Source organism: Ovis canadensis, chromosome 7, assembly GCF_042477335.2.
Source record: "Ovis canadensis isolate MfBH-ARS-UI-01 breed Bighorn chromosome 7, ARS-UI_OviCan_v2, whole genome shotgun sequence".
NCBI lineage: Eukaryota > Metazoa > Chordata > Mammalia > Artiodactyla > Bovidae > Ovis > Ovis canadensis.
This window is the reverse complement of record NC_091251.1, coordinates 102,184,728-102,693,470: the sequence shown is the minus strand read 5'-3', so window position 1 is coordinate 102,693,470 and position 508,743 is coordinate 102,184,728. Positions and strand designations below refer to the sequence as shown.

At 38.4% G+C, this 508,743-nt stretch overlaps 1 protein-coding gene, 1 long non-coding RNA gene and 1 other non-coding gene across 10 annotated transcripts; 1 reads left to right on the top strand and 2 right to left on the bottom strand.

Annotated features, from left to right (window-relative positions):
• Positions 1-21,535: 21,535 nt before the first annotated feature.
• CEP128 (centrosomal protein 128) lies at positions 21,536-478,226 on the top strand. Of its 8 annotated transcripts, none has more exons than XM_069595217.1 (26): positions 21,550-21,762; positions 23,556-23,711; positions 39,271-39,412; positions 43,482-43,643; positions 45,538-45,624; positions 66,966-67,092; positions 68,288-68,406; positions 72,024-72,115; positions 75,185-75,257; positions 97,521-97,637; positions 128,151-128,237; positions 131,318-131,392; positions 132,950-133,082; positions 143,404-143,549; positions 181,156-181,506; positions 191,301-191,951; positions 199,128-199,292; positions 217,446-217,622; positions 221,738-221,797; positions 236,099-236,291; positions 375,523-375,572; positions 407,879-407,902; positions 447,646-447,723; positions 451,343-451,456; positions 470,508-470,616; positions 477,081-478,226. In XM_069595217.1, exons 4-26 carry the CDS (start codon positions 43,497-43,499, stop codon positions 477,206-477,208), a joined length of 3,303 nt encoding a protein of 1,100 aa, XP_069451318.1. In that variant the 5' UTR covers positions 21,550-21,762; positions 23,556-23,711; positions 39,271-39,412; positions 43,482-43,496; the 3' UTR covers positions 477,209-478,226. The 8 variants fall into 8 exon arrangements, with proteins under 8 accessions (XP_069451316.1, XP_069451315.1, XP_069451319.1 ...); XM_069595219.1 differs by having other exon boundaries at positions 21,571-21,762; positions 75,190-75,257; XM_069595215.1 differs by lacking the exon at positions 39,271-39,412 and having other exon boundaries at positions 21,536-21,762.
• Positions 128,730-128,801, bottom strand: TRNAS-GGA (transfer RNA serine (anticodon GGA)). Its single transcript has one exon. It is a non-coding gene; the product is annotated as a tRNA-Ser (tRNA).
• A 17,156-nt stretch (positions 478,227-495,382) lies between the features above and the next one.
• Positions 495,383-506,466, bottom strand: LOC138444203 (uncharacterized). Its single transcript, XR_011258410.1, has 2 exons — positions 506,238-506,466; positions 495,383-495,617 (listed from the first exon to the last, which is right to left on the bottom strand). It is a non-coding gene; the product is annotated as an uncharacterized lncRNA (long non-coding RNA).
• Positions 506,467-508,743: the final 2,277 nt, after the last annotated feature.

Genomic DNA, 508,743 nt, shown 5'->3' with positions numbered 1-508,743 from the left:
GCACGCCAGGACTCCCTGTCCATGACCAACTCCCAGAGCTTGCTCAAACTCATGTCCATCTTTGGTGATGCCATCCAACCATCTCATCCTCTGTCGTCCTCTTCTCCCGCCTTAAATCTCCCAGTATCAGGGTTTTCTTCAATGAGTCAGTCCTTCACATCAGGTGGCCAAAGTATTGCAGGTTCGGCTTCAGCATCGGTCCTTCCAGCAAATATTCAGGACTGATCTCCTTTAGGATGGACTGACTGGATCTCCTTGCAGTCCAAGAGACTCTCAAGAGTCCTTTCCAACACCACAGTTCAAAAGCATCAATCCTTCGGTGCTAAGCTTTCTTTATGGTCCAACTCGCACATCCATACATGACTATTGGAAAAACCACAGCCTTGACCAGACCGACCTTTGTTCGCAAAGCAATGTCTTTGATTTTTAATATGCTCTCCAGGTTGGTCGTAGCTTTTCTTCCAAGGAGAAAGAGTCTCATCCCCTATCATCCCCTTCTCCTCCTGCCTTTCCCAGCATCGGGGTATTTTCCAATGAGTCACTTCTCATCAGGTGGCCTAAGTATGGCAGTTTCAGCATCAGTGCCTGTGGCTTAAACGGAACTCGGAATACAGTGCTTGCGATGCTGGAATTGAGTCCCACCTGATAAATTCTGGTCTGCCCAGAAATATTATCGACCCCATGGATCACCCCAGAAGATGGGAAGAAAAAGAAGACTCAAGGGGAAAACTATCATCTACTCATCATTCTTCATGCAGTAACTAACAAGATAATTCAAAGTAGAGATTGGATTGTGCCTGTTTCTCTCTTAAAAGCTTTACTGTTGCTTACTAATTCTTCTTGAGATAAAGAGAGTATCATTCACATAGTACACGCTTCTACTTATATGAACTTCTGGGATGTGGGAGAAGCTATGGTGAAGGAAATCAGAACTATGTTTAGGGGAGATTGGGAAAAGACAGGAGAGAACTTACGAGGGTTATAGAAATTTTCTATATCTTGACTGGACATAGGTGGATGCATGCATTTTCCAAAATTCACCAAACTGTGCAGTTTAAATATGTGCATTTCAATTTTTGTAATGACTTTATTCATATTCCACCCAAACTGGAAACCACCCAAATGTCCTTCCTCTAGAAACAAAGAGTGATATTAATACATCCATATGATGGAATATTATTTCACAATCAAAAGAAGAAATAAAAATTTCAAATAAAATTAGATTTAAATTCTACAGACTGACCAATAAAGCCCTGCTCTGTGATTAGTTACTCAGTGTCTCCGACTCTTTGTGACCCCATAGACTGTGGCCCACCAGTCTCCTCTGTCCATGAGGGTTCTTCAGGCAGGAACATTGAGTCAGTTGCCATGCCCTTCTCTAACAGTCCTGCTATAGGTACCGGTAAAATTTTGCTGTAAAGAACCAGCAGTTCTGCTGCTGCTGCTGCTGCTAAGTCGCTTCAGTTGTGCCCGACTCTGTGCGACCCCATAGACGGCAGCCTAGCAGGCTCCCCTGTCCCTGGGATTCTCCAGGCAAGAACACTGGAGTGGGTTGCCATTTCCTTCTCCAATGCAAGAAAGTGAAAAGTGAAAGTGAAGTCGCTCAGTCATGTCTGACTCCCAGCAACCCCATGGACTGCAGCCTACCAGGCTCCTCCGTCCATGGGATTTACCAGGCAAGAGTACTGGAGTGGGTTGCCATTGCCTTCTCCAAACCATCAGTTCAGTTCAGTTCAGTTGCTCAGTCATGTCCGACTCTTTGCGACCTCATGAACTGCAGCATGCCAGACTTCCCTGTCCATCACCGACTCCAGGAATTTACCCAAATTCATGTCCATCCAGTTGGTGATGCCATCCAACCATCACACCCTCTGTTGTCCTGTTTTCCTCCAGCCCTCAATCTTTCCCAGCATCAGGGTCTTTCCTAGTAAGCCAGGTGGCCAGAGTATTGGAGCTTCAGCTTCAGCATCAGTCCTTCCAATGAATATTCAGGACGTATTTCCTTTACAATTGACTGGTTGGATCTCCTTGCAGTCCAAGGGACTCTCAGGAGTCTTCTCCAACACCACAGTTCAAAAACATCAGTACTTTGGCACTATTCTTTCTTTATGGTCCAACTCTCACATCCATACATGACCACTGGAAAAATCATAGCTTTAACTAGACGGACTTTTGTTGGCAAAGTAATGTCTCTGGTATTTAATATGCTGACTAGGTTGGTCATAGCTTTTTTCCCAAGGAACAAGTAACTGAATTTCATGGCTGCAGTCATCATCTGCAGTGATTTTGGAGCCCAAGAAAATAAAGTCTTGTCACTGTTTTCATTGTTTCCCCATCTATTTGCCATGACGTGATGGGACTGGATGCCATAATCTTAGTTTTTTTAATGTTGAGTTTTGCACCATTGTTTTTCACTCTTGTCTTTCACTTTCATCAAGAGGCTCTTTAGTTCTTTGCTTTCTGCCATAAAGGTGGTATTGTCTGCATATCTGAGCTTATTGATATTTCTCCCGGCAATCTTGATTCCAGCTTGTGCTTCTTCCAGCCCAGCGTTTCTCATGATGTACTCTGCGTGCTAGTTAAATAAGCAGGGTGGCAATATACAGCCTTGACGTACTCCTTTTCCTATTTGGAACTATTCTGTTGTTCCACATCTGGTTCTAACTATTGCTTCATAACCTGCATACAGATTTCTCAAGAGGCAGGTCAGGTGGTCTGGTATTCCCATCTCTTTCAGAATTTTCCACAGTTTGTTGTGATCCACACAGTCAAAGGCTTTGGCATAGTCAATACAGCAGAAGTAGATGTTTTTCTGGAACTTTCTTGTTTTTTCTATGATCCAACAGATGATGGCAATTTGATCTCTGGTTCCTCTGCCTTTTCTAAATCCAGCTTGAACATCTGGAAGTTCTTGGTCCATGTACTATTGAAGACTGATTGGAGGATTTTAAGCATTAACTTGCTAGTTTGTGAAATGAGTGCAATTGTGCAGTAGTTTGAACATTCTTTGGCATTGCCTTTCTTTGGAATTAGCATGAAAACTGACCTTTCCCAGTCCTGTGGCCACTGCTGACTTTTCCACATTTGCTGGCATATTGAGTGCAGCACTTTCACAGCATCATCTTTTAGAATTTGAAATGGCTCAGCTGGAATTCTATCACTTTCACTAGCTTTGTTCAGAGTGATGCCCACTTGACTTCTCATTCCAGGATGTCTGGCTCTAGGTGAGTGATCACACCATCGTGGTTATCTGGGTCATGATCTTTTTGTATAGTTCTTCTGTGTGTTCTTGCCACCTCTTCTTAATATCTCCTGCTTCACTTAGGTCCATACCATTTCTGTCCTTTATCGAGCCCATCTTTGCATGTAATGTTCCCTTGGTATTTCTAATTTTCTTGAAGAGATCTCTAGTCTTTCCCAGTCTATTGTTTTCCTCTATTTCTTTGCACTGATCACTGAGGAAGGCTTTCTTATCTCTCTTTGCTATTCTTTGGAATGCTGCATTCAGATGGGTATATCTTTGTTTTTCTCCTTTGCCTTTTGCTTCTCTTTTGCAGCTATTTGTAAGGCCTCCTCAGACAACCATTTTGCCTTTTTGCATTGCTTTTTCTTGGGGAATATCTTGATCATTGCCTCCTGTACAATGACATGAACCTCTGTACATGGTTCATCAGGCACTCTGTCTATCAGATCTAGTCTCTTGAATCTATTTCTCACTTCCACTGTATAATCATAAGGGATTTGATTTAGGTCATACCTGAATGGTTTAGTGGTTTTCCCTACTTTCTTCAATTTCAGTCTGAATTTGGCAATGAGTTCATGATCTGAGCTGCAGTCAGCTCCTGGTCTTGTTTTTGATAACTTGTTTTGATAACTCCATCTTTGGCTGCAAGGAATATACATCAGTCTGATTTCGGTATTGACCATCTGGTGATGTCCATGTTTAGAGTCTTCTCCTGTGTTGTTGGAAGAAGGTGTTTGCTATGACTGGTGCATTCTCTTGGCAAAACTCTATTAGCCTTTGCCCTGCTTCATTCTATACTCCAAGGCCAAACTTGCCTGTTGTTACAGGTATCTCTTGACTTCCTATTTTGCATTTCAGTCCCCTATATGAAAAGGACATCTTTTTTGGTTATTATTTCTAGAAGGTCTTGTAGGTCTTCATAGAACCTTCAACTTCAGCTTCTTCAGCATTACTGTTGAGTCATAGACTTGGATTACTGTGATATTGAACGGTTTGCCTTGGAAATGAACAGAGATCATTCTGTCATTTTTGAGATTGCACCCAAGTACTGCATTTCAGACTCTTTTGTTGACTATGATGGCTACTCCATTTCTTCTAAGGAATTCTTGCCCATAGTGGTAGATATAATGGGCATCTGAATTAAATTCACCCATTCCAGCCCATTTTAGTTCACTGATTCCTTAAATGTTGATGTTCACTCTTGCCATCTCCTGTTTGACCACTTCCCATTTGCCTTGATTCATGGACCTGACATTCCATGTTCCTATGTAATATTGTTCTTTACAGCATCATCTATACAGCATTGGACTTTACTTCCATCACCAGTCACATCCACAACTGGGCGTTGTTTTTGCTTTGGCTCAGCCCCTTCATTCTTTCTGGAATTATTTCTCCACTGATCTCCAATAGCGTATCGGGCACCTACTGATCTGGGGAGTTCATTTTTCAGTGTCCTATCTTTTTGCCTCTTCATACTGTAAAGAACCATCTGCTGCTGCTGCTAAGTTACTTCAGTTGTGTCCAACTCTGTGCGACCCCATAGACGGCAGCCCACCAGTCTCCACTGTTCCTGGGATCCTCCAGGCAAGAACACTGGAGTAGGTTGCCATTTCCTTCTCCAATGCATGAAAGTGAAAGTGAAGTTGCTCAGTCGTGTCCGACTCCCAGCGACCCCATGGACTGCAGCCTACCAGGCTCCTCCGTCCATGGGATTTTCCAGGCAAGAGTACTGGAGTGGGTTGCCATTGGCTTCTCCCAAAGACCCATGTAGTACTTGTTTTAGGCTTTGTGGGCCATGTTGGATCTTTGTCACATCTTCTCCTCCTTTTTCCTTTTTATAGAACCCTCTAAAAATGTGAAAGCCATTCTTAGCTTGTAGGCTATATGGCAACAGGCCTTGGGCAGGGTTTGACTTAGAAGCCAAGTTTGCTGGCTTTCCTTGTTTCCCCTGTTTTTCAAGAGCTGGACCTTATTATCACTTTGCTGGACCTGGAATGAGACAAGTTTATTATCGCCTCTAGTCCTTTGTCATTGTTGAACTCTATGCCTGGAGCAATCTGTCCTCAGATCTTCTGTCTTGGTTTAAATATCACCACCTTAGAAGCTTTTCCCTGAAAATCCTATCTCAAGTAATGATCCTCCCATCATATTCCCTCACCAAAGCACTTATCTCTGGCTACTATTACTGACTAGTTAACTCATTTATTCCTGTCTTTTGCTGCTCTCCCATCACCATCCAAATATAAGCACCATGAAAGCAGGAACCTTGCTGATTTTTTTTTTTTTTTAGTTTTTGGCCACTGTATCCCTAACACTAGGAACAATGCCTAGCACAGAGTTAGGAAATGATAATCAATGTTGAATGAATGAACAGTCAGTTCAGTCACTCAGTCATGTCCAACTCTTTGTGACCCCATGGACTTCAGCACGCCAGGCCTCCTTGTCCATCACCAACTCCCGGAGCTTACTTAGACTCATGTCCATTGAGTCAGTGATGCCATCCAACCATCTCATCCTCTGTTGTCCACTTCTCCTCCTGCCTTCGGTCTTTCCCAGCATCAGGATCTTTTCCAATGAGTCAGTTCTTCACATCAGGTGGCCAAAGTATTGGAGTTTCATCTTTAGCATCAGTCCTTCCAGCGAATATTCAAGGCTGATTGATTTCCTTTAGGATGGACTGATTGGGTCTCCTTGCAGTCCAAGGGACTCTCAAGAGTCTTCTCCAACACCACAGCTCAAAAGCATCAGTTCTTTGGCACTCAGCTTTCTTTATAGTCCAACTCTCACATCCATACCTGACCATTGGAAAAACCATAGCCTTGGCTAGACAGAGCTTTGTTGACAAAGTAATGTCTCTGCTTTTTAATATGTTGCCTAGGTTGGTCATAGCTTTTCTTCTAAGGAGCATCTTTGAATTTCATGGCTGCAGTCACCATCTGCAGTGATTTTGGAGCAAAAAAACTAGTTTCTTACTGTTTTCTTTGTTTCCCCATCTATTTGCCATGAAATGATGGGACTGGATGCTATGATCTTAGTTTTCTGAATTTTGAGTTTTAAGCCAACTTTTTCACTCTCGTCTTTCACTTTCATCACGAGGCTCTTTAGTTCTTCTTTGCTTTCTGCCATAAGGGTGGCGTCATCTGCATATCTGAGGTTAATATTTCTTCCGGCAATCTTGATTCCAGCTTGTGCTTCATCTAGCCTGGCATTTTGCATGATGTACTCTGCATGTAAGACTTCCCTGTAGCTCAAGTGGTAAAGAATCTGCCTGTGACACAGGAGACAAGGGTTCGATCCCTGGGTTAGGAAGTTCCTCTGGAGAAGGGAATGGCAACCCACTCCAGTATTCTTGCCTGGAGAACTCCATGGACAGAGAAGTCTGGTGGGCTATAGTCCGTGGGATCGCAGACGCAAAGAGTCACTCAGAGTTGGACTAAGCAACTAACACACACACACACACACACACACACACACACACACATATAAGTAAATAAGTAGAGTGACAATATATAGCCTTGATGTACTCCTTTCCCTATTTGGAACCAGTCTGTTGTTCCATGTCCAGTTCTGACTGTTACTTCTTGACCTGCATACACATTTCTCAAGAGGCAGGTCAGGTGGTCTGGTATTCCCATCTCTTGAAGAATTTTCCATAGTTGTCTGTGATCCACACAGTCAAAGGCTTTGGCATAGTCAATAAAGCAGAAGTAGATGCTTTTATGGAAATCCCCCTCCCCTTTTTTTTTTTCAGTGATCCAATGGATGTTGGCAATTTGATCTCTGGTTCCTCTGTCTTTACTAAATTCAACTTGTCCATCACAAGCAATGCCTATATTAGTAATCTGTTGCAGCATAATCAATAGCCCGAAAATGTATTGGCTTAAAACAACATTTACTATCTCAGAGTTTCTGTGGGGCAATTTGGGAGTGCCCTAACTGGAGGCTCTGGTTTAAGGTCTAGTATGAGGTTGCAAACAAAATGACAGCAAGGGCTTCCGTTATCCGATAGCTTGGCTGCAATATTGCTAAATTCACTTATTAATTCTAGAAGCTGTTTCATAGATTACATCCAATTATCTACATAGATGAATTGTGTGATCTGAGAATAGACAGTCTACTCTTTTCAAAGCTGGATTCTTCTCATTTCTTTTTCTTATCTGACTACACAGGCTAAAAACTCCAGTACAATTTTTAGTGGAAAGAATAAGGGCAGATATCATCTTGTTCCTAATTGCATGGGAGCGATCATTCTTTCATCATGAAATGTGATGTCACCTATGCAGTTTCCATAGATGCTTTTTATCAAATCGAGAACTCTCCCTCTGCTTCTCCTTTTCTTAGAGTTTTTTTTAATCAAGAATTGATATTAGATTTTATCAAATGCTTTTTCTGCATCTGTTGAGATGAGTCAGCATTTTTCTTTTTTTAGTTTGTTGATGTGGTGAATCATAGAGATTGATTTTTGAATGTTTAACTCATCTTGCATTCCAGGGAAGAACCCCACTTGATCTTGATGTATCAAGTTTACTTGTATTCTGATTAAATTTTCTAAAATTTGGTTATCAGTTTTCCATAGACGTTAACCAGTGATAATGGTCTGTTATTTCTGTTTTTATAACGTTTTTGTTTAGTTTTGGTATAAGGATAATTTTGCCATGATAGGATAAGTTTGAAAATATTCCCTCCGCTTCAGATTTGCATGAGTTTGTGTAGAATTGATATTATTTCTTTCTTAATTATGTGGTAGAATTCACCAGTGAAGCTATCTGGAGATTGAGTTTCACCTGTTGGAAGATTTTTAACCACAAATTAAATTTCTGAAACTAGATGTAGGGCTATTCAGATGATCTAATTCTTCCTGAAGTAGCTTTAACAGTTTGTGTCTTACGATGGATTTGTCCATTTTATTTAAATTTTTGAATTTGTGTCATAAATGTGTTCACAATATTCTCTTAACCTCTTCGTATTTGTATAATCTGGTCTAATGTCAGCACTCTCATACCTGATACTGGTATATGTGTCTTTTTTCTTTCTTGACAATTATGTCTAGAGGTTTATCGATTTTATAAATACTCTCAAAGAGGCAAATTTTTGTTTCATGGGTTCTCTTTTTTTTCTTTATATTCTATTCATTGATATATGCTCAGATCTTTATTAACTCTTTTGTTTTGCATCTATTGGGTTTAATTTGCTCTTCTTAGTTTCTTAAGATGAAGGCTGGGGTCATTGATTTGAGACCTTTAAAAAATCATATTTACTGTTGTGTAGATTTTCTCTGTAAGTACTGCTTTAGAGACATCTCATAAGTTCTGATCTCTTGTAATTTTGTTTTCATTCAGCTTAAAATACTTTCTTTGTTGTCGTTGTGCTCAGTCGTGTCTGACTCTTTGCGGCCCCATAGACTATAGCCCACCAGGCCCCTCCATCCATGGGATTTCCCAGGCAAGAATACTGGAGTGGGTTGTCATTTCCTTCTTCGGGGATCTTCCTGACCCAATACTTCCTAATTTTTTGTTTGTTTCTTCTTTGATTTCTGAGTTATTTAGAAAGGTGTTATTTAGTTTCCAAATATTCAGGTATTTTCCACATATTGTTCTGTTATTGGTTTCTGAATTTATTCCATTGTAGAGAGAGAACATAGGTTATATGACTTGACAGCTTTTAAATTTAGTGAGACTCAGAGTAAGGTATATTTTGATAAATGTTCAGTGTGCATTTGAAGAAAACATATTCTGAATGGACTCTACAAACGTCAATACGTCAAGTTGTTGACAGTCTTGTTCAAGTCTATATTTTTGGTGATTTTCCTGTCTACTTGTTAAGTCAATTACTGAGACATGGTTAGTAAAATCTTTTAAACTGCAGTTAGGGATTTGTCTTTTTTTTCTGTTGTATTTCTATTAGTTTTTGATTAACATATTTTGAAGTCCTATTATTAAATATAGAAATGTTTAGAACTCTTTTATTTTCTAGGTGAATCGATGCCTTTATCATTATTAAATGCTCTTTTTAACCCCTTGTGAATGCCTTTTCTCTTTACTTTTTTTCTTGTTACTGATAGAGCTGATCTAACTTTCTTTTGTTTAGTGTTACCATGTTATTCTTTTTCTATACTTTTACTTCAACCTCTTTGCATCCTTATATTTAAATAAGCACATTTCTTATAAAGAGCAGAGTTGGGTTTTTCTTTCAATCTTTGCCTTTTGTTTGGATGGTATAGATTATTACCCTGGAGGAGGAAATGGCAACCCACTCCAGTATTCTTGCCCGGAGAATTCCATGGACAAAGGAGACTGATGGGCTGGAATCCCCGGGGTCCTAGAGAGTTGGGTGTGACTGAGCGGCTAAGCATGGCACAGCACAGCAGCAGGGAGCCCAAACCAGGTGCTCTGTGACTACCCAGAGGGGTGGGATGGGGTGGGAAGTGGATCACTGGAGATCATTTACATTCCCACGGGATTCTCCAGGCCAGAATACTGGAGCAGGTAGCCATTTGCTTCTCTAGGGGATCTTCCCAAACCAGGGATGGAACCCTGGGGAAGCCAGTGATCCACTTCCCATCCCATAGATTATGTACATTTGATATCATTTTTGATATTAGGTTGAAGTTTGTAACTGTGTTCCTTGCTTTCTATTTTCCCCATCTGTTCTTTGATCCCTTTTTCCTTTTCTTTAACCTCTTTGGATTAATTCAGGAATTTAAAAAATTAATTTATTTTTAATTGGAGGATAATTGATTTACAATATTGTGTTGGTTTCTGTTACATCAACATGAATCAGCCATAGGCATACATATGTCCCCACTTTCTTGAACCTCTTTCCCACTTCCCACCCCTTCCCACCCCTCTAGGCAGTCACAGAGCACTGGGTTTAGCTCCCTGCTGCTGTGCTGTGCTTAGTTGCTCAGTTGTGTCTGACTCTGTGACCCCATGGAGAAAGCAATGGCACCCTACTCCAATACTCTTGCCTGGAAAATCCCATGGACGGAAGAGCCTGGTAGGCTACAGTCCATGGTGTCGCAAAGAGTCAGACACGACTGAGCGACTTCACTTTCACTTTTCACTTTCATACATTGGAGAAGGAAATGGCAACCCACTCCAGTGTTCTTGCCTGGAGAATCCCAGGGACAGGGGAGCCTGGTGGGCTGCCATCTATGGGGTCGCACAGAGTCGGATACGACTGAAGCGACTTAGCAGCAGTAGGAGCAGCAGCTGCAACCTCACAGACTGTAGCCCACCAGGCTCCTCTTTCCATGGAATTCTCCAGGCCAGAATACTGGAGTGGGTTGCTGTGACCTCTTCCAGGGGATCTTCCCAACCCAGGAATTGAACCAGGGTCTCCTACATTGCAGGCAAATTTTTTACCAGCTGATCCACTGGGAAAGCCTGCATCACAGAGCAAATTTCCACTGCTGATCTATTTTACATATGGTAATGTACATGTTTTAATGTTACTCTCTCTATTTGTCCCACCCTCTTCTTCCCTATTGTGTAATTCAGGAGTTTTTATTATTCCATTTTATCTTCTTTGTTGGCTTTTAGCTATAACTCTTCGCTTGGTTATTATAGTTGCTTTAGGGCTTAGAGTGTACATCTTTAAGTTATCAGAGTCTACCTGTAAGTGATACTACACTACTTTAAATAGGGTTTAAAAACCCTACAACAGTATTAGAGCTTCCCTGGTGGCTCAGATGGTAAAGAATCTGCCTTCAATGCAGGATACCCAGGTTTGATTCCTGGGTCAGGAAGATCCCCAGGAGAAGGGAATGGCTACCCACTCCAGTATTCTTGTCAGGAGAACTCCATGGACAAATAGATGGGGAAACAGTGGACACAGTGACAGGCTTTATTTTCTTGGGCTCCAAAATCACTGCAGATGGTGACTGCAGACATGAAATTAAAAGATACTTGCTCCTTGGAAGAAATGCTATGACAAACCTAGACAGCATATTTAAAAGCAGAAACATTACTTTGCCAACAAAGGTCCATCTAGTCAAGGCTATGGTTTTTCAGTAGTCATGTATGGATGTGAGAGTTGGACCATAAAGAAGGCTGAGTGCCGAAACATTGATGCTTTCAAACTGTGGTGCTGGGGAAGACTCTTGCGAATCCCTTGGACTGCAAGGAGATCAAACCTGTCAATCATAACGAAATCAGTCCTGAATATTCATTGGAAGGACTGATGCTGAAGTTCCAAAACTTTGGCCACCTGATGTGAAGAGCCTGACCCCTTAGAAAAGCCCCTGAAGCTGGGAAAGATTGAAGGCAGGAGGAGCAGGGGACGACAGAGGGCCGAGAGGATTGGATAGCATCACTGACTCAACAGACATGAGTTTGAGCAGGCTCCGGGAGTTGGTGATGGCCAGGGAGCCCTGGCGTGCTACAGTCCATGGGGTCGCAAAGAGTCGGACACAAAAGAGTAACTGAACACCAGCACCACCCACTCCAGTATTCTCCTTTCCTGGCCTTTACGCTTCTGTTGCCATACATTTTACCCATGCATAAGCTGTAAACTGTACAATGCATTGTTATTATCTTTGTTAACCACTTATCTGTCAAAGAAATTCCAAGTCATGAGAAAAGACTCATTTAGTTATCCTTGCTGGTCTTCTTCATCCCTGAGTGTATATAGACCCATATTTTCCACTGATGTCACTTTGCTTTTGCTTGGAAGACTTTAACATTTATTGCAGTGCAGATCTGCTGGTTATAAATTATTCCAGCTTTTGTCTGAGAAGTGCTAATATTGCTTTCATTTTTAAGGGATATAATTTCTTGGTATAGGATTATAGAATGACAGTATTTTTTCATTTCAGGACTTAAGAAATATTGCTTCACTGTATTCTTGCTTGCAATATTTCCAAGGGAAAATCTTCTGTCATAATTTTCTTCTTTTGCAACATACTTTTTTTTCCCCATTAAGATGCTTTTAAGACTTTTGTTATCACTGGTTGAGAGTTATTTGATTATCATGTTCCTTGATGTATTTTTCTTCTTATTTCTTTGCAGTATTTTTTGGGTCTTGGATTTGTGCATTTTATGGTTTTTTTTAATCTGAAAAAATTTCAGGCATTATTTCTTCATATACTTTCTCTATCCCCTTACCTCTCTCTAGTTTTTTTGGAGATTCCTATTATTACACTCATATTAGGCTGAAGTGTGCCACAAAGAGCTCATTGATGCTTTTTAAATCAAAACTTTTTCTATTTTTTTTAATTTAGACAGTTTCTTTTACTATGTTTGCAAACTCAGTATTATTTTAAAAATATTTATTTTTATTTCTGTATTTGTCTGTACAGGATTTAGTTACAGCATGAGAACGCTTAGCTGTATCATGGCCCCCTGCTTTGGGAGCGTGGTGCCTTAGCCACTGGACCACCAGGGACATCTCAAATTGGTATTCTTTTTCTCTTTTTCTGAAAGAGTTAATCTGCCACTAGTCTTGCCAGTGTATTTTTCATATCAGGTAAAGTTTTCATATCTAAAAGTTCAGTTAGGGTTTAATATTTTTTTTCCCCTGTGTCTATGTAACTTTCTGAACATCCGGAACACAGTAACTGCTTTGATGTCTGAATTAGTTTCCTGGGGCTGCTGAAACAAAAGCACCATGAACTTGGAGGCTTGACACAACAAGAATTCATTCATTCCCAGTTCTGGAGGCTTGAAGTCGAAAGTCAAGGTATTGGCAGGGATATTCCCTCTTTGCAGGCTCTTGGGGAGGATCCTTCATTGTCTCTTCCAGCTCGTGATGGTCGCCAATAATCCTTGGTATCTCTTGACTTCCATCACTTCAATTTCCCTCTGTCATCACAAGATGTTCTGTGTGTTTGTGTCCAAATTTCTCTTTTCCTGTGAGGACAGCAGTCATTAGATTATGGTCTACTATAATCCACTCTAACTTCAATTTAACTGCAAAGATTCTATTTCCACATGAAGTCGCATTCGCAGGTACCAGGTGTTTGAATTTCAAGGTATGGAATTCAACCTATGTCAATGTCTGACAATTCTAACATGTTTATCAGTTCTGAATCAGTTTAGTTTTCCTCTTTAAATGGGTTGCACTTTCATTTTTTAAAAAATATGCCTGATGACTTTATTTGGATGGCTAGTGTATATTGTAACACTATTGATGATAAATTATTTGATTTCACATAAACTTGAGATTTGTCATCACATATTATTTCCAGGTGATGCTAGTGATAAAGAACCAGCCTGCCAGTACCTGAAACATGAGACACAGGTTTGATCCCTGGGTCAGGAAGATCCTCTGGAGGAGGAAATGGCATTCCCAATCCAGTATTCTTGCCTGGGGAATCCTCATGGACAGAGGAGCCTGGAGGGCTTTACTCCATAGGGTCTCAAAGAATCAGACACAATTGAAGTGACTTAGCACACATACACATGATTGAATTATTTGAAAACTTTGGTATTTTTGGATCTTGCTTTCAAAGTTTGTTAGGTGGGACCAGAGTAGCATTTAATCTGGTGCTAATTACTTCCCAGCCCTGAGACAAGACTCTTTTGAGTATTTTCTACCTAATGCTCCATGGATTATGTGGTGTTTCAACCTGACAGGTGGGATTAGTCATTGTTCCTGGTCCTGTGAGTGACAAGAACATTCCCCTCCAGACTGGTAAGGTACTTCTTTCCCTAGCCTCAGTTTCTTCCCATAAATGGGATGATTCATCCTCTGCTGAATACTCCATAGGATTCTCTGGAGTTTACCCGTTATGTAGCTCTCTCTGCTCTGATTTGTTCTGCAAACTCCAGCTACATTGATTCTCTCTGTCCCTCAGCTCTGGTTTCCTCACTTCAGAGCATCCACTGGGTTATTTCTGAGTTCCTTCCCCTTGTACCATGGCCTGGAAATGCTCCCAAGGCAGTGAGTGTGGCAATTGAAGGGATTACTGTGTTTCCTCTTCCTCTGTCCTTCTTTGTCTGATGTCTACGGTCTTGAAAAGCTTTGTTTCATATGTTTTGCCTGTGTTTTTGTTTGATTCAGGTATAAATCTGGTCTCTGCTACTCCTTTGCTGGGAATAGAAATGGTATGCTGAAATCTGTAACATTTTGATGAAGATTTAGACAGCGTAAAATTGGCTTACTGGTGATTATAATGCAGGTAAAATTTTTTATGTCAATTGGTTTCAATTTACTAAACTAGAACAAGCCTTCAATGAATGGCTATATTCTAATAGCTTGCTTGACAAATTGCTATGACAATCAATAAAGCAATTTTCTTTCCTTAGCATAGCTTTTAAACTGGGGCAAGTAAACACATAGGATGATATGATGAATCAGTTTAAATAAAGGGATGTGTTTATACTCACATTGATTAAACACACAAAAAATTCTTTAAAATATAACAGATAAATGAAAATGGCAATGGAACATTATGTTTTTCCTTTTGTAAGAAAACCATTAGCATGGTCCGAATATCAGACAGTGGTATTTAGCAGTGAGTTCCTCTGTGTATTTTGTCTTTTTTGAAAAGATGCCTATTAAAGTGGAATATAGGCTATATTATTTAGCACCCAAAAAAGTCTTAGAATTTTGGTTTTGTGCATTAATAGTTGTTCATTTTGATCTAAATACATGAATATTGTTGTTTTATATTTGTGATGTTCTTGACAAATACCTATAATTAGGAAGTATGTGACTAGAAAGACTATTATGGGATCAATGGTGCATCTTTACAATGAATGGTTGAAAATGATTCTTTGAGTAGTGGGCAATACCACTACTGCAACATCTTATATTTTATTTCAGTTCTTGTTAGACTTTCGGTTATCTTGAACACTTGATGCGTACAGAGTCAACAACCATTTATGTCATCTCATGCTGGTGTAAAGGGAGTGGTTTTCATCACTGTGTTGGTACAGAGAGAGTTTTGAGTAGTTCCCTTCAGTCCTAACAAATCAGGATGTTAGAGATTTCCTTTTAACCTTGTGCATAGCATTCCACTTTGGTGCTCCATCTTCTTTCTTATGGCTTATGATTGTTCTCTGGCATTATGATGTCCTCTGGGTTTCCCTGCTGGCTCAGAAGGTAAAGAATCCACCTGCAATGCAGGAGACCTGGATTTGATCCCTGGATCGGGAAGATCCCTTGGAGGAGGAAATGGCAACCCACTCCAGTATTCTTGCCTGGAGAATCCCCATGGACGGAGGAGCCTGGCGGGCTATATATAGTCCATGTGGTCACAAAGAGTCGGACACTTCTGAGTGGCTCAGCACATTATGATGGAGCCTGACCATCTGAGATGGCTGGACAGAACCAAGCGAAATATAGTGGTAAAGATGGTCATTACTTGGGCTGGAAAATCACTAGGCAAGATGCAAGCTGTTTTTGAAGGGACATCTTCCCCTAACATCAATGGGCAGGACAGCTGGGTTCAGGCTGTGAACTGTACTTGCTTGAGTACAGCTGAGTACCTAATGGATGTGGGCTTTCTTCCAACACCATCAGGTCAGCCCACCTTCAGCCTCCCATTCTAGGCCTTTCTTCTGTTTCTTACGACATTTCCAGATAGGAATCACTTTTTTTCTGGAGGGCTCTGCTCTTGTCCATGATATTTGTGTCCAGATTTTTTGCTTATACCACAACACCTTTCTGAAAGCAGGGCTAGTAGCTTCATGGGTTTGTAATTGTATAATTGCACAGGGTTCTGCACTCAGAAAGACCGCGATCTCAGTTTAATCCTCTGCTGTTGCCATTTTGACCTCCTTATTTAGTTCTGAAAGGGCCTCATACTGTCATTTTGCACTGGGCCCCACAGCTTATCAGCCAGTCTTATCTGAGAATCTCTGGGCTGAAGTCTCAAAAGTCAAGAAGAGACTATTCTTTTTTTTTTTCCTTTCTGCTTCATGTGGTCACATGCCTTCTCTGAGCCATGAGCACAGCACTGCTTAGCTGGCTGTGTGAGTGAGGGAGCCAAATGGACAAGAAAATATTCGGGGAAAATTTGGTTAGTAGTTTAAATATATTTTCTTGTCACATAGAAATGTTTTCTGCTGTAGTTCCAGAGTGGTGTGAATTTCAAGGTATGGGTGGCATGCAGCTTCTGCGCCTTCTACTTGAAATAGCACTGCCTGTGTCTGCCACACAACAGCGTATGGAATAGCTGTCTTCATTTCTGTGGGCTTATCCATTCCAGGTGAGTTAGGTTATGAGGATCGTACCAATGCTTTCAGATCTAACATCATCCCAGAATCTCTTTATTGATTATCCCATCTTGATGTTTAGTGTTTGGTGTGGTTCAAAAATGTTTTTAATGAAACTGTTCAAAAAACTCGATGTGACTTTAACACCTGAGATCTCACAGGCTGAAGAGGCTTCATCAGTGTAATCTTTATCAAGGTTCTTTTAATTTCAATCAATAGAACTTATCTTAAGCTTCAAAAGGGAAGTCATGAAAAGGCAGCATTACCTATTCTTTATTCAAAGCACCTAGTCAGTCACTCAGTCATGTCCTGCTCTTTGTGACCCTATGGACTGTAGCCCGCCAGGCTCCTACTCCCATGGGATTTTCCAGGCAAGAGTACTGGAGTGGGTTGCCATTTCCTTCTCCAGGGGGTCTTCCAGATCCAGGGCTCGAACCCGTGTCTCCCACATAGCAGGCAGACGCTTTACCACCTGAGCTATTAGGAAAGCCCTAGACAAAGCAATAAACAAGGTCCCAATGTTCATGGAACTGACATTTGAGGATATCTTACTATCTATCACCTAACCTGTATTGAGTGCTTACTATGGGATAGGCACGGGGCTAAATCCTTTACACACATTAGCTGATTTTTATCCTCACAACAACCCTACACATTAGGTACTATTCTTAGTATCAAGGTCAAACTGTAGATAGGTATTATAACTAAGATTTGAACTTGAGTGATCCAGCTCTAGAATCTGTGCATTTAACTGCCTTTAGCTGCCTCTCAGAGAAGGCAATGGCACCCCACTCCAGGACTCTTGCCTGGAAAATCCCATGGATGGAGGAGCCTGGTGGGCTGCAGTCCATGGGGTCGCTGAGAGTTGGACACGACTCAGTGACTTCACTTTCACTTTTCACTTTCATGCATTGGAGAAGGAAATGGCAACCTACTCCAGTGTTCTTGCCTGGAGAATCCCACGGACAGCGGAGCCTGGTGGGCTGCCGTCTATGGGGTCGCACAGAGTCAGACACGACTGAAATGACTTAGCAGCAGCAGCAGCAGCAGCAGCTGCCTCTAGTGTATCCTGAATCAGGAATATAGGATACACAAGTTGGGATAACACATAATAATACAAGTGAGATTGGAACTAGGAACTTAGTTACCAGGAAGCAAGGCTATCTTTTCTTTTCTTTCTTTTTTTTTTTAAGGCTATCTTTTCTTTTCTTTCTTTTTTTTTTTTTTAAGGCTATCTTTTCTTAGGCCTGTTTCCTCTGGGACTGCACAGTTTATTCATGCTTTATTTGTTTGTTTCTCTCTTTCTCTGCATATTAGTTTTTTTCAATCTCTCCTTGAACATTGTTGAAGATGGCCACCTCACTGTGACCACCTCAGCTTGTACCTGTACATCAAGACTATTCAGCAGTGAATGAAATTCTTGTGTCCTAGTTTTAAAGGATAAGGAGAATAAATTGGCCCAAATTATTTCAGGCATCTGCCCCTTCTTCAGCCATCTATAGTCAGAGAGGTAGGGACTTTGTATAATATAAACAAGGTCTTCGGGGTCCCAGGGCTGTGGGTAGGATCATTCCCAATAAGGGGGAAATGTGGGTGAAGTAAGGGTTTCCCAGGTGGCGCTAGTGGTAAAAAGCCTGTCTGTCAGTGCAGGAGACACAAGAGACTTGGGTTCGATTCCTGGGTCAGGAAGATCCCTGGAGGAGGGAATGGCAATTCACTCCAGCATTCATGCCTGGAGAATTCCATGGACAGAAGAGCCTGGTGGGTAAGAGTCCACAGGGTCACAGTGAATCAGACACAAGTGAAGTGACTTAGCATTGCACGTGGGTGAGGTATGTAAAAAATGAAAGGTTGCTGAGGCAAGCATGTGTTATGCCAGGATTCTGACTCCCGGAGGAGGGGATTTTGATCCAGGGTCACAGAAGAGGCTTGAGTACTTGGAGATTTTTGTGTAGCAAAGTTTTTTTAGAGTATACTGGAGATAGGGAAAGCTTCTGTCATAGACAGCAGAAGGGGACAGAAAAGTGCCACCTTGCTAGTTTTTAGTGAGGTGTTTTATATCTGTTAGAAAACTATTATCAGATAAGAGAGACCCCTCAAGGCTGAGGGAGTTTCACCAGGCCCCTCTCTCACAATATGCATTTTGAGATAGGATGGCACGAGGTGTGTCATCCCCTGGCCATGAAACAATTGACATGCATACTGGTTTGTTGAGCCATTATCAGCCCAGTTCAGTTCAGTTCAGTTGCTTATTTAACTTATATGCAGAGTACATCATGAGAAATGCTGGGCTGGAGGAAGCACAAGCTAGAATCAAGATCGCTGGGAGAAATATCAATAACCTCAGATATGCAGATGACACCACCCTTATGGCAGAAAGTGAAGAAGAACTAAAGAACCTCTTGATGAAAGTAAAAGAGGAGAGTGAAAAAGTTGGCTTAAAACTCAACATTCAGAAAACGAAGATCATGGCATCTGGTCCCAACACTTCATGGGAAATAGATGGGGAAACAGAGGAAACAGTGAGAGATGTTTTTTTTTTTTTTTTTTTTGGCTCCAAAATCACTGCAGATGGTGACTGCAGACATGAAATTAAAAGACGCTTACTCCTTGGAAGAAAAGTTATGACCAATCTAGACAGCATGTTGCCAACAAAGATCCATCTAGTCAAAGCTATGGTTTTACCAGTAGTCATGTATGGAGGTGAGAGTTGGACTATAAAGAAAGTTGAGCACTGAAGAATTGATGCTTTTGAACTGTGGTGTTGGAGGAGACTTTTGAGAGTCCCTTGGATTGCAAGGAGATGCAACCAGTCCATCCTAAAGGAAATCATTCCTGAATATTCACTGGAAGGACTGATGCTGAAGCTGACATTCCAATATTTTGGCCACATGATGCACAGAACTGTCTGATTTGAAAAGACCCTGATGCTGGGAAAGATTGAAGGCAGGAAGAGAAGGGGACGGCAGAGGATGAGATGGTTGGATGGCATCACTGACTCAATGGACATGAGTCTGCGTAAACTCTGGGAGTTGGTTATGGACAGGGAGGCCTGGCGTGCTGCAGTCCATGGGGTCGCAAAGAGTCGGACATGACTGAGCAACTGAACTGAACTGATAGAAACCTATGCATTACTCTCACCTGGGTTTGTAATAATTTGTTTCATAATCTATTTTCTTCACTTCACTCTGAGCAACATGTGGGCAGAGATGATGTTGTTTATCCTCTCTCTCTTTTTTTTTTTGGCTGCGTCTTCAGGGCCTAATACAATGTCTGGTTGATAGAAAGACTCAGCATATATTTGCTGAGTTAAATGAATACACTTGTTTTGAAAAATTAAAATGTTAGCCAACAAATGGAGTTATTATTATGCTTCCACGTGCATTTGGGGAAAGCTTAAGGCTGTTCTGAATTACCTTAATTTCAGTATCAGGTGGAGCACATTCTTGAATACAACTTTGAGCAAACAGCTTGAAGATAGATGCAAATATATAGGTAGATTTTTAGAAGAATTATTTTATATCCAAACCAAATATAAAATAAACTTTACCTCTCAATGTGGGCCAGAGAAAATGTTTGAATAATTGCAATATATAGTATGATTTTGTGTGCTTGTGTGTACGCACACAAGCATGAAGTTGCCGCGGTGGGGGGTGGGTGGTGCAGTGGGGGGAGAGAGAGCCAAAGGGAGAATGTGCAGTGAGGAAAGGCTGAGAAGAGATATAAAAATTTAAAAAGGTTAGGACCCTGTGTTTGAAGGGCTTAGAATCTAGTGAAAGTGATAGTCGTTCAGTAGTGTCCAACACTTTGCAAACCCAAGACTTTACAGTCCATGGAATTCTCTAGGCCAGACTACTGGAGTGGGTAGCCTTTCCCTTCTCCAGGGGATCTTCCCCACCCAGGGATCGAATCCAGCTCTCCCACATTGCAGGCAGATTCTTTACCAGCTGAGCCACCAGGGAAGCCCTAGAGTCTAGGGGAGGAGACCAACTGGGATCGGATTACAGCACAGAATTATTAGAATAAGGAAACTGTGTAGTTTAGAAATGTGGTTTAGCTTTATTGGAGGTAGCCAGGAAAACTTTCACAGGTAAAATAAGATTTGATTTTAGCCTTGAGGAGGGAAGAATTAATGGTCTTCTTCAATAGCATTTCCTGGAGCAGGAAATGGCACCCCACTCCAGTACTCTTGCTTGGAAAATCCCATGGATGGAGGAGCCTGGTAGGCTACAGTCCATAGGGTTGCGAATAGTCGGACAAGACTGAGCAACTTCACTTTCCGTTTTCCCTTTCATGTATTGGAGAAGGAAATGGCAACCTACTCCAGTGTTCTTGCCTGGAGAATCCAGGAACGGGGGACCCTGGTGGGCTGCCATCTATGGGGTCACACAGAGTCGGACACGACTGAAGCGGCTTAGCAGCAGCAGCAATAGCATTTCCAGGGTTCAATTATTTGTTGAAGGTTTTATCATCACCTTTTCATTACTGAAACTGACATCTGTAGTGGAATATGTCTCTCTCATCTTCTAGAACGACTGAGGAGATGACAGCTTTCACCGAAGGTAGCAGCTGCCATGACGTGACAGCCACATACACTTGGGGTTTGAGGTTCGTGAACTGTGCGGCTTCAGTCGCGTCATTTGCTCTTTCCAGGCCAAAGGATTTGATTAGTTAATCTTCACCGTTCCCTTTCAGTTCTGAGAATTTGTGAGCCTTCAGAAACAGACATTGGGTCTTGGTATAAAGGGGATTTTCCCATCTCACTGTTGGAAATTACACTTCCCTGTTCCCCACAGAGTGAAAGAAACATAGTTTGTGTATTACAACTATTTAGATTTCTTTTTGTTTGCTTGTTATTTTAAATGAATAATTTAGACTGTTTTGATGATGTTAGAGTGAGGGCAAAAGCAGCTCTCTTAATTCTTTATCTGGGGGTTGGCTCTTAACAGCTGCTACTGGCACTTTAACAAAAAGAACAGAGCAAGAGGGCGCCGCCTAAGGACTCAGGTGCCCGCTAATCCGGCCTCTTCCGGGAAAGTCAGCCGCAAGACCAGTCGTAAGGCATCATGGGAAATGCAGTTTCTCCTTGTGTCGCTCTCTCCTAGTAACTCCTTGCTCTTAGGCATGAGGTGGACTACAACTCCCAGAGGGCCAAGCGGGAGCAGCGGGGCCCTGTACCTTCGCCGCGGCTGGGCGGCTAGTTCAAGTTGCCATAGCTGCGAGTCTGGGGAGAGCGGAGTCGGTTGCGTCGCGGCGTCTGGTCAGTTACACCTTCTGGGGTCGCCGGTGGCCGCGGGAGCCGGGTGGGGCCTCGGCAATGATCCGGCGTTAAGGACCTGGGGTCCTCTTCTAGTTCAGGTAGCTTCCCTCAGCCGCCCCTCGCCCTTTCCGAACCACTTCCCTGTCGTGTCTTGACGTTTTGGGTCCCGCTTCCCCTGGTCCCGGGGGTCGGGAGGCCGGAGCTGCGCGGAAGCCCTGGGCTGGGGCTGGGGCCGGGGCCGGGGGCGGGTCGGGTCTGTGGCGAAGCTGGGGAGACGGCGTGCCCGGCACCCCCACGCCCCGCTTCCCTCGGCATGCGTGTCCACAGCCAGGTCCTGGTCAAGTTATACGGGGAGTTTGAACTTGGTTGTCCTCTTTTCGAGAGCACAGAGCGTCCTGTCGCTAGCAGCTGTGAAGCTTTGAGCTGTCAAAGAGGTCGGCGTCCTCCTGGCGTGTGCGTTGCCTGGCCTGGGATATAATTGGACGCTTCGTACCTGTGTTGGAGTCACAGAAACTTGCTACCCTCGGGAGCCCTGTCTATATCAGCGCCTGCCTTCCTTTGCCAACATGGACGTTGCCTCAGCGTCAGCTGTTAACAGTCCCTTCCAGGAGTTTATTTCCTGTCATCACCTGAACATTGAATTCCAGCTGCTCCCTCAGCGGTTTGATGGAGCTCAGTCGCTTCTGCGGACATTCTATAAAACCGCTTTGCAGCCTTATGCCAAGTATTATGTCAAGTATCTAGCCCCCAGGGAGGGCTCAGTGTTTGTTACTTTTTTTTTGATTATACAGAGCTGTGCCCATAGACACACAGTGTAAGCCACACATGCAAGTTTAAATTTTTTTAGTACTCATACTAAAGTAAAAAGGAGCTGGTGAAATTAAATAATTTTTTTGACACATCCAAAATGTTTCCACTCTCAACATGAAGTCAGAACGAAACTGGAGATATTTCACATCCTAAAATAACTTAAAGTGGACTAAATGTTATGTGTATTTTATGTGTATAGCACTTTAGCCACTTTTGGCTAGTGACTGCTCTAGTAGACAGCATAGCTAGAAGATTAACATTTTGGTAGTTTCATGTTGGCACAGAAATTTGTGTGTGTCCATGACTCATAGAATGAAGGTTGCTGTTTTGTTGAAAGAGTTGACTATGCATCATGCCTACGTCCTGTCCCACTGCATGACCTCTGGGTCACTTCGAACTCTCTCTTAACTGTTTATTTTGACTAAGAGAATACTTTTTTTTTTTCTTTTGGAGTGATTTATAGATGTATTCTGATCTGCTTTTTATGTGGACAATTACCAATTTTCTGGATAATTTTCTATGGATTCTTACAGACTGCTTTGAAAGGAGTCACAAAGAATTGAGACTATTTCTATCCACAGATCTTAGAACCAAAGGCATTTTATTTTTACTTATTTAATTGCTGTACTAAGTGTTGGAAGAGCTGGACAGTTTATAAAGTATTTCTTTTAGGAGTGCTAGCATGTAGTTCATTTACTGGCTTAGAAGTATGTTTGGTCCATTAAATTCAGAAGTAACATGTTAAATTCATTACCTGCCTTAGTTAATTTACCCACTAATAGACTTAGGGATAGTATCTTTGGCTAGACTTGGGCTACAGTTTGCACTAAGGGATGGCCGGGGATGGGTGGAAGTCCCCAGCGAGGAGTATGCTGGGTGGGGATTGGACATGAAGAACTCCTGTGACTTCAGTGGGGCATTTGCATGATCCAAGAAGCAATTTCTCTGTTCTCTGATTTGATGTGACTTATTCTCTGCCATGCACACAAACTATCCATAGGGTGAGCTTATTTTATCATTAATTGCTTAAAAAACTTTAAGGTTGTAGGTGTGTTTTACTCCTTGTTTCATTTATCTGTAGGTGGTTTGGGGAAAGTGTAGGGGCAACCAAAGATCCTCCACTTGACTAGGCCTCTTGCCCTGAACCTCATGAAGAAATGATAAGAGGCAGACATACGTGCCTAAGAAGAGCTCTGAGCTCAGAGGACAGCAGCCTGGAGTTTGGGGGGTATGCTTTGTAAGTATGCTTCCTCCCTCCTTGAGTTTTTGAGATGACACATTTTTGTATATTTATAGTGGAAAGGAATATATCAACAAGTAGACCTTTAAGGGGCCGGAAACCCCTTTCTAACATGCAATATCAAAATTAAATAGGATGGTTGTACATGCAGTATTACAAAAATTAAGGGGAACAGATTGGATACCTTAATGAAAGTGATAGCGATGCACCTGTTTCCATTAGACAAGTATTTGAGAATCTTTTTGTCTCAGGCACTATATTAGGCACATTTTACATGTTTTATAGGTTTATTTCCCTGGTGGTTTAGACAGTAAAGAATCTGCCTGTAATACAGGAGACCCGGGTTTGACCCCTGGGTTGGGAAGATCCCCTGGAGAAGGGAAAGACTACCCATTCCAGTATTCTGGCCTGGAGGATTCCTTGGAGAGAGGAGCCTGTGGGCTGCAGTCCATGAAGCAGCAAAGAGTCACACATGACTGAGCGACTGAGCATGCATGCACATGTGTGTATACACACACACATATATGTATATAGTACATTTATTATACCTCTGTTCATTTTATAAATGAGATTTAGATAGACTATTGGATTCGCTTGGATTCTGGAGCCAAAAAAATGGCCTTCATCCCCAGGGCCTCTGACTCCAAATCCCAGCTGCGCCCACTACAGGAGGCCGCATTGTGATCTCTGATTGTCCTCTAGTAGAGTTTGATTTATATTTAGTATTTTTAGATTGTGTATCATATAAGCAAAATTTGTTGTTATTCATCTCTTTAAATGAAGGGGGTTCAAGGGGTTCTAGTATCTTTCTTAGTTTTTTATCCCCAAGATTTAATGGCCTTTATGGTATTATTGAGGTAAGAGGTCATTGTATCTATGATTTCAATTGAATATAAATGTATGTATGCAACATGAATTGTCATTGATAGTCAGGAGAATAGTGTTAACTCAGGCTTTGCATCGTGGGTTTAGAATTCTGGACACTTTAGCATTTTCGTGTTGCATTTTGATAGAGGGCACTTAAACATGTAGGGAAGACTCACTGGGGCCCTGTAAGAACACTTTGTTTAAGCTATATGTGTGAAAGGTTCTTAGAATTAACGAATATTAGAGCTGGAGTGGCTTGGTAGGACAATTTAGTCCCAAAGTTTTCAGCCACAGTCTTGACACAGTTGGACATAATATAAAAATAACCCACAGTGGATTCACTATTAACCATGTAGTAATGTCACTGGGTTGATTCTAGTATGAAATGTTTCAATATAGTCATACTATTCTAGTAGTGTTTTTCTTTCTTGTAATAATGTATTACAAGTTTTTTCTTATCTCTTTTAGCTGCTACATAGTTTCCCAAATGGCTAGATACATTTATTGTATCCCTAATCAGTGGACTTGTGGGGTTTTTTTTTTTTTTTACTATTATAAATAATTCTTCAATGAAGCTCTTTTACCTGATGGCTCAGTGGTATAGAATCTGCCTTCTAATAAAGGAGACGTGGGTTCGATCTTTGGGTCGGAACGATCCCCTGGAGAAGAAAATGGCATCCCACTCCAGTATTCTTGTCTGGGAAATCCTGTAGACAGAGGAGCCTGTTGGGCTACAGTCCGTGGGGTTGCAAAGTCTCGGATGTGACTTAGTGACTGAACAACAACACGTAAGATTTATATATACGTTTTGTAATACATCTTGTGTTTTCCTAGGATAATAGTCATAGAAGTAGACTCGGGATCAAAAGGTGTGTATTACTTATTTTTACTTGACAGATTGTTCCCTAGAAAAACTGTCTTAGTTAATATCTTATAGCAGGGTATGTCCTTGTGAACACTGGTGGTGAGAGCTTTTGTTCATAGGTACAGAACAGATAAAAAGGAATATCATTATTTTAATTAGCTGTTTTTTAATTAGTGAAATATAGTATCTTTCACTTTTTTTAGAGCCATTTATGTTCTTTGAATTGTCTGTTTATCTTTTGTATCTTTTACTACTGGAATGTTCTTTTCTTCTTTTTTTTGAAAGATGATAAATTCTTTGGTTTCCATATAATGCAAATATTTTTCTAAGTTTTAACTTTCATTTTCTAATCTTGTTCTGGTGTCTTATTAATAATTATGAATGATCCTGAGTCTTATTAGGCCTTTGTCGGGATATTAACACCTCCTGAAATTTATAAAACTCTTATCTTAAAGTGAAAGGTGCTCAGTCATGTCTGATTCTTTCCATGGACTGTATAGTCCATGCAATTCTCCAGGCCAGAATGCTGGAGTGGGTAGCCTTTCCCTTCTCCAGGGGGTCTTCTCAGCCCAGGGATTGAACCCGGGTCTCCCTGGTTCAGTCACATGCCATTGCAGGCGTGTTCTTTACCAGCTGAGCCATGCATGGTGTTTGCCATGAGACAGGTGCTCATGAATGAATAAACTCACAGATGTATGAATTAAAGCTAAACCTGAATTAGGCTTTTAATGAAGAGTGACTTGTGGAAGAAATGGACTATAATTATTATTTAGAAAACATAAGATAATTTTATAGATTGTAGGAGGAAGAAAAGAGCTTGATCATGGAAGAGTGAAGGTTTTAAAATGACAAAAATAGGTTGGCTTACTAACAGCAATTGATACAGTAAAACAATACTGAGAACGCACACTGATATTAGTCCAGGTAACTTGGAGTGTGTACAACTTTATAGTACAGATAAATAATAATTGAGGAATGTAGGTAGCTGCAGATTGCAATGAGAAAATGATTTGTAATAATTCAAGCAAACCTTGTAGGTTTGTAAGTTTTAACCATTGAAATGAATTTTAAATTATTATCCTTGTTTATGAGACATTGTCAAGTATTCACATTTGTGCTATTTTGCAGTTCAGTCCATATTGTTTGAGAACTCAGTTAATATAGCCCATGTACCACAAGAATTATTTCATCCAACAGTTAATTAATTAGAATCACTAATTGCAAAGTCGTGTACTTTGAAGTTTGTCTCTGGGTTAATCAGTGTAATAAGGGAAGTTTAACTGTAAATTCATTAAAATTGTTCCAGCCACATGTCAGGCACTATGTTAGATGCTGAAATACATCTGTGAGCAAAGTTAATGGACTCTGTGATGAGATTTAGTCTAATAGGGAGACAGACAAGTGAACAGCCAGTTAGCTCCTCTGGGCTGTGAGGAGGTGGTCCAAGGTGGGGGCAGTGAAGAAAGGTTCTCCAGAGAAAGTCTCCTCTGAACTGAGACTTGAAGGAAAAGTAAGAGTTAGCCAAAGGAACTGGAGTGAGGAGAATGTTCCAGGTGGTGTATGTGGCAGAGGTATGATGGTGAGATGAGCATATTTGAGAAATTCAAAAAAACTTTCTGTGGCAAGAATAATTACATTTCATGGACATATTTAATAATTGTATTGTTATAAATATAGACTTATAATAATGCAGAGGGTGAAAAGACTATATCTGGCTGGAAATGGAAGGCTTCTCTGAGATTGTGTTTGACCTATACCTGGAAATTTTACTGGAATTTAAACAGGTGGCAGTGGTCGACAGCAGACGGCATTTTCACGGCATTTCAGTTGAAACCTAATGATGCCAGTGAGGGATGGAAGTGGTAGGAGAATGTGGTGTACATAGTAGCTAAATGTAGGCCTTATGTTTCTATGGTTCATTTGTTAAGAAAAGGGTGTCTTGATGAGGGTCTTGAATTTCTGATTCAAGAACCTAGACTCAGTCACATGGGCAGTGGAGTGTCAGTGCAGGTTGAAACGTATGGAAAAAGACGCAGAGTTGGAGAAACCATTATGGTGGCTAGTAATGAGATTAGAAAAGTCCTGAATTCTGGATGGTGCCTGTGGTGATGAGAAGAGAGACATGATGAATTTGGGCCTTGAAGAAAGGCTTGTGGCTTGGCTCTGCCATTGATTGGAAGCTGTGTCACCTTGGGTTCCTTAGCGTCTTTAAGCCTCTCAGGTGTAGGTCATGATGACAGCAGTACTTACCTTGTAGGATTATTGTCATACAACAGTCTGTGATATTAAAGCATTAGCTAGTCAGCATTATTATTTCAACTTTTGTTTTTTGAAGGTTTTTGAAATTGAGATTCTTAACTGGCGTTTATATCCATACATGTGTGGTGGTTTACTGATTAAGTGTAGTTGGTTTTATATGATATTGAGCTGTTTTTCATTATAGTTGGATTCCTTTCTAATCCTATATCTTTAAAAAATTTTATGTATACATATAAAAACCTTACACGAAAAAGTTTATGGTACACAGTTCATTCTAATCACCTTTTAAGTAATTTTAGAAGTTTTTTTAAAAAAATAGTATCTTGGAAAGAATACTTGTTACCTCCTTTAAAAAATAAGAATAAAAAATGAACTCTTGAATAAGCATATTTATAAATACAATGAAAGTGTATTTTAGTTAATTTTATTAACTAATTATTTGGTTAATAACTAATTATTTAGTTAATTACTATTAACTAAAGAGTTAAAGGGAGATCTAAAGATATAAAGTAAAAGTAGAGTTGGGGAAGAAAGAAATATGGGACTTGAGGAAGAGTGGAGGACAAGAAAATACTGTTTTTTTTTTTAAAGTTTATGTCTTTAGGATATGGTTTCTGAAAAAAAAGAATGCCTGAAAAAGGTTGTAAAGATTCCTAGCAAGAGATAGGATTATTTAAAAGTCATCTTAAAAGAGCTGTAGAAAGTTGGACTGATAGCAGAACATAATTAATACTTTATTATCTTATGCTGTATTCTTTATATAAACTATTAGTTCTGAGTAAGTGGGTACGCTTGGAATAGTCTGGCCTTAAATGCTCTGGTTGTATGTATATAGTGGGATAATTGAATCATAAGAAATATGGCGAGGAAAGACACACATACACAGCCCCAACATTTCAGTATGTTTGGAATTTAAATGATGGTTTCACATCTAAGAATGTAGTGGAAGAGGCAGTGGCTAAGAGACAGAAGATGTAGGTTCTAGATCTCTTAATGTAGCTTTTTATGAAAGCAATCGTGGATAAGTATTTTACTCAAACTTTTTGTTCCTTTAGGAACAGAAGTAAAGGGTTGTAATTATACCAGCTTTATAGGCTTCAAATAGAGAGCAAAAGAGAAAATGCTGATGAAAATTCTTTGTAAGCTATAAAGCAGTGTGCAAATTTAAGGTATAAATAGCAATAAGAAATATTTCCTTTCCTAAAAATTTGTAGTGTTGTTTTGTTCACTAGGAAAGTCAAGAGGAATTTCTATTTCTGCTTTAAAAACTAGCAGGAAGGAAACAAACAAGTTTTATAATACACTTAAGAAATAGCATGTTTATTATGAAAACTTAATGTTACATGAACAAATAAATAGCCCCAAATGATATTTATGATGACTCTCTCAAAAATTGGTGGCCTGTCCCTTGTTATATCAATTGTTAATGCTTATTTTGTGAACCCTAATATGAATTTATCCTTTTTTGCTTCTACTGTTAGATGCCAGTCTGAAACCAATTTGTTTTCTCAAGGAGAGCAGGCTTGAGAGGAAGCCTCAGGAAATTAACCATCTTCTGAACCAAATCAAATGACTTATTAGTAAACTGTGTGTGTGTGTGTGTGTGTGTATCAGTTAGCCTTTGCATAATAAATAAATCCTGGCAGGCATATAGCAGTGCGCTTTTTTTGTCTGCCTATCTTGGCTGGACACGTTAGTCTGGGCTCAACTGACTGGTCCGCTGATCTAAGCTGGAGGTCGTTGGGGCAGCCATGTATCCCACACCTTCCAGTGGGATCGTCTTTGTGTGTCCTGATGGTGACGCAAGAGTTATGAGGGGAGCAGGTTCCAGTGTGTAGGCCCATTTCAGGTATCTGTTTGTGCCCTGTCAGCTGAAATCCTGTTGGTCAACTTAGGTCAAATAGCTGAGCCCAGAGGCAGGGAGGGTAATTCCACCCATAGTGGGAGGACTTACATCTTGGGGAGGTGAAGAGTTGGAGCCAGATTATGCAAGCAGCACTTTGTTCTGCATTTAATTTCTTCTATATACCAGAGCGGGAGAACATCCTGAGTGGTCTGCCAAAAATCAAGTCCTCCTGCTCAAGGCTTACTTCTTGTTCTGGTTTTGTAGTCTATAGGCTAATATGGAAGCTGTGTTACCGGATATCCTTCTGGTCTGTAGAGGGGAGCATTGTCTCTCGAGCATTTAACCTTGATTGATTCTTTCACGGTAGAATTGTTCATTTTTAACTGGGGAATGAGGCCAATAAACTTCCTTTGTCTTGGTTCTTTATCCAAAGTAGGATTGCAAAGTCAGCTATTAATCAGGTCCTACGCCTGGTGGGTATTGCAAGGGCAAGCAGGAGGGAGCATGACCCACTCATGACAGCCACTGTTTACAGCTGCGTTGCCATGGGAACAGTCTTCCCCAGTGTTGCCAGATCTTTGGAGTTTTCAAGAGAAACTGGAAATTAGATTTTTTTGGTGAAGTCTCTTTGTTTTCAAATTGAGGTTTTAAGATAGCACAATGAGGGCTCTGTTAAATATGTATCGCTTGCCTGGATTTGGTCTGTAGTTCTCTACTTTTCATCCCCTGATTTAAAGAGAACGGTGTTAGGAACTCAGGGATTCTAGCTCTGTCTTTGTCCAGGCTCACCTCATGTCCATTTTCTGATAGTTTGGGCCATTATTAGGGGTTGTGTCCACACCCAGAGGGCTTCATTATTGTCTACTTTGGGAATAGTGTAGTTTGTCTTTACTCTTTTTATCTGTTAGCAAATAGAATGCCATTCTAGGGCTTAGCTCCAAGTAAGAAATCCATCTTCTGTTTGTTAGCATCCATTTCTGTCTGCTATCTTTTTTTTCCCACCCTTGGGTTTTTGTTGATTGTTTTTATCTTGACATGTTTTACTTTTAATCTAATTTTGTGAACTGCCTCATTTATTTTAGGAGTGTGTGTAGGTGTATGAGTCTGAAATATCTGTGTCATTCTTCTGGTGAGACAGGGAAAGAGTTATTAAGTAGCTTTATTTTCTTTTAAAGCCTTGCTAATTTTTAACAACTGGCATACATATAATTAAGCGGCTATTGGTTTTGTCTCCATGCCTGAGGAAACAGTAATTTTGTGTGCCACGCAGGCTTTTCCAGAAATGCCCCTGCCACCTGCTTGATGGGTGCTGATCCAGTGACTCTGCCCTCTTACTCCCGCAAGGGGAGCAAAATGGAGCCTGGGAGCTGAGTCTGTCTGGTGTCATCCATGGAGTAGAGGGGTGGGTGTGTGCATGTGTGTGAGAGAGAGAGGAAGGGAGGGGGAAGAAGGAGGGGGAAGGCAGAGAGGAAGGAGGGAAATGGATGGTAGCAACAGGAGTAAGTGGAGTATCCAAAAAAAATGAAACCTAGTATATTCGCAGTATACATATGTATATTGTATGCATGTGTTCATGCTCGATCATTCCCACTCCGTGTGACCCCATGGCCTGTAGCCCGCCAGGCTCCTCTGTTCATGGGATTTTTCAGGCGAGAATACTGGACCGGGTTGCCATTTCCTTCTCCAGGGGATCTTCCCGACCCAGGGATGGAACCTGAGTTTTCTGCCTTGATTGGCAGGTGGTTTCTTTACTGCTGAGCCCCCCCCGGGAAGCCCATATATATGAATATATGTACATATATGCATAATATATATTTAATGTTAATTCTCTAGGTCAGAAGTTCTCAACTGAGAGTGATTGTAGCCACGCACCTCATCTCTGTCTGAGGGGACATTTAGGAATATCTGGCTGCTGCTGCTGCTGCTAAGTCGCTTCAGTCGTTTCCGACTCTGTGCGACCCCATAGATGGCAGCCCACCAGGCTCCTCCGTCCATGGGATTTTCCAAGCAAGAGTACTGGAGTGGGGTGCCATTGCCTTTTCCAAGGAATATCTGGAGACAGTTTTAAATCTATGCTCTGATTGAAGGATGGGAGAGCTCTGAATGTTTGTCTCTTCCCTTGCTCCTCTGAAACGATGCTTTTTAATGGACTCTCGCCTCTTTGTCTCATCCATCTGCCGATCGCCTCATCTTGTAGATGGGTGGAAAGATCCTGAGCTGGCCCGCTGGCGTGTTGTCATAGCACCTAGCTCATCGAGTGCAGACTTCCTACAGGTCTTTTCCTCCCATCGAGGACTGTGGCTTAATCACTTTCCTCTTTCATTTCTAATATGGTGACAGTTCAGTGGATGGTGAGAGCATGCATCTGTTGTCTCTCTCCGATTCTCTTCCTGTTACATTCTCTCTTGACTTAACTGAGAACTGACTGCTGGACAGTAGACTTGGATCTCTCTCTTTATTTTATTTTTGTCTTTTTGTGAGGAGACTAACAGCACCTGTTATGTTTAATTTTGTTCCCCAGCAAAGGATAATAAATTCAAGTAGTAACATCACAATAAAATGTTTAATTCTTCAGGAGCAGTTCAAGGTGCACTGCAAGTAGCTCCCTCTTTTGTGTCTTCACTTAGGTGGTAACAGATGCAACTGAGTAGCCTAGACATCCTTAAGCTAAAGATTTGGTGTGAGATCTCAAGCCGTCTGTCACCTGGGAAAAGGTCCCCACCACAGGGAGCTTGGCTTGGGTGATGGGCAGGTGATGACTTGAGGTCTGGTATGAGATGACTCAATGAATGAATTTGAGCGAACCCTGGGAGATAGTGAAGGACAGGGAAGCCTGGCGTCCTGCAGTCCGTGGGGCTGCAAAGAGTCGGGCATGCCTTAGACTCTGGACAACAATTCTTGATTTATTCTCAGTCCGTTGGATCTCTGCTGAGTGCCAACTATGTTATTAATAGAGTTCTGGGCCTTGGGGTGCCAACATTGAATAAGTAGAGTAAGTGTCTCCCCTCATGAAACTTACGTGAGGGCTGGAATAAAATCCACGCTTCTCTCAGCCTGACCCTCTCCGTGAGCTGTCCCCAGCCTGCTTCTCAGACTTCGTCCCGTGATGCCCTCCTCCTTGGTCGCTGTGCTCCTGCCTTTTGCTGTTTCTTAGACACAGCAAACACCTTCCTGCTTCCTGTGTGATGCATCTGTTCTGTTCCTCCACCTGTCTAGAATTTGGTTCCCTCCTCATGTCTATGTGAAGTTCCTTCTCATCATTAAGCTCTCTGATTAAAACAGCCCTGTGCTGACCACTTTTCTCTAAAAAACTCTCCCAAACCAAGTTATTCTTATTTTTAAATTTTTTAGTTGTAATTTTATTGGCTTTCAGTGTTGTGGTTAATTGCAGGTGTACAACAAAGTGATTCAGTTATACATATATTCATTCTTTTTTAGATTCTTTTCTCATGTGGGTTATCATAGAATATTGAGTTCTCTGTGCTGTCCAGTAGGTTAGGTCTTTGTTGGTTATCCTTTTTTTTGGTTACAGCTCAAGAGTTTTATTTGGTAAACAGAGGATAGTACACCCCCTGCTAAGGCATGAGGGTGGGCCAATCCCAAAGGAGAAGCCGGTTGTCTATCTTATATGTTATGGTGAATAATATATTGTGAACTAACCATACGTTATGGTGAGTGTGTGTGTGTGTGTGTGTGTGTGTGTGTGTGTGTGTTCATCCAAAACTCCAGACTTATCCTCCCCAACACATTTACCTGTTGGTAAGTGACTTAGCAGCAGCAGCAGCAGCAGCAACCAACCATAAGTTTGTTTTTTATATCTGTAAGTCTGTTTCTGTTTTGTTCATTTGTGTCTTTTAAAGAAATGAGATTCCACATGTGAATGATACCATACGATATTTGTCTTTCTCTGTCTGACTTTACTCAGTATGATGATTTCTGGGTCCCTCCACATTGCTGCAAATGGCGCTATTTTATTCTTTTTTAAATGGCTGAGTAATATCTTATTGGGTATACGTACAACATCCTTATCCATTCCTCTGACAGTGGACATTTAGGTTGCTTCCATGTCTTGGCTATTGTAAATAGTGCAGCAATGAACACTGGGGTGCATGTTCCCTTTTGGATTATGGTTTTCTCTGGATTTGTGTCCAGGAGTAGGATTATTGGATCATATGGTAGTTCTGTTTTCAGTTTTGTAAGGAATCTCCATGCTCTTCTCCACAGTGGTTGCACCAATTTACATTTCTATCAACAGTGCAGGAGGGTTTCTTTTTCTCCAGTATTTATTGTTTGTAGACTTGTTGGTGATGGCCATTCTGGCTGGTATGAATCGATAACTTCATGATAGTTTTGATTTCCTTTTCTCTAATGAATAGCAATATTTGAGCATTTTCTCATGTGCCTGTTGGCCATCTGTTTGTCTTCTTTGGAGAAATATCTGTTTAGATCTTTTGCCCATTTGATTGAGTTGTTTGTTTTTCTGATATACAGCTGGATGAACTGTTTGTATATTTTGGAGATTAATCCCTTGTTGCTCCCTTCATTTGCAAATATTTTCTCCCGTTCTGTGGGTTGTCTTTTCATTTTGTTCATGGTTACCTTTGCTATGCAGAAGCTCTTAAGTTTGATTAGGTGGCATTTGTTTATTTTTGTTTTTATTTTCATTACTCTAGAAGGTGGACCCCAAAAGGTAATGCTGAAAATAATATCAAAGAGTGTTCTGCTTTCCTGTAAGAGTTTTATAGTGTCTGGCTGTACATTTAGGTCTTTGATCCATTTTGAGTTTATTTTTGTGTAAGGTATTAGAGAATGTTCTAATTTCATTCTTTTACACATAGCTGTCCAGTGTTTCCAGCACCACTTATTGAGGAGACTGTCTTTTCTCCATTGAATATTCTTGCCTTCCTTCTCATAGACTAATTGGCCCTGGGTGTGTGAGTTTACCTCTGGGCTTTCTGTCCTGTTCATTGGTCTATATTTCTGTCTTTGTACCCATACTACCCAATCTTGATGACTGTTCAGTTCAGTTCAGTTGCTCAGTTGTGTCAGACTCTTTGCGACCCTATGAACCACAGCACGCCAGGCCTCCCTGTCCATCACCAACTCCCGGAGTCCACCCAAACCCATGTTCGTTGAGTCGGTGATGCCATCCAGCCATCTCATCCTCTTTCGTCCCTTTCTCTTCCTGCCCCCAATCCCTCCCAGCATCAGGGTCTTTTCCAGTGAGTCAGCTCTTCACATCAGGTGGCCAAAGTATTGGAGTTTCAGCTTCAACATGAGTCCTTCCAGTGAACACCCAGGACTGATCTCCTTTAGGATGGACTGGTTGGATCTCCTTGCAGTCCAAGGGACTCTCAAGAGTCTTCTCCAACACCACAGTTCAAAAGCATCAATTCTTTGGTGCTCAGCTTTCTTCACAGTCCAACTCTCACATCCATACATGACCACTGGGAAAACCATAGCCTTGACTAGATGGACCTTTGTTGGCAAGGTAACGTCTCTGCTTTTTATTATGCTGTCTAGGTTGGTCATAACTTTCCTCCCAAGGAGTAAGCGTCTTTTAATTTCATGGCTGCAGTCACCATCTGCAGTGATTTTGGAGCCCAGAATACAATGATGACTGTAGCTTGTAGTATAGTCTGAAATCAGGGAGTCTGATTTCTCCATCTTCATTTTTCTTTCTCAGTATATTTTGGCTATTTGGAGTCTTTTGTGTCTCCATATAAATTGAAAGTGTTTTTGTTCTAGTTCTATGAGAAATGTCATTGGAAATTTGAAAGGGATTGCGTTGAATCTGTCAAAGCTATGGTTTTTCCAGTAGTCATGTATAGATATGAGAGTTGGACTATAAAGAAAGCTGAGCACTGAAGAATTGATGCTTTTGAACTGTGGTGTTGGAGAAGACTCTTGGGAGTCTGTTGGACAGCAAGAAGATCCAACCAGTCCATCCTAAAGGAAATCAGTCCTGAATATTCATTAGAAGACTGATGCTGAAGCTGAAACTCCAGTACTTTGGCCACTTGATGTGATGAACTGACTCATTTGAAAAGACCTTGATGCTGGAAAAGATTGAAGGTGGGAGGAGAAGGCGACAACAGAGGATGAGGTGGTTGGATGGCATCACCATCCAACTCAATGGACATGTGTTTGAGTAAACTCTGGGAGTTGGCAGTGGACAGGGAGGCCTGGCATCCTGCAGTCCGTGGGGTTGCAGAGTCGGACATGACTGAGTGACTGAGCTGAACTGCATTGAATCTGTAGAATGCCTTGGGTAGTATAGTGATTTTGACAATATTGATTCTTCCGATCCAGCTTTGATCTTACATGAATTTGCTAAAAGCGTTTGAGGAGATGGTGTTACAGAGGAGGACTGATGTAGAGAAGACGGGTGCAGGTGATAATTACTTGTGCATGGTAGCCTCTGCTGGTGTGTTAACTTTTTCTCTTGAAGGATGCTGCAGTCGCTATTGAAGCAGTGAGAAATATATTAAAATTTTTGAACTTGGTTTGTGGCTCAGCTTAAAATACATTCCCTAGCTGCCCCAATCCCCTTTAAATATCAACGTCATTACCTTGAGGACAGCTGCCTTGGACAGGGACGGCTGAGGCTCTTGGAGGCCACAGAAGCAATCAACCTACTTAACATGCACCAGTCAGCCTTTGTGAAATATCACCCCTGATGCTGGGTGCTTATCTTTTATGGAACAGCTTGCAAATCCTAATTGTTTTAAACTGGCTCTGAGGAAAAGAGACTTGAGAATCAATAAATTACAGCTCTCATACATACAAATGTGCATCATTATAATGAAGACAGTCTGATGGCTCTTTAGGTCAAATAACAAAGGAGGTGGACTTGAGTCTGTAGACTCACTGCCAGTCCTCTTATTGCAGGGTTGAAATTGCAGGGCTGAATGCAGTTTTTATTCTCTCACAATATTCAGGTTTGCATATGGGCATTCATTTTTGATGGATAGATCCTCAGTGGGAGCGAATTGATGAGGGGTTCATTACTTGCTCTGGTGGCCGTATGTCTTCTTTATAAGGTTCATTAAGACAGAAGCAACAATATTTATGCCTTTAAATACTGATGTGTTGGGAACAGCCAAATAAACTATTCCAAGAATGGTACCATCTGTTTTCAGACCCAGAGCTTTCTCTGTGACTCTGGAGACTTTCGCCCAAGGTCACCCGTCTTAGATCTCTCTAGAGTCTTGGGAGAAGCTTAGAATCTGAAAAGCAGACAGCGTGAGTAGTCCTGCTTTCTCATCAGTGATAAATTGTACCCGGAGGTTTAAGCTGCAGAGAGTATCTGTTCCTCTTTGGTGGCTCAGACGGTAAAGAGTCTGCCTGCAGTGGGAGACGGGGTTCCGTCCCCGGGTCGGGAAGATCCCGGGAGAAGGAGATGGCAACCCACTCCAGTATTCTGGCCTGGAAAATCCCATGGACAGAGGAGCCTGGCAGGCTACAGTCCATGGGGTCGCAAAGAGTTGGACACGACTGAGCAACTTCACTTTCTTTCTTTCTCCAGTTAAAGGAAATGCCTGTCACACATTTAACCAGGATTTAGGTGATTCAGCTCCTTTAAATTGTTCTTTAATCATTCTTCAAATTTAGCAGTTCTTTCTTCTTTTGTCTATAAACGTCATGCTGAGATTTCTTATGCTAATGAGAATGAATTTCTAATCCACCTGAATTTTTTTTCTTTTAACTCTTTAAAAATAATGAAGATTTTTTTTCTTGAGCATACTAGGTGTTTAAATTCTTCTTTGGAATTCAAATTGCAGTAGTGATTATTATTCATGGACCACTTTAAATTTGTTTTATTTAAACACATTTTCCAGGTTATCAGTCTGTTCTTAATCTGCTGTCTCTGAAGGAGATCTTTATATATATATATATATTTTTTTTTTCTTTTAAACATTGATTTTCTTTTTCTTTCTGATTATTCAATCATTGTAAGAAAATTCAGGAAGTATAAGAATGTTTAAAGAATAGAAATCTACTATAAACAACATGGTGAATATACTTCTGTTTTCTTCTCCCTTTGTCATCATCCTTTCCTGTTCCTCTGAATATGTATGTGTGCACGTGGGTGAAGTCACTTCAGTTGTGTCCTGCTCGTTCAGACCCTGTGGACCATCGCCTCCCAGGCTCGTCTGTCCAAGGGATTCTCCAGGCAAGAATACTGGAGTGGGTTGCCAGGCCCTCCTCAAAGGGATCTTCCCCACCCAGCGACTGACCCCACTTCTCTTATGTCTCCTACATAGGCAGGCGGGTTCTCTACCATTGGCACCACCTGGGAAACCCCTGAATATGTATACTGGCAATTTATATTCATATACAGACATAATGTAATGTTTATTACAAAATTGGGATTCATGCTTTTATCCCTTGCATTGCTGTTAAATATCTCCAGAAATAGGGTTTTAATGTCTGTGTACTGTTCCATTACATGAATGTACTGTATTCTAACTCTTCTCTTATAATTTGAAATTTCAGTGCTTTTTATTTTCCCTCTGTTATATAGTTGTGATATTTGTTCTCAGCAAATATTCTTATATATAAATTTCTGTATGTATTCCAATGATTTTGTTAGGAGAAATTGTGGAAGTATTGTTGGTAGGTCAAAGGTACAAACTGCTTTTGATACATATTGCCTGCTGACATCTAGACAGTTTGTATCAACTTACACATATCCATTGGGACAGCATAGGAATGTTCCTTCCCTTACAACCTGGCTAAGATAGAATTATTTAAGGGAGAACAGTGGGCTATAAAAGCATCTCACTGACAATTTATATTTCCTAGGTTATTAGATAGAACAATTTTGCATGCCCATGAATATTTGTTTTTTTTTTTTTTAATGTGACTGTTCTCAGTATGCTTTTATCAACATGGACTGAGTCTAATGCTTTGGGTATGATTTCACTGGGGAGAGGATTTTCAGAGTCCTAAAAAAAAGCTTATTTTCATTAATGCCACTGATAGTTATCCTACAATACTTTTGAAAAACTATCTAATTGTACAAAATAGTAATGGTCAGTGAAGAGGGCAGCATTGGCACTTACTGTTTTGTGCTTCTCCGTCAGTTATCTTCAGGGGCTCTTGGAACTATCTGCATGGCCTTTGGTTGAATCCCTGGGTGGGGAAGATCCCCTGGAGAAAGAAATGGCAACCCACTCCAGTACTCTTGCCTAGGAAATCCCACGGACAGAGGAGCCTGGCAGGCTACAGTCCACGGGGTCGCAAAGAGTTGGGTCCGGCCGCGTGACTGACGCTTTTTCCTGATAGTGGGCCAGCAGCCATCTGGCGACTCTCGAGGCCACTCCTTTCTCATTTGTTTCTCTCTTCCTCCATCAGCTCCGTGTCTGGGGTGTGGAAGTGTTGACTGTTAGTAGACTGACATCTTTCGCCAAGGTTGGAACTCTGCCACTGTACCTGCCTTCTGCGTTTTGACGCTTAGGTTCAGGTGCTCTGTTAGCCATGAGAGATGTGTTTGACCTTTTGAACTGTTGGTAGTAGGTGTAGACAGTGCTAAGTTTTTTTGTTTACATCAGCCATGAAATAGTAATCGAATTGTCTTTAGTGTTTTAAATTCAACACTTATGACATTTATGTAATTAAAGTTCTTTCATATGCTATAAAAGCAAATGTTTCGTATGCTGTAATATATAAAAATCTTCACCTATATCTTATGTTGAATCTTGATATTTCTACAGGAGTTCCATCAGATGCAGGAGTTTGTACGTCTTTTATTGCTCAACCTAATTGAAATTAAAAGCTGAGGACTTTGTGAACTAGTGAAATTCATGCTGAAAAGTGTGATTTTATCTTATTAAAAGTATGTAATCCTTAATAGGGGTAAGTGAGAGGTCTTGTGTATGTGTGTGTGTTACGTGACAGTTACACATAGTTAAGCTAATGCTGTTTGTATGGTTTTGACAATAGCACTGTATGTGTGAGCCGCTAATGCTGCTATGATTTTCTCCTTTAGATTCAGATACCCTGTATCTTCACTTGTTAATATGTTTTCAACTAATTACAGTGTGTGTTCCATTAAGAAAGACTGTGAAGTACATATATACCTGTGGTAAAAGTATAGGAGTGCGGTGTGGAGAGTTAAACACAAAATCATCCAGTAGTTAACCCGGGGCTGGGGTCGGTGGAGCGGCGGAGTTGTCGGTGAGGACAGGGTGGGCAGCCGCGTGCGTGCATGCGTGACTGTGTCCGCCTCTGCAGCCCCATGACAGGCTCCCCTGCCAGGCTCCTCTGTCCATGGAATGTTTCAGGAATACTGGAGTGGGTTGCCATTTCCTTCTCCAATGGATATTTCCAACCCAGGGATCAAACCTGTGTCTCCTACGTTGGCAGGAGGATTCTTTACCGCTGTGCCAATACTAGGACTCTATTTATAGTGTTCTAAGTATTGACCAAAAAGTTTGTTCAGGTTTTTCTGTACCCGCTAATGGAAAAACCCAAATAAATTTTTTGGCCAACCTAATATTTTATTCAAAATATTAGAAGTACACGTGTCAGAATGGGAAATAATAATATTAAGAATATATTCTTAAAAATAATAGGGAAATAGATGATAGAAGCAGAATAATATAATAGAAAATAGAAATAGAAAATTATAACATTCTGGTAGTAGATACATGCTTGCTTACTATCTTAGTCTCTGTACTATTTTATATTTTACACATTTTCCCCAAATTATTTAAAAAAACATAAAATTTTCAGTTTTCACTCTTTGTAGTCAAGTTGATACTCAAATAGCTCATTAGATGATTCTGATATGCCATTTATATTAATTGACATTGTGTGCATGCTAAGTTGCTTCATTTGTGTCCAGCTCTATGCAACCCCATGGACTATAGCCCACCAGGCTATTCAGTCCCTGGAATTTCCTAGGCAAGAACACTGGAGTAGGTTGCTGTGCCCACCTCCAGCGGATCTTCCCAGCCCAGGAATTGAACCCGTGTCTCTTACGTCTACCTGCATTGACAGGCGGGTTCTTTACCACTAGCATCATCTAGGAAGCTCCCTCTCCCTTCACTGACGTTATGTGTAACTAATTATTATTAAAATTTTGATATTCAAAAACAAATTCAGGTTGTCTCAAAGATAGCTATCTTTTTTTTTCAATTTAAATATTTATTTTTACACAAGGTTGGTTTATTATAAGCTATATTAAATGAAGAAAATAGTGCTCTTACATTTCTCTTTCCTCATCTCTTGGTTTTGGAAATTATGTTTTGTTTGCATTTTATTAAAATTATATTCAACTATGTCTCTATGATTGTTGTGTAGCACAAGTTCTGTATCTAAGTTGATTCATAGCTGCTATGACCCGTTTTGTTTCTTGTTCTCACCAACAGCCGTTATGGTTAATGTCTGGTTTTTCAGTGTTGCCTTTTTATTCTGCCTGGTAAAATCTTAATTCCAGTTTAGTTTCCAGAATTATGACTGGTTAAAATGAAACTTATTCTTTCAGATACAGAATTCTGACAGATCCAGGCATAATTATTACTTTCCATCATATAAGAGAAGGAATAAGGACATAAAAGCCTTTTTAGTCTGAGACCAGAGGTTTGATTTGTTTTATTATATGCAGCATAGATATGTCGCTGTTTTTTTCCCTAAGTGACTAATAGAGATTTCATATTGCTACTTGCTTCCCACTCTCCCTCCCTTTGGTATTTTTATGCTTAAATGAAATGACGGGGCATTGAGGAGGCTGTAGACACATGTGAGCCATGGCCTGCTGCTACCTTTATTTTTACTAACTGTTAAGACTGTGCACAAGTAGTGTTCAGGAGACAGCAGAGCAGGGCAGAATGAAGAGAACACTGAAGGTGAAAAAGCCTGGCTGAACCCTAGGTCTGCCTCCTGGGTCTGTTACTTATAATCACTGTCTGGAGTTTGACTTGTTACTTAACATCTCTGCCTTCAGCATCCTCCATAGGTTAAATGCCCATTTTAGTAAGTTATTACTCTTTGCAACCCCATGGACTGCAGCCTCCCAGGCTCCTCCGTCCATGGGATTTTCCAGGCAAGAGTACTGGAGTGGGTAGCCTATCCCTTCTCCAGGGGATCGTCCCGACTCAGGGACTGAACCCAGGTCTCCCGCATTGCGGGCAGACGCTTTACCCTCTAAGCCACCAGGGAAACTCTAAATTGGATTGTCTATGTGAGCATTTATAGAGTACCTGGTATTGTAGTAGGCTCTTAGAAAATGTTGAATTTTTTTTTTTCCTCCTGTTTTCACCAAAGGAGAGTGTTGGAAAGTCCTCTAACGTACAGTAAATGATTTTAGGTCAAGTGGCATAGATTTATGGGTGTGCTCACATGTGTGCATGGGTGTGCAGAGACACACAAGTGATTCCCTAAGTTTAAAGGCGAAGTTCTATTTAAGATTTCTTAAGTTTATTCTTTTGGACTTAAACAAGTGTGATCCTGCAAAAGTGTAGCCATACAGTTGTATCAGCCTTTGTTTCTTGTTTGTGTTTCCTGATGTTAGAGGGAGCTACGTTGTTGCCACTGTGCCTTTATGCTTGTAGACAGGAGAAGGGGGGCAAGAACTGAGGAAAGAGGCCAGGAAGGAAGTTGAAAGACCTGGGCAGAGGAGAGGCTGCAGTCTGACAGCTCTTCTCTAGCACTGTCTCAGATGGGTCCAAGAAGGTGGATGTTCTGTTGATTTCTTTTTTCTGATGCTACAAGGACAGACTGTATTTCACTTTGAAAAACCTGAACTCACAGCAAGCTCCCTTGCTTATCTTTTTAATTTAGTTTAATATTTTAAAAACATGAATACTTTCATTAAATGTGCTAGAATCTGTACATATTTAGCAAATTCCCTCTATCCCTTTGGCTTTAGATGTTTGGTCATGTACTTCCCAGATTCATTCAGAATAAAGATCCAGAAATTTCAGAAGATTCTAGATTATTAAAGTGAGGTTTCCTCATACTGTTTTTAAAATGCCAGAAAACTGGCCATATAGATTTTAGGAAGATTGTAACAATTAATGTTAAAATAAAGATCATTAACTCTCTATTAAGCAGAAAAGGAAATTGTTGGAATACTCAAACTTTCACTTTTGATAATTGAATTTTCTCTGATGTTTCTTTGTTAAAAATATATTTCATTTTGTCAATTTCTATAAAAATTTTCTGAAATTTTGAGATTGTCTTGCATGAAATAATTTTCTTTTGCATTAGATTGAAAATTGAGGTAAGGATGGGAAGAAAGCATATTTAGAGATGTTTCTACTTAGGAGATTATATTCAGGCTTCTTGGCTTTCTGTTTGGGTGGAGATGTTGAAGATGTCATCTTCTCACATATTTGTTATCATGGAATTTACTTCTGTGATGGCATTTAATTCGACTATATTTTAAATTAAGAGGTATGAGCGTGTTTGCTGTACAATAAATGAAATTCTCTTACTTTAGTTTATTCTGTGTGTGTTGTATTTTTATTTAAAGATACACATGTTCTCATAGCTTAGCAGAATGGACGTCAGACGAATATTGAGAACTGTAGGTCCTACCTTAGAGAATATCTGTGTTATTTTTTTTCTTTTATTGTAGAGATACCAATCTGTATGTCTCATATACCTTAGAGTGTTGTTGGTGGGGTTGTATGAGATACTGTATGCTTTGAAAATTTAGGAGCATTGCACAAAACTAAGTGATTATTATTATTTGGAGTTGTAAATGTCTGAGGAATTGCTCATAAAGCAGAAAAGACAAAGGAGAGAGAGTTGCATGTGGAAATGACTTGTGTTTTCAAGCTCTGTGTTAGAAATTATGATATGGCAAAAGACTAATGTAATAAATACTTAAGATCAAAAAGCAAGTAAAAGTTAAATTAACCTCTTATTTCTCTGCTCTTTATCATTTGATTGACCTTGAGCTGGATTTATTTTTAAGGATTTTTATACATCAATGGCAGAATCCTCCAGCGATTCAGATCACTTCCGCTCTCGCGACCGATTGAGTCGATGGGCTGCCAGCTCAGTACACAGGGAAGTTCGACATCGTCCTACTGTGGATGTCACTGAGAAGGTCAACACCATAACCAGTACTTTACAGGTTAGTTTAGCAGTAGTAGAGAGTTGACTCATTGGAAAAGACTCTGATGCTGGGAGGGACTGAGGGCAGGAGGAGAATGGGATGACAGAGGATGAGATGGCTGGATGGCATCACTGACTTGATGGACGTGAGTCTGAGTGAACTCTGGGAGTTGGTGATGGACAGGGAGGCCTGGCGTGCTGCAATTCATGGGGTCGCAGAGTCAGACACGACTGAGTGACTGAGCTGAACTGAGCATGTGGTAGATTTTAACTAGGTTAAGCTAAGAAATGGTTTAAGTCAGTGTCTTAGTTTTTTATGACATGGTAACAAATTACCATAAAACTAGTGTCTAAAAAACCCAGATATTTATTTTCTTATAGTTCTGAAGATCAAAATCTAACAGTGGTCTCACTGGGCTAAAAGCAGGATATCAGGAGGTCTGCATTCCTTTCTGGAGTCCCTAGGAAAATATCTGTTCTTTTTCCAGCCTTTTCTAGAGGCTGCCGAAATTCCTGTCCTATAGCCCCTCCCTTACTCTTCACAGCCATAAGGGTGGGTTGGACCCTTCTTACATCATGTTACTATGCCTGCTCTTGCTTCCCTTTAAGGCTCCTTGTGAGTACCTTGGGTCCACCCCATAATCCAGAATAATCTCCCCATCTCAAGGTCCTTAATTTAGTTATATCTGCAAAATCCCTTTTGCCATATAAGAGAACGTATACACAGGATTGAGAGATTAGGACCTAGACATTTTTGGGGTCATTATTCTGCCTAACACAGTCAGATACTTGAGAGATCTGATAGGTTGCGGAAATGTCTTGGGATAAGATAGTATTTCCAAATACTTAAAATACTCTGGGAGTGAAGCCAGTAGGAATTACCATAGTTTGGCTTTTTGTGGACATGTCTTTAGTGAAGTTGTTCCTATTTTGGGTATGTAAATTATTCATGGATGAATGATATTGAGATGCTATTTTTATTTAGAGGCTAGTTTTTGACAGTGTTTGGAAATTTGAGTGGGTATTTTATATGCCCTTCCTAAAAAGGGTTTTGATAATGAAGTGGGGGAAGGGTATCATGTTGGGGAAAAAGAAAACTCAAATAGAATTATTTTTTTCCTACCCTTTAATCTGTTACTTCTGTTTTGCCTGAATAACCATGGATTTTGGCTTTCAATTGGTTTGAGTTATTGTGCTTATTAAAAAGAGGCTAATTTCTGGTGGAGAAACCATAGTATGCTTTAAAACTCAGAAACCTATTTCTTTTGAAACTTATTTAAATTAACATAATATTGGATTTTTGCAGTGCAGATTCTTGAATTTTTCCACTAATGAAACATATTAATAAGTATATATTTTGAAAGAAATGCCTTCATTCACCTTTCAGATGAAACCTATCAAATTTCGTGGAAACCATTTTTATTGTAATTAGAAACAAATTTGTTTATAGCTAAAAGTTAAAGGCTATTTTCTTTTCTCTTAATTGAGTTCTAAGGTAAATACTTGAAATAACATTGATCCTAGTGATTTGCTTGTCTTGAACACAATCTACTACATTTTTCTAAGGATTTCTCTTCTATAAAGTGGGGGTGAAGTGTGCAAATTGTTGACGTGCACAAATTTATGATGAGGATTCTTATCCAATTTATGGTTTTGTTTCCAGCTTGTTATGGAGCCTTGGATAAGGACTGAAACCATTTGCTTCAGATTTCACACGAGTAAATTGTAGATGGGCTTGAGTTTATTAATCAGTGTTAATAACATTTATTTGATATTTATGAAGTATATTGATTGCAACTTAATTATTGTATCAGTTGTACCTTTTGCAAACAGTTGACCTAGTTCTTTGATATACTGCTAAGACTGGGGAATACATCATTTGGAGCAATTAATAAAGCCCACTTTTTTTTTAGGACACCAGTCGGAACCTGCGACAAGTCGACCAGATGCTTGGACATTATCGAGAGTATAGTAATGGACAGGCGGGAGCTATAGAACATGTAAGAAAGTTTACAAATGTTTGCATTTTCTCTTACTAACCTTTTTGGTAAGTTTAGTTGTTGAATATGGATATGAGATAAAGGAGATGACCATCATGAATAGCTTTAGCTTTTTGACTGGTTTATTATTTTGTAGTTTAAATTTAGGTTAGCTTGTCAGATATCGGATTGCCAACTAGTGTGTATAGATTAGATTCTATTGAATTTGAAAGCTTTATTTAATTTCTTTTGGCTGTGCCACATGGCATGTAGGATTTGTTCCCTGATGAGGATCAAACCACTGCAGTGGAAGCATGGAGTCTTAACCACTGGACTGCCAGGGAAGTCTGAATTTGAAAGCTTTAAATCAGAGGGGGAAGAATTCAGGATAGGAATTAAACTGAAACTTACTAAATTTGGACCATGGATATTCCTCATGAGGAATTAAGAATTTTAAGAATGGTTTAATTTAGTAAGACATGCTCATTATTTAAATAAATACTAAAACTCCATAGCCCTTTTTAGTGCTACTCCAAAGAGGTAACTGTTGTGACAGCTTCTTGTATATCTTTCGAAACATTTTCTATGCATGCATAAGCGTACATGAAATTGCTTTGAAAACCGGCATCCTGTAAAAAGTGTTATTTAACTTTTGTGTAATGAGTGTTATGTAACTTTAATTCATTTAATGTATATCATTTTTCATATGACACAGTAGCTCTTCCTCATTCTTTTGAACAGTTATAATATTCCATAGTATAGACGTATTTAGGTTATTGTTTGTTGTTATAAACTGTGCAGCCATGACCGTTACTGTACACATTTGTTGTGTATAATCATGTATGATTCTTGGAAGTATAGGGTTCCTGGGTTAAAGGACATGTGCAGTTAAAAATTCTCCAGACATTTCAAAATGCCCTTTCAAGTATATGCCAATTTAAACACATGGGGATTTCATATAATTCACATGGGGATGGGAGCTGGAAAGATACCCCAGAATTCTGGGATAAAATGAATATTTTTATTTGTTTGTTTGATTTTGGCCATGCCATGTGGCTGGTGGGATTTTAATTCCCGGATGAGAAATTGAACCTGTTTCCTAAGCAGTGAGAATGTGAAATCTTAAACACTAGGCCACCAGAGAATTCCCTAAAATGGATATTTTTTATTAATATTTTGCTAATTCCATCTCTTATTTCTTTCTTTTGGAATTTGCTAACTCATCTTCTGCAAACTCTTGGGAAACCAATTAAATTTATTCCTTCATGTTTCTAATTATGAGTATATACTCTAAGACGACAGGTATTACATGTGTGCTGTAAAATTGATTATTTTATATATATCTGCGCTGTACTGAGTTGTCACTTAAGTCTCAGGCTTAATTGATGATTTATTTTCTTTTTACAAAGCAGAAATGTATTCATCCATTTGCTTGTAATTGGAGGCTAATTGCTTGAGGGCAGAGAACATATTTTCTCTTGTAAGGTTTTTTTAACTACTTTCATTTAGAAAATAAACTTGGACATTTTTGCATCTACCAGGTTTTTATGATTTATGATGTATTTGCAGATGGTGCCATAGACTTTATATATTTGAGTAGCTCATGAGATGTTTTTCATTTAATTACCATATTAATAATGGTGGTTAATTTTTTGCTCCATAATTTATTAGTAAAAAATTAAAAACATTAACTAGTGGCGGAGAACTAACCTACTTTGAAAGGGAGAATATTAGATGAATTTCCCGTGGATTGAGTTATTGGGAAATAAAACTATGTATTAGAGAAACTTCTGTATGGGTAAGCTTTTAAAACACAGAATGTGTTCTACTAGAATTGGGAGGCCTAGAATTGAATAACGCTGAGTTCTGGGGGAACGATTTTATACATGAGAAATAAATTCAACAGGTATTTCATTTCCATCTAAATTACCCGTACATGAAATGTAGAGCCACTCATATTTAAAATAGGACATAGGAGAACAAGATTTTTTTACCTTGCACCTGTGCCAAGTTGCTTTGGTCATGTCCTGGACTGTAGCCCTCCAGGCTTCTCTGTCCATGGGATTCTCCAGGCTAGAATACTGGAGTGGGTTGCCATTTCCTCCTCTAGGAGATCTTTCAGACCCAGGGATCGAACCCATGTCTCTTGTGTCTCCTGTATTGGCAGGCAGGTTCTTTACCACTAGCACCACCTGGGAAGCCCTCCTTTTATTTTAGGCCATTCTTTGTCTGGTCTAAATTCTCCTCCTTAGTTTCTCCAAATTCTTGTTCTGTTAAAGTAGTTTGTTCTCAATGATGACCCACTCACCCTCATACCAGAGGGGGATGCCTCTCATTGCTTTATATTACAGTCCCTCGATGGAGCAATGATTTCCATTCTACCACCTGTAAGTTACCTGGGGGCACACCTGCCTTAATCTGTGGGAAGATGTGCAGCTCGGAATATTTCTCGCAAGTCAGTCTGATGGGCTTCTCAGTATAAATTGCTTTCTTAGCATTAAAATATTTACTGTTGTGAAATATAGCAGTAAAATGAGCATAACCTAAAAATGAGTGTATGTAACGTGCCAACTATCAGGTGGTTCATTTGAATCTTTCTGTTTATATTCTTTAAGTCTTGTAAGTACATAATAGTGTTGTCCTCTGTTTTTAAAATTTTAATTATTGTGTGTTCTGTTTAGGAAGGGACTCTGGAAATTGATTTTTGTTTTTTGTTTCTTTTTGAGCCTGTGCTCCAGCTCATGCAAGTTCTCTTGCTATGGAACTAGTTTCTTTTCAACATTGTGTAACAGATTAATTCATTTTGAAATTATTATTTTATTGAGGTATAGTTAATTTATAATATTGTATTAGTTTCTGGTATACAGCAAAGTGACTCAGTTATACACACATATTTATTAATATTCTTTTCCATTATGGTTTATTATAGGATATAAGATATCGAATATAATTCCCTGTGCTAAACTGTAGGACCCTGCTTATCTGTTCTATATAGAATAGTTTGTGTCTGCTAATCTCAAACACCTAATTTATCCCCCACCTACCCCCTTTCCCTTTTGGTAACCATAGTTTGTTTTCTGTATCTGTGAGTCTGTTTCTGTTTTGTAAATAACTTTGCTTGTGTCATATTTTATTTTCACATATAAGTGATATCATATTTGTCTTTCTCATTCTGACTTACTTCATTTAGTATGATAATCTCTATATCCATCCGTATTGCTGCAAATGGAATTACTTCATTGTTAATGGCTGAGTAGTATTCCATTGTATATATGTATATACCACATCTTTATCCATTCATCTGTTGACATTTAGGTTGCTTCTATATCTTGTCTATTGAAAATAATGCAGCTATGAACTTTCGGTTATATGCATTTTTTTTGAATTAAGAGTTTTTTCCAGATATATGCCCAGGGGTGGATTACTGGATCTTATGGCAATTTGTAGTTTTTCAAGGAACATCCATACTCCTTTCTGTAGTGCTGCACCAATTTACATTCCATCCAACAGTGTAGGAGGGTTCCCTTTTTCTCCATACCCTCAATAACATTTATTATCTGTAGGCTTTTGATGATGGCCATTCTAACTAGTGTGAGGTGATACCTCATTGTAATTTTGATTTGCATTTCTCTAGTAATTAGAGATGTTGAGTATCTTTTCATGTGCCCATTGGCCATCTGTATGTCTTCTTTGGAGAAATGTCAATATAGGTCTTTTGCCCCCTTTTTGGGGGGCATTGTTGGATGTTTGTTGTTGTTGCTGTTACTGAGTTGTATTAGCTGTTTATCTACTTCTGCTTTGACTGTGCCAAAGCCTTTGACTGTGGATCATAATGAACTGTAGAAAGGTCTTACAGAGATAGGAATACTTGACCACCTTACTTACCTCGCGAGAAATCTGTATGCAGGTTACAAAGCAACAGTTAGAACCAGACATGGAACAATGGACTGGTTCCAAATTGGGAAAGGAGTACGTCAAGGCTGTATATTGTCACCGTGCTTATTTAACTTTATATTCAGAGTACATCATGCAAAATGCTGGGCTGGATGAAGCACAAGATGGAATCCAATTTCTGGGAGAAACATCAATAACCTCAGATATGCAGATGACACCACCCTTATGGCAGAAAGTGAAGAGGAACTAAAAAGCCTCTTGATGAAAGTGAACGAGGAGAGTGAAAAAACTGGCTTAAAACTCAACATTCAAAAAACTAAGATCATGGCATCTGGTCCCATCATTTGTTGGCAAATAGATGGGGAAACAGTGGAAAAATTGAGAGACTTTATTTTCTTGGGCTCCAAAATCACTGCAGATGGTGACTGCAGTCACAAAATTAAAAAGATGCTTGCCCCTTGAAAGAAAAGCTATGACCAAGCTAGACAGCATATTAAAATGTAGAGACATTACTTTGCCAACAAAGGTCCATCTAGTCAAAGCCATGTTTTTTCCAGTAGTCCTGTATGGATGTGAGAGTTAGACCATAAAGAAGACTGAGTGCGGAAACATTGATGCTTTTGAACTGTGGTGTTGGAGATGACTCTTGAGAGTCCCTTGGACTGCAAGGAGATCCAACCAGTCCATCCTAGAGGAAATCAGCCTTGAGTATTCATTGGAAGGACTGATGCTGAAGCTGAAACTCCAGTACTTTGGCCACCTGATGTGAAGAGCTGACCCCTTGGAAAAGACCCTGATGCTGGGAAAGATTGAAGGTGGGAGGAGAAGGAGACGACAGATGATGAGATGGTTGGATGGCGTCACTGACTTGATGGACATGAGTTTGTGCAAGCTCTGGGAGTTGAGTCAGACACGACAGAGAGACTGAACTGAACTGTACTGAGCTGTTTATTTTGGAAATCCTTTGTCGGTCTCATTGTTTGGAAATATTTTCTCCCATTTTGTAGGTTGTCCTTGTGTTCTACTTATGGTTTCCTTTGCTGTGCAAAAGCTTATAAATTTGATGTCTCATTTGTTTATTTTTGCCTTTATTTGTATTGCCTTGGTAGACTAACCTAAGAAAACATTGCTATGATTTATGTTGGAACAGATTTTACGTATGTTCTCTTCTGGGAGTTTTGTGGTGTTGTGTCTTATATTTAAACCCCTAAGCCATTGAGTTTATTTTGTGTTCGGTGTGAGGGAGTGTTCTAACTTGATTGATTTACATGCAACTTTCCTGCCTTCCCAACACCACTTGCTGTTGTGTGGTGCTATGTCAAAGGAGGCTGGGTATGACTCTGGGTATGTGGGTTTATGTCTGGGCTCTCTGCTCTGTTCTTTTGATTCATATGTCTTTTTTTGTTTTTCTTTTTTTTTTTTAAACCAGTACCATGCTTCTTGATGTAGCTTTTTGTAGTATTGTCTGGAGTCTGGGAGGGTTATACCTCCAGCTTTGTTCTTTTTCCTCAGGATCACTTTGGCAATTCTGGGTGTTTTGTGGTTCCATATAAATTTTAGGATTATTTGCTCTAGTTCTGTGGATAAGGTCATGGGTAATTTGATGGGATTTGCATTAAACCTGTAGATTGCTTTCAGTTGTATGGCCATTTTAACAATATTAATTATTTCAATCCAAGAGCATGGTATATCTTTCTGTTTCTTTGTCATCTTCAGTTCTTTATCAGTGTTTTATAGTTCTCAGCATATAAATCTTTCACCTCCTTGGTCAGGTTTCTTCCTGAGTATTTCTTTGTTTTAGATGTGATTTTATTTTTTAAAATTTTATTTATTTATTTTTGGCTGTGGTCTTTGTTGCTGTGTGGGATTTCTCTGGATGGGGAGAGTGAGGTCTACTCTCTAGTTGCATAGTATGGGCTTCTCATTGTGGTGGTTTTTGTTACAGAGCATGGGCTTTAGGGTGCATGGGGTTTTTATCATGAATAGATGTTGAATTTTGGTTAATCCATTTTAACCAGTGTTCAACTGTTAAAAGAATTTTCTCCATATTAAATATCCATTGTCTAATTGAAATTAGCATTTCTCTTTTAACATATAAGAGATTTCCTAGGAAATGAGATCAGCTGTTCTGCTCTAGGTAAGATAAGAACTTTTAGTATTAACTTAGATTTATAAATGATACTAGTGCTAAATCTCAGGAAATGGATATAAGTGATATATTTATAGTTTACCTTTGAACAACACAGAGGTTGGAACTCTGACCTTCCATGCAGTTGAAAATTTATGTATAACTTGTAGTTGGCCCTTGGTGTCTGAGTTTCCTCCCTGTCTGAAGTTCTCCATATTTACAGTTCTGTGTTCATGGATTCAGCCAACCTTGGATCATGTGGTACTGTGCTATTTACTATTGAAAAAAAATCTGCATACAGGTAGACGAGTGTAGTTCACACCTATGTTATTCAAAGGTCAACTTATATAAACATATATTTATTATATATATATATAATCAACTTATATATATATAAGGTCAACTTATATATAAACTTATATATTTATTTTATTGAGATTTAGTTTTGTGAACATCATTTGTCAGTGAGTGAGGGACAATATAAATATTCAGTGCAGTGTTTTCCTCCTGAGATGATCTCTTCAAACAAGCAATTGTGGGAATTATTTCTGTTGGTTTTGTAAGGGTCAAGAGTCATGATCAGTCAATTTTTGGACTACTTTTTCTTGAAATGTGCATGATTTTGCTCTTGTTTTCTTGAATCTTTATTCCAACGCTAAATGTAATTCTTTGCTTATTATATGTGAAGGTCTTGCTCTGTGAAGAGTGGAGCAGCGTTAGAGGATCGCCAATGGGTGTGTGGTGTTTCATAGGAAAATAGCACCTACCTCTTTGGGAATTTCTGCCTAAGTTTAGTTTACAGGCTCTTTCTTCTTCTTCTTCTTCTTTTTTTGTTTGGTAGAAACTCATTTAATTGTTTCAGTAGTCCTACTAGGTAGATGCTGTTGGGGCATGGAATGGTCACTAACTTGCACAGTCTCACAGTAAGTCAGTGACAGAGCCAAGGATAGGATATTATCCCCAAACCCAGCACCAGGGTTTGTTCCTGTCCTTCAGTTGTGGTTACCCATGTTTTCATGATGCTGTGAATTTTTTTTTTTTCTGAAAATTAGGATTTTGGATTCCAAGTTTGAAGGGTTATATAATTTACATTGATAAACTAGATTTTGGAGGTTATCTTAACTGATTGAAGATCCAAAGCCCATCGTCATACAAGTCATTAAGGTTACATCTGGTACAACGTCCAGAATGAGAGTTAGATGGAACAAATGTGGAAACAGAATGGGAGGGAGTCTGGTGCTGAGCTTGGATTGGCATTGAAGGCTTGTCAAAGTCGGCCGTTCGAGCTGCCACTTAAGGCAATGTGGTGGATTCTGCACGTTTCCTTCCCCCTTCTTCCTAAGTTATTATTTTTTTTTTTCTGACTAGCCTTTCTTGTAGCCATTGCAGCCAACAAGCCATATTAAGTTGGATGATATGATTTAGGATCTTTGGGCTCAGTGAACTTTATGAACTTAAGGAGGTGTCATCCTGTGTTATTTCTCATGCTGTAAATTTTTTGGGAAGTCTGAGAACATTTGGTCCAAAAAGAACCTATGTTATGAAAGTGTTAGTTGCTTAGTCGTGTCTGACTCTATGCAACCCCATGGACTGTAGCCTGCTAGGCTCCTCTGTCTATGGAATTCTCTGGGTAAAAATGCTGGAGTGGGTTGCCATGCCCTCCTCCAGGGGATCTTCTCAACCCAGGGATCAAACCCGGGTCTCTTGCATAGCAGACGGATTCTTTACCATCTGAGCCGCCAGGGAAGCCCTAGAGGACGTATGGCAAAGTTTTATTTGCAAGTTTACTAGGAAGATTTGGAATATATTGTACTCCTGGGTTAAATAGTGCGGTTGAATTGCCTAGTGCTTAGGATATTTCTAGGACTGTATGTTACTATTCATGAGAGAATAGGTCTGTTTTTTATGTTAATGTTATAGAAATGGAATGCCCTTAAGGAATGTTCAACATAGAAAGTTAATACATTCTGCAGTAGAAATTTGGACTGTAGCTGATGAGGCTGAAGTAGTTAATACTCCATATTTAGGAAAGATACAGATCTCTTGATTCAAATCATTAGATTCGCTAAGTATAATTTTAAGGTAAAGATTGGTTAAAATATGGTAACATCAATTAGACCTTAGAGGCATGTATTAATAGGTCATTTTCCCTCAATTTAAGTACTCTGATTCAAATTTCCCTTTGGGAATAATAGACTGTTAGCATCTGGCATATGAACTTTGGAAAAATTTGAATGTTACCTAACAAAGTCCAGGTTTTTCTTCTTTTTAGCGGGTTTCAGTTGTCGGATATACATAGTGACAGCCCAGAAGGATAATGTTAGATTTTTGGAGCCAGACATGAGCCACTTGTAATATTCCAGAGCTGAAGGTACTCATACTTTTCTCTCTGGCTGAGTTTTGATAATTGCCCTAAAGGTGAGAACTGTACCGACTTTTAGCAACTTTAGTGTTAAGTAGTAAGAGTCTCTGGACAAGAATTGTGATGGAACAACTGAATTCTGTCAGAACCTTCTTTTTGTAAATATATTTCAGATCTTAGGAGTTAGGTTCTTAGACCCTTATGTTTAAAATTTTATTGCCAAGTTTCCCATGAAACTACTAGACAGAATTTTTTTTTACAAAATTTTGCTTTGAAACTAGTGGAAAACTGTAGACTTTGGAGTCGGACTTATTATTGAATCCTGAACTTTTTCCACTAGAAACCATATATTTTAATTGGGCAAGTTATTAAACCTTTCGGAACTTGAGTTTAATCATCCGAAAAATGAACATAATTATATATGCCTTATAGAGCTAACATTTATTGAAGTAGTCTTGCTGTTTTAGACTCTTGTTAAACCTTTATGTTCTTGTTACTTCTTTAATTCATTAAGTAATCCCTATCTTCAAGTGTTGAGTATGTTCTTAATATAGTACTTGGTATATTAGGCAGGGCTTCCCTGGTGGCCCAGAGGTAAAGAACCAACCTGCCAAGGCAGGAGATGTGAGTTCCATCCCTGGGTTGAGAAGATTCCCCTGGAGAAGGAAATGGCAACCCTCTCCAGTATTCTTGCCTGTGAAATCCCATGGACAGAGGAGCCTGGCGGTTTGCAGTCCATGGGGTTGCAAGAGTCGGACACAACTGAGTGACTAAATCCCCACAGCACATTATAGGCATTCAGTACTGGTGCTGTGCTTTCCTTGAATTCATTGGTTCTGACTTAAGTTTCTTTTGTTTATTATTGTTTATATAAACGACATAATGTGTTATAACATTCACAGTGATAAGTGTACCTGATTATTTTGACTTCAGAGTATATGCTAAATAGGCAGCACACGTAATATTGCCTTTACCCCCATGATTATATTGCCTGTCCACCCAAAATACAATAAGGTACTATTAAAAATACATTCCATTTTTCATACATGCTTATTTTACATTACAAATATTTTATGGAAGTACTTTTAAAAAATTAAAAAAAAACTGGTTAGAATATGTGTTCTGTATGGGCTTTGAATATATGAGATTTCATTTAAAAATAAAATAGTTACATAAATAAAGGGAATTTCTAAATTTGAAAAGTATTTGTATGGACTTATGTTTCCATAAATCAGCATATGCAGAGAGGTTAGGGATAACAGTCAGAGATAATGATCTTTTTGATAAATGAAAAAGATAGCAGCAGCCATTGAAAAAATACATTTCAGCAACAGATGGTGGGACTGGAAAAATACGGAATCCATAAATTTCCACTCTAATTTTATAAAATGCCTCACCTCCTCCACTCTTCTTTCTGTCCTCCTCCTTCTCTTTGTTCTAGTGTTAATAGTAGAAGATAGTCTGTAAGGGACCAAAGGAGAGCTGATAAAATTAACTCTACCACCAATCTATTTTGCAGTCTATTGCCAGATCAACCTTGACATTCTGTGGGGAAACAGGCAGTGAAGGAAAGTCAAGTAGAAAGCACTTAATTGGTGTGCCCACGGCTGTCATTATTATGTTGGACAAAATTTTTGACATCACCTCTTCTCTGCCTCTACTTGTGCCCTGATTTTGCCAAATTGACCTTACACTTGTAAATCAAGTACTTCAGTTTTTCTTTCTTATACAACATGAGCTGCCTCCATAGTTACCTGTGCTATATTTGTTGTGAATGTTTGCTGAATACTGACTTTACTGTCAGGTGAAACCAGGGTAAATGGTTCGATGAAATATTCACATGTTTCCAGTTTCTGCTCAACCATGCAGCCAAGTGGATGCAGTTACCTATACATGACCAGATTTGCATGCATTTCTGTATAATCTGTGTTCTGTATAATTTGTGTTAGGAGATGTGTGTTTTCCTAGTATGAAAATAAAGGATAATTTGGAGTAATAAATTATCTGAAGAAACTAAATAAGATCTTTAATAGTTTCCACAATTTAAGCCTACTTTGAATTACAACGGGCTTCCCTTGTGGCTCAGCTGGTAAAGAATCTGCCTGCAGTGTGGGAGACCTGGGTTCAATCCCCGGGTTGGGAAGATCCCCTGGAGAAGGGAAAGCCTACCCACTCCAGTATTCTGGCCTGGAGAATTCCATGGACTGTTTAGTCCATGGCGTCGCAGAGAGTCGGACATGACTGAGCGACCTTCACATCACTTGAAGTGCAACATTTAGAATGTTTACCAAGGCCGTTGTTGACTTTTTTTTGTTGTGTTTTTCATTTGTATGTAAGCTAGTTATTTAAATATTTGTTACCTATTGTGTTTATGTGTGAGTAATCACTGTTTCCTATTTTATTTTTGTTTTATTCCTACTTTATTATGGAAATTCCTCTTTGAGAAAGTAATGGTAGATAGTTTTTTCCCCTCTCATTCAATGAGCTTCATTTTGTTGAGAATGTAAGTATGTGAGATACACTGCTTATTAGTATCAATAACTATAAATTAACGATGGAAGTTAATCCATGTGGCTCTTTGCCTTTTCTCATCTTACTGAGGGCAAATTTTACTTAATACGATTTATTTCATAGGCGTTTTTGATACTGTGTGTGGAGTTGGTGTCTGGTTTCTTAGCTGTTTACTGTTGCTTGGAAACCTTACCTTCCCAAAGACTGGTCAAGAGATTTAGTTATTAATGACTTTTGGAAAGTCAGTATATATATATTTTTTCTGAAAGGAACAAACCAGAGTCCCAGTCCCAGGTGAGGTGAAGTTTAGCGTAACTCTTCCACTGAATACAGCTGTAACACCTTTACTGAATGCATGGAGTAGCTTTTTGAGGACTCTGAAAAGTAAAGACAGGGAGTCCTCTTGCATGGTTTTGATGTGCATGAATTTCATCATCCCTGTGTGGTCAAAATAACACCTGTCCTTAAACAACACAATTCAAATTTCAATTACCACAACATTGTATTAATGATGAGTAACTGCAAAAAAGGAGAAACTTTGCTGCTAGCTTTTCAGGCCACACATTACTGTGTAAATAACAAATTGCTGCTTTTGAAATTGTCTGCTGATTGGTTGCAAACAGTGAAAGTATAATTGTGATACTTCCCTTCTATTCCAGTAACAAACCTTGCTATTTATAAAAATACATAATAATAATAAAGGAATTGGTCAAAAAGTGAAAGTGTTGCAAAGAAATGAAAATTGATAATGCTAAAATGAAATTTGAATTATATTATGGAGGAGTTACACGTGGGGTTATAAAGATGTAGGAAGGGTTGTGGGGAGGAATAGTTAGGGAGTTTGGGATTGACATGTACATACTGCTATTAATATATTTAAAATAGTTAACCAACAAGGACCTACTGTATAGCACAGGAAATTCTGCTCAATGTTATTAACAACCTAAGTGGGAAAAGAATTTGAAAAATGATGGATACATGTATATGTATAACTGAGTCACTTCGCTGTACACCTGAAACTAACACCACATTGTTAATCAACTATACTCCAATGTAAAATCAAAAGTTGAAATAGCTGAGAGTGAGAATAGTGACAGTTTTGCTGTTTAAGAGTCTGTGGATGTACAGAGGAATTCAGTGAGTCATCTTTAGGGAATTATATTTTTCTGAAGAGTTTCTTCAGATTAAAACATCCCATTTCTTCACCCATGTTTGCTCTTATTTTCAGCATCTGTAATCATCACAATGAAAATTGCCATTTACTGGACAAACCAATCTTCCCTAGGCATTGCTCTAATTATTCTACATACATTATGTTATTTCATCCTCAATATAAAATGTTAGTCTGCTAAATAGGTCAACTGGAGCAGATGCAGAAGTAGTATAGTTGAGGCAAGTACTGGCTTTCTTCTGGTTCTTCTGAATCATGATGTTTTTAATGATTATACCCCTTATATGGAGTGTGACTGCTGCCTAGGTGATTTCTCTTCATATATTTGATTTGCAGTATACTCAGTCTTTCTGAGTTTTATATATATATACGCTATATGTATATATATATATATATATATATATATATATATTTCAATTCACTGACCTTGACTTATATTTTGTCTCAAATTAGACCTTCAAATAGAGACGTTAGAGTCCTTTCAGAGATGTTGATGAAAGTTTTTAAAATTTGCTCTTTTATTGTTAATCTGAAAGCTTATAATTTATTTACTCCTTTCCAAAATGATGAGTTATTTCCCTAGTATTCTCTACTGGTGACCAATGACTTTTTTTTTTTTTCTTTTTGAGTATCATTAACTTGTGAACTTAGGCATATTGGAACAGCTTTATTCCATTGTAGTTAGTATTTTTATTGATGCCCAAATTATTTCATCTATCACTAGAAAGAGATTTTTCAACTTAAAATTGTTTCTTTAAAAGAATGTCTTAACAATTTGAATGAACTACCTTGTAAACAAGTATTGCCATTCAATTCCAGTGGCTGAGTTTTATTTTTATTTCTACTGGGTCGGTTCAGTTCAGTCGCTCAGTTGTGCCTGACTGATTCCGACCCCATGCCAGGCTTCCCTGTCCATCAGCAGCTTTGGGAGCTTACTCAGAATCATGTCCATTGAGTCGGTGATGCCATCCAACCATCTCATCCTCTGTCGTCCCCTTCTCCTCCTGCCTTCTGTCTTTCCCAGCATCAGGGTCTTTTCCAATGAGTCAGTTCTTCACATCAGGAGGCCAAAGTATTGGAGTTTAAGCTTCAGCATCAGTCCTTCCAATGAACATCCAGGACTGATCTCCTTTAGGATGGACTGGTTCGATCTCCTTTTAGTCCAAGGGATTCTCAAGAGTCTTCTTCAACATCACAGTTCAAAAGCATTAATTCTTCAGTGCTCATCTTTCTTTATAGTCCAACTCTCACATCTATACATGACTGCTGGAAAAACATAGCTTTGACTAGATGGACCTTTGATATGCTGTCTAGGTTGGTCATAACTTTTCTTTCAAGGAGCAAGTGTCTTTTAATTTCATGACTGTAGTCACCATCTGGAGTGATTTTGGAGCCCCCCAAGATAAACAATTCCATTGTTTCCCCATCTATTTGCCATGAAATGATGGGACTGGATGCCATGATCTTAGTTTTCTAAATGTTGAGTGTTAAGCCAACATTTTTACTCTCCTCTTTCACTTTCATCAAGAGGCTCTTTAGTTCTTCTTCGCTTTCTGCCATCAGGGTGGCGTCATCTGCGTATCTGAGGTTATTGATATTTCTCCCATCAATCTTGATTCCAGCTTGTGCTTCCTCCAGCCCAGCGTTTCTCATGATGTACTCTGCATGTACGTTGAATAAGCAGGGTGACAATATACAGCCTTGATGTACTCCTTTTCCTATTTGGAACTAGTCTGTTGTTCCATATCCAGTTCTAACTGTTGCTTCTTGACCTACATACGTATTTCTCAAGAGGCAGGTCAGGTGGTCTGATATTCCCAGTCTCTTTCAGAATTTTCCATAGTTTATTGTGATCCATACAGTCAAAGGCTTGGGTGTATTCAATAAAGCAGAAATAGATGTTTCTCTGGAACTCTCTTGCTTTTTCTATGATCCATCAGATGTTGGCAGTTTGATCTCTGGTTCCTTTGCCTTTTTAAAATCCAGCTTGAACATCTGGAAGTTCATGGTTCATGTACTGTTGAAGCCTGGCTTGGAGGATTTTGAACATTGCTTTGCTAGTGTGTGAGATGAGTGCAATTGTGCGGCAGTTTGAACATTCTTTGGCATTGCTGTTCTTTGGGATTGGAATGAAAACTAACCTTTTCCAGTCCTGTGGCCACTGCTGAGTTTTCCAGATTTGCTGGCATATTGAGTGCAGCACTTTCACAGCATCATCTTTTAGGATTTGAAATAGCTCAATTGGAATTCCATCACCTCCACTAGCTTTGTTCATAGTGATGCTTTCAAAGACCCACTTGATTTGCATTCCAGGATGTCTGGCTCTAGGTGAGTGATCATACCACTGTGGTTATGTGGGTTATGAAGATCTTTTTTGTATAGTTCTTCTGTGTATTGTTGCCACCTCTTATTAATATCTCCTGCTTCTGTTAGTTCCATACCGTTTCTGTCCTTTATTGTGCCCATCTTTGCATGCAATGTTCCCTTGGTATCTCTAATTTTCTTGAAGAGATTGCTGCTGCTGCTGCTAAGTCACGTCAGTCAAGTCCGACTCTCTGCGACCCCATAGACGGCAGCCCACCAGGCTCTCCCGTCCCTGGGATTCTCCAGGCAGGAACACTGAGGGTGGGTTGCCATTTCCTTCTCCAATGCATGCAAGTGAAAAGTGAAAGGGAAGTCGCTTAGTCGTGTCTGACTCTTAGCGTCCCCATGGACTGCAGCCCACCGGGCTCCCTTGTCCTTGGGATTTTCCAGGCAAGAGTACTGGAGTGGGTTGCCAGTGCCTTCTAGTCTTTCCCATTTTATTGTTTTCCTCGATTTCTTTGCATTGATCATTGAGGAAGGCTTTCTTATCTCTCCTTGCTACTCTTTGGAACTCTGCATTCAAATGGGTATATCTTTCCTTTTCTTCTTTGCCTTTAGCTTCTCTTCTTTTCTCAGCTATTTGTAAGGCCTCCTGAGACAACCATTTTGCCTTTTTGCATTTCTTTTTCTTGGGGATGGTCTTGATCCCTGACTCCTGTATAGTGTTATGAACCTCCATCCATAGTTCTTCAGGCAGTCTGTCTATCAGACATAATCCCTTGAGTATATTTGTCACTTGCACTGTGTAATTGTAAGGGATTTGATTTAGGTCATATCTGAATGTTCTAATGGTTTTCCCTACTTTCTTCAATTTAAGTCTGAATTTGGCAATAAAGCATTCATGATCTGAGCCATAGTCGGCTCCCAGTTGTTCTTCCTGACTGTATAGAGGTTCTCCATCTTTGGCTGCAAGGAACATAATCAATCTGATATTGGTATTGACCATCTGGTGATGTCCATGTGTTAGTCATCTCTTGTGTTGTTGGAAGAGGGTGTTTGCTGTGACCAGTGCGTTCTCTTGGCAGAACTCTTTAGCCTTTGCCCTGCTTCATTCTGTACTCCAGGGCCAAACTTGCCTGTTACTGCAGATATCTCTTGACTTCCTACTTTTGCATTCCAGTCCCCTATATGAAAAGGACATCTTTTTTGGTTATTATTTCTAGAAGGTCTTGTAGGTCTTCATAGAACCGCTCAACTTTAGCTTCTTCAGCATTACTGGTTGGGGCATAGACTTGGATAACTGTGGTGTTGAGTGGTTTACCTTGAGAATGAACAGAGATCATTCTTTCATTTTTGAGATTACATCCAAATACTGCATTTTGGACTCTCTTGTTGACTGTGATAGCTACTCCGTATCTTCTAAGGGATTCCTGCCCACAATAGTAGATATAATGGTCATCTGAGTTAAATTCACCCATTCCAGTCCATTTCAGTTCACTGATTCCTAAAATGTCAATGTTCACTCTTGCCATCTCCTGTTTGATCACTTCCACTTTGCTTTAATTCATGGACCTAACATTCCATGTTCGTATGCAATATTGCTCTTTATAGCATCGAACCTTGCTTCTATCACCAGTCACATCCACAACTGGGTATTGTTTTTGCTTTGGCTCCATCTCTTCATTCTTTCTGGAGTTATTTCTCCACTGATTTCCAGTAGCATATTGGGCACCTACTGACCTGGGGAGTTCCTCTTTCAGTGTCCTATCTTTTTGCCTTTTCATACTGTTCATGGGGTTCTCAAGGCAAGAATACTGAAGTGTTTTGCCATTCCTTTCTCCAGTGGACCACATTTTGTCGGAACTCTCCACCATGACCCCTCCGTCTTGCTTCAATTGTTTTCACCTGATTTCAAATGAATGGAGATGAAAGAATAGACCTAATATGTAAATAGTGTATTTATGTCAAGTTAAAGTGAAAAAATGTCATGTTCTATGATGCCAGTTCTGCAATGGGGGAAATGAATCAACATTGGTATGTGGTGAGGTTTCCAAGATAAACTCTTAGAATTTGGACCATTGCGGTCAGTACAGTAGTCTGTGTGGAACACTGATTTAGTTTCTGCAAAATAGCATCATCCAGCATAGTAAATTAATGTTAAATAGAATTTTTTTAGTGTTTTGCTTTTATGTAATTTTGAGTTTGATCTGCTTTTGCACATAATTAGAAGTTATAATTCTAAGGAATTTAAAAGATATTTTATATCTTTTTGTCTTTTGTTTTTTATTCCAGGAGTTAGCAAATTGGTTTTGTACATCATGAGTAGATTTTGTGTGGTGTCTGTTGTTTTATTGCTACTTTAAGTGTAGTTTTAAATTTTGTTACATTTAGTTTGTGTCTTAGGTGGAGGACTTGTTTTTGCTGTGATGTTTGCAGGAGTGATTAAAAAAAATCTTTAACCTCTTTTCCTTTTACAGTTCATTTTTTGATCTTTATATATTAGCTAGTTCATCTGTTCAATGGTATATGGTATATCTATTGAGAGAGTTTTAAAATGAGATTGCCAAATAGTTTGTCTTAACTTTTTATCTTATTTCTGAAATGATCAACGTTACAACATCTGTTAGATTTTGGGAGTAATGTATCCTTTCTCTTGTTCTGCAATATTTTCCCATATGTTCCATGGTGAGTTTTTGTTGTTAGGAGGGATTGTGTGTGTGTTTGTGTGTGTGTGTAAATTCATCTTCTTAATCAGCTTTTAGTTACAGGTCAGGATTTGTTTGCAAATAAACCCACATAATGGGTTTCCCAGGTGGCTCAGTGGATAAAGAATCTGCCTGCGAAGCAGTAGATACAAGAGACATAGGTTGGATTCCTGGGTCGGGAAGATCCCCTGGAGAATGGCATGGCAGCCCACTCTAGTATTTTTTCCTGGAGAATCTCGTGGACAGAGGAGCCTGGTGGTCTGCGGTCCATAGGGTTGCAAAGAGTTGGACATGACTGAAGGGACTGAGCACAGCACAGCGTAAAAAGGATGCTGGCAAATTCTGCTTCTGGCATTTGTTGATAAGGTTATTTTAGATCAACTCTCCCATGCAGAACAACTGAAAAGATGAAAAAGTGTAAAAAATTTTACTAAACTATTAGTAAAGTACCAACATAGTGGGGAATATAATTGTCAAGATCTGGCAAAAATTGAAATCTGGAAGGAAGAGTCCTGCATTTGGGACTCCTCCTCTGTTAAGGCAGTAGCTGATCTGAAACGAGGTGGCTTAGAAGTGGATAGGATTAGAGCTATCAGTAGACCTAAAGAGGCTGGAGGGACCAGAATTGTAATTCAGGAACCCTCCAGCTTTTGAGTGAGACCCCAGAGGGCGATAACCTAGGAAAATGGTGAACTGAAAATAAGAGCAGTGATAAAATGAAAATAATTGACAGTGCTGATGGGGACGGAAGCCCAGCTTTGAACCATCTCAGTTCAGTTCAGTTGCTCAGTCGTGTCCGACTCGTTGCAACCCCATGAACCGCAGCACACCAGGCCTCCCTGTCCATCACCAACTCCCAGAGTCCACCCAAACCCATGTCCATTGAGTTGGTGATGCCATCCAACCTTCTCATCCTCTGTCGTCCCCTTCTCCTGCCCTCAATTTTTCCCAGCATCAGGGTCTTTTCAAATGAGTCAGCTCTTGGCATCAGGTGGTCAAAGTATTGGAGTTTCAGCTTCAACATCAGTCCTTCCAGTGTACACCCAGGACTGATCTCCTTTAGGCTGGACTGGTTGGATCTCCTTACAGTCCAAGGGACTCTCAAGAGTCTTCTCCAATACCACAGTTCAAAAGCATCAATTCTTTGACCATCTCAGTTCTAACAAATTAAGGCGCTTTGGGTTTCCTGGTGACCTAGGCTCACTCTCTGATAGAAGCAGAATCAAATCCCTTCTGAGAGAAGATGTCATCAATCCAGAGCTTTAAATTAACTCCAGTTTTTCTTATGTCTGTCACATGATTAAAAAATACTCAGGCATAAGAAAGTGCAAGAGGTGACTGAAAACCAAGGGAAAAAGAGGACCTGTAACAAACGATAAAATAACTATGATTAACCTGTACAAGAAATTAAGACTGAAAATGTTGACATAGAATTGAAAACTCTAAAAGACAAAAAAATCAAATGAAAATCACAAGGATTTCCCTGATAGTAAGTGGCTAAGACTCTATATTCTCGATGCACAGGGCCTGGGTTCAGTCCCTGGTCAGAGGACTAGGTCCCACGTGCTGCGACTAAAGGTCCCTCATGCCTCACCTGGAGATCCTGCATGCTGCAGTGAAGATCAGAGATCCCGTGTACCCAACTAAGACTTGGTGTAACCAGGAGAAAATTAATGGAGATTGAAAAATATAACTAAAATAAGCGAACAAGTACATTAGGAAAAAGAAAACATCAACAGATGGAGTAAGTAGTGGCTTGTATACAGTTGAAGAGAGAATTAATAAATTGAGAGATAGACCAGCAAAATATATTCAAAAAGAAAAATGGGGGAATGAAAGGAGGAGAGGAGAGCATGGATGACCCATGGGATTTGGTAAAACGGTATCACTTGAGTGCAGCTGGTTGGAGAGGAAGAGGAGAAGGGAAGGGGGCCGGAAAGAAAGGGGCAGAAGAAATGAGGAGACGTGACTGAAGACTTTCAACACATGAAAGAGATCAGATTACAGATTCCATTATCTCTGAGTCAGAAGTGGAATAACTACAAATAAGACTACACCTAATCATATCATTGTAAAACTATTGACACTTAAAGAGAAAAATCTTAAAGATAGCCAGAGCTATAAAAGGCAGCTTACCTTCCAAAAGATGCAGTGACTAGAAATGTCAGCTGACTCTACTTCCAAAAATATAATCAACTTTACTTCAATTAAAAAAAATAAGCTATGAAAAGAGGATACTGACATCAGGCTTAGCTTGTAAAGAGGCAAATAATAAACACAGGAAACCTTGGTAGAACTCATTCTGTCACTAATTTGTGTTATCTAAAGACATTTTACCTTTTCAGTTCCTTTTTTCATGTTGTAATTTGGATTTGAAGTTTTAAATTTTAACATTGTACAATTTTAGTCTTGTATGGATTACTGATTTGCTATTTTAAGTTCTCTCTGTAAGACCTCTCGTCTACCTGTATGTTAAACTTAGTTTCATTTTATGTGTGTGTTAATTACTCTCCAGGTAGACTTTAGTTCTCCCAGGCTTTATCAGTATATTTCCCTGGATTGATAATCTGGGCCCTTAACTGGTGAATGTTCAGGCAGAACGGAATTGTACATACCCCAATGTAGAGAAGCAGGGAACAGAGGGTATGGAAATACTAGCTTTATCTTTTTTTTTTTTCCCCAGAGATGAGAGTGGCAATACAAATACAGTCATGAAATCTAGCACTGTTCCTTTTAATCCAGACTATTTCAACCTTGATTCTCCAGAAGAGCTATACCCGAGCAACCAAAATGGAAAAGGATTTGCTCATTTGTGACTCATTTGTTTCAGCTGTGCTCCTTCTTCAGCTGAAGCTACTTTCTTTCTGCACAGTTTCTCAAGGAAACCAACTTATCCCTCCATAAGTGATATTCTACCTTTAATTTTGGCTGGATTTAGGAAGCCCTCTCTTTTCCATCACTTGTTTTAACATTCTCTTTAAAGAGTTATAGATGACTTGTTTTCTGGATCCATACGTTATTTTTATTAATATTATTTTTTTATTCACACTTGGCTAAAATGCCTAGACCAGAAGTTTCTCAGCAAGTCATGGGATGTGGATCTTCCTTAGGTTTACTCTTTTTCCTTCAGATTTTAGTTGAATCCTCTTTTTAGGTCGATAGCTCTGTACAGCTCTGGATGTTATTCTCAGTATTAAGTGTGTTTTTATTTGTCGTAGCTCTTTAGGTCTAAAAAGATGCCATCTTATTTTCCCTGCTGGCTAACTCTCTGCTGGTCTGAAGAGAGCATTTGGACAATTGTGATCCTAGTTTGTACTAATAGTCTAACATCTGACCGTGTTTTCTGGGATTTGAAGTCTTTGAATGAGTGAAAGAGATGTTCTAATGCAGAGTTGGGCAGTGCACATTTTTTCATAACGGCAGTCACTCTGACAACTGTTCATTTTCCTGTTTGTTACAGATCTGGGGCTTCCAAGGGGATGTTTAGAACGGAGGAAAACTTTTTCTTTCTTTTTCAGATGTGTTGGCCTTTTTATGTTTCTAAGCATGGGTGGAACATCCATCTCATTTTGTAAACCCTTGGATAGTAGACATGTCTTTTGTATTCTGGTAATACAAAGACGGAATAGGTAGGGACAGATGGTATTTAAAACCACATTAGAGTTGGCTCTTAAAATATTTATGTTTACTGTTTTTATATTTCTATTGACATAACTTAGTTCAGAATTTTCTGTGATAAAAATTCTCTTTAGGAACACCAATAGTTCAGAAATAGCTTAAAAAATCTGTTCAGTTGCTCAGTCGTGTCCAACTCTTTGAGACCCCATGAATCACAGCACACCAGGCCTCCCTGTCCATCACCATCTCCCGGAGTTCACTCAGACTCATGTCCATCGAGTTGGTGATGCCATCCAGCCATCTCATCCTCTGTTGTCCCCTTCTCTTCCTGCCCCCAATCCCTCCCAGCATCAGAGTCTTTTCAGATGAGTCAACTCTTCGCATGAGGTGGCCAAAGTACTGGAGTTTCAGCTTTAGCATCATTCCTTCCTAAGAACACCCAGGGCTGATCTCCTTTAGAATGGACTGGTTGGATCTCCTTGCAGTCCAAGGGACTCTCAAGAGTCTTCTCCAACACCACAGTTCAAAAGCATCAATTCTTTGGTGCTCAGCTTTCTTCACAGTCCAACTCTCACATTCATACATGACCACTGGAAAAACTGTAGGGTATTTGTATTTGGAAGTTGTTTAAGAAGAATAAATCTCCCTTTGTTATATTTTTTAATTTAGTTAAAAGAAAGCTTGGAACAATCAATAGGCCAACTGCGGAGTCAACGGTTGTCGAGAAACTCAGGAGGGAGAAGTATTTCTGTTACAAGTCTGAGTACAAGTGACCTCGATGGTGGCACTGTGACAGGTAAATTTTTCAGATTCTGAAAACCTTTTCTTTCTTTTCTTTGTCTTAAAAATGTTCCTGAAGTACATATTGAGGACATGTAGTATTTAGACAAATGTAACACATACTTAAAATCCTTCAAATAAGGTGCTAGAAGATACAGTTTTACAGTGAATATTTTGAAACATGTTCAATGGGACTTTGATATTCTGAGTCTGTTACTTTGGTTCTTCTCAGGCTCTGTAGACCATGTAAAGCTTTACCTGACAAAACTTTGATTTAATTGTCTGCCTCCAGTCAAAACAAACAAAAATAGGATTTGCTATGTGGTGTACTTTCTGGATTAGAAGTCTTATCTTAGGTTCATAGTTCTTCAAATGTCTCATTATGAAATACCCTGTGATAGTTGTTAAGAACAGGGGAGTTTTATCCTTTCTGTGCAGCTAGATTTCAGTGGCTGCACAAAAGGTGATAACGCTTAGTTTGCCTATAATTAACCTTACCTATACTTTGCTATAAGTGGCAACCCACTCTAGTATTCTTGCCTGGAAAATCCCATGGACAGAGGAGCCTGGTGGGTTACAGTCCCTGGGGTCACAAGGTGTCAGAGACAGCTGAGCGACTGAGCACACACATCCTTTCCCACAGCACCGAGGTTCATGTTTGAATAGCGAAGACCTGTAAAAGTTTGCAGTGAAGAGAGGCAATTAGAGTGAACCTTAGTAGCTTGCACTGTTAATATTGCTATTGGTCATGATAATGACTAAAAATGACAGTTGGCTATTTCTTTATGTAGTTTAGTTCATTTATACTGATTTTTAAATACCATTCAGATTTTAGATAATTTGTTGTTTGAAAATTTCTGTTTTATTAGTATTAGTTTGGGGAATCATAGAAGTTATTTTTATAGCATTTTACTATTTTTATGTAAGAGAAAATATTCTATCGCTTCCTTGAAAATTAAAGCCAGTTAGAATTTTTGATATGTTCTATTTTCAGATCACTTCAGTTGTTCATTTTATCTGCTTTAAGAGCAACATAAGTGCCAATTTTGTGGAATTTTATGGCCATAAAATTTGTTTGTGATTGTCTGTGGGAAATAGTGTGTGTTAAGGGCACATGTGTATATCCATGTGTGTTATGTACTTCCTGAGTGAAAGTTTAGATTGTTGCTTCTTATTTTTTAATCCTTTTCTCTTTTCTTTCTTCTGTAAAGACAGCTACCGTTTTCCAGCTACCTCACCTCTCAAGGACTATGGGGATCAACAGGGTATTAAACGAAATAGGTCCAAAACTGGTGTCCGATTTGTTCCGGAGACTGATGACGTGGGCCAGGTACTTTGTTCCCATTCTATAGTCTGTGTTCTTCCTATTTCTGTTTAAATGACTAACACTTGAATTTTGTGGCTGTGTTTTAACTGTTTGATCATCATTAACTTTGTACTGATTTTTTTAATGAAGTAAACTTTTATTTTCAGTCTGTTGATTACCATCATACATTTATTTTGAACTTTTTTATGGAGGATTATATTTTGTTTTGTTCCCTTGCTCTGGTGGCTCACTGTTCTGGAAGCTCTGCTATGTCAGCTAATTTGTAATTTGCTAAGTTTAGTTTACTATGAGCAAATTAGTCTTTATGTGTTTAACCTATTGATATTTTCCATAATTTTTTTCTTATTGTTGAATCATTGATGGAGCCACTTTCTGTGAAGCAGAAATTCTATACTTTTTCCATGTATTCATGAAAGATTTTGAAAGTATTAGTTCTCTGGATATACTTTTTTGCTTTAAACTTCTCTGCAAGATCTGAAAGTTTTTGTTGTTGTTGCTTTGGGTTGCTAAATTAATAATGGATAGGAGAAACAGACTGGTTCCAAACAGGAAAAGGAGTACGTCAAGGCTATATATTGTCACCCTGCTTATTTAACTTATATGCAGAGTACATCATGCGAAACACTGGGCTGGAAGAAGCACAAGCTGGAATTGAGATTGCTGGGAGAAATGTCAATAACCTCAGATATGCAGATGACACCACCCTTATGGCAGAAAGTGAAGAGGAACTCAAAAGCCTCTTGAAAGTGAAAGAGGAGAGTGAAAAAGTTGGCTTAAAGCTCAACATTCAGAAAACTAAGATCATGGCATCTGGTCCCATCACTTCATGGGAAATAGATGGGGAAACAGCATCAGACTTTATTTTTTGGGGCTCCAAAATCACTGTAGATGGTGATTGCAGCCATGAAATTAAAAGACGCTTACTCCTTGGAAGAAAAGTTATGACCAACCTAGATAGCATATTCAAAAGCAGAGACATTACTTTGCCAACTAAGGTCTGTCTAGTCAAGGCTATGGTTTTTCCAGTGGTCATGTATGGATGTCAGAGTTGGACTGTGAAGAAAGCTGAGTGCCGAAGAAGTGATGCTTTTGAATTGTGTTGTTGGAGAAGACTCTTGAGAGTCCCTTGGACTACAAGGAGATCCAACCAGTCCATCCTAAAGGAGATCAATCCTGGGTGTCCATTGGAAGAGCTGATGCTGAAGCTGAAACTCCAGTACTTTGGCCACCTCATGTGAAGAGTTGACTCATTGGAAAAGACCCTGATGCTGGGAGGGATTGTGGCAGGAGGAGAAGGGGACGACAGAGGATGAGATGGCTGGATGGCATCACTGACTTGATGGACATGAGTTTGAGTGAACTCCGGGAGTTGGTGATGGACAGGGAGGCCTGGTGTGCTGTGATTCATGGGATCGCAAGAGTTGGACACGACTGAGCGACTGAACTGAGCTGAGGAGATATTGCTGACTTGGACATCTTTGTTTTGGCAGTTTGAGAGCTCACAGTTTGTTAGGATACTTGTTTGTATTTTGTGCTTATTATAGCATAAGATAAAAAGATAAAAGGACTAAGTCCTTTAGAAGACACCTTGTAGAAACTTCCTTGACTATTATTTTTTGGTAGTTGCAACTGACTAGTAATGTTGATTATGTGATTAAACCTAGAGCAGAGAACAATATCCTAACATTACTCTGTCTTTCATTTTATTTACTTAGTGCTTCTGTCCTGGTACAGTGCTTGTACTTGGAAACAGTGATGAGCAAAAAACCTTGGCTTTTCATGAAGCTTACAATTTAGAGGGGGAGCTAGATACTAGTCAAAAAGTATGTAAATACCCCCCAAATTATGATCTGAGATGAATGCTATAACAAAAAAAAGCCTAGGGCTGTGGGTGTGTTCTGTAGAGGGACCTACTCCAGTCAGGAAAGCCTTCCCAAAGAAAGGCTGACTAAGCTGAGATTTGAAAGTTGATTAAGAGTCATTTGAGGTACAACAGATAGCTTGGCAGGAGGGAAGAGAGCAGCATACGTAATTTACAGAAGGCCATGTGGCTCAAGAAGTGTGACACTGATACTGTGCACAACCATGTAAGGGGGTGACAATAACTGAGCAAATCACCCTGGTTCCAGTCTAGAAAATGAAGTCAGTGTGGACCAACCGGTAGGAAGGATGCCGCTGTGTTCTGGGTGTGAGCTGATGGTCACTTGGATGAAAGTAGATGGAGCTGGAAAGAGGGCGGTAGATTTAAAAACTATTTGGTGGATAAAATGAAAGATCTTGAAGATCAGATGACCATTTGGGAAGGGTGGAAATGAGTGTAAAGGAGGGGTCAAAGATGGGTCCTCGGATTCTGCTTTGCAAAACTGGAAAATCCTGATGGCAAAACCTCAGTGAACGGCCTGTTGCTCATCTGCTGTGTTAGCTCTGCTCCTTTCACTAGTTCTGCCTTGTTTCAGTCCACGTCTTAGACGACCTGTAGCTCTACGTGACTTGTACTTTCCTAGTGCCCCAGTGCCGCGTTTGTGCTTCTGTTTACATGTCTGTCTCTTATATAAATTCAGAGCCATTTGTTCCCAGCACAGTTGCTGGCACTCATCTGCTCAGTTTACGTTTGTTGAAAGAATCAATTTGGTATTTCTGCAAGTCTGCATAGCTTACTTTTTTGTTATAAAGTATAGCCTACACGTATGTGTATAGCATACCTATTTACCATTAAAAGTACAATAATATGAAAAATCCATGTAACCACCACCCAGACCAAGAAATAGAGGATTTATAGTACACCCGAAACCTCTTAACACTCCTCACTTCCCCAAAGGCTATCAATTATTTTGCTTTCTGTATTAATCATTCTCTTGATTTTTTAAAAATACCATTTTTACTACTTGTATCTTACTTAGTATTGCCTGCATTAAGCTTTATATAGGTGGAATAATGCAGTACATATTTGCTAACGTGCCTTTTTCACTTGATGTTTGTTTCAAAGTGTAGCTAGCTTCGATCTTTCATTTTCAGTGCTGTGTGATACTCCCCTGGAGGACTATATTGCAGTTTGTCTCCATTCCATTCTTAATGGACTTTTGTCTTCAGTGTTTCCATCATGAACAGTGCTGCTCTGCACATTCTTGTCCGTGGTTCCTGGTGCATGTGGGCAAGGGTTTCTTGGCAACATGGGTTGGCACACTGAGGCACATGGTCTGGTTGAATAAAACTTCACTGTGGCACAGTCATGCTCATGTGTTTAATGGCTACTGTTGTGCTGTGATGGCAGAGATGAGTCATTGTGACAGACGCCATGTAGCCTGAGAGCCTGAAATATTTGCTGCTGTTCTGTTTACAGAAGAAGTTTGTGAACCACTTTTCTAGAGTGTCTGTCACGAGTGAAATATTGCATTATAGAGCATGTAATGGTTAATGTTACATATGGTTTTAAACACTTTTCTTTGGGAAAGAATATTTTATATCTTTTAGAATAGACATTTGTTCTATTATGTCTTGATAACATTATACAAATTTGTGTACTATTGGAAAGAGGAAGTTCTCCTCTCTTACTTTCAATGAATCTTCATGGAAGAATTCAGCAGAATCCTAAATGGATAACTTTGTTTTGCTGTTTTTAGTTTCATGCTTTTCATCAGTCCCTCCGAGACCTCAGCAGTGAACAAGTTCGCCTTGGAGATGATTTCAACCGGGAACTTGCCAGAAGAAGCCGGTAAAAGCTGAAAATGATTTTTGTTGAGGAATTAATTGTTAGAATAAAACAGGTTCTCTAGTTGACATGTTTACACGAGTTTACAAAAAAAATACTGTGTTTTTATGCTCATATTTTAAAGTATACTAATAGAACAGTTCGAAACCCTTTGAATTTGCAATATATCCTGACTTAGTGTTAGACAAGTTAATTTCATACTTTGAAAACATTTTGTTTTATTACAATGGAATGCTGGCATTATGGAGAGAGATGTTGTTAGACATTAGTAAAGAGGTAAATATGCAAACATTGGGTTAGCTAGAAGGTTCATTTGGGTTTCTCTGTAGTATCTTGTGGAAAAACTCAGATGAACTTTTTGGCTAACCCAGTGCATTGGAGAGAGAGCCCAAGACCAACTGACCGACACTGGAGCAAACATAGTGTAGAATTCGTCAGTGAATTCTACGTGAGCCGTTGTAGAATCAGACATTTTATCTTTCAGTTGAAGTCTTCAAAGGCCAGTTGTTTACATCTGCCCAGTTTTTGCAATTTTGTTGATTCTGGGTTGTCCCAAGAAGTATCACATAATTTAAGATTTCTTCTCTGTCTTTATTTTCATCATAAGTAGTGATAGTTGGCTTTCATTTAGAGGCCATATTTTTCTTGGTCTTTTAAAATTTATTTTTTATTAGAGGATAATTGCTTTATAATATTGTATTGATTTCTGCCATAGATTAACATGAATCAGCCATAAGTATACATACGTCCCCTTTATGAACCTCCCTTCCACCTCCCACCCCATCCCACCCATCTAGATTATCACAGAACACTGGATTTGAGCTCCCTGTGTCATACAGCAAATTCCCACTGGCTATCTAGAGGCCATAGTTTTCAAGGAACATTTTATGCCATTGCAAAAGTCACAATCTGTATACAGCAATGATTAGGGAAAAAAAGGTTAATTGAAATTCATTTACCAAATTCACTTGCTAATTCCTATTCTAGCTAATGAAATCATTCCACCTGCCAGTTTTATGTTGCTATAGCAAAAACAGTCAAAGCTATAAATGTTAAATCTATGAATATCAACTGTAGTCTGTGTAAGTTTTCTTCTTCTCTATAAGGAAGGCAGGAAATTTAGTAATAATTAAAGACCTTACTGTTAGCTTATTACTACTGCCACCAGTAAATAGTATTGCACACTTATTTCATGTCAGGTTGATTTAGGTTTATTTCTTAAAACAATTTTATTGAAGTGGTAATTATTGTTTTCCTCATTTTGAAATATGGAAGACTGGTGGGGTAGGTGAAAGTGTTAGCCGCTCAGTCGTGTCTGACTATTTTGAGACTCCAGGGACTGTAGCCCACCATGCTCCTCTGTCCATGGGATTCTCCAGGCAAGAATACTGGAGTGGGTTGCCATTCCCTTCTCCAGGGGATCTTTCCAACCCAGGGATTGAACCTGATATCCTGCATTGCAGACCGATTCTTTACTGTCTAAGCCACCAGGGACGCCCAGGGGTAGGTGAGGCATACTCAGGTCAAACTCAAAGTTTGACTTTGGAAATGTTAGGTTTCAGATACCTGTGAGATAGCCAAGTGGAAATGTAAGAAATGCAGCCAGACATTTACTCTGGAACTCCAAGGAGAACTTTCCATTAGAGATATTTACGAGTGGTCAGCATATAGAAGTGGTATTTGAAACTATGATAATGGATGGTATCCAGAGGGAAACTGTAGGGAGAGCATCAAGGACAGTTCTAGGAGGTCCAATATCCAGAAGCCATATAAAGAGAAGAGCTGGCCTGAGGGCAAGAGCTAGTCAGGGATGGGAAATCCAGCAGCATGCAGAACCACAAAAGCCCAGAAAGGAGTACAGTGAAGAAAGCCTATCACTTAAGATAGCTTCTTTCTGAGGAATTACTAAGGGCATGCAAGTGAAATAAAATGACAGTTAAGAAAAAGGAAGATATAGGTTATAAGAAATAGTGAAACTTACTGAGGACTTCAGTGAAAGGAATTCCCAGCATGATAGCCATATAGCAGGTCCAGGAATGAATCACTGAATTAGAGCAGGAAGTAAGTAGCCTTTGAGATGAATGTAGTTAAGAAGAATGGCATAGATTCTTAAAAGATGATTCAGTAATAAGTGGGAGAAAAATATCAATCGTGTTAATAAGGTCAAAAGATAATGGGAACGCAGAAGAAAACAAAAGTGCCGGAAAGTTAGTGATCCCGGTGGGAAGTTAGTGATTCCGGTAGGAAGCTGACTAAAATGTGAGCATGATATAATGTAAGGAGAAAGTATTAATTCTCTACAGTGAAGTAGTTCATAATGGGTATAAATATATTAAGTAGGTTATACAGGTGACTAAAAGAACTGAAAATAGTAATAAATTTATCTGAAATTGGAGAGCAGTGTTAGTGAGTTAAATATTTCAAAACAGAATTGAAAATATCTAGAGCTGAAAATGATGGCAGTAACCAGCAAAGTAATTAAGAATGTATTAGGCGAGCATGGCTGCCAGTGGGGATTGGAACCAGATAAATGTGAGAGAGAAAGGGCTCTGCTTTTCTTTGTAAGTTTCCTGTACTATTCGATTATTTGTCATGTGTGTTATTAGTTTGATGGGAAAAAGGTAATGGGAGATAAATCAGTGAGGACGGAGTTTGTACAGTAATCTCAGATGTAATTTGATGATGAATTGCTTTAGAGGATGTGAGATAAGTTTTGTCCTCCTTACCTCTTTCATTCTTCTTAATTTAAATTGAGGATTATAGCCTTTTTTTTTCTTTTTTTAGTGAAGGTGATGATGTAGTATAGCATTATTTCTCAAAATGTAGTCCCCAGACAGGCAGTGTCAGCATCACCTAGGAATCTGTAGCAATGCCTTCTTGGGCTCCAATGCAGATCTCCTGACAGATTCTGTGTAACACATCCTCCAGGTGTTTCATATGTTTGCTAATCTCTGAGACCCACTGCCGCAGAGTATTATGTAATAACATATTGTGATCTTGTAAGTATCATGAATTACATATATTTTCTCAAATAGCCGATTTAAATTTTTTCTTGTTTGTTTGTTTGCCTAGGTCAGATGCTGCAACAAGAAGGGCTTTGGAAGAACTGACTGAAAAACTTAATGAAGCCCAAAAACAAGATGTGGTGAGATCTCCTTGTTCATACAAAGTTTTATTTCATACCCAGGTGCTAGGGTAATTGAGTTGCTCCTAATCACAATCAGTGTAATAAAGTTTAACTTTTTGTGTACTATATACCATTTTGTCTAAAATATTCATGAATTTTAGGCATTGAGGCTTGAAATATTTATAGTGGTATTATGTTAGAGATAGAATTAATTTTTAGAGTTTGGTTATGAATATTTTAAAGATATTTTAAACTTTATTGACTCAGTGATATTGTGCTTTTATTAAATGATATTTGAGAAATACAGACTTTTTTAGTAGTGACTCTGTAGCACTCTGTTAAGTATTTTTAAGTCATCTCACAGAAGCATGGGATCACCACTATTCCAAAGGCCATCTTGCTCTGTTTTTTGTTTGACATGGTGCTGACTGAAAAAAAAAAAGAGCCCTAATCTTGAATTTTATTTCAAACTCAGATTGTTGACTCTCATTATTCAGTGATTTCTTTTTGTGAAATCACTATTCTTGCTGGAATTAAGATTAAAAATGAAGTATATACGGTGTCCATTTCTTTGCATCATCAAGTTGTTTTTTTTTTCTTTTTTCTGGAGAAAAAGTTATCAGTTGAAGTGGTCACTAAACTGTTCAGTTGCAAACTTAGCATTTCAGGAGCACTGTGTATTCATGCTTTCATTTATCACAAAGACTTTGAGAGTAGTGGCAAAATTTTCTTTTCTTGTTTTATTAAAATTAAGAGGTTCCTAATAAAAGCAAATAAATTTTCTGCAGTTGTAATTTTTCTCCAGATGTTACTATGTATACAGGTTCTTACATAATATGCTGAACTTATTTTGGAGTTTGAATTTATTGGCCACATATGCTAAGAGATGGATATGCTCTGTTTTCAAAGATATCAACTTAATTTCTCTCATTTTTAGTTTAAAAAGTTTGGAGGGATAATGTTCTTGTAGGAAAGTGCACTTATTAGTGCATAGCTTGATGAATGTTTACAAGGTAAGCACACTCATGAAACCACAACCCAGATCTAGAAACCAGAACGTTGTCAGTGCATATAAGCCTCTTCCCCTCCCAATCATAATTTTCCTTTTCTGACCATGATTTTGACTTTTGAATCCATAGATTAATTTTGCATGATTTAGCTGTTTATATAAATGGAACCATGTAGGCATTTTTTTGTGTATGTGTGTCTGATTTCTTTTGCTGATTACGATTGTGATATGTCTGGGTGATATGTCATGAACTTGTAGTTTGTTCATGTTTATTGGTCCTTAGTATTGCATTGTATGGATATACTGCAGTTATTTTAACATTTGGTGATAGATATTTGAGTTATCTCAAATTTGGGGCCATTACAAATAATCTACTGTTACCAGTCTATTTTAGTGCACATGTGCTTGTATTTCTGTTGGTATATAACATGGAGTGCAGTTGCTAGGTGCCTTCCAGTTGAGTGGATACTGATAGACAGATGTCCAAAGTGGCTTCACTAATTCATACTCCTAGTAGCAGTGTATGAGAAACTGTGTTGCTTCTCAAAGACTTGATATTAGTCCTTCATTAGTAGCCATTGTGTTAGGTGCTTACAGTATCTCATCATGGTTCTAATTGGCATTTTCATGATTAATGGTGATCAGCATCTTTTCATGTTTGGCTACTAGCTATTTTCTTTCCTGAAATGCCAGTTCTTCTTTTGCCCACTGTTTTTATAGGGCTGATTATCTTTTTGTTGTTGATTTGTGGGAGGTTTTAATTTTGTACATGAGCACTGTGTCAGTTATCTGTTTTGCATCTATTGTCTCCCATTCCGCAGCTGTTTCTTTGGGGGGTTTTTTTGTTGTTTTTTTAAAACTCTTAATTTGAGTCTTTTGTTAAAATTTAATTTAGTTCATTTTCCATCTTTTTTGGTTAGTGCTTTTTTGACCTATTTAAGGAATTGGTCCTTATTTTAAAATCATGAAAATATTTCCTTATATAATCTTTTGGGAGCATAGTGTTTTACCTTTCACATTAAAATCTATTATGTACTTGAAATTGATATTTGTTTCTGGTGTGAAGCAGAGGTCATACATTTTGTATGGATATCCAGTTGATTCAGTCTCATTTACTGAAAGGACTACCTTTTTCCACTACTTTACAATCCTGTCTTGGTCATAAATAAAATGTTCATATGTGCAGTCATCTGTTTACTGGACTCTCTGTTCAATCATCTGGTTAATTTGTCTATCCCAGTGCTCATATCACACTTTTCTTTTTGAATAGAGTTCCTTGTGCTATATCGTGGGTCTTTGTGGATTGTTTTATAAATCGTAGTTTTAAGTTTACATGAACCAGCTGATTCCTCCCTGCCCAACTCATTTTTTTTTTTCATAACCGTGAATTTCAATTCTTAATCTGTGAAGCTGTTTCTCTTTGGAAAAAAGTTCATTGGATTCCACCTAGAAGTGATATTGTATACTTGTCTTTCCCTGTATCCCTACATCAGTTAATATTATGTGATCATTTCTATTAGCTTGGTACAGACATATAATAATTGTGGTTTTTGCATTGTTGAAATTTGCCCTTTGATATTGGAATACATTCTTAAATGTGGTTATGTTATATATCATTTTAATGCACATTTATTGCTTTGTGTTTCTGTGCTAATGACTTCTTGCTATTTATTTTATATGTATTTTAGACTATGGAAATGATGTTAGACAAAAAGCAAGTTTGAGCGATTTTCTTATTTGAGTTCAAAATGATAATAAAGCAGTGGAGACAACTTGCAACATCAACAACGCATTTGGCCAGGAACTGCTAATGAGCATACAGTGCACTGGTGGTTCAAGAAGTTTTGTGAAGGAGATGAGAGCCTAGAAGATGAGGAGCACAGAGGCCGGCCATTGGACGTTGACAGTGACCAGCTGAGAGTGATCATCGAAGCTGATCCTTTTTCAACTGCATGAGAAGCTGCTGAAGAACTCAGTGTCGACCATTCTGTGGTTGTTTGACATTTGAAGCAAATTGGAAAGGTGAAAAAGCTTGATAAGTGGGTGCTTCATGAGCTGACCAAAAATCAACAAAATCGTCATTTTGAAGTGTTGTCTTTTCTTATTCTGTGCAACAATATTTTGCTCCTTGGAAGAAAAGCTATGTCCAACCTAGACAGCATATTAAATAGCAGAGACATTACTTTGCCAACAAAGGTCCATCTAGTCAAACGTATGGTTTTTCCAGTGGTCATGTATGGATGTGAGAGTTGGACCATAAAGAAAGCTGAGTGCCGAAGAATTGATGCTTTTGACCTGTGGTGTTGGAGAAGGCTCTTGAGAGTCCCTTGGACTGCAAGGAGATCCAACCAGTCAGTCCTAAAGGAAATAAATCGTGAATATTCATTGGAAGGACTGATGCTGAAGCTGAAACTCCAATACTTTGGCCATCTCATGCGAAGAGTTGACTCATTGGAAAAGACCCTGATGCTGGGAGGGATTTGGGGCAGGAGAAGAAGGGGATGACAGAGGATGAGATGGTTGGGTGACATCACCAACTTGATGGACATGAGTTTGAGCAAGCTCTGGGAGTTGGTAATGCACAGGGAAGCCTGGCGTGCTTCAGTCCTTGGGGTTACAAAGAGTCAGACACGACTGAGCAACTGAACTGAATGCAACAATAATGAACCATTTCTCGATTAGATTGTGACGTGCGACGAAAAGTGGATTTTATGTAACATCCAGCAATGACCAGCTCAGTGGTTGGACTGACAAGAAGTTCCAAAGCGTTTCCCAAAGTCAAATGTGCACCAAAAAGAGGTCATGGCCACTGTTTGGTAGTATGCTACTGGTCTGATCCACTACAGCTTTCTGAATCCTAGCAAAACTGCTACATCTGAGAAGTATGCTCAGCAAATCGATGACATGCTCGAAAAACTGCAATGCCTGCAGCTGGCATTGGTCAACAGAAAGGGCCCAGTTCTTCTCCAAGACAATGCCTGACTGTACATCACACAACCAGCAGGTCAAAAGTTGAACAAATTGGACACAAAGTTTTGCCTCATCCATCATCTTCACCTGAGTTCTTAGCAACCAACTACCACTTCTTGCAAGCATCTCAACAACTTTTTTCAGGAAAGATGCTTCCACAACCAGCAGGTGGCAGAAAATACTTTGCAAGAGTTCATTGAATCATGATGCATGGATTTTTTATGCTATAGGAATAAAGAAATTCATTTCTCATTGGCAAAAATGTGTTGATTGTAATGGTTCCTATCTTGATTAATAAAGATGTGTTTTATCCTAGTTATCATGATTTAATAGTCACAGTCCAAAACCACAATTACTTTTGCACCAACCTAATACTTTCTTCCCTGTGGCTGGAAATGGATTTATGTCATCTTTACCTCATGTGAAGAGTTGACTCATTGGAAAAGACTCTGATGCTGGGAGGGATTGGGGGCAGGAGGAGAAGGGGATGACAGAGGATGAGATGGCTGGATGGCATCACTGACTGGATGGACGTGGGAGGCCTGGCGTCCTGCAATTCGTGGGGTCGCAAAGAGTCGGACACGACTGAGCGACTGAACTGAACTGAACTGTGTCTGAGTAATAGTGCTTAATATTACACTGTCTTGATATTCCTTTGTGAAAAGTTGTGATATGATAGAGTAAGTCCTTTTACTTTGTTCTTCAAGATTTTCTGGTGTTTTTTACTCTTTGTGTTTACTTTAGAATCAATGTGAAATTGTTTAAAAACTTGCCGGGATCTTGATTGTATTACATTGTAGTCAAACTAATATAATGTTTATAAGATTTATGCCTTGATTTGATATCTTTATGCTATTTTATAGTGTGTCATTTAACATTTAAAAATTTAACAATCTTTGTTTTTCATTAGGAGAATTTTCCCTATTCATTTCAGTTCAGTCGCCTGGTCATGTCTGACTCTTTGCAACCCCATGAACTGCAGCACACCAGGTCTCCCTGTCCATCACCAACTCCCGGAGTTTACCCAAACTCATGTCAATTGAGTCAGTGATGCCATCCAAGCATCTTGTCCTCTGTCATCCCCTTCTCCTCATGCCTTCAATCTTGCCCAGCATCAGGGTCTTTTCAAAAGAGTAAGCTCTTCACATCAGGTGGCCAAAGTATTGGAGTTTCAGCTTCAACATCAGTCCTTCCAATGAACACCCAGAACTGATCTCCTTTAGGATGGACTGGTTGGATCTCCTTGCAGTCCAAGGGGCTCTCAAGAGTCTTCTCTAACACCACAGTTCAAAAGTATCAATTCTTTGACACTCAGCTTTTTTTATAGTCCAACTCTCACATCCACACATGACTACTGGAAAAACCATAGCCTTGACTAGACAGACCTTTGTTGGCAAAGTAATGTCTGCTTTTTAATATGCTGTCTAGGTTGGTCATAACTTTCCTTCCAAGGAGTAAGCATCTTTTGATTTCATGGCTGCAGTCACCATCTGCAGTGATTTTGGAGCCAAAAAAAAAAATAACGTTCCTCGCTGGGAGGGAACATCCCCCCCACTCCCGCCCCCGCCCCAAGGGCACAGTATGTACAACTGTCACTCACGTACCATTACACTTCCATTACTTTTGTGTTTTGGATGATGTCTGTAGAACAGTAAATATCTTTCTAAATATTGGATGTAGTTTTAATTAATTAAGTTTGCCTTGTTTCTGCTTTGTACTCTGTTGACTGATTTTTATTAGCTGTAATATTAGATTGTCACTGACCTCCTTTTCTCCATTTGAGAATGCTGCAGCTGACAGTACTTCACAGAATCACTTTTTCTGTTGTTGTTTTAATACTTGCTATTTAGAAAGTCCTTGACAGTTTTCCCTTGTTATCTCTAATTTTCTTGAAAAGATCTCTAGTCTTTCCCATTCTGTTGTTTTCCTCTATTTCTTTCACTGATCATTGAAGAAGGCTTTCTTATCTCTCCTCGCTATTCTTTGGAACTCTGCATTCGAATGGGTATATCTTTCCTTTTCTCCTTTGCTTTTCACTTCTCTTCTTATCAGAGCTATTTGTAAGGCCTCCTCAAATAGCCAGTTTGCTGTTTTGCATTTCTTTTTCTTGGGGATGGTCTTGCTCCCTGTCTCCTGTACAATGTCATGAACCTCTGTCCATAGTTCATCAGACACTCTGTCTATCAGATCTAGTCCCTTAAGTTTTATATTTCACTTCCACTGTATAACCATGACGGATTTGTTTTGGGTCATACCTAAATGGTCTGGTGGTTTCCACACTTCCTTCAATTTCAGTCTGAATTTGGCAATAAGGAGTTCATGATCTGAGCCACAGTCAGCTCCTGGTTTTGTTTTTGCTGACTATATAGAGCTTCTCCATCTTTGGCTTCAAAGAATGTAATCAGTCTGATTTCGGTGTTGACCATCTGGTGATGTCCATGTGTAGAGTCTTCTCTTGTGTTGTTGGAAGAGGGTGTTTGCTATGATTGGTACGTTCTCCTAGCGAAATTCTATTAGCCTTTGTGCTGCTTCATTCTGTACTCCAAGGCAAATTTGCCTGTTATTCCAGGTGTTTCTTGACTTCCTACTTTTGCATTCCAGTCCCCTATAATGAAAAGGACATCTCTTTTGGGTGTTAGTTCTAAAAGGTCTTGTAGGTTTTCATAGAACTGTTCAACTTCAGCTTCTTCAGCATTACTGATTGGGGCATAGGCTTGGATTACCGTGATATTGAATGATTTGCCTGGAAACCGAACAGAGATCATTCTGTCATTTTTGAGATTGCATCCAAGTACTGCATTTCTGACTCTCTTGTTGACTGTGAGGGCCACTCCATTCCTTCTAAGGGATTCTTGCCCACAGTAGTAGATATAATGGTCATCTGAGTTAAATTCACCCATTGCAGTCCATTTTAGTTTACTGATTCCTAAAATGTCGATGTTCACTCTTGCCATCTCCTGTTTAACCACCTCCGATTTGCCCTGATTCATGGACCTAACATTCCCGGTTCCTATGCAATATTGTTCTTTACAGCATTGGACTTTGCTTCCCTGCTATTATTTTAAATTTTTCCTATTACATTTAATGTAAATATTGATTCAGTTTGTATAAATCTACCATCTTACTCTTTGCTTTCTGTTGGTTCCACTTCTGATGTTAAAAAAATTTTTTTTTTTTGTCCTTTGGATTGACTAGTTTTCATTTTCCATATTGCTAATTATACCTTATTTTGTTACTCTTTTTATAGTTAATGAAGGGATTAAAACATGCATCCTAAATTTATCAAATCTATGTAAAGTAGCACTTTAAGATCTTCCCAGGAAATGCAGGACTTAGGAAATTCTAACCCCACTAATCTCACTCTCCACTTTTCTGTTACTATCGTATCTTTTAATTTTGTATTTCATTGAACTACATCAGTCAGTTTGTCGCTCAGTTGTGTCTGAGTCTTTGCGACCCCATGGACCGCAGCACAGTAAGCCTCCCTGTCCATCACCAACTCCTGGAGTTTACCCAAACTCGTGACAGTTGAATCGGTGATGCCATCCAACCATCTCATTTTCTGTCATCCCCTTCTTCTCCCACCCTCAATCTTTCCCAGCATCACAGTCTTTTCCAATGAGTCAGTTCTTCGCCAGAGAACTCTGGTGGCCAGAGTATTGGAGTTTCAGCTTCAGCATCAGTTCTTCAAATGAATATTCAGGACTAATTTCCTTTAGGATGGGCTGGTTGGCTATCCGTGCAGTCCAAGGGACTCTCAATAGTCTTTTCCAACACCACAGTTCAAAAGCATCAATTCTTCAGCACTCAACTTTCTTTATAGTCCAGCTCTCACATCCATACATGACTACCGTATGAAAAACCGTAGCTTTGACTAGACGGACATTTGTTGGCAAAGTAACGTCTCTGCTTTTTAATATGCTATCTAGGTTGGTCATAACGCTTCTTTCAAGGAGTAAATGTCTTTTAATTTTTATTTTATATAGATTGTTCTTTTAGATTTATCCTTATATTTATTTTTCTTTGATTTACACCTCTTTCTATATTTTTTATTCCTTTCTGCATCTCTGAGATTCTACATGTGCCTTAGGAACATACTTTGAAATTTACTTTAGAGTGAATCTGCATATACCAAACAGAATTCCATTTAGAATTTTATTTAGAGTGGGTCTTTTGGTGACAGATCCTGTCTGTATTTGTCTGAAAGTGACTTTAGTTCACTTTCTTTGTTGAAAGGAATTTTCACTAGATATAAAATTGTAGATAGGTGGTTGTTTCTCCATTCTGTACTTTGCAGATAACATTTTTATCATTTTTTGAGTTCTGTTGTTTCTGTTGAGAAGTCAGCCGTTTGTCTTAGTGGTGCTTTTTTGGAGGATAATATGTATTTTTTCTTTAATTGCTTTTGATTTTTTCCTGTTTTTGATTTTCTACAGTTTTACTAGTTGTGTTCTATTGATTTGTTGTTTGATGATTATAGTTGTGTTGACTTCCCCGGTGACTCAGATGATAAAGCCTCTGCCTACAATGCGGGAGACCTGGGTTCAATTCCTGGGTTGGGAAGTTCAGCTGGAGAAGGAAATGGCAACCCACTCCAGTATTCTTGCCTGGAAAATCCCATGGGCGGAGGAACTTGGTAGGCTACACTCCATGGGGTTGCAAAGAGTTGGACATGACTGAGCAACTTCACTTATCTTTTTAAAAGTTATTTTTGCCTTACTCTCTGTCTCTTCTTTGTAGACCTCACATTTCATGTAATGTTAGAGTTTTTCAGTCAATCCTTTTTGTCTCTTAGGTTCATTTTCTATAATTTTAGCAATTTGTTTCTTCACTCTTTATTTTGAATGTTTTCTGCTGATCTTTCATTTCGTTCCTTTCTTTGGGTAAATCAAATCTGTCAGACTCACCTATTGATTTTTATTTTTTGTCGTCACACATTTCATTTCTAGAATTTTTATTTCTCTTCTCTTTACTTTGTAGTTTTTTTTTGCCAAAATCCTCAAACTATATACTTTTGTCTCATAACTCCCTTGTTTGGACCTTTTATAGGTCTGTTTCTGTTACCTCTTATTTTTCTTGGATTTTGGTCACATTGTTTTTGCCTTCTTTTTCGTTTTGATTCGTTATTTGTGATGACAGAAATATTCATCTCTTCAAAGAAATCTTGCACAGGTAGTTTGGTAATTATTATATATGAAAGGACATGTTTCCTTTTTGTTAGATTAGACTAGGGGCAATAGCAATCATGAATTACCTTATCATTTATTGTTGAGATATTTCAGTGTTACACTTCAGTGCCAGGTTTCAGCTATTTTTGATTCATCCTTAATGCTTGTATATAGTCCTTCAGGATTCCAGTCCAAAGTTCTGGGGTGTGGGGATAGTGTAAGTTTAACCCTTCCTTGAAAGGGTTATCAACTTGTTTTTCTTCATTTTCAGAAATAGGCTGATATTTAAGAGAGAGAAGATAGACTGACCTCTTGGGTTTCTTTTTTATCCTGCATCTCGGTCTCATCTGACTTTATCTCTTAAGCTTTCTAGTGCCTTAAAACAGATACTAAAGTAGTAGTTTTTGCTATTTAAGTTATTTTCAGTGGGAGAATTGGTCTGACTTAGTCTATCAGGCTTCCCTGGTGGCTCAGATGGTAAAGACACTGCCTTTAATGTAGGGCACGCAAGTTCAATCCCTGAGTCAGGAACATTCCCTGCAGAAGGGGAGGGCAACCCACTCCAGTATTCTTGCCTGGGAAATCCCATGGAAGAGGAGTCTGGTGGGCTACAGTCCATGGGGTCGCAAAGAGTTGGACATGACTGAACAACTAACACACACGTCTGGTCTATCATTTTTAGCAGTGAAACTCCTGGAATCTTTTTATTTCTATCAAGTTCCATTACTGTGTTTGCTGTTTTTATTGTACGTGATTTTACCAAGTTTTTCAGCTGAGTCTTCCTTTACTTGCTACATAGGTGCATAACTTGTGAGCATGCTTTTTATAAGAACTTTGATCCAAATTCAAATATTCTTATTGTTCTGAGATCCTTGTAGATCTGAGTAAGCCATGGACATACCCAGTTGTCATGCTAGTTTGTTACATTGTTAGACAAGTGGGATAGTTTGGAGTTTGAAATGCTAATTTGCACAATGCACCTTACATTTGCTAAGTTTCACCTTTCACCGTTTTATAAAAAAAAGCCATAATGAACCAAGTTACTGTGTTTATATTTCTTTCATATAGCAAATAAAATTATCAAGTATTATCTATATAGTGTAGAATGTTAACATGGAGCTAAACTATAACCACCAAGTTTGAAGCTAACAGCTGAATTCAAAGAATGTCTGAGTTCTCTCATCATTACCATGTATCAAGAATTACTCCGTGTTAGATAAAAGCTATAACTGGGCAGCTAGATGTCACACCTCACTAGTGCTTAGCTCATTGGTGTGATTGGTTTATACAACTTGACTATTTACTGAGCTACCCAGTGGGCCCACCTCATCAGGGCACATCCTTTTATGTTGTCAAAACTTAGGAAATTGTACATACCTAATTGTGCACTCTTTTGAATTTTTTATCTGCCGTTTCCTCCCATCAAGTTGTGATGTTACAGCTTGTTTTGTGCTTTCTGTAATTTGCTTTCAAAGCAGATTTGTCTCATAACTGTGCAGATCCTCTCAAACTTCGCATGGTTGTATGTAGTTCTGATTAAGAAACAGTTGTCTAATGCAAAGCTTAAAAAATGTTGAATTTTAGAAGGTCTTCTGAAGGCCACATGATGTTTACTTTCAGTTTGTGCAAGGCTTGGTATAGATTTTGTGACTCATCCCAGTTGAAGTCAGAGTTTACGTTTTGTAACAGTTTGACACACTGTATTGTATTTGTGAATTAATGATAGCCTGTCGTCAGGGAAGATGCAGTTTTGTTGTCTGAGCATTAAACTTCTCAGAGGCTGCAACTGTGTCCCCATCTCCAGATTTAAGTTTAAGATTACCAAAGTGATGCACATTCATTGTGGAAACCTTTTAAATATTGTCAAGTACATAAAGAAAAATGACTGACTGCTCCTGTCGTCTACCAATTTCAATTTCTTTTGGTAACTGCTTTTAATCACATTTATTGTGCATTATTCTGAGGCTACAGTTGTTTATCATGCATTTTTCTCAGTAACTGAAATATATCTTGAAAGTTTATAGAGCACATTTTTCTTTGAGAGGCAGAAAGTATTAGTTCCTATAGCACATGCCAAGATCTAATTTGTTAATCCTTTGGGTGTCATAAATTTTTGTTTGTTTGTTTTCAAACTGCCCATTTCAAGGGGAATATTATTTTAGCATGATGTATGGGAAATATTTTCTGTCAACACTTAATCGTGATAATAAACAATATTTTGTGTGCATCATACCATAGGAGAAATTTTAGTCCATTAGTTATTTGGGCTTTATCTGGCTGAGTGTGATAGGAGTGCATATTAAGTTTGATTATTTAAAAACATTTTTATTTTGATTTCTGTAGGAAGGCCACTAAATTGGAAATGTAAACATGGATCCAGCAGCTTATGAGTTAATTATTAATCGAACTCTAAGAACTCCCCCAATACTGCATTTAGAATAAAATAGTTATTGCAGAGATTACAATGGCAGTGTGTATAACTAATACTTACTGAAGTGGATTTTAAGCCAGCAGATATTATTAAAGATCTGAGGAATCAACATATTGAAACGCCAGAATACAATCCTGTGAATAGAATGCTTTTGCTATTGTTTCCTCTCTCTTCATTAAAATGCTAACTTTAAAAGCTGTCCTAACTTTAATTGTTATCCTGCTTTTTTTACAACTAAATTTAGAGATTCAGGACATTTTGATATCTTGGCAGTGAATTTGACTGATTAATATGGATTCTGGTGAAAAAGAATTTTTCAATGTTAGGCTTTTCCCTTAGGTCTCAGAAATAGAAAATAAATGTGGAGTGGCAATAATGCATGTAGTCCTTATAATCTTATTATTGGGAATTACCTTATCTTTCAAAAGTTATAAATGTGTGCTGTGTTGTAAGGTACAAAGCCTGTACCATTCTGTTCAGAACTGTTCATGTTTGCTCTTCCTTTGGTCTTCTCTGTCTCAGGAAAGTGTGTAACAATCTACCTAGCAGTCAGCTAGGATTCACTCCAGATCTTGTTTTTCATACCACACTTCCAATCCATTATCAAATTTTGTCATTTTTATTTCTTGCAGTCTTGCTCAATTCTGTCTATATCATCTAATACTTCCATTCAGTCACTTTTATTGAGTTTACTGCAGTGGAATGCATTGAACTTGGTCTCTTGCCTCTTACAATTGTCCATATCTGTGCTGACAGTTCCCAGGTGATTTTTATTTTATTTTTTGGCCATGCCGAGAAGCTTGTGAGATTTTAGTTCCCCAACCAGGGATTGAACCCGGGCCCGCAGTAGTGAGAGCACAATGTCCTGACCGCTGGACTGCCAAGGAATTCTCCCAAGTGATTTTTAAAAGTAGTCATCACAGTGAATTTCTCTAATGCTTTTTAAAACCCTCCCTGAGATTATTCTGTTTCAAATGATTTACCATAGGCTATATTGCCTGCATTATCTGGCTTTCTCTAGGTTCCTTGGTTTTGCCAAACTCATTCCTACATTTTGGTCTTTGCATTGGCTTCTCTTTTCCCGTTGTTTTATGCGGCTGGCTCCCTTTTGTCACTCAAGTCTTCTGTTGATAGCCACCGCCTCTAGGGGGGCCGCTCTTACTCCCCCTTTGTTGTCATTGTCAGCAATTAACGTAGTGAAAACACTTCTGTATACTGCCTTTTTCACTTAATATATTTTTGATGTTGTTCCATATTAGTATTTCATGAGCTTCCTAATTCCTTTCTTTTAATATTTAAAGCATTCCATTGAATGTCCCATAATTTATTTAACCAGTCTTATACTGATGGACATTTAGGTGGTTTAAATCTTTTGCTTTTATCCACAGCACTGCAGTTATTGATCTTGAACATGCACTGTTTTTCACATGGGAAAGTAAATTGGTAGAATAAATTTCCAAGAGTGGATTTATAAGATTAAAGTTTATGTGCATTTGTAATTTGTTGCATATTGCTCAATTTTATAATTAGTATTTTGAATGTCCTCTTCTAATACTTTAATCTGAGAATTAACATTTATCTTACTCTTTTCCAAAAAGGATGAAATGTGGCTTACATTAAAACTGCAATATGCGTGAAGATATGTTTTTCTAATTGGCCCATTGTATTGAGTTCCTTCTTTCCTTTAGCATCAGATCCCCATCTTCCTCTTCTTATGAGCCTGTTCCCCACCCCCAGCAGTTTTATCCAGGCCCGTGATGACTCAGGTAGAGATGACATATCTTAGATTTCCTACGTGTCTAAGTTGTGACCATGTGACTGACTAGGTGTGAGTAAAAGTGGTACATGCACCTTTTGGGTTGTCTCCTTGAAAACAAAGCCACTTGACTGAGACTTCCTCTGTCTGTATGTGAATTGAAATGGGGGTTGTAGCACTGACCCAGCTTAAACCGTGCAGGTGAGGATAACAGTCTGGGGGCGATGGAGTAACAGATGGAAGGAACCTAGATCTCTGAATGACCTTAGGGCAGAGAGTGGCCTGACAGCTTAATCTTACTTTCTTCTGGGCAGTAAGATGAGAGAGAAAGAAACCCTTATCTTATTTGAGCTGATGTGTATTTGATCCTTTGTACCCTAACTGATATAGAATATAACATAGAAAGAGATGAGAAAGAATGGACAAAGAGAAAACTGGAGCTATCCAAATGTATGTTTTAGGTCCTTGATTGTTGCTGACTTAGTTGGAGTTGAGTAACTCAATACAAATATTAACAGTAGAAAAAGGAAAATATTTTGAGCATATTAATCTCTCTGGATGATTAGATCTAGATACTTTGGTAGCCCTATAGGATGATTATAATTTTGTTGTGTTCAGTCACTTAGTCATGTCCAGCTATTTGCAACCCTGTGGACTGCAAGATTGCTCAAACTCATATCCACTGAGTCGATGATGCCATCTAACTATCTTGTCCTCAGTCATCCCATTCCCCTCTTGCCTTCAATCTTTCCCAGCATCAGGGTCTTTTCTAATGACTCTGCTCATTCCATCAGGTGGCCAAAGTATTGGAGTTTAAGCTTTAGCATCAGTCCTTCTAATGAATATTCAGGATTAATTTCCTTTAGGATTGACTGGTTTGATCTCCTTGCAGTCCAAAGGCTCTCAAGAGTCTTCTCCAACACCACAGTTCAAAAACATCAATTCTTTGGCACTCAGGCTTCCTTATGGTCTGGCTCTCATATCTGTACTTGACAACAGGAAAAACCATAGCTTTGCCTATACAGATTTTGTTGGCAAAGTAATATCTCTGCTTTTTAATGTGCTAAGTTTGTCATAGCTTTTCTTCTAAGGAGCAAGTGTCTTTTAATTTCATGGCTGCAGTCACCATCTGCAGTGATTTTGGAGACCAAGAAAATAAAGTCTGTCACTGTTTCCATTGTTTCCCCATCTATTTGCCATGAAGTGATGGACCAGATGCCGTGATTTTAGGTTTTTCAATGCTGAGTTTTAAGCCAGCCTTTTCACTCTCTTCTTTCACCTTCATCAAGAAGCATTTAGTTCCTCTTCACTTTCTGCCATTAGGGTGGTGTCATCTGCATTTTTGAGGTTGTTGATATTTCTCCCAGCAGTCTTGATTCCAGCTTGTGTTTCATCCAGCACGGCATGTACTCTGCATATAAGTGAAATAAGCAGGGTGACAATATACAGACTTGACGTACTCCTTTCCTGATTTGGTATCAGTCCGTTGTTCCATGTCCAGTTCTAACTGTTGCTTCTTGACCTGCATGCAGGTTTCATAGGAGGCAGGTCAGGTGATCTGGTATTCCAGTCTCTTGAAGAATTTTCCACAGTTTGGTGTGATCCACACAGTCAATGAAATTCATAAAATAGTTTGTGTGTTTATTCAGTTTCAATCATGCTAGTTTGTGTATATGTTTTATTTTTTTCTCAGTACTGTTTAGCTATTTCTCAATACTGACCAGCTACCTGTCTATTTAAAAATCCCTCTACCATGGATCAAATGGGGGTCTTAATAATTAGAAATGGAGAAGAAAATTATGTGAAGTGGATAGAAATTTTGTGGATGAAGTAGAAAAAACATATGTGTATATTTTCTTCCTCTTCATCAGACTCTAGTTTATTTCTCAGGTGAGGATTTATTTGAAAATCAATTAAAAAGTTACATTAGTTAACTATCTATGGCTGCATAATAAATCTCCCAAAACTTAGTGGCTTTAAACCTTTATTATTTCACAGTTAATATGGATTAGGAATTCAGGTGTGGCTCTGGGTCTTTCACAGGCTACGGTCATCTCAAGGCTTCACTAGAATGGATCTCCTTCCGTGCTCATTTGGTTCCTTTTAGGTTACTGGATTGAAGCATCAGGCCTCATGCACTGTTGGTCAGAGACCTCTTTTGTTTCTTTGACATGTGGTCTCGGCACAAAGCATTTCAGCACATGGCAGCTTGCCTCTTTAGAGCAAGCAAGTGAGAAGTGAAAACATGCTATTAAGTTGAAAGTTAATTTATTGTTCCCTAATTGTTGAAGTGACACTTCGTCACTTTTGTCATATTCTATTCACTACAAGGAAGTACTAGGGCCAGCCCACACTCAAGGGGAGGAAGTTATTACCAGTGTATGAACACCAGGAAGCAGAGACAGTTGAAACCCTGTCAGAAACTGCCTAACACGACAATTATTTCAAAACGGAGAGTCCTTCAAATATGGTACCTCAGTCTCATTTCATGTACCAGTTATGGTGGTAAGGTAGATAATGGCTAAATAATCTTGGGTTTTGATTTTGGTATTTAATTACTTGAATTGCTTACATTTTGATAGGATGCTAATAATAGGCACAGCCTGCTTTCTTGAAGTACATCAGTTGTTCAACTCATTGAATTTAATTAGAAAATTTCTAATTACTCATTTAGTGTCAGTCTTCAATCGATAAAAGTTATTGAAAGGTAGGGTCTGTGCATACATCCGTGTATTGCTGTATCTCTAACCTCCGCCTAGCATTAAGCTGGAACAAATTAGTGTCTGTGTATTCTTACTGAATGAATGAATGTGTGAAAAGGGAGCTGAGAATTACAGATGCTGCTGAAAAAGGAGACTTGTATTGGAATCAGTTTTCTTATTAGTTTGTTTTGTGATTCATGGTTAATACCTTGCTTCATCGCCTCGGTCTTTTTAGAATTAAAAATTTGGGTAAAAGTTCAAAATTCTGTCAAGTCCATATTTAAAAAAATTTTTTTGACTCTTACCTTTTGCCTTAATAATTCTACGTAAAGATTGTGTTTTGAGTTTACAAAAATAATCTTATACAGGAGTATCTGTCACAACATGTGCCAGTAAAAATAAATTACAGTTATCCCATTATAAATAGGGAATTATTTTAATCAGTGGACAGAAAACTATAGCTTTGCTAAAAATCAGGATATAGATTTGTTGTCATGGAAATTTATCCATGATATGTGAACTGCAAAAAGAAAAAAATATGTATATATGTATGTATACACTGTATATATATATAAACTGAAAAAATTTACAAAGCTCTAATATCCCAATTTTTGTTTAAAAATTTAAATGAAATGGAATTATGTTTGACTAGTCATATACATATGCATAGAAAGATTTCTTGGGAGTATACAACAAAATACTTAATGTTATTTTTCTTCTGATAGATGATATTAACAGATTAAAAACTTTTTTTATCATTCTATCTTATTTGTTTATTTTTAATTGTGAAATATGTATAACATGAAATTTGTCGTCTTACCCATTTTTAAGTGTTCAGTTTGTTAGTGTTATGTGCTTTCGCGGTTGTCCAACCAAATACAGAAGTCTCTTCGTCTTACGAAACTGGAGCTGCACCCGTCAAACAGCAGCTACTTATTCCTCCTTCCCCCAGGCCCCTGCACCCACCGTTGTACAGTTGAGTTGCTTCTGCCTTTTGGCTGTTGTGAGTAATGCTGCCACGAACATGGGTATACAAATAATCTCTTTGAGACCCGGATTTCGGTTCTTTTGGGTGTATGCCTAGAAATGCAGTTGCTGAATCATGTGGGGTAACTCTACTCTTTCTTTTTTAAGCAGCCGCTGGACTGTTTTCCATAGTGGCCCCACACTTGCGCACCCCACCAGCAATGGGGGTTTGAGTTTCCCCGCAGCCTCCCTGACATTGTTTTCTGGTTTTTGTTGATAATCGCCATCCTAATATGTTTGAGATCATTCCCTATTATTTATTTTTAATATGTGTTGGTATTACTTTTCATATTGAGTGAGCAACGGAAGTATTACCACTTGTAAAAATAGAATGAATTAGCTTTATTTTTTTAAATTTATTTTTAATATTGTTTCTGTAACAGCAAGTACTGCCTTTATTTCAGATGCAGTAGTAAATTGTTGGGATATTAGTGTTGATTGCTAGAATAAATTAGAAGCCTGATGCTAAAGGTGTTTTGAGGTTTTAGTAAAGTACTCTGAATATCATATATATATTAATTATATATATATAATTGCTTGTATATATCTTAATTGCTCTTGAGCACTCAAAGTTGGAAACCCAAGACTTACCAGTCTTAGTAAATGTTAACTACTAATTTTTGATGGAATATTTTTGCTTAACCTTTATGACTAATTGAACTTATGTTTGCCAGGTCTTTTCAAAAAATAACCTGATTTGAGGTATAGTTTACCATAAAATTCATCTGCTTTAAGTGTGCAATTAAATAATTTTTAGTAGATGTACTGAGTTATGCACCTATCACCATAATCTAGTTTTGTGTCTGTTTGTTCAGTCGCTAAGTTGTGTCCAACTCTTTGTGACCCTGTAGATTGTAGCACATCAGGTTCCTCTGTCCTTCACTGCCTCCTAGAGTTTGCACAAACTCATATCCATTGAGTCCTTGAAGCTCTCTAACTATCCTATCCCCTGCCACTCCCTTTGGCTTCAATCTTTGCTGGCATCAGGGTCTTTTCCATTGAGGCAACTCTTTGCATCAGGTCGCCAAAGTATTGGAGCTTCAGCATCAGTCCTTTTAGCAACTTTTAAGGGTTGATTTCCTTTAGGATTCACTGGTTTGATCTCCTTGCAGTCCAAGGGACTCTCTAGAGTGTTCCCCAGCACCACAGTTCAAAAGCATCAGTTTTTTGGTGTTCAGCCTTCTTTATGGTCCAACTCGCCCATCCATAAATGACTACTGGAAAAGCCACAGCTTTGACTGTACAGACGTTTGTCAGCAAAGTGATGGCTCTGCTTTTTAATACACTGTTCAGGTTAGTCATAGCTTTTCTTCCAAGGAGCAAGAGTCTTTTAATTTCATGACTGCAGTCAACATCCACAGTGATTTTGGAGTATAAGAAAATAAAATCTGTCATTGTTTCCACTTTTTCCCCATCTATTTGCCATAAAGTGATGGGGCCAGATGCCATGATCTTAGTTTTTTGAATGCTGAATTTTTTTCTTAATTTAAATTTTTATTTTTACTTTATTTTACTTTACAGTACTATATTGGTTTTGGCATACATTGACATGAATCTGCCACAGGTGTACATGAGTTCCCAAACATGAACCCCCCCTCCCACCTCCCACCCCATATCATCCCTCTGGATCATCCCCGTGCACCAGCCCCAAGCATCCTGCATCCTGCATCGAACATAGACTGGTGATTTGTTTCTTACATGATAGTATACATGTTTCAATGCCATTCTCCCAAATCATCCCATCCTCTCCCTCTCCCTCAGAGTCCAAAAGTCCGCTCTACACATCTGTGTCTCTTTTGCTGTCTTGCATACAGTGTCATCATTACCATCTTTCTAAATTCCATATATATGTGGTAGTATACTGTATTGGTGTTTTTCTTTCTGGCTTGCTTCACTCTGTATAATAGGCTCCAGTTTCATCCATCTCATTAGAACTGATTCAAATGTATTCTTTTTAATGGCTGAGTAGTACTCCATTGTGTATATGTACCACAGCTTTCTTATCCATTCATCTGCTGATGGACATCTAGGTTGTTTCCATGTCCTGGCTATTATAAACAGTGCTGCGATGAACATTGGGGTACATGTGTCTCTTTCTATTCTGGTTTCCTCGGTGTGTATGCCCAGCAAAGAAGAATGGAACTGGAGGAATCAACTTGCCTAACTTCAGGCTCTACTACAAAGCCACAGTCATCAAGACAGTATGGTACTGGCACAAAGACAGAAATATAGATCAGTGGAACAAAACAGAAAGCCCAGAGATAAATCCACACAATATGGACACCTTATCTTTGACAAAGGAGACAAGAATATACAATGGAGTAAAGACAATCTCTTTAACAAGTGGTGCTGGGAAAACTGGTCAACCACTTGTAAAAGAATGAAACTAAATCACTTTCTAACACCACACACAAAAATAAACTCAAAATGGATTAAAGATCTAAACGTAAGACCAGAAACTATAAAACTCCTAAAGGAGAACATAGGCAAAACACTCTCTGACATAAATCACAGCAGGATCCTCTATGATCCACCTCCCAGAATACTGGAAATAAAAGCAAAAATAAACAAACGGGATCTAATTAAAATTAAAAGCTTCTGCATAACAAAGGAAACTATAAGCAAGGTGAAAAGACAGCCTTCTGAATGGGAGAAAATAATAGCAAATGAAACAACTGACAAACAACTAATCTCAAAAATATACAAGCAACTTATGCAACTCAATTCCAGAAAAATAAACGGCCCAATCAAAAAATGGGCCAAAGAACTAAATAGTCATTTCTCCAAAGAAGACATATGGATGGCTAACAAACACATGAAAAGATGCTCAACATCACTCATTATTAGAGAAGTGCAAATCAAGACCACAGTGAGGTACCACTTCACACCAGTCAGAATGGCTGCGATCCAAAAGTCTGCAAGCAATAAATGCTGGAGAGGGTGTGGAGAAAAGGGAACCCTCCTACACTGTTGGTGGGAATGCAAACTAGTACAGCCACTATAGAGAACAGTGTGGAGATTACTTAAAAAATTGCAAATAGAATGCTGAATTTTAAACCAGCTTTTTTTGCTCTTCTTCCAACTCCATCAAGGGGCTTTTTAGTTCCTCTTTGCTTTCTGCCATTAGAATGGTGTCATCTGCATATCTGAGGTTGTTTGTATTTCTCCCGGCAGTCTTAATTCCACCTTGTGATTTATCCAACCCAGCATTTTGCATGGTGTGCTCTGTAAGTTAAATAAGCAGGGTGACAGTGTACAGCTTTGACTTTCTCTTTTCCCAATTTTTAATCAGTCTGTTGTTCCTTGTCTGGTTCTAATTATTGCTTCTTAACCAGCAAACAGGTTTCCCAGGAGGCAGGTAAATTGATCTGGTATTCCCATCTCTAATTTTCCATACTTTGTTGTGATCCACACAGTCAAAGGCATTTGAATAGTCAATGAAGCAGAAGTAGATGTTTTGCTCCGGTTGTCTTGCTTTTTCAATGAACCAATGGTTGCTGGCAGTTTGTTCTCTGGTTCCGCTGCCTTTTCTAAATCCAGTTTGAACATCTGGAAGTTCTCGATTCACGTTCTGTTGAAGCCTGGCTTGGAGAATTTTGAGCGTTACTTTGATATTGTGTGAGATGAGTGCAGTTGTGAGATAGTTTGAACATTCTCTGGTGTTGTCTTTCTTTGGGATTGGAATGAAAACTGACCTTTTCTAGCCCTGTGGCCACTGCTGAGTTTTCCAAATTTACTATTGCAGTTATTCAGATCATTAAGAGCTTCTCTGTGTATTTGCCACCTGTTAATCTCTTCTGCTTTTTTTTTTAGGTCCTTACTGTTTCTGTCCTTTATCATGTCCATCCTTACGAAATATTCCCTTGATATCTCCAATTTTCTTGAAGAGGTTTCTACTCTTTCCCATTTTGTTGCTTTCCTCTACTTCTTTGCATTGTTCATTGAAGAAGGCCTTCCTATCTTTCCTTTCTAGTCTCTGGAACTCTTCATTCAGTTGGATATATCTTTCTTTCTCCTTTGCCTTTTCTCTTCTTTTCTCAGCTATTTGTAAAGCCTCCTCAGATAACCCCTTTGCCTTCTTGCGTTTCTTTTTCTTTGGGATGGTTTTGATCACTGCCTCCTTCTTTTACAATGCAATGAACCTTTGTCCATAGTTCTTCAGACACTCTGTCTACCAGATCTAATCCCTTGAATCTGTTCATTGCCTCCACTTAATCATAAGGGATTTGATTTAGGTCATACCTGAATGACCTAGTGGTTTTCCCTGCTTTCTTCTGTTTAAGCCTGAATTTGCAATAAGGAGCTCACTTTCTGAGCCACAGTCAGCACCAGGTCTTGTTTTAATAATCTAGTTTGGAATATTTCTGTTGCCCCAGTAAGATCCCTTGTGACCAAGACCCTTATCGACTCTATAGAATTTGTGGCAAAAGATTTCTTGTAACAGGGCTGTATATATTGCTTCTCTTAAATGAATACAAATGTCTTTTATCGTATCCTTCTATACCAAATATATGCAAGTAGTCAAGTAGTGTATATTTTATTTAGGGGACTGTATAACAATATACATGAAGTGTGTTTGAATGTGGATAACTTACAGCAAGGAAAAATCTTACATCAGAGAATAAATTCTTTCATGTTTATTTTAGAGAGTCCCAATTAAACTTTTTTCCATGTGACTTGATTTTTTGATCTTTTACAGCTGCTTTATTTTTAGCACATCAGAGTAGCAAAGGTTGACAAGCCCTTTCAATTATTTGTTGCATATGAACATCAAAACCTTCCAAGGCAGGTCATGGTTTTAGATAATTAAAATGAAAAAGAACTAAATAGAACAGTTTATCATTCATAAAGTAATAAATACAGTTGTAGGCAAAATTGGTAATTGTCTTCTAACTCACCAGAGGGCACTCTTTTCTAATTTATTACCTTTCACTCTGATCTTTAGACACAGGTTATACTTTGAAACATTTCAGTCTTTTTCTGGGGTCTAGGTTTGGATTAATTGGAAACTAATGGTTGTTTACTATTGCAACTTTTAGTGAGTATTTTTGTGACCTGCTTTATAAATGTCATTAAAAATGGTTCTACAAGTAAGCCACAGTCTTAAATGCTTTAGGCAGTAGTGTATCTGGCATAAAGTATCTCTTCAGTTTAGTCTTTTTTTTTTTTTTTTTGCCTAGCAGCTCTATAATGGCACTTTTTTCTTTGTTTATGTTAAGGTTTCAGATCGAGTGGAGCGGCGGCTTCAGGAAATAGAGAAAGAGATGCGAACAGAAAGAGAGCTGGTGGAAAGACGGCAGGATCAACTGGGACTTATTTCTCAGCAGCTGCAGGAGGTTTGTGAAAAGTGGCTTTTTGTAATGTAAATCCTGAGGTTAGGTGGTTGTTTAGCTATTGTTAAAATGGTTTTAGTTCCTGGGTGTTGCATGTGACAGTTCAGTCCATGTGAGAAGTGTAGCGTATTGCTTACAGCTCCTTGTATGTAGATGACCCTTCCTGGTTCAAACCCAGAGCCTACGCTTTACTGGTTATATGACCTTGGGCAAGTTCCTTAACTTCTCTAGACTCATTTCCTTTGCTGTTGTTCAGTTGCTCAGTGTCTGACTCTTTGTGACCCCGTGGAATGTAGCACGCCAGGACTCCCTGTCCATCACCAACTCTGGGAGCTTGCTCAAACTCAGTGTCCTTCGAGTCAGTGATGCCATCCAACCATCTCATCCTCTGTTGTCCCCTTCTCCTCCCACCTCAGTCTTTCCCAGCAACAGGGTCTTTTCTAATGAGTCAAGTCTTCACATCATTTCCTCTGTAGAAAATAGAAATAATCATAGCATTTACTTAATCATGTTGGTGCAGGAGTAAATAAGTTGATGTGGATAAAACAGTTAACATAGTGTCTAGCTTGTGCTCCATACATGTGAACTGAAGGTATAATTATTCAGATTCATTTTCTTTGGTGTGAACTAGGCCAGGGATCAGCACACTGGCCTATGGACCGGATCTAGCCCACTGCCGATTTTTGTAAGTGAAATTTTATTGAAACATAGCCACTCCCATTTATTTTCAGTACTTTTGTGACACAACAGCAGAGTTGAGATGTAGTGAAAAAGACTGTATGGCTCACAAAGCTTAAAATGCGTATTGACTGACTGGCTCTTTATAGAAAAAGTTTGCAGATCTCTGGACTAGACTATCGTCAAATTCAAACGGAGGTTACTTATCCATTAGGTAACATTGTTTTTTTATAAATGATTTTGTTTATTTATGGCTGTGCTGGCCCTTCATTGCTGCATGTGGGCTTTCTCTGGTTGTGGCGAGCGGGGGCAACTCTTCGCTGCAGTGCGCAGGCTTCTCCTTGAGGTGGCTTCTCTTGTCGGGGAGCACAGGCTCTGGGGTGCACTGCCTTCAGTAGTTGTGGCTCATGGGCTTGGCAGTTGCAGTTCTCGGGCTCTGGAGCACGGGCTCACTAGTGGTGGTGTGTGGGCTTAGTTGCTCCATGGCGTGTGGGATCTTTCTGACCCAGGGATCTTCTGGCTGGTGGATTCTTTACCACTGAGCCACCAGGGAAGCCCAAGGTAATATTTTTGTTTTGAAACTGCAGACTTATGAAGAAGTTGAGTGATTAGAACAAAGAAATAATGTATATCCTTTGCCTTGATCCCCCTAATACTCATATTTGCCAGACTTGCTTTATTATTTTATATATGTATCTTCATGTGTATGTATATGTCAAAGTTTTTTCTGAGGCTAGTTGCTGACATAATGTAGATGCTTTTAAATCTAAATAATAGGGTGTGTATATTCTCTTCTGTTATCACAGGAGATTAACATTGGATCAATACTATTAACCTATAGGTTTTATTAAAATTTTGCCACTTAAAGTCCTTTTCTGGTCCAGAGTACAGTACAGGATTACATAAAGCATTTGACCATCATATCTCTTTCAGTTCAGTTCAGTCGCTCAGTCGTGTCTGACTCTTTGCGACCTCATGAATCGCAGCACACCAGGCCTCCCTGTCCATCACCAACTCCAGGAGTTCACTCAGACTTACGTCCATCGAGTCAGTGATGCCATCCAGCCATCTCATCCTCTGTCGTCCCCTTCTCCTCCTGCCCCCAATCCCTCCCAGCATCAGTCTTTTCCAATGAGTCAACTCTTCCCATGAGGTGGCCAAAGTACTGGAGTTTCAGCTTTAGCATCATTCCTTCCAAAGAAATCCTAGGGTGATCTCCTTCAGAATGGACTGGTTGGATCTCCTTGCAGTCCAAGGGACTCTTAAGAGTCTTCTCCAACACCACAGTTCAAAAGCATCAATTCTTTGGCACTCAGCTTTCTTCACAGTCCAACTCTCACATCCACACATGACCACAGGAAAAACCATAGCCTTGACTAGATGGACCTTTGTTGGCAAAGTAATGTCTCTGCTTTTGAATATGCTATCTACATTGTTCATAACTTTTCTTCCAAGGAGTAAGCATCTTTTAATTTCATGGCTGCAGTCACCATCTGCAGTGATTTTGGAGCCCAAAAAATAAAGTCTGACACTGTTTCCACTGTTTCCCATCTATTTCCCATGAAGTGATGGGACCGGATGCCATGATCTTCGTTTTCTGAATGTTGAGCTTTAAGCCAACTTTTTCACTCTCCACTTTTACTTTCATCAAGGGGTTTTTTAGTTCCTCTTCACTTTCTGCTATTAGGGTGGTGTCATCTGCATATCTGAGGCTATTGATATTTCTTCCGGCAATCTTGATTCCAGCGTGTGCTTCTTCCAGCCCAGCATTTCTCATGATGTACTCTGCATAGAAGTTAAATAAGCAGGGTAACAATATACAGCCTTGACGTACTCCTTTTCCTATTTTGAACCAGTCTGTTGTTCCATGTCCCGTTCTAACTGTTTCTTCCTGACCTGTATATAGGTTTCTCTAGAGGCAGGTCTCCTTTAATCTGAAATAGTTTTTCAGTCTTTTTTTTTCTAGCCAGTTATTTTGTAGAATGTCTTTTGTTTTAGGTTTGTTGATTTTTTTTTCCTCATCACTAGATTCAGGTCTTGGACTCCTGGCAGGAAACCCAGAAAATTATTGTTGTTTTTTTCCTAGGTTATCAGATCAGGAGGCATGTAATGTTGATTTGTTCCATCACTGATGAAAACTGAACATTGATTAAGGTGTTGCTTGCCAGGTTTCTCTACTGTAAAGTTACTACATTATGCTTTTTAATTATTTGTGTTATGGGGAAACTCTTTGAAACTTGAAAATAGCCTATATTTCATCATATTTTCACCTGCAAATTTTAGCATCTATTGATTCTTACATGAAATAGTTACTGCTGTAAGTGATACTAAACAGTGATTTTTAAAAATATTCTGTCATATCTATTACATTTATCAGTAGGAATCCTACTGTCAGGAAGTGCTTTGTCGTTTTCTCCACTCATTCATTCATTCGTTAATATTAGTGTAGATTTATGAATTGTCATTTTATCATCTTGGTTATGTTTTATAATTGTCATTGTAGGAAACTTGTGAGATTATCTTTAAATGTTTCATAGATATATAAAGCAAAAAAAAAGTTAGAAACAAGGAAACCAAAAGATTTAAAAACAAAAGGAGTGCTTTATTTTTTTCTTTTACAAAATGTTTTTCTTTAAAAGTGATGTTCTTCAGATGTACTTGCATGTTCTTAAAGATCATTAACCTTTTTAGATTGACAGATTAAATTTTTTTTTAAGTTTTAGGAAACGTGCCCATTGAAAATTAGGAATGAAAATTGCAAACCTGAAATTATAATGTAAGCTGATAGAAAAGTCTGCTTTTGTTTTCTAAAATTCCATTTTTCCTCCATTTCATAAAAGGAAGCATACCCTTGTTAGTTGGTAATTACTTTGAAGAGGATACTTTGTTGAATAATTAGATACAGATGTGGGTAGCCTTTTTTTTTAAAAAAAAAAAAACAACCTTGATTTTTATACATTTGTTCTCAAAGCAAATTGCATCTGGTGAGCGTAAGAACAGCACTGAAGAGACAATTGTTCTTTTTTGTGAGACAAGATTAGAGAAATTTTCCGTGCTTATTTTCTACTCTCTTTACAGAATGCAGAAAATTACAAAGAAAGAGGGAGAGAAAGATTGCTTCCCACCCCTATTTTTGAGAAACCAGAGCCTGAGAATTTGCATTGTAATTGTCATTTTGACTAAAAGCTTGAACAGTCCTTTGGAATTCCATCTCTGACAGTACAATAGAGGATCACTATTGATAAGAAATGTTTAATTTCATATTTTGTCACTGAAATGTATGTGGTAACCTGTGTGCTTTTAGTAGGTGATTTTGGATTAAACAGTGCAGTGGAAACTGGAAAGGGTTAATTCAGCCTGATGCATTTTCCTACTCCCAAGTTAAGTGGCTTAGAGTGTTCTGGAAAGATCATGTTTAAGGAGAGAAAACACTTTGCCTTCTATTTGATATTAATACTTATGGATATACCTGTACTGTATGACAGTAGTAATTTATGAATTTTGTTTGTGGCCATGGTGAAAATTGAATCTCTAGGTGAGTAAGTATGCCTGGACTTTTAGCCACTATATTCTGCCTCCCTAAAATGTGTGATTCAATGTTAGTTCAAATTATGACAGTCAAAAGTTGTGAAGAGATTGGGAGTTGTCATTAAAAATTCCAGAATGTCAGAGATTTCTGGGTATTGATATAGTGTGTTATAGGGAGGCAGTTGTGGTTTTGGCTAAAACCTGCTTTGTTTTGATGGTCTAATGAGGTTCTTAGGTCCTCAGAGCTTTATCTGTTCCCACCTAATGAAAATCACAGTATTAGTCACTGGAAATGGATTGAGGGAAAGCCACTCTCCTTTTCTTATTTAGAGTTTTTAAAAATTGCCTGCCCTTCTGTTCTTTTTTTCCCATTCCTCCTGGTCTAAGCAGTAGGGTTATGCGCACATTCTGGAATTCACTTCCTTTGGTGAGCCTCAGCTGCTCATGTGCTACTGCACACGAGTGTCACATTTTCTTAACTTGGTAAGGGCCTTCCCTGGCCTTCAGACCTCACATGTCACATTTCAGACAGCATTGTTCTCGTAGCTCAGTTGATACCTCTCTGGAGAGATGAATGTTTCATTAGTTGTGCAATAATTTTCTTTTCGTATAGCTTTTAAAAATATTTATGTTTTAAATGATAGTTGATTTACCTTGCTGTGTTAGTTTCTAGTGTACAGCAAAGTGATTGTTATTATGTGTTTTATATATATATATATATATATATATAGTTTTTTTCCAGATTCTTTTCCATTATAGGTTATTATAAGATATTGACAATAGTTCCCTGTGCTGTATAGTAGGACCTTATTCATCCTTTTGTTTATAGTAGTATGTATTCATTCATCCCAAACTCCTAATTTATCCCTCCCCACCACTTTTTCCCTTTGGTAACCATGTTTCCGAGTCTATTTCTGTTTTGTAAGTAAGTTCATTTGTAATTGTTATTTTAGATTCCACATATAAGTGATATCATATGAAATTTGTCTTTGGCGTAGCTCTCCATTCCATCCCTGTTGCTGTAAATGGCATTATTTCATTCTGTTTTTTGGTTGAGTAATATTCCATTGTTCATATGCACCGCATCTTCTTTACCTATTTCTTTATTGATGGACATTTAGGTTGCTTCCATGTGTTGGCTGCTGTAAATAGTACTTCTCTGAACATTGGGGTGCATGTATCTTTTCAAAAAATTTTCCTTCTTTTCCAGTTATATGCTCAAGAGTGGCATTGACAGACCATATGGTAACTGTACTTCTAGTTTTTTAAGGAACTTCTATGCTGTTCTCCATGGTGGCTTTATATTCCGGTTAACAGTGTGGGAGGGTTCCCTTTTTTCCGCATTCTCTCCAGCTTTTATTATTCTTAGACTTTCTGACGATGGCCATTCTGACTGATATGAAGTGATACCTCATTGTAGTTTCGATTTGCATTTCTCTAATAAGTAGTCATGTTGAGCATCATTTCATGTGTCTGTAGGTCATCTGTATGTCTTCTTTGGAGAAATGTCTATTTAGATCTTCTGTCCATTTTTTGATAAGGTTTGATTTATTTTTTTATTTTGAGCAGTGTGAGTGGTTTGTATATTTTGGAAATTAAACCCTTGTGGGTTACATCATTTGGAAATATTTTCTCCCATACCATAGGTTGTCTTTTCATTTAATTTATGGTTTCCTTTGTTGTGCAAAAGATTTAAAGTTTAATTAGCTCTCATTTGTTTATTTTTGTTTTTATTTCCATTACTGTAGGAGTCGGATCCAAAAAGATATTGCCGCTTTTTGTGTCAAAAAGTGTACTGCCTGTGTTTCCGTCCAGGAGTTTTAAAGTATCTGTTCCTAGGATTAGATCTTTAATCCATTTTGAGTTTTTTTTTTTATATGGTGGTTTAGAATGTTCTAATTTCATTTTTTTTTGCAAGTAGCTCTCTAGTTTCCCCAGACTATTCATGTAGCTCTTTTGAATTTTGAATGGTTGTTGACTGAACTTTTATTAACAGAATTCAAATATTGCTAAGCTTGTAACCATCAGCCTTTCCTTGCTGAACCATTGTGGAAACACTGAAGTGTTTGTTTACCTTATAGTATATTTGTCATATTGCAGATTCCTTTTGGTCAGACACTTGATAGTAAAGTAACTTTGATTCGTTTAGTGGCATGAGGTAAGAATGGTGGTGCTTTGACAGTAGGAACATCAAAGAAGTATTTAGACTGTAAGCCCAAATCAGAACTCTTTTGCAGGTTCAAAATTTGCATAAAATCTTACATAACATTTTTAACTCCTGACTCTGGGAATCTTGGGAATTCCTGACTTGCTTTTTTTTTTTTTAACTAGCTGTTTTTTATAAATTGAATATTGTTCATCTTCAGTTGAATTACATAAAATGAAAAACATGAAATAGATATTTGTATATGTTTTTTCAGAGCATTTTGTAGCATATTAAAATGCTAGTTCCCTGATATACCCCCACCAGGAATATTCCATACTTGCATATAAGCTAAAGTGAACCAGGTTTCTTAAGATTTGAAAGTGTTTCATGGAGAAACCCGTGGGGCAGGCAGGGCATGGAATCTTAATAGAAGATAGTGAAGACTAAGTGAGGAATTCAGTGCAGTATGGGAGCTCGGCTCAGTGGTTTTCAGTCTGTGCTCTGATAGAAAACCAGATTTTGTGAGTCTCTTCAATAAAATGAGACCATATACAGAAAAATGAATTGACGGATTTTCCCCCCAGTATTTTCCTTCATCTTTTAGCATCTGTATCAATTGTGAAAAACCTAATGAAGAAATAGCTATTCATTCCTTCCCAGAAATGTCATTGTGGCTCCAGAGATGCTGAGTAATATGGTACTTCAACTAAGAAAAGCCTTGGGTACTGTTTATTAATGTATTTAGTTTGGACTCATTAAAGGAGAAGCTTCGACTGAAGCCAAGAATGTTTTCCTAATGTCCTCTTAATAGCTTTACCACCTCCCTTGAGACTTCTGAGCCAGTTCAGAGGAGATCCTAGTCCAGCAAATGTTCTAACGTGGCCTCGTTAAGCCTTTCTTCTGCTCTTCCTTTAGAGACTGTGCTGTTTGATTTGGAGATGTGGAAGTCCTTCTGAGGCTGCTAAATTTTGGATTCTCTTCACTTACCTTTCCAAGGCTGAATTCCAGAACTTTTGCGTGGCCATTTGCTTTACCCTCTGCTTTACCCTCTTGTTACCATAACCCGTGTTCTCTTTTTTTGTAGGTATCCCCTACATTTTCACATTTTTTCATAGTACAAGCTTCAATTCCCCCTGATATTATTAGATCCCTTCTAAATAAGTGCCCATTAAATCACCCTCATGTTGAACATCCCAGTAGCTTCCCTGGGTGTTAAGAAAGACCAGTGGAAATTATAAGTAAATGAGAGTTCAAAAATAAAAGACAAGTTCTGTGGAAAGCACGAGAAAAGCTCAGAGAACGCACCTAATTTTTGCAATCCTTGGGGTACGAGCTCTAGAATTCAGTACTTTGTCAGACCTAGGTGATGAGGTGGAGTTTAATAGAGAATGACACAGGTAGGGTGACGCCACCCAGGGCCCCAGACTGACAAAGGGCCGAAGCCCAGAGTGTCACACCAGCACAGCCACACACGTATTGCTCTGTAGGAGAATGTGTGTTGCAAGGTAAAATTTGAAAACTTACACTCTAGTGTTCATGCTTTGAGGCCGCAAAATTGTGTGTAGAAGAAGTTTAGGCCTTCCTTACTTTAAGCCACGATTTTTATTCTTTTATATTTTTATATTTTATATTTATATATATGTATTTTATATTCATTATTCTTAATGCCATTGACTCTTTTTCTCCTCCTTCTGCAATGATGGCTGTTTTCCTCTCTCTGTTCAGCTTCCGGTAATATATATTACATGAGGTAAAGTTTTTAGTCTCAGAATATTTCTGTTAATTACCATTTCTTGATGTATTGTCTCTTTTAATTGTACTTGTTTTAAAATTTATTTCTAGCATTTAACATAGTATGCTCTTAATAAATATTTGTTGACTGCATTAAGTAGTGACCATACTAATGTATTATTTTGATACATTGTTTAACAGGTTTTATTTCTCATATGGTTCTTTGTTTTTAAACTTTGCATTTAGTATAAAAAGTATTTTTATATTTAATTTAAATAAATGCATAACTTCATATCATAAATTCTTATGTGATCTCTTTTTTTAATGCAGCTTTATTGCTCAGGTCATTTTTTCCCTATTTCTTTCCCTCTGTTTTTTACTATCAATTACTACCCCTGCTCACTAAAATAAAAAGAATAGTGTAAAGAGCCTGGGATATATTCTTTTTTTTCTTTTTGTGCTCTTAATTATGCTGGGCAGATATATATGTATTTATAAAATATATATACATTTGTATATACAGAGGTTTTGGGGTGTTTTGGGGGTATGTTTTTATATTAGTAAACTAGGATTACATATAGCTGCATTTCTTCACCTTCCTTTTTTTCTCTCATCAATACTCTGGAAATTCCTCCAAATAGCGAATGTGGTTCCAACTTAATCTTTTATTGCCATTGACAGATCTTTTATTATAATAGAGATTACCAGATTATTTTTCCAAATGGTTCTAAGTCTTTACTTTTTTACCAGCAAAATAGCTGAGAGTGCCCTCTTTCCTCCACATTCCTACTGTTAGTAATGGTTATAAATGTTTTTAATTTTTGCCAAGTTGATGAGTATAAAGTGTTAACTCATTTTTGTGTTTATTTCTATTTCCTATTAGTGAATTTCAGTATCTTTTCACATATTTGCTGGCAGTTTTCATTTGTGCCTGTCCAAATAGCCTGTGTATAAATTTTGCTCATTTAAAAATATTGGACTGTACAGTAAGTCCTTTTTGATGATCCATTTTAAATATCATGTGTACATGTCAGTCTCAAATTACTTGCATTTTCTATCAGGAATTTCACTTTTTTAATGGCAGAAGGAAGGAATCTTAAGTTATTTCTTGTATGACTAATGCGTTGCCTCAACATTCTTTTTGAATAATTTCTTCTTTTCCTTCTGGTTTAAATGCCGCTTCTGCTATATAGTGTCCCATGATATCTCTCTGAGTTCTATATGGTTTGTTCTGTCTGTCTTTTCCTGAATGTGTTGTCCATCCCTGAGTTATTCCTGATAATGTGTTGTCTCCATTTTTTAGAGCTTTCATTATATTTCAGTGGATGATAATGAAAATCTCTTGTCAAGTTCTGCAAATAATCTTGCTGGCATTTTGATTTAATTGTACTCAATCGTAGATTAGTTTGAAGAGGTGTTTTCTAATGTTCTTCAATAATATATATAATTGCCTCTATAATGATCAGGTACATCTTAGACTTACTTCTTAGTACCTTATGGTTTTTCTTTCTATTGTAATATTTTCTTTCATTGCATCTCTGATATTTTGTAGCATATAGGAATGCAGTTGTTTTATATCTGGCTCTGTTATCCAATAATTTTGTTAAGTGATCTTATTAGTTCCTATAATTTGTTAATAGCTTTAATGACATCTTGTCTATTGTATAGCTAATCATGTTGCTGTTCAGTCACTAAGTCATGTCCAACTCTTTGTGACCCCATGAACACCCATGTGACCCCTAGCACTCCAGGCTTTCCTGTCTCTCACTATCTCGCAGAGTTTGCTCAAATTTATGTGCATTGAGTTAGTGATGCCATCCAACCATCTTAGTCTCTGTTGCCCTCTTCTCCTCCTGCCCTCAATCTTTCCCAGCATCAGGGTCTTTTCCAGTGAGTCGGCTCTTTGCATTAGGTGGCTAAAATATTGGAGCTTCAGCTTCAGTGTCAGCCCTTCCAGTGAACATTTAGGATTGATGTCCTTTAGGATAGACTGGTTTGATCTACTTGCTATCCACGGGACTCTCAAGAATTTTTTCCAGCACCACAATTCAAAAGCATTAATTATTCAGCTCTCAACCTTCTTTATGCTCCAACTCTCACATCTATAAATGACTACTGGAAAAACCATAGTTTTGACTGGATGAACATTGGTTGGCAAAGTGATGTCTCTGCTTTTTAATTAGCCATCTAGGTTTGTCATAGCTTTCCTTCCAAGGAGCAAGCGTCTTAATTTTATGGCTGCTGTCACCATCAACAGTGATTTTGGAGCCCAGAAAATAAAATCTGTCACTGCTTCCACTTTTCCCGTATCTATTTGCCATGAAGTAATGGGACTGGATTCCATGATCTTAGTTTTCTAGATGTTGAGTTTCAAGCCAGCTTTTTCAGTCTCCTCTTTCACCCTCATCAAGAAGCTCTTTAGTTCCTCTTTGCTTTCTGCCATTAGAATTGTATTGCATATTTGAGGTTGTTGATATTTCTACTGGCAACCTTGTGAGTCATCCAGCCCAGCATTTCACATGATGTATTGTGCACATAAGTTAAAAGCAGAGTGACAATATACAGCCTTGATGTACTCCTTTCCCAACTTTGAACCAGTCTGTTATTCCATGTCCGGTTCTAACTGTTGCTTTTTGTCTCAAGTACAGGTTTCTCAGGAGACAGGTAAGGTGGTCTAGTAGTTAATCATATCATTTGAAGTTAAATGCAATTTAGTTTCTTTCCTTGTGATATTTTTGAGTTGACTAGAAACTCAAACGCAGTGTTGAATATAAGCAAAGATAGTAAGAATCCTTGTTTTATTCCGATATTTATAGAAATGCTTCTAGAGTGTCAACCTTATGGAAGATGTTTGTGCCTGGTTTTGACTGCTGTCCTTTTTCAGATAAAGAACATTGCCTTCTGTTTGTAGGTTGCCAAGAGAGGTTGATTTTTTAAAAAACCATGAATGAGGATTGTGGAAATTATAAAATATTTTGTTTTTGGTTGCACTCTGTCATTGTTGCTCTGTGCAGCTACTTTCTAATTGTAGTGCATGCAGTGGTTTCTCTGGTTGCAGAGCACAGGCCTTAGGCGTGTGGGCTTCAGTAGTTGCAGCTCACTAGGAGTGAGTTAGTAGCAGGCTGAGTAATTGTGGTGCATGGCTTAGTAGCTGAGGCTTGTGGGATCTTCCCGGATCAGGGATGGAACCCATGTCCCCTGCATTGTCAGGCAGATTCTTATCCACTCTGTCCCCTGGAAAGTCCTCTCTTTTATTTAAATGGAATTGACGTTTATCAATTGATGCTGGGCTCTCTGCATTCCTGAGAACTTTGTTTGGCCATAATATATTATTTCTTTATACATTGCTGAGTTAATTTCCTAGTCTTTTCTTTAGTATGTTTATGATTGAGATAACTGATAATTCTCTTTGCATTACTCTTTTTGGTTTTGAAAGCAAGGTAGGCAGGTTCCTTCTTTTTCTATCCCCTGGCTCTGTCTGTTTAAGAGGATTGTCTATTTCTTGACTGTTAAAACTCACTCACATAATCACTGAAATCTGCTATCTTTTTGGTGGCTAAGGTTTTCAACTTCTGTGATTTTTGGTTTATATAAACTTTTAATTTTTAAAATTCAGTTTGGTGATTATTCCTGATTGTGTAAGTTATCCATTTTGTTATGTTGATATTAATTTGAAGAAGCAATCATAGCCTTGCTGTATTTTTTTCCCAGATTGTTCTGAAGCTATATCCTTTTAATATTATTTAGTTTTTGTTCTCTTTTTCTTTATTAGTCTTACTAGATATAATTATTTTATTAGTTTTCATTTTGACTAGCTTTGTTTATTAATTCACCCACTTCACTTTTATTTTCTGATTTTTCATTTTTCGGATAGATGTTCTGTTTTACAGACTTGCAAGTTAATTAATTGACTTGTCTGTTTTTAAAAATTAATGCTATAAATTTATGAAGAAAATTACCCTATGTTTTGACATACTATTATTTTATGATAGTTTCCTTCTAAATTTTATAATTTCTATTATGATTTCTTCAATAATTCAAGACTTAGGAGTGTCTTTTGGAATTTTGAAATATATATGTATGCTTTTTTTTTAACACTTTTTAGTATTTATTTTTAATTTCTTTGAAATTTGTTGAAACTTCCCATTTAGCTTAGTACCATTATCATCTTTTTGCTATTTTATGAGTAAAAAAATTAAACATTTTCTGTTAAAATTTTTTTTTCTATTTGTGTTTGTGTTTAAATGTACATGGGTGACCCTGCAAATTTTTCTAAGGAATATATATTCCAGCCATAGTGATTTCCTCTCCTTGTCTTATTGGAATGTTTTTCTTCTGATTCTCAGCCTTTTTCATCCTTCAGGTTTAATTACCACCTCTTCAGAGAGAACTTTCCTCCCCCTTTTCTAAAATAGCCTTTTCTCCCCCATTGTTCCTTATTATGTCACATGACTTTATTTTTTAATAGTGACTCGTGAAGTCACTTTAGTCGTGTCTGATTCTTTGCAATCATATGGACCATAGCCCGCAAGGCTCCTCTATCCGTGGGATTCTCTAGGCAAGAATACTGGAGTGGGTTGCTGTTTCCTTCTCCAGGGGATATTCCCAACCCGGGGATTGAACCTGCATCTCTTAAGTTTCCTGCATTGACAGGTGGGTTCTTTACCACTGGCGTCAACTGGGCAGCCCTTTTAATATTACCACATGCCACCTATAGTTGTGATTTGTTTACCTGTGTTATTGCATGTCTTCCCCTCTATATGGCATAACTACTTAGGTGGCTTTAGTTCTTCCTTCATTGGTAGGAACTTTCCCATCATGCCCTTTGCCCATCATTTCTGGGGCACATAGTGTTTATCACACAACAGATATTCTGTGAATAGGTGTTAAAAAATGCAGACTGCTTTCAAATATAAATAACCATTTAGCTGCATATAACATTCTTGATAGAAAGTTTCTTTCCAAGGTCTGTATACATTTTTGTATTATTCTGTGGCTCTTATTCTTGCAAGGAAGGAAGTACATATCTGCAAATTTTAACATTTTTTCTTGATCAGAAAAGAAAAAACACACACACACTCTTTGTCAAGATATATTAATAGATAAGCAGTGTCTTGTAAACTGTAATAAAACCAAGCATTAATGTATCTTTTAAAAACAGTCCTTTACTTTTCGAGTGATTTTCATTTTTTAGAAATTCCATATTGTTTTTCTGACTTAATGACCCCTGAAAATGAAACCTAAAAGTGAAAACATAACATAATAAAATAATGGCATTAATCACTAGTGATATGGTCCATTTGTGTTAATGGTCTGTATTTCTATACAAGTTCTTATGCCCTCTTGTCTTACAAGTTTTAACTTTTTTGAAGTATAATATATAACCATTTAAATGATTTAACCCGAATCCCATAAACATTCTTCAAGAATTCAGACAATCACAATTAAGTTTTAAATATTTCAACTTTTGAAAATGGCCATTTTGATATAGTAGGTTACTGCTTTTCAGAGTATTAATATGTTGAAAATTTAGAATAGTTGGATTTCTTCTGTCTTTGTGTCTAACAAAGTTAGATAATTGTTAGCACTACACAGATTCATGAAATATAAAAGTAGGACCTGTTGGAATATTTATGGGTTTTTTAAACCACGTTAATTCAGCTGTGTGGATGTGGGTAAACTGACACTTTACCAAGTTGTTCCCATTAGGGGTCAATGCTGCTGCTGCTGCTGCTGCTAAGTCGCTTCAGTCGTGTTGGACTCTGTGCGACCCCATAGACAGAAGCCCACTAGGCTCCTCCGTCCCCGGGATTCTCCAGGCAAAAACACTGGAATGGGTTGCCATTTTCTTCTCCAATGCATGAACGTGAAAAGTGAAAGGGAAGTCGCCTAGTTGTGTCCGATTCTTAGCGACCCCATGGACTGCAGCCTACCAGGCTCCTCCATCCATGGGATTTTCCAGGCCAGAGTAATGGAGTGGGGTGCCATTGTAGCAGATGCTTATTAGCTTGGGTTGGTGGATATTGCAAATAATGGACAGAAAAGGTTTTTAAAGAGACTTTTCAGATACAATTTTTTCTTATGCAATAGTCAAGAAGTTTTTAAGGGAAGTTCTTTTAAGGTTTCTCACATAAGTTTCATCAAATGTTTCAAATTTAGATGATAAAAATCATAGGATTCTTAGTAATGGCATTTCTACATGTTTTTGACCACTAGTCGTCAGTATTGAACCATCACTTGTGACACTGCAGGCATCGTTTATTAAAGTTGCTAAACTTTGCTGAAAAATGATTATAGTATATACACATTCCTCATCTCTTAGAGCTCCCTAAAAGTGCACTTGGCACAAATATTGCAACTGAAAAAAAATCTAATTATTTAACTACTGCTGTTTGAAACCTAAATTAGAAACAGTGTTGCTTTCTACTATTGAAAAATAAAATATGACATATGGAGTATTACATATTAAGACATCTGTTATATTTAACACTAAAACTGTCATTTCTATATGCCTTTTTGTTAGTTTCTTTCATAATTCCTATTCAGAGTTATAATTCCTTTCTTCCTCTCTCTTTCCCTCCCACTAAAGAAAAAGCTTTTTATGTATAGTAAAACAATTAGAGACTACAATTTGAAATGAGAATTTATTTCACTGGGATCATATAGACTTGTGCCATTTTCCAGGTTTCATATTTCTAAGCTATACAGAAGTATCCCAAAGATACAGTCTCTATAACACTATTTCCTAATGATTATTTTCTTCTCCTTAGTAATCACTGCCTTTGCACCCTGTTGTCTTCTCTCCCCAGTTGAATTCATTTTCCACTGATATTCTAATGTTGTTTGTTTTTCATTTGGTTAATCTTGTTTGTTTTTCTTTACTTGTTAGTAGAAAAGCATTTTTTTTATAGCTCTATCATGACTCATTGCGTTTCTAGTGAATTTACATTTCTATTCAGTACCCTGAATCCTTTTTTTCTTTCTTCCTTACATCTGTAGTTTTATTTATTGCCCAAGAAATGAGAAACTGCTTAGGTTTTTCCAACATATCCTTGTCCATATTATGGTCATGTTAGAATAGTATTTGCAGCTATTACCTTCTTATGTAGTTCTTTGATGGGTTTCATATGGCAGTGAGAAAAAGCTATGCCATTTCATGTTTATTATCTGAGGTTGAGAACGTGAAGCCTTGCTCCCCTGTATCTGTCTTGGATGGGGATCAAGTTGGAGTGATGCTGTGATTCAGAACTGGAAAGCCTGGGCAGACTTGGTCTCTGGAGCCCCATTTCCTGATCCTTCTTCTGACTCGTGAACTTGTAGAGAAGGTGCTAAACCTTACCTTTTTGTGTGGCTCATCTTAAGAGTACCTCATATGACTTATTTCTTCTGAAAAAATGTGGCTATTCATCTTGATAGTAAAATAATTTTAATTTTATATTATAGCTTTTTGGTATGTATCTTTTATGGCCTTGCCTTGTCCATTCCTCCCATTCTTGATATCCAGTTCATTATTAAATTTTGTCAATTCTGTCTTGAAAATATTGTCTTAATTGCTAACAACTCACCCATTTATCACTTCTACCCTGACTTATTATCTTGATCTTGTGGGGACTCTTGTTTCCTGCTTGGGGTAGTGGAGTAACCTCCTTGCTTCCCTTCTTAACCTCCTTGCAGTCTTTTCCCCATAGAATCAGGTAATGTTACTTCTTTCTTCAAAACCCTCAGTGCTTTCCTTATCTTGTTCAGGATGAAGTCTAAAGTCTTCAGCCTACAAGGACCCTTTGATGTGGTCCCTGCCTGCCATCTTACCCTGGTGTTCTATTGTTCTTCTACTTTGCCTAATTAATCTAGGGCAGTTACCCTGGCCTTACTTTTCCAAGGATAGGCCAGGCACCCTTCTGCTTCTGGACATTTGTATTTTCCATTCCCAGAGCCAGGGATTTTCAACTTGGAAAGCAGTTGTATTGTATATACCATCTTGTCATTCACAGCTCTACTTCAGAAAAGCCTTATTAATTAGCCTACATAATGTATCCCCCTTTTCCCTCCTGAGCTCCTTATCTGGCTGTATTTTTTTCTTTATAACACTTTTCCTTGTTTGCCATCTGCCTGTCGTCTCTCCCTCTGAGCAGAAGGCAGGCACTTGGTCTGTCGTACTCATTGCTGTATCTCCAGTGCCTAAAACAGTGCCTGCCATAGGCCCAGTAAGTGTCTCTTGAATGAATGAATGAGTGAATGTTATAAGCTATTCATTATGAAATATTCTTTTGGCCCGTACCCTCACAGACCTACCACGTGCCAGGTGCTGTGCTGGGGACTAGGGATTTAAAAGCTCTTAAAATGATCTATTGTGCTTTCAGGCTCCCAGTCCAGTTGAGAAAGTAGAAATGTTAACAATGAGTGTAATTTGGTGTGTTATTTCAGCTTTGCCGAGACTCCAGAGTAGCCCGTAGAGGAAATAGTTACTCTTTCTCTGCCCTTTGGGAAAATTTGAGTGAAAGAGATGGCATTTTTACTGAGATTGTGCATTTTCAAATCATTTTAGGCAGATCTTTTATGAATATGATTCTACTCTATTGCTTATTGCTGTGTAAGAAGCATTTTACCAATCTGTGGCTAAAATCCTTATTTAAATTCAGACCCACTATACTGGTGATTCACAACATTGCTCTTTGTCTTATCATTTTATGCCATGCTAATTATTTTCTTCTCTCTTTTATGTTTGTTACCTGTGGATTACTTTTTTTTTTTTTGCAAGGTTAAACACTTTTTTTTTTGTAAGGTTGTGAGAAATCCATTAATGTCAACATGCTGAAAGAAAGGAAATAGATGGAAAAGGATGATTGGTTATTATGGGGTTTGTCTTTCAGAGTTGGTTGAACACTATTTGGCACAGCTGGAAACATGCAGGCCCCAGATGTACAGTGTTCCTTAGTCTTCGTCAGTCTTTCTCTTGATTTCTCTCCTTTCCTTGCATGTCCACCCACTCTCTTATTTAACCTAAGGTCTATTTTATTAGGCATTGATCATTTCAGATGACACCAAAACACTTCAAATATTCTGTCTGTGGAAAATGTTTTTTTTCCCCTAAACTTCTTACAGAAGTTGGAAGAGATCTTGGATGTTGTCTCTTTCAAACTTATATTTACTCAGTACTTGAGTTTCCATTCACAGAGCAAATTTCCTGCATGAATGGTAGATATCAGAGACAGGTCTCTACCAGCCATGTTATCTTTTTTGTATTGGGAAATACTGAGATTAATAGCTAACCAGATTAAAGATAGTTTCATTTTAATACTATTTTTCAGGAACCTATTATTTAATATACTATTTAATATTGATAAGATGAAAGTTGAACATTTAGAAATGTATTTCACATCAGAGAATAGGTAATGTGTCAACTGTTATCATGCTGCTTAAGGCCTTTGGATCCTTTTGAAGGGAGCGGTTCTGTGAGATGATGTGTAGGTGTAAATTGTCCTAAAATTCTTAGTCTCATTTCTAGATAATTAATGCTTATGTCTTGTTAGCCTTTTTGCTTTATTAAAAAATAATACCAGAAGATGAGATGGCTGGATGGCATCACTGACTCAACGGACGTGAGTCTGAGTGAACTCTGGGAGTTGGTGATGGACAGGGAGGCCTGACGTGCTGCGATTCATGGCGTTGCAAAGAGCTGGACACGACTGAGCGACTGAACTAAACTGAACTGAAGGCTATTATTTATTATATACTTATACTTTCCATCCTCTTTCACTTCCCTGTTTCAACTATTTTTCTCCAAAATTCTCCCATATATACTAACTTACATCTTCTTCTTATTCAAGTGGTTTTGAATTATGTGTGTTTTTCGGGATGTCCCTTCTGGATTGTTCACTGTGCTTATAGTTTCCTTGGTCGTACCCTTGTTGCAGTAAGTCCTCATATAATTTTTGTTTCTTCTTTCCTAATTGTTTGCTCTCTAGGTTATTGAAGAGTCACTAATTCTGTTAGGGCCGCTATGGCCTCTGCTTCATTCTTTGTGTCACCTGTTCTTCACACATCTGCTGAGCTGTTCTTGTGTAGCATCTCATATTCTCTTATTTAATTATAAATAAACACCCATATTGCTTCTATGAGTTGCATTTAAGTCTGACACATATTTTATGTTCATACTACATATGACTAGATCTCAAAGTAATGTTTAATCACATTTTTTTATGTGTGCTTATTTTTTATTGTCAATATTATCCCTGCAAATTATGACAAATACTGCTAACTTAAATCTGTGTAGGGACCATATGCAAATAGACATTTAATGCTATTAATGCTATGATGATGATGAAAAATGTTTGTGTTCTTGTTGACTGAACAGCTGTCTGACAATAGACTGAGGTTTTCTGAGTGCAGGACTTGTTTAATTTCTACTTTATGCTTTTCTTGAAGAGTGGAATGTTTTTATTCACATTTTCAGCAAATTTATACTAGACCATCTGTTTATAAAGCCCTTTTCCATCGTTATCAATTAATATTTATTGGGCAACTACTGAGTGCATAGTAATATTGTGCAAACAAAGATGACTTTGCTACAGATAGGCTTGGTACTGTTTTATTTTGATTAGAAAAAGTAAAAAACAAAACACCCCCCCACCCCCACAATTCAAAGGCATGAAATAATATCTTCTAACTCTGAACAGTGAAGGATGTTGTGTATTTACAGAGCATTCTGCTCAAATACACCTAAAACTTGAGAAATTCCAAATTAAATTTCCATAATTATCTATGATCTTCTGTTTGTCAATATTTCTAACTCCATGGTCCTGCATTTAGAAAGTCAAACAAAGTATCATATTGCTCGGGATTTCTAATAAAACTATGTGTCTCTTTTTTGAGAGGGAACTACTCAGATAAAAACAGACCCTCCACTAAGAGCGGTTGCTTTTTGAATTTGAAGGAAATCCTGGAAAGTACACTTGTTGGGCTCACATTTAACTTTACTTGCAAGATTTTTATTAAGTAAAAGGTTGCATAAAAATAAAATCCATTCCAGTAAAAGCAATGGCGTTTAGAAGGGTAATACTCATTACCATTGTTGCTTTTGAATTAAACAAGTCAAAAGACTTGTATGTCTTTTCAGCATACCAACTTTGTAGGAAATGATTAAGGTTTTGTTTTGCAGATTGGCAAATTTAATAATGTCTGAAGAATGAAATCCTGACACTAGTCAATAGGGGTTTTACTTTTGAGTTATTTTTATAGTCATGGTAGTGGATTTTCACTGATTCATCCATGGTCTCTGGCCTACTTAGTCTTCCATGTGGCCTTGGGCTAAAGTTTAGGGTAAAGACACTGGCCATGCAAGAGAGCAAAGGGAATTGGCTCTCATGGTGATTGAACCCATGACCTTGGTTGACTTCTTTGGCACAGGGCGTCCTAACCAGTCACAGACTCCATAAATATGAATGTAATGGAAGCAATGAGTTTGTTTATTCGTCAGGGAAAATAGGTCCATAATATGTACCCATCTGTCCTACCACAGTAGTTCTTATGAAAGCTCTTTGGAGTCCTGTAATCATAATCACCATATGATAAAAAGAAGAAGAAAAAAGAAAAGACATCTAGGCCATTCTCAAACAGAAGCTTTGAGTTTTATGCTTTCAAAACCTCAGGTATCTTTAAAGAACATTATTGAAGATTTTACTTACATCAGAAGTTATAGCAGTGTGCTTAACTACTGATGAATCTTGTTTAACCATCTGATACTTGGTATTAGTCTACTCTTTGAAAAACAGGAATGACTGCAACTTGTGACTCCTCACTACGTGCTTACTGCTTCAGTATGGAAAATACACATAGTTCAGCTCGCAGCACGGTTTTAAAACCTTCCCCTTTGGTTTCCCCCAAATCTATATGGTGTCACAGTGGTAATGATCAGTATCAGATTCCCTTGGACTTCTCTCACACAGTTCTACTTTCACTTATTTAAGTGTTTTAAAATTGTAAATGTTGGTATAGAATTTTTGTTCCTTGGTTACGGCTGAAAATAAATTTCTTTGAACAATTTAAGTAATATTCACTTAGCTGTCTTTGACTTAGATATTGGCTCAGGGATTTAGAAGATGAATGTATTGTTTTCTGCCTTGAAAAGAAACTTAATTTTTTTTGTTTGTTTTGTTATGGTTTTTGTTGGCACAGATAATCCCCAACTGGATGAACTTAAAGGCTAAAATTTTCCGTGACTTTAGCTAGTTTTCATGTGGGAGGAATCTCTGACTTGATTTAGGAAAAAACGAAATTTAGAAATTCACAGAACTTGATAGAAATAAAATCTGAGTTAATTTAAATGAGTAGTACTATATGAGCAATAAAATCCTGCTGTATTATGTATATATATTCCTTTTCAAAATATGTATTTTTCTATTGATGTTTGATAGTTTTGGAGCTGTGATTTAGGTTTACAGAATAGAATTTTGGAAATAGCAGACTTATGTCTTTTAAAAAATTCCAGTCAAGTCAGGTTCCAATTATAGTATTTTATACATACTGAGTACTTAATAATGTTTTTCTTCGATCTGAAATATGACATGTCCCTAAAGCTTTTGATTTTTTAAAATACATAAATATAAACAACTTACAACTTCAATTTATAGCTTATGTGGTCTAATTGGCATCAAAATATGGTGACTCAGTGGTAAATAATCTGCCTGCTAATGCAGGGAACGTGAGTTCAATCACTGGGTCAGGAAGATCCCCTGGAGAAGGAAATGGCAACGTTCTCCAGTATTCTTGCCTGGGAAATCCCATGAACAAAGGAGCCTGACGGGCTACAGTCCATGGGGTTGCAAAAGAGTCGGGCATGACTTAGCAACTAAACAACAACCACAATTACTATATTATGAAGTTTAAAATATTTGCTGATTTTTATTTTGTACTTACGTGAACAATTATAAAAAGTAAATGACTTATGAAGTCATGAAAAGATATAGAAGAACCTTAAAGGCATATTACTACGTGAAAGAAGCTAGTTTGAAAAGATCACAGACTGTATGATTTTGACTAAGTGACTGTCTGGGGGGAAAGATATGGAGATAGTAGACAGCATCAAGTTGGGGTAGAGAGGGGAGAGATGAATAGGTGGATCACAGGGGACTTTTTTAGGATAGTGAAATTACTCTTTATGGTACTATAATGATGCATACTTGTCATTATACATTTGTCCAAACTCATACAATGTATGACAGCAAGTGAACCTTATGTAACCCATGAACTTTGGGTTATTATGATGCATCAATTTAGGTTCATTGCTTGTGACAAATGTACCATTTTGTTGGAGGATGTCGATAATTGGGGAGGTTTTACCTGTATGTGGACTAAGTGTATATGGGAACTGTCTGTACCTTCTTCTTAATTTGACTGTGAACTTAAAACCACTCTAAAAAATAAGGGTTTAAGAAAAAATATATATATAATAAACACAAATATATATGCATATATAAATACACACATATATATTAAGAGCAACTGTTATTATAATTTTTAGTAATATGACTTTTTCATTTTTTAGTTTTACTGGGGAAAAAGAAAATCTGACTTGAAAGTTTGTACCTTTAGTATACTATTACAGACCTGTTGTTCACTATGAGCACAGACTTATTTTCCTATAGTCCTGTTGGTTTATCATCTACATATTTTTGCTCTTGTGACCAATGGCCTGCAGTTGTAGCACTGCTGAGTGACTAGGGTGAGATGGGATAGCTTATGCTCATAATTTTTTTTTGAAATTTCAATGGCCTGTGTGGGTAATTAACATGTGACCTTTATTTCATTCCAGCTCCATCATTCTTACCCAGGCTTTGCTGGTCCATTTAAAGTAGACAAAAGGCCTTTAGTTCCTTATTTGTTCTACATTTTTGAGTGTGTTATTTTTTAGAACCTCTTGATAAACATATCTATTGTCAAAGTTGTGGGAGTTTTTTGGTCAGATGAAATGTCTGCAAACATTTTTTTTTTTCTCCTTTCCCCTATTCTTTTTAAAGGAGAATTTTTTTTGGATTATATTTAACTATGAGAATTCAGAAGCATCAGCCTCTGAAGAACTTAAGTAGTACAATACTCACTATGTTAGTCTTTTTAATGGAAATAGGCACACTTAAGGAAAAGAAGAAAAGTTGTTATTAAAGGTTTAAATGTGCTCTAGGGACCCTCTATTAAGGCCCGTGTTGTTGCTGTGATCTTAAATATGTAAAAGACAATCTGAATCCAGAAGCAGGGCACATGATAGCTTTATAGCTAAACTGCTTTTAAGAAAAAAACAAGTTTTAAAGGGCAAAATAACACAGTAATAGAAATTCATTGGCATGTGAATTTTTTTCCTCTTTATAACTACTTTTACGGGGTCAGTTTTCAATGTAATTCTAAGTTGCTTGATCTAAGTCAAATGGAAAAGAAATCCAGTGTGGCCTTACATTTTTAAAAGAGGTAGTAAATGAATTAAAGTTTGTTACTAAGGTTTAAAGAAATGACTTGTAATTTTGATTCATTGACTGTTACCTGTGTTTCCAAAATTTAAAGTGCATTAATGTATCTATTTACTAGATCTTAAGAGTTAGACCTCTTTTGGTCTTTCACTTTAAACTAATATAGAAAATGTAGAAAATAGGTTCAGTGTTTTGGGCTAGAATATTGCTTGTGTGTTACTTGTTACTGGCTGTGTTGTATAGGTAGCAGAAATAATGTTTTAAGTTAATGAGATTTCTAAATAATACGGTTGAAATAGAGTAATTTTCTTTGGGCTGCTTCTCGATACCTCACTTTTGCTCCTCCAGTGAAAACAATAAAGTTTAAGTTCTCATTGCCTCAGTTTTCTGAGACTTACATATCCTTAGAGCAGCAGTCCCCAACCTTTTGGTACCAGGGACTGGTTTCATGGAAGAAAATTTTTCCACATACTGGGGTTGGACTGGGGATGGTTTTGTGATGATTCAAGCAATTACATTTATTGTGTACTTTATTTATATTAATATTACATCAGTTCCACCTCAGTTCATCAACCATTAGACCTTAGAGTTTGGGGATCCCTGGCTTAGAATAAAAGGAGAAATAAAAAAGAAGGGCATTACATGATGTTTTAAACACCAAGTAGAGCTACAATAGAAACGTATGTCATTTTGGAAAAGTGATGTAATTAACTGGAAAGTAAGGAGGAAAGGAAGTATTGTTGCAGATTCTTAGCTATCAAAGAGAATTAGAGATTCTTTTATTCCACCAGCTCATGTATGGAAATTAAAATTTAAAAACAAAATAGACAGTTGACTTTCAGAAGAATTATGTTTTTCTAGGGCATAATCCTAACGGAAATCAGTCCTGAATATTCACTGGAAGGACTGATGCTGAAGCTGAAGCTCCAGTACTTTTGCCACCTGATGCGAAGAACTGATTCATTGGAAAAGATCCTGTTGCTGGGAAAGATTGAAGGTGGGAGGAGAAGGGAGTGACAGAGGATGTGAGATGGTTGGATGGCATCACCAACTCGATGGACATGAGTTTGAGCAAGCTCTGGGAATTGGTGATTAACAGGGAGGCCTGGTGTGCTGCAGTCCATGGGGTCTCAAAGAGTAGGACATGACTGAGCGACTGAACTGAGGGCATAATTCCATGTACTAGGAAACAATTTGATTAAAGTTCAACTTATTGATATTCCTTTCACATCAAGTAAAATTACTAACATTTTTACTAATTATAAGATACGAAAATTAAATATCTATTAGTATGAGAATGTAGCCTTCCTAAGTGGTCAGTGGAAAGAAAAAGAGGAAAACAATAGAATGGGAAGGACTAGAGATCTCTTCAAGAGAATTAGAGATACCAAGGGAGCATTTCATGCAACGATGGGCATAATAAAGGACACAAATGGTATGAACCTAACAGAAGCAAAAGAGATTAAGAAGAGGTGGCAAGAATACATAGAAGAAGAAGAAGAAGAAGAAAAAAAGTAACTTAGGTAACCACGATGGTGTGATCAGTCAGCTCGAGCCAGAAATCCTGGAGTCTGATGTCAGGTGGGCCTTACGAAGCATCACTACAAACAAAAGCTAGTGGAGGTGATGGAATTCCAGTTGAGCTATTTCAAATCCTAAAAGATGATGCTGTGAAAGTGCCTCGCTCAATATGCCAGCAAATTTGGAAAACTCAGCAGTGACCACAGGACTGGAAAAGCTCAGTTTTCATTCCAATCCCAAAGAAAGGCAATGCCAAAGAATGCTCAAACTACTTCACAATTGCACTCATCTCACACGCTAGCAAAGTAATGCTCAAAATTCTCCAAGCTAGGCTCCAACAGTATGTGAATCGAGAACGTCCAGCTAATTAAGTTGGTTTTAGGAAAGGCAGAGGAACCAGAGATGAAACTGCCAACATCCATTGGATCATCAAAAAAGCAAGAGGGTTCCAGAAAAACATCTACTTCTGCTTCATTGACGACACAACAAACTCTGGAAAATTCTTCAAGAGATGGGAATACCAGACCACTTTACCTGCCTCCTGAGAAATCTGTATGCAGGTCAAGAAGCCAACAGTTAGAACAAAGCATGTAACAATGGACTGATTGGGAAAGGAGTATGTCAAGGATGTATATTGTCACCTTGGTTATTTAACTTATATGCAGAGTACATCATGAGAAACGCTGGGCTGAATGAAACACAGGCTGGAATCAAGATTGCTGAGAGAAATATCAATAACCTCAGATATGCAGATGACACCACCCTTATAGCAGAAAGTGAAGAGGAACTAAAGAGTCTCTTGATGAAAGAGGAGAGTGAAAAAGCTGGCTTAAAACTCAATATTCAAAAAACTAAGATCATGGCATCCAATCCCGACACTTGTTTGCAGATAGATGGGAAACAATGGAAACAGTGACATACTTTATTTCCTTGGGCTCCAAAATTGCTGCAGATGGTGACTGCAGCCTTGAAATTAAGACATTTGCTCCTTGGAAGAAAAGCTATAACCAACCTAGACAGCATATTAAAAAGCAGAGACAGCATATTAAAGCCGTCTTGACAAAGCTATGGTTTTTCCAGTAGTCATGTATGGATATGAGAGTTGGACCGTGAAGAAAGCTGAGCGCATTGATGCTTTTGAACTTGGTATTGAAGAAGACCCTTGAGAGTCCCTTGGACAGCAATTAGATCAAACCAGTGAATCCTAAAGGAAATCAGTCCTGAATATCCACTGAAAGGACTGATGTAGAAGTTGAAACTCCAATACTTTGGCCACCTGATGCAAAGAACTGCCTCACTGGAAAAGACCCTGATGCTGGGAAAGATTGACGGCAGGAGGAGAAGGGGACGACAGAGGATGAGATGGTTGGATAGCATCATGACTCGATGGACATGAGTTTCAGCAAGCTCTGGGAGTTGGTGATAGACAGCGAGGCCTGGTGTGCTGCAGTCCATGGGATCGTAAAGAGTTGGAATCGACTGAATGACTGAACTGATGTGATGAGAATGAAAAGTAATTATTTGCCAACTGCCCTGTAAGAGGATCCTGGATCCTGGTAACTTTTCTTTATGGAGTGAGGAAAGTGGGGATGTTGGACATGGTACCCAGTATAAGTGTTCAAAGTTGAGAATTGGAATAGAGCACATTGCTCTGTATAACTTGGGGAGGGATATTTAGAAGCCATTTGGGAATATCCAGAAGCTGAAAAGAAACCCAAACAATGAAGCTGAAGAAAGATGGAGGGGAACTGGGGAGAAAGAGAGTTCCTGATGAGTGAAATAGGAGAATTAGGATTAGATGGAAACTTGATAAGTGTACTCCATCCACCGATATGGTCTTACATAAATTCTACATTACCCGTTAGTGTTTTTGGTGCAGGTAGGTTATCTGGAGGAGAGTGCAGAGGGGTTCAGCTTTCTACTTAGCAGTGAGCACTGGCCTGTGAGTTAACGTACCAGGAATCTGCGTTGCATTTTGTAGGCCAAAAACATACAGGTAATGTTACATTAGGTCTGATTTTAAGCTTAAATTGGTGGGTGAAATGTAAGCATACTTGCATGGCTCAAATTGTCTACCAGAATATTACTTTAGTGATTTTAACATATTTCCACATATTCTTTGATATTCTGCCGTTGGAAAGTGGAGCTTAACTTTTCTCCCTTAAATTGTGGGCTGGACTTAATGACTTGCTTCTAACAGAGTCTGGAAAGGAAAGAATACTAACGTTATGGCAGAGAGATTTGGCAGCTACCATGCTGCCCTAAACAAGTGATCAAGGTTACCTTTGCTAGTCCTGAGTCATGTTATCATGTTCCCTACAGCGTGATGCTCTGAGAAGGGCACTTACTTCTTGGATATTCTGTTCCCATATTTATGAGCTCTAATTATGAGAAGACATCAGAAAAACCCATATTGAAGGATGTTCTATGAAATATCTGTCTTAGAAGATACTTGAAGTGTTTCCTCTTCAAAAATACTGAAATCATAAAAGGAAGAGAAGATTGAAAAACTTCCCCAGATCAGAGGAGACTAAAAAGATGAGATGCTCTGAAGTGTCTTGGATAAAGACCATATGATAAGTTGAATAAAGCCTGTAGTTTAATGGTTTTGTAACAGTGTTGACATCTTTGTTTTGATAAACTTACCATTGTTATGTAAGATGTTAATTTCAGGGAAAGCTAGGTGAAAGATATATGGAAATTCTAAGCTGTCTTTACAATTGTACTGTAAATCTGAATTATCAAAAATAAAACCATTCAGAGGATTTTTCCCTAAGGAAAAGTCTAAAATGATGTCTTTGGAAAATAGGAAAGGGTTATTAACTCTTTGACACAAACCCCCAAATAAATATTTATTTTCTCGACATCAGCACATCATGATAATTGTTTTTTTTTTTTTTTCCAGAAAGAAAGACAGCTTGGTGTTTGAGAAAATGTAGTGGTTAAGAAAGGTGGGAGAAATCTGGGAAACTTTCATGTAGTTGATGAGCAGAGTTGGCCAGTTGTAAACTGCAGTTGTTATTCAGGAATTATAAAGGGATGTTTATTCATCCATTAAATAACATGTTTACCACCTAAAATGTGCCAAGAATTGTGTTAGAGTAAAAATGTGTTCTTGACAGATGGGGTCCCTGGCCTTCTGAAACTTATACCATAGTGACAACAAACCTTTTGCAGTTCTCTTTGGACATGTAAAGTTCTAGATAAACAAGGAATATTTGAATGCCGATCTATATAAGTTAAAATGAGCATATAAATGAATTAAGCTGTTTAAAATAATTGACTTAAGGTATGTAAACACTTGGAAAATGTTAATATGTCTTTCTTGTTTGTCTTTGATGTAAAAAGTGATAGGATTTTTAAATTCTAAGTTTTGGAGCTCATGAGAAAAGGACAGAAATGTATTAATTCTAGTTAGTAAAATGGAAAAATTTCTTCCCTGGAGAATTTTTGGAGTTTGAGTTCTTGAGTAAGTTAAATTCCTTAGAGTGGCAGCATGAAGTTAAGCCAGGTCTTAGAGGTGCCTCCTTCTGTTTTCAGTAAGCAGAGGTGGAAACAATTTGAAACATGAAGATGTACAAAATCTTACTGGAAGGACACTAGCAATTACTGGCTGAAGGTTGCAGAGTCTTCCAAGGTGGATTTTGAGTTTGGCTTTGGAAGCGAATGACTCTCATATTTGGGACAAGCTCATCTTTCTGGGAGTTTTTTATGGCCTTAAGTGATGCCACCTGGCTTGAGTGGGCCTTCAGTGCATACCCATTTGGAATGGCTTCTGCTTAGGAGTTTGAATCCAGAAGGGGAGCCGGGGGAGCCTGACTGTTTATAATTTGATCAAACTTTATAATCTGCCTGAAGAAGTCTCCTCATAGTCTCCTCCCTGTGGAAAAGCCCAGGCTGGTTTTTAGTTCCAAGAAAAAATATTGAAAAGATAACCAACTAAGTTTCACTCATTAAAGAAAAAAAAGGTGAGGGGTGGCTAGGTTGGAATGATGATGTTGGGGAATAAGATAGTTCAAATATTATTAAATGAATTCATGAAAAATACAGCAACAATTTATATCTTTTTTCTTCATATTTCTCCCTCTTTCCCTCTCCCTCTTTCTGTCTGTCTCTCTGTCTCTCACACACACACGTTAGGTGGAGTTAGACTGAAGAAGCAAGGAAAGAATAGAGATGCAGTAATTCTCAAATTTCTAGGATAATTTTTTTCAGGAAAAATTTCTAAACACATCCCACCAGTCAAAAACAAATAGATAAGTAAGTATTATTACAAATTCTACTTACCTTACAATGAAGACCAAGTATCAAACATCAAAATCACTTGGTAGCTACCTGAAAAATGTTAAGGTTTGTAATACTTTATCAATTGTTAGCTGTCTTGTAATCATGATTGTTGATGTTTAATCACAATGTCATGTCCTACTCTCTTGTGACCCCATGGACTGCAACCCACCAGGCTCCTCTGTCCATAGGATTTCCCAGGCAAGAACAACTGGAGTGGGCTGCTATTTCCTTCTCCAGGGGAATCTTCCTGACCCAAGGATCGAACCCATGTCTCCTGCATCTCCTGCATTGGCAGGTGGATTCTCTACCTCTGAGCCACCTGGGAAGTCCCCTTTTAATGCTTTACAATTATCAAATTATTTAGTCTTCATATTCACTCTGTGCTTAATACTGTTATTTCAACATGGAGAGGCAATACCATTCAGGGTTAACAGGCAGATAGCCCGAATCTACTTGAACTCTGTCATGAACTAGATGAATGACCTTGAGCAAAGTATTCAATTCTTTGTAACTCCAGCTTCCCTCTTAATAAAATGGCCTTAATGATAACTCATGGAATTTTCATAAAAATTTAATGTAAATATTTAGTATGTAGAATATATTAATATTTACTTTATGTAAGAAGAAGAATGCCTGGACACAGCACTCTCAAAGTATTATTATATTATTTATACTCAAGCCAAAATTACTCTGCGTTTTTGGGTTTCCCTGGTGGCTCAGTGGTAAAAATTCCACCTGCCAGTGCAGGAGACTTGGGTTCAGTCCCTGGGTTGGGAAGATCCCCTGGAGAAGGAAATGGCAATCCATTCCAGTATTCTTGCTTAGAAAATCTCATGGTCAGAGGAGCCTGGCAGGCTACAGTCAATGGGGTTGCAAAAGAGTCAGACACAACTTAGTAACTAACCAGCAGCTCTGCCTTTTGCTTTAATTGTTTCTATTAGTGAGAGTAGGAGCTGTGCAGAGGCAGCAGTGATCTCATGGGTAGGGGTCCATGGTTATTCTGTACACACATGTATATATGCTTTGGAGATATTGGTTGGATATATGAGTAAATGAAATTGAAATGTGATTGATTATATTTGTGTCAAAACAACAGTTTTAACATGTTTTGCTGTTTGCCTAAAAATAATTTTTCTTTTGAGCATCATAGAACTTGTTGGAAAAGAGATCTGGAAATTTGGCTTTTCTCAGTTTTTATGGTCTCCACACATGTACCTTTTTAAGTCTAAATGCTCAAAGTGTCAAAAACTTTTTTAAACAAATGAATTGTTTTTTAGATGAAAGATTGCTGTTAGTATAAACTTTTTTCTCAAGTTTAATTTTGTTTTAACATAGATACAAACCAAAACAAACACTTTTGTGGTTAAGTTTTGATGTTTGGATTTTCTTAAAGTTCCTTTTCTTCGTTTTATTAAAGAGAGAAAAATGGGAAAAAAAATCAAAAGGAAAAAAGTTAAAAGGAAAAAATATTTATTAAAGAGAGAAAAAAAAGAATACTTTTTTTTGCTGTATGTGAAGTAAGGTTTGCAGAGCCAGTTATATGTTGTGATAAAATGTCATATATGCAATAATGATGCAACCAGTATCTTTCTAGATTGATTTTTTTTTTCCCCCAGAATTTGAAAAGGTAGTCAACTGGTTTTTGGTATCATATCAGAATAGTTGAACAGATAATATAACTTGTGAAGTCGCTTAGTCGTGTCCGACTCTCTGTGACCCCCTGGACTGTAGTCTACCAGGCTCCTCTGTCTATGGGATTTTCCAGGCAATAGTACTGGAGTGGATTGCCATTTCCTTTCCCAGGGGATCTTCCCGACCCAGGGATCTCCCGCATTGTAGACAGACGCTTTACCGTCTGAGCCACCAGGGAAGTACTGTTATTTCTGCAGGCCGTAAAATTTGTTTCCAAGAAAACTGTTAGTTGTCTAAGTTCTCTGAATGTGTTATAAAATTCCCAAAGATGGGAAAAAATGAAATTAAGTGGAACTTGATTAGGTAGATTGGAAAGTTGTTTATATTTGATCCCCAGCGAAGTGATCTTAGGACTTGAGTGACTGAGCAGGTTGTAATTCATAATTTTGGGCAATTCATAATCATCTGCCTCAGCTTCTTCTTAATAAATCCTTTTAGAATATTAATAGTGTTTATTTTCCCATTCTGTCTTTCTAGGCACTGAAGAAACAAGAAGCTAAAACAGAGGAGAATGAAGGAGAAATGAAAAATAAGCTAAGACAAACAGAAAGTGAGAAGAGTAAAGTAAGGTTCTGAAAATTATCTTTCAAAGAGTACTAATGTTTGGGGCCACTGACATTCATTGAATGCCTTGAAAAGTGTCCTGAGGTCATTTGCTTATTAGTGCAGTGAGGCCTGTATGATTTGATGTGAAATCACTTGGCTTCAGGGCTCTGCCACTCTCTGCTACTTGCTCTTGGAAACATGCACAGGTAGTTTGCTACCTTGTCTTCTGGCCACTTTGCTTTTTCAGATGAGGGTTAAACTTGACCATTCCTTGTTGGAGAACATTTAAAGAGCTTGACTTTGCTGCAGGGTTAGGAAAGACCTGTTGTTTAAAGGCTGAGTATTTTGCATCTGTTCATTTTCATTGAAAAGTGAAAGTGAAAGTGAAGTTGCTCAGTTGTGTCCGACTCTTTGTGACCCCATGGACTGTGGCCTACCAGGCTCCTCCCTCCATGGGATTCTCCAGGCAAGAATACTGGAGTGGGGTGCCATTTCTTTCTCCAGGGGATCTTCCCAACCCAGGGATCGAACCTGGGTCTCCTGCATTCCAGGCAGATGCTTTAACCTCTCAGCCATGAGGGAAGCCATTACAGAAGATAAAAATAAGCAGCCTCGTTCTGAAAAATCCTCTGTTCTTATTAAATACTAAGAACCTTTGCTATATATTCATGTCTGTGAACCTGCAGAGCCTAGCTCTTTAGAACTGGAAGGTGATTCAGAGGCCAGACAACTCTGTTCAATTTGCAAATAAGTAGGTTTCAGGCTGAGCCCAGAGTAATAAATGATAAAGTGAAAATTTGCCCCCCATGTGATGTTCTTTATCCCACATTGTCTTTTCCGTTTGCCTTTGCCTCCTTTATTTCACCAAATTCCGTAGAGTTCCATGATGCGTCTCTGTTGCCTTCATGGTGGTGAGCAAGATGTGTTGGGCCATCACGCTTGCCCTTTGGGAGCAGAGACTGCTGCCATTACCCAGGAAATATGACCAGGGTAGGCCCTGGTAGATTTTCAAACTACTTTGACTTCAGGGTGATTTCTTCCCTTTTTATTTAGCCATGGAAACAAGAGAACTGGTCAGGTAATATTTTGTGTGGATTCTCTGCCTCCACAGGTACTTTATAGCTGGCTTAGAGTTGACCTTTGACCAGTGCGGGCTTAGGAACCGTGACCCTCTGTGAAGTCTAAAATCCGAGTATAACATGTAGTTGGCTCTCTGTATTTGCAGTTTCTCTCTAGCTGCACTTCCACACCTGTGAATTCAACCCACTGGGGATCCTGTAATACTGTGGTGTTTACAGTTAAAAAAAAAAAAATCCGTGTGTAAATGGACTTCTGCGATTTGAACCTATGTTGTTCAAGGGCCAGCTCTACTTAAAAAAATACATGATGTTTATTTTCTGAGCTGCATGTATGGTATTTAAAAAGCGTATATAATTGGATTAGAAAATTGTTTTGAAATAATAATAGGTCCGTAGAGGTTGCAAAATAAAATGTGCCCTGTGCCCTTTATCCAGTTATTCTCAATGGTAACATTTTGTTTTATTGCCATCCAGTATCAAAACCAGTGAACTGACACTTGCAATGCATCCAGCTTATGCAGATTTCACCAGTTTTATTGTGTGTCGAGTGAGTCTGTGTGTGTGCATGCTTATCTTACTGCCGCCACAGTCAAAGCACAGAAGTGTTCTGTCACCGCAGTGCTCCCCCGTGCTTCTCCTTAGTAGCCACACCGACCACACGCACAATTTCTGAAGGACTAATGTATAGATAGTAGTTTGTTCAAATGAAGTGCTAATTTAGTGTAACTATTAAAATCGAAGCGCTTAATAACATCTTAATACAAACTTGTGATTTCACAAAATGACCTCACCCTTACAAATTGCAAGCATGTCCAGCATATGTAAGCTCTGGATTTTTAGCAAACATTTTTTTCCATCTGAAAGGGGAGGAAAAGTGATTTTTCCTTTACAGACCTTTTAGGTTCTTTGGCTGGTCTAATAATTAAATTGATATCAAGTAGATTAATAGGAGAAAAAGCATTTGATTTTGTTTGTATGGGAGCCCCACAAACATAAGAGGTACAAAGGCAGTGAGGCAATTGAAGCTTATCTTCCATCCTGAGCTAAGGAAAGGAATAGGGGCCTGGGACTTCAGAGGGAAGGAAGGCAGTTCACAGGAAGTGAGAAGGATGGGTTATGGTTAACAGATGTTTGCCCTGCCACGCAGGTATCTTTCAGATACAGAGAGTATCTTTAGTAATAGCTCTCTTCCTGGTACAGACCCGCTTTCTAAATTTTTTTATGCAGTTAAGGGGAAGATGAAAAGCTTTTCCTGAGTCTGCTTGTCTTTGCTTACCGTCAGCTCACAATAATACTTGAGCCAAAGAGGTGTACTTTGGGGTGGCATATTTTTCTCCCCTTCTCATCCTTTTATATTTTTCAACTTGAAAATAAGCTAGGCACAGTGACTTTGTAGCATATTTAGTCACCTAACTGGCACATTTTCTGTGGGTATTATTTAATGTCAGTATTATTAGGGAAATTTAAAATGTCTTATTCTGAATTGAGATACTTCAAAATTTTTGGAATGTTATGAATATTGGAAATATTAGGAGTATAAGACTAATAAGAATATAAAGTAGTTACCAACTGGATGAAATATACCTTGAGTCATTGGGTCTCTGAAATTTTTATTCCAGTTTAGTTCATATGATAGTACATGTAGTAATTTAAAGAAAAAATCACTTTAGAATTTTGCATTAAAATGGTTTAAAACTGAAGGGAGCTCAGAGATTGTCTTATATAAAACCCCTATTTTAGAGATAACAGAAAGGAGGCCTTTAAGGAAAAAAGATTTAAAAGGGTCATAATTGAGATGAAACTGACTAGAGCGCTGACCTCCTGCACTCTGGTCTGGTTCAGTTTTAGTTATTTAATTACCATTATTTTAATGGGAGCATTGATTTGTGTTTATCTCAAGATGTTAGCTGTAAAAGTCTGAAAATCTTTTAACTTTTCTCCTCTTAAACTATGCCTGCAATAATTTAGTTTTCTTCTGCCCCATTGGACATTTTTCCTTATCCTTTGATGAAACTCTAGCTTCAACAGGAATTGGAGCTATCTCGAAGGTTACTGAATCAGTCAGAAGGCAGCAGAGAAACTCTTTTGCATCAAGTAAGTATGCAAGCTATGATAATCTGCTTTTACATTAAATCAGGATTGAGTCTCTTTCCCTATTAAATGTCTTCGTGAAAGGATAAAAAAACTCAGATCTAGGAAATTTTTTTCCTAACAAATGTGTGTTAGCACACATAAGCAAAAGATGAAATCCTTTCAGGAAGATTCAGAGAAACCCAGCACAAAGCGCCCGTCCAAGTTCCTCCTGTGACAGTGTATCTTGCTGATTGCCTCTCCAATTCTTAGCACAGAATGTAAAAGTGTAGAAGTGAGACTGGATGGGTAAGATGCAGTTTTCCCGGGAGCTTTATTTTGTTAGAGGAGGCATTGGAGAGTGAAAGAGGAAGTGAAACATGTAAGACAGGCCTTTGCAGCTCAAGTTCCCTTGACTGTGTCATTGTCTAATATTCTCATTTTCGAGATGCTACCTGCTTCCTTTCAACCAGAGATAAGGCTTAATTTTAAAACATAACATTTTGTAGCCCATTAGTCCATAATAGTTGTTTGGTGCTTCTGATATTTAAAGTTCAGCAGCTTGAAATAGCTATCTTACATACATTGGGAAAGGGCATTGGATTTCTAACTGTCTTTCTGCTTGTGTTTAATGTAAATTGCAGTTGTACTTGCCTCTCTTTTGAGGTTTGGGTTCCATAACTCACTACATAATATGCTAGGTAGGCAAAGATGTCAGACATTATAGATGTTCAGGAGTACTTTATTTGACGATTAATCCTGAAAATGCAACATAGCACCTGTTTTACAAAATCCTTAAAAACATGTAATGGCTTTGTTCTACAGCCAGTGGTATGATGGAATTAATGTTGGCAGAGTTTAGACTTGACTTTTTGGAAGGTTATATCTATATTTAATTCCTTCTGATTCTTCTGGTTCTAGAATTCTGTCTTATAACTTCTAATCTTTTGAAATAAGAGATTTCTGTGTTTAGGTTGCCATTGTGACTTTAGCTGAGATGTTCTGGCACCACTAACTTGTTTAATGGTCATTGGGGACTTGCCTGCTAGACTCCAGATACATGAAGATGAATAAAAGGGTACCTGACCTCAAGGAGTTTATACTTTTTTCAAACAGCCTTTAGTGCTTATTTATTTTGAGCAGTACTTTGATATCAAAATGTTTTAAATTGTGATCATTTCTCTTGACTTTACCAACCAATAGACTACATTCACATGAAAGAAAATAAGTGAAAAGTGTAAAAACATACAGTACTTAACGGGAGGTGATTTGGGTTAATAGTAGAGTGGATTGAGGTGAAAATAGGGATTTTGTAAAATGTGATGAAATTATTTGTCATAGACACAAAGAAGGGGAAAATGCCTTCATCGTGAAAGGAATAGGAGTAAAGAAGTGAAGCGAGAGACTGCTCTACTGTGCTTGTCATAGTGAGGTTAACTTGGCTTCAGCTTGTGCTTACAGTAATCTGCTGGAAGTGATTTCTTCCCCTAGGGAAATACTTTGTAATAATTTATAAGTTCAATTATTGTTTTTCTGCTTTTAAGACTAATGAAAGTTTCACCTTTGATTATATGTATTTAGGTAGAAGAACTCCGTACGCAGCTTATGAAAGCAGAAGGAGATCCAAAGGGTTTACATCATCAAGTATCTCAGATTTCCAGGCAACAGTCAAGTCTTCAGGATGAACAGGGAGATGACTGGAGGTTTAGGAGAGGTATAATTCTGATTTGTAAATGTCTGGGGCCTTTTTAAAAAACTTTTATTAGAGTATAGTTGCTTTACAATATTGTATTAATTTCTGTTGTTTTTGATTTTCTTAAATAATTTTCATTTTCAAAATAGCTTTTCTTATGTTCTTTTCACCATATTTCTTGATCTACTACAAGGTTTTCCAAATTAATCATAGTTTAGCATGCAGTTTTTAAAAACAGACAGAATTTTATAGCAGTATTGAGCATATGGTACAGAGATTTCCCATATATGCCTCCTTCTTCATATCACAGCTTCCCCAACTGTCAACATCCCTGACCCCAGTGGTGCACTTGTTATAACTAATGAGTTGGATATTGACACTTCATTGTTGTCTAAAGCCCAGAGTTTACCTTAGGGTCCACTGTTGGTATTGTGTCTTCTGTAGGATTAGACAAACATGCAATGACATGTATCCATCATGATCATATCATAGCATAGTTTCACTGCCCTTAAAATTCTGTGTTTCACTATTCATCCCTCTCTCCCCCTAACCTCTGACAAACACTAATCTTTTTATCATTTTCTTAGTTTTGCCTTTTCCAGAATCTAATATATCAGTAGTGGGAATCATGCAGTATGTAGCCTTTTCTGATTGGCCTTTTATTTAGTAATATCCCTTTAAGTTTCCTCCATGTCTTTTCATGGCTTGGAAGTTCTTCAAAAGAAAAAAAAAACTTTTTTTTTTTAAAGCACTACATAATATTTCATTGTTTGGATGTACTACAATTTATGTATCCACTCATGTACAGAAGCCTGTCTTGGTTTCTTCCACGTTTTGGCCATCATAAATAAAACTGCTGTAAACTAAACATCTGTGTGCAGATTTTTGTGTAGACTTAAGGTTTCATCTGGAGAAGGCAATGGCACCCCACTCCAGTACTCTTGCCTGGAAAATCCCATGGATGGAGGAGCGTGGTGGGCTGCAGTCTGTGGGGTGGCTAAGAGTTGGACACGACTGAGCGACTTCACTTTCACTTTTCGCTTTCATGCATTGGAGAAGGAAATGGCAACCCACTCCAGTGTCCTTGCCTGGACAATCCCAGGGACAGGGGAGCCTGATGGGCTGCTGTCTCTGGAGTCGCACAGAGTTGGACACGACTGAATTGAAGTGAATTAGCAAGGTTTCATCTCTTTCGGATAAATATCAGAGAGTGTGATTGCTCAGTCATATGACAAGAGTGGTTAGGTTTGTAAGAATCTTCAAACTCTCTTTCAAAGTAGCTGTATCGTTTTGCCTTCTACCAGCAGTGACAAGATTTCCTGTTCTGCTTCCTTCTGAACATTGAGAATTGTCAGAGTTCTGTATTTTAGCCATCCAGATAGGTTTGTAGTGGCATTTTGTTTTAATTTGCGTTTTCCTGATAACATGGTGTGGAGCATTTATTCATATGCTTATTTACTATATATACATATATATATATGTATATATATATATATCTTTTCTGCTGAGATATTCATTAAAGTCTTTGGCCCATTTCTTAGCTTGTTTTCCTTTTATTGTTGAATCATTTGTGTATTTTGGATAGCAGTCCTTTAACAGTCCAGTTCAGTTCAGTCACTCAGTCGTGTCCGACTCTTTGCGACCCCACGAATCCCAGCACGCCAGGCCTCCCTGTCCATCACCAACTCCCGGAGTTCACTCAGACTCATGTCCATCGAGTCCGTGATGCCATCCAGCCATCTCATCCTCTGTCATCCCCTTCTCCTCCTGCCCCCAATCCCTCCCAGCATCAGAGTCTTTTTCAATGAGTCAACTCTTCGAATGAGGTGGCCAGAGTACTGGAAATTCAGCTTTAGCATCATTCCTTCCGAAGAAATCCCAGGGTGATCTCCTTCAGAATGGACTGGTTGGATCTCCTTGCAGTCCAAGGGACTCTCAAGAGTCTTTTCCAACACCACAGTTCAAAAGCATCAGTTCTTCGGCGCTCAGCCTTCTTTACAGTCCAACTCTCACATCCATACGTGACCACTGGAAAAACCATAGCCTTGACTAGACGGACCTTAGTCGGCAAAGTAATGTCTCTGCTTTTGAATATGCTCTCTAGTTTGGTCATAACTTTTCTTCCAAGGAGTAAGCGTCTTTTAATTTCATGGCTGCAGTCACCATCTGCAGTAAAATGGCTCTCTGGGGAGGCCTTACAAATAGCTGTGAAAGGAAGAGAGGCGAAAAGCAAAGGAGAAAAGGAAAGATATAAGCACTGAATGCAGAGTTCCAAAGAATAGCAAGAAGAGATAAGAAAGCCTTCTTCAGTGATCACTGCAAAGAAATAGAGGAAAACAACAGAATGTGAAAGACTAGAGATCTCTTCAAGAAAATTAGAGATACCAAGGGAACATTTCATGAATAGATGGGCTCAATAAAGGACAGAAATGGCATAGACCTAGCAGAAGCAGAAGATATTAAGAAGAGGTGGCAAGAATACACAGAAGAACTATACAAAAAAGATCTTCATGACCCAGATAATCATGATGGTGTGATCACTCATCTAGAGCCAGACATCCTGGAATGTGAAGTCAAGTGGGTCTTAGAAAGCATCACTATGAACAAAGCTAGTGGAGGTGATGGAATTCCAATTGAGCTCTTTCAAATCCTGAAAGATGTTGCTGTGAAAGTGCTACACTCAATATGCCAGCAAATTTGGAAACTCAGCAGTGGCCAGAGGACTGGAAAAGGTCAGTACTCATTCCAATCCCAAAGAAAGGCAATGCCAAAGAATGCTCAAAGTACTGCACAATTGCACTCATCTCATATGCTGGTAAAGTAATGCTTAAAATTTTCCACGCTTCATCAATACGTGAACCGTGCACTTCCTGATGTTCAAGCTCGTTTTAGAAAAGGCAGAGGAACCAGAGATCAAATTGCCAACATCCGCTGGATCATGGAAAAAGCAAAAGAGTTCCAGAAAAACATCTATTTCTGCTTTATTGACTATGCCAAAGCCTTTGACTGTGTGGATCACAATAAACTGTGGAAAATTCTGAAAGAGATGGGAATACCAGACCACCTGACCTGCCTCTTGAGAAATCTGTATGCAGGTCAGGAAGCAACAGTTAGAACTGGACATGGAACAACAGTCTGGTTTCAAATAGGAAAAGGAGTACATCAAGGCTTTATCAGTATGTCTTTGCAAATAATATCTTACAGTGTATGGTTTGTCTTTTCATTCTCTTTAAGGTTATCTTTTGCGGAGCTGAAATTTAATTTTGATTAAGTCCAGCTTGTTCATTCTTTCTTTCATGGATTGTGAGTTGAGTGTTATATCTAAAAGTCATTGCCAAACTGCAAATCATTCTCTTACCTTCTAAGAGTTTTACAATTTTGCATTTTTTAAAAATTCATTTTTTTAACCTCATTTTACTTTAGTATTCTGTATTGGTTTTGCCATACATCAACATGAATTCGCCACGGGTGTACACGTGTTCCCAATCCTGAACCCCTGTCCCACCTCCCTACCTATATCATATCTCTAGGTCATCCCAGTGCACCAGCCCCAAGCATCCTGTATCCTGCATCGATCCTAGACTGGCGGTTCATTTCTTATATGATATTATACATGTTTCAATGCCATTCTCCCAAATCGTCTCACCTCTCCCTCTCCCACAGAGTCCAAAAGACTGTTCTATACATCTGTGTCTCTTTTACTGTCTCGCATATAGGGTTCTTATTACCATCTGTCTAAATTCCATATATATGTGTTAGTATACTGTATTGGTGTTTTTCTTTCTGGCTTACTTCACTGTGTATAATCGGCTTCAGTTCATCCACCTCATTAGAACTGATTCAAATGTATTCTTTTTAATGGCTGAGTAATACTCCATTGTGTATATGTACCACAGCTTTCTGATCCATTCATTTGCTGATGGACATCTAGGTTGCTTCCATGTCCTGGCTATTATAAACAGTGCTGTGATGAACATTGGGGTACACGTGTCTGTTTCTATTCCGGTTTCCTCAGTGTGTATCTCCTGCAGTGGGACTGCTGGGTCATAAGGTTCCCTTTTCTCCACACCCTCTCCAGCATTTATTGCTTGTAGACTTTTGGATCGCAGCCATTCTGACTGGCGTGAAATGGTACCTCATTGTGGTTTTGATTTGCATTTCTCTGATAATGAGTGATGTTGAGCATGTTTTCATGTGTTTGTTAGCCCTCTGTATGTCTTTTTGGAGAAATGTCTATTTAGTTCCTTAGTCCATTTTTTGATTGGGTCATTTATTTTTCTGGAATTGATCTACAGGAGTCGCTTGTATGCTGCTATAGTCGCTTCAGTTGTGTCTATTTTTGAGATTAGTTGTTTGTCATTTTAAATTAAATCTGTGATCCATTTTGAATTAATTTTTGTGGAAGATTTAAGTTCTGTGTCTAGATTCAGTTGTTTTTTTTTTGCATGTGAGTCTTCAGTTCTAGTGTCCTTTGTTTAAAAAGACTATCTTTTCCCCATTGTATTGCTTTTGTTCTTTGTTGAAGATCAGTAGACTATTTTATGTGGGTCTACTTCTGGGCTCTTGGTTCTGTCCCAGGTGTGTACGTGTGTGTTTTTTTTTTTTTTTTGGCCAGTACCAATCTGTTTTGTTGGATAGTGTCAGTCCTCCAGCTCTTTCCTTCTTTTTCAGTGTTTCTCTTGCTATTTGGGATTCTTTGCCACTCTTTGTAACTTTAGAATCAGGTTGTCAATATACACAAAATAACTTGTTGGGATTTTGATTGCCTTCACTGAATCTCTTGCTGAAGTTGAGAAATACTGACATTTAGACAATATTGAGTCTTCCTGTCCATGAACATGGATTATCTCTATATTTATTTTGTTCATCCTTGATTTCTTTCATCAGAATTTGGTAGTTTCCATCATATAGATTTTGTTAGATTTATACTTAAGTATTTGATTTTCAGGCTTCTCAGGTGGCTCAGTGGTAAGGAATCTGCCTGTTCATGCAGGAGACTCTGGAGACATGGGTTGATTCCTGGCTCAGGTAGATCCCCTGGAATAGGAAATGGTAACCCACTACAGTATTCTTACCTGGAAAATTCCATTGGCAGAGGAGCCTGGTGGGCTGCAGTTCATGAGGTAGCAAAGAGGTGGACCTCATTGAGTGACTGGCATGCATGCATTTAATTTGGGGGGATGCTAATGTACATAGCATTGTGTGTTTAATTTCAAATTTCACTTGCTTGTTGTTGATATTAGCATCCAGTTTTAATGTCTTCTCTGCTTGATTTTTAAACCCATTTCAGTTGTCAGACCTGCTTATCTCATGAGTCTTCCTTTTAGAAAGAGCCAACAAGCCAGTTGTGGAATTTTTTTTAAATACATGCACATACATATATGCACACATGCACACACACATACATGTGAATGTATTCATGTGCATATTTTTGTGCTTAAATTGGAAATTCCTCTGCTTTTCACTTTCTCTTAATCTGATTTTCAGTATAAATTAATCTTCTATCTTTGTTTTGTTACCTGGAGATTGGGGGAAAAAATTAATCAGATTGTAGAAGTGGTCATGAACCATATGACTGGCTTTTTAAATGTTGATTAGAAAGGCATTGTGTTTGAAAATCTTTAGAATGTTTTTTCAGTGGATGTGTTGATTTTGGTTGTAGAATTACTCTGGATGTATTTCTTTTTTAAAGTTTTGTGTTTAACAGAAATGGTGATATTGAAATTTTATAATATTTTCTAACAGACTACTAAAGATTGTTCTACTCTAAATCATTTAAATATTGGGGCATTTTACTCAAATGCCTAAATTACCATAGAAAGTGTTTGATGTTATAAATTCCCCAGATTCCCTACACTTAACTCAATGTGTTGCCTAAGTTAGGATTCCCACATTACCAGAAAATCTTCTGAATCTACCAGAAAATGGCAGATTTTGACATACCTGTCCTAACATATTTGCATGCCATTAAGTTCAGTTGAGTTTCATGTGGTATTGTAATTTAAACATATTTTGACATTAGAAGCTTGGAAGAAAAGCTATGACAAACTTAGTGTATTAAAAACCAGAGACATCACTTTGTTGACAAAGGTCTGTATAGGCAAAGGTATGGTTTTTCCAGTAGTCATGTACAGATGTGAGAGTTGGACCATAAAGTAGTCTGAGTGCTGAAGAATTGATGCTTTCAAACTGTGGTGCTTGAGAGTCCCTTGGACAGCAAGCACATCAAACCAGTCAATCCTAAAGGAACTCAACCCTGAGTATTCACTGGAAGGACTGATGCTGTGTTCCAATACTTTGGCCACCTGATGTGAAGAGCTCACTCATTGAAAAAGACCCTGATGCTATGAAAGATTGAAGGCAGGAGGAAAAGGGGATGACAGAGGATGAGATGGTTGGATGGCATCACCGACTCAATGAACATAAGTTTGAGCAAACTTCGGGAGACAGTGAAGGACTGGAAAGCCTTGTGTGCTACAGTCCATGGGGTCGCAAAGAGTCAGACACAACTTAGCCACTGAACAACTTTACAATTTATTTTTAAAAGTAAAATATAGTATTATTTCCACATTTTCATGAAGTTGTACATAGGAATTCTCATTTCGTTTGGAAAAAGATTCTGTGGTACATTTGTTATATGTTTTGTTGTCTTATGAAATCTAGTTATTTTTGGTGTCTTTGAGGATTCAAAGAATCTCCCTTTTTTAAGCTACTTACCAGGCTTAATGAAAATCTTAAAGTTCTCTTGTTGTTGTGGCAATGGACTTCTTCACCTTCTTTTAATAATTCTAGAGTTTTCATCTTTATAGAATACTTGCATTATTTAAAAAAATTCTACGTGAGAAATTGCACTTGTCATCTTCCGCCTGCTCTTTATTCCTCTACCCACTGCAAAAAGACTTCCAGTTCTGCTTCTAAAATTGACTGCTTAGTTTACTAGTGGTCTCCTCTGTCAGATTCAAATAAATTTTTAATTACTTGCCTTAGTTGTTTCCCATTTGTTTCCTCTCCCTTAAAGCTCTTCCACTGACCTGATTGTTCCTGCTGTTTCCTGCTTCGACTGTCTTAGTTGTTTTCAGTCTTTCCATCTGAATCTTTTCCATTTGTTTCCAGTTTGCATTTTAAATGTTGCTGTGTTCTAGAATCCTATTTATGGATTTTCTCACTTGGTGCTTCTCCCCTGGGGTTGTTATTTAATCTTAGGCTTTAGCTATCACCTAGAAAGGGTGATCCCCAAAGGGAGCTCTTCTCACTCCTGACCTCCAGCCCTCCAGATGGGGGTGCTCCTTGGGTGTCTTTGTGATGTTGCAGCATGCTCAGGAACAGGGTTACCACTGAATTCATACTTTCCTCCACACCTGTTTTTAATTTCCTGTCTTAACTGGTCGAACGTTTCTTTATCTAGATAAGCCTAAAATACAAAGAACTTCCGAACTTACTTCTCCCCTCCATCTAATTAGTCTCTGTATCCTGTCTGTTTGAAGATCCTGATAGCTCTTAAAGTGGCTTCTTTGGTATTCCCACTAACCCAGTTTAGGCATGCGTTATCTCATCTCTGTTACCCTCTTGACTTATCTTATGCTAGTTTGCCTGTAATCTGTCTTCTGTCCTGCTACAAAAGGGACCCTTCTAAGACACAAGCCTGTCATGTTATTCTCTTGATTAAAACCTCTCATAATTTATTGAGTTCTTACAGGGCATCATGCTACTTATCTTACACTATGTCTTTTAGTTCTTAGAAATATTCTATGAGAAGGATACTCTTCTTATTTCCATTTTAATGATTTTTTTTTAAAGGCTGAAAAACAAAAAAAACTGAATTCCTTGCTTAAAGTCACATTTGTGGGAAGTAGCAAACCAAATCTTTTTTCTTTCCAGGCTTGAACTCTTTAACTGCTTGCTATCCTCTACTGACCCATCAACGTTTGTAGCAAGAATTCTTTAAAATGGAGCATATGAGATAATCCTCTGGGAGGAGAGTGTCTCTAACACTATTTGTGTTGTATACTTTGTGTTTTAAGTATTTTAATTTTTATAAATGTTTCATTATGTATGCATATATGTGTTATACCTTTATATATAGCTACACTTTAGTATTTTATGTGGGAATCTCCCTGTAGCTCAGATGGTAAAGAATCTGTCTGTAATGCAGGAGATCCAGGTTCGATCCCTGGGTTAGGAAGCTCCTATGGAGAAGGGAATGGCAAGCCACTCCAGTATTCTTGCCTGGAGAGTCCCATAGATAGACGAGCCTGGTGGGCTATAATCCATGGGGTCTCAAAGAGTCAGACATGACTGAGCAACTAACACTACACTACTACTGCCGTTTTATGTGTAAGACATATCAAAATATGTCTTCACATCAAATACCCAGATGTGTTTTATAAAATACATATATGTGTATGTTTATATACATATACAATCTTCATAAATTGTATAATAATATACTAACATTAATTTGCACATATGTGTGTATGTACTAATATTATATATACCATGAAACGTGTCTAGGTCTGTATATGGATAGGTGGGTACTATAGAGAGAGAGCTGCACACACATATGCATATTTATATGGGCTTCCCAGGTGGCTCAGTGGTAAAGAACCTGCCTGCCAATGCAGGAGACATAAAAGATGTGGGTTCGATCCCTGGTTGGAGAAGATTCCCAGGAGGAGGGCATGGCAACCCAGTCCATTATTCTTGCCTGGAAAATCCCATGGACAGAGGAGCCTGGCAGGCTATAGTCCATGAGTTCACAAAGAGTCAGACATGACTAAAGTGACTTGGAACACGTGGGTATATATTAATAAATTTATAAAATAAAAGTTATTTTTAAGATGAATGGATATGTGTATTTTTCAAATAAATAAATACATTTATACATAAAAATATGCATATTTTCAGGTTGATTTAGCAGGAGTGGGCAAAGGATGGCCCATGAGCCAAATCCAGACTGCTTCTTGTTTTGGAATAAAGAAACTTTATTGGAATACAGCTACTCCCATTCATTTATGCATTGTCCAGGTCACTTTTGTAATATAATATCAAAGATGAGTAGTTGCGACAGAGACTGTATAGCTACAGTATTTACTGTCTGACCTTTTACAGAAAATGTTTGCTAACTCTTAGTGTGTCGGCTGATTTCCAAGCTCCCTGGCATCGCATGACTGCTGACTCTACCGACTCGCCTTCCTCACAAGTGTTAGCTATGTAGAACGTGATGTGTGCAGTTACCCGAACATGAAATCCAATATTGTTGCTCAGTGCTTTATGCTGTTTCCTTCCCCTGAAATATCAACCCAGCTTCATCTGCTTTGCTATGTGAAATTTTTTATCTATTTTTCAGAACTAACTTTTAAACCAATTCTTACAACCTCAGTTTCTTTTTAAGATAGAGTTAATCATTCTGTCCTTTGGGCTGATTTTGTATGATAACCATTTACTCTACAGAAATTATACAGATACAGGGAAATATCTGTATAGTATCTGAAGGTCCTCTTATCACTGTTAAAATACCTATGCATCTTTCATACACACTGTACAATTTTGACAGTTTAATTATTCTGAAGTTGGGATGTGTCTTATGAATGATCTGTAAATTGTATTTGCTAGTTTTTCCTTCCTTCTTTCATTTTCTGGAAGTGAAAGTACTAGAAAAGAGTATATGTGCCAGTTTTTGACATCTTAACATCATAGAAGTATTTTATTTATATCCTTTTCCTGTTCTTAGAATGCAAGCTCATTGAGAAAAGAGTTTTCCTGTTATTTATTTTTGAAAAAGATGGTGTTACAGTGCCCTTTTCATCGTATAGCAAATATTTCACACTGAACTAAAAGTACATACTATGTCAATTTATATTTTTCAGTTGTAGGTAGTTGTCTCCAGAACTAGGAAGTTAAAGGTCAGAACACAATCAAGATTTAGCTGCCTCCTTTGCTTATGTTGCAAGAAAAGCATTTTGTTGTGTGAACTTCAGTAACTTCAGTAAGCTGTAGAAGCTTAATTGAAAATTCTTTCAGTATTTTTGTTTTAGAGTTTGGGGGTAATATAGGGATATAAGGCAAATTAAAGAAAAATACATAAAATTTTCCTGAAATAAATTATACTGGAAGTCAGATAGCAGTCCAAGTACAGTATCAAAATGGGACAACACTGGATGACGTAGCTATGTATTTCAGAAAATTGTGTAAGACTTGAAATAATAGAATGGCGAGTTGGTGACAGTGACATTTAATAAGTGGGTTGTATGGAGTAGAGTTAATATCAATAAGCCTACCATTTGAGAGTACATTATCCTGTGAATAATGAACAACCATCACGCTTTACATTTTCTCTTTTAAGGGGTTGAGCGAGAGGATCTGGAGAAGCAGATGTCAGATTTGAGAGTGCAGCTGAACTTCAGTGCAATGGCTTCTGAGTTAGAGGAAGTGAAGCGGTGCTTGGAGCGAAAGGACAAGGAGAGAGTACATTTGGCAGCCCAAGTGGAGGTGACTTTGCTATATTTAAGCCATGTTCAAAAGACTTTAGTTTTATTTCATAGCATTGCTTAGTGAAATTTTAATATAAAGATTGTGATGTTTTACGAACTCAAGTTTGGGTGGGGATAATATCAAGTTATCTAGATGGTTACTTTAATTACATAGATAAATTTCTATGGACTCATTTCTCTTCATTTGGACCTCAAAGCCAGGATACCTATGAAACCTGAAAATATTCTTCCACTAGCAGTTGAGCCCTTCGCTCAGACAGAAGGGATCTTTCTTCTCTCAAGGGACCACAGTTATTTGTGGTGGGTGTGGGGGAGGGGAGCAAGGGTAAAACTGGCAAAAGGCATAGCAATAAGGTATTACTGATATTATTTTTCTTTGGAAACAGAAAAGTTTTCAAATCTCTAGCTGTTTTGCGTGAGGTAGAGGTGTGATGCTTCCATCAATGTAGAGTTGTGTATCAGTCATGAATGATGAGTGAAGTGTAACTAGGCAACTCCCGTGTTCTACTTGCCTTTATCTAGCACAAGTGGTGCTAGATAAAAGTAATTATCAAAAACTATTAAAAAATCAAAGGGAAGAACTTAATAAAAGAAAATGGCTTAATTCCCATTTTAATTATGTAAATTAGATCCATGCAAACATGGAGGACACATTTAGAACTAGATATATATATCTTTCTCTGTATCTGTTGTTGTTAGTGAAGTTGTGTTCTAATTGTAATGAGTAGTCACATTTGAAGAATTTCCTAAGTTATAATGACAGGTAGAAAATTGGTGTGAAAAGTATCTAACTTTATAAAATCCAAAGGAAATATTTAATGTTACTGCAGTCTTAAGTTTCTCTTTCATCTTGTCAGTGCATCAGTACAAAATATATTTTAGATTTGTTTCAGGTTCATGTTTAAAGATAATGAAACAGTGACATTTTCTTTACAAAGCCTCTGCATCTTTATTTCTTTATTAATTTTTTAATAGGAATATAGTTGACTTAGAATACTATATTAGTTTTAGCTATACAGCATAGTGATTTTTATGTTTTTATAGATGATGTACCATGCCATGTTAATTGTAGTATTATTGACTATTCTCTCTGTGCTGTATATTATATCCCTGTGACTTCTAAATTCAACTTAATTTAATTTTTTTGGCTTAAAATTTTATATTTTATTGAGGTAACGTTGGTTCATAGTACTATATAAGTTTCATGTGTACCACATTATATTTCTCCTCCTTTCCACTACTTGTGTTCACCACCAAAAATTTAGTTTCCTTTCATCAGCATACATTTGATCCCGTTACCCATTTTTGCCTCCAACCCCGACTCTGTCCCTTCCCTTGTGATAACCATTAGTCTGTTCTCTGTATCTATGGGTTTGTTTTTATGACTTGTCTTTTAACATTTCACTCACTTTTTAAGTGGTTCGGTCATTGCCTTTACTATGTATTTTCCTTTCCTAGTAAAGGAAAATTTTCCTTTCCTAGTAAAGTACATTTTTCCTTTCATTCATTTTCCCTATCTTTATAGGGCCTTTCCTTTTCCACTTAAAGAAGTTCCTTTAACATGTCTTGGAAGGCTGGTTTACTGTTGTTAAACTCTTTTTAGTTTTTGCTTGTCTGGGAAACTTTCTCTCCTTCAGTTCTAAATAACTTTGCCATGTGAGTATCACCAGTTGTAGATATTTTTTCCTTTCATCACTTTAAATAAAATATACTATGCCATTCCCTGTAGACCTGCAAAGTCTCTGCTGAGAAATAGGTGATAGCCTCTGGGGCTTCCCTTGGATGACACTCCAGTTTTTCTTTTTCATTTTGACTGCCTTTTAAATTCTCTCTTTAACTTTTCCTGTTTTAATTATGCTAGGTCTTGGCATAGATCTCTTTCATTTTGTTTGGGATTTTCTTTGTTTCTGGATCTGGATATGTATTTCTTACTACAGGTTAAATTTTCAACCATGGTTTCACCAAATTCATTTTTGCCTCTTTCTTTTTCCTCTCCTTCTGGGACCTCTAAAATTTGAATTTTATTATGCTTGATGTTATCTTAGAGGTCTTTTAAACTTAAGCCTCATTTAAAAGTTGTTTTTCTTCTTGCTGTTCTGATTGAGTTATTTCAACCATTCCCTAACCTGCAGTTGATTCCCTACAATATGTATGTAATTTCAGTTATTATATTAATCGGGCTACCCTGGTGGCTCTGATGGTAAAGAATCTGTCTGCAGTATGGGAGACCCTGGTTCTATCCCTGGGCTGGGAAGATCCCGTGGAGAAGGGAATGGCAACCCGCTCCAGTATTTTTGCCTGGAGAATTCCATCAATGGGGTGCCTGATAAGCCATAGTCCATGGGGTTGCAGAGTCAGACATAATTGAGCAATTAATACACACATATGAAACTAGAACACTTTCTAACACCATACACAAAAATAAACTCAAAATGAATTAAAGATCTAAATGTAAGACCAGAAACTATAAAACTCCGAGAGGAGAACATAGGCAAAACACTCTCTGACATAAATCACAGCAGGATCTTCTATGACCCACTTCCAAGAATATTGGAGATAAAAGCAAAAATAAACAAATGGGACCTAATTAAACTTAAAAGCTTCTGCACAACAAAGGAAACTATAAGCAAGGTGAAAAGACAGCCTTCAGAATGGGAGACAATAAATAGCAAATGAAGCAACTGACAAACAACTAATCTCAAAAATATACAAGTAACTCCTGCAGCTCAATTCCAGAAAAATAAACAACCCAATCAAAAAATGGGCCAAAGAACTAAATAGACATTTCTCCAAAGAAGACAGATGGACGGCTAACAAACACATGAAAAGATGCTCAACATCACTCATTATCAGAGAAATGCAAATCAAAACCACAATAAGGTACCATTTCATGCCAGTCAGAATGGCTGCGATCCAAAAGTCTACAAGCAGTAAATGCTGGAGAGGGTGTGGAGAAAAGGGAACCCTCTTACACTTTTGGTGGGAATGTAAACTAGTACAGCCACTATGGAGAACAGTGTAGAGATTCCTTAAAAAACTGGAAATAGAGCAGTCCCACTGCTGGGCATACACACCGAGGAAACCAGAATTGAAAGAGACACGTGTACCCCAATGTTCATCGCGACACTGTTTATAATAGCCCGGACATGGAAGCAACCTAGATGTCCATTAGCAGATGAATGGATAAGAAAGCTGTGGTACATATACACAATGGAGTATTACTCAGCCATTAAAAAGAATACATTTGAATCAGTTCTAATGAGGTGGATGAAACTGGAGCCTATTATACAGAGTGAAGTAAGCCAGAAAGAAAAACACCAATACAGTATACTAACACATATATATGGAATTTAGAAAGATGGTAACAATAACTCTGTATGCGAGACAGCAAAAGAGACACAGATGTATAGAACAGTCTTTTGGACTATGTGGGAGAGGGAGAGGGTGGGATGATTTGGGAGAATGGCATTGAAACGTGTATAATATCATATATGAAATGAATTGCCAGTCCAGATTCGATGCATGATACTAGATGCTTGGGGCTGGTGCGCTGGGACGACCCAGAGGGATGGTATGGGGAGAGAAGGGAGGGGGGTTCAGGATAGGGAAGACGTGTATACCTGTGGCGGATTCATGTTGATGTATGGTAAAGTAATTAACCTCCAATTAAAATAAATTTATATTAAAAAAATACACATAATATTCTTCACCTCTGATGCCTTCTTTTTTTATATTTTCTAATACTTTGTTGAGGTTCTGTTTTCTTCCCTTATTCTGCTAAGTTCAGTGAGCATTTTTATGATGATTGCTTTAAACTCTGTACCAGGTAAATTACTTACTGTCATTTCATTAGATTTTTGTTTTTCCTGGAGTTTCATTTTGTTCTTTTGTTTGAAACACAATCCGCTGTCTTCTTATTTTGCTTGACTTTCTGTGTTTGTCCCCATGCATTAGGAGAAACGGTTACTTCCCTGTGTCTTGAAGGTGTGTCCTTGCGTAGGAGCGTCTTTAGACAGACTGTGTGCACTGGCTTTGATGGAAGGGCTGAAGCTGAAGTGACCGTGGACTTCTGGTGTGTGCTGGAGATAGTTCCCCACTGAAGTTGGAACCTGGTGTGGGGTTCAGGCTTCTCCTAGGATGTGTGAAGGGCTACCACTTCGGCACGGGGGCTGGAGCCAGAGGGGTTGACGTTGGAGCCCAGCATGAACCCAGGCTTCTCCTGGGGTGTGCCAGGGCTTGCTGCCTTGGAGGGACTGAAGTGGGAGCTGGCGTGGCCGAGCTGGGTGCTGGGCGCCTTTGCCAGGATGGCAGGCGTGCGGGCTCCTGTCGTTCGCTGCTCCCCTGCTGGGCCCGGGAGTGCCTGAGTCTGTGTGCATAGTCTCTCAGTGCAGGGTTTCACTTGCCTCCAGCCCTCTGGCTCTCCTGACGGTAAGCCCTGCCTGTTTTCAGAACCAGGTAAGGGGGTTTGTCTTCCAGGTGCCATTCTCCAGGGTTGGGGTGCTTGAAGTTGGGACTGAACCCCTTGCTCCTTAGGGAGGACCTCTGAATTTGTGATCTCTCCTCCTTCTTTTGGGTCACCTGCTGGGAGTGTAGGTCCTGATCCAATTACTTCTCTTTCCCTTATACTCATCTTGTTATTTTTCTTCTTCTTCTTCTTCTTCTTTATACCCCTCATTGCAGAGGAGCTGTGCTGCTATGCAGATTCTCATTGCTTATTGCAGGCCATTCTCGCAGGTAGTTGTTCTGTAAGTAGTTGTAGTTTTTGTGTGTCCTTGGGAAGAGGTGAACTCAGTGTCTTCCCACTCTGTCATCTTGATCTCAACTTCCCCTCTACATGTTAATAAATTCTCATTGGAAATATTCTCAGGGCAGCTGTAACTGTAGGACATTTAAATTTTTTATGGAAATTATCTAGCTCTTTATTCTGCTCTCATAAGTGGTAAAATATGATTATTTTGTCAAAATTAAGTATTAAAAAAAAACAGAACTATGCTAGTGATGCCAAAGCTAGAAAGATCCCTTTGCTGAGTTGTTTAAAACCATATGTTGGTCTGTCCTCTCTCCCTTCTTCCTCTCCTCCCATCCTTCTCATTGTTTCTTTTTATTTGCCATTTATGGAAAAACTGAAAAAACTTCCAGTATGTAGACATTAAAAAATTACTTATAATTTATAAATTACATTTGCTTTCCATTTGTCCTAAAATGATAGTTCTTTTACATTTTCACATGTTTTAGGGAAAGAGTTGGAGTTCTCTTTGGTTAGCTTGGATTGGTTGTGTAGATTTGGATGTGAGATTCAGCTGGAAAGAAAGATTGAATATTTATTCACATATGAAATAGTTAATGACCATCTATTACATGCCAAGCACTGTTCTAGTTACTGGTCACATAGCAGTGAACAAAAATCCCTCATATTTCTGTATTTCTATGAAGATGATTTCCTAAAATTCGCATAGAGGATTCTTTGAGTTTGTTGCAAGTATAGTTCAAATTCCTTTTGTAATATGGAAGATTTTTGTGATTTTCATTGAAAAGGATATCACAAAAAGGTATCATTCATCCTGGAAGAAATTACCATTAGCCAGTTATTATTTCCCCTGATTTTTCTCATTTTTAACAGTAAAATAATTAAATTTGCACAGTTGTTTCAGATTTAATGACATTTCTGTTTATGGCTTGTTTAGTTTTTACCTTGTGGAGGTCCTTTGAATTACTTTATCCCCAGGCTATTCTCAAAGTGACATCCTGTGTGGACTTTGTGAGAGACATATATCCATCGTGGATTGCTGAATTTAATCTCTAAATTGGAAATTTTATTGAAATTTAATCATAAATCATTTAACCTCTGCTTTACTTTTGGTGGTATGGGATATTACTTTATATACATTCTATAAAAAAATTGAAATTAATCTCCTTTAGTTGCTTTTTAGAGATCAAATATAAGTAAGTAAAGATGCATAAAATAAGATTGTTGATCAGATGCAGAGCATTTGTTCAGTAGCATTTCTTTTGGTTTGTTTATTAATGTTTTTCTGTTTAATCTTGATCTAATGCCTCTCCTACAGAAGCTTATACAGTCTTGTCATTTCATTTTTTCTTTATCTTTTTTCATTTCATTTTTTGTCTTTGTTCCAGTTTTTCCCTGTTTCTATAAATGTCCTCTTTTCATGGAAATTCTGAAGCTTTCCCTCCCTGAAGCTTTCTTGTATTATATCCATTGCAAGTGATAATCCTTCCTTCTGAATCATCCTCTCACCTCCATTATTAAGGACCTTACAGCATGTTTTTCACAGTCTTATTAAAGTAATCTGGGTATATTTCTTTAAAATTTCAAAGCAGGTTGAAATAAAGGTGAAAGGAGGCTGTAGAAGAAAGCAGTCCTGTCACCAAGACAAATCTAACCTTGATGTCCCTACCATTTTTCAACATCTTGTTGTCACATCTGGAAATTTGCATTTTCTCTGTCCTAGAATTAATGTGACCCAGGAGGCTGATTCACATTAATAATAAAGCTTGCAAGAGAACAGTATATGAAAGAGACCCAGTTTATTGACATATCTGTGAGAGTCCTACATGGATATTTATACTCTATTGTCCGTGCGGGACACCAGTCTCCCAGTTTTCTGTACCTAGATTTTAGAAAGCTGAATTAGTAACCAAAAAATTGCTTGGTGGACAGGAATGACAGAGTAATGATGTCTAAAGAAAGACTAATTTGTTCATGGCTGTGGTAAGGCTCTCCAACCCTCCACCTCTCTTTAACAGCATTCTTGTATTCAGAGATCCTGTTTACTCTGGCAGATTCTGTCTTTATTCCTGAAGTGTGTTCAACTGATTTCTTTTGTCTTTCTAACAATCTTCTTCTCTGCTTCCACTCTGATGCTTATCCTCCTGTTTACATTTTCTCTTGATATACTGCTGTGTACAGATTTTGCTCAGGGTCATTTACCAGTATGCATTGATGTTATAATTCAAACTGTGGCTTTCTGGGAGCCACTTATGAATTAAAGACTTAGATCCCTTTTCAAATCATAAGCGAGTATGGGGTAAGAATCAGGTCTTACCTCATTATCCTTTTATGTCTCCCTTTCAACAGTGTCTTGCTGATTTTTGCAGATCAGTTCAGTTCAGTCGCTCAGTCATGTCCGACTCTTTGCAACCTCATGGACAGCAACACACCAGGCTTCCCTGTCCAACACTGAGAAGCTTTCACTCCCTCAGTCTCCTCTCTCCTTCCAGGCTCCAGAGGCTCCTCAGCATCCAGCTGCCTGCAGGACAACTTTCATGCGGTTTTAATTATTGTCACCTTATAATATGCTTTAATATCTAAACAGGCTAGTCACCCTTTTCACTCTTTGTTTTAAGAATTTTCTTTTCCTATACTATTATATTTCATATGAATGTGAAATACTAATTTTTAACATATTGTTATTAAAGTATGTTTTCAGTTCAGTCAGTCAGTTGTGACCGACTCTTTGCGACCCCATGAACCGCGGCACACCAGGCCTCCCTGTCCATCACCAACTCCTGGAGTCCACGCAAACCCATGTCCATTGAGTCGGTGATGCCATCCAGCCATCTCATCCTCTGTCGTCCCCTTCTCCTCCTGCCCTCAATCTTTCCCAGCATCAGGGTCTTTTCCAATGAGTCAGCTCTTCACATCAGTTGGCCAAAGTATTGGAGTTTCAGCTTCAACATCAGTCCTTCCAATGAGCACCCAGGACTGATCTCCTTTAGGCTGGACTGGTTGGATCTCCTTTCAGTCCAAGGGACTCTCAAGAGTCTTCTCCAACACCACAGGTCAAAAGCATCAATTCTCTGGTGCTCAGCTTTCTTTACAGTCCAACTCTCCTGTCTATACAAGACTATTGGAAAAACCATAGCTTTGACTAGATGAACCTTTGTCGGCAAAGTAATGTCTCTGCTTTTTAATATCCTGTCTAGGTTGGTCATAACTTTTCTTCCAAGGAGCAAGCATCTTTTAATTTCATGGCTGCAGTCACCATCTGCAGTGATTTTGGAGCCCCCCCTCAAAATAAAATCTCTCACTGTTTCCACTGTTTCCCATCTATTTGCCATGAGGTGATGGGACCAGATGCCATGATCTTCGTTTTCTGAATGTTGAGCTTTAAGCCAGCTTTTTCACTCTCCTCTTCCACTTTCATCAAGAGGCTTTTTAGTTCTTCTTCACGTTCTGCCATAAGGGTGGTATCATCTGCATATCTGAGGTTATTAATATTTCTCCTGGCAGTCTTGATTCTAGCTTGTGCTTCATCCAGCCCAGCATTTCTCATGATGTACTCTGCATAAAAGTTAAATAAGCAGGATGACAATGTAGAACCTTGACATACTCCTTTCCTGATTTGGAACCAGTCTGTTGTTTCATGGCCAGTTCTGACTTGTTTCTTGAGATGTGGTTTAAGAATTTTCCACAGTTTATTGTGACCCACATAGTCAAGCCTTTGACATAGTTAATAAAGCAGAAGTAGATGTTTTTTTCTGGAATTCTCTTGCTTTTTCAGTGATAGAGCAGATGTTGGCAAGTTGATCTCTGGTTCCTCTACCTTTTCTAAATCCAGCTTGAGCATCTGGAAGTTCATGGTTCACTTGTTGCTGAAGCCTGGCTTGTAGAATTTTGAGCGTTACTTTGCTAGTATGTGAGATAAGTGCAATTGTGTGGTACTTTGAACATTCTTTGGCAGTGCCTTTCTTTGGGATTGGAATGAAAACTAACCTTTTCCAGTCCTGTGGACACTGCTGAGTTTTCTAAATTTGCTGGCATATTGAGTGGAGCACTTTCACAGCATCATCCTCCAGGATTTGAAATAGCTCAACTGGAATTCTATCACCTCCACTAGGCTTTGTTCGTAATGATGCTTCCTAAGGCCTACTTTACCATTTAGGCACTTAGTTAATATTTGTTGACTGAAAGAATACATTGTAGAAAAATTTTATGGTTATTTTTCAAAGCTGGTATTTGTTGTCTATTTCCTTAAAAGCACATTCATTTTGAAAGAGTTGTCAGTATTCAAGGGGACCTTTGCTCTTTCTCACTAATTGCATTAGGTTTTGTTGGTCCAGAACATATATTTTAAGTAGTTCTACACTGGGGAAAAACAATTGAGAATAGCTTATGAAAAACCCAAATGAAAGCTACATTTGAGTTTGTATAATTTACCTTTCAAATTCCACCTAAGATCTTAAATCTCTGCATGCATAGAAAATACTAAGTGGGATATTTCTCTTCTTCTAAACTTGAGTTGAACTCATTAACCTTGATAGGCTATTTGTATTCATAAGAATTCCAAGCATCCTTGATCAATGATTCCTCCTGATTTAATCTCAGCCTCCATCTTCCATCAACTTACTCTTCTTGAAAAAAAAATTTGACTTTTAAATTCAAGGAAGAACTTCAAAGAAAAAAAAAAGGCTCTGTACATAATTTAGATTAAGTTTTGAAATTGATAATTGAGTGACAACTGGCATGATTAGTCATTAGCAGAAACTTGAGACTATAATGCCAGTATTTGGTTTTAAAAAGAGAGAAGATAGTGGAAAATAAATGATAATCAGTAACAACTTTTTTATGATTAGTACAGTAGAAACAGAAGGAAGATTGTTCCTTTTGTGCATGCTTTTGAGTAAAGTCTTTTGATCCTTGCATTTTTTATATAAAGTTGGTGACTTTGCTATGCAGTAATGCCCACTTCAATACTACTTTTAAATTCTTTTTAGAGACCTATGGTCTTAGACATCTTAATACCCCTGTCTGCAATTTCCTATTATAATTCTTCTTTTTTTCTTTAATCTTAATAATTTCTTCCTTATCCAAATGCCTGTTGTAAAATAAGGTATTATCTGAGCAGTAAGTAATTTTTAATATCCAAGTTAGATTTTAAAGAAAAATATTGGCAGCAAAACTTACAGATGAGAGGGTAAAATCATGAAATCTGCTAGAGATGAAGTCTGCCTGTATTGTGAATCAGACAACTCTCACATTAGGACAGTTGTTAAGACCATAGATGCACCGTATCCCAAGTTCTTAAAAAAGATGATTATTGACAGAGTTATGTTACAAGTAAAAACTCTAAGGCTAAATCAAACTTTACAGTTCCTGCAAGATTTATCTTAAGTCTGAGATTTCATCTGCATGAAAATATAGAAATTTTAGGAGCTTAAAGACAGTTTTTCTGTTTTCTGTAACTCTCAGTTGCAATGAGTATTTCTACAAAGCCAGAAAGTAGAAATGAACTGAATATTTTAATTTTTTTAAACTAGCATTAATATTTATTATAATTATCATTTGAATTGGCTTTCCAGGTGGCTCAGTGGATAAAGAATCTGCCTGCAATGCAGGAGATGTGGGTTCAATCCCTGGGTCAGAAAGATTCCCTGGAGGAGGACATGGCAACCCACTCCAGTATTCTTGCCTGGAGAATTCCTTGACAGAGGAGCCTGGTGGGTTGCAGGCCATAGGATTGCCAAGAGCTGGACACGACTGAAGAGACTGAACGCTTGCATGTACACACACACACACACACGTACACACATACACACGTGCGCACACACACTCACACACACACATCATTTGAATGTGGTAAATAAAGAAGAAATTTAGGAATAAAAATGTCCATTTTCAAGTTCTTAGTTTTCTGAAATCATGATCTTCTACATCATGTTTTACATATAAATTGAATATGTAGGCCTTTGCGATTCTTTGCAGGTGGTGTGTGTGTGTGTGCACCTGTGTGTATGTCCATGCATTCACGGGGTGGTGGTGAGAGAGAAAGAAACTTACATGCCTCACAAAATAATGATGTGTTGAAAACTTATGTTAGCTTAATGTAGATTTAATATTTAAAGCAATTATAAATTATCGGGAATAATTGTTGAAGTACTTGCTTTAGAAAAGTGGGTGATATGAGACAAATGAGGTAATATCTTTACGTCTCAGTAATTGATGGTTCTTTATTTTTCGACAATGACAAATGCCACTAGAAGAGGGCAGCGCAGACTTTACAATAAGCAAATTTACAATGTGCATTATTCCTGTAGTCCTTATAGTTACCTTATCATGGGAGTGATTTTAATTTGATACCATATCATTTTAGGTGGAAAATTAAATTACTTTTTAGATGCTTATTTTCAGGTAAATTTCTACAAATGGAAAAAATTGTACTGAGCCTCAAACCATGAAAAGTCAACAAATTCATTATACTCTTGGAAATGTTCAAATAGTGTAAATTATCTTTGTAGGAAGGTTAAAATAAATTATTCATATGCATTAAGGAAACTTTCTTTTAGTTTTAATAATTTTACATGATTAACATAAAGGTTAATGTTCACAAGTTTATTCAAATGTATTAAATGCATCTAGTTTCTGGTATTTCACTTGGGTGAAATATTTGTTTATATTATGTAGTTTTTATATTTTGGGGGAACCCATAATGCTAAAATGTTGTGTGGATCACAATAAACTGTGGAAAATTCTGAAAGAGATGGAAATACCAGAGCACCTTACCTGCCTCTTAAGAAACCTATATGCGGGTCAGGAAGCAACAGTTAGAACTGGACATGGAACAACAGACTGATTCCAAATAGGAAAAGGAGTATGTCAAGGCTGTATATTGTCACCTGCTTATTCAACTTATATGCAGAGTACATCATGAGAAATGCTGGGCTGGAAGAAACACAAGCTGGAATCCAGATTGCTGGGAGAAATATCAATAACCTCAGTTATGCAGATGACACCACCCTTATGGCAGAAAGTGAAGAGGAACTCAAAAGCTTCTTGATGAAAGTGAAAGAGGAGAGTGAAAAAGTTGGCTTAAAGCTCAACATTCAGAAAACAAAGATCATGGCATATGGTCCCATCACTTCATGGGAAATAGATGGGGAAACAGTGGGAACAGTGTCAGACGTTATTTTTTTGGGCTCCAAAATCACTGCAGATGGTGACTGCAGCCATGAAATGACAGGGAGTTGGAGAGGACATAACCATTTCTTCTATGTGGGAATAAAGATTTATATTGTCGAAAAAATAAAAAGAAATGAAAAGGTGCTTACTCCTTGGAAGGAAAGTTATGACCAACCTAGATAGTATATTCAAAACCAGAGACATTATTTTGCCAACAAAGGTCCGTCTAGTCAAGGCTATGATTTTTCCAGTGGTCATGTATGGATTTGAGAGTTGGACTGTGAAGAAAGCTGAACACCGAAGAATTGATTCTTTTGAACTGTGTTGTTGGAGAAGACTCTTGAAAGTCCCTTGGACTGCAAGGAGATCCAACCAGTCCATTCTAAAGGAGATCAGTCCTGGGTGTTCTTTGGAAGGAATGATGCTAAAGCTGATACTCTAGTACTTTGGCCACCTCATGTGAAGAGGTGACTTATTGGAAAAGACTCTGATGCTGGGAGGGATTGGGGGCAGGAAGAGAAGGGGACGACAGAGGATCAGATGGCTGGATAGCATCACCGACTCGATGGACGTGAGTTTGAGTGAACTCCGGGAGTTGGTGATGGACAGGGAGGCCTGGCGTGCTGAGATTCATGGGGTCTCAAAGAGTCGGACACGACTGAGCGACTAAGCTGAACTGAACTGGAAGAAGATTATAAATTAGGCAAACTTTTGTAATTTTGATTGAAAAACAGTTCTGCCTTTGGTAATGGTATTAACTTTTTGTGGAAAATATTCTGTTGAGAAAAAGTGTAAAAGCTGAGGATGATATATGTTTGAAAATTTTGTTTGAGGTGACAGTTATCTGGGCACAAGGACAAGAAGGAGCAAGTAAGTATTCTCTTAAGGAGTGGAATGCAGAGTAATGGGCCTGACATCTTCTGAATCACAAATTGAGCAGAGCTTTAGACATAGCGTAGGCACACTGAAGAGGAAGAGCCTGGTAAACATCTTGTACTTTGAATTGGGATACCCAAAAGGCTAAACACCAGGGCTCTGGGTGAACTGAAAATATACCAACAGTCAAAAAAACTGTAACATAAGTTTGAATCAGCTTTGGTTTTATCTGTTCCTATCCTAACTGCCCATTTACACAAAAGTACAGTTGACTCTTGAATAACATGAGTTTGAATTGCATGGGTCCACTTATATATGGATATTTTTCAGTATTAAGTATTTCGGTACTACATGCTCTGTAGCTGGTTGACTCCATGGTGAGGAACTATGGATATGGAGGGCCAGCTATAAGTTATACTTGAATTAAGCCCCTGTGGTGTTCAAGGGTCAACTGTAAATCTTTTGTGGAAGAACATATGATCATCCAGAGCCCACATTATTTCAATAATTTGTCATACAATATCTAGCCTTTGATGAAAAGTTACAGGCAAATCAGGAAACAAAATCATACTATTCAGTAAGAGAAAAAAAATAGAAACAGGCTATAGACTATTCAGATGTTATAGGTGTTAGAAGCCAGCTTTAATCAATGGTAATTAATATGTTAAGAAATTAGGTTTTATGATATTTAATTCTAGGAGAGAATAGGACACGATGAAAAAAATCATTGGAAATCTGAGAATTGAAATATAACTAAATTAAGAGCCAGATGGGTAGATAGAGTTTAACAGAAGATTATGCACACTTTTTCCTTATTACTCTAAAGAGTTTTATGAGACCTCCATCCATTTGTATGCTTAGGATACATATTAACGGTATGTGGTTTGGTTTTTGGTTTTGTGTTCTTTTTTTTTTAAATTTATTTTCTAATTGGCAAGGAGAAAAACAACTTATGCAATCTTTTGTTCAGTAAATTTTGATGAAGGGCCTGTTAGGTATTGGGTCTGGTGATAGGATCTCTTGTCCACAAATGAAATCAACATTGCCCTCAGTAAAGGCACAATCATTGAACTCACATTTTGTACTGAAATGTCAGTTCGCTAGAAGAATCAGGCCTCTTCAGCATGGATGGGCAGAATCACTGTGAGGCTTAGAATGGGGCACAGGGGTGTGCGCTTGGTGCCTTGAACCTTTGGAAGTGGTCATGAGACTCCTCCATCCCTAGTGCACCAGATGGCTCCTGCTCTCCAAGGACCGAACAATAAGTGTCAATGCAAACAATCATGGAAAGACAAAGCAGCAGAAAGCTCTTCAAACAGAAAATGGCATTTGGTGATCAAAAATCTGAAGCAGTGGTTTCATAGTTTTACAGGTTTAGTATTTTCATTCTTATGTCACATTCTTCATTTATACTTGTTTATCCCTTCTAGGTTACAAGAAACCGAGATATTCTCAAGAAGGTGTTTAATGTAAGGGAGGCAAGAAATTATTTTGATAATTGCCCTGCTGGACTTCATGCAGAAAACAAATTTCATATATGTAACTACACTGTGTCATTATTGAGACTCTTTATTCCAAAACTGAAAAACTTGGGTCAACTCTAGATGGTTGTCTTCAGTTTAGTATTAATTTCTTGGTCCAGTCATCTGTGACTATGGTGGCGGAGTCACAGGGTTTCTAGTTGTACTGTTTTGCATATATGTGTATTAGAATTGCTATTAAGCATCAATTTTATTAAATTTTATGTAATAAGCATCAATTTTATTGATGCTATTAAAAATCAATATTAAACCTCAATTGCTATTAATCATCAAAGAATGAAAGCCTTCCTTTAGTGTTTCTTGTAAGACTGGCCTACTAGCTACAAATTCTCTTAGTTTTTGTTTGAGAATGTCTTTAACCTCATTTTAAAAAGAGTTTTGCTGAATGTAGGGTTTCAGTTGACTTTTTTTTTTTGGCTGCACCGTGCAGCTTGGGGATCTTAGTTCCCCAACCAGAGATCAAACATGGGCCCTGGCAATGAAAGTGGCAAGTTCTAAGCACTGGACAGTCAGGAAATTCCCTGGCTCTCTTGCAGCACTATGAATATGTCATCTCATTGATTGCTGTTTTGCATTGTTTGTCATGAGAAGTCAGCTGTTAATCTTTTGGTGTTCCCTCATACATGATGGAGAAGGAAATGGCAACCCACTCCAGTGTTCTTGCCTGGAGAATCCCAGGGACGGGGGAGCCTGGTGGGCTGCTGTCTCTGGGGTCGCACAGAGTTGGACACGACTGAAGCGACTTAGCAGCAGCAGCATACATGATGAGTAATATTTCTCTTATTTCTTTTAAGATTTTCTCACTTTCTTTGTCTTTCAGCATTTTACTATATATTTAGATATGGATCTGTTTGTATTTATTCTATTTGGGGTTCATCATGCTTTTGGAAATACAGATCAATGCTTTTCTTTAAATTTCAAGCTTTCAGCCATTATTTCTTCTTGTACTTTTCCTTTCCTTTCTTTCCCTCCTTTTTCCTTTAGGTATTTTTGTTATATATATTTTGGTATTCCACATTTCTCTCAGGTTTTATCCATTTTTATTCTTTTTATCCCCCTCACATTTCATATTCTCTTGATTTATCTTAAGTTGTTAGATCCTTTCTTCTGCCAACTCAAATCTACTATTGAGCCTTTCAAGTGAGTTTTTCATTTTACTTATTGTACTCTACATTTCTAGAATTTCTACTTGTAAAATAATTTCTATCTTTTTTAGTGATTTCTTTATTTAATGAGATATTTTCTTCATATACTTCTTCTCTTCCCCCCCCAACCCCCATTATCTCCTTTAGTTCTTAGAACACATTTCTAACAGTTGATTTTAAATGTTTGTTGATTAAGTTCAACATCTGGACCCTTTGAGAGACATTTTTTATTGTCTACGGTTTTGCTTTATGCAGGTTGCACCTTCCTATTTTTTTTTGAACCTTATAATATTTATTGAAATAGGACCTTTAAGAAAATATATTGTGTTAATTCTGGGTATTAATTAATTCAACACTTTCTTGGGTTTGTTCTTGTGTGCTTTTTTGTTAGTTTAGTGAAATGGCTAGAATAGTTTAGTGAAACCTATTTTCACTGCAGTGTGAAGCCAATGATTCTTTTGTCAGAGGATATGTGCACAGTGTCTGTGACCACCAAGTATGATTATTGTTTTCACTGGGAGTCTTTAATTGTCTGATTCTCTGCTCCTCCCACTAAACTCTGCCTAGGGTGGCTTTGTTATCTCTCTTAGCTTTTAGGCTCTCTGCTAATTGCTAGCAGATTTGATTTTTTTTTTTTTTTTGTACAGTGTCCTTTGGTAAAAATTGCTCTGCAGTTGATTCAGTTTAAGTTGGGGCTCTTTGCAGGGTCAGGTGTGGGTACCAACCAGTTTTTGGGGTATTCTCTGATCCCAAGAGGGCTCTCCGTAGCTCTCTTATTACCTGAGTCTGTCTGTTAAACTTCTATATGATCTGTTGTCTTGTTCCTACTAGTATTATGGAAACTACCAGCCTCTTAAATGCTCACCCTCAAGATGGCCATTGTTTCTGACAACATCCTTAGAAATAGATTTTCTTATCCCCTGTTGCAAACAACAGAACAGAACTGTTGAGCTCTCTGGTCATATGACCTTTCTCCTCAGTAGAACCTCTGCATCACTGCACTGGAGCTGAATTCAGGGACTGTAATTTGCTTCCCTTTGGAGTGATGCTCCAGCTCGTCAAGTATGGTGTTGGGTTTGAATGGTAGTAGTCTCTGATCTCAATTTGCCCCTTTGGTTATGGGCCCTTTACTGTATTGTGTGAACTTGGACAGGGGCAGTATAGACCTACCTTTTGCCCTACAAGTGGGAGCTGCTTGGGGAAAAGGAGACTTCATTTGGCCATATCTTCTTGGGTTAGCACTTCTGATCTAGATTCCTGCCCCTCTGTGGGTGAATCTGTAGCCTTAGACTGCGAGCTGGGCATGGGGAAAGTTCTGTCTTCTTAGCTATCCTTGCCTGGAGTGTTGCTTCAATCACATTGAGCTGGGGAATGGTATATTCAATACTATTAATATATTAAATAGATTGTGGCTTAGATGCCATGGCCTCTAATTATTCTTACCAAGATTTAATTGATTTTCTTAGATAAGTGTTTCTCCATTTGCCCTGTGCCATTAGGACAATTTCTAGATGCTTTAAATGTTTCTTATTTCTTAAAACAATTTTTACCAGTTAACTGATGGTTTTGTTGAGAATAGGGTCTGAAGACCATCCCCATGGAAAAGAAATGCAAAAAAGCCAAATGACTGTCTGAGGAGGCCTTACAAATAGCTGTAAAAAGAAGAGAAGCAAAAAGCAAAGGAGAAAAGGAAAGATATTCCCATTTGAATGCAGAGTTCCAAATAATAGCAAGGAGAGATAAGAATGCCTACCTCAGTAATCAATGCCAAGAAATAGAGGAAAAGAACAGAATGGGAAAGACTAGAGATCTCTTCAAGAAAATTAGAGATACCAAGGGAATATTTCATGCAAAGATGGGCTCGATAAAGGACAGAAATGGTCTGGACCTAACAGAAGCAGAAGATATTGAGAAGAGGTGGCAAGAATACACAGAAGAACTATACAAAAAAGATCTTCATGACCCAGATAATCATGATGGTATAATCACTCACCTAGAGCTAGACATCCTGGAATGTGAAGTCAAGTGGGCTTTAGAAAGCATCGCTGCAAAAAAAGCTAGTGGAGGTGATGGAATTCCAGTTGAGCTCTTTCAAATCCTGAAAGATGATGCTGTGAAAGTGCTACACTCAGTGTGCCAGCAAATTTGGAAACTCAGCAGTGGCCACAGAACTGGAAAAGGTCAGTTTTCATTCCAATCCCAAAGAAAGGCAATGCCAAAGAATGTTCTAACTACCACACAATTGCACTCATCTCACACACTAGTAAAGTAATGCTCAAAATTCTCCAAGCCAGGCTTCAGCAATACATGAACCGTGAACTTCCAGATGTTCGAGCTGGTTTTAGGAAAGGCAGAGGAACCAGAGATCAAATTGCCAACATCCGCTGGATCATGGAAAAAGGAAGAGAGTTCCAGAAAAACATCTATTTCTGCTTTATTGACTATGCCTTTGACTCTGTGGATCACAATAAACTGCGGAAAATTCTGAAAGAGATGGAAATACCAGACCACCTGACCTGCCTCTTGAAAATCCTATTTGCAGGTCAGGAAGCAAGAGTTAGAACTGGACATGGAACAACAGACTGGTTCCACATAGGCAAAATAGTACGTCAAGGCTATATATTGTCACCCTGCTCATTTAACTTATATGGAGAGTACATCATGAGAAACGCTGGGCTGGAAGAAGCACAAGCTGGAATCAAGATTGCCGGGAGAAATATCAATCACCTCAGATATGCAGATGACAGCACCCTTATGGCAGAATGTGAAGAGGAACTCAAAAGCCTCCTGATGAAAGTGAAAGAAGAGAGTGAAAAAGTTGGCTTAAAGCTCAACATTCAGAAAACAAAGATCATGGCATCTGATCCCATCACTTCATGGGAAATAGATGGGGAAACAGTGGAAACAGCAGCAGACTTTATTTTTTTTGGCTCCAAAATCACTGCAGATGGTGACTGCAGCCATGAAATGAAAAGCCCCTTACTCCTTGGCAGGAAAGTTATGACCAACCTAGATAGCATATTAAAAAGCAGACATATTACTTTGCCAACAAAGGTCCGTCTAGTCAAGGCTATGGTTTGTCCTGTGGTCATGTATGGATGTGAGAGTTGGATTGTGAAGAAAGCTGAGCACAAAAGAATTGATGATTTTGAACTGTGGTGTTGGAGAAGACTCTTGAGAGTCCCTTGGACTGCAAGGCGATCCAACCAGTCCATCCTGAAGGAGATCACTCCCGGATGTTCATTGGAAGGACTGATGCTGAGGCTGAAACTCCAATACTTTGGCCACCTCATGCGAAGAGCTGACTCATTGGAAAAGACTCTGATGCTGGGAGGGATTGAGGGCAGGAGGAGAAGGGAACAACCAAGGATCAGATGGCTGGGTCGCATCACCGACTCAGTGCAGATGAGTTTGGGTGAACTCCGGGAGTTGATGATGGACAGGGAGCGCCTGGTGTGCTGCAGTTCATTGGGTCGCAAAGAGTTGGACATGACTGAGCATCTGAACTGAACTGAACCTCCTTAGATTGCAATTTGGAAAGTCTTACTTCTCGATAGAAATTGTGCCCACTCCAAGTCACAGAGAAGCAAAAGGATGGAAAATATGGAAATGCTTATGAAAGATCATGGGTCATAGTGAAGTTCTAATATATATGTTCAGTTCAGTTCAGTTGCTCAGTCGTGTCCGACTCTTTGCAATCCCATGAACTGCAGCACACCAGGCCTCCCTGTCCATCACCAACTCCTGGAGTCCACCCAAACCCATGTCCATTGAATCGGTGATGCCATCCAACCATGTATGTAATTGGAGTCTTAAAAGGAGGACAGGGACAGAAGCAATATTTGAAAAGACATCAGGTCATATAATTAAGAAGTGCTAAGAATTCCAAGCAGGGCAAATACAATGAAGATCACAACTAAACTTGTCATAGTAAAATTAGGAAAACCAAAGTAAAAGAGAAAGCCTCAAATGCAGCTAGCGGGGAAAGAAGACATATTACCATAAATGATCAAAATGAAAACCAGAAGAATAGAAAGATATCTTCAAAGTACTGAAATAAAATAATTGCCAGTCTAGGTCCATACCCAATGAAAATATTCTTCAGAAGTGAAGGTGAAGTAAAGATATTTCTTGAAAACAAGAACTGATGAATTCCATTTTGGTAGACCTAATATGATAAAGGTAATTTTTTGAAGGAGAAAGAACAAAAATGCAGCAAAGATTTTACCCCAATAAATGGGGTAAAATTTTCAGAAAAGTCTAAATGAATATTACAATAACCAGTCATTGTAATTTCTTATTTAAGTGATTTGGAAAATTATAATTACATGAATAATACTGTTTTATTTGGGAATTATATATTAAGTTGAAGTGTTTTAAAATTTCTTGATTCTAAGATGAAGGAAGTTATAAAATTACTAATCTACTTTATATATTAAGAAGTGAAGGATACATATAGTAAGCTCTAGGATAACCACTAAAAGATGAGTCATGTATATATAGTTAATACAGGGAAAGAAAGTGAAAACAATTTTTAAAAATTAATTACTTTTAAAAGCAAACATAAAAAATCTTTACAATATTGGATAAAGATTTCTTACGAGGACACCAAAAGCATAAATTATAAATGACAAAAGCATATAAATTTGATTTTGACAGTTCAAAATTTCTGCTTCACACTAAGTAACATTAGGAAAATGAAAGAAGTAAGTCACACTGAAAGGAAGTATTTACAGGACATATATCCAGCCTATTGTAAATAAATGACTAACATTAACAAGTGATGTATTTCAATTAAGATGAAAAGTCACATGTCAAAAGAAATGAACTGTGAGCAGACCTTTAAAGCTGAACCAAAAACAAACAAAAAAATCCAATGAATCATTTTCAGTCACATTGCTCCCACAAAACATATTGTCCTAAGTATTTATTTTTATTGAGATCAAAAAATATTTTTTGCACTCTTGGTAAAATTATGCAGCTTATTTTAAAAATTAGAAAAGAAAATATATGTCACCAACATTAGAAACAAGAAAAGTCCTATGCCTATAGATTAAAAGAGAAGGAAAATTAGAAAGAATATCAAGTGGTTGCCCTAGATTAGCCCTTTTAGTAGCAATGGAAATGTTTTATGTTTGCACTCTCCAGTACAGGTTAGCCATATGTACCTGTTGGGCACATGAAATGAGGTTAATGTGACTAAATTTTTAAAAATTTTCATTTTTAATTTCACTGAATTCTAATTTAAATATTGGTGGAAATTAACATGTGGCAATGTGATTCTTTATAGTTGTTCAATGGCTGAGTCGTGTCTATTTGCAACCCCATGGACTGCAGGATACCAGGCTTCCATGTCCTTCAGAATCTCTGAGAGTTTGCTCAAATTCATGTCCTTTGAGTCTGTGATGTAATAATCATCTCATCCTCTGTCACTCCCTTCTCCTTTTGCCTTCAGTCTTTCCCAGCATCGGGGTCTTTTCCAATGAGCCAGCTTTTTGAATCAGGTGGCCAAAGTATTGGAGCTTCAGCATCTGTCCTTCCAATGAATATTCAGGGTTTGTTTCTTTTAGGATTGATTGGTTTGATATCCTTGCAGTCCAAGGGACTCTCAAGAGTCTTCTTTAGCACCATAATTCAAAAGCATCAATTTTGTGGCACTCAGCCTTCTTTATGGTGCAGCTCTCACATCTGTACATGACTACTGGAAAAGCAATAGCCTTGAGTATATGGACCTTTGTCAGCAAAGTGATGGCTTTACTTTTTAATATGTTGTCTAAGTTTTTTATTGGAGAAGGGCATGGCAACCCACTCTAGTATTCTTTCCTGGAGAAGCCTGTGGACAGAGGCGCCTGGTGGGCTACAGTCCATGGGGTTGCAAAGAGTTGGACACGGCTGAAGTGACACAGCACAGCACTGTTTTTTGTATCTTTCCTTCCAAGGAGCAAGTATCTTAATTTCATAGCTCCAGTCCCCATATGCAGTGATTTTGGAACCCAAGAAAATAAAATCTGTCACTGTTTCTACTTTTTCCCCTTCTGTTTACCATGAAGTGATAGGACTAGATGCCATGATCTTCATTTTTTGAATGTTGAGTTTAAGTGAACTTTTTCACTCTCCTTTTTCACCTTCATCAAGAGGCTCTTTAGTTCCTCTTCACTTTGAGCCATTAGAGTGGTATCATCTGCATATCCGAGGTTTGTATTTCTACCAGGAATCTTGATTCCAGCTTATGATTCATCCAACCCAGAATTTCACATGATGTACTCTTCATTGCAGTTAAATAAACAGGGTGAACATATATGCCTTTTTGTACTCCTTTCCCAATTTTGAACCAGTCAGTTATTCTATGTAAGGTTCTAATTGTTTCTTGACTCACATACAGTTTTCTCAGAAGACAGATAAGGTGATCTGGTTTGTCCTTCTCTTTTAAGAATTTTCCACATTGTGATCCATACAGTCAAAGGCTTTTGAGTAGTCAGTGAAGCAGAAGTAGATGTTCTTCTGAAATTCCCATGCTTTCTCTATGATCCAATGTGATTTAACATGTGATTAGATGTTGTGGGGGTTCCCCTGATAGCTCAGTTAGTAAAGAATCCACCTGCAATGCAGGAGACCCCACCCAGTTCAATTCCTGGATTGGGAAGATCCCCTGGAGAAGGGATAGGCTACCCACTCCAGTATTCTTGGGCTTCCCTTGTGGCTCAGCTGGTAAAGAATCCGCCTGCAATGTGGGAGACCTGGGTTCAATCCCTGAGTTGGGAAGATCCCCTGGAGAAGGGAATGGCTATCCACTCCAGTGTTCTGGCCTGGAGAATTCGACAGACTGTATAGTCTACAGAGTCACAGAGTCGGACACGACTGAGTGACTCTCAGTTTCACTAGAAGGTATGAAATTGGGTTCACAGTCCCATCTTGAATTCTCATTGATACAGTAATCACACTGATTTTACTTTGATTGCCTGAATATGGTCTGGCTGTATAAGGGAAAGATTGTGGTTTACTGAGGGGCTGATACTAGAAACATCCCTCAGAGCCATTCTTCTCTATGACTCCTGTAGTTCAAAAGGTGATTATTATTATTTTTCCTTTTTCGTGATAAAATACACATAACAGAAAACTTTTCATCTTACCTGTTTTTCAGTGTGCAGTTCAGTGGCACTAAAGACTTTCAGGTTGTGCAACCATCTCAATCCCCACCCCCACTGAAACTCTACACCCATTAAACAGTTACTCCCCATTTCCCCTCCCCCCCAACTCTGATAATGACCATTATACTTTCTAGGATTACAACCTCATGTAAGTGTAGTCACATGGCATTTGTCTTTTTGTGACTATTTCACATAACATAATGTCCTCAAGTTTCTTCCATGTTGTAGCATATTGAAGAATGTCCTCCCTTTCTAAGTTTGAATAATATTCATTTTATGTTTATATATTGCTTATCCACACATCAGTTGAGTAATTGGCTTGCTTTGACATTTGGGTTATAAATAATGTCCATGGGTGCCCAAGCATCTCTTCAAAACCTGCTTCCAGTTTGGGGTACATACCCAGGAGAGAAATTGCTGGATCATATGTTAATTCTGTGTTTAATCTTTGAGGAACCACTGCCCTGTTCACTGTGGCAACTATACCATCTTATATTCACACCAACAGTGCACAGTCTTTCAGTTTCTCTGACGTTTGTTTTCTGTTTTAAATAGTAGCCATCTGAATGGGTGTGAGGTGGTGTCTCCAGGGATGGTTAGTTTAAAACAATATTTACTTTATTTAAAGAAATTAGGCTTCTTTTATCTTGTTTAGCTTTCCTTACTTTCTCTTTTCTCCTCTTGTCTAAAATAGAATTGATTTCTCCCAATTGCACAAGGTTATTGTTTTGTATAAGATGATGCATCTGATCTGTTCCAAATAAACCGGAACGCTCTATAATGATGTAGAGCAATAAAATTAAGTGTTATATTTACTTTCTCTTCACTGTATGTCATGTAATGTTGGGAATACTATTTCTTTAGCTGAAATATGTGCTTTATCTTCATCCTCTCAGCTGCCACATCAGTATTGGTAAGTCACAGGTGAATGTCTTTCTCTGATACCTGCTGTGGCCTGTTGTATTTCATAGCAAGTGTGTAGTCTCAGGTTGCTTCACCTCCAATAAGAGCTGTCCCAAATACCAATCTGTTTAAAGTCAAATGGTTTTATCCTATCTGTATTCAAATCTTCTTTTCCCAAACTGCATACTTTAAAACACCAGAATTGTAGAGTTAAATTATCAGTCCAATAGAGTATGAAAAAAATTAAGAAAACACAAATATACTTTGAGATGTGTGTTGCAGGGTCAGAATTCCTCTAGTGTGTGTTTCTGGGGCCTAGATATTAATTATATGTCCCCTTGTATTTTAGGTTCAACACTGAAGAAATGTATATTTAAAACGTTCCATGTAGTGAACATCGCAGCTAATGAAACAGAAGTTAATATTTTATTTCTTCACAAAGCGATGAATGTGTTTAATTAATTGAACATTATTTTCAGTACTTTGCTTAAGCTTAGTATCATGTTTCATTAAAAAGTACAAGGAAACTGTACTTGTATGAAGCAGATATGTTCTCATAGGATTTGTGGAGAAATAATTGTTTCTAATCATTGAGAAAGACTGAGGAACCTGTTATTTGGAATTAATGTCCTTTGTGTGTCTCTGCTTCACTGGATGAAAAGAATCTGATAATAGTATATGTGGTCAAAATTAGTATGATAGAAAAGACAGAAGGTTGTACTTTTAAAGGATGACTATTTGTGACATGGTTATGACAGTGGCCCCTAATATTTTATGTCACTGATCCCTCATTGAGAATTCAAATCAGTTTTTAAAGGTTATTTGTATGTGTTTTGCTTGAATTAAAAAAACAATGACTCAGTACATTCTACTTTCAACCTATCATGATTTAAAAAAAAGTTTTAAATTTTATGATCCCAGTGAGTGATGGCCTAATTTAGCTGCATGTAAGTGTATTTTGGGGCTACCACACTTGTTTTGATTGATTTGAGTTCTTTTATTCCAAGAGAGTTGCCTTATGTCTTCGGACTGTGGAGAATTGATTACTTGTCCTCTCAGTATCAGTTCATAAAACACCTAAATTATCCTGAAATGAATGAGTTCATCAAGACATGCAAAAGTATATCAAGCTAACTTCCCAATAGAGGTGAATGGGGCATGGCTTAATTGAGAGTCTGAGGAATTCAGGTGAAATCCTATTAAATCTATTCTTTTGTTTACTCAGTAAAGGCAAAACTTTATAATATCAGTTAGAGTTTAGTGTGGGAAATAGAACTGCCTTAGGTATTTTATACAATAGTTGTCTATGGTATTGACAGATGTGGGCCTGCCTTGGCTTCCGGGAAAGGATGGATAGCACAGAGGGGGAGATTCACTGCAGAACAGAATACATGTAAAATCTTTTGTGACCTTGCCCAGGTGGCACTAGGGGTAAAGAATCCACCTGCCAATGCAGGAGATGTAAGAGACATGGGTTCAATCCCTGGGTTGGAAAGATCCCCTGGAGGAGGAAATGGCACCCCACTGAAGTATTCTTGCTGGGAGAATCCCTTGGACAGAAGAGCCTGTTGGGCTACAGTCCATGTGATTGCAAAGAGTTGGCCACTGCTGAGCCTCTGAACACACATAGCAAAAACCCACATTAGCAAGTATATGGTCCCTGCCTCTCTCCCATATTCTAAGTCTCTCTGTGTTGCATCTAATTTGCCCTGGAATGGAGCACAAGGGAGTACTGAGCGTTTTTTTTTTTTTTAAATTTTTATTTTTACTTTATTTTGCTTTACAATACTGCATTGGTTTTGCCATACATTGACATGAATCTGCCACAGGTGTACATGAGTTCCCAATCCTGAACCCCCGTCCCACCTCCCACCCCATATCATCTCTCTGGATCATCCCCGTGCACCAGCCCCAAGCATCCTGTATCCTGTATCAAACATAGACTGGCGATTCATTTCTTACATGATACTATACATGTTTCAATGCCATTCTCCCAAATCATCCCACCCTCTCCCTCTCCCACAGAGTCCAAAATTCCGTTCTATACATCTGTGTCTCTTTTGCTGTCTTGCATACAGGGTTATCATTACCATCTTTCTAAATTCCATACCTCCGTGAAATTAGGGGAGTTTATTAGAAAGCAGTGCTAGGGCCTGGCTGCTATTGGGTCATACCCAATAATGCAGTAATCAGGTTTTTCTTTTAGGTGAGAAACATGACTTTCACTTCTCTTCTTTCATAGCCTTTGAGCCTAGCCTTGTGTGACTCAGTGAACGTGGGTTGAGTTCTTTTTAGATCTAATAACACATTTACAAATAGGTAATCTTATATTCAATCTGTAATTTCTTTGCAGGGCCTTTTTTTTTTTTAACTTCCTGTCCATTTTAGTTTAGTTTTGTTGTTCAACCCATAGTCATGTCTGACTCTTTGTGGCCCTGTGGACTGCAGCACGCTAGGCTTCACTGACCTTCACTATCTCTCAGAGTTTGTTCAAACTCATGTCCGTTGAGTCGGTGATGCCATCCAACCATCTCACCCTCTGTCATTCTTTTCTCCTCTCATCTTCAATCTTTCCCAGCATCAGGGTCTTTCCCGATGAGTTGTCTCTTTGCATCAGGTGGCCAAAGTTTTGTAGCTTCAGCATCAGTCCTTCCAATGAATATTCAGGACTGATTTCCTTTAGGATGGACTCATTGGATCTCCTTGTGGTCCAAGGGACTCTCAAGAGTCTTCTCCAACACCACAGTTCAAAAGCATCAATTCTTCGGTGCTCAGGCTTCCTCATGGTCCCACTCTCACATCCATACCTGGCTACTGAAAAAGCCACAGCTTTGACTATAAGGACCTTTGTTGGTAAAGTAATGTCTCTGCTTTTTAATATGCTGTCTAGGTTTAGCATAGCTTTTCTTCAAAGGAGCAAGCATCTTTCAACTTCATGGCTGTCACCATCCACAGTGATTTTTGGAGCCCAAGAAAAAGTTAAATCATGTATAAATGCAACTAACTGGTCGCATGGAAATGAAGATATTCCAACATGCTGGAATAGAGTTTAATTTCAGTAAAGCAAAAAATATAAAATTTTATTTTATTTTTTCTGTGCTTGAGCTTGTCATCTTCCTTATTGGGCTGTTTGTACTCCTTTTGGGTATAATGTTGTTATTTTCTTCAGTCAGTGCTTTCTTCTTGTCCCTGCTTTAAGGAAGTCATATTTTAGACTAGAATTAGTGAACAGATGCTTTGTTCACATCATATTAAAGATGACTAATGGAATTCTATTTCAAAATGATTTTCTACTTGTGACTTATTTGCTGTTTATTAGCTTTAATGTCACTGTTTTTGTCCTTGTAATGAATTGAGCTTTATGCTTTAAAGATAAGTTTTAGCTCAGTGTATTGATTTGATATATTTAGACATTTCCTACTTTTATTCTATTGGGTTTCTAGAAGTTGTATTATAAAACAGATTATTCTTTTGTGGTTTACGTGTTTTTAAATGATAAATACTATAATTAAGCACTGTGTTTCCAACCAAGGGTTTTTAAACCAAAATATTTTAGGCTTAAAATGAAGTTGTCATCAGTGCCAAGATGTAAAAGAGATATAATAGAAACACCATGTAATTTTATAGTATATGTGTTTGCTCTAGTACACTAAAAGGTGTGTATGTACATGTACAACTCTTGTATTTTTATTAGTAAGCATGAGCCTCACAAGTGATTTTATTTCTATATGGCTTGCCCCTATTTTTTTTTCAAACATTACAGTAACAAATTATTTTGAATTCTTATGAAACGCTTTATTTGTGCATATTTGTCAGAGGCGTCTTGTTGATCAGATTCTCTTATTAATCTTTTTCTGCTTCTTCATACTTGTTTCTGGATCCCCTGGTAGTTCAGCTGGTAAAGAATCTGCCTGCAATGTGGGAGACCCTGGTTCAGTTCCTGGGTTGGGAAGATCCCCTGGAGAAGGCATAGGCTACCCATTCCAATATTCTTGGGTGTCCCTGGTGACTCAACTGGTAACGAATCCGCCTGCAATGTGGGAGACCTGGGTTTGATCTTGCGTTGGGAAGATCCCCTGGAGTAAGGGAACGGCTATCACTCCAGTATTCTGGCCTGGAGAGTTCCCTGGACTGTATAGTCCATGGGGTTGCAAAAGATTCGGACACGACCGAGTGACTTTCACTCATCCTCCTTTCAACCCTGTTTCCCCTACCAACACCAGTGTTAAGGCCGTGTCTTTCCTAATAGAAGGCACCAAAGGCACACACACAGGACGGGGTGCTAGGCCCGCTCTTGCCTTAGCGGCGATGGCCATTGTCTCAGCTTGGGAGTGGCTGTCATGAGCATTCATTTTCTCCCTGTCTCTGTTTCTCTCTTCCCCATCCTGCCCTCGCTTTCTCTGTCCAGTGCATTCCGTAGCAGCCATTCAATCACCTTCTTTTTGTTCCTTTGTCACTCCTTAATGTTGTTAGTTCAGGGGTCTTTCCTTTGGACAAATAATTATTGTTAGAAACCATTACATAATCAGATAGAGACACTGAAAAGTGAAACCTAAGTATATATTTGGTAGCACAAATAGGGAAGAGAGGCAAAATTGAAATAGAGAAGAAACAATTGCTTGCATATATCACATTTATTTAAAGTAATGGTTACTGACTGTTTCCCCAACTTGGTTGTATGGATATCTGGAGTAGTAAAACATAGAACCATGCTGCTGATTCATTTTTGTGTCTTGGCAGCTTGGTGGTTGCTGAATGCAGTAAGTGTTTATTGGACTGAATAGAAACATATCTGTATTTTCTTTAGAAAGTCTGACAGTATTTTTTTTTTTTTTCCCTTTTCCTTTTCTAGTCTCTTAAATGCCACAGTTGGTTCTTGTCTGTTTTAAACCAGCTTCATCAAATTTGTTGCTAAAACTAAACTCAGATGTGAGAAGAATTGGTTCTCAAAGTTCATTCCTGCTTCAAAAGGATGATCTTCAATTATTTCTAATGTTGCTATAATATTTTAATATCCTAGTGTTAGGATAATGTCCTTTGGTGATTATTCTTTCTCAAGCACATATCTGATCATGTTACTCCCTTGCTCAAAAACTACTGAGAGCTCAAACTAGATTTTAACATCCCCCCAAACCTGATTTCTCAACTTATTTTCCAATCTTTTTTAGCCCTCTTGAGCATTACTGTTTTGTGGGGTGCAGAGAAAGAGTGAGTTTACTAGTAATAGTATGCTTGTGAGAGATACAAGTGGGGAGGTGAAAAGTTGAGCTGTTACCCTTATTTACACGTGGGCAAGTGAGAATTTGAGCTGTTGCTCTTTGTGAGCAGCCTCTGCTGGCTCGCTTATTCTGTGGCTCTTGCCCATGCTGTCGTTGGTCCCAAGTGCTTATTTCCTTTCCACCAGTTGCCAAATCTTTTTTCTTCTTCACACTTTAGTTTTTCTGTTGTGTCCTTATATTATATCTCCTTCTTTATAAAGTCTTGCTAATTCGAATATGTTCTCTTAAATTTAGTGACTTAACTCTTGTTCCTGTAGCTACCATGGTGCTTCCCACCGGCTCTCATGTTTGCCTTAATCAGTATTTCTCATTCAGTACTTTTCCTGGTTCTGTTTTAACCCACCTTATCCTGTGGTTCTTGTCTCTCTCTCAAAAAAAAGTTCTAGAAACATCTATGCATCTGGGATTGTATGATTCCTGTTCAGGCTTCCTGTCTATCTTAGGAAGGAACATGGCAATTTATTTAATTATTTAAAAAGATTGTTTGGTTGGTATCCAGTAATATGGTGAAGTGGAATCAATATCAGTTTGAATAGTAGGGACCCTATGGCTAGTCCTTTCTCAGCTGAAAACTTGCCTCCTTATCTTGGATTGATCACTTTATCTTCCACTGCCTTCAGTTTCCTTATCTCTAAAAGGTAGGTGTTGGATTGCCTCTCTAATTCTAACATTGTTTCTAGATAGTAATAAAAAGATTTCCTGAAGCCTGCCAGTGATTCTTCCACATGCTTTGTCTAAGTGATCTCGTGTAGGTCATCATTCTTCTGTACTGTAGATGTTATTGAGTGCATTTTATGAATTTACTTGTTACTTAGGTTCACAGACTCTAAGCAGTTCTCCTAAGGGCACAGACTGGCAGAGCTGGGATCTGAACTCGAGTCTGCTAGCCATGTGCTTCCCATGGCATGCTGCTGCCTCCCTGTGGGTGTTACTTTTGAGGCTTTTAAGTCTAGCTGTTTTTTCGTTACTGTTGCAAGTTTTCACATGAACTACATAATGCTATATGTGGAAATGTTTATTTTAAATTTATACCATTCACTGTAACCCACTCCAGTGTTCTTGCCTGGAGAATCCCATGGACAGAGGAGCCTGGTGGGCTATGGTCCATAAGGTCACAAAGAGTCAGACACGACTGAAGCGACTGAACACCCATTTACTGTACCCTGGTTTATTTGGGGCCAGGTTTTCATTTTTAAATGTTCACTAAGGTGCCGAATCTTTTGTGTGTGTTGACTGTCAATTAAGAGTAGAGGAGAAATTGTATTTAACTGTATTTTAGTTACATCAGTGAACAAATGATCATTGTTACCACCTACACCATAGGTGTAGGACTTTTTGTCCCTAATCCCTCATGGAAAATGTTTTAAATGTAGGCTTAACAATTCTTCATGAATATGAGAAATAGGAAGAAGGTGGGTGAAAAGATTTTTGTATGCCAGACAGAGCTGATTTCTTAGTTCTGTAAATTTGCTCCATTATTCTCCTACCATATCCACTTTTTCCACTTTTGTAATTTCAAGCAATAAATATCCTTTCATAATCAAAATATGTAAAATTATGATCTTAGATGTGTGATCGGTTAAAGCTAGAGTTTATAATGGGTCCTATCCATGTTATATTTTTAATAGAATCTCTCTCTTTTTTTGGTCTAATTTGTGTTTTAATGCCTTATTCAGATGAATGGGTTGTCTAGTTTTCTTAGAATTTGAATACAACCACTGTAGCTCTTAAAAAGGGAGCCAGTGGCAGCCAAAGCCAGTCAATTTTATGGGAGCATGTTCTTTTCTACTGTCTTCTGTGTGCATTATTTTACGGGTATTACTTATAGTTAATTGTTTTTTAATTAAGAACTTATTTAGGGCCTTATTTTTTCCTTTCTGTCTGTCCTTTGGCCATTTTACTACTTGGAAGAGAGGAATTAAGTTAGTAGACCCAAGGCAGCTTTCCTCAGGAGGGTCTGCTTGCAAGGTAGGTGTTTGTCTGGCATCCAGGAACTGGATTGATAATCATTTCTCTACACTGATATGAAATCTTCCCTAAGTAATGAAGGTAGCTCAGTGTGCCTGGATGTTTTGTACAAACAAATGTGGTTTCTACTGAACATCTGCTTTCTTCCTAGGAGTCTGAGATTTTGGTATACAATACTAGGCATTGGAGAAGGAAATGGCAATCCACTCCAGTACTATTGCCTGGAAAATCCCATGGTCAGAGGAGCCTGGTACGCTACAGTCCATGGGGTCGCAAAGAGTCGGACATGACTGAGCGACTTCACTTCACTTCACGAGGCATTAGAACCCACCTGCAAATGCAGGAGACGGAAGAGACATCACTTCCATCCCTGGGTCGGAAAGATCCCCTGGAGGAGGGCACGGTATTCCTGCCTGGAGACTCCCCATGGACAGAGGAACCTGGCGGCCTGTAGTCCATAGGGTCATAAAGAGTTGGACATGACTGAAGCGACTGAGCACGCACACGAGGCAGATAGTACCTGAGTGACCAGCCCCTGTTAAAACTTTGGGCACCGAGCCTCTAATGAGCTTCCCTGGTAGACAGCACTTCACAAGTGTCAGAATTCACAGCTGGAAGAACTGAGCGCATCTTGTGTGATTCCCCTGGGAAGGAGGCTCCTGGAAACTCACACCTGGTTTCCACTGGCCTACCCTGCGTCCCCTTTTCCCTTTGCCGCTTTTGCCTTGCATCTTCTCACTCTAAGAAATCTTAGCATAAGTACAACTGTATGTTTCTAGTTCTGTGAATCCTAGCTATCACCAAACCTGAGACCCTTAATACAGCTACCCATTAATATATTTTCCCATCTGAAGAAGGCAAGAGAAAAATCCATGCAAATGTATGAAGTTTTAGTAAATTGGAGCCTTTGTAAATTTTTTTGGTATTGTAACCTGAAGGAGATCTGAGCATGCTACCCCAAGTTATGCCATGTTGGTGTATTGATTTTATTCAGCTGAGGGCGCTTGAGAACCAGTAGGTGCAGAAAAGGGGTCTGTGACCTCCTCGTTGTACCTAAAAACAAGTCAGTATTTCCCACGAGGTAAGTGCCCTCCCTGTACCAGGAAAAGAAGAGCATTCTCATCAAGGAAACTGGGAGTTGATGCCAAACTGGATCTGTACAAACAAACCTAAACTAACCCTTGCCGTTCAGTGGCTCAGCCGTGTCCAGCTCCTGGCAATCTGATGGACGGCAGCACACCAGGCTTCCCTGTCCTGTATTTCCTGGAGTTTGCTCTAGCTCATGTCCATTGAGTCGGTGATGCCATCCAACCATCTCATCCCCTGTCATCCCCTTCTCCACCTGCCCTCAATCTTTTCCAGCATCAGGGTCTTTTCCAGTGAGTTGGCTCTTTGCACCAGGTGGCCAAACTATTGGAGCTTCAACATCAGTCCTCTTATCTTCCATTCATTTTCCCCAAAGATTTCCTAGTTACTCTTCCATTATTAAATTCCTTTTCTTTTATCTTGTCATCTCTCTACAAATTCTTTATTAACAAGTATATAAGCTCTCAGTCCTAACCACGTCTTTGGATCTTCTTTTTTGCTGTGATGGCTCCTATGTATACATAAAAGTATTAAATAAAATTCATATTCTTTTCTCCTGTTAATCTATCTTATGTTAATTTAATTCTCAGGTCCAACCACAGACTCTGAAAGGTTCCCTATAGGATTCTCAAGTTTTTCCTTTCCCTCCTGCTGGAAGGAATTCTTGGTAAAAAGTGTGTTTCTGTTACCTTGGTTTGTTGTTATCTTTGATGGTACTTATATAGTGGAAAATAAATAATGGGTTAATTAAGTGATATAAAATTTAACCACTTGGTTTAGTAGCTGAGATAATTTTACAGTTTAAATATTAAAAAGTTCTTCAGGGTAGAAGATGCTTCCAGGAATGTATGATGGTATTTTTGGAATTGAAAATCATCATAATGGAATAAATAATAAAATTGCTTTCCAGTTGATGTTTCACGTAGTACATAGGAGGATACTAATGTTTACTATATGTGCCTGCCTTGGTAGCATTTATCCATGCATTAATGATGTGTGTGTATGCTTCACGTGTGCTCTGTGTGTGTGTGTTTATTGGAGGAATTGTCTTGAGGGTTCTATAGAATAATCTTTTGATTGATGAAGGAGAAATGTTTATTATAACTAGATGATTCTGATTGGTTTTTCGAGGAAGATGGATTAAAGAGAATGTCCAAAAAGTGACTGAATAGACTCCACCAAGGAATGAGGAATGAATATAGGAAGGAATTCTCTGATAAGTTTTACCTGAAGCATGATGCAGTCAGATTGACAGGAGCAAAACAGTAGCAACAGTTTCCAGACTCAGGGCAGTTGGAGGCTGTGTTCATGCTGTTCAGATTGAAACCTACTTTCCCATCAAGAGTGATAGCCGCCTTATTTATGGTAAGAACCACCCTTTTCTGTTCACTTGCACTCACACATCCAGTCAGTGCCATGGTGTTTTCACATATTCTTCAAAGTGAATTATTTTCTGTCATCTGTTAATATGAAAGTCTGCAGTTTTAAAATGTGAGAACAAAAGGACTTTATTTTGTTAAGCCCTGGGTTTGCATTTATTAATCCTGTGCCTATTCTTGTTGCTTTGTAATTAACAGAGGATAAATAGTACTGGATTTATTTTAATTCTAGATTCAAAAGAGTTGCTGGAGGAATTTGAAGAATTTCATCTACTCTTGGGTCCTTTGTAAATTTGAGACAATCTAATTGTAACCTTACTTCTGTTTGTCAGCTTTTAAACATTTCTCTCTTGTTCATTTTCTCTTTTCTTACAGCAGCTATTTCTGACTCTCTCACTGTGTTTAAATACACAAGTCCAGCTCCATTTTTACCCTCCCTCAGTGGAGATTTACTGCTATTTTAATAGGAATGTCTTTTTGTTAGGAGTTGGGCATCCAGTGAATTCACTTTTTTGATGTGCTAAAATTAAGATGCCTGTGGGATTATCAAGTGTAGAGGGTCATTATGCAACTAGATATTTAAAAATCTGGAATTAAGACCAGTCTGGGTCTGAATTAGGAATCACTTAGATCTCTGTTTACCTACATACCTATTTACTACCAAAGACGTTTTATAGATGGAATGATGCTTAATTCTAGAACCCTGTACAATTATCTCTATTTAAAAGCCAAATAGTTGAAGAGACCCAGGAAAGGAGATTATGAAAGAAAAAGGAGAACTAGTGAAGAGTGTATTATGAAAGTCAAGGGAGAAGAAACTTGGGAATAAGAAGTGATTGGCAGTGTCACATGCAACAAGGAAAGATTTATAGAGCCCATTGTATTTGGCTCTAGGTTATCTTTGGGGATCTTGATGAGAGTTATTTTAATTGTATGATCAGGCTGGAAACCAGAGCCAGTGGATTGGAAATAAGATTGTGGGGCATCAAGTGTGGACTGCTCTTTGCAGGAGTTTTTAACCGGAAAAGGACAGGATGCTGGTTAGAAGATCAAGTCAGATTGATAAAGGTTTTTTTTTGTTTCACTTAAAAAATTAGTTTTTTTTTTTTCAAAGATGAGAATAGTAGAGAAGAAGGATATAGTAGGAAAATAGAAGGCTTAACTGCGGTAGTGAAGTCCGTGATGGATGTGGAAGGAAGGAACCAAGGTAGGCTGATTTGTCTAAAGAAGAAAGGTCCCTTTTCCTTAACCACTGGGAAGACTCAGGATGGTACATGTAGGAAATTTGGGGGGGTGTCTTGCCTAATAGCCTCAGTGTTATTTTTCAGGGGGAGAGCTAGATTATGATGTATGTCGCAGTGAGTGAAAAAGCTGGTAGGTTCGGAGAGAGCACACCAGACCAGGCAGGGGCATGCTGAAGAATTCCTGGGCGCCGTGGGTGGCTTTCAGTGTCTCATCACGTCCCCTGATACTCATTTGTGATTTCCCTTGGAGGACTCAGTAACTTGATATGGGAAATAGGAGATATTTTTTAGGTCCTACAGAGATGTTGGTTTTGCTATTCAAGTTCAGTAGATTAATAGCTTTAAAAGGAGTTTGAGATGTAAGCAGGAGAGTGGCTAAAGCGAAATAAGTAAGTTAAGTTAAAGAGCCTGGATCTCAAGCCAGTAAAAGTTGTATCATCTCTTCTTGGCAATGAAGAACAAATGTATTAGAAGAAAAGGGAATTGGGCAGATGGGTAGATAAAGCCAGAGGAGGAGATAATGGGGGGAAAAGGAGGTTGGATATACTGTTGCTTCAAAGGTGACGGTTCTGAAAAAACAACAACGACAAAAAAAACCCCACTAGGATAGGTCTGTAGGAGTGAGTGACTGTAGACACGTGGAGTTAGGTTCCATCTGGAAGTCTGAAAACTTGGTAAAGGGTTGAAAACGTGGGCTCTGGACTCAGACTGTCTGAGTCTGAATTCTGTGCCCTCACTTCTTAGGTATGTGATTTCAGGCAGGTTCCAAGTGGTGGTTGACTGTCACTCAAATCAAGATAATAAGAGTGCCTTACTTTAGTTTTATGGTGGGATTGAATGAAGTAATTCTTATAAAGCATTTGTACTATCCCTTGCCCAACTTAACTGCTCAATAAACCTTAGTTCTAGTCGTCATTGTTGTTGTTACCATTATTACTGGCTCTGTCTCATTTAGATCACAATTCTTTTTTAAAAAATTAATTAATTTTAATTGGAGGCTAATAACTGTACAGTATTATGGTGTTATTTGGCCATACATTGGCATGAATCAGCCATGGGTGTACATGTGTCCCCCCATCCTGAATCCTCCTCCCCATCCCCTCCCTCAGGGAATCCCAGTGCACCCATGGAACTTGGACTGATATAGATCTCAACTCTTATGTCACCGCCTAAGAGAGACCCTCCCCAGTCACACTGTAAAATATAGACCCATTCAAATAACTGTCCATCCTATTTTAGTGCCTTGTACTATCCACTGTTGTAATTTAGTTGTTAGTGTGAATATCTCCCCAGTTGAATTATCATCTTCTTTGGTATTGAAGCCAGATCTTATTAACCTTTTTATAAACTATGTGCCTAACACATCAGAAGCATAACCACTCTCCTAAGTCTTTGTTGTGGGAGGAAAAATGGGATCTCTCTGTTGATATAGAAACCACTTGAATACTGCTTGTTTAATAAAGTTGATTTCTGGCATAGTGGTAAAACTTTTAGATAAGGGCAAAAGGTTAAACCACCATCACTAGGGTTTTCTGATCTCATTTTAGAATTTTCCACACAAACAAGTGCACAGTTCTCATTTTACTGTTTTGTTTGGGTGGATAAAGGAATGACTCATCGCTTCCAGGCTGCATTGGATTTAGCCAACTGAGCAAATGCAAACCTCTTGTTTTCGAGGCATTATTTATATGTTGTTGCCATAATGTCAAATCATGACTTTAATCATGAGAGAAATTATATTTAACTTGATTTGAGCCACAGTTGAGGGATGCTGAATGTAGAACTGATAATCAGCTGTTAAAGGAGGTTTTATAAATGTTTCCAGTCTGTTTATAGGTACTTCAGTACAGTGTAGGTGATATTTTATTGTTTGTCCAGCTCACAGTCATTTTAGCTTCCTGAACTCAATCTTACTTGAACATATGACCTTTTTGTGTTACTTTTGTAACCACAGGTATTTGAAACTAAGGCTCAGAAGGAGCAGCTTATGAGATACATTGTAGGCACTTGTTTCTGAACTTCTCACTGGCTTCCAGAGCTTTATAGGAGTGGCTTAAGTTAATGATAATAACATTCTTTTATTTGTATACAATGTCATATAATGTACTCTCATTTTTGAAGTTAAAGAATTGGTATTTGCTCACTCTTCTGAAATGAAAAATGCATTTGAATCATGATGATTTAGTGTAAGTTCCAAGTGTGTTATTGAGCAACTCTGGTTTGGGCAGGGGACTCCCCTGGTGGCTCAACTGGTGAAGAAGCTGCCTGCCAGTTCAGGAGAAACTGGTTCCCTCCTGGGTCGGGAAGATCCCCTGGAGAAGGAAATGGCAACCCACTCCAGTATTCTTGCCTGGGAAATCTCATGGACTGAGGAGCCTGGCGGGCTACAGTCCATAGGGTCGCAAAAGTTGGACCTGACTTAGCAGCTAAACCACTGCTACCACTGGTTTAGAGAAACTAGATTTTAAGAGTTCAAGTTATTTTCTTGAATAGGTAAGTATTCCATGTAAATTTAAGTTTATAAATTGAAAATCTATCCTTCATTGATTTGTATAAGCTTGAGATAAGTTCATCAACTTATAACATTATGTATTTCCAGTCAAATAACCTATCTGTAAATGGACTTTCACATTACAGTATCATCTATACTGGTGATTCTATCATCAATGTTATTTCATTTTGTTACAGATTTTTATTTTATTATCACAAAATTTTATTTGCTGTCAGAAAGTGAAGCATTATGTATAATGGCATATAATTGCTCTGACAATCTGACAGATTCTAGAACATTGACATTTCTTTCATTGTACAAGACACTAGATTCTTGCTAAAGTAATACATATTGTTTTTCTCATCAACGAGGCTTTCTGTTTTAGTGACAGTCAATTGGGGAAAAAAAAACATATTTTCCCTTCTTGAATAATGAAGTAGTCTAAAAATGAAAATATTTTTATAACAAATTACTCTCAATTAATATGATCATGAAATACATGGGAAAGGATCATATTTTCTAGATGGATTGCTAATCTGATGACATTAGTGACTCCTGTTTGATGATATATTACACATCCAATGTTAACAGAACATGTTCCTGATCCTTCACATGCTTTATTCCTAGAATTTAACCCGTGAATTGGAGGACAGGGAAAAACAGCAGCTAGAGATGTTGGATGAACTGAAGGAGATCCAGAAGCACTTTGAGACGTGTGACGCCAAACACAAGCGCGCTGACCTGCAGATCACGAAGCTGACTCAGCACGCCGAGGAGGCCACCAAGCAGGCTGAGCAGTACCTTCTGGAGTTCCAGCAGTCCGAGGGCCTGAGACAGGAGGCAGAGAAGAGGAGAGAGGAGCTGAAGCTGAAAGCTCAGGAGTCCATTAGGCAATGGAAGCTTAAGCATAAGAAGTTAGAACGTGCGCTGGAGAAACAATCTGAAAGTCTCGATCAGCTGTCAGACAAGAATAATCAGGTACAAAAGCCACGTTCCTGAGGAATGATTTCTGCTGTGACCAACCATTCACTCATTTGTCCTTTGAACAAACTCTTGAGTGCTGTGCTGTGTGTGTAACCTATCAAGAGGTTCTTGATAGAAGAGTCTCTGTCTTGACTATCTCAAGGTACAAAGATAAAATCTTTGTACAGCTTTTGTAGTAGTTTAACATTCTGTGGCTTTGCAGAGTTAACCCTTAAAACAGATCCACTCTCCTCATCTGTTTTAGCGTTTAGTTCCCCAGTGCTCCCCATGCTAAGTTGATCAGTCGTGTCTGATTCTTTGCAAACCTATGGACTGTAGCCAGCCAGGCTCCTCTGTCCATGGGAGTGGGTTGCCCTGCCCTAATTTGAAATTATTTTTTAATATCCAAATGGAAGAAAATCACAAAATCTTCATTAATATCACGTCTTTGCCTTCAGTGAATGTATTTTTAAAGTCTCATTTTTTTTGTATATCTCAACTTCAGTATTGGTTGAAAAGAAGCATTTAAGATGCAGTCATTACTGCTGGACCATTTTCTGGCAGCAACTGTAATTTTAGTTAAGTGAGTAACGTTGATAATCTCACTGAGCAGTATTGTCAAATCTCAAGCCTCTTGAAGACTTTTGTGCTCCTTTGATAGCAAGAAAAAGCATTTCATTGATCTGTGTATACATTTAACATCATCTTTTCTCTTGTGTAATCAGTTATTTTAAATGGATTTTATGCTCCTGTGTTGATTCTCAACTCTATCTTTGCATTGAATTAAACTCAGATGTTTATAAGATAATAAGCAGGAAAGTAATGATTGATTTTTATCCATGTTTAGTCTTGGTTTATCACTTCTGCGTTGTCATTTGTCACTTGTCAAGAACTCTGTTTCAGAAGAATAATCATTTGGGTAAGGTGACTGTCTTTCAAAAGAAAGCAAAATGTGGGGCAGTTAGTTATACCTATAAAATCAATTGTCAGCACTTAAGAATGACGGATGCTTATTTCATGACAGATGAGCTGTCATGGACATGATGCTTGCATTTTTACATGCGAATTTCTTCGACATATAAAAGATGGAGAAAGTGATCACTTTGCACTGACTGTGGAATGCTTTTCACTTTAACCCACCTGACACTTAATAGGTGACTCATTGCCCCAAGGTAAAGTCCTTCTGAAGCTTTCAGACTTGAATCTGAATTGATTTGATCCCAGGAAATTGGTCTAGCTTGATTATTCTGTTGTCAGCCTGGTTTGGCAATTGGTTCAATGAGTCTGCCTATAACAGAGGTAGGGAGAGAGAAGAGTGGTTGGGGAAATTGACTGATTGAGAGCCATCTGGGGATTTTACTTAATGAGAGGAAATTTAGAAGGGTCCATGTCATCAGACAGTATCCTAATCCAGGAGAGTTTTCTCGATTGAGCTTTTTAAATATTAAAAATTGTTAAACAATCACTTCCCAGAATACTCCTGCTAAAATTATTTTTATCACTTAGAATTGCTAATGGTAAGCAAAGAAGTAGTTTTAAAGTGATTGCCACAGTTAGGGTAGTATTACAATTATCACAGCAGGCATTGTAATTTCCACTTTAAAAGCCTTAAAAATTAATGCGGCATGTCACAGTTAGAGCAATGGTTAATCAAAGAAGAAAGGGTGACAGATATTTTACTGCAAATTCAAGTGTCCAGTAAGTCTGTGATATGGAAATACATTGTAAATAACTTTGGAAAAAGTATATCTTTAATACCTTACTGAATACTGCCTCAGAAGAATATTTAATTTTGAATGAAACAGGAAACCTCCTTAGGGCAGCGGTAAGACAGTCTACTCGCATTTTGTGTTTTGGGGACAAATATGACCTAAATCAAATCCCTTATGATTATACAGTGGAAGTGGGAAGTAGATTTAAGGGCCTAGATCTGATTGATAGAGTGCCTGATGAACTATGGAATGATGTTCATGACATTGTACAGGAGACAAGGATCAAGACCATCCTCATGGAAAGAAATGCAAAAAAGCAAAATGGCTGTCTCGGTAGGCCTTGCAAATAGCTGTGAAGAGAGGCGAAAAACAAAAGGGAAAAGGAAAGATATAAGCATGTGAATGCAGAGTTCCAAAGAATAGCAAGAAGAGATAAGAAAGCCTTCTTCAGCGATCAATACAAAGAAATAGAGGAAAACAACAGAATGGGAAAGACTAGAGATCTCTTTAAGAAAAGTAGAGATACCAAGAGAACATTTCATGCAAAGATGGGCTTGATAAAGGACAGAAATGGTATGGACCTAACAGGAGCAGAAGATATTAAGAAGAGGTGGCAAGAATACACAGAAGAACTATACAAAAAAGATCTTCATGACCCAGAGAATCACGATGGTGTGATCACTCATCTAGAGCCAGACATCCTGGAATGTGAAGTCAAGTGGGCCTTAGAAAGCATCACTACGAACAAAGCTAGTGGAGGTGATGGAATTCCAGTTGAGCTATTTCAAATCATGAAAGATGATGCTGTAAAAGTGCTACACTCAATATGCCAGCAAATTTGGAAACTCAGCAGTGGCCAGAGGACTGGAAAAGGTCAGTTTTCATTCCAATCCCAAAGAAAGGCAATGCCAAAGAATGCTCAAACTACCACACAATTGCACTCATCTCACATGCTAGTAAAGTAATGCTCAAAATTCTGCAAGCCAGGCTTCAGCAGTACGTGAACCGTGCACTTCCTGATGTTCAAGCTCGTTTTAGAAAAGGCAGAGGAAGCAGAGATCAAATTGCCAATATCCACGGGATCATGGAAAAAGCAAGAGAGTTCCAGAAAAACATCTATTTCTGCTTTATTGACTATGCCAAAGCCTTTGACTGTATGGATCATAATAATCTGTGGAAAATTCTGAAAGAGATGGGAATACCAGACCACCTGACCTGCCTCTTGAGAAATCTGTATGCAGGTCAGGAAGCAACAGTTCGAACTGGATGTGGAACAAAAGACTGGTTCCAAATAGGAACAGGAGTACATCAAGGCTGTATATTGTCACCTTGCTTATTTAACTTCTATGCAGAGTACATCATGAGAAACGCTGGACTGGAAGAAACACAAGCTGGAATCAAGATTGCCGGGAGAAATATCAATCACCTCAGATATGCAGATGACAGCACCCTTATGGCAGAAAGTGAAGAGGAACTGAAAAGCCTCTTGATGAAAGTGAAAGAGGAGAGAGAAAAAAGCTGGCTTAAAGCTCAACATTCAGAAAATGAACATCATGGCATCCGGTCCCATTACTTCATGGGAAATAGATGGAGAAACAGTGGAAACAGTGTCAGACTTTATTTTTTGGGGCTCCAAAATCACTGCAGATGGTGACTGCAGCCATCAAATTAAAAGACGCTTACTCCTTGGAAAGAAAGTTATGACCAACCTAGATAGCATATTCAAAAGCAGAGACATTACTTTGCCGACTAAGGTCCGTCTAGTCAAGGCTATGGTTTTTCCATTGGTCATGTATGGATGTGAGAGTTGGACTGTGAAGAAGGCTGAGTGCCAAAGAATTGATGCGTTTGAACTGTGGTGTTGGAGAAGACTCTTGAGAGTCCCTTGGACTGTAAGGAGATCCAACCAGTCCATTCTGAAGGAGATCACCCTGGGATTTCTTTGGAAGGAATGATGCTAAAGCTGAAACTCCAGTACTTTGGCCATCTCATGCGAAGAGTTGACTCATTGGAAAAGACTCTGATGCTGGGAGGGATTGGGGGCAGGAGGAGAAGGGGACGACCAAGGATGAGATGGCTGGATGGCATCACTGACTCAATGGACGTGAGTCTGAGTGAACTCCAGGAGTTGGTGATGGACAGGGAGGCCTGCTGTGCTGCGATTCATGGGGTCAGACATGACTGAGCGACTGAACTGAACTGAACTTTCCAAAAGTGACTCCAGGGTATATTTGGAAGAGTATGTTAAAGTAAAAGTGATACTGGTTTACAAGCAAAGCACGTTATAGTTTAGAGAATGAATTAATTGTTTTTAAGTAACTTTATTGAGCCCTTTCATGTGCTCAACAGATGCAGTCTTTGCATTTTCAAAATAGTTCCTTGCCTACTTCCATCTCTTTTTCCAGGTTCACTTATTTTCTGTTTTAAGATGTGCTGCTTAAAAATTCATTAGAAAGCCAAAAGCTTTTCTTCTCTTAACTATTGCTTTTATTTTTTTTTCCTGCTTTTTACATTACATTATGAAATCTTGGTAAGATGTCAGATATATATTATATTACAAAACTGTTTCATTATTGAGGAATATGGCACATCAAGTAAATAGCATATCGTTGCAGAAAGAATCCAGACAGGTCAGTATGTATACTTTTCTTAAAAGACACTGACATAAATGGTTACATCAGGGAATCATGATATTCTTCGAAGATACATAGATGACCTAACATTCTATCGATAGATATAATATTCGCTAGAAGGCCTACCATTCTATTGATATAGATAATCTAGTCAAGAATTGTGATTTTTTGCCTTTTTTTCTTTTAAAGTGCTTTTGAAATCATTGTTTTTTATATGTGCTTCAACAATAATAAGGAAAAATAATTTCAATTTGTGTTTTGATCATAATATATGCTTTTCTGAATGTTTCCAATTCATTTTTTTTTAACATGGATAATGAGAATGATTCTTCGGTTTTGTTTTTTTCTTATTGAATTGGCAGGATAATTGACTTGCCCATGTATTGAGCTTTTTCCTTGATAATATTTGACTTGGAGAATCTTAAATTGCCATCTTTTCCTTCTGTGTATTGCTTTCATGCTGAGGGAAATAAAAGAGCTGTATGTAATATATACTAACTTTTCAAATGTGAATTTTTTAATGGTTGAAAAGTAAGGAGGATCAGTGCTAAAGTGCACGCTTCCTAAATGTGTATGCAGTCTGGTCATAAGCAATTTAAGAAAGGCTAGAGTACTGATATGTTAGTATAACCCAGCAATCTCTCTGCATGTTTCCTTCTGTGCAGAAAAATAACTTATGTTTTCTTGAAAATTTTTTCTTATCTACCTTTTGGTTCCTTAAAAAAAAGGAAAAAAACTGTACATACTTGATAGTCAGGCCTTTGAGGAGTTGATTCCTATTCCTATAAATCACCATGGTTTTAAGCAGTATCATTCCTTTGGCATCACACCAGCCATTTTCAATCCTTTCATAATCTTCCCCTATAGCTCTTCTTCAATGGAAACAGTGTTCGGTTAGAACATTCCCTTCCCATTTTTCCTGACTGCTACTTATGTCTCCATTAAGCCTCCACTTTTCTCAAGAATTTTCAAGCCTGGCTTCCCTTCAGCCTGTTTCATTACATATAATTTTGCTATTATCTTTGGTGATCTCCAAGTTTAAGTCAGCAGCCCACTGGTCTCTGTGTTTTTATATTTCACTAACTTCCTATTGTATAGTGACCTTCAAATCACTCTGCAGCTAATTTCTGCGGCTAAAATTTGTCATCATCTGTAATTTGTGTGCAGATCTTTAGTTCTGAAATTTCAGTCTCTTATTGTCCATATTAGTTTTATTCCTTTATCCTCTTTTAACTGTTACCATCGGATTTTCATCTTCCTACATTCCATTGGCTGACCAACTGTTTCTTGCAATCAGTTCTTTTTCCCTCTCAGACTGGACTTCATGAAAAGTTAATCTGGTGACATGTTCACTGGCATCTTCAGTTTCCTAACTTCCACCCCACACATTTTGCTGATCTTCAGTCTGGGATCTACCTAACTCTCTACTTATTCTGTTGCTGCTCTGGAGTGGTACCAGCAAAACTTGCATAGAATATCATGTATATTGGCTCCTCTAGTGATCTTGGTTTCTTCCCCGACCCCAGCTCAATTCATTCCATCGCATTAAAAAGAAAAAAATTAATGTAGGCCAATTGCTAAGCATCTAGCCTAGCCCTCTTCTGATCAAGAACTATTCTTTATCTGAAGGGTAAACTATGAAGACTGTTGGGGACCTTCTGAAAAATTGTACTCATTCCTAAAAAAAAAACACTAGGAGGGAGATGTCCTCCTTCTCCGAACATTATTGTGTTTGACTGTGATGCCAGAAATGGCTGAGGCTGTCCTGCAATGATCCTGAGCCTGCAGCCTCATTAGGAGGGAAGGTGTTGCTGAGAGCGACGCAGAGCAGTGGACCTAGAGCTCTGACATACCGTGTCTGGAGCAGTTCTGCTTGGAATGATGGTAAATCACCTTGTAGTTTAAGCTAGCTTGAATTGGAGTTTTCTGTTACTTGCAGTAGAAAAAAACCCAAGCTGATATGAAACATCAATTCTCGGAATAAGGAGCTGTAAGTGAACAAACCTAAAATGATTGCCTATGTGGAGAAGTAGGGTGAGGACAGGGATGATCAGACTTTTCTCAAGGGAAAGCTGGAAAACCTTACCATGCTATTGGAAATAATTAATTGAGCCATTGGAAGTCATACCTGTGGGTCTTGATGATGTGCTTCAGGGGATGGTATTAAGTGACGAGTAGGTAAATGACTTAGGGCTTCCCTGGTGGCTCAGCTGGTAAAGAATCCGCCCGCAATGCTGGAGACCTGGGTTCGATCCCTGGGTTGGGAAGATGTCCTGGAGACAGGAAAGGCTACCCACTCGAGTATTCTGGCCTGTATAGTCCATGGGGTTGCAAAGAGTCAGACACGACTGAGCGACTTTCACTTCACTTCAGGAAAACTTTAGGATGTTGGAGTCTGTTGTGTACTTATTGCAGCCATTAGAAAACTCCCAGCAGAGAACGACAAGCACAGGTTGAAACTGGGCTGTCTAAAAACAGAGAGAAAGATCTAGGGGCATTGGGAGACTGAAAATCTGCCACCTTTAGTCCACATTTACCGAGTCTGATCATTTGGAGTCTTTCAGAGTTGGAAAAGCCAAATCGTCTATCTATGCTAAAGTTAGTCCAAGTAAGAGAGGGAGGTAGGACATTTAGCAAAAGTTTAAATGAGGTAAAAAAAAAACAAGCCTGATTTATCAGGCCCAGGCACTTCTACTCAAGCATTTCTCACCAAAGGAGACCCAAGTCCATTGTTTTGGATTCCCTCAAGATAAAGGTTATTCAACTGAGGGCCCCCAGGAATCTCCAGGATGCTGAGGTGGTGGTTAGGACACTGACATTTTCAGACACAGAGTCAATGTCTAGACAAATCTTGGGCTATGGCTAGTAGCCAAGCATTAACCAAAAGAAAATAGAAGTTAGTTAGCTTGTAGTACATATATTGCCAAAGAAATTCCAAACTTGACCAGCATAGTCTGTGACTGCTCTAAGGCTGTCACTGCTGTCCTGAATTGATGTAACGCTTGGAGCACTGAAGGGGAGGATGAAACCTGGAGAGTTGTGGAGGGTGGTAGAGTCTGAGCTTTGAAGGACTCATCTTGAAACACCCCGTCTCTGCTCTTACCATGTGACAAAAATAAAGATAGTATTTTGCAATCAAAAACATTTTATCTGCTACAACTTCATCTTGAGTACACGATTTTTACTGATATCTTCAGGGCAGGGCTGCATGGAAGTCTCTTAACTCAGGGGCCTGTGTTTTCTGTTCCAAAGGTCAATCACTGTGTTTGAGCCACCTCCCCTATTCTCAGGTCCCTCCTTATGTTAGCCTTACAGCCAAGGCTGGATTCTGTCAGTTTTGTCTTCTTTAGTGTGGTACATAGGGTGACCTCCCAAAGATACCTCAGCCTAGTTTCCGGAAGCTGAGAATATGGATGAAATATCAGTGCCATGATGACATTATATGGCAAGGTTGATTTTAAGATGAGGAGATTGTCTGAATGGGCCTAGTCTAATCACAGGGGCCCTTAAAAGCAGATAAATCTTTCTGATTGTTGGGAGAAGGAGAAGTCAGAGGGATTCAAAACTTGAGAAGGATTCAGTGTGGAATGTTACTGGCTGCAGAGATAGAGGAGTCCATAAGCCATGAGTGCGAATGGCTTTTAGAAGCTCAGAAAAAACAGCTGGCCCAAAGCCAGCAAAGGTAACAGGGCCCCATGTCCTAGGTGCACAGAACTAAATTTTGCCAACACCATGAATGAACGTGGAACTGGATTCTCCATCAAAGCCTCCAGATAAGAGCCCAGGTTAGCTGACACCTTGTTTTAGCATCAGGAGATGAAAGGCAGAATTGCTTGCCAGGGCTGATAACCTATGGAAACAGTGAGATAATGTATGGGTGGTGGTGTTTTAAGCCATGAAATTTGTTGGAATTTGTTACACTGCAATAGAAAAAAAATACATCTGCCCTTGTTTAGCCACTCAGTCTGGTCCAGCTCTTTTTCGACCCCCTAGACTATAGCCCACCAGGCTCCTCTGTCCATGGGATTTCTCAAGCAAGAATACTGGATTTGGTTGCCATTTTCTTCTCAAACATCCACCTTAGGCTTATGATTATTTCTAGCCATTTTTCCTGCCTTAAATTCTCTTTGAAGTGAACTCTTTCTTCTGTGTTCTAGAGACTTTTCAATCTGGAACAGTAGTTTATCAGTGAACCCCTCTCTTCACAGTTTTGATCACTGTCTTGCATAAGTACCTCCTGGAGGCTCCAGGTTTCTCCTTAAACTTAAATCCCACCCCTTCTCTTTACTTCCCCTTTCCCAGTTATCTTCATCACAGCCCTATGATGTAGCTTTTATTATCTTTTTAAAGATAAACAATTTCTTTAAGGCCATACAACTGCTTATGCCTGGGCTGAGAATCCAGTTCTCCTGGTCAGAGCTCAGCTGCTTAATCACTTCCTTTTATTATTTCTCATGTTAGCTTCATGCTCTTTCTCCCTGTTAGAAATTTGAGGAGACCATTTTTTTGAAGTGATGGACTTATTTTATCATGAATTGTTTCACACTGAGGTGCAAAATATGAAGTATAAAAATGTCTTAAAGTATTTGCATTTTAACTCATTGCTAATTCTAAAATGAGAATCTTTTTTTTTTTTTTTTCTGGGTTCAAGCTGTGGTAGGCATCAGTAAACAAGTACGGAGATGCTATTGGTATCAGTGTTGGGGGAGAGGGGACAGTTTCAGCTTCCTTAGCTGTTGGCTTTTTCATTTGCATCGATGGACAGTGAGGATTAAAGGGTTAGTTCTTGGCCTTTGTTCCTGAGCAGTAGCCCTAACTCCCAAAGAGGCTGGCAGAGGGTGATGGCCTTTCGGTCCTTTGACTTTTCTCATGAGTCCCTTCCTAACCTTTCCAACTCTTAAATTAACCTTATTTCTACCTTTATTGAACTTAAAGACCTCTGCATTACATACTGGTGTGTTTCTTGTCACTAATCAAATCACATTATTTGATTAACAATGACTGATTGTACCAAAACCTTTCTGTATCTACATTCTTCTTCACATTATCTTCCCTATCTGTTTTGCGGTTTCTCCATTTAAAAAGTGTGCCATTGAAATGCAAATCATTGTTATTTTAAGTAACATTGTATTATTTTAACCTCTGGTAAATAATAACTGGAGTCTTTTTTCCCTCGTTCTTCTGCTCAATTTTATCTTACCTTTAAGTAATTATTTATGATCATGGATTGATCCATTTTGTTGATGAAAATCTGAAACATGTATCTCAGTGTGATACTACAGAGCAGTTGTATTTTTCTGCCTTTTTCTAGCCTAACAACTATTTTTTATTTAAAACCAGAAAAAATACAAAGTATTATTTTATGAAATTTTCTTCTCCTTTTGGCTTAAACTTTATTTTGTTTTCTGGCAGTGTATGTGGTGAATTTTACAGTAATTTTTGCTTTCTGTTCCTAATCTGATAGATTCTAAAAGAAAAGGATGAACTGAAAAGCCAGCTTTATGCAGCGCTGCAACAAATAGAGAGTCTCCGAAAGGAACTGAATGACGTGCTGACCAAGCGTGCCCTTCAAGAGGAGGCGCTTCATCGTAAGGAGCAGAAGCTAAGTGATGTTGAGTCTCATCACGCTGATCTTGAACTGGAAGTCAAGGATTCCCTGGACACCATCCATAGGCTAGAAAGTGAATTGAAAAAACAGAATAAGATTCAAAGCCAGTTGAAAGCTGAGAAAGCTCACCTGGAGGAACAGATTGCCGAGCTGAAGGAGAGCCAGACCAAGGACAAAGCTCAACTTCTTGAGATGCAAGAGGCCATCAAGGACTTGAGTGCCATCCGGGCAGACCTCGCGAATAAATTGGCAGAGGAACAGAGAGCCAGGAAGGAGGTCCTCAAGAACCTTTCTGACCTCAGGACACAAACGAAATCTAAAGATGAGGAAACAGCTACAGTCATTACTCAGTTAAAGCTCGAAAGAGACATTCACCAGAGGGAGCTGGAAGATCTCACATCATCATTGCAGAGTGTGAAAACGAAACACGAACACAATATCCAGGAGCTGATGAAGCACTTCAAGAAGGAAAAGAGTGAGGCTGAGAATCATATTAGGACCCTGAAGGTACCTGCGCTGAGTTATCCTGATGATACTGGAGGAAATTTTCTGGTGGCTCATGAAGTTAATAAAGCGTAAACTTTTAGAGACGTTCTGTATTCCCAAGCACTGAAGGGGAGATAAAACTAACAATAAAGAGGCGTATTCGTGCCTGTTCAGCCAGGTTGAAATGAGTTATAGCGGCCACCTGGGAGCACCTATTGCAGAGGACTGAAACCCTTTAAAAAGAACGGTTAGCTGTTCGGGGAGTTCAGGAAAGGCAGACAGAGGTGGCAGTGAGTCATGGGCCTGAAACGTGCCCGCATTCAACATTTATGATCTTCTAAAATATAAAAGGCAAAGACTTGTCAAGGCCATAGAAGCTGTAACCATGGCCCCTATTAGCATGGTAACTAAAGAGGATCAGTCTGTGGGTTTTGTAAACCCAAGGCTTTTTGAGATTTACCCCTTCTTTTCCAAATCAGAATTGCCTGGGTAAATGCATAAGTGAGATCTTGGATTTGAGGAAGTATTTCTAAGATGTATATATCAGTATATTAGCGGTTATCACATGCAGGGGAGTCATCTCATAACATGATTGTCAGGAGTGTGATAAATCTATCCCCCCTTCCTGCTTTAGTTTTCTCTAGAGCACGCATCATCATATGATATAGATTTCATACTATTTATTTTTTAGTCTCCTTTTATTAGCATAAAAACTCCATGAGGATTGGGATTTGACTCTTGTTTACAACTATATCCCTAGTGCCCAGTTCCTGGAACATTAAAAATATCTTGTTGATAGGTGAATACATGCATAAATCTATAAAGATTGATTGTATTTTTTCTCAAAATTCCTTGAAATGCAACTATCATAAAAATGCTTGTGATAAAGATGAAATTATTAACTATAATTAAGATGCACTTGTAGAATCTTTTCAGCTAATTTATTAATTTTTCTTTAGTCCTATTTAGTCTACTGGCAGTAGTGAATTTGGAGTTATTTAAGTTGGGGTGGGCAGAGCAGAATGGAAGCTGGAGGAAATAGGTAAGAGGTTTGCATTCTATTTCATGTAGCCTAAGACACTGTCATTTGTAAGATGGATCTTTACTGCGTGCTTAGGAAAAAAAATTATGCCTATGAAAACGTGACATGCTGTCAACTATAAGATAACATCCCGAGGCAGAGAAGGTAAAATGTGAAAAAATTGTTTCTTTTGATATTGGTGAAGTATGGCATAATAGTCTTTTCAGTTTTGGTGAGTCCATAAGCAAAAGCAGAATCAGAGATATGGAGAAGAGAATACATATATATATATTGGAGAAGGCGGTGGCAACCCACTCCAGTACTCTTGCCTGGAAAGTCCCATGGACAGAGGAGCCTGGTGGGCTGCAGTCTATGGGGTCTGGAGTTGGACACAACTGAGCGACTTCATTTTTACTTTTCACTTTCACGCATTGGAGAAGGAAATGGCAACCCACTTCAGTGTTCTTGCCTGGAGAATCCCAGGGACGGGGGAGCCTGGTGAGCCGCCATCTGTGGGGTCGCACAGAGTTGGACACAACTGAAGTGACTTAGCAGCAGCATACATATATATATGAATACATATATAGAAAATAAAATGCATATCATATATGGATTGGTTGGTTGTGACAATAATAATACTAGCAGACATTTTTTTCAGCACTTAGGTTGTGCTGGTTTTATTACTGTAAGAACTTTATGTGTGTTACTCATTTAATACATCATCTCTGTATATTGTGTGATGTTAATTTATCTCCAGTGAAGAAATTCAGACGTGAGAAGTAACTTTTCCAGGGTCTTACACTGGAGAGTAATAGAGATAGGGCTTGAACTAAGGTAGTCAGGTACTTGAGTTCTTAACTACATTGCTGTACTGGAAAAGGTTTAGACTCTAGACTGGCTAGGTTTAGTTTTGGGTGACTAGTTGGATAATGAAGCTGTTTGTCCAGATGGATAATATAGACAGAGCAACATATTTGGAGAGAGTAATGTCAAATCCAGCTTCTTAACATGTTGTTGAGTTGGGTGGAAGAGACCTTAAACCTAATCATAAGAGGCTAGGTGGAACAGTTTAGTACGTGATAGGTTAGAAGTTGAGGATTAAGTGGAGATTCAAGTTAGATATTTCAGAGAAGGCAATGGCAACCCATTCCAGTACTCTTGCCTGGCAGATCCCATGGATGGAGGAGCCTGGTAGGCTGCAGTCCACAGGGTTGCTAAGAGTTGGACATGACTGAGCGACTTCACTTTCACTTTTCACTTTCATGCATTGGAGAAGGAAACGGCAGCCCCCTCCAGTGTTCTTGCCTGGAGAATCCCAGGGACGAGGGAGCCTGGTGGGCTGCCGTCTCTGGGGTCGCACAGAGTTGGACGTGACTGAAGCAACTTAGCAGCAGCAGCAAGTTAGATATTTGGGAGCTAGTAACCCATTGTTAGTAGTTGAAATCACGGGGTTTGGATGGCATTATGCAGGAGAAAGAAGAGGATGAAATTCTAGAACACCACTGTTTAAGGGAAGAATCGGCTAAACTGAGAATGAGTTCCTAGGAAATATAGAACAAAGAACCACACTTGACGCAGGAGGAGAACCAGGAGAGAATGGTATCTTGTCAACCTAAGGAGGACATTTTAGAAGAGTACAGTCGTGAGTGTCAGTGCAGCAGACAGGCTAAAAGATGAACTGAATAATGCGTTCGTTCCATTTGTCACAAATGTGGGGAGAAGGTCTGTGGGGAGATGTGAGGGGCTGGACCAATAACAGAGGGGGTAGATTTCAGCAGGAGACCGGGCATGTCTTCCCCTGAAGGTTCTGAAAGGTCTCAGGAAGCTGGGGAAGGTCGGCAGGGATGGGCTCTGGTTGTGGATGCGGATCTTGAGTGCAGTGGCTGTGCAGTGAGTTGTTCTTGGTGGTGAAGGCTGACACCAACCGCACGAGGCCAGTCTGGGAGCAGGTGATGTGCTCCCGCGGGGCTGCCACTGAAGAAGCGTCACGGAGAAAGGGATGAGAGTGGAGGGAAAGGAATCGGTGACCGCAGGCTGCTTGTTTGGTAGGAGTTCCTCGACTGGAGCTTAGATTTTCAGAGTTGAGGTCCAGACGCGTGGTAATGCAGTGAGTTGCCATTGTGGAATGTGGGTGAAGGTGGTTGGAAGGGAATGGGTCAAATAACTTTGATGTTAGTTTGTTGGGTAGATATTTGGGTGTTCATGATGCTGTTGCAAAGGTGTTAATGGGTCACACGCCAAAAACGTCAGTGAAGAGGATGACTGGTCGGTTGGCTACTGCTAACCAGGAAGGCAGAGTCGAAATAGTGTGAATCTCAGTGGAAGGCAGCGTTTTTGCATGAGGATGTGTATGTCATGATTTGTTAGGTCATGAGTTGAGAAATGGTTCTTTCAAGGAACTTTTGGTTTTCCTGGGAATGTTGAAACTGCACCCTCTCTTTCTTCTTGGTATTACCGACATATTTCATATTCTCACCATCACTATGTGTGATAAACGTGCATTCCAGCAGGAGTTGGTAATAATTTAATCAGTCCTTGCAGATTTAAGATCATCTGTGTAAAAACATCATTCTCACATTGTATTGAAAATATGCTTTCTTGAGAGGGAGGTGAAGTCAGGAGGTACAGCCTCCTTGACAGAAACTGCATTTGCCCCTGGACGCCTTGGCATATGAACAAGATAGCATGCATCATAGTAGCAAGTGGACTTCAGCCTGCTGATTTGGACTGTGGAGACGTGAGACACAGCTCTGAGGAGCCTCCCTACTTCCCCCTTAGTCCCTCTTTCTACCCCCAACTCCTCCCTTTCAGCCTTCAGATACCACCTGTGTTGCCTCTTTCAGAATGATGATCCAAGTGTATCACTTCCTGCTCAGAAACCTTCAAAACCCATTTTTATCTCAGAAACAAAGTCTCAGATCTAGTCCAGTCCTCCCTGATGTGGTCCCACCTGAGCTGTTCACAGTTGGAGCCTTTTTCTGTTCCCCAACTGGCCTCTTACAAACGGAAAACCATTTCCTACACTGACTTCTCACTGCCTGCTCTTCGTCCTGATTGTCTTTCCCCCCAGTCTGCAGGAGGAAAAGGGCTGCCTAACCTTTTAAGGCCCAGTTAATTTTTTACCTCTCTTATGGATTCACTGAAGATGGATATATCTCAACTGAGGTTGAGATAAATCTCTTGCTCCTCTGTTTCCATAGCAGTCTGTGGCTACCACTAGTACAGTACATTTAGGCTGCCTAATATTTTGGTGTGTTTGGGGTATATTCATACCTCTGCAGAAGGACAGGCAGCAGGTATTAGTTGCTTAGATTTTTTTTTTCAGTTTGTTTGTTTTTCATTTGGAAGACTGAGATGAGGGATTTGGTAGTCACTCTTTAATATGGTACAAAAGCAGCAGCATATGTGCTTAAAAGGAGACCAGGGATTGTGAGAGCTCAGTACTGTTCTCTTAAACCGAAATCACCCATGAGGGACAACCCCACCTCATGCTCTTTTATTAATATAATCCGGTACTTTTGACTCATTTATATTAGTTTTTAAATATAAATTTATTTATTTTAATTGGAGGTTAATTACTGTACAATATTATATTGGTTTTGACATATATCAACATGTATCTGCCACAGGTATACACGTGTTCCCCATCCTGAACCGCCCTCCCTCCTCCGTCCCCGTACCATCCCTCTGGGTCATCTCAGTGCCCCAGCCCCAAGCATCCAGTATCATGCATTGAACCTGGACTGGCGACTCGTTTCATATATGATATTATACATGTTTCAATGCCATTCTCCCAAATCATCCCACCCTCTTCCTCTCCCACAGAGTCCACAAGACTGTTTTATACATCTGTGTCTCTTTTCCTGTCTCGCATATTAAAAATAGTTGATAGCAGTGGTCATCATCAAAGGTTTAATATGTCGAGTTATGTACAAGAGGGCTATAGATAAATAGCTCTGTAAATGTTGTGTTTCTCTTTTGGCTTCACCTTAATTTATCACTTTTTCTGAGTCTAGTAAGTGCTGATACATTACCCATTTTTTTTCTCTGCACAAATTATATATTTTTCCCTATCAAGACCTACCCTTCTCATGCCTATTTTTTGAATTTAAATGTAAAATATTTTAATGAAATACTCTTGCTGCTATTAATATCTGAAGGTTCTTTGAAGGTTATTTGAAGGCTGTTATTGCCTCAAGATGATTTCAACAAAGGTAATTTTGTAGACTCTTACTGGGGTCGGAAGGCCAAGAGTAGAGTTGTGTATTTTTGCCATTTGCTGGCCATATGATCTTTGTCAGGTTACTTAACCTCTTTGTACTTCATCAGTAGAATGGGAGCAGTCACGTCTTTCTCTCTCACAGGGTTTTTGTGAGTGACATCACTGTGTAAACCCTAAAATGAAATGTAAACATAATAATGAGACCACCAAAAGAAGTAAGTTCTTCGTCAAACCTAGGCATTAGTGTTCTGATAAATGTTCTAAAACAAGTTCTCTGGGGGCAAAGGAAGGAACCCTGATCTGTAGCATTTGCCAAGTTCAGTGATTTAAGAGCCCCCTTCTGACTGGTTTCAAGCCATCAAACAGCATCACTGGACACACAGTTGGGAGCTGAATACAGCGGCTCCCTGAGAGTCTCTGTGAGCTGGTCCAGCTCACCAATGGCCTTAGGGCAAGACTGTCTATACACATGCTCTTTATAAGACACAAAGAACAGCCAGGCATTCTGCTGAAGCTTAAAATCATAATGGAACAGTTTTCCTGATGGGAGACTCTATTTTGAAAATTTATTTTTGGATAGTGAATACAGAATTCCTAATTTAAAAAAAAGATCAGTTCTTTTGTTAACTCAAAGTGGCGTCAGGTCTTCACTGAATTTTGTGGGGTGAATAAGATGGAGATTTTGTCTCAAACTCACACAACGTCTTCCCTTCGGGAAACTACTTCCCATGATTATGTTCCCGTGTATCTAATTAAATCCATACAGTGAACGTATGCAAAGAAGTGAATATATTTTGCACATTGAAACGTATTTTAAACAGATTCTATGTAGTTGCTTACAGGCTGTCTCTAGCTGGTGGGTGTAACTAGTACTAACCGCATTGCAAGTGCACCCAGCTGGTGTTTAAAACCTTATGATATACGTACTTTTCAAGGTAGTAAGGCAGAGCAGCTGAAAACGTGGGCAGTAGAGACAATCTCTGGGTTCAAATCCTGGCTGTGTTATGGTCGCTGCAGCCCCTTGGGAGAATTATTAGTGTTTTTCTGCTTGAGTTTTAAAAAAGGAGACAATAATAATATCTCCCTGGTCAGGTTGTGGTGAGGATGAAATGAGGAAAAGCTATACAAAAAGGTCTTAATGCCATGCTGACAGAGTCAGCATCCACATTATTGTCCTTTCAAAGGTATTTAAGTTCACATACCTGGCAAATCTTTGTTGAATCCCCTCCACACATTATTCCTAATAATATTAGGAAATTACTAATTTTTTTTTAAAGCTGATTCTGGTTATATTTCAAATAATAAACAAAAACCAGGTACACTATTGCATTATTGGTACTGAAATAATCCCTGGTAAACGTTTCTTACATACTTAGTTGTTTATGGTTTTTTCGCTGCTGCGATTCATAATCTTTTTAACCCCACAAGAGTGCTATTTATAATTACATTGCACAAAAACACACAATTCTTTCACAGAAAATGAGGAGGTAGCTTGAAAAGTAATATTGTGACGCTCCTCTTATAGAAAACGAAATTGATCAGGCAGCGATATCCCACAGTGTGTCTTTGTGGGGGCATTTCTCGGCAGGTAGTGTCCCTTCTTTGGGTTACACAGACCCCTGCTTACACCTTTATTAAGAGCTTCTTACTCATCGTTGTCAGACTTGATTGTTGCATCGGTGTCTTTTATGGTTCATGCCTGTTACCTTCAGCACCTAGTACAGTACATTGCACTTACTTGGTTGCCCAGTTAGTGCTAAGCAGAGCTTGGAAGTGCTAAGCAGAGCTTGAACGTACGGAAAGAATGTTTCCTTTGCATGTCTGTCTATGTGGGAATGCTTAGAAGTGGCAAAATCTCCAAGTATTTGCCCACTGATATAACGTGGAATTTCTCTTGTGTACAGTTTGGCTGTGGCCAGTGGACTTTCTCTTTTCTCCTTTTTTTTCCCCTCAGGCAGAAAGCTTAGAAGATAAGAATATGGCTAAGGTCCAGCGTTGTCAGCTGGAGAAGCTGAAATCACAGTATGACAGACTGACAGAGGAATTAACCCAGAATGAAAATGAGAACAAAAAATTGAAGCTAAAATACCAGTGTTTGAAGGATGAACTAGAAGAAAAGGTAAAGATGTGGATGGATTCTGATTGAAAAGGCTTATTTGCATTTCTTCTAGAACATAGAAGTTAATAAATGCTAATTTTCAGCTTTCATAGAAAAGTTGTATCAGTGCTAGATACAGTCATAGAAGTTTATTAGGATGCTGTGATTTTTATTCTTTCAACAACTAGTAACTTTCTAATACTTTTTATTTTAAATTTCTAATGGATCTTAAAGTAGGTATTTATAGGAAAGGTAGCAAAGAAAGGAGTTGTGGTTTATTAAAGACCTACTCGATGGCAAGCATTTATGCCAACAGATTGATTTATGTGTGCTCATTTAATTCACACAACTCTTTGAGTTAGATTTTATTGATCCCTTTAACCCATGAGGAAACCATGGTTCAAAATAAAATATGTAATAGTTAAGTGGTGCACTAGGCACTCTTCATGCTCATAGTCATTTTATGAAATTGATACTATTAAGCTCATTTTTGAAGTTACAGAGACTGAAGTTTAAGAAGATTGGTAACCTTGGAACATTACCAGCAGACTCACTGCTTTCCTGTCAGTAGGAATTTGGGGTGTATCTGCTGTACATCAGAGCATTTCAGGTGGCACTAGTCAGAGAAGGCGATGGCACCCTACTCCAGTACTCTTGCCTGGAGAATCCCATGGATGGAGGAGCCTGGTGGGGTATAGTCCATGGGGTCACTAAGAGTCGGACACGACTGAGCAACTCACTTTCCCTTTTCACTTTCATGCATTGGAGAAGGAAATGGCAACCCACTCCAGTGTTCTTGCCTGGAGAATCCCATGGATGGAGGAGCCTGGTGGGGTATAGTCCATGGGGTCACTAAGAGTCGGACACGACTGAGCAACTCACTTTCCCTTTTCACTTTCATGCATTGGAGAAGGAAATGGCAACCCACTCCAGTGTTCTTGCCTGGAGAATCCCAGGGACAGGGGAGCCTGGTGGGCTGCCGTCTCTGGGGTCGCACAGAGTCGGACATGACTGACACGACTTAGCAGCAGCAGCAGCAGTGGTAAAGAACCCACCTGGCAATGCAGGAAAGATAAGAGACACAGGTTCAATCCCTGGGTCAGGAAGATCCCCTGGAGGAGGGCATGGCAACCACCTCTGGTACTCTTGCCTGGAGAATCCTGTGGCCAGAGGAGCCTGATGGGCTACAGTCCATGTTGTTGTTGTTCAGTCACTCGTGTCTGACTGCTTGTGATCCCATGTACTACAGCATGCCAGGCTTCCCTGTCCTTCACCATCTCCTGGAGTTGCTCAAACTCATGTTCATTGAGTCGGTGATCACATCCAGCCACCTCATCCTCTGTTGCCCCCTTCTCCTCATGCAGGGTCGCAAAGAGTCAGACACAACTGAAGCGACTTAGTACGCATGCACACTATGTATCAGGCATAGGGTAGAATACTAGGGACTTTCAGCAAGTCACTACTTTTGTGGCAAAGTGTCGACTAAGAATAGAAGATAGAATATTTAAATTTGTGTTCTGTGTCTTTCAGTTCAGTTGCTCAGTTGTGTCTGACTCTTTGTGACCCCATGGACCCCCTGTCCATCACCAACTCCCAGCGTTTACTCAAACTTATGTCCATTGAGTCAGTGATGCCATCCAACCATCCCTGTGTCTTTACCAGCTTCTTGAAAAGATTTGCCTTCCAGTGTGATAGAAGTCAAATAGAGAAAAGACTTTTAGCATTTGGATAATAGGATAGGGCAGGATAGACTGGGCCAGATGAATCCTATTCTTGATAAGTGTTACTAACTAACATCTGTGATAAAGGAATTATCAAGGGGTAGGGTGTCATAAAACTCTGCATAAACCTCTAGAAGAAACTTTCATGCTTTGCTCTTCTTTTCCTCTGTCATTTCTGTATATATATATTTACCTTTCTAGTAATTGTTAAAATCAAGGAAATGAAATTTAAGTAAACTTCGTGTTTATGATTAAATGTGCTTAAGTTGCTAAATTTAGGCCTACACCCTTGACAGTTGTTGTAATTTAGCTCTTATGTCATACTTTGTTTTCATTATGTCTAATGTTCACAAATATTTAATGTATCTGTTTTCAGGGTGTAGTTGCTTTGGAGATAATGCTTAATATTCCAAGTTTTTCATAATTAAAATGTAGCCAGAAAGTTGTATTAATGTGTTATATATTTAGTTATTTGCATATAGGAACTAGTGGAGACATTTTTTGATACATTGAAGGTGTAAAGGTTACCTTATTCTGCTTAGAATAAATGTTTCTTCACTATTATATTTGTGATGTTCCAGATATATATGGATTATCATGCATTCATATAAAGGGAACATTCAAGACTTCCCTGGTGGACCAGTGGTTAAGACTTCGTTCTTCCCCTGCAAGGAGCTTGCGTTTGATCCCTGGTTGAGGAACTAAGATCCCGCATGCCCCATGGCACAGCCAAAATTAAATAAATAAGTAAATACATAGAACATTTACCTTAGAACAGAGTTTTTGTCAACTATGAATTGTTACCTGCTATGAGCGCTTGCCATCTACCTCTGTAAGGATTAAATCATGTGCTGCTCTGGCTGTTGACTTTCAATACCTCCCTAAGGGACTTCAAGGTAGAGATCAGGGATGAGGCACTCTGTGCTCTGGGAAAACTGGCAGAACAGGTCTCCAGAGAGTTAGATATTTTCAGGATCTGATTTTATGAAACCAATCCTTGTACCTGCTCGCATCTAGAAAAGCCCTAAATCCTTTGCTGGTGACATCAGTTCCTTGTAACTAGCAGAAAGCCTTTGCAAAGATAAATGTTTGGTTGCATGAACTCCATGTTCACCACCAGAGTCACATAGATATTGACTTCGCCCCCTACCTCTTTGAAGCAGTTGCCCAGAGCTCTCTGAGGTGCTGTCTCCCAGGCTGCAGCACTCATTTTGCCCCAGATAAAGCTTAACTCTTATGTTGTATGTTTTTTTCAGTCGACAGTTTCTAGAGTTAGTGGTTGTATAGTAGATTCTCCCTAGCCTCCCTTAGTGGTTTCCCTGTCCACAATTTCAGTTACCTGCCACAGCAGATTACTGAAATGACCAATTTTGGACCAATTGCGGTGCAGAAAGATTAATTGGAAAATTCTAGAAATCTAAGTTTTAAGTAAAGTCGCTCAGTTGTGTCCAACTCTTTTCGACCCCGTGGACTGTAGACCACCAATCTCCTCCATCCATGGGATCCTCCAGACAAGAATACTGGAATGGGTTGCCGTTTCCTTCTCCAGGGGATCTTCCTGACCCAGGGATCGAACCCAGGTCTCCTGCATTGCAGGCAGACGCTTTAACCTCTGAGCCACCAGGGAATTGCACATAATTCTGAGTAACATGGTGAAATCTTCCTCTGCTGCTGCTGCTAAGTAGCTTCAGTCGTGTTCGACTCTGTGTGACCTCTTAGATGGCAGCCTACCAGGCTCCCCCATCCCTGGGATTCTCCAGGCAAGAACACTGGAGTGGGTTGCCATTTCCTTCTCCAATGCATGAAAGTGAAAAGTGAAAGGGAAGTTGCTCAGTCATGTCTGACTCTTAGCGACCCCATGGACTGCAGCCTACCAGGCTCTTCTGTCCATGGCATTTTCCAGGCAAGAGTACTGGAGTGGGGTGCCATTGCCTGTTCCACTTTTTTCCACCTGGGATGCCCTCTTATCTCAGTCTGCTGCTAACATCCAACCAGCCACATCATCCTGGCTTGATGGCCCAGAATCACCCAAAGCAGGTGAGATCCTCCTTCTGAGGTATTATCAGAAGGTCAGTAGTAGCTTAATGCTGTCTCTTCATGTAGGCATTTTAATGTCTGATATCCTCACTAGAAGTGTGGTGAATATGGTACAGTAAGATATTTTGATAAAGAAAGAGACCACCTTCATATAACTTTTATTACAGTGTATCATTGGTCATAATCACAGTTGCCCTATTTCATTATTAGTTACTATTGGTAATCTCTTACTGTGCTGGTTTATAAGTTAAACTTTATTATAGATATGTATGTGTAGAGCATCATCACTTTTCTGACAAAGGTCTGTATAGTCACAGCTCTGGGTTTTCTAGTGGTCGTGTATGGGATGTGAGAGCTGGACCATAAAGAAGGCTGAGTGCTGAAGAATTGATACTTTTGAACTGTGGTGCCGGAGAAGTCTCTTGAGAGTCCCTTGATCTGCAAGGAGATCAAACCAGTCAATCTTAAAGGAAATCAACCCTCAATATTCATTGAAGGGACTGATGGTGAAGCTCCAATACTTTGGTCACATGTTGGGAAGAGCTGACTCATCGGAATAGTCCCTGATCTTGAGGAAGACTGAAGGCAGGAGGAGAACGGGACAACAGAGGATGAGATGGTTGGATGGCATCACCAATTCAATGGACATGAGTTTGAGCAAGCTCCGGGAGATAGTGAAGGGCAGGGAAAACCTGGCATGCTGCAATCCATGGAGTCGCAAAGAGTCAGGCACAACTGAGTGACTGAACTGATGGATGTGTAGGAAAAAAACATGGATTTGGTACTGTCTGCAGTTTCAGATATCCCCTGGTGGGGTCTTGGAATGTATCCCTCAGATAACTGGGGATTCCTGTAGTCCTTTGCTATATATTGAGCGTCTAGCCTGTGGGAGGCATTGCTGGATGCTGAGGATAAGATGCAGGTCTGAAGTTGAAAGTTTATAGTGGGATCATTAAAAGAACTATCCCTTTTGATTGTTAAAACTATTGAATATATAGTCAAGTCCTGATAATGGGTGCTGATGCAAAGAAGAGATATCTAAGGTCTAAAATGGTAAGTAATCTTAAGAATACAGAGACACACACTCACACACACAGCCTGTGGGCCTGCTGTAAATGCTTAATATCTTTTGTTTACATGATTGCTGTATCCTTTTGATTGGCTTAGCTGTTTTTGTTCACCTAATTTTTTTAAAATATAATTAGCTGTGAATCTAAACTTCACTGGATCAAGTTATATCCAGATAGGGCCTTCTCTTTCAGAGGTAGTGAGGTGTTGATGGCTATGGACAGAACTTTCAGTTTAAATCATTTTCTAGCCATGTGGCATTAGGCAAGTTGCTTAAAACTCAAAGTCTCAGTTATAGCATCCTTAAAACTGGTATAATAATAAATTCTAATGGAGTTAAATGTGAAAATGTATTTAAAGTGCTTGGCAGAGTGTCTGATACCTGATCAGCTATCAATTAGCAGCTGCCATTATTTTATTATCGTTAAGCTACTAAGTGGATGCCAGTTAATGGTTCAGCCAAGCAATAAACCAATCAGCAAGCATTGATTACTTATGATATGTTAAGGATTAAGGGCCAGGGAAGTGGGAATAAGACTTACTGCAGAACTATGTTGATTGAATGTTTTGAGCCAGAACTGTGTTGAATCACTTGAGATGACAATCCACAAAGGAGGAGCCAACTTGAGAAGAGCTGGCATTTCCTGTTGAACAGACAGGAGGGTGGGTTTGTAATTATGTTTGCTGTTTGAAGAGAGGAACCAAATCATGACTGTTTTCCTATCCCCAAGATTAGGTACAGAGCTTGACATAATGGTAGGTAATCTATAAGCAAATTGTGGACGAAGAGACATGAATGTGTATGCATACAGGCTCCTATGTTTGCGTGCGCGCTCAGTCGCTCAGTCACGTCCTACTCTTTGTGACCTGATGAACTGTAGCCTTCCAAGCTCCTCTGTTCATTCTTGGATTTCTTGGGTTTCCCAGATAAGAATACTAGAGTGGGTTGCCATTTCCTCCTCCAGGGGATCTTCCTGACCCAGAAATTGAACCCGTGTCTCCTGAGGCTCCTGCGTTGGCAGACGGATTCTTTACCACCTGTACCACCTGGGAAACCCTGCTTACGTGTTTATGTGTAGATAAAAAATGTGGTAACCTGTGGCTACAGATGTTTGTTCATTCTCTCCTCCTCTCTCTCGCTCCCCTTCCCTCCCTCTCTTCCTTTCCCTTCCTTTCCTCCTTCTCTTCCCTCCACTCCTCCTTTCCCTTTCCTTCAGTGAGTGTCTATGTGTTGGCCAGTCTGGGGGAAATAAAAACAAGAAAACAGTACAAAAATAAGTCCCATGAAAAAAAGCCCATGACTTATATCCCAGAGATTCCTGCTATCCAACCAGTGCAGTGAACTTGATAAACAGGGCCCAATTGAAGGATTTATAATCCTAATGAAGAGATTTCCAATCAAAAGGGTCTCTATAGAACCATTGCTTATAGATTACGTAGGCTATCTGGGATGCTTAGCTAACTCATATGATACTTGCTTTTCTCCATTATTATACTTTAACTTCATTTTCTATTATTAGTTCTTTTGGGAGATGTGAGTAGCTGCAATGAAACAATTAGGAGATGAATTGTGAGACAATCTAAGGCAATTGCAGTTCACAGGAAAGTAAGCATTGAATAGATTAGGGTCTGCAGAAATGTGCTTTTGTTCCTTCTCATGAAATCCGTTATTTAAATTGTTTGTGAAGTGACATGTAGCAACAAACTTAAAGCTATGGCTGTATTGGTTAAAAACTCTTAAGAAATAATTTTCTTATATAAAATGTGGATCTTTAAAAAGATGATTATAATTCAGATTTGCAAGTGTGATGATGATGCCATTTTTACATAAGCTGGAAACTGAGGCTGAGAGCATAGTATTGTGACTTGCCCAACATTGCACAGCTTGTGTTGGAAACAGGATATGAGCGCAGATTTCTTGTGTTTTCCCCTTTATTTACTGCCAGTAAAATGACTCACGTTTCTGTCTTTTCATTGATTTCTTTAGTGCTGAATTTAAATTTGTTGTTATTATAGTCAACAGATTACCATATCCTTTCTTATTTGTTTTTAGTCTGTATAAATTTTGGATTAGAAGTCATCAGTAATTTTTTTAGAAAAGTCTAATTAAAACCTGATATTTCCACATAAAAGATATCTGTGACTGGAAAAAATGAATCAGCATTGTTTAATTTTGTTTTGTTTCTAATTTGACCATCTGTTTAGGATTGTTCTTTTTCATGAGGTGAGAAAATGTATATGATTGTCAGATATTTGTTCTATAAAATAGTCACTCTGCTAAAATCACAGTTTTACATTTTTTACCAAGAACTCCTTGATAGTAGCAGGCAGAATTATCTGGTTTTTTTGTTTGTTTCCCCCCCACAAGTATGAGAAAGAAGTAGAAGTTAATGAGCTGTTGACTTGTAGCATTTATTTTAATGATTACACTTTAGGCCATTTTTAGGCAATCTATACTCTTTCTTTGGTGCTTCATCTTTTTTATATCGTGTGAATAGACTAAATCTATAACTTCTACATATTAATTTGAGGGCAAACTTTAAACCAGACACTTTAAATAAATACTAACTAAGATAATATGAGTAATTTCTTGTCAGATTTCTCCCAATTAAAAAAAAAACAATGAAAATAACAATAAAATGGTCAAATTGAAGGCAAAATTATAAATTTATCATTTGTTATTTGTAAAGTGCTTTTAACTGAATCCCTGATAGTCGTTTTTCCAGAGTAGTCTGTCCTTTTTCAGAGAACTGATGGAAACACCAGAGTGTTACCATGTATGAATCACTCGGCCAGATGTTAGGAAATACGTTTAGAATGCATCGATGGAGTGACCTTATATCCAGCTGTGGTGGAGGGAGGGGCAAGACCCACAGGTGCATGAAAGGACATTTGATCTCTACTTCCCAGACTGAAGCAGCTTCCCTGGTGGCTCAGATGGTAAAGAATCTGCCCACAGTGTGGGAGACCTTCATCCCTTGGTGAAGGGAATGGCAACCCACTCCAGTATTCTTGCCTGGAGAATTCCATGGACCAAGCAGCCTGGCGGGCTGCAGTCCATAGGGTCACAGGGTCAGACACGACTGGGTGACCAACACTTTTACACTTCCCCAGACTGAAACGAAGGTGTGGAGAAGCCCCTTCCTACGTCTTTCCCAATGGCAGTGAACTCTCTACCAACCATTTACAATCTAATCGGTTGGTTTTAAGTGAATTTAAGGAGGGACATCCAAGTTTGTGTCTTTATGACCCCTGATTTGGATTTGACTTTGAAGCATTCCAAGTCATTTTGAACGGCTTCCCTGGTGGCTCAAGTTGTGAAGAACCTGTCTGCCAATGCAGCAGGTATAAGAGACGTGGGTTCGATCCCTGGGTCTGGAAGATCCCCTGGAAGAGGATATAGCAACCTTTTCCAGTATTCTTGCCTGGAAAATCTCCTAGACAGAGGAGCCTGGCGGGCTACAGTCTGTTGGGTCACAGAGAGTCAGACACGACTGAGTGACTAACACTTCACTTCCACTTTTCAAGGCATTTAATCTTTAACTTGCTGTCAGTTCAGTCGCTCAGTTGTGTCCAACTCTTTGTGACTCCATGGACGGCAGCACACCAGACTTCCCTGTCCATCACCAACTCCTGGAGTTCACTCAAACTCATGTCCGTCGAGCCGGTAATGCCATCCAACCATCTCATCCTCTGTTGTCCCCTTCTCCTCCCGCCTTCTATCTTTCCCAGCATCAGGGTCTTTTCAAATCAATCAGTTCTTTGCATCAGGTGGCCAAAATATTGGAGCCTCAACTTCTGCATCAGTCCTTCCAGTGAATATTCAGGACTGATTTCTTTTAGGATTGACTGGTTGGATCTCCTTGCAGTCCAAGGGATTCTCAAGAGTCCTCTCCAACACCACAGTTCAAAGGCATGAATTCTTCAGCACTCAACTTTCTTTATAGTCCAACTCTCACATCCATACATAACTACTGGAAAAGCATACCTTTGGCTATATGGATCTTTAACTTACTGAGTGGCTGATAACTACAGGAGCTTGAGAAGAAAGAAGTCTTTGGAGCACTTTTCTCTAAAATCCTGTATTGCTAGTTTGGTTTCATTTCCTTGTGAAACTGTGAGTGATATCCAGAGTGTAGGAGATAGACTGCTGATAGTATGTAGTTGCTTGGGGTATGTCAATTAGCGAAGGGGAACAGGCCACCTGAAGGTTTCTACCGCCTGGGTGTCAGTGCTCTGCCGGATGCTGAGCAGGCCTAGCTTGCCTTGTAGACCCTGAAAGTTTCATACAGTGAACGTCCAGCTTTGTTTACATGGCGTTTCTTTTACCACCATTGAAAGCACTTGTTGACTCAGTCCATTTTTTTCATTTAATGTTGAACAAGCAGTATTCTTTAAATTTATGATAAGCCAATATGTAGAAGGTGCTTATTGTATACATGAGTTATATTATTTGGCGATTTGTTTTTCCACTTTTTTTCCCCATAGCCTTTCATAGGAATAAATGTATACTTTAGCATCCTGCAAGGAAAAGAAAAAGAGGAGAGAAACAAATTCTGTTGGTTTTCTAAAGACACTGTAAGTTTATAAACATTTTCCTGGAGATGAATGGTGCAGTTTTTTCTTTTGAAAATTAAACAGTGTTTCTTCCAGATGCATAATTTGAAACTCTAGTTGTTTGTTTCCTGTCCATGTTTTGTTTCAGAAATAGAAATGCATCAAAAGTGGCTGATTTTAAATAGCTAATGTTATTTATGTTTCCAGGCATTGACTTAAGAGAAATAACGTCTTGATTACAAAATGGTCCTAAAGATTAGTGAATGTGTAAAATACCTTCTAGAGGCGTTTTTGTTTTCAACTGTGAATATTAATTACTAGGAATGTATCCTAACACCTTTTTGATTGTGCTACCAATGACTTTTATATTGTTCAATATTCTTCTAGAAAAAAATTACTAAAAACCCTGAGGCAAGAAGTGAAGAGGAACTAAAAAGCCTCTTGATGAAAGTGAAAGAGGAGAGTGAAAAAGTTGGCTTAAAGCTCAACATTCAGAAAACTAAGATCATGGCATCTGGTCCCATCACTTCATGGCAAATAGATGGGGAAACAGTGACAGAATTTATGTTTCGGGGCTCCAAAATCACTGCAAATGGTGACTGCAGCCATGAAATTAAAAGATGCTTACTCCTTGGAAGGAAAGTTATGAACAACCTAGAGAGCATATTCAAAAGCAGAGACATTACTTTGCCAACAAAGATCCATGTAGTCAAGGCTATGGTTTGTCCTGTGGTCATGTATGGATGTGAGAGTTGGACTGTAAAGAAGGCTGAGCACCGAAGAATTGATGCTTTTGAACTGTGGTGTTGGAGAAGACTCTTGAGAGTCCCTTGGACTGCAAGGAGATCCAACCAGTCCATTCTAAAGGAGATCAGTGCTGGGTGTTCATTGGAAGGAATGATGGTAAAGCTGAAACTGCAATACTTTGGCCACTTCATGCGAAGAGTTGACTCATTGGAAAAGACTCTGATGCTGGGAGGGATTGGGGGCAGGAGGAGAAGGGGACAACAGAGGATGAGATGGCTGGATGGTATCACTGACTCGATGGATGTGAGTTTGCTAGTAAACTCTGTGAGTTGGTGATGGATAGGGAGGCCTGGCATGCTGCGATTCATGGGGTCGCAGAGTCGGACGCGACTGAGCGACTGAACTGAACTGAACTGAAGAGTAATTTCCTTAAATGGGGTTCGGAATTTAAGTTTGAATTTCCATTTTTTGACTTCTGTTTTATAGATAACTTTCCCAAGCCTGCCTAAGACCAGGTTATAGACTGGAAAGTCTTTCACACTCAAGTTTTAACATGCGTCAAACATCTATCAAGTTTTCTACTTATGCCATTACTTTTTTCCATTATCCCAGGTGGCAGTAGTGGTAAAGAACCTGCTTGCCATTGCAGGAGACTTAAAAGACATGGGTTCAATCACTGGGTCTGGAAGATCCTCTGGAGGAGGAAATAAATGGCAACCCACTCCAGTATTCTTGCCTGGAGAATGTCGTAGACAGAGGAGCTTGATGGGCTACAGTCCATGAGGTCACAAAGAGTTGGAGAGTACTATAGCTCTTACTTTTACATACTATTAGTCATAATTTCTTCCCTCCTTTGAAAGAAAGATTGTAAAGCATTTTCTTGCAGAGAGGAAGGAAGGGTCTATCCAACTAAAAAAATAGCATTTTGATTTTAATTTTCTAGAAGGTATTACTTCTAGAGGAAGTAATTGTTCTTCTGCTTTCTAAATACATATAAAGGACTATCTTACTCTCTCACAGATAGAGCTCATACTTAATATACTGATGAGTACTTAACTCATCACAAGATCTTACTGGATCTATCCTCAAGATTTATTCTGATTCACTTCTTACCACTGATGGGCCCTTTACTTTTGTGACATCAGCTTACCTTAATTGTTAAAATAACCTGCTAGTGATAAGGTGCTTGCCATCAGTGATTTTTACTAATTAGTGTATTCCAAAAACAAACTTACTGAAATACAAGAAGTTATTTAAGTTTAGAGATTCTAGTTTTTTCTTAATTTTTTTTTCCATTGTATAGTTGGGAACTACTATGCTTGGCACATAGAAAATGCAGTTAAAAAAAAAAAAGAAACACAAGTGGAATGGTTGGAACATAAAAAGGATATTCATGTTTCAGAAAGATTTATCGATTGATATGTGAGAGATTCTTTTCTCTTTTTTTAAAAAAAATTTACTTTTCATTGAGGTAACATTATAACATTATATAGATTTCATGTGTACAACATTCTACGTCTGTATACAGTGCAGCATGGAAATGAAAAGTGTTAGTCGCTCAGTTGCATCTCACTCTTTGTGACCCCATGGACTGTAGCCCGTCAGGCCCTTCTGTCCATGGGATTCTCCAGGCAAGAATCCTGGAGTGGGTTGCTGTTCCCTTCTTAAGGGGATTGTCCCAGCCCAGGGACTGAACCTGCATCTCTGCGTCTCCTGCATTGGCAGGTGGGTTCTTTCCCACTCATGCCACCTGGGAAGCCGTATGGGCATGTAAGTTGTTTCTATATCATGGCTGTTGTAAATAATGCTTCGGGCAACTTTAGGGGAACATACATTTTCTCTGGATAAATACCCAGAAGTGGGATAGCTGGATCATACGGTAGTTCTATTCTTATTTTTTGGGGAACCTTCATACTGTTTTCCATAGTGGTTATACCCATTTACATTTCCATCGTCAGTGTATGAATGGTGCTGGGATACTGAAATGAAGAGGAATCATCTTTGCCCTAGAGGAACTCACAGTTTGATGAGGAGACAGACATAGAAGACACAGCAGAAGCTTATATGAAGTACCAGAGGAATGTACGGACAGAGCACTCAGTATTCCTAAGAACTTGGGTCACCTTCTGTCATTCTAATATTAGGTGCATGTTATTGGACTTTAATAGCAAGTAAAAAACTTGGTGTATGACTTTGCCTCATCCCCTCTCACTGAGTATTATTGGGCTCACATAGGTTGAGTTCGTGCACTTTTTCAAAGTGATCTGAACTATTGTTGCTTTATTCTGTTTTTATTTTTGTAATACCTATCCAGGTGTTTAATATATAGCCATAATTTAAGAAATCCACAGTCATGTAAGATCTAACAAATGTTTGAAAAAAGTAGTTACATGTGATTGCAATCAGTGTGTTATTTATTTGTTGGCTGTTTTGCAAGACAGCTTGAACTGCAGGTTAGTCATTTTCTAGATTAAACTCTGCAGATTTCCTATAGAATCCGTAGTAGACCCTTTCTTTCAGTCACTCGCAGTGTCTGCCCTGGTTGGCATTTTGTATCGTATCCTAGCTTTCTTGCAGCTGAGTCAACGCTGTTGGCAGAAGTAATGGGAGCCTTCTTTAGAGAGTCAGATAAATGGCTTCCAGACAGATCCAATTTTAGTTCAGGATAGTTTCATAATTTGCCTTGTAATGCTAGTGTCCTGGATTTAAACCTTAGGCATAATAGTTATCTTGAGTTACAGAAATACTCTTTCTCAAAACTTTTTAGGTAATGTGTGCTGGTCTGTAGTTTCAACATGCCATGCTTCTAGCAGTCTTTAATTACATTTTATTAGTTTTAATTTTGGCCTTAAACATTGATTTCTAAATTCTACCACTTACCCTCTCTCTCCCCCACCCCCGATCATGTATTATAGATGGCCCTGGGGCTGAAGTATTGCATGTTTATTCAGGTTACTTTTCAGTAAAGGAAAAACATTAGTTTTGTAAATTAATGATTTATTTAATGGTGTGCCTGTGTTTTATTTGCTATAATGTTTCTCTTAAACTGTATGAAGAACTGGTTTCATTTTATGTAATAACAGTATTGGAAATACAGTGACTTTTCTGGAACACATAAGACATTGAAGGAATCTCATATGCTTTTACCAAGGAGATAACATTTTGGATATGCCCTGGTTTTTATTGAAGTCATTCTATTTTCATTAAGATCATGTCTCCTTGTAATCTTTATAGTCTTTGGGAACGTGAATGTTCTGATTAGAGGAGCATTTCTTATCCTTTGAATTATAGGTTCAGTGATTAAGCCAGTGAACAGTGTATGTGTGTGGGGGGGTATGTGTGTGTGTGTGTGTGTGTATGATGACATTGTGAGTATTATGATTTTTGTTTCCTGTCGATGAAAATGTCAACAATGTAAGCCCTTCCTGTCTTTAAGTGGAAGCGTCAGGAAACTTTTGCTGTCTTGACCATGGAACCATACCTTTAGTGTGGTATTAGTTATGCTTTTAAACTAAACTCTAGAGATTATGTGTATACAAGGTGCATCTCCAGCATAGACGAGAGTGATAGCCTGTAAAAATTTAGGGTATTGTGCCTGCTAGGCGGTTTTCCCTCTTGTTGTGGTCTACCTCCCTTTTTTGTGCCATTGCTTCATATGGTTTCATTTGTAGTGATATGGCTCATTCAGAAATGTTTTTGAGTTATTCCTTCTACTTTATGACTACATTAGTCCCCATATAACCTCCTGATAATTTTTTGAGATTTTCAAATTGGCTTTCTAAACTACAGTTTTGAGAACTCAACCTTTTGTAGTGTTTGAATAGAGAGTACTAGTGAAGAAGTCAGGGGACTTAGTTTATGGGTTATTGGCTCTTTGACTTTCGTCAGGTTTCTTTGAACTTTGCTTTCCTTACGTGTAAAATTAATGGTGGGTTTATTTCCCTTGTGGCTCAACTGATAAAGAATCCGCCTGCAATGAGGAAGACCTGGGTTCGATCCCTGGGTTGGGGAGATCCCCTGGAGAAGGGAATGGCTACCCACACCAGTATTTTGGCCTAGAGAATTCCATGGACTCTGTAGTCCATGGGGTCACAAAGCATTTGACACGACTTTCACTTTCACTTCTGTTTTCTAAGGTGGTTCTTTCTTAGATTCAGTCATGGTCTATTGATATCCCTCTTCTTGGATTGTATAGACTGTTACAGTCAGCTTCATCTAGCCCCAATCCCCTAACCCCTGCAAATAATCTCCTTATATTCCTAAGACCCAAGCATTTGTGTCCTTTCACAGTGAAACATTGAAGTTGGACTATCTATGTCTTCCATATCTTTAAATAGTCTCTGAAATACCTTGTTTTACTTCTGGTTCTCTAGAAATATGGTAGCTTTTGGTTCATGTTGTTGTAGAATTACTTCTCCCTCTAATTTCACTAGAAGGCCACAGAATAGCCATCATAGTGCCTAAATATTGCCATCTGCCTTTATTAACTTATGTGGCCCCAGTGAGATGGTTGATTGAGTTAATGTCAACCAGTTTAACTTCTTCCCATAGAAATAGCTGGACTTGCCCCAATGGTGGGCTTCTGAGGTGGCACTAATGGTGAAGAACCCACCTGCTAATGCAGGAGACATAACAGACACGGAGTTTGATCCCTGGGTCAGTAAGATCCCCTGGAGGATGGCACGGCAACCCACTCCAGTAATCTTGCCTGGAGAATTCCATGGACAGGAGCCAACAGGCTACATTCCATAAGATCGTACAGAGGCAGACACGACTTAGCACACACGCGCACCGCATTCAAAACATGAAACAGGGAAAAACAGCTAATTCTTTGGGTGTCACAGTTAGTGTTCAAATTGATATTCTCAAGGCAGAAGAACTGGGATAAAACAGAAGTGCTGAAATTTGTTGGCTCTCTGAGAACAGGTGGCTTATCTATCTCATTTGCTCTATCCCTGACATTCAGAAGAGTGTATTGCCATAGTAGGCGTTCCATAAAGATTTATAGAACCAGTGAAAAAATTAAATTACAGTTGCTTATGTACAGAGTGGAAGAGCTTATTTATTATAACTCTTAGATTTAGGGTCTTGGAAGACATGCAGAAAGGATGGAGAACTAGTATGGTGCAGCATCTGAAACCTAATTAAATAAAAGAACACAGACCTTTACCCGGACAGTGGAAGATTTAATAGGGGTGGAGGATTCACTTATTTGCTTTAATTTTTGAGTATAGCGCTTAGACTCAAGTGGAAAGATTTTGTGTCAAGTCCTCTTTTCCTTAAAACCTGAGGTGGTCATGTAGGTAGGGGTTGCATGACCATCTGTCTTAAATGTCACAGAAGGGGATCCTGAAAGAGCAGGTAGTTGAACCCACTTATTACTAAGGTTCATGTGAGTTTGTAGCTCTCTGAGTTTTACTTCAAAGGGAGATTAGACATGGCATGCTGTCTTGCAGAGGATAGCGAAGTGGGTAATGAAATTTTCAGCCTGTGCTAAAGTGCTTGAACTTGTAGATTCTTTTTGACAGGATCAGCATTTCTCAAGACTATAAAAATCTGGAAATAGTTTTGTCTTCTTTTTAATGAGTCAAGTAACAGAGAGCACAGAAAAGTCTATGCTCTCCATGAGGGAAAAGAGAAAAGAAAAATCAGTTAGAACATTATTGTGAATCATGTGGATTTAAAGTATGAACGGTTGTTCCCTAAGTATGTCAGCCACCCTTGATAGACTATTTCCCTTATTAACACCACGCCACAGGCCTGCGGCGGGAACACTGCAGCCTGTTTGACTGGAGGACTTTGTCTTATGGAGGAAACCTAGCGCATCTCAGTGGCCTCTGAGTGTATAGATCTGCACGGTAACTGATGAGATAGCCTTTACAGTGTTGAGTTTGTCTTCAAAAATGTTTAAATCACTTATTTAGCAAAGAGGAGGATTTTGAAGATGGCTGTAAATATGTTTTGTGATCTCCTGAAATTATCAGTTTCTTAAGGGAGACAGATGCATGACCAAATCATTTTATTATAGCTTAATGCATTAAAAAAAAAACTATGGTGTACATAATGTACTCTGGGAACCTTCTACATTGGGAGATCAGAAATGAAAGGAGATTGGGGTTTGAAGGAGAAACTTTGAAAGATAAGAAGCAGAGGTGGGTAGGTACATAACTATACAGAGGCAAGTATCCTCAACTAGGGACTTGGCAGTAAGGTTTCTTTCTAGTAAAAAACTATGAAATAATCCATTATTGTCAGAGCCAGGCCACGATGTTAATTTTTGTGAAAGGTTTGTAGATGAAGTTAGACTTAGCAGAGCATCATCTGAAAAGATACCATATCCATCAGGAGGGAGAGTGTGGACAAAGGAGAAAGGGAGATATACTGGAACAGTCTCCATCCGAACTCTACGCAAGGGAATGGAACACTCCTGTTGCTGTGATTTGAAAGCCCTGACATGTAGTTGGACATGCCAGGCTGCCATTAGCGTGATGCCATTTAAATGTTGTTTCATGAAACAGACTCCTCTGGTCAGATTTCCAGTTCATTAAGCAACATTCTGATTGTAATTTGCCTTCCCAGCTAGATTGGCCTACAGGGAGAAAACATGCTGGTTTACGCTGACGTGAGCATTCTGATCCATATGGCAGTTACGGTTCTCAATGTAAACGAATGCAGTAAACTGAGTGATATTTAGTCTGTCTGCTAGTCTCTTATGAGCTTAATATGCTCTACTGCTGAAAGATGACTTGCATCAGAGGACCAGAATGCAGTGGAACTCCAGCTCCTAAGTCTACAGAGTTGAGCTCCTCGCCAGGAAGATGTACTGATGAAGGTAAACGCCTTCTCAGGGCTGCTAGCTCCATTTTGAAATAACACAATTTCAGAGTGAGCTGTTCAGATGAGATGCGGCTAGAGGGGACACATGTAGGTGTTCTTGAGAAGCTGCAGGTATGAGAGAGTGGAAAGGAGGGAGATGAAGCGGGAGAGAAGAGCAGAAGACAGGCTGTGAAATGACTGTTCTTTTGTAGGGAGAGTGTTTCATTCATTTTTTTAAAAGTAAATTGAATGCTAGGAAATTCATCTGTGATTATTCTGCTCAAATACCATTCTGTCTTTCATGATGAATTTTCATTGAAAAAGCCTTTTGTTACTTTAAATTCAAGTTGATTGGTTGACCATATAATCTTCCTGCTTATGTTGTGTTCCCTAGGGTAGGTGAGGATCATTAGGCTACTATGTGGTGACTGAAGGCATAACTAGCCAGCCATCGTGACTTTTTGGTCCGCTGTTTATCCTTACAATTCTAGTAATTCTGTTCTTTTCCTCTAAACCTTGTGCAATACCACTTGAATGTCTCTAACAAATTTCTAATGAAATTGTGTAACCCTAATGGTGGAGAGTTGTTTTGACTAGGGGCCGTCCCCAAGACTTGTAATCTCTTACAGGATTCTTGAGAATCTCCTTTTCATGAAGTATATTTACTTACTTGAAAAGTAGCTCTTTCTTAGCTCTATCAAGTTTTCATGACTCAAAGCCTTTATGTAGTATGACTGAGTTTGGAAACTTAGATCTTTTGAAATGGTGTTTTGATGAGATAAAGGTAGTAGTAACACTTTTTTTTCCCCTGAAATGAAGAAACCTACTTACTTGACGTTTTGCCTTTTCTAGTGTTTTACTAATATTTATGGAAAACTCAAAATTGGTTTGTGGCATTGGCTCTTACTCTGATCCATTAATGGTACTGTGTTATTAAAACGGTGAAGGATTTTTTAAAACTTCTTTTTTCTTTTGGTAGCAGAATTACTGTAGTATTTTTTTATCACATATCTGCTCGCTCTTTCACTCATTATTGTACTTCTGAATTCTCTGTTACTTGACATCAGTTAATGAGGAAGAATAATAAGTTATTTTGGTAAAGTCAAGGGACAAAGTCAGATCTGTTTTTTAATATTGCTTCTTTAGGTTCGTTGTACAGATATAACATGTGTTTCTTGTCTTCACTTAATAATTAACCTCTGATTTTATTTCTTACCAATGCCTCTAGGAAAAACATATAACCAATGAAGAAGAACACCGTAGGAGGATGGAAGAGGCCAGATTGCAGCTCAAGGATCAACTTCTTTGTCTGGAGACTGAACAGGAATCCATCCTTGGGGTTATAGGAAAGGAAATTGATGCAGCTTGTAAAACGTTCTCCAGGGACTCAATGGACAAATTGAAAGTAATTATGAGTTGCCATGTGCCTTTCAGTTAGTTTCCTAATATATAATTATAATAGGATTTAATGCATAGTTACCTGGTTGTCACATTTTTATTTCAGAGAGTTTTATGGGACAAAATTACATTTTACACTTTTTAGAATGAGCTATTTTATCTATTGCACAGTCATGGTGAAAGAAAGTATGCTGTTACTCCACTGAATTGCTTGTATGTCACTCTGTAAAAGAAAATGTCTTACAAGAGAAAGCTTTCAAGTCAAGAAGCCTGGATTTTGAATTTTTTATTATCATTTTTATTGTTATTGGTATATTACTGGTTCACATCTATTGAGTGCTAGCTATATTACACATATTGTTGTAATTACAGTATATACGTTCTCTCTCTATTCTGAAACCACCCTGTCCTTTAGATACTCACACTAAATCCATTTTAGGCAAGAGAAAGCAAGACTTGGAGGGGATAAGTAACTTGTCCCTGACCATGTATCTAGTCTAAAGCTAGAATTAGGACTTCAAGTATTGGGTGTCTAATTCTGGAGCTTAAACAAGTATCTACCATGCTATTTGCCTTCCCTGTTTAAACAAATTGCATTTTATTTAGTTTTCCTGTCTCTAAAATGGGTTATTGCCACTAAATTTGTAGTCCTAGTGAAATAATAAATAAAAACAGTAGTCATGGATATTCTTAATTCCTTGAAGTAAGTACCTCCTTACACTCTAGGTCCTAGTACTGCTAAGTTATATACAAAGAGCATTGCAGTGCTTTGGTGTGGTATAACCACAGTACATTATAGTTTAGCCCATCATTTCCCCCTGTAGTTATTTCATTTGATGCTATAACAGCATTCAAATTATTGTATTATGCATTAAGGTTTTTTTTTAAACCTTTTCCAATATTTTGTCATTCATCTTTTTTCTCAAATAAAATATTTTTCCCTAAACTACTTTGCTCTCTTTTTCCCTGTTCTTTCTACCCATCTTTTTTTTTTTTCTTAAATAATGTTTTCAAGAACATAAAATGATATTCTACACTTGTGCTTTAGGATTCAGCTTTAAAGGAAATATTTCAACTGGCAGAATTTGGTGAAGTTGATGGAATTCCTACAGTATATATTTTTGTATACATTTTTTTTTTAAAGTTCAGATGTCAATTTGAGAGGACTGTGAGCCAAATACGAGAAGTAATTGGCTTTAGGGGAAAACTTTTTCTGTCCTGTTATAACTCTCGTTTATTCTGTTCCTTGCTTAATACTGCTTTATTTTTATTTAGAACTTATTTACATATATTTAAATCCTTGAAATCATAATTTTATCTAGAAGATTCACAGATTAACTATCGAATATTTATTCTGTGTTTAAGAATTTATGTCAGAATGGCTTGTTTTCAGTCAAGTAGAGATATAAAAATAGAAACATTTGGATTGCATTATATATAAACCATGTTATTTACAGACTAAAACGGGTCAATTACGAGCTAAAGCATGGTGTGTATGTTGCACATTGCTTCAATATTTTATTTATAAGATTCAAATTATCCTTCCAACATCCTATTATGAAAAGTACCTTGTTCTTTAATAGGCTTTCAAGAATGTGGTGATAATGGGTCTTTATACCTCTTTACCTGGAGAAAGACTAATTCAAGTCCAAGTGATGGGTGGAAAGTTAATCTATGAGAATGGAAATTCTTGTAAGAGTTTTTTTAAGAATGCATTTTTTTTTATTGTGGATCTTTTTCCATTAATAACTTTTGTTGTTTCATTCCTATTAAAAAAAAAAGGAATACTCAAGAACATAACATTTGTTCTAAGCTCACAGAAACCACCAAAGTGTTCATTAAAATTGATTTTTTGCTTTGTACCAGAGATGTAGGTGAGATTGGTGGTCTTTGTAAAATATTTTTAGAAATGAAGTAATTCCAATCATTCTTGGTCATTTGTTGATTTTTGAAATATTGCTGATGAAATTTTCAGCCATTTTATGTAGAAATGACTATTATGGAATGGACTGAATAAGAGATATGCAACAAAAGAGTCTGTGAAAAGTCTTTGGGAATGTTGGCATTATTTCTAATTATAGTTTCTTTTTTCAGCCACCATATTTATTATGCATTCCACATTAGTAAGTGCATGCAGTGTTTGAAAATCTGTTGTTAGACGCTTACAGAACAATTAGGAAAGTGTCTGAATTAAAGGTACAGTGTTTTAGCTTTTGGTAATTCTAGAGATTTCCCCCTAACACTTGGTCAGAGTATTCATTTCTTTGTAGAGCATGCAGAGGATAGCCTTTGGATCAAGACAGATGTAGATTCAAATTGCAACTCTCCAAATTGCTAATGTATGACCTTGGATGAGTTATGTAATCCCTATTCTCTCTAAGAAATCATGTCCTATTTATAAGTTGGGTTATTATGAAGATAAAAAAGATATAGAAGGGGTACATCATAGTGTGATGTACATACTAAGTGTATAGCAGGATCAACTAATGATTTCTCTCATTATTATGCAGAGAGTTTTTTATAATGTACTGATATTGCCAAGTGTATGGCTTCTGTTTCTTTAATCTTTTTAGGACAAATAACTGTTATCTTAATAGACTTTGTGCTCTTGTCATAATAGACTTTGAAGTGTATTTATTGATAGTTGCATCTTGATACGCAGTTAGTAGTGAAGTGATAATGGTGTTCTGTATGCCTGATATTGTGCTAACATCCATTTTATTCAATTTATACCCTGGCCTCATGAGGTAGTTTACTCACTTTATAGATGATAACCTGCAGCTTAGAGAAAAATTAAGTTACACCATTTATAAGTGATTAAGTGACTTTTCTTAAACACTAAACTATATATAAATTTATAAAGCATGTTGCAAAATATAAACGTTTTATCTCAAATTATTTTGGTCTTTAATCTTGAGTACTGTATCTTAGGTCACTGAAGACTTGAGTTGAAGACATAGGTCAATGAAAAAGAGTAATACAGAATAACATAATCAATGATAAATGGACGGTTACAAATATTCAACACAGTAGAGAGGTAGAAAAGGAAAGAGCACTGTGAACTAGAGAGATTAAGAAAAATCCATTGAAAAGGCAGGAAAGGCATGAGAATTGAGTGAGATCTAGATAATGAGAAAAAGGGATGATGGAAAGGTTATATAAGACTACAGCACTCTTGTGCATGGCATGTGGTCAGCACTCGCTGTACATTTATCATATGTCTAAACGAATTACCTAATGCTGTTCCTTAGGGGAGTGATGTGCATACACATCGAGAAGTGTAGAAGTATTTGAAGATAGGAACAGACATTGCATGCAGAGGGATAGGATATTTTTAAGCAGAAAATTTCTAGGAAAAACTGATGCAAAAATTCCATGGGTAGCACAAAGTTCAAAGAAGGGAGGAACTGAGAAAATGGTTTGTGTTTAAAATTTTGAAGTCACTGACAAACTGGGTACACTTTTATCAGTAATACAGCAGAACTAGCTGTTAATTTTATAAATGAGTTGGTGTGAAGGCACTCAGGGCATCTAGTGTAGACAACCTATTTATTGTAGAATTTTGTTACCATCATGAATTATAAAGCGATGTTGGTGTAAAGTTATATCAATTAGGTTCTGTCAGTTTTATAAAAACCATTAATGAGACAAAATAGCCCTCATAGTATAAAATTGAAGAAGGAAAAATGAGACAAAGAATTAAGTTTTATGTAATTACATCCAACTCAATGTGAAATACATTATCTGGAACAAGACTGAGGAAAAGACACAAAAATGAAGTAAACTGGTGTAAGTGAGGCTGCTTGCCATGCAGAACTCCATGGATCAGCCTCAGAGATTCAAGCAGTAGTAGCACTTGAGAGTTGATTCATATGTGTGTATGTGAGCTAAATATTAGTGTCAATATATACTTCATACATGGATACATATATACATGCTTAAATAAATAGGCATTAAATAAATACTAGTTTGGAACTGGTTTTATACTTGCTGTGAACTTTCTTTTTAAACCCTTAGGTTTAGAGACTAAACTTTTGGATATAATGGTGTACAATCTTCATTTATGTAAATTTATTTCAGGGAGGTACCTACCACTAACAGATGACTTCTCTTTTTTTGTAGGTTTTTTCATCTAGTCCTGATATTAATTATGACCCACATCGCTGGTTAGCAGAGAGCAAGGTAATTAATCTTGGAATCCTAAAGCTTTCATCATGTTTATGACCTTCAAGGCATCCTATTTGTCCTAGTCATGTATTTTGACATGTAACTAAACATATGAAAGCCTTAATAGTTTAATATTTTAAAATTAGCTTAAATATACAGGCATGGAATGAGAGAATAAATGAGAGAGTAAAACTGTTGAAATATTAAAATTTAATTGTCAGACAAATTCCTCTACCTTTTCCTTGGGAGAGAAAGCTGAGGTGCACAAAAGTCAGGGAAGCTGTAACCAGTCCCCATTTACGTGTATATATACTTACATTCTGGTTCTGGAGTGTTAGCTCAAAGCTGCCAAATATCTATGTGGCTCAAGCAAATCCTTCACCTCTCTGGGTGTGTTGTTTTCTCATTTACAAAATGGGAAGGGTAAACTGTGTGTTCTGAAGATAACTTGATTGTTTCATGATTCTTTGACATCATGATTTAAATGTAATGGAAGGTAACAAAAAATAATGTTGAAGAATTTGTTAATCTTAGCAAAAAGATTCTCCTACACTGTGGGATAGTTTTCAGCTGTCTTCATATATCAGGTCAACCTGGAAATTCATTAATTTAAATATGGAACATTGTGATCATAGATATCTGTATGATATCTGTAGATATCTGTTTATGAAATTATCAATGCTTAAGCACTTGCATTCCTTTTTAGAATAGCTTTTTTTCTGCTTTAAGTTACTAAAATCTTCCATCCCATTTAAATTCTATACGAAAACCAACTGTACTATAAACCTCACCAATTGTATTCCATCTTAGGATTTTTTTGCATGAAAGAACCTTTAAGTTTTTACAATATCCTTATTTAAAAATATGAGCAAAGTGAGGTTTTCATTAAGATATGTGACTTTCTCAGCTTCCTTGGTGGCTTAGATGGTAAAGAATCTTCCTGCAGTGTGGGAGATGTGGGTTCCATCCCTGGGCCGGGAACCCATTCCAGTATTGTCCCTGGAGAATCCCATGGACAGAAGAGCCTGGTGGGCTACAGTCTGTGGGGTTTCAAAGGGTCAAACATGACTGAGTGACTGACACTTTTACTTCTTTTTTGATGTAAAGAAGGGGCGAATGGATTACATGCCATGTCAGATTCACAATGAACATTCTTACCATTATGTGTATCAGTATCAGTTAGTTGCTCAGTCATGTCCGACTCTTTGTGACCCTACAGACTACAGCCCACCAGGCTCCTCTGTCTGTGGAACTCTCCAGGCAAGAATACTAGAGTAGGTTGCCATTTCCTTCTCCAGGGAATCTTCCCAACCCAGGGATTGAACCCAGGTCACCTGCATTGCAGGAAGATTCTTTACCATCTGAGCCACAGGGGAAGCCCACAATTATGTGTATTAACATTTAAATATAGCCAATCTTGTTCATTTAGCCAAGATTTATTGATCATGTATTTTTTGTGTACAGACATTGGGGATAGGTGTTAGAAAGCCATGGAAGTTAATAGGGAAAATGGAATTATAAACAAATTTTAGATATCCTTGAAATCCTTAATGTGAGTTATATTGGTATAGAGATAGGTAAACATTGACCTGAGAATACAGAAGAAGGAAGAACTATGGTGTTTGTGTTGGGAGAATGGAAGGGTGTGATGCTGCCAGCATGTCAGAGAAGGCTTCTGCAAAAATACATTTAAACTCAGTTGTACAAAACATATGTAGAAGTTGGCTAAGTATAACAGTGGCAAAACGGTGAATATTTGAGTCAACAGGGATATGGCCCTGAGATTTATGAGTAAGGTACAGGTGGGAGGTGGTACGAGATAGAGTTTACTTTAGAAACCAGATAGTCATTAGAGAAGCTTCTTTTTAAAAAAAATTCTTAATAAGAAATTAACAGTATTGTGATTGAATGTTGAAATTTACTTGACCTTATAAAATTTTCTCTCATGCTTTCAATATAGTGATCCTGTGTGTACCTCACCATTTTTATAGAAGCCAATCCTGACTTATATTTATGCTGCTGGCATAGAAATTTTAGAATATACATGTTTTGCTGTCTCAGAATTTTTTAGCTAAAAGTTTGCTGTGCATTAATAAAGCATTTCTCTCTTTTTTTCTTTTCTTTTCCCAAGTCCACAATTCTGACAACAAGAGCAATGTACTTGGAATTTCCTTTCAAGTTAAAATCTTTATCGTTTCTGAACAGAAAGTTTTCACTGCTGTTGTTCAGTTAAATTTTGAGAGCCAGAGATGACTGTTAATCATAGCTCTTTAATTCGGGAGCGAGTGAGCTGTTTTCCCTTATCATTTAATGGGGTTGAACTTCCGATCAGACAAGTTTTAATGCTGCATGAGGCAACTATAGCTCCACAGTGTAAAAAGGTCGTGATAAGCAGTACTACGCTGACCAACTGACTAAGGAGGAATTGAATCTATTTACTAGAAAGATGGCTCAGGTTATTGATGGGCTACAGTACTGTAATTCCCGTGAACTATGACTGGACAGCCCTATAAGTATTGAAGATAAGATCTGAAATCAAAGGACAAAAGCTATATGGAAAGTAGAATTGCTATTCAGCTAGTCGATGTTGATGTCTTGCAGTATTAGAAGGACCTCTGATGGCATTTTGTAATTGTTTTCATAAATCTGCCAAATGAATTTCTTCTTTTAGTGTTAATTCTAGAACTTAGACTGGGTGGAAATTGTGTTCCTGTTTCTTTGTTGGCAGTGGTAACATAACATAAACATGAAACCCAACTAAGATTTGGACCTTGCTCATAGATAAAATAACCAGTGAATCTAAGAATAATGCATGACAGAGAGGAAGAGGGTTGAGATGGTTTTTAAGTAAAGCAGGGCGTTCCCATAGACAGGGAATTTGTTTTTGTCAAAAAACCCTGACAAAGCATTTAGAGGCTAAATTTTATTCAGTTTAACTGAGAATTTACTAAGTAGCTACTATGCCTCAGTACTGTATTACATGTTGTGAAGATGAGAATGAATTAAGAAATGATCCCTGGACTTCCCTGTTGGTCCAGTGGCTAAGACTTCACCCTTTCAATACAGGGGGTCTGGGTTCCATCCCCTGTCAGGAGACTGGATCCCACATGTCACAACTAAGACCCAGCTCAGCCAAATAAATAAATGTTTTTTTAAAAAAAGATCCTTCCTTTTAAGGAACATGTTGCCTAGAAAAACTGACACTTCTGTAGATGGTTTCAATGTTAGATGTAAGTGCTGTAATGGAAGCAGAAGCTGCCTTGGAGGCAGATGCTAAGGATAGATCTTGCAGCCAGCCAGGTAAACAGGAAAGAATATGCATACTGAGTAAACAATCGTAGGAATGGCCTGGAAGAGAACCAGCATGATAAATGCCAAGAAACGCCAAGTGATCTGGCAGTATTACATACACCGTGAAAACATGAGACAGAGGATATCAAGGATGGGGCTCCAGAAGGAGGCAGAGTTTAGATCCATCAAGAAGAGCATCGTATGCCATTTTAAAAGGTTGGGTCTGCTCTGCATTTAGTGGGGGACCATGAAGGAGTTTTGAACAGGAGAACCATATGTTCATATTTTAGAAGCATCACTCTGATAGTGATGTGAAAGGTGGATTGCAGGTGGGAAGACCAAAGGAAGAAGATCGGTTAAGAGGTCTTTGGTGAGACCCAGGTCTCTGGCTGAGGTAATTTAGGAAGTTGTAGCAATTCATTGGAAGGGACAGACTCAAGAAATATTTTGATAATAATATGTAAGTGATGTTTAATGTCATGTTAGAGGCTGATGGAGAAGGAGACATCCAGGGATTTCCATTCAGACTAGAAGACCCCAGTCAGTGTTGGTATTGGAATAGATAGGTATGCACAGTCCTAGGTAGCAAGCTAGCAGAAGTATTGGAAGAGTTTCCACTACAGGAGTTAATATCCAGAAAGTTTCATTTGAACAGGAAGGCCTACAGAGAAGCAGGGACAAAGGCATAGATCAGAGTTTTAGGTTCAAATCATGGAGTGAAATGAGAAGTAGCAAAGACACCTTCAGTGAGAAAACAGGGACAGGTCATCAGCTGTAGAGCCAGCAGGCACTCACTTTCAGGATGGACCCACACCACTTGGAGGCATCTCTCTTGATCTCAGATCTTAAGTTACCGGTTTACAATAGTAAATAAAAAAGCTGGTGTCAGCTGCTGCTCATCACAAGACAAGAGCCTTGGGACTCTTTTGTTTACAGAGCACATTTAATTCTGGGAGGCTGGTATTAATTATTCTCTGAAGATGCACAAAGGTGAATTGATATGGTTCTTTGGCTATGGAGCTCTTTTCCTTCTTGGCCTTTATCCCACTGTGTTGAAATTCCCATTTACTCTTTTCTTGTTTCCTAATCTGTAAGTTTTCTGTGGGAACACCTGTGTCTATCCTAGTCCTTGTTGCGTCTTTAATGCTTACCATAAGTAAGTAACTCAGTCATGTCTGAATCTTTGTGATCCCATGGACTGTAGTCCTCCATGCTCCTCTGTCCATGAAATTCTCCAGGCAAGAATACTGGAGTGGCTTGCCATTTCCTTCTCTGGGGCTCCTGAAGGGAAAGTTAGAATTGGACGCCTCAAGTACAAGGGAGCCCCTGGGGCATGTTTATTATCAGAGTGTTCCTTTCCTTTGTAAAGCACTTCTGACTGCCGGATTGTTTAATTGTGAGCCATTCAGGGCCCATTGCACTTCTGAAGTTAATGTATTGAATATGCACCCCAAAGATCTTTCCTTTGGGATAGATGAAATATTCCTAGATGCAGAGAAAGTACTTACCATGGGGTTGGCTAAATGATCAATAAGTAGTATTTATTTTTTATTTTTTTAAGAAAGCATTTAGACTTGCTGCATTTTCCTACTGCATTTACTTCCTCAGGTTAACTATCACCAATGAATAAGGAACAAGCAGGTTAGATTTCAGAAATATATCAGATCTCAAACTGGTATTATTTGATCAATAGTATTTAAATTATAAGGTTATATATCAATATATAAAAAAATATGCTTCCAAGTTATTCAGGGATTTTCCTATTTGGTATCATCCCAAAGGGGCTTCCCAGTTGGCTCAGTGGTAAAGAATCTGTCTGCCAATGCAGGAGATGCATATTCCATCCCTGTGTCAGAAAGACCCCCTAGAGGAGGAAATTGCAACCCACTCTGCTATTCTTGCCTGGAGAATTCCATGGACAAAGGAGCCTGGCAAGGCTACAGTCAGTGGGGTTGCAAAGAATCAGGCATGACTGAACACACATGCACATCATCCCAAAGAATCATATCTTCTGTAGTATAACAAGCTCCGGGAGCTGGTGATGGACAGGGAAGCCTGGCGTGCTGCAGCCCATGGGGTCGCGAAGAGTTGGACCCAACTGAGCGACTGAACTGATGTTCTATAAGGTGACAAGCACTTGTTTTTCTCTACTGTTTTAGAAATAGTGTCACTGAAGCAGTTTCAGAGATCGTGAAGTTTGACTTTTTATTTTTGTAGATGAGAAAGAGACCCTGGGAGTTTTGAGTTTTACCTAAGGACATAAAGCTAGTGTCTGAAAAGGGTTTGGGAACCTGGAGCTCTGAACTCTGGGCCACTGTTTTTTTATTCTGATTGTGTGACCTATACTTGAATATAAACTTTATATTTGCGAATATTCTCTTTTTAGTGATGTGGATTAAAAAAAAAACTATTATGAGAAGTTTTGTTGTTTTTGTTCAGTTGCTAAGTCATGTCCAACTCTTTACAACCCCATGGAGTGTAACACACCAGGCTCCCCTGTCCTTCACTGTCTCCTGGAATTTGCTCCAGTTCATGCCCATTGAGTCAGTGATGCTATCCAGTCATCTCCTCCTGCCTTCATTCTTTTCTAGCATCAGGATTTTTTCCAGTGAATTGGTTGTTAACATCAGGTGGCCAAACTATTGGAGCTTCCAATGAATATTCAGGAGTGATGTCCTTTAGGATTGACTGGTTGGATCTCCTCGCAGTCCAAGGGACTCTCAAGGGTCTTCTCCAGCACAATTCAAAACCATCAATTCTTCAGCGGTCAGCTTTCTTTATAGTCCAACTCTCACATCCATACATGACTACCGTAAAAACCATAGCTTTGACTAGATGGACCTTGGTCGGCAAAGTGACGTCTGCTTTTTAAAGTGCTGTCTAGGTTTGTCATTGGACTCATATTTAATTCTTGTTGAAGGTTGCAAATGATCATCTAGTATTTTATTCGTCCAGTGTCAACAGCAAAATGTGATACAGATACTCAGGTATCTTCTTATGGTGGAAATATCCTTAGGTCGTACACAGGGAACTCACTCAGTTTAACTGGCGGAATTATTTTGTATTTTCTAAAATGATCTATAAATATAGGTATATTTCTTCTAGGTGATATTCAAACCAAATAAAAAAGTAGAAAGTTTTATTGAAAGAGTTACATTTTGAGGTTGATTTCAATTTTAATTTGCAGTTCTGGGTTAATTCTCATTTTGGTAACCTAGCACATTATAAAAAATTAACTATCCTTTTTATCTCTGGTTCTTCTAATGAAGGAAGCATGGTAGTTAAAAGCAGCAAAGTTATGGTTCCTGATATTATTGCTAACTCTATCAACTATAATCTTTCTATTTGAATTTTCTATTTTTAGCTCTGAGTCACTCCTTAATGACTTCTGGTATATTATTCCACTAAGTCTCACTGGAGGATTCATACAGATTTAAAATATCACTATGATTGTTTTACTAGATACATAAAAATATTCCCACCTAGTTGCAAGCTGTCAACTAAGAAGGTAAAAAAAAAACAAAAACCTGATTTAAAGTTTTTTTGCCCTATTTTTTGTTTACTTAGCAATATTTGTTGATATAGTTAAATAAATGAGCCTATTATGTAATCTGTAAGATACTCTTGTGAGTAGTTAAATAGAATGGCGTTTGCACTGTGATTTATAGCCTTGTCATCTAATTATTGTTTGGAATTGGTGAAGTTATTCCTGTACTGTGTTCCAAGCTGTTTCTCCAAGATACTCAATGAAAGGTAATGGGTATTTCTCTAACAAACTCTGATTCTCCCAATTGATTATTGGTTGGTTACATTTCCATAAATCAATCTGTTTTCTAGGATTAACAATATATTGTGCATACTTACTCAACTCATAACAAGCATCTAACTATGACCTGTTTTTAATTTTGTATGGCAGTCGAATAAAGGCTCAACAGGAATTAACTGAAGCCATAGGTCTTATTAGTTGGCTAGGGCTGCCATAGGAAAACTGGGTGAATTAAACAATAGATATTTATTTTCTCACAGTTCTGTGGCCTAGAATTCCAAGGTCACTCAGTGCTAGAACTGGTTTCTGGTGAGACTTCTTGCCTCATAGACAGTCATCTTTCATGTGGGGGCTAAGGCCATGGTTGGAAGAGCTGAAGGTTAGGAGTCAGAGAGTGTCTCTTCTTCAGAGGACAGTACCCTTAAGACCTCATTTAACCTTAATTACTTCCCTAAAGTCCCTGTGTCTTTGGTTAGGGTTTTAACATGATTTTGAGGGAAGTATAATTCAGTCCATAACACAGATCAAACCTGATTATTGCGTTGTTTCAGATAATTTTTTCTTATTCTGTTTTTATCGGAACCAGTAGGAGTATTGTTATGATAAAACAGTTTTTTTTTTTTTTTTTTTTGGTATTCTCTTTTAACAACAGGCCAAAGATTGGAATGGAATAAGGAATAGGTAGGAAACCATTGAGAAAAAGGAAATTGAAGGTGTTTTTTACATTTGCTATTAAATCATTGAGAAAGAACAGATTAAACTAGATGGTGGAAGCTAATGATCCCCAGTTTTCATTCCAATCCCAAAGAAAGGCAAGGCCAAAGAATGCTCAAACTACCACACAGTTGCACTCATCTCACACACTAGCAAAGTAATGTTCAAAATTCTCCAAGCCAGGCTTCAGCAATACGTGAACCATGAACTTCCAGATGTTCAAGCTGGTTTTAGAAAAGGCAGAGGAACCAGAGATCAAATTGCCAACATCTGCTGGATCGTGGAAAAAGCAAGAGAGTTCCAGAAAAACATCTATTTCTGCTTTATTGACTATGCCAAAGCCTTTGACTGTGTGGATCACAATAAACTGTGGAAGATTCTGAAAGAGATGGGAATACCAGACCACCTGACCTGCCTCTTGAGAAATCTGTATGCAGGTCAGGAAGCAACAGTTAGAACTGGACATGGAACAACAGACTGGTTCCAAATAGGAAAAGGAGTACTTCAAGGCTGTATATTGTCAACCTGCTTATTTAACTTCTATGCAGAGTACATCATGAGAAACGCTGGGCTGGAAGAAGCACAAGCTGGAATCAAGATTGCCGGGAGAAATATCAATAACCTCAGATATGCAGATGATACCACCTTTATGGCAGAAAGTGAAGAGGAACTAAAAAGCCTCTTGATGAAAGTGAAAGAGGAGAGTGAAAAAGTTGGCTTAAAGCTCAACATTCAGAAAACGAAGATCATGTCATCTGGTCCCATCACTTCATGGGAAATAGATGGGGAAACAGTGGAAACAGTGTCAGACTTTATTTTTTGGGGCAGCAAAGTCACTGCAGATGGTGATTGCAGCCATGAAATTAAAAGCCGCTTACTCCTTGGAAGAAAAGTTATGACCAACCTAGATAGCATATTCAAAAGCAGAGACATTACTTTGCCAACAAAGGTCCATCTAGTGAAGGCTATGGTTTTTCCAGTAGTCATGTATGAATGTGAGAGTTGGACTGTGAAGAAAGCTGAGCACTGAAGTATTGATGTTTTTGAACTGTGGTGTTGGAGAAGACTCTTGAGAGTCTCTTGGACTGCAAGGAGATCCAACCAGTGCATTCTAAAGGAGATCAGTCCTGGATGTTCATTGGAAGGACTGATGCTAAAGCTGAAACTCCAGTACTTTGGCCACCTCATGCGAGGAGTTGACTCATTGGAAAAGACTCTGATGCTGGGAGAGATTGGGGGCAGAAGGAGAAGGGGATGACAGAGGATGAGATGGCTGGATGGTATCACCAATTTGATGCACATGAATTTGAGTGAACTCCGGGAGTTGGTGATGGACAGGGAGGCCTGGCGTGCTGTGATTCATGGGGTCGCAAAGAGTCGGACATGACTGAGCGACTGAACTGAACTGAACTCAGTGATCTCTAGGGACTCATTCTGTTTGGACCATTTGAGTGTTAACAAATTGAATTGCTAGTGAATATTTTTTTAAAAATCAAGTAAGTGCATTATTACTGCATGGAATTTGTTTTCCTTCTGAGGCATAAGAAGATATAATAATGCTAGGATTTCATTCTTTTGTGGTAGAAAACAGAATTAAGAAGAAGAACCATGGATATGATACCACATCAGAAGTAGTGTCCTTCTTGCCTTTGTTTTTTTTTTTTTTTTTGGTAACATAGTAGCCTGAATGGAACTTTTCAAGAAATATAAAAGGGAACATATTTTCTATATACTTTACACTTGTCTTTGGTAGGTATAAAGGCATAATCACCACAAACAATTTGGTGTTCATGTTTTTAGTCCTATTTTGTTTTGATGGGCTGAGCTGCAATCATTTTTGACAAAGTTTATGTTTTTAAAATTACTTTATATGCCTGTCCCTTCCTTTTGAATCTTTGACATTGAGGATATCTACCTTGTTGTAATATTTTCTGTTGCCCCAGACTCATATTTTCCTCCTAAATTTCCATTTATATCCTTAGTTTTTATTTTGTAGTTTCACTTGTGTTTATCTCTTCTAAACCCTCTTCTCTTCTCTCTGTAGATATTCTTTAAGGGCCATTTTATCTGTTCCTATCCCTTTAACTTCCTTTACACTATTGATTTTTAGTTTGTATCTCTTGACCATATCTCTTGAGCTTTAGATCTATATATCCAATTATTATCTATACTTCTGTGTGTTTTGATCCTAACTTCAGTCTAATTCAGCCTAATTTAACTTCTTAACCCCTAAATTTTTGCTTTTTCTAGGTTTCCTGTTTTAGTTTATTAAGCTAAAAATTGGCCGTCAATGCCGATTCCTCCTTCTTCCTTACCCCACTTACATTTAAGTCTCAAATACAAATGGTTTGGTCCAGTCCTTATTACCATTTTTCACTTGTTTGGAATACTGTAACAGCCTCTTGGCTTCCTGATATTTTCTCCACTCTATCTAGAGAGTATGCTTTCTAAAGAACAGTCACTTCACTTCCTTGTCTCATATTTGTGGTTAGATGAGGATGATGGTATATCTCTCACCCTCATGCTGACTGTGTTTTCTTCCTAAATGCATTAGTAGAAAGTGAAAGTGAAGTCACTCAGTCGTGTCCGACTCTTTGCGACCCCGTGGACTGTCACCTACCAGGCTCCTCTGTCCATGAGATTCTCCAGGCAAGAATACTGGAGTGGGTTGCCAATTCCTTCTCCAGGGGATCTTCCCAACCCAGGGATCGAACCTGGGTCTCCTGCATTGGAGTCAGACACTTTAACCTCTGAGCCACCAGGGAAGAAAGTGATCCCTTAATCTGGCAGAATTGATTATCTTTTCTGGCTTTCTGTGCTGTGAAATTTTATTTTTTTCTTTTTCTATTTGCAATAGTATTTCAAAGTGGATATTGGGGAATGAAGCAGACTTAATTAAATTTCTACAGTCATAATTTGAAGTTCACATCCTCATATAAGTTGAGGACTTCCTGTTTTTCATTTCAGCTCAGTCATGTCCGACTCTTTGCGACCACATGAACTGCAGCACGCCAGGCCCCCCTGTCTATCACAACCTCCCGAAGTTCACCCTAACCCATGTTCATTGAGTCGGTGATGCCATCCAACCATCTCATCCTCTGCCTTCCCCTTCTCCTCCTGCCCTCAATCTTTCCCAGCATCAGGGTCTTTTCAAATGAGTCAGCTCTTCACATCAGGTGGCCAAAGTATTGAAGTTTCAGCTTCAAAATCAGTCCTTCCAATGAACACGCAGGACTGATCTTCTTTAGGATGGACTGGTTGGCAGTGCTCTTGGAGCCCCCCAAAATAATGCCTGTCACTGTTTCCACTGTATTTATTTACTGTTTCCTATATTTATCTAGTGACATACAGACAATACAAAGGCCTACAAATTGTACAGCAAGTACTATAGCCAGGTCTCATCTCTGCAGGGCGATTTAACTTTAGCTTTTGTTGAACTATCTCCTCCCCCCTTTTATTTTTTATTAAATAATAGCTAAATTGAGATATAATTCATGTACCATACAACTAACCTATTTAGAGTTACCATTTAGTAGTTTTTAGTATATCCACAAAGAGGTGCAGCCATCACTACATGAATTTTGGAACATTTTCATTACCCACCAAAAGACAATCTGGACCATTAGCCATCAGGTTCTTAGCATACCTGCTCATAGCACTAGTCAGCAAGTATTCTGCTTTTATCTATCTAGATTTGTCTGTTCTGGACATTTACTATCAGTGAAGTGAAGTCACTCAGTTATGTCCAACTCTTGGGATCCCATAGACTGTAGCCTGCCAGGCTCCTCTGTCCATGGCATTTTTCAGGCAAGATTACTGGATTTGGGTTGCCATTTCCTTCTCCAGGGGACCTTCCCAACCCAGGGATTGTACCTGCTAAATGATTCTATTACAGCTACTTTTAATAAACTGGGGCATGTCCAAACAGCATTTTAGACTTCTGGAGGCTTAGAATATTCTTGCTTAGGACATGTACTATTCAGGGAGATTGTCCATTAGCTTAGTCACCTTTATCCTTCTAGTGCACAGCTTCCACTGTTTTGCTTCTTTTGAGGTGAAGACTTCAGATTATATAAAGTCAGCTAGCAGCTGGATCAGAGAAGGCAATGGCACCCCACTCCAGTACTCTTGCCTGGAAAATCCCATGGATGGAGGAGCTTGATGGGCTACAGTCCATGGGGTTGCTAAGAGTTAGACAAGACTGAGGTGACTTAACAGCAGCAGCAGCAGCTGGATGGTACTCTCACTTGGGAACATCATAAGACCCAACTGAAATTTTGTTCTACTAAATGTGAAAGTTCTTTTCTCATCCCTGCTTTAAATATTTAAATATTAGCGTTGGTGAGGTTAGAGTCTTTGGAAAAGAGAGTTACTTCAATTAAATTTCCTAGTTTTAAATATGGAAAAATGCTGACTTGATCTGACTCAGTTCAGTTCAGTTCAGTCCAGTCACTCAGTCGTGTCCGACTCTTTGCCACCCCATGAATTGCAGCACGCCAGGCCTCCCTGTTCATCACCATCTCCTGGAGTTCATATCTCCTGGTGTCCATCGAGTCCGTGATGCCATCCAGCCATCTCATCCCTGGTCGTCCCTTTCTCCTACTGCCGCCAATCCCTCCCAGCATCAGAGTCTTTTCCAATGAGTCAACTCTTTGCATGAGGTGGCCAAAATATTGGAGTATCAGCTTCAGCATAATTCCCTCCAAAGAAATCCCAGGGTTGTCTCCTTCAGAATGGACTGGTTGGATCTCCTTGAAGTCTAAGGGACTCTCAAGAGTCTTCTCCAACACCACAGTTCAAAAGCATCAATTCTTCGGCGCTCAGCTTTCTTCACAGTCCAACTCACATTCATACATGACCACAGGAAAAACCATAGCCTTGACTAGGTGGACCTTAGTCGGCAAAGTAATGTCTCTGCTTTTGAATATACTGTCTAGGTTGGTTATAACTTTTCTTCCAAGGAGTAAGCGTCTTTTAATTTCATGGCTGCAGTTACCATCTGTGGTGATTTTGGAGCCCAAAAAAATAAAGTCTGACACTGTTTCCACTGTTTCCCCATCTATTTCCCATGAAGTGATGGGACTGGATGCCATGATCTTCGTTTTCTGAATGTTGAGCTTTAGGCCAACTTTTTCACTCTCCTCTTTCACTTTCATCAAGAGGCTTTTCAGTTCCTCTTCACTTTCTGCCATAAGGGTGGTGTCATATGCATATCTGAGGTTATTGATATTTCTCCCGGCAATCTTGATTCCAGCTTGTGTTTCTTCCAGTCCAGCGCTTCTTATGATGTACTCTGCATAGAAGTTAAATAAGCAGGGTGACAATATACAGACTTGAGGTACACCTTTTCCTATTTGGAACCAGTCTGTTGTTCCATGTCCAGTTCTAACTGTTGCTTCCTGACCTGCATACAGATTTCTCAAGAGGCAGGTCAGGTGGTCTGGTATTCCCATCTCTTTCAGAATTTTCCACAGTTTATTGTGATCCACACAGTCAGAGTCTTTGACATAGTCAATAAGGCAGAAATAGATGTTTTTCTGGAACTCTCTTGCTTTTTCGATGATCCAATGGATGTTGGCAATTTGATCTCTGGTTCCTCTGTCTTTTCTAAAACCAGCTTGAATATCAGGGAGTTCACGGTTCACGTATTGCTGAAGCCTGGCTTGGAGAATTTTGAGCATTACTTCACTAGCATGTGAGTAAAGTAATTGTGCGGTACTTTGAGCATTCTTTGGCATTGCCTTTCTTTGGGATTGGAATGAAAACTGACCTTTTCCAGTCCTCTGGCCACTGCTGAGTTTTCCAAATTTGCTGGCATATTGAGTGCAGCACTTTCACAGCATCATCTTTCTGGATTTGAAATAGCTCAACTCGAATTCCATCACCTCCTCTAGCTTTGTTCATAGTGATGCTTTCGAAGGCCCACTTGACTTCACATTCCAGGATGTCTGGCTCTAGATGAGTGATCACATCATCATGATTCTCTGGGTCGTGAAGATCTATTTTATACAGTTCTTCCGTGTATTCTTGCCACCTCTTCTTAATATCTTCTGCTTCTGTTAGGTCATGCTGTATAAAATCTTGCTCTGTATCTGATTAGCAAGACCCTTGGGTATATACATTTTTAGAAACAAAATTTAGGAATTTTATCTTATTTTTTAATCTCAGAAATAACATTCTCTTTTATAACAAGTTTTTCTAAGTCTATTATGGAGTGCTTTGGATTTTCAAATATTTGTACGAAGCTAATTAGGGGATTAATTGTATTACAACATGAAGTTTAATAGGCTAAACTTTCTGTGGTATTGCCTTTCCAAAGATGATAGAACATACCAAGTATTTTATAAAAATCCAAGAAAATAATTTTCTGCATGAACTTTTAAGTGATATAAACCATTATGCAAATTTAAACATTATGGGTAATTTTAAATTTTGTTTAAATTCATTAGTTATTGTCCAAATTTAGATTATCATGACTTTGTCATGTTTTGGAATGCTACTGTTTTCTAGATTTTTAAAAATTAGAATAAATGTCATATTTTTAGACAAAACTTCAGTGGCTCTGTGAGGAGCTGAAAGAGAGAGAAAACAGAGAGAAAAGTCTACGGCACCAGCTGATGTTGTGCAGACAGCAACTCAAGAATATGACTGAAAACAAGGAAGCTGAGCTTCAGTGTCTCTTTGAACAGATAGAAAGACAGGAGCAACTTCTGGAAGAGATACACCGAGAGAAGAGAGGTATGTTAATTTCTCTTTCTCTTTTATTTTTCTTGTTTAAGTTCATGAAATCTTAGGGTTGGGAGAAAAATATTCTGTTTCTCTTGCCTTCAGTTTGAACTACAAAATTGCCAAATCCTTCTCCTTTCCTCGTCTCTTGTCTCCTTATCTTCATTTCTGGGTCTGGAAGAGAGAACTGTTTCTCCTCGAGAATTTCTCCTTTAGCTCCTGTATCCCTGCTGTGTACATTTCTGTCTATTGGCCATTTGCAAATGCTAATTAGGTAAGTCATGTTTGTTCTTCCCTAATAAGATGCTAAAATTTATATTTTACTTCACTAAAATACCCATTCACTCAATAAATATTTACTTTGTGTCTATTTTCCCAAATTATTGATGTTGTCAAATTTATTGACTTAAAGTTTTTTGTAATAGCCCCTTTTTAATTCTTTTAGTTTCTGTAAGATCTGTGCTGATGTCTCTTGTTATATTCCTGGTATTGGTAATTTGTTTCTGTTCTTTTGTTTGTATAAGTCTTGCTGGGGGTTTTATTAAATTAGTTACTATTTTCAAAGAAATAGCCTTTGATTTTTAATTTTTTCTATTATTTGTCTTTTTAGTGTTTTATTGATCTATATTGTCATTTTTATTTCCTTTCTTTTACTTCCTTTGTACACATTTGGTTTTCTCCTGGATTCATAAGTTGGAAACTTTATTTTAATCTTTCTGTTTCTCAGTACCATCACTTAAAATTATAAATTTCCATCTTAATAACACTTCAAATGCATTTCACAAATTCTGGTATATTGTCCTTTTGTTATTACTTAGTTTCATTTAGAAAATATTTCCCTTGTGATTTCTTCTCTGACATGTGGAATTTTTTTTTAAAAGAAGTGTACTACTTACTTTCCAATTATGTAGAATTTTATAGATATTATCAGTTTCTAAACTTAGTACCCTTGCAGTTGTAAAACATACTCCATGAAATCGATTCTTTTCTGAGACTTGTTTTATTACCCCATATGTGGTCTCTGTTAGTAAATTTTCTATGTGCACTTGAAAATAAGTTATGTTCTGCATTTATTGTGAAATGTTCTATAAAAGTCACTTATGCTAAATTGTTTCACATTGTTCTTCATTTCTGGTGGTTTCTATATCCCTACTAATATTGATTATTTCTATTACTAACTGATAGAGGATTTTTTTCTATCAGTAACTGATAGAGATATCCAGATATTTTGAGTATGTGATTTTTTTTTCCTTCAAGTGTTTTGAAACTGTGTTGTTAGATCCCATCTTGATATTGATTGTGGAAATGCATCTAATTAGTCACTAGGTTGTGTCCCACTCTTAAGATCCCATGAATCTAATTAGGAGGCTATTGTAACAGTCTCAATAAAAGCAAAAGAGGATCTGACAGAGGACATTAGTAGTAGCAACAAATATAAGATACTGTTGAGGAATTAGTGCAAGATTGAACAATGTAGGTGAATGAGCGAAGACTCACAGGATACTCAAGGTCTTAGTGCTTTTGGCATTGGGAGAAATAGCGATGTTGGGAAGGAGGGGCTGATTTGTTGGGAGACCAAAAAGGATCATGTTTTGTCTATTCTTTAAAAATTATAAAAAGTAAAAGTCTCAGGAATACCCAAACTTTTGTGATAGAGGGATGATATGGTAATTTCTTGACTTTTCGGTATAAGATGTATGAGTGCTGTCTGTGATCCAGAAATAATGAGGACGTAATATGGATAATGAAGAACAAGCAAAGCCTATTATAGTTGCATATGTACACATATATTATTAGGAAGATAAGAGTTTTCTTCTGTTTTCTGGGCTATTTTAGGGCTGTAGGTTGGAGCTGGGGGTGTTCCAAAAGGAGACGAAGTCTGCTGAGAAGTTATTGTCATGGACCTCTTAGAAGTTTAGTAGTTGTTGACTTAGGAATTCTTCATTGTTATGAATGGCAACAAAGAAAAGAGTAGAGAGATATAAACTGTAGCAGAGAAGATTTAGGTATGATATTTTAACTTGTGTATGTAGTTATTTTTAGTAATTTCTTAATAAACCAACCACTGCCTACCTTCTTAATATTCTGATAGCTCAGTGCTCCTGTGTGTGGCAGTTTTCCTAGGTAAGAATACATGCTTTGAAACTATGAGGTCTACTAAAAGCTAAAATTTAGGTACATGTTAGAGGGATTTCTTTCGTCAGAGACCTTTAGAAGGAGGGATATCGGTATAGTATGATTTAGCTCCATTCTTGCTTATGAAATGCTGATTATTATGAACAAATATGGCAGATAATTTTTATTAACAAATTTTTTCTTAAGCTGAAATTGTAAACTCCTAATTAAACAAAGAACCCATCTTTGCTTTCCAGGTGCTTTATGATTTATGTGACTATTTAATGTACATCATTTTTCTTTCTGAAGTAATTAAAAATTCACATGGCCTGTTAAATTCCTTTCCCTTAAAGATGAAATTTTGTCTTCTTACCCAGTTTCCCTTTTGGGTAGGTCACATGCTTATTTGGCTTTGTTGGAGTCACTGGGATCTTCATCCGTTCCCTCCACTCTGACAGATGCAGTGCCTAGCAAGGCGCCATTCTTGGTAGCCTGCACTGTGAATCCAAGCTCTCAGATCTGTCCTTTCCTGTCATATATCACTTATTGCGACTGTAATACATGTAATGATGAAATAAACCATTATGAACGGACTCTTTATTAGGGAGTTACCTTTTCTGAATAAAGGAAAAAGTACTAATAGAATGTGGAAGAAGGGAAATAGTCCTTCGGCTACTTCACAAGGTATATTTTTGCAGCAGAGGACTGTCGCTCAGGTTGTTTGATTATTTCTGATGAGCACCTGTTCATTGGAATAGCAATGAAGTGGGCCGACAAGTGGGCAGTGGGAAAGGTTGCGTCATTGCCCTACCTTTGTTTTTTTCCCTTAGTTCAGCTGTTTTAAGTCTTATGTTAGCATTGACTGTGGCTGTGGCCAGCATTCAGAGGACTGTCCTGGGACAGAAACATCTTGTTTCTTGCCTCAGTGAGTTTGGGAATGACACACAATTGAGAAGTGTGTTTAGTTGAGTGTATCGACTAGATGGAGTTTCTATGAAGGCAGTGATTTCGTTATTTTGTTCAACACTATGTACCCCAGTGCCTGAGAAGAACTTGGCACATAATAGATATGTCAAATGTTTGCTGAATGAGTGAATGGATGAAAGAACATTAAAGGGGCACAGTTGATAAGGGAGCCATAACATCTGTGTTCAGTGAAAGAAAAAAACACAATGAACTGTACATTCCAAAATGAATTCTGCAAAACCAAATTGCAAATCAGCAAATATTTGGCAGAAGTTAAGTAATTTAATAAGAGTGGTTTGCATTTTTGTTATGGCACTTTGAAATTAGGTAACAGTATTTGCCTTTCCTAATATTTCAGTTATGTGTTCCATTTTACAGCAGAAGTATTTAAGCCATTTATATTTTTATTCATTTTGTGATAATATTTTCTAGGAGATTCCTGATTCATTTAAAGCATACTGTAATGTTATTAGTAGTCATTCTTGTTTCTTTTTGTACCATAACATGGGGTAGCTCTCTGGTATTGCACGTGAAAAGAAATTTTAATACCTGAGTATCAAAAAGAAAATAAACAATATAAAACATGTTGTTTATATCTAAAGTAGTTTCAGTCCTTAATAGTAGAATGAATATAACTTTTAGAGTAGTATTCTATAATTCATAGAGAGTCTTAAGCGTGATTATAAATGTTGAGTAGAAGGATCCAGGAATGGGAGATGTTGAATAGGTGAAAGAAAGGTTAATTGGTATAGCAGGAACCCAGAAGATACGAGAGTGAATGGGGTCAAATGTAAAGGTAGAGAAATGAATCTTAGAAAGAACAAGGACAAGAGTTACTTCTTCTTCCACTATTGTTTTAGCACTTTGAATACATTGCTGTTTTGGATAGTTTAATTTGTCACAATAAGTTTTGTAATGGTTTCCTTATTTTGACTGTTAGGTCCTCAACATTTGTGATTGGATATAATTAATCTTTGCCTTGTATATGTTCAGTGTCTGTTTGGAGAAGAGGATGCAAGGAATGAGCCAAAGCTACTGGATTTGCCATGTTAGACTTTGGAAGACCTGTTTTAGTAGAAGCCTTATGAATTTTAAGCCAAAACATTTCTCATAGTTTTTTTGTTTGTTTGCTTGCTTGCTTTTTGTAAAATATCCAAAGGATAATAACACTCATCATTCAAGGAATAGAGTCAGCTTAGTGATGAAACTGGTACACTGTATATTCCTATATATGGCTCTGAGGATGAGTATTTTTACTATATGATAGAGATATGATTTAGTATTTTTCAGTTTTCTAAAACTTTTATTCTTTTCAAGGCACTTCCATAGGTTTTCATCTACGTGATTCACTTCTACCAGTAGTAATCTCAGTTTTTTAAGAATTTTCCTTTGATTTCCCAGTGTTATGAATAACTCCTTTTAACTATTTTCTCTGTTTCCCTTGTCCTTTTTCTGAATTTTTGTACCATTTCCGTGTTGTTGGCAGAATAAAGAAAAATTTCTTAGAATTCATTTTTGGGACAGAAACAAGGGCGGGACTTGTGAACCGAAGGCATCTTTCCTGGAGTGAAAATGAAGAGTACTTTCGCTCCAGTACTCTCTCCTAGTATAGGGAAACATGGAGTTGTATCATTTATGTTGTGTGTGTGCATTATGTATTTATTGGTTAAATTTTTCTCCTACTTGTGATTCATATTTCATTTCCCACATTATTTCAAGCAGTTTTTTAAAATTTTTCTCATTGAAAGAATATTTGACACTCATGCAACTTATACAAATGTTAGTCATTATCTAGTCTAAGAGCTTGGAAAACCAATTTTTTCTATTGCATGTCGGTGTATAATTAAGCATTCTAAATTAATTTAAGAGATAATCTCTAAGTGTAATGTAATTTATTTGGATTCTGGTTAATTAAAAAGAATCTATTTAGCACTTTATTTTACATTTCACCAGTTTGCTCAGAAGTTCAGTGATCTTGATCATTATAGATAATGAAAGAATTTTAATTGATTGAGGAAATTATTTAAACTTACTTAACTATTATTTTGTTTAATGTGAAGTCATATCTTCCCTCATGTATGTTCAGATTTTCTTCATAATTATTTTCAAAAACCAATTGAGAAACAGTGGGTTTTTAAAAAGTTATATCTACTACTTGAGTAAAATCAGAAGTTTGTTTTAATCTTAGTCCTTGTTTTTGCTTATATATATTTCATTATAATAATTTTATTTCTCATGTGTTTAGTGTTATTTAAAATCCAGCCAGGCCAACAGGTCAACTGGGATTGAAATTAAACTTCATTGATTAAATGTGCATAAGACCAGAATTGAATAAGTTAATGATATGCAGATCTAAGCAGGTATCAACTTTGATTGACTCTATAACAACATCCATATTGTTACTAAGTAAATTGACAATAGAAAGTTATGGCTAATTATTCTTTAGTTATAAATATCCCCACCCACCTGCCTATCTGTGTAATGGGCCTAATTCTTATACTACTTCTATTGGCTAATTAATTTGGAAGACAAACATTTTTAATACTTTCAGTTACATAGTCAGTTAGCAACAGTGAAGCACTGAATATAGAGTTCAGATATTTAAAGTTACATTTTTCCTCTCCTAAATTATTAGATGTATTTTTATATTTTGGAGTGTATTCTAGAAAATCCATAAATGTTAAGTATACTCTACAAATGAATTTTAGATTATATATTTTGATCTTTTCATAGATTATCTATATTATTTTCTACTGTTTCATAGGACAGCAAAGCTGGTCTGCTTGAGTTTGAATCATAGTCATATTCAGGGAGGAAAGTAAGCTAAAGTTGTATGTGCTAAAAGAGATTTGATGTGGGTGTTTAGGTTAGTAAATAGCTTTTATTAAATTCAGAACTTATCTTTGCTGTGTTTCAGTTATTTTAAACTAACACTTCTTTCTGTTTTGTTGTTTATATGTTAGTTATCAATTGTGATAGGCTGAATAATGCCAGCTCACTACCCTCAATGATATCTACATCCTAACTCCCAGAACCTTTTAATATGTTATGTTACATGCCAAAAGAGATTTTGTAACTATGTTCAAATAAGGGTTTAGAAAAGAGGAAGTTATCCTGGATTATTTATATAGGCCCACTAATAATCATAAGTATTCTTAAAGTGAAAGAGAAAGCAGAAAAGGGAGTCAGAGAAAGACTCAATGTATCATTTGTTCATGGCCTTGAAGAAGAAATTCTTCTGGGGCTCAGACAGTAAATCATCTGCTTGCAATGTGGGAGACCTGGGTTCGATCCCTGGGTTGGGAAGGTCTTCTGGAGAAGGAAATGGCAACCCACTCCAGTACTCTTGCCTGGAAAATTCCATGGACAGAGGAGCCTGGTAGGCTACAGTCCATGGGATCGTGAAGAGTCAGGCACGACTGACCAACTTCATTTTGTGCTTTTACTTTTGAAGAAGAAGGAAAGGAGTCAAACCGAGAGAATGTGAGTGGTCTCTAAGAAGCTGGATAAAAGTAAGGATATCAGTTCTTCCCTGGAACCTCTAGAAAGGAATGCAGCCTGCTGGAATGATGATTGTAGCCCAGTGATTCCCATACAGGCCTTCTTACATACAAAATTGTGACATCATAAATTTGCATTGTTCTAAGTGGAAACAGTGTCAGACTTTATTTTTGGGGGCTCCAAAATCACTGCAGATGGTGATTGCCGCCATGAAATTAAAAGACGCTTACTCCTTGGAAGGAAAGTTATGACCAAACTAGATAGCATATTCAAAAGCAGAGACGTTACTTTGCCAACAAAGGTCTATCTAGTCAAGGCTATGGTTTTTCCAGTGGTCGTGTATGGATGTGAGAGTTGGACTGTGAAGAAAGCTGAGCGCTAAAGAATTGATGCTTTTGAAGTGTGTTGTTGGAGAAGACTCTTGAGAGTCCCTTGGACTGCAAGGAGATCCAACCAGTGCATTCTAAAGGAGATCAGTCCTGGGTGTTCATTGGAAGGACTGATGCTGAAGCTGAAACTCTAATACTTTGGCCACCTGATGCGAAGAGTTGACTCATTGGAAAAGACTCTGATGCTGGGAGGGATTGGGGGCAGGAGGAGAAGGGGATGACAGAGGATGAGATGGCCGGATGGCATCACGGACTCGATGGGCATGAGTTTGGGTAAGCTCCAGGAGTTGGTAATGGACAGGGAGGACTGGTATGCTGTGATTAATGGGGTCAAAAAGAGTCGGACACGACTGAGCAACTGAACTGAACTGAGGTGAAGGCACTGTATTTGTGGTAAGTTGTTACAGCATACATAGCAAACTAATAACTAGTAAGATCATGAAATTAGGCATTTGTAATAGTTTCTCTGAGTCTTAGTTCTCAGTTCTGTTCAGATAAAGTAATTCTTCAGCCTGCTTGAATCTCTTTGGGTATTTGAGCCCATCTTTGGACATTTGTCAGAAAGTTAAGTATAGTGTATTACTCTCAGTCTACTAAAATTAACTTGGAAATGAATGCCCGAGGCAGTTCTCAAAGTGAGTGAAATGTGGTATTTTCAAAATGTATATAATTTCCTTACTCTCACACATATACATACATGCATACATTTGGTATGCTTCATTTAAATATAGAAATTAAATTCAATGAAATTACATAGATCATGAATGAACCTGAAATGGAGGTAGTCTTTATCAGTTTAGACTGTAGTGAGGCCTTTATGCATTTTTAGTCCTACTTTAAAATTTTATTCTTCTTCCACTTTAAGTTATAGCATAATACTAAAATGTACATAGAAAGAAATTAAAAAATAAAATTGCCGAAAAAAAAATCAGGGAACAGAGAAATAGTGTCCTTGACACCTGGAAGGAGTTATTGTGGTGTATCATTTAATGCAGCTCTGAGTTTTCTAACATCAGAGAGGTATACATTGTTGGTCACGTGGTTCTTATCATCTTAGTTAACTAAAGGGGACATGGGAATTCCTAGTGAGAAATAAAAAATCTGGAAACTGAAGTCAAGAAGAAGGTATTGTATTGATCTTTCTGTGAGTGATAGAACAGACAGTGCCTCCCGTTACTGTTCATATAGTAATAAGAGCTCAGAGGCTAAAGCGTCTGCCTCCCATGCGGGAGACCCGGGTTCTGTGCCTGAGTCGGGAAGATCCCCTGGAGAAGGAAATGGTGACCCACTCCACTATTATTGCCTGGGGAATCCCGTAGATGGAGAAGCCTGGTAGGCTACAGTCCAGAGGGTCCCAAAGAGTTGGACATGACTGAGCAACTTCACTTTCACTACAAAAGAGGAAATCGTTTTCAAAGTATGATTTTGTATTTTTTATCCCATGCTGTTCTCCATAGTGGCTGTAGCAATGTGCATTCCCACCAACAGTGTGAGAGGGTTCCCTTTTCTCCACAGCCTCTCCAGCATTTACTGTTTGTCGATTTTTTGATGATGGCCATTCTGACCAGTGTGAGGTGATACCTCACTGTAGTTTTGATTTTTGTTGTTTAGTTACTCAGTCAGTTGTGTCTGACTCTTTGTGACACCACGGTCTGTAACCCACCAGGCTCCTCTGTCCTGGGAATTTTCCAGGCAAGATTACTGGAGTGGGTTGTAATTTACTATCCAGCGGATTTTCCCGACCCAGGGATCAAACACGGGTCTCTAAATCTGCTGCATTGCAGGTAGATTCTTTACCACTGAGCCACTGGAGAAGCTCATAAAACCCAGTATTTACTTATAAAAGTTAGTTGCATTCATACTGTAAAAATTCAGATTTTATAAACTTGATGGAAAATGTTACTAGTTATGTCTTACTTGAGAAAAACAGATCAAACCAAAAAGATCTCATTTTCATAATACCCCTTACATAACAAATTATCACACACATATGGGTGTACTATCTTCTTAGAATATTTTTATAGGTAACCTGAAATCTGATTTGAGAAATCATATGATGGCCATTCTGACCGGTGTGAGGTGATACCTCATTGAAGTTTTGACTTGCATTTCTATAATAATTGATGTTGAGCATTTTTTCATGTGTTAATTAGCCATCTGTATGTCTTCTTTGGAGAAATGTCTATTTTGGTCTTCTCCCCATTTTTTAAAAAAAAATTTATTTTTAATTGAAGGATAATTACTTTACAATATTGTGTTGGCTTCTGAGATACATCAACATGAGTCAGCCGTAGGTATACATATGTCCTCTCCCTCTTGAACCTCCCTCCCTCTCCTCCCCACCCCTCTAGGTTTTTGCAGAGCCCCAGTGTGAGTTCCCTGAATCATACAGCAAATTCCCATTGGTTGTCTATTTTTACACATGGTAGTGTATATGCTTCCGTGTTACTCTCCCCATTTGTCCCACACTCTCCTTCCTCCCCTCTGTGTGTCCATTATTCTGTTCTCTATTTTTGTGTCTCCATTGCTGCTCTGCAAGTAGGTTCACTAGTACTGTCTTCCTAGATTCTGTATATATGCGTTAACATACACTACTTGTTTTTCTCTTTCCGACTTACTTCACTCTGTGCAATAGGCTCTAGGTTCATTCACCTCATTAGAACTGACTCAAGTGCGTTCCATTTTTTGGCTGAGTAATATTCTATTGTGTGTATGTACCACTGTTTCTTTATCCATTCACCTCTGATGGACATCTGGATTGCTTCCTTGCCCTAGCTATTGTACATAGCCTGCAGTGAACACTGGGGACATGTGTCTTTTTCACATTTGTTTTCCTAGTAGTAGGAAAACATGCCTAGTAGTGGGATTTCTGGATCATGGGTACTCTTAATGCTAATTTATCGAGGAATCTCCATACTGTCTTCCATAGTGGCTGTATCAATTTTTATTCCCGCCAACAGTGCAAGAGGGTTCTCTTTTTTCCAGAGCCTCTCCAGCATTTATTATTAGTAGATTTTTCAATGATGCCCATTCTGACAGGTGTGAGGTGATATCTTGTTGTAGTTTTGATTTGCATTTCTCTAACAATGAGAGACTCTCAAAAAATAATAATGGTTGGATGGCATCACTGATGTAATGGACATGAACTTGGGCAAATTCCAGGAGATGGTGAGGGGGACAGGGAAGCCTGAAGTGCTGAAGTCCATAGAGTCTTGAAGAGTTGGACACAACTTGTTGACGGAACAATGACAATGGGTGATGTTGAGCATCTTTTCATGTGTTTATTAGCCATCTGTATGTCTTCGTTGGAGAAATGTCTGTTTAGGTGTTTTGCCCACATTTTTGTTGTGTTGTTTGTTTTTCTGGTATTGAGTTGTATGAGCTGCTTGTATATTTTGGAAATTAATCCTTTGTCAGTTGTTTCATTTGCTGTTATTTTCTCTCATTCAGGGGGGTTGTCTTTTCCCTTTGCTTATAGTTTCCTTTGTTATGCAAAAGTTTTTAAGTTTAATTAAGTCCCACTTGTTTATTTTTGCTTTTATTTCCATTACTCTAGGAGATGGGCCATAGAAGATCTTGCTGTGATTTATGTCATAGAGTGTTCTGCTTATGTTTTCCTCTAAGAGTTTTATAGTTCCTGGTCCTACATTTAGGTCTTTAATCTATTTTGAGTTTATCTTTGTGTATATTATTAGGAAGTGTTCTAATTTCATTCTTTTACACCTAACTGTCCAGTTCTCTCAGTACCACATATTGAAGAGAATATCTTTTCCCCATTGTATATTCTTTTTGTCAAAGATAAGGTGCCCATATACACCCATAGGTGCATGGGTTTGTCTCTGGGCTTTCTATCTTGTTCCATTGCTCTGTGTTTCTGTTTTTGTGCCAGTACCATACTGTCTTGATGACCATAGCTTTTTAGTGTAGTCTGTAGTCAGGAAGGTTGATTCCTCCATCTCTGTTCTTCTTTCTCAAGATTGCTTTGCCTACTTGGAATTTTTTGTGTTTTCATATGTATTGTGAAAGTTTTTGTTCTAGTTCTGTGAAAAATGCCATTGCTAATTTGGTAGGAATTGTATTGAATCTGTAGATTGCTTTAGATAGTATAGTCATTTTTCACAATATTCTTCCAATCCAATAACGTGGACTAACTCCCCATTTGTTTATGTCATCTTTGATTTCTTTTCATCAGTGTCTTACAGTTTTCTGTTTATAGCTCTTTTGTCTCCTTGGGTAGGTTTTTTCCTAACTATTTTATTCTTTTTGTTGCAATGGTAAATGAGATTGATTCCTTAATTTCTATTTCTGATTTTTTCATTGCTAGTGTATAGAGACGCAGGGACTTTCTGTGTATGGATTTTCTTGTTTGTTGTTGTTCAGTTGCTCGGTTGTGTCTGACTCTTTGTGACCCCATGGACTATAGAATGCCAGGCTTACCTGTCCTTCACAAACTTCTGGATCTTGCTCAAACTCATGTCCATTGAGTTGGTGATGCCATCCAACCATCTCGTTCTGTCATCCCCTTCTCCTCCTGCCTTCAATCTTTTCCACCATCAGGGTCTTTTCCAATGAGTTGGCGCTTTACCTCAGGTTGGTGCTTCACCTCAGGTTGGCGCTTCAGCATCAGTCCTCCCAGTGAACATTCAGGATTGATTTCCTTGTGAAAAGGAGCAGTACCCTCTAAGAGACTGAGCCAGACCTGCCTTTGAGTGTTTGAGTGTCTCCTGTCGAGGCACGGGTCAGCAGTGCCCCGCCCCAGGGACTGGACTCTGGCTGCAGCAGACCTCGGAGGCGCAGCATGTGGCATACATCCTCTTGGAGGAGGTCGCCATTAGCCCCAGCATAGAGCTAACACACAGACTTCCCACAAACTGGAGAACAACTGTACCAAAGAAATGCTCACACTATTGCAAAAGTTCTGGGGCCCACAGCAGATTCCCCAACCTGGGATCCAGCAAAGGAACTGAGAACCCTCAGGGAAGTTGACTTTGGAGGACAATGGTATTTGATTACAGAACTTCCACAGGATTGGGGAAACAGACTCTTGGAGGGCACAAGCAAAATCTTGTGCACATCAGGACCCAGGAGAAAGGAGCAGTGACCCCACAGGAGACTGAGCCAGACTCGCCTGTGAGTGTCTAGGAGTCTCTGATGGAGCTGTGGGTCAAAAGTCAGCAGCAACGAATACAACAGTCCTGGGAGCTGCGGGGTGCTGGCGTAAGTCCTTCTGAAGGAGACGCCAATACTGCCATTACTCTGCCATAGTTTGGCCTGAGGAAGGTACCACAGCCCCACCCAGAAGCATAAAATTGGATTAAAGATTCGCTTAGCATGGCCTGGTACACCAGTTTGGTTTAGTTCAGTCCCTCAGTGGTGTCCGACTCTTTGTGACCCCATAGACTGCAGCATACCAGGCCTCTCTGTCCATCACCAACTCCTGGAGCTTGTTCAAACTCATGTCCATTGTGTGGGTGATGCCATCCAACCATCTCATCTTCTGTCATCCCGTTCTCCTCCCAACTTCAATCTTTCCCAGCATCAGGGTCTGTTCAGCTGAGTCAGTTCTTTACATCAGGTGGCCAAAGTATTGGAGTTTCAGCTTCAATATCAGTCCTTCAATGAATATTCAGGACTGATGTCCTTTAGGATGGACTGGTTGGATCTCCTTGCAGTCCAAGGGACTCTCAAGAGTCTTCTCCAACGCCAAAGTTCAGAAGCATCAGTTCTTTGGGGCTCAGCTTTCTTTATAGTCCACTGTCACATCCATACATGACCACTGGAAACACCATAGCTTTGACTAGAACCTTTGTTGGCAACGTAATGTCTTTGCTTTTTAATATGCTGTCTAGGTTGGTTATAACTTTTCTTCCAAGGAACAAGCTTCTTTTAGTTTCATGGATGCAGTCACCATCTGCAGTGATTTTGGAGCACCTAAAATAAAGTCTATCACTGTTTCCATTGTTTCCCCATGGATTTGCCATGAAGTGATGGGACCAGATGCCATGATCTTAGTTTTCTCAATGTTGAGTTTTAAGCCAACTTTTTCACTCCTCTCTTACACTTTCATCAAGAGGTCCTTTAATTCTTCATTTTCTGCCATAAGGGTGGTGTTCTGCATATCTGAGGTTATTGATATTTCTTCTGGCAGTCTTGATTCCAGCTTGTGCTTCATCCAGTCCAGCATTTCTTAGGATGTATTCTGCATATAAGTTAAATAAGCAGGGTGACCATGTACAGTCTTGACATACTCTTTTGCTAATTTGGAACCAGTCTATTGTTCCATGTCAAGTTCTAATTGTTCCTTCTTGATCTGCATACAGATTTCTCAGGAGGCAGGTCAGGTGGTCTGGTATGCCAGTCTCTTTAAGAATTTTACACAGTTTATTGTGATCCACACAGTCAAAGGCTTTGGCATAGTCAATAAAACAGAAGTAGGTGATTTTCTGAATCTCTCCTGCTTTTTGGATGATCCAGTGGATGTTGACAAGTTGATCTCTGGTTCCTTTGTCTTTTCTAAATCCAGCTTGAACATCTGGAAGTTCCTGGTTCACGTACTGTTGAAGCCTGTCTTGGAGAATTTTGAGCATTACTTTGATAATGTGTGAGATGAGTGCAGTTGTGCAGTAGTTTGAGCATTCTTTGGCATTGCCTTTCTTTGGGATTGGAATGAAAACTGACCTTTTCCAGTCCTCTGGCCACTGCTGAGTTTTCCAAATTTGCTGGCATATTGAGTGCAGCACTTTCACAGCATCATCTTTTAGGATTTGAAAGAGCTCAACTGGAATTCCATCACCTCCACTAGCTTCATTCATAGTGATGCTTCCTAATGCCCACTTGACTTCTCATTCCAGGATGTCTGGCTGTAAGTGAGGGATCACACCATCATGATTATCTGGGTTGTGAAGATCTTTTTTGTACAGTTCTTCTGTGTATTCTTGCCACCTCTTCTTAATATCTCTGCTTCTCTTAGGTCCGTACCATTTCTGTCCTTTATCAAGCCCAATTTTGCATGAAATGTTCCCTTGGTATCTCTGATTTTCTTGAAGAGATCTCTAGTCTAGTCTCCACCCACCAGAGCAAGACCCAGTTTCCCCACAGCTAGTCCCTCCCATCAGAAGCTTCCAGAAGCCTCTTCTCCTCATCCATCAGAGGGCAGACAGAATGAAAAGCACAATCACAGAAGACTAACCAAACTGATCACAGGGATCACAGCCTTGTCTAGCTCAGTGAAACTATGAGCCATGCCCTGTAGGGCCACCCAAGACAGATGGGTCATGGTGGAGTGTTCTGACAAAAGTGGTCCACTGAAGAAGGGAATGGCAACCGTTTCAGCATTCTTGCCTTCCGAACCCCATGAATTTCACTGATTAGTTCTAGTAATTTTCTGGTAGGATCTTTAGCATTTTCTATGTGTAGTATCTCTGAATATTCACTGGAGGGTGTAGAAGCTAAAGCTCCAATACTTTGGCCACCTGATGCAAAGAGCTGATTCTTTGGAAAAAATCCTTATGCTGAGAAAGACTGAGGGCAGGAGGAGAAGGAGGCCACAGAGGAAGAGATGGTTGGATGGCATTACCGACTCAATGGACATGAGTTTGGGCAAGTTCCTGGAGATAGCGAAGGGCAGGAAGGCCTGGTACGCTGCAGTCCATGGGGTTGCAAACAGTCAGACATGACTTAGTGGCTGAACAGCAGCAACAGTGTAGTGTTACTAATACATAGTTTTACAGTGATGAGGAATTTGACTCTCTTCAAAACTTCCTAAGCTCACTGGGATCAGGACAGGTGTATATCCGATTTATGAGTCACATTTCCTCCTCCTTTCCCCACTTAACAGGGTCATAGTGCCCCTTAAAACCTTTGCTGAGTCTGGCACTGTTATTAACAGTTGCCCTCACGTTAACATCTCTCTACCTTCCTTCTTCTGTTCTGACTGTAATGACTCAACACACCTTAACACAGAAGACTTTCATCTTGAGGAGAGAGAAAATAGCTGTAGCTGGAAGGATATAGCTAAGATGTAAGGATATTTTGAAACTGAGGTTATTAGAAACTAAAATGTCTATGCCTTTTGGGAGGAGTTTTTCATTCAACGAAAGGGAGACATCTGTGTAGATGGTTTAGTGGCAATGTAATGCTAATGATTATGGACAAATGGAGAAGTTAGTTTTCTTATTCTTTATTTAACTGAAATTGTGAGCTCTCATTTAATCAAGGAACTGATCTTGCTTTCCAGGCACTTTTGGCTATAGCTGTTTAATATGAACACTTTACAGAGGTATGTTTCTAAGTAACATGATCTCTTGTTTATCCCTATCAGTGAGGCCTCTGATAGAGTCACTTTAGTATTTGCATCTTTGTCCATGGTGAAGTTAAAGTGTTTTCTAGAGCAGCACAGGGAGGAGAAGATAGCTGTTGCATGTGGTACATCTTGGAGAAGACAAATTCTCATAGCATTTCACAAATATGCTTATCAAAATGGGTGAGAGAAAAGGCAGATGTCATTTCAAGGAAATATCCTGTTTTCAAGCAAACATTCTCCAGGTAAAAGTTGTTCTCAAGAAATAAACTGTCCAAAGAGGAATGATATAGCTGATTAATATGTGGTTACTTTCCAGTTGGAAATCAGTGTAAAAACTCTAGCCTTCTGTATTCATACGGTTCTGTAGTATTGAGATCTGCATACGTTTACACTAATTTTCTAGTTAAATCTGAAAATAATCACTAGTTTTGTTCTTATCTCAGAAATAATCTACAAGTTATTAACAGAATAAAAAAGCTTTTATTTAACTATGCTAGAAAAAAAGAATTTGAAATATCTTCTGTCCTTTGGATTTGATTCAGTACTGATGCTTTCTCCATAGTTCACATAGAAATGTGTTACCCGTACCTCTTTTTCTCTTCCTCTTGAAATCTGTGGGCAAATGTTTAAAATATAGTTTCTGACAGAGAGTTGCTCTAGAATTTGTTTTCTCTGACATTTAATGAGCTGTGATGAATATCTGTACTTCCTTCTGAGGCTTCTGCATGAAAACCTTTTCCATTGATTATTTTTTAATCTTCACTGTAAATTGATCTTCATTCCATTTAAACTAATGTTCCTTACTATTTAACTTCTTTATAATCTCTTGTTTGCAGGTCCAATTGTAACCTTGTTTTTGTGTAAGTCTTGGTGTAAGACTAATGTTAGATAAGACATCAGTGTTTGGCCTCAGGTGTCTCCATGTAAACCAATCTGAACTTCAAAAAAAAAGATTTTGTATTTGTCTTTCAATTTCCATGTTTCCATTACCATGTCCAGGTGACTAAGCACCTTACTATTTTCCATAACTCTAGCGCCATTTAAATCTCTAGTTTATTTTTCATCTACAATTTTTTGCAATCTTTCTTTAGTTCAGTATTTCTCCATGAGCACTTTGAAATGCCTCCCTCCTTTTATAGTTCTAGTTCTCAAATATTTTATTCACCTTTCTGCATCTCAGTCTTAAAGTCCATTTTGTAAGACATTGGTGTGTAGTATTAACTATGCTCATTGGTACCCCATTCTCTTTGAAATATCTGTTCTTTCTAAAATATAACGTTTTGTTAAAAACATTTTTGAAGAAGTATCCATTTATTTTTATTACTACCTGGACAGAAATATTAAGTGAGATTCATGGCTTATAATACATATTTGGCTGTATAGTTTACTTTGTATCTCCTCCAGTTCAATTTGTGCTAATGAAAGTACTTGCCTTGCTCAGGCAAGCCGTAGAAGAGCCAAGACTGACTTATTTGCAGTGACTACCTATCGGTGTCTTAATAGTGTGTGTTGTTTCACTGGGTTCCATATATAAAAGAGACATAGTCTTTCAAAGTTAAAATTCTAATTCAGGAACTTCCCTGGCAGTCCATTGGTTAGGACTCTGAGCTTCCACTGCAGGGGCTGCGGGTTCTATCCCTGATTGGGGAACTAAGATCCCCCCATATTGCATGTCATGGCTAAAAGAATGAAATAAGATAAAGTAAAATAAAATAAAATTCTAGTTCAGATAAGGATTTACAGAAGAATTTACGTATAAGGCTATGAAAAGTATTATGTAGTTTTGGGTGTCTGCTTCATAAAAGGGGAAAGTTGTTGATGGAGTGGCCCTGCTTGGTTCTAGAATTCCTTTTTTCACATAGGTGTGGTGCTTCAGAAGAAGCACCCACAGAGGGAATTGTTTCTTTTGTCTTCTCTAACTGTGAGTTGCTATAAATTATCCTGAAGTGATATGCATTGTAGATCCTGGTAAAACGCATAAAGAGAAGGGTTTCTTTGTCATTTTGCTATTAGGAAGTTTCCCTGTTAGTGTGATGTTTTTAGCACCTGTTGCTTTGGCTAGCGCAGACACATCACGGCTGTCATGGTAACGGGAGATTGGAAGTGTCTGGTGATTTCTAAGATACAAGGAAATGAAGCAGTGTCCGTGCTTAGTGGGTATTTGGAGACTGGGAAAGGTGAGATGTGCTGATTACCTACAAAAAAGATCTTACAGGGGTTTTACCTGTTTTTATGTGTAGCACCTTATGCTACTTCTCCTCTTATTCTAGGTGACAGAACAGAATGAATGTGTGGTTAGCGTGTTAATGGAGGAAGAGTTGTTGGTTGGTGGGGCACAGGAGACAGTTTTTTTTTTTTCTTTTTAGATCTCATTTGTAGTCTTTAAAGACTTGAAAAATACCATATCTGATTGTTCCATGTATGTTAATTAATTGGGATTAATATAATTTAGGATTTCCAGTTTTTTTTAATGCTGCATATTTCTTGAAAAAGTTTTTCTTTTAGACTTAAATTTTAATTGTGAATTACAGTATCCTCTGCTGAAAGATCAATAAGAACTTTCTCCTATACCAAACTCTTGCCTATTATAATTCTTGGAATTATAGAGCATTTTCTGTATATTCAATTTTCATCTATTTTGGGTCAGTCCACATAGGACTGATAATCCAGTATCAGATTAATTGTTCAGTAGTCAAAAAAGAGGGAACTTGTGTTTCTAGAATAGACAACAGAAATAAAGAAGTAAATTTTCTATAGTGAAAGGCTCTGGTAAGAATGAAGTAGAATATACCTGAACTTAGGAATTGAATTCTAATGGTTGATAGAGAAAAAGCAAACAAACAAACAAAACACCTTAGTTGTTTATTAGGGGCAGACGGAGGTAGAACTTAATGACAAGAGGCACCTTGGTTTTTCTTGTTCTTTTCAGCAACATATACTAGGTGCACAATGAATCATTGCAGAAAGAAATGAGTGAACCGACAAAGGAGCAAACAAGTAGGATAGTAGTCCAGAGTAAATAATCAGGGTGTTCACTGCCTGGGGAACCATCCTGAAGAAAATAAGCCTCTTATTATATTTTTTGTAACAGCAAATAGGATGAATTTATGAATATTTTAATATCTGATGGCGTATGGATATCAGCCATATGTCCTCACTGTTCTCAGCCTCTGAAACATAAAATATCATTTTTTATTATGTATCTTTATTATTTTTTGCGAGCATAAGATTACTGAAAAATTTTTTTAAGTTAATTCTGAACCTTTAACTTTTCTTTTTCCATAGTCTTGAATTTCACGAATATAAATTGGTCTTTTTTGGTTTTGTTGGTTTGTTTTGGGAACCTGTCACTGTTGGTTAGAATTGATGATGGAAGTATCTGTTTACTTCAAATTATTCCAAAATGGATGTTTTTATAGTGGGTGTATGTTGATGAATTATTAATTATTATTAGTTAAGTAATAATGGACTGCTTGAAGGCCGAGATAATTTTATTCAGTGTCTTAAGTGTCTTTTATCACATAACACACAACAGATGTTGGATGGGTAAATGGATGGCTGGATGAATGGTGATCATTCAACTTTGCAAAGGTGAAAAGTAGACTACAGGTCCAGCAGTTCCAAATGAACAAAAGTGTTAGTAAGTTACAACCTCCTGTTTCCTGGGACTTAGAGCTTATGAGAAGATACAGTTGCAGATTGGATATCAACAACATTCCACAGAACCAATGAAGTATCCAGTTTCCATAAAGCTTGCTTGGCTTGTTATGATATTCAATTATTAAGTGATGGTAACTGTTTCTATTTTAATTGTTTTGTTTCTACAAGCTGACTTCAGCACCTCTGGGTTCTATGTTATGATGGATGATTGTGTTCCATTCTCTGTGAGTTACTATTTGGTAAAACTTCCCAGAACACTAAGATTTCAGCAATAGCTTCCAGTTAGCTCTTCATCTATTCTCAAGTGACCTGGCAATCTTGCCCTTCTCTGTGAAGTGGGCTTTGTATGGTCTCCCATTGCCTCAGCCAATTAAGGCCTTAAAATTAGGCTTTGAGGAACCCTGCTCATGCTTCCAGGAACAAATAGCGCCACTTTTCATTGAAGGAGATGAGAAGTGTTTAAGTTTGGCCAATGAACAAAGCAAGGATAAAAACAAGTGCTAAAATCACAATTAGCCCTGAATATTTTAATGCAGAAAGGGTATCAGTTTTTGGACACTATTCCACCATTATGCTTGATTTCCCCTCCATAATTTATAGACTTTTTCACTTCCTATAGAGATAATTAAGTTATATAGTAAGACATTTTGAAAAGGGTACTACACCCTTAGTTTTGAGGCAAATAGCTTAGCTATCCCTAGATGTAAGCAGGAATTAAAATATTCCTATTGCCTTAAGCCTGAGTAAGATTCTAGAATGTCAGCTCTTCAAAGAATCTTTCTTGATTTGGGTGGGAGAGATGAGCAGGTTTGACATGAAGGTATGACATTTTTATGAATTTCATACATACTTAAAAGTTATTGTTATTAAATAATGAATATCTTGATTTATGGTAGGTTGACTTGTTTCTCTTTTAATGACTCTGACATTTTGTGTTGAGCTGTGCCTATCTTTTGCTTCTGAGGCAATGAGCAGTACCTGTCTTTTGCTTCCCATACCAGATTAGCAATGTTCCTTCTAATGGTTAAAAGGAATAAAGAGTGACTTTTCTGGCAAATGACAGAAAGGGCTTTCCACCACCCCTTGCCCCCATCCTTCCCGCTTAATTTGTCAACTGGGCATCAGATAAGAATGGCAAGATTGATATTCCTGCTCAGTAACAAAAGTGTTTGTTTAAGTGGGAACAAAAAATTTTAAGATGTTATTTGCTTACATATGGAAATTCTGCATGTGCATTAAATGCTTCAAGTAACTTTTTTTTTTCCTTAGACTGAGAATGACAAACTTTGTTGCTTTTGGCACGCCATATGTAAAAATGTATGTGATGTATTTCCATGTATGTATATGTATACACCAGAGATGCTTTTGTGTAATATTATGCTGATTGTACTCTTAGAATGGAGTCTCTGAGCATTTGGCTCTGAAATCACCCCAGTGTCCAGGAACCAGCATAGATCAGGGCACTATGAGTCTTTTGACGTGGAAAATTCTTTGTGGTACAGGGTGCTCCCACCAGCTGAAGGACATTTGGTTATCGCTGCCTCCAAATACTGAATACCAGCAGCACTGTCTATATTCTGAAATAACCTTCAGAAAACTAGATGCCTTTCTCACAGCATCAGAAATTTTTTTTGTGCTTACTTGTTTTCTTATTTGTATCTGTTCAGGAAACCATGAATCACACAAAAGCACAGACCTTGTCTTAAATGTATCAATATTCCATGACATCACAGTGTGTGACCCATAAGCATTTAAGCCATGTTTATTCATCAGATGAAATGTAATACTTACTTTTTAACCTTTACCTAATTATTTGAATAGCATTTTCCCCAAACACAGGATTAAGCAATGTTGTGAAATAGTTTATCCAGAGATACCATAAACATATCTGATTATCCACTTACTTATTCATCTAGCCATGTGTTTATATCTGGGCTTGTAAAACAGAATTACACACAGTGGATTTCATTGAAAATGTGCAGCCTCACAGAGTAGTGCTGCCCCAAAGGAATGGGACACAAATACGAGCTACACATGTTATTTAAAAGTCACATTAAAAAAGGTAAAAAGAAAATGTGAAGTTAATTTTAATAATATATTTTATATAGGCCATTATATCCTAAATATAATCATTTTAATGTATAATTAGTATGAAAATTATCAAGTTATTTTACATTCCTTTTTCATATGGAGCTTTCTAAACCTAGCTTGTACTTTGCCCATACAGCACAACTTAGCCCCAGCCAGCCACATTTCAGAGGCTCAGTAACCTTGTGTGGTTCATGGCAATGTATGTGATGGCACAGCCTTAAAAGACCTTCTCTGTTGCCCACTGTCTCATCTCATCATTTCTTTGATGAATGATTTGTCTGTAGTAGTAAGATTCCTAGGATTGTTGATAACTTTTTAGGAAGTCTAAGATGAAGAGTGTAAGCAGAAGCTCATATGCTCTTATATTAATTTCTATTTATGAAAAAATTTCATATTTAAGAAATGATGTAAGGCATCCTACAGTAAGACTATACCAAAATATATGAAGGAAAATTAAAGATGTATAGAAATGATTTACATAGGTGACCTTCTATTTCTGCTTTATTGACTATGCCAAAGCCTTTGACTGTGTGGATCACAATAAACTGTGGAAAATTCTGAAAGAGATGGGAATACCAGACCACCTAACCTGCCTCTTGAGAAATCTGTATGCAGGTCAGGAAGCAACAGTTAGAACTGGACATGGAACAACAGACTGGTTCCAAATAGGAAAAGGAGTACTTCAAGGCTATATATTGTCACCCTGCTTATTTAAATTCTATGCAGAGTACATCATGAGAAACGCTGGACTGGAAGAAACACAAGCTGGAATCAAGATTGCCGGGAGAAATATCAGTTACCTCAGATACGCAGATGACACCACCCTTATGGCAGAAAGTGAAGAGGAGCTAAAAAGCCTCTTGATGAAAGTGAAAGAGGAGAGAGAAAAAGTTGGCTTAAAGCTCAACATTCAGAAAACGAAGATCATTGCATCTGGTCCCATCACTTCATGGGAAATAGATGGGGAAACAGTAGAAACAGTGTCAGACTTTATTTTTTGGGGCTCCAAAATCACTGCAGATGGTGACTGCAGCCATGAAATTAAAAGACGCTTACTCCTTGGAAGAAGAAAAGTTATGACCAATCTAGATAGTATATTCAAAAGCAGAGACATTACTTTGCCAACTAAGGTCCATCTAGTCAAGGCTATGGTTTTTCGTGTGGTCATGTATGAATGTGAGAGTTGGACTGTGAAGAAGGCTGAGTGCTGAAGAATTGATGCTTTTGAAGTGTGTTGTTGGAGAAGACTCTTGAGAGTCCCTTGGACTACAAGGAGATCCAACCAGTCCATTCTGAAGGAGATCAGCCCTGGGATTTCTTTGGAAAGAATGATGCTAAAGCTGAAGCTCCAGTACTTTGGCCACCTCATGTGAAGAGTTGACTAATTGGAAAAGACTCTCATGCTGGGAGGGATTGGGGGCAGGAGGAGAAGGGGATGACCGAGGATGAGATGGCTGGATGGCATCACTGACTCAATGGACGTGAGTCTGAGTGAACTCCAGGAGATGATGATGGACAGGGAGGCCTGGCGTGCTGCAATTCATGGGGTCGCAAAGAGTCGGACATGAGTGAGCAACTGAACTGAACCATCACTGAGTTTTCTGATTTTCTGTACGTCTGTTCAAAAAACAGATGGTAGAGAATAGTACAATCATTTATGTAGCTGGGCAGTAGACAAAGATAGCTTTAGCAAATCAGAAGGAAGGACATTTCACGGAGGTTTATTTGCCTTCCTCCTAGAACTTTCTCTGTGCTGTATAGATTGCAGTAAAGAATTTGGATAGTTATTAACTAGAGAGTTCATTCTTTGGAGTACACAAGTCATATTGTTTTTGGTTTAGAGTGTAGAGCTTAGTAAATATTTTGCTCAGGGCAAGGTTATTTTCCATTTAGCCTAGAGTCTAAATTGCTTAGGCTGTGTTTTGACTGCCTAGACCAAGTTGTTTGTTTCCAGCTTTTTATTTTCAAAAGTTAGCACCTTCTAATGAATTTAGAAGAGTTTTTATTAGCTACATAGGAAGTAAATGAAAAGGGACCTAATGCTTTCTGAGTATTTACCACACTCCAAATTTGTATTTGATGTGTTATGTAACTTCTCAGATAATCTTTCATTTGAGATAGGTATCAGTCTTCCTAATTTATTAGGAAGGAAACTGAAACTCATGCAGGTTAAGTGACAAGCGTTTGGATCTGTGGATAATGGGAATGGGATTCCTTTGTAAAATGTGGCTTGACCGGTGATGCAGGAAATCACTATCTTTATTCTGTCACTTTCAACTGTGACCTGTACCTGTCATTCACCACTCAGCAGCCTGGAGAAACTGTTCTGTAACATAAATTATACCATCTTATTACCCTACCTCAACCCATCAATAACTCATGTACTTAGAGGAAAAAATCCAGAGTTCTTTACCATGATTTGCAATCTCCCTCCCCGTTTGGCTTCTGCCTACTCCCCAGTTTCATCCATTTCCCTGTCAACTTGAGCATTAAGTTCTAGTCACAGTTTATACTGGCTTTATTGTATTTTTTTGCCTTTTGGTACTTGGATTGCATCTTAAACTGTTTTTTCCCACCTTCATTTTGTTCCTTCTCTCTTTCCTCTGCTAATGTTGTCCAGCTGTCATAAGTACCAATTGCGTTGACTGTCCAGGTCTGCATCCCTTTCTTTGTTCTAAAGGATTCAGTTTCCTGACTCTCACGGACAGCTCGGTAGCCAGACCCGAGCTGGGCTGGTGGCTCGCTTCCCCTCACCACAGGGCTTGTTTCAGGAGATCCACTCTGGTCCCTTCTGAGTCCTTCTGTGATTGAAAATCTCAAACTCAAAATAGGAGAACCTCTTTTTATGCTTTGGACATGGTATTAAAAGGTTACAGACCTCTCTTTCAGAGTTCATATTCTGTGGCAAGAAGAGAAAAACCGATAGTGGAGAAATAAGTCAGTGCTCCGAAAAAACCTACGGATGTGGGTTAATTGCTGGGCTTGCTGGTGTTGAGCCCCTGTACTCACTTAACCCCATTTGAGCCTGTGACTTTCTTGATGAGATGCTGCGTTTCATTCCTTCCCTTTTGGTTATTAGTGAACCTGGGCTCTCTCCATCCTTTACCGGCAGAGTTTTGACAAATCAGCGTTCCCAGTTGTATCCCTGAATATACACAGCAAGGAATTATTAGAATTCATTCTGTTTTCCTGTGTTAAATTAAAAAATATTTCTTAGCATCATTATAAGATCATGTTAAGCTAATTTTATTTAGTTTGGAAATGGTGGTTCCACTTTGTCTGCAGCTATATATTTTCTGTTCAGAATTTCTTTTAGTATTCCTTCAATTTCTGAAAACCTAGAGAGGTAGAATATCTGTGTGTGATATGTACGTATATATAAAATACAGAATGATTACTTGTGGACATATCATTTTATTGGTGAAATTATTGTATTTTTGTGCCGTATAAATTTGGGGTCCATTGAAACAGTGTTTAGTTTTTTTGAGTTGCATTATTTTTACTAAAATTTAGAATAAATACTATGAAGTTTTTGTTGAGAAGATGAAAGTGATACAAATATCTGCTAATATGAAGTTGTCCCCATGCTAGAATTAATGAATTGGCATTGATAATTTGTACATTTATTTGTATCATTCAAGCCATTGCTGTTGAATTGTATACGACTTGATCATGTCATTCTAGTTTAATTCACATGTTTGATTACATAGCAAAGTAACAAACACCATTTTGGCTGTGTTATGTTACATGAAAACAAGGACTGGGGATGGAAGCTCTGTGAAGATGCAAATGAAATGCATACTAAGTTAGATTAGCGATCCATTTCATTCAGTATTCTGACAATGGCCCCATGTAGATGTTTTGATGGAAGCACAATCCTTATGTTCATTTGGTCATTTTGAAATGTTAAGAGTATATTCTGTGTATGTGTGCTTAGTCACTCAGTCATGTCTGCCTCTTTGTGAGCCCTTGGACTGTAGCCCAGCAGGCTCTTCTGTCCATGGGATTCTCCAGGCAAGAATACTGGAGTGGATTACCATTCCCTTCTCCAGGGGATCTTCCCAACCCAGGGCTCAAACCCATATCTCCTGCATTACTGGCAGATTCTTTACTAGCTGAGCCACCAGGGAAGCCCACAAGAGTACTCTAAGTATCTTTCATTTCTTTTTAAAGTAACCTGCATGGTTTAAAAAACTTTTTGAATTGCTTTTATATTTTCAAGAGACATAAACCATCTTAGGAATAGTGCCCTACCTACTATACCTGCCACTACTCTCATCTTCTGATGCTCATGGCAGACATTACAAAAGTTAGCTTTCTCTGGGTCAGCTGCAGCTTCAGTATTCCCCCTAAAACACTGTTCTAGATAGCCGTTGCCAACTTACTTAAACTGACTCATGTAGTGGAATTTAGTTGTTCGTATGTGTAGGAAATTAGTTCTAAATGCTAGTGTTCTGTCTACACTGAAAGTGATAGTACTTCCTTCTTACTTTAGGCCTTCTGTTTTCAGAATTTTCATTTGCTTTTTAAAATATTTCACTTTCAATTCTGCTAGTCACTCAGAAAGGGACAAGTATCATTCCAAGTGGCTGATGGCAGAGTTCTTCCCCTTAAGAGGCTACAAGTTTTGTGAACTATCACGGACATGCTGGCTTTGGCTATTATTTCTTTTTCAATTAACCTTTGCTTTGCTTAAGGTATTTCGTTTTGCTCCCTCAACTCAGTGATGAAATGACAAATAGCTCAATTAAAAATTGGGCAAAGGTCTAAAATAGGCAGTTCTCCAAAGATTATATAAAATGGCTAATGAGCACATGAAAAGATGTTCAGTATCATTAACCATCAGGGAAATGCAAATCAAAACCACAACATGATGCCATTTCACACCCCTCCGGATAGCTGTTATCAAAAAGACCGATAATAACTGTTGGAGAGGATGTGGAGATATTGGAAGCCTCATACACTGCTGGTGAGAATGTGAAAAATTGAGGCCACTGTGGAAAAATCTGGCAGTTTTCTGAAAAGTTAAATATAGAATTATCATAGTACTCCACTTTTTTATTCCAAGGTATATACCAAAGAGAAATGAACACACATATCCATGTTAAAACTGGTGCATTAATATTCATAGCAGCCAAATGTTCATAATAGCCCAAAAGTAGAAGCATCCCAAATGTCTATCAACTGGTGATTGGATAAGTAGAACGTCATACAGCTACACATTGGAATATTATTTAGCAATAAGAAGAAATGCATTACTAATAAATTTTACAACATGGATGAACCTTAAAAACACTAAGCTAAGTGTAAGGAGTCAATGAAAAAAGCTACATGCTGTATGATCTCATTTATATCAAATGTCCCTTACAGGCAAATGAGAAACAGGAAATAGATTAGTGGTTGCCTAAGGCCAGAGTAGTGGGGGAAATGGGTGACTTGGGGTGTGTCAGCCAAGGGGTACAAAGTTTCTTTTTGGGGTAATGAAAACATTCTAGAATTGTGATGGTTGTGTTTTGGTCATCCAGTCATACATTTCAAATGGGTGATTCGTATGCTGTATGAATTATATCTCTCACTGTTAAAATTAGTGTTATTTAGTTTCTAATCTTCCCTTCACTCTGCATATCTAATTCTTTAAACAATATTATCAGCTCTACCTATAAACTATATTCCAAATCTGTCTCATTCTATAATCTTTGTTCAAAGTCAACTTTTGCCTGGACATCACTGCAGTGACCTCCTACCTGGCTTATACCTGCCTCCACTCTTGCATTCATGCAGTTATTTGTTTCATCTGGCAGGCAGAGTGAATATTTTTAAATTGATGATGAAATAGGTAATATTATTGCCTATTAATGCTAATGAAATTGTAGTGAAGTCACTTCACAGTTTCTGTGCCACATAATATTACAGGTACATAAATGTCCACTCATTTAATCCTTACCACAGCTCTATGCTGAAGGTGCTGTTACTAATCCCCATGTTATTGATGAAGGAACTCAGGTTCAGAAAGGTTAAGTGATTTGCCCAAGGCTGTGCAGCAAGTAAACAGCTGTTATATAAAGTGGATCAAGGCATTCCTTGACTTAACATTCACTCAGTGCTTGCCCCTCTTTATTTTACCAATTTCTAGCCTACCACTCTCATTCTTGCTTTGGGCCGTTTGTACTTTTCCGTTTCTCTCTTAAAGCTCTCACTCTGGACTTTTATTTCTTCCTATCATTCTTAACTTCCGTGTCACCTCCACGGAAAAGCTATCTTCATTAATGCCAACTTGCTTTTGCATTTTTGAATATTTTCTTTATTGCCTCTGTCAGTGCTTGAAATTATCTTATTTTAAATGTTTAATCATATAAGCTTTGCCTCTGCCTTGTAGAATCATGCCTGACAAATAGTAAGAGTTCTGACTTTCTGACTTGTGGGAGGTTTGGATTTTATTTGTTTTCCAAATTATGGCTGAAACAAATTTTCAAAGTGCATGTGGGAAGACTGTTTTTATGCTCTAGTGACTCACTGTAAGAATATTTTTCACATGTTATTATAATTACTTTTTAAAAATAAAGTAATCTTTTATAATTGATACCTTTCCAAGTGTCATTTTGGCCTTCACTTATTTTAAGATGGGAGTTGACCATTTGATTATGTGATATTTGAATGATTAGACAATATTGCTATTATTAACATGTTCCATATTTTTTAAGGTATTACTGTTTACTTCTAGGACATATATATTTATATTTTCAGGTGGGAGTATAAATAGAGAGTGGGAAGGGCTGAGGAAAGCAGTTCTTGGCTGTTGGTTTTATGGGGGCCTTTGAAGTGATATAACCACAGTCAACTTGGAGAAACCATGAGAGAGCTAGGGTAATTTTCTAGATCTGTTCTTGTCTGATGTTCTTGATTCTAAATTCTTACTGAGAAGCCTTGCTGTACCATGCCTTTTCATTAGTTGGGCCCACACACACTTATGTGGCGAAGTGTGATGATATCAATACATACACACAGAAACACACTTTAATGTTCCATTTCCATAATGGCCTTTCATCAGTATCTTCCCTTCTGTTCCCTACTTTTCTGTTGTTTTTCTCATCTTTGAGTGATGGTGTTTACATTTCTAATGGGAGAAATAGCTCTTTGTGTGTGCATATATTACTCCTTGAATTAATGATACAATCATGTACACTCATGCGGCAATTTAAAGATTCCAGTTGTGTACACACATCCTAAAGAAAACTCGGGCTTCTTGAGAAGAAACATATTGTACAACTAGATGTCTGAGATTTACATTTTGATATTTTGCTGGCCTCTGATACATTGAAAAAGAATACAATATTCAGTATATTCTTACTAGTAGTTTTATTTTTCAGAATATTAAAATTGGATCCCATGTGCATAAATAATATTTATAGAATTCAGTTCTCTTAACTTTTCACTACTCAGCAAAGCAAGACAGATAAACACTAGATGCTAAAAAATAAAATAGGAAACTGCAGCATTGAATGGCTAGGCTCCAGTTGCTTTTACATAGTTTCTAATAACCAAGATTTTCATGCAGCTGACTCTTGATTCTTTGTATGGATAGGCTGGTTGTAGGATGTTGCCTGCAATCTACATAAGTTATCCAGTACTTGTAAGTGATGCTAAATAGAAGTTATTTTAAAACTTTTTATGCTTTTAATACATATATAAAAATAAACCTACCATGTGCACGGCTGGGCAGATTCAAAGAGTAGTAAGGACCCTGTCCCTGCCCTTGAGGAGGTTCTAGCCCCGTAGTCTAGGTGCTCACTTCAGCTCACCTTTGGATATATTGCTGTCGATACTAATAAGGTACTGTGCAGACACATGATGAAGACACTAGCTCTTCTGGATGATTTGGAGGACAGAGAGCTATTTCAGTTGGACTCTGAAGGTTAAATAAGAGTGTGCCAGCTGGAGAAGCAGGCAACTGAAACTACAGAAGAGTCATAGGATTTTTAAAAGGCCATGCTGGTCTAGGAACCAGGAAGAGATTTAGGATGACAACAGTAGAAAATGGTTTCCTTCAATGAGGAGCAGGAGTAAATTTCAGCAGATGAGAAGTGGGAGAGGAAGAAAGAAATAAGGTGAACTTGGAAATGTGATTTGATATCAGATTAAGAATGTTTTTTCATTAACCACCAGATATCTTCTGTGAATGAGTGTGATGATTCCTCTTATTTGTAGAATGAGCAATGGGGAAAATGCTCTTCCTCTATTATGCCTTCTGTATAAAATATGCTCTTCTTGATAGCTGTTCTGTTACTAGTAGTGATAAGAAGCTACAGTATTGTTCAGTTTTAATCTACCTGTGTCTTCTTTGATTGTCCTATGATATGATTAAATTTAACTTTTGTATTCTTTACAGATAGGGCATTATCTGGTGAAAGATGGAGTTAGTGTAACCTTGCATTTTACAGTTTAGAGTTCTAGGCTGTATGGCATTTAGAAGCAGTCTGTTTGTCCAGCCTGACTAGACCTAATGGAGACATACAGGGCTCAGGGAAAGTGATCCCTTGCCACTGACTTGGTTATTTGTCATTTCAGGATGTTCATGATAGAGTAGGTGAAGTGTTTCTGACCAAGATAGGTGGATTGCTAGAACTTTAAGATGGCTTCTAGTTGAACAGTTACAGAAACCCTGATCACCCTTGTGATCTCAGGCTGCCTTTCGAGGATACATCTGAGTGCTTGCCTTGGGTTTTCTACTTCAGAGTGCATTCTATGGGATGAGGAGTATACAGGGCCATGGATACATGGCTGCCCACTCATACTGGACCATACTCTGGGTATGGTTAGATTCTTTGATCAAACCGTGAAGAGCCCACTCGGAGGAAAAGTTCAGGCCCTCTCCTTCGGTCTTGTCTTCCCAAAGACAGTGTGAATCCCTCTAGGTTCAAGAGGCGGCTGGAGTCGCTGTCTGTGGGGCAGCAGGGCTCAGATGTGTGCTGCAGTCCCCACATTCGTATGCCCAAGGCCCCTCATGGTGCTGGATAGAGTCTGGTGGCTTGGGAAGGCTTCCTTTTACATCCCTGAAAATGTGCAGAACAGCCTGCCTGGACCTGGAAGGGTCAACTGGAACTGTAGAAGTCAAAAGGATCAAGAGGCTTCAGTATAGAATTTGAGACATGTCAACGAGCTCTTTAGAGAATCTGTCCACTGCTTTTCCTTGGAGTTATTTCTCTCAAACCCCCTCTTGTGTTGGAGGCAGATTATGTCTAATGTTTGTATTTGCAGACTTTCTGCCCTCTTATATTCGATCTCCCCCAAAAGTTTCAAATTAAAAAGTTTCTTTCTAAAGGGGTTTATAAAATTTTACTATTAGGCACTAATTCCCTCCAATGCCCAATGTGTAGTCATTGGAATTAGACTAGAAAGAACAAATTGATTTCATGTACTTGTGTTTATAGTAGAACAAGATAATGAAAGATGAATTGGCATGCAACAAGTTAAGTCAATAGCATTAGACCTGTAGAATTATTTTCACTCCATTTTAAAAAACAAATACATTACTACTTACAATTTCCTATATATTTTATGCTGCAGCATCTTATGATTGAAGAGAAAGTAATTGTTTTATGTGTTATTTGATGCTTCATTAGTATAATATTGGGTGGTAAAAATATGTGAACACATAGATATTTTATATATATTTATATACACACACACTTATATATTCTCATATGTTAATTTTCAGAGCACACTTTAAAGGAGTGTATGTATTTTTCTTTAGATTTCTTTCTTCATTACAAAGGAAAAAAAACAAGGACTGATTCAGAGTAGTTACATGGAAGGTATCCTAAGTGGATTCCTTGGTTTTTCATTACCTCAGTTCAACATTTACCTCAATCTGTATATAAATGATGGAAATAATTTTTGGAGATCAGAAAAACAGCAAAATTAGATTATCTTTTCCTGTAAGCCAAAAGAGCTCTTTTGTTTGTAGGTGCTACACTTTGTTTTTTTGAAGGGAGTGAATGTGTATATTGGGTGAATAAGATTTACTTTAATGCTCTGGAGTATGCAAGTTAATGATTTTAGCTTCTAATGTTTTATGACTTTAAAGAAAACTATTGAACAATTTGAATGTCAGATGGTTTAATTCACAGTCATATTGTGGTCTTGAAATTGTTCTATGTAAACATTTAGATGGAGTTTGCACATTGTCAGTTCTAGTTATTCTAAATCACTTTTGATTTTTTAAAATTTTGCTCAAGAAAATATCCAATTAAAGTCAATGGAATATGCAAAAAAAATAATAAAGTCAATGGAATATGCATGTGTAAAATACCTCACTAGTTATGGGGCCTTTGAGCAGGTTGATGTGCAGATCAAATAACAAGGGGTTAATTAGATGATTATTTTTTAAAGAGAATTTTTAAATGATTAGTGACTTGCTTTATTTTATTTTCAGTTGTATACTCCTTAATGACAGTATGTCAATAGAAATATCTATTCTTTTAATATTTATAATCCTAAAATAACTTGAGGAAAAAGTCTGGGAAAGTAGGTTTTGTGATATGGACAAGTTATTATTTTATACAGCAATATATTTTACATGATTATTATTTCAGTAGGTGGTATAGACTATATATATGTGTGTATATTCATATAATACATATATATATGCTTATATATATATAGATCCAGTCAACTCTGAAATAGATAGAAATAGGTATATCTTGTTTGTTATTGTTTAATCAGAATTTCCTAACTTTTTTTTCTAAACTCAATGTAAAATTCTGATTTCATACTATGATTGTGGCATCTCCCATGAGAAAACAAAGTCAATAAGATCTGTTGCCTAGTAACAAATTATCAAGGAAAGCAGATGAGAAGAACACTAAAACTGTTTCAGTCTGTGTTTAAAATTGTTTGGTAATGGAGATTATGTTTGCAGCAATTTATGATGTGATTTCATCCTTCTGAGATTGTTCCTATCTATCCTTAAGAAATAGCTGTGTTTTGCAAATAGCTATAGGTATAGGTTATCTGTTTATGTCCCCTCCTCCAAGGGTCAAGGTTTAAAAATAATTATTAGTCCAGAATTAATTGTTGTGCTGGCTGTTTGTATTACAAAAGAATTCTTATTTTAGGTATTCTCTCATTCTTAGTTACTCTCCTAGTTTTTAGATTTGCTACATTGCTCTGCAGTCTGAAATAGAAAGAAGACAGTCTAATTGTGGCATTTGTAGTTGATTATAGAAACAAATGTGAAATACATGTTGATCCCCATTGTAGCTTTCTCTCAGCTCCACATTATGGTTACTTCTTAATGTCCTGTGTATAAAATTAGATAGAGGATCCAATATTGATCAGATATTATTCTTAAGCAAGGCAGGTGTTTCATTTGATATTCCACTTGCAAGCCATCAGAATTGTTGGTAATAAGACACTGAGCCATTCAGAAAAAAATCCAGTTGATAGAATGGAAATGAAAACCCTATTCATTTGTCAAAAAAGGAAATTAAATATGTAGCTATAACTAACCTTAACGACAAATTAAAACCCGTATGAGGAAAACTGTGAAACACACCTGAAAGAGACAGCTGTATACTGGAAGATATGAGAGGCATACCATTTTCTTGGCTAGGAGAACTCAAGTATCATAATGATATCATTTATTCCCAAATCAATGACTTAAATGCAAACTCATACAGGTATAATCTCCTTTATTTTCCTTTTTTTTAACTCGAGCTTGGAAAGCCAATTGTAAAATTCATTTGGAAGAATGAAAAAGTATGAATATCCAGTAAAATCCAGAGAAAGAAGAGCAAGGGAAAAGAGTCGGTCCAAATCTCTTTAGACCGACTCTTTGCGACCCCGTGGACTGTAGCCTACCGGGATCCTCCTTCTGTGGGATTCTTCAGGCAAGACTACTGGAGTGGGTTGCCATTTCCTTCTCCAGGGGATCTTCCCCACCCAGGGATCGAACCTGAGTCTCCCGCATTCCAGGCAGATGCTTTAACCTCTGAGCCACCAGGGAAGCCCAAATCTCTCTTAAAAAGAAAAATAAATTTACTAGACAGACCAACGGAACCAATAGAAAATCCAGAAATAGACCCAAATGCTTAAAGAAATTTAGTCTACAGTAAGGTTAGAATTTTAAATCAGTGCAGATATATAAACTTTTTAGTAAGTATACTGGGATAACTGGATATTTGTATGGAAAAAGATTACATTAGATTCATTACTGAGGCCATCCACTGAATGTATTTTAAATGGATCAGAGACTTCAGTGTTAAAAATGAAATTACACAAATACTAGTGAAAACATGGGCAGTACCTCTGTAGTCTGGCAGTAGGCGAAAGTGAGCTTTACTAGCTAAAATCCAGAAGCAGTCAGGATATGGAATTGATACATTTGATTATATAGAAGTTTTTATTTTTTTTTATTTATTTTTTTAATGATTGAAAACCCTCCACCATAAGTAAAATAAAAAGACAAGTTATCAATTGGGAAAAATATTTGCCAGTCTTATCATACACAAGAGGTTATAGCCCTAAATACTGAGACTGGGAACTGTGAGGAAACAAGCTTTTTTTACACACTGCTTGTCGCAATGCAAAATGGTCCCCTTTTGAAGGTGCCTTTGAATGTAGTTAATTTCCATAAGCACCAACTTTTGATTCCTGGATCCTACTTCTAGGAATTTGTGTCAAAGATGCAGATACAGTGGACAGCCATACAAGAGCCCACTGCATAATGCTGTTTTTTTTTTTTTGCAGCACTTTTTAATAGCAAAAGAGGAAATAACCCAATGTCCATCATTAGGGGGTTGGTTGAAAAAAAAAAAAAGAACATCCAGAATGTGTAGTAATATGCAACAATGGAGAGAAATTCCTCTTCAGTGTCTGGTATCTCGGTTGGGAGGATTCAGAGGCAGGGCTGCCTACAAGGAAGTATCCCCTGCTCCTGTTCCTCAGAGCATGGCAGCTCAGGGCTCACGTGTCCTGGGGAATAGTGAAGTTACATTGCTTCTTCTAATCTCTTTGTGGAAATCACACAGCATCACTGCCCTGCGCTCTGTTGATAACAAGCCACTCACCAGGCTCAGACGGTAAAGCGTCTGTCTACAGTGCGGGAGACCTGGGTTCGATCCCTGGGTAGGGAAGATCCGCTGGAGAAGGAAGTGGCAATCCACTCCGGTACTATTGCCTGGAAAATTCCATGGACAGGGGAGCCTGGTAGGCTACAGTCCATGGGGTCGCAAAGAGTCGGACACGACTGAGCGACTTCACTTCACTTCACTTCACCAGCAAATATCAGGCTATATCAGGTCATTGGTAAATGTTTATTGTGAACATCCTTTTGGCTAAAATAAAATGATTCTTATCTTTTAAACAAAACTACAGTACTTTGGTCCAGAGAAGGCAATGGCACCCCAGTCCAGTACTCTTGCCTGGAGACTCCCATGGATGGAGGAGCCTGGTAGGCTGCAGTCCATTGGGTCGCTAAGAGTTGGACACGACTGAGCGACTTCACTTTCACTTTTCACTTTCATGCATTGGAGAAGGCAATGGCAACCCACTCCAGTGTTCTTGCCTGGAGAATCCCAGGGACGGGGGAGCCTGATGGGCTGCCATCTATGGGGTTGCATAGAGTCTGACACGACTGGAGCGACTTAGCAGCAGCAGCAGCAACAGTACTTTGGTCATGCCTAAAAAAATAGCAATTTTAAAATAATGTATCACAAACGAATAAGATTGTTCAGGTACAGATAATAGTTGTAATTGGATAATGTGTATACAGTGTATACAGTCCATGGGGTCGCAAAGAGTCGGACACGACTAAGTGACTTCATTTTCACTTTTTCACATATATTGTATTGTATCTGTATATAAAATATGAGCAGATAAAAATCTATGTGACTTCTCAGCGTAACCAAATCCTAAATTTTATTTAGTATATGATACTTCTTTTTTTTCCTCTTAGAAAATTTAATCTGAACTTTTGATTCAAATGTTAACTTATTGGCTGGAATGTTTACTTGATGGTTTTCTTCGTTCTTCAAATGAGTATCAGCTTCTTAAATTGCAATTTATCCTTAGTAAAATCCTCTAATGGTTAACAGCTACATATTGAAATTACTTCTCAGAGATCCTGTTTTTCTATATTTAATTATGTGGTAAGGAACAAATAAAGGTATTATTTTTAGTGTGTTTTTCCCATTACATAAGCATCTGTCTTACTAATCTAAAGAGTTTCTTAATTCTGGTAGTTTAAAGTTTTATTAATAATCATTTTGTGGGTTGAATCTAAATTAAGATGTTATTACCCAGACAATTTTCTTTGGTTTTCTTTTGCTGTGAAAGAAAATAGGGAAGAGGGTGTTTTCTGTGGCTATAAAAAGGTAGGATGAAGGGATCTTTGTGCAGGAACTTTCTGTGTCGTGACTGTGTTGGTGCTCACGTGAATCTGCACATGTGATGAAATGATAGAGTTGTGTAGAATTACACACACACACACACACACACACACACACACAGGTGCGGGTAAAAACTGATGAAATCTGGATCATGTCTGTGGATTGTATCCGTGTCAGTCTTCTGGTTATGGTATTAAGTAACATTTATGCAGACTGGTATCATTGAAGGAAGGTGGGCAAAGGATATAAGCCTTCTCTCTATTATTTTATACAGCTGCATGTGAATCTTATAATCTCACAATAAAATCTGAAAGTAGATTATATTGGTTTTAATATTTTGAATGATAATTTATTGACATAAGACAATAAAATATCAAACCTAGTTAAAACAGTGAACACATGTGTTCTAATTTCTTATATATTTTTTAGCTTTTGAATTTTTAAAAGTTTAAATTAGAATAGGACCTGAGTAAGTTCTTAAAAATAGACATCGAGGACTTCCCTGGTGGTCCAGTGGCGAAGACTCCACGCTCGCAAAGCAGGGGGCCCTGGTTTGATCCCTAGTCTAGGAACTAGATTCCGCATGCCTCAACTAAGCGTTTACAAGCCACAAATAGAGTTTGCATCCCGCAACTAAAGATATGACTAAAGATGCCACAACTAAGACTCAGCAAAAGGAATGCAGTTTCCATACTTTTAAGTTTTTGTTTGTTTGTTTGTTTGTTTTTAAAGAAAGCTGATACTGTTTAGCATAAGAATCTTTAAATAGATAACCATAGATCTGAGAACTCGGAGAGCCCCTTATGTGTTTCTAACTGTCTCTACTACAAATGAAGGAATGGACCCAGAAAGGTTAAGTGCTTTTTCCAAGGTTTTACAATTTTAATGAAGCAGTGATTGATTTTTACCTACCTTTTATCTCTGGCCTTCTTTTTTCCTGCATCATCTGTCAATCTGTGTATTTTCACTTTTTGTTTTAAGAACTTTTCCTTTAGTTCTAGTCTCTCTGGTATTAATCATAAGAATAGTAAAAACAAACATAATTTTTATAGTGTACATTTTTGGGTGGTGTCATAATCATATAAATCATAATTTATATGGTTAAAAAACCATGCTGTGTATGGATCTTTTGGCTTGGGTTTTGCTTTATGTGTTTGTGTTGCTTTACCTCTCAGAAAAACAATTTTTTCTTGATTTTAAAGAAATAGCTCTTATTATAGGTCACAAAATAAGCAGGTAGTTGCCACAGGTTTTCCAAGCGGCCTTTGGAAATTCATGGACTCTGAACTCCCACTGCTTAGGTTTGACTCCTGATTTTACCACATTTTGACCCTGAGACACTTCCAACCTCACTATCCCTTAGTTGCCCATTTGTTAAGTGGCATTAATAATATTGTTCATCTGGAAGGGTTGTTGTATCAAATGCACTAATACAGGCAGATTGATTGAGACAGTGGCTAGAGAGGGTTCAGTAAATGTGAACTGCTGTTTTTACATATGACTCTGTTTTGGTTTTATTTTCATGAGACATTGCTTGGTCCAAAGGCTGCACTAAGGGAATGGGCAAGGGCAATCATAAGAATATGATCAAGAGTACATACACAAGGAATCAGTAAATCATCTTTGAGCACTTGTAATGTCAAGGACAAATAGATGCCCAGGGAAATGTGTTTCCCTTAATTTAGTGTTTTACTAATCTGATTTTCCTCTTGAATCTTGACCCTTTGGTTAATCCACTTAACAAATAGTTGTCAAGTGCTTACTATAATGCCGGGCTCTTTTCTTGAAAGCAAAGATACAGCAGTGAATAAAATACACAGAAAGTCCTGCAGCTGTGTTGGTTATTATTAAAAGATAATAATTGCCATGGGGGAAAAAAAAGCAAAGGCAAGAGGAACGCCAGTAAAGACAAAGTGTAATTTTATTTTATTTTTAAAAATTTGTTTATTTATTAATATAAATTTATTTATTTTAATTGGAGGTTAATTGCTTTACAGTATTGTATTGGTTTTGCCATACATCAACATGTATCCACCACAGGTATACATGTGTTCCCTATCCTGAACCCCCTTCCCTCCTCCCTTCTCCCTCCCCGTACCATAAATGTCGTCAGAGTTGGCTTCATTGAGAAAGTGCCATTGGAACAAGGAATGCAAGGCAGAAATTTACATGCAGAAATGACATGCATATTCCAGGTAGAGAGAAGCACTAGTGCAAAGGCCCTGGGGCAGCTGTGTGCCCTGCGTGTTTGAGGAATGTCAGAGAAGCCGCTATGGCTGGACCTGAGTGAGCAAAGGGGACCATGGTGGTGGAATTTGAGAAATCCAGAGGAGTCCAAGTGATGACAGCCTTTAGCTGAAAAAGCAAACCCTCCTTGTCTGACGTGGGAAGGCTGGTGGTGAAGCAGCAAGAAACTTAATGGGAAAGAGTGAACTGAAAGTCAGATCTAGTTTAAAATTTAAAGCAGTCCTTTTTAGTCTGCTTTGGTCCAGGGGCCAAATCTGGACCATAGTCTCTCAGGTAACCTTGTCTGCATCCCAGCAGAGGTCCCCTTATGCACCTTTGAGGCAGAAAGGTGCCCCTGCCTCCTCTGTCCCTGAGTGAAGCTCCTCATCCCTTTGGTGGTTGCTTTCCCACAGTTGCACATTTCAAGGCTAGAGTCAGTCGCTGGTGTAGCTCGTCTGCCACGTTTCATCTCGGGCGGTGTTGCCTGCAGCGCCAGCCAGCTTGATTTCACCTCTACTCTCGCTGCTGCTGCCCTCCAATCCTCTCAGACCTGGATGTGTGTCCTGTTTAATTCCACAGAACCGTCTGCTGGGCAGCCTCCCTGAGGTCGGTACCCTGGCTGGCCCTCGGCGGCTTCTGTTTCCCTCTGAGACTGCCCGGAACCAGAGGCTAATCAGTGGATTAAACCTTGGGTCCTCCTCAGTGCAGACACCCTGCCTCCAAGGTGGTGGTGCTGCCGTCTGGGGCAGCCTGAGGGACAGGCACTTTTCCGAGTCCTTAACAAGGACCAGGAGCTAGAGTCCTGCCTGCCCTGTGGTATCCGTGCGGATCTAATGAGCTGCTGCTGCCCTAGAAAGAACAGGAGGAGGGAAGTCGGCTCATGGATGAGACAGTCTCGTTTGGCTTCCTCTCTCTTCCCTGCTGCCTTTTAAGACAAGAAAGGGACAGTCTTGCTCATATATTATATCCTATTCCTGTTTGGATATCCCCTACATTAAAACTATATGGTCAGCGAGACAAACTTTTCCCTTGGGTTGCTAAAATGGGAGACAGATAGTATTTTCTCTCAAGCTGGTATTCAAACTAACAAGCCTATCTGACTCCATAAATCCTATTTTCTATGAAAGAAGCTGCATATTACAGTGTTATTTTTCTTGGGATTCCTTAGGTCACAAAATCCTAAAGTACTAATTGAGAATGAAATTCTGTTACTACTTGTAACCTCTACTCAGATAGATGCTTTGGAATGAGCATCTGTTTCTGAAAAGCCCACATTTTCAGAAATAAATTTGGGAAAAAAACTAATACTTTGAAAAATCTGTAGCTATTATATATATGGTTTCTGAAATACCTTTTATTTTTTAAGTAAATATAAGTACACAGTCCTGTGAATAGCTTTCTTTGGTCATGTTTGTTGGTTTGATGGATATGTCTGAATGGTTTCGACACCAATCGCTGAAGTGTTTCTGGTTTCCAATTTTTGCCTTAACAACTCTTTGTTCAGTGAGTCTTCTTGTAACCCTCCCCAAACTCTTGTTTAAGAAAATAAAGCACAAAGTCTGCTTTAGCATGTCTTCACATTTTGAGGTACGCAAGTAGAGCAGATGTTCCAGTGTTCTTCTGTATTTCTATTTTTAAATGTTCGTCTATTTTCTATTCAGCATTTTCCAAGTGAGTCTGCATTATTAAAAACAAAATGCAAGTGCAGACAAAAAAGACAATGGCTGTGCCTTCTTATTTTAAGGACAAAATCTATTAAATAAGGTTTTTTGAATTTGATTTTAATAGTAATAAGTTTGGAGAGGGAAAAATAGATAATGTGATAATATATCATTCAGTTCAATTCAGTTCAGTCGCTCAGTTGTGTCCGACTCTTTGCGACCCCATGAATCGCAGCATGCCAGGCCTCCCTGTCCATCACCAACTCCTGGAGTTCACTCAGATTTACGTCCATCGAGTCCATGATGCCATCCAGCCATCTCATCCTCTGTCGTCCCCTTCTCCTCTTGCCCCCAATCCCTCCCAGCATCAGAGTCTTTTCCAATAAGTCAACTCTTCGCATGAGGTGGCCTAAGTACTGCAGTTTCAGCTTAGCATCATTCCTTCCAAAGAAATCCCAGGGCTGATAAGAAATCCCTAATCTCTCATAATTCAAGATAGGTTTGAAAATATTAGATGAATGACTTAGATACACTTTGGGAGATATAATTCTGGCATGAAAATAGAAAATCCATTAACTACTCCCAGTACCTCTCAATTCTTTTTATTGTGTAAGAAGAACAGCATCGTATTCCTAGTTCATCCATAAGATATGTTTTATAGCAAAGCTAAAATAAGAGAGGGAAACCTTGTATCTCTGAAAGATCACGTTGATTTCCAGAGTTCTTACTTTCAATGTTTAGAAAGCTTTTCTATTTCTTAAGTTTCAGTTGATGGCCTTGGTAATTTGCTGTGACCCAGATTCAAAGAAACTGCTGATACCAAACAGTTCTGTGTTAGGTTTAATCCAGATAATGTACACAGTCTGCTGATGGGGTCTGGTTTGAAAACCACCTATCTTTGCCCTGAGTCTTGATCCCCTACCCCAGTTATCCTCAGTGTCTTTGTATCTTTATTACTCACATCCTTTCCTGCTTCCTTTCCTACTTGTATTGATGTGCTCAGGTCTGTCCTGTTCAAACAAATAAACCAATCTGAATCTCATACATCTCCAAGTACCGCTTTATTTTATTCCTATTCAAAGACCTCTGCAGAGCGGTCTTGCTCATTGTTTTTTTTAAACTCCTCCCTTTTTTCTTCAGCCTATGGAAATTTGACCTTTTGACTTCTCATCTTACTGCTTTTATGAAACCACTGTCTATAAGATCAGTAGTGGTTTCCTAATTGTAAATTCCTCAAGCTACATTTCAGTGTGCTGTTATTTCATCTCTCTCTAGCCCTTGACATTGAGGGCTGTTCTCTTCTCAATAAACTCTCTTGACACTACTTTTCTCTGCTTACTAAGTGCATTCCTAAACATTTCCCAAGCTCCTCTATCAGCTCCTTTTGTTCTAGCCATCCCTTAACTTTTGCTGTTTCCTAAATATTGATTCTAGATCCTCTTATATTTTCATACCTCATGTGCTGCTTGGGAGACTGAATCCACTTGCCTGGTTTATATATCCAAATGCTCATGACCTCTAGCCACAACCTCTCCCGCAGGACTCAGATTTGGGTCTCTTACTGTCTCAATATACCAGATTTGAATCTCCTGCTGACTCTCAAATATATATTTACTTGAATATCTTGCAAGTATCTCAAACGCATTATGTCTGAGTATTAGCTTGCTATATTCTTCACATGCTACTTTCTTTCTTTATTCCTTATTTGCCCACTCAGTCAATATGGAAACCTCCAGGTCTTCCCTTCCTCTTAATCCATCCCCTCCACTCCCTGCCCTGTGCCCTAGCCCCACCCCAGTAGCCAAGTTATCACTGAGTGGTCCTCAGCTGCCTTTTTTATAGCTTGAAAATTCATACTCCTTACCTCCCTGACCACGCTTCTTTCTCCCACCCCACTACCCTAGTTATTGCTGAACTGCTGTTCAAATTTTCCACATACCATGCATGGCACATTCCCTAAGCCTTTCTACCATGCAGTCTGTTATCTGTGATACCAGTCTGTTTGATCCACAAAGAATCCTGAAGATGTTTACTGCTACCTTAAAACCTTCCCGTAGTATTCTGTTGTATAAAGGACACATTATATTTGAAAGTCTATGTTTTGGGGGGATGTTGTCATGGTGAATGGCAGACAGTCAACCACTCCCCAGAGGTGGTCACAGCAGAGAGCTGGGGCAGCATCTGTAAACCCGACAGGACTCCAGGGCTGGTCTTTTCCTTCCTGGCTCAGTGTTGTGTGCTCTCCCAGAACTGGGTCCCTGGAACCCAGGCATCCCCAGTTCTAACCACCTCAAAGTCTCTTTTAAAAAAATTTTTAATTGAAGGATAATTTCTTTACATCAAAAGCTCTTAATACTGTTGCTCTTCCAGACACCTTGCCCTCCAGCAACACCAACTTTAGTTGAACTCATCGTGCATTTTCATAGCATGAACCTTTGGAAAGTCTTTTTTCTGTTTCAGATTCCATGTTCACCTACTGGTGAATTTCTCAAAGCTCAACATCCGTCTCCGACTCTCTGCAACATTGCCTGGCCTTTGTCCAGCCTCTGTCTGGACCAGTGAAGAAATTTCTGACCCAGTGTGCCCCAAACCCTGTCTTCTCCTTTATGAGTTAATGTATTTTTATACTTTCCAATCCTGTCTTTTCACGTTTTCCACAGCAGGCAACCTCTTTCTCATGGGCCTAAATGCAACCCCTGCAACCAGTTTCTCTCTGTTACAGGTTTTGCTCTCAGCAACATCTCTGCTCCTTTTCCTTTGTTTATGCTTTCCCATTCATAAACTGTTAATAATAGGATTACCTTGATAGTTTAAGCAACAAGCAAAACTTAGTTATGGTTAATATATATAACTTATGCAGGTGAAAACTCCTGCCATGTGGGAAAAAAATAGAATTTTAAACTGAAGACCTAAAACACTTGTGGAAGAAAACACAGACATCCCACTTCATCCCTCTGCATCCTCAGATGTCCCTTCTGAAACATTAGTGAGAGTTACTCAGTCATGTCTGACTCTTTATGACCCCATGGACTGCACCATGCCAGGCCTCCCTGTCTATCACCAACTCCTGGAGTTTACTCAAACTCACATCCATTGAGTCGGTGATGCCATCCAACCATCTCATCCTCTGTCATCCCCTTCTCCTCCTGCCCTCAATCTTCCCCAGCATCAGGGTCTGTTCCAGTGAGTCAGCTCTTCACATCAGGTGGCCAACATATTGGAGTATCAGCTTCAACATCAGTCCTTCCAATGAATATTCAGGGCTGATCTCCTTTAGAATGGACTGGTTGGATCTCCTTGCAGTCCAAGGGACTCTCAAGAGTCTTCTCCAACACCACAGTTCAAAAGCATCCATTCTTCGGTGTTCAATTTTCTTTATAGTCCAACTTTCACATCCATACATGACTACTGGAAAAACCATAGCCTTGACTAGGTGGACCTTTGTCGGCAATGTAACATCTCTGCTTTTTAATATGCTGTCTAGGTTGGTCATAACTTTTCTTCCAAGAAGCAAATGTTTTTTAATTTCATGGTTGCAGTCACCATCTGCAGTGATTTTAACATTCCCCCAAAAAGTCTGTCACTGTTTCCATTACTTCCCCATTTATTTGCAATGAAGTGATGGGACCAGATGCCATGATCTTAGTTTTCTGAATGTTGAGTTTTAAGCCAAGTTTTTCACTCTCCTCTTTCACCTTCATCAAGAGGATCTTTAGCTCCTCTTCACTCTCTGCCATAAGAGTGGTGTCATCTGCATATCTGAGGTTATTGATATTTCTCCTGACAATCTAGATTCCAGCTTGTGCTTCATCCAGCCCAGCATTTCTCATGATGTACTCTGCATAGAAGTTAAATAAACAGGGTGACAGTATACAGCCTTGACGTACTCCTTTTCGTGTTTGGAACCAGTCTGTTGTTCCATGTCCAGTTCTAACTGTTGCTTCCTGACTGCGTACAGATTTCTTAAGAGGCGGGTCAAGGTGGTCTGGTATTCCTATCTCTTTAAAAATTTTCCAGTTTGTTGTGATCCACACAGTCAATAGATTTAGACTGTATAGACCATGGATTTCTCCAAGCCAGAATACTGGAGTGGGTAGCCCTTCCTTTCTTCAGGAGATCTTCCAAACCCAGGGATCAAACCCAAGCCTCCCACATTGCAGGCAGATTCTTTACCAACTGAGCCACATGGGAAGCCCATTAGAATCTGATGTTAGAATCTAATGGAAATTGAGAATGATTTCTTATTTAATTGCAGTATTTTTCTTAAAAATTTTTTTCAGGCATATATTTATTTTGTCGTTGCAAACAACAATATTTCAACCACATTAATAGTTGAGTATGCATTGTGATCTATCCAGGCGGGAAATTCTGGTCTATGTTTCAAACAACTGAGTTAAAGGTAGAGTTAAACATATTAGTAAGTGTGGAGCTGCCCTTTTGTAATATTTTTTAAATTTTAGATTTCATAACTTAATATTGGACACTTTCTTGTTCCCTCTGGGCCTTTTATTTAAATAAAGAAGTATGGCCTCTCATTCTTGTTTTGTAGCCCATCTTTAGAATACTTGGTGACTTTGTTTTTTTTATTTTCCCCCAACAGAAATAATATAATTGTTTATTTTTAATGATCAAAAATAAATTCCATACAGGGAAAAAACATTAGATTTCAGTTGGAGCTTTGGAAGAGTACTTTTATATCTCATTAAAGGATAAAGTCAGTTTTTTGAGAATAAACTCCAAATGTCAGTACTGTTGCTTCTGAAATAGAGCAAAGCTATTTACAACCTGTATTTTCTGAGAACAACTGCATAAATGACATGTAGGTGTGGTTTTATTTTCCCAACTGACATGATTAAATTGTGGTCCTAAAGTGAAATATTAACAGTGGAATGGAAACTTGTGTCTTTGTTACAGGGAACTTGAAAACAAATTGAACTAGTAAATGGGCCTTAGGTTTCATCTAAACTATGAATATTTCATTGAACTGTTGTCCTACAGATTTTAGGAAATCTAGTGTATGCTGCTGCTTCTTTTTTTGAAGCTGTTGAGACCTCCTGAGTATCTCAGACATTTGTTATTCAAAGTTTGGTCTATAAACTCAAGCCTGTGTGTGGTGTATGCTAAGTCACTTCAGTCATATCCGACTCTTTGTGATCCCATGAACTGTGTAACCCACCAGGCTCCTCTGTCCATGGGATTTTCCAGGCAAGAATACTGGAGTGAGTCGCCATGCCCTCTTCCAGGGGATCTTCTCTGACCCAGGGATTGAACTCACATCTCTCACTTCTCCTGCAGTGACAGGCAGGTTCTTTAACACTAGTGCCACCTATGAAGCCCGTCACTTCAGTCGTGTCTGACTCTTTGCGACCCTGTGAACTGTAGCCCCCCAGGCTCTTCTGTCCATGAGACTCTTCAGGCAAGAATACTGGAGTCGATTGCCATACCCTTTCTGAATTATACTCTGCATTTTGACAAGATCTCCAAGTGATTCAAATGCACATTAAAGTATGAGACACAGTGCCATAGACCAGTGGGACATTTATGTGTCAGATTACAGAAGGATAGGAAGCCTTCTTGTCCAAATGGTTCAGGGTACCTTAGCAAACTCTGGAGGTGAGCTGCTGTGTGGAGGATTGGGTAAACCACTCAGAATCATGTTCTTTTAAGTCTGGAAGGATCCTCAAAGATGATTTAGTTCAACTATCCTCGCTTTATAACTAGAAATCTAAGTCCCCCCAAATAAAATACTTATTGAATAAAGTCTGTTGTTGCCTGAGATCATATTCTGCCTACCGTAGTCTAGACTAATTTGTTCCATTTTTACTTTGGTGAATTAGATGCAGAGACCAACACTCCATGCATGTGCTTTTTATTTTTACCTGGGCAGTTTTCACCAGTCTCCAGAATCCAGTGCCGTTAGGTCATGTGGACATTCTTCTATGGCTGTTACGATAGCCAGTTTTCATGTGAATTGCCCTGTTTATACTTTTAACATTCAGAGTGCATAACCTTTCTTTGGTATGTATGATACCCATGATAACCACATGACTAATTGAATTCAATAGGTTGATTTTACATTTTGACAAAGTTTTCTGCAGTTTATAGAACTGCAAAGAGTTGGATATGATGTAGCGACTGAACAAGAATTTATCTGAGATTTGTCAGTTTACAGATGACTAATGGATGCTGACAAATGTCCGTCTAGTCAAGCCTATGGTTTTTCCAGTGGTCATGTATGGATGTGAGAGTTGGACTGTGAAGAAAGCTGAGCGCCAAAGAATTGATGCATTTGATGTGGTGTTGGAGAAGACTCTTGAGAGTCCCTTGGACTGCAAGGAGATCCAACCAGTCCATTCTAAGGGAGATCAGTCCTGGGTGTTCATTGGAAGGAATGATGCTAAAGCTGAAACTCCAGTACTTTGGCCACCTCATGAGAAGAGTTGACTCATTGGAAAAGACCCTGATGCTGGGAGGGATTGGGGGCAGGAGGAAAAGGGGACGACAGAGGATGAGATGGCTGGATGGCATCACAGAATTGATGGATGTGAGTTTGAGTGAACTCTGGGAGTTGGTGATGAACAGGGAGGCCTGGCATGCTGCGATTCATGGGGTTGCAAAGAGTCAGACACGACTGAGCAACTGAACTGAACTGAACTGAATGGATGTTGATTTCTGGATGTGATTCAGAATCATGAAGTTTTACTCTTTCAAAATTTTTAGACAGCAAATTTCTTCATCTGGCACTTAGCTCACTTCACCAACTGTTATAGGTATTGTGTTATTCCTTTCCATTTCATAACATGTTGATACCTCCTTGTGGCTGAATCTATGTCCTGTTTTTTTCTGACAGCTAGCCACAATTTCTCTGTTTCAACAAACTATCAAATCTCCAAATCCAATGTTCACTTTCTGTTCAAAACCTTTCTAGGTGGATGATTCAGTTCAGTTCAGTTGCTCAGTTGTGTCCTACTCTTTGCGACCCCATGGACTGCAGCACACCAGGCTTCCCTTTCCATCACCAACTCCGAAGCTTGCTCAAACTCATGTCCATCAAGTCAGTGCTGCCGTCCAACAATCTCATCCTCTGTCATCCCCTTCTCCTCCTGCCTTCAATCTTTCCCAGCATCAGTGTCTTTTCTAAAGAGTCAGTTGTTTGCATCAGATGGCCAAAGTACTGGAGTTCAATTCAGCATGAATCCTTCCAATGAATATTCAGGACTGATTTTCTTTTGGATTGACAGGTTTGATCTCCTTGCAGTCCAAGGGAGCCTCAAGATTCCTCTCCAACACCACATTTCAAGAGCATCAATTCTTTGGTGCTCAACTTTCTTCATAGTCCAACTCTGACATCCATACATGACCACTGGAAAAACCATAGCTTTGACTAGATGGACTTTGTCAGGAACATAATGTCTCTACTTTTTAATATGCTGTCTAGGTTGATCATAGCTTTTCTTCCAAGAAGCAAGCGTCTTTTAATTTCATGGCCGTAATCACCATCTCCAGTGATTTGGGAGCCCAAGAAGATATAGTCTGTCACTGTTTCCATTGTTTCTTAGTTTTCTGAATGTTGAATTTTAAGCCAGCTTTTTCACTCTACTCTTTCACTTTCATCAAGAGGCTCTTTAGTTCCTCTTCGGTTTCTGCCTTAAGGGTGGTGTCATCTGAGGTTATTGATCTTTCTCCTGGCAATCTTGATTCCAGATTGTGCTTCATCCAGCCTAATATTTCTCATGATATACTCTGCATATAAGTTAAATAAGCAGGGTGACAATATACAGCCATGACATACTCCTTTCCCGATTTGGAACCAGTCTGTTTTTTCCGTGTCCAGTTCTAACTGTTGCTTCCTGACCTGCCTGTAGATTTCTCAGGAGGCAGGTCAGGTGGTGGTCTGCTATTCCCATGTCTTTTAAGAATTTTCCACAGTTTGTTGTGGTCCACACAGTCAAAGCCTTTGGCAAAGTCAATAAAGTAGAAGTAGGTGTTTTTCTGGAATTCTTTGCTTTTTCAATGATCCAGCGGATGTTGTCAATTTGATCTCTGGTTCCTCTGCCTTTTCTATATCTGCTTGACCAGTATTAGTTCCTACTAAACAGATAATTGACTCCTGTGATTAATATCATTTGTCTTTTTCAGCTTATAGTAAGTTTTAAAGTAAATTTCACCCCATTTAAAGAAGAAAAATAAAGACATTCTTAATGTATCTGTTGGGAAAGCCAGGAATCTAAGAAGAGTTTGTATCTATACTTATGGGTATGTAGATTCTAGTACAAAATTTCTGTCTTAATATTTTAAAGCAAGATGATACTACATGTAGTTACAGGTCACAATACATGTTCTAATCGAACGAACAAAAGTTTGTAGACTTATTTAATAGCCTACTGTTAGAGAATATTTGTGCTCTGATGGAGAATAGGAAAGACATTACAATATTGTCCTTTTTTTCACAGATGTTACTAAGAGTATGTTTGAGCTTTAAAATTCTGTGACAGATCTTTAAAGTTATATTTCTAACATTTGTTACTTATTTTTAGTGAATGGAAAAATGCAAGAAAAACTTTCTGACTTGTGAATTCATCTTATTTACCATCCTTCATTTAATAATTAGTATTTCAGGATTTTGTATAATGAGATCCTTTTGAGTTCCAAAGTGGATTTATTATAAAGAGACATCAGTTCAGTAAAGGGATGTGGGAAAGCCATAAGCTAGTAATTACTTAAATCAGGTATTAAATTGAATATCGATAGTTGAGTTTGTTGTTAATAAATTTTTATGTTAAAGTGAGTCCTGTACACTGATTTGAAGTTGCACACACAGGGAAACAAATACATTTTCTTATCGCTTCGGTATGCATCATGATGTAGGTTTTTTGTTTTTTCTTACACTTGTCTTACAATATCTTGGACAGTGTGTTTGCAATGATTTTATCTACACCTGGGCCAACCAATGTGCGAAATTTAATTTCCAGAAGACTGAAAGACTGAAGCTACTTATCATCAAATTCTCTTCCTTACTAACATAACGAGAATGTATGTCTTTCAAACTGTGTTTTCTGTCAGTCATAAACATAAAGCAGTATGAAACAATGAATCTGATTTAAACATTAAGCTCTGTACTTCAAAAGCGTGGAACAACTTACGAAAATGACTGCTTTTCTAACACAAATGAAAGGGGTTAGAGCAGGATGAATGGTTGATATTTTCAAGATTGCCATGCCTTGTATTCTGTATCATAGACCTACTCTTCAGTACATGTCCCTCTTTTCTCCTCCTTTCCACAAGTTGTTATATGATTTTTTTTAAAAAGTTATATAATTCAGAAAATCACTATAATTTAAATATTTTAATATATAAATTAATTCATGGATGCATAAGTTAAGAATGCTTTTACTTTAAAATATTTTAAAACATCCATTTCAGAAAAGAACTTTCTTAATTTCTAACATAATAAGCCTATTATATTATGCACAAATTGTGTGTGTATATATATATATATAAAATGCATAAATGTATAACTGCTCAAAGCCTAATGCTTTGTATTCTGAGCCCTATCATATATTCAATATAATTTTGCATAATTTAAACACAGTTGTATCTCCTGTATAGTCGACTAGAATTGGGAATAATACTTAAATGTGTAGCAGTTTGAGTAGCATAAGATTCTTGCCACTGTTCTTGCCTCTTTAACACCAAGAACCTCTTCTACTGATCGGCCCTCTAACTTCATTTGCTCCTTTCATTTCAGCGATGCCTCCAGATAGTAGATTGATGTAGATTGATCTCTTTCTGGTTAGACTATAAGAAACTTGAGGATCAGAAGTGTTTCATATCTTCTTTTTACTTCTGGTGCTTGGTATATTGTGAGGTGCCCTAACAGTTTCTTGATGGATGTTTGGGGATAATTATGTTTCCTGGGAAAATTTCTACCTTATGACCTCCCCTGATCTTTAACTCTTGGTCTTTTTTCTTGCCTTCATCTAAAGTCTCCCCATAGAAGGATTTGCTATAACTCAGATCTGATGGTAAGAAACTGTATAGATTACATTCTAGTTAGGTAATTATACTAAAATATACTGAAGTTATCTGATTTAGCCATTCCAAAGCTTTATGAAGCAAGAACTATTCTCACTTGTTTTCCTACAGATATAGAGATAGAATGATAATTCTGTTATTGTTTTTAAACCACCATTAGGGAATATTTCCAGCATTTTAATACCATCCTACTTGCTGTCATCAGCTAATAGGAAGGTGAATGGGGAATTGGGTTCCCATGAGCTTCCTGTGTGATGCCTTAATATGATTTAACAATCAGGGAAACAAAATAAAACAAATGCAAACATTTGTTTGGTATAGAAACTAGTTCATCTGGGTTTGGAAACTTGCAAAGAGCTTCTTGCTAAAGTTGATGCTGTTCATTAAGTCATAGTAGAGAGTGTTGATTTCATTTATTTTTATTAATGAATATAAAATAGGCTGGTGAATAACTGAATTTATGCATGCTTATTCTGTTGGCAAGGCTATTTTTTCAAGGAGAACAAAGTAGCAGAAAGCAGAGAATGAAGGTCGTTGTGGATTTTGGACCAGATTGAGTAAAGTCAGTAAGCATAGGAAGTGGAAAAAGTTAGAGAACTCAAGGAGTTACTGATCATCTAGAAACATTTTTTGTTGTTTCAAATAAAGCTAACATATTTAATACTTGTTCTGATTAGTATAGAGTTTGGAGAAGTGTCCATTTTGGTAGAGGGTATATATTTAAGGAAGAGGTTAAATTGAAACCCTGGCAAGTCTATATTTTATTTTTTTATTATTAAAAAATAAATTTATTCATTTTAATTGGAGGCTAATTACTTTACAGTATTGTAGTTTTGCCATACATTGACATGAATCAGCCACGGGTGTACATGTGTCCCCCATCCTGGACCCCCCTCCCACCTTCCTCCCCATCCCATCCCTCTGGGTCATCCCAGTGCACCAGCCCCGAGCTCTGACCAAGAACTGGACATATAATCAGAAACTTAACCTATTAAAAGTTAAGCCAGAATAAGGTAAAATGACTATTAGAGAGAAAGGAGATAAATAATTGGTTTAAGGCTTTTCATACAGGGATTTTAAAAAAAAAATCTTAATTCCTAGTCTGTACATACTATATATGTCACCTGGAAAAATAGCTATTATGTGTTTTTTTTTTTTTTTTTTTTTTTTAAGAATATGGTATATCATCAGGTTAATAGCAGACAGTTGGCGATCAGATGCTCCTTTTCAAGCATGAGTAATCTTTTTTGGGGGAGTTCACTCTTAGCTTTTAGCTTCTGACTGGTTAATCTCATGCTTATTTAGGATAGCCTTTTTTTTTTTTTTGGTACTGTAGTTAGAACATTTTGGGTTAAGCATTGTAAAAGTGCTTTTGATATTTTTGATAGATGGTCTTTTACATGAACGTAGCATTTGAGTTATTTCCTTTCACAGCAGGATTACATATTATCCCCAATGATTGTATCCAAGAAAAAAGTGATAGAGCATCTGAATCTGCTGTATACATGCTGTTCTATTTCGTTTTAATTGAAATGGGGCTCTCAGGTCACCTGTGGGAATCCATGCTAACTGATGGGCAGTTCTTCATGACTGCAGCTGCTGTGTAATTTTCTCTTGAGCATATATATCTCTTACAGAGTAACTGTCCATGCTGAAAATAGAGGGTGGACAGCAGTTGATAAATAGCCTTTCCTTAAGCCAAGAAAATCTGAAAAATATAGATTAATTCATCCTAGTTTTCTGTATTACAGACTCTATAATTCTACAACATATGGAAAGATGTCTTTTAAAAACATACTTTTGAGCAACCAAGCATTTTTCTTGCTAAAGCTCCTGAATTGTTTGTTGTATTAATGCCGGTCTAATACCCCGATTACAATGGAGGCTCTGTGGTTTAATATATTGTAAGATAAATAATACTGTTCTGTTTTTTTATATGTATGTATATCTTTCATTTTATTTTTTCATTAGGCTCCACCACACTTAGGGCTTTCGTGGTGTCTCAGATAGTAAAGAATCTGCCTGCAATGCAGGAGACCCAGGTTCGACCCCTGGGCTGGGAAGATCTCCTGGAGAAGGAAATGGCCAATCCACTCTAATATTCTTGCCTGGAGAATTCCGTGAACAGTGGAGCCTGGCGGCCTGCAGTCCATGGGGTCACAAAGAGTCAGAAAGACTGAGCAACTAACACTTTCACTTTCTACACTTAAACAATTCTGAATTTCCTGTGGTCTAGTTTGTTTCTTGAGGAAAAGTTCTTTTTCTTTTAAATATACAAAGGTTCTGTTTCTTATGTAATTGAAGCAAATTCCTTAAATTGTTATTTTATTTTTACCTAGATAACATTACTTTCTTTAACACTGTTGTATATTTTGGTTAAATTTACCTTCTATGGATTAAAACAATCTAGGTGGAAAAAATTGCTTTCTAGCTCTTTTAAAGAGCTTTAATGTAGCTATGGGTATAGATAAGGAACAGATGATGAACAGACAAAATGCAGAAAAATATTCATGAACACACACATGCTTCCAGTTTAGGAAATGTGTAAGTACACTCTTTATAAGTAATTTAATGATAAAACTACTTCGTATATAAAAGCCTTGTCTTAGATATAGTGCTTTTTCCAGTTCGGCTCCCACAGTTCTCAAATATGAGGCCACTGTCATTTACCTTACTGTCTTCTCTGTAATAAAGGAAGCTCAGTGACAGTATATGTGGTTGAAATAAAGTAAGTTAGTATGAACTGTACCCCTTTTATTCTATCTCATACATACATATATAAATGTATCATACATACATTTTTGAGACCTATCTTTTTCTTCATTTGAAACTGTAGTGTGTTCTAAGGCTCAATAAAGAAATTTTCTTAGAATTAAGCTCTTAAACATTTACTTGTTCAAAAGTATATTTTTCATTTGACTGAATATTTTCAGAAGTTCCCAATCCATTTTATAAAAGTAATGGGATATGTCACAGATTTTGAGTGCTATAGGACCACTTGTTGGTGAGCAGAAGTAGAATATATTTATAAAGATGTGATATTCTAAATTCTCTATAATAAGGATGATGATGGTGAATGATTACTACCATAATAACATTATTCATAGCTGTTGGCTATGCACTAAGCATAGCATAGTATTAACTGCTTTTAGTAATCCTTTTAAATGTCCTTTGATTTTGATATTATTATATTTTTAGGTTCAGATATCACAACTGATATGGGTCAAAGCTAGGGTTGGAATCCAGGTTTTTCTAATTGAAACCTTTTAGCTCTTTATCCATCTTCTGCACCAAAAACACATAAATTTTTCAAAGTGGAATAAAAAATAAAATGAAAATTCAAGAAACTTTCTAAAAAAAACTTTTATCTAGGTAAAGAATGGTAGGATTTTTCATAATCATGTTCATATAATTACCTGTTTTATTTTCTTTGCTGAATTGCTTCTAGATTTGCCAGTCAGAAGCACTATTTCCTATAAAGGACAAGTGATTCAAAATTCTTTATCATTTTTGCTGTGAAGATAGCATTTCTTTGGATTTATTAATTAATTTCAGGGAGTTTATGGAAACTTATCTTTTCTACAGTTCTGATGCTTGAAGAAAAAAAAAAGGCATTCATGTCTTCTTTAGGAAAATCAAAGGTAGGCCAGGATTATAGGTTATAAGCAAATTTACATTTCTGAGTGTGATGTTTCTTTGCTTTAATCCTTTTTTAAAATGCTTCTCAGTTCATTAATGAAGCAATAGTTTTAGTGAGGCAGGAAATGACAACATTTTCTTTAATGAATATTCTGGCTTTCTTTGTACAAGTAACCACCAGAAAGGGTTCCTTCATCATTTCAGAATGGAGCTATTTTAAAGTGGTTTATAATTCTGTAAATCTTCTACTAAAATGATAATTTTAAAATTTTGCTAAGGCTATAAATTTCATTTTTATTGTTAATTATTGTCCTAAAATAGATTTCAGAGGAAAAAAATACCCTAAATATGAGAAGTACTATTATATAGATCATACTATACATAAATGTTTGCCTCTCTTTTCGAAGATTTCTAACCTTCACACTTTTTTAAACCTTGAATATCTTAGAGACAGAAGTTTAGAACTTTAAGCTTGAGAACAAATTATTTTGAGAGGATAAAGACAGATAGGAATTTAATTGCCACTGATTGCTTTTACTTAATTCACTTCTACAAACTTCAGTAGAGTGATTATGCAGAAAAGTATTATCTTTTAAGTTTGCTTAGTTTTCATGTGATATATTCTTCCAATGCTATAGTATTTCTGAATTAGAAAATAACATTATTGAATTAGCATAGACTTTTCTTGTGAAATGAAACTAATTGATTTCAAGGTCAAAGAAATTTTAGAAAAAAATGGAAAAATAAACCATACTACAGATGGGCCTTTATGAGCACAAATACACATCTGTAATTGGCATTGAAAAACAAGAGGCCAAGGAAAGTGTTAAAACATGGAAGTTGGTGAAAATCATAATGGCTCCCCACATCCCCAAACCCCTCCACTTTGTAGCTGAATACATTTCCTTAAAAAACTTAACTATAATGGATTTATTTGTTCATTGATTATCTTTGAAGTTCCTTTTTATAGAAACTAATTTCAACAAGTATTTTTTAATATACTGACTGCAGTGTTAGCAATTTTATGACATGATTTGCTTTAAGATGATTTTTCTGTTCATTTTTATTGTACTTTCTTTTGTTGCTTAGTAAGTCTCTAAATTTATTTAATAATAATGTCAAGTTAATTTCAGAGAAGAACAAGAGATGACTACTATGCTTCTTGTGAGGATTATTTTAAACAATAGCTTTTCGAGTGTGATTTTCTTTTTTATAATAATTTATATAGACTTGTTAATTTTACAGCTAATAACTAGCTTATATATCCTGTTGATAGAAAAATAGGCCTGGAAATCTGTAATTTATAAATGGCAGGCCATTGGGCTTTCAGGTCAATTTATGTCATCTCTTTGGTGTAAATCTCTGTTTTTGCTTCTATGAAACTGGAATTGTGAAGGTGCTTTTAAACTTCAAGAGCCTGTCAGTTTTGATATGTGAGGATAATTTTGAAGAGGTAAAATTCTCTCCAACCTGTCCTTTCAACTCTTTCCCCAAAAAGCAAGAGGGAGAAAGCTGATTACTATATATAGTCAATACAATAAGGAGATCAGTGATTTGTGAACAGTAAACCATAAGGCAACATCCCTTATAATCAATCAGTCCTTCTCCATGGTTCATTAAAGTAGAGCATCCAGTTTGCCCAGCTTGCAAAAAGAGTGATGTATTTCAGTTCTCACGATTCTTGTGTCCCGACTCTTTTTGACTTGGTATTGTTGAGTCGCCTGTTTAGTTTTCTTTATTCCCCATAACTTGTCTTTGGTACAGATAGGGAATTTTATTTTTTACTTATTTATAAGTTCTAGAAAAGGACTGTTTCCTATTTTCACTGTGGAAGCAGTGATTGTGTTGTGTTGTGGTTTAGCATGGCACAAGATTTGAGAATGACTGAATTGATCTTAGGTTTAGTTGGGATACCTTTCTCCAGAATCCTGCCTTGTGATATTTTTTTTTTGTTAATGGTGAGCCATATGTAACTAATTGACAGAGATGTCTGTCACAGCGTCTGGTGTTTGTGACCAACCCCATCAGTGCTTCACCTGTAATCCAAGCCTGTTTAAGTACGGAGTAGTGGTTTGTAGTTCTCATTCCTTATTTTAACTCAAAAATACTTAATCAGTTTAGTAGGCTCCCTTTTATAAATCTGTTTACCTTTCTCTCTCTAGTGGAAATATTTAGCAGTCTACCTTTTTCAGTATGTTATAGTTAATAACTTACCATCTGATAAAATGCTGGATATCATTGTCTATGACAAACGCCTCTTAATCCTTTCTCTGATCTAATTATCTGCAACATCCTCAGGAGCTGCCAAATGCTTGCAGTCATTCCTCTGATGGTCTCTTGGTTTAAGTAAGGATTCTTTGATTTAATAGAAGTTAAAAGTAAGAAGGTAAAAAGCAACTGAATGTGATATGGCTGAAGATGAGGTATGGCTTGAGATAACTGTCATTGAACCAAGTTTATATAAAAAGGCAAGTATAGAATCTTTATCACTGATAAAAATCTTTGTAAATAATTTAAGATTTATATTTTTTAAAATGGTGATAGATCTTTATGAAAAATGAACTGGAAGTTGGACATGAGTTAGGTACTAGTGGCTGATAAGTCATGTGTGACAGCTTGGTGTGTGTGTGCTAAGTCGCTTCAGTCGTGTCAGACTTTGCGACACTATGGACTGTAGCCCACCAGGCTCCTCTGTCCATAGGATTCTCCAGGCAAGAATACTGGAGTGGGTTGCCATGCACTCCTCCTGGTTGATGTCTCCTGCACCTCTTACATTGCAGCCGGATTCTTTACCACTGAGCCACTGGGGAAGCCACCAGGGACAGATTTAGGTTTTAAAAAAATATTGATCCATTATAATACCACTGAGTATCTGGGATTTTTAGTTCTGTCTCACATATGTAGGTTAGACACACTGAAGCATTTAGTCCTATGCCCTTTTATTAACCTCTCAGTGATTGGATGATCATGTTGCTTTAGCCATGTTCTTCCAGATTTTCTAAGTCTTTTTTCACATACTTTTTAATAGTAGAAATCCAAGTACCAGGAAGCAGTAAAAGCAGGAAGAACCTTAGGAAAGAAAATAGACCAGAGTCATGTTCTTATATTTAAAAACAGCATCAAGAAGATTTCTTTTTCCTCAAAAAACTGACCCTGTAGCAATGCAATATGACAACTGTCTCGCACAGAATAGCACAATACAGTTTCCAACTGAGACGTATAAATATAATAGCATTGGCCAAATTAATTAGATATACATCTGTTTTCAATTGCTTATTTCCAATTCTTACCTTTAAAAGTTTCCTAATTCCTTGAACTTCTAATATGTACCTAGAAAGTGTATGTTACCAATTGCTGTTTTGAAGAAAATGTTGTTTTCCCTTTTAAAAAGTGAAGGTGTTAGTTGCTCAGTCCTGTTGGACTTTTTGTGATCCCATGGACTATAGCCTGCCAGTTTCCTCTGTCCGTGGAATTCTCCAGGTAAGAATACTGAAGTGGATAGACATTCCCTTCTCCAGGAGATCTTCCTGACAGAATTCAGGATTGAATCCAGGTCTCCTACAATGCAGGAGATTCTTTATCTTCTGAGCCACCAGGGAAGCCCTGTTTGCAACTCAGGGTACTTAGAAATACTCATAATTTGTTGTGATGATTTCATTTTATTATATATAGGATACAATGAGAAGCCAGATTTTTTTTTTCTGGTTTTGGATTTTTTGTATGTTGGAGCTAGTAAAGCTTTAATTGTTAAATTTGTATTATAATAAAGTTGCAACAAAATCACTTATTGAATTGAACTCATCATCACAGTCTTTACAAAATAAATCCTAAATAAGCTCCAGCCTGAAAATAATCAGTAAATGTTATTCCACTAAAGATGTTGATCAAGCCAAAATTGCAGTTCTTTAGGGAATGAGATGTTTAAAGTTATACAAGTGTTCTGAATTTTCTCCCTATATAAATAATACTTGAACATCTCAGAATGTTTTCCTCCTGCTTTCCTCAAGTTCTATAAATTTTGCAAATAATTTAAAACATGTTTGCAGTAAATCAAATGTCTTGCCCTTTTAAGACATTTTTTAAGGGTCTGTCAAAATAAAATGACAGTGTATTAGAGAACTCACAAGTGTTAGAGTGACAGAAAAGTGAACATATACTGTCTCAATTAATACGGGGATTTCCTTTGCCCAGGTGTGTTAGTTTTCAGGGGCTACCATAACAAACTACCACAGACCGGGTTGCTTAAGCAACAGATTTATTTAGTCACAGTTCGGGAGGCAAGAAGTCCAAGATTAGGTGCCGACAGGGTTGGCTGGCACATTCTGAGACATTTCACCCTGACTTGTGGAGACAGTATTGTCTCTTTGCCTCCATGTCTTTCCCTCTCTGTGTGTATTTGCCTTTTAGGAATGCCACTCCTGTTGGATTAAGACTCACCCGAGGACCTCTTTTTACCTTAACCTTTTTAAAGGCCCTGTCTCTAAATGCAGTTACATTCTGTGGTGGTTGTTTTTCGGTCGCTCCATCGTGTCTGACTCTTTGCGACCCCCTGAACTTCAGCACTCCAGGCTTCCCCGTCCTTCACCATCTGCTGGATTGAGTTTGCTCAAACTCATGCGCATTGAGTCAGTGATGCCATCCAATCATCTCATCCTCTGTCGTCCCCTTCTCCTCCCATCTTCAGTCTTTCCCAGCATCAAGGTCTTTTCCCGTGAGTTAGTTCTTCTCATCAGGTGGCCAAAGTATTCAGTGTCAGTCCTTCCAGTGAATTTTCAGGGTTGATTTCCTTTAGAATTGGCTGGTTTGATCTCCTTGCTGTCCAAGGGACTCTCAAGAATCTTCTCCAACACCACAGTTCAAAGCCATCAATTCTTTGGTGCTCAGCCTTTTTTATTGCCCAACTTTCGCATCCGTAAATGACTATTGGAAAAACCATAGCTTTGACTTTGCGGACCTTTGTAGGCAAAATAATGTCTCTGCTGTTTAATACGCTGTCTAGGTTTGTCATTGCTTTTATTCCAAGGAGCAAACGTATCTTATTTCATGGCTACAGTCACCGTCCACAGTGATTTTGGAGCACAAGAAAATAAACTCTGTTACTGTTTCCATTGTTTCCCCATCTATTTGCTATGAAATGATGAGACCAGATGCCATGATCTTCATTTAAAAAATTTTTTTTTTATTGAGGATAATTGCTTTATAGACTTTCGCAGTTTTCTATTAAACCTCATCATGAATCAGCCATAGGTATACATATATCCCCTCCCTTTAGAACCTCCCTCCCATCTCCTCCCCATCCCACCCCTACTGTTGATTTTTAAGCCAGCTTTTTCACTGTCTTCTTTTACTTTCAACAAAAGCCTCTTTAATTCCTCTTTGCTTTCTGCCATAAGGGTGGTGTCATCTCATGTCTGTGGAGAAGGCAGTGGCACCCCACTCCAGTACTCTTGCCTGGAAAATCCCATGGATGGAGGAGCCTGCTAGACTGCAGTCCATGGGGTCACTAAGAGTTGGACACAACTGAGTGACTTCACTTTCACTTTTCACTTTCATGCATTGGAGAAGGAAATGGCAACCCACTCCAGCATTCTTGTCTGGAGAATCCCAGGGATGGGAGAGCCTGGTGGGCTGCCGTCTATGGGGTCCCACAGAGTCAGACACGACTGAAGTGACTTAGCAGCAGCAGCAGCAGCATCTCATGTCTGAAGTTATTGATATTTCTTCCTGCAATCTTGATTCCAGCCTGTGCTTCATCCAGTCCAGCATTTCGCATGATATACTCTGCATATAAGTTAAATAAGCAGGGTGAGACTATATAGCCTTGACGTACTCCTTTCCTAATTTGAAACTAGTCTGTTGTTCCATGTCCAGTTCTAATTGTTGCTTCTTGACCTGCTTACTGGTTTGTCAGGAGGCAGGTAATGTGGCCTGGTATTCCATCTGTTTAAGAATTTCCCTGTTTTTTGTGGTTTATACAGTCCAAGGGTTTAGTATAGTCAGTGAAGCAGAACTAGATGTTTTTCTGAAATTCTCTAGCTTTTTCTATGAGCCAATAGATGTTGGCAACTTTATCTTTGGTTCCACTGCCTTTTCTAAATCCAGCTTGTACATTTGGATGTTCTTAATTCACATATTACTGAAGCCTAGCTTGATGGATTTTGAACATTACTTTTCTAACATGTGAAATGAGTACAATTGTGGGGTAGTTTGAACATCGTTTGTCATTGCCCTTCTGTGGGATTGGAATGAAAACTGACCTTTTCCAGTCCTATGGCCATTGCTGAGTTTTTCCAAATTTGCTTGTATATTGAGTGCAGCACTTTCACAGCATCATCTTTTAGGATTTGAAATAGCTCAGCTAGAATTCTGTCACTTCCACTAGCTTTGTTTGTATTAATGCTTCCTAAGGTCCACTTGACTTTGCACTCCAAGGTATCTGGCTCTAGCTAAATGATCACACAATCATGGTTATCCAGGTCATTAAGTTCTTTTTTGTACAATTCTTTTGTGTGTTCATACCACCTATTCTTAATATCTTCTGCTTCTGCTTCTGTCCTTTAGTGCCCATCTTTGTTTAAAATGTTCTTTTGTGTCTCTAATTTTCTTGAAGACATCTGTAGTCTTTCTCATTCTATTGTTTTCCTCTGTTTCTTTCCATTGTTCACTGAAAAAGGCTGAGATACTGGGGCTTAATTTCATCATATGAATTTGTGAGGGAACAAATTCAACTCATATCTGAAACTATGGGACTTACCTAAGTATTTAGGTCTCCTGTCTTTCAGTCTTGTTAATTCTGTCTTCATTTTTTTCTTAATCAGATTCGACAAATAATTTTTCATTTTGTTAGCCTTAAAAAAAAAAAGCTTTGTGTTATACTGACCTGCTCTACTGTAGTTTTTCAGAGTTAGCTGATGCCTCTATAACCAGTTACTGTACATGTGTGCTAAGTCACTTCAGCCGTGTCTGACTCTTTGGTACTCTATGGATGGTAACCCGGGAGTCTTCTGTCCATGGGATTCTCCAGGGAAGAATACTGGAGTGGGTTGCTGTGCCGTCCTCCAGGGGATCTTTCTGACCCAGGGATCGAACCCATATGTCTTACGTCTTGTGCATTGGCAGGTGGGTTCTTTACCACTAGTACCACATGGGAAGCCCAACCCATTATTAATGCTACTCCTTCCCAACTCCATTATTATTTTTGAGAAGAGTGAACCTAGAGGTAGCCACTATCTTGAACTTATGTTTTTCATTCTTAAATACATTATGCCCTTTTATTACTGCACATTATCTGTCAACAAAATATATATACTGTTGATCATAGATTTTTAAGCTTTTTAACAGATGACTTTTCCACATAGTAATCAATTTTTAATTTTTATTTTGTTTATCATATACTGTAGTTTTAATTCATTTTAAGTTCGGTCATACCAATATTGATTTGTAGAGTTACTTCAGTAACTTTAGATCACTCACTATTTCCTTCGATGATTCTGCATTTATTTAGCCCTTCTATTTTTTTTAAAGCCAATTTTCATAAAGTCAATAATAGTATATTCTCTTAATACTTTAAGAAACTCAACTGCATTTCTAACTGGCACTGTACTTTTTTCCTGAGAATTTTATTTATTTTTCATTTTTTACCATTCTCAATTTCTGTTACTTTGTTTATTACTATTTTTCTCTTTCCTAGAGGAATTTTTGGTATTCTCATCCCTCTAATCTTTTCTTGTTATCTGTATTATTAATTTCTGCCCTTTCTTATTTCACTTCTTTTATTCTCTTAATGTTAGTCTGTTTTTCTAGTTTTTTAAGGGACCTTTTAAAATCAATATCTTTCCGATATTTTGAATTAATGCATTAAATTAATACATTTATTTATGTTTAGTTGCATTCCCTGTGTTGTGATATATGGTCTTTCATTGCTGTTCATTTATAAATTTTATATAATTTCTGCTATGAGTAATATAGGAGTATAAGTTGATTTTTTAAATTAATTAACTTATTCTAATTGGAGGCTGATTACTTTAAATAATTTGATTTTTTTCAGTCTCTCAAATTTTTCTTTTTCTTTTTCTTTCACTACTTTTCCAATACCAGTTTTAAATGTAATTGCATTATTATTAAATAACTTGTCTTTTTAATATTTGTTCCTTGAAATTTATTGAAACTTCCTTAATATCTTAATGCCTGTCATACTTTCCAAAACATTTCATGTTTATTTAAAATATATATGTATGTATCATTTCCATTTGTAGTGTAAGAATTTTCTATATAGCTCATGATTTAGCTTACTAGTTTTATTGTTAAAATCTTTTCTATTCTTTTCTTTCTCAGTCTATTCATTTATAATAAAGTATGTTAGAATCTCTAATAAAGTTGTGGATAGGTATGCGGAAGCTTTACAGAAACTGATGTTATGAGAGTATGAATTCATTGGCCTTGTCACAAATTGGAAGTGATGGATTCAAGCCAATGTCTGTCTGACTTTGGGGACAAGTTCTTAACTTCTAATGTTAGTATAAATTGTAAAAAGAAAAAAAAAAAAAACGAACTGTGAGTTCGGGTAAGTTCAGTTCATTTGCTTAGCCATGCGACCCCATGGACTGCAGCACGCAGGTTTCCCTGTCCATCACCAACTTCCGGAGCTTACTCAAACTCATGTCCATCGAGTCGGTGATGCCATCCAACCATCTCATCCTCTGTCGTAAGGACATGCCTAAAATCATAACCATTCAGCTTACCAGCTGATTTGGTGCTAAAAAGCTGTATCCTGTGGCACATTTCACTTCTCAGTTACCAGAACTGATTCTGGAAAGGTGAATACATGATTTGAATTTCAAACTTTCCTTCTCAGAGCTCTTTCTCATTCTGCTCATCATTTAATTGCCTAACTTGAATTTCTGATGCCGCTGTTCCTTCAGAATCATTCAGTTATTTTCAAATGCTGCCATTGATCGATTTTGACCTGAACTCTTTTTGTCCGTTCCTTCTGACTCCTTTTGGCAGGAGGCTTTAGAGCCATGCCCTCACCGTCTTTCCAGAGCACATCACCAGTTTCCAGTTGTTTGCTGCTGCCTAGGTCTCTATTCAGACGTCCACAACTGAAGTCAGCCCACATTCCAGGTTGAACAGCTAATGGAAAGTGGTAGATAGGCCGGCAAAGTGCACATTTTCCAAGAAAAGTCAGGAGAAGATTGTCTTCCTGCCGGGGCCAGATAGGTTACATTGAGGGCAGCTGAGCATGGAAGTGTAGAGTGGTGGGGGATAAGGACTGTAGAGTGGTGGGGTTACCAGGACCAGTTTGTCCTGGAGCAGCCTCTCAATACTGATATTACAATTGCTGAAGAGCAGCATTAATGCCAGGCGTATGGTAACAGTGCTGAAATGTGGAACAGGAATGAGGCTTGAGGTCAATCTGTCTGAGACATCTGTGATGAGACTGAGCACAGCGGTTGCCTAAAACTCGTGCTTTGGTCCTGAGCCTCAGCTTCTTCTCTCATAAGAAGGTTGAGGGAAATGACACCAGCCTCCAGTAGCTGGTAAGCGAATTCAGTAAAATCGTGTCCATCGAGTACCTGCAACAATACCTGGCATAGAGGAAGGACTTGGGAAGCACTGAGGTCATTGCTGCTCTTCTTATTTCCATTGCTGCTGCTTTTTATGGTGATTTCTTGTTGTTGTTGTTGGGAAGCAGCTGAGAAAGAGCTATTATCGAGGCATTTTATATGCTGATTGGTGGACCACATAAAAGCAAAATGTCCTATAACTTTACATGTGTTCCATGACCAATTCAAAATTTTAGTCTTGTAGTAGATTGCAGCATTGTTGAAAATATTTGCCGCTGCTCCTTGGAGGAGGATTATGTTGCTTGGGCCCATTGACATCAGATTGGCCATATTACATGTTGTTGAAATCAAGAGAGGCTGTGGTCATTTTGATCAGTAACATGTGCATGAAAGTGGAATGAATTACTTTTAAATAAAAACTTGAAAAGCCCAGGTTACAGGCAGTTTCTCTTTTCTTCCCTTCTGTTATAAGGCTGGCAGGCTAGAGGGAAACTGCCCCCTCAATCTGGAGCATACAATGAAAACAGCAGAGAGCATGACAAAAAGTAATCCTTAGTCGCTTGTGAAAATTGGCATTGTTTATTGATGCAACAAAGTCTAATATAGTGACAGAATTCTCATGTTTTGTTTTTCAGACATTCAACAACGTCATTGTCAATGTTGGTACAGAGAGAAGTCAAGTATAGAGTTAATCTGTCCAGTGGCTAGTGGCTTTCACGTTGACTGGCTCTAGAACATTTCTATTATTACAGAAAGTTGAATTGGACAATAGTCGTGTACATATCAGTGTGGTCCCTGAGACCTAGCTGAGGTTAGCTCAAGGGAGATGTCTGATGTTTTATTTTTCCTTTTTCAGTGTTTTTTTTTTAAAAGTTATCCTATTAGCTTTCATCTAATTATTATACATTGTGCTGCTGCTGCTGCTGCTAAGTCGCTTCAGTTGTGTCCGACTCTGTGCGACCCCTTAGACGGCAGCCCACCAGGCTCCCCCATCCCTGGGATTCTCCAGGCAAGAACACTGGAGTGGGTTGCCATTTCCTTCTCCAGTGCATAAAAGTGAGAAGTGAAAGTGAAGTCGCTCAGTCGTGTCCAACTCCTAGCGACCCCATGGACTGCAGCCCACCAGGCTCCTCCATCCATGGGATTTTCCAGGCAAGAGTACTGGAGTGGGGTGCCATTGCCTTCTCCATTATACATTGTAAAATAATATGTATGTTCTAAGTTACAGTATATAATTACATGTTACCCTTTTTTCTTCCATTTTGCTTTGTAATATTTCAAAGCCTCCATTTAATCCATTTAATTCTGTGCTGTCATGTTAAAGGTTTTATATTGTTGAGTGGGCATGGTAGAGAATGACTTTCATAATCCATCTTGATTCTTACAATGACTAAGGTAACAGTGAATAATAATTTGTTAAAAGAGAATAATTTTAAAAAAATTATAAATAGTCATTATTTAGAAAACATAGTAAAATAACCATCTCTGTAGAGACTGCTTATATTTTAAGTATAAATTTAATTTTAGACTTGTATGCTTAATATTTTGTATTCCAAACAGAAATATAGTCTCTACCATAAAATACAGAAGTCAGCTACCTTCCATGACATAAACTGTTTAGACCAACTTTCTGAAATATTTTAGTGTTTACAAATGATGTATATTTCCATTAATTAGTTAGTTAATTATTGAATGTTCAGCAAATGTTATCCTCTGAAGCTGGGGTTGTTTGAAATGTTGTCACTGCTGTTTCTCATGTGTTCAGCTCAGATCAAGTTAATCATATCTCAAAATCTTGTAGTAGTACCAAATCCGGAAAAAGCATTTGTCTAAGCGGCCGGAAAGCTTCTATCTCTGCTGATGGAAGATTTAATAGAAACTGAGTGATATTGTTTCAGCCCAATGTACTCTGTATAATTAAGCAATTGATGTTCTTTAGTTCATTAAGCAATTTCATCCACCCTTCCCAACACTTTGAATTCATGTTTTGTTGGTTATTCTGATCACTTCTTAAATCTCATTAGTTGGAGTTGAGAGGCAACATTAGTGAAAAATTTGAATTATAAAGCATAAAGCATTTTGGAAAAATGTACTTATATTGCTTAATACATATATTTATTTGAAGTCAAACTGCCCAGCAAAAACGTTCTTTAATGAAAAGAAGATTTATAATTTCACAGTACCTTTTCAAGGGACAATGTTGGCCTGTATTTACAGTTTATTTATATGTATCTAGGTAACAAGTACGTCTGAAGTTCTTGCAAACAATGTGGTCTTTCAATTGTATAAATATTCCCCTTGAAAACAATTTGCACTATTTTTGTTGTTATTCTTCAGAGACTTCAGTTTAGCCCCTATCATAAGCAAAACATATCTCCTATTAAAATAGATTCATGACCTTGGACCATTCGGCAGAGAAATTTCTGACTTCCTCTCTGGTTGTCCAAGGTCTCTCCTATCTTTGAAGTATATTGAGGCTGGCTTTAAGAACTAGGGTTGATCCTAGCAATGGCAAATATTAGCATAACAAACCAGTACACTCTAGTTTTAAACAGATGGAAATAAAGCCACAGCACTGTTGACTGTGGACCGGAAGAGGAGGAAACACTGATGCTGTTGCTGTGTCCTGCTGGGAAGCACTTGGCATTTAATGCTCCTTTTATAATACTTGTGCTGTGTTCTGCGCTCAGTCATGTCCAGCTCTTCGTGACCCCATGGACTGTAGCAGTCAGGCTCCTCTCTCCATGCAATTTTCCAGGGGAGAGTGCTGCAGTGGGTTACCATTTCCCACTCCAGGGGATCTTGCAGGCCCAGGGACTGAACCTAGGCCTCCTGCATTGGTAGGCAGGTTCTTTAACCACTGGGAAACCTGCTTTACAATAATTACTAGTTCTATTTCTTTAACCCCATATTTCTGTTTCATTGGGTGACCAAGTCTGAGTTCATGCAAATGAACTTTCATTCAGCAGTTTATCCTCCATTGAACCTTGCTTGGTGTTTAGCACTATCCTGGTTTTTATCATGATTTTATCCAAGCCATTTTCACATCAAAATGTTTTGATGTGAATCTTCCTCCGTAACTTCATATTGCAACTGAATGCCATCATTCCAAGGGCTATTGTGCAAAATTCATAACTTGGTACACACTTTCTCCACTATCTAAAATACTGAATTTGTCGTGAGCTAGACCCCAGGTAATTCGTTTTCACCTGAGTCCATTTTTTTCCTTTAGTTTCTGAGGAAACCGAATAATGATGGCACTGATTTTTCCATAGTCCCAAAATGGAACCAGGAAGTATTATAGAGTGGTTTAAGTAAAAAGTGCTCCCCTGCCAGACAAAGCTATAGCATCAGTCTTTCCTCTTCTGCTCCATGTCAACAGCGCTTTAAGACAGATTTTGTTTTGTTTTTTGTTTTCATAAGAAGGATCCAAGAGGTTTATTAGACATGTCATGGCAAGATAAAGAATGACCAGTGACGATAACAGCCATGTTGTATCAGCTAGGTGCCACTTGGCAGTTTGATATTATACTGAAAGACATCCCTACATTCACATTTCCTCCTGGGCGGTGTGTGCAAAGGCTCTCAAGTTAAGAGTCTAACACAAAGTAATTCCAGAAACCACTGGAAAACCAAGTGGCTTAGAAAAGTCAACATCGGGTTGCAGGGAGGGGTGGTGGTTGCACAGATCTTGGTTCATGTGCTTTCTGTAAAAAGATAGGAGGGGTCTTATCAGTGGACAAGCAAATGGATTTTATTTTTTCCAACCAAAGAAATAACATTTGGGGTCAAACTTTTTTCAGGTGAAATGTGAATTTAGATGAAACATTTTTATATATTTCAGGGTATATGTTTAAGGAAAATGTGCGAGGGACACAAGATAGCCAAAGGGCTAAAAAAATCAGACTCTGCTTTACCATTTTTTATGTGGTTTTGGCAATGTTAGATAGCATTCCTGAGCCTTGGTTTCCTCTAGTGGATAAAGATAATACCATATACTGCCTAAAGCTGTTAAGTTTAACTGTATTTTGCATAATACCTAAAAATAACAAGCATTTAGCAATTGTTAAGAAAGCCTTCTAGTCAACATGACAGTGATCTGTTAATGCTTTTAAATTGCTATTTAGCACCTGTCTATACCTAAGTCTGATGTCAGCTAAATTTATGTTTCTGATGGACTCTTCTGGCTTTATCTCTGCAATCACAAAATCTGATAGAAGAACTAGTTTCATGTTCTCTATACTTGGCCAAGTGTGTCTAATGTAGAAGTGGCACATAACTCATTAAGACTGAGGGTTGTTATATGGGTGTCAGTTACTGTGTTTGTGACTCTGAACTAATTGATACGATACAATAAGCAAGTAATATTTTAACATATGTTTTGTTGACATTAATTCAGGTGGTTTGTACACACTGACAATTTTAAAATTTACAATGACAGAATATAAGCAAAGTATTTGAAGTGCTGTGAGCCCCATCCTCTTATTTAAACCACTTTCTTCATATCTCAAAGCCAAATTCTATTCTATCTTTGAGGGATTTAGAATATACTAGCAAAGAAGAGAGGAAAATAAAGTACTAAGAGATTGAAGATGCTACAATTTTGATAATTCATGGTATCTTTAGTGTGCATAAAAGACCTCCCCATCTGTTTATAAGCATTTGTCATATACCTCAAGGTCTCTGATAACACAGCATACACTATCTGGCTCTGGGAACATTGCAGTCAAAAAGGTCTGGGTTCCAGGAAAGTTTTGGGTTGCGTTTCAGTAAAAGACCTTTCAAACCACCTGATAAGGGGCATGGCTCATGAGAATCCATCATCATAATTAAGGAATCATAAATACTGCCAGTTTATCATGTAATTGCCCATCTGACTTGGAAAGTGAGTGTAATCATTACTTAGAATAGTTTTACATGAATTTTTAAAAAGCAGATATTACTAATGAAATACATATATGATTCAGTAGTTTCCATTGTAATAGACTACTGTCCTGTTCTATTAGTGAAAATATAAATTTCATCATCACGTTTCAGTGGTAGTACCATAATTATTTAGATCACCAAGTGCTTTTCATTACATTTAGAACAATTTCAAATTTTTAAAGTGGTAGAGCTCTGAGCTGAGTAAACCAGGGAATTAATAGACATCTCTCAGGCTTGTTACATGAAGGAAAGCCAGAAATGATGGTAGTGTCACTGGGGTTTTCTACTCGTGTACCAGGGCATGCATATCCTTCTTCATGTAACAAGTGTTTCTGGTGCCAACATTGGCTGGATCATTGAGAAAGCAAGGGAGTTCCAGAAAAACATCTATTTCTGCTTTATTGATTAAGCCAAAGCCTTTGGCTGTGTGGATCACCATAAACTGTGGAAAATTCTGAAAGAGATGGGAATACCAGACCATGTGACCTGCCTCTTGATAAATCTGTATGCAGGTCAGGAAGCAACAGTTAGAACTGGACGTGGGACAACAGACTGGTTCCTAATAGGGAAAGGAGTACATAAAGGCTGTATATTGTCACCCTGCTTATTTAACTTATATGCAGAGTACATCATGAGAAACGCTGGGCTGGATGAGGCACAAGCTGGAATCAAGACTGCGGGGAGAAATATCAGTAACCTCAGATATGCAGATAACACCACCTTTATGGCAGAAAGCAAAAAACTAAAGAGCCTCTTGAAAAATGAAAGAGAAAAGTGAAATTGGCTTAAAACTCAACACTCAGAAAACAGATCATGGCATCTGGTCCCATCACTTCATGGCAAATAGATGGGGAAACAGTGGAAACAGTGACAGACTTTATTTTGGGGGCTCCAAAATCACTGCAGATGGTGACTGCAACCATGAAATTAAAAGACGCTTACTCCTTGGAAGAAAAGTTTTGACCAATCTAAACAACGTATTAAAAAGCAGAGACATTACTTGCCAACAAAGGTCCATCTAGTCAAGGCTTTGGTTTTTCCAGTAGTCACGTATGGATGTGAGAGATGGACTATAAAGAAAGCTGAGCACTGAATTGATGCTTTTGAACTGTGGTGTTGGAGAAGACTCTTGGGAGTCCCTTGGACTGCAAGGAAATCCAACCAGTTCATCCTAAAGGAAATCAGTCCTGAATATTCATTGGAAGGACTGATGCTGAAAATGAAACTCCAATACTTTGGCCACCTGATGTGAAGAACTGACTCATTGGAAAAGACCCTGATGCTGGGAAGGATTGAAGGCAGAAGAAGAAGGAGAAGACAGAGGATGAGATGGTTGGATGGCATCACTGACTCAATGGACATGAGTTTAAATAAACTCTGGGAGTTGGTGTTGAACAGGGAGGCCTAGCATGCTGCAGTCCATGGGGTTGCAAAGAGTCAGACATGACTTAGCGACTGAACTGAACTGAACAGAAATCATTTAAGACTTGTCACAATATCGTATCCAGTGCTTCTCTAAATTCATTTCCTCAGGTAGTCACAGGCCATATTTGCACTTTATGTTGCTCAGAAAGTGAAAGTGAAAGTGAAGTTGCTCAGTCGTGTCCGACTCTTTGTGACCTCGTGGACTGTAGCCTACCAGGCTCCTCTGTCCATGAGATTCTCCAGGCAAGAATACTGGAGTGGGTTGCCATTTCCTTCTCCAGGGGATCTTCCCGACCCAGGGATTGAACCCAGGTCTCCTGCATTGGAGTGAGATGCTTTAACCTCCGAGCCACCAGGGAAGCTCAGTTAACATGGAAATGGAAAGTTTTGTATAGTCTAACTGCTCCCTGACCTGTTTCATCAGTCTCACTCTGTAGCTTCAAGCATTACTTTGGAAACTGAATCCTTGTCAAGGGTGGCAGAAAATCTTTATAGGTAATTTGATTTCACCCATGGTATTCCCATATCAAAGCAACTCGGTGTACGGCATGAGCCAGGCTTTGTCAGTCGCTTGATCAACTATATGTATTCTACTCACAAGGGTACCACATAGATTATACCTATTGTCATATTTTAGAGAAGAATCTGCATCATTCTGAATTTAAAATGTTATAGACTTTCTATAAACTGCCCAGGTGTCACAGTGGTAAAAAATCTGCTCACCAACGGAGGAGACACAGGAGATGTGAATTCAATCCCTGGGTCCGGAAGACCTCCTGGAGTAGGAAATGGCAACCCACTCCACTGTTCTTGCCTGGAGAATTCTATGGACAGAGAAGCTGGCTGGCTACAGTCCATGCGGTCACAAAGAGTCTGACTCAACTGAGCAAGCACATGCTCATCACTCAGGCATTATATATCTATGGAGACCTTTAAAAAAATATTGCATCATTAGTTGCTCTGAACCTTCAAATCTCAATGTGATTATCCCACTTTAAAGTGTTGTCTTTGGAATACAGTAATAGATAATTTAAAAATAAATATGCAACCTGCCTGGATCCAATTGACAATTGTGAGTGTCTGCAAAGGGGGAAACTGGCAGCTCTTCTAGCAATCAGATCATGTCACTGGGCCAAGAATTGGCTTTGATAAATTCTTGATTCATCAGGGACTGTGGATGAACAGCTGCCTTTTGAATGTAGCCAAAGGAAATTTGCTGACAAGCATAACTATGAATAGGGCAATAAAGCTTTCAAACAACAACAACAAAAGAATGTTGATGCAAAACCTAGGAATACTCAAAACCAATTTCCTCTATCATTTCTATATCCCTTACCATAATTCTTCTGTAGTTGCCATGCCCATAAGCAATGTCAGATCAAAAATGACAAATTACCTTTTTCAGGCTTGTACTAGGTGAATTAAAAACCAATTAACTTTTACTTTTTTTCTCCATGTTCCTAGAAGATCTAAATTATCAATCTAAAGTACTCTGCTTTGGTGATAGCTTTTGAAAATTCAAAGTGTACACAGTAACAGGAGACAGGATGGATATTCAGTGCGACTTTCAGCTTAAACTTGATTTACTCAAGAATCCTTGTCTTCAAAAAGGATTTTTAAAGGAACATTTTATAGTCTCGCTTAACATCAATACATGTCACCTAAACTAAACATGTTAGTTTTTTCTCTCTCTCTTTTTTTTTTTTTTTTGGTTACAAAAGATTCAGTTCAGTCACTCAGTCATTTCCGATTCTTTCCTTGTTGCTCAAAACTGACCACTGGCTGCCTCACTTCAAAGAGTTTCAAGTTTCCCTTTCCCCTTCCCTTCCATCCATAAAGATTTTTACATGTTTGTTCTCTAGCACTGGGCTTCCCTGGTGGCTCAGATGGTAAAGAATCTGCCTGTAATGCGGGAGGCCTGGGTTCAATCTCTGGGTCATGAAGATCCCCTGGAGAAGGGAATAGCTATGCACTCCAGTATTCTTGCCTGGAGAATTCCATGGACAGAGGAGCCTGGCGGGCTACAGTCCTTTGGGTTGCAAAGAGTCTGACACGCCTGAGAGACTAACATTTTCACTTTTCACTTCTTTCTCTCTAGTATTAGTTGGAATTACGTGTATAAATCATGCATCGAGTACAGCTACTTCTTTGTGTCATTTCCCTGAAAGAATATTAATCTCCATGTAAAATGGCCATCAAATATAAGGCCAAGATAGACTTCTGCCTTTTGAGAAAAGTGAGATGCCACCATTAAAAAAAAGTTCAATTTATTCTTTTAAAAAAATGAATGACTTCCAACTACTCAAACATGGCTGGGGGGTTTAATGCTATTTACATCGCATCAGGTTAGGCCAGGACAGATGGAAACAGGAAAGGTCTGTGTGAGTGGGCTTAGATGGATTCAGGGCCAGTAAAAAGAAATAGGAACATGGATATTAGGGCATGACCAGAGGAGGGCAATTTAGTAACACGCTGTAAATATTAATTCTGGTCTCTTTGTGACCAAAAGTTAAATCTGGATTTGTATGCTTATTCACAAATTTCTCAATGGATTTAGGTAGAATGAAGCTAAATTTAGTTTTCTCCAGAGGCATCCTAGAACTGGTCACATTTAGCATCTGACTGATACCATGGTTAAGAAGGGTAGAACTTTCTAGCTGGAAAAAAGAAAAAGAAGCCCCATCTTTCCAGTCCTGTCTGCTTTCATGTGGTGCTCTAATATTCTCCTTTTGGAGGCATGCCCTTGCTTTCTGCAGAGTTGAGTAGTATAACCTATAACTCAAACTGTAGGAAGAAGACTGTTGAAAGCAGAGGAGGTATTGGCCTGTGTTTTTTTATAAATGTGAATTTTTCAAGAAACACTTGAGTTGCTGTTCAGTCACTCAGTTGTGTCTGACTCTGTAACCCACAGACTGCGCAAGCCAGGCTTTCCTGTCCTTCACTACCTCCCAGAGTTTGCTCATACTCACGTACATTGAGTTGGTGATGCCATCCAACCTTCTCATCCTCTACTGTCCCCTCCTCATCCTGCCCTCAATCTTTCCCAGCATCAGGGTCTTCTCCAGTGAGTCATCTCTTTGCATCAGGTGGCCAAAGTATTGGAGCATCAGCTTCAGCAAGCAAGCCTTCCAATGAATATTCAGGGTTGATTTCCTTTAGGATTGACAAGTTTGATCTCCTTGCTATCCAAGGGACTCCAAGAGTCTTCTCCAGCACCACAGTTTGAAAGCATCAATTCTCTGGTGCTCAGCCTTCTTTATGGTCCAGCTCTCACATCCATACATGACTACTGGAAAAACCATAGGTTTGACTATACAAACCTTTGTCAGCAAAGTGATGTCTCTGCTTTTTAATACACTGTCTAGGTTTGTCATAGCTTTTCTTCCAAGGAGCAAGCTTCTTTCAATTTCATGGCTTCAGTCACCACCTACAGTGATTTTGGAGCCCAGAAAATAAAATCTGCCACTGTTTACATTTTTCCCCCCATCTATTTACCATGAAGTGATGGGACTGGATGCCATGATCTTACTTTTTAGAATGTTGAGTTTTAAGCCAGCTGTTTCATTTTCCTCTCACCCTCATCAAGAGACTGTTTAGTTCCTCTTCACTTTCTAATGTTAAGGTGGTATCATCTGCATATCTGATATTTTTGATATTTCTCCCAGCAATCTTGATTCTGACTTGTGATTAATTCAGCCTGACATTTCACATGATGCACTCTGCATATAAGTTAAATTAGCAGGGTGACAGTATACAGTCTTGGTGTACTCCTTTCCCAATTTGGAACCAGTCCATCATTCCATATCTAACCATTGCTCCTTGACCTGCATAGAGGTTTCTCAGGAAAGGTGATCTGGTATTCCTGTCTCTAAGAATTTTCCACAGTGGTTTGTGATCCACACAGTCAAAGGCTTTAACATAGTCAATGAAGCAGAAGTAGATGTTTTTCTGGAATTCCACTACTTTTTCTATGATCCAGTGGATGTTGGCAAATTAATCTGATTCCTTTTCCAACAGATGATTCCAACAGATTTTGGAAGTTTGATCTCTGCCCTGGTTTCTTTTATAAACTTGAATTTTTCAAGAAATATTTGAGAATCCATCACATTTATATTGATTTCACTCCGCCTCCACTCCAACCAGTCCATCCTAAAGGAAATCAGTCTTGAATATTCATTGGAAGGACTGATGCTGGAGCTGAAACTCCAATACTTTGGCCACCTGATGCGAAGAACTGACTCATTTGAAAAGCCTTGATTCTGGGACTGATTGAGGGCAGGAGGAGAAGGGGACTACAGAAGATGAGATGGTTGGATGGCATCACCAACTCAATGGACATGATTTTGAGCAAGCTCTGGGAGTTGCTGATGGACAGGGAGGCCTGACATGCTGCGGTTCACAGGGTCGCAAAGAGGCAGACACGACTGAGCGACTGGATAGAACTGAACCACTTCCCTACTCATTACATCTCAATGGAGAGCTTTATTATAGCAAATCAATTTTAGGTTTTGCCAAAGATACAAAATATCTCCTTTGGTTTTTGAAAGGCTTCAGTTTTCATCTGCCTCTGTGACCAAATATATGCTACTTGAAGAGGAGAAGTAGCAGTATGAAGCACAGAAGAAAGAGGGATAAAACAGATTAGAAGGTCAACAGAGAATTGTTAGAGTAGGTCTTATCAGTAGGATGCTTTCAGTTGCAGCAAAAGGAAGATAGACTCAAACTGGTTTAAACAAAACAAAATGGATTTCCACGGACTCCTGTAACCCTAAAGGTCAGTGCAGGTCTGTTGTCAGGATTCTGCTTTCATCCCTTTTCCATTTTCTTCTGTTTTTCAGGCAGATTTCTCCCAAGTGGTAGCAATGATAACCATCCCTGTCCCCCATTGGTCTTTTTCTACAAGCCATACAATGCCAACGGTAAGGTGCTGCTTTCCCAAAAGTCATAGCATAAGTTTCCTGGAGCCTCTGCCTTAACTCAGTCATCTGTCATTCTGGGAGCCAGTTGCTGTGGCCAAGCGAAAGTCGTTAATGAGTGGTCAGATCTGGGTCATGTACTTCCCCCTGAGCCCCTGAGCAGGAACCCAGGCAAACAAACAAGAGGAGCAGGGAGGGAGAGAGCAGAATTGTGAAAGACATGTATGATTATAGTGAACAGCATGTGATCAGTTAATAAGCAAGAAATGAATCAGGTGGCCAGTCTTTCATGTTAATTAAGCATTTTGAAGGATGTTCATGGATATGACGTCACAGATTTATATTTTAGTAAGATCACTCTGATTCTGTGAAGAGGGTAGGTAGATAGATGAAGACAGAAATATAAGGATAGTGATATGGGAGTTATTATATTTCATCCCTCAATTCCAAAATATACTGTTGTGTACCTCCAAACACCCTACGTGGTTTGGCAATTGGGTCTAGTTGTGAAGTATAAAATAGTAAGGATGTGAACAGAGGTAGAGACAATAGAAACAGGTTAAAGGATGGTATGAGTGTATGTGAACAAAGAATCAACAAGAATTCTAACTCGTTTAAGAGGGAGAAAGAGGAAGGGGGCATTTTTTTAGACTATGACTATGAAATTGTGACATTTAGAGAAAAATGTAATTTTGGTGTCAGTTAGGTGATTACTTATACAGATTGCATCCTCAAGAGAATTGGAATATACGCTGAAATGAGGAAACTGTGGGTAAGAAGAGCAGTTGCAGCTTATAGAGAGTGATTTAGATCATGCATATAGAGATTTAGTTCACCCACAATGGATGAAAGAAATAAAATGACTTACAATGAGAAAAGAAAAGGGTCAGGAGTAAGACCTTGAAAAACACCAACATATAGCAGTGGGGAGAAGTAGGAAGAACAGACCAAAAAGACATGAAAATATTGATTTGAGAGATAGGTGAGCCTCTAGTGAAAAATCCAAAGAAAGTGTGTTAAGCAAGAAAGATTAATTGTATAAAATACCTCACGAATGTTAAAGATGAATATTGAGGAAAAGGAAACGAAATTACATTTAGCAATTAGGTCACCATTGATATTTGAGAGACCATTTCAAGCCAAAGTACAAGAATTAAATAGCTGTTAAGAAAGTGGAAATGTCAAGTACTGTCTATTCTTTTGGGATTTTTTTTTTTTTTTTTGGTGAGAAAAACTCTAAAGCTCTGTCTTAACTCTAAAGCTCTGTCAAAGCTCTGTCTAAAGCAAGGTACAATAGAGTATCCTCCCCAGAAATATCAATTTATCTATCCTTCTTTTATTGCAAAAAAGTTGTTCACTATACTTCTTTATTTTTAGTCATGTATTTGTACTCATATTTAGGACAGTATACAGTTCAGTTAAGCTCAGTTCACTCGCTCAGTTGTGTCCAATTCTTTGCGACCCCATGAATCGCAGCACGCCAGGCCTCCCTGTCCATCACCAACTCCCGGAGTTCACTCAGACTCACGTCCATCGAGTCAGTGATGCCATCCAACCATCTCATCCTCTGTCATCCCCTTCTCCTCCTGCCCCTAATCCCTCCCAGCATCAGAGTCTTTTCCAATGAGTCAACTCTTCACATGAGGTGGCCAAAGTACTGGAGTTTCAGCTCCTTCCAAGGAAATCCCAGGGTTGATCTCCTTCAGAATGGGCTGGTTGGATCTCCTTGCAGTCCAAGGGACTCTCAAGAGTCTTCTCCAATACCACAGTTCAAAAGCATCAATTCTGTGGTGCTCAGCCTTCTTCACAGTCCAACTCTCACATCCATACATGACCACAGGAAAAACCACATCCTTGACTAGATGGACCTTAGTCGGCAAAGTAATGTCTCTGCTTTTGAATATACTATCTAGGTTGGTCATAACTTTTCTTCCAAGGAGTAAGTGTCTTTTAATTTCATGGCTGCAATCACCATCTGCTTATAATAAATAAGTAGATCGGTATAATGGAACATAACTTCTATTTCCTGACCACTTCATTGGATTGGGTTTCTGAAACACTTCTTACTCCTCCATTATCCCACTCCTAATGTGCTTTTGAATTTAACTTCTCTTATAAGACTTATTTCAAAACAGGCTACGTCTTGCAGAAAGCTTTCCCTGATTTCCTTCCCAAGTCTTCTCTTCTTCCTCCCACTGCCATTTATCTGCATCATTTTGGATTTTTTGTTAATATAATTTTTTGTATTTGGTACCTCTTTTCCTAAAGTAGAATTTTGTTGGGGGTAAGGCCATTTCTTTCTTCTCTAAATTATAGAAGAGACTGAGTATCTATGAAATAAATGAGCCTCATTGTTAAAACTTATGACATCGTTTTCATCTCCATCTCTTTACCTCTAAAGTTCATAATGACCGTCACCCATATTCTCCATAACAATACATAGATGCTCTTGGCTGGTTATGTAGTCCTTTACCTTTCCATGGGTTACTTTCTCCTATAAAATATTTAGCTCACCCTGAACAGTGATTCACATAGGATCTGATTTGAAACATTTTCCCACTTATCCACATTTCAGGTGAAAATCTTCTGTGACATTCTGATGAAAATCCCACCAAATTTTTCTTCCGACTAATGATGAAGTAAATTTCTTTCCCTGCCAGAAGCCCATTTTGACTTCATGTCCTTCATGTTCGCTTTGTCCGTATCATCTATATAGCTATTTTTCACTTCCCATATCTCCCTTTCTATTTAAATGTCCTGACCTTCAACTAAGAGAAGAAATGAAAACTCTACCTGCCAAGCCCTTCAGCTTCCTATCTTGGGCTTCAAAGTCACTATACATATATTCCATTTTCTTCCTGACTATATTATTCATGGCCAAGTGAATCAGAAATAATAAATACCAGCCAGTGGATTTAATAAGCCTTGTCAGGTCACATATCTGATTATTTGCTATAGGTAAAGCAGACTTTCCAGAAAATACACTTTCTAATTTGTCATGTCAGGCCTATATAGAAGAAAATCGCCAATCACAAATAGCTAACTCTTCTTCCTGAGCTTAAAAACTGAATTCCTCAAACCTGCTGTTGCCTATGAATGTTCCTTATTGCTCTGGAAGGCAATGTCTTTCCCACTTTTTTTGACCATGACCTTCTATAAGAGGGGCTTCCCTTGTGGCTCAGCTGGTAAAGAATATGCCTGCAATGCAGGAGCCCTGGGTTTGATCCCTGGGTTGGGAAGATCTCTTTTCCCTGGAGGAGAAGGGAAAGGCTACTCACTCCAGTATTCCGGCCTGGAGAATTCCATGGACTGTATAGTCCATGGGGTCGCAAAGAGTCGGACACGACTGAGTGACTTTCACTTTCACTTCCATAAGAAACCCTTTTTCTCCCCCACTACCTGGTACATGTGTGGACACACATATGCTTCGCACATGTGCTTATACCTGAAGAAAAGTTTTGTGAACCAATACTCTCCTTGGGCCAGGATATAATTTTTAAAATACTGTTCTGTGAATTCTGTGTCATTATGAAGTGAAGAAACTTACCAAACACAGTACATTTATATAATGAGCTACTTATGGGTAACATCTCCTAATTTGAAAAATGTCAGATGAGATTTGGGGAAGATTGCTGTTAATTCAAAAGGACTAGATTCTCCTCCCATTTCAGTGGCTCCCAAAAGTTAATATGCATAAATATTAGGGGAACTTTTTAAAAATGCACATTTTTGAGCTCCATCCCCCAAAGCTTCTGATTTTATAATTGCAAAATGGGGCCCTCGAATCAGCTGTATAACAGTGCACCCCAAGTAGACCCCATCCAACTGGCCTGGAGACCAGGGCTTGGGAAACTTTGATAAGCTGATGATAGTGTGGGTAAGAGATAGTGATTTAAGCATTCTTAAACATTCCATTTACAATAAACTGTGGAAAATTCTGAAAGAGATGGGAATACCAGACCACCTGTCCTGCCTCTTGAAAAACCTGTATGCAGCTCAGGAAGTAATGGTTAGAACTGGACATGGAACAACAGACTGGTTCCAAATAGGAAAAGGAGTACGTCAAGGCTGTATATTGTCACCCTGCTTATTTAACTTCTGTGCAGAGTACATCATGAGAAATGCTGGGCTGGAAGAAGCACAAGCTGGAATCAAGATTTCCAGGAGAAATATCAATAGCCTCAGGTATGCAGATGACACCACCCTTATGGCAGAAAGTGAAGAGGAACTAAAAAGCCTCTTGATGAAAGTGAAAGAGGAGAATGAAAAAGTTGGCTTAAAGCTCAACATTCAGAAAACTAAGATCATGGCATCCGATCCCATCACTTCATGGGAAATAGATGGGGAAACAGTGGAAACAGTGTCAGACATTAGTTTTGGGGGCTCCAAAATCACTGCGGATGGTGACTGCAGCCATGAAATTAAAAGACGTTTACTCCTTGGAAGGAAAGTTATGACCAACCTGGATAGCATATTCAAAAGCAGAGATATTACTTTGCCAACAAAGGTCCATCTAGTCAAGGCTATGGTTTTCCCAGTGGTCATATATGGATGTGAGAGTTGCACTGTGAAGAAAGCTGAGTGCTGAAGAATTGATGCTTTTGAACTGTGGTGTTGGAGAAGACTCTTGAGAGTCCCTTGGACTGCAAGGAGATCCAACCAGTCCATCCTAAAGGAGATCAGTCCTGGGTGTTCATTGGAAGGACTGATGCTAAAGCTGAAACTCCAATACTTTTGGCCACCTGATGAGAAAAGTTGACTCATTTGAAAAGACCCTGATGCTGGGAGGGATTAGGGGCAGGAGGAGAAGGGTACGACAGAGGATGAGATGGCTGGATGGCATCACCAACTCTATGGATGTGAGTTTGGGTAAACTCCGGGAGTTAGTGATGGCCAAGGAGGCCTGGCGTGCTGTGATTAATGGGGTCGCGAAGAATCGGACACGACTGAGTGACTGAACTGAATTAAACTGAAACATTCCATACAATCTTTCTAGAGTGCAGTTTTCATTCAGATGTATGTGGATATAAGTGCAGTTTATTTGGGTTAATACTAAAGAGCACAATTGCTGGATTATGTGGTAAGAGTATGTTTAGTTTTGTAAGAAACTGCCAGACTGTCTTCCAAAGTGTCTATAGATTTTTGCCTTCCCACCAGCAGTAAATGAGAGTTCCTCTTGCTGCGCATCCTTGCCAGCATCTGGTATTGTCAGTGTTCTTTGCTTATTTTAATTGCTTTCCATCTAAATGCCCAAATTCAAATGTGACATCCTCTATAGTATTCCCTTAACCAACCTGTTAATAATACCTCCTCATTCCATACTATACTTATTATCTTCATTTTACCACTTAGACTTACTGTATGCTGTTGATTTTTTGTCTCATTTTTCCTATTTGAATATTAACTCTTTGACAGCAGCAATTTTTATAAAATTTTAGCAGTTTTTATAAAATTTAGATCAATGTTTATTTTAAAAAAGTACGAGGGTTATGTTTTCATATATGTAAATCATTTTTTAAAATAAAACTATTTAGAAATGTACCCATAGTAAATCTCAGCTGCTTCATTTTTGTTGTGAAGTGGGTAAAATAAGTGTTATATTTATATATAGTTCATGGAATGAAGGCTTGTTAGAGTAAAAATGTAACCTTAAATTACCTGTGAGGATTCTGAGATGCAGAGTGTTTTTTTAATACAGCCCACACCACATAGGTAGAATTATAATATGTCTCAATTATCACCCTTTCTTATCTTTCCTCAGAACTGCTATTGCTTTCTCATTTTAACTGAATCTGAGATGGGATAAATTTTGTTCCATGAAAATAGATTAATTTTTCTAGAAAATGCAAAAATTGGTAATTTAAGAATGTATTTTTGAAAATGTTCTATTTCATTAAAATAACAGTGTGAACTATATACATTACTGTGCCTCTTTTTGTATCTTTATCATCTAATTTATCAATTCACATTAGACATTAACTATAGTCTAGTTGTCATGACTCATATCCTTTCATTTTCCAGTGAATTTAATTTTATAGAAATAAAGAGTGGTTAAAGTATTACCTTAAAAGAAAGGTTTGATAATATATGAATTCTATTTTGTGTTGTCTTCATTGAATTGAATATTAGCAAAAGAGACTAATAGCAGTAATGGTCGTTACTGAATGCTCCTTTGATATTTGAGATTTGATTTATCATGATTTTGTATCAGTGAGATTTCTGAGAAGGACAGTATCTTCTGTATCTTCTTTTTGAAACGAGAAGAATGCAGACAAAACAAGTGGACTGTGTTTCTCTTGACAGCGTGACACCCCTGTTTCAGTCTCTTGTCCTTACTTGCTTTTGTCGGTCTCCCCCATAAAGTCTTTTCCCCTACTGCTGCATGTATTCTGAGAAGTCTAAGTGCCTGTGTCTGATGCTCATATACCCTTTTCTACTTGGTAACATGGGGCTTCCCTCCTGGCTCAGTGGGGAAGAATCTGCCTGCCAATTCAGGAGGCGCAGATTCAAAACCTAGACTGGGAAGATCCCCTGGAGAAGCAAATGGCAACCCTCTCTTGTATTCTTGCCTAGGAAATCCCATGGATAGAGGAACGTGCCATGCTATAGCCTGTGGGGTCTCAAAGAGTTGGACACGACTTAGGGACGAAACAACAACAGCAATAGGTAACATATACTCTCTTGATACCCCAGACTACCATAATAAAACACCACAAACTGGGGAGCTTAACATGACAGACGTCTAGTCTGTCAGTTCTGGATGCTAGAAGTCAGAAATCAGAGTATTGCCTGGGCCATGTTCCCTCTCAAGGCTCTGGGGACTAATCCTTCTTTACTTTTTCCAGCTTCTGGTGGTGATTGGAAACCTTTAGCATTAGTTGGCTTACTGTAGCACTGATCAACTTCTGTCTCTGTCATCTAGTGGCCTTTTCCCCTGTATGTCTCTGTGTCTACATCTAAATCTCCTTCACCTTTCTCTTATGAAGATGTCAGTCATTGAATTTAAGACCCACTCTGAATCCAGGACCATTTCTTCTTCTTCTTCTTCAGTCACCAAGTCATGTCCTAATTTGCAACCCATGGACTGCACCATGCCAGGCTTCCCTGTCCTTCACTATCTCCTGGAGTTTGCTCAAACTCATGTCCATTGAGTTGATGATGCCATCTGACCATCTCATCCTCTGTTGTCCCCTTCTCCTCCCGCCCTCAATCTTCCGAGCATCAGGGTCTTTTCCAGTGAGTCAGCTCTCCTCCTCAGGTGGTCAGATTTGAACTTCAACGTCAGTCCTTCCAATGCATATTGAGAGTTGATTTCCTTTAAGATTGACTAGTTTTATCTCCTAGCTCTCCAAGGGACTCTCAAGAGTCTTCTCCAACACCACAATTCATTAGCATCAATTCTTTAGCACTCAGCCTTCTTTATGGTCCAACTCCCACATCTGTACTGGAAAACCATAGCTTTGACTGTATGAACCTTTCTTCTTGATATCCTTAATTAACTTTATTTCCAAGTGAGGTGTCTTCTGAGGTTCCAAGCAGACATGCATTTGGGCATGTCACTGTTTAACTTACTATACCTGGTATGGGCCAAGCAGTCCACCTCCTGTGCTGGGATGGTGTTTATTTCTGCATGTACCTACCAGGCTTTGCTCCTCTGCTGGATACCAGTGCCCCTTCAGCTGCATGTTTCTGTGCCTTTCACAGATCACCGTCTTTGGTAAGCCTCATTGCCTAAGCTCGGGTGTGTACCACTCTGGTGAGGCCTCTCAGCTATCTGCAGATGGCCATGGTGCCTGCCGATCTCTGTTACTGATGGTAGTGACTGCCTTGTACGTCTCAGTGGCACTGCCGCTGATGCACGGGAGACTTGTGGAACCAATCAGTCTTCTTTTGAGTTTATACAGTTAAAGTAGGTTCGAAAGCAATCAATCCCAACTATCCATCCCATGTTGTATTAAGAATTGGCAGTTCTCATTAATGCTGAAGTTTTACTACTGGACAGAACTTGACTCAGTGTTTTTCTAGGAGGAGGATTTTCCAGGAGCCTCTTCCATCTTTCAAGTGAACCAGCTCCTGGCAAGTAAGCCCTTCTCTGCTTACTGTTCAGACATCTCTGGGCTGATGTGAGTTCCAGCAATTTGCAGCTTAAGTTCAAAGTAGGGCCAGCTCCCTATTTCTTTGTATTGCCCCCATCTCACACTTGTAGTACTAAATTGAATTGAATTGTATTGCTATGCTATTCTGACATGGCTATTTTAATTATTTACAAGATCGCTTTCTTTCACTGTTGAGATAAATACTGTTGAGTAAAGAACAAATATCCTTTTTAAACCTTTTAACAGTCATTCACTTTAGACCCAGAAAGCACTCTTCAGCAGCCATAAATATTTTACAATTTGATTTTAATCTGTTTTAATTCAACAGTTATTTATTCTGGGCACACTTTATACCAGATAGTATATCAGAGTCTAGGGAAAATGTGGAAGACCAGACTCACAACCCAAAACTAGAAAAATGGTGAAGCAGTGACAAACATTGATAGCTTGTGACTGAAGCGTTAGCTAATGGGAAAGGTGACACTTGATGATCTGTAAAGGGGGCTTCCCAGGTGGCTCAGTGGTAAAGAATCTGCCTGCAATGCAGGAGGCCTGGGTTTGATCCCTGGGTCCGGAAGATCCCCTGGAGAAGGAAATGGCAACCCATTCTAGTACTCTTGCCTGGAGAATCCCATGGACAGAGAACCTGGTGAGCTGCAGTCCATGGGGTTTCAAAAAAGTCAGACAGATGGATCCCATGCTAAGAGTTTAAAACATTAGCTTTTATAAAACTAGGAGTAGTGGTAGTTTTTAGGTTTCAGGCAGTAGTATAAAGATTCAGTTAGAAACATGGATGTGAGTGTGTGATTGCAATAGAGAATGATGAGGATTCAACCTAATATGAGTGTAATTATAGAGAAGGGGCAAATGCTGGAGACACACAGATGGTAGACAGGCCAGAGTCTGTTACTAATGGTTATGGTTGCTGGGAGAGGGAAAGCTATCCAGAATGAGCCTCAGGTTTCTGCCTTGGTTGTCTAGATGGGCAAGTTACCGTCAACTGAGATAGAAACTCCAGGGAAATAGGATGAAACTTAGAAACTTGTGTTTAGGGAGGGCCATCATGTCATGTAATTTAATTCTCATAATAATAGTCCTTCACAGTAGCTAGGAATCCATTCTCAAAGAATGTAAATAAGTTAATATAAGTAAGATTAACTAGGCAGTGACAGAACTTGATGTTTTCTCCTGGAATTTCACTCATCCTCTTACATATTCAGAAGGATGGTGGGGGATAACAAATTCAGACTTAGATGCTGTGTTTGAGACCCCCTTAAAGTATCAAGTCTGCTAATGGACTGCATATTAGAATTTGGTACTTAAGCTCAGAAAAAGGATAAGTCTTTTGAGAGGGCCTGTTTGGGAATTGTCCACATATGTGCCCAGTTGCTAAGTCATGTCCAGCTCTTCGCTACCCCATGGACTCTAGCCCACCGGGCTCCTCTGTCCATGGGATTCTCCAGTCTAGAATACTGGAGTGGGTTGCCATGCCCTCCTCCAGGTACTCTTCCCAACCCAGGGATTGAAGCCTTGTCTCTTCTGTCTCCTGCATTGGCAGGTGGGTTCTTTACCTCTGGTGTGACTGTTTACATATGAGGGAAACCCTGTTTACATATGGGGACTTGTCAAACCCACATTTCATACTCTGTTTATCAGGAGGCCAAATCAAGAGTGAGAAAAGGAGAAGGCTTTAGACAGAACCCTGGGGATCATCTGCATTTAAAGGGATGGTAAAAAACAAAAATACAGAGCCAGGAGAGCATACAGGGAAGTGAGGATTCAGGAGATAAAAGAGAGAATGTTCTGGAAAAAAGTAGAATATCTTGAGGAAATTGTCCTTAGTGTTCAGTACAACATATAGGTCAAGTTAGGTAAGTAATCTAAAATGTCTATTGAATTCAACTTGGCAGGGAATTGGTAGTGATTTTAAAAAGAGGTGAGAGTTCCATTATAGTAACTTGAAGAATTAATAGATGAGATAGTAAAAAATATTTATTAATATATGGTCACTCCATATGTCAGTGTAGTAGTCCTTACCCTTTATTAATAGGTCATGAATTTGTTTTTTTTTTTTTAGCTCTAGCCATGGTAGATTAAAATAAAAAAGTTTATCCTCCATCTCTAGTTTGATTCCACCTATCAGGAATGACATACTTCATAATCTACAAAATAAAGATGAGGGTACCTCCTATACACCTGAATTAGACTTATTTGCACTGTGATGTCAACTGAATTGGCTAATCCCAGTTAGTCAACTGAATTGACTAATCCCAATTAGTCAACTGAATTGACTAATCCCAGACCTATCAATTTTGAAATGAAAATGTGATCCTGTAAATGCCCTTTCAAAGTAAAACAGCAAATATGTTTCCATATTCCAAAGGACAGTGGTTAGAAACAAGGCTTTGTTTTTGAGGTTTTTATAAATTCCATGCAGTGGGTACTTCTATCTGTCTTGGTCCATGGAAAAGTCACTTTCTATAAGAAAGATTTGATTATGTGTTATTTGCCTTTGCAGTCAGAGAGATTGAGTTAAACTTTGTTTAGTCCTTGGTTCTGGCCACGTGATAATTACTGTCAGATTTTCTTACTGATTTCAGTCTAAGAGCAAAACTCCATCAAAAAACCATGGATCCATGTAAGATTAAGATTCTACTTAAAGAAGCGGGAAAGTGGGCATTATCTTCTCAACTTCTCTATTTAGCCCACAAGGTAGAGACCAGTTATTATTGAAAGATGGTCATCAGCTGTTTTAAGATATAAAATAAATATTATTTCCAGTAATATGTTAATTTCAGGCCAATTGTAATAGAATAAAAAGATTTGGGTGGTCCACAGATTTCCATTGTAAGCAATCTAACAAATGTCAGCCTTACTCATATTTAAGAAGAGCACAGAATATGTTATTGTCTTTCGACTTTAACAGAGACAAAGAGTTTACCTCAGGCTCACATTTACTGGGTAGAGTCCCAGTTCTCTTAACCTTGTATTTTACTCTTCTCCACATTCTTCATTTGAATCATATGTAAATACTCTTCTTGTTCTCAGTGAGGCATATTGGTATTTTTTGCTTCAGCAGTTCTCCTTTAGTAACTCATCCCATATGTCTGGTAGCCTTTGCATAATATTGTTTTGTGTGAACTCAGCTTCTGAACCATATCTTGTATGTATCTGCCAGAAGGATGCTATTTGACTTGTTTTTGTACTTATAACATCACAATCAGAAACTTCTTCGTTATTTGAAGGTAAAATGAATTTAAGTCTCATTTGCATAAGTATGTAAATGAGTGTGATTTTAATATGGTTTCGTTCTTTGGTTCGTTACCATCTTTTAACATAGTACATTCCATTGACACATACAAACCTGGAATGTTAGGTCCATGAATCAAAGTAAATTGGATGTGGTCAAGCAGGAGATGACAAGAGTGAACATTGACATTTTAGAAATCGATGAACTAAAATGGACAGCAATGGGCAAACTTAATTTAGATGACTCTTCTATCTACTACTGGGGATAAGAATCTCTTAGAAGTAACAGAGTAGCCCTCATAGTCTACAAGAGTCTAAAGTTCAGTACTTGGGTGCAGTCTCACAAACAACAAATTGCTCTTGGTCCATTTCCAAGGCAAAACCATTAAACATCATAATAATCCAAGTCTATGCCCCAACCACTGATGTAGGAGAAGCTGAAGTTCACCAGTTCTGTGAATGCCTATAACACCTTCTAGAAATAACACCAAAATTCAGACTAAATTGAAGAAAGGGAAAGCCACTAGACCATTCAGGTATGACCTCAATCAAATCCCTTCTGATTATACAGTGGAGATGACAAATCGATTCAAGGGATTAGACCTCTGGTAGAAAAAATGCCTGAAGAACTATGGATGGAAGTTTGTAAGATTGTTTAGGAGATGATGAACAAAACTATCCCAAAGAAGAAGAAATACAAAAATGCAAAATGGTTGTCTGAGGAGGCCTTACAAATAGCTGAACAAAGGAAAAAAGGAAAAGGCAAAGGAAAAAGGAAAAGATATACCCAGCTGAAAGCAGAGTTCCTGAGAATAGTGAGAGGTACATGGGCTGTCTAAGTTAATGATGCAAGGAAATAGAGGAAAGCAATAGAATGGGAAAGAAAAGATATCTCTTCAGGAAAATTGGAGATACCAAGGGAAAATACCATGCACAGATGAACACAATACAAGACAGAAATGGTAAACAGAAGAGATTGAGAAAAGGGGGCAAGAATACACAGAAGAACTATACAAAAAGGTCTTAATGACCTGGATAACCGTGATGGTGTGATCACTCACCTAGAGCCAGACATCCTTAAGTGTGAAGTCAAGTAGACCTGAGAAAGCATTACTATGAACAAAGCTAGTGAAGGTGATGGCATTCCAGTTGAGCTTTTTCAGATCCTAAAAGATGATGCTGTTAAAGTGCTGTACTCAATATGTCAACATATTTGGAAAACTCAGCAGTGGCCACAAGACTGGAAAAGGTCAATTTTTATTCCAATCCCAAAGAAAGGCAATGCCAAAGAATGTTCATGCTACCCCACAGCCACACTCATTTCACATGCTAGCGAAGTACGCACAAAATCCCTTAAGAGAGTCTTCAGGATGTGAATCAAGAGCTACCATATGTACATCTGCTTCATTGACTATACTGAATTCTTTGACTGTGTCGGTCACAACAAATTGTGAAAAATTCTTCAAGAGATGGGAATACCAGACCACCTGACCTGCCTCCTGAGAAACCTGTATGCAGGTCAAGAAGCAACAGTTAAAACTTGCCTTGGAACAACAGACTGGTTCCAAATAGGGAAAGGAGTATATCAAGACTGTGTATTGTCACTCTGCTTATTTAACTTATCTATAAGGTACATCATGCAAAATGCCAGACTGGATTTTAATAACAAGCTGGAATCAAAAGATTGCTGGGAGAAATTTCAACAACTTCAGATATGCATATGATACCACTCTAATGGCAGAAAGCAAAGAGGAAACTAAAGAGCCTCTAGATGAAGGTGAAAGAAGAGAGTGAAAAAAACTGGCTTAAAACCCAACGTTCAAAAAATGAAGATCACGGCATCCAGTCCTATCACTTCATGACAAATAAATGGGGAAAAAGTGGAAACAGTGACAGATTTTATTTTCTTGGGCTCCAGAATCACTGCAGATGGGAACTGCAGCCATGAAATTGAAAGACGCTTGCTCCCTGGAAGAAAAGCTATGGCAAACCTAGGCTGCATATTAAAAAGCAGAGCTATCACTTTCCCAACCAGGGTCTGTATAGTCAATGCCATGATTTTCCCGTCATCATGTACAGATGTGAGAGTTGAACCATAAAGAAGGCTGAGTCCCGAAGAATTGATGCTTTTCAACTATTGTTGGAGAAGACTCTTGAGAGTCCCTTGGACTGCAAGGAAATCAAACCAGTCAATCCTAAAGAAAATCAACCCTGCATATTCATTGGAAGGACTGATGCTGAAGCTGAAGCTCCATTCCTCTGGCCACCTGATGGGAAGAGCCGACTCATTGGAAAAGACCCTGATGCTGGGAAAGATTGAAGGTGGGAGGAGAAGGGGATGACAGAGAATGAGATGGTTAGATGGCATCACTGACTCAATGCACATGAGTTTGAGCAAGCTCTGGGAGATGGTGAAGGACAGGGAAGCCTGGTGTGCTGTATTCCATTGGTTCACAAAGAGTCGGACATGACTTAACGACTGAACAACAACTCATTAATAAATAGTCAATTTGTCATTGCTAGATATTGTACATAGATTATAACCAACAATCTGGGCGTTGCAGAGCTGGGGCCTGCATTCTATACTTTTTCTCTTCTCATCTCACCTTTCAGAGCTTCCTATATTGAGATGAAAAGAACAAAAAGACTGTTGTGTTTTTTTTTTAAAATCTGTAGGTAGTTTTGCAATGCTTATTAGCTTTAGAGAGAACTGAATAAAGGGTCTTCTGGAGTTGAAATTCTGGGCCTTGGTTGAATTCAGAGATAGTTTTTCAAATATTAGGAGCTACCATTTCAGTCACTTGTGTTCAGACTGCTTAGCCTCATAAATCTAATAAAATGTTAATATTAGGCATTTCCTTTCATGCAGTCACTCATTTAGTAAATATTTACTAAGTTCCTACTATGTGCTAGTCACTGTCTGTACCTCTTTTGAGGTTCACTGTCTTATGGTGTAAGACAGTGAGACACCATAAACAAAAATTATATCAGGTGGTATGAAAAGTGTTATACAGAAAAATGAACTAGGGTAAGAAAGTAGAAAGGTATGGGAGGGGTATTTTTAGATGGATGATCAGATCTGGATCTAGAGGAGAGTGCAGTGAGCAATGACTTGAAGTGAGATTTTAATTCCTTGCCCAGGAATTGAACCTAGGTATTTTCATTGCTTTAAAATTTCCCACCCAGAAATGCTCTTTTGGAGTCTCTGCTTCAAAATCCAAGAAGTGTTTCCAGAAGGAAAACATGAAGGAAGGATCAACTCATTTAAAAGAATATAGTCAGTGTAAACTAGAAGTTAGAATCATGAGTTTCCAGCAAGAATCCTTGTTTCTCAACATTTTTTTTCCTCTGTCAAGTGCCCTGAGAAGTTTATCTGAAGCACAAATAATTGTCTAATTTTAATCTTGCAATGGTTGCCATTTCCTCTAGGACAAAATCTGAACTTGGCAGTGCAGCTTGCTGGACCCTTTGTAACCCACATTTCTTTTTTTTTTAATCGAAGGATAATTGCTTTGCAGTATTGTGTTGGTTTTTGTCATACAGCAACACAAATTAGCCATAGATATACATATGTGCCCTCCCTCTCCGACCTCCCTCCCACCTCCCACCCCCCACCCCATCTCACCTTCCTAGGTTATCACGGAGCGTGGCATTTCTACCCCCATCTCCTGCCTCCTCAATATGCAAGTCTCCCTACCATGGGAAGTCGTTGTATTTCAAATATTAAAGTGGACTTGGTGGTATAGGCACTTACTGTTTTGGAGATATATACCCAGGGATGACTTCTTGACCCAAGGGGCTCTCTCTGTAGGTAGCCCTTGACCTTTATAAATTCATTATGGTCTAGAGTCTGCTATGTAGACTTAGGGATTCAGATTTTTTTCACACCGAGGATGGATACATCCCATAATGAGTAGATTCATTTGAACTAGGGACATATAATCATCCGTTTAAATATTTATTGAGGACAACTTGAACCAGACAACTGGGTGTGAGCTTGATCACAGAGATACAGTGGTGAATAAGGTAAATGTGATCCCCAGCTTATAAAACCTACAGTCTGGCTGGTCAGTGGGAATACCTAGTGGGATGTTCTGCTTGTCCTGGGTGTGGCAGCAAGGCTGAGAGAGGCAGGGGCTTATTGATCTTGAAGCTTGGGAGTTTCGCTGGAGGAACTGGAAGAGGTTAAGTTTGGTACCAGCAATCAGGAGAGGGGGAGAGAGAAAGTGGGGACGGAAGACCTCGGAGAAACAGGCAGGACCTCACAACAGAGCCAGGAAGACTGAGGCATGTCAGGAGTACTGGCTTGGACACAGACGCCCTGTGGTGTCTGTCATGCTTTATGCTTTCAGGGGGAGAGGGATGTGAGTAGATTTGTATCTTAATACTGATATGGGATTACCACGAAACTTTCTCAGTGAAAAGTATTACTATTAATACACTAGACCTCTCGTGCCAGTATTATTTTCCCTCTGGAAAGTCATAAAGGAAACCATTTTGTTCCTTTCTTGAACACCCAAACCAGGAGATTACACACGTAAATATTCACCATTTGTAATGGCACACAGATTTAAAATGTTCACTAAGGAAATAGCTGACATGCCCACCCATAGAATTTAAAAGCTGGAATATTCATACAGCAGGATGCTAAAGAAGTTTAAATAAATGCATTATATAATTAACTCACCAATCTAGTAGTCTCAGAAATATAAAGTGAAAATAGCAAATCACAGAGAACACATTCAGTATAATTTATATTAATAAAATTTTAAAAGAAAGGAAACAATATGTTATTTAGAGATATGTACATATATAAAAAACTATAAAGAATAATCATGAATAATCATGGTCATTGTATCTATTCTTGCTATTTTTTGACTTTCCTGTGTAATGATTATGTAGTGTTCATGCTGTTGTATCTCAAATGTGTAGCTTATACATCTTAGAAAAAGCCAATTTTTATACTGGTGAGCCGAATAACATGTTCACTAAGAATATGGATTCTGGAGTCAGACAAAACTTGGTTCAAATTTTACCTTTCAATAATCGTCAAGGTGGTTAGGATATGTGTATATATATATATATATATATCACTGAGCAAAATAGACAAAAATTCCTGTCCTTTTGCAGTTTACATTCTAGCTGTTAGAAATAAATTGTCATGAATTTTCATTAAAATGGTGAGCTCCCTGGAATATAGGCTCTGTGTTTTATTCATCTTTGTATATCTGGCACCTAAATCTGACACACAGTAAGTATGTTTATGGAATTTAATTGCCTAGTAAATGAACATTGTACTTTGTACCTCCGTGGAACAAAAGAAATACAAATTGCTTCAGCTTTTCTCAATCACAGTTATAACCTCAAATCAAAGATCAGCCTTCTTAGAGCTTCACTCATTGATCTTAGAGCTCCTAAACCACATATAGAAACTGAATCATAGTATGATCTTTGAATAACTGAATAATTGAGATGCATAAACACTGTTAATACTATGTAAGCATTTTTATAGCCTTCAACTTCTGAATTTTATTTTTTCTCTCAAATCTTTAGACCAATTTTTAATTGGATTTAATTTCAGCAGTAAGTGTACTGCTTTTTTTCACTTCTCTAGAAACTTTGCATTCTCTTTCTTCCATTATCCTAAAAGTTTTATTCTAATACATTATGAAATTTCTATTGACTCCTTTAAAGTTAGATGACAATGCAGTTTTTATATCATGTTCAGTGTGTGTGTATATGTGTGCCTGTATACGTGTGTGTGCTGTAGAAGCAAAGCAAATGTGTACAATTGACCCTTAAACAACAGAGGTTTGAACTATGTGGATTTGAACTTACACCTGGATTTTTTTCAGTAGCAAATACTACAGTTCTATAGGATCTGTATTTGGTTGAGTCCTTGGATGTGGAGGAACCAAGGATATGGAGAATTGCTTCTAAATTATACACAAATTAACCTCCACATTCTTAAGGGATCACCTGTGTATCTCTTCCTTAGGCTTCATCAACTTCTTAAAGGAGGTGATATCTAATCTATTGCCAGACATTAGGTCCTTTAGAAAATGTGGTTGCTATAATATGACAATGATAATCTTTATACTTAATTAATTCTGAACCTTTCTGATTATTCTTTTAAGTGAAATTAGTGGTTAAAAAAAGTAGTGTTTTTGTCTCTTGATATTAAGGTAAAAATTATTCTTCAGAAAGATAGCATTGCAGATTTTCTTTTGCTTTGCTCCATAATTAAAAAATTAAAACTCAAATAAGACATGTTATGGAGAACTGACATTATAAGATTATGTGTCTCGTAATCTTAATATTACCTTCTGTTCACATATTTTAGGCTGTGCCCTAACTCTAACTTTTGTGATTCTAGATTATTGCAGGGTTATTTGTCTTTTTTCATCTAGATTCATTAACTTATTTTCATTATCTTTATTCATCTTTACAAAATAAAAACTTGCTTAGATTCTGCTGTGAGAGCAAATAATGAAAGTTTAATAAAATACTTGTTTATTGGCTTGGAGAGCTGGAGTTTTTGTGTGTGTGTGTGTATTATCCATATAATTCAGAAGGCACGTGTATGTTGTAGCAAGTCAACTTCTATGGTAACTTATGGTTATTGCCGTATGACTCACTTTCTTACAAAGGCAGAGTTGGAGGATGTTTCTTAAGAATTTCTTTTTCATATAATAAGGAATCTTTCATAATGTTAAACCTTAACTTGCCCACTCAGAAAGTACTATCCTAATGAATTCATTTCACATCTGAGTGTAAACTGTAAAGCCTATAAAAATTTAATATTAAATATTATGTCATAGTGCCATTTTACTTTGTTTCAATAACAAGTATTGCTTATAGAATTTTATGATTTCTGTAAAATAGCAGGTTAGACAATTGATAATAAATTGCTTTGAGCTTACAGAATTTATTTTTTATTTATAATCTAAGTCATGTAAGAGGAATATCCAACATTGTTCGTAGAAGTATGTGATTATTTAAGAATAATAATTGATTATTTTATTAGTTTTTAAACCACCAATGAAATTGGAATATGTCTATACTGACTACTGTTAAAGAAACATTGAACAAAGCAGAAGGGATTCTTCTGTACTTAATAACACAGGTCTTTTTTTTCTTTGGAGGGCACATAATAATGATATGGAAATAGCTAGATTGGGTTTCAAAGGTAAAAAAAAATAATTTAAATTTTTATGCTGGCTGACATGCCTTAAGAAATTTACAAGTTTCTTGAATTCATTATGGAGTTTCTTAATTAGATCAATGAATAGCAAACTACATGATTAAAGCATGTTAAATTCACTCATAAACAGATATGTCTAGCTAAACCAACTCAAGAATGTTTTGTTACCAGGATGCCTAATTCTCACGTTGTTCTTAGAACTGTAGTATCTCAGGAATGTGTGACTCAAAGTTGCAGACACTCAGATTGAGTAAGTCACTGATGGAAGAGAAAAGAAAAACACTGTCCAAAAGCCTCAAGCCAATTAAAAAATCAACAAACAAGAGAAATCACTTAGAAAAACTTCTGCACAAACCCTAGGCCTGCCTAGACTATACCTCATGTTGATGTACATTACTAAAGCTTTTGATTGTGTGAAAGTTTTACTAGATCTTTTATTAACGACCTATTTCTCGAATATTATTTCTTAGATCTCTAAGACAAGGTGTTCTCACCTCTAAAAAAAATTTTTTTTTACCATATATACCTCTTATTAGGGCTTCCCTGGTGGCTCAGAGGTTAAAGCGTCTGCCTGCAATGTGGGAGACCTGGGTTCGATCCTTGGGTCGGGAAGATCCCCTGGAGAAGGAAATGGCAATCCACTCCAGTATTCTTGCCTGGAGAATCCCATGGACAGAGGAGCCTGGTGGGCTACAGTCCACAGGGTCGCAAAGAGTCGGACTCGACTGAGCGACTTCATTTCACCTCTTATTAAGCTTCATAAAAGAAAGTGAAAGTGAAGTCGCTCAGTCGTGTCCGACTCTTTGCGACCCCATGGACTGTAGCCTACCAGGCTCCTCGCTGCATGGGATTCTCCAGGCAAGAGTACTGTAGTGGGTTGCCATTTCCTCCTCCAGGGCATCTTCCCGACCCAGGGATCGAACCCTGGTCTCCTGCATTCCAGGCAGACACTTTAACCTCTGAGCCACCAGGGAAGTCCACAGAATTATTTTTGATTTCTGTCTCTCACTTCCTGTGTCAAATGTCCCTCCCTCCACAAACCTGATTCAAATTATTGTCCTGATTTTTTAATTAATTTATTTTAAAAAATTTTATTAAAATATAGTTGATTCTAAAAAACTTCTTATTGTTGTGTTAAAGATGAATTACTTTTGTCTTTTGAATTTGAGGAACCTTTTTTGACATTCCATTTATGAAATGTAAAAAATAAAAAGATAAGTATGTAAAAGTCCTTCTAGTTCTCCAAAAAGGGAAAGGAAATGCAATTTATCAATTTTCTGCTGTACTGGACACACTGTGCATTTAATTTTCACCATATCCCTTTGAGATCTGTATTCTTCTGTGTATTTTATAGACAAAGAAACCAGCCTCAGAGGACATAGCTTGTCAAAGACCACACAACTTGCATTGCTGAATTCAGGATTAGAACTCAGACCTCCCAGAGAAGTCAAAGCCCAATTCTTCCAATCGTTGCAAAATAATAAAATCTCCAAGTTATTTGGAGAATAAGTATGGAATTGTAGGAGCTATTGTTTTCCTCAAGGATCTTGGTTGAAGTGACATTAAGCCTAGTTTTATATTAAAAAAAAAAAAACCAAAGAGAGAGAGAGAGAGTTAAGCAAAAAAGAAAAATGAAGAGTTGGGATTACTTATGGACAGGCTACATTTGTATTTTTAGTTTCCATCTTTAGCACAAAAAAATTCATTTGTGTCATCCAAGAATCTTATTCCAGTATTTTAAAATCTCCCTTGACGTTAATCTCATTCTCAGCCTGGCTTTCTCTGAGTAGAGACGTGGCGGCAGTAGCCTGTAGTCTTCTTACATCCTTAGCAAAGAAAGCCTTACTTTTCAGCAGCTCCAGGCAAAGGCCTGGGACCGATGTACTTTGACACTGATTCACCTGCTACCCTTAGACTATTTCTGGCTGTGGTACTCTCATTGACCAGGTTTCAGTCACTTGTCCAAAGCTAAAACAGACAGTGGGGTTCACCCCACTAAAGCTTTATAGGGTGAGTGTGGAGAAGGGTAGTCACCACAGCAATGTCTGGGCACCATCTTTAGGGAAAAAGAGAAAATGGATCCTGGATAGGTAAAAAGAGCACACGTCCTTTGCAGCTGTATTTTATGTTGGAAATTGAACCTATTAACTAAAGCCTTGTCATAGTTTGAAACTGGTTTAGACATACTGAAAGAAATTCTCTTTTCCTCAGCTTCATTACATGCAGCCTTTTTCGCAGAGTGCTCCTCCTAGTTCGGTGCTTGATGCTGTGTCTAAAGGCAGGCAACCAAACTAAAGGAAATGTACATTATTTCAAAAACAGAAGACAACACCAATAAACATACCTGTAGTGCGTCCAAATGAGGGAAATTCACTATTTAGGATAACAGATGCATTAATCTGTGTTTCTAAATAAAACCTCAGGCATGTGTCCATATTCATCTACTTACTATTCAAATGGAAAGTTCCCTTTGGAGGTTAGTTTGATCTGTCAAACCACCGTATGGGTCTCTAGCAGTGTAAAGTTCTCTAAATTTTCCGCCCTTGCAATCTAAGCTTTTTCACAAGGGTGTTTACTCCTGGGAACTAAACTGCTTTCATTAGAGCTGTGCTGAGATTTTGAACATGGTTTAAACACACACATAGCCTGAGCAAGGTAAATGTGTTAGGTTGCTTGAAAAACTCTTAAGGGAAACTGAATGCAATCTCCAATATGGGACTTTCATCTTACAGTAGCTGAGTGGGGTTATTGCTCTAGTTATATTACATCTATCTAGCTCCAAAATAATCTGAGTGGGCAGACACTGTTTTTACTTTATTAAAGAAGCTTTTTTGAGATGGGCTTCAAATTATTTTTCTGTTCTCATTTCTCTAATTTTCTTTTTCCAAAACTGCTCTTGAATGAGATAATTTCTGAATATTTCTATTAAATGAAATTGAAATGTATATGTATGACTTATTACACTTGCACCAGCAGATCTACAACAGATGATACCCACTTAGTGCACTCTTTATTCACAGATTTACCCGTCAAATGTTAGAACGTCTACAGTGTCCTGTAGCCGCACTGCTACTGAGTTGCTGTATACAGATAAATATTTCAGTACTTGATGCTTACTTCAAGCTTAAGCCTGACTGTTTAATTGCATCTTGAAGTCTTTTGATAAAATCCTTAGTTTCTTGTTTTTCTGTTACATTCTTAAGCAGAGCACGCTGAACATATATTTAAGGACTAGGGTCAATTTTTACCCCCCTCAATGATTGTATTCTGACATACTAACTGTCCTCAGCATTAACTGAGACTATTTGACCACTTGTTCTGTACCCTGCACCAGCATTTCCTTTGTCTCTTTTCTTTCTAAGTTTGAAATGCTGTTTCATCCAGTGATCCCGATGTGTTCTGTTCCGAGTTCCCCAGAATTTCCACGTGTCCAAGTGTGGTTGACTTCCTTAAGTATACTTTGACCTAAAAAAATTACTTGGATGGGATTTTATGGAATATAAAAGCCATCGTGCATGCCAAGTCTCTTCAGTTGTGGCTGACTCTTTGTGACCCCGTGGACTGTAGCCAGCCAGTCTCCTCTGTCCACAATATCCTCCAAGCAAGAGTGCTAGGGTGGGTTGCCAGTTCCTCCTCCAGGGGATCTTTCTGACCCAGGGATTGAGCCCATGTCCCTAAGGCTCCTGTATTGACAGGCAGGTTCTTTACCACTAGTGCCACGTGGGAAGCCCATAAAAGCCATTACACTCTGAGAAAAGCCTTGAGGATTTTACCTGTGAATAAAACGTATGATTCTCTGGATGCACAGATTTTAGGGCAGCTGTTTTGACTACTTACATCATTCTCCCCATCCCTCGATCTCATGTGTGTATGTGTGTTGGAGGAAAGGTCAAATGGGATGTCTTTGGAGAGATGATGTTTCTTTCTTTTCATGACTATGCTCAAAATGTTGAGACCATTAGGTATTTAGAGAAGGCAATGTGTTCTAATAATTTCTAAAATTATTTTCTTTCTCAGATGAGTATTTTCAGTATAAAAATTGGAGACATAACTTACAAGAAAGTTCTCAATTGTTAGTCAACAAATGTATTCATAGGATTTGGATTCATAGGAAGAGAAAAGTTGCCTGGATTTAGACCCTGACTACTTGTCATTTTGATTTGTTGATTTCTCTCATTATGGAATACATGAACATAAAATGCAGAATCAGATTGTTCATATCTTGATTTCTCAGAAGCCAGATATTGAGCTCAATAAAAGTCAAGGTGAAAAGGTGCAGGGCCGGATAGCAGCTACTGGTGAAAGTAGGAATAAGTATCAGTAGTTCCTGTGTTAATTTCTTAACTGCTGTAACCAACAGCCAGATAGTTGGTTGCTTAAAACAACTCAAATTTATTCTCTTACACTTCTGGAAGTCTGTAATCAGTTTCATTCGGTTAAAGTTGAGGTGTCCACAGGGCTGGTTCTTTCTGGAAGGTCTGAGAGGAGGTCATTTTCTTGCCTGTTTCAGCTTCTGGTGATTGTCTGTATCCCTTTCTTGTCGTCCTTTCCACCATCCTCAGAGTACATTACTCTAGTCTCTGCTTCCTTCATCACGCTGGCTTTTCCTATTCTGTAGACAGATATCTGTCTGCCTCCTTCTTAACAAGGACACTTGTGATGATATTTCGGGCACATCTAGATAATCCAGGACAGTGTCTTTATCTCAAAATCCTATGAAGTCCTTTTTACCATGTAAAGTAATATATTCACAGGTTCTAAGAAATAGGACCTAGATATCTTTAGGAGCCATTATTCAGCCTACCACAGTTCCCATGTAGTATTTTGTGACTCTTAAGAATAATACAGGTAGCACTTAGATTTTGGTGTGAATGAGAGAACTAATAAAGTGAAGTCTCTCAGTCGTGTCCGACTCTTTGCAACCCCATGAGCAGCTTCACTTTATTAGTTCTCTCAAGGACTTCATGGATTACAGGGGTTTTGAGATGAAGACATTGTCCTGGATTATCTAGATGAGCCTGAAACACAATCACAAGTGTCCTTGTTAAGAAGGAGGCAGACGGATATTTGTCTACAGAACAGGAAAAGCCAGCGTGATAAAGGAAGCAGAGACTAATGTACTCTGAGGATGGTGGAAACTCACTTCTAGAAGGAAATTATTTTAATATGTGTTTCTTTAATAAGAAATAGAATATCAAACTTTTATATACTTTCTTTTCTTAAAAAATGATATTGCTTTTGGATATTGAAGATTCAAAGGAATAGTAATTGAATTTACTTAGATAATCAACTCCAGTCTTTTAGATTACTGGTTTTTGAACCCACTGACCTCTTGAAAATCTGATGAAAGTCCCACTGAGTCCACAGAAAAAAGCATGTAAAAAACCAGTATTTGCAGCTTCCAAAGTCAAGAATTCGGGGAACCCCTAAAAACTAGCCTTTGATTCTAAATATAGATGTATAGGTCCAAGATTCAGAATTCCTGCATCAGATACAGGGTTGGGTTTCTCTTGTTATAAAACTCAGCTCAAATCAGTGTATCTATATTTTCAGATATATGTTGCTTTCAACTCACATGTATGCAAATCAAAGGTTACTAGTCTGTTGTGAAGCTACTCAAAAAGAAAAATGCATATGTTATTGTGTCTACGCTTTACATGAGCTGATGGTTTTGCCTGCTCTGCTCATGCTTTCAGTTGTTGCACACATTTATTATGCTCTACAATTTAATCTCATATTCCTCTTGTAATTTCGAAGAATAAAATCAAATGGTTTATGAAGTCACTAAACTCTGTTTCTAGGATCCACAGGCCAGTTCAGGCTCTCAACATGTATTTGTGTGGCCCATGAGTAAGAATAACTGTTACATTTTTAGAGGTCAAAAAAGGGTCAAAAGAAGGGAATTCCCTGGCAGCCCAGTGTTAGGATGCCCATGCTTCCGCCTAGGGAGGGGCCAGGTTCTGTCCCTGGCCTGGGAACTAAGATCCTGCAAGCCAGCTAGTATGGCCAGGAAAAAAAAAAAAAAAAAAAACACCTCAAAAGTAGGAAAGTATTTTGTGGCACATAAAATTCAAAGTTCAGTGTTCATATACGAAGTTTTTATAGTAACATAGCTATGCTCATTTGTGTATGTATTGTCTAAGGCTGCTTTCCCACTATAATAGCTGAGTTAAAAGAGAAAGAGACCATAAATGAAAAAATAGTTCTTATCCGATCATTTATAGAAAAAGCTTCTTGACCTCTGCTCTAGTTCAGCATTGAATTCACCAAATGTTTACTGAGTACCTCCTGTGTACTAGGGCTTCGTGGCTCAGCTGATAAAGAATCCGCCTGGGTTGGGAAGATCCCCTGAAGAAGGGAAAGGCTACCCACTCCAGTGTTCTGACCTGGAGAATTCCATGGACTGTGTAGTCCATGGGGTTGCAAAGAGCTGGACATGACTGAGCGACTTTCACTCACTTTCTTTCACTTTCCTGTGTACTAAGAGCCACGTGACATTCCAGTTTCCTATTCTTCTGCTTCATGCTGTTGGCAAATATATTTTGTTATATAAAATATGAGTGTAAGTTGTAACATTTTGTATTTCTGACCAGAGCTGATGAAACCTGAGACAGACAATGCTCCAAACCTTAATACATGAGATTGGCAAGGGATAGGACAGCTTGGAGGTTCATTTCAGTGAAAAAGTGTTTAAAAGATGCCATCTTAAAGTAAAAGACAAAAACAAAAAACCCAAAACAAAACCAAAGAGTACTCCAATACAGATACCTATTTTTAGCTGCATAAATCATGCCGTAAACAGCCCCCTAAAGTCTATCACCACATCTGTGTGCACAGGTTTTTCCTTTACCCCATTGTACCTGTCAACTTTAATTTTGAAAGCTAGGCAGGGAAATTCCATTTCTCTGACTTCTGCCCTTCTGCTGCAGCCTTTTAAGAAATGAGCAGCTGGGAAGGGGAAAGGTCAAGCATGAACATACCTGCCCACGAAAGAAGTGGAAGTCAAAAGGTCTAATTTTAGCCTTCGTTCTCCTGGGGATATAGTCACAGTCACTAACAGGAATTGTTTTGGAATTAATAAACAACATACTGTAACATATGAGTCATTAAAGAAAAAAGGAGCATGAGTTTATGCAATGTTGAGTGGAAAAAGAAAAACACCCTTACAAATAACAGAGGGATTGAGTTATCAGTGAAAAATGCTGAGAATGGAGATCCTTTGAATCCAAAGCAAAAAAGTATATCCCAGCAGATGGGAGCTTGATGTTCGAGAAATAAGAAAACTAGTACATTTCAAGGACTAATCTAGAATTTAACTTGTTTTTAGTCATTGTGATTTTTCTTAAATGTATGTTTTTGGCTGCTTAGTGTATTACCATCTTTCAAACAGGTTTACAAGATTTTGCTTCATCTGCAGAATTTGCTTTAAAAAGCATCTAATAACATCTCTCATTCTTTCATCTGTACTTCTGATCACTGATGGAACCATCATTAGAATAAAAACACAATGTTTACAAAGAACAGCACAGCTTTTTTATATATATATTTTTCATTATAAGCTCTTCTACAATCAAAAACTCTTAGACAAACCAAATAGATTTTCGAGAGGAAAGAGAATACATTAAACATTTTAAATCTGGTTTTCCTTCAGTTCAGTTGGTCAGTCGTGTCTGACTCTTTACGACCCCCTGAACCGCAGCACGCCAGGCCTCCCTGTCCATCACCAACTCCCGGAGCCTACTCAAACTCATGTCCATCGACTTGGTGATGCTATCCAACCATCTCATCCTCTGTCATCCCCTTCTCCTCCTGCCTTCAATCTTTCCAGCATCAGGGTACTTTCCAACGAGTCAGTTCTTCGCATCAGGTGGCCAAAGTATTGGAGTTTCAGCTTCAACATCAGACCTTCCAATGAATATTCAGGACTGATTTCCTTTAGGATGGACTAGTTGGATCTCCTTACAGTCCAAGGGACTCTCAAGAGTCGTCTCCAACACCACAGTTCAAAAGCATAGATTCTTCAGCTCTCCGCTTTCTTTATAGTCCAACTCCCACATCCATACATGACTACTGGAAAAACCATAGCTTTGATTAGACGGACCTTTGTCGGCAATGTCTCTGCCTTTTTTTTTTAAATTTTTTTTAATTTTACTTTACAATACTGTATTGGTTTTGCCATACATTGACATGAATCCGCCACAGGTGTACATGAGTTCCCAATCATGAACCCCCCTCCCACCTCTCACCCCATATCATCTCTCTGGATCATCTCCGTGCACCAGCCCCAAGCATCCTGTATCCTGTATCGAACATAGACTGGCAATTCGTTTCTTACATGATAGTATACATGTTTCAATGCCAATATGTCTCTGCTTTCTAATATGCTGTCTAGGTTGGTCATAGCTTTTCTTCCAGGGACCAAGTGTCTTTTAATTTCATGGCTCTAGTCACCATCTGCAGTGATTTTGGAGCCCCCAAAATAAAGTCTGTCACTGTTCCCACTGTTTCCCCTCCTATTTGCCATGAAGTGATGGAACTGGATTCCTTGATCTTAGTTTTTTGAATGTTGAGCTTTAAGCCAACTTTTTCACTCTCCTCTTTCACTTTCATCAAGAAGCTCTTTAGTTCTTCACTTTCTGCAATGCAAGTGGTGTCATCTGCATATCTGAGGTTATCGATGTTTCTCCCAGCAATCTTGATTCCAGCTTGTGCTTCATCTAGCCTGGCATTTCTTGTGCATGTAAATTATAAGTTAAGTAAGCATGGTGACAATAAATAGCCTTGACGTTCTCCTTCCCTATTTGAAACCAGTCTGTTGTTTCATGTCCAGTTCTAACTGCTGCTTCCTGACCTGCATACAGATATTTTTTTAAACCTACTTAAATTAGTTATTATTGTTAATCATTGTGCTCATTTAGATTTACCCATATATTTATCATTTTCGTTGTTCATCATTGTCCCTATGACCCAAGTCTTTTCTTCTAGGCTGAGAGTCCTTCTTACTGAAAAGCATCCTTTAGTAGCTCTTTCAATGAGTGGTAAATTCTTTGTCTTGGAAATGTCTTTTATTTTGCCTTAATTATTAAGTGATTGTCTCTGAGTAAAGAACTCTAGGCTAACACTTCCATTATCTCAATACTTGAAAGATATCTTGCTATTTTCCAGTTTCTGTTTTCTTGCTGTTATGTACCTTCATCCAGCCAAATTGTAATTTCATTACAAATAAGTTTTCTTATATTTTTCATCCCTCTAAGAAATTTTTGCTGGTGCATTCTGCAGTGTTACCATTTTACATATTTAGTATAGGCTTATTTCTGTTTATTTTACTTGATTCTCTCTGATTATTTAATTGTAGAATTCCAGCTAGAGAAGATTCTTAACTATTCTAGAATTCTCTTTTCTACTTTTGGCCAACTAATAAAACTCCCATTAGCCACATGTTGGATTTTCTCATCCTACTCTTAATATACTTTTACTGCTATTTAGTATCTTTTCATCCCCTGTGCTGTTGTCCGTGTAATTTCTTTAGGTAGTTCTTACAATTTACCAGTTCTTTTTTTCACCAGTGTCTAAAATATATCTATTGAAATTTTAATTGCAATGGCTGTTATTTTTCATTTCTAGAAGTTAGGCTTCCTGTTTTCTATTCCTTCCTGTGTGTCTTTAAATAACTGAAGACTTATAGGCTTTTAAACTATTCTATTTTCTTAAGTTTTGGGGCTTTCCATCTTCCTATTTATTTTTTTTTAAATTTTTGTTGAACAACAACAACAACGTTTTTTAAATGGGCATCTTGCAATATCTGGCATGTGAAAATTTCTCTAAAGAACAGTTTTATTTAGAAGTAAAACAGTTTACTTCTTTCATATGCCTCAAAAGAATCCTTAACCCAGGGTCAGTTTTTAAATTTAATTTCTTAAGTGTATCACTCACATAGCTTTGTAGGCAATGTGCATTTTCATTCCAAAGCAGTATACAGCAGAGGAGCCCTGGTCAGACATAAGCTTTTCTGTCTTTTTTCCTGGGTCAGGAAAGATTGTTTTTTAGGGTCCTTTTTTAAAAAAATATAAATGTATTTATTTTAATTGGAGGTTAATTACTTTACAGTATTGTATTGGTTTTGCTATACATCAACATGAATCCACCACAGGTATCCACATGTTCCCCATCCTGAACCCCTCTCCCTCCTCCCTCCCTGTATCATCCCTCTGGGTTGTCCCAGTGCACCAGCCCCAAGCATCCAGTATCATGCATCGAACCTGGACTGGCGATTCGTTTCATATATGATATTTTACATGCTTCAGTGACATTCTCCCAAATCATCCCACTCTCTCCCTCTCCCACAGAGTCCAAAAGACTGTTCTATACATATGTGTCTCTTTTGCTGTCTCGCATACAGGGTCCTTTTCATTAATGATTAAGCTCTTAGAGCCTTGCTATTCAAAATGTGTTTTTTTGACTAGAAGCATCAGCATTACCTAGGAGCTTGAGAGATGCAAATTTCCAGACCTGCTGAGTTAGAATCTCTGGAGGTGGATTGAAGAATCTGAGTTTTAATAAGCTCTCCAGGTGATTCTTTTAGAAGTTACAGTTTGGCACATGTGGCCTTAAAGAGTTCAAGATCGTGCAGAAATCTCAGTTCCAACTTCTTGCATCATTCAGAATTGGTCCAAGACCTTACTTCCTGTCACTTGCTGGGTCTTAGAATCCCAAATTCCAGCTCTTATGGCCTCTCCTGAAATCCACACCTCAGGGTCTGCTACAGCAACAGCTTGCTTGTACCACTCAGGGTTTCATTGAACTTTTTATGCATCTGGGGACTTCCTTTTTTCCCATTGTGTATTTGTTTTACTCAGAATTTCAAGATGTGTCAGTAAGAAGACTTTGAGCTTAGCAGTCTTGTTGCCAGAAGGCCTTAAGTAAATTATTCATGTTGTATACTGATATTATCTTGGGTGGTGAATATACATTGTGGTGATGGTGTTTAGTTGCTAAGTCATAGCTGACTCTCTGGCCCCATGGACTGTAGCCCACCAGGCTTCTCTGTTCCTGGGATTTCCCAGGCAAGAATACTGGAGTGAGTTACCATTTCCCTCTCCAGGGGATCCTTCTAAACCCAGGGATTGAACCTGGGTCTCCTGCATTGCAGTTGGATTGTTTACTGCTGTGCCACCGGGGAAGTCCATAGACACTGTGGTTTGTTTTAAATTTGGAAATTGAGGTTGGATATTTGGCCTTCAGTCTTCTCTATATTATAGTAGATGCTTTGTAACATCTACTGTAATTACCTAATGTTTGCAGGTTCTTTAAATTTTACCTCCTAAATTATATGGGGATAAAAGTGAAGCAAAGGTTTTCATGTAGTATCTTTTAGAGAATAAAAAATAAATGTGTGTATTGAACTTATATTTCTTGCATATTACAGATTGGAATCAAAATAATTTCTCTTAAGAACACTTATTATATTTTAGGATATAAACTAAATGCTTTATCATGTACCTAATTAAATCCTCAGAAACAGTCCATTCTTATTTTATGTATTAAAAACTAAAACACACAGAGGGTAAGTACCTTTCCAAGATCACATGGCTGTTATATGAAGTGAGATTTGAACCCATACAGCCCAACTACACAGCAGATGCTTTAACCAGCACGCCACACTTCATTCTAGAAAAGGAAAACAACATCTGAAAAAACATGCTTTGTGTGTCATATTAGGTGCTTTCTCCTATTTTCTGTTTAATGCTTATAATAATCCTGTGAGTAGTTATTACTAGTCACCCCATCCTTTTATGTTTTTCAAAAGGTAATTTTCACATAGGTTAAATATTTTGCCTCAGTGAATCAAAGTTGAATTTGAACCCAGATCCTTTTGCTGCCCAGAAGGTAACAAGGCTGACTGCCTTAGTTCAAAATCTGTTCCTCTGTGGTTGTTGATTGCAAAATTGCCAGCCCAGCTACTGAAAGCCTTTTAGTTTAGGGGACTCATTTCCACTGGGCCCTGTGGTTGACAGAATCTTTGGGCAGAGCTCTAGGAGGGCTGTGGCCTTTGTTCTGTGTAGACCGGACAGTGGGCGCCATTGCTTATGTCAGCTGTGCTCCCTAGGTTTCAGCTTTCTGATTTTTTGTTTTTGAACTTTAGTATCTATAAATGTCCTTGCGGCTCTGACATTCTAATTCAACAGCAGTAATTATAATAATTTAGGTTTTAAAAACCGCAGATGGTTAGGTCTAATGATTTAATCCAATTTTGCCCCTCCTTCCTAAATGAGACTCTGTATTATTATCCTTTGTGATCTATAGTCACGTGCATTTGTAAGTTTGGACGTCTTATGTGAACTCATCTGCTCTTTGCTTCTTAAGACTCTTGTTAGCATCCATCATCATGATTAGAAATGCAAACACCTGATCTTTGAAATACTTTTATCACATTTGATAAAAATCATTTGAATTTGAGTAATTTAACATAACGGAGAAAAGTGCAGGTTATAAGTCCATCCTGAATCAGATGTCCAGTTTTGCTAATTCCTAGTTTTGAAGGTTTATTTCTCTCTCAACCCATTTCTTTCTCTGGTATATGGACAAAGTAATAATCTCTACATGATTGGGTGAGAATTTAACAGGGAAATGCATGAGCAACTTTAGCACAGTGTCTGGAGCCCTGTAAGCATTCATAAATTCTAGCTTTACTATTGTCACTGTGGTGATCCCTGTTAAGCAGCGTTGCTTTATGTTGAAGTTCTCATTGAATGAACTATCAGGGAAGTAAAAGTGCAAAGTTGAAATTGAATGCAAATCTTTATGTTTTGCTAAATAATTATTTGAGTCTGTCAAGTAAGAGTGAAAGTGAACGGGCCACAGGAAACCTTTTGCCCTTTCTAGGTGAAGTACATCTGTAGTTAGTTCCATTGGTTAGAAATCTCTTGGTATTGCTTACCTAGGTTTTCTGTATTTAAGCTTCTGCTGTTCAGCCTCCCAGGTTACAAGCTGTTGTTTCATAAATTGAGACACTCTAACTCTCAGTCCTGTAAGCCAGTGTGGGCCAGTCTGCTGCTGTCACTTCCAAGCGTTTGACTCTTGGAGTTGTGCTCTCCACATCCCTGTAACATATCTCCTGCCTGCCTTGCTCAGTCTCCCACAGCTGCTTGTTACGAAGCAGATAGATAGCTGTTCTGTTTCATCAATCCTTTTGACGATCCCAGTGCTGAGAGTCTAAGTTGCTTAGGTGCTGGTAAAATGCCCATCTTTGGTTTTTACTCTTTAGAGATCTCATGTAGCTATTCCTTCCTCGAACTGGCTAGCTCAAATCATGTGCTGACAAAAGCAATCTCTGATGGACCCTGATCTCCCCCTGGGTCTTGATGCCAAGCTTTCTGTATTTTGGGTTTCATGGCAAAGTTGTTACTTAACATCATATTTGTTGAATTATGAACTTCAGTTCTAAATTGTTGCTAGTTTACATGACTATAGCGTTTCCCCATTGTCAATGATATGTGATCTTTGTATCTAAAAATCTAAATTTTGGACAACAGCAGTGGAATGATTTCCTGCAATGATTAATATACTCCAAGCCTGATTAATATCATTTGTTACTATTTATTGTATACATACTGTTTATTATATACCAGTCACTGAGTATGCAAATTGAAAGATCATATTTTAATTTGATCTTTCTGAGGGTAGTTATACACTTGGTGATAATTCATTAAACTGAAAATTTGATAACCTTTACTATGTATATTTTATACTTCTTAGTAAAACATTTAAAAAACAAAAGATATGACCTCAAGGAATTTATAGTCCAGTAGCAAAGCAGATGTGCAAATTAGTGATTTGTAAACAGTGATAAATGCTGTTATTACATGAGAAGATTTCTTTGGACAAACAAAAGTTATCCTATTCTTGGGCTTTTTGAGAAAATTCATAGAGGAGATGACATTCTACCTGAGTTTTAAGGATTAAGTAGAAGTTATACAAGCACAGAAAGGCATTTAGAAGAAAGGAGAGTGTTATGAACCCAACAACCTGGATAGGACAGAGTTCTGTGGTGGGTCATGGGATGTGACCCAGGTATGACCTAAATCAAATCCTTTACATTTATACAGTGGAAGTGACAAATAGACTCAAGAGATTAGATCTGATACAGTGCCTGAAGAACTATGGAAACAGGTTCATGATATTGTACAGGAAACAGGGATCAAAACCATCCCCAATAAAAGAAATGCAAAAAGGCAAAATGGTTGTCTCAGGAGGCCTTACAAATATCTGTGAAAAGAAGAGAAGTGAAAGGAAACGGAGAAAAGGAAAGATATACCCATTTGATAGCAGAGTTCCAAAGAATAGCAAGGAGAGAAAAGAAAGCCTTCCTTGGCAATCAATGCAAAGAAATAGAGGAAAACAATGGAATGGGAAAGACTAGAGATCTCTTCAAGAAAATTAAAGATAGCAAGGGAACATTATATGCAAGGATGGGCACAATAAAGGACAGAAAAGGTATGGACCTAACAGAAGCAGAAGATATTATGAAGAGGTGGCAAGAATACACAGAAGAGGTATACAAAAAAGATCTTCATGACCAAGATAATCACGATGGTGTGATCACTAATCTATAGCCAGACATCCTGGAATGCCAAATCAAGTGGGCCTTCAGAAGCATCACTACAAACAAAGCTGCTGGAGGTGATGGAATTCCAGCTAAGCTATTTCAAATCCTAAAAGATGAGGCTGTGAAAGTGTGGCACTCAGTATGCCAGCAAATTTGGAAAACTCAGCAGTGGCCACAGGACTGGAAAAGGTCAGTTTTCATTCTAGTCCTAAAGAAAGGCAATGCCAAAGAATGCTCAAACTACCGCACAATTGCACTCATTTCGCATGCTAGCAAAGTAATGCTCAAAATTCTCCAAGTCAGGCTTCAACAGTATGTGAACCGTGAACTTCCAGGTGTTCAAATGGATTTAGATAAGGCAGAGGAAACAGAGATCAAATTGCCAACATGCGCTGGATCATGGAAAAAGCAAGAGAGTTCCAGAAAAACATCTATTTCTGCTTTATTGACTATGCCAAAGCCTTTGACTGTGTGGATCACAATCAACTGTGGAAAATTCTGAAAGAGATGGGAATACCAGACCACCTGACCTGCCTCTTGAGAAGTCTGTATGCAGGTCAGGAAGCAACAATTAGAACTGGAACATAGAACATGGAATAAGAGACTGGTTCCAAATAAGAAAAGGAGTACATCAAGGCTGTATATTGTCACCCTGCTTATTTTGCTTATATGCCAAGTACATCATGACAAATGCCTGGCTGGATGAAGCACAAGTTGGAATCAAGATTTCAGGGAGAAATATCAATAACCTCAGATAGGCAGATGACACCACCCTTATGGCAGAATGTGAAGAGAAACTAAAGAACCATTTGATGAAAGTGAAAGAGGAGAGTGAAAAAATTGGCTTAAAGCTCAACATTCAAAAAACTAAGATCATGGCATCTGATTCCATCACTTCATGGCAAATAGATGGGGAAAAATGGGAACAGTGACAGACTTTATTTTGGGGGCTCCAAAATCACTGCAGATGGTGACTGCAGCCATGAAATTAAAAGATGCTTGCTCCTTGGAAGAAAAGCTGTAACCAACCTAGACAGCATAGTAAAAAGCAGAGACATTACTTTGCCAATAAAGTTCCATCTAGTCAAAGCTATGGTGTGTCCAGTGGTCATGTATGGATGTGGGAGTTGGACTATAAAGAAAGCTGAGAGCTGAAGAATCAGTGCTTTTGAACTGTGATGTTGGAGAAAACTCTTGAGAGTCCCTTGGACTGCAAGGAGATCCAACCAGCCCATCCTAAAGGAGATCAGTCCTGAATATTCATTGGAAGGACTGACGCTGAAGCTGAAACTCCAATACTTTGGCCACCTGATGTGGAAAACTGACTCACTGGAAAAGACCCTGATGCTGGGAAAGATTGAAGGCAGGCGGAGAAGGGGACAACAGAGGATGAGATGGTTGGATGGCATCACCGACTCTATGAACGTACTGACTCTATGAACGTGAGTTTGAGTGAGCTCCCAGAGTTGGTGAAGGACAGTGAAGCCTGGCGTGGTGCAGTCCATGGGAGTTGAAAGAGTTGGACATAACTGAACTGGACTGAACTGCATAGGATCTGACGTTAGGTGGGTGTTTTCTGGAAGCAGATCTTCAAAGACTGGATTTTCATCTGCAGAGTTTAAGGGCAGAGCTCCTTAATTAGTGATATTTAAGGTTTAGCCATGGGAAGGTGAATGCTCAAAAGATGCCCAAGAGAATGAGTGACAAAAGGCTGGGAGAGACCTCTGAAGAGCATATATATGGAATTTAGAAGGATGGTAACGATAACCCTGTATGCGAGACAGCAAAAGAGACACAGATGTATAAAGTAACATCTTGATAAAATCAGGGCTTAATTTCAAGTATTCAGTAAAGTTAATAATAAAAAGCATTGAATATTTTAAATATAAGTGAAGTCAGTAAATACTGTTTTTAATAACTTAGTTATAAAAGTACCTATTAGCATAATCATGGCAATGATCTTGCTGTTTTATGTTGTACAAGTCACGAAAGTGTAGTCTGCCTTTTAATATTCTGAAACAATGGTGAGCATTTTTGTCCAGTACTCTTTTGGTAAGATTCCAGAGGTCTTTTTGTCTCTGATGAAATTGTGTTAAAATTATCTCAGAAATCTCAAAATGAGTGAGAGGGTAAAAGAAGAAAATACAGAGTGATGTATGCATACATAATAAAAGAATGAAAAGGAAGAATTTTAAATTCCAGGATTAGGAATAGTATGGATAAATGGAATGACTATATTGGTGTTTTTCTTCCTGGCTTACTTCGCTCTGTATAATAGGCTCCAGTTTCATCCATCTCAGAACTGATTGAAATGTATTCTTTTTAATGGCTGAGTAATACTCCACTGGTATATATACCACAGCTTTCTTATCCATTTATCTGTTGATGGATAAGGTTGCTGATATCTAGGTTGCTTCCATGTCCTGGCTATTATAGACAGTGCTGCGATGAACATTGGGGTACATGTATCTCTTTCACTTCTGGTTTCCTCGGTGTGCATGCCCAGCAGTGGGATTGCTGGGTCATAAGGCAGTTCTATTTCCAGTTTTTTAAGGAATTTCCACACTGTTCTCCATAGTGGCTGTACTAGTTTGCATTCCCACCAACAATGTAAGAGGGTTCCCTTTTCTCCATACCCTCTCCAGCATTTATTGCTTGTAGACTTTTGGATCGCAGCCATTCTGACTGGCGTGAAATGGTACCTCATTGTGGTTTTGATTTGCATTTCTCTGATAATGAGTGATGTTGAGCATCTTTTCATGCGTTTGTTAGCCATCTGTATGTCTTCTTTGGAGAAATGTCTGTTTAGTTCTTTGGCCCATTTTTTTATTGGGTCATTTTTTTTCTGGAATTGAGCTGCAGGAGTTGCTTGTATATTTTTGAGATTAGTCCTCTCCCTCTGTGGGAGAGGGAGAGGGTGGGTTGATTTGGGAGAATGGCATTGAAACATGTATAATATCATATATGAAACAAATCACCTGTCCAGGTTCGATGCATGATACAGGATGCTTGGCTGGTGCACTGGGATGTCCCAGAGGGATGGTGCAGGGAGGGAAGTGGGAGGGGGTTCAGGATGGGAAACACGTGTATACCCGTGGCGGATTCATGTTGATGTATGGCAAAACCAATACGATATTGTAAAATAATTAACCTCCAATTAAAATAAATAAATTTATATTTTAAAAAATGTTACTTTAAAAGAGCTATAAATAAGATGCTGTGACATTTGTGTTAAACTGAATTATCTGTATCTCTCTTTGAGTTCTTTTCACTGGAATTCACTGCTGATTTACTTGGGCATAATTTATATGATATATGCTTTCTCACTGCCAACTAAAATTTACTTTAGATAAAAATTAATCATGTTCTTTGGTTACTTGATGCTAGTATCCAGTTCATTTTTCCCCTTTCAATAATTCATGGCAATGTGAGGTTCTTAATATTTTCTCTTTAGTCTTTTAATGTTTAACGAAGGTGGATTGAATAATTTAATAACAAAAGTGAAAACTCCATATCATATAGTTCATGGAACACTACAGGTTCTCAATAAATATGTTTACCGTTGGTTCCAAGGTTTAAAACTAAAATGATACAGTAAAGGATTTATTGCAAATGAAAAGCCTTATTCCCAGTGCTATTTCTTTTCCACACATTTGCTCAGTCCTATTTTCTTATGTGCCCTGCCAGGAATAACCTATGTAGATACTAGCAGATAAAAATATGTATTCTTTTTCTATCGATTTTTTTTAAACCCAGATGGTGGCACACTACACACTTCAACATTATGCTTTTCACTTAATATTTTTTGGAGATCTTTTTGTATTTTTTAGCAACTCTGTAGAAATTCAACTGTGAAAATACTGTAATTTATTTAACAAGTTTTCCTACTGATATGAATTTAAGATATTCTCAGCTTTTGCTGTAACACTGCAGTGAATAACAACATACGTTTGTCGTATGCTCAAGTGAAATTATGGCTGAGGAATAAATTCCCAGGAGTAGAGCTGATAAAGGAAAAGGTACATGGATTGATCATTTTGGTAAATTTTGCATAATCTTCTTCCATAAGGTTGTATCTGTTTACACTCCTACTAGGAAAGAATGAAACTTTCCCATATGCACACCAATATTATGCCCATACTTTTTACCTGAGTGTTAAACTAAAGGTTTTACCCCTAATTTATATAAAAACACTGAGGATTCAGAATTGATGAGAGTACCCCATGAATTATAATTTCTAATATTCATACCATAATACCACATTTAGCAACCTATGTCACCTGCTTTACGATAACATTGTTAGATTCTTACCTCTTCTGAGCTAACAAAACCATAAAGCCATGTTAAATAGATGGTACCAGCAAATAACTATACAGAAAGATTGTAAGAGCAGTAGTATTCCCAGAGATTCTTTGAGTACATGCGGGAGGTAGTTCCCAAAAAGGTTTCATTTCAAAGACGTGGGGAAAAGATTGGTAATTCTATAAGTGATTTTAAGCCAACTAGATGTTCATCTTGGATGAAAATGATCAAGTGTGACCCATATTCCTTTTAGCAAAATCAATTCAGAGGGGTCAGAGACTCACACACTACACAAACAACCAGTAGATAACTTGCTGCCATTTGTTACAGGAAAGAGGATTGTGCACATGCTCACACATATCACGCATACACATACCGATACACTGAGCAAGAAATAAAATTTAGAAAGTACTAATAGATCTTCACTCTTGAAGGCACCAAAAGGATGGGGAGTCAGTATTTGAATACTGAGGAATGCAGTTTACTTTGACAAAAAATTGTTTTGCGTAAACAGTTTTTAGAGCAGTTTTAAGTGAAGTGAAGTGAAGTGAAGTCTCTCAGTCGTGTCCGACTCTTTGCGACCCCATGGACTGTAGCCTACCAGGCTCCTCCCTCCATGGGATTCTCCAGGCAGGAGTACTGGAGTGGGTTGCCATTTTCCTTCTCCAGGGGATCTTCCCGACCCAGGGATCGAACCCTGGTCTCCCGCATTCCAGGCGGATTCTTTAACCTCTAAGCCGCCAGGGAAGCCCAGAGCAGTTAAAGTTCTCTGCAAAACTGATATGATGGCACAGGGATTTCTCCCTTATCCCACACCCCCACGCATGAGTAGTCTGCGCTGTTACCCATCTCCCCTACCAGAGTGGCACATTTGCTGTGTTTGGTGAACTACACTGACAAATCACAACCATCCAAAATCTGTAGTTTACATTGGGGTTCACTCTTGGTACTGTACATTCTGTGAATTTAGACAAATGTATAACAACATGCATTAGACAAATGTATAACAACATGTAGCCTTCCTTATAATATCATGGCCACGATTTCACTGCTCTAAAAATCCTCTGTGCTCTGCCTTTTCATCTCTCCCCATCCCCAACCTCCTGGCACAATTGATCTTTTTACTGTCTCCATAGTTTTGCCTTTTCCAGAATCTCATATAGTTGGAAGCATACAGTATGCAGTCTTCATTTTAGCTTCTTTAACTTTTTTTTTCTTTTGGTTCTTTTAAATTTTATTTTATTCATTTATTCTCTAACACCAAAACCATTTTGTATTGGAGTTATAGACAATTCAGATTCTTCAATGTCTTCTAATGGCTTCATTGCTCATTTCTTTTTAATGCTGAATAATACTCCATTGTTACCCTGTCTCATAGTTTATTTATCCATTCTCCCACTGAAGGCCATTGTTATTGCTTCCAGGTTTGGATAGTAATGAATAAAGCTGCTGTAAAAATGCTTTTGTAGGTTTTATGTACTCTTATAGGTACATATAGAGGACTGTAATCCCTGGATCTTATAGTAAGAATGTGTTTATTTTGCCAGAGATCTCCAAACTGGCATCCACAGGAGCTGGACCACCAGCAGTGTATGAGCATTCCTTGTGCTCCACACCCTTGCCAGCATCTGTTGCTCTCAGTGTTCCAGATTTAGGCCACTCCAATATGTAGATACTGGTTAGTGTTAGTGTCGGTTGCTCTGCTGTGGTCAGCTCTTTGTGACCCCACAGACTGTACCCCACCAGGCTCCTCTGTCCATGGAATTCTCTAGGCAAGGATACTGTAGTGTGTCCCTTCTCCAGGGGATCTTCCTGACCCAGGGATTTTCCTGATGACCTGTTATTGGAGAAGGAAATGGCAAACCATTCCAGTATTCTTACCTGGAAAATCCCATGGACAGGGGAGCCTGGCAGGCTATAGTCCATAGGGTCGCAAAGAGTCAGACACAGCTAAGTGGATGACCTGTTATATGGAGCATCTGTTCATATCCTTATTTGCCATCAGTATGTTTTCTTTTGGAGAAGGCAATGGCACCCCACTCCAGTTGGTGAGGTGTCTGTTAAGGTCTTTGGCCTATTTTACCTTCCTGCTGTTTGTTTTCTTATTGCTGAGTTTTACGTGTTCTTTGTATATTTTGGATAACTATCCTTTGTCAGATATATCTTTTGCAGTCATTCTCTCCCAGTCTTTGGCTTCTTTTAATTCTCCTGATATTGTCTGTCACACAGAAAATTTTATTTGTAATTAAGTCCAGCTTATCATTTTTTTTTCTTTCTTTCTTAGGTTGTCTTTGGTGGTGTTTTTTTGTTGTTGTTGTTTTTTTTTTTAAATCATCATACCCAAACTCATCTAGGTTTTCTCCTATGTTATTTTCTAGGAGTCTCATAGTTTTGCGTTACATTTGGGTCCCTGGCCCATTTTGAGGTAATATTTGTGAAGAGTGTAAGGTCTGGGTCTAGATTCACCTTTTTGCATCTGGGTGTCCAATTGCTCCAGCACCACTTATTGTAAGACTGTCTTTGCTCCATTGTATTGCCTTTGCTCCTTTGTGAAAAATCAGTGTCCTTGCTTTCTGTGCGTCTGTTTCTGCAGTCTGCATTCTGTTCAATCAGTCTATTGTTGCACCAGTGCCACACTGTTTTAATTGCTGTAGCTTTATAGTAAATCTTGAAGTTAGATAGTGAGAGAGTTATTTCCTATGTAGGTTGATAAGAAGTCCAGGGTTTCCAAAGAGGAGAAAGGAGTCAGGAGCCCTCAAGAAGGAGAAAGGGGTCTGGAACTCTCAAGGAGAAAAGGACAAACGTTTTCTTTCTACATTTGTTTGTCTTAGTCAATATAATAATGTATGTTGCTCAGGGACATGTTTCTCCTTAACAAGAACTAATCTTGAGTGGGTCTGAAAAGACCTTTCTGTTGTTAGTTCTAAATCTTGTTAATTTAAGATTTATATTGTGGGAGTGGGTCTGGTAAAAGTATATAAGGCCTTGATAAGACTAGTGGGTGGGGGCACTCTCCATCTGTCTTCTGATGTCTGTGTCAGAAGCTTTCCTTTTTCACTGAAATAAAACTCTGATACACAAAAGCTCTTGAGTGATCAAGCCTGGCCCCTGGTCCTGAAGCTAAATCTTCTTCTTTGGAGACCACGTATCCAACATCATTCACTGTAAGCTCTCAGCAGTATTAGTCTTCCAACTTTATTCTTTCCCTTCAATATTGTCTAGACTATTGTGGGCCTTTTGCCTCTTCATGTACACTTTTGGGTCAGTGTATCAATATCCATAAAATAACTTTCTGGGATTTTGATTGGGATTACATTGAATCAGTAGGTCAAATTGGGAAGAACTAATGGCATCACTGACTCGATGGATGTGAATCTAAGTGAACTCTGGGAGTTGGTGATGGACAGGGAGGCCTGGAGTGCTGCGATTCATGGGGTCGCAAGGAGTCGGACACGACTGAGCGACTGAACTGAATATCTTGACAATATCGAGTCTCTGTATCCATAGACATGGTATATATCTCCATTTATTTAGTCCTTTGATTTTGTTTATCAGAGTTTTGTAGTTTTCCTCAAATGGATCTCTGTAAATATTTTCTTAGATTTGTACCTAAAGGATTTCATTTTGGAGGTGCTAATGTAATAGGATTGTGTTTTTTATTTCAAATACTACTTGTTGTTTGCTGGTATATAGAAAACAATTCCTTTTGTATATTAACCTCATATTCTACAACCTTACTATTGTTCCTCATTAGTTGCAGGATTGTTTTGGTCAATTATTTTAAATTTTTCACATAGACAACTATTTACTCTGTGAAAAAAGGCAGTTGTATTTCTTCCTTTCCAATATATATACCTTTTATTTTCATTTTCTTGCCTTATTGCATTAGCAAGGGTGTCTAGTAGGGTATGGAAAAGGAATGGTAAGAGGGGACATCCTTGCCTTGTACCTGATCTTAGTGGGAAAGATCATTATTCAAATGCTTTCCAATTTTAGTTTCCAATTTAATTCCACTGTGGTCTGAGAACAGATACTGTATATCATTTTCTTTTAAATTTGTCAGAATGTGTTTTATGGCTCAGAATGTGATCTGTCTTGATGAATGTTCCATATGATCTTGAGAAGAGTATATATTCTGCTGTTGATGGATGAAGTAGTCTGTAGGTGTTGATTATATTCAGTTGATTAATGTTGTTGAGTTCAGCTGCATCCTTACTGCTTTCTGCCTGCTGATTGTGTTCATTTTGATACAAATTGTTGAAGCATCCAATTGTGATATTGCATACATCTATTTCTCCTGTGGTTCTATCAGTTTTTGTCTGACAAGTTTGATGCTCTGTTGTTAGGTTCTTACACATTAAGAGTTGTTATGTCTTCCAGGAGAAGTGACCCCTTCATTATCATGTCATGCCCTTCTTTATCCCTAATAACTTTCTTTGCTCTGAAGACTGATCTGTCTGAAATTAATATAGCTTTCTTTTGATTTGTGTTGTTCAGTCATTAAGTTGTGTCTGACTCTTTGCAACCCCATGGACTGTAGCATGACAGGATTCCTTGTCTTCTACTATTTCCTGAAGTTTGCTCACATTCATGTCCATTGAGTCAATAAGGCTATCTTAACCATCTCATCCTCTGCCACCACCTTCTCCTTTTGCCTTCAATCTTGCCCAGCATGAAGGTCTTTTACAGTGAGTTAGCTCTTCACATCAAGTGGCCAAAGTATTGAAGCTTCAGCTTCAGCACACATCCACAACTGAGTGTTGTTTCCACTTTGACCCAGCAGCTTCATTCTTTCTGCAGCTGTTAGTAATTGCCTTCAGCTTTTCCCGAGTAGCATGTTGGACACCTTCCAACCTGGGGACTCATCTTTTGGTGTTATGTATTTTTGCTTTTTTGTAATATTCATGGGGTTTGCACAGCAAGAATACTAGAGAGGTTTGTCATTCCCTCCTGCACTGGACCCCGTTTTGTCAGACCTCTTCACTATGACCCATCTGTCTTGGGTGGCCTTGCATGGCATGGCTCATAGCTTCATTGAGTTATGCAAGCCCCTTTACCAGAACAAGGCTGCGATCCATGAAGGGGTTGATTTGTATTAGTGTGGTTTATTTTCCCTCCATCCTATTACTTTAAATCCATCCGTGTCTTTATGCTTTAAGTGGATTTCTTGTTGACAACATATATGTGGGTCATTGTGTTTTTAATTCACTCTGACAATTTCTACATGTATTTAGAACATTGACATTCAAAGAGATATACAGTTATATTGTTGGATTAGTATCAACCGTATATATTACTGTTTCCTGTTTGTTAGTCTTTGTTTCTGTTTCCCTTCCACTATTTTCATGCCTTGTGTGGTTTTAATTGAGGATTTTATATGCCATCTTCTCTCTTTCTTAGTATATATTTTACTTTCTATTTCTTATTGTTTTTGCTTTTTTCAGTGGTTGCCCTAGCATTTGCAGTATACATTTACAACTAATACAAGTCTACTTTTAAGTAACACTGTACCACTTCATGGGCAGTATGAGTACATTATAATAACAATAATTTTAATTTCTGCCTGCTGTATCATATATCATTATACTGTTATTCATTTCTCTTACATATGAGCATCTTTAATCATATATATTTATTTATACATATATAAGATATATGCATAAGCCATGCATAATCTAATACATTGTTGTTATATTTTAAACAAACTGTTACTTGTTAGAACATTTGAGAATAAGAAAAATGAACATTTCTTTTTTTACTTTATTCTTTCTTCAATGCTCTTCTCTTTATGTCGATTGATGTTTTCTTTTTATCATAAACTTTTTTTCAACTCTGTGAAATGTTTTCACCTACTTATATATGTAATCTTAAAAAATCAATAACTTTGCCCCCTTTTGCTCAAAAAAAATATGAGTTCAGGTGTTTCCTTCTTATTGCATTCTTTCCAAAGGGACTGATTTCTCCAAAAGATGGAGTGTTGTGCTATTTTTTGCCTGCTATTTACATTGAGGTTAACTCTGTTGGTTTGCGTATACTGGTAATGACACCAATGACATGGGTTTTATTTCCATGTGGTTCAGTTAACCTTGGTTTTCCACTGCCACAGACTGCTCCCATAATTACATCTCAAATGTGTTTTTGGCCCAAGGAAGACCTGATGGAGCAAAGTGCAAATCTATTACCATGTGGGGAAATGGACACCCGGAAACTGACCCAGTAGATGCTGGAAGGCACTGTCATAATGGAATCTCTAAATTGACATCTTAAATAAAACTCATGTTATTTATCTGTCCAAGATATATGATTTAGTGTTTTGGGTTTAAAAAGTTCAAAGTAAGTTGCAGGGAAGGAATTTCTGTTTACAGGCAAATCCAGAAATATTAACCAAGGTAGCTTTTTGGAAAAAAAAAAAAAGTCATGCTTAGCCCTTTCCAATTACATAATATTTACTTATTCAAATGCTTTACCAGGTTTAAAATATCTCAGCCTTATGTTTGAAATTACATATAACATATATTTGATTATGTAGTTTTTAAAAAATGAAGAAATTTCTGGTCTTATATAGCCTTTGCAGTATTATATCTCTAGTATTCTCAAGTCATGATTCTGAAATCTCTCAAATCTCAAAACCCAGAATAATTTAGTTTTTAATATAAATTTATAATATATATTGATTCAGTCAATATTCATTACATGTTTACCAGGTTCCAGGTATTGTATTGAGTAAGTACAAAGAGACCCTTTATTGTCCCTGAAGAATCTTCACCTAAGGAGAGGAGGAACAGAAAAATACAGAGATCATTATTATTTTTAAAAAAAATAGTATGACAGTATTTTATTAAAGCAAATCACAGGGTAGTGATTGTAAGAGCTATTACTGAAGGTATCTAACCCAACTGGAAAGCTCTGCTGGATTCTGAAGGACAAGTAGGAGTTAGTCAGGGTAAACAGAGTTGATAATGTACTCCAGGCAGAAGAAATAGAGTAGGATTTAGAGGTTGAAGAGAAAATCCTACAATGTAGGATTGCAAATATTTTAGTATGATTCAAATTTAGAATATGAAAATGGACAGTAAAAGAAAAGACTGGAAAATTAAACAAATTCCAATCCATAAAGGAAAAGTGGATTATATTCTAAAACCACTGGGAAGTGATTAAAGTATTTTAAGCAACATTAGGTTGGTATTAGAGGAAAACAAAGATGTGAAATGAGGTATAATTTGTGCTGTATGATATTAAATAACATTCAATTTTATGTTAGTAGGAAATCTAGAATTAGATTCACTTACTGGCTCAGATAGTAAAGAATCTGCCTGCAATGAAGGAGACTTGGGTTCAATTCCTGGGTCAGGAAGATCCCCTGGAGAAGGGAATGGCTATCCACTCCAGTATTCGTGCTGGGAGAATTCCATGGACAGAAGAGCCTATTAGACTACAGTCCATGGGGTCCCAAAGAGTCAAACATGATTGAGAAACTAACACACACACACACACACACACACACACACACATTCAAGCTATTTACTGAGCACTTACTATTGACTGTGTTTTAGGTACATGAGATACTGAAGTGATCTGAATAATCAAAATCACTGCTTTCACAGTGCTTACCATCTCGTGAATCAAAACTATCCCCAAGAACAAGAAATGTAAAATGGCAAAATTGTTTTATGAGGAGGCTTTACAAATGGTTGGGAAAGGAGAGAAGCAAAAGGCGAAGGGGAAAAGGAAAGATATATCCTTCTGAGTGCAGAGTTCCCAAGAATAGCAAGGAAAGATAAGAAAGACTTCCTAAGTGATCAATACAAAGAAATAGAGGGAAACAATAGAATGGGAAAGACTAGAGATTTCTTGAAGAACATCAGAGACACCAAGGGAACATTTCATGCAAAGATGGGCATAATAAAGGACAAAAATGGTATGAACCTAACAGAAGCAGAATATTAAGAAGAGGTGCCAAGAATATACAAAAGAACTATACAAAAAAGATCTCAATGACACAGATAACTCTAGGTATGATCACTCACCTAGAGCCAGACATCCTGGAGTCCGAAGATAAGTGGGCCTTACTTAGGAAGCATCACTATGAACAAAGCTAGTGGAGATGATGGAATTCCAGCTGAGCTATTTCAAATCCTTAAAGATGATGCTGTGAAAGTGCTGCACTCAATATGCCAGCAAATTTGGGAAACTCATCAGTAGCCACAGGACTGGAAAAGGTGAGTCTTCATTCCAATTCCAAAGAAAGGCAATGCCAAAGAATGCTCAAACTACTGCACAATTGCACTCATCTCACATGCTAGGAAAATAGTGCTCAAAATTCTCCAAGCCAGACTTCAGTAGTACATGAGCCATGAACTTCCTGATGTTCAAGCTGATTTTAGAAAAGGCAGAAGAACCAAAGGTCAAATTGCCAACATCCATTAGATCATCGAGAAAAGCAAGAGAATTCCAGAAAAACATCTACTTCTGCTTCATTGATTACTCTAAAACCTTTGACTGTGTGGATCACCACATACTGTGGACAATTCTTAAAGAGATGGAAATAACCAGACTACCTGACCTGCCTCTTGAGAAATCTGTATGCAGGTCAAGGAGCAACAGTTAGAACCAGACATGGAAAAATGAACTGGTTCAAAATTGGGGAAGGAGTATGTCAAAGCTGTATATTGTCACCCTGCTTATTTATCTGTTCTATGCAGAGTACATCATGTGAAATGATGGTTTGAATGATGCAAAAGCTGGAATCAAGATTGCTGGGAAAATTGTCAATAACCTCAGGTATACAGATGATAACACCCTTATGGCAGAAAGCGAAAAGAAACTGAAGAATCTCTTGATGAAAATGAAAGAGGAGAGTGAAAAATATGGTTTAAAACTCAGCATTCAAAAAACTAAGATCATGGCATCTGGTCCCATCACTTAATGGCGAATAGATGGGGAAACAATGGAAACAGTGACAGACTTTATATTTTGATCTCCAAAATCACTGCAGATGGTGACTGCAGCCATGAAATTAAAAGACACTTGCTTCTTGGAAGAAAAGCTATGACCAGTCTAGACAGCACAGTAATAACCAGAGATATTACTTTGCCGACAAAGATCAGTCTAGTAAAAGCTATAGATTTTCCAGTAGTCATGTATGGATGTGAGAGTTGGACCATAAAGAAAGCTGAGCACCAGAGAATTGATGCTTTTGAACTGTGGTGTTGGAGAAGACTCTTGAGAGTCCCTTGGACTGCAAGGAGATCCAGCCAGTCCATCTTAAAGGAAATCAGTCCTGCATATTCACTGGAAGGACTGTTGCTGAAGCTGAAACTCCTATACTTTGGCTACCTGATGCGAAGAACCGACTCATCTGAAAAGACCCTGATGCTGGGAAAGGTTGAAGGTGGGAGGAGAAGGTGACATAAGAGGATAAAATGATTGGATGGCATGACTGACTTGATGGACATGAGTTTAAGCAAGTTTCTTGAGTTGGTGATGGACAGGGAAGCCTGGCGTGCTGCAGTCCACGGGGTCGCAAAGAGTTGGACACGACTGAGTGACTTTCTGCTGGAGAGAAAAAAACAGCAGTTAAATGTACAAATAATGTTTCATTATTTAATGAAATAATGTCAAAAAGGACTAAGAAGAAAATAAAAGCAGGGTACGTTAGACAGAACTAAGGTGTGTATCGTTTTAGATCTTTTTAGTTCAGGGAAGTCCTCTCTGATTTGATGATATTTGAGCAGAGACTTATGTGAAGTGAAGGAATGAATGGAAAGTTTGTTCTAGGCAGAAGACTCAGTCTTATCAAAGACTCTGTGGCAGTGATAATGACATATCCACAAAGAGCAGGGATGCAAGTAAGACTAGAGATGGGATTGCAAAGAACAGAGACCTGATGGAGGTGGTGACGGCATGGTTGAACAGATGAAGACAGAATTTTGAACGTGGAGAAACTGTTGAAATGGTAGTCCTTCCCATGTGTCTTTTACTTTTGTTCTCACTCTGTCTCCCTCTTCCTCCTCCTCCTCTAATTTTATGTTATTCTGGTTTCCTTGGTCATGCTTATTCTGCAGCTTCAACCTTTTCTTAGTAAATATTTATCTTCTTTAAGGTATGTATTTATTTTGAGAGTGAGCTGTATGTTTGTCTTCAGATACATAGCCTTTGATGTATTTTATATAGTGTATGTATATCAACATCAGATCAAGGTAGAACTGTAGAAAGTACTGTTTGAGATCTTCTTAGACCAGGGAAGTCCTCTCTGATAAAGTGACATTTGAACAGAGATCTTACATGTGTAATGACACGGTGTTCAAAAGCCCGGGACTCCTGTTCTCTACATATATTTATATATGAAAGTGCTGGGGAAAAGAGGCCATTGTTTGAGAGTGGATCCCTTGAGGTTCGTTACAAACTTCTAGACCTGGCTAACCCCTTGGGATTAGACTACAAATACAGTACATTCTGTTTCCCAAACAAAGATAACAGTTTATACTTTGGAGACTCTAAACAATGAACATTTTCCTTTCCATTCCCTGTTTTATAAATCTAAATTCCCTCCAGTCGGTCAGTTATGATTATATGTACTGTTCCCAGCTAATGCAAATAAGAGAAGCTGCTGATGGAAAGAGGAATTTTAAAGAGACTTCCAGAAGTATTGTGGCAACATGAAATTGATTCAATCAGGACACCCATGGAATTCACAGAGCCTGGCTTTTTGAATATATTTATAAGTAACCATTTCCTTCTCCACTGTAAGTCACCACTGCCATCTAATTTCTGATCCACACTTTTTGCATTTTATGGACTTCTTATTCAGTCAAGATGCTGCAGATCTGAAAGCAAAAAAAGGCAAAATGCTTCTATTGCTGTTCAGTGATCAACCCTAGTGGGAAAGGAAAAGCTGATTAAAATCTATGAAAATGAAATGAATAACCTTTAAGATATACAGTAGCGTGGCTGATGTTAATATAATAATTTGTTAATGGGCTAGACAGTTGTAATCAGTATTAAAAATTACTTGAGGCTTTTTTATGTTTGGCAAAGGTTACTAATTAAAGGAAGCAATGACCTGTGAGATTATCCATGAAAACCATTTGCCTTGTGAACATAACACCTAAGAAAATACTCATTTAAAATTTTTCTTTTCATGCTGTAACCTTACATCAGTGACTCTATTTTTCTATTGCTGATTAGTTGGGTATTTGTTGAATCCATTTGTTTATTTTTTTTTATTTTTTTGGTTCTACCAGGTGAGTTGATTTATATATATATATATATATATATTTTTTTTTTTTAGATGATAGTATACATGTTAGAATGTCATTCTCCGAAATCATCCCACCCTCTCCCTCTCCCTCTGAGTCCAAAAGTCCGTTATACACATCTGTGTCTCTTTCCCTGTCTTGCATACAGGGTCGTTTTAATTCTTATAAATTCTTATAAATGGGACTAAACCCCCTAAAATCCTGATTCTCCCTATTCATGTACTAGGTTTGGTATTCTTGTCTGCCCTTTAGAAGGTCTGCATGAGGCCTGGTTCAGGAGAAAGCTGTCCTTTGAGGACATTCATGGCCTTTTTTTTTTTTTTTTGCCGTGACACTGACAAGAAAAGCAACAGATCGGACAAAGGAAAATATCTGTGTTAGATAGTTCATTTCTGTAAAAATCCATTTTGTGAAGTTTTTCCACTTCCAGATGAAACGGTTGATTTATTTATTAGAATTTAAAAAGAACTCTGAATAAGAAGAAAAGAATTATTGTAATTGTGAGCGTTTGAAGAACAAAAAGGGAAGATTTGTAATTATCTAAAAGTATTTACCCTGAGTGTAAAAGAAAACAAATAGATATTATAGGTGAATGAGAGTAAATTTGTCGCATGTTCTTATTATCAGTACTAACAATAAGGATAATTACTTAAACTAAGTGAAGGATCTGTTGGGGTTTCTAAAAAGCTTTGAGGGGATTATTAATTCTGAATAATTGTTACTCTCCCACTGAGGTAATCAACTAAGAGACAGCAACTCACATTTAGAGATCTTACAGCAATCTACTAAAATGTATTGCTTAACATTTCAGTGCGGAAAGATTTTTGCAATAATCTAGTTACTCCCATTATTTTACTGATGTGATCACTGTGGGCAAGAAAGATGAAGTGACCATTCTTACAAATCTAGTTAGCTAACGAGGAGCAGAAAAGAGCTAGAATCCAGGTCTCCTGACTCTCATTCTGATATTTTTCCATCATACTGAGCAAACCATACCTTCCTAGGGTGAGCTTGGTTGAAACTCAGTCATGAATCTCAAATTATCGATTGGCCTGTATAGTCACTGGTTTTACTGTTGGCCTAATTTTCAAGTTATCCTGATTTCAAGTCTGACTGGATTCTTTTGACTTTTGCCAGAGGATAAGTAGATGGATAAGATTATATATCCAAGTGACTATGACACCAAAGCTTATACCCTATATTCCTCAGCATGTCCATTTTTTTCCTTTTTTTCTCTTAATAATAGTAGAGTATTAAACCGTATGCTTTGCTCTAGAAATATGGGTAATTGTCCTTGTGTAGGAAAGAGAAGATGGTTGTCTGGACTAGGGCAGTGCAGTAAGGATGGATAGATGGTAAAGGACATTTTGAGGTATTAACCTCAAAACATAATTAAATAACTTTTGATATCCATTTTCTGTCATTTTTTCTAAAACACTTCAGAATGTTTTAGTTAAACTTTTTATCTTACGGGTGATCTATTCATATAAAATTGTGAGAAGTAATACCAAGCAATCCCATTTTCAGGAAGATTAGAAGAGATGAATTGTATACAAATAACAAAATATAATGAAATAAATTATAGTTATAACTTCAAAATAATTATATTTTACAATTACTATAATAGAGGAAAAACAAAGTATTTGGGGGACACAGAACCTAAAGCATTATCTCCAGGAATATGAGTGGTGTTTGGGCATGGGATAGTTGGTGAAAGGCAACAGAGGATATTTGCTTTAGCTGGGATTTGAAGAGTGGCTAAGATGTTTTCTAGCTAGGGAAGGCTTTCCTGGTGGCTCAGAGGGTAAAGCGTTTGCCTGCAGTGTGGGAGACCCGGGTTCAGTCCCTGCGTTGTGAAGATCCCCTGGAGAAGGAAGTGGCAACCCACTCCAGTACTCTTGCCTGGACAAGAGGTACAGAGGAGTAGCTGTAGGAGCCTGGACAGAGGAGCCTGGTAGGATATAGTCCATGGGGTCACGAAGAGTCGGACACGACTGAGCGACTTCAGCTTCACCTTCAGGAAGGACATTACAGATCATGCAAGAAGATATTGCAGTTCTGAGAGAAGATAATGGTCTTGGGAGTAAATTTGCAGACATATCTTTTATCTGTCTCAACATGGGAAATACTACATGTCTACATTTCATTATTCCTCCAATAGAAAAATATCTTACAGAACTATTATACAGTATCACAACCAAGATAATGGCATCAATACAGCCAATATACAGAACATTTCCACCATCACCAAGATCGTTCATGTTGCCTTTTATAGCTACACTCACTTTTCTTCTACCCCCACTTAACTTCTTAACTTCTGGCTACCACTAATCCATTCTCTGTTTCTATAATCAAGTTTTCTATCTGTTCCATTGGTCTGTGTGTATATACCTCCACCAAGACTACACAGTCTTGATTACTGTTGCTCTGAAACAAGTCTAGAAGTGGAATACACTGATTTCAACCAGTTTGCTCAATTGTTTTAGCTACTCTAGTTCCTTTACCTTTCCTTACAGATTTTAGAATAATCTTGTCTTTCAGTTCAGTTCAGTCGCTCAGTCGTGTCCAACTCTTTGCGACCCCATGAATTGCAGCATCCCAGGCCTCCCTGTCCATCACCAACTCCTGGAGTTCACTCAAATTCATGTCCATCGAGTTGGTGATGCCATCCAACCATCTCATCCTCTGTCGTCCCCTTCTCCTCCTGCCCCCAATCCCTCCCAGCATCAGGGTCTTTTCCAATGAGTCAATCCTTCGCATGAAGTGGCCAAAGTATTGGGCGTTTCAGGTTTAGCATCATTCCTTCCAATGAACACCCAGGACTGATCTCCTTTAGGATGGACTGGTTGGATCTCCTTGCAGTCCAAGGGACTCTCAAGAGTCTTCTCCAACACCACAGTTCAAAAGCATCAATTCTTTGGCAGTCAGCTTTCTTCACAGTCCAACCCTCACATCCATACATGACCACTGAAAAAACCATCGCCTTGACTAGACAGATCTTTGTTGGCAAAGTAGTGTTTCTGCTTTTTAATATGCTATCTAGGTTGGTCATAACTTTTCTTCCAAGGAGTAAGTGTCTTAATTTCATGGCTGCCGTCAACATCTGCAGTGATTTTGGAGCCCCCCAAAATAATGTCTGACACTATTTCCACCTGTCTTTATTTTTAAAAAAAATTGCAGGAATTTTTTAGAAATTCTATTGAACTTTCCTATCAGTTTGGAAAGAAATGATATCTTTATAATGTGAGTCTTCCAGCCCATGAACACGGTATTTCTCACCAGTGTTTTACATACAAGTCCTTCACATGTTTTGTTCAATTTACACTTAAGTGTTTCATTTGGGAGGGGGTCTTTTAAATTGGTGTTTTAATTTTTAATTTTGGTTTCTGCATGTTCATTCCAAGTATTTTGAAACATAGTCTCTTTTTGTTTATCTGTCTTGTGTACTGTACTTTGCTGAGTTCACTGAATGATTTCAGAGGCTAGTGTTGTCTATTTAGGTTTTTGTGTTAGAGTCTTTGGGATTTTCTCTAAAGACAATCATGTTATCTTCAAATAGGGACACTTTTATTTATTTCTTTGTTTCCAATCTGTATATGTTTCATTCCCTTTTCTTGCTTTATTGCATTGAAGAGATAGTACAATATCATGAATAAGAATTGTGAGAGAGAGCGTTCTTACCTTATTTCTAATCTCAAGGGGAAAACATTTCATCTTGTATCATTAAGTATGATGTTAGGTATAGGTTTTTTATAGATGCTCTTTATCAAGTTGAGGAAGTTCTGTTTCTTTTTTCTGAATTTGTAAAAAATCATGAATGTACGATGAATTTTGTAAAATAATTTTATGTATCAACTGACCATGATTATGTGATTTTTTTTCTTTAATCTATTAAAATGATGGATTACATTGATTGATTTTTGAATATTGAACCAAGCTTGTATCCCTAGAATAAACCCAACTTAGTCATGATATATAATTTTTTATATACTGTTAAATTTTATTTTCTAATATTTTGTTAAGGATATTTGCATCTGTATTTAAGAGGGAGCTGCAGTTTTCTTTCTCTTTTTTTAATTGTGTATTTTTGGTGGCAGGCTGATACTAACTTGATAAAATGAATTGGGAAGTATCCTTTTTTAAGTTTTCTGCGAGAAGTTGTGTGAAATTGGTGCTAATTCTTTTTTAAACATTTGGTAGACTTCACGAGTTAAACTTTCTGGTCTGGAGATTTCTGGGAATTTTAATACTACAAATGTAATTTCCTTAATAGTTACAAGACTATACAAAGTGTTTATTTTATGTTGGTAAATTATGATACTTTACATGTTTTAAAAAAGTGGTCCATTTCATCTGAATTGTCAGATTTATACATGAAGACTTGCTCATAGTTTTCCCTTAATATCCCTTTGCTGTCTGCTAATCTGTAGTGAGAGGCCCTGTTTCATTCCTGATGTCACATATACTCTAGCTCTCTCATCCACCTTGCTAAAGATTTGCCAGTTTTATTAAATTATATAAGGAGCACCTCTTTGATTCACTGATTTTTCTCTATTGTCTTCCTGTTCTCAACTTCATTGATTTCTGTTGTTATCTTAATTTTTTTTTTCCTTTTGGTGCATAGGATTGATTTTCTTCTTTTTTTAGATTCTTGATGTGGGAGCATAGTGTATAAAATATTTCCTCTACTCTAAATATGCTTTATTTTTATAGATTTTCTTCTCTTAACTCCTTTGGCTGTGTTCTACAGTCTTTGACATGTTGTGTTTTCATTTTATTCAGTTTATAATATTTTTATCTCCCTTGAGACATCCTCTTTGACCATGTATTATTTGAAAGTGTTTAGTTTCAATGTGTTTAGAGGTTTCTTTGTTATAGTTATGCTTATATATACCCTTGATGGTTTTTTGGTCAAGCTGTAATACCGATTGTTGAGAGAGCGATGTTCAAATTTCTGATTCTAGTTTTGAGTGTCTCTGTTGTTCCTTTCGGTTATATCACTTGCTAGATTGGCCCTTTTTATCGGTATAAAATGTACTTTTCTGTTTCTGGTCATTTTCTTTGCTCTGCAATCTACTTTACATCAATATAATAATCCCTGCTTTTTTTTTTCCTTGATATTTACACAGTGTATGTTTTTTCCATTTTTTACTTTCATTCTGCCTGTATCATTATATTTGAAGTGACTGCCTTATAGACAGCATATAGTTAGCGTCATAGGTAATGTCATGGATAAAATAGCAGAGTGGTCATTAATCTGGTCTGCCAGTTTCTGTCTTTTATCTTTCTATCTTTTATTTGGTGTATTTAGACCTTTTTTTTTTTTTTTTTTTTTTTGGCCGCCCTGGATCTTCCTTGTGGTGCACAGGCTCTTTGCCTCTGCACACAGGCTTTCTCCTGTGCAGTGAGCAGGGGCTACTCTGTAGCTGTAGTGCATGGGGCTTTCCATTGCGGTGGCTTCTTTTGTTGCAGAGCACAGGCTTTAGGGCGCGTGAGCTACTGGTGCACTGGCTCAGTAACTGTGGCACGTGAGCTCTAGAGCATGCATGGGTCATAGATGTGGTGCACTTTGCCTTGCAGCGTGTGAGATATTAGTTCCCAGACCAGGGTTTGAACCTATGTCCCCTGGACCAGCAGGTGGATTCTTAACCGCTGGTCTACCAGGGAAGCCCCATAGACCACCTTTATGTAATGTGATTACTGATGTTAGGACTTAGGTCTGCCGTTTGTTTGTTTGTTTTCTTTGTTTTCTGTTTCTCTGCCTTTTTTCTATCTTCCTGTGGGTTCTTTGGCTTTTTAGAATTTTTAGAATTTCACTTTTGTAGAATTCCATTTTTTCTAAAAATTGTTTTTTAGAATTCCATTTTTTTGTTATTTTAGAATTCCATTGTGATTTATCGATTCCTTTTTCTAATGGATCTCTTTGTGTAGCTTTTTTAGTGGTTGCTGTAAACATTACACTATGTATATATAGCTGTCAAAGTCTACTAGTACTGTCATTTTATCAGTTTGAAGAGTAGAAAACATTCTTCCTTCATGTTCTTTTGTCCTTCCTTTTATTTAGAGTCATATCACATCATTATGTTAACTATCAAACATAATTTTTTTTTTGCTTTTTATTTTTTAATTTTTTTTAATTTTTTTTAATTTTTAGTTTTTTATTTTTTAAATTTTAAAATCTTTAATTCTTACATGCATTCCCAAACATGAACCCCCCTCCCACCTCCCTCCCCAGAACATCTTTCTGGGTCATCCCCATGCACCAGCCCCAAGCATGCTGCATCCTGCATCAGACATAGACTGGCGATTCAATTCACATGATAGTATACAACTATCAAACATAATTTTAAAACCTCAATAGGAGAAGGCAAATCTATTGGATTTATCCATATATTTGATTACTGTGTTCTTTTTCTTCTTCCTGATCTTTTAAGATTCTTTTATCATCTCTTTTTAGGAACTTTTCTTTAGTTGTTTTTTAAGTATCAGTCCCTAAAATAACAGCTATTGACAACTAATTATCTTAATTTTTCTCCCTGAAAATGCCTTGAATTCACCTTTAGTCTTGAAGGAGACTCTGCATACAGGACTCTTGAGTTGTCGTTTCTTTTTCTATCAGCATTTAAAAATTTTTATCATCTCAATGGATTCTAAAGAGAAATTTGCTAGGATTCTATTTTCCTCTTATAACTATGGTATTGTTTCTTTCTCATTGCTTTTAAGATTTGTTCTTTATGTTTGGTTTTCAGACCTTCATCTCTATTTAGAATATATTTAGAGTAGACCTAGGGTTTGAAAGGCCTAAGAAGCCTGTCACTGCTACTGCTAAGTCACTTCAGTTGTGTCCGACTCTGTGTGACCCCATAGACAGCAGCCCACCAGGCTCCCTGTCCCTGGGTTTTTCCAGGCAAGAACACTGGAGTGGGTTGCCATTTCCTTCTCCAATGCATGAAAGTGAAAAGTGAAAGTGAAGTCGCTCAGTCATGTCTGACTCTGAGTGACCCCATGGATTGCAGCCTACCAAGCTCCCCCATCCATGGGATTTTCCAGGCAAGAGTACTAGAGTGGGGTGCCATTGTCTTCTCCCTAAGAAGCCTAGATCTGATTTATTAGTAGGTACATCAAGAAACAAGCACAAAGACTTGTGGTTTCTATAAATCGAAGATGATCAAAGAACACATCAAACAGCCAGAATTACGATAGGCCCCAAAATACATACTCTCTTATACCTTATAAGTCCAGAACCTAAACAGTCCAAGATAAAGGAATTTAAATAAAAGCCAAACTTTCCACTAGGTGAATTTAATTTAGAGATACTGTATGTAGGGAGGAACATGATTTTATGCCTGAATTTGAGCACATGAAACTTATTCTCGAAGTGGTGTTTAGAACAGATCATACCTGTCTCTTGCTCATTATGCTAATTGTCACATGTAGTCCTTTTAACCAAAATAGCCCTTAAATTGATTTAAGCCAGTTAACTTGTTTCTTAAGATATTCTTACTTTCTCTGCTCTTATTGCTAGTCGAAATATTAAAAATGAATAGCTGACTCAGTTGAAACCTCCATTCTGTATCTTGGTGTTTCTTCACACCAGAGCCGAGAAGGAGGCTGAATGGGGCAGATTATTCTGTTGTTTTCCATAATGTCGCAGTTTTATGGAGAAGTTTTAAATCTCTAAAGTTGTCAAGGTGGAAAGTTTCACCAGAAGTGAACTGACATCAAATAAAACACGAGTACCTGTGTTTGGGTGTTTTACCACATGCCTAAGACAGACAGTGGATTATGAACCTTTCATTTATTGGGCCATTTGGGCTCCATCTGTAGACCAGCATGTTGTTTCAGCGTCTGAGACAAACCACAGAGGATAGACATACTTTTTGAATGTTGTTCTTCATTTTAACCTGTGTGTTTTCTGTGGTCTGGCCTGATGAGAAGACTCTTAACTCGCCGTGGTATATCCAGATATGTACCAGTGGGTGGCAGTAGATATGGCCGAGTTCTAAGTAATGTAGCTACCAGTTATGGATGGAATCCAAATTCAGAATGCTTGAGGGCTTGTTTGGCTTATTTGTTTCAAAATGCAGGTGATTATTTTTCACATATTTTTCTAATTTTGGCAGGTGTATTACGGGTAATTATTACTATATATGTGTACACATATATATAAACTCTTACTATGTACCAGGCTGTATTGTTTTACTAATGTTAATTTATACACTTTCACACTATGTTAAGTGTTTTACTTATGTTTATTTAAAAGCACACATTTTATTGTTTTTTGAGTTTTTTTTGTCTAATGTATAATCATAATGTTATTCGTTTATCTTATTTACCTTTACTAGTGTAAAAAAGTAGGCAAAACATTTGCTGACAAATGTTATATTAAGCTGAGCAACTATTTAACTGTCACCTATTCCTTTAAACAAATTTTTTGCTGTTTTTATGTTGTGAGATACTATATATGTTGTATGTTGAATACATTTTGCCAAAAACAACTGCTTTCTCAAGTGTCTAGGTGTTTGCTTTCCATCACAGCCACATCTTTTGATGTCATCTCCCAGAGTTGAGGCATTTTATTGTGGACTGTCGTTAACTGTAGATATTCTCATAGATGCCTGATGTTATTCAAGTGCTTTAGCAAAGTTTCTTTTTAGTTTGGGGAGACATTGGAAAATGTATAGGCATTTATGGCAGAGCTTGAAATACTATGTCATGTCAGTAGAAATCTCGAAAGGCAAGGAAGATAGTCACTGTTTTGAGAAATAACCCTGGTCCAGGTCAGAAACCCCAGGCTTAGGTTCACACACTTCTATTCACTAGTTATGTGATGTTGACAGGGGCTTTTAATCTCTCGGAACTCAGTCCTCATCTCTAAGATGTGAAAAGTGGGTTAGAGCAGTGAGCAGTGGTCCTCAATTAGCACAGTGTGGAGCTTTATAGCCATATCACAGCCACAGAGGTTGATGCCAGGATTAGAGGGAAGTCCAGTGGTTGAGCCTCCAGCCCCTTCACTTCTGCTTTCACCAAAGCTGCTTTCTTTTAGCTTTTTAAATTGTTTGTTTATGCTATACACTTGAAAGTGTGTGTGATTTAATTCATAAGAATTCTACTTCTTTTTTGAAAAAATCAAAATCAAAAACCTTAGCATTAGGTTAGTTCAGTGGTCCCTAAAGTGTCAGCAATCCTGAATAACTTGGGAGCCAGGAAAAGCAAAGGGAAATTGACCGTGTCTTCAGCATGTAGATTGTATCTGGAGCATCTAGCATGTCACAGCGGGAGGCTAGGTCTGTCGTTTGTGGCGTCTTAGGGTTGTGGTGTGTTCTTTAATTTGGTTAATTCCGTTGTGCCACACCTACCACCCACAAGGAAAAATGGCACGGGTTTACTTGCTACAAATTATTCTTTTGAGAATTTACATTATCTATTGTTTTCCATGGGTTTTCCACAGAAATTTCATGGGAATTACATTGTCTATTATTTTACATTATCTATTGTTTTCCACAGGCTTCCCTGTAGCTCAGATGTTAAAGACTCTGCCGGGCAATGCAGGAGACCCTAGTTCAATTCCTGGGTTGGGAAGATCCGCTAGAGACTGAATAAGCTACCCACTGCAGTATTCTTGGGCTTCCCTGGTGGCTCAGCTGGTAAAGAATCTGCCTGCAATGCAGGAGACATGGGTTCGATCCCTGGGTTGGGAAGATCCCTTTGATAAGGGGACAGCTACCCACTCCAGTATTATGGCCTGGAGAATTCCATGGACGGTATAGTCCATGTGGTCACAAAAAGTTGGACACATCTAGCTACTTTCACATCACATTGTTTTTCATAGATGTTAGGATACGTAGAGTAGCATTGAAAAGGAGCACTAAATTACTAAATGGGATACATGAGCCGGAAACTAAATGCTTTTTCCTAAACTGCAGTCACTATTTCACCATATTCTCCTGCCACTGCTACCACATCCAGTGCTGTTGTTGTAATGCTGCTGAGTCTGAAATCCTTGTTTCTAGAACTTTCTCTCCATTACCAACTAGGCTGAGTTATAATGTGGATGAGATATTTTATAGTAAAATTTAGGGAAAACAAAATCAAAAACGTACTTCTTTCTAAGCTTGATCTCCAACCTTTCTGTGAAGGGTCAAGCTGCTAAATGACTTATGCACACCTGAACAGGATTCTCCTTTTAAAAGCAATTAAACAAACAACCTATCTGTTTCCTTGGCTACTAGGAACCAGAATCAACATTTAAAAAGTGTCAAACCTCCTTAAATAGCCAGACCACTAGTTGCAAAGGAAGTGGTGGAAGACAGTCTCAGCCAGAAACATGATCATGATATATTACCCTGTGTGTGCCAGAGAAATGCAACATGGAAGAAAACAAAACAGAACAACAGGATTCTCCGCTTCTCACCCATAATGTCCTGCCTTTTTAAGTGGGACTTTTTCCCTCCTCTAATAACCATATGTCATAATGAGTTAGTATCAGCTCATTTAAACTGGCTCAAGCCAGTCCAACACAAATACACAGGATGGCTGCCCTTTTCACCAAAAAAAAAAAAAAGCACCTCTCATTTACTAATGTTGATGGAAGCACATTTAGCCACAGCAATTTGCATGGCAGTTGAATTGCTGTTTGTGTTGAACAGCAAACCAGAGAATAATAAAGAAAAACAGAAACATGCCAGTGGTGAGCAAGGGAGCAGAGAAGCCCTTCAGCTTTTTCCATGCTGATCATTTGTTCTAAAGCAAGGAAGAACAAACAGCAAGTTTGCTCATTAGAACCAGGAGTCACAGCACACTCTATTGTCACAGTATTGTGTAACGTCAGCTGTCCAGAGATCTCACCTGTGTTCCCCCATCTCATGTCTGTTTGCAATAGAGCAGTCGCTTCTCAGTGATGCCTAGTAGCCATTTTTCATCAGCACAGGTTAACAGCCCTGTTTATCATTCCAAATGCATATACTTGAACAATGCACCTAGCAAGTGAGCAAATGAATAAAGAAATGATACAGGCAGAGAAGGGTATTTTAGGGAACTGAGTTAAGTAGCAAAGGTGGTTAAGCAGTGGTTAGGGAAGCTGTGGATATAAAGACATCAAAGCCCTCATTGTTGACACCAGTGGCCTCCTAAGATTAGTGAGACGAATACAAATGTGTGCACTTAAAAAATAACCGTATGGAACCTCCCTGGTCATCCAGTGGTTAAGAATCTATTTGCCAATGCAGGGGACATGGGTTCAATCTGGGAAGGCCCCACATGCCTTGGAGCAGCTGAAGCCAGACCGCCCTGGAGCCCATGCTCCAGGAGGGACGCCACCAGAGTGGGAAGCCCTCTCACCACAGCTGGAGAGTAGCCCCTGCTCACTGCAGCTCGAGAAAACACGGGGGCAGCGACGAAGACCCAGTGCAGCCATAAATAAATATATTTTTAAATTATTTTTTAAAAATAAAATAGCCATATGAAGAAGGGTGCAATTAAGTACTGAGTGGTACTAAAGAGATGAGCTAGGGAGACGCAAGAGCAGAGCTCTAGCTGTGGCTGTAGCGCTAGGTAATTGCAGGCAAACAGTTTGCCTTCTTGGAGCTTCATGTCTTCATCTATTTATTACAGAATGAAATGTTTCACTGTGAAATACAAAGTTCTTGCTAACCCCAAGTTCTCCAAGTTTCTGTGCTGAGATAAGAAGGTTCAGCACAGCCTCATCCGCAGAGACTTTTAGCAATGACAGCAATGCAGCTACTACTGAATAAAAAAGAAAAAGAAAAACATTAGAAGCAGTTATGTGGCCTTCAGATAAGGGTGGATCTTGTCCTCAGCCAATTCTGCTTCTTGACTCTGTGTTCTTCCCTGGAAGCTTCATGGTTGGTACACATTCCTTTGACATAGGAGAAAATAGCACCTTGGAAGCACCAGGCTTATCTAAGCTTGCAGGTTCAGAAGGAGAGTTCTCTCTTGGAATCCCTAAAAAAAAGGATTCCTGCTGGCATTTGCTTAGCTTATATGCTTGGGGAGGTAAGATGCCCTGATAGGCCAGTCTGGGTCATGACCTACTTTTGTGGCCAGAGAGGTTGGCCCTTTGACTGCAGGTTTCACAGGAACCACATGGAGAAGAACGTGAAGTTCTCAAAACGGAAGGATTTGACATAGAGACAGAAAAAGAACAGTTGTCCACTTATACCCTTGATAGAAGCTGGGATGAAAATCAGTGAGGGTGAACAGAAGGGGAGTTCTGTATTTTAAATCAACTATAGGAATTCCATGGTAGTTTTGTAAAGTCATTCAAAATCAAGCATTGCCATTGGCATCAGCTTTTTAGAAGAGCAGTGTCACGTTTATGTATTTGAAGAAAGCCGAGAGCATAATTTTTAAATTGTGATAGTTCTATGACGTTCTAAGGATAGACTGAACTCCTTTACTAAATAAAATAAAAATAATTTATTTTATCAAATGTGTGAGTTGAGCTTGGCTATAAAATTCAAAACCCATTACTTATCCAGTTAAGTTTTGGCTAAGAAGATTGGTTGTTTGCCATACCAAGTTGACCCTGGAGAAACAAGGTCAGTTTTCTTTAATGGTTGTTATAGCCCACTATCCACTGTTCTGGCTCCACTGTTTCATTAACCATGTCATTCATCACAAGGGGTTCAGCTCTGAGAACCTCCTATATAGGTAGGTAGTGGAGCAAAATGGCCATAGCCACATAGTGACACACTAGTGATTTTGTATCTCACAGATACTTTTTTATTAAAAAAAAATTTAATTGAAATTTAGTTGACATACAGTATTGTATCAGTTTCAGATTGAGGGCAGGAGGAGAAGAGGGCGACAGAGAATGAGATGGTTGGATGGCATCACCAACTCAATGGACATGAGTTTGCACAAACTCTGGGAACTGGTAGACAGGGAAGCCTGGCATACTGCAGTTCATGGGGTCGCAAAGAGTTGGACACAACTTAGCGACTGAACGAAAACAATACAACATAGTAATTTGACATTTCTATACAATACAGATTGATCACCACGGTATGTTTAGTAAGCATCTGTCATCATGCAAAGCTATTGCAGTGTTATTGACAATATTCCCTATACCATACATTCCATCACCGTGACTTATTTATAACTGGAATTTTGTACCTCTTAATCCTTTCACTTATTTCACCCAACCTTCTCACCCACCCCTAAACTACCAGTTTGTTCACTGTATCCATGAGTTTGCCTGTTTTGTTTTGTTTGTTTGGTGTTATGGATTTTAGATTCCACTTGTAAGTGAAATAATATGGTATTTGTCTTTCTTTCTCTGACTTATTTCACAGCATAATACCCTCTAGGTCCATCTGTGTTGTTACAAATGGCAAGATTTCCTTCCTTTTTTTATGGCTAGTATTTCATCGTATATATGTATCACATCTTCTTTATTGATTCACAGATACTTTCTTACACAATATACAAAAATAAACTAAAAATGAGTTAAAGACTTGATAAGACCTGAAGCCATAAGACTCCTAGAAGAAAACATAGGGATATCTTAGCAGTATTTTTTGGATGTGTCTCCTCAGGCAAGGGCAATAATTAAAAAAAAAAATGGGACTACATCAAACTGAAATGCTTTTGCAGAGCAAAGGAAATCATCAACAAAAAAGCAACCCACTGTGGGGGAGAAGATATTTGAAAATGACATATCTGATAAGGAGTTAATATCTAAATTATATCAATATAAAGAACTCAGACCACTCAATTAAAAAAATCTGATTTAAAAAATGGGCAGAGGACTAAATAGACACTTTTCCAAGGGAGTTATACAGATGGCCAGTATACACTTAAAAAGATGCTTAACATCACTAATCATCAGGGACATGCAAATCAAAACTATAATGAGTTATCACTTCACACCTGTTAGCGTGGTTATTATCAAGAAGACAACAGAAGCAAATGCTGGCAAGGATATGAAGAAAAGAGAACCGTTGTACACTGTTGGAATGTAAGTTGGTGCAACCATTGGAGGTAATAGTTTGGAGGCTCCTCAAAAAATTAAAACTACAACAGCCACGTGATCCTACAATTCCCCTTCTGGGTATTTTTCTGAAGAAAATGAAAACACTAAATCCAAAAAGATACATTCACCCCCATGTTTATTGAAGCATTATTTACAATAGCCAAGATATTGAAGTAATTTATGTCTCACAAATACTGAAGAGAGTTGTGCTGAAGATACAATTACTAAAACCATCTGTTGTTTTGGCCTGTCTGATATCCATACCTCCTCCTCTTGTTAATAGTGCCCTGATGTTTGGAAACAGTCCTTTCTGGTCTTCATCCAATTCTTCTGGGATTATCAGTGAAAGTGTTTCATACTTTCCCTTGGCCAAGCAGTAAGCAAGAGATCTAAGCTAGTCTCATTAGCTCTTCTCTGTATGGAATTCCATCTTGAGTGGAGTAATGTGAAGATGAGTGTTACCCAGTATAAAATGCCCATTAGTTCATGCTACCTACATTCCTACCCACCCAGGTCAGTTGTTTTTCTCTCTAGAACCTGGATCAGTTTTTCTATTATCTATTGTTATTAGATATATTGGTTAATTAATCTTATAGCCTTCTAATAAATTCTAAATGCCTGTTGTTCAGTTAGCATGTTCGGTTAGCTGATTATTATCGGTGAGCAAGTGCTATGTACCAAAACAACCCCCAATTACATTTATCCCATAAGTCATGAATCCGTGAGCTGAAATTGGTATCAGGCTTAGCTGGGCAGTTTGTCTGGTCTCAGTTGGCTGCCAGCACCATCAATTATATCATGCCAGGTCCCCTGAAGTTTCGGGATGTTGCTCTCCTAGTTACGACACAGACCAGTGCAACTTGCTACCCACTGTACTGTTCCCTGCTCCACCTAGCAGCATTTGCTAAACATATTTGCATTTGCCCTTCTGGGATATACACTGAATTTCTGTGCATTACATTTTCCTTTTATGAAACCAGATGACTAACAGGAAGTCATCTGGCTTCTGGGCATTTGCTGGCTACCAGCTGGGGCAACCTGCAGAGTTTCAGGAGTGGAAAGAACCCTGGACCATGTGTCTCTTGTCGCCTAGCAGGCTGGCCTGGGCTTATGCAAATGGTAGTGACAGAATACCACGTGGAAAAGTGAAAATGCATGAGGCCTTTTGAACTCTCAGTGTGGATGGGCACAGTTGCTTCTGCAATTTTCTATTTACCAGATCAAGTCAGGTGGCACGCTTAGATGCAAGATACCCATGACCTCTTAATGACAGTAGCTGCAATGTCACGTTGGATAAGTAAGGATAAAGGAAGCGAAATGATCGAGGACACTTAACGTATCACGCCACCCATTGGTGTCTGTACTTTATAGCTAAAAATTTGATGTGCCAACAAAAAGCTTTCAAAATAAAGCCCTAATAATAAAACCCTAATAATTCTCCCATAGCTTTCTTGATGTAACTCAGATTGTGGGTGCTTTGGGAGCCAACATCAGCCATCGACAGGTACAAAGCACACCTGACTTTTATCCCTAATCCCAGTACATTGTGTGTTAAGGAGATTGCCTGACATCCCTCTGTATTTCTCTTCACTGTGCAGTCTCAAAAAGTCATCACCATCAATTATATCATCCACCAGGTCTCCTGAAGTTTCAGGATTTTGCCCCCCAGTTATGACACAGACCAGTGTGACTTGCTACCCACTATACTACTTTCCTGCTCCTTCTAGCAGCATTTGCTACTAACATTTGCATTTGCTTTTCTGGGATATACATTGAGTTTCTGTGTGTTGTGTTTTCCTTTTCTGCAGCACAGCCTCTTGGGAAGTTCTATACATCACAGCGTAAGGCAAACACTAATCATGATGTGTGCTGCTGTAGGTATTTTTTTTACCAGTTTCCATCCAAGTTCTAAGTCAGCCCAGCCCTCTTTAGGTTTGCAAGATCTAATAAGATCAGAGCACAGGGTGGTATGGCTGCAGGCAGAAAATTCTGCTTGCCAAATGCATTCTCCTTTATAGCAAGTTCATAAATTAATGCAGGACACTGAGACACCGTGCCTGTACACATGCATTTAGACAGGACTCTCTGGAGTTGACTGACTCACCTTCCAGCCACTGATTTCTCTGAGATGGTGCCAGACGGTTGGTCAGATGTGGCTTCAGCGCTTCCCACCCTCTCAGTGTGAAATGATAATTAATGACTTTACAGTTAAGGGGGTGTTCTCTTTCCATTAATAACACCCATAATTCCAGGGTATTTTAATTTGGTTGTAAAAATTGACTCTAGAGGTGGAACTTGGCTTAGGAGCTTATTTTAAGAGCAAATGGTTTGTCTCTGTTTTTTTTCTTTCAAAAGAAAAAAATTTTTTTTTTTTTTCAGAAAATTTTGTATTGTTTTTTGAGTTACATAAGCATTAGACCAAATTTCTAAAGCATTGGTATGAGGTTAGACTTGTACTTGAGTTGGTCTCATTTTCTGGAACCTCCACCAGACCTCAGATCACCCAGGGGTTCTCAGCTAGCTTAGGCATGGCAGGGCCCAGATCTCTGCCTCATTTCCTCAGCTGGGATCGGAGAGCATTCCTTTCTTGTTGTTTCTTGTACTTCAACATCAAATTCTCTTTCCAGGCGATAGTTTATGCAAGCTACTGACTGAATCAACTTTTGATACTAAGAAGCAATGCATTTTTACATTATATTTTACCCGGTATTTTACTTTCTTATTTTAGATCTGCTGGAGGAGACTCATAGAAAAGATGAAGAAATGGAATCTCTGCAGGTAAATTCTCCAGTGGGCAGGTACCTTTGGTTTAAACATTTGTTTTCATTCTGTTAGCCTTTGTCATAGTCACATTCAGACCACTATGGCAAATGGAGTTTAAAAAATAATCTTTAATACCCATCTTGGAATTTACTTTGTTTTGGAAGTGTTTGAGAGCATTCATAATCTCTGAAAGCAGGAAGCCAACTCCATCTCTATGTACTCTTAAAAGGAACCATTTTTTCTTGGCAGAGCTTAGTTGGAACTGCAGCATTCAGAAATGAAGCAACATCTCTGTAAAGTCCTTTCCCCTCAAACAGAGCTAATGAATGAGAATGAATTCATGGAATCTGCATTTTCAAGTGAAATCAAAAGTATTCTGACTCTACAGATATCATCCTATTATTACCAATGACCAACCAAGAATATTAACACACCTGTTGAGCTTAATACTTTACCTTGTATGCCTCTCAATTCACTATGGATGTATGCACATTTCTTGGACTGGAAAATTGTGTTTGAAAGATTACATCCAGATTTTAATTGACATTTCCATGGTGTGAGCAATTGATGTTAACTTAGCATCTGACAGAAGTTCTCTCTTCCTTTTACATAGGCTGACTTACAAATGGGTAACTTGAGTGTCTATCTTTATTAGGGAAAACATAATCAGTTATACTCACATGACAGAACCAATTCATTTAACATCACACTGGGAATTAAGAACAGTAAATACTTCGAACATTTAGAGTTCTTCTTGAGCCTGGAGCCGCAAGGCGGAGCTGATGACTGATATAATGAGCTGGCTTGAGTGAACAAAGGAAGGGTTAAGCAAAGCTCACAGAGCAAGGGAAATGTTCTCTTATTGGGGATTCTTTTATTTGATAATGTATCTGGTGAGAGAAAATTGTATAACTGATCTGAAAAATAATTCAGAGGAGTGTAGTATACCTAATAAAATACCTAATTTTATTACTGCATACCTAATAAAAGTCGCATGTGATAGCCACAATTTATACAGCTTAAATTATTTTAACACCTTGTGCTATATTCAGGTATAAAAAGAAAGAGCCCTGGTTGGTCCAGTCTGGGACTAGGGGAAAAAATCTCAAGTGTATACTTGCCCTGTCTTTGAGAAATTAATATCAGCAATACTTGTTGTTATAAAGAGTGAAAGTTTGTCCACTAATTGTATATAGTACAGAGGTGATAAAGGCTTTCTGAGGCCTTTTGATTATGCACTATGTTTGCCTTTAGCCCCCGAACACCACATATAAGCATATTTATTGAGTACTTAGTACATATATGGCACAAAGTACAAAAGGCATCTGGCCTTTTGAAAGGGCATCATAAACCTTTTTGAGTTTATTTCTCTCACAATATGAATGTTGGAACTAGAAATCCTGTTAAATTTAATAGCCTGTCAAATATTTATTAAGTACTGGCAGCATTTTCCACCAGAATGTCCATTGAGTGCAATGGAATGCACCAGCCAACTCACTATGGGCACTTAGAGATGTGGCGTATCCAATCTGAGGTCCAGTGCAGAAGAGTTCAACCTTGGCACTTTGTAGTGGCAATTAGTGCCTAACACGAACACTCTGTTAAGAACAAAGGGAGTACCTCAGAGTGTACAGGAGTGCAGAGACACATCCCAGAAAGTCTCTCACTTTAAAGACTAGAAGAAAATGCATCGCAAAGTCCCTCCATTTGTGAATTTCCATATGCAAATATACATAGTACAAGAAATAGTTTTGAGAAGGCTGTTAAAGTGTACGGAGTGAAGTCTGACAATCACAGAAAAAGACAAAATGGTGTTTAAAAGTGATAGCACTAAGTACTAGATATTGACAACTTGGCTCTGCTTCTGATTCACTGGGTAACCTTGAGTAACTCAATTAACTTTGCTGTGCCTATTTTCTCATCTGTAATATAGAATCATAAAATGGTCTTCCAGAAGTGTTTAGTGTGGATTAGATTATCCCAGAAGGGAGAGCTAAATATTTAATTCCAATTTACCATGTTAGCAAATCCCCATGTATCTAAATTGAAGTCAATTTTATTTACTCATTATCATCATATAATTATATATAACAGCCATTCTGCATTTAATGTTACCCTCCTTAAGGGCAGGGGGTGTTTATTTATCTCTAAACACTTCCCAGTTACTATAAGTCAAAGGTGCTCCATTTACTCATTGAAGAAATATTCATTGAGCACCAGTTCTATGCAAGGGACTGTACTGGACAAGCTGCTTATAGTGGGTAGTTTGTTGCCCTTTTATACCAAAATTAATGAAAAAAATACTAAGTAGATGTTTATAATAAAATATTTAAAATTATGTTAGAGAGAATGTTTACATCATGGTGGGAACATATAACAACCCTCATGTTTGTTGGAGGTAAGGGGATGTTGGGTGCAAGTACAGAGGGTTGAACGTGGGTAGGAAGAGCAGGGTTGAAGCAGCAATCCAGGTGGGCTTCTCAAACGAAGTCAGTGTTTAAATGATAACCAAGAGTTAACATTGGTGGTTGTAGAGTAAAAATAAGTTCTAGGCAGTAGGAAGGATATGGGAGGACCTAAGGAATCAATTTCATTTTTAAGATCCTGAGAGACTATCATTATGGTGAAATGTAGCATCTGAAAGAAGAGAGGCAAGACAAGAATTTGTAAGATAAATAGAGGTCTAAAGGATCTCATAAAGGAGTTGGAATTCTACCTTTAGTATATGGGAAACCCTTTATAAAGAGTTTCAAACAGGACAGCAATATGATCAAATTTACACTTTTACAAAGTAACTGGCTGTAAAGTCTGAAATCACTAGGGACTGGCAAGATTGAAACCAAAGAGACCAATTAAGCAAATGTTTGTGAGAATATTGGGAAGAGATGATGCTGACTTGAATTGGCTGGTAGCAGAGAGAGTGAAGAGGAATGGGTGGTTTCTTAATGTATTTTAGGGTATAAAAATTTCGGGCACTATTAGATTGTTGTTATTGTTCAGACACTCAGCCATGTCCAACTCTTTGCTACCCATGGACTGCAGCACGTCAGGCTTCCTTGTCCTACACCATCTCCCAGAGCTTGCTCAAATTCATGTGCATTGGGTCGGTGATGACATCCAACCATCTCGTCCTCTGTCGTCCCCTTCTCCTCCTGCCTTCAGTCTTTCCCAGCATCAGGGTCTTTTCCAATGAGTCAGCTCTTTGCATCAGGTGGCCAAAGCATTGGAGCTTCAGCTTCAATATCAGTCCTTCCAATGAATATTCAGGATTGATTTCCTTTAGAATTAACTGGTTTGATTTCCCTGCTGTCCAAGGGACTCTTTAGAGTCTTCTCCAACACCGCAGTTCAAAACCATTACTTCTTCAGTGCTAGCGTTCCTTATGGTGCAACGCTTACACTCATACATGACTACCAGAAAAACCATACCTTTGACTATACAGACCAACCTTTTTCAACCGGGTAATGTCTCTGCTTTTTAATACACCTTCAAGGTCTGTGATAGCTTTTCTTCCGAAGAGCAAGCGTCTTTTAATTTCATGGCTGCATTCACCATCTGCAGTGATTTTGGAGCCCCCCAAAATAAAGTCTGTCACTGTTTCCATTGTTCCCCATCTAATTGCCATGAAGTGATGGGACCAGCTGCCATGATTTTAGTTTTTTGAATTTTCAGTGTTAAGCCAGCTTTTTCATTCTGCTCTTTCACTTTCATCAAGAGGCTCTTTAGTTCCTCTTCACTTTCTTCCATAAAGGTGGTGTCATCTACAAATCTGAGGTGGTTGGTATTTCTCCTGGCAAACTTAATTCCAGCTTGTACTTTATCCAGCCCAGCATTTCACATGGTGTACTCTGCATATAAGTTTAATCAGCAAAGTGATAGTATGCAGCCTTGACGATCTCCTTTCTTAATTTGGAACCAGTCCATTGTTCCATGTTCGGCTCTACCTGTTGCTTCTTGACCTCCCATCTCTGGGTCTGGTATTCCCATCTCTCAAAGAATTTTCCACAGTTTGTTGTGATCCACACAGTCAAAGGCCTTGGCGTTGTCACTGAAGCAGAAGTAGATGTTTTCCTGAAACTCTCTTGCTTTTGTGATGATCCAGTGGATATTGGCAATTTGGCCTCTGGTTCCTCTGCCTTTTCTAAATCCAGCTTGAACATCTGGAAATTTTAAGTTCCTGTACTGTTGAAGCCTGGCTTGGAGAATTTTGAGCATTACTTTACTAGCATGTGAGATGAGTGCAATTATGCAGTAGTTTAAGCATTCTTTGGCATCACCTTTCTTTGGGATTGGAAAGAAAACTGACCTTTTCCAGTCCTGTGGCCACTGATGAGTTTACCAAGTTTGCTGGCATATTGAGTGCAACACTTTTATAGCACTGTCTTTTAGGATTTCTTTCTTTTTTTTTTTTTTTGTCTTTTAGGATTTCAAAGAGCTCAACTGGAATTCCATCACCTCCACTAGCTTTGTTCGTAGTAATGCTTCCTAAAGCCCACTTGACTTTTCATTCCAGAATGTCTGGCTCTAAGTTAGTGATACACCATAGTGGTTATCTGGATCATGAAGACCTTTTTTGTGTAGCTCTTTTGTGTCTTCTTGACACCTTTTCTTAATATCTTCCATTTCTGTTAGGTCAATACCATTTCTGTCCTTTATTCTGCCCATATTTTCATGAAATGTTGCCTTCAGTTTGGTTCGGTTGCTCAATTGTGTCCGATTCTTTGTGACCCCATGGACTGCACCATGCCAGGCCTCCCTGCTTCTGCTGCTGCTGCTGCTAAGTTGCTTCAGTCCTGTCCGACTCTGTGCGACCCCATAGACAGCAGCCTACTAGGCTCCTCTGTCTCTGGGATTCTCCAGGCAAGAATACTGGAGTGGGTTGCCATTTCCTTCTCCAATGCATGAAAGTGAAAAGCGAAAGTGAAGTTGCTCAGTCATGCCCAACTCTTAGCGACCCCATGGGCTGCAGCCTACCAGGCTCCTCTGTCCGTGGGATTTTCCAGGCAAGATTACAGGAGTGGGGTGCCATTGCCTTCTCCGCCAGGCCTCCTTGTCCATCACCAGCTCCTGGAGTTTACTCAAACTTGTGTCTGTTCAGTCAGTGATGCCATCTAACCATCTCATCCTTTGTTGTCCCCTTCTTCTGCCTTCAGTCTTTCCCAGCATCAAGATCTTTTCAAATAAGTAAGCTCTTCACATCAGGTGACCAAAGTATTGGAGTTTCAGCTTCAGCATCAGTCCTTCCAATGAGTATTCAGGACTGATTTCCTTTAGGATGGACTGGTTGCATTTCCTTGCAGTCCAAGGAGTTCCCAAGAGTCTTCTCCACCACTACAGTTCAAAAGCATCAATTCTTCAGCGCTTAGCTTTCTTTATAGTCCAGTTCTCACATCCTTGCATATGACCACTAGAAAAACCATAGCCTTGACTAGATGGACCTTTGTTGGCAAAGTAATGTCTCTGCTTTTTAATATGCTGTCTAGGTTGGTCATAACTTTCCTTCCAAGGAGTAAGCATCTTTTAATTTCATGGCTGCAGTCACCATCTGTGGTGATTTTGGAGCCCAAGAAAATAAAGTCTGTCACTGTTTCCATTGTTTCCCCATCTATTTGCCATGAAGTGATGGGACCAGATTCCATGATCTTAGTTCTCTGAATATTGAGCTTTAAACAAGCCTTTTCACTCTCCTCTTTCACTTTCATCAAGAAGCTCTTTAGTTCTTCTTCACTTTCTGCCATTAGATTGGTGTCTGAGGTTATTGATATTCCTCCTGGCAATCTTGATTCCAGCCTGTACTTCATCCAGACCAACGTTTCTCATGAGGTACTCTGCATATAAGTTAAATAAGCAGGGTAACAATATACAGCCTTCACATACTCCTTTTTCTATTTGGAACCAGTCTGTTGTTCCTTGTCCAGTTCGAACTGTTGCTTCCTGACCTACCTACAGAATTCTCAACAGGCAAGTCAAGTGGTCTAGTATTCCCATCTCTCAAAGAATTTTCCATGGTTTGTTGTGATCCACACAGTCAAAGGCTTTGGTGTTTTCATGGAAGCAGAAGTAAGTGTTTTTCTTGAACTTTCTTGCTTTTTGATAATCCAACGGATGTTGGCAATTTGATCTCTGGTTCCTCTGCCTTTTCTAAAACCAGCTTGAACATCTGGAAGTTCGTGGTTCATGTATTGCTGCAGCCTGGCTTGGAGAATTTTGAGCATTACTTTACTAGCATGTGAGATGAGTGCAGTTGTGCGATTGTTTGGCATTGCCTTTCTTTGGGATTGGAATGAAAACTGCCCTCTTCCAGCCCCGTGGCCACTGCTGTTTTCCAAATTTGCTGGCATATTGAGTGCAGCACTTTCATAGGACCATCTTTTAGGATTTGAAATAGCTCAATGGGAATTCCATCACCTCCACTAGTTTTGTTCACAGTGATGCTTCCTAAGGCCCACTTGACTTCACATTCCAGGATGTCTGGCTCTAGGAGAGAGATCACACCATCTTGATTATCTGTGACGTGAAGATCTTTTTTGTACAGTTCTTCTGTGTATTCTTGCCACCTCTTCTTAATATCCTCTGCTTCTGTTAGGTCCATATCCCTTATTGAGCCCATCTTTGCATGAAATGTTCCCTTGGAATCTGTTATTTTATTGAAGAGATCTCTAGTCTTTCCCATTATGTTGTTTTCCTCTATTTCTTTGCATTGATTACTGAGGAAGGCTTTCTTATCTCTCCTTGCTATTCTTGGACTCTGTATTCAGATGGGTATATCTTTCATTTTCTCCTTTGCTTTTAACTTCTCTTTTTTTCTCAGCTGTTTTTAAGGCCTTCTCAGACAACCATTTTGCATTTTTGCATTTCTTTTCCTTGGAAATAGTCTTGATCCTTGCCTCCTGTACAATATCATGAACCTCTGTCCATAGTTCTTCAGGCACTCTATCAGGTCTAATTCCTTAAATCTATTTGTTACTTCCACTGTATAATCGTAAAGGGATTGATAAGGTCATACCTGAATGCTCTGGTGGTTTTTCCGTACTTTTTCAAAATAAGTCTGAATTTTGTAAAAGGAGTTCATGCTCTAATCCAGTCAGCTCCCACTTTTGTTTTTGCTGACTGTATGGAGCTTCTCCATCTTTGGCTGTGAAGAATATAATTAATCTGATTCCAGTATTGACCATCTGGTGATGTCCATTTGTAGAGTCATCTCTTGTATTGTTGGAAGAGGGTGTTTGCTATGACCAGGGCGTTCTCTTGGTAAAACTCTGTTAGCCTTTGCCCTGCTTCATTTTGTACTCCAGGGCCAAATTTGCCTGTTACTCCAGGTGTTTCTTGACTTCTTACTTTTACATTCCAGTTCCCTATGATGAAATGGACATCTTTTTTGGGTGTTAGTTCTAGAAGGTCCTGTAGGTCTTCACAGAACTGTTCAACTTCAGCTTCCTCAGCATTAGTGGTTGGGGTATAGACTTGGCTTACTGGGGTGTTGAATGGTTTGCCTTGGAAATGAACAGAGATCATTCTGTCATTTTTGAGATTGCACCCAAATACTGCATTTCGGATTCTTTTGTTGACTGTGAGAGCTACTCCATTTCTTCTAAGGGATTCTTGCCCACAGTAGTAGATATAATGGTCATCTGAGTTAAATTCACCCATTCCAGTCCATTTTAGTTTGCTGATTCCTAAAACGTCTAGGTTCACTCTTGCTATCTCTTGTTTGACCACTTCCAATTTACCTGAATTCATGGACCTGACATTCCAGGTTCCTATGCAATATTGTTCTTTACAACATTGGGCTTTACTTCTGTCACCAGTCATGGTGACAGCTGGGTGCTGTTTTTACTTTGGCTCTTCATTCCTTCTGCAGTTATTTCTCCACTGATCTCCATTAGCGTATTTGGCACCTACTGACCTGGGGAGTTCATCTTTCAGTGTCCTATCTTTTTGCCTTTTTGTACTGTTTATGGGTTCTCAAGGCAAAGTGGTTTGCCATTCCCTTCTCCAGTGGACCATATTTTGTCAGAACTCTCCACCATGACCTGTCCACCTTGGGTGACCCTGCCCAGCATGGCTCGTAATTCACTGAATTATACAAGGTTGTGATCCATGTGATCAGTTTGGTTAGTTTTCTGTGACTGTGGTTTTCAATGAGGATAAGGCTCCTCTGTCCATGGACCTCTCTAGGCAAGAATACTGGAGTGGGTTGCCATTCCCTTCTCCAGGGGATCTTCGCAACCGGGGGATCGAACTTCCCAATGCGGGAATCTTCCGCATTGCAAGCAGATTCTTTACCAGCTGAGTCACCAGGAAAGTATTTTTAGATTGTTAGGAAGTTTAAAAGAAAGAGTTAAGAATGACATTTAGGTTTCTTGATTGGGCAACTTCATGGATGGATGCGAGATAAGGGGGAGTTGATTAGTTCACTTTCATGGTATTTGGGTTTGGGTGCGTTAAAACTATCCAGGGAACAACGGTAAGAGAGGGGTTCCTATGTTGAACTGGATGTGTGGAATTTGGTGTCATCAGTTCTGGTCTCAATAAATTATAGATGATGCTAAAAGTCATAGGATCCATGAGAACACTCAGGGAAGTATGTTGGATAAAAAAAATTAAAACTTAACCCTGTGGAGCACCAACACTTAAATATCAGCTAAGGATGAAAATCCTGCAAAGAAGTCTAAGATCTAAAGAAAATAAATTCTAGAGAGTATAATGTTAGGAAGCCTAAGAAATATATTACCTGAATAAAAAATTGTTCAGTCTTTGAATCCACTTAGCTAATATTTTAAAATAAAAACTAATTTCCTGTCATTTATGAAATAAGTCATTCACTTTTTGCAAAAAATCACCTGGGTAGCATAGTGTCTCACATAGTAACTACTCACTCAGTTCAATTCAGTAGCTCAGTCATGTCCCCAGGGACTGCAGCGCGCCAGGACTCCCTGCCCATCACCAACTCCTGGAGCTTACTCAGACTCATGTGCATCGAGTCGGTGATGCCATCCGACCATCTCATCCTCTGTCGTCCCCTTCTCCTCCCACCATCAATCTTTCCCAGCATCAGGGTCTTTTCCAGGGAGTCAGCTCTTCACATCAGGTGGCCAAGGTATGGAAATGTCAGCTTCAGCATCAGTCCTTCCAATGACTATTCAGGACTGATTTCCTTTAGGATTGACTGGTTGGACCTCCTTGCAGTCCAAGGGACTCTCAAGTGTGTTCTCCAAAACCACAGTTCAAAAGCATCATTTCACGGTGCTATTAAATTTGACTAAATAACAAATGAATACAACTTTGTGTGTGTGTGTGTTAATTGCTCAGGTATGTCTGACTGTAACCCTCTAGGCTCCTCTGTCCATGGAATTCTCTAGGCAAGAATACTGGAGTAGATTGGCATTCCCTTCTCCAGGGGATCTTCCCAACCCAGGAATCAAACCCAGGTCACCTGTACTGCATATGGAGCCAAAAGGGAAGCCTGAATATCATCCTACTCATCTCTTATTCATAGGCACCGGTTCAGACTTAAATTGAAGAAATTAGGGAAAGCCACTAGACCATTCAGGTATGACGTAAATCGAATCCCTTACGATTATACAGTGGAAGTGACAAATAGATTCAAGGGCCTAGATCTGATAGAATGCCTGAAGAACTATGGACAGAGGTTTGTGACATTGTACAAGAGGCAGTGATCAAGACCATCCCCAAGAAAAAGAAATGCAAAAAGGCAAAATGGTTGTCCCAAGAGGCCTTATAAATAGCTGAGAAAAGAAGAGAAACAAAAGGCAAAGGAGAAAAGGAAAGATATACCCATTTGAATGCAGCATTCCAAAGAATAGCAAGGAGAGATAAGAAAGCCTTCCTCAGTGATCAGTGCAAAGAAATAGAGGAAAACAATAGAATGGGAAAGACTAGAGATCTTTACCAGAAAATTAGAGATACCAAGGGAACATTTCATGCAAAGATGGGCACAATAAAGGACAGAAATGGTTCGACCTAACAGAAGCAGAAGATATTAAGAAGAGGTGGCAAGAATACACAAAACAACTATACCAAAAAATCTTCATGACCCAGATAACCATGATGGTATGATCAGTCACCTAGAGCCAGTCATCCTGGAAGCCAAGTGGACCTTAGGAAGGATCACTACGAACAAAGCTAGTGGAGGTGATGGAATTCCAGTTGAGCTCTTTCAAATCCTAAAAGATGGTCCTGTGAAAGTGCTGTACTCAATATGCCAGCAAATTTGGAAAACTCAGCAGTGGCCACAGGACTGGAAAAGGTCAGTTTTCATTCCAATCCCAAAGAAAGGCAATGCTAAAGAATGTTCAAACTGCCACACAATTGCACTCATCTCACTTGCTAGCAAAGTAGTGCTCAAAATTCTCCAAGCCAGGCTTCAGCAGTACGTGAACCGTGAACTTCCATATGTTCAGGCTGGATTTAGAAAAGGCCAGAGGGAACAGATCAAATTTCCAACATCTGCTGGATCATGGGAAAAGCAAGAGAGTTCCACAGAAACATCTACTTCTGCTTTATTGACTACGCCAAAGCCTTTGACTGTGTGGATCACAACAAACCGTGGAAAATTCTTCGAGAGATGGGAATACCAGACCACCTGACCTGCCTCCTGAGAAATCTGTGTGTAGATCAGGAAGCAACAGTTAGAACTGGACATGGAACAACAGACTGGTTCCAAATCGGGAGAGGAGTACGTAAAGGCTGTATGTTGTCACCTTGCTTATTTAACTTATATGGAGAGTACATCATGAGAAATGCCGGGCTGGATGAAGCAGATAGTGCAGTCAAGATTGCTGGGAGAAGTATTGATAACCTCAGATATGCAGATGACACCAACCATATAACAGAAAGTGAAGAAGAACTAAAGAGCCCTGTGATGAAAGTGAAAGAGGAGAGGGAAAAAATTGGCTTAAAGCTCAACATTCAAAAAACTAAGATCATGGCATCTGGTCCCATCTCTTCATGGCAAATAGATGGAGAAAAAATGGAAACGGTGTCAGAGTTTATCTTAGGCACCAAAATCACTGCAGATGGTGACTGCAGCCATGTAATTAAAAGATGCTTACTCCTTGGAAGGAAAGTTATGACCAACCTTGAGAAAGTAGAGACATTAGTTTGCCAACAAAGATATGTCTGGTCAAAAGTATGATTTTTCCTGTGGTCATGTAGGGATGTGAGAGTTGGACTATAAAGAAAACTGAGCACCGAAGTGTTGAAGCTTTTGCACTGTGGTGTTGGAGAAGAGTCTTGAGAGTCCCTTGGACTGCAGGGAGATCCACCCAGTCCATCCTAAAGGAAATCAGTCCTGAATATTCATTAGAAGGACTGATGCTAACACTGAAACGCTAGTACTTTGGCCACCTGATGCAAAGAACTGACTCCTTGGAAAAGACAGTGATTCTGGGAGAGATTGAAGGTGAGAGGATAAGCAGACGACAGAGGATGAGATGGTTGGATGGTATCACCGACTCAATGGACATGAATTTGAGTAAGCTCCGGGAGTTGGTGATGGACCAAGAAGCCTGGCGTTCTGCGATTCATGGGGTCGCAAAGAGTCGGACACGACTGAGCGAGTGAACTGAACTGATTTCCTGATTCTCTGTGAGGTCTGCCCATTAACATAGCAACAACCATCCCTGTACTAGAATTTTTTTTTTAATTGGTAGTCGACTTCCATGTTCTGTCATTCCTATACACACACACGCATGCACGTGCGTGCGCACACACACACACACACACACTTACTTTCACTCCCCTTCCTCTCTATCCTGCTGTCTTCTCCTACCTTGAAAGTAGAACTGGAACAAAATGTCAATAAGTGAATTATTTGTTGTGTATGGGAATAGAAAAGGATCAAATGGTGGAGGGGGTGTGGGGCAGCAGAGAGGATTTTCTTTTTCATTCTTTAGAGGAATCACAAACAGCAGAGAGAAACATATTTGACAGTGATTTTTACAATGCATCTGGCAATTACCAAAATCCTTCACTGGAGTTTAGCACTGTCTGTTTTTTTCTTTTTTGTGTCATTCATTTGCAGTTACATTGTGTGCTGCTCTTCTTAAAAACCAACTATTGTTTTTGACTATAAATGTGTGGTGCTGTATCACAGTGCTATTTGCATGTGAGTTTGAGGTACATTGAAATAAGCAAATCCCTTACTTAATCTGCTGCAAATCAGCTGAAACATTTTAAATATACACAAAAGATAATACATTTTTCTTCAATGTAATTGAGAAGTATTCAGTGACTGACACCTTGCTTGTGATGGCTGCTAGTGGTAGGTGTTGCTGCTGTATTTGTTTTTAGTTTTTAAATCTCCAGCCTACCTGGTTCACCCTCATCAATTTCTTGCTTTCCCCCTTGTCGCTTTGTGAATCCCAGAATGCAGAGCACGCCAAAACTAAGTATCATGCTTAGTTATGAAAAGCTTCAAATTGCTACCTATGACAGTCACTTAACAGAGTATCTGAAATATGATTATGCCCCTGCTCTTATGCTAACTTACCATCATCTGATTGTTTTGGTTTTATTTTAAATGATATAAAAATAGATTATTATGAACATGATTTTTCTTATTCATCTGTGTCTTTTACTAGGCCATCCTTAGGTCATTTAAGCAGTATTCATGTCCTTAAATTAGGGCTAGTAATATTGCTGACTTTATAAGCCCATTGAGAGGATTAACTATGATTAGAAATGTATAAACCTTGGTATCTGGCAGGTCCTCCAAAATACCAGTTCCACATGTGGACTGTTTATTTCCACCTGCTCTGCACCAGCTGTGCACTGCATGCTGGGCATTGAAAGGAGAGACGTCGATGCCCTCCTGAGACCTGCACTCATGGATCCCCTCCCGCACCGTCTCCTTCCCCTCCCCTCCCCTCCCTTCCACTGGGCAGTTACGATTTTGCTAAGGGATGTGTTAAGTCTTTGGATAGCTACTAAGTATAATGATAAAGGGAAAACAGTTGCATGTGGCAGTGATGGAATTGAGTATATGGGCTACATGTGAATAGCAGTTTCATTATTTGCAGAAATAGGGAACATTTTAATAGTAGGATCTATAAATGTCACAAGTATTTCTGGAGACTTTCTTCAGTATCAGTACTTTCATTTAAAATGAGATGAATCCTTCATTTAGTTTTTAAAAATTGGATTTACGTTTTTTGAAACAGTACTATTTTTATGGCATTTCAGAAGCTTTCGCATTGAAGGACATTAAGTGGCATTATTGACTTGTTTTTCAAATGACCCATAATTATAGTTAATTTCTCTCCTAGATAACTTTTAAAAATAGTCTGGGTTCTTCCATTTGAAGGATTTGATTAATTTTTTTAGATATGTTTTGAGAGTGAAGGGGCAGGTGGGCAATTTTGTTTTTGTCATTTTAATAGTGCTTAGGCAAAAGCATTTGAAATGAGCCAGAAAGAGAAGATAATCTTTTTCTCAGTCATTACTTCATTTCAACTGCTTATAGAGTAGCCTATGGCAGTGTGCTGTTTTGAAGAAAAAAAATTAAACTCGAATTTCTCGGTTCTTTTGGAACAAGTCTAATAAATATTAATGAGTATATTATAATATGGAAAAGACTTCCAGTGTAGAGCTAGCAGTCACTTCACTGGAGATAAACTGGGCAAGAAAAACCACCAAAGACAGAAAACTGACCCAGGCAAATTAATTGCCCTGCCAGAGGCTGACAGTATAGGGTGTTAAGCCAGAAGTCCCAGTGGATGGCCAGTCCTCCCCTAGTGAGCAGCCATGTTATAAACTGGACTATGCTGTCAATCATCCTGCCTGACTGTAGAAAGCCTGACCTGGATTTTCAAACTCCATAGTGGTTTGGGGATTTTGGTGATTTGGGAAGAAAGTGGAGCTAGGGATAGCTGAGAATCCCTGCATTACTTCAGAAAGGACAGTGAGGGTGATATGGGGTGTTCCATTCTACTGCTGGATCTCCAGAAGAGTTGAGGGTTTGGTAAAAGAAATTTAAATTTCCCCAGGGATTCTAAATTGCTTAGGAGATACTAAAGTACATTTTTAGGAGTCCCAGTTTGAGTAAATTGATAAATTGGAATGGACTATTTAAGGCTTTATTCAACTGGAAGGTAAATTCAGTATCTTCCTTATCCTTCGGATGACTCATGAAAGTTATAATGGAGATTCTACAGTTTCCAGAAACAGAAACGTAATGCATATGAACTTACTCTTCCCAAGATGCATTCTTCAAAATGTAGGTGGATCTCTCTGTGTAACTGTTTCTTTTTTTTTTTTTTTCTGATGTATGATTAAAGAATAATGGGCCTAAGCAGTGACTTAAAACAACACCTGGGTTATTATGGGTGATGGACCATTGGCAACACTTCGCCCCTTTCAGGGCTAGATGACTTACTGGTTCATTAAAATCTGTGTTTTCTCAAAAGGTGAAGAGACTTAACAAGCCTTAAATTTGGTATGAGTTCTCAGCAGAGATAAAACATTAGCAGTCTATATTAGGGTCAGGCAGGGTTCTCAGCCAATTAGATTTGCAGACTTCAATGTACTATATCAAGAGGCCTCAGGAGAGCAGAGAACCAAGCCCAGTAAAATAGATTCCACTTGAAATTTTAGTGATCATTAAATTTTATCATCCTATTTTAACTGAAATTTGCAACTTAATTTTAATTCCAAATTTATGACAGAATAAAAGTAGAAAATAGAATACCTTGAGAGTGAACTATTCTTGTATCTGAGTGTATGGAAGTTGATTGACTGGATTGTTTTCTTTTTAGAATAAAAAAGTATAAAACCATGGCTGGTTCTGTTTATCCAAAGAGATAAAAAGTGTAAGTCCTCAAGATTCAGCACTCTCCTTGAATCAGACTTCTTAAAAAGTTTCTAAAAAAACGATGCTATTTGGAAATATTTTTAAAATGTAAAGACAAAATGTAGTCTTTGAACTCTAAAGCCCAAATATTACCCTGTACAGAAAGTTTGCTAAAAACCTCAGTAGTGAAAATGAACTAAATATGTGTCACAGATTTTATAAATTGCTGCTACAAGGCTGGGATTTATTTTATCTGTCTCTATACATCAGCCCCTTTGCAGTTGACATCATAAAAAGCAATACTTCCAGAATACATCCCCTTGTCCCTTCATCACAGTCTAAGCTCAGAGAGCAACTTAAGTGTTCGTGTGAAAAGTGAAAACCATCAAGCCTGTTATGATGTTTCCCAGTGCTGAGTTTGGCTGGGAGTTTTGTCCACATTTCCAGAGTGAGCTATCACCTTACAACTTGGGATAGTTTCATTTGGGTTGCAGTGTAAGTGATCAGTTCAAGACCACACTCCACAATGTGTATCTGCTTGTTCTTCTCAGGTCACATCCCGAGATCAGCCTCAGACTTTGGACAGCCTACCATTAGGCTGTTTTAGTCCATTCTGGTTGCTATAACAAAAATACCATGGACTGAGTGGTTTAAACTGGAAACGATTGTTTCCCACAGTTCTGAGGTTCAGGAAGTGTAAGATCAAGGCCGATTCACTATCTGTATTCAGTATTTATGTTGGCAGATTTAAATTCTGTATCCATCCTTCTTTCTGGTTCATAGCAGACAGAGAACAAGCTGGAGTCTCATTGATGAGGGAATGATCCTTTCATGAGGGCTCCACCTCTGACCTGATCACTTCCCAACAACCCCAGCTTCTAATATCATCACATTGGAGATTGAGATTTCAACCTGTGAATTCTGGGGAACACAAACATTTAGGTCATAACATTGTGTTCTCTTGATGAAAATGAAAGAGGAGAGTGAAAAAGTTGGCTTAAAACTCAACATTCAGAAAACTAAGATCATGGCAATTCGTCCCATCAATTCATGGCAAATAGATGGGGAAACAATGGGAACAGTGACAGACTTTATTTTGCGGGGGCTCCAAAATCACTGCAGATGTTGACTGCAGCCATGAAATTCAAAGACGGTTGCTCCTTGAAAGAAAAGTTTTGACCCACCTAGACAGCAGATTAAAAAGCAGAGACATTCATTACTTTGCCAACAAAGATCCGTCTAGTCAAAGCTATGGTTTTTCCAGTAGTCATGTATGGATGTGAGTTGGGTGATAAAGAAGGCTGAGCACTGAAGAACTGATGCTTTTGAACTATGGTGTTGCAGAAGACTCTTGAGAGTCCCTTGGACTCAAGGAGATCAAACCAGTCCATCCTAAAGGAAATCAGTCCTGAGCATTAACTGAAAGGACTGATGCTGAAGCTGAAACTCCAATACTTTGGCCACCTGATATGAAGAACTGACTCATTGCAAAAGACCCTGATGCTGAGAAAGAAAGAAAGAAAGGCGGGAGGAGAAGGGGATGACAGAGGATGAGATGGTTGGATGGCATCATTGACTCAATGGGCATGAGTTTTAGCAAGCTCTGGGAGATGGTGAAGGACAGGGAAGCCTGGTGTGCTGCAGTCTATGGGGTTGCAAAGAGTCGGACACAACTGATTGAACAGCAAGAATAAATTGTTTTCTCTATGTTTATCTAATTTATCTCTTGATAACAATGACAGTTGTGAAAAGCAGTACTCTAATGATGGTGATGTACAGCACATTTGAAAATAAGTGCTCAGCAGTGATACATTTCTGGGTGAAGCGATTTCTACTGACTCATAAAACAAATCTCCAAGGTTCTACATATCAATCGGATATCAACAGTTTTCACATCAAGGGCTATCTCCCATTCCCATGCCTGGCTGATTTTCCAGAATGTAAATAAACAGAGCATTTCCCTAGTCTGGGATCTTGGAAACTCACTCATGTTATGGTTCAGTCTATTAGCAAATACTTATTTAGCCTTTGTTAATTCCTATCAGTTCAGTTCAGTTCAGTTCAGTCACTCAGTCATGTCCGACTCTTTGCGACCCCATGAATCGCAGCATGCCAGGCCTCCCTGTCCATCACCATCTCCCGGAGTTCACTCAGACTCACGTCCATCGAGTCCGTGATGCCATCCAGCTATCTCATCCTGGGTCATCCCCTTCTCCTCCTGCCCCCAATCTCTCCCAGCATCAGAGTCTTTTCCAATGAGTCAGTTCTTCACATGAGGTGTCCAAAGTACTGGAGTTTCAGTTTTAGCATCATTCCATCCAAAGAAATCCCAGGGTTGATCTATTTCAGAATGGACTGGTTGGATCTCCTTGCAGTCCAAGGGACCCTCAAGAGTCCTCTCCAACACCACAGTTCAAACACATCAATTCTTCGGCCCTCAGCCTTCTTCACAGTCCAACTCTCACATCCATACATGACTACTGGAAAAACCATAGCCTTGACTAGACGGACCTTAGTCGGTAAAGTAATGTCTCTGCTTTTGAATATACTATCTAGGTTGGTCATAACTATCTAGGTTGGTCATAATTCCTATCAAGATTGTGCTAAATCAATCCCAGAGGGTGATGATCTCTATGTTAAAGGAGAAGAGGGGAAAAAAAAAAAAGTCACCCTCTGTCTTCTTAATGCATAATGTTAGTAGCTACCAAGCAATTCTTTTGTGTTATACACTGTGCTAAAACTGCTAAAACTTCTGCGTGTATGTCATTTGTTCCTTGCCACAATCTGTGTTCTCATTTATAGATAAAAAGGCTGAGGTGCGTAGTTTGTTCAGCCAGTAAGCGCAGGGCTAGTACTTGTGTTAGAATTCGCCTGCAATCTTCTGTGCTCCTGTACTCACGTGCTTCATGACCTTATGGAGGACAGAATTTCTTCACTTTTTGTTTGGGTTCCTGGCATTTCTGCCTTTAAACATCTTTAATTTTTTTCCATTAAATTTATTATCAAACAAATAAAGCATTTATTGTAAAATCACCGACTCAATGGACATGAACTTGAGTGAGCTCCAGGAGTTGGTGATGGACAGGGAAGCCTGGTGTGCTGCAATCCATGGGGTCGCAAGGAGTAAGACAAGACTGAGTGACTGAACTGAACTGTGGTAAAATACTAACTAACCCCCTCAAGAGAAAAGACTAAGTAGTGAAAGAAATTTGAGAGCGTGCGTTAGATAAGTCAGGCGACGCTGGGGTATTATTAGTGAAACTTCTTCCTGCCTTTCTGTAACTTTAAATCTACTTATAAACCCCTAGACCCTCAGCTTACATGTGTAGACTGACTTAATAGTGTTGCTGTGTATCTGGCTGTGAATACATGAGGAAGATTTCAGTTCCTGGTGCATGATTACGAGCAATCCAGTAATCCCAAACACTTCTAAGAGGGAGAAGGGATCATTTTTCTTTTCAATTCTGCACCTTTTCTTTTTGCTTATTCATCATGTTTTAAATAAAGAGGCTGAAGAAAGTTGTTATTAAAGCCCTCCTTAGGCTTCTTCAATTTCAGTTTTAAACCAGGTTCAAAATATTCTGGCAAAAATTAAAGGCAACACTGAAAAGGTTTGCATAAATGTTAAATTGTGTGAAATGCCATAGAACTAAACTGAGCTGAAAGAATGACTAATAAGCGTCTCCTTTTATCTCTTTGTCCTTTTATCCTAATTGGTAATTATTTTGGTTGTAAAAAATTAATTCTGAAGTGCATTCCTTTGCCAGAGCATCTTACTATTCTAAGTTTAATTTGTTAGAAGTTCAGTGTTTACTTTTAAAAGTGTAAAGCCTTATTAACATGCTAATAAATAACATTTGATGTCTATTAGTAATATTTCTATATTTTCCCATAAAATAAAAACATACTACCTACAAGGGATTCCATGCCTTTACTACATTCTGGTTATATTGGAAACCCCTGGTTCTCATTACATTGTTAGAGAGAACTAATAAATTTGTCACAAACGGAACCAGGTTGAAGGAAAGAGACCATTTATGAGCTCAGTGATGAATCTAATCTCCTGTAGCTCAGATCTAAAAGAACTGCGAGACCAGCACTATAGAGGTGCCGTTTAACTGCACAACATCAGCGCTAATTAAGTGTAGATCTTTGCTTCCCTATATCCTTCTTCTGCTGTTTCCCTCCTGGTATTGACTGTGTGTTTTTAGGTGGCCTAATGTCAGACCCAGAAGTCAGAAAGAGTTGCAACCTACTTGAGAAAGTCATGGCAAAAATATAATCCTTTTTATTACACAGTGAAATAAATATTAAAAAGTATACAGTTCATGGTTTTTATTTGAACATTATATTTTCTTGTGATATAGTGTTTTGTAACACTGTTGCATGACATCTGTCAAAAATGAGGTTTTTAGAATGCTCTTCTGGCCTGTGTGATTTTGAGAAATGACTCTAGAACAGTTTTCCAGGATATCCTACTGGAATGTAATATGCATATAAAAATACCCCTGATGGTAACCCTGCCATTTATTGACTATTTGCTCATAAAACTGCACTGTCAGCAAGTGGTATTTCCACTACTTCATTCTGTAGATCTGTTAAATAAACAAATATACATATATATACACACATATACATCCATACCCATATATACATACACACACTTCAACTTGCCTCTCAGAGTTAGTATAGACTCCTTTGAGTCAGGTGGACCCAGATTATAGTCTAAGTGCCAACATTTAATTACAATGTAAAATTTAAAATACATATATGATTGAAGTCTGTTTCTCTGACTTAAAGGAATGAAATTAATAATTTTCACCTACTGAGGGTTTTTGTGAGCATTAAATGAGAACACACATGAGAAACACCCAATGCAGTTTTTGCAAATAATAAGCTTGTAATAAATAGTGTTGATTCTTATGATAATGGCAATTTAGAGGAGTGTTTTCCTTAGCAACCACGATGCACATTCCAGTGTCTTTTTATTCATTCAATTAATGAAATTCTTTCCTATGCCAGGACCTGTGCCTTTGCTACCCCCTCTCACTGTACATAATGCTTTTCCCTTCACTCTCTCAGTGATAGCTCTTTTTCATCCTTTAGAGTCTCTGCTCAAATATCATCTCTTCTTGGGAACTAAACCTAATTAACCTGTCTAAAGCAAACCTCTGCCCTTACCCCCCATCACAGTTCCTGGATATCGGCTCCATTCATGTCCCTGTCTTCTCGTTTGATATGTAGGCTCTGTGAAGGCAGGGAGACCTTATCTTTCTTGTTGATAACTGTGTACTCAGTGTCTATCATAGTGCATCTGTCAATGAACATGGATGAATGGGTATATTAATTAAATGAATAAATGAGTGGAAGGGAGGGAGGTAACAAGAAAGGAAGCAATGAAGTAGGGAAAGACACCAGAAGGAAAGACAAATGGTGGATAAAAGAGATAAAGGACAAAAGGAAGAAACTTATATGGCCTGAGGAATGGTTTAAAAGTTGAATAAAATTTTTTTGGTTCTTACTTTATTTTCTTATCCCTGGTCAGTATGTCTCACCTTGTCTTTTCCTTCGAGAACCTTACAAGGTTTGCTCCAGGGTGACCTCTGTGAGACTGGAAGTAATTCTCATAGGATACCAACACCTTAGAAAAGAAGGTGGCCAGACTTCCTGTAAAGGACCAGGTTCTAAATATTGTCATACTTTCACAGGCCATACTGTCTCATGCAACAACTCAACTCTGACATCATAGAGTGAAAATAGCCATATAAAGTATGTAAACAGATGAGTGGGCTATATTCTAACAATACTTTCTTTATGGAAAGTGAAATTTAAATTTCTTATAATATTGACATGTTGTGAAGTATTGATTGTTTTCCAACCAAATAAAAATGTGAAAACCATTCTTAGCTGGTGGGCCTATAAAGACAGGCCGCAGGTTGGAGTGACCTACTGTCCTACCTTGCTGACCCCTGCCTTGGAGTAAACTAAACTTTAATGGTTTTCAGTCTCAAGAATGTCTGTCTTTTGAAAGATGAACTGGTGAGGGGGAATTAATGTTTGAATTCTTCCTCAAAGAACAAATTTCTGTTGGTAGAATTTAAAATAATTTTGCAAATTGAAGGAAAGCATAATTTGGGGTATTCAGTCAGACCTCCCTGAACTGTAGAATCACACTGCATTAGTGGTCCATCACCACAGGTAAGGTTATTAGTGTTAAATAGCTTTCATTACTAGCTAAAACTGCCCACATACATCTGCTAACAATTCACATCTTATTTGCTCTTTCATTCCATAGACTTTGGAATCTGGGATCAGTTACTTCCAGGGATGATCTTGAAAACAAAACAACTGGGGATATTTTGAAATGAATCACTACTCTTTTATTTATAATCCTGGAGAATAAAATATTTTAAAATTCAAATAATGTTTTCCCTAAAATTTGTGACTTTCATTTGGGTAGCCAGTTATTTCAGAGAACATTTTAAAGTCCTATGTGATGTCATTTTCTCTAAATGCAGAAACTTTAAAAATCATTAGAAATTATTATGATCCTCGTAGTGTTATTTTTATAGCTATTACTATTTATAGTGCTTTAAGTTATTTTAAGATAATAGAGCTTGCCAACACTTTTTCTTTACTTACATTCTCTCTTAAACAGCCAAAGCTACTATTTAAAATGCCACCTTTGGAAGATGCTAGTCAGACTGCAATGAAAAATCAGAAAGAAGCTCAATTTGGAGAAAAAGCAGTTAAGTATTTCATAGGTAGACTATTTAGGATACTTGGAACTGAATTGTCAAAATACATCTACTTTATCTCAGGACATACAGGGTAAGTTAGCCTTCAGGTATGCTTCTCAGAAGTTCAACTGAAAACTAAGTTATTGGGGTTTTTCCTCCAGTTTTCGTAGATACTAAGAATAGTGCACCATTGATTGTCAGAATACAGATAATCTAAGGCTTGTTTTAAATCCTCTGCCCACCTTTCTCTTCCTACCTATACTTGTACATTTAAAAAAATGGAGATCAGTAATTGTTCTAAGCTTGGTCAAACTGAACTAGAAGCAAGAAAAACCTGAGTTTTGTCAGCCAAATATATTATTTTATAAATAAAACAACTGTTTTATATCTAATTGTTAATTCTGAACAGTAGTCTCTCTCTTTGTATAGAATGGTGAGAGAGATCTGTACACAGTAGCTCACAGAAGGAATATGGGTATGAGGATGGGAGAGTCTCTAATACCATGTTCCTTATATTTTAATTCCTGGAAAGAATTGAGTAAATGACTCTACATGTAAATTGGGATGTGGATTGTTGAAATTGCTCAAAGGTAAGCAGTTTAATTCCCAAGGTGGACTGTTAGCTTTGTGTCATCTCATGACTTAGCCATGTGACATGTGTGGTAGCTGACAAGTGCTAAAAGTCAAATATTCAAGAGGAAGGAGATTGAGACAAAGGGTTCTGTGTTTCTATGGGTGTTCTTGTGAAAATTCTTCACTTGGAAACCGAAGAGATGTGTACACTTGAGGAAAATAAGGGTGTTAACCTCAGGGAGTCTCATTAGATCAGCTATGTTTGGTGGCAGTCAGATACACACCCTGAAAAAAAAAGGATATTCTATTGTTTTCTATAAGTTATGCATAACAAAAACCTCATAAATTTCCCATAATCACCACTGCACTATGATTTGCATAAGAGTTCAGAGCATATTCAGCTGATATATGACTAGCCTCACAACTGGAGACATGTACTTTATTTCTCAAAATGTAAATCTTGAAAAAAAAATGATATGTTGGTTTCTGGATTGTTAGCTTTTCCCCCTAGTACTCAACTCCTATTCCTGCATCACTTTTTGGGGACAGTCAATCTTTGGAATTATACTGGTTGTCATTTGCATTACCCCAACCACAATCATAGCCTTTATATTATCTGCAGATAACTTTTAGTTGTGCTCCAGTCTTAGATGTCATTCACTGAACTCTTGTTGCGTGTTACCAGAAGTTTCCCTGTGGAACTGAGCAGTCCCAGCAGAAAGAGAATTCTGTCTTTTGCTCTTCGTCTGGGATGTAGTCTTATCCTGTAGGCGCACATCTGTGCAGCATATCACATTGTGTGTTAAAGAAGAAACTTAACAGAGAGTCTTCATTTTAAAGGGGAGGGTTGTGGGAGGAGAAATCTCATGTGTTGCTTTGTGATCTGAAACATAAAGGGTCAACCTGAGATTTTCTTGGTATTAGTTTCATACTGTTGAATGGAAATGTTTACAGGAACCTTAAGCAAAGCCCGTCCCTAGCCTTTCTGGCTGCATTTTCCAGGGGTACATCTGTTGGAACCGACCAGCAGAGCCCCATGTCCATACGTCTCTCTTCATCTTTCTCCTCTGCCCCCACATACCCACGTACACATCCCACGTCAGTGGAAGTGCAACCTCAGCTTTTCCTGAATAGTGTTGAATGAAAGTGCAGGAGTCAGAAGTGACCTTGTAACAAACAGTCTCACCAACCGAATCACCAGCCTGAGAATACAGCAGAAGAAAGCTCCAGAAGCCCAGCTGGCTGCCTCAGCTCTCTATTTGGCAATGATAGTGGATGAGAGAACAGAGCAGAAACGTGGAGCATCCATTCTGACTCTGTTCTTAAATTTGGTGATAGTTCCTGCTCTGATTCTCTAGTCCGCAAGGATAGCAAGGATCATTACTAGGCTAGAAAATGATACATCCCTTTAAACTGGTTTTTCTTGATAAATCAAATGTTGGGTTTTCTTACTGACAATGTTTGAGATAAAATCCTGATGCCTTGCTGCGGTTTGCTTTGCTGCCTTTTCGTTAAGCTATTTTGAACCCTGGAGTAGATTATTTGAAAAGACACATAAGTAGCTGGTGAAAAGAGTTAACAAAGATTGACTGTAGGTATATAATGCTGGCTAAATTGAACACTAGATAATGGAAAACCACTGCAAGTTACTCTAATGTCATTCATTCTGAAGTTTTTTTAGCCTGCAGAGTAACTTCGTCTGAGTTTTAATAGACAGCATGCAGTTTTATGTATAGACCATTGACTCAGGTATGCTCAAAGCCAAGCTATGCTACATCTTAAAGTTGTTTTTATTTTAGTGTTGCAACATTGTGGTTGTTTACAATTTTTATCTATTTTAAGTTTCTAGCATAATTCAAGAAACTGTGATCTTTTGTAGTGGTTAATAAAAGCTTGTTCTTTCATTCTAATATCTTGATGCATGGAAAAGAATGCATTTGAAATTATTTCTCTTTTAATTACCAAAAGTTGATTGACAGTTTGTTGAATGTAATGAGTTGTCATGTGGAAATGCATAACGGAAAAATGGGACACATTTGCCTTTCATTTGATATCTTTCATACAGGAAGCAGCAGGTAAGGTGTGGGTGTTCTTTACACTGAGTTAACATGGACAGGAAAAAGCTCTGCAGTTTTCTCTCTGGGTGAAGAAGCTGAGTGGACTTTTCTTCCAGAAGACAAGCGTTGTGCTTTTAGAACAGTAATGAGAGGAAGTCCTCCTTGTCGATTTTCTTTTTTTGAAAGTTATATGGCCATCATGGCCCTTCAGTCCCAGAGAAGTTTCCAGAATTAGTCTATATTTGTACTGTTTCTTAGAGTTGGAAAAAGTAGAGACTCTTGTTATATTTTTATGCCGTTATCGTGCATTTTTTGTTTGATGACAAATATATTTCAAACATGCTTGAAAAATACTGTGTTGTCATGAAAAAGTCAGTAGATCTGTACAACTACACTTACCAGAAGCAGAAGAACTCTTGAGTATTTAGACCTAATATTTCATTTCTTAGGTGGGATGGATGAGCCAATGTGGTTTGTTGATTTGCTCAGCTGAGTCAAATAAGCTTTAATGATGAGGGATGCAGATACCAACTATCCATTTAGCACTCATGTCCTAACTTAGCTCACAAATATGTTCCCATCTCCAGTGATGTAATGAATTTGCTTGGTTTATTCATAAATTCTAATGTACACCCCATTGTGACCAAGTAGCAAAGAAATATGTACAGCTCAAGACAGGTTGATAGCCTTGGGATAAAAAGTTAAAATAAATCTTTTTTTATAGTACATGTGTTATTGGCCTCCCAAAAATACAGCTCACCTTACTTGATCTGTCAAGACCAAAATAAATTAAAAGGTGATTTCTAGCATTATTGTTTTCAGTTAGAAATGGTTTGCAATGTTAACACTAGAGGATAGTAACAGTATGCTTCATTGTAACTCCAAGACTATGCAATGACTGTAAGTATAATCCTTAAAAGTAAATATTTAAATAATTGTTGCCCTTTTAGGTTTTTCTTAGACTAAGAGTCAATTCCTAGGCAGGTTGATAAGAAGTATGTGGTCCCTGAGGAGGAGAAAGGGATTTGGGGCTCTCGAAGCAGAGATTGGGGTCTGGAATTGTAAAGGAGGGGGAAAGGACAAGCATCTTTTTCTTTTCTCTACGTTCCTTAGTCTTAGTCACATAAAATGTTTTTTTTCTTTAAGCCCAGAACTGATGATTATACAAAAAACAAGTCAGTTTAATCTCTGTACTAAGGATTATATAACAATAATATATCCTGCTTGAGGACAGTTTCTCCTTCCTGAAAACCTTCTGGCTAATCCTGTTACCTTAAAATGTAAATTATAGGAATGGGTCTAGTAAGATCTTTACAACCTTGAGACATTGCCTTCATTTATTGTAATAACTAATTTAAAAAGTATATAGCTCCCTTGCTAAGACTAGCGAGGGGGGCATGCTCCATACCCCTCCCGATGTCTGTATCAGAAGCTTTCCATGTCCCTTTTTCACTTTAATAAAACTCTGCTATGCAAAAGCTTTTGAGTGATCAAGCCTGGTCCCTGGTCCCAAAGCTAAATCTTCTTCGGAGATCACGAATCTGACATCGTTCACCATAATCTATCAAGACGTTTCTCTCCTTGTTGTTGTTCAGTGGCTGAGTCATGTCTGACTCTAACCCCATGGACTGCAGCACGCCGGGTTACTCTGTCCCTCACTATCTCCCAGAGTTTGCTCAAATTCATGCCACTGACTCAGTGGTGCTATCTAACAATCTCATCCTCTGTTGCCCTCTTCTCATTTTGCCTTCTCTCTTTCCCAGCATCAGGGTCTTATCCATTGAGTTGACTGTTCCCATCAGGTGGCCAAAGTATTGGACCTTCAGCCTTAGCATCAGTCCTTCTAATGATATTCAGGGTGATTTCCTTTAGGATTGACTGATTTGATCTCCTTGCAGTTCAAGGGACTCTCAAGAGTCTTCTCCAGCACCACAATTGGAAAGCATCAAACTTCAGTGCTCAGCCTTAAATACGGTCCAACTATCACATCCATAGATGACTACTGAAGAACCATAGCTTTGACTATACAGACCTTAGTATGTTGTCTAGGTTTGTCACAGCTTTCCTTCCAAGGATCAAGCATTCTAATTTCTTGGCTGCAGTCACCATCTGCCGTGATTTTGGAGCCCAAGAATGTAAAACTGTCACTGCTTCCATTTTTATCCCCATCTATTTGCCATGAAGTGATTGGACTCTCCATGAGGGCAAAAGGGGAGAGTGAAAAAGCTGGTTTAAAACTCAGCATTCCTCTTCCCTTTCTGTCATTGGAGTGGTATCATCTGCATATCTGAGGTTAATGATATTTCTCCTGACAATCGTGATTCCAGCTTGTGATTCATCTAGCCCGGCATTTTGCATAATGTACTCTGCATACAAGTTAAATAAACAGAGTAACAAAATGCAGCTTTGTCGTACTCCTTTTTCTATTTTGAACCAGTCAGTTGTTCCATGTAAAGTTCTAATTCTTGCATCTTGACCTGCTTACAGGTTTCTCAGGAGATAGGTAATGTGGTCTGGTATTCCCATCTCTTTTAGAATTTTTCACAATTCGTTGTGATCCACACACTCAAAGGCTTTTGTATAGTCAATGAAGCAGAAGTAGATGTTTTTCTTTAATTCCCTTGCTTTCCTCTATGATCCAAAGAATGTTGGCAATTTGATCCCTGGGTCCTCTGCCTTTTCTAAACCTAATTGTCCATCTAGAAGTTCTCAGTTCACATTCTGCTGAAGCCTAGCTTGATGGATATTAAGCATAACCATACTAGCATGTGAAATGAGGACAGTTATGCAGCAGTCTGAACATTCTTTGACATTGCCCCTCTTTGGGATTGGAATGAAAACTGACCTTTTCCAGTCTTGCGGTCACTGTTGAGTTTTCCATTTGCTGGCATATTGAGTGCACTTTCACAGCATCATCATCTTTTAGAATTTGAAATAGCTGAACTGGAATTCCATCACCTCCTCTATCTTTGTTCGTAGTGTTGCTTCCTAAGGCCCACTTGACTTCACATTCCAGGATGTCTGGTTCTAGGTGAGTGACCACACCATCATGGTTATCCTGGTCATGAGACCTTTTTTGTACCTGTGTATTCTTGCTACCTCTAATAATCTCTTCTGCTTCTGTTAGATCCATACTGTTTCTGTCCTTTATTGTGCCCATCTTTGCATGAAATGTCCCCTTCATATCTCCAATTTTCTTGAAAAGATATCTAGTCTTCCGCATTCTATTGTTTTCCTCTGTTTCTTTGCATTGGTCACTTAAGAAGGCCTTGTGTCTCCTTGCTATTCTCTGGAACTCTGCATTCAGCTGAGTACATCTTTCCCTTTCTCCGTTACTTTTTGCTTCTCTTCTTTCCTCAGCTATTTGTAAAGCTTCCTCAAACAATCACTTTGCCTTCTTGCGCCTTTTTCTTTGAGATGGTTTTGATCACTGCCTCCTGTGCAGTGTCACGAACCTGTGTCCATAGTTCTTCAGGCACTCTCGTCTACCAGATCTAATCCCTTGAATCTGTTCGTTACCTTCACTGTATCATCATAAGGGATTTGACTTAGGACATACCTGAGTAGCCTAGTGGTTTTCCCTGCTTTCTTCAATTTAAGCCTGAATTTTTCAATAAGGAGCTGATGATCTGAGCCACAGTCAGCTGCCAGTCTTGTTTTTGTGGACTTTATAGAGATTCTTCATCTTCGGCTGCAAAGAATATAATCAGTATGATTTTGGTATTGACCATCTGGTGATGTCCATGTGTAGAGTCATCCCTTGTGTTGTTGGAAGAGGTTGTTTGCTACGACCAGTGTGTTCTCTTGACAGAACTCTGTTAGCATTTGCCCTGTGTCATTCTGTACTCCAAGGCCAAACTTGCCTGTTACTCCAGGTATCTCTTGACTTCCTACTTTTGCATTCCAGTCCTCTTTGATGAAAAGGACATCTTTTGTTGGTGTTAATTCTAGAAGGCCTATTAGGTCTTCATAGAACCAGTGAACTTCAGCTTCTTTGGCATCAATGGTTAAGGTGTAGACTTGGATTACTGTGATATTGAATGGTTGCCTTGGAAACAGAGAGAGATCATTCTGTTGTTTTTGAGATTGTACCTGAGCATTGCATTTCGAACTCTTATTAACTATTAGGGCTATTCCATTTCTTCTAAGGGATTCTTGCTCACAGTAGTAGATATAATGGTCATCTAATTAAATTTGCCCATTCCAGTCCATTTTAATTCACTGATTCCTAAAATGTTGATGTTCACTCTTGCCATCTCCTGTTTGGCCACTTCCAATTTACCTTAATTCATGGACCTAACATTCCAGGTTCCTATGCAATATTGTTCTTTACAGCATCAGACTTTACTTTCACAACCAGACACATCCACAGCTGAGAGTCATTTCTGCTTTAGCCCAGCCACTTCATTCTTTCTGGAGCTATTAGTAATTGCCCTCCACTTTTCCACAGTAGCATATTGGCACCTTCCGATGTGGGAGCTCATCTTCTGGTATCATATCTTTTTGCCTTTTCATACTGTTTATGTTCATGTGGTTCTTGCAGCAAGAATATTGGAGTAGTTTGCCATTCCCTCCTCCAGTGGACCATGTTTTGTCAGAATTTTCCTTTGTGACCCATCTGTCTTGGGTGGCCTGCGTGGCATGGCTCATAGCTTTATTGAATTATGCAAGCCCCTTTTCCGTGACAAGATTGTGATTTTCTTAGACTTTCCCCTTCTAAAATAGCACTAAAAAATAGTGGGAAAGGGAATCTTCAATCACCAAAAAACCTGATAACAATAAAACCTATTTTTCCCCTTAGAACTTTTCCTTCAAAATATTTGAAGGAAATTTCTCCTCTGATTTTTAACCTTCCACTCGCAATGGTTTTTTTACTTGTTGTCAAGAAATATTTCATACAAGAGAAATAGATTTGTTCTAATACAATAATTTATTTGGTCTAATAAATTAATTCTTACATCCTATTTCAAGTATCTTTATTTTAAGTAAAAATACTTGAACAGCTATGGGTGGGTTCTGAGAGTCTGCAGTTCCCCTAAAAGTATATGCAGAATTATGTGTGTCTTATATAGTGTTCATTTTCCTGGGGAAAAAGTTCTTAAAGTCCAAGACTACAAAAATAAGAACCGCTGATTTATTAAAACCACCTGAAATTGCATTATAGTGAGAGTGTCTTTATTACTTCTGGAGGCTTTCTTCTCTCTCTGCTCATCTCACCTACCAACTCCCCTTTCAGTATCTTAATCAATTCTTTTCAGGCTAAGCTTGAGAGTGTGTGCGTGGTGGGAGAGAAGGCAGAGTACTGAACCTGTGGACTGAGCTTTAAGATAAGATTTGTTGAAATGAAAACTGGAGATTAAACAGCAACAATAAAACACTACAAGTCCAGTTCTAGTGAGAGTGAGAGAGGATAGGGAGAATATAAATCAATTTTGGTATAATTGCATATTCATTCCAGGACGTATACTAGTATTTCTTCATAGACTGGCTTACATTACCTCTGTTCTAATGATAAGAACATGGGAAGTATGCAGATATTTTGTTTTCGAGCAGGGATTTACAATAGGCTAATTCTTTTATATGCAGAATTATAGTAACTAATCTTGGCTGCCAAAAAAGAAGTCAACTTCAGCCATTTAAATTTCAAAATACATTTCTTAAATTTTAAAAGCAGGGTAATAAGTTCATAAAGATTAGGAGTAGTTTCTTTTTTTATATAGGCTATAATTAAAGCCCCAAACTGCAATTTAGAGGAAGCTCACATTGGCAACAGTGACCGATATCCTATTAGCTGTTGTTGATTGGCAGATTAAGTTATTTAAATTCAGGTTAATGAACTATATTTCCTGTTTCTCTAATTTTCTCATTTTTTTCAATATATATTCTTTCTTTGAAAGCTATTTCAGTACCATTTGGAATGGAGTAGGTTATAGACAAACAGATGTAACTAAATTGCATTGAAATAAATTATTTATTGATCTTTATATTTTAATGAAATTGAGATTTTTTTTTTGTCTCCCCACCATTTGTGTTTTAGCCTTACAGACTAGGTACATGTCAGCTTAGACTGCTGTACCAAATGACTGTAGCCTGGGTGTCTTAAGCAGCAAACATTCATTTCTCACAGTTGCAGAGGCTGGCAGTTCCAAGATCAGGGTGCTGGCAGTTTCGGTTCTTGGTGAAGGACCTCTTCCTGGCTTGTAGATGGCCATGTTCCCATTATGCCTTAGTTTGGCAGAGGGCAGAAAGAGAAGCCTGCATTCTTGTGTCTCTTCTTAGAAGGGCACTAATCTTCTGAGGGCTGTCTCCTCCTGACCTGATTACCTCCCAAAGGCTATATATCCAGAGGCCATCACTTTAGGGATTGGGGTTTTCAGCATGTGAATTTTGAAGACACAAACACATAGTCCATGACAGTACACATTCCTTTTAAAATCCTGTAACAAATATTTAAATAAAATGAAGGTACTAATACATAAATCATATGAGTTTTATCTTTCCTGAACACTGAGCTATGAATTAAAACAGAATTTAATTCAGTTGTACCATTTTGGCATCATATGAAATCACTGATTGCAAACCAGCTGTATGTGTGGTTTTAAAATATGCTAATTCTAAGTGACATGAGCCCCATAAATACATGGTATGGGGAAAACGTAAGGCCCAAATAGTGGCTGTAAATATTTTCAGCCTTCCAAGATGGTTCATAGGAATGCAGCACTACCCAAAGACTGTCTAATGAGGGTCTGTTCAATCTGCAAAGGATGATAAAGCTTTGCTGAATGGTTTTGTCCCAGATGTACTGTGAATAAGATGCCTGGTAACAACAGATCAAAGCCCCCTAGAGGCACTATATGCATTTATTACGAGCTACTCAAATGTGACAGTACCCAAGTCACCAATAAAATAACCGTTATTTTATGAAAATTATGGGGGCGACGGTGAGGTTCTCTCAAGTATGCCAGCAAAATGCAGTTAAACAGATTATACTGCTAAAAACAGTCTGCTTTGGGCTGCTTTTGCATAATATTAATATATTCATTTAACTTGTGCTCACACAGCCAGATGTTTAAAGGGGCAGAAATGTCCAACCTAGTTTCCCAGTCTGAATGTTGGAGGCTGGGTTACAGAAATCCTCGAAGGCAAGGCCTCTGTGGTAGGTGAGGCTGGGAGAATCTGGGGCAGGGGAGGGCAAGGTTCAGTGTCTGCAGGGTCTCAGAGATCTGAGCTCAGTGGCTGTCTGCACCATTTTCCCTCCTTACCCTCTAGCACAAATGATTATTTTAATTAAACGAGAGAGATCCAGATTTTATATATCTTCTTCAACTGCTTAAAATGAAAGAATAGAAAAATGGCCTTCATCTTCATAAAAAGGATGGCTTTACAATTCCTTGAATTTTCAGACTCTCCTCTCAAATTCAGCTTTTAAAAAAACTTTTTGTATATAGCTGTTTAGCTCTGGGAAGAGTTGAGGGCACAGCTGTTGGACTGAGAATGAAATCATTCTTAGTCATTTAGCTTTTAAAGCAATGTTATCAATGACCAATGTGTCTGTGAATCCTTCTAAGATACTATAAGTAAAGAATACCTACCTGGGCTCAGGACTGCCTGCATGTAGCCTATCATTCTTATTTTTCCTGCCTTGTTTCAGTTAACCGTGTACTTACTAATTTTTGTTGGTGATGTCATTCTTATGTCTGAACTTGACCTCCTGTGACAGCGTACTTTGTGCTGTATATCTAACTGAGAGCAAATATATGTGCTAAATTCCTTTTTTTATATCACTGCCATTGTCCGGTTGTGACTCATATGTTCAGATCTATCTAATAGCTATAGTTAATTAAATAGACATAATTTTACCAACGCAGAAGTCTTAAAATCTATTTCACTTAGTAACTAAGCCTGAATTTATGGTGTTTACGGCTAAATTAAACCTTGTAGTCCTAACACTAGTCAAGATGAGAAAAGTAATTGTTTCATGAATATTTTTCTCTTAGAGAGATAATCCTGAGTAGGAGTTTTCATCTTTTACGTGTTAAAAATGTTAATAGAAGATAAATGGAAAAATCTAAAAACTAAACTTGAAATGATATTTTGATGGCTTTGTTTTTATAATTATATATTTTGCTTTATTTGCAGGACCGTGTAAATGCCTTAGAAACGGTAAGTTGGGTCATTTTCTTTCTCCTTCTGTCAGAACTACTGCTGGGTCCTGTTGTGGATTTCAGAGTACTCCCCAAAGGAAGCAGTTCCAGAAAGCATTTCTAAAACTTCATCTAAGATTCAAAGGGATCAATAAGCTAAACTATACCTGAAAGGTATGTAGATACAGACTTTTATAATGAAAAAAGCATTAAGAAAAAGAAAAATGTGTCTAAGTGGTCGCTGCTGTCTTAAGACACATGGTGCCAATATATACTAATTTATGGAAAACACAATTAGCTTAAATGTAATTATATCTATTTGTTTCTATATTTCCCAATCACTAAAAGGACTAGTTGATAAGATACTGATATTAGGATGCCATTTTATCCTTTGAACTTTTGAAATGTAGGCCATCAATATTTTTTCCATATTCAAATAATGATAAAAGCTGGTTAGCCTTTTTTTTCTTTAAATAATCTTACTTGCAGGAATCTGGTGTTAGTAAATCATTTTTTAAGGGCACATATGTAAAGGTTATATGCTTGCAACATTTATTGGAAAATGATTTACATATTTTTAAAAAGAAAAAAGAGGAGAAAACATTGTTTAGCAATAAAGTAATGGTTAGATAAAGTGCAAAATTCTGCCCAACATGATACAATGATTATGGAAAAGGCTTATTATATAATGTTAAATGGAAGCAAATTTAAGATATAAAATGACGTGTGTACTTTCATGATAACATGTGGTGATAGGTGTCTGAAAAAAGAACAGAAGCAAGCGAATCTCATCATGGTGACTTGCTGGAGAAGAACTAGGGCAGTGATATCACCCGATCCTGCCATTTTTTAAAAAAAACATGGTTTTATAAATAAACATTTGCATGATAAAGCCACACAAATTGAAAGAATGATAGAGTAAATTATGGTACTATCTACGATGAAACATTGTTCAGCCATGAAGGGTCATATGTTCAAAAGTAAATATATACAGAGAGAGATATTTAAAGCTATATACAGAATGTGATGTAAATACTTGGAAATGTATATTTTGTGTTAAAAACTTTGAAAACACACAAAATATTGAGTGACTTGGGACTAGTCATTCTTTTAATGTTTTTCATGAGAAGGCAAAACATAAGCTTTTAAACAATAAGGTTAATAAACAATGCTGCTGCTGCTAAGTCGCGTCAGTCATGTCCAACTCTGTGCAACCTCATAGACGGCAGCCCACCAGGCTCCTCCGTCCCTGGGATTCTCCAGGCAAAAACACTGGAGTGGGTTGCCATTTCCTTCTCCAGTGCATGAAAGTGAAAAGTGAAAATGAAGTGGCTCAGTCGTGTCTGACTCTTAGCGACCCCATGGACTGTACCCTACCAGGCTCCTCTGTCCATGGGATTTTCCAGGCAAGAGTACTGGAGTGGGTCGCCGGTGCCTTCTCCTAATAAAGAATAAAATATATAATTTGTATGAGGAAAGGAAAGATGCTGATAGAGCACATTTTAGTCCTATGTAAGCAAGTGATTTTGATAGACAGCATCTAGACCGTAGTGAGTAAATAATCTATTCCTTACTTTTAACTGAGCCATTTGGAAAGTACACTTGATTTTTTCAGTTTTAGTATGATGACACTGTAAGTGAATAAAATGTTTAGTGTTCCTCTACATATATTTTGCTTACCCTTCGAAAGTGTCTTGCCAATAGGATTTGGCTTATAAATCAAATGTTCTTTATAAAAGTATGAACAAAAGCAGAAAGTTTGAGGGCCTGGCTGTAGCATACGAAATGCCACTTACACATTTAGTGAACCACTTGTTTCTTGATTCCTTCATCTGTAAAAATGAATATAATTAAACTTGTTTTATCAGATTATTGGGAGAATTAAGAATATATGTGAAGATATTTAGGAACAAACAACTGTTAGGTTATCATTATATGATTGCTTTTTATTTCTTTTTGAATCATTTTAATTATACCAATATGTCAACATACAACATTAAGCCTGTAAAATGTATTAGTATTTGCTGGTCTTTTTTATTTCCATAATCTCTTTACTAACAGAGTGCTATGGCATAAAATCTTAAATGCTTTATTCTAAGGGTTCCTCTAGGAATAAAGGTAAGAATAAAAAGTCATCATGAGAAAAATAAAACTGGTTAAATGAACTAGTTTTTTTTTTTTTTCTTAAACAGTGGCAGTTTTCTCAAGATGATTTTAATTTGAAATAATTATCATAAGTAAAACCATAAAAATGAAAATGCTCAGTAATAACATTAATGCTCAAATGTTATGAAATCCTTTGACTTCATATAGCATTATAAGGAGCAGATTTAATATACTTGGTAGACTATTCAACTGGTAAAATATTTTATAGTTCATAAAATCAAATATGCTGGCAGCAGTCTCAAGACCATTTATTATTCTCTCACAACTCAGCAGTTAAGCAGTAGAAAAATATTGGTGGTCTGTCATTTGGTTTAGTTGGTATTAGGGTATGTAAGACATTGAATATAGGATGTGTATTCTGGTGATACAGATCGACAAAATTTGAATTTCATTATTCCATTATTGTACTTACATTAAATTAATTTTAAAGGTTCAATGTATATAATTCCTGAAAATAAGAGCAACTTAATTTGGCCTGTCACCAGTTATCTATATGCTTAGGTCACAGTTGTTTCTATTTTCCTCCTCTTTTCTTATCCTTCCCTCTTCCTTCTTCACTAGCAAGTAAGCGTCTTGGATTACAAATTACATTTTATTTACAAATGAATCGCCAAGGCCTGCATAAAATTTCTAACATATAGTTGAAAATCAATAAACATTTGTAGAATCAGAGAATGAATGTTGAACTGAATGTGTATAACCCTCACATGGACTGTTCTTAAGAATATAGGTATACACAGTACTGATAATTGAGGGGGAAAGTACCTAGAAGCATATCAATTTATTATTTTTTCTCTAGACTTTCTGATTAGTACCACACTTTATTTGGTGTTTCACGAAGCTCCAATGATCTTCATTAAAGTTTAGCATGATTTTTTCTAGGAAGGAACCACCTTCAGCCAAAGCATAGTTGGTTGGTTACCTAAATAAAGTTAAGTGATTAACCTGAAAGAAATCGTGGTTGAGAGCCTTGAGCCATGGATGGGACTCACTAGTGGGTATTTCTTGGGCACGTTCTACGGTAGAAAGTGAAGAGGAGAAAAGGAAAATGAATTGTGATCAGTTCTCTCAAGGAGCTTGCATTCTAATTAAGGAGAGAAGTTACTTACATATAAATTAATGATGTAAGATAAATATGCAGTGTCTACAACGTGTCAATGAAACAGTGCATTTTGTAGAAGGCATTACAAAAAACTATAATTGTAAAATAAATTGACATCATTGCAGTCTAGGTTCTTCATGGAAAAGCATAGCTTTTGTAGTTTGAGGTCATGGTGGAGATTAGATTCATCCCTGAAATGGGAAGAATCAGTAGTATCAGGAAGAAAGCCAGAGAAGAAATTGTATATTGGGGTGAAATCAAAGTTTAAAGGCAATAATGAAAACAAGAGTTTGTTAGAAGGATATTTAAAAAAAAATTTAAAGGCAAAATCATGAAATCATGACTCATAGAAATATAAAATGAACTCATGACAAATGAGTTTAACTCACTAATTTAAATGAGAGAATGAGCTAGATGTTACTCATGTAAAGGAACATTCAAAGAGCACTAGAGTACTGCAGTGAATTTAAAATAGAAGCAAAACTGGCTTCTTCCATGGTGGAGGAAGGAAATCAATTGAACCTCCCTGCAGATAAAATTTATTTCATGTCTGTCTACAAGAATCATTTGCATAGCAAATTATAAATATATCAAACAATGACTGATATAGAGATCCCACTGAATCAAAAACCCAGAAGGATCTGCTAGGCAACACTAGTTTTTCATTGCAGATAAGCAGTAACTTTTTGTTCCATTTCAAAGGCTTTCACAGATTTTTTTTTTTTAATAGACGCATTAGCTATAAAACTTTAAGACAATGATAGACATTTTGGAGTTTTGAAATACAAACCGAGGAGTTTAGATTTGATATCCGGCATACAGGATATTTCAAATCCTCAAAGATGATGCAGTTAAAATGCTGCACTCAATATGCCAGCAAATTTGGAACACTCAGCAGTGGCCACAGGACTAGAAAAGGTCAGTTTTCATTCTAAAGAAAGGCAGTGCCAAAGAATGTTCAAACTACTGCACAATTGCACTCATCTTACACGTTAGCAAAGTAATGCTCGAAATTATCCAAGCCAGGCTTCAACAGTACCTGAACCATAAACTTCCAGATGTTCAAGCTGGATTTAGAAAAGGCAGAGGACCTAGAGATCAAATTGCCAACATCTGTTGGATCAGCAAAAAACCAAGAGAGTTCCAGAAAAATAGTTCAGTTCAGTTCAGTTACTCAGTCGTGTCCGACTCTTTGACTATGCCAAAGCCTTTGACTGTGTGGATCACAATAAACTGTGGAAAATTCTGAAAGAGATGGAATACCAGACCACCTGACCTGCCTCCTGAGAAATCTGTATGGAGGTCAAGAAGCAACAGTTAGAACTGCACATGGAATAACAGACTTGTTCCAAGTCAGAAAAGGAGTACATCAAGGCTGTATATTGTCACCCTGCTTATTTAACTTATATGCAGAGTACATCATGAGAAATGCCAGGCTGAATGAAGCACAAGCTGGAATCAAGATTGCCGGGAGAAATATCAATAACCTCAGATATGCAGATGACACCACCCTTATGGCAGAGAGCGAAAAAACTAAAGAGCCCCTTGATGAAAGTGAAAGGGAAGAGTGAAAAAACTGGCTTAAAACTCAACATTTAGTAAATGAAGATCATGGCATCTGGTCCCATCATAGGAAACAGATGGGGAAACAGTGTCAGACTTTATTTTGGGGGGCTCCAAAATCACTGCAGTTGGTGACTGCAGCCATGAAATTAAAAGATGCTTACTCCTTGGAAGAAAAGTTATGACCAACCTAGACAGCATATTAAAAAGCAGAGACATTACTTTGCCAACAAAGTTCCGTCTAGTCAAAGCTATGGTTTTTCCAGTGGTCATGTATGGATGTGAGAGTTGGACTATCAAGAAAGCTGAGCACCAAAGAATTGATGCTTTTGAACTGTATTCAAGAAGTTGGAGAAGTTCAGTATGTTGGAGAAGACTCTTGAGAGTCCCTTGGACAGCAAGGAGATCCAACCAGTCCATCCTAAAGGAAATCAGTCCTGAATATTCATTGTAAGGACTGATGCTGAAGCTGAAACTCCAATACCTTGGCCACCTGATGTGAAGAACTAACTCATTGGAAAAGACCCTGATGCTTGGCAAGATTGAGGGTGGGAGGAGAAGGGGACTACAGAGGATGAGATGGTTGGATGGTGTCAACAGCTTGATGGACATGAGTTTGAGTAAGCTCCGGGAGTTGATGATGGATAGGGAAGCCTGTCGTGCTGCAGTCCATGGAGTCGCAAAGAGTCGGACACAACTGAGTGACTGAACTGATCAGGCATGCAAGCAGGTTTCTACCTGAGTGCCAGTTCCTACTGATGGGCATAGTACTGACTATTGAAACTTTCTGTTGGGAAGGATTCTGGGCTACTCCTTTGGAAAGAATTACTGTGACTGCTATTCATTCTCTGTCATTGGCATTACAAGGTCTGGAAGTGAGAGCTGGTAACACAGCTATTAAACCTATAGGGAGTGTTAATGCTTTTTAATCAGGGATTGTGGCATGGTGAACGTGTGCACAGGAGTACAGCTGGACTGCAGTAGTGACAGGCTGCAAGTAGGGAAAGGGAAAGTGTATGTGGAGATCATAGAGCTTTAGGGATGTGCTCAGAAAATCGGGAATTGGGGCAGTGTGGTGCCAGAAAGGCAGAGTTCAAGTGAGTACCCTTATTTCTAGAAAGGAGCTAGCACTCTTGGTAAGCGGGAGGTCGAGGGCAAAGAAGAGGTCCAGGCAATACAGTTAAGACTCACTTTTGGGAAATGAAAGGGAAGGGGGAAGCAAACTTGGATATATAAAGTCTGTTTTTCATATCACCCCTCAAATCTGTCTTTATTTTCATTTCCATAAATGCCATGATAATTTAGATTCTCATACTTTTGTATTAGTTAGAGTTTTCATGACCTCAGTTAAAAGAAATCCAAAAATAATTACGGGTAAAGTAAGAGAGAAATTAGTTTCGCTCTTGTGTAACAGTCCAAATATACTGTGTCCATGGCAGGTAGGGTGGCAGAAACTCAGGCTTCTTTTGCTGTTTTGCTCTGCCATCTTCAGTATATTCCTTTACCCTCCTAATCTAAGATTTCTGGTTCAGCTCCAGTCCTTAGATTTGTGTTATAACTAGATAAAAGAAAGGGAAAGCATGTATGTAGCTTGCCTTTAGTGAAAACTAGAATTTGCACGTATCATTTCTGTGCAGCAGAATTTAGTGACGTGATTATAACTAGTTTTAAGATTCATAAAGAACCAAATAAGCCATCAACTTTTGGAAATTTCAAAGTAAAATTCTAAACAACTCAAAGGTCAAAAAATAAATTATAGTAGAAAAGAAACATGCTCAACTCAGTAGGAATGGGTATAACCCTTGAGTTAAAATCAGACAGAATGTATAAATATGGAAATTCAGAAACTATTCACAAATTAGCATGGATACAAAAATATTATACACAAAACATTAGCAGAATAAATCCTGGAATGTATGAAAAGGATAATTAATCATAAAACACTGACAGATTACCAATTTATCAATTGAGCTTATTCCAGGACTTGAGTTGGTTTAATATTAAAAAAAATTACAATTCAAACAGATTAAGGGGAAATTAATAAGTACATCTCAATAGATGAATAAGAAGATGAATTTATTCCTTTAATTGGGCTTCCCAGATGGTGCTAGTGGTAAAGAACCGACCTGCCAATGCAGGAGACATAAGAGATGCAGGTTTGATCCCTGGGTCAGGAAGCTCCTTGGGAGGAGGAGATGGCAACCTACTCCAGCACTCTTGCCTGGAGAATCCCAAGGACAGAGGAGCCTGGTGGGCTACAGTCCTTAGAGTTGCAAAGAGTCAGACACTAAAGCGACTTAGCATGCATTCCTTTGATATCTTTCTCATCTTTATAAGCCATTTAGCAAACTAAGAATAGAAGGGAACCTCCTTAATCTGATAAAGGCCATGTGAAAAAAAAAATTCCATGGCAAACCTCACCTTACATTTTAAAATTTCCTCTTTAAGACCAGGAGTAAGCAAAGGGTGCCCCATTGTGCAGTTTGTATTATACAGTCTTGGTGGTATTAGCCCGAGCTGTAAAACTATCATTGTTTGCAAATAATAGTATTGTTCGTATAAAAAGCTCTAGGAATTTGTAGTTAAATTATGAGAAATAGAGTTTAACAAGTTTGATAAAAACAACTATATGAAAGCCCATTTTACTTCCAACTCCAGCAAAAATTCCTAAGAAAAGGTAATTAAAAGCAATATATCAATACAAAAATAACAAAGACTGCAAAATATGCAGGAAAATATGTAACCAAAAATTCAGTCCTTTATAGGAGGACACTCTAGAATAGATACTTCTGAAAAAGAACAAGGTGGGGGTGTTTTCCTAACGTATATGAAAGTGAAAGGTGCTCAGTTGTGTCCAACTCTTTGTGACCCCATGGTCTATACAGTCCATGGAATCCTCCAGGCCAGAATACTGGAGTGGGTAGCCTTTCCTTTCTCCAGGGATGTTCCAAACCCAGGAATCGAACCAGGGTCTCTTGAATTGCAGGCAGATTCTTTACCGACTGAGCCACAAGGGAAGTGGTATATATATTTAAAATATATCAGTTTATACAATCAGATATAAACATATTTTCAGTTCAGTTCAGTTCAGTTCAGTCTCTCAGTCGTGTCCGACTCTTTGCGACCCATGAATCGCAGCACGCCAGGCCTCCCTATCCATCACCAACTCCCGGAGTTCACTCAGATTCACGTCCATCGAGTCAGTGATGCCATCTAGCCATCTCATCCTCTGTCGTCCCCTTCTCCTCCTGCCCCCAATCCCTCCCAGCATCAGAGTCTTTTCCAATGAGTCAAATCTTCACATGAGGTGGCCAAAGTACTGGAGTTTCAGCTTTAGCATCATTGCTTCCGAAGAAATCCCAGGGTTGATCTCCTTCAGAATGGACTGGTTGGATCTCCTTGCAGTCCAAGGGACTCTCAAGAGTCTTCTCCAACACCACAGTTCAAAAGCATCAATTCTTCGGCACTCAGCTTTCTTCACAGTCCAACTCTCACATCCATACATGACCACTGGAAAAACCATAGCCTTGATTAGACAGGCCTTTTTTGGCAAAGTAATGTCTCTGCTTTTCAATATGCTGTCTAGGTTGGTCATAACTTTTCTTCCAAGGAGTAAGCGTCTTTTAGTTTCATAGTTGCAGTCACCATCTTCAGTGATTTTGGAGCCCCAAAAATAAAATTTGACACTGTTTCCACTGTTTCCCATGTATGTATTAGTTTAGTCCAGTTGCTCAGTCATGTCTGACTCTGCGACCCCATGGACTGCAGCACACCAGGCGTCCCTGTCCATCACCAGCTCCCAAAGCTGACTCAGACTTATGTCCATTGAGTTGATGATGCCATCCAACCATCTTATCCTCTATCGTCCCCTTCTCCTCCCACCTTCAATCTTTCCCAGCATCAGGGTCTTTTCAAATGAGTCAGTTATTTGCATCAGGTAGCCAAAGTATTGGAGTTTTAGTTTCAGCATCAGTCCTTGCAATGAATATATTTATATAAAACCTTATTAAAGCTACTGAAATTATGATAGTATAGTCTTGACACAGGAATATATAAATAGGTCAATGTTATCATACAGAGAATCCAAAACAAATTTTATGCACAGAAACTTGATGTCTGACACACTGCTCATCACTATCAGGGGAATAAGGGTGAACTTTTTAATAGATGATATGAAACAAATGAAATTGAACCCCTATCTCAGATGCAAAAGTGGTTGAAAGCCTAAATGTGAATGATGAAACTATAAAACTTTGAAACACAGTATAGTTTGCTATCTTCATGATCTTAGGACTTTGGAAGATTTCTAGGAGGAGAGAGTTGCTGAAAATAGAGATGAGAAAGGAAACAACTGATGTGACCACATCAAAATTAAGAACTTCCATAAATCAAAGAGACAACATAAAAAGAATTAAAAGCAATCCACGCTTAGAATTTATTTGTAGCAGAAGATATAACTGACAAGCAGTGTATGTCCAAATCAATTTGTATACAAATCTTATTGCTCAACAAAGCAATTAGAAAAGAATAAACAACTCAGATTTAAAGAAAAAGGGTAAAGACATGAGCAAGCATTTCAGTTGAAAAAGAATCATGTAAGAATATATTCAGCTTCATTCATAATCAAAGAAATACTAATTAAAGCCACAAAAATTGTCATTTTCCTTTATGTATATGTTTTATGTACTCATTTGTATCTATGACATTTCACCAAAAAGCAAAGAAAACAGAAACATGTTAGCAGTCCTTTTCTTTTTCTTTTCTTTTTATAGCAAAATGATTAATGCTGTTCTTGACAGTAATTTCAAAGAGAGCTGGTGAGTTGGAGCATGGTCTTCTAGCGGCTCACTCCCAGGAGTACACAAAGATCTTTGAAGGGGTAGTCAGAACATAAGACACAAGAATGTTTAAGAGAATCAGTTGTATCCTCAGCTTCTACCTGCACTCTTAAAATAGCTCTGCTTGAGGAGGCCCTCTTACCTTTCATAACCCACCTTCTCCCACTTCTCCAAAGAAAAGCTTCCTTCTCCCTTGGTGGCAAATGCCCCAGGCTCTTTAGGGTGCCAGAGAAGGGACAATTTATGATTTGGGTGCCTTCATGTCCTCCTTTAATCAAATCACTAAAGTAAAGCTTCTTGTCCTTCTTGAAGTGAAGTGAAGTTGCTCAGTCATGTCCAACTCTTTGCAGCCCAATGGACTGTAGCCTACCAGGCTCCCCGTCCATGGGCTTTTCCAGGCAAGAATACTGGAGTGGGTTGCCATTTCCTTTTTCACTTTTCCTTCTTGGTCATGCATACATTTTTGATAAGAACAAAGAGTTGTATTAGATATATGGGCTGTTGAGATTGAGTTGTTCTGAAATTGACGTGTATCGTTGATTGATGTTGGGGCGGAGTAAAGACAATTTTATTTAATGACCTCACCTCTTCCACCACCCTCCTATAATCAGAGAATGTATAGCTCCAGAAAACAAAGTTAAGAAGTGTTGAAAAGAAATCGTTGAAAGCCAGTGTCTTAATTCATCCAGGTGACAAACTCTGGCCTGGCTCCATTCCTTATCTGTCTATCTATCTTAGAATTATGATTGAAAAGTTAGATGGTTGTCACAAGGACACATTAACACAATATGTAAAATTGAAAAATGAAGTCAAATTTGTTTTCTGCCAGAAAGTAAGGCTGATTTGGCTGATTGGTTTGACAGTGAGAACTGGCTTTGCCAGTCTGCAGCTGTAAGGTTTGGATGCAAATATATTTAATACTGAGATAAAATGAATATATTAAAATGTTGTACTGACAGAATGGTATTGAAATTAACAAGATTTTTATTTTTTGCATATGTTAAGTTCAATGAAATATCTCTATGTAAAAAAAGAACAGTTATAGTCATTTGACTAGTCTTGGTAAATAAAGCCTTTTAGATATACTTTCCAGAAACAGAAAGCGAATGACTCTAATAACTACATTACAATTCTTTGGCAAGTCAAGTGGTTTCTAATTCTTTGCTTTCAACACATTGAAAGAAGACCTAATCGAGATGGTAGATCATTAAAATTAATTTTTGATGACAGATTGCTATGTAATCTTTGCCATGAAACTACGAAGGCTTTCAAGAAATTGAGTAACATTGTTATAACACAACTGCTTTCATTCTCATGTACTTTTCTACGTGAACAAGATTTCTCTGTGAATAAACCTATAGGAACAGAAAACAGAAATAGAAATGAAACCTTGTCTTACTGAAAACAAAATTAGCATTTACCCTTAGATGCATAGGCTAATTGAGTGCGGAAGGAGGAGTTATATCCATCCCAGTAAAAGATATACATTTGGAAGCCTTAGGGTTTTTTTTAACATTTTGCATTTAATTTTTTCTAAGAAATTTAATATATATAATGTCAAATGTATGATAATTGAATCCATAATAATGTGTAACACTTTGAGCATTTTGGTCACAGAGAGTTTTAAAAATCAGTTCTTCTTTCTGTGTATGTGCATTTCTGTTACAGAGAAGGATGAAGTGTGTAGGATAACCAGAAGTCCTGGAGGGATAAAGGTATTGTATATTAGGATAAAAATCTGTGAGGAAAAACAGAGTTGAAATCAAAGTGAAAAGAAATCGTATAAAATCTGTCTTTTAAAGAGGATACTATTTAGTTATTTTGTAAATGGATAAGTGGTGGTAAGAAATTAATGAGATCTGAAGTTCACTGGAGGAACTTCTCTGCTGGTCCTGTGACTAACTCTTCAGCGCTCCCGGTGCTGGGGCCCAGGTTTGACCTCTTGTTAGGGATCTAGATCCCACATGCCTCATCTAAGACCCAGCACAGCCAAATAAATTAATAAGTGTTTTTTTTTAATAAAAATAAAGTTCACTAGACAAGTTAATATGAGTAATATAAAAGTTTTATTTGAAAATGACAATATTTACTACATTCCAGAATTTTCATCCTTTACGACTTCCTAAACTTATGATAAAAACATTTTGACAGCTTAAAAACTTATGTAAGAAAGGGGGGGCAAATAAGGGATATACACAGTTTAAATAATTATTTAGAGAGGATATCATCAAACTTTGAAAAGCACTGACTTAGAGCAAATGTGTAATTGTGTGATTGTAATTATCAGTGTTTAATCAACTTCTTAAATCAAAGTTGCATAAAACAACCTAAGTTTCCTATATTTTTAGGGTATATTTACACAGAGATAGGATGATTTATAGGATGTATCCTAACCTGTAGCTTCTATGGAAAAAAACATGCACAAATTTGCCTATCTGAGAAAAAAATGCAAGACACAGGAAATCTCTTAGAAATATGATTTCTACTTTTAAAAATCTATTAGAGCCTTATGCACATCTCCAAAGGATTCATTCAGCCAGTTTTAGTGATACCAGGCTTGAACTATGCACACCAGTTGATCTTCAAGATCTTGATGGTCATGAGTGTGAGACTTTGCCAGCATGTCTCTGGAAATGACCAAGTGATGCTGTGGACTCTGACTTCACTCGTCTACTGTTGTTGGGTATTTACTTTCAATTTTCTTTCCTTCACACTATGGTGTGTGTGTGCTCACTTGGTTGTGTCTGACTCTTTGAGACCCCATACACTGTAGGCAAGAATTCTGGAGAGTTTTGCCATTTCCTGTTCCAGGGGATCTCCCAACCAGGGATGGAACCGCATCTCTTGGGTCTCCTGCATTGGCAGGCGGATACTTTACCACTAGCGCCACCTGGGAAGCCTTCACACTATGGGTCCAGCGCTAACTGTGCTTCAAGCTACTCTACAGGCACATAAGTTGTTATTCTCTGTTAGGACACCAGATTCAGCTCTCAGGCACTTAGGAGTATATGGGCCCAATAGAGTTAATGTACTGACTGAAGTGTCCCGGTTTAGCTCAGGAAATAACTGACTTGAGTATGTAAATGTGGCCAAATAATGGTTAATTATCTGCAGTGCCTCTTCTAAGTATTTGTCAGAATCTTGAAGCTGAGTAGGACTTGCCTTTATCTCTTTATAAAGCCAGAACTTGCTGTTTCAGAACCAAAGATCAAGCTAGGTTCAATTTTTGGTTTTGCCAAGGCTATAAGCCTGTCATTGAAGTTGCCTGAAAGGTTCAGTCAAATTGGCTTTACCCCAAATAAAACGCAGTGTGCTCTGTACGGTTTTGACCCAGAATCAGGTGAATCTCAGCAGTTTTGGCCGAGCTACATTGTAAAATTTTGGATTTGTTCGAACTTGACACTTCCTGGGAACCCATTCAAACTGAAACCGGAAAAAGGTTTTGCACAAACCCTGTCCTAGCACGTTCTGCCAAGTTTCCCACTGCTCTAATGTTCGTCTACCTTCTGTATATTCGCATCGAGGGCAAACGGAAATATCCTCATGAATCTCTCATGAGGGATCTTGGTTGAAACAATCTAGACATTCTCCTTTCACCACCTTGTCCCCAAACACAGAGCCCGCATTCTGCATTAGTATTAAGATGTGTATGTTTTCCAATAATGGGGTCAGCATCAAAGGGTTAAATTTCAAAAACATGACTGTGCTTATGTTCAAATGAAAGTGCTGCTGAAACAAGCGGGCTGTTTTATACAGAGTTGCAAACCTTGTGGCAAAAGGTGATGACCAGTTTAAAAGTCTAAGACTTCCTTCAGTCTGCAGAAATGGTTTCTCATAGCCCTGTCAAACTTTTCATAAATGCAGTGACATAGGAAAAGTATCATTGAGAAATCACATAATGAATGCAGCTTCACCAGCAGATGAACTTAGGATTATTGAATTGCTCAGTGTTTAGAAGTCAGACTGACAGCTTCATAGTTGGTGCTGAGAAGTAGTCAGGATGCCCAACTGCTTGCTTGGTAATGTGTTTTATAGTCCTGTTAAAAACACTGCCAATAACAGTGCATTCTCTGAGTGAAAGCTCTTGCTTTGTATTGTGAAGATACTAAGAGTGTATACTATAAAACACTTTCTGAACTATCTTTCTGAAAAACATAATACATATATGAAGTGTCTTCTATTCTCTTCAAGAGAGCATATCTGGGTGAAATCTCAGAATAATAGTGTATTACATTTTTTAAAGATCTATCGTAACTATAAAATGAAATATTGGTATTATACCCTTAATATATAGTTTGTGGGAGTAGTGTCTGTCACATACATTTAGGAAGCAGCCTTTACATGAAAAGCTGATTTGGGCATTTTCATTTTGTGTATCTAATTTTAACCAATTGCATACAGATTTCAGCTGAAACTTGTTATATGCCTAGTTTAAAATGATAGAAAGGGATACAGTAAAACAGTATCTGATTTAGAGTCAAAAACGATGGATTCTGGTCATTTCCTCCCTGATAATCAGGCACATAACTCTGGGCAAGTTGTTTAACCCCTCTACATTTCTTTCTTTGTCCCTTTCTTTTAATGAGTGTGTTGCATTAGGTGATGTTTTAGAAAGTCTTTTATCTAGTCTAGTCTGTGTTGTTGTGCTTAGTCGCTCAGTTGTGTCTGACTCTTGCGACCCCATGGACTGTAACCTGCCAAGCTCCTCTGTCCATGGGATTTCCCAGGCAAGAATACTGGATTGGGTTGCCATTTCATTCTCCAGGGGATCTTCCTGACCCAGGGATTGAACCCAGATCTCCTGCATTGCATACAGACTCTTTGCTGACTGAGCTACAAGGGAAGTCTAATCTAGAAGGAATTAAAAAATTAATCTTCACAAATTTCTACCCTATGAAAAGTTGCTTTCAAACAATTTACTACCTGCCTCTTGGGAAATCTGTATGCAGGTCAGGAAGCAACAGTTAGAACTGGACTTGGAACAACAGACTGGTTCCAAATAGGAAAAGGAGTACGTCAAGACTGTATGGTGTCACCCTGCTTATTTAACTTATATGCAGGGTACATCATAAGAAATGCTGGGCTGGATGAAGCACAAACTGGAATCAAGATTGCTGGGAGAAATATCAATAACCTCAGGTATGCAGATGACACCACCCTTATGGCAGAAAGTGAAGAGGAACTCAAAAGCCTCTTGATGAAAGTGAAAGAGGAGAGTGAAAAAGTTGGCTTAAAGCTCAACATTCAGAAAACTAAGATCATGGCATCTGATCCCATCACTTCATGGGAAATAGATGGGGAAACAGGAGAAACATTGGCTGACTTTATTTTGGGGGGCTCCAAAATCACTGCAGATGGTGATTGCAGCCATGAAATTAAAAGACGCTTACTCCTTGGAAGGAAAGTTATGACCAACCTAGATAGCATATTAAAAAGTAAAGACATTACTATGTCAACAAAGGTCCGTCTAGTCAAGGCTATGGTTTTTCCAGTAGTCAAGTATGAATATGAGAGTTGGACTATAAAGACAGCTGAGTGCCAAAGAATTGATGCTTTTAAACTGTTGGAGAAGACTCTTGAGAGTCCCTTGGACTGCAAGGAGATCCGACCAGTCCATCCTAAAGGAGGTCAGTCCTGGGTGTTCATTGGAAGGACTGATGTTGAGGCTGAAACTCCAGTATTTTGGCAACCTGATGCAAAGAGCTGACTCATTTGAAAAGACCCTGATGCTGGGAAAGATTGAGGGCTGGAGGAGAAGGGGATGGCAGAGGATGAGATGGTTGGATGGCATCACCGGCTTGATGGACATGGGTTTGAGTGAACTCTGGGCGTTGGTGATGGACAGGGAGGCCTGGCGTGCTGCGGTTCATGGGGTCACAAAGAGTCGGACACGACTGAGCAACTGAACTGAATCATGTAAATGTATTTTATAGATACCTGTTGAATCCATGCCATTCAGTTGTGTCCTGGGGCGTAAAGCAGATTAGGTCCCTGCTGCCCTGGATCTCATATTTTAGGGACTATTGTAGGTGGAAGGATGCTTAGAGACCCTCATCAAAACCACTCCACCTATAAATAAGAAGTCTCAGGCCATAGGAGTTTATGAATAGCCAAATGTGGCAAAACTAGGGCTAGATAGAATTCAAGCATCCTGATTAGTGGCTCCATGTTCTTTCCATTCCATATACTCCACTTGTGACTATTGAGAGTAATGACATGAGTGAGGAATGCTTTTTAAGTAAATATCTAGTGAATGATACAAAGTGAAGAGGAAGAGAATTAACGACCAGATCCTGTATTTACCTTGAGCACATCAAGAAGTAGAGAGTCACAAATACAACACTGACATTCTTGAACCATATTTAAAATTGTTGAAATATGCCCTCAACCTGATGGTAAGTGGGGTCTAATAAACCAGCTTTGATCTAGTTTTCTGCCTTGTGAATGTTGAAGAAGAGAGTCGGCATGCCCCAGGTTGCATTGCTAGTTCTGTCTTGAGCTTGCCCAGTGATATTAAATGCCTCCATCCATGGTTTTTATTTTATACTCTAATTCCACTTACACAACTGTTTGTAAAGTTTGTTTAGGGCTTTTAACAAACTTTGATCTCAGATGAAAGGCTGGAGAGAGTATAAACTGTCACTATTAGCACCATTAATATAAATATCCAAAGTAGTCTTATGTTAATTATTTAACATTAGTGAATGATTTTATCCTCTCATTGCCCCAAATGCATTATATTTGAACATCAAACAGTAAAAGACCAAACTATCAAAATAGCCCTTCCCTCATTATTCTCTTTAGGCTCTGTTCTTAATTATTTTGCGTAGTTGGTGTTCCATCAGTGATTTTCTGGAGCTTCGTCAATGTTTTTCTCTATTAGCACCTCGCTGTCTACCTAAATCCATAGCAGAGGTCAGTAAAACACATCCTTGACTTGTTTCATTGTCATCAGACTTTAACCAGATAGTTTAAAACACATTAAAGATGGACTCACTGACTTAAAACACCTGGATTCCATGAAGTACTTACTTTATATCCTTTTAGAGAACTTAAACTGTTTTTGGCTTTCCCTATCACTTCTAATTCAGAACTTGTTTTGCTTTGTAATACCCTGTTACATTAGACATTATTTTTTCCTTGAAGAAGAGTGTATTTGTTCCCAGATATGGAGTTGACTGAAAGAGTGATCTCCAGATTTCTCAGAGAATGATTACGATTTGGTGCCCTGAGAGTTAAAGGATCTGTTTGTGAGTCCTGGCACTTTCACATGGACAACTCACATAACCCCTCTTATCCCAATTTCTATGATCCATGAAGTGGGCCCAATACTTACCCTGTGGTGTCACAGATTTGCTGAGATGATCAGATGAGGTAAAGAATGGGAAAGTCCTTGTCTAATTTAAAACAATTATTCCTCCGTTATGTGTGCACTACCTTTACCGGTCACAGGAGCAATATACAGGCTAGAAATATTTGGCTCATTAATTGAGACATTTGCATTCTGGTCCTAGGTTTGTCGCATAGGCCATGTGTCTTGGCACTGTGTGTTATATACATTTTACTTCCAAAATTCAGTGTAATTATTTCAAGTTTGGCATCTGAGGAATTTAGATTTATAGTTCTTATTTAATAGTTTTAGTTCAACTCATTCCTGCCTCCAGATTCTGTTGGCCTGGGATAGGACCCAGTAGTTTTTAAAGTTCCTCGGACGATTCCAGTGGACAGTTATGGGTGAGAAATACTGACCTGAGCCATCTGTCACGTGCTCTTTAAGTCTGGTCTTTTTCTGCCTTCACATCTGTTGGATGTAGTCCTGTTAATTTCCACTGAGTTAATTCCATGTCTTTTCTGCCCATACCATCATGTATTCTGTGCCTTTGCTGCTATTCAGCCGCTCACTCTTTACAGCCCCATGGACTGCAGCACTCCAGGCTTCCCTGTCCATCACCATTTCCTGGAGCTTGCTCAAACTCATGTCCATAGAATCGGTAGTGCCATCCAGCCATGTAATTCTCTGTCATCCCTTCTCCTCCTGCTTTCAATCTTTCCCAGCATCAGGGTCTTTACCAATGAGTCGACTCTTTGCATTAGGTGGCCAAAACATTGGAACTTCAGCTTCAGCATCAGTCCTTTCAGTGTCTATTCAGGGTTGATTTCCTTTAAGATTGACTGGTTTGATCTCCTTGCTGTCAGAGGGACTCTCAAGAGTCTTCTCCAACACCACAATTCAAAGGCATCAATTCTTTGGCAGTCAGCCTTTTCTGTTGTCCAGCTCTCACATCCATACATGACTACTGGAAAAAGCATAGCTTTGAATAGACAGACCTTTGTAGGCAAAGTAATGTCTCTGCTTTTTAATATGCTGTCTAGGTTGGTCATAGCTTTTCTTCCAAAGAGCAAGCATCTTTTAATTTCATGGCTACAGTCACCATCCACAGTGATTCTGGAGCCCAAGAAAATAAAATTTGTCACTGTTCCCATTGTTTCCCCTTCTTTTTGCCATGAAGTGATAGGACTGGATGCCATGATCTTAGTTTTTTTGAATGTGGAGTTTTAAGCCAGCTTTTTCACTCTCCTCTTTCACCTTCATCAAGAGGCTCTTTAATTTCTCTTGACTTTCTGCCATTAAGGTGGTATCATCTGCATATCTGAGGTTTTTAATATTTCTCCCAGCAATCTTGATTCCAGCTTGTGCTTCATCCAATTCTTTGCCTACCACATATTATTTCCAATCTACTGAAACAATAGTTGTGAGGTGATTTCTCAAACATTATTTTTTTTTAATTTTCCAAGAATATAAGGTGCTTACTTTTAGCTTCTTGCTAAAGTATAACTTTCTTGGGCCTAACTTTAGGGACACATTTGCCCAGTCATGAGTTTACCAAATGATTAATTCTCTAACTTTAATAAATGTTAATAAATCATCCAATTTGCAAAACAGTATGTTTGGAAACTATATAAAGAGTTTAAAAGCAAATATGTTTTGTAAATCAGTATGTTGAGCAAATTGTCTATTCAGTCAGTTTGCTTTTGGCTTATTGACTAAAATATGTAAATTACCTTCCTCCCTCATCTCTCTTCTTATTTCTCCTCTTTCCTACCTTTGGGTTAGTCCCCGCTCTATAACATCACATTCATTTGGCCAGTCACTCGTTTCTTTCATTCATTTTTCCATTCAATAAATGACCATCAGCTAACCCATGTAAAGGACTGAGTATAAAGCATGGTTTGTCTTACAAGGCAGCATAGGACAAGCGTTTCGTGAACTACCAGACTTCATATCAGACTCCACATAAGCAGTTTACAAAGGCTCCCATCTCAGGAAGGAGAAATTTGGCCCTAAAGGAATGAAGAGGATTCTGAGAGTTGATAGTAAAAGGCAGAGAACTTACCAAGGGTAGATTAATCTTTGGTAATACTGTTGGGGTCAGTTGGATCCAATCTTGGTCTATTGATTTCTTTTGGTAAGAACTGAGTTTTTTCTTTTAAAATATCTTACAAAGCACAAAGACAAATTTTCCTTATTTTTAAATAGAAAACCTTCATTCTCTCTTGCAAATGCCATATGGGTCTGTTGGAGCCTATTATAAATCTAAGAAGGCTTCCCCAGTGGCTCAGCAGTAGTGAATCTGCCTACAATGCAGGAGACACAGGAGACATGGGTTCGACTCCTGAATCAGGAAGATTCCTTGAAGGAGGGCATAGCGACAACAGCATTTTTGCCTAGGAAGTTCCATGGACAGAGGAACCTGGTGGGCTGCAGTCCGTGGGGTCACTTAAATGTAAATTTAAGATACGTAATGAATCTTGATGGTCTTATTTTCTTGAAACATTTTCCTTTCTCATCATCCTAGAAATTATTTTATTGTTACTTCTCAGTTGTTCCCCACTTTGCTAGAAGAGACCAAAATCTTATGAAGATGGAGGAATAATAGGATCATGTAGAAGGATGTTGCAATAAGTGACCTAAATTGGCACTATTGCGTGACAATTCAGTTTTCTTATTTTGTTGTCAAAAGTATATCATGAATTGAAGAGTCTGAGAATCTCACCCTTCTCACCAGTTACCACCTTAGCCGGCTGCACTTTCATGGATGTTAGAAGTAGACACGAGACTAAGGACTTAATTACAGCACAGCTGGCCCATGAGCTGCATGTTTGAATCACGTCCCTTTGCATCTCCAGTCCCTCAGACGGGTCTAGTGGGCTTGCTCATGCAGTGAACTTGTGTTATAGCTGAGGAACCCTGAGCTTATGTGACCCCAGTCTTCTAAAAGGAGCTACAAGAAATTCTTAGAGAAGGAAGTAGCCACTGACTCCAGTATTCTTGCCTAGGGAATCCCATGGACAGAGGAGCCTAGCAGGCTGCAGTCCATGGGATCACAAAGAGTTGGACACGAATTAGTGACTGAACAAAAAGAAATTCTACCCAACCTTTGCCTAAGAGGAAGGCACTATCTCATTTTCCAAGTCTGTTTGCTATACAAACATTCTTGAAAAGCTATTCTGGGACAAAAGCCATCATAAGATCTGTAGCAATGTCATAGAGAAGTACCTCCCATCAAAATACTGTATTATCTTTCAAGAAGAAGTTTTATAGTCTTTTTCATTATGATTATTATCACTTTTATTGGATGCAGATAGATAATTCAGAATTTCTTATTTCCTCCAAAAAGAGCAAATGAAGAAACTGACAGAGGAAGACATTTCACAGCTATTAGATGAATCAGACGATTAATATAAAGCGACAGACAGCAACATTCTAGATCCTAATGATGATGGTGAAATTGACTGTATAAACAAAAGTCAGATTGTGAGCCTTCAAATGATAATATGTTATATGATTTTGTTTTGCAGACTTAGGAATCAGTGCATGAACAATATAGTTTCTAAGGACAAAAAGGAAATAGGGTACTCTTAATCCAGTTAGTTATTCAACAGAATGGACTTCATCATGCAGTATTTTGTAACAAGAACATTTGCTGAAAGAATGTGTGACCGTACACTTTCGTCTTTAGTTATGTTTGTGCAACATAATTTACTTCCTATGGCTCATAAATGGGCAAATACTGAAAGCAGATTGTATAGAAATGTGATGAGAAGGAAAAAGATAGAAATGAAAATCGTTGTTGGATTGATCATTCTAACTGATGCTTATAAATCTAAAAAACGAAAAAATCTAGAGTTATCTAGTAAAGAATGCTTTATCAACTTTCTAAAAATTAGAAAATCATATTTTCAGAAGTATTGTGTTTTGAAAAAGAAAGTGTAAGAGAGCAAACCAGAAGTAATGGTAAAATAGAACTCGTTAGAAGTATATTTGAAATTTGGAATCAGTATTTACAAGATGGGTATTTTTCAGAATCATGAATGACATTTATTCAGTAGTCCATTGCATTCATACCTTCAAAATCAAGAGAACATGTAACATGCTTAACATCTTACTGAAGTTTCTATAACATTTTTTACTGTTTTGGTTCTCTAAATTATTTATCAAGTAGCTAAATTTTTAAAAAAAAACTTCATCCGTGGGGTCTGAATTGTACTTGGTGATGACTAATTATTACTAATAAGCTAAAGGTTAAGCTCATTGCTGTGTTCCGGGATCTGGGAACAAGCTGCCATTCTATATTCCCGTCTTCCTATTTCTTTGTTTTCTGTTTGCTTGTTTGTCTTTGTTAAAAGTGAATCTCCTATGGTTCCCACAGTGTGCAAATTGCAGCTGACTTCAAGCGATATTACCTTAAATTTAATACACCCAGTTTCACTGTCAATAGACACCTTGTTTGTGTCTCCAGAACATTCCTTTAAAGCAGTGGACCCCTGTGAGTTTAAGAGGGAGAGACCCTACCTCTTTAAGCAGACCTCCAGGGGCTTCCCTGGTGGCCCATTGGCTAAGACTCCTCTCCCCCAAAGCAGGGGTTCCATCTCATGTAATTGATGTTACTGTTACAACTTCATAATTATAAGAAGAGTGTGTTCCAGAACTCCTGATACACCCATATACACTTGACAGGATATGGAATCATTCCCAAATCAAATATAAATTATCTAATCTTTCACACTGCTGCTGCTGCTAAGTCACTTCAGTCGTGTCTGACTCTATGCGACCCCATAAACGGCAGCCCACCAGGCTCTCCTGTCCCTGGGATTCTCCAGGCAAGAACACTGGAATGTGTGTTCCAAAACTCCTGACACACCCATATACACTTGACAGGATATGGAATCATTCTCAAATCAAATATAAATTATCTAATCTTTCACACTAGCAACTTTTAAAAGTATCATTGCATATATGTAGTTACTGGATGTCTGAGAAGCAATTACAACACCAAATTCAATAAATATTTACTGTGTAGCTACTATGTAGATTTAAAGAATAGTAAATAAGGTATAATCCCTATGCTTAAAATTTTCCAATTTAAAGGAAAAAGGCAGTTAATGAAAAATCATAAGTATTTTCTCTCTATTGCTCTCATTTATTGTCATTCAGGAACCAAAAGAATATTCTTGAATTAAATCTAGTCATCTTTAGCAGAATGAAGTCTGATGTAGTGAAGTCTGTTACAGTTCGAGTTGTACGTGGTTGGGCTGGCCAAAACTCCATTCGGCGTTTTCTATAACACCTTATGGAAAAACCCAAACAAACTTTTTGGCCAGCCCAATACTTAGTAAACACTGTTAGATAAAGGGAAGACCGGATATTCTTTCAAATTCCTGTATAAATAAATGTTGTGAAATCCTGCTTAATTTCCAGATTATTGCATGTTTTCTAAGTTTTTACAACTTACTTTAAATGTCCAAAGGCATGTGGTTTTGCCTACTTTGTTTCCTGGCTTTTCTTTCTTTTTTTTTTTTTTTTGCTGTTTTTTTGTTTTGTTTTGTCTTATTTTTTTAATGTGTCTAGTAAAGGTTGCAGAACTCGTTCATTTTAGTTGAGTCTGTTAAAAAAGAAGTGAGGGGAAGGAGCCCAAGTTCAAAATTTCAAATTGTTTTGGCAGGACCAACTCCTTTTCATACTAACCACCAGGCCACAAAGCTTCATTGTTGTCCAGTTGAATGAATGCATGGCTTTCATTGGGAAAAAAGGAAAGAAAAAAAAAAAAAACTTTCTAGCAATTGAAGTTTCAGGAAAACAATTGTTTGTGGCAAATGTCAGATGAATTTTCTCATCAAATAATATTATCACCTGTTATGCCCCCTGGCTTTCGTGGTCCATCTTAGTCAGCTCAGGTTTGAAAATTCAGAAACTAGAAGAATTTGTTTAAAAATGTATGCTTTTGTTCACATATACTGTCCTCCTCTCTTGTCCTTCTGTTCAGCCATTCAGGCCATACCTTCACAGAGCTTCTCAAACATACTTAGAATTCACCTTTAACGTTACTGCTTTAGGTGAGCTGTCTGCCAAAATGTACTGCTATCACTTTGAATTATTGGTACTTTAAGTGTGGCCTGGCAGTTGGGTCTCCTTAAGAGAGAGCTCTGTTGAATTTTCGATAGTTTTAAAATATTCTAGATAGCTTCTGCTTCTGTCTGCTTTGGCAGCAGTTGGCCAGGGAAAGTGCTTTGTACAAGATTCAAAAGAGTATTTCTGAGTGTTCAGAAAAGGATTAATTATGAAAGCAAACTTTAAAAAGTATAGGCAGAGTTGATCTCAGTTACTTTTGAGTTAAGTCGCAAAGCCACAATGATAAAAATAAAATACTTTGCCTGATCTCTAGTTAGATCTGATCTTCCTGTCACCAGAAACTCATCCATATAGGAGGATTAACTGTTCACATGCGCCTTCAACACCCAAGTGCTGTGTGGGGACTAATGGAAAATGATTAATTTGTTTTGTCATTCTTTTTTAGAGCACCAGGTTGGGGGAGTGGGGGACACATCTCTTTGAAAGAAAATAACCCTTTAATTTGAGAACAGAGAAGATTAATTATGTTCACCTCACCAAGGAGCTTTTAAGTAAATTAGCCTGGACCCTACCTCAGCCAGAACAGTTATCATCCCTTATCAGTGTTCCCTATCCAGACCCTCTGCTCTGTGTTAAATATGGAAGAAGCAAATGTGATTGCCTGCCTTAGCATGTGTTGAGGGCTTGGTATCGGTCAGGGAAATGATTAGCTTTTCTCAGAATCTACCGGCATTCAGGGTCATCATGGCCTCCTGAGACAAGCCCTGTCAGCTCATCCAGGGGAGACAGGTTGCTGTTGACATCCTGCTGCTGCTGCTGCTAAGTCGCTTCAGTCTTGTCTGACTCTGTGCAACCCCATAGACGGCAGCCCACCAGGCTCCCCCGTCCCTGGGATTCTCCAGGCAAGAACACTGGAGTGGGTTGCCATTTCCTTCTCCAATGCAGGAAAGTGAAAAGTGAAAGTAAAGTCGCTCAGTCATGTCCAACTTAGCGACCCCATGGACTGCAGCCTACCAGGCTCCTCCATCCATGGGATTTTCCAGGCAAGAGTACTGGAGTGGGGTGCCAATGCATTCTCCTACGTTTCCTTATTAAGATCTTACTAGGTCCACAGAAGATTTTATTCTCATCTTCTTCTCTTTAACTGTCTGGACCATTTAACTCAACCTTACTGTACATCATTTTTCTTCTTCTTTTATTTTTTTTTTAAATTTTGAGTCTGTGTAAAAATAGTCTCTGTCCTTCACAAACTCACATTTTAAGTTGTATTTAAAAAAAAATGTGTGCTATAAATATATTTCCATTTATAAGTTATGAATGAGTCTATATTAATCTTTGTGCTGAGATGTCCACCCCCCCCCCTCATAAAACTAAAATCTGTTGTGTACAATAGCAAATATTCAGCACTGGAAATATAGGGAAGAATATTTGTTGTTGTGCAGTTGCTAAGTCATGTACAACTCTTTGCAACCCCATGAACCGCAATATTCCAGGCTTCCCTGTTCTTCACCATCTCCCAGAGCTTGCTTAAACTCATGTCCATTGCATCAGTGATGCCATCAAACCATCTCATCCTCTGTTGTCACCTTCTCCACCCACCTTCAGTCATTCCCAGCATCGGGGTCTTTTCCATTGAGTCAGTTCTTCACATCAGGTGGCCAAAGTATTGGAGTTTCAGCTTCAGTATCAGTCCTTCCAATGAATATTCAGGATGATTTCCTTTAGGATTGACTGGTTTGATCTCCTTGCTGTCCAAGGGACTCTCAAGAGAAGAATATAAGCCTTTAAGAAATTTGCTGTCTACTGAAAAGGACAAATAAACACTCAGGAAAGAATTGGACAGGTGACAGGAGGCATGTGTGTGCATAGGAAGCACTGAGGATGAGCACCTAACCCACACGTTAGAGGAGATGTCCACAGAATAATAACTAGTATTATCATTGTAACAATAACTAGTATTTTTTTCATTGAAATATAATTGCTTCACAATGATGCATTAGTCTCTACTGTCCCCTGAAGTGAATCAGTCTGTATACATATAGCCCTTCCCTCTTGGACCTTCCTTCCGCACATCCACCCCCACCCCACCCATCTGGGTCATCAGAGAGCTCCCTGAGTGCTTACCATTGATGCTGATACTTTGGCCAATACTTGATATCCAATACTTTGGCCACCTGATGCAAAGAACCGACTCATTTGTAAAGACCCTGATGCTGGGAAAGATTGAAGGTGGGAGGAGAAGGGAATGACAGAGGATGAGATGGTTGGATGGCATCACTGACTCAATGGATATGAGTTTGGATAAACTGCGGGAGTTGGTGATGAGCAGGGAAGCCTGGTGTGCTACAGTTCATGGGGTTGCAAAGAGCCAGACTCAACTGCGCGACTGAACTGAACTGAGCTGATTGATGCTGGAAGGGTGGCCTCTCTGCGCCAGTGCCAAATCAAATCTCAGACATGGAGTTTCAGGTGAAGTAGAAAAAGATAGCTTTATTGTTTTGCCAGGCAAAAGGTGGCATAGCAGGTTCATGCCCCCCAAATCTATGTGTCTCTGCCTGGGAGCATCTGATGAGGACTTTGATAACAGTACTTCAAGGGTGGAGTAGCTGACAGGATTAAGGGTGTGCAGGGAAGATTCTGGAAGCTAGAGTCTTTCCGACAAGAATTGCGGGAGACAAGAGGCTTCTCTGCCCAGGACCCTACCTCTCCAGACCTCCCACCCCCGCTGCCACTAGTGCCTCTCCCCATTCTAAGTACTTCACATGTGTTAATATATTTGACCCTTAAAATAGTCCTGCACTATGAGGGTTCTTATTATACCTGTTGATAGATGAAGGAACAGCTCCAGTGCACATGGGCTAGGAACTTCCATAGGCACCCGTGGCCAGCAAGAAATTAAACTAGGGTTTCAACTCAGACTGCTCGAGAGCCCATTCTTCCAACTGCCACGCTAGAGAAGGTTACCAAGTCAAGTCTTGCAGAAGGAGAATCCGTGACCTAACTTCAGCAGTGTGTAAAGAATATTCCAGACAGATGGGTCTTCCTTTTGTCAACTGGAAAAAGCAAAAACAAAGTGCACAACCCAAAAGTTGAGAAATATGTTTTCTTTGGTGATCTTATTAAAAAACAGAGACATTACTTTGTCAACAAAGGTCCATCTAGTAAAGACTATGGTTTTTCCAGTGGTCATGTATGGATGTGAGAGTTGGACTGTGCAGAAAGCTGAGCGCCAAAGAATTGATGCTTTTGAACTGTGGTGTTAGAGAAGACTCTTGAGAGTCCCTTGGACTGCAAGGAGATCCAACCAGTCCATCCTAAAGGAGGTCAGTCCTGGGTGTTCATTGAAAGGACTGATGTTGAGGCTGAAACTCCAATATTTTGGCAACCTGATGCGAAGAGCTGACTCATTTGAAAAGACCCTGATGTTGGGAAAGATTGAAGGCAGGAGGAGAAGGGGATGACAGAGGATGAGACGGTTGGATGGCATCACCGTCTCAATGGACATGAGGTTGGGTGGACTCCGGGAGTTGGTGAGGGATAGGGAGGCCTGGCATGCTGCTATTCATGGGGTCGCAAAGAGTCGGACACGACTGAGCGACTGAACTGAACTGGGAACTATATAATCGGAATATAGGCCTGTCAGCTCTGAGGAAGCCAGGATATTGACATATAGAAATTTTTGCTGAAAAAAAAAGAAATGTAGTCAAACATCAAAAGATTGCCACTAATCACACACACACACACACACACACACACACACACACACACACACACAACCCAGATATCTCAAGTTAATTATTTTAGTGATTTTCTATGTATGGAAAGAGGCATGAGCGTGGGTTCATTGAAGTTATTCCTTAGACATGTGTCTTAGCTGTCTAGGGCCGGTATCCTGTTTCTCTCCATCCTGAATTCTCCTCAGGGCACTCCATTGGAGCTGGTTGCAGTGGCTGATGGCAGATTGCATTTGTTATTTACCGCAAAGGCAGGTAACATTTTTGGTCTACAATGTGCAAAGTCATGATCACACAGAAACTTTGACAGATGGAAAAATATGGAATAACGTTTATGGTAATAGAACCAGAAGCTAATTAACAGCATCTAGATGGAGAAGGAAATGGCAACCCACTCCAGTATTCTTGCCTGGAGAATCCCATGGACGGAGGAGCTTGGTAAGCTGCAGTCCACAGGGTCGCAAAGGGTCGGATACAGCTGAGCGACTTCACATACAGATGAGGTAAAAACTGTAAAGTCTTTTTTCTGTTTTAATTTTTTTTAGTTAGGACAATTACAAAATGAACAAAGAAAAAAAGCAAGTTCTTTGCCTGCTTTTGGTAGTATCTGTTCAAAAAATATAAAATGACAAATATTTGGAGTGATAATTTGATGGGGCAAACACACAAGAACACAAAGATGTCTTTCTTCCTGTTTTCCTCCTGCAATCCTTAGCTTTGCTTTCTGCCACAGAAGAATGAAGGTTTTTCCACCCCGCACATATTCTTAGGGAAACAGTAATCCCTATATGGTTTTCTCCTTATTTTACTTTCTCTTTGTATAAAACTATTCTTCACACTCTTGCCAACCTTTTAAGCTCCCCACCTACTATGGGAAGAAGGGAAAGCAATAGCAGACTAAATCTAGAGCTAGAAAAGTTCTTGAGATTGTTAGATCCCACTTTCCCATTTTCGTGACTTGAAAACTGAGGCCCCCGGGTTAAACAATTTTCCCAGGTTCATACAACCGATAGTGGCAAACCTGAGATAGAGCTTTTATCTCATTGCTTATCAGTGATCTTTTCCACTGTGCCTGGCTGTCCTCAAGTAGAAGGCTACTGGAAATAAAAATATTATCTAATTCGTCTAAATAACCTATCATTACAACAGAAACCATTTTTTGAACTTGGGACATTTTCAGAAGTTTATGGTCAGAGTACATGTTTTTGAGATGTGAGAGTGTTTGGGATAAATCGAGAGCCTTTGGTATGGCCTTCTAGGGATTCAGTGTATTCTAGTAAATTTCTCAGGCACCTCTACCCACATTGCACCACTGAGGGGGTCTGAGAGTTTCCACTGCCCAGCAGGTCCCTGAGCCGGGGAGTGAGGTGCCTCAGCCCCTTCTCACGATGCTCCCAGACTCTACTTGTTCTTCCCTTGCTCAGGGCTGAGGAGCCCGCAATCTGCAAACAGCGTCAGAGGTTCCATTTGGAGCATGTTACCCCTCTGCTCGGAGAAGGAAATGGCAGCCCACTCCAGCATTCTTTCCTTGAGAATCTCACAGACAGAAGAGCCTGGAGGGCTACAGTCCATGGGGTCACAAAGAGTCAGACACGACTGAGTAGCTAACACACACACCCCTCTGCTCAAAACCCTCAGAAGACCTTCTGTCTCATTCAGAATTAAAAGGAAAGACTTCACTGTGGCCTCGTAGACTCTAAGATCTTGCCGCAGGCTTCTTTGGCCTCGTCTTAGGCTCTCACTCAGCTCACCTGTAGAACAGGGTCCACTATAGACTAGCCTTTAGTAAATGCAGCTAGAATAAAGGTTATAACCCTCCCCTTCATTGCATAAGAGGCATTCATCCCTTCAAATACAAATGCCTTCTGAATACTTTTCTGTGGAAACACTGGGTGAGTTACTGGGGAACGGTGGGGAACAATGACAAGGCATCCCTGACCTGTGATGCTGACTGCCCAGTGTCCATGCAAACCTTGGTCAGCTAACCACGCAAACAGGTATAACGTTAGTACTCAGATGAGTGCTGCAAAGGAAACGTTCATGACATACTGGAGAGCTTGTTTGATGGAATCAGTGAAGGCATGGGCACCCTCCCTGAGCAAGGGATGAGAGATAATCACAGTTAACCTGTTCACTTAAGATTTATACTTTTCATTACTAAATAATGTAAATTTTACATTAAACGTATTCAAGTGGAGTTAACGATATGCATGCTGAAGGCTTCAGAGTAAAGGGTAATAATGTGCACAATTTACTTCATAATGTGTACAAAAAATAAATTGGGTTAATGGATAGATTTTGGGAAGGATAGATGGATTAATATGTAGTAAGGCAAATATAACACAGTGTTAACAATAGAATCTAGGTGATCGGTATTTGGGTGATCCCTGTAAATTTCTTTCAGATTTCCTATATGCTTGAAAATGCTCATATTGTTGGGGGGAAAAGTATTAACCAGATAAGGAGACTGGAGGGAACATCCCCCCCGCCCCCGCCCCGAGGGCACAGCATGTACAAATGTCGCTTACGTACCATTACACTTCCATTACTTTTGTGTTTTGGATGATGTCTGTAGAACAGTAAGTATCTTTCTAAATATTGGATGTAGTTTCAATTAATTAAGTTTGCCTTGTTTCTGCTTTGTACGCTGTTGACTGATTTTTATTAGCTGTAATATTAGATTGTCACTGACCTCCTTTTCTCCATTTGAGAATGCTGCAGCTGACAGTACTTCACAGAATCACTTTTTTTGTTGTTGTTTTAATACTTGCTATTTAGAAAGTCCTTGACAGTTTTCCCTTGTTATCTCTAATTTTCTTGAAGAGATCTCTAGTCTTTCCCATTCTGTTCTTGTCCTCTATTTCTTTGCATTGATCACTGAGGAAGGCTTTCTTATCTCTCCTTGCTATTCTTTGGAACTCTGCATTCAGATGCTTATATCTTTCCTTTTCTTCTTTGCTTTTCACTTCTCTTCTTTCCACAGCTATTTGTAAGGCCTCCTCAGACAGCCATTTTGCTTTTTTGCGTTTCTTTTCCATGGGGATGGTCTTGATCCCTGTCTCCTGTGCAATGTCAGGAACCTCTCTCCATAGTTCATCAGACACTCTGTCTATCAGATATAGTCCCATAAATCTATTTCTCACTTCCACTGTATAATCCTAAGGGATTTGATTTAGGTCATACTTGAATGGTCTAGTGGTTTTCCCTATTTTCTTCAATTAAAGTCTGAATTTGGTGATAAGGAGTTCATGAGCTGAGCCACAGTCAGCTGCCAGTCTTGTTTTTGTTGACTGTATAGAGCTTCTCTATCTTTCGCTGCAAAGAATATAATCAATCTGATTTCAGTGTTGACCATCTGGTGATGTCCATGTGTAGAGTCTTCTCTTGTGTTGTTGGGTGTTTGCTATGACCAGTGTGTTCTCTTGGCAAAACTCTATTAGCCTTTGCCCTGCTTCATTCTGTACTCTAAGGCCAAATTTGCCTGTTATTCCAGGTGTTTCTTGACTTCCTACTTTTGCATTGCAGTCCTCTATAATGAAAAGGACATGTTTTTTAGGTGTTAGTTCTACAAGGTCTTGTAGGTCTGCATAGAACCGTTCAACTTCAGCTTCTTCAGCATTACTGGTTGGGGCATAGGGTTGGATGACGATGATATTGAATGGTTTGCCTTGGAAACTAACAGAGATCCTTCTGTAGTTTTTGAGATTGCATCCAAGTACTGCATTTCAGACTCTTATTTTCCAGCAAAATTGAAAAACTGAGCAGTGGCCACAGGACTGGAAAAGGTCAGTTTTCATTCCAATCCCAAAGAAAGGCAATGCCAAAGAATACTCAAACTACCTCACAATTGCTCAAAATTCTCCAAACCAGGCTTCAGCAATATGTGAACTGTGAACTTCCAGATGTTCAAGCTGGTTTTAGAAAAGGCAGAGGAACCAGAGATCAAATTGCCAACATCTGCTGGATCATCAAAAAGCAAGAGAGTTCCAGAAAAACATCTATTTCTGCTTGATTGACTATGCCAAAGCCTTTGACTGTGTGGATCACAATAAACTGAAAAATTCTGAAAGAGATGGGAATACCAGACTACCTGACATGCCTCTTGAGAAACCTATATGCAAGTCAGGAAACAACAGTTAGAACTGGACATGGAACAGCAGACTGGTTCCAAATAGGAAAAGTAGTACGTCAAGGCTGTATATTGTCACCCTGCTTATTTAACTTATATGCAGAGTACATCATGAGAAACGCTGGGCTGGAAGAAGCACAAGCTAGAATCAAGATTGATGGGAGAAATATCAATAACCTCAGATATGCACATGACACCACCCTTATGGCAGAAAGTGAAGAAGAACTAAAGAGCCTCTTGATGAAAGTGAAAGAGGAGAGTGAAAAAGTTGGCTTAAAGCTCAACATTCAGAAAACAAAGATCATGGCATCTGGTCCCATCACTTCATGGGAAATAGATGGGGAAACAGTGGAAACAGTGTCAGACTTTATTTTGGGGGGAGCTCCAAAATCACTGCAAATGGTGATTGCTGCCATGAAATTAAAAGACACTCCTTGGAAGGAAAGTTATGACCAACCTAGATACCATATTCAAAAGCAGAGACATTACTTTGCCAACAAAGGTCCATCTAGTCAAGGCTTTTTTTTTTTTCCAGTAGTCATGTATGGCTGTGAGAGTTGGACTGTGAAGCAAGCTGAGTGCTGAAGAATTGATGCTTTTGAACTGTGGTACTGGAGAAGACGCTTAAGAGTGCGTTGGACTACAAGGAGATCCAACCAGTCCACCCTAAATCAGTCCTGGGTGTTCACTGGAAGGACTGGGTGTCCATTGAAAGGACTGACAGTGAAGCTGAAACTCCAATACTTTGGCCACCTCATGCAAAGAGTTGACTCATTGGAAAAGATCCTGATGCTGGGAGGGATTGAGGGCAGGAGGAGAAGGGGACGACCGAGGATGAGATGGCTGGATGGCATCACCGACTCGATGGACATGAGTTTGGGTAAACTCTGGGAGTTGGTGATGGACAGGGAGGCCTGGCGTGCTGCAATTCATATGGTTGTGAAGAGTCGGACACAACTGAGTGACTGAACTGAACTGAACTGAGTTTTCAATGCACTTTCACAGTCACGCTTCCTTAATAGTCACAGTTACCCTCTGAGTGTGGAATAATAGAGATCATCATTGTGTATGCCTGTTTTGCAAATAAAAGATTGAAGGTTAGAAGGGCAGGGCAGGAATTCTCTGGTGGTCCAATGGTTAGGGCTCCGAGCTTTCACTGCTGAGGGTGTGGATTCGATCCCTGGTGACCCTCAAGATCCACACTAAGATCCACAAGGTGCATGGCGTGGCAAAAAAAAAAAAAAAAGAAAATCAACTGAAAAAGAAGGGCAGGGGAAAGTGATACTCCTCAGACCACAAAATACAGGTAATATTATTGGAACTATGCCGCTCCACAAATAAGGCAGACTGACTTCTGATTCAGCATCCCTTCCACCTCATCACTGTTCTCCAAACACATGACTGGGACCAGTACATCCATAAGCACATTCTTAACCTACCACCTCAAGTAGAAATTGCTAAACTCAGTCTCTTCCAGGAAACCCTTGCTGACACTATTTGCCCATTATTAACATGCAATCACATTTTGGGGGCAAACCTTCTCAAATTTCTTTCCTTTGTTGAGTACATTTAGTTTTAGTTTTAAGAAATGAAGTGACTTCATAAATGAAAATGTGGACCGCAAGAGCCTCCTCCTTATAGACTGGTTGTAAGAGCCTGATTCATCACCTAGCCTACAGAGAACACTAAACTAGTCCTCTTTAGTCTTTGTATCTTGTTGTTCTTTTGTATCAGGAGTGGCAGGAAAAAATATTTAAAGAGGGGATCTGGAGCGAAAGAGAGCTGTTTATTCCTTCTGACTTCCTTTCTCCTTCAGCTCATTCTTGATGTTCTCTTATTGGAAAAAAAAAAATCCCCAAATTAAGATAACGATAAGATCATGTGTTGACTGTAACTCATAATTTGGTTATATCTAGAAATCAGTAATCTAGAATGACAGTTTTGTATTGGTCTTCACTGAAAAAGATTATTGTTGATGAGATTTGGAAAATACCTAGACCACCTTCTTCTCAAATTTTCCAGTAAAGATATGCTACCTATTCTCCTATTTCATAAATTTGTGCTTTTAAAGGAAATCTTCTACCACATTTGATTAGAATGCTACTACATGAAGACAAATAGAATTTGTTACTGACAAAAGTTCTGGGTTTTAAATGAAATATAGTAACTGATGTTAAATTGCCACATTAAGCTGATGTTTTGTTTTACCGAGCCTGTGTACCCTCTTATCCCAAGACACATGTTAACATTTCTAAGTGGGTGTCTAATTTTGAAATCTCTGTTAAAGTGAAGCCGAATCTGGCCTCTGTACCCAGGCACCAAATTCAATCTTAGACACACAGTTTTGGCTGAAGTAGAAAAGAAGAGCTTTATTGCTTTACCCGGCCCAGAAAAGCCACAGCGGGCTAATGCCCTCAAAGCTGTGTGTCCCAACCTGGAGGTATAGTGAAAAGTTTTACAGTAATAGTTCAAGAGGACATGGTCAGCTTGTGGACATTCTTCTGATTGGTTGGTGGTGAGGTAGGTGGGAGTCAGCATCATCAACCTTCTGGTCCCCAGTGGTCTGGGCAGCAGACTGCCTTGTGGGGAGTTCAGTATCTGCAAAACAGCTCCACTGTTATGTATCCCTTGTGAGGGAAACTGGACTTTACCCAAGGCTGCCCTATTGTTTTGTTTTGTTTTGTTTTGTTTGACTTCCATGTCTTAGCATCCCCTTCCTTCCCTAATTAGCAACTGTTTGAACCTGCTCCTTAGAACACTGAGAATGTTATAGTAGTTTGGTAGTTTAAGTTGCTAAGTCACGCCCGACTCTTGTGACCTCGTGGACTGTAGCCCGCCAGGCTCCTGTGTTCATGGGATTTTCCAGGGAAAAGTACCAGAATGGGTTTGCTCTTTGCTTCTCCAAGGGATCTTCCAGACCCAGGAATTGAACCCGGGTCTCCTGCATCACAAGCGGATTCCTGCACTGCAGCCAGATTCTTTACTGACTAAGCTACAAGGGAAGCCTCATGGAGGCTGAATAAAGCCCATCTTCTATAAGTAAGAAATGGGGGCGACTCAGAGGCTCTTGTGCTCAGAAGTCCCACAGGGTCCCACTTGGTATCAAAAGTACACAATCTAGAAATAAAGGACTCCTCTAATATTCCAAAGAATCCACACAACTTTGAGCATTGGGGCTCTTTGAAGGACATGTATCTACAAAATGACTTTACCGGCCTGTTTTCTGCTACTTTTTCGCTTGGTTCCAACAAGTGTCCTACAGTTTGGGTGAAAAGAGGACCCTGTGAAGCAGATACAGCTGTGCTGAGTTGAGTCCCCCAAGTGAAAAAGGCAGACAGTCTCTTCTCTTCATGATCTCAGTCTTCCTCTCCTTCCAACTTGTTTACGCAGGTCCTTTTACCACTTTCAGCCATTTGTCAAGAAAAGTTTTGCAGTGGATCTCTTTCCAAATGAAACTTCATTGCATTTTTGAACCCCAATAAACTGCTTCATAACCTCTTTTACTTAATATCTGTATGGTACCAGAAGTGCACACACATTTTTAAAGTAAAAATATAGATACTATATCCTTTATCATCTGAACCTCAAAACACGTGATTTCAATAGCCCTATAAGAAAATGGTGGTTGTTATATGTTAATAAGAAAATAGACACATGGAGTTTTACGAAGAAAAGTATATTTGCTAAATATACCTATTAAATCTGTTTTGTAAGCTTTGTCTACGCGAGACAGGAATCTTAAGAATTGCAGTGAAGCTCCTTTCTAGTTCTAATAACTGCTACTTATGTTGTCATGCTGTATTATCCAATTTCCCTGAAGTCTGAAGCAGAGGAGTGCCTAAAGAAAAATATTCTGTGCACCAGTACAAACCGTTCAGCTCCATAGCAGTTGGGTGTGTGTTGAAGGTTTTGGAATAGTACAATTGCCAGCTGATTCATGGCCCTTTCCAACAGATATCTAAACAAGCCTGTAGGTGCAAAAGCCGGAAGACTTGACAGACAGGATTTCTGAATTTCACTGTTGTTTCTACCACTGGATCTTACCCTTAGTCTAGAGAAAATAAATGAAACAGCAGACTTTTACTTCTAGGTTTTTAATGTAGAGGCCAGGATTCAGTAGGTTGGTTAGAACATGGTAACTCTGCCTTTGTCTTCAGGCGGCCAACATTTATTAAAACACCTCTTGTGGGCAGTTTGTGTGTTATACTAGTGTTAGATGTTACAAAAAAGAAAAGGAAATATTAGTATCATGAAACTCAATCTCATACCTAACATCTTTTAATCAACAGAAAAAATGTCCCAACCCCTTGTGTGTGTGTGTGTATTGGATGCATGGTCTTAAGCACAGATGCTTCAGAACTGACAAAATGAAATTCTTCCCGGGTTCAAGTTCTCCAAGGACATATCTTCAGAATTCTAGCTGCTAAGAGTTGATGGCTAGCTCAGGATTAGGAATGTACTTAAAGCACATACTGTTACAGCTTCGGGCTGCTCTCCTTTTCAATTGGTGATTTACCAGGAAAATAGACTACTTGGGTTTACATAACAATTTTGCCACTGTGTGAGTGACTGTAGGGTTACTTACACTTTGCTCCTCAGTTGCTTCATCTGCAAAGTGGGGAAAACAGTATCTACATTATATGGTGGTATGAGGATTAAGAATTGTATTGTAAAACTGAATTACATTTGCATAGTTCAGTTTTTAATTGTCCTACTACATAGAAGTAGGTAAATTAATCATTTGCTTCCTAGGCCAGTGGAAGTCCAGTTTCTTAAGCCTCTGAGATAAACCACATACTATATTCCTTGTGTTGTATTGATCTTTACGAAATGGAGTCTTAGTTCTGAATTTCTGTTTGTTTTCAAATTTGATATGAAATTTAGTATCTTGTAACATTTTCAAAAGAGAAATAATCTTTAAACCCCTCTATGATTGTCTGATTTAGTTTTTCTTGGAAATTGGTTTCAGGAAATTAAAGACAGGTTAAGGACCTGTCATTTGCTAGTGCCATCATTAAAACTTTAGAAGTTGTTCCCTTAATCCTACCAGAGAAGACTTATCTGTGCCCTTTAAAGCATTCAACTATGTAAGGCAGAAATAATTAACCAACTTAAAAAATAAAAAGCTTCCCTGACTGTCCGTGAGGTGTTTTGCCCTAAGAGCTAGCAGGCTGTAGGCCCTCATAGTATCTCTAAAATCCAACAAACCCTGGTTAGACTTCCCATCTGCTATTACTTCTTGTCTTTCTAGCACAGGAAACTTTTGCGGGAAGGTGAACTTGAAATGCCATGTAATGTGACAAGACCCTAATCACAGAATCCCAGCCAGCCTCACGTTAAAAAAGAAAACAAAAAATAGAGTTCGAATGTGAATGTGCATACTCTTAAGTCTGTATTTGAAAGTGGTAGGTTTAAGCGCACTTACATGCATATAGAGAAAAGGACAAAAAATAAATGTGCTCCCCAATACCACTCAGTCGTAAAATTAAGAGACCTGAGAGGCCGCAGGCCTGGTCTCATTATCTTCATTACTTCATATCTTATTGTTGCAGATGACTTAAAAATCTCAGCATCTGTACGTGTAATTTCCTTAAAATAAATGCAGTTAATTTTTTTCTTTGTTCTTACATCTTTTGCATATGCATATTCTCCTTCCAGTAAATTAAAAGTTCCTGCAGAACAGAAAGTGTGCTGTCTACGTCTTACGAATTTTTCTGTGTTACCTAGATAATACATTTGGTGTTAATCGATTGACTAGAATATAAGGATAAAGAGAAAGACGTGTGTACCAGAAAATATTTCTGATATTGAATGAGATATTGCAAAACAACCCAAAAATGGAATATAAAATAATCACAACTGAAAAAGATGAAGAGAAAATATGAAGATATTAACTGAGACACAGGAGGTTGGGGATGGAAGTAGAAAAATAACTGTACGTAAGAAGGAGCCAAGCAATTTTTTTAAGATTGAAGGTTTACTCAAAAAAAGTCACCATTTGAATAAGTACCCCCAAACATAATCAAATAGTCAAAATAAACTAGTACATGTAAACATGCAACCAAAAAAACCTTTTTCATGCATCACTTGGTTGATTGAAAATTCTAAGCCAAAATACTTACATAATCTACTGGTTTTACAGTAGGGAAAAGATTATTTGCTTATTTTAAGATCACAATGAGTTTAACATATTAATATTTAACCCAAGTTTAGAGCATCACTTTTGAGTGAGAAAAATTATGAGATGAGAAAATGAAAGTTTTTAAATAACAAGTTGTACTAAAGCTATTGTTTATGAAGAAGAGTTTATCCAATGCATAAAATTCTGCTTTAAAATCACCATGGCATTGATTTGTATTTTACTATTCAAGGGCCAATATAATTCTTGAGGAAAGCTATAATTTTACTATTTAAATGAATGTAGCATATATGGTGGCTAAAACTACTAGTTCTCCTAAATCTACACGTGAGAGACTATGCTAAGAAACATCACTTTTTTTTTTTTAGTGAAATATAGTTCATTAGCAATGCTGTGTTAATTTCTTATGTACAACATACTGTGATCCAGCTATAAATGTATGCACAGTCTTTTTTATATTTTTTCCATTATGATTTATCTCAGGATATTGAATAGAGTTCTCCGTGCTGTCCAATAGGACCTTGTTGTTTATGAATTCCAGGTGTAATAGTCCGCATCTACTAACTTCAGACTTACAGGCCATCCCTTCCTGCTCCCTCCCCTGGCAGCAAGAAGACTGTTGTCTGTTGTCTGTGAGTCTAAGAAACATGTTTTGATGAATCCATCCTACGTATGAAAACATTAAATTAAGCTATTTAAAATGCATGGCGGTTTAAGTTGAGCACATGCTACAAAAAGACTAACAATAGTACAAGTTAAGGGGAAGGAACAAAACACTTAAGTCCTTTAAGTGGAACTTGGAAAGGAAGTTTAAGTAGAACTTGAAAAGTTAAGAAAGTGACGAAACAGCATTTACAACTTAACAATTTCGAAAAACGAAGTAAGGATGTTTCCACTCTTCTCTCAAAAATCACATTAGAAAAATGCAAATATGAAGAAATAGAAGCAGTGGATTACACATTAATAACTAGAAGACATCTATAACTCCAAAGAAGATAGGGCAAAATGACTCATAACAATAAAGAGGGTAAAATGACTCTTAACATGCCTGTCAAGGGGAGAGCTTTGGAAGGCAGATTTTATTCAGCCTGTAGAATTTCAGAAAGGTGTTTGAGCTGGTGGCACTTTTTTATTGCAGAAGGAAAGAGTGGAAATAAGGACATTGGAAGTGTCTTCAAGGAAGAGTTAGAGCCTCCAAACTGTCTCCATCCGTACCTCTCTGCACACCTTTCAGGGAGCCATAAGGGTATACTCTGGAGAAGCGCTGAATTAGAGGTGAAGGCAGAGAGCGGCAGCAGTGTGAGACAGGGATCCGAACAGGAAATAAAAGTGGGTCTATCAGATGATGACAACACCAGTTCCTAACCCTGTCTAGTTCCCCAAAGAAATTGAACTCCCCCTGAGAAAAAACCCTCTTGTACATATAATATGGAGCCTCCTCCCAGTTAAAAAAAAAAAAAAAAGCCATCTGACCACCTGATTAGCCTACAGTTTGATTATATAAGCTCAGGTATTTTTGCAACAAATTATGTGCTATGCATTGGTAACTAACAAACCATGAAATCTTACAGCTTAACACTGTGCAGTTTGCTTTTTCATGCCCATTACGTTCCAATACAGTGGGTGGCTCTTCTCTGTCTTGTAGTTCTGCCCTCTGGAACATGTGGTCTCCAGGGTCCTTATGGCAGGATGTAAGACGGAAGAGGGAACACACAGACTCAACCCTCTCGGTCCAGAAGGGACACTCGTCACTTTCATTCATAATCTGTTGTGCAGATCTGTTCATGTGGGAGACATGGAGGAACACTTGGAACACTAACTTCTCAACAGCTCCGTGCAATCTTCCGTGCAGGTCCTTGCAGACCCCTTTCTTCCCATGCCATAGCCGCGGGGGTTGTTTTTAATTTCATTGAATATTTACAGTTTGTTTTGAATGTAAAAGCTATCTATGTGCCTGCCCTGTGACAGGAGTTAGAATACAGAGGTGTGTATGGTACAGTCACTGGTCTCAAGGTTATTCTACATTTAACTTTTTAATTCAGTATTGGCTTTGAAATAATTTTCAGGTCATTCCCTCTTAGTGGTTATATTGGTATGTATAAATCAGTGACTAGCTAATCAAAGACTGTAGAAGTTATTGATTTGTAATCAACAGGACCTTTTGTCCCTGTGGCGAAATCTTTAATTTCAGATATTTCTTCCAAGTCTTTTGAGAACTGCGCTTTTTCTTTTTAACTCAAACAATTGTTGAGAGCTCTTTTCTTCTTTACAATGGCAACATGTAAGGATCTCTAATGGGCTCTGTAGATAAGTAAATGCAAATTTATCTGTTTCTCATTATTACCTTGTGATTTATTTCTGATGTGCACTGAAGCAGGTTTGTAAATTAATATGAAATTCTCTATAGAAAGTTTCATAGCATATCAGTTGAAAGCAGTTATCTAGGAAGAGCTTTGTATCTGAGGCAGTTTGCAAATGTATCTCATATATTTCTTTGAAACTTTTATTTTCTGATTTGAAAACATACATTTATCTTAGAAATACTATTTCTTCTTAGTTGACTCTCTCAATCTACAGCTTGAACTGCTTATGCCAGTGGTACAGACGATTTTTAGTAGTTGGATTCTGAGAGTATTGATCAATTTTTTATTATGTTTGCTTGCCTTGTTTTCTTTTCTAGAGTACCCGAGTGGCTTTGGACCATCTGGAGTCTGTGCCTGAGAAACTGAGCCTACTAGAAGATTTCAAAGGCTTCCGAGTGAGAAAGAGTTGGCTTGTCTCTTTCAGTATTTGTATCTGAGTGAGAACAAGTGACATCTTCCTGATGTGCAAAGAAAATTGTGGGGAGGGAGGAAAACCAAAGAGCTTGGAGACTCTTAGCTCTCAATCTTATCCAAGTTTATTGACATTTGTGAAGCCAGGCTTGAAAATAATGGAATTTATATGTTAGCACAATAAAGGAAAATAGAGACTTTTACCCTATTACCAGAAGCTCATTTGGCTCCCTAAAGCTTTCATTATAATTTAGAAAAATCTAAGAATTAAAATACATTACATTGGTAATATATAACTTTTTGATGAGCAGTTTTCATTTGTGAATTACCTTCTTTTATTAAATCATTTAATTTCCAGAGTACTGTTTGTCTTAGAGATACAGTAGTACACAGGTTATCCCTATATGACAATATAATGATTCAAATCCACATAAAATTTTAGATTTTGTATCTAATGCTATTTATTGATAGAACTCTAACCACAAAGGATTTCCTTATGAAGTCAGTTAATTACGTATGTGGGTTTACCTACTATAATCTTTTTTTTTTTTAAGTTGCTCATAGAGGAGAGAGGCAAAGCAAATAACCCTGCCGCCCAGTCATGCCAAACAAGGTCCAGCCCAGATAGCATTTTCACATGTCCCCTTAGGGATGCATATGTAGTGGACAGTTTTCATGATCTGTAATTTTTTTGACCCTGTATGAACAAACATAGGTGAGAGTCTCTTTTTGAAAAGCATTAACCGTTCATTTCACATTGCCTTTAAAACATAACTTATATTTAGGTTCTGCTCAACTCTAACATACTTGAGACTATAGTAAGTAAAAAATATAAGGCAGATCATGCCATATTGATTCTTGGAGGTATTAATGCGATTCAGCTTTCAAGGTCTATACTATTTTAAAATTTCACTGTGTATTTTGCTAGTTGAGTAACTGAGCATTTTTGAGTGGGATCTAAGGAGCTGCCACATGTGGGAATCTAGACTATCACGTATAGAATAAAACCAGGCATTTCTAGTGTACTTTATTAAAGCTTCAATTCTTTCTCATGATTCGATTTTATATTTGTAGTCTAAATCTCAGTCTCTATCAAACAATTATGAAAAATGTACAAAAAGATATAATCTCTGTTCACCCTTATGTGACCCAATGCAGAAAGGAGACAATATGTTACACCCATGTCCTTTCCACTCTTTTCTCTTCAGATAATAGAAGTTACCACAGTGAATGAAGGGCAGGCAAGAGAGAAAGTATTAGAAACAGTATTAGAAACATTTGTCACCCGAGAAACGGATGCCTGTCTTCAGTTCAGTTCAGTTCAGTCGCTCAGTCGTGTCCGACTCTTTGCGACCCCATGAATCGCAGTACACCAGGCCTCCCTGTCCATCACCAACTCCCGGAGTTCACTCAGACTCACGTCCATCGAGTCAGTGATGCCATCCAGCCATCTCATCCTCTGTCGTCCCCTTCTCCTCCTGCCCCCAGTCCCTCCCAGCATCAGAGTCTTTTCCAATGAATTAACTCTTTGCATGAGGATGCCTGTCTTATACCAATATAAAAATGTAAAATTTAACCTCCGGTAACAGCTCATTTTTCCTCAGTGGCCTACATTAAACAGAATGTTCACAAGTACAATGTAAAAGTTGTTCTCTACTATTGCCAAATTTCTGTATTGTTTTTCATCATATGGGCTATTAATTATCTACAAATTTAGCTTGTGTGTATGCACACTCACATAGAAAGATGGTGAAATTTTTAGAGACAATGTTTTTCAAAATTTAGAATTGTACTTTTAGTCATTCAAATTGAAACATCTACGTTTAAAATGTAAAGATATTCCTTAGCAAGTATTACGCACTATATATGGCAAGCAAAAGCTAAGCATTTTATATTTCTTCACATCCTCAGAGACACATTATAGGTTGGCATTATTTTCCCTCCTTTTACTACTCAAACTTAAGCTTGGAGTGTGTAGATTATATAAAACTATGATATAATTCTACATATTTATAGGAAAGCCCATCTGTTTTGCCTACTGCCTCTAGCCTGAAACCCAGTCCCATATATTCTAAAGCCATCTATATGATAAAAAGAGGTCATGTAATCAATTAATGAAAACATTGCCTTAAATAAAAATATATAAAGCTTTTAGATTACTAGATGTAAATTATATTTTTCAAATCCTTAAAACTTTCTAAAATTCAATGTGCGGTTAACAAGTTTAAAAACCTAAGTTCTGGTTCATGCCCCTGCCCCAGACAAATCATTTAATATCTTAGAGCTTATTTCCTCATCCATAAAATGAGAGACTTGAACAATATTATCTCTGTTGTTCCTACTCACACTGGCATCACTAGCATATATGTGAAAATGCATTTCACATGGTTTTGGACGACACTGTAGTCTCTGACAACTAAATGTGAATACAGATGTCATCTTACTTAGATGATCTTGACTTTATTCTTATTTAAAGGTGTCATAGTCTCTGTCTCTCTCTGTTTCTCTCTGTCCCTCCCTCCCTGTCCCACTTCATTTTTAAATTGTTAATCCTTATTTTGAAAGGAATGGTTCAGCACCCACAATCCTACATTTAAACATTACATATTTGATATGGAGGAGAGGGAACAGCTTTGGGTTCCAAGGTCACTCTGCCACAAATTGCCTAGCCTTGGATAGGTCATTCTTAACTTACCTGGGATGTAACTTTTTTTTTTAAATAAAAATGATAACTTTGGAATTCTAATACCCCTTCTGGTCTGAACATTCAAAAAGTTATTTGGGGAGCTAAATTCCATAGATGATTTTTCTTATATATGAAAATCAGTTGCCCTAATTCTGTTTCATTTCTCCCTAATTCATACTAGAAGGGTCTACATAGGGGACTTCCCTGGTAGTACAGTGGTTAAGATTCCAGGTTTCCAATGCAGGGGTTGCCCAGTTTAGATCCCTGCTTGCGGAGCTAAAATCTGATATGCCCTGCAGTGCAGCAAAAAAAAAAAAAAAGTCTAAGTAACAGGCTGCAGTGACTGCTTGCTGTGTTCTATCCTCTCTCCTCAGAAAGAAGGAAAAATAGAAAGGCAGGCAGGCCCTGGTAGTTTTTTCTGTCTTAATTTATTACCTGAATCTTTTCATGCTTTTGAGGGCTAGTGAGCTATTCCTTTTTTTCTTCAAGATATTTTTGATGTGGACCATTTTTAAAGTCTTTATTGAATTTGTTACAAGGTTGCTTCTGTTTTATGGTGTTGGTCTTTTGGCCCTGAAGCATTTGGGATCTGAGTTCCCCAGTCAGGGATCGAACCCATACCCCCTGCATTGGAACACAAAGTCTTAACCACTGGACCACCAGGGAAGTCCCAAGATGAGCTATCCTTACATTTAAAAATCTACATGAAATAATAGAAGGTAGTGTTAAAGAAAGAGAATTTTTTTTTTTTGCTAAGTGCAATTCTAAGGGACAGTGAAGGGAGCCTATGATTTGTCTGTATATCCCTCTAAATGCCTCTAATAGTTTATTATCTAGGTATCAAAACTTTCTCAGCTTAATTTCAAGCTCTGGTTTCTCTTTCATCTACCAATTTAGACCCTTTCTTGTTTTTGCAGGGTTCCCGCAGTTTATCTGACAGAATTGACGGGAGATATTCGAAATACCGAGTTCACAGAGATTCTCTTCAGCAGTGCCGGGATGACACCAAGCTCAGAATCCAAAGCTTCAAAGTAATGTCCTTTATATACATTTGCAGACTTTGGGTGTCACCCATGGTTATGACTATAGCTTTCTAAGCAGGCCCTGCGGCATTTGCATAAGGGTACTTAATGAAAGAAATGTCTTGATGTAAGAGATAGATCTTCAATATTGTAGAAGTAGAAAATAAAAATTCAGGGATTGTGTTTATAACTTTTTATCTGAGAACTAATCTGTAAGTGTATGCCATTGTGGCTCAGCTGGTAAAGAATGTGCCTGCAGTACGGAAGACCTGGGTTCAATCCCTGGATTGGGAAGATCCCCTGGAGAAGGGAAGGGCTACCCCCTCCAGTATTCTGACCTAGAGAATGTATAGTCCATGGGGTCGCAAAGAGTAGGACAGGACTGAGCGATTTTTGCTTTCTTTCCTTTCATTTTCATTGTTGCTTAATATGTTTGTCTATGGGAGTTGATGCTACTTAGGAAATCCTGGTGGGCTTCCCAGATGGCTCAGTGGAAAAGAATCTGCCTGCTAATGCTAGAGATGTGGGTTCAATCCCTGGGTTGGGAAGATCCCCTGGAGAAGGAAATGACAGCCTACTCCAATATTCTTGCCTGGGAAATCCCACGGGTAGAGGAGCCTGGTTGGCTACAGTCCATGGTGTCGCAAAGAGATGGACACGATTTAGTGACTAAACAACAATAAGAAATCCTGAGCCAAGAACCGCTTGGCCTCTCGATTGGTCAGTGGCTTAGTGTGGATGGCCACCCTCCTCATTGTGTAAGTCTGACTATTCCTCTCTCTGCACTAAAATCCTCAGTAGGTGAAATAGCCTATAGTATTTCCTAGGATCAACGTTTATAGAAGATCATTTCATGAGGATAAGAGCTCCATATTACTACTTCTGTCTGTGATTCACTAGTAGGGGACCATATAAGAGACTGGGAAGATTTGACCTAAATTACAAACCATTCCCTAGAAGCTGTCTAAGACCCATGTGGGTTATGGGTGACTTGAAACTCATTTGACCTTTAACAGTTGTCAGCCTAGAGCTGAACTTCTTAACCCCAGCATTAGTGACATGTATGCCAGGTAATTCTTTGCTGCCGACGCTGTCCTAGGCATTGTAGGATGTTAAGCAGCGTCCCTAAGAATCTATGCACTGGATACCAGTCACATTCCCCATCCCAAGTTGTGGCATCCAAAAGTGTCTCTGGATGTTGCTAGACATCCCCTGGAGGGCAAAGCTGCCCTCTCCCTCTGAGAACACTGAGCTAGAGAGGATCCATCCATAGTGCACTCCAAGTCAATTTAGAAAATAAAGCTAAAGTTTCAGCTCTTTTATATTCTTACAAAGTTCAATATGTATGCATATTCATTACACTGTATATATTCACTTATTTCAGCCAAGTGTAATTATTTTTAAGGTGCATCTTCCCTCCTCTGAATGTAATTGGACAGAATGCTCAGTGGATGTAAAGACAGTGTTCATTTACATAAGCCCTCCCTGGCATGCTTAAAATGAGCTCTTTACTTCCCCCATCTCAAACAGAAACTTAACACAATATGCCGTGTTATTTATGCCCTTACTGCGAAGAGGGCGGCCTGTGACTTTGTGCTTTTTTATACCTTTGCTCTTTATACTGGTATTATTGATTATAGCAGCAATCATGTTACCGTATATGGCAAATTTTAAGTTCACTAAATTGTCTTCCAACATTCTCATCAGGTCCCATATACTCAAGCATTTCTCCGCCACTTAGAGTGCCACTGACTTAAGCAGAAGAACAAGGCTTAGACAACAATAGCTAATAATAATAACTACTCATTATTGAGCACAGATTAGAACAAACTACATGAAATTGCTCTTTTTTTATGTGTCTTATGCTTTATGTGCCTGATTTCATTTAATCCTCACAGCAAGCCTCTTTTTTTTTTTTAACCACTGAAGAAAACCAGGTTATAGAGCAATTAAGTGATTAATCGCTTAATGGTTAAAGCAATTAAATGGTTAAAACCTAAATCTGCCTGGTTACAAGAATCTATATCCTTGACCACCAGGCTATTATGGTGTAAGTTTGGATCTGCTGTCTCTTAATTTTTTTTAGAAGTCACCAAATGCAGGACAATATCTTTAATAAATAAAAGTCTGTTTTCTCCAAAAGTACAGAAACACAGTGTATGGCTCTTAGTTCAATAGAGGTCTAAAAGGAGATGAAACATTTAAGACATTGCTTCCCAATACAGTTAGATTCAGTATCAGGTGAATCAGTGCTATCTAGTGGCACCCAAATTGCTATAAATCAATGCAATTTCTATAACAGCATATGGCAAAGCTATGAATGTTTAACATGTTCAGCAAGTAATCTCATTGGAGTTCTCTTTAAAATTACATTTGCAGCTGAAGAGGAAATCAAGCCTGGTTTTGTGAGGCCAACACTTATCAAAATGAGAAATAAGTTTGAAAATTTTGCAAATAGGCAGTACAAATACAGGAAAGAGCCACAAAGCACATTGTATGATGACATTGTTCCACATTAATACTTCTTAAACATTTTTAAATGTTGATCCATTTCAGTGATGAATATGTAGATTATTATCCCATGTAGCAGATGTCTGGCCTGAAATAATGCAGTGATCTAACGCAAAACTCATGAGACTGTCACATTTTTTGTAGTCATTATTGCGAAAAATGTGAGAGCACATTTTTGCAAATCATAAATACCAATGATCATTTTCTTATATGCTTTTTATAAAAATAACTTATTAAGAATGAAAGGGGAGGCAGCTTCAAAAGAAATAAGTTCATATGGGCAGTGAAAAAATTGTTAATTTCTTAGCTTCCTGGATAATCAGAGAAGCTGCCTCTGATTTGTTGGTGTTCAGTCACTCAGTTATGTCCAACTCTTTGCAACACCATGGACTGCAGCATGTCAGGCCTCCCTGTCCTTCACTATCTCCCAGAGCTTGCTCAAATTCTGTACAGGCTATATTGCCAAAGCACTGCATTACCTGTCGGAGATGGGGGTGGCAGCACGTATAAGCATACAGAAGGCAGGTCTTCGAGTAGAGAATAGTTATCTGTCATCTTAATCCTTATAGATAATTTCTGTACAGCTGTTTTAGAGCACAGTTTGGCAGACTGCCAGCCATGGGCCAAATCTTGCCTGCTGACTGCTTTTGTAAGTAAAAACACTTCTTCATGTGCTGTCTATGGTAGCTTTCATGCTCAGTGGCAGAGTTGAGTAGTTGCAGCAGAAACTGTATGGCCCACAAAGCCTCATAGATTTATCATCAGACCCTCTGTGGGAAAATTTTGCCAACTCCTGGTCTAGAGAAAGGAGACTTTTACCAAACTGTTCTTACTTCCTTTACATGTTAGGTGAAGTGTTCTCTTTTCTTCATTTATCAGCCAAATACATACTACGCAAGTTCTTTGTAAAGTCGTAATACTATTCAGTCATTCAACAAATATTTGTTGAGTTTCAACCATGTGCCAGGAACTTTCTAGGTGCATGGGAATCACAGCAGTGAACAAAACAAAGATCTCTGCCTTTGAGAGCTTCTGTTCTTAAGGTAAGATCTTCAAGTCTGTTGTTGCTGACGACAGCATCCAGCAAACATGTACTGAATTTCCGCTGCGCACAAGACCCAGCACTGAAAGGTGGAGGGGATGATGGCATTTTCGTAAGAAAAATCATTACCAATCCTTAGGAACGCAAATAACTAGTACAACGGAGAAAGGGATAAATGCTGTAAAGACGACCCCATTAGGGGACTTCCCTGATGAGCCAGTAGTTAAGAATCCACCTTCCAATGCAGGGGATACAGGTTCAATCCCTGGTGGGGGAACTAACATCCCACAAGCCACCGGGGAGATAAGCCCACACACCACAGCTACTGAACCCCTGCACTCTAGAACCTGGGCTGCACTCTACACCGCAACTAGAGAAAGCCAGTGGGCTGCCGTAAGGCCCAGCACAGCCCCAAAAAAAAATATTTTAAAATCGATCCCAATAAACAGCAGTGGAAGTTCAGAGAAGAAAGATGCTCTCAAGTCGTTTGAAAAGAGGCTCGTGATGACAAGGTCCATGGAAGTGTTTTATCCTCATCTGTTTGGAGAAGAATCACTGTTAGCATTACAGTCGTAGAACCCTGACTGTATTACTGTTGACAGACAAATAGCTGTTGGAACAGGAGAACCATGTTGGCAGCTGGCTTCGCTCATGTTTTCACTGATGTCAGAAGGCAGTGAGACATCCAGTATGACTGCACTGCTGCCGGTGGAGGGGGAGGTATAGTAGAAAGTGTGCAAGTCGGATTCCCTTTCAATCCAGAAGGAGACTCATCGCCCACTGTTTACTCCAAGGGCCATCACCAGGCTCAAAAGGATCAGGTTTCTAGAAACCCATCAAGATTTTCAGCAGGACCAGTGTCAACAATTGCTGAGAACATAATGTAATGTTGTGTTGAGCTTCCTAAGTTAACTGGACGAAGCCTGATCTCGAAGTATATATGGAGACGTCAATTCACTGCTGAATCGGACACAGTGTTGTATACACAACAAAACATTCTGTAGCTCATTTCATCAGGCCTAACTGGCTTTCTGTAAGACAACAGACTTCTTTGCTGTCCCAGCTGTTTCGAATAGAACAGAATGTTCAACAGTCAGCCAATAACATAGCGTTGCTAATTGGAATTCACAGAGGAGCATGGTTTTGTCCAAGATATTCCCATTTGCTACCTGCCCTTTTTGCTCTCTACCCACGTTCAGTATATGGTTTTAATTAGCAGTGGAGTTTTCAGTAAAATCACAAAAGGCATGTTTTGTTCCCATCCTTCCTCCATTTTCAATTTTTAGCAGAAGAGCTAGTAGGCAACTTCTCTTTAAAAGCAGATGTTTTACAGGATAAGCAGAGGTGGGTAAGGAAGCGATGATAATGGCTTTCAGCACAGGTTATGAAGGCAGAGTCTGACAAAGCCCATTGTCATATTTGCTCAGTGTAAGCACATGTGTGCTGCTCCTAGAAGCTGTTTCTCCCTGCTTGAATTGTTCCGTGGTTTGTTTATGCTTTGCTCATAGCAATTAATGACTGTTTGCATTTTCTCTCTAAGGTCAGCTATTTCTGTCCATATCTTAAATCGTCTACAATTGTCAGCTTCTGAAGCATGCAATATGTAACTCCTGGTGCAGTTCACAATTGGAGGTGATTTTCACTTAATGACTATTAAAATATATCATCACTGTATTACTTAAGTAATTTTATAGATATTGCTTGGGAATAGTAGTGGCAATCCCACGGTGGAAACTGAGGGAGCTTTATCTGACTTATAACCATCTCTCTCCATGCTTTTTAAAGAAGTTGTGTATAAACTGCTATGTAATGTAGCTCTATGCTTCTGCCAGCCCCAAGCAATTTGCCATCATTTCAACCTCTCCAGGAAAGAAAGAAAGTGAAGTCTCTCAATCTTGTCTGACTCTTTGTGACCCTGTGGACTGTAGCCTGCCAGGCTCCTCCATCCAAGGGATTCTCCAGGCAAGAATAGCCATTTCCTACTCCAGGGGATCTTCCTGACCCAGGGATCAAACCCTTGTCTCTTGTGACTCCTGCATTGGCAGGCAGATTCATTATCATTCCACCACCTGGGAAGCCCTATACAGAGATTCAGGGCAAGGGTCCCCAGCGTTTGTGCCACAGACCAGAAATGGTCCCTGGCCTGAGTTAGGAACCTGGCTACATAGCAGGGGATGAGTGGCGGGCAAGCAATGCTTTGCCTGTCTTTCCATCCTTTCCCCATCACTCAGATTAAGGCCTGAGCTCCACCTCCTATCAAATCAGCAGTGGCATTAGATTCTCTTAAGAGCTTGAAGCCTACTGCCCTTGAATCAACTGAAACTCCCTCCCCCCATCATTGGAAAAATTGTCTTCCACAATACTGGTCCCTGGTGCCAAAAAGGTTGAGGACTGATGATTTAAGGTGCAAGACTAATCTTAAAAAAAAAAAACAAAAAAACAATAAAGTAAATGACTTTAAGTGGCTTTTAAAGTAAAGGGTGTGACTTTTTAAAGTAAAGTGACCCTTTAAAGTAAAGGGTCACTTTTTGAGACCCCATGGACTGTAGCCCACCAGGCTTCTCTGTCCGTGGGATTCTCCAGGCAAGAATACTGGAGTGGGTTGCCATGCCCTCCTCCAGGGGATCTTCCCTACCCAGGGACTGAACCCGGGTCTCCCATATTGCAGGCAGATTCTTTACCATTTGAGCCATCGGGGGTGGAGAGGGGAACTGATGATTTGAGGTGCAAGTCTAATCTTTAAGTTACCATAAAAGAAATAGTAAATGCAGCTAAAGGTAAATACTGAAATTTGGGAAATGCTATTCTGCGGATTATATGACTTTTGAGGGCAGACACTGTCTGCCTTATCTTTGACTCCAGAATACGCAGTGCATGCTAATTTGATGATTAAACTTTTTTTCCCTAACTTCAGCCTTTTACGGAATTCTAACAGATTTCATTGTTATTTTTCCAGTAATTGTTAGATGACACATCTGAAACCTCACAGGCAATTGAATCATGCTGAACTCTGAAGCAATTTTGTTCTTTTGAACTGACTAAGACTAACTTTCCAGCCATAATATTTAACTAGTTGATTGCATCTTGCCATTTTAAAAGTTAAACAAAAGGTTGCCAAATAAGTTGAGATATTTTTGCTATAAAACCTGAAAACAGCAAAGGAGCAAAAGTGATTATTTAGGAGTCAAAATGAGTACTTGTATGAACATATTTTTTGCTATTATTGTGCAGTTGCTAAGACATGTCCGATTCTTTGCCACCCCAAATTGGACTGCATCACACCAGGATTCTCTGTCCTTCACTGTCTCTCAAAGTTTGATCAAATTCACATCCATTGAGTTGGTGGTACTATCTAACCATTTCATCCTCTGTCACCCCCTTCTCCTCCTGCCCTCAATCTTTCCCAACATCAGGGTCTTTTCCAGTGAGTCAGTTCTTCCAATCAGGTGGCCAAAGTATTGAAGCTTCAGCTTCAGCATCAGTCCTTCTGATGAATATTCAGGACTGATTTCCTCAGTTGACTGCCTTGATCTCCTTGCAATCCAGGGGACTCTAAAAAGTCTTCTCCAACACCACAGTTTGAAAGCATCAGTTCCTCAGCGCTCAGCTTTCTTATGGTTCAACTCTCACATTCATACATGGCTATTGGAAAAACCATAACTTTGACTATATGGACCTTTGTTGGCAAAAGTAATGTCTCTGGTTTTTAATACACTGTCTAGGTTGGTCATAGCTTTCCTTCCAAGGAGCAAGCATCTTTTAATTTCATGGCTGCAGTCACCATCCACAGTGATTTTGGAGCCCAGAAAAATAAAGTCTGTCACTGCTTCCAGTTTTTCACCTTCTATTTGCCATGAAGTGATGGGACCAGATGCCATGATCTTAGTTTTTTGAATGTTGAGTTTTAAGCCAGCTTTTTCACTCTCCTCTTTCACTTTCATCAAGCAGCTCTTTAGTTCCTCTTCCTTTTCTGCCATAAGGGTGGTGTCATCTGCATATCTGAAGTTGTTGATATTTCTTCCAGCAATCTTGATTCCAGCTTGTAATTCATCCAGCCCGGCATGTAACATGATTTACTCTGCATTTAAGTTAAATAAGCAGGGTGACAATATACAGCTTTGACAGACTTCCCCGGTGGCTCAGACGGTAAAGTGTCTGTCTACAATGCGGGAGACCCGGGTTAGATCCCTGGGTCGGGAAGATCCTCTGGAGAAGGAAATGGCAATCCACTCCAGTACTATTGCCTGGAAAATCCCATGGACAGAGGAGCCTGGTAGGCTACACCCCATGGGGTCGCAAAGAGTCGGACATGACTGAGTGACTTCACTTCACTTTTCCTAATTTTAAACTAATTTTTCCTAAATTTAAATACCTAGAATAATGGGCAAATTTGGTCTTGGAGTACAGAATGAAGCAGGGCAAAGGCTAACATAGTTTTGCCAAGAGAATGCACTGGTCATAGCAAACACCCTCTTCCAACAACAGAAGACTTTACTCATGGACATCACCAGATGGTCAATACCAAAATCAGATTGATTATATTCTTTGCAGCCAAAGATGGCAAAGCTCTATACAGTCAGCAAAAGCATGACTGGGAGCTGACTGTGCCTCAGATCATGAACTACTTATTACCAAATTCAGACTTAAATTGAAGAAAGTGGGGAAAACCACTAGACCATTCAGGTATGACCTAAATCAAATCCCTTAGGATTATACACTGGAAGTGACAAATAGATTCAAGGGATTATCTGATAGACCAAGTGCCTGAAGAACTATGGATGGAGGTTCGTGATATTGTATAAGAGGCAGTGATCAAGACCATCCCCAAGAAAAAGAAAGGCAAAATAGTTGTCTGAGGAGGCCTTTCAAATAGCGGTGAAAAGAAGAGAAGCAAAAGGCAAAGGAGAAAAGGAAAGATATACCCATTTGAATGCAGAGTTCCAAAGAACAGCAAGGAGAGATAAGAAAGCCTTACTCGGTGATCAGTGCAAAGCAATAGAGGAAAACAATAAAATGGGAAAAAATAGACTCTCTTCAAGAAAATTAGAGATACCAAGGGAACATTTCATGTAAAGATGGGCTCAATAAAGGACAGAAATGATATGGACCTAACAGAAGCCGAAGATATTAAGAAGAGGTGGCAAGAATACACAGAAGAACTATACAAAAAGATCTTCATGACCCAGATAATCATGATGGTGTGGTCACTCACCTAGAGCCAGACATCCTGGAATGTGAAGTCAAGTGGCCTTAGGAAGCATCACTACAAACAAAGCTAGTGAAGGTGATGGAATTCCAGTTGAGCTCTTTCAAAACCTAAAAGATGATGCTATGAAAGTGCTGCACTCAATATGCCAGCAAATGTGGAAAACTCAGCAGTGGCCACAGGACTGGAAAAGGTCAGTTTTCATTCCAATCTCAAAGAAAGGCAATGCCAAAGAATGCTCAAACTACCGCACAATTGCACTCATCTCACACACTAGCAAAGTAATGCTCAAAACTCTCCAAGCCAGGCTTCAACAGTATGTGAACGCTGAACTTCCAGATGTTCAAGCTAGTTTTAGAAAAGGCAGAGAAACCAGAGATCAAATTGCCAACATCCGCTGGATCATCGAGAAAGCAAGAGAGTTCCAGAAAAACATCTACTTCAGCAACTGAACTGAACTGAATTTTAAATTAGTCCATTGTTCCATGTCTGGTTCTAACCGTTGCTTCTTAACGCACATACAGGTTTCTCAGGAGACAGGTAAGGTGGTCTGGTATGCCCATCTCTTAAGAATTTTCCATAGTTTATTGTGGAAACCACACAAAGGTTTAAGCATAGTCAACAAAGCAGAAGTAGATGGTTTTTCTGGAATTACTTTCTCTGTGATCCAATGAATGTTGGCAGTTTGATCTCTGGTTCCCCTACCTTTTCTAAACCCATCTTGTACATCTGGAATTTCTTAGCTCAGATACTGCTGAAGCCTAGCTTGAAGTATTATGAGCATGACCTTGCTGGCATGTGAAATGAACATAGTTGTCCAGTAGTTTGAACATTCTTTGGCACTGCCTTTCTTTGGGATTGGAATGAAAATTGGACCTTTTCTAGCCCTAGGCTCCTGGCTGAGTTTTCCAAATTTGCTGACATATTGAGTGCAGCACTTTAACAGCATTATATTTTAGGATTTTAAATAACTCAGCTAGAATTCCATCACCTGCAGTAGCCTTGTTTGTAGTAATGCTTCCTAAAGCCCGCTTGACTCCAGGATGTTTGGCCCTAGATGGTGGACCATACCATCATCATTATCCTGTCATTAATACCTGTTTTGTATAGTTCTATGCATTCTTGCCATTTCTTAAACTCTTCTGCTTCTCTTAGGTCCTTACTGTCTCTGTCCTTTATTGTGCCCATCCTTTCATGAAATGTTCCCCTGATACCTCCAGATTTCTTGATGAGATCTCTAATCTTTCCCATCATACTGTTTTCCTCTTATTTCCTTGCGTTGTTCATTTAAGAAAGACTTCTTATCTCTCCTTGCTGTTCTCTGGAACTCTGCATTCATTAGGGTTTTTATTTTTCTTTAACCCTACCAAACCCAGTTCCCCTGACAAACCACATGCTTTCTTCAATGTTCACAATAATTTGCTCAATAAGAGCATTAAGAAAGGAAAGATTATGAAGAAATTTAACTGTAAAGATAAAATTGTTAATCATATTGAATTCAAAATTCTAAATATATTAGGTACATCAGTTTAGTTCAGTTACTCCGTTGTGTCCATATCTTTGTGACCCCATGATCTGCAGCACGCCAGGCCTCCCTGCCCATTATCAACTCCCGGAGCTTACCCAAACTCATGACCATTGAGTCGGTGATGCCATCCAACCATCTCATCCTCTGTCGTCCCCTTCTCCTCCTGCCTTCAATCAGGAGCAGGTCTTTTCAAATGAGTCATTTCTTTGCATCAGGTGGCCAAAGTATTGGAGTTTCAGTTTCAACATCAGTCCTTCCAGTGAGCACCCAGGACTGATTGGCTCTCCTTGCAGTCCAAGGAACTCTCAAGAGTCTTCTCCAACACCACAGTTCAAAGCATCAATTCTTCGGCGCTCAGCTTTCTTTATAGTCCAACTCTCACAGCCATACATGACTGCTGGAAAAATCATAGCCTTGACTAGACTGACCTTTTTTGGCAAAGTAATATCTCCACTTTTGAATATGCTGTCTAGGTTGGTCATAACTTTCCTTCCAAGGAGTAAGCGTCTTTTAATTTCATGGCTGCAATCACCATCTGCAGTGATTTTGGAGCCCCCCCAAAATAAAGTCAGTCACTGTTGCCCCTATTTCCCCATCTATTTGCCATGAAGTGATGGAACTGGATGCCATGATCTTTGTTTTCTGAATGTTGAGCTTTAAGCCAACTTTTTCACTCTCCTCTTTCATTGTCATTAAGAAGTTCTTTAGTTCTTCTTCACTTTCTGCCATAAGGGTGGTGTCATTGCATATCTGAGGTAAACAGGGTGACCGTATACAGCCTTGATGTACTCCTTTTGCTATTTGGAAACTGTTGTTCCATGTCCAGTTCTAACTGTTACTTCCTGACCTGCATATAGATTTCTCAAGAGGCAGGTCAAGTGGTCTGGTATTCCCATCTCTTGAAAAATTTTCCAGAGTTTGTTGTGATCCACACAGTCAAAGGCTTTGGCGTTGTCAATAAAGCAGAAATAAATATTTTTCCAGAACTCTCTTGCTTTTTCGATGATCCAGTGGATGTTGGCAATTTGATCTCTGGTTCCTCTGCCTTTTCTAAAACCAGCTCGAACATTTGGAAGTTCACGGTTCACATATTGCTGAAGCCTGGCTTAGAGAATTTTGAGCATTACTTTGCTAGTGTGTGAGATGAGTGCAATTGTGCGGTAGTTTGAGCATTCTTTGGCATTGCCTTTCTTTGGGATTGGAATGAAGTTGACCTTTTCCAGTCCTGTGGCCATGGCTGAGTTTTCCACATTTGCAGCACTTTCACAGCATCATCTTTTAGGTTTTGAAATAGCTCAGCTGGATTTCCGTCACCTCCGCTAACTTTGTTTGTAGTGATGCTTCCTAAGGCCCACTTGACTTTCCATTCCAGGATGTCTGGCTCTAGGTGAGTGATAATGCCAGTTAATTGTTTTGTTAGTTTGTAGTAAATATATCATAACATACTTATCCAAACAATCCTTGTTTCCTTTTAAACAGTCGCTTTCAGGGAATAAACATTGGTTCCAGGAACCATCATTATAAAATATCTTTGCATCTCTCCCTTTGTTTCTTAAGTCAGTGACACATTTTTTTGAGAATATTTGTTTATGGGAAATTTTTACCCACTGTGAATATGTTTGGTTTTTGAAAATGGGTTAAAATCATATAGAGCCAAGTCTGAAATGGGTAAAACACACACACACACACACACACACACACAACAAAAGCGGAGTATACTCCTTTTTTTTTTAGTGAGTCACTAAGAATATTAAATTTTTACACCATAAAATAGCAATTGAATATAGGTAAATGTATCAAATGGCCCTATCCAACACAGTGTTTTTCATGAGTTTGTTCCTCTGTGGCTGAATGTGGCTTCATGTTTATTGTATTATGATTTAATTTTGGAAAAGATGGTTTGCGTAGTTAGATGTTCTAATTGTTCAGTGGTTCTGCTTGGGTAGATTAGAATTTCAAAATGTCAGTGCTGAGAAATCTTAGGAGATGGTCTTGCCCAGCTTGGTCATTTTCTTCCATGAAGAAACTGAGAATGTGAGAGTGACAGGCTCCTACTTCCGACTTCCACAGAGCAGACTTTCAAGAATATGATCATTATTGAGTTCCTTATTGCATATGGCACTGTCCTGAACTGTGCAAACTAGGATAGGTAGGTGGAAATACAGAAAGAGGTGATCAGAGCCCCACCCTCATGGAAGTTAAAAGCTATATAATGGCAGTCATGCAGATTGAGTTATGGAAGGCTAACTTGAAGTAAACTGTCCAGTTAGAACTTTCAAATAGGAATAAAGTTTACTGAGGAAGAGGTTAAGCTTTTTCAAGCACTAATGGAGAACTGGGAATTAAAAGTGGGGAACAAACAGAGGAAGAGTGCATTGTTAGGCTAGAGACAAATTCAAGAAAACATTTCTGCCACAGATTCAGAAACACATAAGTGTCTTTTCCTTTTCTCTAGGGGCAGAGTTGGATAAATTAAAATTTTTTAAAAAATTAAATGCAGCATTTGTCTTATAAACTTTGGACTTACAATATTTCTGTGAGAAAAATACTTGGTGGGCATCATTAAATATTAATCATTAGAGATCAGTTTAGCAAAAAGATTTAGTCGGGTTGGAACAACTTTTAAGAAACCAATTACAATGTGTGTTATGAAAGAGAAGTGGAAGAAACCCAGGGAAAATATTAGAAATTGCAAGTTCCTTCACCCAGTGGAATTTTTGCAGGGAATTATGGCTAAATAGCTTGTTGAGGCTTAAGACAGTAATAAAAATAGGTCCCTGTGCTAAGGATGTAAGAGTTGGCAAAAAGCAAAAGCTTGCAAAGAATCTTCCTTTTTAACCAATATTTCCTTCTTAATATATAAGTATTTAATTGAAAAAAGATAGAAATTAGAAATAGCCATCTTATGGTGACCCTGTAAACTTTACTTGCATAGAAAGTCCACAAATTAAATAAAAATTTATAATTGGAGGATTTGAAGATATTGTTCTCATATTCTGACATGTTGATTTGTTCAAAAGGATCATGAAATATTTTTCTTTTAGGGTGTTCTTCTAGGGATCATTTCATTATTTATTTCTAGGTAACCCTGGGGATTCTGGCAATCTTTTGAAGATATGTAAAATGTTGAAACTTAAAGACATACAGCTGACCCTTGGACACCTCAGAAGTTAAGGGCACTGACCCTCAGTGCACTTGAAAATCCATTTGTAAATTGTAGTTAGCCCTCTGCATCCAAGGTATTATTCCTCATTTTTAGATTCAACCAACAGTAAATCATATCGTACTACAGTATATACTATTGCAAAAAAAAAAAGTCTGTGTGTAAGTGGACACACGCAGTTCAAACGTGTTGTTCAAGGGTCAACTGTTCATTCAGTCCCAGCTGTATGCCAACAGCTACTTCAGAATGAGCTGACATGGGGTAACTCGAGCCAAAACCATAGATCTGACTATTATGTTCAGATGTGAAATTCTAAAGGCCTCGGGGAGTTGGAAGATGCACAGATAGAAAGGAGAGTTATGTTCTTAATCAGTGCTGGAAATCTTTACTTAATCATGCTTTCTATATAAAATGTGAAAGAGAAAAGCATAATAAAAGGTTTCCCACTAAAAAGATGCTTAGATGATTTTGGGCCAATAAGAGAAAGGAGAACTCAAGGGAAAGCAGACACACTCATATTTGCCCACTGATGCTTGGACTGAGAAAGACAGTGAGAAAGGACAAGAGTGGAGGTGTAGATCTGGGCATCTTGCTGAATGAACCAGCCGGTGTAATGACAGCCTCAGAGTGTGCCTCCCAGAGGAAGGAGGAAGTCCACAAGGGCCGTCAAATCCTATTCATTCTTGCCAAGGTAGGGTTTTAAATTTCTGAAAGAAAACCAACTGGCATCAAAGCATAGATTATATCTTTTCTATTTACAGAAAAAGGACCTCTTATATTTTTAATGATGCAACCAGCTTCTTGCCATATCACAGTTAAAAATATGGCACAATTTGGAAAATGCAGAAAAATATTGAAAAGAAAATAAATAGCAAATATTTCTTAAAACCTATTTACTTAATTTAAAGGTGTATGTTTCCCAATTGTTACTTATAAATACCTTTTTACATTGAAATCATTATTTGTTGACAATTTTATTTCCTCTTTATTTTATACTTTATATATAAAAATGAATTATATAATATATGAATTTTCTCTATGATCATTATTATCATTATGGTTATGCCATAGTTTATTTCCTAATCTCATGTTGTTGAAAACTTAAGGTTAATTTCAGCTTTTTTTCTACTGTAATGAATTGATTAATATCCTGGTATAAAAATCTTTGTCCATATCTTGAATTTATTAACCTAATCTAGATGCCTAGAAGTAGAAGTACTGGATGACACATTTTAAGGCTGTTTATTTATACCCATTTTGTCTAAGTTGTCTGATTTATTGGCAGAGTTGTTCATATTTCCTAATTACCTTCTTAATGTCTATAGGCATAATAGTATATCCTCCTTTCATTCTACATATATCTTCCCTCTTTTTTTCCCTAATCAGTCTCTGAAGAGATTTTTAGATTTTATTGCTCTTTAGAAAAAAACAAAAAACCCACTATGGGTTTCATATTTTCACTGTTTTTCTGCTTTCTATTTAATTGACCTTTGCTCTTAATTATTTCCCTCCTTTTACTTAATTTATGCTTAATTTGCTGTTCATGTTCTAGTTTCTTAAAGTGGAAACTTGGATTATCAATTTGAGACTTCTTCTTTTGTAATATACACATTTTAATGTTATACATATCCCTCCAAATACACTTTTAATGCCTTCTCACAAACTCTGATAAATTGTGCTTTTATTTTCATACAAGTAAAATTTTTTTTAATTTTTCTTTTGATCTCTACTCATGAGTTAAGTAGAAGTATGTTCTTTAATTTCTAAATACTTGAGGATTTTCAGATATCCATCTGTTGTTGATTTCCCTGTGGTCAGACAGCATCTTCTGTATAATTTCAGTCATCTTAAATTTGTTGAGATTTGTTTTGCCACCAAGCATATAGTGTATTTTGCAGAATGTTGGATGTGCACTTGAAAAAATACTTGTAATCAGCTGTTTTGGGATAGACTATTCTATAAATACCAATTAGGTCTAGTTGGCCAGTAGCATTGTTCAACTCAATTCTTTATCTAAATGTTTCGTGAGAGAGTTATTGAGTTAAATGAGTTGCTGAGAGAGGAATGTCGAAATATCTGACTATAATTATGTGTGTGCTTGTGCTCAGTCGTGTTGACTCAGTGGCCCTGTGGACTGTAGCCCACCAGGCTCCTCCGTCCATGGGATTTTCCAGGCAAGAATACTGGAGTGGGGTGCCATTTCCTTCTCCAAGGAGTCTTCTGAGCCCAGGAATTGAACCTATGTCCCTTGCCTCTCCTGTACTGCAAGCAGATTCTTTATTGCTTAGCCACAGAGGAAGCCCAATAACTATAATTATAGATTTGCCTACTTTTTCCTTATAGTTCTACCGGTTTTGCTTCATGTATTTTGACACTGGGTTAATGTATACATACAATTTAGCACTGTTATCCCTTTTCTTTCCATTTTTTTTTTACTTATTCAACAACTCATATTTCTATTTTCGTATGTAGAAAATGAGGAAGTTAGTACAGTTGACCCTTGAACAACATGGGTTTCAACTGCGTATGTCTGCTTACATGCAGATTTTTATCAATAGTAAATACTGCAGTACTACACAGTCTGCAGTTGATTGAATTCATAGATGCAAACTGTGGATACAGAGGGCCAACTACAGGTTATATAAGGATTTTTGACTGTACAGAGAATTAACACCCCTAACCCCTGTGTTGTTCAGGGGTCAACAGTATAGCATTTCCTTTCCAGCAAACCTATAATGAATGACTTCCAGTTTCTTATGAAATTCTCATGATTAATGAAAACTGTCTATCACTTGTTTAAAACCTCTGGCTTTCATCTTAAATGAAACTGAGCTTCCTTTTGGTACATGAAAATGATGCTCTTAAGTCATTTTAGGATTATGTTCATGCATTTAGCTCAGAATAAATGGATTTTTATAAATGTGTGTGTGTGTATGCATGCATATGTGAAGTGAAAGTCGCTCAATCGTGGTTGACTCTTTTGCACCCCCATGGACTATACAGTCCATGGAATTCTCTGGATCAGAATACTGGAGTGGGTAGCCATTTCCTTCTCCAGGGGATCTTTCTAACCTAGGGATTGAACCCAGATCTCCTGTGTTACAGGCAGTTTCTTTACCAGCTGAGCCACCAGGGAAGCCCAAAAATACTGGAGTGGGTAGCCTACCCCATCTCCAGGGTATCTTCCTGACCCAAGAGTTGAACTGGGGTCTCCTGCATTGCAGGGGGATTCTTTACCAGCTGAGCTACCAGGGAAACCCATGCATGCATATATATATATATATATATATATATATATATATATATATATATATATATATATATATATATACACACACATATATATATACACACACACACATACACACCCATATTTAGTCTTTTAACCTTTCTTTTGCATTTCATACATATAAATGTGACAAAGAAATAAAATATAAACTTGGTACATAGTGCAGAAAACGACAGCTAAGTCATCAGATAGTCATGCATGCTACGTGAGGCCTTACTGCATGTGAGTTTTGAGGAACCTGTCTGGGCCACCTCATTTCAGGTCAGTCCCTCAGCCATGTCCGGCTCTTTGCGACCCCATGAACTGCCTGCAGTCGCTTCATCCAGTGTCTTTGGCACCATTCTCAGTCCCTTAGTCTCCCTTGACCCCACAGTCATCCCCAGTTCCTGTCTTTTAACTGGTATTCCCACTTCTATGTTTGTGGTACTCCAGCCTGTTTTCCACAGAGGCCAGAATAATCTTTGAGAAATACACATCAAAACATATCATTCCTCTCCTCAAAACCGTTGATTACCTTCTTATTGTACCTAAGGAAAAAAATCCGCAGGCCAAATCCCACCTCTGGATCTCACTGCAGTCACTTCCTCAGGCTCAGTGTGCCTAAGCCATGGGCTTTCCCTCAGTTCTTCAAACACACCGAACTCTTTGTTACCTCAGCACCTGCATGTGAGTCTAGAACACTGCTCTCTCACCACCTCACTGGGACCCCTCACCTCCTACTTTTTCCATCCTCCACCTATGAGTTCTCATCTGGCTGATTCATTGATTTGTACTCAGCACTCAAGTATCGCCTTCAATATCATCTCCAGAGGTAACTTCTCTGGACCTCAAATCTAAATCTAGTTCTTCCTATTATTTACTCTTCTTCTTATAGTTCTTACCAGAGTTTTTAACTGAATTGTGTTATGTATAGTTTAATGTTTTTCTCTTCTGCCATCCTGAAGCTTTCAGGATCATTTACACTGATATTTTATATTTGCTCTTTGACCAGCACATAGTAGGTGCCAAATAAGTCATTATTGAATGAATGAATGAGTATGAGGAAGAAAAATGAAGTGTAGCAAATAATTAGAAAACATTTAAGAGGGAAAATATGCAATTTTTACTATTTATCAATGAAAGGTATATTAAAGCATCTGTTTTCTCACCCATTTAGCTAGTAAAATTATTCAAAGATATAATTCCCTTTTTCAGCTAAGATTTGAGGAAAAGGAAAATTTCATATAATCCACAAGCGTTCATGTTTGTTTATGTATTAAATATTGTTGAATGAGTAACAATATTTATAATCATGGAAAGCAGTCTAGGTAAATGTATTTAAAATCATCAAATTGTTTTTATTGACACAGTATTTCCACCCAAGAATTTGTCATAAAGAATATTGCTAAACATGGGAAAGTTTATATATTTAAATATATTTTTCACAGTGTTATTTATAGGAGTAAAATATTGAAAAACCACCTAAAATGCCCAGAAAAGTAATACCTGAGTAAAGCAAAGTATATTCACTAGATAGTATATGAGTGGGTGGCGGGGGGAGTGAAAGTGTTAGTCAGTCATATTCAGCTCTTTGCAAACCCATGGGCTGTAGCCCGCCGTGTTCTTCTGTCCAGGGAATTCTCCAGACAAGAATACTGGAGTGGGTTGCCATTTCCTTCTTGAGGGGATCTTCCTGAGCCGGGGACCATACCTAAGTCTCCAGCACTGCAGGCAAATTCTGTACCATCTGAGCCACCAGGGTAGCCCCTTAAGTGAGTAACATAAGCTAAAGGTAGAAGTAACATAAGCTGAACATGATGATTTTCTAAAACTTTATGTTAGTGCTACTGTTGTTGTTGTTTAGTTGCTAAGTCATGTCTGACTCTTTTGTGACCCCATGGACTGTAGCTCACCAGGCTCCTCTGTCCATGGGATTTCCCAGGCAAGAATACTGGAATAGGTTGCCATTTCCTTCTCCAGGAGATCTGTCTGACCCAGGGATCAAACCCTTGTCTCCTGAATTGACAGGCAGATTCTTTACCACTGAGTCACCAGGGAAGCCCATTTATATTATTAAATATAAATAAATGAAGAAAGCAGAGTTTTACAGTAAAATTTACAAATCTTATCCGCAGGGGGAAAAGAAGTCTGGAAAGAAATATGTCATACTGTTATGGCTTTAGGTGATTTCCTTCTCTCTTTATATGGATTATAATATTAAATTATGATATAACATAGCTTGTATCTTGAGATTCAGTTTTATTTTCAGTACATTTAAGTGAATCCTGAGCCTTACATATTGCAATGATTTGAACTGAAATGCCCGTGCTCTCTTTTTTTAGGATGACAGAAACTTTGCTGAAAGCTCCCATGCTTATGGGTTAGATCAGTCATCTTGTTGGCAGGATCACAGTCGCTTCCTGTCTAGTCCACGATTTTCCCACTTGAACTGTAAGTAATGATGCCCAGTACTAGCTTTTAAATTGGACTTAAGAAAATTCAGTTCATGGAAAGATTAAAGTGAAAGACCAGAACATGATAGTAATATTCATGTTGTAATTTTGAAAAAGTTTTCATTGTGAATCATACAAATAATGCCCAAGTACATTTATAAAATTAACCAACTTACTAAAAATATATGGAATCCCTTCTTTTTAGACTTTACACTTCTCACAAAAACTTAAAACTAAATCGCCAAATTTTAATTAAGCAATTTTTTTGGCATGGAGATTGCTAGTAACTGTGGATGAGTGAGTAAGGAAGTTAGATTGTATTGAAATAAAATCCAAGTCTTCAAAAAGTAGAAAAACTATTCAGAAATATCTAATTTTGTACGAAGAATAAGGATATGAAAACGATTATTGTGTAGGTTTCATTCTATGAATAATACACTGTAGATATTAATAAAAGGTTATAACGTTAACAAAGTGTGAGTCTGTTGACCCAGAATACCTTCTCCCACCACTTATATTTCACCTTGGATGCAGTGTCCTTAAAAAAACCCTTTAGAACTCATGGTTTTAAGTGTGGTTGCTGTTATGAGTCGGAGAAGGCAATGGCACCCCACTCCAGCACTCTTGCCTGGAAAATCCCATGGATGGAGGAGCCTGGTAGGCTGCAGTCCATGGGGTCGCTAGGAGTCGGACACGACTGAGCGACTTCACTTTTGCTTTTCACTTTCATGCATTGAAGAAGGAAATGGCAACCCATGCTAGTGTTCTTGCCTGGAGAATCCCAGGGACGGGGGAGCCTGGTGGGCTGCCGTCTCTGGGGTCGCACAGAGTTGGACACGACTGAAGCGACTTAGCAGCAGCAGCAGCAGCAGCTGTTATGAGTGCTCACAATGCATTACAAATTTCCTTTGAAACCTTTCTTGGAATAATTATGGAATTATTTGCTATTCAAGTAACATTTTATTTGCTGATTCTTCTCTTCACCCAAGAGTGAACTCCATGATAGGAGTGATGTTTATACACCACTGTCTCCTCAGCATCCTATATGAAACTTGGCACATAATAAATGCTCAGTTAATGTAAGATGAATGAGTATATGAATATTTTTATTTCAAGTCCACTTTAATCCAAGCCATTTGGGATTCAAATGTTAATAGATTCTTATTTAGATCATCATTTAGCTCTTCAGTTTCCCATGGACATAGAGTTTGTACATTCAGTTGGACAATGCTGTCATTTTAAAAAGCTAGGTTTCTATAAAATAAAATATCAAAATTAGCCACTAAGAAGTAGACCAAATAGAAAATAATAACTCATTTTTTTCTGATTTATATTCATGGATTCATTGAATAAATATTTATCAGTTTCTGACAAATGGTTTGGCTTCCATTATATCATGATTAATTTTATTCCAACAGCTAAGCATTTTCCCTTTCCTGCCCCAACCATTTTGCCAAGTGATTTTATATATTTTCATAAACCCTCTGCTATTCTCATCTGGCAGTCACCCTTCAATTTGGATCATATCTCAGGTTGGTTCTGGTACCTCAGAATATGATATATATGTAGTTATACAAAATTATTATTTTTCATATTAAGCAATGGAAAAATTTCCTCAGGTCTGTTTGATGTATGAAAACATGGAAGAGGAAGAGGGTGGGGACCGAGCACCAAAACCCAACATGGTACCCCATCCATGAAGACATCCAAGAGCCTGGAAATAAGCAGCACCAGGATGTGGGCACAGAGGGCTTTGTTCTACTGGCATTTAATTTTGCCTTTATAACTTCCAGAAGTCTCCTTAGAAAGATTCCTCCTTAGAAAGGCTTCTAGAAAGGTTCCTTTGAAGACATTAAGGGGAAAACATCAAAATTTTTGGAATTTTATTTAATATTATGACAGGCAGTAGAAGAAACTGTATTTGGCTTTTCACTCAGTAGCATTTCATGACTAACACTGGTCATTTCCTAAGATGTAGTACTCACAGGCTGCTGTAGGCTTCTATATAAATACACTGACACAGAAAATCAGGTAAGAATAAGAAAAAATATCATTGAGAACATTATTTGGATAAGAAAATACTTTATTAGTCTATATTATATAATCTGACTGAGAAATTTAGCTTAAAAAGTAAACCCTTTTATTAATTTATTGATTATTTATACATAACCATATATTTTGCTATTCTTCTTTTTAACAAGTTTTGTGATTTTCCTCCCATACCTACCTCCCCCATGTTTTTAAGGATACTTTAAAAAGTTTAATCATAGGTACCTATTGTTACTCATTTTAGGTGATTTAGTAAACATTTCTAGAAATAACATTGATTCTAATTTACTTTTTTGATGAACTTTGAATTTTCTGTATGTTTTTCATGATGGCTTTTGGAATTGAATTATGATCGCCCTAAATACTTCTCCATTTTTTGTGGTACACACAATTTCAGTTTAGTTATAGAAACTGTCCTGTCGTGAACATTTTCTTGACACTACAAAATTAAAAAGGAGATTTGTCAAAATCAACAAAGAGAAAAATGGAGCCTGCAGTAAGCTGATAATGCAGGGAACAGAAGACATCTTAAAAATATCATGAATGCCCTCATAGATATGAGGAGATAGTGCATCCAGTAAAAATAAGAGCAAGATGCTATGAAAAAGGAGCACGAGCCAGGAGGTCTTGGAAATTTTAAATATGATAAACTAGAAAGGTGGGAAACAACAAAGTTGAGAAACCTCAAAGAAAGCAGAAGATAAGGAAAAAGGGCAATAGAAGAGATAAGCTATTCCGAAAAACCAATATAGGAAGGACAGACCGTGATTAGTGAGAGTCCTGGAAAGAGAGAATAAAGAAAACAGAACAAAGGCCAGAAGTGGGCAGATGACACGGCCCACCAATACATGGCTATTGCACAGTTGTCGCCCTGAGGTTTTTTCCTTCCCCTTCCGCCTATATGGTGGATGCCCATGTTCCTTTGGTCACCCCCGGCCTTCCTCTGCTGGTTTCAGTTCTTTTGTGGGAGCACATCCAAGAAAGGGAGGTAAATATTTTCGTTTTCGTATCTGAGAATCAGCTTCTTCCATTCACACTTGACTGAGACTTTGGCTGGCTATAAAATTCTCGGTTAAAAAAGACTTTCCTTCTGAAGTCATCACACAATTATCTTCCAAAATCTAGTATTGCTATTGAAAAACCTTCTATCTTTTCCATTTGACTCCCATTCCTCTGACATGATCGTTTTCACCATTGCTATCCCCCTGCACCCCGGCCTGGCAACTTTTAGGATTGTCTCTTTAACCTCCATGAGTTTTGTGATGGTATGTCTCCCCATGAGTCTTGTTTCACTGAATTTTCTACCTATTTGCTGTGGGTTTTTTTTAATCTGGACATTCATATTCTTCAATTCTCTCATAGGGAAAGAAGAAACAAAAGATTCTACCAGGAAAAGCTTTAGGAAATAAATTTTTTTTTAAAGCTGGATAGATTATTGGATTCACTTGAGCACTGAGGAAAACTACTAGTAGGCACATGACAGGTCTAATTGAGCTATTAGAAACAATTGAGGATGGTTATGGAGAAAGAGTAAATTAAAAAAACAAAAACACAGGTCAGTTAATAACTCCAGGAAAAAGATGAAAAGAAACGGTGTCAGAGTAGTCCTATTAGGTTTGTATGAGCCATATTTATAGTCAATGTAAATACTCACTACTGACATAACTGGAAGTCCAGACGTAACTACATAGGGAGGATGGGGTGAAGGGAAGTGGACGGGTGTGGATACGTCTAAAAATGATAACTCAGAAAATAGCAATATAAGCTGCTTTTTCTTTCAAAAATTGAAGTAAATATGGAAAATAAAGCTAAAAGAGTTGATTGTGGTTGACTCCCGGGAGCAAGTGTGTGGGGTTGGGAGGGATAGGGCAAGAGGCCGCAGTCTTTCTGTGTAGTCCTTTGGTGCTGTTTGATATGTGTATGTATGGAAACTCTGGCTAAAAAGGAATCTTATAAAAATAAAATGCTACTAACTCCAGCTTTTATGTCTGACTAGCATGTGCTGGATTTTGTTGTTAACTTCTGAATGCACCATGAAAGCTGTCGGGGAAGGGGGCGGTTAGAGCAGCTGGCCTGCGTGAAGACAAGGCGGGTAACTCAGGTGCTGAGGTTGACGCGAGTTTCTGAGCCCACGGAACAGGCTTCTTCTGACTCAGGTTGGGATTTGCCCTGGATGAGGCTCTTTTGTCTGTGCTGAAGACGCTAACACGCTCATCCTGCTGACTTCGGTGCCCCATCAAAACTGTGACCCAACAAAAGCGCAGAATCACTGACCACGGAAAAAAACAAAGGAAATGGGAAAATACTGCATAATTTGTGGTCTCTGAAATGACCCAGCCTTAATGGAAGTTTGTTTTCAGTAGTAATTTATGTCAGCTTTGTGTAGTTCAGGTCAATTCAAGAAAAGGTAGATGCTTCCCTGCCAGGAAGACAGGGAGAAATGTATAAATTGTAAGTTTATACAACCACTGGAAATAGGAACACAGAAATCCATTATTTAAAGCCATGATTACTACCAAATTTATCCTGGCTGGCTGGAAGCTATGGCCGTGATTCAGGACACTCTTTTAGAAGGCTTGGATTCCATTACCTGTAGCCTGTAGACAGTGGGGGCTTAGTGAGGGAGACTCATAATGCCAGCTTTGGAAACTGTCATTTTTACTTTTTTATAAGTAGTGACTGGGTCTCCATGTATAGCTCCTTGTAGGCTAAAGGACACAATTTCTGGACAGGGCTTTCACTCCCAGGGCCCAGACCAGACTGGATTTGAGTGAAGTCTGGAGCAAACCGATGACTTCTCCACATCTCGAGTGCTTTGAAATTCAAATGCTAAATGTTGGTGGAGTTGGTATCTATAAACTCAATTTTAAACATAAATGCAGATTTCAATTTTTCTATAATTCTAGCATTGTTGTAAATAATGTTTATTTAAATGAATATTGGCTCAGAGGTTAAAGCATCTGCCTCCAATGCGGGAGACCCGGGTTCGATCCCTGGGTCGGGAAGATTCCCTGGAGAAGGAAATGGCAATCCACTCCAGTATTCTTGCCTGGAGAATCCCATGGACGGAGAAGCCTAGTAGGTTACAGTCCACTGGGTCGCAAAGAGTTGTACACAACTGAGCGACTTCACCATACCACCATAAATGAATATATAAATAAATAATCCCAGAAAGAAAGGACTGTGGTATTTCATGGGGTTACTTTAGGAGTTGTAAGTGAATCTTAACATATTAATTTAACTCGAAATTCTTAGAAAAGAAAATCAATGAAAGTTAATAAAAAAACTTTTCTTTTCACTTGCTTACTTTAGATCATGCTGCTCTAAAAAGAAAAGTTCATGTAGTTAATATGTGTTAAAGGTGAAATGATAGAACGTACTTGGACCAGGACTTTATATTAGTGGTTAGGAGGTTATACCTGAGCTGAAACCTGAATGGCAGGAAGAACCAGCTGAGTTAAAATTGGGTGGGACGCATCTTCCTGGTCCAGGGGCAGAACTGGAAAGACCTCAGAGGGAGAAAAAGAGGAAGAAGAATAAGTGAGGGAGAGTGATTGGGGGAGAGCGGGGCAGGACATGAGGTCCCGCGGCAGCCTTTTCAGCCACCATCAGATGTGCAGATTTTATTCTGATTTCACTGGGAGGCCATGGCGGGTGGGGAGGGAAAGGATCACGCAGCAGAGTGACATAGTCTGATGAACATTTTAGAAAGGTAATTCCGGTGTGTGGAAAACGCGGCAAGATGAAAACAGGAGAGAAAATGGTGGCCTGGGCTGGGGTGATGGTATTAATAATAGAGATGGTGCGAAGCAGAAGGACTCGGGTGAAATGGAGGGCAGACTCCTTGGAACTTACCCTTAAATGGGACGGGCCCAGCGAGCAGGCCACGGGAAGGAAGGAACCAAAGTTTCAGAAACTGGGTGGATGAGTCTATCATTTTCTAAGATGATGAAGAGCAAGGGATAGGCAGGCAGCAGAGATGAAGAAACCAAGTGGGAGGACTGACCGATATATTCGGATATAGGCATCTGGAGCTCAGAGAGAGGTAAGAGGTGGTAGAAAAACAAACCTAGATTCCACATCTAGTCTCAGTTTCCTTTTGTGTAAAACAGAGGTTTCTATAAAAAGGAATCCCTTCAGATTTCTTCTTCTAAAAGTCTGTGTGCTTTAATGTCACTATATACTGATCAACACCCGCCTTCTACCCTCACTGTTTAAGTCCAAAACAAATGACATGAATATGTGGGGTTCTTTTTTAATATAGTAAATATTTTATTCCTCAATTAAAGATTTGGTAGTCCATGTAAAGCTTACAGAAAACTAGTAAGCAAATGCAGTGATTACTTATAGCTTTGTCAAGCCAGGGATTATATTCATCCAGGTGTATTTTTCTCTTTTCTCTTACCCTGCCAGCATTTACTCAAAGAACAGTTGCTCCAGACTCACCTTCAATCAAGGAAGATGCCCCAAGTTTACTGATGGATGGAAGAAGTCCACAACCCAGAAAGGAGGAATACGAAAGCAAAAACAGCAAAATGTAATTAGTTACTTTACCTGAGTGTTTTACAAATAATAGTATATGTATCCTTGCCACAGTTTGGCCCAGATAATCTAGCAGACATGTCTGCAGCTTCTGCTCTTCAGCATTGCCAAACACTGACTGAAAGACAGTGCAGCTGGTCTTTGTGGATGATATAAGTTAAACCAATCCAAATAATATCAGCTCGTGAATGACATACAGCTAACTTACTGGCAACTTACACCAGCAGAGAAAGAAGAATATTTTTCACCTTGCATTTTCCATTTTCAGGTGTAGTCAGTCACATTCTTCTGACCAAAATTTGGATTTATATTTGAGGTCTTTCAAAAATGACTGGCTGAAAAAGAGGAAAATGAGTTCTCCTTGAGGCAGAAGTTGCCGGCACTTTGAATTCAGGGAGCATTTGTATACAAGTGATTTTATTTTGATGCTTTCTCCCTCATAAATTATCATGTGTTATAACATGTCATGGAGATATGCATATATAATATTAGACAGTCCACTTTATAAATGCTCAGGATTGTTAACATCTATCATCTCAGCAGTCTGTTACTACATGCAGTATCTTAAAATTATTTCTAATCATCCATTTTTGTAACAATGAAGAATTTACAAATGAAATCTGAATTGTTAGAGTTATAAAGAATTTGTAGCATATTTTATTTATTTGTCTTTTTGTGGCCAAATATCCCACTGTGATCACTCCGGTCATATCCTGGACCTTCTTTGGTTTACTCTGACCAGAATCATAGCGCCAAACTCCTGTGTCCATGAGATTTACTTTCCAAGAGTTCTAGTATAATCTGTTACTATCTGTCTGAATTCTTTGAGTATCTTAAGAGTCTTTCTCAACATCAAAGTGTTTTTAAGAACCTATTCTCTTTACATGCTGATTTACCAGTGAAGAAAGATGTTTATTAAATGCTAAATAAGAGTAAATAGCCAGGAACTAAATCCCACTGGGTCATGATGGAAAGATTCTGAACAGAGACAAGGACAATAAAGCAGTGTCTTCATAATGTGCATTACATTTTGTGTTTGTTAAAATCTACTTGCTGTTTAGAGCTCTCACATTTTGTAAAGATGTTTCTTGTTCTACTCAAGATATGTTTTCCTAATTTACCGTATTTAAATGTGCAGAAGAAATGGAATTCTCCACGAACTCAAATGCAACAGTTACCTCAGAAGACAGAATGTTTTACTTCACAATTTACCAGTACAACGTATACAACCTCTGATAATGCAGCCATGCATTTTATCATTTGTTCATTCCAAAAACCTTTTGCTGAGTTGTTGCTTTAGGCTAATCACGGGGTTACAAAGGAAAACGAGACCCAAAAACAGGTGTGCATGTCCCAAACTTTATTTGGCATTAGGAGTTACATGAAAAAGGAGTGATGTGCTCATGCTGGCTGGAGAAATTCTGGAATAGGCACCACTAAGCAGGCTTGGTTTGGTTGTGTCTAACCTTAACCTTGAGACTTGGAGCTGCTAATGTGCTAACGAGCACCAGAGGCTTCAGTGCAAGTGGAATTATTACTCTTTGGTAATAATCTGGGATATTGAGAAATTATGTCAGTATTTTCATTGATGTTTTAACTAATACCATATTTATCTACATGGATCTAAATGACTGGGAAGAAAACAAGGGAGAAATTAACAGGTTTTACTTAAATCCTACAGGTAGATGTTAGATAGCTTTTCATTTACTGCATTATTAGGAACTTCATGTGGTCCATTCTCTTTAGTAGAAACTGATCTAAAACATTATTAGCTTTTCGTGGGGGGGGGGGAGCATTATTAGCATTTTTTTAAAAATCTGTGGTCATTAAAAAAAGTTACATCAGGCCAGTTAAGCCTGAAAAGTGGAGGTAGCTCAGATTATGTACTTGGCACATCCTTGAAAGCATGTTAGGTGATGATTTTATAACAGAAAAGGATCTTATAAAAGGCCTTTTTTTTCTTTAATCTGGAAAAAAAAGCATTGTATATTACTGAAGTCCCTATACTATGGTTGGATGAATGAAGGTGTCTGACTTTAAGTATGGAACACACAAGAACTTCAAAGGCAAAGTCAACTTTTTGTGAGCAACAGTTTTGTCGAAATACCTTGGCCCTCTGTTTATGTGGAGTTAAATCCAAGGACCTATCTTCTCTGAAGATTTTTCCTATCTCTTGCAGTCACCATAAGCTTGAGTTGGAAATTTAAAAGGAATGCTAAGGAAATACTAATAGTTTGGTTTGTACATTTCAGAAGCCAGAACGGTTTTCCCTTTACTCACCCCTTTGGCAGAATAACGTGTGATATCAGCCCCATTGAGCTGAGGCTGGTCCGCCATGTTGCTTGTAGCACTGGGACATTGGACAGGATAAACCTTATTCTGGAAATGATCGTGGTCCCAGACTTAATTTGAAGATTGACCTTTTCAGTTTAATAATTTTGATTCTTCTGGCCATCTTTCTCCCTAAACACACTAAACTTCCACTGAAGTTACTGAAGGCTGCAGATGGGAGAAACACAGCTGGGAGAAATCTGGCTTGATGTTTTTCCCATTGGCTAAGGTTATTACTATTTCCTTGACTAATGTCTGATTTGAAGGCTGGAAACCAGTTGGTTATATAACATCTTATGCATCCGGCTTACCAGAATCATGAAGCTTCTTTCTTGTTACAGTTTACATATTTTTTACTAATAGATATATTTACTATTTTTACTATAGCTGAACCAAACTGTGCACGTAAGGTGTTTGAATTTAAAAGTTATGTGGATAAAAAGCACCTCCCTGCTTAGCTAAGAATGCAAGTCTCTTTTTCTTCATTTTCCTCCTTTCAACTGTGGCAAATGCATAAAGCCCAGGTCAGAGGTATGTAAAGCATTCTTATAATCACAGTGATTATTACATGTTCCTTAATCTATATCGAATCTTTTCATTAAAAAACAAATAATTGTTTTGTGTAGGACTTAAATCTTCCATATAATTAGGTGTTGTATTTACTTTGCAACCCCCTTTTAGGAAGGGGTAAATATCTCAAATTGTTTTACTGAGAATTTGTACTATAAGCCCAACTACACATTATATGGTGAAGGCCAAGAATGTGAATGATCACTGAGGAAGCTATTCCTTTTCCAAGATTCTTATACCCCTCCCCAAACAAACTGTCCCAGTGTTTTCTCTCAATTTAAAACAAAACAGAAAATTTGTGATTTTCATGGCCTTCAAATGTGGAAGCTGTCCTTACGAAAGCATCTGGTTTTCTTGGATCAAAAGTAGACCATGAACCTTCAGCTGGAAAGTAAGTTTGGGAAAAGGCATTTCATGCTCTGAAGTATGATATGAAAATAGTCACATCTTTCAACTTTTAACTTCCTGAAAGTTTAGCAGTAAAAACATATCAGCTTATCCCCTATTTGAGGAAAGAAATTTAAACCATGAAAGATTCCATTTAGTTTCACTTCCGTACAAAACACAACACATCTCATTTAAGGCTAGGAGAAGTGCTTACATCTAGAAGCAGAGCTTGGGATTCTAAGTACCCAAATAAATTTCAAGGAAGTCTCCCTTGCTTTTGATCAGTAACAAAGTAAACGAATTTGTTGTGCTCTGGTAAAACCAGCTGAACCTTCAAGTTCTAATCTCATCTGTCCCCATCTTAGCCTCTGTGCGTCTATCCACCCCATGCCCATGTCCTACCCAAATCCAAACCCTAACCAAGTCACTCGGAGTTTTGCCAAGTCAGCCTCTACTATTCACCTCTGGAGTCTGATACATCTCTGTAGCCTACAATGAAGGGGCTGGCTGACTGGTGTTTGTAACACCTTCATGTCTTTAAGGACCAGCCAATTAAAAGGATTTGAATGTCACATGTCTTTGACTGTTCTCCTGGTTGAAAACCTAGGAATACTTCTGTGGCTGGTATCTTTTCCTCCATAATACAGCTTAACTCTGACATAGTCCAAAGCCATGAGACAGTCATCAGCTTGAACTTACTGTCTCGCTCTCTGCAGGAATATGTGGTATTTCTAAACATAGAAGCATGTTGGTTCTCGTTCAGGAGGACAGTAAAAACAACAAACATAATCTAATGACCTCCGCTTTTCAGGGGCTTCCCAGGTGGCACTACTGGTAAAGAACCTGCCTGCCAATGCAGGAAACAGAAGAGAAGTGGGTTCCAGCCCTGGGTTGGGAAGATCCCCTGGAGGAGGGAAGGTCCCCTGGAGAATCCCGTGGACAGTGAAGCCTGGCAGGCTACAGTCCATAAGGTCGCAAAAATACACAACTGAAGCGACTTAGCATGCACACACCACCTTTCAGAATGTAAAACCTTACGCTTTTGAGCATATAGGTGAGGGCATGAAAAAAGTGCTGCAGTAGTCAAATTAGAGCCATACATTTATAACCTGTAATTGTAACATAACTTGCTGTTCCACGGCATTGGTTGCATACTTGCCATTCCCTGGAATGAATGCTGTTTTCCTCAAACTGGCAGATGGTGGACATTTATGCCCCAAATGTCTTCTATCATCTCTCCGTAGATCCTTATGAATTGATACCCTCTCATTTTTCATCCTTTGGTAAAGCATTTTGACTGGCATTATTTTAAGTAAATAGCAAAAATTACTACTTATCCTTAAATATAGGAGCTCTGTGTCATCTGTATATTCGACTGAAAATAAAAGATCAGAATACTGGCTTGAAGCAGTATTTTTTTAAACAAAATTAGTGGATATTAAACCACCACCAGTTCAGATGTCATAAGAGAAAATATCTTATTCTGAGGGAAAGAAGGATAACATGTTCATTTGTAACTAGTTGGACAACCTCCTTTAGATTCTGACTTCATGTTTTTATAAAGTCATGCTCTTTTTGAAAGTGTTACCAAGCCTCCAGAGTTGGTCCCCCAGCAAGGGTCCTTCTGCCCAGTGTTGATCAAGCCAATAGAATGAGAAGTGAAGAGGAGCTTTATTCTTTGATCAGAGAATGAAGAGGTATGAGCTCTGGAGGACACAGTCTCCTGGACTGGCCATGGGTGGGGCTGCTTTATAGGGGTCCCAGCAGCAAGGAGAGGAGGGCGCTGGGGTCTGGTGAGGGGGGCACAGCTGGGCCGCTGAGACCCTGGATCACAGTGTTGGGTGCGGTGTCTCTGCACACGGCCCGCTACCATCATCTTGAATCAGTGTTGTGAGTTGCCTTTGGCATAGCCCATCAGAGCTCTTCCAGAATGGCCATTTGGCCCTGGGAACTCTGGTCTGAAAGGCCAGATTGGAGGCCTCTGCATGCTATAAGCAAGTGGAACTAGACTAAGGACCATAAGCAAGTGGAACTAGACTAAGGACCCAGGGGAAAAAAGTTAGATTTTATTTTATTACCCATATTCTATTTTTATTTCCTGTGAAATTTTTATGGGCTTTGCCTGTGACAGTGGGACACATCTTATTTTTATGATATGTTTTCCATCAAATTACAGTCTCCTTTTTTTTTCCCCTCTTGCAAATATTTCAATGTATTTCTGAATCATTTGAAGCCACCAAGGGTTCAAATGGCTTTTAAAAGCCCCAACTTGGCCAATAGCATGAAAACTTGTACTTCAAGATAGTGCATCTCTCTTTGTTCTTGACTTAATATATTTCAAATGGAAATATTTTTTTCCCATCAAGTTTCTCTCATTTCTTCCCATGGGATCCATAGTCATTTCCTCAAGGATCTTTGGAAGCCAATTGTGTCCTTGATTTGGGCCAGCTTGTAGACTGGAGTCATGCTCACGTGCCTGGGCATGCATTTCAAGATATCAAGACAGTGCCACCATAAAGCGTTCGTGAGATTAACACATGAAACACAAGTTGTTTTTAATGATCTGGCCGGTCTGTTAACTAGGTGTGAAAGACTTCTCTTGGTAAGACAAGATTGTTTCTCTTCATCTTTGTGTGATGATACACAGCTGTTTTTTAAGCAGTTTGGCCATCTGATGAGAGGAGCTGACTCACTGGGAAAGACCCTGATGCTGGGAAAGATTGAGGGCAAGAGAAGAGGGTGACAGGACGAGATGGTTGGGTGGCTTCATTGACTCAATGGACATGAGTTTGAACAAACTCCAAGAGCTAGTGAAGGTCAGGGAAGCCTGGCGTGCTGCAGTCCAGCATAGGGTCACAGAGTCAAACACAACTTAGCGACTGAACAAAAATATGTATTTTGTATATCAGGACTTATTTCTATCCCTTTTTTTTAAACCTTAAAGCCAACAGAGCAATTCCCAAATTATGCGTCATGTTGGACTTAGGATTTAAAATCTTAATGTCTTAATACATCCCCTTACAAGATATTTTTTTTCCTTTTCAGCTCCCAAAGCCAGCTATTATCAGATCATACTGCATAACTCTTACTCAGTGTTATCCCTAGGGTAGTGGTAACGCTAGTTTAGATTTTGTTTGTCCATTATTGCTGAGCACTTAGCTGAATAAGGGAATGGAGAGTGGCAGGAGTTCTGTAAAATGATGTGAACACAGAGGAAGCTGTGTTGCCTTCAACAACAATATCTTAAAGTGTTTACTTGAAAGAAGAAACTTCAGCAGCCCTCCATCCTTTATCTGATGCAAGATCCTGGAAAGCAGCATTGTGAGAAGTGCTGTTGAACTTGTGCACCATAAAGGCCCATTTCTGATGAAAATGACACTGTTCCTTAATGTTATTGACAGACTGCTCGCTGGCCGTGTGGACTGGGAGAGTGGCCTTATTGCAGATATTTTTTTCAGTCTCAGTGCCCTGTGTTTGTCTGTCATTTGGGATTTTCATCTTATTTATTCCACAGGTGTGATTTATGACGGCCATTTTGAAAACTTCCCATCACCCGGAACCTCGAGCTGTCGGTTACCGGAAGTAAAGCAGCCATGGCGGCAAAGCCATCTAACATGGTGGCTTTGGGGAGGTCAGGCAGTTAAAAGAAGTTCTGAGAAGCCGAGAGACTTTGGCCTCTTTTGTTTATTTATTTATTTTCACTCCAAGCTGAATAAAATAGATGCATCAGTTCTAAGGAGGAACTTCCTGCCCAGTCACTGGCAGAGCAGTCTCCTCCCAACAGCTGCAGACTTGAGAGACCTCACGCTGCTGGCCAAGGTTCATTCTGTGCTTTGAGTTAAGACCACAGCCAGTAAAGCCAGTGTGTACCGTGGAAAGAGTTTCCCACTTTTTCCATTGGAGCAGCCTTTGGTGAGGTTAGTTTGACTGTTCCAAATTAACAGTGGTGGGTCATTGCTCATTTTTAAAGTTTTAACTGTGCGTAAACCTACTGATTAGATTCCACTGAGGACAAATCATAGTTTTCTGAGGAAAATACTTATCTTTTTATTCAGTATTCCTTACAGCACTGGTTTTCAAAGTGTGGTCCCCAAACCAGTGGCACCAATAGCAAGCACCTAGGAGTTTGTAAGAACTACAAACTTCTCATCTTCAGACCTAAGGATTCAGAAGCTGGGGAAGTGCCAGCAGTCTAGGTTCTAATTAGTCTTCTAGGTGATACTGAGGAATGCTAAAGTTCAAGAGTCATATGAACTTAAAAGTTCATTTGATTACAGCCATCTCTGAGTTTTAGTCTATCCCAAAACAACAACAACAACAAAATTATTTTCCAGTTCCTAATATATATTCTCCCAAGTATCCAATCTATGACTCCAGGCCCAGGTCACCCAGGTTAAGGAGATAAAGCAGCTTCCAAAGGTGCTTGATTTACTATTAGAGGTCACTTTTCCTTTGCTTCACCTAACAAGCTTCTATTAACAAGAGCTTGTCAACCATTCAGAATCATCATCAGGGCATCTAATTAAATCAGAACCTACAGGTATAGCTCTTCTCTCTGGTGAAATGCAGACTAATATTTGATTATCAAAAGGATGTGAACTTCTTTGGGGCTGAATTTTTATACTGTTTCCTCCCAGGAGCCTGAGAGATTTGGGGCATTGGTTCTATATTGTCATTTTACATGTGATTTCAATTTTTCCTGTCTATACCAATGGCTCACAGTCATCCATTGTGTGTCAGAGTAACATTTCCAGACTCTGACACTGTCACTTTAAGAAAGATTTTGATTTAATGACTGTTAAATGTTTAAGTCTTATCCAACTTTTCCTCATTGTCTGTAACTGAGACCAGAGATTTATTACATTGTTCTATCTCTTTATCCTCTGATAATTAATTGCTAAATAGAATTTGTCATGGCTTTTTATCTTACATTTTTTTTACCCTCCATTATGTATCACTGATCATTTGACTGGTTTCAAATCAGGTTGCTTCCCCATCCCTGTATATACTTAGAAATGGACTAAATCAAAATCTATACAGAATTCTCCAGTTCTCTTAACTAAAGCTTTCAAGCACTTCTTTCAGTTTCTGAACACTTGAATTAAATATTACACTATGCCATCCATCAAAGGAAGTATGGTTTTTGGAAGAGCGCTTGTGTTTTGAGCAACCACACTGTGACAGGACCCATCCAGAGACTTTGCTGAGGAACTTACACCGCCAGCTAGCCAACAGCAGCACTAAAATTACTGCAATTCACAGGTCTTGCATAAATAACAAAACCAAATAAGTTGTAGATAGCATAACCCCTCAACTGTGTTTGAAATGTCTTCAGTAATTATAGGGTTTGAAATTCATACCAGGTAGATATATAGATAATTTTTTTATAAAAGCCTTTTGAATGTACAAATGTATTACACCTGCTGCTGTACACTTTGGAAAATCTTCCCATTGTTGATCAGGAACTGTGCCAACCACATAGTTAATAAGTTACTCAGGACTAGTGACCTTCTATCCAAGAAAGCATTTTTTCCATTAATTTCTGTCTATCACATTTCCATACCATTCATTAATTAGTGTGAATCTAGTGTGTCTTAATTGGCTAAAAAAGGTTTTCTGTACATATTACCAATCTTAACCTTATAATTTAAAAGAATTTAAATATAATTTCTTCACTTAATGTGCTGATATATTTGATTAGCTAGATATGTATGTTTAAATGTGCTCATACTTCTTAATTCCTGCCTACCAATTGTAATAGTTATGCACCATTTGAAATTGATGTAGCAGACTTGCACATGCTAAACCTGTCATGTCTATCAACATTTTGCTGATTATTGTTCTCAGATAAGAGCAGGAAAGTGAACTTTCGAAAGGTAAGTACAAAGTTGTGCATATTTAGATAGTATCAAATAATATAGGAAGACAGCCAAACCCTTCCATTGTCCTTGATGTCTTCTGACTGTAAACACTAAAGGTGAAGAATCAGTTTGGCACAGCCATACAACCCAGAATAATCCTTCTTGTTTTAATATTTTGCTTTTGGGCAACGTTTACTTTCCAGAAACAAGAATATTTTGTACATGTGAAAACTGTATTATTCGCTGGGCATTACATGAAAATTTCATTAAAATTCTGAGAACTGTTACTAAAGATGGGCTGAGCTTCTCATGGACAGATCTCATGTGAGAACAATCGGTTCTGGAGCCACCGAGATCCAGATGTCCAACTGAACAGCTGCCATCCTCTGCAGTAACCTTGACATCACTGCTTTTGAGTTGTGACCATGTGTTATGCATTTCTTATCCTGACGCCCATGATTGAGGTCAGATGTTGTCTACCCTTAATTTTGCCCTTTGGGACTCTTTTATATTTCTCAGTGGGATGTACGGACTCAGATACTGGTACCGCAGAGCAGCTAAAGGAAAACTTTCCCATGCAGTGTTCATGCAAGTAGATGTTCAGGCTAAATTTTCATTATCCTTAAATATTTAGTGTTGATTTCTCTTCTCAGACAGTGATTATAAGTGAACTGGGAACAAAGTAGGCATCTACAGAAGAAAGAAGAAAACGTTAAAATCTTCTGGGGTTTGTAACTTGTCTATTAACTGTAGAAAGCAATGTTTGATCAATTTACAAAAGTGACACTGTTACCAACAGAATGAATTACCTTTTGCTGGTAGCATCCTGGGGGCTGATTCCCAAGTTATCCATAACTTATGTGAAGAGACATTTGTTAATATTTGGAATCCACGTAGGTGTTGGGAAGGTCAGACCAAAGTAATTCATCACTGCTTTAATATTTGTAGTGCATTTTGTCATCATGAGCCAAAGGTCTAGAAGAGAAAAAAATGTGGATAGTAGGAACCAAGTATTAGGTTTTTATTATTATTTTGATATCATAATAGATCAAACAGCATCTTAACTCTTACAATCAATATTATATTGAGAATCAGAATCTTTGAAAATTACATAGAAAATTGCTGAATGCAATTAATGGTACCTAGAAAACATCTTTAATTGATGAATTATGTATATTTGCTTTAAATATAATTATACTGTATTTCTAAATTATAGGATGCTTCAATAGACAGTAAGCTCTTTAAATAAAGGCAGCATGTTTGGTCTAGCACAGTGGATGGGCATATTTTCAGTCTTCAGAATGTATTTGCTAACTGAACTAATCACACGTACACCGTCAACCATCCTTCCCTATGACAGTGAGCAAACAGTGTCTACTAACTAATCTGGATAGCCAGATTTGCAGAACTGTTCAGCACTTAACAGACCAGTTGCCAGAGTGTATTCATGAAAATTCAAATCATAATGTCCTTGGAATTTCCTAAGGGTTTAACTATGTCTTCAGAGCCGTGATGGCAGGAAAACAGAACCAATTAGATAGCACCCTGCATCACCAGTATTGGTGACTAACTTACTGAGTGTGAAATTTGCTAAATTTACCATAATGAATATCCATTAAATATTGATATCTACATTATCATGGCATGCACCATCTCTTGTGTTTGTGTAAGTGTATAATTGAGGCCTGAGTGTGTGTTGGCCTGATATCACATTTGTGGATCTTTTTAGAGATGCTACGCCAAGCCTTTTCCACTGAACGGCTAATGTAGAACAAAAATCCTTGAGATTGTAACGTTGGTCCGTTAAATCCCAAGTTAATTTTGCTATGGTACTTGAAGGAAAGTGGAGAGACCCATGTGATGAATTAAGATCAATTGCTCCATGATTATTGACTTTTCAATATCATCTGCCGGAACTTGTGCTTCACCCTCTACACAATAAGGCAGGTAAATCATTGCTAGGTTTTATAGGCCCGCTGATATCCAGCCAATCTGTGGCTAATTGTGGTTTTGTTGCCTATTCAGCCTACTGCTGCTGCTGCCAAGTCGCTTCAGTCGTGTCTGACTCTGTGCGACCCCATAGACGGCAGCCCACCAGGCTCCCCGTCCCTGGGATTCTCCAGGCAAGAACACTGGAGTGGGTTGCCATTTCCTTCTCCAATGCATGAAAGTGAAAAGTGAAAGTGAAGTCACTGAGTCGTGTCCAACTCGCAGCGACCCCATGGACTGCAGCCCACCAGGCTCCTCCATCCATGGGATTTTCCAGGCAAGAGTACTGGAGTGGGCTGCCATTGCCTTCTATTCAGCCTACTAGCATTCGTTTATTCCAGGACGTTTTGCTTGAAAAACTCACTTAGTTCATATGCCAATTTCTTGTCAGTTACCAGTTTATTTGCTGACCAGCTAAGTGTCTACTATAAAAATCACTGAAAGTTGGGTGCTTCCATTCTTCTTCATCTTTCCCTTTAGTGCTTCCTTTCTCTCCACATTCCAGCAATCCAAAACCCTTCCTACCATAGTTAGGTTTTGTGTGCTTTGAAGTTTAGGTCAAAAAGCTTGAGTGGCCCAAGATTTAGCACTTTTAGCTTCCTCATGTTTATAATAATGCAGTATTGCTGAAGCAGTGGATAATGTGGTTTTTATCTGTCTTTTATAACCTGCATGAACAAGATTTGGCCCTATGATAGAACTGTGTACTATGACATAATTAGATAATGCCGTGTTTTTCAATATGGCTACCATCAGACAGCCTAATGCTTGCCAGCCTAAGAAATAGTACAATTGATTATACACTTTTGATGCATGCACAGTGAAAGAAATTATGAAACTTTGGACTCTGCATTACTGATTATAACTAAAAAAGTGCATATTATTCTGCGTGGTTCAGGACAACACAATCATTGAATAGTCAAGAGCTGTCTCCTTCCTTCACTTCCATATCCTTAACCTGTATACCCGTCACCTCCAGGACATCAATAGTAGCTGACATAACCTCAGTGACTTTTGTCCTGAAGCCTTCTAATATATTGAACGTGGGAGAAGTTACCACCAATCAATCGATGACTACCGAAAGCTTAGCACTGTAATAGGTGCTGTGAAATACGCAGGGAAGGTAGGACTCCTGCTACTTTAGCTGTTCAGTAAATATTTGGTGAATGAATGTAATATAACAATAACAACAAAAAAGTTAAAGAACTTTTTAATTCCTCTCTGTGTGAAGAAGAGCAGTATTTTCCTTTAAAGGGCTTTCCTACCCAGACAATATTTAATTTTTACTTTTGTTTGACAAAATACAACAATCCCAGAATTTTAGTCAGTTTTTAAAAAGAAGGTTCTAGATCATAGAAACTATTTTCACTAGAGAATATTCTTATTATTTATTATATATTCCCAATGAATTTTAAGAATCACTCTAATACTTGTTTTAGATTTAAATGCCAAAGTAGGGGTTGGGGTATTTAAAATGAACTAGAATTTACATGCATCCAAATGGGTGGGTTTAAAAACACAGTGATCCAGTTGGCTATCCTGCATACTGCCAAGGGAAGGAGTGTTGGGACCAGAGGAATCCTGGCTACTTCAGCCACTAAGCACCTATATGACACTGAGCTCGCCATTTTACTTCTGTCTCAGCTGTTAATGGAGGAGGTTGGACTAAATGGTTTTCTGGGTCGCTTTCTATCTCTGATGGTTTGTGACTGTGTTGTTGATATGTACAATGGCATTCTTCACTAGACTAAAAGTATTGTGCATAGTCTGAATCTCTACCTCAAAGCTAGTTCTAAGAGCTATCAAACCATATTTGGAACATTGTAACTGTGCTGGGTTCAGTCGTGTCTGATTTTTTGTGACCCATAGAGTGTAGCCCCCTAGGTTCCTCTGTCCATGGGATTCTCCAGGCAAGAATACTGCAGTGGGTTTCCCTTTCCTTCTCCAGGGGATCTTCCTGACCCAGGGATCGAACCCACATCTCCTGCATTGGCAGGCAGGTTCTTTACCACTGTGCCACCTGGGAAGCTTTGGATCATAAACCTTGTCAATGAGCCATTCAGTAATCACCTTTTAATAAAATCACTTCACTTGCACAATCTGCCTTCCTCCTTTTTCCATGTTATGTTTGGTTTTTAAATGATATAGGATTAGAATCCTACCTCTACCACTGACTGGTGCTGGGGTAAGTGTGATTTGAGGTAATCAACATTTCTGAGCTCTTTTATCTCATCTGCACAGTGGAATTGATTGTGTCTACTTCAGAAGAACTGTTAGGAGATTTATATGCAATGGTACTTGAAAAATGCCAGGCTCAGAATGTGGCATTCAATCATTCTCCATGAAGGTTTCTTACTTTTCTTTAACATCAATGCCTGATCCACTTCATTTGTAAAAATCTCCCATGAGTTCAGATTCTTGTCTCCACTTACTAAAGAGCAATGTATCACTCTAACTGCACAAAAATCAAAGTTGAAATTACTTGGGTTCTAGAACATATTTATTCTGTTAAATTGCATTAATTAATCAAATATTTACTGAGTGCCAACTCTATTCTGAAATAATTTCCATAGTTTAACTCATTTACTCCTGACAACAACCCTATAAGGTAAGTATTTATCATTTTCCTTCAATAATCTATCTGAAATGAGGAAACTGAGGCACAGAGAGGTTGACTGCCATACCCAAGGGCATGCATTTGTAAGTATGGAGCCCACAGTTGAATGCATGCCCTTGGACACTCAGTCACCTTTGCAAACAGCCATTTTATTTTATTCACTTTTATTTAAAAATGCAAAAGTGAAATGTTTAAAATGCAAGGGAATCAATGGCACTAAGAAGTTTGGGGTGGGGACGGGGGGTTGTCCTGTTTTGTTGCTGTTGTTGTGTTTTGTTGGTGGTGGTGGTTTTGTTTGTTTTTCCCAAAAAGATTTACACAGCATTTCTAGGAAGAGAAAGGCAAAACAGCTTTCAACTCTGCTGACCTTGCTTAGATTTCACTAAGCCTTGATAATGCATTAGGTTTTGATACATCCTTCCTGTAGCCCACAGGAGGAGTGAAAGAGCATCAGGTGGGGTTAGCACCTAGAGGACTGAGCAGACTCCATTTCCTGTCTCTATGGACTAGCCAGTACCATGCACTTTTTGTAAACTTAAATACTTGTCTGTCCTAACAAGCATGAAGTGTATCAGTTCAGTTCAGTTCAGTCGCTCAGTCATGTCCGACTCTTTGCGACCCCATGAATTGCAGCACGCCAGGCCTCCCTGTCCATCACCATCTCCCGGAGTTCACTCAGACTCATGTCCATTGAGTCCGTGATGCCATCCAGCCATCTCATCCTCGGTTGTCCCCTTCTCCTCCTGCCCCCAATCCCTCCCAGTATCAGGGTCTTTTCAAATGAGTCAACTCTTCTCATGAGGTGGCCAAAGTACTGGAGTTTCAGCTTTAGCAACATTCCTTCCAAAGAAATCCCAGGGCTGATCTCCTTCAGAATGGACTGGTTGGATCTCCTTGCAGTCCAAGGGACTCTCAAGAGTCTTCTCCAACACCACAGTTCAAAAGCATCAATTCTTTGGCACTCAGCCTTCTTCACAGTCCAACTCTCACATCCATACATGACTACTGGAAAAACCACAGCCTTGACTAGACAGACCTTAGTTGGCAAAGTAATGTCTCTGCTTTTGAATATGCTATCTAGGTTGGTCATAACTTTTCTTCCAAGGAGTAAGAGTCTTTTAATTTCATGGCTACAGTCAATATCTGCAGTGATTTTGGAGCCCCCCAAAATAAAGTCTGACACTGTTTCCACTGTTTCCCCATCTATTTGCCATGAAGTGATGGGACTGGATGTTTTCTGAATGTTGAGCTTTAAGCCAACTTTTTCACTCTCCACTTTCACTTTCATCAAGAGGTTTTTTAGTTCCTCTTCACTAGGCAGAATGTGTATATATATACATGAAGTGTATATATATATATATATATATATATATATATATATATATATATATATATATATATATACTCTGCCTAAAGAAGAGCCTCTGCTAATAAAAGGGACTTTTGATTCAGTAGGAAAAAAACAAACAAACCAGTGTGGGTGTCAGAAGAAGCTGAGGGGAAACATGCAGAGAGGGTAGAGGGAATGAGGAGCTTCTCTTCTAACTGCCCTATTGATGTGTGAATGGAAGCTGGGAGTGAATTTCATGAGCAAATATGGAATTTTGCCACTGAATTCTTTCCTCCAGAGCTAATAATCTCATGGGATATTAATATAAGGGGAAAAGACCTTGGGTGAAGAAAAGAATTTTCCTTTTTCAGGACAGAGTTCTTTCAGGATTACAGTGAAGTTTGAGTGTCAGAAAGTGATAATCAAAGACCAAGCATTTTATCATGAGCAAACAGGAAAATGAGCTACAGTCTCTGGAATCATCTTTGGTAAGTTGAAAAAGGAACCTGGTCATATCAGCCTACTCAAGGACCCTTTTCCCTACTTAAAACCCTCTAAGCTTTCCAGGATGCATGGGCCTTTTGACCCTAATCATCATTCTGTACCAAGGTCATCAAAATAGAAATCTGATACATGTATCCAAATTGCCAGGAGAAATATCAGTAACCTCAGATATGCAGATGACACCACCCTGATGGCAGAGAGCAAAGAGGAACTAAAGAGCCTCTTGATGAAAGTGAAAGAGGAGAGTGAAAAAGTTGGCTTAAAACTCAACATTCAGAAAACTAAGATCATGGCATCTGGTCCCATCACTTCATGGCAAATAGATGGGGAAACAATGGGAACAGTGACAGATTTTTTTTCCTTGGGCTCCAAAATCACTGCAGATGGTAACGGCAACCATGAAATTAAAAGAAGCTTGCTCCTTGGAAGAAAAGCTATAACAAACCTAGACAGCATATTAAAAAGCAAAGGCATTACTTTGCTGACAAACGTCCGTCTAGTCAAAGCTATGGTTTTTCCAGTAGTCATGTATGGATGTGAGAGTTGGAGTATAAAAAAAGCTGAGCACTGAAGAATTAATGCTTTTGAACTGTGGTGTTGGAGAAGACTCTTGAGAGTCCCTTGGATAGCAAGGAGATCAAATTAGTCCATCCTAAAGGAAATCAGTCCTGAATATTCACTAGAAGAACTGATGCTGAAGCTGAAGCTCTGGTACTTTGCATCCACCTAATGCAAAGAACCGACTCCTTAGAAAAGACCCTGATGCTGGGAAAGATTGAAGGCTGGAGGAGAAGGGGACGACAGAGGATAAGATGGTTGGATGATCACCGACTCGATGGACATGAGTTTGAGCCAACTTCAGGAGTTGGTGATGGACAGGGAAACCTGGTGTACTGCAGTCCATGGGGTCACAAAGAGTCAGACACAACTGAGCAACTGAACTGAACTAAAAATGTGCATGTTGTGACTGCATCATGCTTTACAATCATAGATAACACATTAGGTGGGGGAGGACATATTTTATGAAGTTCATCATTTCATCATTAATGAATTAATCCTTTTATGAGTTTATTTGAATCACTCTTTTGGAGCATTCTGAAAGAGATTTTCAAAAAAACTGAAAACTTTTTTCAAGTAGCTAACTTAATGGATATCTGAATGTCTGGTTTCAAAAGCTGTTACTTATAAAAGGCCAAAAAATGTTAATATGGGCAGTATAGCTGTTACATAATTTTTCCAAGGTAAGAAAGGCAATAAATTGCAAAATACTGTACTAAGAGAATATATGGTTCTTGATAAGAGCAGCTGCTACTTCACTGAGGTATACAGTGTTTTAAAACTTGTTTTCTTCTGTTTTGGAAGTATGTTAATTAGTTCACTTGTTTTGTTTAATTTATTGCCATCCTGCCTGTGTGGTGATTCTGAATTGTATGGTGTGGTTTATATCCACTGCTTTTAAGTGAGGGGAATGCCACCATGTGCCTTTGGTGTTTTTATGCTTAAAAAATAAAAAAGTGAAAACACAAGGACTGATCACCAACAGGTATATGTCCTTGACTGGATTCTTTAGCCATGTGTGTACGTAACGGTTTTCATGTGGGCAATTATCTGATCACTTACTGTGGGATAGTCTACTGAACTGAGCTTCAGTTTCAGTTACAGACGATGCAAGTGAGCAATATTAAAGTATAAATAGGCCCAAAATGCAGACTTTCCTTTTGAAGCTTTTAAGCCAGGAACATACATCAATTAAAAAATAAGCTTCTATTCTATGAGACTTGGCACATATTGGGAAATATATAGCAGAAAGCAGGTACCTTCAGGTGTGCCTCAGCACAAACCTGTAACTCTTCAGGTAATAAAGTAAATCTTCACATGTTTTGAATATTAGAGACTTGAGAGGTTGCTGCTAATTGCATTTGGGGGGTTAAATTAGACAAATAAGAAATGATTTTGGCCTCAACTCTTCCAATTGGGAATTTTTCTGAAATGTATGAGTAGATTTTCTTAACTAGAAAGACAATGAATTTTGTCAGTGAATTTTTCATGATTTAGATCTAGCATGCCAGGGACATAATTCTAATATCAGTCATCATTGTATGATATAATAAATAGATATAAATGAAGGAGGTGAGACCATCTATATTGTTGGACTCAAAATAGTGGGTAGCCAGTCACCACAGGACTCTATTACAGACCAGCCCTGTGCAGATTGTTGAAGGGGTAAAGAAATACCATAATTCTTTGCTGTAGGGGGTTGTTTTATACATTTTGGGGTGTTTAGCAGTAGGCATTTCTGGCCTCTTTTTAGAGGGGCAAAAATAACAGACATACTTCCTGTGAGTGTAATAGGAATTCGGAAAGTGGAAAAATAACACAGATCAAGGGTGATTTTGTAGAGGAAGTGGGTTATGAGCAGGATCTTGAAAGTTGGCAAGTCAGGTTAAAGAACTTGATGACTAAGTGGTTACTGTTTTTTAACCAAAAGGAGGTCAGTGGTGATCTTGATGAGAAAAATTTCAGTAAGCCACATTACAACTATTGGATGAATCATAAGTTTTAAAGACAAATTCCTCTTCTGACCCAGGCTTAAGCATAGCTTTAATGTCCACCATATTGACAGAAGTGGATTTTAGGGGTCATGTGCACTTCTCCCCAGTGTAATTCACACATGACCTAAACCATTCGGTGAGTTATTTCTCCTCCACTTTCCCCTGATTCTTCTTCCTTCTCCTCTTCCTTCTTTCTTTTGTCTCTTGCTTGGATCATGCTTCTTAACTTTTTTTCTTCCTCTTTCCCTTCAGTAGTCCAACAGAGGTCTGTGAGAAGAGAATCCACAGTTATGACCAGTGTATTAGTTTCCTGTTGTCGCTGAAACAAATTACCAGAAACTTTAAACTATTAAAATGTGACTTTAAACTATAGAAATGTATACTCTCACAGTTCCTGAGGCTGGAAGTCTAAAATCATTTTCACTGGACAGCAATCAAGGGCTGCACTTGTTTCAGGAGCTCTAGGGAGAATCCATTCTTTGACCCTTCCAAGTTCTGGAGGCTGCCAGCATTCCTTGGCATGTGGCCACATCCCTCTAATCTCTATCTCATGGTCACACGACCTCCTCTTCTCTGTATATCAGATTTTCCTCTGCCTCTCTCTTACAAGAACACTCATCTATGAAAATGAAAACACTAGTTTGAAAAGATACATGCACCTCAGTGTTCCTAACAGCATTGTTTATAATAGTCAAGGCATGAAAGCAGCCTAAGTACCATCAGCAGATGAATGGATAAAGATCTGACACTCCACACATGCGCACACACGCACAGGAATATTAGTCATAAAAAGCATGAAATTCTGCCATTTGCAACAACATGGATAGACCTAGAGAGTATTAAGTTTAGATAAATAAATCAGAAAAAGACAAATATTCTGTTATCACTTGCATGTGGGATCTAAAAATAAATGAAGGTATAAAAACAGAAACAGATTCACAGTTATAGAGAACAAACTAGTGGTTACCAGTAGGGAGAGGGAAGAAGGGAAGGGCAAGATGGGGTATGGGATTAAGAGACACAAACTACTATGTGTAAAATAGATAAGCAACAAAGATATATTGTACAGCATGGGGAGATATAGCTTTTTAAAAAATAATAGCTATAAATGGAGTATAATCTACAAAAATATTGAATCACTGTGTTGTACACCTGAAACTAATATAATATTGTAAATCACTGTGCATCAGGAAAAAAGGTAGTGACCCTCATGATTACATTTAAGGCCCATTTAAATAATCCAGGGTAATCTCCCCAACTCAAGATCCTTAATCATGTCTACAGAAACCCTTTTTCCAAATAAGGTAATATTTACAGGTTCCAGGGATTAGGACCTAACATATTTGGGCACCATTATTCAGCCACCAAAATCAGAATATTACAAAGACGCCTTCGTTGACATATGGTAGACAACGTTGCGTCCATCCTGAACACACTGGAGCCTCTCTGGTGGACCTCACTTGCAAGCTTGAGAAAGGTATCATCCCTCTTCATGGGCCTTGTGTTCACTGGAACAGTGTTCTGTGTGTGAGCAATCCCTCCCTGCTAATGACTGAAAAAAGGAAAAAGGAACTCATTGTAACTTTCCAATTCCCTAAGTACCAGCCATTAATCCTAAATGACGAGGTTCGGGATTAAGTGTGGTTCCTCATGGAGTGCTCCCTATTTTCCTCCTCAGACTTGAGAGTTTGTACTTTTTTTCAGTAAGGAAGAGCTAGCCCCTGGGCTTATTAGTTTCTGGTTCAAGTTGCCAATGTACCCTTATCAATTCAAGCTGCAGGAGGTGTAAAAAAGCACACAGAATCAATAAGGAATCCTCTCAGCTAGAGATCCTGCTAAATTCACCTGAGATACTAAGCCTGCGAGAAAGAGATGCTTTGAGCCCTTCACATTTACCTTTCTCTAGGTAATCCCATCACCCACGAGGCATCTGGGTGAGGATGAGGAGGGAGAAAATATGAACAAGGAGCATGAGAATTTGTGCCCACTTTCCTACCCATATCCATTATTGGCAGACCATTTTCACTTGCTCACTCCTGCAGCAGAGGGGATCCAGATGTATGTACAAGCATTAATTTTTATGGAGTGGTCTCTAAAGCCCTTGCATATCATTGTTCACCCATTCTCAAATTCTTATTCAGTGAATTTTAGAATGGCAATTCTAATGAGAAATACTACCCTTTTAAAAGAGCATTTTTACCACAATTCTGAGACATATTGTTATAGTCCCATATGCTCAATAATTATTTTTGCTTTTTCCAATGTTAGCTTAAGTGTCAGTTCCTCAGTTGTGTCTGACTCTTTGCAACTCCATGGACAGTAGCTTGTCAGGCTCCTCTGTCCACCGGATTCTCCAGGCAAGAGTACTGGACTGGGTTGCCATGCCCTCTTCCAGGGAATCTTCCCAACCCCGGGATCGAACCCGGCTCTCCTGCATTGCAGGTGGATTCTTTACCATCTGAGCCACCAGGGAAGCCCATTGGATATTAAATGGGGTGTAGGGGTATTTGGTTTTCCAGCAGTATTTAGTTGGTGACCTCTTTTGCCCTCATGAGGAAAATATCTCAGGATCCCTACTGAGTTGGGATGACTTTTCTCAACTCAGTATTCCTCAGCCTTGGCACTATTGATATTTTACACTGGATAATTCTTTGTCATGGTGGTTGTCTTGTGTATATTAAAATGTATAGCAGCATCCCCGCCTTCTACCCTCTAAATGCCATTTCCTTGATGAGTTGTAACAACCAAAAATGTCTGCAGACATTACCAAATATTTTCAGGGGAGACAAAATCACCCCTGATGGAGAATTGCTGTTCTAACCCTATTATTTGCTTGGTTAATAGTAGTAGTGTTTATGGAGCACTTACTAAATGCCAGTCACTGTAATAAGCACTTCACTTCCATTAGTGAAATCAAATCTTATAAAACCTCACAGGGTAAATTCCATTATTAACTCTCTTTTCCAGATAAAGAAACTGAGTCTGGAGCAAATGTGCTTAGATTACACAAGTTTTAAAAATTAGAGCCAGGATTTGAGCCAGAAGTTAGGATTTAGAATTCATTCTCTTAGGCGTGATGGCACAGTTGTGGTCCAGTGCTCATAAGAATAGGCTGTTACAGATTTAAAAGCTGCTTCCTTTGCATCTATCTAAATAAACTATAGCAATGAATGAAAGGATTAGGAAGGACCATTTATTGAAATCCTATCATGAGTGGGGCACTCATCTTGAGACTTTCATGTAAGTCATTTCATTTAATCCTCACAATTGCTTGATCAAATAGATATTGCTATATTCATTTTTTTGTATAAAAGAATTTGGCACCAAAAAAGTAAGTAATTTTACCCAAGGTAAGAGCTAGTATAATAACTGGCAGTAACTGAATTTGATCCGGTGCCTGCTAAGTCCATGTTCATTCTATTTTTTTCCTATTCTTTCCTTGACTTTTTAAAAAAATGGTGGGAGGGGCATTTTTTGGTTCTCCATATATATTTTCTGGTCCAGTCTCTCTTACTGTACAAATTCTGCATTTGTAGCTGATACTTGGAGATTCTGAGCTCTCACCTGTGGTGTGCTGTGTGAAGTCACTTCAGTCGTGTCCGACCCTATGCAACGCTATGGACTATAGCCCACCAGGCTCCTCTGTCCACAGGATTCTCTAGACAAGAATAGTGGAGTGGGTTGCCATGCCCTTCCCCAAGGTATCTTCCCAACCCAGGGATCGAACCCACGTCTCTTATGTCTCCTGCATTGGCAGGTGGGTTCTTTACCACTAGCGCCACCTTACAAGCCCAAGCTCTCACCTTTCCTTCCCCGAAGCCTTCTGAGAGGCTTCTGAGGCCCACGTGAGTGGGCCTCCCAGAGACTAGGTGTGAATCCTGGCTCGGCCATTTCTCTGCTACCTGACCTGGGGCCAATCATATAACAACTGGGGGCCTCAGCTTCCTTATTTGTAAACATGGTGCTAATAATACTGCCCACTGTGCAGAGTAAAGATCAGAAATAATGTATCAAAACACTATTATTAGTTGGTACAATTTTGCTCCTTAAAATCACACTCAGGTTATACATTTTGCCACTTTTCATTTTGTGTCCTTTCCTTTCAGAGCACTTACAATGTTTCCACCCCAGTCCCCCCTTACCCCATCAAGGGTATCCAGAAACCTCCTGTTTAGAAATTCAGTAAGATTCATCCTTGATTGAAATGAAGGAATCTCGGGAGAAGGCAGATCCTTTGAAGTCTTTGTTAGTTAAACATACTTCTGAAGACTAGTATGGGTACACAGGATGGGGAGATGAAGACAAAAGGGACTTCACAGATATTTTTTCAGATAGACCATATGAGAAAGATGATTATGAAAGATAGCATACTCTGATCTGTATCCACAGAGAGCACTATTAAGAGCTTCATAAAATTTTTCATTTTTTAGTGAAAATTTTTATTGTTTATTGTGGTATAAGTGATATATAACATTATATTCATTTCAAGTGTACAACACACCTGTCTCTCATCACATCTGTCTCCACCTGACCTTGCGAGATGACCAGTATTCCCCGTATATAATTACACAAATTGTTTTCCTTGGGCTAGAAGAAGCACAAGCTGGAATCAAGATTGCCGGGAGAAATATCAATAACCTCAGATATGCAGATGACACCACCCTCATGGCAGAAAGTGAAGAGGGACTAAAAAGCCTCTTGATGAAAGTGGAGAGTGAAAAAGTTGGCTTAAAGCTCAACATTCAGAAAACGAAGATCATGGCATCTGGTCCCATCACTTCATGGGAATATAGATGGGGAAACAGTGGAAACAGTGTCAGACTTTATTTTGGGGGGCTCCAAAATCACTGTAGATGGTGATTGCAGCCATGAAATTAAAAGACGCTTACTCCTTGAAAGGAAAGTTATGACCAACCTAGATGGCATATTAAAAAGCAGAGACATTACTTTGCCAACAAAGGTCCATCTAGTCAAGGCTATGGTTTTTCCAGTGGTCATGTATGGATGTGAGAGTTGTACTGTGAAGAAAGGTGAGTGCCAAAAAGAATTGATGCTTTTGACCTGTGGCGTTGGAGAAGACTCTTGAGAGTCCCTTGGACTGCAAGGAGATCCAACCAGTCCATTCTAAAGGAGATCAGTCCTGGGTGTTCTTTGGAAGGACTGATGCTAAAGCTGAAACTCCAATACTTCGGCCACCTCATGTGAAGAGTTGACTCATTGGAAAAGATCCTGATGCTGAGAGAGATTGGGGGCAGGAGGAGAAGGGGACGACAGAGGATGAGATGGCTGGATGGCATCACCAACTTGATGGACGTGGGTTTGGGTGAACTCCTGGAGTTGGTAATGGACAGGGAGGCCTGGTGTGCTGCGATTCATGGGGTTGCAAAGAGTCAGACACGACTGAGTGACTGAACTGAACTGAACTGAACTGATGACACCTTTGGGGCTTCCTTCATGGCTCAAACAGTAAAGAATCTGCCTGCAATGCAAGAGACCTGGGTTTGATACCCTGGAAAAGGGAATGGCTTCCCACTCCAATGTTCTTGCCTGGAGAATTTCATAATAACTTGAAATGACATAAAGCAAAGAAATAGTTACATACTAATGTGTGTGTGTGTGTGTGTGTGTGTGTGTGTGTGTAAATATAAGCAAAAATCCTTTTTGGATTTCTTCTGGTTAGAGAAAACAAATACTAACATAGGTCTTTTGTAAAAGCAGAGTTGCATAAAGCAAACTTTCCAAAAGTGAATGATACTTGTGTGTGTACAGTTGGGATGCAAGAAGGAACGTACAGGAAATATTGAGGAACGTAATTCTTTAGGATAATATTGTAAACTTCCCAACTCATATATGTGGGGAGATATTAACAAAGTTCTCTTTACTTCTAAGTTGAACAACAACAACAGAAAAACAATTCCTATGGTTCATTGGAATATGTAACACATGTTCTTAACTCTAGATTGAGGCCATGCAAAGTGACCATTTCCTCAAGGGAAATGTCATTAAAAAAAAAAATAGTCAGTAGAGAAGGTGTTCATATCTAGTTGCCTTGCTGAGAATGTCAGTCACAGTCTAAAGAGATTCCAAAGGTAACGTGATAATATGGCATGTGTACTCAAGGACAACCAGTGGAAATGTTCTGAATCAAAAATAACTCAATGGTTGAGAATTCTGAGAGGACATCCAGTATATCTCCATCTAGAATAATTGGGAGGGAGGGATGTGTTAGTTTGTTCCGGAATTTCAAGAGATTAAATTTAGTACATTATAAATTTATTGTTGGAAGTGTTAAATCTCATTAGTAATTGAATTTCACTGAAATAAAGACTTCAGGGAAAGCTGATATTTATCTAGTTGGCAGAAATCAGTTAAATTCAATTAAACTTGATTTTTTTTAAAAAATGTTTTTGCAGTCACTGTGTAGACCAAAACTGTAAAATTCAATTACATGTAGGTGATCGTGCTATCACATTCTGGTTATCAGAAAACAGTCATCTTGAAATTCAACAATGGTATATTGGATATTTGCCATTTCAGCAAATACCATTGTAAGAGCAAAGACAGCTCATAGCTAAGAAGCTCATTCCTAAGCTTCGCTTTTGCTTTCACTCAATAAAGGGTATAATAAAACTTCATCCTAAGGAAGGAGCTTGCAAACTCCTTGCCCCATTACAACAGAATTTGACCTGAATATTCATTTTCGTAGTTAAAAAATGAAGATAGAATGACAAACAGAATTATTCCAATTATTGTTCTCTGGAAATCGCATGTGTTCATTCTACAATGAGGTGTGAAGAAACTTTACAAAGAAAACTTTATAAAGAAGAAAAATGAAAAAAAATATTAGGAAAGGAAAATGTTGTTAGTCGGAGGAGGGATGACAAAGGAAAAGGCAGTAAAGGGTGCATCATTTTTTTGGAGGTGCTTGATTTGGAATACAAGGTAGGGGGTTCAGATACGGAACCTGAGGTTTCTTCCTGGCAGTGATATGAGAGTCATGTCGACCATCCTTCTAAAACTGAACTGTGTTGTGTTTTATAACCTGTGGGTGAAAAGAATAGATATCCTCCCTTAGCCTTTTAGCAGAGCCAAGACAAGCAGTGCAAAGGAGAGACAAGTCTCCAGGAAAAGGAGTTACAAGAAGCTACTTTCCACTGTCACTCTGGGTCACTGGAAATAACACGTGCATGCCCAGGACATGCGTAGGTGCTGCGGGCAAGTTGGAGACATTAACCTTGGGTGCTGCTGAGTCCAGAACGCTTCAAAGGCAAGGGGCAGTGAGGGAACCGGAAGCCAATCAGAGTGAAGAGGATGTTTGGACTGAAAGAGAGAGTGTATATAAAGACTTAGGGTTTGGGGCTCCTCTCTCTTGCTCCACTGTCTCTGTTCTAGTCAACACCTGCCAATCTGGGCAGGTATTTCTACAACTCCAAGAGGACAAAAGGAGTCAGGTGAGTCTGGGATCAACTAGACTTACATGCATTTCGTCCCTCTGCAGTTGCTCTGCGAGACTGTTAAATCTGCATCATAAGGACCAGCCTTCCCAGTGTATTCTACTTGTTTACTCTGAACCTGCTTAAAGGAGTTGGCCATTGACATGTGAGCTCACAAATGCATTTTCAAGAAATGAGTAGAATACATGGCCGTCACTGCTTCCTTTCATTTTCTCTGCATCAGGAGAGGCTGGGATGACGCTCAGGCCTCCATTTGTCAGACGGGGCTGGCAGGGTCTGCGGCCTATTTGGCTGGTACACTGTGATACTAAATGAGGCTGCATTTGGAAGAAAGGCATGTTACGATTTGGTTCTAGGGTGGCATACTTTGAATATATTGCTGCAGAATTCTTCTTTAGGAACTGCTTTCTTTTAAGTGTCAGAAAGTAGAAATATTAGTCTGGAGAAGAAATTCCAACTTCTTTTTTTCATAATTGCTTAAAATATTTTTAGTCTAGTATGCATTTTTATTTACTCAGTGATCAAATGTTCTGAAGTGATGAAAGGCGCCTGTAATATGGAATTTCAGGCATCAGTCACAAGACTTGGGTAGGGGAGTTTTTTTAAGCTAATTTTTACTGGAGGATAGTTACTTTCCAGTGTTGTGTTAGTTTCCGCTATACAGTGAAGTGAGTGAGTTATGTGTATGCATATATCCCCTCTTTTTCAGATTTCCTTCCCACTTAGGTTACCACGGAGCATTGAGTAGAGGTCCCTGGGCTATACAGTAGGTGCTCATTAGTTACTTTATACATAGTAGTATGTATATGTCAACCCCAATCTCCCAATTCATCTCACCCAGAAATTCCAACTTCTGAAAGACCTGTATCCCAGCTGTGAGCATTTTTTAAGGCCCAAAGACCCTTGTGGAGTGGTGCTTTGGTTAAGCGATGAAGTCAAGTATGCCATTAGGATTAAGTATGAAAGTGATATTCAATGACCAGCTCTTGCTTTATTCTTTCCATGACATCTGCACAGAGGTTTATAACCCATTTTATTATACTTCGTCATTTCTTAAAAGACAGGCACATGGGGGAGAAAATCTCCAATGCCATTCTTTGCTAATCCCAATGTTAACCTAGTGATTTTACTCTGAGACTTCCAGTTTGAGTTAGATGACCCTCAATACTAACCTATTAATAAAAATACAGTCTAATATATTTATTGTTCATGTTAAGGACTAAGGCCATAAAATGCAATGCTTTGCTTTTAGTTTTAAAATAAAGATCAAAGGAAACTGATGGGTGGTTTCAAATAGAATGGTATTACCTGAGCTGATGAATCAAAGTTGTTTGTGTCAGTATTACCCTCTATCTCACCATGAATTTAATCCCTAATTTATTTACCTGTATATAAAAAGGGATGTAGCTCACTTAATACTAACAGGTGGCATGGGTCTAGGAAAAGAAAAGATTAGTCATTCTCATTCTTATCATCTCACGATTCCTTAATCTCATGATTAAAGGTGATCACTAAGGAAAAAAGTTCAAAGGAATGTTACAGTCCTGTTGAATTTAGGGTACAAGCCTAATGTGTGCCTTGGACTCCACTATGGGAATTTGACACTCTCAATTGTTACTTCCAGAAAACTCTGGCAAATCTGGCTTATTAACTTTATCACCCAGGGAGACTGCAATAGAGGGATGACATATGGGTGACTCTGTGCGGCTAGATGTAGGCCATTGTTAAGATTCTTTTATTTGTAGGGGACAGTTAACAACTGTTTAATAAACTATTAGTAATCTGTTGTTATTATTATTACAGAAGTCCCCTTATCTGATTTGTTTTTAGCCATCAAGGAGGAACAGGAGGACTCCACTAAAAAATGCTTCCTAAATGGCATCTGCATAGACTTTGTTTTGTTTTAAAGCTTCTCATTGCACTTTTGCATTGTGTGTTAACCCATAAATGCCTTAACTCATTTTAGAAGCAGCCAGGAAATAAATCCTAAATAGTAAAATTTTTAAATTTAGCTAATGTGTATATCTTTATAAACACACATGTATATACGTGTTTGTATGTGTATGAACAAATACATTTATAGGTGGCTTTGTATTGTTAATGATGTTTTCCTTAAACTTATGTACATGCTCAGTTGCTAAGTTGTGTCCGACTCCTTGCCATCCCAATGAACTCTAATGCACCAGGCTCCTGTGTCCATGAGATTTTCCAGGCAAGAATACTGGAGTGGGTTGCCATTCGCTTCACCAGGGATACATATATATATATATATGTATATGTACCACTGTGTATTGGTATAAAGATTTTTATTTTGCAAAAGGCTTTTTATAGATGATCTTTTACTGCACTCCATAATTAACCTGCGCAAAGGTTAAATGACCTGCCCAATTTCACACTTGGTAACTAAGAAAGCCAGGGCTAGCAAGGAAGTTTCCTGATTGCTGGCCAAGAGTTCTTTCCACTGGAACAGTTGTCACTGGTTATTGGGAAGCTGAGGGAAAGAAACTGATTTAACTTCTCTGAAGTTGAGCATTATTGACAGTGACTGAAATATCATCAGTTCCGTTATTTTCCAAAGCCAGATGATCTAAGGCGGTCCTGTGTGTGAGTGAGTAATGTAAAGGACCGTGTATGATAACTTTGATGTGTTCTGTCTATGTTATGCGATGCTGCTCTAATTCTTTTATGTTAACTATCTTTTTATTAACTTTATTTTTGACAAACCATCACATAGCTGCTATTCATTACACTAGTAATGAAAATACTGATGCAAGATACTCTATTAATGAAGGTATACAAAACTGGAACCTTAAATCATACAATAAATCTATTTCCAATACTGTCCTTTAGTCAACAATAAACTTTTAATAGAAATCAGAGATTATGGTATTACAAAATTGATACTTTTTTGCAAGGTTAAAATTTGATTAACCATATTTTTAGACATTCACTTTGGAGATACCCATTCATTTTAATTTATGGTTAAGCTTAATAGTGACAGGCAAATTGAAAAGTCTTTAGTTTATTCAACCGGCACTTGCGGGCAGGATTAGTCAAAAAAATGGGAAACTGCTATATCATTAGAAAACAGCATACTCATAATCAAAACCAACCAAGTTGACAAACACAGATTCTCCCTTAGAATTCAAAATACTCTTAACATATAAGGAGCAGTCAAGAAGTCCTTATAGTAACCTTGGCATGATAAGTATTCAGAAAGGTCAGCCTGATCCTTCAGACTTATCGTATGTAAAAATCTGTTCCTCCCATAATGTCCCAAGGGCAATTTTCACAACTGAAACAAGTTTTTTGTTATAAAACAAGGTAAAACCCTGCATTCCCTGGGGTAGAAGTTAAGATGCTCTAACTCGCCACCCCCCCCCCACCCAAATTTTGTTTTACAAAACAAACAAAGCCTAATGTAGTGGCTTACATAGATAGAAATGTATTTCTCACAGTACAGTCCTGCGGGTCCAGGTGGTGAAGGTCATTAAAATACACAGGTCTCCTCCTTCCTTTCTGCTGCGTTACCATTCCCTGATGTGCTCATCAGCGTGACCGAAAGCTGAGTCTCTACCAGGTCTGTGCTACAGCCCATAGAGGAAGGGAGTAGGAGAGAGTCCAGGGCAAGTGTCTTTAAGGAGCTGATCCAGAAATGAAAGATATCCCTCTACTCCTCTCTCATTGCCCAGAACTTTAGCACTGGAACTTACTTAGCTTCAAGGGATGCTGGGAAATGTAGTCTGTGACTGGGAGACCATTCTTTTAAAAGATAGAGTGGAGGAGGAAGGGAGGAGGGGTGCGTTCATCTATTAAAAGAAGGTGGAGAAGAAAAGATACTAGAGAGTATCTACCAGTATCTGTCACGGTCGCTATGTACAAAGTAAAATACATAGGATCCACAAGGAACCATCACAGGCATTCAAATAATTAAAAAATAAATTAATGCTGTAGTGCTTGTGTTTTGGGGGGCTCCAAAATCACTGCAGATGGTGACTGCAGCCATGAAATTAAAAGACACCTACTTCTTGGAAGAAAAGATATGACCAACCTAGACGGCATATTAAAAAGCAGAGACATTACTTTGCCAACAAAGGTCCATCTAGTCAAAGCTATGGTTTTTCTGGTAGTCATGTATGGATGTGAGAGTTGGACTATAAAGCTGAGCACCGAAGTATTCATGCTTTTGAACTATGGTGTTGGAGAAGACCTTTGAGAGTCCCTTGGACTGCAAGCAGATCCAGCCAGTCTATCCTAAAGAAAATCAGTCTGAATGTTCATTGGAAGGACTGATGCTGAAGCTCCAATACTTGGCCACCTGATGTGAAGCACTGACTCATTGGAAAAGACTCTGATGCTGGGAAAGATTGAAGGTGGGAGGAGAAGGGGACGACAGAAGATGAGATGGTTGGATGGCATCACCGACACGATGGATATGAGTTTGAGTAGGCTCTGGGAGTTGGTGATGGTCAGGGAAGCCTGGTGTGCTGCAGTCCATGGGGTCACAAAGAGACGGACACGACTGAGCGACTGAACTGAACTGAGTGCTTGTGTTATTTAAAAGTAGTGACTCTCAAGTTTTCTCAATCTAATACGACTTCTTTGGCATAGAAGTTACCCGTCACTACCTTTTGAACAAAGATTTAGCTGTGTCCATGGCTTTGTCTCTAATGAGAAGATATGAAGGTAGTTTCTAGTTTTTGTTAATATATAACACAAGCATATTAGAGAGGCATGCCATTTTTTTGAACATTATTGAAGAATAAACCTTTCTAAGTTAACTTTCCAAATAATGGAAGCTTGCCATTTTTAATGTAAAACACATATGATTCTCTTTTGTGTATGTGTCTGAGTGTGAATGTAAATATTTACTAAACTGAGGTAGTTTTCCATTTACTTCCTTAAGCCAGATAACAGCTGAATGAATTTATCAGTTCAGTTCAGTTGCTCAGTCTTATCTGACTCTTTGTGACCCCAAGAATTGCAGCACGCCAGACCTCCCTGTCCATCACCAACTCCCACAGTTTACCCAAACTCATGTCCATTGAGTCAGTGATGCCATCCAGCCATCTCATCCTCGGTTGTCCCCTTCTCCTCCTGCTCCCAATCCCTCCCAGCATCAGGATCTTTTCAAATGAGTCAGCTCTTTGCATCAGGTGGCCAAAGTATTGGAGTCTCAGCTTTAGCATCAGTCCTTCCAATGAACATCCAGGACTGATCTCCTTTAGAATGGACTGGTTGGATCTCCTTGCAGGCCAAGGGACTCTCAAGAGTCTTCTCCAACACCACAGTTCAAAAGCATCAATTCTTGGGCACTCAGCTTTCTTCACAGTCCAACTCTCACATCCATACATGACCACTGGGAAAACCGTAGCCTTGACTAGACGGACCTTTGTTGGCAAAGTAACGTCTCTGCTTTTGAATGTGCTGTCTAGGTTGGTTATACCTTCATGCAATGCACATTTATTCGGCACCAATTATGTGCCAGTGATGACATCAGACTCTGCATAGTATTTCAGATTTACTCTTCCCAACAAGCCGGTGAGGTAGGACAGATTTTCCCTGTTTGGCATGTGAGGAAACTGAGTGTCAGGGAGGTTAGGTATTGTGCTCAAGGACACATCAAGAAGCCTCAAGTAAAACCCTGATCTCACTATTCCTTCTACAATACTTCTGTCAGTTTCCTTCATTCAACAAATATTTATCAAAGACCTTTCTCTCCATGCAGTATGCTCAATGTTTTTATCTTTTGCTCCTGTTTAACCTCATGACAATCCCATATAGTAGATGCTATTTTTCCACGTAAAGATGATACATCTGTAGTTCAGATAAGTAAAATACCTAAATGGCAAAGAAATGGGGAGGCCAGGATTTACAACTAGATGGCTCTTTCTACTCAGAACATGCCATTCCTCCTATTGTATGGTCTTTGAAGTCCC

What these genes read in the sequence shown, in the direction of transcription:
- CEP128 (XM_069595215.1), top strand. Translation starts at nt 43,497, where the DNA reads ATGGCAGAATCCTCCAGCGATTCAGATCACTTCCGCTCTCGCGACCGA. An exon ending in AGGCGGGAGCTATAGAACAT is followed by an intron (nt 45,625 to 66,965) that starts GTAAGAAAGTTT and finishes TTTTTAATTTAG; the next exon opens with TTAAAAGAAAGCTTGGAACA. An exon ending in ATCATATTAGGACCCTGAAG is followed by an intron (nt 191,952 to 199,127) that starts GTACCTGCGCTG and finishes TTTTCCCCTCAG; the next exon opens with GCAGAAAGCTTAGAAGATAA.